This window comes from Marmota flaviventris, chromosome 9, assembly GCF_047511675.1.
Source record: "Marmota flaviventris isolate mMarFla1 chromosome 9, mMarFla1.hap1, whole genome shotgun sequence".
Classification (NCBI taxonomy): domain Eukaryota; kingdom Metazoa; phylum Chordata; class Mammalia; order Rodentia; family Sciuridae; genus Marmota; species Marmota flaviventris.
Genome location: NC_092506.1, coordinates 116,184,609 through 116,672,195, shown reverse-complemented (window position 1 = coordinate 116,672,195; position 487,587 = coordinate 116,184,609). Strand labels below are relative to the sequence as shown.

General features: G+C 39.1%; 1 protein-coding gene across 5 annotated transcripts; it reads right to left on the bottom strand.

Annotated features, from left to right (window-relative positions):
* Positions 1–7,505: 7,505 nt before the first annotated feature.
* On the bottom strand, positions 7,506–416,843 carry Ntm (neurotrimin). 5 transcript variants are annotated; one of them, XM_027945467.2, is made up of 9 exons: positions 416,264–416,430; positions 188,043–188,275; positions 128,711–128,836; positions 27,453–27,587; positions 25,416–25,536; positions 21,134–21,285; positions 18,069–18,104; positions 12,563–12,595; positions 7,506–7,609 (listed from the first exon to the last, which is right to left on the bottom strand). In XM_027945467.2, the coding sequence occupies exons 1-9, from the start codon at positions 416,428–416,430 to the stop codon at positions 7,506–7,508; spliced, it is 1,107 nt and encodes a 368-aa protein (XP_027801268.2). The 5 variants fall into 5 exon arrangements, with proteins under 5 accessions (XP_027801268.2, XP_027801272.1, XP_027801269.2 ...); XM_027945471.2 differs by lacking the exons at positions 12,563–12,595; positions 18,069–18,104 and adding an exon at positions 416,822–416,843 and having other exon boundaries at positions 416,264–416,351; XM_027945468.2 differs by lacking the exon at positions 12,563–12,595.
* Between the last annotated feature and the right edge of the window lie 70,744 nt (positions 416,844–487,587).

Here is a 487,587-nt window from a genome sequence, read left to right as displayed (position 1 = left end):
TGGAACTCTAACACATGAAGTGTTGGGTGAATTACGCTTTATTAAATCAAATGCCTGACCTCCTTAGGCCTAACAGACATGGGGAAAAACAGTGCTGATTTGATTTCTGTAGCTGAGTGTGGGCTTTGTGCTATTTGGCTGACAGAAAGGATCAGTATCACTAGCTATTATAAATGAATGCACAGATATGTGTGGTTTTATCAAAGCTACTATAATTGTCAGAGTTAGGAATATCTACTAAGAATAGCCAGTCAGCAGCAAGAGTCTGCGGACACAGAGCTTAGGTAGTAGACCATTGCAGATTTGATTTCTAAATGTTTGTATTCTAATCCACACGAAACTCCCTGGGTGATTCGGAAGAATGTCATAACTTGCTGTTTATTCAGTTAAAAATTAAAGAATATTGGATGAAATTTTTGCCAAGTATATGTGAGAAATGTTATCAATCTAAGAGAGAAATCTAGGTAAAACAGTATAGTAGGGATTCTTAGTGTAAAGGTCATTGGTGTGTTAGAAATATCCGACAAGCTACCAGAAATTATTTAGAGCATTTTGTGTATATGTTCTTGTGTGCATTTTTATTATTATTATTTGACTTAAGTGCACACCTGTATGTTTTTCTTTAGATTATGAAAGACAAGCCTTACACAAAAGGTATATGAACCATAGGCTTTTTGATCATTAAGTCATAAATAAAGGGAAAGTTAGGTGTGAATAGAGATACCTCTTACCTGTCTTTGTAAAGCCAATACCACCTAAAGATATTGCCTTGAATTAAAATGTGGATTTATGTGGGTTTTTCTTATTTAGGGAAATACATATGAACCACAGAAGAATTTAGAAAAAGGCCCAGAGGATTTCAGATCTCAGAAGACCTTCTGAGACCACCTTGTCTAACATTCATTTTACCAACAGGGAAACCGAGGCCTGACAGGTACAGCAACTTGCCAGAGGTACTACACTACCCGATGCCGTTTGATTGGCTGCTTTTTTCATATTCTTTCTATATGCCCTCCACCTGTTGTTCAGGGATGGAGGAAATTAGCATGCTCCCTTCAATATGCAAAACCTGATTGTATTTTGTGAGATCCTATCTAGGAATAGTGCTTTCTGGGGATAGTGAGGCAGGAGGCAGGGACTCACCTTGACTGTCTGGATCACCATAACATTTGATGTATGTGGCTGTTGATTCCTCCCATCTACAGACTCAATGACAAGTTTTAACTGTCTTGATTTCTTTTCTAACTTATCTTTTGATTTCCATTTCCCTTGCTTGCTAAGTTTTAAGATGAACCCTTAGAGAAGGATTTAGTATTTAATCGACAATGACCATAGCTTCCTATCTTACTTTCTCTGTCTTCCTTACTGAAGGCCAACTATGAATGAAAACTATGAATGCTGGAGAAAGGAATTGTCATGGTGCATGTTCATCAGTAACATAAAGAATTTTTCTTTTTTTCTTCCCCTTTTTTTTTTTTTTCCCAGAGAAGATGAGGATATCTGTGTTCCTATTCCTTGACATTGCTATCACCCTTTATAGTTTACACAGTGTGGGAAACACGGCTGGATCATTTCATCAGATCTTCCCATCCACACTGAAGGTGAAATTTCAGAATGAGTTGAAGCTTAAAAGGTCAACTGGGCACTAGCACTAGGGAAAAGGTACCAGGGATCACACATCTTCCCACCCTAAACTCAGTCTGAGCTTTGTCCTTTTTCTCATATCCTCTAGTTCTTCACAGAGGAGTTAAAATGAAGCTCAGAGTCTATTGGGAAGGATGTGAAAGTAAAGACAAATCAGTAAACTTAGAATTGAATCAGCTATACACAAAAACATCTAATGTAACCCGGACAAACACTGCTGGGCCCTTGAGCACAACACTTATCAGGTTGATGAGAAATCATCATTGAAAACCTTATCTGGGGACCCCTCTTTTCATTCCTATTTCCTGTTGTTCTAAAGATGAAGCTTGGGAATAACAGGTGTCATCTGTTTTGAAGCATTAAGTAATTAAGTAATTACAGTAAACACATACACACACACACACACACACATACACACATACACACTCATGCTTATAGTGGGAACTCTGAGAATTTTCCTTAGTCCAATATTTTTTGCTTCCCCAGACTTCATGGTGTGCTGCAGTTTATTCTCTCTTGTTTTACTTGTGTCATATAGAGGGCAGCTTGGGGCTAACATAATTTCCTGTTCCAGAAAAAGCCACTGTCTTTTATTAGGCAACACTTCTTTCCAAGCATTGCAGTACCTATCTCTCAAGTTCTCCTTAAGGAGTCACTGCAAATATCTGCAGAAATAGGAGCAATGATTATGCACATTTCTACCAAGGAAAAGAAACAAAGACAATGTATTTGGTGTAAAATTTCCCCAGATTCACACCTTCAATTTTCACAGCACAAAAAGGTTGATTTACTAGATTTTTCTTGCCAAAATCTTATAAAATCTCATATCACTTTAATGTTAAATTTTAAAGCTAGATAGAATATTACAATCTTTATCATAATATCTTATATAAAAGATAAGGGAAGGGAATTCAATTAGTAAGAGATCTGGGCTAGAGTCTAGTTTTACTAATTAGAAACTCAGTTCCCTAAACAAAACATAGCTACAATGCTTAGAAATTCCAAACTCAAACATTCACTGGAGAAAATTTAAGTGCTATGGCTACTCTAGGAAGTTTTAATCAGATGTTTTGATAAAGAAATTATTCATTTAAAATATTAACAAACTCACATATATTCAAATAAACTTTCACCACATACTGGAAGAAGTTATCCACATTACCTAGAGGTTTGCATGGGAGTCAAATATTATAAAAAACTAAAGCCAAACCAGGTCCCCTTCATAAGGATAATGTATCAAAGCAAATTGTAAAATCTTATCTTAATTTGAGCTCAGGAATTGGAAGTCTTTTCTATAAATTCTTGTGTGGTCTTATCGTATGGATATGATAGGAGACTCAAGGAGTTGTGGGGAGAAAGGAAGCAGAGATTCGGAGAACTGTTATACACAAATCATGGTGATATTAATTTACGTGGATTGCCTTGGAGGCGGATAGAGTTGGATGCTCATGGAAATACTGTTTGAATTAATATGAGAGAGAGGTAAGAATCGATGCGCTAGAATGGCTTGATTGAGCACTTATGGGATGACAAAGGAAACACTACCATATAATCAAATACCAATGAGCAAGATCTGAGTCAAATTAGCTCTAGGATTTACTTTAAATTTTTTTTAAAGATATACTGAAAGGAGAGTTCTTATTTCCTCTGTAACATATCACTAATCTCAATTGTTTTAAGTTGCTTATTTGAAGAAGGGTAAATGACTGGCATGTGCATATACATTTGGCCAGTAGTAGCACAATGGCATTTTGGTTCTGTATGAGAAGAAACCTCAGATCCCTCCTTTTGCATAGTTTTTTTCCTTTTATGGTGAGTACTTCATTTTTTACATTGTAATAATAATAAAAAAATCATTGATATTTTGCTGAACTCATATTTTATATTTTTTAATCAAACAAGTCCATCTTGTGATGGATTAATGCTACTTCCCTTTTATACTCATAGTCCAGCAGGTTTAAGATAAAGATGAGGTCAGTCTAGTGGAATGTGCTAAACTTTAATCAGATTTTAGTGTTAATTCATTTGCTAACTTATCTCCAGCTTGAAGGACAATAGCTGTCACTCATCATCACTGTCATCATCATCATGTATTGCAAAAAAAAATGTAGACATTAGTAAGTCATTGACTAGGAACATAGATAACTTTTGCTGGGTACATCCTACTGATCAGTGGGCAGTCCTTGGATAGGTACAGACAGTGCTTCAAGGTAGATACCCTGGCTTAATGTGTAGAGCATTGATAGGGAAAGACTTTCTGTTGAAATAAGATGAATAGGGTTTTATAGGGGTGTTTGTTGAGAGCAGATAGGAATAATACAGACTCAACAAACCCCTCTACATACTGAGAGAATATCATGGGATAGAAATCTACCAATCCTAATTGATGGTTCCCCTAAGGGTCTTCCTAATGTTAAGGGTAGTGGAGTAATCCTAAATTATGGCAGTGATTTATCTCTGAGTCACAGGGGTCCAGGACATTTAAATTCCAGGCCAACTCATACGAATTGTCTCCCACTTGAGCCTATACCAAGAAAAATGTTACTACAGGTTCTATTCCAAGTGATTTTCTTTCTTCATTCTAGTGAGCACTCACCTGCCAATCTCTTGTTCCCAGGAAAGGTGGACTTGAGAATTGTGAGCTTCTATCAAAGCCCTGTTCTCCTAAATTGAACCCTCAATTTAGTTTAAGGCCCATAAGGGGAATGCTCTTTCTCGTGAGTACCTGTATATTCCCTTAGGAGTTTGGGCCTCATGTGGCATGTTATGTCATGATGAGAAGAAACACCTCCTGATAGGATAGGTAGATTTCCTGTCTGAAGAACTTACCAGTCACAGTAACGCTTGTCCACAAAGAGTATGCTCTTGCACAACCAGATTGCTAAAGAACTGTAAGGCAAGAGGACTATTGATTTGGCACATAGGTGAAATGAAGTCAAGCTCATCAATACTGCTTTACAAAGTTGGCCCTGAATGCTATTCACTGCTGGGAGCAGCACTCTGAAGCATGGTTATTCATAGTAGGTATTACTCATATTTGCTAGAATAGTCTAGTCAATGTTAGTAGCTGTCTGCTAGTGGAAATCTGGTAGTACTATATTTGAAAAGAGAAGCTTCATTTCAAAGAGAGCCTGTGTACACTGTGTTCTCTCATCCTAGTGGATCCTCGAAGGGTTTCTTTTCAGGAGGCTTGGCATATTTTACTCAAAGGGTTTTCAGGTCTCCAGTATAGGAACATGGAAATCAGCTGGCATCTCCCCTCTATTACAGTGATCCATGACCTGTCTCCAAAAACTCCAGCCCGTGTTGCAGAGAAGTACCAGGCAGGGAAATGTTAGTGAGTCTCACCAACCCACTTTCATTCCAAGGAAACCTAAAGGTCCCACCTTCAGCAGGTCCAGGACATAGAGATACATTGGTGCAGTCAAATGTATCCAAACTATAGAGATTTGGCCAGGGCCAGCCTGTTCCCATACCATGCTGCCAGGAAGAAGTTGACACCCGGGGCTGGGGTGGGGTGGGAGGGCAGAGGGGCACAGAGGAAAGTGAAGTCAATAATCTCCTCTCCATTTTGCTAGTGGCTTCGGGAAATCATACTTCTCCTTTGCAAACATTCTGACTCCTCTCAGGAGGCACTAAAGATCCCTTCTGCTGCTTATTTAATTTCTAGAACCACCCAGAACAGAATTACATGAATATTATTTTGCATTAAAATCTGCCTTTCCTCTGAATTTGTGGCTAGAGGTGATATTCAGGGGCAGGGGACAGATATGGAGGGAAGAGAGTCCCCAGAACACTGGGTGATGGGATTCAGGATTATTTAATCACCACCATGTTGGTGATGGCCACACTCTATTGCTTATCAGAAACAGACATAAAAGCCTTCTCCATGACTGGATTTGAAATTCTCCCCTATAAGGAGGTGAAAGACTTAAATACAAGTGGGGTGCCAGCAGCCAGGCCATGGTATTCTGAAGGTACTGAAGACAGTCCCCATTAGATGCCACTTCCACCCCTTGCTTCTGTGAAGTGGTCTCCTGTCTGGGCTGCCTGTCTCAGTATACTCCCACCCACTCCAGGAAGGGTACAAGATCCCGTCCCCACTCCCTGTTCTTCAGTCCTGGTCAGGTAGGCTCTGTACCTCTCCCCTCCCCTGCTGCAGAATGAGGTACCACACCAGGTAAAGAGGGACATGGAACACTTTTTAATGTCAAGTCAGAGACAACCCTTCCCTCCCCTATCCCCCAATCCCACTTTCCCTCATCACATCCAGAACCCCTCCCCGAGGCCGCTCTGGTTCCCAGACTTCGGGGGAGGAAAAAAAAAGGTTACCTAAAAACTGCATTTTTCTTCTCTTTCATACACACTCACACAAAGGTGGGAAATTAAATAAAATCAACTAAGAGGATTAAATTCTCCAGTGGTCACAAAGGCATCAGGGATTCCCATAATGGGCTAAAGCAAGTGGTTACTGACAGTTTAGTTTGTTCAGTTGCTTGCTGTCTGTTAATGCCCCGAGGCGTGATGGAGAAGCGAGGCAACCTGGGACAAGAGGGCCTTCGCCTCAGAGAGCCACACCTGGAAAAATGCTGCGCCTGGTATTAGTTGTTTTGCTTTTCACTTTTTTTATAAATGTCTCTGACGTGTAAATAACCCAAGAAAATAAAAAGGCAGGAGCTGATTACACAATTACCAGTAAACTCTATCATCTTTTAGAAGATCAACACACAGCTAACGCCATATACAGCATGCAGTAATGTCTGAGAAAGGACCCTGCTGAGAAACAAAATGGCTAGAACTCTAACAAAAAAAATATATGTATATATATACTGTATAATATATGTCATCAAAGGAAGCATAGCCAACAAACCCAAGATACAGTGTGATCAACTTTCCATTTCTAAACAGTATGTAGATAGCATAGTATTGTCTGCATGAAATGCCAGAAAAGGAGGAATCTGTAGCGCTGGTGGAGAGGTTGGTTAAACTGGATGTGTTTTTTTTGGTGGATCTGCCAAATCCTCACCAGGTCCTTATTCCTGGTGTGTGGTCCACCTATTGTAAACCTAGTTAAGAGATAACACTATTCATTTTTAATATTTAACAAACACATTTCTCTTTACCCCTCTCATGTGTGTATATTTTAGTTTCGTCTTGTTTTTGCACTAAGTTCTAGACTCATATCAGAAAATATAATTAATAAAATTAATAATGAATCAGAATCCCTTATTATCCATCATGTCCATGTAGTAAAATGAAAAACAGAAAAAAAAATGTTTAACAAGATTTTTTGTGACTGTTGTTTGTGGGATCGTTGTCGCTGTCAGGCTGTCTTGTCTCCTTTTTCTTTCTTTCTTTTTTAATTTCACATTTCATGACACACACAATGGTGGCGCAGTCTACCAAAGGGCCCGCCGTGGCACATCTGAGCCTGCATGGCTCACTCTGCGTTTGTCTCTACTGACGGATGGAATTTGGGATGGCCGACTCCAGAATGTTCCATGGTGGGGCACTTTAGTGGGCACGGCATCTGAGCCCTTGCCCACCCTGGCAACAGAGAGGTCACACGGTGCAGCTTGCGGGTGGGCCCAAGCCGGGTGTGCATTCTTCCCGTTTTGGGAAAAGAAAGAAAACTCAGTGGTACCTAAATATCTGAAAGGCAATTTTCAATTTCCTCTTTAAAACATTTTTTTTTTCTTTCCCAAAGTATTCTTTGTTTCCCTCCCTCGAATTTCTGTCCCATTAGGCTGTGTTTCTCTGAATTTCATTTGATTCTTATTGTTGCTGTCAGGTTGCCGTTGCGGTTGTGTTGTTGGTGCAGTGGCGGCAGCTTTCCCCCCCCAGGGGAAGTGGCACTCACATCAAAATTTGAGGAGCAGGTGCAAGACCAGAAGAGGGAGAAGCCAAATGCAGCCTGCCCTCCGTGACGACGTCCCATTGTTCACTTCGCTGACTGCGCCGGGGCCTGTGAAAAGAACGCACTGGTCATGAGCTGCCTGTTGTAAAGTGGAAGAAAATCCTGTGAGTGGCCTGGTCTGGTGTCATCAGACTTAGCTCTGCTAAGGCATCCCTAAAGGGGAGCATCGGCTATTTCAGGTCCAGCATTAGAAATGAACTTTCTCAAGCTTTGACCCATCCATGCACACAGGACACCATGGGAAGCCTTCCCTGGCAAGTAGAGAACTGGAGGCTCAGGTTAAAGCATCCTGCTGGCATCACTCCTTTACTGTATTATAAACATGCTAAGGCCATGGCTCAAGGTCGAGTTCAAGAAGGTGGCTGATGAATAAATATCCTACGTGGAGTTTCAATAAAATAAACCCTTGCAAAGTTTGTATTCTCACCCAACCCCTTCTGAGCTCTGACTGCCTTGATCATTCACACAACCCTCCAGCTGCTCAACCTGTTGTTCAGAAAAGGACCTGTTGAAAACAACAGTCTGTCTGCCGGCTGCTACTGCTGCATGGGGCACAGAGTCCATTCTGTCAATCACTCCATCTCAGGGTAGGGCGCTGGGTTCTACCTGGAGTGCTTGGCCTCTTCCCCATCTGGACAAGATAATAGCAGATGTAGCTCATGAATCAGATGCCCAAAGGCTCCAAATCAGCCCAACAGAGTGGAGGTGGGACAAAGTAAAGAAAGAGGAGGCTGTTTTCTGCATGGACATTGATGTAATTAAAGATTTAAATGGACTCTGGAGTACAGAAGACAAAACCAATTGGAGACCCATCCTGAAGGACAAGCAAGGGAAAGGGAGGGCACATTTCCCTATGAGGCACAGACAAACCAAGCCTGCAAAGCAGATGCTCTTTGAGATGGAGCTGAACACAAGAAGCAAGAGGACTTCGTGTCCAAAAATTTCCCTAGTAATTTCTCCATTGCTCTGAAACATCAGCTTTTTGGCTACTTAGACCATTGTGGCCGAGAAACCCCAATTCCAAATGGATCTATGATTCCTGAAAAGTACCTAAGTTTGGATGCCAGGTGACTTCGGTGACTGATTAACTAAGATACCTCTGTGATTGGGTGTGTCCTCACATTCTCTGCTGTCTTGATTTCACAGAGGTATTTAAAGCTGGTGATTATACTCAGTCCATTTCTTCACAGGGTTGAGAATAAGTAACAGAGCCTGAACCTGCTTGACTGACTTGGATGCTCAGCACTGGAGTCTCAGAACTGATTAAGTCAGTTCAGAATCAAACCTGGCTTTTTGATTCCATATGGGATTGTCCTGTCAAGGACATGACAAACTTCAGACCTAGGGCCACTACCCATGTGATTGTATTTTTTATCCCTTTGGAATAAATCTTTGATCTGGGGGTGGTAGCTAAATAGTCACAAGTTTGAGATGTAGCAGGGCAACTCTTGTTTCTCTGGTATCTGGTTCAGTTTTCTCAAGGCCAGAAGTTTGCAGCAGTGTAAATCCCCAAATTGAGAAATCCTCAGGAAATCTATTCTGCACTCCACCCTGCAAGGAGGTGACCTGCTGGGCAACACAAAACTGATGGCATCCTTGGGGCCACAAAAATCCTTGGTTACAAAAGGACATGCATGAGGATTTACATTTCAATTGCTGGTCCTTCAAGATAGGACACTAACTGGTTGTGTCTTCTGGAATCTAACTACTATGTTACCACACAAACCACCACTGTGATCTTTCAGAACATTTTCCTTGGAGCCAAAGGAAAGAAGCCATTTTCTGTCACTTTTAAGGGTAAGAAGCTATGTTTCTCTCCTCTGATAAAGTCTTTTCTTCTGGGCCACTCCAAGACCTTTCCCAACAAGAACCCTGCCTGGACCTGAGACTAAGGAATCTAAGAGACAAAGATTATCATTTCCAAGTCCTCCTGACCCAAAAGGCTTTTATGGGAACCCAGTCCCATGACTCCCCTGGACAGATCTAGTGGTCACGTTCCATCTCCATATATGCACATTGCCCAGAACAATTCCAAATGTGTCTTGCATACCTGATACCCTCTGCTCCTGGAAGGACCCAGAGTTGTCGGCACCTGAACTCTTGTTTCTTTTACCTATTTCACTCTTCTGAACACTCCACAGACACAGCTTTGAAATCAACTCTCTACTCAGTCTCAGAATACCACATCTCTTCCTATCAGCTCCCCACCATGGCTAACAAGATGCCTAGTGGTAAAGGAGTTAGAGAACAAATGCCAAATCCCTGAGAGCATCCTTCTCTCCTGCATTCCTCCTTGCAGGCCTGACCAGCAAACAGAACCAAGAGCCAGGTGTACAGCCCAACAGGGGCCTGACTTGCGTACCATGTAAGAAAAGGCTGAACATATTGTTTCTGGGTGGGGGATTCCATAGCTTAAGAGGTACCTGTGAGCTGGCAAAGGGCACCCCACAATGTCAAGTCACAATGGCCTGGAGGCTCTGCCCAGTGTTCTTTGTGGTGCCTTGTTTGGATACCCCTCAGAGTTCTTTTGAGGCTCTGCTTCCTGCTAAGAAGCACTATAGGGAGTCTTTCAAGACAGATTCTAACCCATTGTGTTAGGGACAATGTTTTCTACAGAAAACAGAAAAAGGGCACCAAGAGCCTCTCTATGGTTCCTCTTGCTTATAGCATTATCTTGGAGAAGCTCAGGGGCCTTTGGGCTCTCCTATTCAGGCCTGAGAAGGGGCTGTCAGAGTCACTGTGCATGAGGAATGCACATTGAGCATGCAAGTCCAGTCTGCCCACACCCTCTAGTCCACACAGGCAGTCCTTCTCCTCCCCATGACCCTAACTACTATGCTTCCATAGATTCTAGCAGGAAACTGGAGGAAGCAAGAGAGAAAGGGCAGGAGACAGAGGTGTTCCCTGAGGCACAGGTACCCCACACAATCCTCCCAAAGGAGACAGCAGGAATTATCCCCACCACTCCATTCACAAAATGTTCCCCACCTGGGCCTTGCCACCTGCTGCCTTGACCCCTCAAATCTGTTCTTTATGCTAATTCCAAGGTGGTGTTTCTATAATCCCAAATTAATCATGCTGCTAATCTGAGGCTTATAGTCTTAAGAAAAATGTTCAAACTTTTTTGGCAGAAAATGCACCCCACTGTATGATCTACCTGCTAGCTACCTTGTCAGCCTTTCTTCCTGCCTCATCTTCCAGTGCCTTTTGTCCCATGTAAAACAGGCACATGTATATACACTCAGGCATACCCACACACACATGGGTGGACACCCTCTAGCCATATTCTTTTTATTCCTCAACTTCACACATTCTGCCCCTCTATGAGAGATGTACTTCATCTAACTCACTCCCATTCTTTATTCTAGATTCTGTTCTGGCCTTCAATCACCTCTTCCAGGTAACCATTCTTAATCCACTTGGGTTGGTGCTCTCAGTATCTTATACATTCTCCTACTAAAACACTCCCCACCCCTGCCATATTCAAATTGTCTTTGTTTGTATAACTTGTAGTTTCTCCTCTGTTATACCGGTTTCTTAAAGGCAGAGTCTGTGTCTCATTGGCCTATGGCAGGTATTCAATAGATGTTTGTTGATGGAAGTAGAGAGTACTGTGACTCACACTGATGTGTCCATAATTACTTTATCCTTGTGTTTTCTTTCTCTTAAGATTATACTTGGGGAAAGAAATCAAACCAAATGAGAGGGAAAAAAAAAATTACTTTCCTATCTTGTCTTTGATTTACCTCAATTTCCTCTTCCAGATACCCTTCTTCCCTTTCTTTAACTGTCCAATAAAAGTCACTAAAAATTTTGGTGCTGAGTGAATGTCTACATAGAAGCAAAGTTATATGGACAAGGAATTCAGGTAGGATGCTTTCAGGTGGAAAGTTATCTATCACAGTACTGATGACACTCATATAGGAGATGCAGATTATTATCTCTTTTATAATAGATGGAGGCTTAAATTCAGAGAGCTTAAGTGGCTTTCCCCAAGTCCCCTGACTTCTGTCTCCAAAGGCAATTTTCTTCTCACTAACTCAGAGCTGCTTTTTTGTACAACTCCTGATCTTCAGGAAATAAAGAGAAGAAAGAGTGAGGCCCACAGTGATAACTGGGAACTGGCTAAGGTGGGCACCACAGACATATGACTGTTTTTTCCCACTCTAAATGAATGCTACGTTAAAAAAAAAAATGCTATGAGATGTGGTTGTTTGTCCAGGCAGACAAGAATCATAGTGTCCTGGGAGCTAGGCCTCTTAGAGTTGGTGCCTGCCAGAGTGACAGTTCTGTGCATCTGCCTGGCGATAGGGCCACACATTTGAGGCCTCTGTTCTTCATCCAGCCACACTTCCACTTCACATTGGATGTCTTTATTGCCTCTATCTCATTAGAGAGTTGCGGAAGCCTAAAGAGACTAATTACCAGGACAGTTAGGGTCCCAGAGAACTGTGATGAGTGTCAATTATCCATCGGAAACATCTGGCAGGAATGAAAGCCGCAAATAAGACATATTTTATTCCTAGCCAAGTGACTCACCCCAGAACCTCCCCCTTCCTCCCATTTCTCCCTCCCTCCCATCACTGCCCTTCCAGTTCCAAGTTAAAGAGAGGAAGAGAGAGAGAGAAGGGAATAAGCAAAGGGCAGCATGCAAGGCCAAGGTCTAAGAAGATCACTGCATTAGAGCATTCCTGTGCAAGGAAAGAGGCAGGCCTGGTACAGAGGAGCTCAGAGATGCAGCTATTCTGGGCACTGACAGGTGCTCATTAGTGCCGCCAGCAAAGACAAGTTAGACTTGTGCAAGTGGAAGCTACCCAGGGAGAATGGGATGTCCTTAGGGACAGGGTTAATAGAAATTGACACAGAGATGCTCAAGGTCAGGGAAGGGTTCCCTCTGGGCTGCTTCCTGGTGTGAGCTTAGAAAAGAAGGCATCCTGGAGGAAGGTAAAGAGTTTTACATACCCCACCAAGCAGCAGCTTCCTGAAAATAAATATACTAACCTTTCCAAGGGGTCAGGGCTGTAGTTTTCACTTCTAAAAGAAATTAAAAAACAGGCCACTGTTAAGATAGAAAGTAGTTAGAAGTGCTCACTTTGCCCTCAGATGGTTTTAGGAACTTGGTGATTCTTCAGGCCCAAGAGCTTCCCCAGGCCTCTTGAACCTGCTTCTCGTTGTCCTGACCAGAGCCCAGCACTCATAGTGACCCATGTCAATGTTCTAAGGCAGCTAGAAGTGAACTGGGGACTAAGAAAGGGTATAAGTAATGGTCAGAACAGACCACAGACTGAAGCAGAGCCAAAATATCCACCTCATTTTAACAGGAGACACCTCTGCAGCCTGAGCTGTCATGTCAAAACCTTTCTGTAAAACAAATTTCTTTATTTGGCTATCAGAGTAACTCCTAAGTGTTGAAGTGTGGGTCTTAAGTACAAAAGTGACTGGTACAGATGGATGTAAAATATCATAGTTTTAATATGGGTGCCCATGTTTGGTTTGAAATATAAAACTTTCACCTGATTTTAGCTATACATTTTCGAAACACCAGTGAAGAAGCTCTCAAGTGCCAGAAGAGCCCAGATGTTTAATGTTTGACTTTTCTTGATGAGTCAGACAATACCAGCTTGGTCCTGTTGGGTCTCATCTCTTTGGGTCACATGAGGCAGTAAAGATCCACACCTGTGCTGCCACAGTTGCACTTGATTCACCTCCTTGTAGAAATGCTGGGGAGCCAGTTCCTCTTTGTTGGTTAGACCAGGGAAGATTCCCAATTTGTTAGCTTCAAACTCTCGGAACACGTCACAGAGGCTCCCCAGCTCTTCTGTGGATAGGAGGTGTTTTTGTCTGGTCAGAAGTTGTAATCATCTCTAATCTCTTACTTCCCTCTTTAGCAGCCTCTGCAATTATTCACTTGGTACTGAGAGGGTGAAAAGTGTCCTTAAAGACTTTTGATTGAGGGGATGGCTTTGAAATCTATGTTAACTGACAAATGTCCTCACATATAGAAAGATAACCTAGATACAACTGTCTTCCTCAATGCAACTATAATGTTTGTTCAAAGTCAGATGAATACATACTTGTGCATTCAAGATCTCATTGTGTTTTTAAAGGCACAGATATATGATATCCGTCTCTATTGAAGTGGACTTTAGCAACCCTGAAAAATTGTTCTGAAGATATAAAAACATAAGTGGTGATCTATGGTTAAATATTTTATGACTGATGGAAGATGTGATGTAAAGTTGGGATAGTAGAAAAAGTACAGAAGTGATGGTTCTGTGTTGTCTGTGCCTTTAGCAGGGACAGTTCCCTAGAGTGCTCACTGGGCCCTTGAAAACAGCCAGAACTTTAGGATGGGCATTTTTTTACTAATGTTCTTATTCAGGTATCACTGATTTCTGGATCTCCCTGTATGAAAAAAGACAACTAGGATGAAGGCAGTTTGAAGAGAGACTTGAGAAGATGAATAGTCACACACATTTTACCCCCAAACCATAAGCAGTGCAATAAAGGGTAAGCTTGGGGAAGAGTCACCCACAGAGTGAAGGGGATGCTGGTTCAGACTTTTAGAGGAGGAACAGAGGACATTTCCATTTGGCAGTTGGGACTATCAGGAAGAGGGGGGAAAAATCAAAGGCAAAGTTCCTGCTCTAGACAACCAGAAGAGATTATCTGTACAGCAATGATCTGAAAACAACTTTAGCTTAATTGTTCCTGTCTAGCTCCCCCACTCCCCACCCCTGCTAATCTATAACAATCACTACTTCAAAGAAGTTCAATGCTAAAGTGCATCCATGAAGATAAAGAACAATTTGATACCCACCCATGACCTCAGCTAAAACTTAACCTTGGGTCTTTCCAGGTAGCAATGTGTCAATCCTTCCAGGTAAACAGAATGTTCTTGTACCCTTTCTTAGCACAGAAAGGGAAACCTAAGCATGATAAGCTTCATAGTTACTTTAAACCCACCATGCTGTGCTCTGGCCCATCATTCCTTTACTTTAGCACTAAGAAGTGATGTAAGAATGCTGCTCAATGTCAGTCCTCCAAAACATGCTTGACATGTTTCTGTTGGCTCTACCTTCTATAAATACAAATCTTGCTTGTGGCTTCAAAGCCAGTGCGAGCCACAGACTGAAGTGTTTGAATAAGATCTTGCTATCAGGAAAAGAAACAATCCCTGATAATCCAAGCATACATCTTTCTTCAGCAGGACCTTGACTGAAATTTAGTTGATCTCTTTGTTAATGATGCATTAAGAAGGAACCACACAGAGTGGGAAAATACAGTCATGAGAAAGAAAAAGGAAGGAAGAGAGGGAAGGGAAGAATGGGGATACAGGTAGAAAGAAAAGGAGGGGAAAGAGGGAAAAGAAAAGGGAGAAAGAAAAAGAAAAAAAGAAAATGCAAGGTAAAAGAATCCCCTACATACACCCTAAGTCTCCAACTGGTCAGTATTCAATGTTTCAGCTCAACTCATAGTGATTTATTTTTTCAGGAAAAAGCTGAATACTCATGGCTGAATCCAACAGTCAGGAAAGCTCTGGGCTGTTGTCTTATTTGAATAAGAAGCAGAGGTATGCTGGATGAGAACAGATATACCACCTTTCCAGAAAGAGGATGAGGGAAATTTTTCTTTTTGTACTTTCTCTTATTTTTAACATACAGGTGCCATAGAAATGCTAATTGTGGATGCCTTGGTGGCTTGGCCTAATTAACTATTTTTAATCCTCTGCAGGGAAGCACTGATCATCTTTTCTGTGGTTGCAATTGTTTCCTTCTGATATCTAGACTTTACTTTTGCTTCCCATTCTTTAATAAATTGGTTTGATGGTCACTGTGAGGTTCACAGGCATTAATCAGCCAACTTTTCCCAGCCCACTGATATCATCAAATCTGCCTTAATGCCTAGAAGATAAAAGACAAAGGGCCAGTGGATGGGAAATGAGCAGCCCAGGAGCCGCTGAGCTTGCAGTGTGGGCCCCCGCATACTGGCCTGTGCAGAAGTTTCATGAGGGATGGTTGGCATAGCACCGAGTCCTTATTTATCATTGCAAGAATCCTGCACCACCAAATATTAATACGAGAAGGTGACATGCAATCTGTTGTGTTTGCAAAAGGGAGGCAGAGAAATACTTCAAGGGTGGCAAAAAAATGCTGAGGAGGAATGAAATTCCCTTATCAGAATCCTTCTAGTCTATCCAGATATTGTGTAGCAAAATAGCTTTGAACTTCTCTGAAAAACCAGTGTTCCCTGTCAGTGGAAATCCACATGTTGGTATAAATCTTTCTTACACTTCTCTGATAAGATGTGCATAACTTGAAGGTATTCCCTAAGAAAATAGGTTGCTCTCTATTGCATCAGAGAGTAGCAAAGGAAGAAGGAAAACTGAGCACAGATGAATGAGGTGAGTGTGCCCAGGGTCAAGGTCTGTTTCCTTTAAAATATTCCTAGTTGTATCAAAAAGTCCAGCAGCTATACTAAAGACCACATAACTCAGCTGTCAGAATATTGCAAATGTCTATGACTTACTACTTCTGGTTGGTGGGATGAGGGACTGAACACTTCAAGAGAATGAAATTAGAAAGTTGGCATAGAGATCATTCCACCCAAATCAATCAGTTCACAAAAATAAACATATAAATAAAATAAAATCACTGGGGGAGGGAAGAGAGAGTGAGATATATATATATATATATATATATATATATATATATATATATATATAGAGAGAGAGAGAGAGAGAGAGAGAGAGAGAGAGAAAACAACCCAGCTCTCTCTTGGCAGGTAGAGCCTGATAACAATGTCTCCAGCTCCAAGTCCCATATTCAGCCACTAGGTAAAGTGTTCAGGTTGTTTTTATTTTTGTTTCAGCTTGGTTTTGTTGCTGATGACTTTGATGTGAAATGATGCATATAACTTTAGCTGAATATATTAGCTTATTAGAAACCACTACCCAAGTTTCAAATGTTTCTTATTCCTCTGAGAATAAAGCCTTAAGTAGCCAGAATTAGCTTAGTAACTTCTGAAGGCACTTCTGAAGAATCATTTGTTGTAAGTTCAGTCCCTCCTTCCTTTAATACCATTTATGTTGGCTACTTTTCTAATGCTGTTTCACATCTGTGACTATGTCTCACATGGAGGTTCAATAATCATACATTAAATCATAACTTGAATCTGAATATGTTCATTTACTTTCCTCTTCCTTCCTCTTTCTTTCTCTCGTTTTCCTGTTCATGGTTCATTACCAAGTTACTATATATCACTAAGGTGAACTATGCAGCCCTGACTCTTTTCAAGATACAAGCATTTTTCCTCATTTGTCAAACAGCTCCTCACATAATTGATTTCTTTCTCTCTTCCCATCCACCTCCCAGGTCTAAAACTGTCCTTCTATGATCATTTGCACAGTTAGAATGTGAATGGGTGAACAGGATGAACATCTGGAATGTGAATGGTGGAACAGGGTAAGGTGGGAAGAGGGAGGTGGGAAGGTTGGGCTGGGAGGTGGGAAAAACCATTCCCCTCATTCTTTTCACAAGCTGTCTTTCTGCTGGACTATTGCTGGACTCAGCACTGTCCTTAAGAGGAGAACTACAGCACCCAAAAGGCACCAGTTTTATTCTACCCCTCAGCCCAAATGCTCAGGCATGTTCTTAATGGGTCATTTACACTAGATTAGTGGACATGAGAAAAGAACTTGATGTGGAAGGGATGTCAAGGGGCTGGGAAAAGGATTTGAAGGATGAGTTAATGGACCCCATAGGATGCTCCATGAAGGAATGGTCTCCATCGAAGTAACTCTTTCTCTTTGACTTGTATCTGGAGATTCAAAATGCACCTGTTTCAAAGTCTTTTTATTACATATTTTCAAGTTGAATGTTGTCTGATTCTGTAAGGTAGATAAGACAAATCGACTGTATTTTATAGAAGAGGAAATTGAATAAAGTTTAATGACTTACCCCAAAACAGAGAACTACGGAAGGTCAGGCTCTGAACTAAAAGGGAAGGCACCCTCTCTAGATCATTACTTGTAGGCAAACATGCATGCTGCACCAGCCTGCTTCCCTCCCTTGGAGAGTCATGTGAGCCAAGTGATGCACTTGATGGAATATTTCAATCATCCATATATATGTGTTTGACCTTGTTGCTGAGGGACTATCAATAGGATTCTTTATGAAAGCTGCTCAGTTGGTTTTAATTCAGATGTAGTTTTAACCTTTTGCCTTCATGCTAATCTCTGGGTTTTGAGATGTGAATGATATTTATTTTCCTTTCCCTTCCCAGACCTCCTGGGGCATTGTGGGCAAGGGGTGAGCAGAGAAAAGAGAATTGTCATTGGATTTTCACCAGATCCCAATAACTTCCTTAAAGAGCCTTCCACCACCATCTTCTAAACAACTTTACTGAAAGGAGTGTCAGGTAATGCACAACAGGGGAAAGGGAGAGGAGTGGGGGCTCTGGGATTGAAGGGAGGGGAGAGAAAACATAAAGCAAGGGGGATACTGACCTTGCAACAAAGTTGAGCTTGTAGGCTCATTTAGTTCTAAATCGGGTGAGGGACAACAAGAGAGAAAAATGAAAACAAACACATATATTATATACAGTAGCTATATATTTGTCATATATAGTTTGTATACTGTTTTTTTACAAGCATTTTTGGAGAAATGGATAAATAAAGGAAGACACAAAAACCAAAGGTGGTAGGACAAGGTGCAGCAAGAAAAACACTGAGATGCTTTATGTTTCGTATTGGATGGGATGGTTGGGAAGAACAGGACCTGGCCACTGTATATATTTTCCAGTACAAATGAATTCACTTGTCACTTGTGCTGAGTTGAGGTTCTGATTTGAAACAAATGGCTGAAGCCTCTTTCCAGAGAGATTTCTCTCCCATATCCTCACCCCTGGTGTTTCAAAGAAGTTCAACTTCAAGAACTTCTGATCCCATGGCAATATGATTGGAATATGATCTCCCAGAAATCACTGATTCAGGGATGTGGCAGCAGAATTCTCGTGTTTACTGCCAGTTCTGCAATCCCAGAGATCAGATGCTTGGAGCCCACTTAGTTTGAGATAGGAATGAGCATGCTGTTTCTTTTCTTAAGTCTCCCAAGATCCTTATCACAATGGAAATATCTTGCATCAGAATCCCTCACTTTTCAATGTCTAGGAAACATGGAAAGAGCATGCAGTTTGTGTACAAGGTGGTGGCAAAATTATGAAAATTTAGCTGGCTTTCTGGAGAATGAACTTCATCATGAATTCATATACTCATGTGAAGTAAATGCTGCTGCTTTCCCATCTGCCTAATCTGCTTGATAGAACTTAAAGGAAAATGACATGGAAAATCTCCTAATAAATTTATATTTGTCAAAAGACTTCATTGATAGGAGCCTCAATGATAATGATGATGGGCAACTTGATAAAAAAAAAATAAGCTCAATAATGAGCTTAGAAGCCATGATAATGTCTGCACTAGACTTGGCTTGAATTAATGGGTTGAAAATGCTCATCTTCAACATTAATGGGGTTAATCTTTGAGAATTCCTGCATTAAAGAGGACCCCACATGTACCCATTCATCTTTGTTTGACCCAGTCTTCTAAACTTATTCACATAGGTACCATCATTTTATAATGTTGGTTTTAGAGAACCCTGGACTCTAGAAAGCTGACAATGGCTGAAGTACCCCCAAAGTTAGCACAGGTTGAATGCTTTTAAAGCAATGGGGGGAGGGCAGGGAGAAGAAGGAGTTATAATGGTCACAAATGGGTTTGCTGAGTGTGTTTATGACACATGGTTCACTACTTGTCATAAACTCCAGTTATTTCACTCCTTTTTTTTTTTCTTTTAAGTTTGCTGCTTCTCCCTATTCTCATCTTGAGAAGGGTTAAGGGGAGGAGGCTAGGGGATTAGACAGTAGTGATAAAGTCAATGGCAAAGCCATTTTCTGCATCCAAATCAGAAGAAAGAAAAGGTCAGAGGAGGAGGAAGACTATTTATAGGAATCAGGACTCCTGTGGCTGCAGAGTAGGACTTGGGAAGCTGTAGAAGGGAAAGTGTGGAAGAGCTTAGATTTGCAAGACAGAGGAAGGAGTGGCCTGTTCTTTTCTAATTCTGGCCCTCTTGCCTGCAGACAGACATCTGTCAAAAAAAAAAAAAAAAAAAAAAGGCCTGACAAATGTGAGGGCACTCATGACTCTCCCTGTGTGAGAGATGCCAGGCAGATCAATCACTCTAATCATAGCTCTGCCCATTCTGTGCTAGAGGCTCTGGGATCAAGGGCAGCCTTCCTTTTCCCAGTCCTCTCAGATAAAGCTGGGCTTTATTTTATGTGCAGAACAAGAGGCTGGGAGAATGTGATTTGGAAGCAAAGATGTCACAATGGAACATACACTGCTACTGAGGTCATATGGCAGGGTTAGGGCAGGGGTGTGGCCCTTGAGGCGATGGATTATCCAGGATTTCTGGGAATAACCACAATTTATGTCTTTGCCAATTATCTGTCAAAGTCCCCATTTTTTCCCCTTTTATGTTACATTTAAGAGTACTTTTCAACATGGGGTTTTTGGAGAATGGATTTGAAAAGTCCCAGAACCACTAAGTGTGGTGGGGGTGTGGAGGGATTTGCACAAAAGGCAACCAGAAATTAACCATTTGATGTGCAGGGAATATTTGCATCCATCAAGGTGCCAAGCCATTGCCAGGCACCTGTAGGTCTGTCTGTTGACACACAGGGACATAGGCTCACCTCTGCATAGACAGTCTCTGGGCAGAGAGGTGGGGCATCCAGGGTCTACCAGAGAGCTGGTTCACTTGCTTCTGGCAATAAGATAGTTGCCAAATGCATAATGAAATTAGAGCAACTTGCCTTATATACATTAATCCTTTAATAAAGAGTTGTTTAGGAAATGAATGCATGAATGACTATGCAACATATTTCAAGATGATGGTTTGGATGGATGAATGTTTTAATCCAGCCAGACAATATCCAATGGTACAAGTGGGGAACTTGGAAAATCCTCATTTTCTACATTATTTCTCCCTCTGAAATTAATATTATTAAGGATCCCAAGACCTGTGATTCTATTCTGATGAATACAATTTGATTTATCTTATTTTCCAAAAGATGGAAAAACATTTTAGAAAAGGGAACATGTTATATTAACCCAGTGAGGAAAATATTGAAATAGTAAATACTCTTCTCTGGGCTCTTTACTATTTTACTCAATTATAGTCTCCTTGTCAGTTTAGAAGACACCACTGAGGAAACAAAAACAAAAACATAAATGTCATTTTTAGCATCTCAAAGCCTTTTCTTCCTGATTTAGAATTTTTCTCATTATAGAATGTAATGAAAATTCTGTTTCATTTCTATTTTCCCATTCAAGATATCTACTTTCATACCTGCATTCTCTCTTTCTCCTCTCTTCTTTTTCATCTTTCTTTCCCTCTTGCCTGCTCAACTCACCTTTGATACCCATCCTTCTAGAGCCTCCTCCCTAGCTTCTTCCCCACAGGGACTCTCCCCACTTCACACTCTCTCAGTGCCCAGCTCAGGGCACATTCTCACCAAATAATGTGATGCTGGCATTGGTGTGGCCCAACTTGTTTGAGGCCACACAAGTGTAGTTCCCGTAGTCATGTTCAGAGACATTGAAAAAGATGAGTTTTGACAGGAAAGGTCTGTTTTCCACTTTGACTCCCTTCTTTCCTTCAATCAGTCTAAAACAAACAAGAGACATAAAGAGAAGAATAAAAAGACATGGTCAGTTTCTCTCATAGGATGGAAATAGACTCTAGAATTAATGAACTTCTCATTGTTTCCCCATCACATATTATAATAACCCCACTATTTCCTCCTCTCAATGATACCCTATGTTCATTCACAATGCACAGGTGATCATAGTGCTCCATAGTGCTCCATGCCCATGGAGATACTCTAAAAAGGATGGCATATTTCCTATGGCCATATTTCAGTCTTCTGAAAAGAAATGCATCATTTTACTCTTGCTACCTCTTAGTTATGCCACAACAATATACACCATCATCTCTCTGGCCTTTAGGAGACTATCATTCATGCAGTGGATAAGGGAAAGTACGTATTTGTCTGGAACTGTTGATGATGTTAATGAAAGTGATGATGATGATGATGATAACAATGATGATGTTGATGATGACAATGAAAAACTGAAGCTTCAAAGAGATGCATGACCTGAAAGGTTTGAAAAACACTATTTTTTCAAGCACTTGGGCAATACAAATTTTCCATAAGTACTTGAGACATTCTACAGATAAGACTTTTTTTTTTTTTTTTTTTTTTTTTTTGCAGGGGCGGATCTGGGAAAAGAAGAAAATAATCAAGGATTATTTTCATATCAGGGAACTCTGAAGGACTTAGGAAGAGTGATCGCCCCAGGGTATCATAGGGGATCAATCTGGGAAGGATTAGAAATTACTAAGAATATGACTTTGTAGAATCAAGACAGTCTCTGTGAGCAATCAATGTGGCAGGAAAATATGCCAAGAAAAGTGCTTTACATCAACCTTTTACTTTCCCTGAAAATTTGTATTCCTTGCCCAGAAGCTCATTCTGTGCTATAGGAAAGAGAAAAAAAAAATATTGGGGAGAAAACATTCTTCATAAAAGATCATGGAAAACATGAACAAATGCCTAAGTTGACCGTTTAGGGCCTGGATGGAGCAAAACTTGCAGTGAGAAAATGATGTCAAGTGGGGATGAGCACTGAATCAGGCCCAGGGGACATGCACTGGGGCAAATGGCTGGTATTGAAATCACCAAACCAAGAAGGACGATATTCATGGCAGAAAGGAAAAGTGAAGCTCAGCAAGACAATGATGAAGAGATGCTTTGTCAACTATAAAATGTTTTTCAGTGTAATGTGTTTTTCTGGTGTAAGACAAGAGGATCCCTGTCTGTCCCTGGGTTATGGTGTATTTTAGCATAGAGTGTAGCTGGTTTGTATCATCAGAAACCTCATCTCTGTGAGATTACAGAATGATCCTCTCCAGCACAAAAACTTATGATGGTAATTTTATCAGAAGAGAGAAGCAGGTTCTAGTTTATGTTCTCACCCATCTGCCAAGAAAGTTGGTTGAGGGATTTGCATTGCTTTTCATTATGAAGATGTTTCCTCTGGGAGACTTCCTGCCTAAAAATCAAGGTACAGTGAACTGGCCTGAGTCCACAGACTTCATTAAAATGCTTGCACTGTGCAAAAGGAATCCTGCTGTGGTCAGAAACCACTTTTATATTTCCAGCTTATTATGTCTCCATTGCTTCTCTAGGGGGTACTGTCCCAGAAAGCCTCCCAACGCCACCACCAGAAGGCTTCCATAAGCCAGTCAAAGTATTGATCCCTTTCTCAGTTTTGATGGTGTTCCTCAGAGAAAGAAGAATCCTTCACATCAGAACTAAGCTGTGAATTAGATTTTGGCTCCATAGTGGGAAGCAACTCACCGGAAGCAGGTTCCTGCTTGACAGCTTTCAACTGTCTTTAGCTAAAAACAGTGTAGGGTGGCCAGTATCACTTTGCAGCACTTCACAGCTCCTGGGATGACAGCTTTCCCCTTCTCCATGTGTTCACACTCTGCCCACCCCCATCCAGTACTGCTACGAGGCTTCAGTTTCTTAATGAAGTTGTAGATTTTCATTTGCTAATGCTTCTGTAGTTGGGTGGCCCTTATTAAGTGCAGAATTCCAATTCCTCTGCTTCAGATTGACAACACACACAAAGTAGTAGGTGGTGGCGTGGTACTAGTACGATGCCAAAAGATTTCTACCATAAACTTTAAGAACACTGCCTGTCCCCACCAGATTCTTTTCATTTTCCCTCAGAAATCAGCTCATCTCCCTGATAATGGGAGATGGGTTAAGAACTATTCTCCTCCAGTGGCGGATGTGATATTCTTTCTGAGAGTTGCCTGATGGAGATTGCCTGGTAGCTCTGGTGGCACAGACACAGCTGACTGTGACAAGGACCACAAGGCAGGGATACTCTTGTCCAGCCAGGTGCCAGGAGAAAAGGCAACTCCATTCCATGAGAGAACACTGGAAAGGAATAAATGAATGAGTCGCAAATAGAGAAAAATCAGTGGAAAAGGGAGCAAAGGAGAATCCATAAGAAGAACTAAAATAAAAAAGGAAGCAAAGCTGCCTCAGCCAGGACCTCTGAGAAGCACCATTAACAAACATCACAGTCTCCTTTCTCCTCCTTGGTAAATGTTGGGGCAGACCGTGGCCCCCTCTGTGGTTGCTGTGAAAAGAAGAAACCTCTCCATTTATCTCAACATTGGCCATTTGTGCTGTATTTTCCTCAGCATATTTTGAGAGCTTGCTTTCCCCCTATATTTTGTTTCTATTTTTCTCTTATAAAGAATTAGAATAATGGGATGCAGCTGATTAATTTTCACTAAGACCTAGATAATTCAAGATTCAAGAACTGACCCTGCAGCTCAATAGTGTTTTGTTTTGTGTTGTTCTTTTGTTGTTTAGTATTTTTTTTTTCATCATAGATCTTTATGCCTCAGCTTCCTCCTAGTACATAAGAAGGGTGGTGAAGAATGATGGGGATTGGTGAATTCTTGAAAGAAAGACAAAAGCCAATTTTATTTCTTTCTATTTCTTTGTAAGTTTATTTCCCCTTTTCCTATGTCAGTTCTTTCATTCATGAAATGGGCAGGATGAATATAGCACTCTTCACCAGAGGCTTCCAGATATGTCCTTAAAATGTAAAAAGGATTGCTTGTCACTTGGAGGGGTTATGATTAATAAGGTCATGAATCTTACGATTGTGTGATAGTCCCAAATGAAATTCATTTATTGATTCAAAAAGTAGAAGAATATTCCATGTTTGACTTAAAGAAAACCAAGATGCATTGAACATAGTGTATGTAGCATCAAATTAGTTGTGGTACATCAAATAGTGTATGGGCAACAAATTGCTGAAATTTCTCACATCACTCTTCTTTGATTTTCCTCTCTGTTTTTTCCCCTAATCAGCCCTCAGCCTCCATCACTCCTTCTTCTTCTACCCATAGACCTCAGGACATTTTTGCATTCCTAGCACCAACACCTCCATTTTTATGAAAATATTCTGAACAGACAGCACTTGCACATTTATTTTTGTTGTTCATCCACCTTAAAAATAGCTCTTTGATAACGGTAATTGCCATGTTGCCGGGCTGTACTGAGTTGCTGATCCCTGCACTGACATGCCATTTGATAACTCCTCAAAATGATCATCTTCAGTGACTCACAACAAATATCCCAATGATGGCTGCAACAATAGGGAGGAAGGGAATAGCCCCAATTCTTTTCTCCTACAGAGAAAGAACAACCTGGACACAAAGGAAAGGTTAAATCAGGTCATGGACTCTTGCACGCATTACTGATGGTGTCTGGAATTTAAGTGGAGAACTGCCAGCTGCGGCTAACTTATGTGCCCCTCCCAGAACCCCTCAGTCACCCTTTAAAGCAAGCCTGAGAATGTGTTAAAAATAGCTTCAGGCAGAACACATTATTTTCTTGGCCTGGAAAAAATCTGCTGGCCTTTAGAAATTTTCTGGTGGCCTTTCTTTGGCAATTTTTGCTTTCCTAAAAATATGCTACCTTTCAGGCCTGTTCATAATTCTGCATGGTGACATAAAAAAACCTAGCTGAATTTTATTGATGTTAAGGAAAGACTTGTTTGCAATTATTTTCCCCCTACAGGTAGGAGAACCTTAGAAGAGAATTTTACTGGAATTTATTTGCAAACATCTGGAATCAGGAACCTGAAAAAAAGCTTTTTTCTGAGGAGAAAGGATGAGGACTGGAGATGAGAGGACGTTACCTTTTGTCATCCTTGTACCACTGGAATTCTGCTGAGGGAACTGCTGAGGCTTCACACTGCAGAGTCCCCTTCTGTCCCACAGGGACACCTGTACCCTTAGCTTCTGAAATGTATGGTGGATCTGCGGAGAGAAGACATTCCACCGCATTTCAAAGTGCATTTCAAAAGAAAAAAGCCTGCCTTATTCATTCGTGGATTTTGTTGGTTACTCTCTGCCCTACTTTTGTTAACTTGCTCTGTCAAATTGCTGTAAATTGTGCCAGAGAATGAAAACATTTTCAATGTCATTCTAAGGAAAAGCATGATCTTTCTAACATAGATTGCTTCTGTTCTCCTCTGTGCAGAGGTGGGATGACCAGATATTCAGGTATATTTCCTGTGAAAACTTGTTAACTTTCATAGGATGATGCCAACATATCAACCCTATACTTCATGGGTTGACAGTCAGCTACTTTAATCAGCCTTATAGAATTTCTATACACCAGGTTCTTGCCAAAGTATATAACCTCAAACTATTCAATTCCCATCAAAAGCTCAGTTACAAGAAATAATATTCATGGAAAATTGCCTGAAGGATATATAGATCAGTCATTTTTCTAAGTATTCTGACATGGATTCCTGAATTCACCCAAACCAAACTAGAGCTACATACTTGGTTTGCATTCATTTGAAGTCTTTACCAAACTATCCATGACACTCCAACAGTTTGCACTGAGAGGTATTAAAGAAGAAGACACAATATACTTGCTGTTCTATTTGTTGCAGAAATAATATCATACATGATGTGTTGAGTTATCTCAAAATGTTCCATTTGTGAAGACACCTGAAGAGAATTTTCTCTACAGTCTCAATGCCAGGAAAAGCAGTGTTTCTCCCAAGCAAATAAATTGCTTTTTATCTTATGGATAGCATAAATCTTAAAGCAAGTGATGTTTCTTCTCTTTGCTCTACCAATTCAAAGCTATATACAGGACCTGAACTTAGCCACTTAGTGGTATGTATTTCATGTGCTGATCTTCCCTAGCTTTTACTCATTTTTCTTAATATAGTTTTCCTTTGCTTCAATTTCTTTACATTTTAGGTTCATCTTTATGAGTTGGAAATAATTTTAAGTCCTTTTAAAATTGTGATAGAGTAAAAAATATCATAATAGCATAAAACTGATAGCCTTGTTAAATGTACTTTCTTACTCATTAAAGAGCTTCATATTACCTAGGTCCCAGTAGTACTGTATCCTTGTTGTACCCCCACCCACCCAAGTATTGAATGGAAAGGATTCTTGTTGCTGGCTTGGTTCTTGGGTTTTGTTCTGCTATAAGATTTCCTGCAGCATAAACAATACGGTAAAACTTCAGAATGCCATAGGAAACTGAGTCAATCAATGTAAATTAAAAAAAAAAAAAAAGAACCCAGAGAAAAAAGACTGGTATACAAGTAGGGAATTTAAATAGTATCAATGTCAGAGAGAATTTGGATGGTTGACAAAGCAGAATGAGGTATGCACAGCAGTGACTCCCAAACTTTGCAGATCCTGAACCTCTATTATTAGTAAAAGTCAAATTTTTAGATACACATGTATGCAGGATTAGAGAATGTATCTGTTTGAATTTAAAATTTGAATGCATACCATGAATGTCAACATCTATAATTATAAAAGGATGATATCCATACATAGAAGGGGGTCTCACCACATTGTGTGAATAAGTTATGGGGAAACTTTGGTTCTCAAAATGCACTTATATAACTTACGCATTGAATGCCATTTGATTATCTCCCAGTCATGTCACATTTAGTTTTATATTAATATACTTTAAGGATTTTTGTGTGTGTGTGTGTGTGTGTGACACTATGACTTCTAGACTTGACACAAATGTCACTTTGGCCCTGTTGGTCTTGAAAGCAGAATGTGGAAAATGGTCCTGTATTCTTTTTCATCCTGAGTCAGCAGTTGATTCTGCTGAGTGGCTTGTTGTTGTGGCTGTGAAAGCAGGCCAGCTTCATGCACATGAAGGGTCGGGGACTGGCGAGACCACTTACAGTTCACGGTGACCTTTACTCTTCGCACCACTGGTGCAGCCACGTCATTGGAGGCGCTGCACTCATAGTCCCCAGACTGCTCCCGGGTAATGCCCTGAATTTCCAAGTATTCATCTTCACTCACAAAGCCAACAGCTGCAGAAGAAGCAGTGAGGTATAGTGAAATAGGAGGGAAAAAAAGACAAAAAGTATAAATTTAGAAAGAGAAGTATAAAATGGTTAAAATGGTCTGTAGAGAAGAGAATTGTGCCACTTGTCAGTTCAGATCCTTAGGAACTAAATAGATTCTCCTACTCCATCTTGCCTACCCCTTTCACCACCAACTTTTCCCTGGCTCCCCAGTGGACCTGCTAAAATGTTTGTGCTCCTAATTGAACTAAGTGTGGTGCCTAGATAACTAATGGTACTCTATAAGTAATTAATAATTTTGACATTACACTGCCTGGATATTATCAAGTGGTCCCATTCTGGGATCTGAGTGGGGCACTTTAACCCTTTCTAATCTCAAGGCATAATTTAGACTGAGTCTTGAATGTAGATCTGCTGCTGATTGCATTCCTGGGCATGAACTTATTAAAAATGCCACATTGGCAGACACACAACATGCACGCATGCACACACACACACACACCACAAAGACAGCAGAAATGCTAATGTGATAAATGTAACTTTGTTTTTAGATGAGACAATCAATTTATAGAAAAAAATCAATTTTATTCAATGTTGATCTGTTAGAGCTCTGGAGTATAAGATGCTAAAGACAAACCAACTGGGGGGCCATATTCTCGATTTCTAACCACAAGCAGAACTCAAAAAATAACACCTGGCTGTAAACCTCACTGTCACTTAATCTTCCCAAGATTAAATTTCTTTAGTGAGAAAAACTGTGAATAATAAGACCTTCTACATGCCCAACGCCATACCTGATGTTTAGCCAAGACCATTCAATTATAGGAAGACCAAGATATTGAAGCCTAGGGGACAGGTTCTAAAGTTCTCTCTCAGAGCCACATTAAACTAAGCTTCCTTGACAAAGGAAAATAAACAACAAAAATAACTGCTTACATTCTGGGATTATCCTCCCTTCTCAGTTAAATGAAGACAAGTAGTATACAGTTTCCTAAACCAGGATACTATTAAAAGGAAATTATTATCAGCAGGCTTAAGTTGGGATTGTCCCTACCAACTGAGAAACATTTTCTCAATATAATGTACCCAACACTCCTAATATTTTATGGAGTTATTTAGAGCAGTATATATATATATATATCATACATACATCTCTATATAGCATACATACATCTATTTATAACATTCATACACACACACATATATATATATAACATACATACATAACTATATAGCATATATACATCTATTTATAACATTCATACATATATATATATATATAACATACATACATCTATTTATAACATTCATATATATATATATAATGTATAAAAGAACTTTGAAACTTTCATGTGCTGCAAACCTGCTGATTTAGCTATTAATCCTATAATCATCTGGAAGTCCAGATTCAGGAAGACTGAAGTCATATTCATATGAACAGTTCCAGAAAGGTAACTAAAGAACATTTCTCTCTAGGTCATAAAACTCCATAAGGCCACATGTTTCTACTGAACCAGAGAATGAAACTGATAACTCAAAGAAATTAATATGATTCAAAGGGTGATATATGTGATATGTTAGTCATGATTGTATTTGTTCTATGACAGTGCTAAGATCATCATTCTGGTCAAGTCAAGAGTTACAACAACAATAGTAACAACAACAACAAAAATCTTGTAAAGAAGGGCCACTCTTTGTTCATTTCTGCTGCTGCTTCTTGGTCATGATAGTTCTGTGCTACCAGACAGTAACCAGTTCAACCTGAGCCATTTCCTCAGGTACTCTTATGCATTATGAAATATGTACACATCCACACACCCACACTCACTCACTCACACACACACACACACATATATATGTATATATATATATATATATATATATATATATATATGAGAGTTTTATATATATATATACACACACACATACATATATATAGATATAGACACATATATCTATATATAACATACATACATCTCTATATAGCATACATACATCTACATATAATATTCATATATATAATACATTCACTCCTTTATTACGTACAAAGGAAAAAAAAATAGTTCATGTCTGTTACAACAAGAAAAAAACATTAAATTCACAAGAAGAAACAGGATCATGTTAATTAGAAAACAGGAAAGTCTTGCACAGAGAGAGTCTTATACAGACAAACTCATGGACCCAGTTTATAAGAAGGTCTACTTGTCTCAGTGGGCTTTATTATTACTGTTTTATACACATCTTCAGGGGGAAAAGAATCCCGATTTGAGAAAGGGTGGAGGAAAGTAGGAGATGAGACTTACATGAGGAATCTGTGATTCCTCTTATGTTGCCTTTGTTTATTTCTCCCAACCACAGGCCTACATTTGTCAGATGGCTCATTGCACGAATGCTATAATTACTGAGCAGAGCATCTCGAAGTCCAGTGTCACACTTAATATTCCCATTAATTTTAAATGGTAGTCCTTGGTACATATGTGTGGCAATTGGTGTCATATTTTAATTAGGCTTGCCCTACACCATCTGAAATTAATAATAGCTCGAATTACCAGTGTAATTTATAAATTAACAGTGCTGCAGCATTAGGAAATAAATTAGCTCTGGACAGCTGTTTCTGGATGGAGCTCCAGTGTCACATCAGTGACTACAGAACCTCAGGTCTCCTGAGGGGCTGTGTCATACACCACCAAAGTAGAGAACAAAAAGGCATAGGTTCTATTGACCTCTATTCTTCTCTCCAACTGAAGTCCATATATCTTTTTTAATTCTGCCATCCAACTGTACTCTTGTGTGACCATACTGAGACAACCTTTGATCAGCTGGCTCTGTGGACATTCAAAAAGAAAAGCATCTTGGGAGGATAATGGAAAAAGCTAAAAGGCAAATACATAAATGTTAGTGTAATCAAAATGAAGATCTGGTCAAGTTTTTTTGTGGGAACATAGGCATATGAATGTGGATGTAAGTTCACCTATTCTTGCCAAGGGATCTTCTGTAAGGAGGGAAGTTGACTGAATGAAGACCTGAGGGAGACATATGGTCTCTACTGCTCCAGATGTCTGTTACTGAAAAGAGGGGATTTGCATTTAAGTTATCCTTCCAAAACCAATGAGACTTGATTTTACTATCCTATGTTCCCCAGACCAGTATAGAATTTCAGAGGAACCATGATGACTTCACTTCCCAACACTTCCTATGTGTAAACTTTTGTATGACATTTGGTGAGGCCTGTGAAAATGATTTATGCATATATTAAAGCACTTTATATATTTTATTTTTTGTTGTCATTATTTTCACCTTTCTCTTGGCATACTTTTTTTCTTCCACTAGAGGCAAATATGGCAAAGCCAGAGAGAAAGATGATCACTGTACCCACAGAAAGCTAAACTTTGATTCACCAGAAATGAGTCTGATATGTGAATTTTTAGAGATACTAAGAAGGTTTTCATCTAACAACCTATATACTCTGGCTATGAATTAGCTTTATCACTAGTATAAAGAACTTAAAAGATTATTTTAGGAAAAAATTTCAGCTGAGTACACTTTTTAAAATGCTGAAGTATTCTTGTTAAGAGACACAAGTGGAGAAGAGGCAAACCACTTGATAAAACCTAGTGAAAAGAAACCCTTCATGGTCAAGAGCATCTCATTTATAGGTCTGCTTCCTCTTCTTAAGAAAATGTATCCTTGGGTAGAAACGACACACTCATCTTCTTAAAATATCTCTTTCTTCATGTCACACCTCTTTAGAGGCTATAAATGGCTCCCACGGCCTTCCTATGTCCTGTACCATTAAACACAAACTCCACTGACTGGTTACCAAAGCTTTCCAAAAAGAAGCCCAGATTTACTCATCCAAATTCATCTTGCATTAGTTCTTTGAAGAACAGACTGTCATTGTAAAAAGCAAATAGATGGAATCAGACAAAGCCAATTCTTGGCCTTCTAGCTTCATGCTAGAAGTTACCTAATTCCCCTGCATCACTAATATTACACACCTTAAGTGTTGCTGTGGGAGACAACAGATGGACTATGGTGGGGAAAGTGAAAGGCACAGGGTAAGTTCTCTGCTGGTGTTAGCTACTACAGTCAATATTATTACCCCCAACACAATGCAATTCTCAAACCAAGTTATGCTACTTTTTGTCTTGAATAAATAAGATGATAGATTATTTTTATCATTATTTTTATTCCTTCTGTCTATCTAAGCAAAGAGAACCTATATTTCAAATTCCAACTTGACCATGGAATACTCTAATTTGGGATGAATTGTATCCCCACAAAAGATATACTTCACACTGAACCACAAGTAACTCAGACCACATCTGGAAAAAAAGTCTTTACAAAGCAATCAAGCTAAATGTGATAACAGGGTAGGCTTTAATCCTTAAAAAAGGAGCACAGACAGAAATACACAGAGGGAAGGCAGGGTGAAGACCCACAAGGTGAAGGCGGCCACATTTCTGGAGTGAGGCATGCACTAAGAGCTGCCAATGAACACCAAAAGCTAGAAGAGGCAGGAGACAGAGTTATCATAGTTCCCATGGTTGTTTGAGAAAGAATGGACCTCCTCATGTTTTGATTTCAGTCCCCATCACTTTAAGACAATACATTTTGATTGTTCTAAGGCAACTAGTTTTTTGTACAGTGTGATGGCAATTCTAATAACACTAATACAGTGTAAATACACTCCCTTTTAACTCTCAGTGTCTCTTAACATCCTGCACCCTTGTTGTGTGTTGAGTTCATGTAGTCTTTAAAAGCATACATGATTTTAAAGAGCTGAAAGGGGTATTATGGTTCTATAACTCCACAGTTGCTATGCTAGGACACAGTTATACTGAAGTGGAATTACCTATAATGGTTGTTTAAGCTACAGATTTCTAGGTTCCACTCATACTTAATAAACCGGAGTTCCCTGGGATGAGGAGTTTTCATAATCTTATCAGGAAATCGTCATTTGTTGTTAAGCTCAGAAATTAGTGATTTAGCTCAATTCCTTCTTTGTCACTTGGGAAGTAGATGTCTAGAAGAATCCAAGGTCAAAGGTCCCACTGGTGACAAGGCACACTGGGGTCCCTCCATGACTAAGCCACTGTTACTGCAACTGTAACTGTGGCTTCTAAGAGTTGTTTTTTTAAAAAAATATTTTAATTGATTTTTTAAAAATAAATGACAGCATTACAATTCATTTCAATTCATATTACACATATACAGCACAATTTTTCATATCTCTGGTTATATATAAAGTATGTTCACATCAATTCGTGTCTTCATACATGTACTTTGGATAAGATGTCCATCACATTCCACCATCCTTGCTAACCCCCTGCCCCCATCCCTTCCCCTCCAACCCCTCTGCCCTATCTAGAGTTTGTCTATTCCTCCCATGCTCCCCCTCCCTACCCCACTATGAATCAGCTTCCTTATATCAGAGAAAACATTCGGCATTTGCTTTTTTGGAATTGGCTAACTTCACTTAGCATTATCTTCTCCAATGCCATAATTTTATTCTCTTTTATTGCTAAGTAATATTCCATTGCGTATATATGCCACATTTTTTTTTTTTATCCATTCATCTACTAAAGGGCATCTTGGTTGGTTCCGCAGTTTTAGAGTTGTTTTGTGTGATACATTCTGATATTATCTTGCATGTGTATTTGAAGTTATTGGAAAATAGGAGCCAGATTTCAGACATCTCTGACTCTTAAGGCAGCAAAAAAAAAAAAAAAAAAAAAAAATACTGGTTTACATAATTTAAAACTTGTCAACTTTTTATTAATTCAGTGATTGACTGATAGACAAGATGAACAGGTTGAATTCAGTTAAAAAATATAAACAGAAATTCTGTATTGCTCACTAATCTTCACCTGGATCTATTTCTAAGACAATGTTGCTTCTGCTAACTGTCCTTAGCATAATATTTGTATTTCCTGACTTTAAAAATGCATCATCCCTATTAGTGTTCTAACAGAAAAGATTTTCTTTAAATGTGTGATTTTAAAAGGTTTATTGAGTGTTCAGTATAATTTATATTTAGTCTTGAGGCCAATTATTTCCTCAGGGGAATGCATCCTTAATTTAAAAATGTAGATCAATGATGAAGTATGATTTATCTAACAGAAATTTGTTTTACAGCCAACTTTTCAGGAACACAGCTATTTCATTAAGTGCAATATGACAACCAAAGCAGCTGAATGAAGCGAGCTGGATATGAAACCACACCTGTCCACAAATCCCTTCACGAGTTTCATATTGTCCAAAGTGTTGAGCTCAGTGGTTGACAATCAAAGCACAAAGAAAACCCCAAGTTTCTAAGTTCATAGATTGGGCAATAAAATTCTTTATAACTGAAAACAATAATAGCCACAATTATCATTTTTATCTCACCCAAGAATAAACTCGTCAGGAGAGCAGCTGTAGCAGTTGGAGAGGAGAGGACACAGCTGTTGCCTAGCTTAATATTTTTATGGCATATATACCAGCTGAGATAAAATCGATGGACCTCAGAAATTGAAAAAAAAAAAATAATACAGAATATAGAATCCTAGAATTCAAAGTTTCTAGAAATTAATTTTACAATTTAGCTAAAATACTGGTCCAGAACTAGGCCAGCACTACAACTACTGATTCTGCTCTTACTCTTTTTTTAAAAAAAATTTTTAAACTTGTAGATGGACACGATATCTTTATTTCATTCATTTAATTTTTTATGTGGTGCTGAGGATCAAACCCAGTGCCTCACACATGCTAGGCAAGCACTCTACCACTGAGCCACAACCCCAGGCCCTGCTTTTAATCTTAGTTGGCATCAAGATGCTCCTGCTTAGTCTAGACTGAGCTCCAAAGAAATTGCTGTTTACAGGACAGGTCTCTGATGCCCCTCCCAGTGTCTTCATGGTAACTGAGGAACACATATGGTTTGGCATTTAAACTGAGGGAAGACATAGTTTTGTTCAGTTAATGGGAGATAAGGTATCCCAAAGCCACTTGGTAGAGGAATGATTAGTGCTTCTATTCCTGCAAGGAGGTCTTATTTTTATGGTCAGATGAAGAAAGTACTTAGGGCCAGAAATTAAAGATGTTTTCAAGGAAGACTAGAGGCTGATGGTGTTCCTGTGGATCCATGGTCAACATTTGCCAATTATGGGGAAAGGATTTCCTCATTCTACACCACATGAGGGCTTAGTGCTGTCCTGAAACCCTGGTTGCTTAGACTAAGACCCTTCAAATAGAGCCACAGTGAGGTGACATCATTGCAATCCATGTGTCACTGGGATGGATGGTGCAAAGGAAACTGGGGCTGTACATAGTCCCGTTAGCAGTATCTGCTACATCAGGCCAAAACTACTGATGTTAAAACATGTTTGTATGGCATGATTTTTTAAAGTATTTAATTTTTAGTTGTAGTTGGACACAACACCTTTATTTTTTATTTATTTATTTTTATGTGGTGCTCAGGATTGAACCCGGGGTCTCCCACGTGCTAGGCAAGTGCTCTACCCCTGAGCCACAACCTCAGCCCTGTATAGCATGATATTAATTTGAATAATTGACACAGAATCTGAGGGTCTGATGTTAGGTTGGCACAAAATGATTGAATAGGTAAGAAAGAGAGTACATTCACTTCTCCAGGCTGTAATGTTGGGTAGCCATGGGTTCCAATTCCTGCACCTTGGGCCTTATGACTGTACCAGATGATAACTTACTTCTGTCTGCTTCAGATTCCTCTTCTGTAAAATGGGAACATCATGCTACATTTCAGGATTATTGCAAGCATTAAGTGAGCAAATAAGCATGAAATACTTAGAGCATAGTAAGCCCTTAATAAATAGTAGCTATTTTGAACTGAAGTCTAAACTAAGTTTGAGTACATTTTAATATACAAGATCCTTGATACAAGAAAATCTCAACTCAGAAATGAAAGGATAATCATATCTCTGCTTTGCCAGTAGGAACTTAATAATAATAAACTTTACAAAGGATTATTCATATATCCTTTAATTAGAAAGCTGTACTCCCTTCACTTAAAATAGGATTTGACTTACAAGAAATACTATTTCTCAGGATCACTTCTTCTAAAAAGACAAAAAAAGTGACTATAGTTGAATAACCCAGGTAAGACCTGAAGAGGACTTGAGAAATGTCTCTAATTACATAACTAAAAATAAAAGGTTATAAATATCATACAAATGTGCTCACACACACACATGCACACATATTTATCACTGAGTTTCCTTTAGATGCAGATAGCAAAGCTAGCAAAAAGAGGAATTGGATGATCTTTCTAAGAATGGAGAATTTTAAAAGCTATCTTTCATAGAAAAATTTCTGCAGGGATCAAATATATTTCTACCTGTTGTAAACTGAAGTACAGGCCAGAAATAGTTGATGTGAAAATTACTTTTGACATTAAACCTACGGGACATCTTTGGGAAAGGAGGCAGGTTGAATTGTTCTAGATGACTGGGTCCAGCCTATAAGAAGAATCTTTTAAAACAGGTTAGTGTGGGTTATCAGTGCGGCAGCAGCTAATGTCACACAGTGTATATGTTGCAATATCCCCATGGCACTTCATACTTGCTACTCTCAGCTTTCTATTTTTCTTATTCCTGGGAAATTTATCTCATCATTTCCTTCAGAATCATTTCTGTTGGATACATAAGCATTGCTGGTTGCTAAGCCCCTCCATTCTGTCAGAGCTCCTTTTGCACCATGTCCTGAATGCAATGAAATATTCCCCAAACAACCTCAGTGTTCACTAGACCCACTGCTAAAGATAGAAATGCAAACTGAGAATTTCAAAATTAATCTGTTAACCTGATTCCATCATAAAGCAATAAATATAGATTCAATAAAAAAAAAATACTTACAAAAACTAATGCCAACTATAAATTATGTGTGGGGTATGTGTTCCTCTCAGCAAAATGTTTAGCATAGATCCTAGTATATATTAAAAACTCATTTGATAGTAGAACTGAATATATGTATATGTTTGAATATGTATGAATGTGCATATATAAAATGTAATATTTTATAGGTATAGAGAAGGAAAAAATTCCCTTAATATATTTGCTGAGAACTTTTCAGGGAACATAGTTAGCTTCATATTAAAAGAAGTTGTAGCCCACCACGTAGTTATGTCAATGAATTCTCTGTATTTCACAGAGCCAGGTCATGTGCATTTCTTCAGCCAGTCTCTTCCCTGAATAACATGACCCTGGTTTACTTGTAGATTCAACTTCAGATGCCGCTCAGCCCTGAGAGCTGGGTGCTCTTCCTCTTTGGGCCTTCTTCGGGGGCCTATCTGCTTAGTTGTGCATGTAGACCTTCTATTACGGGGAACGATATCAAAGTCAGAAAGCACACAGCTGGGTGTTTAAGAGTTCACAGCTTGATGTCTGGAACCTGGGTATTTGTAGTAGTGCAGCTGATGGCTGCTAAAAAAAAAAAAAAAATTAAATAAATAAATAAATAAATAAATAAATCAGCTTTTGATTTGTAAACTCAGCCAATTTGATCTGAAAGACATTGATAGGGGATAAATATAGAACTCCACAGTGTCACATTACCTCAGACTCTTGGTGTTTGATTTTCCTTTTTCTAAGTCTCTGGAGATATAAGCTAGGCTTGAGTGCTGAGAAATGTGAAGAATTGAATTGCTTTGGAATTGCTTGCCTAGATTCATTTAAGAAAATTCTATTTATTTAAGAGGTTTCTAATGGGTTAATGCAGTAACTCCTGTGTTTTTGATCCTATATAGGACAATGAACATAAAGGGTTAAGGTCTTCCTGGGTAGATGGTGCACATGCTCAGATAAGAGATCCACAGACAGCAACTACCTCAAACACTTGACTCACACCACCGTTGGGAAGCAGACTGTACCCAGTCCATAATTTAGCCATTAAGGTTCTTTGAAGAGTGAGATTCTTAACCTGAGAATCATTGAACTCAAACACTAGGGGTTTTGTACCTCTGGAAATAATTTTTTTGTGTGTATGCATGTATGTGTGTGTACATGTGTGATTGGGCTTTCCCTAAGTTGGAGCGATTCTATGTCTACTTAAAAGAGTTCTGAAAGCAGCCTAGGATACAACATAATCAACATCAACATTGCTAAGGTCTTTTGGATCCCACCTATCAGTGACTCAGAACTAAATCTGTATCAACACACACCTTCACAAGAAAAAAAGAAAGTCCTCAAAATACAGCCAGTGAGAGGTAGAAGAACATAACACACCTATAGTTTATATATTTTGCAGAGTGTGGGAAGTGAAGGAACTTAGGCATAATCCTTCTATGATTTGACATGCTGATCTGGGGACTTCATTTTTTTTGCTTAAAGTGGCAATTCCTTTTCACCAAAGCTTAGGTTGAAATGCTTAGAATATGTAAGCCTCTGCCATGCCCTTGGGAGCCCACTTCCAATGGGTGACGAACCAGGGGCCCTTTGTACATTTTCAAGAGAAGCAAAGCAAGGGTTTTCCTTGGCAATTAGCATTCTCAAAAACAGAGCAGAATGCAAACTATCCTTATGAATACCAATTTTTGGTGCATTCCATTTTATGCGAATCAAGCAAAACTCAATGATATGGTTGCCACTTTGGGAAGGCAGAGAGTACAAATCTGAGATGGGGTAAAATCATAATTAAGATAACATAATAAGTAAATTCAATCAGGTTCTGAAAAAATTATGAGGTACTGACATGACTCCTCACCCGCCACACAACCAAGCCACAAATCTCAATCAAGAAGTGATGGTGGAACCGCCCAGTGGTGGTCCTGGCTGGCTGTATACAGACAGTGAGAACTGTCTGTGACTGCATGAAGCCTTTTATGCTGGTGGGGGCAGAAGCGTGGAGAAAGGGTGAACCTACCTGTCACCTGTGGCGGCCTGGCCAGGGCCCAATGCAGATGCAGGCTCTAGAACCTTGTGTATCCAATCAGAAGACTTCAACTTCCTCCTTCCCAAAGGAGCACAGGAGAATAAGTGGGGCAGACCAAAATGGGGTTACAGGGATAGCCAATAGCATTGGTACTTTTCCATACCCTGATTAGCATATATTTAGGCCAATAACATTGATCCAAGTGTTATATATACTACTAGACTAGCAAACTAAAATGGCAACCCCTATTGGGAACTTCTCTTTCCCTTGCAGTAGTTCTGTTTCTATTCTCCTCATTTAAATAAATCCTACTCCTATCATTCTTTCTTTCCATTATCCTGTGAATTTTATTCTTTGGATTTGTGAGACAAGAACCTGGAAAGAAGTTGGCAGTGAGCTGCATGGTCTGTTGTAACAATGGAGAGCATAGCCTATCATTTAGATCTGCAAAATTGAGAGGTGCAACATGCCACTCAATAGAGGAGAAGAATCTAGATTTGTCAGCTGGGACCCTTGGAGTTGACCCCAGTAGGTATCCCCTACTGTGATTAGCTGCTAACACCAAAATAAGCATTTTTGGCTGCAGAGACCTACAGATTGCACAGGACCCATCCACTAACAGAAGGAGAGAATCAAGTTTCATATCAAAATCCAGTTTTAGTACTATTAATACTACAGATAGAAATACAATCTGTGCATTTGCAATTGGCTCATGTTATGGTTTAGATATGAGGTGTCCTATAAAACCTCGTGTGTGAGACAATGCAAGAAAGCTTAGAAATAAAATGATTAGGTTAGGAAAGACTTCACCCAATCAGTGCATTAATCCACTATTATCTATGGGCTGGTAGGATGTGGCTGGAGGAGGTGAGTGGATGGGCCATGCCCTTTGGGTTTCTATTTTGTCTGTAGAGATGGAAGCTCTACCTCCCCACACGTTGCTCTGCTTCCTGATTGGCATATCCTGATTCATTTTTGTTGACCACACTCTTCCATCAAGATGTTCTGCCTCACCTCAGTCCCCAAGGAATGGAGCTAGCCACCTATAGACTGAGACCTCTAAAACTGTGAGCTCCCAAATAAACTTTTTATTGTCTAAAATTGTTCTTGTCAGGTCTTTTGGTTGAAGCAATAAGAAAGCTGACTAAAGCACAGAGAAAGATTGCATATTTGTCCATGTATATAAAGGAATATCTACAGAAACCACACAGAAAGATCCACAGAAAAACAGAAAACCTATTGGAGCAAAATCATTAGAGTCTGAAGAGTAAAGGAGACATGGCTGAAAACCTTTGTATTTGTCATGTGTAATTATAGCCTTTGATTATGAAAGAATAAATATTTGCAAATAGTTCTCAAAATCTATCTGCCAATATAGCTCCTTTATACTAAATTATATTGCTTAAAACATGTGCACAGATCCTGCCCATTTGTCTGTAAATTCTTCACCTCTTCATTATGATTTCCACTATAAAAAGGTGAAATCTTCAACCATGCAAATCTATAAGAAAGAAGATGTGTGGAATGGAAAAGAACTGATTTACTCTTTCATTGGATATGCTCCTAATTGTATCCATATATTTCTTTTGTTTCAGGTAAAATCTGACCCATACACTCCTGGATCCTGGGTAGAATTCAATATATTAAGACAACACAAGCACAATGTTCCTGAATCCTGATTGTTGTTGTTTCTCTTATAAATCAGGTAACCTTGAGGAAGTTATTGAACCTCAGTTCCCTCCTTAGTAAAGTGTAGGTACTCTTTTATTACTCAGAGGTTGGGTTTAAGAATTTTATGAGAGTACTTGTGCATAGAAGAGTGATTGACACATGGGAGATAGCCAATGTTAGAGAAAACAAATCACAGAAAAAGTCTGGGGTACTCAACCCTAAATAATGGCAGCTCATGAGATTCTTTCTCTACTATTTCTATACACTCTTTCCAGTTCATCTGTGCTTTAAATCTCATCCCTACATTGGAAAAAAATCAGCTATGCTTATGATTTTACATCTGTATTACCATCTAAGGAGATGCTAATGAAATCCAGGCTCATGGGAATGCCTCATCTCTGTGTTCCCCAGACACTGCAGACTGAGCTTATCCTGCTCCCAAATCTGCTCTGGGCCCTGTGTCAGCTAATCTCTGTTGGCTGTAATGCCAACTTCCCATCCTCCTCAGGTAAAATTGAGTCACATTTGTTTGCTGTCTTTCTGTTACTGCCCACCATCAATCAACAGATCCTATTGCTCCTAAATCTTTAAGAGCTTTCCAGTCTGTTTGCTTCTTTTCCTCATATTTATTACTTTCTTAATTCAAGCCCTTATCAACTACTCTGGATTTTTTTCTCTTATTTTTATTTTTTATTTTTTTGATGCCAAAGATTGAACCCAGGTCCCCTCAATCATTGAGCCACAACCCCAGATCCCATCCTCTTTTTTTTTTTTTTTTTAATTTAGAGGTCGTTCCTAAGTTGCTGTGGCTTATGGCTGGCTTTGAACCTGAAATACTCCTGCATTAGCCTCCCGAGACCCTGGGTATAAAGGTGTAATGCCACCATGCCTGGACTACCCTGGATTTTTATGATATTCTCTTCGCAGATATTCATGCCTTTAATTTTTACTATTGCCAAAATAATTTCCCAAACTAAGAATCAGCTTCACCTCTAAACACTTTTACCATTCCACATAGCTCCTTGACATGATATGTGAAGATTCCTGTGGACTGGCTCTTTTCTACCTCTTCAGATTGTACATACCAATTCTTTTCTCCCCAGACCCACTGGATACACCCAAAAAGATCAAAAATATTAGGCAGTTTATTTAACCATATCTTTGACTTGTCTCCTTTTTCTGGAAACTAATCCTCTGTTTGTTCACTTCAAATGCTTGTGCAGCTATGCAGCTCTCAAAACTGTCTTAGACATGAATGCTCTAACCCTTTCTTGACCCTCAAACTTTTTCAATCCTCTACACTGTTTTTATTTTTATTTTTTTCTTCCTAGTGATGTGTTGTTGTGGACTCTAAGTTCCAAAAGAAAAGTGAATCCTTTATTTATCCCTTCATCTACAGTATCTACCCGAGTGCTTAACACATAGAAGGTACCAAATGATCACAGGACCAAGGACTGAATGAAGGAAAAGCTGAATATATTTTTGATAACTGTGGTACATACCGTAATGAACTACTTAGAAACAAACAAACAACAACAACAACAAAAAATAGCAGATATCTAATGTTTAAGATCTTTCTTTTCGTTATTTGTGTGTATGTATAATTAAATTCTGGGCACATAATGAGACTTCTCAAAATCTCCTAAGGTTAAGGATTTCATTTCACATTTCCTAAGGGGGACTAAAAGAGCCTACCTCAAACCAGGCCTGAAGTGAACAAGAAAAGAACCAGGTTTGGCTATTTCCACAAATATCCTTAGTTAAAAGCTCTTGCGGCTAACATCCCTGCTTCCTCTGGATGAGTTAGGATTCAGCATGCTCTAATCAGAAGTGTCTAGGACAGCTTTCCTATGTCATCATCAATCCTGTTGAATTTTTTCCAAGTAGAATCAGCTTGGTGATTCAGCCTTGTCTATCTGTAATTAGTAGGGGAATGATTGCGGAATGTGATTAGGCTCTTTACCTTCCTGGGACAGGCAGAGGAAAAAGTGCTGCCATCAACACAAAAACAAGCCACTGCAGAAGAAGGAGCAACCTCTGCAGTGGAAACACTAACCACATGCAAAAGAAAGAACAGCTCTGTATGAGGAATTGAAGCTGGCCTTGAGGGAGGCAGTTTCACACAACTGTTTCCAATGAGAAAGCACTCAATTCTCAGCTGAGAAGGGCAATGCCAAGCATAGTGTCAGTTCCATCCTGTGGGCTCCTCATCAACCTGTTTCAAGATGTTTGGAACCTACAGTGCACAAAGAGATCAAGCAAATACCATTCATCTGCTCTCATGCATCTGCTCACGTGACTTTCCTGTCCCTCCTTCCTTCTCTAGGTCTGGGGGGTTGTGCAGACCTCTGAGAATACAAGGTAATTCCCACCTCCCCCATCCTCAATTGTTACATTTAAATTGCACTAATGCCCATTCCTTAAATCTTCTTCAAACCTAGAAACTCTCTTCCTTTCCAATAATTTCAAGAGATAAAATAATTTCAAGAGCATTTTACTTGATAGGCACCCACATTTTTAATGGTCCTTAAAATGACAAAACTTAACAATTTTACTGATGAATCTCAAGTTATTTTAAAATTTCTGTTCTAACTCTCGACTTCAGCAAACCAATTGCCACAATTAGGACTTGACTGGCACCTTCCATGCTGTAATTGACGGTGGACAGTAGCTCATAAACCAATAAATGGAGTCAGCAGCAGGGAAGAGAGCGGATGGGGGCAGGGGGAGGGAGGTGGGGACAGAATGAGAGTCAGTAAGCAGAAACAGCTGATAAAATTACATATTGGGTAAGATTTTCATCACTAATTGACCACAACATCTGACATCTAGAAAAGAACTTAAAGAAGGAAAGGTTTATTTTGTCAGAGGTTGCAGGATTGGATGACTGGCTCTATTACTCTTTGCCTGAGGTAAGGCAGAGCATCAAGGCAAAAGGAAAGGATGTCTGAGAAAAGCTGCTATCCTAAGTTCTGGGAATCAGGGTGGTGGGAGAGAGGGAGAGGGAGAAGAAGAAGAGGAGAAAAAAAAAGGGAGAAGGAGGAAAAAGAGACAAGCACCAGGAAGAAGATAATGGTCCATAAGAGCATGCCTCCAATGTGACCTACTTCTTCCAACCATGCCCCACCTGCCTACAATTTCCATTACTTCCCAGTAGTCCATTCAGCTATCAATGAATTTATCCATCAATGAGTTCTGAACCCCTGTTATCTAATCACTTTCCCAGAACTCCACCTCAAGTTTCAACACATGAGCTCTGGATCTGGGTACAGTTGAAAACTGAAAGCCATTGCCACTCCTCTGGGAGTACTTAGCCTTGATCACTCTTTTGTATAAGGCCTGGAAGAAGAGTTTGCCTGAACATAGCTATAGCATCTTCTAATGCTCTGAAGGCCTTAGCATGGGACTGAGTAACCACTCTTTTCTCAGTGATTTATTTTCTTAAATAGGGTCAGCAAACTTTTTCTGTAAAAGACCAAATAGTAAATATCTCACATTTTGCAGATCATGCATCCCCTGTAGAAAATATTGAACTCTTCCCAAATCACACCATAACAGATAAAGAAAACACAAAAGTGAGTATGGCTGCATTACAATAAAGCTTTATTCAAAGACAATTAAATTTCAATTTGAGATTCTTTATATATATATAAAATAAAATAGCAGTTGACTTTCAGTAACCACTGGTCATTGATTCTAGACCTCCTGAGAATCACAAAATCCATGGATACGTAGTCTTATAAAAAAGTGGCATAGTATTTGCATAAAACCTATGCATGTTCTCCTGTATAATTACTTTTTCTCTAGATTACTTATAATTCTTTATGCACTGTAAATGCTACACAAATAGTTCTTAGACTATATTGTTTAAAGAAGAATAACAGAAAGTAGTTTGTTCTGTACATGATCCATACAGATGAATTTTGTCTTTGTTTTTTGCTAATATTTTTGATTGTGGATAGTTGAGTCCATGGATGCAGGACATGCTAGTATGGAGGGCCAACTATATTGTTCTTTTGATTAATACTCAACTATTCAAAAAACCTAAGCAATATTCTTAGCTTGCAGGTTGGCAGGTTGTACAAAAACAGTGTGTGGGCTGATCATGGCTTATGGGCTTTAGTTTGCTGAGACCTGCTCTGGAAGTCTCAATTTCCCTGGTCACTGCCTGCTTCCCTTAGTCTTATATCACATGTTGCCCTTTCTATGACCAAGTGCCACAATTTTCCTCCCCTTCCCCAGCCCTTCTATTCTGCACTCTAGGACCTTGACTGCATAATGGGGGGTCCCAGTTCTTGGGGAGATACTCTCCACCTAACTGTGAGGCCGAGTCTGGGAGCATGGGTATCCTTATAGACTGGCTACTGATTTTCAAATAACACAGATATTTTATTTCCCGGATCTTTGCTCTACAACAAAACTTGTGAAAGACACTTTTTAAAAATGCTGCTGTTTTAAGGCTAATGCTTTCTAAATAACTAAACAGCACTCCTTCTTCCACCTTAACGGCTGTTCTCCACTCAACTGGTCACTCCTTCCTGTGATGGTTAATCAGGAATGTCAATCTAATTGAATTGAGAGATGCCTAGGAAATTTCTAAGTTTAAGATACATCTGGTTGTGTCTATGGGGTATTTACAGAGACAATTGGTATGTGGAATGGCAAACTAAAAGGTGAGACCTGGCTGGATTTGGGGCAGCATGGTCCAATAGTCTGAAGGCTGAATGGAACAAAAGCAGAAAAAGGAGGAAGCTGCCGAAGATACAAGGTTGAAACTACTTGAGCAGGAGTATCTACTGCTGGTGCCATCAACCATGGACATAGGACTCAAGCTCCTTCATTTTTCCAAAATGGACTTTCACCAGCAATTCTATAGGGGAGTTTCTAAGCTTTCAGCCTCAGACTGGGGCTGTATCATTGGTCTCTCTTGTTCTCAGGCTCAGACTTGTTGGTTTGAGCAGCTACATTTGCTCAGTGAAGTGATAGGAAACAAATATTTTACTTTTCATGGAGAACTCATATGCACTGACCCAACACTTTTCAGTCTTATTTTTACTTTAATCTCCTTCTGATAAACCTGAGATTTTCAACCCATTATTGCAATTTCTTATTGTAATACCCTTAACTCTCACACTTTTATTCCTGTGTACCTTCCTCCTATCAAAAAGCCAACCCCTCATTTTTTTTCCTATGCATTCCTTCCCTTCTCACCTTTTCAGTTACTTCACTCCATCAGTTACTTTGGCTTTCTCCTACACTGTCACCAGCTTTTATTGTACTGGATCGTTTCCATGGACGTTTTCTCATGTTTTAACTGTCTGTCTTTACACCACTGTTTCCCAGTGACCCCACTTTTCACAGCCTCTTTGCACAGCCAAGCTTCTTGAAATGATGGTCCAAATGTGCTATCTCAAATTCCTCACCTTATATTCATGCTTCAACCAGTCCAATGTAACTTCTGTTCACACCTCTCTGCTGAACCTATCCATACCAAGGTCATAGGATGACTGCCAAGTTTTCAAATTCGTTGCACACTCTTTAGTATTTTCTTAAGAGACTTCTCAGCAGCAATTTACAAGGTTGACACTGACTCCTTCAAATGATCTTCTCTTGGCTTCTAAAATGTCCTAATCTCTCCTAATTGTCATTTGACTTTATGGTTGCTCTTTCAAGATCTCCTTTCATGGCTTCTGTTGTGTATGACCTTTATGTATTAGGAATCTTCAGAAATAAATCCTAGGCATTCTTTTTTTCTTTTCTTTGTTTAATCATTTCCCAGACAGTATTATTTGTTCTGTGGTTTGGGGCATCTAGGTATATAGCAATGATGCTTAAATTTACATCTTTCATATATTTCTCTTCTGTGAACCCCATGCTTATGTATACAATGGCTGACATAACATAATAACTTGGATGCCTCACATGGCATCACAATTTTGATATGTCCAACAACGAGATTGTGAGTTTCCTCTTCTATTTTTCTCTTGTTAATAATGGCACCTTATTAAACATATAATGTTCAATATTGCAAAAGTGACTCTCAATATTCTCTGACTCCAAATTCATTGGCAAGTATTATGGATTCTACCCTTAAGATGGGTTCTGATTCTATCCTCTTTTTTTTTCATTTCAATCTACATTAACTTGTATTTCAGGAACCATTGAAGTAATATTTTAAGCTTTCTAATTTAGAAAACATGTTTACATATATGTTTTTTTTTTCAATGATATTAAGCAAGTATTGACATTGGATCTAGGCATGCCAGATGCAGCATAAGTCTCTAAATAGCTCATTATGACCTGGTATCTCTTTATGTCTTTATAACTTTTCCTCATATTTGTCCATACTTGATTTAAGTACAACTGAAACAGCTTACAATTCCTGAAGAATGTCGTTGGATCTTTTATCATTGATTGCTCATACCTGGAAACATCTTTTATTTCTTTCAGGTCAGAGCTTATATTCATTCCTTATAATAATCCTTCCTTAATGATTATAGGCTCCCAAGGATAACACCCAGCCCTCCCAATTCACCATACCTTCTAACTGCTTGGAGTTTGTATTTATATTTGCATTTACTATATTATACTAAAATGGTATGGTTGCTTCTCTCTTTTTCCCATCAGACTAAAGGTCCCTTAAATAACATTTCTGTGTCTGAGGCATATAATCATATACACTATATAATTGACTGTGAATAATAAGTAAATAAAAGTAAAGGGGATATAAATTTAGTTTACTAGTCTAACATTATTTTTTGTCTATATTTTTATGGACAGAAATCTATTCGATACCAAAACACATATTCAGAGCCCTAAAATGAAGGATACCATCCTTGTTAAATTCATGATACCCGTACCTGACATTGGAGTTGCATGTATTACTACATTTCTGTACTGAGAAACTCACTACAGGTCCCAGTTTTCCTGTATCTGTGTGTGGTTTATCAAGGACAGGGGAGAGGGAGTTGTCTGCTCACTGACAATACAGAAAACTGAGTGTGCACATATTACTCAAAAGAACTTGACATTTAGGACTTGCAGTCACACTTACAATGGAGTAAGCACCTTCTATCGTACCTCCCATTCATTACAATTGGACAAAATACATAAAGAAATTATGTGAAAAGCCAGTGAAAGCAGTCTAATAAGGGTAATAAGCAGTCTAAAAATAAGAGTAATAAAAACTCGAAGAAAGAACAAGATAATGGTAAGTTTACTGTGATGTTTTTCTCTTACCTTTCCTGGCTTACATTCTGATAGGACAGAATCTTGAAATAGTACAAGTTCAAAGATAAACTATCTTTTTGATTTTAGAATGCAACAACTACAAAGAGAGAAATTCTCAACACAACTAGAAGCTACAAACAAGATATAAACAACAACAACAACAACAAAAAAAACCCCATATAACTGAAATTTAGATATTAACTGAGTGGGTATAGTGGAGCAGAGATGACAGAGTAAAGAGAGAGTGCACTTGTAGAAAAACAAAGTATTCAACCTGAACAACAGAGGTTAAGAGAAGGGAAAGGACCTGATTATAAAGGAGTAGCAGAATAAGTGTTTTGGGGTAATGAAATTGTTGTGTATTCTCTTCAGTTCTAGTGATGATGGCTAAACGAATCTATGCGTGCATTAAAACGTGCATAGAAATAAGCTAAGTTTAGTAGCTAACAGTGTATGGTACACCATTGGTGCCAAATAAATTGTATTTTATATGTCAGAATCTTGGATTTTCCCAAGTTTCACAGCTTCTTAAGGTCTACTTGTCCTTTAAGTTTAAATAAATCTTCTCAATCTTCTGTGTACTGAGAAACTCTCTTTTCCTTCCAAGACTTTGGGGATTCTTGGTTAGTTCACATCCATCTTGGCTTCCGTGGCTCTTGGTTTGATATTCTGCTAGGAATCCTTCTCCATTCTGTGCTTTGTGTGTTTCCAGGCTTCCTATCTCCAAACTGGTTGATAAAAAAATCCACTTCCATTCCCAGAGTAACACTAACTACAGATTCTATATACAGTGTGCAATGGTAGAAAGATTTTGTCAAAAGAGGAGATTATATTTACGAAAGCACACATAGCACCTAAAATTTTAGTCTTATCCATTCTTGTCTCCAGGGACAATATTGTCCCATTCACTCCCATAAATGTTTATTGAATGAAGAGCCCCAATTATTCCTCAACTTTATTCTCAATAGATACACACACATCAATCACACCCTAAACATGTCATGTGTTTCTTTATGTATACCCATGTATTCTATTTGAACATGAAAACATACTGCAAATTGTGAGCTCATAGAATTATAAGCTAATCTGAGACACACTCACATGCATGCTCACACATGCACATATGTTAACACATTATTCCTTTCTCTATTTAACAGAATACTTAGATTTGTAATTTATTTCAAGTTTAAATCAATTTTCAGATATTCTATATTGGGAAAAATTATGGAGTCACAATCCCCGATTCATTTGCACTTTACTTCATGAAATCGCATTCGTTAGGGATTTTTCAGTTTCCCAGATTTCTTTGCAAAGTCTTTTTTAGTACTTTTTTCCCCATATAAACCAAAAAACAAATTTTCCCTCAAAAATTCACAGAACTTCAACCCCAAATGACTTGATACAAACACAGCTCAAGGGTCCTAGGCTCAGTCACATGCACACTCAGGGTGATACACAGGCTCAGTGCTGGCTAAAAGAATGATCCTTTCAAATTATTAGGGGAAAATGAACCCAAACAGAATATCTGGATCATGAGCTCAATGTTCCTTCACTATTCATTCAAAATGTGTTGAATATAAGCATTTGTAAAACATAGCATACTTCACTTAACAAAATCACAATTCTGATTACAACTGTCATTATTTCACCATTATTTGTGCAAGAGCTCTGCACCTAACAGGGGAGCCTTGCCTAAAGGGTTTAAAAGCTGGTTAGACAGATCTGACAAGGATAAATGATCTATGAGCACTGGATGGCATATTCTGTGTCATTGACAGCCTGAGGGGTCTCAAATGGTCCAGAGAATATTTTTAAAAATAAATACATGCTAAGGAGGAAGAGAAAGGAGGAAGTCCTGGTTCATGGATCTGAGAAAGGAGTTCCTATGGTTGAGTTGTTTGAAGAGTAAGGACCCATCACAAAAGAAGAAAAACATCTCAGAATGTTCAATTGGAAGAGGCATGGGGACAGAATGAATAGTCTGGATTCTCCAGAAGCCCAAGATCAATGACAGAGCTTTCTAAACTCAATGAATCTTTCTAATTTGGCTTCTCAGAGGAGACACTATAGAGATTGTGGTCAGGTGGATTCAACAGTGGGTAGGACTACCCTACTACACATTGGTGGTGTTTAGCATCCATTTCCACTGGAGATTAGTAGAGTCTACCAGTCATTCTGATAACCAAAAGTGCTCTCATGCATATTCAGATATTCCCTAGTAATGGTGCCCAGTGTGAATCACTGAGTATGAAGCCTCTTCCTATGCAAGGATGGAGTACATAAAGCTCTAGTACAACACCAGAGAGTCAAGAACAAGTTGAACCAAATTGCTGGTGCAGAAGATTTGGAATGTGGGTAATTTTGTGTTCTCTCTCTAGCTTTTCCCTTACTGTTTCTTCTGTGCAACTAATAAATATTCATTCTTTGACTTTTTTTTCAATCTTGCATGCAAGACCTTTTTCCAAGAAAAGTATCAGGCATGCAATCCCATTTGGAAATATCTGCTAATAGTTGCAAATGCTTCTCTTGAGATTAAGTACAGAGTGATATCCCTCTGTAGCATACATAAGTAGCCTGTCCTGTTATAGACCTGGGTCGTTTAAGTTTTAGCTTGTCATTGAGTTATCTTGAGCAAGTTATTCATCTCATGTACTCCTCAAAGTTGGAAGAAAATAATATCTGCTATGAAGTTTACAGATTAGTTTAAATATTTCAAATAAATCGACATTCTGTAAATTACCACCAACTTTGTAGTTATTGAATGCTATTATTTCATAGGAATGAGAGACTGAAACTAAATGTACTAATGGTCAGTGTCAGCCAACAACCAATAAACAAATTTTAGTGTTATGAGTTTTCTTTGCACCTGGAAGCTCTTAGTTTGTAAGTGTCTACATCTCTCAGGATGAAGACATCCTGAGCTTAGCTGCATTCCTCTCATGATGCAGTTGGGTAAGTCAGAGTGGTTACATTAACAAGATTACCATCTACAAGAGGGTCGACTGTGCCTTGAATTGTAAAGACCCTGGTAGAGGGACACTCATCTGTCAAGGCTAGGGCAGAGGCAGACAGCTTTGGGGGCCTGGCAGCAAACATGGCCGAAGGAGAGATGGGGGAGGAAGGGGGGGTGATGTAAAAACTAAATGATCTCATGTATGTCCTTTAGTGCCAAGAGCTAAGCCTGATTTGCAGATTTGATGTCAAGATAATCTCTGTAAATATGAGTGAAGGAGAAGGGGCGGGGTGGGAGGGGAGGGGGGGGGGGAGAGAGAGAGAGAGAGAGAGAGAGAGAAACAGAGGCTTTCTACATTCCTGCAACCAAAGGGTGGTGAGGAAAACTGATGAGAGGTGTGATAAATGCCAGCAGCTCTCAATCAGGGTCAATGTGAAGGAATGAAGAGGGCAAGGGTCAGGGTCCAATTTTCTGAGCTTCAGGTAGGCCAGAAAACACTATTGCCCAAGGCGATTGAGAGCAGTGGGGTTCAGGTGGGAGGAGATGGGGAGTTGGGAAGCCAGGAGGTCAGGCAGTTTGCAGAGAAGAGCCCCAGCAGGGACACTTGTCCTTTGCTCACTGCCCTGCTCCTTCTCTCTGTTCTGTGACATCAGCCCCGGAACAAATCCTCCTCATTATCCAGGTAGAATTATCTTCTTTATCTCTGGGAAGATATGTTCACCATCATGTTACTGGGGCACATTCCTAGGTTACACCTGTGCCAATAGCCCTAGGCCTGATGGCCCTCACATTCGTGGTGCTAGGCATTGAAGACAGTTTCCCAGAGGCAGACAAGGAAACTTGCCAGCCCTGAAGGCTGTGCCCTTTCCCCAAGGCTTCTGGGGAAGAGTCAGGTGGGGTATGCATTGGAGGACTGGAGAGGCAGATGGGGGAGTGCCTGGGGGTCATAAGCTGAGGTTCTCCCTACCCCTCATTCATATGCTGAAATCCTGACCCCCTCAGTACCTTGGTTTGCAGGTATTTAAAGATAGGGTCTTTATAGATTTAATTAAGTTAGGATGAGGACATTAAGGTGGACCCTATCCAATATGTCTGGTGTCCTTATAAGAAGAAATTAAAGTACAGACACACAGAGAATGAAGACTATGTGCAGACATGGGATAAGGTGGACATTTTTATTTCATGGAGAAAGACCTTCCAAAAAAATCAACCTTACCAACACCTTCATCCTTAGACTTTCAGCCTCCAGAATTCTAAGGCAGTATGTTTCCATTGTTTAAGCCACTCAATCTATGTTGCTTTGTTAGGGCAACCTTAAAAGCTAATAAACAAAGTGTCCATCTGCTTTTCCCCAGAACAAATAAAAATCTAAGAGAAGGGAGGGAGCCCACCTTTGAGTTCCTACTATATGTCAAATTTTTCACACACTTAAAAAATTTAATCCTTATAATAATCATCTTTAATAGAGCCTGTGCTGAGGTTCCAGGAGGTTAGCTCAGTCTTTTGCAAATGTTTAGGCTGGTCCATCTATCTGAGAAGAGATCTAGCACTTCCTTCCAGCACTGAGCAGCCACCCACAAAGGGAAAATACAGAAAGAGATTGCTGAAATGGCCCTTTTCTAGTGATGGCAGAACAGGGGTTGCCACAGTTTATAAGCAAGAGCTGGATGTTTCATTTGCAAGCACCATTATTGGCAGGAAAATTTCAACTTTCTCAGAAGCCCCTCATTTTACAGGAAAGGCTCATTTTAGCATTGCCCATCTTGGCCTCCCCTACCAGACCTTTTCACTAAAAGCACTGTCAGTCCCTGGGACTAACTTAGAACAGGGTACTTTGAAGAAGAGTCTAGTGGAGAGAATTTTAGCAACTGCTGGGAGAATGAGGTGTGTCTCTTTTCTATCTTTTTAAAAAATTCATCATCTGGGAACACAACCATGATGGAAATATTTTTAAAATGCTAAATTTTCAATCCAAATTCACACTTGAACATTAATAAGGATCAGAATTTGCTCGCCTTCTTGAGGTTTTTAATCTCTGATCAGGATATTTTCATTTTTTGCCCCCATAATGGGGATGGAATCCAGGGCCTCTTACATGCTAGTCAAGCACTCTGCCATCCACAGCCCATAATTGTGCTTCTTGACAAAGATAATAAGGCACAGTCTTGCATTAGGACAATGAGTCTGTGCTTCTCCAAAAGGTGGTAGTAATTGTCTTAAGCCATTCACCTAGAATTCCTGGGCTTGTTATAGATGTTATCACTTTACCAACTCAAAGACAATCAGGAATTAAGAATGTATCAGAAATTTAGCTTATACATTATATAACAAGAATTGTCACTGCTTTATTTCTCCTATCTACATAATATTAAAGGAATATATGTTGATAAAGTTATATAACTATGTACCTACCTATAGACTCAGCTAAAAATCTCATATTCTATATAAATGTACAGAAAGATATGCTACATATGTGTGTGTGTGTGTGTGTGTGTGTATATATATATATATATATATATATATATATATATTATATATGTATGTGTGTGTTATACCTAAAAACTAAAAAGTGAACAGACAGGTACCCATAGATAGTGAGAAGATATTATATAGATCATATTCTCTCTTAATGGGAATAACTATTTAATTTATCATTTTGCCTATCCTATTGTTTTTACAAAAGTATCTGCTTTTGACTGAAAATAAAAAGAAAAAAATAATTCTAACTGAGTTTAAATATCTCAAAATTTTAATTAGTCTAATTGGAAATAATGACGTCTCACTGTTTTGGCAATTTTTTTCTTTTTTTGAAATATGAGATTCTCAAGACATCAACTGATCATGGAGGATATTTCTGCTCAAAATACTGTTTGGGAGAAAAATTGTCTACTTTGGGGGTGAGGTGGGGGTTGTCATCTGAAAGCTCCTAATGATCAGCATTATTCATCACCATAAAAAATGTGTCTATGTGTAAACTTGGAAACCAGAACAATTTATAGCTATTTCAAGTTACCCACTGGCTGCCAGAAACAAACTATTCCCCAAACAGCTCTAGCTCAGCTACTCTAAAGACAAGAAAATTTCTAAGGAATATTTCATGGAGATTTTAAAAAAAATGTTTACAACAATGCAAATATTGATGTCTCGGCCCAGTCAATATCACAATTTATTGTCCTTCAATATAAACATTGAGCCAGGCTCCCTATTGGTCAATATTTGCACTCTGGTAAATAAATCTTTATACTGGCTTCAGAAGATGTCAATAGCTACTTATTCCAGATAAGTAAAAGTAAAAACAGGAAGCATTATTTATTTTTTTGAAGTAAAATAGCAACTAGTTACATAAAGGCCCTGCAGCATTTCTGAAATATCAATATGTAGTTACTTTTGGCAATAAAACATAACAGTATTATAAAATGCAGGTTTAAAGCACACTGTTTGAAATTTCAGGAGTAGGACTTAATAAAAAATAAATTTCACCCATGTTATTAATATCGCAATACTTTTTCTAAGACTTGAAAGAATTCTCAGATTTCTTGTTCTTTTCATCCTATGAGAGGTTAATTTTTGATATTGTCCATAACTATGAGAATTCACAAGACCATATTGCTGAACGCTTCCTTGATTATGTGATTAACCCTTACTCCAAACCTAAAAGAAAAATATGCTTATGCTTGACCTATATGTGAAGGAAAAACTTACTGTCTAGTCATGCTTGGGGCTTCACATTTCATGCTTTGGAATCAAGCTTCCAGGATTATTTCTGAGTTTTCAGGGTTCTATATTTCTAGATGTCTGTTCTTACAGATTGGGGTTTTGTTGATGAAAGAAAGTTCCCCCACAGTCATTACCCAGTGGGTGGACAAAGAAATTAACCATTTATTAGTGTGCAGTATTACAATACTAATTGATTTATTCTTTTCTTTCTTTCTTTTTGCTATTTACTTAGTTATTCATTTTTGTGGTGCTGGGGATTGAACCCAAGTTCTTGTGCATGTTAGGCAAGTGCTCTACCACTGAGTTATGTCCCCATTTCAGACAAAGATGAACATGTGTTTCTATGTTTGTTTTTTTTTTTTTTTTTTTTTTTTTTTTTGCATTCTTACAAATGTGAAAAACATTCTGTCAGAAAACATAAAGGTTTTCAACTCCTTTTTTGGGAGACATTTTACTTTTGTGTGCATGTAATTTATTTACCTAGACACTGTCAGATATTTACTTATGATAACATGTTAAGAAAAGTAGTAGTGCTACTATACTGAAAAATACCTGCAACCCTCAGGCTTGTGATTATCCATTACTAATTGGTGTGTGGACTCAATGGATTAACAGAACATTTAACTGAAGAGAATGTAACCAAGCTCTAAGTAACCTCTGATCCCACCTGGGGTTGTTCCTTTATGGCTCTTAATAAAGTTCTGTTTTACTAAATGAGTGAGGCTTGGTGTTGATGTGGCTTCTTTTAAAAAAGTATATTTCAAATAAAATTATATGAATATTTATGCCCATCATAAAAAAATATCTACAATGTGGTAAGGGCTGAAAAAAGAAAATGAGGGTTTAAAAAGATAAAATCTACTAATGATGAGAGAATGTTATTTTCCTCCTCTTATTTTTGTACAGAGGTGACATAGCCCAGCAACTGCCCTGTGAGAAACAACAGCTTGCTTTCTGGAATGGCTGTATAAAGAATTGATATATTTTTCTTTGAAGTCTTGGGTGGGCCCTACACAACAAGATACAAGTGGAAGAGCTCCCAAGAAACCACAGAGAAGACTAAAATAGCTTGTGGCTTTGGGCACTTTCCTGCCATACTCTAGAAGTGTTCAGGCTTCTGTCACCTGAAAACAAAAACAAAAAGGAAGGGCCACTCTAAGCCTATGCAATGTGCAAAACAGGTGTCTGATGGAGAATCCTGGACTTTCCTGATGTGACATTACTATTTTTACATGGAGATATTGATGTCAATGGCTTCTTAAGATGAATCAAGGAAGCTTTACTAGCAAATCCCAAATTTATTTATTTGCATTATTCAAGCAGAAAAATCACTGTCCATTCCTGTATTTCCCTAATGATCCTACTTGAGAACCATGAAGGGACATTTTCTCTCGCTAACCACTGAATGACACTTCTGAATGCTCATGGTCCTCCATAGTTTATATTTTATTCAATGCAGGACTGAATACCTACAATGAGGGTTAGAGATGTATCAGTATCAGATACATGTTAATTTAGATAGGCTCTGAAAAAACTCCCATTAATCATAGAATCTGTTCCAACAATGACTGGTATTTAAAGAAGGAGCTACTAGTCATTATTTGTTTAATGAGTTAATAAATGAAGGATTACTGAGGTAGAACACTCACCACCAGAGAGCTATGTAATACAACTATTATGACACAATGAAATATTTTATACTGGAGGCCTACAATAGAGGAGGCAATGCAAAGTATTAAATCTGTTAGTTTACAGAGTCATTGTATTTATTCATTTGGTGAGTATGTATATGTGGTGGACCAGGCACTAACCTGGGAAATATCCATAGAAGGGTTAGCACTTCAAAGGAGATTTGAAAACATCAAATAGTAATAAAAAAATTAGGAGATTAAAAAAAGGAAATAACATATTTTCAGAGGGGAAAATAAATATGGTGTTTTAAGAGTTCTCTACACACTGTTGGTCAAGCCTATGTTTTAAGGTATAGAACAGGTAATGAGCTGAGCACTCAGTGCGGACATGTGGGCAGATATCTTAAGGATGACATGCAAATGGCTTTAGGGTTTTCCAGAGAATCATGGGGGCCATTTGGAAAATTTGAGATAGAAAATAACCTCTAGGAAAAGAATGGAGGCTGTAGCAGAGAAGAAAAAGTCTAAAGATAAGTGTCTCTTTAAGAAACATAGTACAATGATGATAGTAAGAGATAATATGTGTCCCAAGTGCACAATGGCAGAGGGGATTAAGAGAAATTAATATGTTGAAAAGAAATTTAGAATAATTAATTGATAAGTATAAGCAGAGTGCAAAAATAGGTGGACTATAAAAGGAGAAACCTAATTGGCAAGATTCTGTTTAGGATAATAGGATATTGGTGCCATTGCCTTAAATAGGGAGTACAGGAAGAATACAACACAAAAGACGTAGGAAAGAAATGGTGAACTCCATTTGGATAATATAAGTTTAAAGTGTCTGTAGAACATAAAAACAGGAATGTCTTATACATATGTGTTTGGATTTAGAGATTAGGAGTGAAGTCTGAGATTTATAGATCTGCTTGTTATGTGTTTATTGCAGCTACATATTGGTGATAGTTATAGTGGGGAGCATAAATGTGGTAAGTATAAAGTGAAAAAAGGAAAGAAGCCACGACAGAGTCACCTGGAGATTATTAGCATTTAAGCAGCAAACAGAGAAGGAGCCGAAACTAAGTTTATGAAGAAAACTTTAAAGGAGAACCATGAAATAGCATCATGAGGTTTATACGGTGTTTTCCAACTATATCTCCTATATACCTTGACTTTGCCATTCCGCCTATTAAGAGGTAGGATTTATGATCCTTCCCCTTGGCATCTGAATGGGATTGTAATATAATTTCCAACTGCTCCCTAGAAACCCAGCAGCTTTGCTCTGAGAAAGCCCCAGCAAGGCCACACAAAGAGACTACTTGGAGAGACCATGCACGCATGGGTGTTCTAGTTTGTGGATTAGCAGAAGTCTTCGCCAACAGTTGCTACAAGATGCCTACAGATGATTGCAAACCCCAGCTTTCAACTCACTCCAGGTTTTAGGTCTTCTCAGCTGAGGATCCCAGACATCATGGAGTGATCACATGTTCCTGGCCCAGAACTCTGAACCGTAGTATCTGTGAGCTTGGTTTATATTACTGAGCTGGGGAGTAGTTTCATACACAGCTATTAGAAAAAGTAAAGAAATGGGAATTCTCAATAATGAGTAAGTAGCCTTTAGACAACTGAAAATAAGCAGAGTTGAAATAACATAAAGAAGAATTACCTCTGGTTAGAAAGGCCCATGGTGATCTCATCACCATAGTGAGTTAAGCAGTGAACGAGACCAAGGAAGACAAGACCATTGAAATGGACTGCTTTCTGAAAGTAGGTCTTTTATCTTTCAACAACTGTTTGATGATATGTCAATATCAATTTTTTTTATATTTATCAATAACCTGTTATAAAAAGTCAACTGTTATAAAAATATAACATCTTCTGTTAGCTTTTAATTTCCTGTAGTTCAAAAAATAAAACTCTTCAAATTGAAGTTATTTATCACAAATTTCTACTATAAGAAACTGATATGTTTAAGTATTTTTTGGTATTATGTACATAGCACCCAGCTGTTACAATAATTACTATTTTGCATATCTAATTTTAATTATTATTATTATTATTGTTGCTACTAAGTAAATTGCAAACATCATAACATTTTACCTGGAAATATTTCAGAATGGGTTTCTATAAAGCAGTATTGTTGGTATTACATTACCAACTATATTTAGAGCATCCAAAAAATTTAAAATAACTTTATAGTAATTGACTTTGATGCAAGTTTTCCAAACATTCTTATTTTTCAGTTACTACCATGTTAAACTTTGGGCTAGGATCTAAAGGATGTGCAAGCAAAGAAAAAAGTTAAGTTAGAGGAAAGACTATAAAGGAAGTAGTTCTTCAAATACCACAATGTAACCTTTCATCTCTTTTTATCCTTATGAATAGAGACCTCTCCTTCAATGTCACCTGGTACCCCACACAGTATGTGCTAACATCTCAACTACTATTTTGGGAGAATCTACTCTTACATACAAAAAAATTCATATAAAATCATTAAGTCACAAGTGGCTTTATAAAATAAATGCTAATTTTTAAAACTTTTTTAGCTGTAGATGGAAGTAATACCTTTATTTATTTATTTATTTATTTATATTTATGTGGTGCTGGGGATCAAACCTAGTGCCTCACACATACTAGGCAAGTGCTCTACCACTGAGCTACAACCCCAGCCCCAATAAATGCTAAATTAAAAATAAAAGAATAAATGTTTTTCATCTTAGATAAGAAACAAGACAAGAAGTCACATTCTTACTGCCTTCATTCAATAGAAGTCCTAAGTAGGATAAGGAGATATGAAACAGAAATAAAATGGATCACAGATTAGAAGAAAAAAAAAGCAAAATAGTTTCATTTGCAGATGATGTGATTGCTAAAGGAGAAACATAAGGAATCTACAAAGTATCACCAGAAAATTATGAATGCATATAGCAATATCATAGAATACAAGGTCAACATACAAAAATCAATTGTATTCCTATACACTAGCAACAACATATTTCAATACTGTGTCAAGGATCCTTAAAATGTCCCCTGTACCTCAGAGATTTGCTAGAATGACTCACAGGACCTACCCTGTACTGTGTACTTGTACTGTGGCTAAGATCTGTTAAAGAGTGGTATATTGAGGACACATCCCAGATCACAAACGGCAGGGTCTGCAGGAATCCACCTGAATCTTCCTTATGCTCTTTCCTTCACATGAGGGTTACACAGAGCTCATTTTCCCACAAAAACAACAACAACAAAAAAATGCACTGAGAGGCATGTGATGTTTCTGCTTAAGGAAGGAAGACTCAACAGACAACATTTTTTGTTAGGGGTGGTCACATGGATATCTTCTGTTAGCACATATCAAAATTCCAGTTTCCCTGAAGAAAAGTAGGTGTTCAGAAAAAACACTACTTCATGCACAGACTGGGCACAGGGAGCCATATTACCATTTAGGCAAAGATTTTATAATTTTATTATTATTATTTTTAAAAATTTATGTATAAGAGAATGCATTATAATTCATATTACACATATAGAGCACAATTTTTCATATCTCTCATTGTATACAAAGTATATTCACACCAATTCATGTCTTTATATATGTACTTTGGATAATGAAGACCCGCACATTCCATCATCATTTCTAACCCCATGTCCCTTTCTTCCCCTCCCACCCTTTGCCCTATCTAGAGTTTGTCTGTTCTTCCCATGCTCCCCCTCTGTACCCCACTATGAATCAGCTTCCTTATATCAGAGAAAACATTAGGCATTTGGTTTTTTGGGATTGGCTAACTTCACTTAGCATTATCTCCTCCAACTCCATCAATTTACCTACAAACGCCATAATTTATTCTCTTTTATTGGGGAGTAATATTCCATTGTGCATATATGCCACATTTTTAAAATCCATTCATCTACTGAAGGGCATCTAGGTTGGTTCCACAATTTAGCTATTGTGAATTATGCTGCTATAAACATTGATGTGGCTATGTCCCTGTAGTGTGCTGTTTTTAAGTCCTTTGGATATAGACCAAGGAGAGAGATAGCTGGGTCAAATTGTGGTTCCATTCCCAATTTTCCAAGGAATCTCCATACTGCTTTTCATATTGGCTGCACCAATTTGCAGTCCCACCAGCAGTGTATGAATGTACCTTCCCCACACCCCCATCCTCGCCAACACTTATTGTTGTTTGTATTCATAATAGCTGCCATTCTGACTGGAGTGAGATGAAATTTTAGAGTAGCTTTATTTGCATTTTTCTAATTGCTAGCGATGATGAACTTTTTTGAATATATTTGTTGATTGATTGTATATCATCTTATGAGAAGCATCTGTTCAGGTCCTTGGCCCATTTATTGATTAGGTTTTTTTTTTTTTTTGTGTGTGTGTGTGTGTGTGTGTGTGTTTAACTTTTTGAGTTCTTTATATACCCTAGAGATTAGTGCTCTATCTGATGTGTGAGGGGTAAAAATTTGCTCCCAAGATGTAAGCTCTCTATTCACCTCACAGATTGTTTGTTTTGCTAAGAAACTTTTTAGTTGGAATTAATTACATTTATTGATTCTTGATTTTAATTATTGAATCTGTTTGCCAATCAGGTTTCCAAACCACAAACCATACAAGGGCCAGGCTTGCAAATATTCTTCTTTAAAATTATCAGTCTCTGGTCTGCTATATTGAATCTTTAAGAGCTAATGCTAATAAATTAACCATAGCTATTTTCTCACCAGAAATTGACAAATTTTCTCTAAAATATAAATATAAAAGTATAATAAGTAGAATAGGTTAAAAAGGAAAGAAAGAAAACAGAGAAATCAACTTGTAAGGTTTGTATCATCTAAGTCTTACTATAAAGTTATAGTAATAACACATCAAGTTAGACATATAGGCTGAAAGAGGGTAAGAGTTTGTTCCAAAATACTCATACACATTTGGTCAACTGAATTTTGACAAGTCACCAATGTAATTCAGTGGGAGAAGGATGGTCTTATCAATATATGTTCTAGAATAACTGCATACTAATCAGAAGATAATCAATACCCCCTTATATTTTATTAAAATATCTTGAAGAATACAAAGAACAACACTATCATGACCTTGAGGTAGTCAAAGATCTTCAGATTGTTCATAAAAGTCATGAATAAGAAAAAGTAAATGTGAGACAAAAAACTGGTAATTTGATTTTCATCAAAAATAAAACTTTAAGCTTTTCAAAAGGCAGTTTAATAAAATGAAAATGTAAGCTAAACAATGTAAGGAAATATTTATTACACATACACATCTGGCATATGACTTGTGTTCCAAAAATATGATATGCCTATATAACAATGACCTGCATTTTATGTAAAAATAGATTTCAAAAGATATTTCATAAAAGGAGATATACTAATTGCCAGTATAAACATGAGAAGATATTCAACATCATTAGTCTGCAGGAAAATATCACCACAATAAAATAATATTTTACACTGAACTTGCTAAAAATTTAAAAGACTGGTACAGAACAGTCTATCTAACAACAGCAACAAACACATCCTTCTCAAATGTATATGGTGCATTCTCCAAAATAGACCATGTGCTGAGCCATAAAACAAGCCTCAGTAAACACAAAAAGATTTAAATCATAAAAAGCATGTTCCTTACCACACGGGTTAAAATTTAAAATAACAGAATAAAATTTGGAAAATTCACAAGTAATTGAACATAAGAAACTCACCCCTAAGTTGCCAGTCATCAAAGTGAAATTAGAAATGCTATAAAATAATCCAGTTGTCTCCTTTGCTGAATTTGAAAAATTGATAATAAAATTTTTGTGGTAATCTGGGGGTCTCAGAATATTTAAAAATAATCTTGAGAGTGAAGAACAAATCTGAGGGACTCACATTTTCAGATTTAAAAACTTATAGCAATGCTGCAGTAATCAATATAAATGGATAGGTATGTTAATCAACAGAAGAACTGAGAGTTCAGAAGCAGGAACCCTGCTTAATGATCTCTAAATTTTAGCAAGCATGTCAAAAATTTCATAGGGAAAAGAATAGTCTTTTCCACCAACAGTGCTGGGAAAACAAAATATGCACCTATAAAATGATAAAGTTGTACTTTATCATATACCATATGTAAAAACTAACTGAAAATGGAAAACACAAGATCTAACATTCTTAGAAGAACGTGGTTTTTATGTTATTACATCATAAGCATAAGTAACAAAAGTGAAAAAAAAAACATAAAGTGGACTTCAACATAATTTAAAATAGGTGTTTCAGAGATTACCAACAAGAAAGAGAAATTACAACACACAAAACAGTGGATAATATGAGAAAATTATACAACTGTTCAGGAATTCTCATACCTAGGAAATATAAAGAACACTTACAACTTAATAAACAAAGACAATTCAGTTAAACATGGGTGAAGTCTAGACATTTCTCCAAAGAAGACATACACATGGCCAATAAGCACATCAAAAGTTGTTCACATCATTAGCCAGTAGAGAATAGCAAATCATAACTACAAGTAACACTTCACACCCATTAGAATATCTATAACCACATGAATGGATAATATCAAGTCTCAGGTTAGATATTGAAATATTGGAATTTAATGCCATAGTCAGAACTAAAATGGTAGAGCATCTTTGGTAAACAGTCTCTTAGCTTCCTCAAAGGCTAAATATAGAAGTACAATATGACCAGTGATTTCATTCCTCATTAGATAATCGAGAGATGAGAACATATGTCCACACAAAAACTTCCATATGAATAATAACAATAGCCCCAAATGGAAACAACCTAAATAGCCATCAACTGATGGATGGACAAACAAAATGCCAGTGTAATATTATTCAGTCATAAAAAGAAAGAAAGCACTGACAGATGCTACAACATGGATGAACCTTGAAAACATGTGGAGTCGACAAAGAGAGTGCCAAAAGACCACATATTATGTGAGGTCATTTATACAAAATGTCCCAAATATGCAATTTTATAGGGGCAGAAAATAGGTAAGTGGTTGCCTGGGAATAAAGGACTGTATGGATTAAGACATGAGATAAAGTATGAATTCCAAAGGTTACAGGTGTTTTTCTGGGGATAACAAAATCAATTTTTCTAAAATTGATTGCATTATACAAATAATTGATTGTTGTATAACTCTGTTAATATGCCTCAAACCACTGAATGATTCACTTTTAAATGAATGACTTGTATGTCAATTATTTCTCACTAATATTTTGCATGTATTTATTTTCTTTATTACATTTTTTTTTCCAAAATTAATTGTAGTAACATAAAAAGGACACAATTCCAAAGAGTAAGGATGGGGAGGCAAATGGAAGGCTCAAATATTTTTGGTGATAAAGGGGCACAACGGCTTTTTAAAACTGTCTTGTTCTAGCTTATAAAGTCTAATATACACTTAACATTCAATGCCCAATTCTTAGTATTTATCCAAAGATAGAAAAACATATCCACAGAAAGACATGTATGAAATGTTCATCACAGTTTTATATGTAATAGTCTGAACATTGAAATCACCTGAATTCCCTTAGGCAAATGAATGGAATAAAATTATGGTTTGTTGCATGTAAACTATATGTGACAACACAGATAAATCTCAAAGACATTATGAACGAGAAAGCCTCATCCCCCAAGCACATCTTGTGTGGTTTCATACACAGTGTATACAACCTTGTCTATATTATAGAAATCACACTGGTGTTCTCCTGGAGGTAGCTCTCTCTGAGAATAGAGAAGACTATAAAGGGAGCACAAAGGAATGTGCTCACCAGACAGGGAGGTTTACATCTTGATTAAGGTAGTAGTTACAAAAGGCACATAGTTTGTCAAAGGCCACCAACCTTAAAATGTTTAAATCACTTTGTATGTAAATTATAGCTCAGTGAAGTTGATTTAAAACACACACACACACACACACACACACACACTTTATGAGAAAGTGACACATCTCTTAGATGTGTTTTGGTTCTTGAGTGATGGAATTTCCAGAATGTTTTTAAATTGCTGGCTTTGCAGGACCCTCCAATCACACAATGACTGTGCTTTCTCACCTTCCTGCTCAGCAGCAGTGTCATGGTAATTCTCAGTGCAATAGTGTGTAATGCAGAGAACACTAAATTGGAAGTCAGGAATCTTGATTCTAACCTTGGCTATATCATTTGTGGGCTATGCAATTTTGGAATAAATCTTAGCCTATGGAATACCAATTCAGGCTTGTTGCATAGTTCGAAATACATAAGACCCATAACCATTTGCCACTTTAGATGTGATTGTTATTGAAAAGTATTTTGTTAACACAGGTCTACATTGAGAAGTAGTACACTCTGGTGAAAAGGTAGCATTTTTTTTGTGTGTGTGTGTGTGTGTGTATGTGTGGATAGAAGGCACAATGATGTAGCTCAGTTTGACATCCTGCTTGCTAGAGATTTTTCCACTGGGGCTGAAAAGGAAGACTTATTTGCCTTTGGACAATAATTAAAAAAAAAAAAAAATGGGAAATCGCTAGCATTGTCCTCCCTGTCCTCTCCAGATCTCTAGATCTGCCATGGAATGTTAATTTCAAAGGAAACATTCTGGAATACTTGAGGTAGGCAGTAGTTTCTCCTTATTTGGGATTCTTGTTTCATTGTTGGTGCTAGGCTTCCCTGCTTCAAAACAATATCACATCCTCTTTCCTTAGGAGTTTTGTCCTTTTCCCTCACAACAGTAGCCGCTCTTCTACTTAATTAATCTGGTCACAGGGAGTCTGCCTTTGGATTCAATTCTGATTTTTCTCCCCCACTTCATGCCACTCTTGCTGGTGGAGTTCACCACTGTGCATTGGGGGAGCAGAGACTCGGGTGATGTTTGATGTTGATGTCTGAGGCTGACTGTCCACCCATGGATGGTCACTCAGTTCACTCGGCAAGAAGATGCCACTCTCTGACCTGCCTCATGCTGCTCATAAGACTCATCATTCTTTCTTTTCTGCTGGTGAACATTGTCAATATTAATGTCCTCACAGCGAATTGGGCCTTTTAAAAGTATAAAATTAATATTAGCCCAATCTTATCTTAAAAATATGATGCAAATCTATCCTAAATTCATCTCTTCATCCCAAACACATGGCCACACAATGCGCGCAAGCACAAGCACACCCACAAACACACACACACACACACACACACACAATCATCAGCCAACCCTAGACATATGGGCAGCCTTTTTTCTCACCAAACAAGATCTTATGCCAAACTTCTAAAAACAAAAATAAAACAAGATGCAGAAGGTGTTTGACGATTATATGTGTGCTGCTAAACCTTCATTGAACTATTCATGGAGTCTGAATCATTTGAAAAAGGAGGATGATGTCTACAGTACATTGTTGTGATCCAAAGTAAAAGTCACATAATTATGTGCATGCACCCAGCACAGGGCGTGGCACCAAGGAACCTTCAACACACATTTCCCTTTTCAATTATTCACACAGACATTGACTGAGACATTGTGTCTTAAAATTTAAGAAAACTTTTAAGATTTCAGTAGTCTTGCTTTACAAGGCAAACCTTATCTGAACTAGGCTGTAACTACTGGGAAGACAGAAGCAGCAAGTGTGGTCTGATACTTTTCTACTCATGGCACTCCCACTTTATACTGATTTGGACTTTGCATATTGCAAGCACTCAATAAATTCTTCTTAAATCCATTTTTAGGTAATATTGTAAGTGTGAACACTGGGGCTAGCATTCTAAGATTCAGTTCTTGACTTCTGAGAGCCCATGCCTCACAGAAACAAGAAAAGCAGTGTAATCTTCATGATGTATTTGAGTATTATTTCTTTATATTAACTTCTTTCCTCAATGTTAAAGAAAACACAGACTTGGATGCCAGTGACAAAGCTTCAGGGATAAGATATTATTACAAATGAGTTTTTCCAAGAAAAATAGGCAGGTGTGCAAAGGTAGGAAGATGCCTAAGATGAGGGCTTAGGTGTGGATTTGAAACCCACTGGATATATGTAAATAAGAGGGAAGAAGAGAGGGAGATTATGTAAATTCCAGTAGATTTAAAGAGAGCCATGTAACCAAAGGGTGAGAAATGTATATATCTAAATGATAAGGTGTCTTCTGATGATCTTTACAATATTTCAGCAGCATCTCTAAGTAACCAGCTGTAATATATTACACTGTGTTTTTCAAATTAATTGATTTTGTGCTCCTGGACTGCAAGTCTAGTCTTTCATCTCCTGAATCTTTGCTATGAGACTAAATGAGCTTTCACAAGCAAACCTACTTTGATCTAGTTACTCTGGGGAAAGGAGGAACAGTGTATTATAGAAGACACTGCTTGGCCTTATTACAAGGTGCTTGCACATGAAAACGATGACAAATGGTGGGTGCCCCTCCCATCCTTCCTCTTCATTACCTGAGCATAGGCGCTAGATGTCTCCTTCACAACTTGATCTGCCCACCTTCCTGGTAAGGAGTAACAGCCACTAATGCTGGTACTCTATACAATGATCATTTGGTTGCAACAGGAAACATTTACATGCTGAAATATTCACAGCCCAAATCTCTCTCTTTTTATAATATATATATATATATATATATATATATATATATATATATATATATTAGTTGTTGATGAACCTTTATTCTATTTATTTATTTATATGTGGTGCTGAGAATTGAACCCAGTGCCTCACACATGCAAGGCAAGTGCTCTACTACTGAGCTACAATCCCAGCCCCATCAGAGCCCAAATCTCTTAATGACCTTACCTGGCTTAGGTGTTAATAACAGATTCATTTAACAATTCCATGTGTGATTCTGAAATAGCCAAAATATTACACACACATCTACAACTTCCTTTTCTATAATTATTCCCATTTGATCCTTAATTGGCTATAATACCAATACCAACAAAAATCACAAATTCAGATAATCTAGGGTACAAGGATTATTATTTTTACCACCTTGTCTAAAACCTATAAGACCTCATTCAAATCACATAATCTTTCTAGCTCTTGAGTTCTCTATCTTTAAAACTTAGATCATGCTACTATCTCTGAGAAAGAGATTAAAAGCCTCTCTCTGTTACCTCTGGTTTCTGATTGACTCAGAATACAGTGATCTTCATGTAAATAATATTCAAGTGGAGGATGGGACTCAGTTTCTGTCTAATCTCAGGTTACCCTGTTTGGTTTTTTGATCTGCAGCAGCCTTAGCTTGGACTCACCAAGCTCTGAGGTTATAGTGAGGAAGTCTGGGTGGCCACTGCCAGTGTGGACCCTGAAACCCAAGTCCACCTTGGTGAACAGAGAGGCCATAGTGCTTGCTCCTCAGCTGGACTTGCCCCAGGAAGGCTGTGGTTGCTTGGGAGCCTGGGTAACACAGTTAGGTGTGTGGGAAGTTCATACAGTTTGGGCATTAATTGGCTAGTCTCTGAGGGTGCAGAGGAGCTGGTCAATCAAGAATCATCCCTCACCAGGCTCAGAGGTACACACCTGTAATCCCAGCAGATCAGGAAGCTGGGGCAGGACAAGTTCAAAACCAGCCTCAGCAATTTAGTGAGGGCCTGAGTAAATCAGTGAGACCCTGTCTCTAAATAAAATACAAAGTAGGACTAGGGATATGACTCAGTGGTAGAATGCCCCCAAGTTCAATCCCCTGGTACCGAAAAAGAAAAAAAAAAAATCATCCCTCATCCACAAAACAGTGTGTTGTAAAGTGCAGGCATCCCTTGCTTCTGTTAAGTCACCCTAGAGATCAAGTATATTCCTGTGAAATTTGATCCGACACTACCCACAGTTTAGATTTTAATCCCAGCTCTGCCACTTGGTGGTGTGTTACTTTGGGCTTTATCTTAATACCTCTGCTTCAGTTTCCTCATATGTCTAAAAGGGAGAAAAAGAGTATGTAACTCATTTAGGTCGTTATTGAACTGAATGAGTTAATACCTTAAATGTTAGTGCTTAATGCACAATTAGACTTGGTCAGTGGCCAGCATTGTCATCATCACAATTATTATTTCCATGATGCCTTCTTTCTATCATTCTCAGCTGTCATGCTTCCTGCTTCTAGCCAAATTTTCTGTTAACTCTATGAGCCCCAGGTTTCTCACAATATAGTGTCTTTAGTTTCTGTTAATATCAGTACTGATTTTTTTGCAAGCAAAGATGTCCAAATTTTATAACACAGCAGCTAGAGTACAGGGTTCAAGAGGCAATGGAGAATTGCAGTGGTTCCTGGAACACAATCACAGCAAATCTGTCATCTCCTTTAGTCTAGGAAAGAACTTTAGCCTGTCAGAGTAGTTAGGTAATTTAACCACACCACACAGCAGAAAACAGCAGAGCCAGGGAAGTCATGTCCTTTTAACCACAGCCGAGATTTGTGAAGTCTTTATTATTTTTTAGATTTTTTTAAGTTGTAGATGGACACATCACCTTTATTTTATTTATTTATTTTTATGTGGTGCTGAAGACTGAACCCAGCACCTCACATGTGCCAGGCAAGTGTTCTACCACTAAGCTACAACCCCAGGCCAAGTCTTTATTGTTTTTAATAAAAATATCTGGCATTTGGTGAAATGTTAGCTAAATTCAATTGCCCAAGATGCATAGTATTATTTAATGCCCAGAACAACCCTAAGAATGAAGAGTGGATTCTGCTGTCATAGTACTGAGAAGACAATTACTGCCGGGGAAGTGACAATTCCTCTCCCACGGTCTCCACCACCAGGACACAGTGGAGTCACTACTCTCAGGTTAGCCGATGAACTTCAGACTTCAAGGCCCAGCTTGTCTCCTCTCCTCTGTGTGTCCTCATTTTAACATTTAACACATTACTCAGACTGTCAGGATGTAAGCAGTTGAGTACAGGGCTGCTTGGACTGAAGCTGGGATGAGAAGTTTCTCGTCTCCCTGCTGCCCCAGCTATCTGCTCTCTGCTTCTCAGCTGCCCATATAGGGCAGCGTTTATAATCCTCCTCCGTCTCATGCTGCCTTCTATCTCGCAGGTGAAATAGCTGGGAATCATAAATACCAGGATGAATGAGGCCAAGAAGGATCCACAGCTCCTCACCAATTAACGGGCTCATCTGGAAACACCTCACAGGTATATCTGCTCCCCATCTCCTCCTGCATCCATTACTGATGACCTACCAGGGGGCTCTGCAGGATGGTGGGGCAAGGCTGTGGCCCCAAAGTTACAAACCTAAAGGCATTTCCACATTTCCCCTGGGGAGGCAGCACAAGGAACAGAGGTAAACATACAAGCAGCTGTTTGAAGTTGCCTTTGGCAATTCTGTCTATTGGATACACTGTGAGACCTGAGTAATGAGATAATAAAGTTGAAAACACTTGGAAAGTAAAAATGATATGTAAATATAAGATACTACTGTCTTCACATGTGACATGCCTGGGAGGAACTCTTCTTATTTAAATTGGTTCATTTCTCTATATCTTTGCCTTTATTTTTTAAAGGATTCACGATGGCTTACAAAACCCAGTGTGTGTGCATGTGTATATATAGAAGCCAGCCTAAGCAAACGTGAAATAATGAAGCCATAACAGAAAAGATTGGCAGTTTTTATTATAGGCAAATCTCAAACTGTTGTATGACGAATGGTACTATAAAATAAAGTGAAAGACAACAGGCAGACTGGGAGGAATATCTGCAACATTTATAACAACAGGTTAATGTTTATAGTATATACAACATCTCCCCACATCAATTTAAAAAATAATGAACTCAATAGGAAAAAATGGATGAAAATTTGGACAAGCAATTCACAGAAGATATACAAATGCCCAATAAACATGAAGTGTGAAAAAATATGTACAATAACTTCCCTAGTAACTAGAATATGCGAATTAATATAGGTATAACTTTCTACCTATCACATTGAAAAAAATGTACACTATTGAGAGTATCTAGTATGCACTAGGAGGTGGAGAAAGGAGAACTTCTATGCATTGGTGAGATTGCTGACAAATGCAGCTCTTTGGAGGGCAATCTGGCTGGCAATATGAACCTTTAAAATAAATATGCCCTATGCCCAAGCAATTTCATTGCAGGAATTCAGACTATTGAAATATATATCTCATACATACATATACAAACATTTGTATGTCTGAGAGTATTCTGGAAAGTATTCTTTGAAAGTGTACAGCATTATAAATTGCTACATGTCACAAAAATAAATAGATACCTATATGGCCATATTATGAACTAGGTAGCACTAAACTGAGAGCCATTGAGCAATGAGGAAAAAATATGCTCTCGATGCTATATACCATAAATTTTAAAAAGTGTAGTAGACACTGCTGGGTGTGGTGTCACAGACTTGTAATCCCAGCAACTTGGAAAGATTTCAAGTTCAAGGGCTGTCTCAGCAACTTGGTCAGGTCCCAACCAACTTAGTAAGACTCTGTCTCAAAATAAAAAAAAAAAAATAAAAAGTTCTGGGATGTTGTTCAGTGGTAAAGTGCTCCTGGGTTTAATCCCCAATAGAAAAAAAAAAAAAAAAAATATATATATATATATATATATATATATATATATATATATATGGTTACAGAATGGCAAGTACAGAGCAATCCCATTTGCATTGTATGCCTTGCATGATACAGATGTCCAGATGAACAAATATATAGAAGATTCGTTTAGGATAGTCATCGAACTGTAATAGGCGTAAATGAGGATTTCATTAATTAAGCAAATAATAATGAATATTATGTGCCAAACACTACTAGATATAGGAGCTAAAGCAGAGAAATTGGTACTGAGAATGGGGTGATGTGGCAGCAAATATCTCAAGATGTGGAAGCAGCTTTAAAACAGGTAATGGTTAGAGGCTGGAAGAGTTCTGAGGTACATGCCAGAAGTGCTGAAATTAATATGAACAGACTACTAAGGTGATTCGGTGAAGGCTCAGACAACAAAGAAGAAAGATGAGGTCTTATGGCTCAGATCTGGAATGTCCCAGAAAGTCACATGTATTCAGAAGTGGGGCTTTTGGGAAGTGACGGGACCACGAGGGCTGTGACTTCATCCGTGGATGTTGGTAGCTAAATGGAGTACTAGGTGCTACCTAGTTGGAAGAAATAGGGCTCTGGGGATATGCCCTGTCCTTCTCTCCTGTCCTTCTTCTATCTCTGTTTCCCAAATGCCATAAGCTGATTAGCTTTCCTGCACTACACCCTTCCACCATGGTGTTCCGTCTCATATCAAGTCCAGAGCAATGAAGCTGGTTGACTATGGACTGAAAGCTCTAAAACTGTGAGCCAAAATAAATCTTTCTTCCTTTAAGTTGTTTTCCTCAGGTATTTTTAACAGCAACACAAAGCTGATGAACACATGAAGAGAAAAATGCCATATTTTTTAAGAGGATTCATAAATATTCATGTGCGTGATATTGGTAGAAATATGAATGTGAAGGATCGTTCAGATGAGGTCTCAGAAATGAAGAACCTGTTATCAGAAAATAGGGAAAAGGAAACCCTTGTTATAAAGTTGTGAAAAACTTGGCTGAATTTCATTCATGGACTAGTGTTTTTGAGGAAGGTAGAACTTGTGAGCTGAGGATATTTCTAAACAATGTGTTAAAGAAGCAGCCTGGTTCCTTCTGACTGCTCATTATAAAATGTAAAATGAGAGAAATGAATTGGAGACAGAATTGTTGAGAAAAAGGAAAAAAAAAATCATAAAGATTGGAAAATTTCTTGGTTGGTTTGTATTACAAAAAAAATAAAGTGTGTTTGGAAGAGACCATGATGGATATTATAGAAAGACCGTTTTATAAGGAAGAGTATGGGTGTGAGCCACAGGTCTATGCAGCTATCCCAGCAGGAAAAACAGTTTGAACGGAGGAAACACACCGAAGGAAGGTTGTCTGACTGGACTCCCCAGGATGGCACCACAGAGCTGTCCAGCTGTGGATGTGCCCCAATCTTCAATTACTTGAAAGTAATTCAGAAGTGATCAGGGCTGCTTCAAACTCTGGTTTCAAAATGCTAGGTTGCCCCAGGCAAAGCACTAGGGTTGGGGGTATTCAGGGCTCCTGTAAACCCTACCCTGCAGAGCAGTGGGAGCAGAACTAGGACCCCAGTGGGACAGCAAGGCATAGAATAGAAAATAGGATTATTATTGAGCCTTAAGACCTGGAATTTGCCTTGAAGTTTTGATTTGCCTGGGACCCATTATCTCTTCCTTTCGTACTATTTCTCCATTTTGGAATGGGAATGTCTACTTCATGCCTGTCTCTCCATCACACTTTGGGAATAAAATGTTGTTTTGTTGCATAGATCCACAGACAGAAATGATTTTGAAGAGGTAAAGTTGAAACTTGAGGCTCTGGACTTTACGTTTCATTGAGGTTTTTGAGGTGAGTGGGATAGAATGAATTCATTGTAGCCATGAGAAGGTCATGACAGTATGGAGGTTTAGGGGTGAACACTATAGACTAAACGTTGTCTCTCTCTGAAATTCATAGGTTGAAGACTTAATCTCCTTGTGGTGGGACTAGGAGGTGGGGCCTTTGGAAGGTGATTAGTTCATGAGGGTAGATCCCTCATCAGTGGGCTTAGTGCCTTTCAAGAACAGGCAAGAATATTGCCACCTGTAAGCCAAGATGAATGTCCAGTCATTAAATCTGTTGGTACCTTGATCTTGAAATTTCTATCCTCCAACACATGAAAAAGCAACATTTGTGTTAATGTCTCTCAGTCGGTATTATTTCGTTATAGCATCCTGAACTGACAATACTAAGTCGTGAACAAGAGAGACAAAAGGCTTGCTCTCAGGAACTTACACTGCATTGTGGTCAGACTAAATGAATAAAACTACAGAATATAGACATTGATGCATGATTAATGAAGGAAGAAAGCAGGAAAGTGGGAAAAGAGTCCTGGAACAGGGAGATGGATTAACACAGGAAACTTGGAGAAATTCCACTGAAGTAACCTCTATGTGATAGCCCAAAGAAGATGAGAGAATGAGTTATGTAGACACCTAGGATAGAAGTGTTTCAGGAAGATGTGATAGCAAATGCAAAGGCCCTGAGGTAGAAAGCCACATGGCACCACTTAGGAATAGTGAGGAAGGCAGTGTGACTCAAGCAGAGTTTTCAAAAGGAAGAGATAGAAGAAATGAGATGGGAGAGGGCAAGCTTGTTCTCTGAAGAGGTGGGAAAGCACTGCAGGATGTTAATCAGTAGATTGACAAGATCCAGCTTTGATAAGATCACTTTAGGTGCTGTGCAGTTAATAGTCTGAAGCAGGGTTAGGGTGTGTAGGCTGAGGCAGTAGTGTTAGTAGGTATCACAGAAATACAGGAAAGAGCAAACAGGGGCTTGGGCCAGGCAGGTATTCAATAAATATCAAGTCCTCTTCATTAAGAGTATATCATGTTCTTGAATTTTAGTTCTATGGAATCCATAGTTGTCTGTGTTATTGTGCTTCTACCACAGAAAATAAAATCAGACCTGACAGGATAAATACCAAGTTTTGATTAGCATTGGTGCCTAGCTGGGGTAGACAGAGACTTTGCATTAGCATGTGACCACTTTGTTACATACTGGATGGAGATGGGTGGGCCTGGACCCAGAAAGGGTCTGATGGAGTGACAGACAGGGTCAGGGCAGAAAGCTACCTCTAGGAAGGAGTCTACCATCACAAATTAAGTCACAAAGGAGGAGTGCCAACCCAGAAGATATCCAACAAAAACTTGTGAGAGAATGGCATGGGGTAGATTTTTGAAGTGGAAGAAGCAGTAATTCTCAGGCAGGGTGCAAGTTTGAACATCAGGCAACCTGGGCATCTTCCCAGAGGTAAGGCAAGGTATGCAGGAAGCATTAGGGCTTCAATGAAGGACTGAAAAGATGCTGCTTCCCCAGAGGCTACAGACTAATGAGTACAGAAAATCCCAGAGCCTGACACACAGCGGCCTGGGTAGGTGGTAGCTTTGCATATGTTAGTGAGAGCAAATCAGAAGCCACTCACAAAGAGTGATGTGGGGCTGCGGTGATGGTTGTCATGATCCTGGAAAGACACTTGAAGGAGATGATGTCTGAATCACCCTAGCTTCTAAGACATCCGCTATAGACCCTCTGTCTACAGCATTACCTAAATCTCCTAGAGGTTTCTGTTGGGGGAGGCCAAAGAAGTAGAAAGCTGGATGCTCATTGAATATGGGGATTAGATTTGGGGCAAGACCCAGCAATTTGGAGTCCCCTTCATCCAGCTGGAGCCTCATTAATGGTGCTGCTGGGGAGAGTCCCGGATTAGCAGCTGTCAGTGGGTTCAACACAGCCACCTGCCTTAGCTTCACCAGTTTTCCATTTGAAGTTCTTGAAAAGTTTCCCCACTGTGACTAGTCAAACATGATCTGTCTGCTTTCTCCCTTCCTCCACTCACAATATTTATACTCATTTCTTTTATTGAAATCTATCTGCTCCTGTTCTATTAAAACAGTTTGACTGGCAGCTCCTATTCTCCCGAAGCCTGAAACCCATCTATTCACCAGACAATGAGGTACAAGCATTCTATCTTCTATTGTGCTCGTGTGGCCTTCTGCGCTCCCATCTTCAATCTTAAAAGGCATGTCAGAGATGCCTCCATCTAAACTAGGTCCTGGAACATGGGCAATTGAACTACTAGTTCTGCATTTAACCAGTTGTGACCAAGCAAAGAAAAAAGATCCCAAACCTTCCGTCTCTGCAGTGCTTGACCTAGTGGTCTGCCCCACTATTTACAATATAATAACCATCACTGAATGAGACAGGGAGCAGTATTCATACACTCATGTGGGAGTGAGGGTCTGTGTGTCCCAGAAGTATGTTTGTGTGTACTATTAGTACATGCCTGATGTTCCAATTCCAGCACATCTCACACAATCCTCTCGTAGACCACTGCATCCACTCTGAGGTGGGGATCATGACCATCCTGATTTTAAGGATGAGCAAACAGAGGCTCAGAGAGACAAGGTAATATGTGAAGCCTCTCGTGAGGTTTTGGGAAGTTCTGGCAGAGGAGCAAAGCTACTGTAGTCTTTCAGACACAGAATTATTCTGCTAAGAAAAACCTTCCTTTTCTATAAGTGAGGAAGGGGACAGTGGCTTAGTGCCCCAGGCAACCCTAAAGGAAATAAAGAATCTTTTCACTTTTCCATACAGTTAACAGATGTGCTCACATCATGGAGCGGAATGAATGGAGCCAATGACTACAGCTGAATCTTCCTGCTCCTTGGCCTGAGTGTGTTCTGGGATGCAACTGTGACATAAGTTGCAAATGGTTTCCCTCTCCTGAAGAATGTGGGTCTAAAGTGGTGCTCAGGAGAAAACGACGGCAAGGCTCCTATAAACCACTTTCTAAACCAGGCTGAAGCTTATGACTTAATGGGTTTGGGGAGCATTTGAACAGAAGGTTCCCTAGTGTTCTGCTGCCAACACCTAAAAACTCAGCTGTGTTTCAGGCCATGCCCCGGAGATGAAGGTTTCCCCATCTGTTGACCCTCTTTGCTGCAGATCTTTAGCCAAGACAGGTCCATTTGGCCAGATTGTGAATAAAATCATCTTGTGAAATATTTTATGATCTAGTTGTGCGCACTAATGGCAAGTTGAACTCGCGGACACAGATTTTTACCAAATTTTAGCTCAAGGTGATGAATGCCATACCAGTGATTTTTTATGAGCATCTTTTATTCATTTTCTGGTTTCTCTAGTTTCTGATTGTATCAGACATATTTTGAAGCACCTTTGTCCAAAGTAAAACTCCAGAATTTTCTTAAGAAAAAATGATAACCAAAACATTCTTTCCCATGGTAATGCAGAGGCAACATAAAGTTTTGCAAAACCCATTATAATAAAAATTTAGATTCTAGTCTTGCTTCTGCTACTAATTAAGTGCAAATTTGAAAAATCCACTTAAAATCTCTGAACTTGTATCCTCTGATCTTAAAAGAAAAAGGTTAGGTTGTGTGAATTTTTAAAAATACCTCTCATATTTAATTTGATTCATCTATGGACCCTTCTGGTAACTAAACAAAGAAATACTGCCAAGTTTAACTCAGGTTTTAAATTTAAGCTTAGGACTAGGCTGAGCTCTATACTAATTAAAGAGTCATGGAATATCCTACATGGTAGTCCTCTCCTTCCCTGTTTCTTATTCACAAAATACCTCAATGTTTTCTTAGAGTACATCTCCCCTGCTTCCCCAGTAAGTCCCTTCACCACAGACTCTATAAAAAGTTTTAAATACTTATTTCTAGTTACTCCTCTTCAGTGAAAGGCCTGTTTAACCACCTTCATATATGGTTTCTGTATTTCTTTTGTTTTCCTCCAAGCATTTCTTGTGGTTGCAAATCCTGCCCCATGTTCATCTCCTGCCTTTAAGTTTGCACACTAGAATTTACACCTGTTTACAATATTAATTCCATCAAACTTTCATTCAATAAGAATTATAAAGGAATAATTGTACTAGAAAATAACATATTTGAGTGGTGAGAGAGGTTATAACTGTAATATTCCTTTTGTGTTTATGCATGAGATGGTTATGTTGCAATCTCCTGGGCTCCAGCAATACTCCTGCCTCAGCCTCCCAAGTAGCTGGGACTCCAAGGCATACACCACACAATGCCTGTCTGATGTAATGTATGTCATTTACCTTACCCCCACCAGCTACCCTACTAAACAATAATCTCAGAAGAATTAGAGGCATGTGAGGTGGTCAATATTGACCATAATCTCAGAAATGGTTGGTTAAACCAGGGCAGTCTACACAACAGAAATCTTATAGAATTGAACACTGAAGAGTCTTCCAAATAAAACTCTTAGGTATCTACTGAATTGAATTATTTTGACTACATTCAACTGAGCATTGAGTTTGACTTCCTCATATATGAAAGGGTGTCTATCACTGTCTTTGGATGAGTACTGATTAACTATAATAACATGCTGGTGGATGGTTGACTAAGCCATAAACATTGTTCTAGTTCCTGTGTGGTACCCTTGTTTGCTTGTGGTGATTGAAAATGGTGGGTCCAATGAAAGTTTCTAGGTCAGTTGTCTCTACACTGTGTCCCTCAGTTGGGAAAGATCTGCATTTCTTCTAATTGCTGATGACCCTTGAAAGAATCAAGGGTCATCAAGAGTCTTGCCAAACTTACAAGAGTGCAAACACATAGGAAATATATAGACAGGTCCCTACGTTAGCAAATCACACTGAAAAAAGGAAACACGCTTTTTTAGGTGATACATTCTGTTTGAAATGTATCGACCATCCAGGAATTGCCCAAACATTTGGTGACACTGAAGCAGCCTCTAGAAGATTATCAGAAAACGTACCATCCATTTAAGCCAATGCCCAATATACTTTATCTATGACCAATCCTGAACTTGAGAAGAATGCACAATGACAGAATAAAATAACCATTGATGGTGACACAGGGACAGAGGATGATTAACAACCAAGATGAAAACAGAATACAAAAAAATCTGTCCCTCTGTCCTATGCTTTTTCTGCCAAAGAAAATAATACCCATCCAAGCATATCCAGCTCCCAGCCCATAGGATATTCTAGTCTAAGTTCTAATTAGGGATGGTCTGTGGCTCTTCATCTCCTGGAAGATGGAGCCATGCTATACCAAGCCGAGCTCTTTGCCTGTGAAGGACTGTCTTAGAAATGCCCAAGCAGCTGTCCGTGAGCCTCTGCTGTCACCAAGTACAAATGTGTCTGGTGGGTGAGGCTCTGCTGCTAAAGGCACAGCAAATGCCAGCTCCATTAGAATGGCAGGTGAGCAATCTATTAGGAAATCGAAGGCCCCTCCCTCATTATAGGAAAATAAACGAGCTGTGTCTCACAGGGAGCAGGGAGAGGGAGAAGGAATTCTTTTATAAAGGGAGGCAATGGGCTTTGAAATAAGACAGATGTGGTTTGGAATCCTGGCCCTGCCACATGGAAATTGGATGGCTGCAAGCAATCCCTTTAAACTTTTTGAGATTCCTTATCATTTTGCAAATGAGTCAAATATAATTCCTAGCTCATGGGAGTGGGAGGATTGGTAGAGATTAGGTGTGAAGAAGATTCAGCCCAGAAGTGACCCAAAATGAAGGTTTGGTCGCATTTATTCCACTCCCTCGGTGTGGCTAGCAATCTTAGGAGTTCGCAGGCAGCACTGCTTGGCAGGATGAGGACCAGACCCCAGCCTCTCCCTCTTGTTGCTCCAGGTCCCCTCAGTGGGATGCTTCTCAGTCTCAGCAGCATATGCTCCAGTTCTTGCCCTCTGGTAGTGCTGTGTAACTCAGGCTCTTTCCAAACTTCTTAAAGTACTTTTCTCCCCAACTCCTCACTCCTTTTCTATACCCAGGAGGGCTTGAGGAGAGATTCCAACCTTGGAGAGACTTAGACCCACCACAAGTTCTCCTTTTATTATTTCCTTCTTGCAAGGTGAGAGAGGACAACGTCTCAGAATGAAAGATTCTCCTCCATGCCCTCTCTCAGCAGAGGCCCTAATTCATTTTTCATGGCCCCTTGCAGTGACAAAAGCCGCTGCTTTCTCTCTTGTAAGCGTGCTCCATGCAATAAGTCAAAGCTGATGTGCATTTTCCCCCTGGGTGCCAGAGCACACTTTGATTTAATTTGCCCTGTTGTTTGGCACAGAGCCTTTGCCGGGGAGTTTCTTCACAAACCTGGGGAGGCGAGGCCCTGACAGCGATGGGGTGCAGTGACAGATGGGGTTCAGTGGGTAGTGTTTAAATAATTTGCTGCAATGATAAAGGAAATGTTGGAGAGTGACAGATGCTCCTGCAGAAAGGCAGCCAGACATGCACGCGCGCTCACACACACACACACACACACACACACACACACACATCTTATTTGTGGGATTTGGGGGCCCTGAATACAACATGGGTCAATGAAGACAGGCCCACTCTCTTTTGACTGAAATCAGCAGGGGCACATGTGAGCATGGAGCTTTGGAGACTGTAGGACTGATGAACCCGCTTTTGCCTCTCCTGTAGTCACTGAAAACTGTCAGCAGGGGCTTTGTGCAGACACACAGGTGTAACAATTATGTCTCTTTCTCACTCTCCACCCCAGAGCAGACCCTGCCTGTCAATATAGGCCCAGGGGAAAACAACAACAATTCCATGGGAGTTGCACTGGATTCAGCAAGCATTCCTACCTAATAATGACCTGCTTAAAAAAAAAAAAAAAAGTGTGCAATGAATGAGAAGGGTAAAAAAAGAGAGGAAAAAAGTAAACAAAATACATTGCTAGGGTTTGGATATGGTTTAGGTGTGTTCCCCCAAAGTTTTTATGTATTCAAAGCTTAGTTCTAAGTGGAGTGATATTAAGAGAAGTTGGAACATTTAAGAGGCGGGGCTTGGTGGGAAATCTTAGATTATTGGGGACATGCCATCAGAAGGGATTTATGAAGCTCTCATGTGATACCAGTGCATCTCCTGCTTCACTCTCTTGCTACCTGTCTGATCTTGTGATTTCTCCACCTTGTAAATTTTCTCACCATGGCTCTGTCTATCATGAGGTAATGTAGCCACAGGGGCCCTTGCAAGAACTGGTGAGTGGTGTTGGACTTTCAGCTTCCCAAACTGTGACCTAAATATTCCTCTTTTCTTTATAAATTATATAACCTCACATATTTTGTTACTGTTACAGAAAATAGACAAATAAGGTTATATAATTTAGTAGTGGGAAGGAACTAATTGGCTCAGTTAAGGGGTGAGTGTACATGTCACAGAGGCCCCAAACCAGAGGCAATTATTTTGACTCTGATCGTGAGTTAAGGATGGCATTCAAACTACTGTCAGCTTTCTTTGCATATTGCCTTTATGATCATCAGAGAAGCAGAGCAAAACACTGGACAATAGATATTATCTATTCTTGATGCCATAGTCATAATTATGGTGGGGTCAGTATGCTGTCTTCCCAAAGGAAGGCCTGCACATAGGAGGGACACAATGGAATATGTTGCAAGTAAGGCAACAGCTATATTGGAATCATTGCACGTGTGCAGGAGAACATCAGAATGGGAAATGGTTGCTGAGTGTTCACCTAACATGGCCTAGACTGGGTAGCCCACATTTGCCTTTTAAGAGGAAACATGCACAGATGTGGTGCAGAAGGAGAGAAAAGAAGGTAGGGCATGTTTCAGGTAGGCGGAAGTTCATTGGGTTTGTCTATTTGGTTTCTTTTATTCTTTACTTTTGAATTTTTAAAGTGTCTTTGTGTGTGAGATGAATTATGAGAGAAGCACAGGGAAGACATAACCAGAAACAAGTGTGCTTATTGCAGAGGTGAGCTGGAAGGAGGGCTCAGAAGGAAGATAACAAGACGGCAGTGGAATAGTGACAGGAGGTGGTTTGGAATAGAGAGCACCCAAGTGAGAATGCAGAGCTGAGCAGGCAGTGGGACCAATAGGCATGAACTATCTCCTGGCCAAGAGTCAGCAGTGGAAAGTTGAAGGTGACTCAGGTGGTATGGCACCTGAGCTGAGCTCAGAAGAGAGGAGCTGCATTGGAGCTGAGTCTGTTTGCTGGCTCACCTGTTGAGAATTTAACAGCTATGGATTTCACCACCCACTTCTACCCCCTTCCCTAACTGGGCAGTACGCTTCATTCTGAAAGGTGAATTGAGATTTGCCTCTTGGCATTTTGTGGATTTTGTTTTACAGCTAATCAAACAGACATTAACCACCTGGGAACCTAGAAGCTGAGTTCCCTGGAGCAGCAGAGTGACACCTTGACCTTTCTGAGGGTACAGATGGAACACCGTCAGAGCCACTTCTGCAAGAATCATTTAAATGACTTAATCAGAGTTGTTTTCAACAGTCTGGGGCCCAAGAGTGACATGCTGTCATGTTCGAAAGAAGTTTGGATTATAGTGAAAGAAAGCTAAAGAAAAGATATAGATAGATAAAAGGAAAGAGTAGAAAAGATCAGAGTCAAGACGAAGAGACAGAAAAGGAAAAGAAATTCAGAAAACTGCCATTAACTTCACTGTGCCCTTCCTGCATACCCAATGAGTTTCAGAAACCTCACTTCAGGTTTTGGTTCCAGAAATGAAGTCAGACTTTTTAAAATGGACATTTGGCACTGTTTGGAGACATTTTTGGACATCACAATTGGGAAGTAAGTACCAATGGTATTCAGTGAGTAGTGACCAAGGGTACTGCTTAAGCACCCTAGGATACACAGAAGAATACCTGCTGCCCTGACAATAAAGGATTCTCCAGTTCAAAATGTCAACAGTTTCAAGGTTGATGAACCTCAGGCTGGAGAATCCAGGAAGTCACAATGAGACACAGAGCCCAGTGGAAACTTAACCTGAACCCCAGGAAAAAGAAGTTTCTGGTTTCTTTAACCCACCAGCGAGTACCATCTCCATGGAATAGTCATGCTCTCTTTTCCAGCCTCAAGGAGAACCAAATGACATTGGTTAGGAAAGCTAAAGAGGCTCTCCCATAAATGGCAGAGGTATTGGAGGTAGAGGTCATATTGAAAAAAAAAGAAATAGATAAAAGAGAATGAGGAGAAAAAAGAAGACGGTAGAAGTAACATGAGAAAAAAGTCCTAGGCAGTAACATGAAGAAACATTGTTAATATATATCATGAGTTTAGGAGAGAGAAAGTGATGTGTATCTTCAGTGGATTTGTCAGAGAGGAGTGGAGAAAATAAGATTGGTGTTCTAAGAAACATGGGAAAATTGAGGATAAAACACAATACCAGCTCTAGAAAAAACAGAAAGAGAAATAAGAAGAAAAAAAAAGAGGAACAAGAAGTAGGGCAACTAAGGAACTAATGGCCAAGAAAGGAGAATTAAGAAGGCAGGGGGCTATTACAAACCGTGGTGCAAGGAAGGTGGGAATGCAGTCATTGTTTCTAAGCATGATTTCAAATCTTTGGGGTAAAACCCCCAAAGCAGGATTGGTGAATCACACAGCAATTCTACTTTTAGTTTTTCTGAGGAACCCCAATATTTTTCCCCATAATAACTGTACTAATTTACCCTCCTACCAAGAGTGCACAAAATGACCTCCTGATCATTGCTAATATTTACCTTTCATTTTTTCCCAATAGCTATTCTGATAGTTATGTGATGATATATTATTGCAGTTTTAATTTGTATTTTCCTAACAATTAGAATACTTTCAGATACTTGCTGGGTATTTGTATATTTTCTTTTAAGAAATGTCTAGTTATGGCCTTTGTCCATTTTTATTTTTATTTTTTCTTGCTGTTGAGTATTTTAGCCAATATCCAACTGCGTATTACATGTTAACACCATATCAGATGTATGGCATGAAAATATTTTTTTTCCACTCTATAGGTTCTCTTGCCCATTGTTAATGGTTTCCTTTGCTGTATAGAAGCTTTTTAGTTTGATGTAATCCCATTTGTCTGTTTTTGCTTTAGTTTTATATACTTTTAGAGTTAAATAAAAAGAACCCACGTTGAATAATGCTATGTAATTTTCTGCCATGATTTCTCCTAGTAGTTTTATAATTTCTAATCTTAAATTTCTGATTTACATTTTGAGTTTCATTGTGTATCTGGAGTGAGATTAGGGTCCAGTTTCATTCTTCTGCACATGCAGTTTTTCAAATACCATTTGTTGAAGTGACTACTCTTTTTTCCATTGCATATCCTCAACACCTTTTTCAAAATCAATGGACTATACATATGTGTGTTTATTTCTGGGCTCTCTATTCTATTCCATTGGTTGACAGGTCTATTTTTTCCAGTCTCATTTTATTGTAATTACTTAGCAGCAGCGTTTGAAATCAGGTTGTATGATACCTTATACTTTGTTCTTTTAGCTTATTATTTTCTTAGATGTTTTATTTTGGGTTTTGTTATTACATATGAATTTTAGGACTTTTTCATCTATTTCTTTGAAACATGAAATTAGAATTTTTATAGTATATTAAGTATATAGATATTTGAGTAGTATTCAAATCTTAAAAATAGTATTTTTTCAAATTATGAACATGAATATCTTTCTATTTATTTGTGTATTCTTTAATTTCTTTCATGAATCTTTTATAGCTTTCAATGTGCAGGACTTTTTTTTAACCTCTTTGGCTAAGTTTTTCCTAACTATTCTATTTTATTCTTTGTATCTATTGTATATGGGATGATCCTCTTGATCCCCTTTTTTTTTTTTTTGTGTGTGTGTGTAGTTCATTGTTACTGTTTTTGAGTTGTTGATTTGGTATCCTGTAATTTTATTGTATTTGCTTATTAGTACTAACAGATTTTGGTGGAATCTATAGATTTTTTTACATCTAAGATCATGTCTTGTGCAAACAGTGACAATTTCACTTCTTCCTTTCCTATTTGTATTCATTTTAGATTTTTTTTTTTTTTTTTTTTTTGCCTAATTATCCCATCAAGGACTTCTAAGATATTGTTGGGTAAGAATGGTGAGAGTGGGGATCCTTGCTTTCTTCCATATCTTAGTGGAAAATTCTTCAACTTTCACTGTTGAGTGTATTGTTAGATGTATATTTTTACTAGTGTTGAAGCCCACATAGGGACTTCTCATATATGACTTTTATCATATTGAAGTACATTACTCATATGCCTAATTTCATTTGATTTTTTTTAAATAATGAAAGGAAGTTGAATTTTTTTCCAATGCTTTAAAAAATTTATTTATTTAATTCATTCCAGCCTATATAGGTTAGCCACATCATGGAATTAACAAATGTTTGTCAACAAATGAATGGGTAAAGAAAATGTGGTATATATACACAATGGAATAATATTTAGTCTTAAAAATGAAGAAAATTCTGATATTTGTGACATGGATAAAATTGGAGAACCTATGTGAAATGAAGTAGTTCAGGCACTGAAGTCAAATATCACATGTTCTCACTGATATGTGCCAATTTTTTTTTTAATTGAACTCAGGAGTAGAGATTAAAATAGTAGCTACAAAGGCTGGGGTAAGGAAGGAATGAGGATATGTTATTCAAAGGGTACACACTCTCAAGTGGGAAAACCATGTCATTGTTGTTGTTGTTGTTGTTTCAGTCCTGTTACACAACATGATGAACATAGCTAACAATAGAGTATTGTACATTTCCCAAGAGTAAATTTCACATGTTCTTAACAACAAAAAGATGTTAAGTATATAGGTGTATTAACTAGCTTGATACCACATTGCATTCATAAATCATAACATCACTTTGTATCCCACAAACTTATACAATTATAAATTGTCAACTTACAATAATTTTTAAAAAGCAAGCAAGCAAGCAGGGGTTGCAGGGAGGTAGAGAAGACACTCCACTGGGAAGGGGTGGGGCAGATGATACCCACTTCAGTGGTAGCCAGAGCTGAGCTGAGGACACAGTCTGTCACTGCGTCTGAGAGCTAGCAGTGCCTAGCTGCCAGCTTTAGTTAGAAGCTCAAATCCAAAATAGTTGATGGCCTGGAGGCAGGGAATTTGGAAAGCAAAGGACCCAAAGTGGGAATGAGGCTTTGGGCAGAGAGCAGGAAGCTACATTCCAGCCCCTTCCTGGCTTGAGTTCAAAGCTAACCCTGCAAAGACTGTTTCATTTCCCCAGATTCCACATTTGTGAGGATTGGGGAGAGACTAGGGGGATAACTAACTCAACTCCTACTCTCCCCTGCTCTCCACATGCACAGATAAAAAGGAGTCTTTGTTCCTGACACCCCCACTTATATAGAATGAGCAGTGTCAGGGGCAGTGTTCCCCAACTTTATCTTCACACTGTAGGTGAACATTTTGGTGGGTCCAGCCTGACAAATTTGCTGAGAAAAGGGGTAAAATGTGTGAAAATAGCTCTGGACTGGTGTCAGGGTAATTGGTAGTAATCAAATTGACTCTGAAACCAGCTGGTCATGTGAGCTTGGGCAAGTCATGTCACTTCCTCCCAATCTCAGTTTTCTTATTTGCAAATGGATAAAAAATAATAGGGCTTGATGATCTTCAGGTTATTTCTGGAGCTAACATTCAATTGATAAATTAAGTGGTCCTTATTTATAACTTAGGTTGCTGAATTTATTTGCTTTTTTTAAGGGTTTTGTTTTTGGAAATGGGCCTCATTTTCATAATTGGTGTCATATGGTAGAAACATTATATTAGAGTCAGCCAGATCTTGCATCAAATCCTGGCTTCACTACATATCTTTTGCCCATGAGTTACATATCTTTTGCCCATACTAGACTCTAAGTTTTCTCATCAGTGAAATTGGAATAATGTGGTCTACAGGCTCTAAATGAGAATTGGAGGTAATGCACAGGAAAAGCACACCCTCAGTAAATGAGGGTCATGATCATCATCGGATATTGTAAGCTGCTAGACCCTTGAGGTTGTTCTAGGAAGAGAGTTTTGCTCACCTGCACCATTCTGGAAAAAACATTGTTGGATACAAAATCCCTGAATAACAGAGACAAAACCAGAACCAGCTTTGGTGTAGATCGAATATTTTCCCCAAATTCTAAATTCCATGCAAGATGTTGCTGTAATCAATATCCTGAAAAGAAAGTCTTTTTCAAACAAATGTGAGAAAACTTTGGCTTCAATAGATCAGGAACAGTACTTTGCAGAATCATGCATAGGTTCTTATATAGCATGAATTTCCCAAGCTATATAGAGCACATGTTGTTTCTTAAACATTTTTGTCCAAGACACATTTCTCCTCCTTACAGAAATACCTCTCTAGGATCATTTATGAACTCTGAACACAGTTTCAGAAATAGTGTTGTACATTAAAATTCGTGGTTTACTGACCCATATGTTGGTGATAAGGAGACCCAGGTATCTATAGATATAATATCAACAAGTATCCTGAAGCTTCAAGCCATCTTTCTCTTTCTTTCTCTAACCAACTTCTCATTCGTAACCTACTGTAGTCTCAAGGTCTTCCATTCAGAGCCTTCTAGGCTTCCTCATAGAAAAGCATTGTCCTGTGTCCTGGTTTTCTCTTCTTGCTGCCCAGACCCCACAGTATCACTCCTCTCCTGCCCACCCCATTATGGAACTCTCTGCCATCAGGAGAGTGGGTGGCTGGTCACCCTGGGACAACTGAAACGACTCACTGGATTCCCGCAGCCAGCCAGCCTGCCCTAACTTCAGCTGGCTGCTTTGCCTGTGGGCTTATATCAAGCTCATCAAATTAAGAATTTGTTACGTGATGCCTGTCAGAAATAAATGAGAAGAAGTGAGGAGCGGGGAGAGCTGATAGGGAGGCAAGTCAAAGGGCTGATTGTAGATAAATTTCCAATTTTTCATAAGACAGGGAACAAATGTTAAAATAAAAATTGAGGAAAAGAAGCCATGCCAAATAGAACTGAGGCTGGTAGCAGCACTGGCTAAGAGGGGAGAGGGAGGAGGTGGGCAGATGTGGGAGGAGGGAGAACAAGAGACCTTGGTGCAAAGGGAGACTCCGTGGAGACTGGCTTTCAAGACACTCCAAAGGGAAGATGACAGCCTCTTCCATTCCCAGTGGCCACTATGCACCAATGCAGGGCAGTGAGGCAAAGCCCTCAAACTCTGGCATGTGCCATGCTTTCATGATGCTGTGCTTTGCCACTTTAAGCCTGATATCTCCTCTCATGGCTGGAGGAAGAGGCAGCAGGAGGTACTCCTGCTTCTCTTCTCCCTACTTTTGCCCTTTGTCTTTGACCTCTGAGAAGCAAATAAATCCCAAGTTCAGGACATAAGTGGTACATGCGGCATTACCTAAAGCACTTTCATATTACCATTACACCAATGGGGCAAAAGAAATTATGATGTGTTTAAGCTTTGCAATACCCTGTAAGGTGGGTCTCTTTTCACATCTAAGAAAACTGAGAAGCATATAAACAGAGAGGGTGTCCTAAACAGCCGGAGCAAGGTAGAGTGAATTTCACATACCTTGCTCTTGCCCCATAAGTATGGTCATCATCACATAAAGAAGTTTCAGTCTGCAAATGGAAAGGTGATGCATGTGGTGGGTGAAAAATGCTTCTATACTTAGTTGGGCAGATAGGTTTGTTCAGTCCAGAATGCCTACTAAGAACAACTGAATGAATTAGGTAAGACAAATTACATCTTTTTTAAAAAAACTTCAAAGAGCTCCCTTCCTGCTACAGACTTACTAGACCCCAACTGTCCCTTACTAGAGGGTGTTTGCTGAGTCACACAAATGTTAAACTTTTCTTGACAAGCCAAAAGGCCAGGAGAAGAGGAATTGATGCCCAAGAGGAATTCATGCTCCCTCTGGGTGAAGTGGGGAGGAAAAACCTCTTGTAATAAGTGGAGACCTCAGAAGGTGGCACTTATAAAATGAGGTGACTGTGAGTCCAACATCCCTTTCCAGAAATGGAATTATGATTTGAGTGCCCAGGGAACTAGATGTTCTTAAAGTGGTTCTAATAATAGTGAGTCCACAAATCCTCTTGCAGAAACAAACACAAATCATACCTGGAGGAAAGTACATTCATCCTAGCTTCCAAATTATTTCAGTTTTTAAAAAAATCAATGACCATGATACAGTAAAAGATAACTAGTACTACAAGAACACAAGATACTAAGAATGAGAACAGTAGAAAGTAGACAAGAAAAACAGACTCAAATATGTTACTAATGGAATTATAAAACATGAAATTAAAAACAGCTATTCTTAAAGAAATAAATCTTCATGGAAAATAAAATTATGAAGAGTAATGACCATATTTGAAGAAACACTCAAGATAGGACTTCTCTAAATAAATAAGTATGCATATTATATAAGAGTAAATATATAAAATGAATTTAAATGAAATAAATAAGCAGAATGTATACATTAATCTACATGTTTATCTAAGTTTGCATATGTATATAAAACTTAAGTAAAAAATTCCAATGGAAATGCGTAAAAGAAGGTGGGAAAGGCTCAGCAAATTTGAAGACTAATAAGACAAAAGCATCTAGTAAGTAGAATAAAGAGACAAAGAGAGGATGTAAAGAATGAATAAACAACATCTACAGAGAAAGAAGGTCTACTGCACATCTATAAAGAAAGAGAAAAAAGTAGACAATATTGGAAGAGATCGTGACTGAGAATTCTCCAGAACCAATCAAAACCACAAATCTGCGGATTCAAGAATACCGACAAATCCCAAGAAAAATAAAAAGAAAATAAATGTATGTCTGGAGACAGCATAGAGAACTAGCAAAGTTTCAAAGCCAAAGGGGGGAAAAATCTTTAAAGCAACAGGGGCTGTTGGAGAAAGGTAGACAGGTAAACTTCATGGAAGCAAAGTTCAGATGGATGACTGACTTCTCAAAAAGAGAACTGAAAGTGAAAAAGTACTTGTGAATTGGGTAGAAAATAACTTCAAACTTAAAATTATCTGTCAGGAAAATACGCTTTAGAACTCAGGAGAAAGTAAGACATTTTCATTAAAACAAACAAACAACAACAACAACAAAAAAAAACCTCCAAGAAATTCTCCTACCAGCAGGACTACACTAGAGGAAACCCTGAAAGAGATACTTTAAGTAGGCAGAAAATGATCCTAGATGTAGTTTGTAGTTTGTGGAGACATGAAGACCAGATCGTGTGATCAGTCTGTGATAAATAAGAATCGTAAAAAACAGTACCTTAAAATGTACTGTTCATAAGCATATGGCAACAGTGCCAATGAAGCTGGGATGGAGACCAGTTAGATTAAAATACTGTGGACATCATTGAACTCGCTGCGTTCTAGTACCTTCACCTTCGCCACTTCAATACTGGCTGTCACAATCAGGAATAAATCCTGCTCTTTACTTCTCAGCCTGCTCCTCTATGGTATATTTAAAACATTTATGGGAAAGAAGAGCTCGAAAGTGAAGAGGGGACTAAAAAAGGATGACCCTTAGGAACAGAAATCTCAAAACCTGACATGATAGACCATGTCTTGAGCCCCTTCCACTTGCAAGCAGCCCTTTTGGACTTCACATTCAAGGGAATAGCCTGATATTGTCCATTTCCTGCATGCATGAGGCTGCCCCTGCAGGTGAGCCCTATCTTTCTCCAGGCAGTCCCCTTTCCATCCAAGAAGGCACCCAGGAATGGGTGGTCATCATTTCTCTGAGGGCTAAGAGACACCTTCCTACCCTACGATACACACACACACTCACATGCACAACTTGTACACTCACTCATTCTCATGCCTGGTGGATTGCTATCACCCCCCCCCCCACACACACACACACACAACTGACATTCTCACACCCACAATCACAACTCACCCACTCATGCTTACACACACAGCTCACATGCATTTGTTCTAAAAATCTCATACACACAACTCACATAGGAGAATACTCACACATATGCACAAACTGACCGGCACACATATTTTTTAGCCTTCAGCCCAGTTCTACCCCCGGCATGTAATTGCAATGGTGTCATCCTTCATAAAGACCACCCAAGAATATGATTGCTTTACTAATGCCAATTCAGGGGGGCATCTCTGGAGAGAGCTTGGGGTGGAAAAACAAGGCCCAAATCAATTTAAGAGGTACAGTTGGATACATGGAACAGCACTGACACCGAGAGAGGGAGCATGCAGGATATTTTCCGGCAGCATGATAACTAGGCAGAGCCCCCAACACCCACTGAACCTACATGGCAGGGGATGCTGCAGTGTTGGTATGGGAAACACCAGTGTCAGACACCCTCCTTTTCTGATCCCTGAAATAGATGACATTTCCCCTGAGAAAGAAGCTCTGGGCCACCAACCTCTCACGTGCATTGCCCACCCAGCTGAGGCAGAGATGCACACGAATGGTGTGATTGGCAGTGTAGCTGATCCAGAGCCTGCATAGCAACAGCTTGATGACTGACAAACGTTCTCCAACCCTGGCATCAGTGGGCACACTGAATTTACTGCAGTCAGCTGAACTTACTCTATTTGGACCTGATGCCTGGTGGATCACTGATTGCCACCAGCTTGATAGGATGGGCATTTCAGAGGTGGGGGCATGTGCAGACCTTAGTTTCTGAGGTTGTCTCACAAAAATGGCTTTGAAGAAAAATCATGAAATACTGCTGATTTTCATGGCACCACTGAAGGGACCTATGTCCCCAGCTAGACCAGGGGCCAGACTGGCACTACCCTCCCTCTGTAAAAGCACACAGAGGTAGTTTCCCTGCTCAGGAAGCCTGCTGGTACTCAGATGAAAGGCCATTTTAAATAACAGTCATGTATTAAAGCAAGGGGAAAAGAAAGGGAAAAAAAACCCTCAAGGGCTATAGCACTGCCACAGTTTTAAATTATAGTGTAGGAGGATAAAAATAAAAGAGAGAGAGAGAGAGAGGAAGACAGAGCAAGGGAAAAAAATTGCCATTGTTTTATGAAGCAGATGGGAAAGTTCAGGGGATCAGAAAAAGACTATGATTATCTCAACTCTACAGTGACAAGCCAGGAGAAGGATGCATGGTTTTTTCCCCATCTCTCCCTGAGCATGGGACACTGGTGGAATTTATTTTGAATGCAGTTTAAGGGCAGGAGTTCTGAGCAACCAGGGGTAGAATTAAAGATTCAGTAGGCGTGCTTATTTTGAGAGCACTTTCTCTTAATTTCTCCATTTTATCCTGTGTTTAGATGCTTTGAGCTGTGGCCATTTCCTGCCATTTCAGGCCCTCTCTAGAATCTGTGGAGAATCCCAAGATTTAAGAGCCAGAAATAAACATTTCTTAGGGGTTATTTTCTCTAAATTCCAGGTTAAGGGGTCAGTGGATAAAATTCAATGAGATAGCAAGTGTCAGCTAAATTTTCACATCCCATAAATTAAAGGTGCCAGAGAATAAAAAGAAAGGAGAGGGAGAAAGAGAGAGATCTAGAAGCAAAGAAAGCAAGGAAGGCACTAGAACTGTGCAGAGATTTAACTTCTTAGTCTTGGACCTAACAGACACTTATCCTTAAATCTAGGACCAATCCAAGATCCACCTGGCTTCTTTAAAACCTCGCTCATAATTGCTTCTAATAATCCTCTCCTTATGAATCTTCAGTTGCCTAAGTGCAAACCAAACAATTTTGCACATGAGGAGATGTCTATTTTATTCATTTATCCAATCAATGTACACGTACTGAAAAAAAAAAAAAAATGAGACATTCATTAAAGACAAGGGAACCAACAATTAGTGGGAATTTATGCTTAGCATCTTCCTAAGTTTTCTATTATGTATAGCTCCTTGATGATTTCTTACAGACTGCCTCTGATATTCCCATTTTAGAGATGAGAAAACTAAGGCCCAAGCAGGTTATATGATTCAAATGGAGCCACAAAGCACACATAAAGCAGTGAATGCAATGAAACCAAAATCCACCCAATCTCAATGCCCATATTTCTGGTCTCTGAGCAAAATATACATTTGAGGATGGAAGTTCTATTGTCCCTGCCCATACAAATTCTACTGTCTCTCCAGGAAACTGGTCATATGGATAGATGGCACACCATAGTATGCTGGGTGCTGGGACTAAGGTGCTTGTCAAATTCGTTGGCAAGTCAGGGGAAGAAGCTGTGGCTTTGGGAAGGAAATAGTTACCCAGGAAGTTTTCTGAGTAAAGAGAGTTTCAGGTAACTCAGGAAGGCTTTAGAATTAAGAATGAGGTTTGGGGAGTGGGAGGAGGAGGAATGGTATTGTCCGCAGAGAGAACAGCATTTGCAAAGTAATAAATATCTGGAGTCTGCAAAGAGAAATCTACAGAGCATTGTGATCAAGGCAGGGGATAAAGTTTGGGACTAGGCAGGGCAGCCAGGCCTTACAGGAAGGCTGCTGCATGATCTATGAATAGTGTTGGGTTTTGTTATCAAGGCATCTTTCGTCAATTAAGGTGAGTAGATATGCAATTGGTGTGGAAAAAGATGTACTCCATCCTAGGAGTATAGCTGTACACGCTGAGAATATCTCTTAGTAACTTATTGGTCTGGGACCACTTTACCATCAAGGTGAAGATTCTTTCGATCTTTTTCCTCTCAATTCACTCTTTTCATCAGGTTTATTGAAATTATCTGAATATTATCCAAAGCAATTGAAAACCACAGAGAGGGAGTCACAAATGAGCATCTGGGGGAAGAGTCAGAGGGATGAGGCCCCAAATTAGAATAATGGGGTTTCATTCTGTCTCCACCAGGAGTTCAGCTCTGTGACCTGAAAGTAGTCATTCAACCTATTGCTGTACTGTGCTCCTTGACCATTAAAAAAGGAAACTCATCATAGCTGTCTCACTGGGCAATTGTGAGATTCAACTGTAAATAGCCAAGGGTTGTAGAACCTTCTAATTTTCTATGTGTTATGGTGTAGCTGCAGACATAAAAAACACTTGCAAACACAAATACACACACACACACACACACACACACACACACACACACACTCCCTGGACCAGCTAGCTGGGCTGGGAGGAGTCTCTGCCTGGGTGGGAGGTGTGGGTGGTCTCCTCTGCCTAAATCAGTACTTAAGCTATGGGGAAGAAAAGTTGGTGACTTCTAGAATTCTCCAGTAAGGCAGTTAGCTTCTCTCACAATTGCTAACAGGGCTTGGAGGGCTGTGGAAGGCTGTGGGCCTGAGGCAATGAAACTACACACCTTCTTCCTTTTTGCTTCTCATTCCCTTCTAGCCTGGGGCAGCTCTCACATCAAACCTTCCAAGAGGGGCACTTGGCCCCAGGGAAGGTAAGATCCCAAGTCAGCATCTGGGGTGCCTAAGTGCAACCAGAGTCCTTTCTGTGTTCTATGTCCCACCACTTCAGCTCCCTGAAGCACTCCTTGCATTATGTGGAGCAGTAAGGGAAACTGACACAGTCTACAAATCCTAAGACATAGGAGATAAAGGATTCCAACAGGAAGAACTAGCTGTCTTTGCTGAGCACAGGTGATAGAATTAGCAGGAAGGATAAGAAGCTGGTGCTGGGAGGTGAGTAATGTCCACTGCTGGCCAGTTGCAGCAGGAAATATAACTTATTGGGATTGAGCCCCTATGCCACTCCCCCCTACAGAGGTTCTGCAGGCAATCTGACTTAAATTCTCTCCTAATTGCTGTTGCTCCCAGACTGTCTGTGACCTACAACATCAAGTCCTGTCCCCACCATGCTACTTATGGGTCTAAAAAGACACTGCATAAAATTCTCAACTTGCTTTTTCTAATACTTTGCCTGACAACTCTCTACTCAACTAGTATTAGCTCTTCTGCAATCCACTCTCTCCTGGTCCCTGCATTACCTTGACCCTCCACTTGAGCTTCCTGTCCCCTTTCACCTCCTGTCTGGTTGCTTTCTATTGGCCCTGAGGTGCTTGTTCTCCGTTATTCCTGACTCCTCTGCTGAGCTGCCTCTATAGCAGGTACCTCCTCCCACCACAACTCCTGGAGGTGGCCATGCAGCCTCCCAGCAAATGTCCCATCCACGCCCCAGCAAATCTCTGTCCTCTGCCAGGCATGAGAGGAGGAGCCAGGAACCTCTATGCCTAATCCAGCAGCCATTGCTTCAGTGCACTTAATATTCACGACAGATAGAACATTTCACGGCGAATTGGACGCACATTCAACTGGAAATGAAAATTTTATGACTGTTCTCACTCGGAGCCGCAGATTACACCAGCTGAGAAAACACGGGCGCAAACGTACAACCTGTGAACTGTAAAGTATATTAATAATGAAACCACAGCCTGGGAAATGAAGGCTTTATTCTGTTTATATTCTGCTCCATTAATAGAAGGCACTTCAGCTAGCTCCGCCCCATTAGCCAGCAATCTGTGCAGTGAACAGGCTGGACTGGGAGACTTGGGGCTGGGGTGTTGGGGGCTCCCTCTTGGCCTAGCACACTATAGCTGCAGAACCCCAGAGGTCACCAGCTTTCTCTCAGTGACAGCCATGCATCTGTGCACCTGACTGTGCATGTGGCTCCCTTATAGAGATAGGCTACTGTGATTTTAATCAAAGGAATCTGTGTCCTTTTAAAATAGCAAGGTTGAAAAGAAACAGAAACAGGAGAATCAATTAGAGACAACACCCAGGGATGGAGAAGTAAGGTTGAATCCAGTGTTCGTAGTTCTTAAAGTGAGGAGTTAGATCACCATCCCAATAATGCAGACTTAAAAATGCAGATTTCTAAACCCCCATCCCAGACCTTAAAAATTAAGATCTTGCATTATTTGACTTAATTGAGAAAGAATCTCAACTTCATCAAACTCTGGATGCAATAATGGCATAACTATCCCCAAGCTATCATTATTATCCAAAGGGCAATACAAATCTACAATCAGAGACACAATACCTACATTCCTCCAGTTGGGGTATACTGTCTGAGTCTGGGGCCAGGGTGACCACCCATAAGCAGGGACAGCTAGGGACAGAGTTGGGCTTGGGGCATGGGTGACACAGAATCCTTCCCTTCTGCTCCTAAGAACTGATTAGGCAGCTGCCTTTGGAGCACTTGGTGCAGGTGTGGCCTGGAGTCCTGAGCTCAGTGTGATAGAGGGCCCATCTCTCTCCCTGTCAGCCTGAGTCTGGGATGATTTACAGATCTGCAGTGTAATTAGTGACAACTGGAAAGAATTCAAGAATCTGATGAGCCCATCATGGGAACCCATGAGATTGGATGGCAGATGGCAGAGACAAAAATGAACCTAGGGAACCTTTGGTGAAGAAGGATATAAACTCTGGCAGTCTCTTGATTCCACATTGCCTGTCTCTCTTCTGGGCCTTGGAAGGCTCTGTGTTACCTGCAGAACCAAGGAATCTAGGTATCGCCAAAGTGCGTAACTCTCCTCTGCTCTACTGGGCATGAACCCCGCCTCCCTTCACTCCTCTTGACACCCCCGCCAGGGTTCATGGATCCATCAGAGTACTAGGATTGTCCACAAAGTTAGGTAGATGGTCAGTCCCAGCCAGTAGACAAAACACACTGTTCTGGGATATGTTTGAAGGTCATCTCATTGCATTTTCTGCTAACCATAGAATTCCAGCAAAAAATAGAAATTCAGTTCTGGGCCATATATCCACATTTTATTCAGCATTGATAATAATCCCATAAGATCATAAGGAAGCTGAGAAATCACTATAGGGTAGTGATGTCAATGCATTACTCACATTGGCAATGTTGGCATAGGCAAACCTACTTGATTCCAGCTATATAAAAATATAGCACTTAAAATATGTATAGTACACAATATTTGATAATGATAATAAAGAACTGTATCACTGGTTTATGCATGTACTCTACCTTTTATCATTGTTTTAGACTGTACTCTTATATAAAAGTTCACAGTAAACAAGTACACTGCATTATGCTGGCAATAGTCTCATTTCTCTTGATGACACCAAGGGGCCAAGTATACTACCTATACTAGATAAGATTGTGTAGGTTACCTCTAGAGTGTTTACACAATGACAACCTCATAATAATGATGCAGTTCTCAAAACAGCACCATCCTTAAGTGATATGCCATCTCCCATTCCCCATCCCGGTGCTCCCATGATGGGCTAAGAGTTAAGGAAAACCCTCCATTTCTCTATTCTTCTTTGACTTTTTTTCTGTTTTTCTTTTTGTACTAGGGATTGAACCTAGGGATGCTTTACCCCTGAACTATATCACCAATCTTTTTAAAATTTTTCTGAAGCACCTATTTATTTTTATTTTTTTAAAGTTATCTTCTGTTTTCTTTTATAATTTTAATTCGTTATATATGACAGCAGAATGCATTACAGTTAATATTACACATACAGAGCAATAATTTTCTTATCTCTGGTTTTATACAAAGTATAATCACACCATTCATGTCTTCATACATGTACTTAGGGTAATGATGTCCATCTCATTCCACTGTCTTTTCTACTCCCATGCCTCTTCTCTTCCCATCCCACCCCTTTTCCCTATCTAGAGTTCATCTAATCCTCCCATGCTCCACCCCCAACCCCACTATGAATCTCATCCTTATATCAGAGAAAACATTAGGCATTTGGTTTTCTGGGATTGGCTGACTTCACTTAGCATTATATTCTCCAACTCCATCCATTTACCTGCAAATGCCATGATTTTATTCTCTTTTAATGCTGAATAATATTCTATTTATTTTGAAATGGGGTCTCCCTAAGTAGTTGAGGCTGGTCTCCAAATTGTGATCCTAATGCTTCAGTCTCTTGAGGCACTGCACCACCATGCTGGCTCCCATTAGATTTTGATTATATCACTGGACTGTGAAAGATGAAGGATACATTTGCTGCAGAGTAATTCTGCTGTCCCAGGCCAGCCATGCAGAGAATTAATAAGTACAAGAATAGAGAAGGATGCACTGGAACACACAGCACAACGGATGCCACTCTGCACCTCTAATAATGCCAAATAGCCTGTGCTAGTTTGATAAGTACTTTTTGACTGACAAATTCAATTCTCTTTTAACCACACAAGGTTTGAACCCATGTTATCTGTGCACATAAGCCCTCTGAGACAATCTGGGGTCTGCTGGTTTCTTATCAAGCTCTTTCAGAAAGCCCCCTCTCTTCTAGACTTTAAAACCTGACCACAAGTTTGAGCGGTGACTTGTTGGCAAGGGCTGTCCTTTCACTTATGAAGAAATGGAAGCAGAGAGAAGGGAGGTGACAATGTGCACCAAATTAGAAGCTGCTGCAACCTTAAGTTGAATGAGCATTTTCACATTTAAGCTTAGAACAGTGCAGCTTCTCCTTAAAATTTCGCGGGCACTGATGGATTTTTCTGGAAACAGTCCCTGTGTCTGAAGTCAGACTGCCAGAAAACATCCCCTGGGTGTTTTCCAGCACAGCCGAGCTCCCTCTTCTACGCCTTTGCCACCCCAGTGCAAAACGCCACCGTTCATGCAAAGCACATCATGGAAGCTAAAAGGAGCCAGAACAGGATTCCTGTAGCTGAAACAACCTGATGTTGACAGAATGGGGACGCATTTCCAAGCTCAAAATTCTATAATAATACCTCGAGGGAGTCATTGGCAAAGTTTGGCCAAAGTATAATTAGTTTGCACAGCTATTAGAGGCTGATAAAAGGTTTTAATTTGTGGAGTGATCTCACGAATCTCAGATATTCTGTAGCTGCTTTTGCTTTACTTTTAAATGGGGTGACTACTCGGGCTGTGGGCCATGTGAAGCCCACGTCAAACCAGCACAGACAGAGCCAGCCTGCTGGCATCTCAGAGTGGAGGAAGGAAAGTAGGGATTTCTTTGCTCTTTTGATAACTAGAATAAAGGAAAGGCAAGAGAGATGCCCATATGATGTCCTCTTCTTTCAGTGCTATTTTTTTCTTATGTTCTGCTCCCCTTTTTCACTAAGCAGAACCTTTTTGAAATATAACATTTGTCTTTACAAATTGAGAAACTTGGAGAATTTAATCTGGACCATCCTCTACTTGCATGGGAGCCAAAAAGAAACCATAGTCATTTTCCTCTATGTACTTTAATTGAATGGAGTTCTAATTAGAATAAGATATATCCTATCCTTGTATAATTTTATCAAAATGGATTCTACTGTCATGTAAAACTAGGAAGAACCAATAAAATTAAATTAAAAAAGAGCTTTTTTTCAACACAATTGTATGATCCAAAATGAAAAAAAAAAAGACATTTCCTTTGAGAGTGAATTAAAAAAAAAATGTATTAATGCAAAGAAAGGAAGCATGACTTTTACAGGGTGCCCAGGATCATGATGGTGCAACTGGTTGATCTGAGGCTAAGGACTAAGAAACCAGCTGACAGCTTGTGAATTCCACCCATTAGTGGAGAGACAAACAAATATGATAAAAGTAACCAAGGAGATGGTATCAAAACACCACAATCTATTGTGCTGCTGCAAAGTGCACTTGAACGAAGGCTGGAATTGCATCCGATAGCATAATACAGGTTTTACCCACAGCAATTTGCCTCTGAGGGAGAGAGGGAAAAAACACAGCATGCACATACTAAGACCATCACAACAAAGGCTAGTTTATATCTTTCTTCCAAATGCTACTCCTTAACCAAAGATTCTACTATGCCTAGGGCATTGGGCTTGATGAATGTTGTAGAAATCAGGAAGCAGTGGTGCATCTGAGAACACTGATGGATATACAAGGCTTATGGAAAATGCATGCAAAGTAATTGTGCATTTCCATGATGGTTTTATGTAAGGCCCCAATGGTTGTCATTTGTATCACAGATATTTTGAGTATTGGGTGTAGGAAACAACACATTATCAGCTTCATTTTATAGAGATATAAATGACAGGTTATGGCAAGAGATCAAGACCCCTAGACAGAGGCAATTACCAAAAGGGTGATGTTTCTGTTTACAACTTTGTATTGCTCCAATTGTTTGCCCCTGCTGAACAGTTAAAATATCCCATTAGTTAATCTGACTTATGTAACATGACACCACACTGAATTGCATCATTAGGAGAGAGATGAGGACTAAATAATATTAAATTTAATGACATAGCACTAGGTCAAACACATGGTAACTATTCAATAAAAATGGCTAAATTGGCATCAGAACACTAGCCATATGGCTGGTTATCAACCAGATAAGATATGTGTGCATGTACCAAAAGCAAAGCATATTACATATAAATAATACAAACAGAAATATACAAATATAAATAAATGGGTATATTTATTTCTTGGTTGAAGTTACCATAAGGAAAATACCTGAATAAACTTAATAGAACCATTATTGGCTCCTCTATCTCTAGTATTTCTGATTAACGGTTTAAATTCACCATTAACCATTTATTGGTGATATGTCTCATTGTTCAGAGGTTTTTCTTCTATCATTTAATTTTATCGAAGTATATCTCAAGTTTGTATGAGATTTCCTGCAGCAGCATTGTATTCTACTTCTGCTTGCTTGAACAAGGCAAGTGACAAAACATTTTCAACAGGATGGTATTTTTCTCTTAAAAATGAGTAGAGAGTGGACAATGACTCTATAAAGCTAAGCAGAGGTTCTATCTATGCTTGAAACAAAACATTTCTTCATTGAAGAAAACAATAATATTCTTGAGATGAAATAGTTAATTAGTATTGTCAAATTTGAAATTGGAACCCTCAGACAAAGATCTGGAGTTGCAGTTTTATTGAAGACCCCCCCTGCAAGAATCCTATTATAATCACCATTTCAAAATTATGCCCTTAGATTACCACTTGATTTCACTTTTCCTTCTATTGATGCTTCAAGAAAAAGAATTATAGATAATCTCCACAAAGAATTGCTTGCAGGTTTGAAGGAAGAAGGGAATATCTAGTATATACCAAATGGTATATTCAAATTGTATCCAATAAATTATTTACGTGCTTAAGTCTCCTGTTAAATTATGAAATCCCCTGAAGAGGGAATCATGCCTCATTCATCTTTACTTTTCCAATCTATTTATTTTTCCAGATTCAACAGAACTTGTTAAATACTATGTAAATGTTTGTAGATGAATGGAGGTACCCATGGATGGATGGACGGATGATGAGCAGATGTAGATGGACTAACAGACAAATGAATCAGGAAATGCATAATGTTCCCAACCACAAAAATTTTTATCCAAATACTCAGGGAATAGTTTGGTAGACAATAGGAATTTAATTAGTGGTGTTCTTATTCTTTAATTATAATTAAACTGTAAAAGGAAAATCATTGTTGTTATTCTAATGCTATAAAGAATGAGACACATACAGGCATGAACACATACATTACACTTCATATGTATACCCTGAGATAAAAATAATAACAAGTTTTCAAGATAGATACATAAAAAGCCTTGGTAGGGAAGATGTGTAGTGAAAAATTCCAAATTTATACTGTCTGCCAGTTTCTCTGTTCTTGAGTTTATCTATTATATCATAACCCCCCCCCCCCGTGTGTGTGTGTGTGTGTGTGTGTGTGTGTGTGTGTCTCAATTTCTCTAAGAAAGAATGTAGTAGTAGTGTTTAGAAGATTGGTAGGAGAGTAAACCAAAACTGGCTTTGAGAATCATGGCACCTCTACTCTAGCTCTTACAGAAGGAAGTCTAGGGTTCTCTAGAGAATCGTTTTGTTCATTTCAACACTGATAACCTGGGCTGGATATATCAAGTGATTGCATAAGTTTCCAATTATTTAGGATGTATAGAGAGAAAGCTTGTGAGATAAGCAAATGTGTGATTTTGAGAAACAATACAAGTGACATAGAAAAACATATATTTTTCTTTAAGGAAGGAGATTAGATTGAGTTCCAAGAGTCCAAAGTTGTATTCAAGCCCTTTTTATTTTTTCTTGATTGATAATAGAGAAGTAATTTCCCAAGACACTTCTGGCAGTGGCCCCCAGCCTAGAAACTGAAGGCATCATTTATGGCAGTGTCCATGATCTCTATTGTACTTAAGACAGTCTGAGAAGTTTTCATACTTCATTCATTCCAGGACCTGCAATAAGTAGCCAGTGTTTGATGGAGCAAAAGCAACACATTTCTGTTTATCCACCTTGGAAATTGGGACTGTCGCTGTTTTGATCCCCAGTAGTAAATCAAACCAGAGTAGACATTTGTTAGAAAGACAACTCGGAGCTTCTACTAAAATTGGTAGTGGTCCCTTTCTCAGTGGTCAGTCTGTGAACCTATAGCATCAACCTATGAACCTGTCCCCCTGGAGCCTGTTAGAGATGCAGACTTTCCAGTCCCACCCAAGACCTGCTGAATCTGCATTTTTACAAGGTTCCCAGGTGATGTATATGCACCTTCAGAGCTTGAGAAGGAGGATGTGGGTGACAAAGGAGGCTTCCTGCAGAATCATCTTTCATCTGCTCCTTGGATTCCCTTGTATGTTTCCAGCTGTATTTCATCTAAGGCCATGAGCTTTGAGCCCACACATAGATTCCTGTGCACCCTGCAAATAGGGAAAGCTATTTCCTTGACTCTCATATCCTTCATGCCAAAAGATAATCTCATTGTTTAGCTGTATCTTGCTTCTCCTAATTTGTCTGTTGTGGGTTTCTGTTGTTACTTTGAAGATGCCAAATAGAAGAGAATAGTTGAAAGGGATTAGAAAATGTTTTCTCTGGTGCACAACTCCTGAGTTGTGAAAGAGAGATACAAAGGTTACATCTAAATCTTCACATCAACTTTGCATCTTCTCAGGCATTTTGTACCAAAGGAATAGAGGATGCTTTGCTGTCTGCTCCTTCTTTCTGAGGTCTACCACTCCAATGCAGTCATCCCTCCTTTTCCATACACACCCGTGGACATGGACTTGCTCACTGTTGTCCTTCTTCTCTCCTCTCAACCAGGACTCTCAACACCTACTCCAAGAATGTCTCTCTTCCTCACTGATTAAGTGCACATCAAAAATAATGGCAAATTTACAGGTTAAGATTGATTTAGTGGAGTGCACTGTAGCCAAATTAATGCTGGCCATAATGTAGTTTACCTCATTAAACAATGCACACCAAGATCCTGTCTGCTGTAAAGCAATTGGTCTCTGAAGCCCAGTATTCATCTTCCAGGGTTGCTGGGAGATAATAAATGGGTAATATTCCAGTGATAATGGTAATGGAGTCACGGCTCAGAGCTAATATTATGGCAAAGTAGTAATTATTTCAACAGTAAACAAGGGGATGGTTGAGCTGCCGACAGAATTCAAGCCTGTTGAAATGGTTGAGTTAATTTTCTTGGAACTGGACCGAGAGAGTAGAATGAAGCTTTCCTCCACTGCCCGAGTGCTCCAATCTCCCTCTGTCCTCTGATATCCTCTGGCTATGGAGACACAGATAGTTCCAAGCTTCTACTTGTCCTGCTTTCGATCGATAGGAAATGACAGGGATGGTGGCTTCAGATCTTTCTCCACCAATTCTGGAAATAATGAATGGCATTTGATCTATTTTTTTTTTCTCATGCCCAGAGAAGCCCTCAGCCCAGGATGCTGAGATTAAGAAGGACTTCATGAGGGTGTGAGAATACTGACACATAAGCTAGACAACTAGGGATCTTTACATGATGGGCCTCTCCAAATTTTTACAAGTTCTCTGACCCAAAGGCAGAGACAGCAATGAACTTATTCCCAGGACAAAGCTTTAGTGTGTTGTCATTCTACAGGGCACATGAAAGCTAATTCTGGGCTACCACAAGTTACTGAGATCTAAAGGGAATATTTTGGGATCACATCATAAACTCTGGGCACTGGAAAGTCCGTAGGTAATGAAGGCCAGTAGGTCTAAGGCCAGTAGGTCTACCTCATCTGAGGAAGAAAGTAATAAGGGAAGTAGAGACCAAAGTAAGAAGCCAAAGGGCAATATATATGTGAGCATTTTGTCATTTTGTAATATGCTATGCCTGTGTTCTAGTTATTTATTGCTAATTAATAATCTGCCCCAAAACAGAGGCCCACCATAATAGCCATATTTCTTTGTTCATAAATGTAGAATTGACTAGGCTCAACCCGGCAGATATCACCTGGTTTTGCATGAAGTTGCAAGTCAGATCATGATGGGGCTGCGGTTATTGTTAATGCTTCCTCTCACACAGAGGCCAACAACTGGGCATGGGGATCTGGGCCCTTGGCCTTTGTCCCTCATATGGGTCTCTCTATGTGGTCCCTCCATATGAGCCTCTGCATCACTAAATTTCCTATCATGTGTCCAAAACCACCCAGTGAGTGGAAGAAGTCAACAGAAGCTGCATGACTTTTTGTCACCTACGTTGGACATCACATACCCTGGCTATTACCACATTCCATTTATTATAAGGCAATCATTAAAGCCAGCCCATAGTTTATTAAAGAGGATCAGACTGTAAGAAATGGGAGGAGTGTCAAAAAATTCTTGCTCATTTTAACACTAGCACAGCCTGATGACCAAGTGTGACTTGTTCTCTGCCTTTCCATAGCAGCACCATGGTTTCACTGTCCCCAATGTCAATTCAAATTCTCTTCTCTGTTCTGTCCATCCCTAAATTGATTCAAGCAGAGTTAAGTCTCCCCATTACTTCATCATAATAACACAAGTAATCAACATTGCTGTTGATAATTAAATGCTCCTTTATGTCTATAGCTGATGTAGAATAATTATACAGTCCTGCTTTTAGAGATATATATTATCCCCATTTTACAAATAAAGAAACTGCATGACAAATGCTAAGCAGAAACCCTAAGCTGTTTGATTCCACAGCTCTTTCTACTGTGCTGTTTTTCTCATAAATAAAATTAGTTCCTATAGACACCATAAGGACTACTGAAAAATAGCTACAACAGTTATTACTATGTGACTTTGGCTTCGAAGTTTTTATCTGTAAAATGGAGATTATAATGGTACTTACCTCATTATGAAGATTAAATGTGATCATAGAGTAGAGCACTTTGCAAAGAGTTGGCAGAGAATAAATCCTCAAGAAAAGTTAGCTAATGGTGCTTTTTAATAACTTCAATGAGAACAAAATCACTTTCCAAGCATAGGTTTTATTTTGTAAACAGCCATTTGGATTAAAGACTCATGAATTAGATGAGAGTGATAAAATTATATTATGTATATGTCAAAAACTTTGATGGCTGTTTTTTTTTTTTTAAGCTAGCTCTAAGGCATTTCCACGAGATGTATTTCAAAGAGTTTCTCAGCAATTGTAGTATCAGTGATGTATTACTAAGTATGTAATGTATTACTAAGGATGTATTACTAAGTAGTTCTGGTATTTGTCAAAAACACTATATTGCTCAAATAGACTACATATGCAAAGGTGCATATTCATTAGTTGCTAAGTTTCCCAGATAATTCAATTTTTTAAAAAACCCTAATTCTGGGATAATAAACAAGGCTGTAAAGAGTTTTGTGGAAGCATTTTGGAAAATTCATCCAAAAACTCTGTCAAATGTTGATTCCTCTAGTGGAGCAGACTCTGAGCCACATGTGGCTCATCACAATTTACTTTAGCTAATTGATAAAAGGGATTCTAACTAGGCACAAAAAAATTTAAGTGAAAATGTGTTAGGGTCTGTAAACAAGTCAAGATGGCGCCTGGCATTTTGCAGAGGGAGTGGTTTGTGAAGTAACGCCAGTGAGCCATTAAGTGTGGAGATTCCTTATTGGTTGACTGCTGTATCTAGTTTATGTTAATTAAGATAAGCTGTGTGGAATGTATATATATCCCTCTGGTCCTACAATAAACGGCTCCCATTCCTGCTGTATCAAGGTACACAAGTTGTTCGTCATCCCCCAGTTATTTTGCTGCAGCCGGACTGCGGCAGATGGTGGCCCGTACGGGGAGCCCCGGGACACTCGGGGGTAAGTGACGGAAAAAAAAAAAAAAAGGACCTGAGCAAATCTGCTAGGCAGATAGGGTGAGAGGAAAAATGGTCATTTTGAGAAAATGGAGAAGATTGATGCAGTATGTTTGTGTCTTGTTTTGTCTTGAAATGTTGTATTGTCTTTGTGATGAAAATATGGAAGGGGTGAGAAGTAAATTACTAAGGGAAGAAGGCACCCCAGTGGAACCAAGAGCAGTTAGGGCATGTGTTGATGAAAGCCCAGGAACTCTAGTCAGAAAGAAAAAGAAAGTTCAGAAGAAGGATTATCAGGAAAAAAGTTGCAGCAAAAGGCTATTACTGAATACTTTTCGTTACCTGAGGGTGTGTGAATCGGTGTGGCGGCTGCCACGTGAACGTGCCGGTCTTGGCGCAGCAAGGACTTTCCAAGCAGCAGCAGCGGGCTCTTCCCCGCTCCCCACCCAGAGAGCAGGATGCCACTGCAAGAGCCCAAATCCAAACCTGACCCGGAGGCACGGTCTCACAGGTTCTTGCTCCCTGTGCCCAGTGGCAGTTTGAGTCCGGAACACTCCCCAGACTCTCCCAGGGGCCATCTGGGGCTGCCCAGGACGCTGCAGGTGGAAGATGGCCCTGAAGTTTGATCATTTCCAAGGCCAGTAACTACAATGGTTCTCCCACACCTGGAAGCTAATGAGTAATGAGCACTATATTAAGGCTTATTTCAAATGTAAAAAACCTTGAGATAATGTACTAAATTGTTCAGAAGGTTGTTTTCTTAGCGACTGCTGGAATACTACAGGATTTTCTTTAGCCATCCAGAGTTCCTGCCTTCATCCCAGTGCGGTGAGGAGGGTGGAAGAATTTCCAGTGTTGCTGAAAACCGGACGAGACTTCGACTGAGAAACGGACAAGACTTTGGAGCTGTTGCTGTTTCTGCTGTTACAGCTTAGGCTAGCTGCCTGAAGAACTTACCTGGACTGTGATTTAAGCTAACTGCCTGCAGAACTTACCTGGACTGTGATTTACCTGGACTGTGAGTTAATCTATTGAGACACTGCTTTACCTGGACTGAGAATTTTTCCAAGGGCTTCTTGCATGGAGCCATCAATTGGCTTGGTATTGTGGCATTTTGTATCCTCCCCTTCTGCTTGTAGCAGATTATTTGTGGTGTTTGTGTAAAAACCACTATGGTCATTATTTAAATTAAACAAAAGGGGGAATTTTTAGGGTCTGTAAACAAGTCAAGATGGCGCCTGGCATTTTGCAGAGGGAGTGGTTTGTGAAGTAATGCCAGTGAGCCATTAAGTGTGGAGATTCCTTATTGGTTGACTGCTGTATCTAGTTTATGTTAATTAAGATAAGCTGTGTGGAATGTATATATATCCCTCTGGTCCTACAATAAATGGCTCCCATTCCTGCTGTATCAAGGTACACAAGTTGTTCGTCATCCCCCAGTTATTTCGCTGCAGCCGGACTGCGGCAAAAATGGGAGTGGAAGGGTAAGAAAATATAGAAAAAGGACAGTTTCATTTGATAGTTTTTGTTTCCCATTTCAGTGCTACCAAACGTACTCAATTCTATGCATCTGCTAATTCTAAAACATCACCATCTTTCAATGTAGTTTACAACTTAAGAGGAAGAACAATCTCGAAGTTAGGGATGCATGGTAACTAAACACAAACATGGAGGCACAGCACACCCACAATTGATAGTCATGTCCCCATGGGTGTTGGTGAACATACTCTGCTTCCTGTTCAGGCATCATAGGAGACGTCAGTGTTTCTCTTCTTCCCAGAGGGTTGGAATTTGAGTCTCACAGTGTTTGAGGAAGATGGTAGCAGGGATGACTACTTTTATATGAGAAAATTCAGTGGGTTGACTTTACAATCCAAACTTTGATCCAGTGATTCTTCCATCAACCACAACTGGGACTACTGTGGCTCTGTCTTCTGCTAAGACACAGCCTTAAGATGATATGGAGCTGAGTAGTAGAACATACCTGTAATCCCAGCAGCTGGGGAGGTTGAGACAGGAGGATCAAGAGTTCAAAGCCTGCCTCGGCTATGGTGAGGCACTAAGCAACTCATTGAGACCCCGTCTCTAAATAAAATAAAGTTAGAATTATCCTAAAATATAATATGTTTTCTGGTAGTTGACTAACACATTAGACTTCCTTAATTCAATGTCTAGTCTGTTCCAAGCCTATCTTATAGGAATTTAAAATGGAAAAAAAAATATTTCTATATTTCTAAAGGTTAAGTTTATGACTATAAGCTTGTTGTAAACATATTATACATTTTGAAACAGAAAATCTATGAAGAAGCATATAAATGGCATCTGTACTTCCAACAGTTAGCAATAACTACTAATTAATTTTTTATGCAAAAATTGAAACTCATTTTTAAAAGTGAGTGACAAGATTTCAAAGTCTATCTGAATAGAAAAGAAATTTTTATGACAGAACTATCCTTTTTCTCTAGCTGGCCAAATGATTATTATTATAATGTATAAAGTATTTTTGAAGCTGTGAAATCATAATGATGGGATTCTGAAAGACTATTCATCTAGGAGATACCTGAGGAATTTTTAAAAATTGTTCTCAATTAGGCAGAGCTCATTTGGCAAAGATCTTTCAGTAAACTTGAGGCCTGCCACCTCTGCTTCACAAATAAACTTTGGGCTACAGGTGTATTTCAGACAGAAACAGGGAGGAGGATGGAAAAAGTAAGGTAGGTGCTAGTAATGGTTTAACACAGGTTTGCAACCATAAGAGGTAAAGAGACTATAATTCTACGTTTTGGTGCAGATGAATGCAAATATGTTCCTCTAAGAAAGTGGTGCCTACTTTGAAGGCTACAGTGAAGCCAGGATCAGATGCAGTACCGTGACATGCCTTATGACACAGAGCACCAAAACGTAAACAGCATCAACCATTGTAACCTTGGCTAAGGTTTATGTGGGGGTCTCTATAGTTCACATACTAGAATTTCTTTTTTTGTAGTTTTATGTTTTACTTTACGCTATTTTTACTGACATTATAATTGTACATATTTTTTATTCTTTTTTTATTATTAGTTGTTAAAAACATTACAAAGCTCTTGACATATCATATTTCATACATTTGATTCAAGCAGATTATGAACTCCCATTTTTACCCCGTATACATATTGCAGATTCACATCGGTTTCACATCCACTTTTTTACATACTGCCATACTAGTGTCTGTTGTATTCTGCTGCCCTTCCTATCCTCTACTATCCCCCCCTCCCCTCCCCTCCCCTCTCCTCCCATCTTATCTCTGTACCCCATCCACTGTAATTCCTCCATGTGAAAGTGTTAGAAGGCAGGGCCTAGTGGGAGGTCTCTGGGTCATGACGAAGGAGCTCTCATGAATATATCGATGCTTTTCTTGGAAAGGGAGTTTAGTTATCACAAAAGCCAGTTGTTTATAAGTGAGTTCAGTTTCCTAGGCTGTCTCTTGCTTCTGGAATCTCCTGCTACGTGATCTCTCCCACTTTTCCATCAATGCTTTGAAGCCACAGGAGACTCTCACTAGACACAGCTGCCTAAACTTGAAATCCCCTGCTTCTAGAGCCAGACACCAAATAACTTCTTACTTTGATAAATTACTCAGTCTCAACTGGTCTTTTACAGAAAGAGACCACAAATGAAGACAACATCCAAATATACTTTCTCATGGGTAGAATCAACAACAGACCAATTGAGCAGATTCTAAGCTGACAAGATCAAAGACCATTGTGAGCAGTGGGTTTGAATTTATGCACAGACAAGTGTACCAAAAAAAAAAAAAAAAAAGCATGTAGAGTATAGACTAGTATGAAAATCAAGGCACCACATCCCTTCTGGTAGTCAGGGAACAACCCTTGGGAATGGCATGGAGCCACTGCTACAAAAACACAGAAGTGGGCATGGGTTTGAATTTACTGAATAATTACCATGATTATAACTTCCCAGAGTGATGAGAAAGAGGACTAAGAAAGGCAATTTGGATAAAAATTCACAACTTTAATAACACCTATAAGGACTATTAGGAGTCAGTCTTAAGGGTTTTCTAACTTCTTTGAAGGACCATATGATAAACACTGTAGGATTTCAGACTTACATTATAAGATGAAATCCACAAATGAATGCTGCTGAGTTCTATTATTACTGAACTTATGAACAATAATAGTCAAGTTTCAAATAATTCTCACAGATCATGAAATATTATTATGCCTTAATTATTTTCCACTGTTTAAAAATATAAAATTTGTTCTTAGCTCACAGGCTGTTTAAGCAAGCTAGCCAATCATATTTGACCCACCTGCATTAGTTAGCCAACCCCTAGTGTCGTGAGATAAGGCAACCAGAGTCAGCTCAGGCTTTGAGATACTTGAATGCTTTGGAGATCAAAGCTCCTGACAAGATTATAAAACTGGTACCAAACCAAATGTTCCTTTTGCCCTGTGATTTCCCTTTTGATTTCTGTACTGCACAACTGTGTCCTAGTGTTCTGATCTTTTTAAACGAGTTCCAGATTCAACTCGCCTCACTTACTTGGACGACATCCTATGTAGCATTTGTGAAATGCTTAGGTGAACTTTCAAATTAATTGCACTGTGTAAATAAATGTAAGACTTAACAAAAGATAATGAGAACAAATGATAATTGCAGTTGTTATAACAACGGTCATAAACACTGGTTACATTATTTGCTTTTTGAGTTTGTGTTGCAAAAATGCAAAAACATCTTTGTCTTGGAAGATTGCTTTAAAGTGGGATCACATCTCTCCTATCTCCCACTGCGACTTTCTTGGCACTGCCCCAGAGGATATGCATGATTAATAGAGAACTTTTAATAAAGGACAATGTGCATAATGTCTTCGTGTTTACAAAGTACCTGCAATGTATTGTTGCTAATCTTCATATTTTGATCCTATTTTACAGATGAGGTAACAGAGGTTCAGAGAAGTTAATTGGTTTGTTGAGGGTCACCCACTTAGTAATTGGCCAAGCAAAGGGTCAAACCACGCATTCTGACCAAAGCACTCTTCACGTTCCTGGACTCCCTGCCTGCTCTTTGAACTTCCAGTGTGAGCTGGGATGTTAGGTTAAAGGCTTTCTTTTCCCAAGTGTAGACCACAGAGGAGCAAGCAGCATTAATGACTTGTAAGTGACTTGTCTCTCAGTTGTTCCACCAACGTGCCTTGGTCTGTGTTTCATTAATGAATACCAGCTGATCAGTTCTCAGCACACTTTTTACTTTCTTTTCTCCTTTTCTTATTTCCCCCTAATGTTTCCCAACATGGAGTATATCATCAGATGGTGAAATAACTTACATTCCCCCCTCCGAGAACTTGGCAAGCACCTCCTAGCTTTTATTCGCACAGTGGGAAGTTTATAGTCAATATGAATTGTAATAGCTCTAAAGGGCTGAATTCTGAGCACTCTCCAGCTGTAGAAGTCTCTGAGGCGAGACACGGGTAGAGCGACAACAACTCAACGTGAAGTTTTTAATTCCCTTTTGTATCTAACATGGATCTTGAAGTGGCGCTGCTGTGAACCTCGTTTTGCCTTCTAGTCACTCAGCAGTCGCGCAGCCCAGGGAGGGTGGCCAGCAGGCCTTCTCCCACTGGGCTGCCCTATCGATTAGCGAGGCATAGAAGACAGTTTTCACTTGAAAAGGCACATGGAAACATCCCCAGTGCCCTAGTTCAAGTATCAGATGTGGACAGCAGCTTGATATTGTCAAGGCCTGAGGAAAGAATCCACCTTATTCCAAACTACTGGGTTTTTTGTTTGATTTTTTTTTTTCCCTTTTGAGTGGGAGTGGGGAGGTTCTCTCTCAGGCTTTACATCTTGGCAAATTTCATTCCCGCTTATAGATAAATACAATTAATGTAATATATTTAGAATGGTGCTTACCAGAAATAACAAGACCATGCCTTATCTCAGTTCGGGACCATGCACTCCAGATAAAATGCCTTTTATAGTAGAAATAAGAATGGGTTTAATGGGCTTGTTTATTAAAACCTAGATCAAGTATTACTTTCAGATTAAATTTCAGTCACTTTCTGAAACCTTCATTAAGTTTCTATTTCTTTCCAAATCAGAAGCTGCTAGTTGTGAAACTATTTTTTTTTTTACCAGTACAAAAAGTGTTCTCAAGAAGATAACAATCATGTACTATCCACAGTCAAGGTTCCAGTACTCATTGGAAGACTGGGAAGCAGCTGAGTTAAACCATAGGAGAACCTGAGACTCTGGGAAAGGCTATAGAATGGATGTGGCAGACTTCATACCAAGAGGTGATTTCATAAAAGCTAAATTTTGTTTGATGAATTGGTGTTTTGTGTAAAGACCTTGGGGTCAGAAATTCACATCTTAGCTCTTCCCATAAAACACTTTATTCTTATAATACAAGCCTTAAAATTTAAAGATGACTTGTCAAGGACAGGGATAGTTATGAATTCTACAGATCACTCTTCCTATCACATTTAATGTCACCACACTTGATGACATTAATTATTTATTTATTACCAGGCACAGGGCATGTATTATATGTCACCTCATGTAATCCCCTACAGCAAGCCCAGAATGTGTGTACAATCATGGTCCTCACTTTATGAATTAGATAACTGAGGCTCAGGGCAGGTGGCAAAATATTCAACATGACACTGCTTAGAAACATGTGTGATTGGACTTCTGGTCTTGAAGTTCACCACATTATGCATCTGATTCAGCTCTAGGCTCCATCCATGCCCATGAAAGATAGCATGCCAACATCTACAGCCTGACCGACCCAGGAGGCTGGGGTTCAATTGCCAGGTCTACTTCTTACTCTCTGATGAACATCAGGAAATTATTTAAAATAATTCTGTGCCCATTTTTCCTCATTTATCAAGTATGGATAATAACAGGTCTACCTCATAGGGCCATTCTAAAGATTAAACGTGCTGATACAGGAAAAGCACTGGCATATAATAACACGATAAGTCCTTGAACTGTTGCTTTTTATCATCTTTATTTACTTGACTGTCATCTCCCACTTAGAGCACGCCCCCTCCCTTCTTCTTGTACTAAATGAGAAGATCCATCAGTTATTAGGCCTGAGCTTCCTCTGCCTTAAAAGATGTGCTTTCTTAGAGGCCAGCGTCTGAGTAACTCGTTGGTATTTAATTATCATTTTCTAAGAACCAGATTGGAGACAAATCTGAAATTAATTTTCTGCTGGGATTTCCCTACACATGCTACTTGCTCAAAGTAGCACAGAGACTGTGAATACTGTTGGAATGGAAATGTAGGCTACTGTTCTTCTGTACAGCAATATAGATGAAAGTAGCTACATTAATAGTAGAATTTTGTGGCATAGAATAAAGAGGGAGAAAAAAAAGGCTATTCAAATGACACGCCAAGACTTTCCATTTATTCCTTCTATCATTGATAGAGTTGACTTCTGGCAACCATTCACTTTAGAAGGCTTGGCCAAGCTCCCCGCAGAGCCAGACTTGGGCCATAGAATTTGACATAATATGTAGGAAATTAAAAAAAAAAAAAAGAACAGATTCTGAATCAATACACTATCATGAATTTCTCTCTAGTCTAAAAATGGTTAGCAGCCAAATTTCTTCAGGAAGATATTGGCACTCTCATGTAATCCCCTACTTTGGTCTTCTCTGTAAAATAAAGTTAATACTAACATAATCATCATAACCATGTATGGTTGACAGGGGATCAAATGAAAATATTTTAAAACTTGAAAGTTGTGTAGAAATATAAATCTACCCATATTCTATCTAAAAAGATGATATAATTTGTCTATTGCACAGTAGCTTGATTTTGGTTTTGATAATTAAACAGGAGAAGTAATGGATTTAGAATCAAGTCTCTAGAATGAAGTTATCTGATCACTTCATACTTGTGTATATCTTTGAGCAGATTATCTAAGTGATCTCTCTGTGTCCAGCTCCCTCATCTGCAAAAGAACAGTAACAATACCTGCATCATAAGACTGTCAAGAAAATTATAGAGATAACATATGTGCAATACTTAGAATATGGACAAGCTACAAAAAAAATAGTAGATTGGCTGCTATTTCTCTAATTATAGCTACTCACATTTATAGGCCCAGAATCACTAGTTCCTAACCAAAGAATTCAGGCAAGCCAAATGATCACTGCTGTCCTCTTGATAACAATGAAGTCGAGCTCCTATCAAGAGGTCCTTATAGCCATGACAACATGTGCAACACCACTCTACTGAGGATGTCATTGCCATGACAACACCTGAATGACCCAGATCAAGAGGCCTAGGAAAGTGCTGCAGAGAAGAGAAAAGACATATCAACATTGAGGGATGTGACTCTTCAAGAATAGAACAGGGACAGCACAGTGGGGATGCTTGGAAGTAAAGCCAAAGGAAACAAAATAAAAACAGTGTAGTCGGCTTTACTAAGTTGCTCTGAATTCTCAAGAGCAGTGGGTCCTGGGTAGGAAACAGAGATGCAGAGAGAGAAAGCCAACTCTTTCCCACTTCTTTTATATTGTACAATATGCCTATTAATCAAGGTATATTCTGTCTCCAAAGAAAGGAGTGTCTTTAAGGTAATGGGGACAGGAGAAGATGTCTGTTAGGACTTTGCAGAGTAACATTTTAGATGGATGACCATAAACACCTTCAAGCTAGGATTAGGAGGATAAGGTGTAGTAGCAACATGATTTTCTTCCAGGTTGGTGAGCTCTCCCCATCTGTAGCCTTATTGTCTAAACACTGAAATTGGTTGCTTCATCCCCTTCTGACCTAGACTTAGTGGTCCTGAGTCAGCTGGCGTGTTTGCAGAACTCTCAGGGCATACACTTGTGCAGAGCTGAAGTGTTCATTCCAGACTCCAATCTCTCCACTTAAATAGTGCTTGAGCTGTTCTTGTTCATATCGCTGGTACATTTGGTGGGGTCTCCCTTTCCACCTCCTTTGCACTTTCCTCTGGACAAGGAGATTTCACTTGGACAATCATTTCTGGGCCCAAGTGGATGGCTTCCCAAGGCTAGCTTGGTTCCTGTTCTGGTTTTGAAGAAAGATGAATTTAGATATACGTGGTACAGGTGAGTAGCTCATCACAGAGGGTTAAACCTAGAGGATTTTGAGAACTACTTCCTTGTTCCATTGGAAGGCACTGAAGAATAAGCAGAAAACTTGCTATGACCCTATGCTTCTTCTCATGAATATTTTTACACTCCAACCAAAGTTCCCATAAGTGCTGTAACTATAAGTCCCCAATGTCATTGAAGTTGACAGTAGATAGATAGTTTCACATCCACACAAAGTGCCTAGTGTCAGAGATAGTTTCATTAGCAACATGGCAAATATAGCTTCAATTTCCCATGGCACCTGAAACCAACCAAGAAATCTGGGGGGTGACTTGACTAAAGATCAGAATGTATCATTTACTCATAAAGAGGAAGCCAATCTTGGTTACTTTTTAAATAGGTGAATACAATCTCTTTATTTTTATGTGGTGCTGAGGATCAAACCCACTCCCTCACACCTGCTAGTTGAGCTCTCAACCTCTGAGCCACAACCCCAGCCCCTGATTGACTCCTATTTTGTCTGAAGAAGAAAGACAGATGAGAACCCAAAGCTATGTAATTATACATCAATAATAGTCAATGAAGTGTCCAGGGATGTCAGGCTACAGATTGGGTTTTAGAGAAAAAAATATCCTTCTTTCAATTCACATTCTCCTCCAACCACTGACCCCTTATCCTGCCATCACTTATAGCAAAACTTCTGAACAAAGATTATTACTCTCTAAAATTGTTCAGCCCATTATCTCTTTTTTAATTAATAATTAATTCACTGATTCTCACCAGAACCATTTTCACCAATGTCTCCTAACTGGATTTTACCAATTCCCAGTCTTCACCACCCTAGACTTCTAAGCACACTTGTGTTATTAATTATCCCTCCAGTTATGAAGAGTTCTCCTTCACTTGGCTTACAGATTTCTCATCACTTTCTCACAATCATTTTTTTATAGGTCCTTCTCTTTAACTGATACCAAATATTGGAAGGAATTCCACTGGGCTAAGATGCAGATCTCCTGCCTCCACTCTGTGGGTGGTGATACCAGTCTCTGTCTCTAAATACAGTCTGTATGTTGATGACTTCTACATTTATTTTTCTATTTCCTGTGCCCTTGTGTTACCAGCAACCTACTTGGCACTTCTACTTGTAAATCCAAAGTACTAAATTCCTTATTTCCTCCCTAAACATGTTCTTTTAGAGTTCTTGATGGATAGATATAAACACTAGCTACCACTACTCCAGGCCAAAAATATGAGTCACTCTGATTCCTACCTCTTCTTCATAACCTCTGTCTAGTCACTCAATAAAAAGTTTTAGCTCTATTTTTAGAATATATTCCAAATTAAACATAGGGTTATTATCTTTGATTCTACCATTGAGTGAATACCATCAATTAAACTTATAAAAAATTAATTGTACAAATTTGTGGGGTACAGTGCCATAATTCTTTACATGTATATGATGTGTAATAATCAAATCAGGGCAGTTACCACTTCCATTTTGTTTTGCTTTGTTCTGTACCAGGGATTAAACTTAGGGGCACTTAGCCACTGAGGCACATCTTCAGCCCTTTTTTTTTTTTGTATTTTATTTAGAGACAGGGTCTCACTGAGTTGCTTAGGGCCTCATTGCTGAGGCTGTCTCTGAACTATGGATCCTCCTGCCTCAGCCTCCCAAGCCTCTGGGATTACGGGTGTGGGCCACCACACCTAGCCACCGTGGGCTGCTGCCTTTCTACCTCTTTCCCCTTCATATTTCTCTTCAATTAATGTGATCTTTAATTTATTAACATTTATTAATTTCTTATTTTATTATTTATTTAATTTATTTCTTGTTTATTTATTATTATTTGTATAATTTATTAAAACTTATTAAGTCTTTTCACTCTCTTGCTTGAAACTCACTAATGTTCTTCATTAGAACAAATTCCAAAGTTTTTAATGTGGCTTTCAAGGCACTAGGGGAGCTGACTCTCAGCTCTCTCACAAAGTCAACACTTGTCTCTGCATCAACATTCTCACTGTTCCTCCAGAGCACCCAGCATTCCCGACCCAACCACTGATACTCACAGTATCCTCTGTCTGGAAAATCCTCTTTCTTCATATCCTGTATCATCATGAAAGGCTCTAGGTCTATGCTCTGGCTTTCAACGTTCTTGTAACTAAAATACCACAGCCAATCATTCTTTACCCATTTCTGTTTTGTTTTTCTCAATAAGACTATCTCTGCCTGATATCCAGGTGCATATGTGTTTATTGAATGTTGCCTTTATTCCTACAATGCATCCTCACAGGGCCAAGGCTGTGTTCACCCCATGATCTGCAGTACCTAGATATACACTGTCATAAGTACTCAATAAATATCTGTTGATTAAAAGATGATTCATTGGGCTGGGGTTGTGGCTCAGTGGTAGAGCGCTTGCCTAGCATGTGTGAGACACTGGGATTGATTCTCAGCACCATGTATCAATAAATAAAATAAAGGCCCATTGACAACTAAATACACAAACACACACACACACATATGATGATTCATTCTGCCTATTTATCATATCTCTGCTGTACTCTATCATTTTTGTTCAATTTAATAAATCTTCTTTTAAAAAATAAGCCTGGACTTTTTATCATTATTTTTGGAAAAAAGAGAGCTAACATGGATCAATATGTAGAAATAAATTAGACATCACTTGTTCTCCAATATCCTACCTATTGAAACATGGGAGAAATCCAGGTGGAGAGGACCTGCCATAGATAAGAGACTACAGCTAACATCAGTGAGGAACAGCATAATTGTCTTCCATTGGGCACTACTGGGACTAAATCCAACACTGCTCATCTCTCACTGCCAGAATGACCACCTGACACATAAGTTTCCCCTTCCCCACCATCATCAATACACTGCAGCCCCTTCATTCCCATAGTGCAGGAAGCTTTTTCCACCTGACCAGCTTCTCACTCCTCCCACCTTCTACTCTTGCTCCCTGTGTCCTTTGGAACATTACTTCCTGAGCACAAGGCTCCCTCCAGACTGACCATTCCCTGAACTGCCATGATTAACTGAAATCCAGCTATTCCTTCTGGCTGTACTTCCTCTGGAGCTTTCTCAAGAAAGTGCTCAGTTGTTTGTTCTGGCATGCGGAAACAGGGGTTCTGGCCCTCCTCAACCCCAAGGATCACTTAGAGGCCTTCCTCCTTGCACTTTTCTCGATAGCCCTCATTCTTGGAAGCTCTGCTGCTAGCAGTATTGCTTCTGTATCTCCTTTTCTGGCCCCAGTGACTGATTTACTGACTTCCTTGTGATTCATTGAGGGCTTTGACACTTGGTTCACAGCCAGACTGATCACGACCTTTTGCATTACATGGGGTGACTGCAATGTTCCCTTTCATGATTTGTCAGAGACCTGCACTGTCAGCTACTTGGCCTCAACTTTCCATGGGCCTTCTCTGACTCAGCTATACGCTTTATCAATGGTCTGAACATCTCATTCTCTAGAACCTGATATCACTAGTTAAGGGGTTACAATTTCTGATTCAAACCTTTTGTCTTTCCAGCATGCAGTTCAGGAACTCAATCTATCGTACTATTTTGTGTTATCTACTCATTGGGTAGACAAACATTTATTGAATATCTATGCTTTGAAAGGCATCATGCTAAACATTGGCACACATGGAGGTAAGTATGAATAAACATTCTTCCTGTTCTCCTGAAGCTTAGAGAGAAGTGGGGGGCAGGCATTAAATAAATCCTCTGAAGCCATATAGCTTTATTGATGATCTTTGAGCATGCCAGGTTTGTCTGATTCAGTGCTTTTGGTATTCAGAGTTAGCCTGGGTAGAAATACTCCTGCTGGAGCTACCCAAATGTCTCTTCCCGTGGTTTTTATGGCGTATCTTCTTGAATATTCCATCCCTTCCTACTCTCTTTAAGACTACACCCTGCCAACATATCCCAGATAATCTCTTTGTTGCTTATCCTCATTAACTGTTTTTGTGGTACTAAGGTTGACTTATCCATGGGTTATTTTCTGCCCCTACCAGTAGAATATAATGTCAGAGGCCAAGGCTATAGTGTGCTTTGTCTACTCATGTATCCAGTGTTTGGGAAAGTTTTATAGCACACAGTAGTTGCTCAATAAGAAATAGTTGGATCCATAAAATTAATCCATCAAAATTATTTCACCAAAGGGTTTTTCTGGGGTCAAAACCCATACCACCTTCTCTGCTTAATTCCTTTTCTGCACTGGTGTAATGATGCAATAAATAAATCAGCAAAAGAGAAAGCCATTTGTCTTTCTCTATCATGCAGATGACTGTCCAAAACTCTTCAACCACAGTGACCCCAGTGAGCCATTCCAAAAAGGGCAATACAGTGATGCAAAGGATTCAGGGAGGGACATAAGCCTCCTGACCCACAGGTCAATTAAACGAGAGTCCTGCATCTATTATGGAGAAGCCATAACATCCAAAGACATTGCTTTTAACTCTGTGTTAGAAGTGGATAGCAATTTGTTTAAGATGAAGGGAGGGGTAAGCATAGAAGAATCATTCGCTGTTAGAGAGGAGTTAGAGGCCAAGATTATCCTCCCAGGGAAGGAAGGGCTGCATCTCCTGAACTCCAAATGCCAAGGCAATGGACAGGTTGTGCTAAGCGATGCTATGTGGAGAACCCGAACAACCCAGCCAAGGAGACTGGAGACTCGACAGTAGAAGAACTCAATTAGCATTCTGCTCAATCCCTTCCAACTGTCCTTATTTTGGTGGGAAAAAGCATTTTACACTGCTAGGAAGATGAAGAATGCTGAACACCCACAAGGACACACAGGGAAACTTGAAAGGAGTTGGATAAGGAAAAACACACCCTGGAATCTAGTACTTTGTTTACATATTTAAATCTAAAACAACCTAATAATGATCATAAAAGCAGAAGCACACTATTTTGTGAGTGAATGATAGTATTTAACCTGAGGAAACAAGAAGTCAAGTTAGAGAGTAGCTGCATCAATCCAGTGAGCCTGGGCCATCTAGGTGGAGAGGAAGGGATTGAGGGAATGTGAAACTAGCACAGGCAGACACAATTGGAGGAAGAGGTAGAGGACATGCCATGTCTCCATGCTGGGACTATATGCTTTGCTTAGAGTATTCATTCCATGATCTCCTGAGAGGAGCCCAAGGTCACAGAGGAAGATGAAGAACTGAGACTGACCAGGAAGACCCACCCGGAGTCCAGCGTAGACAAGTGTGGGGAAGGATTTCTGAAAGAATGCTATGAGAAAGTGGACAACCCAAGGAGCATAGGTCTGGGACAGGTAATGTGTTTGAAACCAGATAACAGACATGCCTCAGAGATCTAAAAGAAACATTGAGCCAGAAATCAAGCAGGAAAGCAATGCACATTAAGAATTTGCATTTTAGAGTCCAAAGACTTGGACTTGAATTTTGCCATGGTCATTTAATATTTGTGGACAAATTTCCCCTTCAATTCTCCATGTCTATAGCTCTAAAATAAAAATAATGCCTATTTATAAGGGAATTTTGGGGAATTAAGGGATGTATTTCATGTAAAGCAAGTGCCCAGCATATAGCACATACTATATGCAGCAGTGGTTCTCAAATGAATACCATATAGCGGTGATTCTCAAAGTTGAATATGCATCATCACACTTTTAAGGTTTGGATTAAGTAGGTCTGGGGCATGAACTAGGGGATGCTACTACTGGTAGTTAATGGACCACTCTTTGAGAACCATCCTATATAACACAGTGGTTAAGTGCATGTATCCTGGAGACAGACTGTGTGGAGTATTTCAACACTGCAACTTGGAGCTGTGTGACCTTGGCCTATTTTCCTGACCTCCCTAAGCCTCATTTAAATGAGAAAATGTAATAAGTTATCACTTTGGTAGAATAGGCTAATAATAAATCCTGTCTCACACTGTGATTGTGAAGAATAGATACTATTGTGCGTCAATGTTCAGAAGAGTGACTAGCACATTTTTAGTGCCTATGAACTGTTAGCTACTATTATTACTGAAAGTTAGAGACTCTAGCTGTTACTTAGACTCCAGGGAAAATGTATTCATCAGAGATCAAGACAAGATTCAGAATCCAGACTAGATATAGTCATTCCCCTTGATCTACAGGGGATACATTCTAAGACCCCCACAGGATGCCTGAAACCACAGATACCTCTGGATGCTAATCAGTATTAACCCCCCACAAACACAAACACACACTATGTTTTATCTGTACATACACACCTATAATAACACCTTAATGTTTAATTTATTATTTAGGTACAGTAAGAGATTAACAATGTTAATAACACATATAACACATATCATTACTAGGATCATGAGTTCACAACAATATTTTGAAAGAGAGAGAGAGAGAAGAAACCATACTCAAATAACTTGTATTATGGTATATTGTTAAAATTGTTATGTGTTATTAACATTGTCTCTGTGCTCTCTCTCTTGTTTCTCTCAAAATATCTTGTTGTGAACTCATATTACTAGTAATGATGTGAGTTGATACAATGCCTATGTGATGGGGTGTGGTGAAGTGAATGATATAAGCATTATCATGTGGCATTTGATGATTATTGACCTTCTTACACACACACACACACACACACACACACACACACACACACCACTGTGATGCCTCGAGAGCTGATCTGATAACCCAGATGTAACTATTAAATGTCTAACATGCAGAGAACATTTATGTGGATATGCTGGACACAGGGATGACTCATATCCTAGGTGGGATAGAGCAGGACAGTGAGATTTCATAACATTATTCAGAATGGCACACAATTTAAAATAACTGTTTCTAGGATGTTCCATTTAATATTTTTGGACCACAGTTGACTTCAGCTAACTGAACTTCAGAAAGGGAGAAAACTGATAACGGAGGATCATTGTACAAAGTCAGAACTATACACAAAAAATCTTAATGACAAGCACATATGCAATGAAACTATCCAGGCATGTTTGACAGTTCTTGGTGGATCCTAGACATGGAATGCCTGAGGTCTTGAGCTGATGTGTGGAGTGTAATGCCAAGCTTATTCTGATTGTGGTAGATAGCGAGAGGCCCTACTGGGATGCTTCTCATACCACCAGGATTACCACCTTTATGGCTGTTTGTTCAGGGATGGGGTCCACTGCCATGTAGGGCTACTATTTAACCAAACATTGCATCTTGTGGAATCATAGCTTATTGCCATCTTTGGGGAAGATGATTCAATCTTCTTGCTTTTATGTGGTTTTTTTTTTCTCTCTCTCTCTTTCTCTTCTTTTTTTTTTTTTTCCATCAAAACAGTTCTGCATAGTAACGGTCACCAAGCACCAGCATAAATAGCCCAAGACTCAGGAGAGCGTGAGGGAGTATGCTGTTAGCAATGTCTGAATTCAGCAGACATCTGATGCTACAACATTTTTCAAGGGTTTTGAAATAATTGGGTAAAACCACAAACAGTGTCTGTGGTATGCACTCCTGCCCTTGGTTTCTAGACTGAGGCTTGATTTCATATGTTCTCAATTCAGTCACATTGAACTCATTAATTTCTCCACTAGTCTTTTTATGATTTTCTCTTCTTTGAAGTAGGAAGTTGCACAGCTTTAAGATTGCTTTAAACCAGATTATAAATATTAAACTTACAAAAATCCTTATTGATACTGACAAATTTTATCCTAACTGTGTCTATCTAGCTGTAATTTTACAGTTAAAGAAATGTATAGAGTTAAAAATTGATATATAAATGTCTCCCTCCAATTTTTCCTTTCCCACCTTCATCTGTGTGTTTAAATGATTTAATTAAAGAGTTCCTGGATCACTATTACCCACATTTGAGGTTGTACTACTATTTTTATTTTATCATAATAAACAGCTTTCTCCGTATAGGTTGGACCTCATGCCATATGCTCTATGCTGCTCTGAACAGGAGATCTGCCACTTTCTACAACGATGCAATTACTTTTTTCTCCAACTATCAATGACCACTGTAATGTCTTTTGTTATAGCAATTACTCAGTCCTCCTGGGATAGCTACTTGGGGTTCTCTGGGAATTTTAATCAAGCACCTATGTTAATTAGAAAGTGGTGGGGGTGAAAAGAGTGCTGATTAAGCACCTTTGAACATCTATTTGTTCTGGCAATTAACCATGTTGGGTGTTTGTAAAGATTCAACCTTTTCAGAGAAAAGCATCTAAATTTCCTGTCCTTCTGTTCTTATCTCATGAGTGAAGGCAAAGAGGAAGGGCTGGACAAGGTACAGAAGCTCACATTATGCAAGCACTTCACATTGCTGAACCAGTTCAATCCCCATCATATCCATATTGAGAACATGTTATTATCTATATTTCACAGAGGAAATTCCAGAGTCCAAGGCTTGGCACCAGTAAAGGTCAGTGGCAAGAAACAGGGCCTTTTCTTATCAACTCCTTTGACTGGTTTAGAAACCATGAGATAGACAATCAATAGCTAAAAATAATGCAAAGAATTGAAGCTCCTGGATCTTACCAGTTACTCACTAAATTTAATTTGGTTTTAAATTATGAACCAGAAAGCCTATATCTATAGTACCAGATACTGACTGCCTCATTCACTTCCAGGGTCTGTGAACATCTGGTAGACAAGGTTCTGGGGTTAATATAAAATGGCACAAGGGCTTTCTCTGAATCCCATGTTCTCTTAGGCAACTGGGAGGACGGCTCACCTGTGCATAACAGCAAGGGATACCATAATTGGGAAAGTGTGCTAAATGCTGTGGGATCTCTAATAAAAGGGAAATTCAATGTGACTGAGGGAGACATCAGAGGTTACAAACTGGTAGCATCATCTTAAAACAGTAGAATTCTACCCAAAAGAAGTGGAAGAATGATGAAAGAAAACAAATGATGTGTGCTAACGGGAAGACACTCAGCTTTTGGGAACTGTCAGGCTGTTAGGGTGACAGTGGTGTGTAAAGCTAATGGGGATGGGACCAAATCTCGAAAACTCTAAGTACTGCACCAAGCAGCAATAATGAAAGTAATGAAGAAGCTCATCTTCAGAGAGAATGATCACTACCCTTGAAGGACGAGCCAGTACTAGTAGTAGTGGTTGGGAACTCAAATCCAGCTGGACCTATATTTGAAGCACAGCTCTTTCAGACAGATCTCCATCTTCTATTATAGTCATTATGGGTAATCAGACTTCAGAGAAGGGCCAGATACTCATAAGACACTCCTGAGACATTCCATGACACTCCAAGTAGCTCACAACTGCTCAGTGCTGAACAGGATGTAGAAGAACTCACAATATGGGTAATTCACACTTGCATTCAGGAAGCAGATATGCAAAGCAGATGCCCTGGGGGTTCCCCATACCCACCTCTGGTATGAAAGCTCATGGGGAAAACTCTTCTTCTTCTTACTACTCTGCTAGATTCAGATAGTAGAGCAGAAGACAGTCAGGTATCTAGCAGTTCTCAGCATATCCCCTGAGTGGGAATCCTATCCTATCCAAGTAGGAAAAAGACTAAAAATCCCAAGTCTTCCTTTCCCTCTCCCAATGCAGTTTCTCAGAAACTTGGGCTATTTTCTGGTTTTGTGGCAAAGCCATAACTGGAAACTTAATTTAATCACTGAATCCTTCTTTGGGTCACTGCAGAGAAGATTTACAGCCTATATTGATTAATGACAGGGAAACCCTACCAAAAATATATTCCAAAAGTTTTCCAGAATTGGCATAGATAACATCCCTCATGGCTCTCTCTCTGGCCTCTCCTGCTGGGTGGGTGCCATTTGTGGGTAAGGTGATGACTTTAGCTCCATTTTGTCCTCTTTCCCTTCCACCCCCAGCTCCTCTCTGCTGGGGAAGTTTTGTTCATCTGCCATCCTAATGATCTCTGTGCCACATGGGGCCCCTGATGCTGGTGCTGACAGGCTGCTCATTAGTGCCAGGGTGCTGCAGTCAGCCGATGGCATGCCAGAGCTCTGTTCCTGACACTTTTTCACAGAGCTGTCACTGGAGTCATGGTGCCTGCCAGCTCTGGTCGAACTCAAGCTGTGATACCTCTAGTGCCAATTAGTGCTTCAATGTCCTGCGTGGCTGGGGAGAAGGCCTCGTCAGTGTGAACAAATAGGAAAATGGGTGGCCTTCAGTGATATAAGGGCAATAGGAAAGGGGAAAGACTAAAGGCTTAGGCAAGGGGAAATTCCCTGTCCAAGGGTCATTTTTCCCTTAACACCTTGGTGTTGACAACCAACTACCCACTGGGCTTCTTCAAGTACAGCAGGTGCATCAATTCAAGGGAGGAAAGAGATGTGGCTGCTTGGAACATATGTTGAGGTGGGAGTGCAAAGGGCATGCATAAGTATCCACTTCATGCTCTGGGAAGAGAAAGTTTTCCATTTAAATAAATTGATTTGGAGCCCAATGGACACATAGTTCTTCTCTAATCCTTCTTAAAGGGTCTTTATGTGACCTGAAGACAAACTTTTTAACTCTAATCCCCCTCTGTTTACACAGCAGGAGGGAGAGATGGGGGTAGGGAGAAACAAGAATGTAGATTAAAATAGTATTTTTTTCTTCTACTAATTTGTTTTTTTTTTCTATTATTCACCCAAAAGCAGCAGCAAAATTTCACAAACATTTGAACTCAGTCTTCCTTTTAATATCCAAAATTTCATTAGGAAATGATTGGTTGGAAGCTATCAGAGGTTTAGGTAAAGGAGGGTATAAAAATTAAGCAACAGAAAGATCAGGTACCCTTCCCAGAAGTGACAGAGGAAGAGCATTTCTGAGAAATGCCCCTGAAGAAAGAGATGACAATAAGGCAGTGAGGAAAACAGAGAGACATTCAAAAAAAACACAGCAGCAAAAACATTTGTGAACCTTTTCTACTCTTGCAAAAATGAACTTGAAATAGAGGCTCTCCTTTAAGCAGAAATTGAGTCCTGCCACAGCTGGTTCCCTTCTGAGGGATGCAGGAAGGGCTTCGAAAACCTGTGAAGATGAGGGGAAAAAAATGTCCTGGAGACTTGCCAGCAGAGAGTTTCAGGTCTCCATTGCAAATATCAAAGTGGAGGAAAATTCCTCAAGGATCAGAATCTTCACATGGAGAGAACAGGCATGACACTTTGGGGAATTGGAAAATATCATGGCTTATTGGCTGAATCAACATCTGTTTCCTGAATGCTTTGTAGGTGCCCAGCATCATGCTAGAATGTGAAAAATTCAAGATAAGTGACCCAGAGACCCTGATCTCAAGGCACTCATGAGACAGGATAATGCAAATGATTCAGGAATGAAGAATTCCCTGAAGAGCTCCTGGTGTTATCCCCAAGTCCCCATGTGTTAGTCAATTTTTTGCCACTGTGACTAAAATGTCTGACAGCAACAAGAGGAAGATAAGTTTACTTTGGGTTCATGGTGTCAGAGGTTTTATTCCATGGTCAGCCAACATCATTGCTCTAGACCTGAGATGAAGCAGAACATAACATTCCACCCCTGGCTCTCCTTGTGTCAATCACACAATGCAAAATGTATTCAGTTCATCTTCAAGAGTCCCTATAGTCTTAACAGTTCCACCATTGTCCAAGTCCAAAATCTTCTCTGAAAATCAAGATAAACCCTTGGGTGTATGCCCCTGTATACATCTACAGCAAGTTACACATGCAATATACAATGACACAGACTGAACACCCAATTAATACTTTTTTATGAATGTCCTTTACGCAGCTTAAAAGAGGTTATGGAGGCCAATTATTTATTTATTTTTTTTGATGAGAAAAAGGTGAAGGTAACTGTACTGCAGAGAGAGTTCAATCAGGCCACTCAGTGATTCCTGATTCTAAATGTGTGAGATACCCCAGATTAGTGATTGGACTGACTCCTTCATCTGAGCTTCATCATGTGCTCCCAAGAATGTGACAATATAGGAATCTCAGGCTTTTCATAAGGCTTTTACAACCCCAAAGAAACCGGTGACAGAGTTTGAGGAATTATTTCCTATGAAGAGTGAGTTCCTGCATTGCATGTTTTAGAATACTTTGAAAAAGATCATATTTCTGTTTACTCAGAAAAGACTGAGAAGAGTAATGCAGTAGTAAGGGCACTCTAGTAGAGATATTAATCCTTGAGTTTAAGGGCTGTGCTAAAATACATTCACCCATTAAAGATAAAAGACAAAAGAACAGACTCCTGAATGAGAAATGCATCTAGAGGATTCAATGATTCCCCCAGAGTTCCTCAAGGCCAGGAGCCCCCTGCTAACTGACACTTACAGGAACTTGGACTTGGGGCCAGTAAAACCCTACACAGATAGAGATGGCTCTTTCTTATGAGAACACGAGATGGGGGTTATTTCCCCTGAAAAGACCAAGACCCACACAGGTGCAAATAACATCTGCATTCCACAAAATAGATATTCTAGGTAAGACAGACATCTCTAAAAAGTTAGTGCACTTTTATCCTTGAACTCTAGGAGTGATAAGTCCATGATAGAAACAAAGACATGACAAATTCCAGAAATAACTACTTATTATAATCAACAGCATTTCAAGAGGTAGCTTGGGAGGCCCTATCCTCTTCTCCATGCTTTCTATGGACAACTGGTATTTTCTCCATCTGATGGAAAAGCCTAGGCGAGGCCTCTTGACCTCCTTTCCCACTGCCAAGATTCCCTACCTCAAATGCATGACCCAATACTGAAATAGTGGCTGACATTTCTGTATTCCTTTTTCCACACAAAAGGTGCTCAAAACTAGAGATACTTTATTCTAAAGAGATTATGACTTTTACAGGTAGCACCATATGAATTATGATGGATAAAACCATGATTTTTCAGGAATGTACAGAACAAACAGATCAGTCTTCAGGGAAAACATTCAATGAAGCCATCAGGGTTTTCCAATCAGATATTCATTCAAGAATTTAGTGTGTGTGTAAAAATGATCTTGACTGAACCACAATCTACCTTCACAAAATGAGACAAAAGATGACAGTAGCTCTCTGCCTTTGGAGCCTTGCTGAAGGTAAATATCCTTCTCTCCAAAGAACCCCATACTTGTCTTAATTTATTTAAAGTAAGTGCTATCTTGGAAATATTTAGTGATGAAAGATGAAGGCCTGACTGCTAAGGGTCTCCAGCTTCAGTTCAGATTTGGCAGCAGCCCAATGACATCTCTGATCTCTAAATAATCAGTCACAGGAAACACAGCGCCCTGGTGAGTTCTGAGGTGATTCGTTGTTGCTTGGCAAGTCTCATCATCCTGAATCTTGGATAGCTAATCTGGGACCAGTATCTGGACAAAGCTGTTCATCTAAATTACTCTAAGCTGCAGATAGATTCTGATCACTCAGTTCCTCTCCCCTTGATCCATCTTCTGTTTCCATAGTAGCTAAAACCTCAGTAAAATGGCAGCATCTGGCCCAGGCTCAGGTAAAAGTCCCCTGGGGAAGGAAATCTGCTAGATGTCTACAACAGGGGACAAAAAAAGACCCCAAGACAAAACAGCATGAATATCTGTATGATGAAGGAAAGAGGCTCAATACTGAGGAGAGATAACATGTGACCATGAGGAAGAGAGAGGGTGGTGGATGGAACAGAGGAAGAGAGGAAAGGAGGAAAAGTGCAAAGGAATGAAATTAAAGCACAAAATGTAGGCAGCTGTGAGAGTAAAGAGAGGTACAGAACAAAAACTATAGGGGAGACGTAGGCATAAAAGGGCAGGGCACAAGGAGATGTGTGAAAGAGACGTGGCAGACACCCAGACAAGGACAAAGAACTGACTAGCCTGAGGATGGGTTGAAAAAGACATCAGACAGGAGACAGAGTCTCTTAGCATGAGGCAAAGGAAGTCCATCCAGATGATAAATGTTCTGCTGATTCCACAGGCACAGCCTGCCCTGGCATCCCATAGCACTAGGGACTCGGCATTAAGCTGTGATGAATGGTGTGCACTATGGACTCAGAAAGTCAGTCCATTTGGATGGCCCCTTCTTCAGCAGTGCCCTGAGGCCCTTCTTCATCCCTAATGACCTCATGCACAGCTGAGCATCCTCCCAGATTTTGGGCCCATCCACACATAAGGTCATTTCAAATGGAAAGATTGACAGAGACATGAGTAGCTCTCACCAATCCCTTTGTTCACAGTAATATCATCAAGAATGGTGGCATAAGACAACACTCAAGAATTCAGGACAACCCAAACTGAAATCTTCTCACCTTCTCTGAGAACATCTATCATAGCATACTGTTACTGTCAGAGAAAGGATATTCAGTATGTGGAAATCACTGCAGTTCTACTCTAGATTTTTAAAATTTCCCAGTGTAAAGTGATGTCACCTTCAGGAATTGAGGACCCATGTCCCCGAGAAGAACTAACTGCTGGTTGACAGTCCTAAATTTTTAGTTCATAATGGGGTTTGTCTTGCTCTCAGACAGATACCTGGCCTAAGGTTACAGCGCTTTTAGGAATAGCCTACATTCAACACCCGACTGCTGTGCTGCTGTAAAGAGCCAGCTCCATTGCCTCAATAGAGGATATTTCTGAAAGGTGTCCTAGCTTTAGGACTCCCCATAGGGGCAGCTGAGATGTTCCATTGAACCGCATCACAACTCAACTTGTCCTTCTGCCCAATCTTGCTTCCGTCTCTCCCTTTCCACAAGAGTTGATCCCAAGAGCACCTCCCAAAATGATTACTTACCAACAATAACAATCTCAAGGTTTGCTTTTGGGGTTCTCAATCTGTGACAAGCAAATATCCTCCATGGTACTTTTGCAATTCTTAAACCGGTACTATGCAAAGCATGCATACACAGATATCTGTGATTATATACATACATTTCACACTAACCAGTGATACAAAAAATAGAATTAAAGATTTTTGTCCAAGTCTTGGCTCAGATTTAACATTTTCAAAACAATTCCCTGCCGGAACCCCTTGCCATTCTGTCAATGTATGTCTCTATCTTCTCATCCTTATCAGCACCTGGTATATTGTCTACTCATTTGTTTTGGTAATCTATCACATAAAATGTGATTTGATGAGAACAGTAATTTGTCAATTTGGGTTTATGACTTAATCCTCTAGTGCCTAAAACAGAGCATAGACCACTGTAATACTCAGTAAATATTTAAGATTTAGTGAAATGCTTTTATATTCCTTGCTCCCAGAGAAAAATTAGCTTAATTATCTAAACATTGAGATAAAATGAATTTTGTAATTTAGCCACATATTAAGTTTTATTTGTTGTCTAGGATCAGTCAGAGTAAAGCAACAACAAAACCACAAAAACAACTAATGACCAGATTTTTGGCAATTCTGAAGAGACCCAAACTAGCAGATTTTCCTTTTAGGAATGTGGCCATTTAAACCTCTCATCTATCATTATGTGTTCATGTTTTCCTTTCTCTTAAACAACTAGCTGAAAGAATAATGCCACCAAAGCAAATCCTTCCATCATCAAACTTGACATATAAATTTAACCCAGGACATCTGAACCACTATTTCAGCCACAGACAACTGGAATCAATTTCCCAGGGGCCTGGAGAGATACTGAAGTATGATTTCTAAAATCTTGAAGGACATGGCTGCCTTGCAGACCATATCCTCTGCAGAGCCAAGAGTGCATTATTAGCTGGGTACCAGAAACTGACACCCTTGCACTCAGTATCTAGCACCATAACCTCCTGTCCATATCCAACAAGTCTCCCATTTCCTCTCAAGATACAATGCACCAAACTGCTCCTCTTACCTTTGGGGGAGATGTGTCTCCAGGTAACTGTAGGCTCCGGTCTACCTGTCGCTATACAGGTGAGGCTGATATTGTTTCCTTCATTAATGGAGATATCTGAAGAAATCTCTACAATTTTGGGGGACACTGTGGAGACAAAACAGGTAGAAGAAAAATAAAAATCCAGCTGACACATTTCTTTGTTGTCTTAAAATGACACTTGATAGAATATTCCCCAAACTGAAACATATGGACTGTAGTTGTAATGCTAAGAAATTAGAGGAATGATCTTAAACATGAAAAATGGCTTACCTTGAATTTAGCTTCCATTTCTTCCTATTTAAACATAAAGTCAGAGTCCAAATGAGAATAAATTCCACTGTAATACTGCAATAACTACTCCTCTAGCCTACACCTTCCCGTCTCACTCTCACCCCCACCCATCTCCAACACATATCCAAGAGCCATTTGTCTCACTGCATTCAGAGATGTCTTTACATAATGCAATTCTGATCATAACACATCTCTGCCTAAATATCTTGAATTGCTCCATTGCTTACCTGATCATAAACAGGCCCCTTACCCAAGCAAACTGAGCTGTTCAGAACCAAGTTTCAACATACGTTTCCATTATCGTTTCTAGTGATTCCACCTCTTCTTACTAATTTGCTGACCCCTAATACATCACATCCTTTCTGATCCTCGTGCATGTGTATCTATGGCATTTCTCACAGCCTTCCTGGACAACTCCCAGTAATACTTTATGGTCCAATTCAAATGTCACTCTCTTTGTCACAGCCATCACTACCTCTACACATCTTTGACCTCCTTAACAACTCAAATTTAATGTTGTTTCTTTGCCCACTCTCCTATTAAACTTCATAAACCCTCAATGAAGAATCAAAGATATCATTGCTGTTAGCAAACTTGCTTAGTCTCTCTCTCTCTCCCCTAAATTCATCTTCCCAAAGAGAAGAAATGTTCATCCGAATGAATGAAGCTGGGAACAGGGCTCTTACTTTCTTGGTCTTTTGTTTTGGAGTCAGGCTATTGTGCTACTCCTCCTCTTTGTATTAGGAAGCAGCAGTCCACAGGGACAGGGTAAGTACTAGCCATTGTCTGTGTATGTTGGTCTCATTCTGAGGCCCTTTCTTAGAAGTTCATTTTCTGCTACACTTCTGAGTCTTATGCAGGATCAGCTTTACTCCTAGTCAATGTGATATTTGGTTCTCCATGTGACTGCTCATTTGTCTAATGTGTGAAATAGTTTATAAGTCAAGTAAATTAAGAATTCCATTTATTGAGTCCCCAAATGCCACTTGTAGGCACTTTTCCCACTGTTCTAGATATTTGCTTAGCATCAAGTAGACCATGAGTTTTCTGGTGGTCTGAACCATGTCTTCCTCTTGTTGTATTCACAGTAAAAGCTTTACAAATATTTATAGGATTGAATTATAATGGTTATTCAAGGGAACAAATTTCCCAACCTGCTTCATATTCCTAAAAGACTCAGAGATGGATCATTATCACACTTTATTTCAGTCATACCAACACAGGATTGACACTTTAGTTCTGGACCAATTAAGTGACCTTTCCATCGAATGCTCTTATGTTTCCTTGTGTTATATTCTTTCCTTGAGTCAATATTCCTCAGAGTCACCACTCTCAGCAATTCCATGGCATATGACATTCCCAGCAGACAACATGATTCACTGGAGAACTCAGGGAAGCTCCACGATGACTTTATTTCTTGTTTCAAAACTACACACTTAGTAAAATCAGTTTGCTCTGGAAATACCAATGGTGGTCTCAGCTCTAGTTGAAACATTACTTACCCATTTCTAATTATGTTAGAACTTTGCCAACAAGAAAATGGGATATTGCAAAGATAAGTTCTCTCAGTCCTCTTTCTGTCCCTCCTCCATCATTTCCTTCTGTTTAAGTCCTATACCCAAATGAGAGTTCTCATGGTTCACAGCATGTGGTTCACTTTGGTCTTCTTGTCCCTTGCCTTGCATGTGAGCACTAACATGCTTCTCTCTGACTACATGTATTAAAATTATTCAAGTCCTGATTGAACTACTACCCCTTCCATATAACCTTCCGGGGCATCTAGGGATTCCAGAGCATTGAAGTATCTTCCTTATGGCATTCAAAATAAACTTCCTTATGTTACATTTGTCTCACCCTTCTTTCTATACGATAAATTATCTAAATAGAAAATGTTAAATAAAAGTCTTATTCATTGCTTAATTTTCTGCTGTCTTGAATAGGGTGTTTTGCATAGGGTAAGCCCTGATTAATTAGTATTAGACTAATTAATCAACTAGCTTCAGATACAGACAGTGTGCATGTGTGTGTGCATATATACATGTGTACACAGGAGTGTATGCATGTGTATGCACAAAGATGTGCTTGAACTTTCACAGATATTTGGTGGAACAGAAATTAATGAAAAATGGATGTGGTGAGAGTTGGAGATAGACTCTTTGCTCTTCAAAGTGGGTCTCTTAAAAGATGTAATATTGTAATTTATGATTATATCATTTTAAAAGCTCAATTGGACCTTCTAAGACAGAAAATTGATGAGTTAATGACTGAGTGTTGGATTTCTGATTTTCTGACAGTTACAAATTTCTAAATTCTTTATTTTTATTTTTTTAGTTGTGAGTGGTTCTTTCTCTTAAATTTATTTATATGTGGTGTTGAGGATCGAACCCAGGGCCTCACATGTGCTAGGCAAGTGCTCTACCATTAAGCCACAACTCCAGCCCCAAATTTCTAAATTCTTTTAGTTCTAGAATAATTTAAACTGATCTTGCAGAAAAAAACCCTGATGTATTTTATTCACAGAGCTTTATCTGGAGTATTTCCTTCTTATGCACTATTCCCTCTGCTCAGACATTTTTCTGGTCTCTGTTTCTGCCCATTCTTGGCACTTACACAGCCTCACTTGCTTCATGGAGGACAGGCTGCCTGCAGAATGTCAGCACTGGCCTTGCAGACATTGCTTCAACTGTGCAGGTAAGTAATTTATTGATCTGTAAAGCACTCCGAGATGCTCTGCAAGGGATTATGTCACGCCAACGCCATGCAATAAAATAAAAAATGATGGACTTTGTGAACGCAGGATGATTTAGGGTTTGTAGTTGGAAGTGTGCTTAAAGTACATTTTAAGTGGAAATCAGGCTGGGTAATGAATTACTCTTGCTTTGGAAGGGCTTACTGGGAGTTCATTTTCCTGGCTTCTTACATGATAGCTAATCTGCTAATCATACACTAGAGAACAATGGACAGTCCCCAAGTAGGATAGAAGGTGGTTTGGGCCAGAGCTGTCAGCACAGTAAGTATATTAATTGAGACGATCACACCTCATGCTTGGAAATATCTTCTAGATTTGTCTCCCTCTCACTAGCAATTGGAAAATATCCAACTCATGAAGTAGACGCTGGAGAAATGCTTGCCACCCTTTCAATCCTGAATAAGAATAGAGAGTGAAGAAGTAAATGGCCCCTGCATGATTTGAAAGGCAAGCCATTTGTGGAATAGCCATTTGTGGCAAGCTGGCTTGCCAGAGATACAATCCCAATCACCAGAATTAACTGGCATAGTGCACAGGATGTTTGTGAATTGGAAGTATCATTTTCTAGGTGGCAACTTCTAGTACACTGTAAGTATTCAAAATTAAAGTGGGAGCTGTGAGCTCAGATCAGTGGTCGAACACTTGGGTGGCAGGAGCAATGCCCTGGGTTCAATCTCCAGCATCCCTCCCGGTCAAAAAATTAAGTTGCATTTACAGATATATACTATGGTTTTAACTATTTCATGCTGATAAGGAAGCTTTTGGCTAACTGTGAAATAGAACTACTGATATTTTTATATTGTTTCCATGGATACATTCTGTATCTTACTTCTCATCATGCAGTCTGTTAAAAACATATTAGTATTTCTTTGTTTTCATTCACTCATTCATTTGTCAATATTCATGGATCATTTTCTATATACCTGCATTGTGCTAAGCAGTAGGAACATAAACTAAGTAAGATACAATCCTTGTCCTCCAGAAGTTCACAGTCTAGAGAAGTAAAACCAGATACTGAAGTCAAAAACTTCAGTAGACAGTGTGACAGAGAAGAATAAATCAGATGTTATGGAAATACTAAAGACAACCTACGACCAACTGGAAATCCATGTCATGGGAGGCTTCTTGGAAATATGAGAACTACATTAAGCCTTAGGAGATAAGTAAAAGCTAATCAAGTCTGAGGAGGGGAGGAAGAAAGACATTCTGATAAAAGAGTACACATAAAGAAAACACTGTTACTAAGTGCTAATAGCCAGGCATAATTTTGTGGCCAGGTGTAATCACTAATGGAAAAGCTTCCTTTGGAGACTGAGCTTAACATCATTCAACGAACATTTGTAAATGCATACTACATACACAATCCTGTGCTACATACATGAATGACATGCAGAAATATACCAGTTTGCTTGGTCTTCCTTGAACTTGCAGTGTATCAGAGAGTTAAACAACAAAGCAAAATATCAGAAAATTGTGTGTGCTTGAATTTAAATTGAATGATGCAAACATGAAATGCTCTGAGCTAGCAGGAGGAAAGATCACAGTGAGTAGGAGTGTCAGAGATGGCTTCACCTCGGATTAGCAGATTAGTGTCTGTTTTGAATATCCACAGTAAGAAATAATCATCTAGGCAGATAAAAGTGTAGCTGTTTCAAACTGGAACATTGGCACACATGAGAAGATTGAAAACCATGATGTGCCTGAAGATACAAAGTCTACTTCCTACCAGAGGCAATATAGAGTAGAGGTTAAGATGCAGACTCTTCTAGGTTCCAACTAGGTATTCTCGGCCAAAGAATTTCTACTCTCTCTGCCTTGCTTTCCTCATCTAAGAAATGGAGCTAATTATTCCGTAGAAGTATGAAGCTCAGAAGATTGTTTGAGGATTTAAGAAGTGAGTTTATGAAAGTCACTCACAGCATTTCCTGGCAATGTGAGTGTTCAATAAGTGAGTTTTAATATCGTATGTGGTTGGCAAATGCACATTTACAGTGTCAAGGTAGAATAGACAGTCAATAAATTTTATAAGAATCAATGAAAAATGGGATACAAGATCAATGAACTAAAATGGAGCCAGATTGTGGAACAGCCTGAAGGGCTAGATCTTGGATTTTAACTCCATCCTATAGGTTATAGCAAGAATTTTAATTTCTGTTAAGGGAATGTCATGATTTTAAAAAATTTATTTTAGGAAGAAGAATCTGTTAACCATGTGTCAGATAGAGTGAGACAGAGAGAAACTGGAGTCAGAAAATCTATTCATATGAGTGATGTTCAAAGCCTAGATTAAACTGGTGGCTCTGTAAAGTTGGAAAGAAAAGGATAGATTTGAGAGCAATGCCAGGGAAAACACATGGTGCTAATGATGGCCTGGAATCAGGGAGTAGGGATACTGAGTCCAGTGAACAACATTTTGTTCAACAGCAGGTAGATGAATGCACTATCAGATCCCTGGAGGTTATAAACCACTTTGGGGGAGAACATTAGTTTGATTAATTCTGTTTTAAACATTAAACATTTACCATCTGATGGTAAGCTGATGAGGGACATCACACCAAAAATATCCTATTAGTAGTTACAGTCATATAATCAAAAGTCTAGGGCAAGTTCCCAGCTGAGAATGCAATTGAAAAGTAAACTGCAGTGGGGAGAGAACCAGAGTCACAAATTAGATCTGTGAAGAGTTGATGGGTCCTTTGAAAAGGTCATTGTTTTGTTTTTGTGTTTTTTCATATGCATGTATCTGATGTTTGTTGGCTTTTGAGGTCTGAATCTAAAAGACATACCAATTCTAGAAACAAAAAGAGAAGAAGTGTTCAGCACATATTTAGGATAAAAGAAGCCAAATACTCTTTGGATACAGTACCACATTTAATACATCATGTAAAGGTTTAATCTATTCTTAAATTTTAATTCAAACATATAAATCATTAAATAAATATTAAAACAGTATTCTAAAGAACTGCTCATTCTTGGGTTAGCCTCTACTGCCCAGGTGTTGAATTTTAATAATTATATCATTAATAAATAGCAATTTGCTGTTTTTAACACACAGTAGATATCCTATTAAATCCAAATTAAGATGCTTTATTAAGCACTGTGTGGTCCTGTGGGGCTGAGAATGCACATAAACTGCTTGGACCAGGTTACTCTGCATGACACATGCAGATCTATGCATTCCAGATGTCCTCCATTGCTGCCAGTGGCACTTCTGCTTCTGTTCAGTAGTGAAGACCTGAGATGTCCACATCTACTCAGGACAGTTTTCACAGTGTGAGCTGTTCTGCTGCTAATACCTAGGGACGTTTTTCTTTACAGAATTAAAAAGAAAAATCTGGAGTGCTCTTGACCTTCCTGGTCTATAGACCTCACACAGATACACTCAGGCCTATGTCAAAACCTGGCACAAAATGTATACCCAGCACACAGGAATACTCTTAAAGATGCAGCTAAGTATGTGCAGGTCTGTAGACTAATCTGTCTTTTCATATGGGCTGCTGTGTACCCTGCCAAAGTCCACAGCAAATTGGAGTTGTTTAGGAATGGGCTTTGGATGTGGCAAAATACATTTGAATGGGATTTTCCTTCTCCCATCCATTCTTATCCAAGAGACAAGTTTGCCACAGGCATAAAGAAACACTTCCTCCTTGGCCATGAATGCTCTTCATGAACTGAATCCAGCCTCACTCCCAGTGACTGTCTTCCTGCTCTGCTGGCCTCTATTCCTCCTCAAGCACCTCAAGCTCTCCCTGGACCTGCACGTTCCTGTCTTCTTTGTTCTTCTCCTGGTTTCACTCAGTATTATTCCTTAAGTTGTATCTCCTCAAAGTAGACTCCCTGGGCTACCTTTTGAAGACAGAGTTCCCATATTGGATTGCTTGCTGCCTAACTGTTGGCTTCTCCTAAATAGAACATACATTCCATGGGCTGTCCTGCTCATGGAACTGTTCAGCGCATCCAATTAAGCCTGGCACAGTGTGTGTTTTTCAAATGGTTTTTAAATGAATGAATGTGTACTGACAAGGTTGTATGGAATGTGAATACATACAGTACACATTCATTCATTTTAAAAACATTTGACTACCCAATACCCTGATGTTTAAATAGCATATAGGGACTCTCAGTGTATATAATAATGTTGATAATTACCTTTTATGAAAGGTGTACCAGGTGCTTTAGATATATTATCTTTAATTTTTCTTTGAATTAACACAATGAGTAGATATTATTTCTCAAGTAACCAACTTCCCTGGTTTACCTGAATTTGATAAGTTTCTTGGGACACAGGAATTTCAATAGTGAAGCCAAAAATGTCCCAGGTATATGGGGATGCACTTGATACTAATACTCAGAGGGGTCTAGAAACTTGATCAAGGGCATACAGGTATACACAGTTCAATGGCTTTTTTAAAGAAAGGGATTGTATAAGTGATAAAAAAAAAATCAAATGACAGATGAAGAAATTAAAGATTAGTGGAATTTTAGTAATGTACTCAGCCAATTGGGGTTGAAAGTGGGAAGTCAATGCAGGTTATGGATGATACCAGCTATGTGATCTTTATGCAGAGATTTGTCCAGTAGAATACACATAAGCTGAATGCATCCACCCACACACTGGTACTATTCCTTTCATGTCTCCATGGGAACATCTGTGTGTATATAGGATATTCAGAATAAAGAGCCTTCCTCAATGCTATCTATATGGTATTATTCTCTGCCACAAAAATAGATGGGAGGTTCCATCAGTTTTTTTAGAACTTTTCATTTTGCATACATATCTCATCATCCTCTTTATTCCATCCCTAGCATATTCTAATCATCATCGTCCCATTCATCACCCTTCCCTGTTTGCTGAACCACAGAACAGTGGCCCTCTGGACAGCTTCAATCCGTGGTTGTTGTGTCTCTAAGATAACAGACAAATCACTGATTAAACTGACTAATAAAAGTTTTTATTTGAAATATTTTGAGAAAAAATAATACCAGTCATTCATTTGTTTTTTCCTTCTTTTCCTTTCTCTTTCTTTCCCATCCTCTCTCTCATCCTTCCTTCTTATAAAAGTACTTGTCATTTTGACATCATGGGAGATTGTTATGACACCACAGAAGGTCACTATGACCTCATGACAGGTCATTATGACAGCATAGTAGGTCATTATGACAGCACAGCAGGTCATCATGACACCATGGCATGCCATTATTACACCACATAAGGGCATTATGATAGCATAACATGCCATTATTACATCACAGCAGTTCCTTTTGATATCATTATGACACCACTGCAGGTCATCATAACACCATACCAGGTCATTATGACATCATGGCAGGTGCAATGCATTTTCCAGTACTGTGAGATCTGTGAGGTCTTTTTCTTTATTGGTGCATTATTATATATATATATATATATATATATATATATATATATATATATATATATATATAATTATAGTTAGTGGGATTCCTTATGATGTATTTGTTCATGAACGTAGCATAATTTGATCAACCTCATTCTCTAATATCTTACCTTTCCCTCCCTTCCTCCCTCTTCCTGATCTGTTTGCTCTACCCTTCTGATAACCCTCCCATTATTTTTTTTTAATTAGTGCATTATAATTACATACCTAAGCAGAGTTCATTGTGTATTTGTATGTGAATATAACATGATTTAGCAGATTTAATTCCTCTGTATTTTTCTTTCCTCTCCTCCTCCTTCCCTCGAAATCTTCTTCCTCTACTCTATTGGTCAGTGACATCTTTTTTGATAGAGAGAGCTCTAAGGTTCATGCCAGAGAACTAATTATAAGACCCCAAATCACTAGCTTTTTAAAATTAGATAAATTTAAAATTGACTCTCTGATTATAAAAATAGTACTAATGTCTTTCTTGCATTCTCAAAATAGATGTTCTGTGTGTAAATCAAATAAAAATACAAAATATCACATTTTAAACATAAGTATTTTTCAAATGTGATATATTAGTATTACTAAAAATATGTACATCTAAAGGCCAATATAAAGAGAAATACAGAATTTGCGTGCAGTGGGAAGTTTTTTTTGGTTTAAAAGTTGGGATTGGTACCATTCCTGAGTCCATGTAAGCATACCACTATGGCTGATGTACTGAAGGTTCTGAAATCAACAATATCTTTAAGTGGAAGATAGGGGGCCCAGTTTGAGATGAGCATCAGAGACCCACTTTCCTGCCAGAAATAAATGCTTGCTAGCTTCCTTTTCTAGGAGAGGAAGGTCAGATTACAGATATTCAGAGTCCCAAATGAGAGCCTGGAAATGCAGAGAGCTCCTTAATGGCATAACCTCAGGTGGATTGTTATTTCTTTTACTGAAACTCTCTTGTCATTTGTTACATCTCATTCTCTCTCTCTCTCTCTCTCTCTCTCTCTCTCTCTCTCTCTCTCTCTCTCTCTCGTCCTCTCCCTCCATATGAAAACCATTCATGTTTGCTGGAAAGAATCATGAAGCCCCAGGAGAAAAACTAGTGATTTATTCGGGATTAGTCATAAACCACTGGTTCTGAAGTTTGAAATTTGTTCCTTTCAGGATCAACTGAAATGTGGAAGGAAGTTTTCTGCTCCCTGACCTAGTTTAGCCATTCCTGATGGAGACATAGAAGAATAAAGTAAACACCATTCATTCATCACTCCATGCTTCCCTGCTTCTGGACATATTAGTGTAAATTGAATTTCACAGCACCTACCTGTAACCGTAAGTGCTCCACTACATTGGGCGCCAACTAAGAAATAGCTAAGTGTCTCTTCATCAATTGTTTCATGTGGGAACATAAGAGAACTACTGCTAATCATGATATGCACCTGCCCATCCAGACAGGACTGGCTGTTTTCTAGCTTCTGGGTTGAATGCATGTGATTCACTTCCTTTCCTTTCACCACCATTTCCAAACAGACAAGCTCCTTTGGGACCACTTCACAAAGGAAGGAAAAAGGGGTTGAGAGGCTAATGCTGACCATCACTGACCACCTTCTCTATGGAGCATTTTGCAGGCTGTTCAACATTTGTTGCTTCCTTGCAAATCCTCACAGTAACTCCTCACACTGTGCAAGAAAGAGACTGAAACTAGGGGTTAGACAACTAAACTGGGTCCATCATACAGGCAGTCAGATACATTGTAGAATCTAATCTAGTATCCCTAAAAAAATAAATCCCCCCAAATTTACCCAACCCTCCAAAATTAAAATGATGCTGAGCTGGAAAGGGAATTAATTACCCTGATTCACTAAATGATTTTATGAGAAAGAGGAAAAAATAAGAAAAATCTTTATGGTTTTCTTATTATTCCTCATGGAACAGAGCTAATATTTGTTGAACACCTAATAAGGAATAAATACTTTCCATATATCCTTCCATTAAGTCTAGAAAACTGAAGCTTTAAATAGCTAATGATGTGCTCAAAGCCACTGAAGTAGAAAGTGACCAATGTCAGACTCAAGCTCTTACTACAAGGATTTTGGTATCTCATGAAATATGTAGGTATAATTGAAGGCATTTAGTGACTGCTAATCACTCTGAAAATGAATACTATTGTTATTGAGATAATGCAGAGTTCAATCAATTAATGGTAAACAGCATGTTTGCTGTAAAAACCACCCGTGAATTACTGACCAAGATTTCTATTTACCTCCTAGCAACATCCTCTACCTGTATGGTTTCTTCACATGCATCTGAGAACTAGGGGCTGGCAAGACATTTCTGATCCTTCCTGTTTCAATTTCTCCTCACCAGGAGTTGTCTGTCCCTGTAAGTTCCCTGCAGCTACAGTCTTGCCATAGCCTTTGAAGCTACGCACAAAGCCTCTTTAAGCTGCTTCTTTTGCTCTCTTGGCATCTGGCATCTGGCATCTTACTATGGCTCTCTCTTCCCAAAGAAAGGAGACGGCTGAGCAGTTCAGGTATGCTATGCAATGTGACTGTCATTGTTATCATATACTACTATCCTTCTCAAGCATTAAAAGGTCATCATAGGGATAGGAAAAGATCCCAGCAGACTTAGAGAATTATGTGGGTCTACCTCTGGCAGTTTCCGCAGCAGCTGGAGGAACTTTAGTTCTAGAGACTGTGCTTCCTGTGGAGTCACATCATTTTCAATAAGGATCATTATTCTCCAAATTCAGGAAGATGTTAGCTAAACTGCCCTTTGGATGTTCTATTTCTTTTCAGAAATCCATGTTGTGAAGGGAAAAATTGTTTTTCTGCAATGGTCTTTGTCACTGCCCAACCCTAGGATGAACTTTATACTTCTATATCTTGATATAATGCAAGTAAAAATATGTAAATATGATTGTATACATCACCATAATCTCTTGGATGCCTGGACATGATTTACTCTGCTGTTATTCTTTTCCTACCCCTAAGAGATGCCAAGATACTAAGTATTCCTTTCTTGTAGGCTTTTTCATTCAGGTTAGATGGAGGACAAGCAGGTAGAGATGAAGATCCTTTCCCTAGGTGTTCTATTGTCAGCATTGCAGAAGTCTGGGCTGTCAATCTGTTGGCTGCCAACAGTGCTAAGCTCACTTATATTCTCTGCTGCCTTGATGTTGCGTCATCAACACTTTAATTCCTAATTGCTAAAAGCATTGGTAGTTATGCACTCAAACACAAGCTATAAAACTGTATGTGGTGGGGAATTATGCTGACTGCAGTAGGAAGGTCGTGGTGAAGTCCTCACCAGCCCCCCCACCCTTGACTGCAGCATGGTACAAATTATTGCACAGATTTTTCTCTTTCTCCTCACATATCTGCAAGGCTGAATTCAGAGACAGGAAGTAGTTAGCTCTCATGGGGGTGCTTCTGCCTCTCTCCAGCACTACAGTACTGATATTGCTTATGCAAGAATGGGAGTTTGAGTTGTACCCACATTCCATGTGACCATCATCTTTGGGAATACATAAGCAAGTGAAGACACATCTCATTATCTGACCTTGAATCCTAAAGTCCTGGAGGGACCACTGCTGTCAAAGGTTACTTTGCAGCTGGTCTTAAACTGATTTTTTTCTTCTTAGTTCTTATTGCCACTAAATCCCTCATAAAGGTTATGGTTGGAGAACAGATCAAGATGAAGCTTCTTCCCCTTTAGCAAGAAGGGTAGAGACACCATCCTGCCTGTGTTAAGCTACAAGTTCTCCATGAGAGCAGCAGCTCTGTTAATCCCCCTGTGAAATGTCACAGTGCTAGAACGAGAGAGGGAGTGCAATTGGAAAGGAAAAAAGTTTCAACACGACTTCTTGTTAATACAAAGCTTGTCAAACACATCACCTAGAAATACTGAATGTCTTTATTAGATTCTTTTTTTTCTCCCCCTCGGAGATTGGAGGGATGCAACCAGTTGCTTCTCAGTGGAGATGTCATCATCCAGAAACTAATTAAAGGCTAGAAAGGAAGCTGGGTCTCTCACACTCCGGAGAACAAAATGCATTAGCAAGTGAAGTTAAAAAAAAAAAAGAAAAAGAAAGAAAGAAAAATTACAAGTGAACTTTATATCGAAAGGGCAAGTTGGGAATTTGACAATAATTCTTCTTTCCCCCTCATCAGCTCACAGCAGGTGAAAATGGGCCCTTCAGTATGTCAGTGAATCTTGATATGTGGCCATCTGCTCCATGACCATCACTCAGGAAGGGATTCTCCTTTCTGGGAACAGAAGAATGGAGGCCCCCTGACTGTTTACTATGAGAAATGCAGTCATGTGGGTTTTATGTCAGCCTCCACCCTTACTACTGAGAGCTGTAAAAGGCATGTGTTTCTGAATAATATTCATTTATTTTTTCAGATCAAGAGAGCCTGGCTGCTCAATCCAGAATATGTCCAACTATAGAAAACCATATGGAAGCAGATGTGGGAACAAATGCCTGACAAAAACTCAGAACACACGTCCCTTGACATTTTCAACTATGGAATAAATCTCTTCCTAATGCATCAGGTGAACAACTGTATTCTATATTTGCAGTTACCAAAAGTCTCTACATGCAGCATTTCTTCCTTTCTTGGAGGCCTCCTGCTGTCGTGTGATCTTTCGTGTTTTATTACTCATAGTTGTCTACAGAATGAAATTTCAAAAGCCAGGCTTCGTCATTCATGCACCTCTAACATTTAGCACAAATCCCATTGCCACCCTAGAGCATGATTGTCCTAGCACAACATACTCTGCCACCTTCCCAACCTAATGCCAACTTCATGGACCATGATTTTTTTCTGCCTTTGGAGACTCTTGCTTCTTAGCTCTGCTTGTCTAAAATTCTTCTCATTCTTTGGTCAAAGCTAACACACCATGTTACACACTAGACTTTTAATAAATATTGGCTGAATAACTGGTAGTGAATAAGTGAATGGATTTGAAAGCTCAAATGTTCGCTGGATTGCTCCACCCAGAGAATAAAGCTTAAAGTCTTTGGTTTATTCACTGTTTTCTAATTGTTCTTGACCAAATAATACACCCTTCTCTCTACATTTTTCTCTAACTGAATGAATTAATCTATAGTAAAGCCCATTCAAAATTATTCAGAATATCATGCTAGCCAAGAACTGAGGCTCTGGTAACAATTAAACTCAGATTCCAATCCTGGATCTATTATTAGCTATATATATATAAATATATATATATATATATATATATATATATATATATACACACACACACACACACACACACACACACACACATATATATATAATATACACACATACATATATAAATAAATATAAAAATACACACATATATATGTATACATTTACATATAATATATACAATTTTATTTTTATTTTAATATGGTAAAACTATACATAACATAAAGTTTACAATCTTGACCATTTTAAGTACACAGTTCAGTAATTTAATTATACATTCATAAATTCATGTACTTTTAACACTTACCTTACTGGGTAGGTGACATCTGAAAAGGGAGCTAAATAATAAAAAATTTATGAAGATCAGGGGAAATATCACTTAACATATAAATGAACAGAAATTATAAAGGCCTGAAAAAGAAATCAGCTTGTTACTTTCAAGGAATAGAAAGCAGATGAAGGAGGTGAGTGATTCCTGGGCAAAAAGTCCAAAATAAATTCAGAGATGTTCTTCAGGGACCAGCTCTGTAGCATCTTACAGATGAAGCTATAAACTTTGAGTTTTATGGTAAGTGCAATCAGATGCCTTTGGAAGATTTCAAATGGAAAATAATATGATCTGGTTTGTGTTTCTTGTGGATTTGCTTGTTTTGTTTAATTACTGAAGATGTGAAACAGAGATAGGAACATCCATGTAAATAGTAGAAACAGGAAGATCATCTTTCAGGACCATCTTCTCTATAATAGCCCTACCACATCCCAATACCTTCCTGGCACCCATCACTCCCTGAAGTTCTCATCCATTTGTTTAGTGTTTGCACTCTTCTCATTAGAATATAACTTTCAGGAGAACCAAATCATTTATTGCTTTTCTCTACCTTTGTTGCCTACAATAACACCCAGAACACAACAGGGGCTTACTGCATCTTGCTGAATACATGAACTATGTTGGCCAGAATTGATTTGTCCATTCTTTGTCCCCCAAAGTTTTTCATCCAAACCACTCTGATGGGTCATAACTAATTTGTCTTAATAACAGTTGACATGTCTGCCAATCACCCCACTAGACTATCAGACTCAAGAAGACAGGACCTATAACGTGTTTCTCTCTTTTATGTGCGTCACCATGGAATGTTCATGTAAATAGTAGACATAGGAATACGAGCAAAGGATTGCCTATAAAATTGTGTTCCTTCCAAAGAGCATAGTCACCAAAACTGACTATTCATTTTATATGTCTGAATTGAATCATATTCATTGTCTTAACTTGTGGCTCTATGGTATTAAAAGACATATTTCTGGGAAAGATTTCTATGGCACCACTATTGACATTGGACTGATTAAACTGTTACTTTTATACACAGCCCAAAAGCCACTCAAGTCTATGTTTGTGATTGTATGTGTACACAAGCACAGATATTTACTGTGAATCAGAGGATAGGGCATCCCTATTTCCTAACACAGAATATGCTTTATAGAGAAAGTATTCACTTGTTTTTGAGAAGTGCAAGTCCAGTTTATTCCAGAGGCACTAGGACATTAAAAAAAAAAAAAAAAAAAAAAAAAAAAAAATGGCCGAAGGGCTGCTCTCCTTTTCCTGAGAAGGTCATGTTGAGAAACACAAAAAAGCCAAACAAAAAACCTGTCACTGGGCAATAAATTAAAAATAGGTCTGTGCTACTGAAGATAAATCAACAACTTTAAAACTCCTAACCAGAGCTGGGCATCTTCAAGGAACATAGGACAGGTGTCTCCAAGCTGAAGTATTGGTTAAAAAGCTGTCCTTTAAATTACATTTGGGGGATTTCTTTTCTGGCTGGCTGTATTTTTTTGTGATCTATCTAGAGGCACAAAAAGACACACAGCAAAATAAATCTCAGTTCTATTAAGCACACACTATGGACTTGCATATTTGGTCTTATCTTTGGCCTCTCTTCCTTTCTATTGTCCTCCACTCCCCCTCCCCTTCCCAATGCTATCAAACATCAGCACCAGAAAATGTTTACGATTACTCCAGACACTGATACTAATCTAATTCCCTGTAATTGCTATTCATCATCATGTAGGCTTCCTTTTTTTTTTTTTTTTTTTTATTAAGCACTAGTGCTCACATCTCACATATTCGGGAACTCCAGATATAAACTCAAACATGCTTATTCCTGGACTCAAAATGGTTGGCAAAGGAATCAGCTCCCATCTACACTGTCAATCAGTGAGTTGGGGTTGGTGGAGACAGCCAAGGGGGCACTGCTATGGGTCTAGATTAGATTAGCACAAGTTAATGCACTTGCTTTCATTTTAAATCAGGTACAGGCCCCTGCTGAGATGAATCAATATTTAATAATTGTGAGATACAGTTATGTGTATGTGCAAGGGTCTCTGCTTCATCCTCATGGGGAACTGTTTGCAACAGTATTGCACATACAGCCTCTCATAATGCCTGGTGCTGGCTCCTCTGGCAATTTCTATTTTTATCAGCAATATCATCATCTCATAATGCATAATAAAGATAATAAGCTACCTCCCACCCCCGGAAGAGATCTGCCTAGACCAAAGTGTTTGGAGACTAGCATGAGTTCATTAAGGAAGCCCGTGTTTTCCTTCCTGGAAACTAGGAAGGGTGCTCTAGAGTCTGGGAGGAGAAGGAACAACTTTGTTTCTGAAACTCCTTTTCAAGGAACAATGCAAAGTCAGGACCAGCAGTTCTAAGGGAATGGCCTTGGGAGAAAACATACAGGCATCTGTCACCTTTAGCTCTTCCACATTCCTCTGTGTGACTTGGAATCGAACCCTTTTCCCTGGGATCAGATTTCTTATTTGTAAAAGGAGGGATTTCAGCTAGTTGAGTGTTTTCATCTGAGCACTTGACATTTGGGGCCAGATGAATCTTTTGTGGTATGCGGGCTGTTCTGTGTGTTGTAGGATATTTTGCTACAACTCTGGTCTTTGCCTGCTTAATAGCAATAGTACTTGCACCCTCCACACACTCCAAATGAGATACATACATACATTATGGACAACCCAAAATGACTCCAGACCTCACTGAATGTCCCTTGGAATGTAAAACGTACCCTGCAGATTAGCTGGCTAATCTTCAGGATGCCTTCTAGCTTTCTATTACTCTATGTCTCATTTTCCTTCTTTGGAAATCTCTGCATAAAGATGTTAGTCAGAGGCACAGATTGTAATTATTTGGAAGTTTCTCCTACATATCACTCCCTTTTTAGTTGCCCAATCTGGGTTTACTTTCAAAGCCAAGAAGCACAATGTCTTACCCTGAACCACATTCTTAGCCTTAAATGGTCTAGGGGTGCCATGTGCATGTCCTATTCCTTAGTATACCCACCCCATCTCAGTCACAGATTTTCAGTCTCAGCCCCAGAGGCGGATGTGTGTTTTAAACACTTCCTTGCTCTTATGACTTCTCTCCAGCATCTGGAGACACCCGAAGTTCTCCCACTCTTTTATACTTTACCCATGTCTGCTCAGCTTTATCTCACTGCCCCTTCTGCAGGTCACCAGCAATGCAGGGTAGCTAACTGCTGAATGGCTCATTACCCAGGGCAAATTCGTCAGAGAGGAGCCTCAGCCTAAGCACTGTAATGAATCTGTCAATTGGCTAGGAATGAATGCATTAATCTGGGGCTATTAGAGTCTTTTATCAGGCTGCCTAAAATATACTGCCTTTCCAAAGCATACTGAGCAGGCATTTCACCCTAAAGGGATATGTGGGAGGGCAGCACTATATTGGCGCTAACTAAAACAGAACAGCTAAGAAAAATATAAAGTGTGTGCGTGGGGTGAGGGGGTCTGTGCAGAGAAGCCACTTATGGTCTTCCTGAACATACTTATAGACTTTTCATCTTGATTTTTTTTTTCATGGCACTCAAGCTCAAAATAAAGGGAAAAAAATCGCACCATCTGAGCAACTTCCTTTATAGTGAGGATGAAGACAAGAGGCAAGGATTCTTAAGAGGTCCTCAGAGGTACTGATTTTTGAGGCAATATGTGGTGAGGTTTGAGAGGTCACAGAGCAGGTCTGGTCCTGCTTCTGTCGTGCACCCAAGTGGAGACTGTTAGATGGTACATGCAGAACCTGGTGTGCAGTTGTAGAAAATGTTCTCCTACACATAGAAGCATAGAAGTAGTCATGTTCCTATACCTGTTGCCATCCCAGACTCCTCTCTGAAAGTGTGATCAAAGGGGGGGTCCATAGAGAGCCAAACTGTAGCATTGCAGGGTTCGTATGGAACCCCACGGGGGCTCTACCTGTAGTGTAGGAAGCACTGGACCAAGTGCAAAACTATAGAAGCCCTAGCCCTGAGACATTATTTTGTCATACATTTGATGTTTTAGGAAATAGGTGCTTCATTTATAAAATGTAAATTAGTACTACTGCTTTGCTTTATTGTATCTTTGTGAGAAGCAAATAAAGTAATTAATGTGAAAGAATGTTCACATCACTAAAGAAAATAATATGAGGAATGGCTGTAATGCCTTGGCCTGAGGGCCAGACATTTAAGGGTGGAAAAAAGCTGGCGGGGAGGGTGCCCAGTACAGTGACCATATGGATGATAAGATGGTGTCCACACCTGCTCCTGTTACAGTGTGCATTTCTGTAGGCCTACAGGTTCTTCAGGGAGCTGGAATACCAGTCAAGCTAAAAAGAGAAGACTTTGTTGGAAACGTGAGAGTGTGTGGAAATCCCAGTGTGAAAATCTGAGCCCTTGGAAATGGATAACCTGGTTTCCTCATGCATGTGCTGTCCAATGACAGATTCCTTTAACTTTGGCCACTCTGTTTCCTAATTTGTTTCATCACACTCTCATTAGGATTTATAGTCCTTGTGGATGAAACATCATAATGAAGTGGAATCAAGTAAAAGTTAGGCTCCTCTTAGGAGTGACAAGAGAGCCGAGTCAATGGCTCAGTGGCTAAGTTCTGGTCACCCAAGACTCTTGCTGGTTTGTCATTCTTCCTATCTCTAGTAAATTTGGAATCAACTGGGCTTCCTGAAAGTCTGGGATTTATTGATTTCAATCATCCTCTTAACTATCTAAAGCAGAACACTTTATATTTGACTTCATTCTTCCCCTAATCTCTCGTTTCTAGGGTGGCAAAGAGATTAATAGGCAAGGTTGGCAGTTATTTTTGATTAGGATGAATCAAGTCCAGTGCAGCTGTCTGCTTTTAAGAGCTTTGACCTATTATTTGCCTGACTACAAAGCAGGGTCAACATTAGAAAATTCGAGACCCAAAATAAAGTGAAAGTAATTGATGTGACAGAGCCCTGAGGCTTCTTTCCACTCTATGCTGGGCTCTCTCCCAGCTTTCATAAAAGCTATGCTCTTGGAGAACTAACTTCCAACTTTCTTCCGTGCCAAGGATTGGGAACCTATTTTGATACTTACAATAAGCAGATCATTTTTAAAAAATGATGATAAAATAATAATTCAATGTGCAGACATTCTTTTTTTCTTAATAGTGAAGGATTTTAACATTATGGACAGCAAAGTTAGCAATTATTAGTATTTGTTTTGAAGTGGTTTACCATGTACCACTTAAGTTGCTATTGGAAAGGGAGAAAATATCTATTTGTGGTATAACAAAATTATATGCAATAGGATAATTGGAAGGCATTGAGCTCTAATTTTGGGCATCACATCTCATTAGAAAGGCACAGGAAAAAGTTTTTGTGTACATTATACATGCAGGGATTATTTCAGAGTGATGTTTTGATGGAAGATGACTTCCCCACTGTAGAAATAAGTGGGAGGAGATCATAACAGGGTCCACAAAGAGGTTTGCTAATCTCTTGCAAAATATGTGTGCATAGATGTTTAATGTATACACAGTTGTGTACATGGACAAGGCAGATTCATGTCCACATAGGTACACATGCACATCAAAACACACACACTGGGGGAAAGGTGAGATTGAGAGCAAAAGAGAATGAGTTGGGGAGATATTATCATCTCCAACTTGAGGACGTACAGTGTTTTGTGATTTCATTTTTTTTCAATTTTTCCTTATTGTTAAGAAGTTCTATTTTTATACCATTGAGCATAGATACAATAGTTTACTTAGAGCAAATGGGAGAATAATATATCAGATACTATCACAAACATATATGCAGATATATGTTTGTATATGTGTGCATATATGTATAAACTCTGCAGAAGAAACTGTTATGCTGAGTCAGAATACAATAATAATATGAATCAAGGTAAATTAGGACAATAAAAAAGGTGAATTGAAGTCAGGCATGGTGACACATGCCTGCAATCCCAGTGGCTCAGGAGGCTGAGGCAGAAGGATCAGAATTTGAAGCCAGCCTCAGCAGAAGTGAGGCACTAAGCACCTCAGTTGAGACCCTGTCTCTAAATAAAATAGAAAACAGGGCTGAGGATGTGGCTCAGTGGCAAAGTGCCATTGAGTTCAACCCCTGGTACAAAAAAGAAAGAAAGAAAGAAGAAAAAAAGTGAGGTGAAAGCAGAAGGTCCAGCTATACAGTTTCATAAAAATGTTGCCTCCTAAATTGAAACTCTGACGCCAGGATGTGGTAGCATAGATTCACTGCAATACAGGATGTTAACAATGCTGTGTTTACCTGATTGAAGGTCAACTACCTGGAAAAGAATATTCTTTTCATTAGAAAACTTTGTGTGGCTAGTTCATCAAATTCATCTAATAAAATTAGAAATAATCTAAAATATTTTCAGAATAAAACAACACTGAAAGTGTAGGATGCTAATCCTTCTCTGGTCTTTCCTTCCAGGTAAGAACAATTGAGGGATGGGGCCAAATTTCAAAGGGGAAAGGTGGTCTGAGTCAGGAGGATGGGAAGGAGGGGATATGTGGGGATAGGACTTCCCATGCCCCTCTGCCTCCAGTGAAAAGACAAAACTCTCTGTCTAGAGCCAATCTGATCTGCTTCTGTAGCAGTAGGGGGAAAACTTTTCAAAGGAGAAGTAACACTTCCCGCTGTGTAATACAGGAACCAAGGAAGTACAAGTGTCCCCCACACCTTGAAGGAGGAGTGCAATGATTGTCAACTGGGAAGAGAAATTTGCTTTGGAGGTCATGGAGGATCCTCAGATGCACAAAATCTTCTGAGACTCACCCTGAACACTGAGAGCAAAGGGGAAGAGGAAACCTCTCCTCTAGTTCTGCAAAGAAATTAGACACTTTGGTAGAAAATCCCTCCTTTGTGTGTGGATACAGGATATGAGGTGGGAAGCACCATGCTAGACCTTACTATGGTATGACTATGGTTTCTTGAAGGTTCATTTGCTGGAAGTGTGTAGTTCCCAGCGTGGCTGAAGTGAGGTGGTAAGATCTTTAAGAGCTGGAACCCATTGCAAGGTGATTAGGAGGTTTGCTCTTGGGAGGAATTAACATTGGTCTCCTAGAGGGAGTTAGCTTTCCCGAGAGCATGTTTTCATATTATGAGGCCACTCCGTGCACTTGGCCCATTCTGCACAAAGCAAGCTTCCTGCTTCTCTGCTATGTTGTGAAACAGTCAGAGAATCTTTGCCAGAACACTAGGGCCATGGTGTTTGGATCTTCCAGCCACCAGAATCATGAATTAAGTAAACCTCTTCATGCTATGAAGCATCTAATTCAAATATTTTGTTATAGCAGCAGAAAATGGACCAATACACTCCATAAACCCTGTCTTCTTAAGAGGGACCCTCAAAAAGCACAAGTAAAATGTTTGAAATACAGAATCCCTCTAACTCATTTTAGCTCAACTGTATGCATAGGGGATGCTTAGCTTAAATTATTTTCTACAGTAATTATATAGGTAGCATTCATCAGGAAGCACATAAGTGAGAACTATTGGCACTGCAGGAGGTTAAAGGGATGCAGGTCTCAAATTCTAAAGCAATAGTGGTTGCAATTTGGTCATGGGGAAATTGACTGCTCTTTGCTCTGTCTGTAGGAAAGCCAGTGTGTAATCCTTCAGATCAGTGGGATGAAAGTGCTTTGCCTTTGCTAATGCACATTCGTTTATCAGATAATAATTTATAATTTCAAAGTACTGACTAAATCCTTCAGTTTTAAATCAGAGCACAAGTGACCAGAATGGGAGCAATTTACACTGTTATTTTCCCAAAACTGATCTCCAGAATTTAATATTCCAGTGGAATTTTTCTGAGAAGTACAGTATATTCTAAAAAAGTGCAGGCAATTTTATACAGTTAATCTTATTGAATAATTTAAGGTTGTGAGAACTGTTTTCTGAAACTTGCTGGTTTCTCTTGTTCTCAGTACCAATTAGAGACATTGGTTTCATCCTGAAACAGTGCCTGTATTTTCAAATACAATAAAGACAGTAGCAGTTAGCCTGATTAAGGGTCTGTGATCTTATCCTTTTCCTACAGGAGGCATCTGTAGCTCCAATGACAGGTTAGATCTAGAGAAGACATATTTACCTTGGTGATTTTAAGGAACATTCAGCATTTTCAAAGGACATTTGTACTGTTAAAGATAGTCATTTCGGTTCTAGAATATTTTGCTAGGACATGCACAGTCCTTTGGCTCTTTCTCTTAATGGTGATTGCAAATTTGGCTCCAGAGCCCCATAGTTACGGTGTCTGCTAATGTACAGTTTGTACTGGAATTAAAATTCCTTCAGGAAAAAAAAATCTGCATCTTCCTAGTATTATGTTAAAGTTCCTAGCAGGTGCCTGGTGCCAAACAGAAACTAGAAATGATTAAAGCAGAGCTGAAGTAGTGTAAGCCCATAAGTACTGGGAATGTTGACAACACTGCTAAATATGTGGCCACTGGAATTTAATGAACTGGTCTAGAATAAGTTGGCATGCCTTTCTACACTTTTAAGTACTTACAGCATCATGGCACATGTGCTCATTATATCATGAGCACCTACTATGTGCCCTTTCTATGTAAGAGAACAAATACAATAGGAGAATTCAGCTCATGGGTGTAAGAGCAGATGTATAAGTTGACAATATATGTAACAATTACTGCATAGTGCTGTGTGAGACACGCAAAGTGTGATAGGAACACAGGGAGATTATCAGGGAGAGAAAGGCAAAAAAAGTTGCCATATTTTTGGGTCTTACAGGAAATGTGGAAACTCCCAGGCAGCAAAGGACAGTATTAATGGAAGCAGAAATAGCATACATCAAAGTTTAGTAGAAGCAAAACCTCAGAAATGCTGGGAAGCTAGCTGGTCCATCCATGTTCATCTATTGTAATGTGGGTGGTTGGATTCTATGGTAGAATGAGAATTTGTGGTCACATGTGCAGAATGTTCTATGCCTTACCAAAGTGTTTGGGTTTTATCAGAGGATCCTAAGCAGATTTGCATTTTGGAAAGATAAGGCTGGCAGCAACATAGACTGCATATCTAAGAGAATATTAACTTTAAATAGTTACAATTATGACTACCACTATTATACCTTCTTCACTCATCACCAACTTCTTAGTGTTAGAATTAAAACTTACCTGAGTGCCTAGTTTGTGGGCATACAAAATGCTTGAAACCTACTGCCTCAACTCATCCTCAGAGCCATTCTGTGTGGCAGGCATTAACATTAACCATATTTTATATATGGCATAGAGACAGGTTAGAAAGAATGTCCAATCTAACACAGATAGTGGTAAAGTAACATATGAATACAGGTGGTCTGACACTGGAGCCCACAGCCTTAACCAATATGTCATTACTTGAAAGTATGAAAGTACTCCTAAGGAATGGCAGGGAACTAATCTAAGAGGAGAAAAATCAGAATGAAAGAAAATTGAGATATATTTAATAGATGTAATTGTAAGAGTTCGTGACTTCAATAAACAACAGCAAGAAAACAAACATGTAACAAGAAGTTAAGAAAAAACAACTTTTAGAGGAATCAGAGACATCTAAATTAGTTGACTTGATGTGTTGGTGTTATTACTTCAAATAAGAAAGAAATACCAGTTTAAGAGGTGAAAGACTATATTACTCATGAAACGTACTGTGGGTTAATTTTAAGTTACTACCCAAAATCTGAACCCCTTCCTATATTTGGAAAACCTGAGAGAGTGAGAGTCCACTGTGAAATGTGGCAAGGTCAAAGATTGTCGTCCAAAATTCTGGTAGCTGGAGCATGGCATGTAACCTAAAATGCACCAAGGAATTTGCCTCTATAGTTAGTGATGCAAAAAGGCTTGGATAGGTGGAATTCACTCCTGTTGGGAGATTGAATATTTAGAGTCACTGGAAGAGGTAGAAAAGGTGTGTTATAATGACACCAATAGCAGCGTCACTATCAAGCCGCAGTGACTGTAGTACCCTAGCAAGACTCTTCCTGCACTCTGCTATTCTTCTGTGTATTGACTTCCTTCCCATTTTCTAATAAACGCTCTGTCAATTCCACAAGTTCCACAATACGTTTGCAGTCAATTCCTTTTTCTTTTAAGTTAACCTGAATCAATGCCGGTTGATTGAAACCATTCTTATACTAGTTAGGTACAGATGGTAATAAGCATAGCTTTCAAACTGTTAATATGTGGAGTTATGTACTGAGTTCTCAATTTTCTCCAGGACATACAAGTTAAGATGCCCAGGAGACAGTCTGTACAGAACATGCCTGGATGACTGCCTACATGAGGGCCTTCAAGCTAACACCATGATTGAGGAGCACCACCAGCAGAAACATGAAGAGAGATGTTCAAGGACAGAGCACACGCAAATGCCAGCATTTATGATTTATGCAAAGATTAAGGTGTGAAAACAAAAGACCTAAGATGGAGCGGTCAGTGGTCATAGAAGTAATTCACGAAAGTTGTTTTATGAAAACTTGGGAAGGAGAATGGTAGCAATGTCATCAATTTCAACAGAAGAAGAGTACTGAAAAGATGTCATGGGATTTGACAATAAGTAATTGCTGGCATCCTTAGCATAATAGCTTGCCTTAATTTTATAAGTGATTCTGAGATCCTTAAGTTAAATAAGTAGTGTGGGGTGACCCACAGTGATCAACAAAACTTATCACTTCTTTTTCCTTCTTCTCTCTCTCTTCCTCTCTCTCTCTCAGCTCTTTCTAGGAAGGAGCTCATGTTGGCCTGGGACTGGTAATAGCAGCAAATAATGAAAAGGCAATATGATGAAAAAGTCATAGTTTTTCATCATCTAATGATAAATGAGTGGAGTTGAGGTGATGAAGGGATCTACTAACTGTGGTGACTATAAATGTATATATTTTTTGCAATAATGGGAATGGAATCCAGTGCCTTGCATGTACTAGGCAAGCAATCTGCCACTGAGCTACAATCCCAGTCCTTGGTAAATCATATGTATTTTGTTACATCACTCAGGCCCTTATATTTCTGGAATTTATACCCAGTTCCCCAGGACACAGATTATAGATACATCTGAGATTGAGAGAGGTTTTGTAGTTTGTGTGTGTGTGTGTGTGTGTGTGTGTGTTGGTTTTGGTTTTTCTTCTCTTGGCTTGGAAACCTATGATCTCAAAGCGCCAGAATCAAGAACAGACCAGAACTACTTGTTTATGAAAACATGTTCAGTTATATAAAATTTCTATCATTTGTCCCTTTAAGTATTTGAACATCACCACCTCCCGCCACACCGCCCATTTCCCTTGTTACTTTGAAGTTGCCTGCTTTACTTCTTGGCTAATTTCTGTCTTTAATAATAATCCATCAACGTTTTGTAGCTTCTTTAAAAGTCATGTTTGACTTAACACAACTGTCAGTTTCTCTCTGCCTTCTGAATGCCTTCACTAATCATCTCCAACATTTCTCTATCGGATTATTTTATCCTTTTTGAGGATGTTCTTATTCTCTTTCATCTTTTCACAAATTATGTAATAATTTATTAGACTGTGAGTACATGATGCACAGTGAATGTGAAGTCCCATTTTGAGTAAGTCACCTTTCTCTCCAAAGCCAGTCAATCCTGCTTGTATATTTCAAGAGCTCTTAAATTGGTGCCCACAGGGCTTTTAGGAGGTTCAAGGGAGGTGTCAGATAGCACTGAACATTTTTGGAAGTGTATGTTAAATGACATTGCCAATTATTCTATTTGAAGTTAAGAAACTGAGGCACAGAGAGTTTAAGGGACATTTCCGAACCCAACAGCCATACAGGCTGTTCCTGTTGCTGAGAATGGTGTGCTATACTATTCCTCAATCAAAGACATTTCCCACTCTTCTTCGGTTCCCTTACTTACTCCCCACAGCAGTAACTACAATCCATGGATTCTTGCTGGTAAAGAATCATTCAGCTCTACATCTTCTCCATTACCATGTCCAAATAACCTAAATTTAGGCCATCCTTATTGATCCCCTGAAATTACAGTAATAGAGTATTCCAGTTCTGTCTTGTCTCCAAAGTGAATGATCTTTTCAGAAATGCAAATCTCACCTGCTTATAAGATTTTAAAGTATTCCTTTTCATCTATTTAAACAGTATGTAAAATCTTTAACAGGGTGTATAAAATGTGGTCTTTCAAGATTGGCCCATTTACTTCTCTCCATTTTCTTTCTTTCCTTTTTTCCTCCTTCCTTCCTACCTACCTTTCTCCCTTCCTCCCTCCCTTCTCTCTCTCTCTCTCTCTCTCTCTCTCTCACACACACACACACACACACACACACACACAATCTTACTCATAACCTTTGTCTACCCATCACCATCTTTCAGTAGTATTTCCTGTACCCCAGATTAAGATCTTTGTCTTACCCTTCTCTCTCAAAAATTTTCTCTTATACTTCCACTCTTGAAATTATAAACTCTTAATTTCTATGTAACTAATTTTCTTTAGCTTTTTAAATCTAAACCCAAATTCAGAAGCTTTCCATAACTCACTCTACCTTGAATGAGCTCATGTCTGATCCCTCTTTTACCCTCTCATGTCTTATAATAGTTTATGGTATTGTACTTCAGTAAAGGATTGGAGCTTCCTGAAATCTCATTGACAACAACAATTCTCTTTTCTCTCTGGATACACAAATAGTAAAGAGTGCCTGAAATACCACAGATACTCAGTAAATGAATGGAGAATCAAGAATAAAAGGTGAATATGGCTTACTTAATTAATTTAATTGTTTGGACTGGATAACTGAAACGCCCAAGTTTTTCTTAGCTTTTATTTTTTTTTTTTTTATTTATTTATTTTTTTTTTAAAAACCAGTACATTTATACTCATCCATTGATTTACAAAATGCCATACTAGTGTCTGTTGTGCTCCACTGCCTTTCCCATCCTCCACCCTCCCCCCTCCCCACCTCTCCCCTCCCCTCCCCTCCTCTCTCTCTACCTCCTCCACTGTATAACCCTGAGGGTCTCCTTCCATTACCATGCAATTTTAATCCATCAATCCAAGTGACAAATTCAATTCTAAATTCTTACAACCTACATTCTCATTCAATTTATGAAAAATGTTTTTTATTTTGAATAAAAATATTTCCTCTCTTAAATGTCTTATAACTACAATAATAAAAGTCTAATCCTTTTTAATTTAATGTTTATTTTCCCACCATGCTTTCTTGATGGACAAATGACAGGAATTTGTCCCCATCCCTAAATTTTAAGGTTAGGAAATGATACAAAAAATATAAAACACAAGCCATCAGCTGTCCAGATCACACTTAATAAAAGATTAAATTATATATAAAAAGCTGCCTATTAAATTATTTATAATTAAATTTTATAATTTCTTCAATAAATTTGATGGATCTTAAAAAATACAAATTAAAAGAGTAAATACATAAAACAAGTCTAACTACAAAGAGACTACATCAAATGGTGATCAAAATGTCAACATAGATTTTGATGTTAAGCTTTAAATTTCTTTTTGAGCTTCTTGACAGAGGGCAAAAATCATAGATACTTATATGGTGTTTTGTCCAAGAAGAAAAAAAAAAACATTCAAAACAGGAAATAAGAGAACTTACATATTATTAAAGCTCATTTTTCTTCCAATTATTTTTGGACAAACAATAAGCATAAAATCCTTCAAAGTATATATTTATCTGCATGACCTTAGCCATCAGACATGATCTTGATGAACAAGTATCTCCCTGTTTACAAGAAGACAGGGTCAGACTACCTGTTATTTAATATCTTTATTAGCTTGTATTCTGTGATTTTTAACTTGGGCATTAAGATGGATATGTATTTTATCATCTAATTTAGTGTGAGTTATTCAGCAAAGCTCTTGAATTACTCTATCACATATTTCCATTTCTATTGTTATATGTTTGAAGAGGAATAAAGTTGCTTTGGAACATTTGTAATCAATAATCACTGAATAAGAAAGCAAACAGCACCCTAGATTAAGACTGTGTCTCTATTTCAAAGGTTTCGACCAATTGCCTAAAGCACTTGGGAATGAACTATAGGTTTACCTCATCAGGATAAGGATATTAGTCAAGCTATTTTGGCAGACAGAGATCCTAATGCTCCCAGTATTCTACCACATGCCCCATTGGGGCTTCATTGTTTTCAACAACAAGATTTTCATTAGCTTAAGGCATTTTGTTATTCTGTTTGGTTCACTGCTCAGGTGTGGAATCACTGAACTCAATTATGCCTTCCTGCTTAGTGTTTTGAAGTATGGCTTTACTAAGGAGATGCTCGTTAGGAAAACTTCCAATGTCTTCTGAAATGTTCCATATTTTATCTTATTTGTTGTGAAATAATAACCTTATTTTTAGCAACAGTAATGATAACAATGATAATAATACTATATTATAAAGTCATCTGATCCTGTTCCCTGTTCCATTTTGTGGAAACATAAATGCAAAACAATGTATTAATATTCTGGTAACCATCAGTTGGAATTGTTGTAACCATTAAATTGGATCCTACTGTGGCCACTGGATTGGAGTGCTACTGCTGAGCTATAATATTTACTTGTATAAGGCCAACTGAATCTGAATGAAAGAGAGTTTCTGTCCATGTTACTGAAAGCAAATAGTCTCCCAGAGGATTTGGTACTGAACAAGTTCAAAGGAACCTCTTATGTTGAATCATGCATATATTGTAATGTCTCTAATAAATCAATTACTTTTTGGCAGCAAAATGTCACAGCTTTTAAAATTCTGATAATCACCTCCACTTTGCAGAGCTTTAGGCTGTTAAAATCCACACAATCTAGCATTCTCCTACAATGCATCAAGGAGAAGGTTAAGTAACAAAGCAATAATGAAAAAAACTTCAGACATATATCCTTGACCAAGATTCAGAGAAGCAGAAATCTCTCTCCACTCTCAGAGTCCTCAATGATATACAGGTAAAATACCACAAGTCAAATATATCTGGGAGGAACCTCTTCCTGCAGTGTACTATTTGAAAAGTATTGAAAATAATTTCTCAAATTTTTATTATTTGTTAAACTCCAGCATATGCCTGGCATCTTTAGGTACTTGTATAATCCAATGTTACACCCTTCAAATCAAAGAAGGTGACAATATCTTCTACTCATTATATTGCAAAAGGAGAAGAACCTGTCTTCAACTTAAAAGTGTTTTGTCTCCTATAGAAATGAAAACTCTAAAATATATTTTTTCTCTTTTCTTTTTGCCTTGGAAGTTGCTTCTATATCTGTGACTGACCAATATGCTCCAAACCCATCTCTTAAAATTGCCTACTTTTTAAAAAATTACCCATCCTTGTGCAAATAGCCCCACTTGAGGCACTGTACCTGACTACTCTCTCTTGGGTATGAGAAGCTATATGTGTTTCCCAGGGACAAATGAATGAGAAAGTTCATTGCAATACAACACACATTATTTTCTACATATACACACACATTTGGAATATGTTTTTATATAAAAAAATCTTTTGTAAATTCATTCATTTGGGCTTTCTTTAGTGTCAAGCATATTTTGGAACCACACTAAATGGTGATGATACAGAAATAAAACAAACAAGAAAACCTGGTTCCTATGTTAAATGAATAAATTAAGAGTAAGCGGAATAGCTACAGGATAGATAATTATAAAATACTGTAAAGAATACTGCAATCATGATAAAAATTAAGACCTCTGAAAGTTCAAGGAGGAGGCCATAAACATCCTTGAGATTGAATGCTGTGGGGTGTGGGAATGTCTAAGGGTAGATTTTCAAAACATGTGGTTAATTTTCATCTTACCAAACAAGATTTTTGTTTTCATGCTGACAAGTATGGGAGAATCTCAATTAAAAATTTTTGTTACATCTTCCACAACAACTCGAGACAAGGTGGTCTCTGAATCTCCCTCTCTGCAAAACCAGAGAATTAATTCTTCATCATCCAGGTAGATTATGTTCTCATCAGTTTCAAATTGACATGAAGCTGGTTGGGTTTTTCCAATTTGAGATTCTTATGCTTATGGTAAAAAACAGGGTATGGATGAATGGACATGATATTTGTGTGAGTGGACTGTGTTAGCTGACAGAGATGAGGGCTGAGAATGATAGGATAGTCCTTGTGGAATTGAGAGAATATCATAGGCTGAAGTGCACAGGATATGCGCCCTCCACCCACACCTTTACTTGGAACCAGGCATATCCCAAACTTCTAATTAAAAATCTTAAATGTATGTACTTCCGACTAAATCATTCTCTAATACCAGAGCTGGGAAACTTTATTATCCACTCTATTTGCAAAGCAGCAGCCTCCCACACCCCAAGTTTCAATGTTCCTGAACTCCCCAAAGCATGCTGTAGGGAAAAAGTGAAGGTCCTTGGTCCCTTGGTTCAGAACAGCCGTATCAGATAAATGTGACGTCTTGTTATCCAGAAATATCCATCTAAGAAGAGAAGAGAATTTGATTATCATGAATTCTCCTCCATACTCCTCTTCTTGCCTGACAATAACCTCCCTCTCCAGAGCAACAATAATCTGAACACAAACAGACGTGAAGCTTTTCAAAAAGTAATGAACTCTGAGGCACTGGAGCCAAGGCAATCGTGGTTTAAATGCACGACTCCAGCAACCTAGAGAGGCCATCAATTATACAGCCCAGCCGTCGAGGAAGAAAAAATAATATTTCAAAAAGTCATTGCCAGACACAGAAGAGAATGAAGAAACTGCCACAGAAATCACACCACTCAGAGTATGCAGTTCCAAGAGGATGACTGAGCAGAGATGAGTAGCTAAATACTGCCAAAGGCAGCCATCTCTCTACAAGAGAGAGGATAGAGTAGGACACAGTGACTTTCCACTTGTCCTGTCCCTCTGCCAACACACCTGAGTTCACGAGTCCACTTGAATCTTTTTAGCATCATTTTCTATTACCTCTATTTCAGATAGAAAAGTGCATTTCACTTTACCAATCCACTGCAAACATTTTTGAATGCCTAAAACAATATATCACCTCAGCACAGGGATTCATTTGTTTACAAAATCAGTACTCATCTATGATGTGATTTTATTTTTAAAATTACTCCTTTTAAAAGGAGGAGAAATGTTATTATCATGCCTATTTTTCAGATGACAGAGTTGAGACTCAGAGAAGGAAAATGACTTACCAAAGCTACTAAGAGCCTAGTTGATGATCTTAGAATGTAGGAAACCACTGGTAAACATTGTTTGTTTGTAATTTTATTTTGCAAATAAAACATTTTGAAACTAAATCATTAACTATCATTCAATCATAATTTGATCTTGTTAAGGCCTGTTTTCACTGCTTTCCTTTATTGAAGAAATTCTATTAGAGGCTAATGTAGGACCAAACATGTTCATAAGATGGCATACACCCAAAGATTGTATGACAAACTTTGGAGCTAAATAATTATGAACTGCTTTTTGTTTGTTTGTGTTTATTCTTTAAGAATGATATTCAAAAAAGTAGAAAAAGTTCACAGCTTAAGAGAAAGGTTATTTCTGTTTAGTGGGTGATATCCTTAAAAGTCAATGCTCTATTTTACATAAGGACAAGACTGTGGATAGAAGAGAAATTCTATAGCTGGGGGGCTGACTTCTCATTTTATTTTCATTCTACACTTTTGGGCATGAGTCATATTTAGTGAGTGTTACTTTCTTCATTTAGAAAATTGAATTGATAATACTTGCCCTACTTACTTCATAAACTGGTTATGATAAAGGATGTGGAAACCACTTTACAAAGTCAGATACATACAAATATTACAGATGTATTGATTTAAATAACTGTCCTCCAAGAACTCTAGGGATCCTTTGTGGAGAGGAGAAAATGCTTGGTCTACTATACTTCTGGTGGACTCCATAAAATAACAAGAATTGGGGCAGCAATCCTAATTTTTGTTCATATTGCATACAGTTTTGTGATTTAAAAATACAAAGGGAACAGATAGAGAGAGTTAAAAGCATGACATTTGGAGTCAGAACAGAACTATGCACTCACAGACAATCAAACAGATTACTTAATCTTTCTAGGTTTGATTCATTAGTCATACAATGGGAATGATAAGGGGATTTAACTCATAAGCTTCTTTTAAAGTTTAAATTACAAATGCATGTAAAGAACATAGCAGCACCTGGAAAAATATATGGAGGCACTTATAATAATTATCTGTATTATTACACGTTGCTTTTGTGTAACAAAAGTTAGGTGGATGTAGTATTATTTCCCTCTCTTCTAGATGTCTAGCATCAGACACTAACTGACCTCTTAGGGTACTGTGAGGGTTAGCTAATGAATTGTGGGGGAGAACCTGTGCAGTGCTCAGACACTGAGAATTACATGACAGCATGTGAGTTGCATGGCTTTTTATACTAGTCCTTTGGTATTACAATTGATCCTGCCTGGTTTCCTCCTACATTGATCTGTTCAGAATGCTCTTGACACAAATGCAATTTTCTGTGGCCAGCAATCAAATTCACCAATCACACATGGCAAAAGCGATCGAAACAAAGGGCAGAAGTTGTGCTATTTCCAGCACAAACGATCAGTTCCTGAGTTTCTGACAGCATCAAATGGAAAAATCAAAATAACTTGAGACAGAAATAGCCTGAAGACCCTGGGTCTTCAACCCATTTGCAATATTCCTATTCGACCTGGAGTCGCCCACTCTGCACAAATAGGAAATTATATATCTTGTGAGGCTACATGCTGGGGAGAATTAGGAGTTGGCATGGAATACGGCTGGCCTTGCTAATAATTGTTCCTGCTTTTAATTATTGACATTTCAGTAGCTCTTAATAGTCTCATTCTGCATAGGCCATAGTACTTCAAATGAGGGTTATTTCTAGCCATTGAACACACTTTCCTGAAGTCCTGTCATTTGAAGAGAAGGCTTGAATGCCCTGAACACATTTTCTGACCATTTGTCTACATATTCCTAGTAGTAGATATATCTAGAAAAGGTGTAAGAAAGATGAGAAGAACCAGAGGAGAAGTAGAGAAGGTTTGAACAGATCATTTTGTTTTTGACCTTGTGGAGATTACAATATTACTCTGTATGAGATCTGTTTTAATACTTTATCAACTCTCAATTAGTAGAACCCTAAATAAAGACAGGTAGTATCATATATCAAATGATCTCTGTGCTCACCCCAGCAATAGCTGATTGGTCCAAAAGTGGTCACTTAATTCAAATGAAGACAGAATGCTTGATTTTCTGCTAATTTGGACTTAAAGCACAAAAACCAACTCAGTTTACTACAGTCTATCAAATCATCTATGAGGCAGATCAAGGCCACTTAGGTGAGGGTCTGGTGGAGATCAGAGAAACTCAACTAAGAGATTCAAGACTCCACCATAAGAAGCACCTTTGCACTTATTTCAGCAATTTTCTTATGCATAGGAAATGAAATAAGGAGACCAAATAGCAAGAGAAACACAGAAAGTTTCACTGAAGGAAGTTTCCTTCTTATAGAGAGTCCTGTTCTTCCTGTATTTTCTTCCTCTAAGTCTGTCTCATTGTTACAATAAAAATCTTTAAAATATTTAAGTGAATTCTTGTAATTCAAATGGATATTTACCCATGATGAAGACTGGATAGTGGAAAAATGAAGAAAACAAAAGGAAGACAGAAGTATTAGAAGTAAATGGAAGGGCAATGAAATGAACTGATTTTCTATGTCTCTCTAAAATTCAAATGTAGAAGTCCTAACTATCAATGTCTTTAGGAAGTGATCTAGTCCTGAGGGCAGAGCCCTAATAAAAAGAATTAGTGCTTTTATAAAAACAGCTGAGAGATACTTACATTCCTTCTACCAATTGCATTTAGAGAGACAAAATGCCATCTATGAATAAAGAAGTGGTCTCTAATCAGAACAGAATCTGTTGGTGTCTTGACCTTGCACTTCTCAGCACCAGAATTGTGATAAAAAAAAAAAGTCTGTTGTTTGTAGGCCACCCAGATTATGTATTCTGTCTTGCCTGCTTAAATGGACTAAGATAGAAGATGAAAAGTCAGAGAAAACACTTGCAGAGGTGACTAGGTGACAATCAGTGTACATGCTTTCTTGAACTCTAAGATTCTGTTGGCCTGGAGAAAAAAAAGTCATCTAGCATCTGAAGAAGCAAGTGAAGACACTAGAATCTAACATAAAAAGAAAGAGGAAGTATTAGATATTCATTCAACAACCAATGTTTATTGAAAAAAAAAAAAGATCTGACATTCAGTGAAGAATACTCACACTCAAAAACGTTACATCTTTTGGGTTAAGAGACACTTGCAATATAATGAGGCGAACACAATGATAGATGTGGGTGATACTTGCTGCATTTAGTCAGGGGAAAAAGAAGACTTCAGGAATATAATAGACATTTTCAAATATTGTAATCCCCAACCTGAGGTCAGGGACCATTTACCACTCATTTTTCTATTCTCAACATTTGCTATAATACTTGACATACAAAAGGTGTTTAGCAAATATTTGCTGAAATGAATTAGAGAAAAGATTGAATGCTTTCTAATGGTAGGTATTTTACCTAATTTCAATCCCCCTCACAATAAACTGATGAGTGGTTACACTCAAGCTCTTACAAATGAGAGTGCAAAAATTCAGAGAAATTAAATATTCCATGGAAACATATGCAACTGCCAATATTCAGTCATTTTGTCCTATCATTGGTAGATATATACATAGATAAAAAAGATTAAAATTCATAATTTCTAACTAAAAGCCAAATGGTTTTTATTACCTGAAAGAATTCAGTGTATTCTATATGGTTCTAAAACAAACCAGTCAAGAGATAGATATATGAGATAAATAGGTTTGGGGGTATATGTGAGTGTGTGTGTGTGTGTGTATGTGTGTTTGTGTGTATGTTTGTGCATGTGTATTTCTAAAGGAAGCAAGATCTACATGAGTAGGAAGTTAGCTGCCCATCAATACAGAGTGTTCAAATGACCCATAAGCATTATCTATCTACCTAAGTACCTATTGCAGAGAGAATTAAAGTTTTGGAAATGGGATCATAAGAAGATATATAATTTGAAATTCCCATGATCTTCAAATCTCTTATTCCTTGCAGGCCCAAGGGTATTAGTGACATGTGGCATGTTGATGAAAATGGAATTGAGATTCTTTTACCTGGACTTTCATAGTCTCTGTCAATATTCCCCAAGAAACATCTTTTCAATGCATCTGTTATGCTGCATAGGCTATGTCAACCCTTGGACCTTAGCATATAAGTGTTTGCTTTGACAAGTGTCTATGACCAGCCTGAATTAGTACCACGCTCTCTCTTTCCCAGAGTTAAGAATGGATCAAAGTCATTCCTTTTCCTAAGCATAGTTTCAGCCAGGTCCTGGAACAACTTCCTAATATCTGATTTCTAGAGAACAGGATGTAATAGTCACAGAGAGAAATATGGGATGGACTGAAGTCCAGGCAGAGAAGTACGAATGACTGTCTAAGAACATTTGTGCAAAAAGCAACATGCCCCGTGCTTATTTGAACAACTCCATAAATATTAACCCCCATTTTTCTCCTGTTTGTTACTGTCAAAGACAAAAGTATAATACTTTCTGCTTCCTATCTTCATAATTGTCACCTCTACCAAACTTTAGGTCAATGAGTGTTGGTCTGGGAAGATATCTAGAATTGGGAATTCAACCAAGATATCACTCTGGCTTGTCTAACTATTTGAAGATATCTGAATCTATCAGAAAGAATTTTGTGAAGTGTCAGGGCTCCATTCTGCATTGGATTTGCTACAGGTGACCAGACCAGGGAGAGAAGAAATGGAAATATGGAGCCAGAGGCCCTGAGTAAGCAAAACATCAAAGGCTTCTATGATTATAATCTCTGACTCAAATCCTAGTAATAATAGGGACCAAAAGAAAAGAGGAGCTGTGGATGAACAAAGGATTAGATAATATTTGAAGCTCCATAATACGCAATTCTAAAATCAATGCAGCATACCATTTGCTTACTCAATAATTTTTGAGATGTGAATCTAAAGCATCTTCCCTGCATGATCATCTGAATCCCAACAAGAAAAGTTTCTGTGTCTGGGACAAGTTTAAAGTGAGGGTTTCCTTCAGACAAGCAGTTGTTTCTGCAGTGCATTGGCAAGACAAACTACTTCTCATCTCTAGTCTCCTCCCTTCCCTGCAGGCAGGTTTCTCTCTGGCCTTGAGTTGACTTAAAGATTCCCCAGGAGAATTGGCCTGAAAATCAGTTCTAAAAGCCAAAATAGAAAAAAAAAAAAAGGAGAGTCAGATTAAAGTATCAGCCTAGAATTTATGCTCTGGACTTAAGGTTTAATAATGCAACAGAAAATCAATATTTAATAAAGCAAATGATGGAGAAAAACACTGCCTGGGAGATGAGGCTGCTTCACTGTTTTCAAACGTCTCAGTCCCAAAGGAGGGTGAGTTGGCAGGATGGATTGGAGACCAGGCTGACAAGAGAATCTGGCATGCAGACAATCGTAGGTCCCATTGATTCCTATTTTGTTATCTTGTGGGCTTGCTGGCCATTTTTATTAAAAGACTAAAACAGAATTACAATGAAAGTGCTATGAGATACTCAATAGAGTAGGGGCAAATGGACCAAACTAGACTTCAATTAGCAGCCCCAGTATAATCCTTATTTATACCAGGAACCATCAAAGTTCACACTCTATTTGGAGAAAAGGGAGGGGAGGATGAGAATTGGAATTGGAGCTCTTTAGGTATATTCTAGAAAGACAATATCTGATGAGTAGTACTGGCCTAACATATCATGGAATGAGAATAGCAGCAGAGTCCAGCTATTCATCACGAGTAGCCTCTTGAACAGTGGTTTGCACTTAGTAGGGATGGAAAATGTCACTGACTAATTAAAGCTCCTGAGAAGACAAGGTCTAGGAATGCAAAGTTCCTTAGGTTCTCTCTGATTACTATGTGGATTGCAAAGCATTTCTGAGCTTCAAGAATACTGAATTTCATTATATGGTTCTCCACACTGCTTCCTTTATAGCTATTAGAATATTTCTGGTTAGTCATTTTTCATTAAAGGTTATTCTTCCCTTTGATGGTCAAACAGTCTTAATACTGTCTATTTATTTCTGTGTAGGTATCTAGGCCATAGTTCATTTGAGATTCTTTTTGGCTAGAATCTCTACCTAGCCAGGGAAGAGAGTTGTGAATATCCACCTGGAAAAGCTCTTTGTGTTTTCTAGTATTGAAACTATGCATGACTATGTATGTACAATAAATTATGTTGAGTTATTTTGTCTTTTCTCCATCTAAGGCTCCCAGAGTAGCTGAGTAAAAGTAGAGACAACTGAAGCCAATATGTTGCTCATAACCCAAGAAGCCTCAGGCAAGGTACGTGATAGCACTGCTTGAATGGGAATGAATTCATTTGTAATGGACAGATTGGCTACTCCCATTTGTTTTCTTAAAAATAAATAGAGACAGCACAGTGCATTGCTCCCTGTTAATGAGGAAACTTCTTCAGAAATCCTTAATATAACTATAAATTATGAAGCGAAGAGATGCTTAAAAAGGAGACCGTCAAGACGAAAGTAGGATAGGAAATGAAGAATTCAAGTTCCAAAAGGAGTAAGGAAAAATGTCAGTCTTGCTCAACATTGTAAGGAACCAGTCATATGATTGCTATATAGCAAGTGTTTAATGTTTACTGAATGAGTGAACAGGAAGGAGTAAAATAGAATGGAAAAACAAGTGGAACAAGGAAGCAGAAACGTAGAATGAAATATAAATATGCCATGAGGAAGTGGAAGATGGAAGGTCAAATGGAATAGCTCAAGTTAGAATAGGTCCAAAGAATAATGCCAGCTTGACTATTAGTTTGTGCTGTCAATTCTTAAGTATGTTATTGAAACTCTATAAATATAAGAGAGCAGCAGTCTCACATTCTTGCTAGTGAAATACTATGAGATTGTGAATCTGAAGGCAGAATCCCAAAAGTAGCCCGATGCTTGAAGTGATGGTCAGAACCAGGGCGATTCTCACCCTACTCCTTTTGTTTGAAATTCACTTGCTGTGAAGACTCTTACAGAATTTCGTCTGCATAATCCTTGTAGTTTCAAATTCTGAAACCTTCATTGCCAAATAGTTTTTTAATCAATTCATCCTGGGAGAGATTTCTGTCACAGACCAGAATGAGATCTTATTTAGCATAAGGTGGGCAAGAATGGCTGAGTCATTGCAAGACTGATATTATAGGTCTAGCAAATGGGATTCAGAACTTCAGGAACTCAGAAAGGTTAAGGAAACTAGATCATGCTCTTCAGAATTCATTACAAGAAATTTTTGCTGGGGTACTGTCTATGCACTCCTGATAGGGAGAGTAAGGAGAAATGCTATAAAACTATGCCTAAACCACAAGCAGGATAAAGTAGCAAAAGGCAAGGAAAACTTAGGCCATAAAGGGCTTTAGGTGAAAATTTTCAACATTGAGAGTAATTGATATATCCATTAAATAGCTCAGGGGCTGCTATCAGAGCAGCTGTAATAATAATTTTATTTATAAAACTCTCACTTCTTCTGAGGTGCTCAGGGCACTGTACAATAGCACTAAATAAATTAAATTAAAGCATGAAATATTATGGAAATGCAATGAAATCAACATCACTGAGGAGACAGGGAAACCCAAAAAGAAATAAAAGGAAGAAAATAAATAAATAAACACTTCTCTGCAAGAAAGCAGCACTTAGCAGGAGGATGCTTTTGAGAAAACAGGGGAAGAGTTAAGTTTCCTACCAAGGAAACAGACCCACTGTTGAGCTCTTCTTAATAGCACATAAGGATTCAAGCCCCATCTTCCATTTGGAGAATCTTGAACAAGATTTTCAAACCTCTAAGCCTCCATTTCCTCATCTAAAAAATACAGATGATAGTATTATCTAATGCTGAAAGTTATTAGGAGATTTGAATGACATTTTACAAGGTAAACCTATTACTTACCACATACATGGTAACTACTCAATTGATGTTTGTTGTTGTTGTTGTTATTATTATTATTATTATTACCACTGTACCAAGGATGCAGGATGGAGGACAGAGACAGTGAATCAGGAAAAATCAGGTAAAATGAGGTAAAGTGGGATAAATGCCTGAACCAAGTCAGTAACAGCAAAGATGAAAAGTTATGTACAGGTAAGAGATATCTACAGGATCAGAAGACTTAAAGAGTGCTGCTACAGAAAGGAAGCAATCAAGGATGACCTCTAGGTCTCTATCCAGAACATGGAGTATATAGTTGTGTCATCCTTCAAGATTGCTAATACAGAAGCAAGCAGAACTGGGTGGTAAGAGAGGCAAGGTGAGGTGAGATGATCTGTTTAATATGAGATATACTGAGGCATTTTCAAGAGGTGATTCCATTAGGTTCTTACAGATACCAGTTTACCAGTGTTGGATATAAAGAGGTGGCTATCATAAATGAGAAATCACAGTAGGAGAGGTCATGGACATGGGTGGATCCTTAAATATCATCTAACAAGAGCATAAATTCCACTCTATCATGGCTTCCTTTTGCAATGGAAGCTACAATGGAATTGAAACCAATGATAGAAAAAATAAAATATTTTGTCTAATAAAATTTGTACCATATGGGAAAAAATCAGAAACTTCTTCATAAGATAAATGCTAACACTCATCCATTGGGGTGTCAGCATTAAAAATGTCATGGCATCTACTTTGGTTATAAGATAAAAAGAATTTTGGGAGGCAAAACATAAAGTCCCCCATTAGTGATAAAATGCTAGATGAGCAAAATGGCAGCACTGCACTCACAGGCTGATTCTACCTGGGACAAACCAACCATCAGGTATGCTCTTCATAAACATTCAATGAGCCACCTGCAGGTGATGTCTGTTTAGTCAGGGTACACTTGAATGACACATGCTATCTTTCATGAGTTTACAGTGTTATAAAAGAATGTTCTCTTTACTCATATAGTACTTCAAAAAATCCAAAGTTGATATTAATTGATGACTGCCACCTGAACTCATGAGAACGGGGTGAAATGTACTCTCCATAGAGTACAAGAAAGAAGAAAAGAAGGGTTGGGGACGGTGCAGAGAATGAGGAAGGAAGAAAAAGAATCCAGAAAAAGAGAAGAAGAAAATAATTTATTATATACTGGGCTGGATTATGACACTGTTATATGTTATCATTTTATATTGTCACCTCACAACAACCTGCCAGATAGGATTTATTTTTGTCCTCATCTTACACATGAAAAAATTAAAGGCAACTGATTGTACAGCTATTATTCTAGTATAACTGTTTCTTAGCTTAAAATATCACCTACCATGTTGTTTTGTGTTTCCTCACATACAAAGAGAAGATCTGTCTTTAATCAGGTGCAAGGAAAAGAGCCCTGGATGAGAGCCAGGAGAACTGGGGTTAGTCTTCACTACTTCCTTTAAGCAGTGGTGTGAGCTTGGATTAAGAGCCAGTTAACCTCTTGCATTTCATGTTTTCCCATCTGTAATATTAGAACAGTGGTTCTCAACAGGAGTGAACAATAAAAGCACACAGGGGTTTTAAAAAATAATGATATTATGGACTTTTCCCCCTAAAATGGAATGAAGATCTCTGGGGAAGATCAACGTGGTGGTTTTTAACACTAGTCCAAGCAGCTACAATGCGCAGTGGAGGTTAGAATCACTGGCTAGATGGCCTCTGAGGCAGCTCCTGGCTCTGAACTGATTTGATCCCATGCCTGCTCTTGCACAGCCCATTCCTAATTGGAATCCAGTCCTCTGAGGGAGATTAACCCTGACCCTTTGCTCACAAAGGGAAGTTAGGGCCTGAGGTGAGCTGTGTATAGTGAGGCAGTCTGAAGTCTGACTCTCACTCTGCCACTTACTAATGTGTAACCTTACCCAGAATAGCTGGTTTTCTCTTTTCCCAAGTAAGGATAATAAGAACATCTATTGATCAAGACTGTTCTGAATATTAAATGAGATAGTATACATAAAGAGCTTCATCTATTTTCTGGTTTCTACATAATAGGATTTAAATAAGATATAGCTATAAATACTGATATCTTTGTATGATAAAAGTCTGCCTGCTACTGTTTGCCTGCAGTTGCCTTTAATAGTTCGGAGATGAGAAGTTATACTTATAATCCCCTTTGACCAGATCAGCCAAGTGTACCCCATAGTCATTTTGCCACACTGGGCCTCAGCATGGAAGAGAAGAGGCCTCTGGGCATAGTGGGGCTAGCAGATTCCTGGGCTCAGTTCATACTTTTGTGCTGAGTCCTCTGCTCTACCCCAAGAAATCTCCTCCTGCTGACATCTGGCCTGTGACCAGGCCAAAGCAGATGACGGTGGTGGAGAATCAAGTAGAGTATTGTTTCAGTCCTTTCAGAGTGACCCCACTTCTGAAGTCACCCCAGCCCAGGGTGAGTACCTTTACCCTGTATGGTCTTCAAATTCATTCTGAATGAGTACCACTTGTCTAGTATGCCCACGACCAGCTGTGAATTTCTTTTGGTTCATAAAAATAGAAACCTCACCTGACAAACTCACAAATACATTCGCCATAAACAGGTACCCACCAACTCCCCACAAAAACATTCACATACTCTCACATAACCACACACACTGCTTTAGGGACAGTGCACACAGACGCCACATATTTGAGTCTCAACAAAGAAATCTAAATATACTGCCTTCTCTCCATGCACTGAGAAAGAAAAATAATTCCTCTGGGGTTGGATGTAGGCTCCCCAGGGAAATGATACATTGTGAATACAACCACAGCTCAATTTCAAGATGTGTTTATTACGTGAAACAAAAAATAAAATAAATAAATAAAAGGCCATCTGATCATCTGATCCTCTTCATAAAGGTTATGTGACCTGAGTGTTGGAGGCAAAACCTGGGGGTCATTGAGAGAAGGACCAGACCACTCACTGCATAGGTCAGAGGTGCTGTGAGAGCCTAGGCAGTGGAATGGGAAGGAACAGAAGGCTGCAGAGCTATGTGCTGGGAGAATAAAACTGAGGGTAAACACCAAGGGAACCTGAGAAGAAGAAAAGGGGAAGGAGAGAAAGCAAAAGTAGAGGGAAGAAAGAAAATTTTGAGAAATATGAGAAGAGAATGCACACAAGCAAAAGAAGTCAGGGTACCAAGGGCAGAAGGTCAAAGTGAAGAATGGTCCTGGGGACACATCAGAGAAAGGACAATTGGAAAGAACACTTCCAGGAGAGTGAAACAAAACACCATGAAAAAGAAAAGGAAAAAGATGAAAAACTACAATAGTCAGAAGACAAAAAAAAAAATATCTCAGCAGCAATAAAGAAAAATAAATTGCTAGTAAGAGCAAATGAAAAACAACCCATTTCAGAAAGAACAATGCATATGCGCTCCACGCTGATGGCTTGTCTTCTAAATAAGGTGATCACTGTCGCCACAGTGCAAATTCATCTAGCAACTTAAATTGGATGGAGCTGAAAATATAGCATAGATGAGCTTTGACATCAAGTCCTCTTAACTCAGGGCAGTTCTGGGCAGCTGCCTAGGTGAGGCTGGATGGATAGGGTGACTCACCATTGAGGGGCCTTCTTGTCTTTGCATTGCTCTCTAATGTCCTCTTTTCAAAACTGTGTGAAAAGCCCTGAATAAGATTTGCTCTTTACTAAACTGGGTTACTTTTGCCCTTAAGGAAAATTCCAAAGTCCACAGCCTGACATACAAGGTCCCTCTGGCTTCTCCTCACCTCTTGGGGTCTCACCTCTCACCCCTCCTTGCTCTTCCTAGCTCTTATGTGGGATGATTTACCTCCTCTTAGTGGGCCATGCTCCCAGTCATTCCTCTTCAGTGCTTGCAGATGCCATTATCGTCCAAGAGACTTCACCTTCTTACTTCAGCTCTCAGCACTGGTTGAGCTTCCTTTTGAACATGCCCTGAGGTTCATAAAGGTCTCCACAGGCAGGGTCCTCTCTTACACACTATCAGAGCACCTATACCCAACTGGTACTGGTCCCAACTCTTTCCTTACACTAAAATGAATTATTTACTTGTCTTATCACCCAGTTGCATGTTATTTCTTTGGAAGTAGGCTGGGTGTTTGTGTTCTACCCTAAATTTAGCACAATGCTTGATTTTAGTAGGAGCTCAGTAAATATTTGGTGAACAAATGAAGGATTTACTTGACAGATGCTTATTGCTTTACCCAAGGCCTTTGCTAAAAGGTGAGGTAAGAGTTTCTGTGGGTGTGGAAGTAGAGATGATGATCACCCTGACTTAGTTTATCTCCTATGTTCAACTGTCAAGCTCCTCCTCTGAGTGCCCAAGGCTGGCCTCCTTGATATGCCCCAAGGGTGCATCAGCCATCACCTATAGGACTAACCTTACTCTAAATTTAAGGAAGCTTTTGGCATGGAAAATCATTTGTCATGTGAACTTCAGAAAAAGGTAAAAGGAGTGTCTCAAATATGGTTGGTCAGCACCAACCAGGCTGAAAACTTTTCTTCCTGAAGAGAGGGAGGAAGTGGCTACTGTGTCTTAGTGTGTCACAATGAAGGATAAAAGCTAATAACTCTTTATAAAGGAGTTTAAAACAAAGTAGGAGAGTCTGGAGTAAGTCTGGGTTGACCCACTTAGGTGACCAGCTCTCATTTATGCCTTTATTTCGTGTCTTTCATTTGAACAACACAAAAGCAGCAAGCTCAGGGAGATGAAAATCTCACTATAATTAGAAGCATAGAACAAGTCTGCTCACCTTATTTGACACAGTTCCTACTATGGAGCATGAATGTAATTTAGGATTTGACGCAAGAAATGTTCCAAATCTGACTTTCATCTGGCCCTTAGGTTGACCAGGATAGGTATCTTGTGATTCCCAAGTCCATCTACACAAGGTCCCTTTATGAGTGCTTCAGGTCCAGGCAGTTGGGGGAGAAGTTCCTATCATTCCTTTCATTCTAGAAAATTTCTTTGAAGATTCCAAGGCAGGCAGCAAGAATGAGTGATAAGAGGTACATTGCAACATCTCATGTTTAGTATTCTCTGGACTTTTTCTCCTTTCTACTTCCAAATATTTTCTCCCATTTGAGTGCCCCTCCTCCAGTATTTATCCTAACTTATTTAAAGCTTTGTCCTTTGTTCACACAATCCTCATCTTCTCTGGATGACATCATTTCATTTCAATAATCCAAATGCCATCTTCTTAGAATTCCAAACTGAAAGAAAATCTGGCACGTTTTTTTCCCCTCATTTGTAGATGTACAAACTTAAATCTTTTACAAAGTTATAAACATTACATTTAATTTACTTTGAAACTTACCAAACCATACATTGAGAAGAACACATGTCTCCTTGGAATAGGACCGTCTGGGAAGACTGGGAGCATGTGGCTGCCAGACCCTGCCTGCCCTTCCTGGGTGCACACCCTCCAGCCACTTATCAGCTGCTATTTGCAAGCACTTTGATCAGAGAGGAACAGAAGGGAATATGCATTTATACTGTGTTCTCATTTCCTATGTCTCCCTACCTCAAAACTACCTCTCTAATCTATCCTCCATTCTGATGCCCAAAGTCCTTCTGAAACTACTTATGTAGTTTCCCAGTTCAAAACCTTCCTGCTTTTCCATTTCTTCCACAGTTTGTAGTTCATGGGCAACAGAGACCTGGCACTCTCCAGCTCTCCAGGCCATGGTGCTCTCCAGTAGCTCCTACGTTTTTCATTGAGCCACTGGTACTAGGACTCCTGACTCCTTCCTGCTATGTGTTTTCCCCCCTTTTAATCTAGAACACTAGTCCCTTTTGTCACCTTGCTAAGACAATCCATTGTGCCAAATTCAGTTTAATGTCTCTGGGTCTGAGACTGGATTGACCAAATTATTTGGATAGAAATGATAGCAAAATTCATATTCTTTCACTTTATCAAAAAAACAGAAGAAAAAAACTGAAATAAAAATGATAATGTTCATTTAATGTAGGTCTTTGTTTTCATCCACTTACTTATTGGATAAGTACTTATTGTGATCCTACTGTTTCCAAACAGTTGGAAGCAAGAGAAAACAAAGCTGGCCAAGTGTCTACTCTCTCCAGGAGTGAATGTTCAGTGGGAGTAAAACTGAATATACCCCTTAACTCAAAATGTATATTATTCCCATAAAATATCTGTGTTATGAAGACAAATAAAGGAAGGAAGTGCTAGGGAGTGATAATCAAGGAGGGAACACTATTTTACACAGGTGATCAATAAGATCCCTGCCCTGTGAAAACCTTAATGAAAAAGAGAGAACTTCAAGGACTGGGGTACAGGAACCAGCAAGAGATCCACAGGACTCTGAGCTAGGAGCTCATTGGTGTAGTCCACGAACATCAAGGTGAGGTGGAGGGAGGGTAGGAAAGAGGCAATATGTTTTAGATGGGTCAGACCAATGCCAGAGGCTGGCCTGTATAAGGCCCTTGAGTCTATGATACAGACTTTGGGTTTCACTCTATGAGAGTCAGGAAGCAACTCACTGGGAGGTTTGATTAAAGAAATAAAAACATCTTATAGTCCTTACCATACACTAAAGTCCTTGAAGTTTTCTCATCTTCATTAAGATTTTGATCACCTGTGTAAAATAGAGTTCCCACCTTGCTTATGCTAGGGAGTCCTAGCACTTCCTTCCTTTATTTGTCTTCATAACACAGATATTCTATAGGAATAATATACATTTTGAGTTAAGGGGTATATTCAGTTTTACTCCCACTGAACATTCACTCCTGGAGAGAGTAGACACTTGGCCAGCTTTGTTTTCTCTTGCTTCCAACTATTTGGAAACAGTAGGATTACAATAAGAAAATCTATAAAAATTTTCACTCTCTGGACTGAATGTATAGAACAAATGATAATGACTAAGAGTGGGAAGGAAAAGAAAAAAATAAAAGACTAGGTAGGTAAAAAAGAAAAGTGGGGCTAAGTATGGGGAGAAGAGGTTAGATTCCAATAAACTTCAAAATGTAGCAAAATTAACCAGATCTTCCCAAGAATAAGGAAAATATGGGAGAAGAAAAGAGTGAAATGGAAGCTGAACCCTAGGTATGAGCTTCTAGAAGGATGGAGTTGTCATTTCCTGAAGGCAAAGAATATAGGAAGAAAAGATTGGGGGTGGGTGGGTGATGAGCATGGATTAAAGAGCTTTATTTTGTATATTTTGAATTTGAGATGTCTATAAGACAAATAGTGGAGTTAAAGTCCAAATGCTGGTCCCCCATCCAAGGTAACAAGAGACCAATTAGGGATTTTTATCTTCAACTCTCTTCTCATGTCCCCAAAGTAAATCTCATAGTCTGATGCTAGATAATCTCTTTGGTGACTATCAGTAATGTCTGTTTGGCTGACAAGTTCCTCTGTGCCATGCTCCCATCCTCTAGAGTCCTAAGTGCAATCATTTCAACATCAAAAAATACATATATATAGTCTTAGTACCAAAGTGTTAATGAGCAACTTCTGTAGATATTCCAAAGACAAGGAACCAATATCTCCATTATATCTGCATGTCAAGGTGGATCACTAAAGAGATATCTTTGAAAAAAATAGTCAACACTCAGAATCTATAGATAAGACCCCTTAGGATACCAAAATCCACAGATACTGAAGTCCCTTATGTAAAATGTCAATATTTGCATAGAACCTGCATATATTCTCCCACATACTGAAAATCATCTCTAGATTATTTATAATATCTAATTCAATGTAAATGCTATGTAAATAGTATTCCACTATATATTCCACTATATATATATATATATATATATATATATATATATATATATATGGTTTAGAGAATAATGACAAGTCTGTACATATTAAAGACAAATTAAATTTTTTTCTAAGTTAGATATTTTTTAAAGGATAAATACAACAATAATCATTCATTGTTTTAATGACTACTGTGAGTCACTTCTTGGGAAGTGGTGTGGCCTGACAGTTACAGCTAGCATCTTTCCTGAGAAAACAAGCCAATGTCAGATGAGCCTGTGACCTGGCGAAGGCCTAACTGGGGTTGGAGGGCTGTGCTTTCTTGGTGGTTCCCTCATGGCTGGTAAGTTCCCTGTGACTCTTAGAGGGAGGCTTCAGTTCCTTTCTGTGGGTCTCCCCAGGGCTATTTGAATGTCCTCACAGCAAGGCAGTTGGAATTGCCAGAACAGAAGCTGCATTTTTTTTTTTTAATAAATTGCTAGAGAGCAACTATTTTCAGCATTGTTGGCTACATCAAGTCTCTAACATATTCTTCTTCTTTTTTTAACCATATTCTAAAAATATAAAAAAGAACAATCCTAGCTTATAAGTCCTAACAAAATAAACTGGATTTGACCCAAAGGCCCTAATTTGCTGATCACTTTCCTAGAGCAAGCAATCTAAGTGATGAAGGTTGAAAGCTGCCTTGTTTATACAGGCCTGGCCTGTGAAGTCATACACTCCATCTTTTATGATACAGGGTTGGTGAAATTTGTGGATATGGAACTGAGGAACTCAAAGATATGAAGGACTGAATGCTAAGAAAATCAGTCTGCTCCAAAGATGAGTCTAACTGTCACAGAGACAAATTTAAATTTCTGGGAGATTAAGAATACCAGGGTTTTCTCTACTTTCAGCCATAAAGGATGTGAAATATTAAAATCAGTGTACGTGTAAGTTTTATGTTGCTGCTATAACAAATTTCTACAGATTTTATGTTTAAACAACAGATCTCTATTCTTCCATAGTTTTGGAGGCCATAGGTCCAAATCACTTCCACTGGGCTGAAATCAAGGCATCAATGCTTCCTCTGGAAGCCATAGAGAAAATTCTTTGCCATGATTCCTCCAGCTTTTGGTGGCTGCTGACATCCCTTGGTTCAGGACCAGATCACTCCAATCTTCAAGATCAAAATTATTAAATCTTCATTTGCTTTCTCTTCTGTGTATGTCTCTGATAAACCGCCCCTAACTCTCAGAGTACACATAGGACTGTATTTAGGGTCCAAAATAATCTCATCTTAAACTTGTAATTTAATTACATCTGTAAAGACACTCTCATACAAGGCCTATTCTCATTTCTTTGGGATTAGGATCTTCTATCTTTGCTTGGCCATTTTCCAGTCTACTACAATCATTACTGAACAAAAACACAGTGAACAACTTTAATTATTTTTAAAAGAAACTTTATAGATTAATTCATTACCCAACAAATAGTCCCTGAACTCCTATTAAGTTCCAGGCTCTGGGTACAGAATACAAAGGAGATATATCTCCTTCCCTCAGGAAAGTATATATAATAATCTATTAATCACACAAACAGATGCACAATTTTCCCTATGGCAGGAACCAGCAAGGACAGAGCTTTAGCTCTTGGAAGAGGTAGAGGGCAGGGGTTAACCCAAGTCAGCAGGTCTGGGAAAGGCTTTCTATGGAAGAGGCATTTGAGATAATGTGTGAAGGATAAACAGGGTGAGTTGAATGAAAAGAGGAAAAAAATTTCAGGAAGAGAGGCAATATATATATAATGGGTCTGTGACCAGAAAGAGCAAGAATAGTAAAATAAACTAAGACAAAAAATAATTAGTCAGGGACATGACAGGAGTCAAGAAAGGAGGTTCCCTGGATTCAGACCCCTGGGCTAATCAACTGCTTGATAAGAACTGGCTCTCTTGATCTAAGTAAGGAAAAGACCTAGAGGGTCCATCATGTTTGAAAGTCTAGTTTGGCTGCAAGTTCAGAAAGAATAAGTGAGAGTAGTGAAGTGGATGTGAGCAGTTCACTTATTTCATTTTCACTTTAATAGTTTGGAGCTGAAATGCCAGATTATTTATTTCAAAAGACTGTTTTACCTTCTGAGATAGGGAATCCTTGCTCGCAAATTTAGGGCAGTCATCTCTCTTAGCTCCAGGATTCCCATGAATGGCTACATCCTAGCAGCTCCCCTTTTGTCCTTTTATTGCTGTCCCCACCCCCATTATATATCCAGATCACAGGCACCAGTCTTATTTGTCTTCATATCTCTTCCAACCTTATTTTAGTATAGGACACATCATAGCCTATGTATATGTGAGAGAAAAATAATCTCAATTTCTGATCTTCCTTTCCTCAATTGGAATAAAGAGCTTGGCTAACGTGTACCCTTACAATAAGGGACAATGCGAGGTCAGAAGCCCCCTCTCTAAAGCCCAGGCTTTAGGCCTATAAAACCACCATAAAACATGTGCAAGCAGATTGATGAGAAGTAAGGGCATGGCGGAGACAGAGCTACAGGACATCACAAAGTCAGACCTCAGAAAACCAGGAAACCTTTAGGGGAGTTCAGGCTGGGGAAAACAGATGTAATTCAGGCAAACTCTTGGGCACAGGGACTCCTGTCAGTAGCAGACTGTGTATGGATTATCGGTACAAAGGATTGGCTCTGATTAAAGAAGCTAGACTAGGACAAACAGAAGTAAGATCCTGCAAACCTTTATCACTAGTAAATGATTACAAAACTGAAAGATGTTAATATACAGTCATGCTTTGCTTCCTTGCATCCATTGGGCACCTTTCTCCAAATCAGATTAAGGGATATACTGAAACATTTCTACAAAGTATGTTTATTCAGGATAGTTTAAAGAAGTAGGTCATTTTCCTAGGTAATTATTGTCAAAATTCAGACTGGAACCCAAGACTCCTAAATCATGAAATTTACTTCTTTTCAACTAAGCTATTCAATCCCCAATGGAGGCAATGCAGGGTTCATTGTGCAGACTTCCAATTAATCACAGTAGAAAGCACTACTTGCCAAGAGAAAATCCTCTATTTTGAATTCTTAATCCCCCACCAGCTGAGTTTACCACAAAGACATGAATATATAATTGAGACATAAAGAAAACATGCCACCAAATTAAACTGTCCTAATTTTAAATCAATAAATTCCTTCTCAAATAACATGAAGACCAAAAGCAAAATGTGGATCTCTGACAACTCTCAAAGCATTGTATCATGGAGCTGAACTCCAATAGACACCAGTGAGATTTCCTACCAATGCTAGACAATAATTTACCACAGACCACATCCAATAGGAATATGTCTTAATATAGCCTCTAAATGGTGACATCTGAAGGCAGACATCTGAAACATGGCATTTTCCCTCATCTGTGTATTGCCTCTCGGGTAAGAGGAGAAGGTGGCTACTGGGACCTAAGGTCTAGGAATCCCTTCCTGTGGCTGTCACTTAATCCTTGGCAGCATCCTCATCCTCTTGGGCATGATCATCATGACGACACAGCAAAACCCAATATTATGTACTAAATTTGCGGGTATACAAAGAATATTATTTTTATCAGGCTATGGTGAAAAAGTTATGATTGTAACTACAACTGTAAACAAACATTTAGTGCTTTCAAAAATTGACTTAACTGGTAGAAAGCTCTATGGCAATCCTTGCCCTTTATGTCTTAACCATGCAAGGGACATAGATCCAATGGGGATTAGTTATGTTTTTCCTCCTGAGACTTCTTCCTTCCACACAAGGCTTAGTAACCCAGGTGCTTGTCATGAGCTATTCCACTGACAGACATTTGGATATCTGTCAATCGCCAAAACAATTTAATGTAAGTTTTCTTAAAGAACGGAAAGCCATTTTTGCCAAATATGGAAAACCAAGTCTAGATTGAAAACTTGCATGGCTTTATCCAAAATTGACATATAACTAAGCTTTCTAGCTTTATGTCCAGTTATTTCAAACCAGGAACCCTGTGCTGTGATCCCTGTAGCATTTCCACTCCTCCTCCAGTGATAACATACAGTCAGATTTTTCAAGCTCTGCACATGCTATTGCTCCAGTCTGGGATGTCACATCTTCCCCAGAGTCCCCAAAACTCCCAACTCACAATTAACACCCTCATGCAATATAATCTTGTAGTTTTGTTTTATCCTATAGACAAATTCATTTACTCCCTCTCAGGGTACTCATCACATTTTATGCATAATCATTCTAATCCTTGCTAACTTATAAGACTGCTCCTTACAAGTACTATGGTTTCCTCTACTAAATAGGACAGTAACTCTGTCTGAATCTTGTGCTCATAGCACCTGGCTTAAAACATTCTGTTGAACAGAATTTAAAGGTGTCATCTGACAATCCTCAATTCAAAAATAGATGGACTGAGAGCTTTGCCAGCCCATGGAGCTAAGTATTTTAGCTTTCTAAAGAAGGGTGGCCTGTGTCAGTCTTTTGCTTATCCAAGAGTCTTTTTGTAGTAGTAATAGTCCTGGGATCAATGATGCTCACTTGGATATCCCTGTGTATATGTCCCATGGGAAACATGCTAAATCCTTTGAGGATATGATAAATGAAGACACATTCTAGAATTTTCCATCAAAAGGAGTCCAATAAAAGACCTCATACGACCCTTAAATAAGAATGTTTTCTTCAAGTTCAGTTTGAATAGTTCTGCATCTCTGATACAGCAATGGGAGGCTGTAGGAATATATCTTGTAAATTCAGGATCTGATGTTTGTCCTTTCCCCAAGTAAAGTGATAGCCTGTCTCACTTGGAAGCTGCAGAAGGAATCAAGATCCAGAAGGAAACTGAGATACTTTTTTCCAGCCTCTAGTATTGGAATCTGAGATAGCTCAGAGGCAGCTCAGATACCCTGAGGAAAACCACTAAAAGGGTAGGCATTTGGTGATTGCTTATAGAATTTCCTTAGGGAGCCCTAACTGCGTACGTGGAGAGCTGTTGCTGCAGAGTTATGTAAGTGTTGTGAGGCAGTAAGGGTCACCTGAACTTTCTCTTTGTTAGAACCATAAGTGGCCTGAAGGACTTGGATAGAGGAACCTTATTTTATTTACTGTTCTGACCAGGAGGCACCTGAAGGCAGATGCCAAATTTCTCAAACTGCTTAGAAAACATGAGGGATAACCCCTCCCCAACATACCAGAAGGCACAGGAAATACCATAAATTAAACCAGTATGACTTTTACTATAGCATTTCACTAAGATTGTTTTAGTATTTATGTACACTGTCCTGTTTGGCTTAGAAGAAAGATCTAAGTGGGTTTATTGAAACATTAGCCTTGGTCTCGGCTTTCTGATAAATGTCCCTTCATTGTCACTAGCTGCTTCAAGAAATTTAAAAACTCACCAGGTAGAGCTGAGTCGCCTCATCTGCATGCTGTCTAAATTGTGTAAATTAATTGCAGGTAAATGCCCTACTTCTTTGCCATTCTCCAGGGTACTTTAAGGAGCACTTTAATTTTGTAGTTGAATTTAATTTCCCTACCTTTTCAAAATTGTACCAAATTTAGATGCAGAGTCGTATGACCAGACCAAATAACTGTGCATTTTCATCTACTTCTTAAACAGGGCAGGAAGTAAAGAGGCCATTGGGAAGCAGTTTGGGATGGCAAGTGTTCTCCTCTGCTTATCACCAGACTACTGAAACTCAGGAAATGAAAGTATACTCAGAAGGTGACTCTGTCTATTCTGAATGAGATAGTGATGTTTTCTTCCACCAGAGATTTAGTCAGACTGAATGAAAATTGTCAGAGCAAAGGTCTTCCCAGCTCTCAAGGAGCCTTGTAGAGCCAGGAGGATGTGGTGCCTTCTTTTCAGGGATGAGTCTGGAGAGACAGAAATCTTCACTCTCAAAGTAAGGCGGCATTATATCACAGTTCCCTTGGATATGTTGGGTTTCAACTTCCCTTTTGTTCAGGGTGAGGGGGAATCTATGGTGCAGAAGTATGTAGAAATTAAAAGTTGCTGTTCCTGTTAATTATGAGTTCAGCTTAACAAGGTCAATTAATTATTCAAGATTGGGAAGCAACACCACTGTGTATGTCAGGCAGGTAGGAGGAGAGGGATAAGAGCAGTGAGACAATACAAAGTAAATGAAGAACTGATATAGCCAAAACTCCATTGTTTGTGAGTCATCTGCAGAGGCTGGCTGCCTCCCCATCCTAGTCCCTTTCTCCCCAGGATTCCACTATCACAGGGAATAAGTGTCCTGGCTCCTGCCCCTCATTCTAGTATCATTCTGAAGACATTTGTGTTTCCCCCTTTCACCTGAGCGTCAGAGTTGTTTGACTCCAAAGGCAGGTAATTAACTATCAAACAATAGCACGGATTTTCAGATTAATTCTGCCTAGAAAGAAATAGGAAAACTCATTTCACCAAACAAAAGGGAGGGGGGTGATTAGATGCTTCAATGACAAAAGAAAAACCCAGATAGTGCCTGGGAAACTGATAAAGAGGCCAAAAGCATTTTTTTTTTTTTATTATTTTCACACTAATATCTCTGTTTTTGTAAGTTCTGCATTCTACTGTCTTCTGTCATGCAAATGTTTCTCTAAGTGAGATTGAAGTCCCACAGGTACTCAGGTCCAGGCGGAGAACTCAGCTTTCTAAGCTTGGATAAAGGGTACCTTTTTCTAATACTTGTACACTACCACAGCACAATGTTGCCATACAATGCTCTCAGATTTTTAGAAATACAAATAGCTCTTTTGAGAACTATTCTCAGTCTGCACATAATTTGGCACCCAATTCAGTCTCATTGAGTATTTTACCTACTCAGTGTTTTCCAAAATCTGGCTTCTACAAAAAACACTGAAGACAGGGAAATGGACATTTTATATGTTAAAAAAAAACTTGGTTGTGGTTGGATAGCAAGATCAAGAGGGTGAAAGGCCTAAAAGATTCAGTTAGATTACAGCAGGAGTCACATATTAATTATGCTCATAAAGCATAAAACTCTAAGGTCAAAGGGATGGAAATCATTAGAATCACATTTTAATAAATTGTAGGTGGACCTCACTCAGATTTAAAGATTATGTTCTAGCTGTCTAACTGTCTGGGTTGTTGTTTCTTACTTTCATATTTTGAATGGTGCATTTAAGGCACCTTCAAGTCAGGAACTACAGATCTCTGACCATGTGATGCTTTAGATATATTGCTGTCAACCTCTCACAGGGCTCCACAGTAGAACTCTCAGAGCCCTGCCAGATTCCTCTCCCATGCCACCAGTCCCCAAGCTCAGCCTCTCCTTCGTTTGCATCTTTAATCTCTAGACCATCTTCTTTGACCTACCTAAGAAAGGCTCTATAGTATTCCATATTTTTCAACAATTCTCTTCTGCTTTTTAAGGCTCACCCACCATCTTTTCTTATCACCATTCTAAGAAAAATTCATTCTCATTTAAGGTATTATGGTTTAGATATGGGGTATCCTCCAAAGCTTATGTGTTTGACAATGTAGAAAGTTTGGAGGTGAAATTAATTAGGTTTGAGAAAGTCTTAACCTAATCAGTGTGTTAATCCAGTTGAATGGATTAACTGGGTGATAACTACAGGCAGATAAGGTGAGACTGGAAAAGGTGGGTCAGAAGGGATGTGCCTTTGGGGTATATATTTTGTCCCTGCTGAGCAGAACACTCTCTCTCTGAATCCTGGGGTCCATTTTCTGAGTTGCTTTTTTCCTTTGTACTTTTCTTCCATGATGTTCTGCCTTATCTTGGGTCCAGAGCAATGCAGCCAACAGTCTATGGACTGAGACCTCTGAAACCATGTTTACCAAATAAACTTTTCCTTTTCTAAAGCTGTTTTTGTCAGGTTTTTTGGTTATAGCAGCAAACTGCTGATTTAAATACCTGGTTCTTTCAAGAATGAAAAACCATTTTGGCTTTAACACCAGATGGTCATACTGGTGACCATCTTAGCACTGTCCCATAAAATTTTCTTTAATGAAAATTCATATAAATATTATATATCTGACCTCACTAAGGCAATAGCCACTGATTGCACGAGGCTACTGAAGTTCAGGAAATATGATTAGTGTGACTGAGGCAGTAAATGTTAAAGATTCAATTTTAGCTGTCTAAATTTAATTTTAAATAGCCACTGTGGCAGGTAACTACTTAGCTCAATTCTCTTCCTAATCTACCCCTTCCCTTCCTGCTGCCTTCTCTTCTACCACCCTTTCATACTACCCTCCTTATAAGGATGGCTCTTATTCCTAGCTCACCCAAGGGGACAGCTTGCCCATGTGATTGCCTGGATTCTGTCTCCAGATGCGAGGCTGCTTCTTTTCAGTGTTCCTTCCCCAAGGCTGATTCTACACAGTGAAGCTTAGAAGCACCACGCTCATCTTCCTGAAGTTTGGACCTATGTCCCTGGCCAGATGCTCTCTTTCTCCAATTCATTTGGAATCTCATCCTTGGACTAATGGGCTTTGATCTACATCCTTACTATGCCTGGTTCTCTCTATGGCTGTGCTTAATATTTGTTCCTGCAACTACCTATACTGTCCATTGCCTGCACAGAATACAACAGACACTAGTATGTAAAAACATGGATGTGTAACCGATATGATTCTGCAATCTGTATACGGGGGAAAAATGGGAGTTCATAACCCACTTGAATCAAATGTACGAATTATGATATGTCAAGAGCTATGTAATGTTTTGAACAACTAATAAAAAAAAAGATTCTCACCTCTAGTCTAAGCCAAACTGAACCCACTCATATTTCCAGCACTTGACCACTACTGTTTTGTAAACTGCCCTATATCCTTCACCATGAGAAGATGTAAGGATTAAGAGAATTTAGGCAACAGCAGAACTATCTCTTTAAAAAGGTTTGAAAATACCCAAGCTACAACAGGTAGACATTTTTAAAAAGAATGAGACAAATTCCTTTTAAAAAGAAGTGGAAGGTTAAAAAGAAAAAAAAAAGAGAGAGCAATTTTCTTTTCTTTTGCTAAAACCTGCTGCTATATGACTCTTAAAAAACATCCCAGAGAACAAAGCACAAAATCTAGATCTAGAATTTGCCACAGGAAAGCATATCCTGAGAGTTGGAAGGACTGAAGAGGGTGGTTACTGCTGAAGCTCTAGAAAACACGAAGTAAGGACAGCCTCTAGACCCTCACATGGAGCTTGAGCTAAGTGATGAGTATTGAGAAGCACTGGGGATTTTGGCTGCCATATAAATGGGCCAGTTGGATTTTTGAATAGATCATTTATGAAGGTTTTTAAGTGGCTAATCAAATACCAGAGGAGTAAAAGGATCCATATTCCAACTGTTTCCAGGAGTGTTTGAAGAATTGATTAGATAATAGCATCTATACTTCCAGAAGCTAGCTTCATGGGAGTGATTGGGCCAAATGTTACACGAGTCCATATTCTCTACACAACGGTGAACTAACTTTTCACAAGCAGCTTTTTATCCATCCTTATATGCTAAGTGCTGGACCAAGGAACTAGTTACCAGGATTGTTTTTTCCCAATTATCTATTATTATGTGAGTGAATAATCTTATGCACAAAGACTGGCAGTCAGCTTTTCAGGTAGATGAACAGATGGTGTCAAAACTGTAGGAGTCACACACATTGAATCACATCCATAAAGACAGAGGATCTAATACAAAGAACTAATGGGTAGGTGGGATATTTGATAGTCATAGTCCTAAACCTGAAATAAATTGCACAATACTATGAAAACACCATTCCCTTCCTTCTATATGGGTTTATTTATATATAATATCGACTACACAGACATGAATACACATACACCTAGGCAGAGTATCAGGTTAGTTCTCTTCTGTTGCTGCTTTTATATTTTTTTCTTTAATGATTACAATAACATTTTGAAAACTTAATATATCTGACTTGCATTCCAGCAGGGTTCTGTTCAGGATTGAAAAGCAACTTAAATCTAGACAGCCAGCTTCTGCTAGGGGAATTAGGGTTTCTGTTCAGTATAATAAATGATCCCAAGATAAATATATTTCTTTTTAAAATCCTAGATGGTAGTGTATCTTCTTTCCAATACAGAAACAGAGGAGTCTGGTTCTATTTAGTTTGTCTGATTGCTTTGAAGAAGGGGGACAGGTTGACTCTGGAAAAGCTATGGTCCTCTATTCATTAAAGTGTCAATAAAACTCAGTCCAGGCATATTGACAGTGGATTAGCTTGGGCTGAGTCTGTGTACAAAACCAATGCCTTTTTTAACCCAGCTTGTTTCCAGATCAATACGCCCATCAGCATTCGAAAATTAGCCCAAGATGAGATTCCAATACTTGAGGTGGTGTGTCATGCTAAGAGGGCACCTAGCCAAGTCACAGATGTAAACATCAAGATGTGGATTAGACATTTTCCATTAGCTTGGACGTGAGTGAAGATGGATGTAGAGTACATTCCCTCACCCCTCCCATCATCCCATCTCCCAGGTACTCTACCTTCTCTTCTGGAGCCCATGTAAGATCTTCACACTATAATTCCAGCCATTTTCTTCAAAAAGCATTTATTACATGTTCAATTTGTATAAGACATTCAACCAAGTATTAGGGCAAGAGTGTGTGGGTGTGTGCAGAGGGTGACTTAAGGGAAAAAAAAAAAAAAAAAAAACTCTGCCATAAACCACAGTGTCTTGTTTTAAAGGAGACATTAGCATTTTTCATAATTCCTTCCTTTCCTCTATCCATAAATGTTCTGCTTCCTAAGCAAATTCCTGTTCGTAGTTCCTATTCTTTCATTACCATTACTAGATATTCTGCCCTAGGAATGACTTCAAAAAGCACAGTCTAGTGGAAATTACAGAAGGTGCCACTGGAACATTTGCCAAACCTTCCCATAGTTTGGTGATTCTTTATTTTGTCTACCATAAAAATGTATTTATATTAAAACAGACAGACATTGAAACAACAATATCATGTAACAATTCCTACCCTGGTATGGATAACATACTTTAATACCTTTTATGCAATTCTATTTAACAAAATGCAATTTGCATGTAGCAGCTTGAAAAAGACTTATTCATTTATAGAACCAATAAAATAAAGAAAACATTATGATTTCTTTGGTGAAAAAAAAATAGTGAGGGAAAAAAATCACACACACACAAAAATTTTTGTGAGCACACTCTGCCACAACGTGAGAGCTTCCAATGTCAAACTGGCATCATCTCTTACCAAGCAAGGCCTGATGTTCCACTCATTCTAGCCTGTCCTCCTATTATTACAGCTCACCCTATCTTGCTTTTCACAGTTTGGATTCGCAAGGCAAGTTTTGCTGTCTCCTCCATTCTCATAGCTAGCTTTCCCCTGATTCTTCCAGTTTGTTGAGCTTTACCTTCTTGAACCATGCTCTTTCCCATTTTCCTATAGCCAGTCCTCCCAAAGCTCTACCCTTCTCTCAAGGATGCTGACAGGAAGGGTCAGCTTCAGGAACCTCCAGGAAAGGAAGGAGTTCATTGCACCTGGCTGGATGAAGAAATGCCAACAGAGCAGCTGGCATTTAATTGCTTGGGGGCTTTAGCTTCTGAGATAATAAAATGTTTTTAATCCACAGTAAAACCTATCTAAAAAGTTTAAAAAATGACAACAGCATTCAAAAATAGAAAGAAAAAAAAAGAACTTTTTTAATAGCACAACAGCTAACACATAAGTAGCCTTTCTATGGGCCAGGCCTTCTCCTAAATGTTTTATGTGCTGTACATGTAAAATTTAATCCTCACCCCTGCTCCACACATTGACCCCATTATACAGAAAAAGTCCTGTGAGGCACAATGATAACTTGATCCAGTTCCCACAGCCAGAAAGCAGCCCATTGTGACTCTAAGCTCTTACTGACTAGGAATGCATCCACAGCCTGCATTATCTGAATGCTCTGGGACCAGTTCTGCTTTGTCCCAAGTTCTGAGCAAAAGAGCATAATGCAGAGAAACATACACAGAGACAAACTCCAAATGAACTGCAGCAACAAAAGAACCCAAACAAACAAACGAGTCCTCAAAAGTGCAGAAGGGAAGGACAGCCAAGCTGTAACAAAAACATAATGAATCTGATAGATTTTAGAAGAGAAGTGACAAATCAAAACCCAAGGTTGAGGCATGAGAGAAAATGCAAGCAAACCGGAAACAAAGGGGCTGGTTGGGAAGGATGCACTTGAGGGAAGATCCCTGAGCCTCCTTGATGGCTCTGCTTTGTGTCAAGGCTGGTCTAGGCTATGGAATATGTGTAGCACCAAAAGAACACTTTAACGCCAGTCTTAACATAAAGCAATCTTGGAGCTGGATGAAACATTAAAAAAAAAAAATGCTTAGGGGAGAAAAAAACAAGGAAATCAATAATTAGAGGATAATTTCTATGAAAATATATTCTGGAATGAAAGCAAAAATGAAAACAAAAGTTCTATTAAATGGGCAAATGATTGCAAAATTCAGCTTCTAAAAGCAAAATGACAGAAAGATGTCCTCACTGGGTAGGATAAAAAGAATACATCTCTATTAAGGTCAATGAAAAAGTCATTAATATACAGGCTTTCCTTGCCATCCATTCTGACCTCCCAGCCAAGCTTCACCCACCTTGTACAATGAGGTGGACCCGAGAGGTCTTTGGGTGGTTGTCTGTTTGCACAGAGCAGGTGTATGGGCCCTCGTCATACACATCCACATTCTGGATCTCGATGCTGTACTGAGTTTGGGTGTTGCTCAGGAGGACCACACGAGGATCCAGGCACCACTTGTCATTCCCAGCGTAGAGGATGGTGCTGCGGTTTAGCCAGGCCACCCGGGTAACCCGGTTGTCAATCGTGCACCTGAAGATAAGACAAGACAGGTAAGTCAAAAGATCAGGGAGTAAACAGGAGCCATTAGAGTGGGGTTGTCATGGCAAGGCTAGGATTATTATTCAGCCTTATCTTCCCCCCTTATGTCTGTGTATGTGTGTGTGTGTGTGTGTATACACACACACATTTACTTTTTTGATCTGTTATTGGTGAACTTTCTGAAACACAGTAGCCAAGGCCTTTTGGGATTAAAATCTCAGAATACTGGTTGTCTTAGACTTGCAGGTCCAAAGGAGTTCAGTGCCTCTGAAATTATCTGGGCAAAGGATTGCTTCAAACAACTTCTCAGTTATAACCTGGAGGTATCTTGCATACTCAGAATGGCTGGATCCTTTAGCACTATTGGCCTTCCCTTGGCCCAAGGATTTCCATGCTGTGGATGCTTATAATCACTCTAATTACTGTCTAGGTGTTTTGAGTGTACTAATTTATACAATGCTTACAACCACTCTATGGTATATATTCTCTTGGCGAAGGAATTGAGGAACAGAGCGACTGAATAACTCTCCAATTCATATGGATAATATGTGCTAGATCAGAAACCCAGCTTTTAACTACTAACCATTATTCCATGCATCTCAGAATAGCAAATTCTGACAGAAGGCTTCTGAAGTCAAAACTAAATATGGACCACCACCATTGCTATTTATCTTCATTACACCCAGGGGCAGAAATGTTCAATTATTGCTAGACTAAAGGCATTTTCCCAAATCTCAAAACTGTTTGCACATATAAAAATAGATTCCTTTTCTTTTATTTTTGCATCTGGAGTCCTCAAATTGTGGAAGCTTCCTTCTCTTTTCTACACTTTAAAATTTTCCAGAGATCTCACCAAGTCCTCATCATGTCTTTCTGTCTGAATTCATTCCCCTCTCTTGCTATACCACACATATTCTATGGCCTTAGGGCAAATTCACAAATACAGCATCCTGATCCTAACCATAATGCTGGAAATAGCAATGTTACACAGTACATATAATGATGCCTCAAATTTATACATTCTATTGCAGTATACAAAGCACTTTTACATTTACACTGTCTCATTTGATTCCTGCGTATCTGTGAGGTAGATGCTCTCACCCATTCTCTGTTGAGAGACCAGGACTTTGGAGTTTCCAAATGATCTGGGTCTTGCCCAAGGTAAAAGCATGGAAATAATGGAGTCAGATCTATCTCTCAGTCAGTGTTTTGTATTTCTGGTTCTGAGTATTCCTCATAAGGCACAAAGCTTAATTTTTAGTGGGGAGGGGTTTTTCTTCTGTTTTATTCTCAAAACGATCTGTCATAAGTAAAAAAAAAAAAAAAAATCTAAGAGCTAATACTGAGCACCTTCACATTGCTATTTCTAGTTTCCTCAGGCAGTTGTTCCCTCTCGAGATGAGACATCCTGTATTATGCATCCTTTCCACTTTACTTGTGTAAATGTCACACCACTATGGAAGGACCACTCAGGTGCAGGTGGACGTTTTGCTGAGAGCTCCTGCAGGGAAAATTGCTCAACCAGAAAAAAAAAAAAAAAAAAAAAAAAAAAAAAAAAAAAAAAAAAAAACCTTTGCTCTGGTATCCAGCAAGTTTTGAGCTGCTTATTGAATTTTCTAGATATTCAGAAGAGATGCATTGTCTCTGATGTCAGTAAAACATACAGCATGAAAATGGTGGAAGATCTACTGGGGAAAGATAAGGAGACTATTTCTGGAAAAGGGTGTAACACACTTATGTCAGAATCATGAGAGGCACTTAACCTCTATCTCCCACTAGTCTACTGATTCAGAATCTGGGAAACCAGAAATACAAATTCATAATAATGGGCAAGTTGGGCCATGTACTCACTAAAGTTTGATGTTGAATAGTGTATCCTGGATCACCTACATAATTTATTGGAGCCTGGAGCAAAAGGAAAATGGGGAGAACTTTGCTCAAGAATTAGTATGAGTTTTAAGATGGTAAGAGTAGAACATGAAACTAATTGCTGGTCCCACTGCAAGTAATCACAGTTGGAAATCTAGCTATGAATGCACCTCAAACTTCTTTATACTATTGAACTGCCTTGGAATCTTGATGAAATATGGATTCTGAGTGCATAGATCTGAGGTAGAATCTGGGATTCTGTATCTTTAGGAAGCTCACAGGTGATGACAGTATAGATGGTCGGTCTCTGGATCGCTTCTTGAGAAGCATTTATCTGGAGATAAATTTTGTGTACATTAGCATTTGCAAAGCACCAAGATAGCAAAAGTGTGATCAGCAAACAGCAGGCTCAATATCACTTGGGAACTTGTTAGAAATACAGAATCCCATGCCCTACATCAGAGGAATTGAATTGGAATCTGCATTTTAATAAGATCTCCAGGTAACTCAAATGCACATTGCGAGGCCTAGAGTGTACTAAAAACCTTCTTTTATGCTTTAATGATAATATCCGGACTATATTCTGGGAGGGAACAAGTGGAGAGAAGGTCAGACAATGAAGGAGGTTCTTGACACTGTTCCTTCCATTACATCTTGGGCTGCCATTCCTGAAATATGGATTTGAAATGACATTGATCTCAAATCCCTTAAGAGCAACAACACAATCCACAGCTTGCTTTACTAGTAATGTACCTGGGACACCATTTATGTTAACAAGCATTCGCTGCTCTGACTTGCATGTGGGTCCAAGAAAGGAACTGGTTAAAATTCACATTTATGGCCAATACTTTATTGAACACAAATTACTATATGCTAGGTTACCATGCAATTCCATTAGCTGCAATTTTAGCATCTCAAAAACTTGATCATGTTCACTTACTGTTGACAATTTACAGATGAGACTCAGACTAAGAAACATCTGTATTGATTATGATCACACTGATATTAAGCTGTAGAAATAAGAATAACCAATGCTGTTGGTCTTTTTTTTTCAAATTTGATATTCTTAAATGGCCTTATGTGATCTTAAAAGAACATCTAGATTGGTGGTTCTCAAATTCAAATTGAATCATCATCTCCTGGATGATCTGAAAGCATTAGTCATTGCTGAGTCCCTGCCTGCACTTTTCTCATCCAGTAGTTAGGAGGTGGGGGGTCTAAGAAACTGCATTTCTGATATAATCCCAAGTGGTATAGATGCTGCTGGTCTGGAGACTCCTACTTTGAAAACCAATAACTTAGATATCTTGTTCCTGGTGAAATGAGAGGAGGAGAGTGAATGGGCAATAGGAAATGACTCTTGTTGGAAACAATTTCCCATTACACTGTACCCAATGTGTTCTGGGAAAACAGAAGCAGACTCCTAGTTATTTTTCTCCAACTAGATACCAGTTAAATGCCCATAGTACAGGAAATGCTGACCAACAGACTCTAAGTAACGTGAATAATTGTTGTTGATGGCTGTAACACAGGCATCTCACATCCTCAAGAGGAATACATGAGGACTGTCCTGGGCTTTCTTGTGAGCATCTAATTATTGAAAATCGACTAAAACAGAAGTGTTCCCACCACACCGCATTGCATTACAAAGCCAAAGAGGTTCCTCTGCAGATACACTAACGCTCAGAACATAGCCAATTTCCAGCACAGTTATGCGGCCCCTGTGATATACTACGCTGAAAAGCTGGCATAACTTCAGCTGCGGTTTTGGGCACATCCAAGGTCATGTTTAGATGTCCAAACTGTCACTGCTGGATATCAGTCTTGCTGAGTCTCCACGGAATTAACGCTGGCTTCTGCAGAGATGGATCACAAAGGTAACTTGGCAGCCAACTCCGGTCACCTCCTCATACCTGCCCCCATCTATCTGTCTCATTTATCCAGTCTCCATAACAATGCAGAGGAGACATTTCTCCTAGGTTAAAGAAAAAAAAAAAGTGAAAATGAGCATAATTGCTCTCTCAGTCAGAGCAAGTGCTTTGGTGGATAGGGATTAGGTAGAAATTTGGGATTGGGGAATTAAGCCAACATGTTCCTTTATTCAGACACTGTCCTTCATATGGTTCTTCTATCAAATGACTCCTCAAACACATGATTTTATTTCACCTTCTTCAAAAAGGAAATTAAATATATTATTAACTAGGAGTAAATAAGGTTTCATAATTTTCTGTCCATGACAGGGGAACAAAAATGGAGATGTTTACTTCTCAGATATCAGAGAAAGAGTCCCAAGTTGACAGAATGCAGGCCAGGAAGAGAGATGGGAGACAGAAGGGAGGGAAGGGTCCAGAATAAACTTTGAAAGTCTCTCACCTTTTCCACAATCTTGATACATACCACCTTTCCACTTCAACATCCTCCCTGCCCAACACAACTAAGATAAAAGGAACCAATAACAACCTTAGTGTGCCCAAGGATTCTGGTTGGACCCGGGATCTCCCAGCTCCCCTCCATTCTGGTAGCTTTCGGTTATCCAGCTTCAATGCCAGCCACTCAGTCACTGGCCATCAGCCTTTGGCACTTCTGAGTGACTTTTCTATCACCACCAGTCCCTCCTGCATGTGATCCCAATGGACAGCAATTGGCCTAGCCTATTCAGCATCCTGGAGCATCCAGACAGAAAGCCTTGAAGAGACATTAATTTGCCATTTCAGTCTACATATAATTTCTCAGTGTATGTATGTATATGTGTATGTGTATTTCTTGTTCTTCTTCTAGAGAAATTTCTTCTAGAAACTCTTAGTAAATAGATGTATTCTAGTTGAGCATGGATTATTGAGGGCATTCTCCCCCCTGCTCATATTAATTGTCAATGCATTCTCTTTAATGATGAAAATTGCCATGTGCAGTTGGCCAAAAGAGGATCCTGCCATATGAGCACATGTTTAGCCATGAACCAGAAAACAGAATATGGTAGAGAATGCTGTATCAACTGTAATTTTCAGCTACTGCATCTATTGTCCCAAATCTCTAAAAATGCAGTCCTTTATATCCTTAATGTCTTGCTGATGAAAGTGGCTTTATTACACATGCTGCATTTATATAGTGAGGAATACCACAAAACTATTAAGGAAGCCTGGGATGTATGCTGCAGAAATAAAACCATAGAAGTATGAACTCAAGGCTCATGCTTTTGGATTTAGGATAAGAGGAGAAAAAAGAGAGATATGAACCTGGGAATTAGAAGAAAAATGGAGCAAAATTATCTGTTTGTAACCTTCTACAGACAAAGAGAGTATTGAAATAAAGAGTGAGATTACTGAAGAAAGGAGAGAAAAATCCAAGCTTGGCCTTTCTTAATCGCACATGCCTGAAGATCTGAAGGCAATAATGGATCCAGACAGTGTGCAATCCAACTGTTCCTTCTATCAAATGGCCCTTTAAAAGCTTTTGAAAGGCAGCACGCTTGAGACCACAGCAAAATAAGTGCCTCCATCCTTCACAGCACCTGGTCACAATCACCTCTTATCACACTGAAATGCTCCAGCTGCCCCTAAGTTTGGTTCTTCTGGTCATTTGGTTTGTGCCCCGCCCCACCTGAATTTTCAAAGCAAAATATTACGTGAATGGCTTGGAATACCCACACTCAGCTCCAGGGGATTGGGACTCACCCCATATGCATCTTTCACATCTGCTTTTTCAGGGAGGTGTTTTCCGAGGAAACCAAGAAACAAACAAGCCAGGATGTTTCAGACGGATACAATGAAAATTCTGATACCAGCTAATGCCTTAGTTCTTTATAGCAAAACACCCTCACTACTGATGGTGTTAATTTTGACCCTGCTGGATATTTTTTAGAGAGTACAATATCTATTTGGATCTTACAGAGACAAAAACACAAGTTAACACTCAGATCACATGGGCCTTATATCTCCCAACTGTTGCTGTTTTTGCTTCACATAAGTAAACAGATGTGTGCTATGAAATCTTTCCTAACTGTGAACATAATGACAAGGTGACCTGGGTAGAATCAGAGGACTCACTTATGATAGAGGTGAAAAGGCTGGGGGAGGGAAACAAAAATCAGAAACAGTTGCAGGCATACTATCCTATGACTTCCATGCTGCTAGCTGGTAGTGGTGGTCAGAGAGAGGGTTGGGAAGAGGAATGAGAAAAGGCTCTGAAGCCTGACTGAAGGAATGAAAGACCCAATGCGGTTCTTGTTGCCTCTGAGGTCTCAGATAGGTTATCTCACTTCACTGAGTTGCATCTACATCATGTGTAGTAGAAATAAATCTGCCTTCTGTGTAAGAGGTAATGAGAAGATGAAAGGGAACCGTGCATGTTAATGCTTTGCTTTGTATGTTATAGAAACTCAACAAATAATACTGTCATGCACTCTATTATATATACTGCTTCCTTATTTTAGCAATATATCTATGTTACATCCCTGACTTGACTGCAGGTTCTTGAAAGACCTGAGCCATGCCTTATTTCCCCTTGTGCTCCTGTAGAATATTGTATAGAGTCCAATGTAAGGACACAATAAATATAAGTTCACTGGCTAATTATTTGATTAAAATCTTCCATTTTCACAAACTCCTAAGAGATAATAGATGGTGAGGTTTATGTCCAGTAAAGGCCTGAGCTGTGAGGACATTTGCTTTGTATGTCCCTCCCAACTGGCACCTACCAACACAGGTATACACCCCTCCACTATACCTGGCAACTAGCATGAAGGAGGCAGTCCCCTATCTCTTTGTGACTCCTATTGGATAAAGCAAAAAGGTTTTGCTCTGTGGAATTTCTGAAGGGCTTTCCCTAAGCACACTTAACCATCTGTCCTTATTGCCCATTCAAAGAAGTAGCACCATTAACATCAACAACAACAACAAAAAAAAATCCACTGAGTTAGGTGGGTCATGACTTTTCTGAAATGAATGGCATAGCATTTTGATTTGTGCAAGTTGCAAAAACCCAATACTAATCCAAATCCTGAAGGAAGCACAACATTGATCAATAGGTCACACAATATTTGTAAGTCATAGCTCCCAGTAGCCATGTCTTTATTCAATAACTCTATGTTCCATCTATGCAGCAAGAAGACTCAACAGATGATTGAGGAAATGTGAGGGCATCTCCAATGTATCATAGGGACCGCAAGTAAACATGCAAGAGTCTACTCTCAACCTCCAAATATAAGGCCAGGTCACCTGAAAGCCTTACTATTTTTTAGATAAATTTCTATTCTTCTACCATGACCAATTTTAAATATCATTTCACATTCAATCTATCCTTTCTCTGAACTTTTCCTTTATCCCTCATGATTGCTCTCCAAACATAGTTTATCCAGTTGTATATTGGTAGGAGAAAGCTCATGCTTCAATGTTTTTGTAATTTGTGGAGCTCTGAGAAGACAAAAAGGCATATACAACTTGAATATTCCTCATCCCCAAATCTGAAATGTTCCAAAATCTGAAACTTTTTGGGTGCCATCATGATACCACAAGTGAAAAATTCTACACCATGCCATGTTGTATCATGCAAAAGATTTTAAAATATTGTATAACATTACTTTCTGTCTAAATTATACATGAAGCATGAATAAATTGTGTTTCGATTTGGGTCTCATTCCCAAGATATTTTATTATGTATATGCAAATATTTCAAAATTCAAAAATACCTGAAATCTGAAACACTTCTGGTCCCAAGCATTTCCAATGGGGGATAATCAGGGTGTACTATTTGCTTCTCTATTACAATGACACACACAATGACTCCTAGTTACCTTCAGGGCAGTTTGGATCTTAGTGAATGTTGTGGTATCCAAGGAAAGTGGAAGAAGCTTGCTCAACAGGAAGTTTGGATGGAGATGTGGGCTATGCAGAAAGGGAGAGTAAGGAGAGATGAAGCCAGTGGTTCCTTTCATAGGACCTCTGTGAGCCCCTCACATCCACTGCAGAGTGACTTATGTGATCCCATAGGCAGAACCCTTTCTGTCCAACTTCCCATGGGATTCTTCTAATGGCATAGTGTTCTTTTAGTGGCAGGAGATGGGGTGAAGGAGAAAGGAGAGCTCTGTCCTTTCATCAAAGATCACAGGCTGTCTCTCCATCAGAGATAACAGCCCCTGGCCAGTGGCTCTCTCCACAAAGCCTTTATCCCTTCAGGGCTCAAAGTGTTAATGATATCTTCTGTTACCAGGTCACAGATCCTAACTGTCCCTTACGAGGCTGTGCCTTTGTAAATAACTACTTTATTAAATTCTTCTGAAATTACTCAACTTCAGCATGACATTTTTCCCAAGGAACCCCAACTAAGTAGGCACTTGTAAAGTGTACCATATGAAATATTTTTCACTTTCTCCTGAAGACAAAGAAACAAAATGAAAAACCAATAGTTACAAATAGCACCAGACTTGAGCTTGCGCATTTCTTCTTCAGTGAGCGGCCCTACCTTGCAAGAAAAGGGCTAGGAAGGAAAAGAAACATTCCAGGAAACCAATCTATCTGTAGTCTCTCCTCTACCTTTGAATCTCTCTTATCCTGTCTAGCCCACACATGAGATGGGCATTTGTCCAGTCCCTGGACAAATTAGATACAGCCTGACAGGGTATCTCTATGAAAAACACTATTAGTTGTTGTCCTGACTGGTTGATATTTACAATGGCATTGGCTTAGCCAGAACTTGATTGGGCATTTGACCAGGCTAGATAGTGTATATACCAGGCACAAACTGCCATATTAGAAAAGGGGCTAGCAATGCCCTGCTCCTCCCATACCCGGGGCCTGGTGTGATAAATAAGGTTGCCCTTATCTGACAGCCTCATAGGTGGCACATCAACCTCTACTGAAGCCAGTGTGTTTCCACCCCTAGTCCCACTCCTCAAGCTAGTTCCATCTCCAACCCCTTGTTGAGACCAACTTCCCGGCCTTTCCCCCAGGCCTGCATATGTCTCTAGCACTCAACTATCACCGTGGGGCATCATCTATATTTAAGACTTGAACACTACCTGAGGGAAGATCCTCATAGCTTAGGAGACTGAAATCATACCTCAGACCAAGAGCAGGTGGTATTTTTTTTCTATCTAGCAAGGGTGAAGCCTATTATCCAGGCAGTCCTATGTGGTCCACATGAAAACTGCCTAGTATTCCACCCAAGAGACTGTGTACATGAGGGACCATATGACCCTGTATACACATGATTGTGTACCCTATTTATGGAGAGGAAGAGAATAAAAAGGAAACAATCTGGCTTATGACCAGTAAGAATCAGCCCCTTGCTTTATGAAAACCCGCGATACATAGGAAGAACAGGCTGGTTAAAATGATGATTTCAGAGTGACAGGGTTTACCCCTGTGTGAAGGGGTGGGGGGCTTTCTCTGTTCTAACATTAAGTGATCTTAGTCACACATCATGTCCCCTTTTGGTAGTGCACTATGTCTAAATGATTGTCCAGGGCCTAATTGGAAGAAGGCAGCTGGTAAGTGGGCTGGCCTCCTCCCAGGAGAGAAGCCTCCCAGTTACCCAGCACCATTTATTCCATCTGAGAAGGTGAGGCAGAGACAGTACAGAAGGACAGAACCAACATGCATAAATGCCCATGAGCAGCTGGGGGCTTTTCCTTCTCTGTTAATGTCTTTTAAAAGCCCACAACATCCTCTCCTTTCTCCAAAGGCCTGTGAGGGGGAAAGAAGGAAGGAGTCCCCAGGGTCTGGAAAATCAGCATTCACTAAGTCAAGGGAATGCAAGAATCATTAAGTGCAGAAAAGCTAATTGGATCTCTCTAGATAGTTAATTTGGGTGATGTGATACCTCTGGGAGTGGGGGCAGGATATATCTCCCAGAAAGACTAAAACTCCCAGTGGGGGAAAAAAAAATCCCTGCTCAGCCTGCTGCAGCCCTATTGCCCATCCTGAAAACCTAGGTGGAAGACCTCATCATTTGCATAGTTTCTGTTGGATTTTTTCATCCACAACCCTAGGACAGTTGGTTGTTTTTAGAATTCCCTCTCAGAGGAACAGTGATTTCTTAAAACAGTTTGTTACCACAGGCCAGTAGGACCAGCCATGGTCTTCTCCTGTCCCTTACCCTTTCTATGAAAGAAATGACTTTTGAAGATACTGCAGTGAGGACCGAGGGGACGTAGGGAGATGTGGACCAACTGGAGCTCTTAGCCAGTTCTTGCTTTATCTGTCTTTTGTACAAATACTGTGGAAAACTCTAAAAGTCCCTCTTCTAGGCCAAGTGGGAAAAAACAATGAAGTCTCATAGGTATATTCAACCAAGGGAAAGGGCACTGCAATGTTCCACCTTAATCACTGACCAAAAGAGACAACACTGGAGGAAAGGGGTCAGGGATGTGAGGAAAGGACACTCAGGTCTGGGGAGAAGAGGTGTGCAAGCCCATCGTGGGAATCTGAAGCTTCAAGCCACAAGCCCAGCTCAGAAGGGAGGTAAGATTCCAAGCCTGGGTCTCTGGTTTTTTGATCCCCTGTGCCTTTCCCACCTACACAAAACACAGCAGTAGTTGCTATACAGCCCAATTTTCTTAGGCCTCCTTTTTCAGCTCTGAGGTTCTCCCCAGGTTTCTGTGCTTCTGCTTCTAACAGCCCACGCAATTCTATTCTCTTTGGAGGTCTGCTTTTAGGCTCCTGGCCTCTTCACACCCTCTCACAGGGAGCTGCAAATGCCCTGGAGTTTGCATACCCCCGGGCACCGCCGACATCACTTTGAGTGTGAGTAGGAAGAGCCCTAGCCACTCTGCCTAACTCAAGAGCTTCTCGTCCTTCCCTGCTTCCCCCACTCCTCCAGCCCCCTCTCCTAGGGCCACTTCCCTAAAACGCCACCTGTACACTAATCCTCATCTCTGGCTCTGCTTCTTGGGAACCAGAATAAAGACATTTCTATTTGTAGTTCTCACTGACACTTTGGGATTAGAAGGAGAAACCCTTAGAGGGAGGGTGTGGGTGGCATTTTGGGGAGCTGCAGAGAAGGGCAGATACTAGAAGAAGTTAAGTTGTTCTGGAGTCAAGCACTGGGAGCAAGGGTACAGTCGGTGTCCTCTGACCCTGGGAGAGAGGAAAGTGGCTTTCTAGAGCCTACCCTCAGGAGTAGAGGGGCCATTCTGGTCCAAGTGGAGGCTTGGAGGCCTGAGCTCATTTCTGGGATGTTGGACACCCACATTAAGGCTGATACAATCCAGCCAGCCCTCAGTACTGAAGAGGGACACCTGGGAGAGTTTTAAGAATTTAGTTGGGGACAGGGATGTGTAGATCAGAAATCTTATGAAGGGTTCATTCCTGAGCACACCTTGAATGAAAAGTACATGTAGATAAATCAAGAACAGGTGGAGTGTCTCCCTAGGAAGAGAATGGTACCCAGAGTTGTGGATGTAAATATGGCGCATACCCCAGACAAGAGTTCTGGTCTGCTATGAGCACGGTTCTGTAAGGACAGGACACGATGTCCAGAAAGGGATAAGCCCTAGCATGCTACATGAGGAGATTGCTCTGGGCTGTAGAGTGAGCTGCTATTAAAGGGGCCTGGGGAGGAAGAATGAAAGGATAAAAATCATATTTACCCTTGGTATGGTGGCAACATCTGTAATCTCAGCTACTTGGGAGGCTGAAGAAGGCAGATGGCAGATTTGAGGCCAGCTTGGGCAATTTAGCAAGAGACCCTTTCGCAAATTTATAAAAAGAGATGACTATTCCTGGATTCAATCCCCAGTAACATCAAAAGAAAATAATATATTTGGAAGAGGGAAAGAACATGAAACAGAGAGAAGATTACAAGGATAGGGAAGCCAGTCACCACCGGTCACAATGGGAATACTGAGGTTTCATCTTCCTTGAGAGGTTTTTTACTTTTCTTTTCCAAAATATGTGTGGTGTTGTTCATACCATGCCATATCTAAGCAGATATTCTCTTCTGGCAAAAGGAAGAAGTTGAGCAAGGCTGACAGGAGGGGCTGTGTGTTAGGGGTATTTGTGGCTCACAATATTCCTACGCATTCTTCAGGCCCACTAAATATATAGCCTTTCTACTCAGAGTGATGTGCATAAATTGAGGTGCATTTGAATAGGTATTTAGTCCATTTATTTACCCATTTATTTATTAAACACCTACTATGTGTCATGCATCATTAAATACTGAAGGGATTCAATACATAAACAAGCAAGACAGACACACATTCTGTTCATGCACAAGAGGAGCATAGAAAGAGGAGGACATGAAGACACATGACACTTCTATATGATAGAATACAATGGGTATTGCACAGCAAGTAGACATGCATTGGGAAAATTAGCCTAGTCTGATGGGCCAAGGAGAGTCCTGCAGAAGTGGTGTGTATGGAGAAAACTTTTAAAATGAGTATAAATCTGGCATGTGGAGGGACATAGGAGATAACCTACCAACAAAGAACCAAAAAAGGTTAAGACTATGCATCTGTTTTGTTCACAAGCCTAAGGCTATTTATTTCAAAAAAGATTTGTGGTGAGAGCTGCATCTCCTGATTTCTTAATCCAAGATAAAATAACGGTGTTTTCTGGATAGTGGATTCTGAAAGAGATTCCGTGGTGAACATTCTGCAAGCTTGACAATGTGTTGGGTGTTACTCAGATTTTAACAAGATCTCTACCATCTGGAAGCTGCCATGCGTCCCAGTATTTTATATGATATCACCTTAGTAAGAGCATTCATATTTGAGAGAGGCAGCAACCAAGACCAGGACTGTTGGTGTGATTTCCTTAGAGTCAACATCTTTTCTGCTGAGACAGGCCTGCCTCCCCAGTCATCTTGTGACTCAGTTTCCAATGTATGAAATGGGGGAAAGATTCCCTTCCCCACCCTGATCTTCATGTTGTATGAGAGTCAGCATATGTATGTATGGAAGGGAAGGCATAAAGGCCTCTGCAGGAGCAGGAAGGTGTTAACATTTGCTATCCTTCTGTGTGGAAATGCAGTCGTCCCCTCTCTTCATTATTATTTTTCAAGTAGCCAAATACATGTCTGCATCACCACACTCAACATTACACATTTATTTATTGTGCTCGTATGCCTGTGGAGATGCAGTGCTCACTCGTCAGAACAAAACATATTCCTTACTCTCTATATTTTAGGAGCTTATGATACAAAGAAGATAACAGCTACTTAAATGAAAGAAGGCAGGGGGCCTGCACAGACAATTGGATGATAAATACTGGATGGATACAGAGAAAAAAAAAAACTAAACAGGCCCAATTTTAACCCTGGGAGTACACTGGCCAACGAGGAACCAGAAACAGGAAGTTCTTCTTAAATGAAGGAGGGGTGCTTTCTTTCCTTTGCACCTAAAAGGTCCAGGCAGGCAGAAAGAGTAAGGCATGTCCCTTAGGCAGGCACAGAGATGGAGGGGTAGAGTAGTAGGTGAACAGGAGGGATCAATTTTGGGGCATCAGAGACACATCTGTCATTCCCTCCAGAGCAATTTATTTACATCAACACTGGGCAAAGGATTTCCAAGTCCTTTACTGAGCCACTTGGTGCTTTTGATGATGTTCAATATTGACTGGTTTCTGTAGGAAGGGATTCCAGCTGGGACACAGGCAAACTGGTTCTTTCCCTGAATAACTTCTCCTGATCTTGAACTCTCAACAAGCTCAAATTGTTTGTTCCCTAATTTCAATGCAAGTTGGCCACCTTCTGGACACAAGGCAGTCAGTGAGAGTGGGCGTAGAATCCAGGCTCACCTTACCTGGATAGACACACAGCTACAGCATACTCTCCTACCTAGCCTCCTGCCTCCAGGCTCAAACTCTCTCCACTCTGTACTGTTTCTGACATGTTGATGGTACCTTTCTAACAAATGTGTGTGAGATGCACTGGTTCAAACCTGTCACGGGTTCCCATTGATTTCAGAATAAAGCTGAAACAGTTCAGAAGCACATACCAGGATCTGAGGACTGGGTTGCAGCTCATACTTCCAAGCTCATTTAGACCCACTGTTTTGCACAGGTGTCATATTATACTAAGTGTTTGCAAATTTCCTGCAACTTCCTCACTGTGGGATGGTATGCCATGCTCTTGACCCATTTCACACTGTGTCCTTTTCCTAAAGATCCTTTCCACTTCCTCACCCATATGAACCTTCCCTTTGGTTCAACTCTCAATGCTGCACTTTACGCAGCTCTATCATCACTCTCACTATGCTGTATGGTACTTTTGAAGGAAGGACCAATGTATTTTCTTTATCTGTCTTTTATTAAATTCCTCCTAGACCTGTTGTGCATATTATGGTACTGAATCCATGACCGTAACCAGTTGGTAAATAGTGGTTGCTGGGGGTGAAGACACATGATAGTAGGCATCTATCCTAAACCATGTGTCTCTGAGAAAATAGCTGACCTCACAGAGTCCAAATACTGGACTCTCTCCAACCCTTCTCCATGGTTACTCATGCTGGGCTGCCAGGAGTCTACGATGCCTGCATCTGTAACACTTGTGGGCAATGTTACTAGAAATCATAAAGCCAGATGTTGTGTTACACAAAATCTTGCACTATGAGAAGAGAGGATGCAACAGACATTTTATGAGAGTATTTTTGTTAATTAACCAGAAAAATAATAGCTCAAACTTTCTTCATGCATGGCAGCATGCAAGCCCTTTCACTGTAATTAGGATCTCCTGAAATCATCGAAACAAATCTGGGGGCAGAGACACTTCCCAAATTCCAGATCTGAGGATATAAAATGTACAAACATGGCTAAGTCAATTCATCTACCTGGTCTTCTATTTCTCATCTGTGCAAGACAAGGATTAAGTCAAAAGTTCCAGCTGGGCAGGTCTCATTATAACTAAGCTCTCACCTTGCTCTGTAGGGATTCATGCAGACCTCTCCAAGTGCCCATGTCTGGCACTTGTGCATCCATTATAATTTCCCTATTCCCTGATGGGCAGGGCTTTCTAAAACTCAAAACTGTTCCATTCTTTGACATGTTGAACAGAGAGAGGAAGGGGCTACTAAGTTAGAAAAGAAAGTGGAGCAGAACTGTGAAGACACTGATGAAAATTACTAAAATGTATCAGATGCAAACATGCCTTCACTTCTTATGTAGATTCTTGGGAGAAAGAAGAGTAGAAGTGCAAAAGGGTATGTTTTATTTCATCTCAGGAGAACACAAAAGAATCAGATAATATTCATTAGAATATAAATGCATGCAATAAAATGAGTAACATGGTTACTCCTTTCAGTGTTATCATCAAGGGAATTGCAAAGAATTGGAGGGATAAGAGTGTGGTAACCCTCTCTTACCCCTGGGAGACAACATTCCACTCTTAATCTTATGACTTTATATGGCTAACAAGGGATTTCATAGCCTCTCCCTAACTAATATCACTTTTGAGGCTTTGCTTCCTTTCCCCTCAACCTGCTAATCAACTGGCTTTTAAGCGGAAGTGGTTCTATCTCTCAAGATGATTTCTTATCATAGCAAACCTCCCTTAAACTCTAGAGGATATGTTTTAAGACCTCCCAATGAATGCATAAAACTGCAGACACCCCCAAATCCTATGTGTATTTTGTTTTTTCCTATACATACACACCCATGAGGAAGTTTAATTTGTAAATTAGGCATAGTGAAAGATTACTGACAATAACTACTAATAAAGTACAACAATTATAACATTTTTTTTATAACCAAAGTCATGTGAATGTAGTGCCTCTCTCTCTTTCTCAAAAAATCTCATTATATCATATGCTGTACAAAGAGATGATTCCCCTCCTGAGTGAGATGGGCTACAGTGGCATGAGATTTCATCATGTTACTCAGAGCAGTGTACAATTTAAAAACCAGAAATTGTTTATTTCTGGAAATTTCCATTTATTTAGTATATGTGGGCCACAGCTGATCAAAAATAACTGAACCTATGAGAAGTGAATCCATGTAAAAGGTGGGGACCATTTACTGGTCAGCTGTGAGGACGTCAGATTAGTCTATTTTCTCCTCCTTACAAAATTGAGCACAAAAAGAAATCTCCTCCCTATGTCCTAACGGGCTCAGGAATTGGGTTCTCATTAAGAATAGGATGCACTTTGGTAGTTTTAGTTTCATTGAAACCTGTTAAAAATGTTCAATGATCAGCAGAATACCCAGAGGAAGGAAATGGCAATACAGTTATCTGCAGGAGCTGAAATAATTCTTAATAAGTAGCTTGAGTTAAATAGCACTGAAAAGTTTAAGAAAAGGGAGGTCTCTGAGATCAGGAAAAGGGAGTTGAGTTGAGGAAATGAGGGAAGACAAATGTAACAGTTTTAGCATGGCTTATATATTATTGAGGCCATAGATTTTCATTTTTCTTTCTTTCTTTCTTTCTTTCTTGGTACTGGGGATTGAACACCAGCCCCCTTTTAAAATATTTTATTTAGAGATAGGGTCTCACTGAGTTGCTTAGAGCCCCACTAAGTTGCTGAGGCTGGCTCTGAACTCATGATCCTCCTGCCAAGGATCTTCTCTAGCCACTGAGATCACAGGGGAGCCCCAGCATGCCCAGCAAGTCCTCAGATTTTTCATACCAACAATACTCTATTCTTCTCTTTTGGTTACCTCATATAGACACATAGAACCAATATGAAGTAATTGGGGGAGGAAAGCAATTATTTGAGTGCACATTCAGTAAAAATAGTATCAATAACAACCAACATACAACTTTCATTTCTTAATATGTCTTTCCATCTAACACTTTGATATGGAGTAGAAAAGAAGCTATAGATTGATCAAAATTGGCCTTCCTTTCTAGGTAGACATAGAAAAACCCACCTAAATTCTGTTTTTAGAAAGTCTATCTTAAAATGTATCTCTCCTGTCTTAAAAGAGAAGGTAAGAGCCCAGAGGGTCTAAGCAGTTGGGTCATATTTCCCAATGTTCTGACATGTATGAACATTTGGGAATGACAAATCAGGACATAGCCTTGAGGGATCCACTTCCCTGTTCTTTATTATCTCGCTGAGGATAAAGCAGGCACTTTGCATCAGCATATATGCAAGAAGCTGGAAAACTAACCCCTAAGTTGGTTCTAAAATTGTCATCAGAGGCTTAACAGTGATAATACTGTACAGTCATATATGCAGTACAAAACAGTATTCATTTGGCAACATTGCTCTTTCTAGAGATACAGTGTTGGATACAAAGTTCTTTATCAACCATCTCGAAATTCTTCCTCTAGAATATATGACCAAATAGATTCTACCCCACACCCACACAAGAGCTATCTTTGCAATTTTTACTTCCCTAGGAGCATTTTATAAAGAGAAAACTTAATACAAAGTTCTTCTGGGCCCAATAACATCAATCTACCCCAAAGAAAATTGCCACGCTGTCCAAGGGGATTTCTGACCTTGCCATCTCTCTGTGCCTGCATGAACTCCTGGCAAGTTAAGCTGTTTGAGTTAACTCTTATCCTTACAACTATAATGCACCAGAAGATTCTTTGTGGCCCTTGTTCCTATGTGAAGGAAGTATAAATTCACACTGCCTGGAGCCAGTCCACAATGAGCTGAGAATGGGCCTTGCAGACCTCATCTGCAGTTTTGCTCTCTGTGGTCCTGGGTAAATTCTGAATTCTACATCTCATAAACTAAGGCAGGAAAAGCAACAGTTGAGTTGTTATATTATGTATTAATACTCAAAATACATTTACTATCTGTAAGACATTGTTTAGAAATTGCTCTACTACTTAATTTGTGATAAATAACTAATAAACATGTTTATCAATGTAGAAAAAACAAACAGCAACATATAGAGCAACTTCAATTGGATTCACATACCTCATTGTGAAATCCATAGGGAAACCTGAGAGCAAACCATCCTCATGGGAAGAATCTGCTATATCCCTTACCATATGCTCCCCCCTTTCCATCTTCCTCTCATCCACCCCTCTGCCCTCAGACTTCATCTACAACCTTGGTAAGTTTCCCATCAAATGCAAACTAGCCATAGGGCATGGAAAAGTGGAAGACATATGAATGATCCTGTCCAAATCTAATAGTATCCTTTATCCAAGAAAGCTTGAAAAACAGTGTAAACCTTTTTCTCTTCATTTCCCATCACTAGTATCCTGTTCTGTTCAGTTCTTCAGATGGAGAAGGGTGGATCTAAGGCTAGAGTTAGCCTCTGGAACTTCAGGCTATAAACTTAGACATCACTAAGCCTGCCGGCATGACATCCTTTCTCCTATTAATAGCAACCTCTTCCATTCTGCTTGCCCCAGAAAACGAAATGAATGAGGCTTGGCTGCAAGTGTAGGAGAGAATAAAACCCAGGATGGCAATAAATCGGAGTGCAGAGTGGCAGACACTGTAATCCGCTGGAATGCTGCTCTGGCTCAAGGAAAAGAACCTCTTTGGGGAACCAGTGAAGGAAATCAATGCCCATAAAAGCATCCAGGGCACAAGCAATGGCAGAAAAGATAGATACTGTTGACCAGGACATGCAGCAGATTGCAGGTTGTAAAACAAAACAGAAAGTCATTAAAAAGGTAGGCAAAGGGCACTATTGTGTGATGTGGATGTCACTGGGGACCTATGTTAGGGGGACTCAGGACTTCTCATTAGTCAGAAGGTCAGCATTGCCAAGACTCTGTCTGCATGGCCCTGGAATCCCTCTCTATACACAAACTGTGGAGAGGTGAGAGATGGTTCGTATTTATTGCTACTTATGTAATAGGCCTATTTGGAAACACATTCTGACCAGCTTATCAGGATATTAATACATCACAGACATATTGAGCTGTATTCATTTAGGGTTCGGGTTGCTTTAACCAAAGACTTTTCTGGGAATCATGCCAGGGTACATTTTCTGGAAGGACTTCCCTTTTCTACCTCTTTCACCACCCTTTGATCCACCAGAGGGCAGAGTCAACCTGCAAGACTCAGGCTTAGAGACCTTATGGGGCAGTTTGAAGTAGGAATGTGTCTGGGACAAGGAGCCAGAAATGCAAAAACATTTGAATTATCAGGGCAAAAGACTGACAATAGGACCTAAGAGGAGCAGGTGAAAGTGCTCATAATGTGCTGTGCCTCAGTATCTCTACACATGAAAGGGGCAGATATTTGAATTACTTCCAAAGCCCTCTGTAAATTAAACCACAATATACAAATTATAAAGAGTAACTTCAATCACCAAAGAAGGACAGACAGGCCACAAGGACACGGCCAAAAAAAAAAAAAATCGAAAAAAGTTATATTCTAAATGCTTCTTCTACCTGCTTCCATCTCCCCTTTCCCTCTGCCCCTTTGCTTGGAAGTTCTGATTCGAGACTTTCTCTTTTTCTTTCTTGTACTTGGCTACCCCCTCCAGCTCCTCTTGTCTTAGGAGAAATAAAACTAAAACCAAAAACAACTCCTAAGGGAAAAATGACAGCAGCTGCTTCCTCCCCCTCCTCCTGCCCCCGCCATGGGAGGTAGCTGTGAAGCCCCGGCACACTGCCAGCTATGGTGAGAGCTTTGATTTCCAATCCCATCGCCTCATTTTGTCAGCCTCTGCTTACCACAAACAGCTCAGCCCCCATTCATCACATAGAAGAAGGGGAGACGGAGGGAAGAAAAATGCAAGAAACACCTTTCCTTTCCATAACGAATAACTGGTACAGGCATTGCTTGTCACCCTCAGCAGTGTCCGTGGTGTGTATCACATGTATGTCACACTACCTTGCCTTCAAGAGGTAACTTTCCACTACCAGGCTGGAAAGAAACAGTTATCTCCCTACTATTGTTCAGTGTTCTTTTGCCCACAATTTCCATCCATCAGACTCTTCTGAGAAGAATGGATAAATAGAGGACCCTTTTGATCTTGGTTGTTTGTTTCTGTTCCCATCACAGGCATGCACTGACATACACAGATGGGTTATGTGCAGTCTCTCACTCCCCCACATCTCACAGGGGTACTCGTGGAGACTCAAGGTGCTTCCAAAAAGTGATGTTGCACCTTTTCTGTCCTGTGCTCCTTTTTCTGCCAATAGACACACATCTGTCCCCTATCTGGATCCCAGTCAATCTCACCCTTTTCATACACACACACACACACACACACACACACACACACACACACCAGTACAATGTATTATATTCTACTTCCTGATACTCTATGGTATATGCAATTTTGCAAAGCTCTCGTGGGCATCATGGTATCATGAAAAACATCCTTTGCTGATTTATTCACTCAGTCAGATACTAAATAGTTTTTGTCCATCCCTAGTGTGTATCAGTCAGTGTGCCAGGGTAATACAGAGATAAGTAGGACAGGGTATGGCCTTTGGTGTGGTCAAAATCAGGACGTGCTTTCTGGCTTGAAATGCACATCAGGCACCCAAAGTTTTTAAAAGATGCCTGTAGTTTACAAATATCCAATCCCCCTACACACAAACTCAGAAGCACACAAAATATTAAAAATAAATTCTGCAGCTTTTTCTGATGTCCAAAACTAAAATCCATTATTTTAAATGGCTGATGAGGAGGATTGTGCTAGAAGTGGAAAACCCAAGGTACAAGAAACCTAGAGAGGTGAGCAGAGTCATTTTCAGGAAGGGCCTTTTAAGTTACCCAGTGGAATCTGGAATGTACTGTGTATATACAAAGAGTTTCAAGAAGGCAGTTTTTGTGCTCAGATCTGTATTCTAGAGAGACCATATTTCACTTTAGGGGCCCAAATTAAGAGGAAGGAGCAAGACTATTCATGAGATCATGCAATGAGCCATCCCTGCAAGTGATGCTGAGGTCTGTGTAAGGGCTAAGGAGAAGGGGAAAGAAATTAGAGATGTTAAGAAGTAGAACCTGTGGTCCACATTCAGAATTTGGAAATGGAAGAAGTAATAATGGAAAGGAAGGAGTATGGTACAATAATGATGAATAACATTTATTGACCATTGAAATTCACCAGGCATCATGCTAAAACCTTTCAGGCATCATTTTATTTGAGTGATACAACTACTCTGGTAGATATGAAAACATCTCCACTTTGCAATTTCACAAGGAAATTGAAGCCTAATACATTACCTAAAGTCACTTAGTTAATAAATTATGGAGCAAGAGTTAGAACTCTGGTAATCTCATTCATCCAATAGGAAATAAAAAGAACCAGAAGGATGGAAAAGCCTGTCCATTTTAAGGAAATGTACTTATAATAGAGAGTAAGGGGAAAAACTGTCTAATAATCTCTCCCCATGAGATCTGTACTCTATAGCAAGGTATCCATCTACCTCTTGTTTTTCTGGTTTGGATAAATGGATGAATGCAGAGACCTAGAAGAAGAAATAGGATTTGTGCATGTAAGATACTAAGTCATGAACCAACATACACATGGCTCTTATTTGATTCTTGGGGGCTGGTCTTCCTTGCCCATCAGGTTGTTAATTCCTTTAGGATATGATCTGTTCTGCTGTGTCTCAGGAATTCTGGCCATTTGGTCTAAGGTAGCTACTCAGACAACTGCTTATTGGTTTACCAAACATATGCAGCATCATTTATGGGAAAGACCAGTGGCAGGACAGCCCCCTGCCTCTTCTCAAGGAGGAATGTCTAAGGGATATATATATATATATATCACTGTCCTTGACTTCCTGCACTTTAACAGCTGGGATCAGCTTTCTCTATGTCTCTGTACAAGAGACCACACAGACAGCCCACCACTGATACTCTTATGAATTGTTGGATTACCTAGTAAGATTTCTCAGAACATGTTTTGGTTTAAAAAAGGAAGCCAACTTATCTTTGTGAATACCCCTATGTGGAAAGCATAAAAATTTATCTCACTACCCACCTATCCAGTACAGGCTCTCTCCTATCTGCCCCCTTCTCCCTAAAACACCCTCTGTGCCCTTCTGGTTCTCTCTCTGTCCTTGCCTTGGACAGTGCATTTTATATGAAGCTAGGTGTAAAATTTGATGACAGCTTTCCTTGTCATTATGGCCCTCATGCAGATCCCTCAGTGATATAAACAACTGACCCTCTGGCAGCAGTGGAGTCTCATTACAAATGAGAGAAAAAGGGAGGCAGGAAGAAGCAAAACTGGGAGTTGAGATTGAGAGTGAGGCTGACAGGACACAGCACAGAAGAGAAAGAGAAGAATGTTGGGGGAAAAAAAGACAAGAAGAACATAAGGACATGTGCTTAAAATGAGAAGTAAGGGGGAAAATAAGAGATGGGTTTTTCCATTCTCCTGGTTATTTTTATTTCCTATTGGCTGAATGAGATTGTGTGTGTGTGCATGTGCAAGCGTGCATGCATGTGTATGAGAGAGAGACAGTGTGGTATCTGTCACAAGGCAATGGGAATCTAATTCTGAGTAGCACTGTGATTATCTCCAATCCTGAAGACATTCTTATTAGTTTAAAAAAGACCAACTGAGGAGCTCATGAGACTGAGTTGGTAGTTGTGAGTCCAGGCAAAAGACTCCCTGGACAAGCTGATTTGAAAAGGTCCACATCCATGTAGGATTTCCATGGGACTTGGAGTCACCGTTTCCAAGGTTGCATTTCTGGTATCATCTATACACAGACTCTCAAGACCAGCAGGCCAAGGCCCTGTGCTCAGTAGGCAGGTGCCAGCCCATTTGCTAAGTGGTCCCCATCTTCCTTTCCTCCTTGGCAGACAAGGCACATCTTAGCTTCCTTTAATAAACTCATGAAGTCTGACAGTAGGCATCATTGCTGGAGCCCTGGCTTTTTGTTATAAATATTTGTTCCCAGGAAAACCCAGTTGATTGGACTTTAAAAGCCCCAAGGGAGGCTGATTTGCTGACTATAGTTGCCTAAATAAAACCAGTTGGAAGAAGATCTTTATAGAAACACAATAGTAGGAAAATCCACATCTGCCTTTGCAGGTGTTCCAGACATGGATGCACCCCTTTTTTCGCTTCCCCTGGTGTTTATCTCATTCCTTCTCCTGTCTCCAGCAGAAATTAACTTTAATACTAATACATGGCGCTCATGTGTTTGCAGTCTTGGCAGGGTCCTAAGCTCCCCAGCTCCACATCTCCCCAAACAGACCAGCAGTGAAACATCTATTCTGAGTGAGGACCTATGCCAAGTACAGAGCTCAGAGCATGATGCTGTGCCACAGCTCCCCTAAACACGCTATTCAGTGCCTGCAGCACTTTACCTACATTTCAAATTAATAGGCAGTTTGGGTGCTCACCTTTCAGTTTCCTGTATAGAGGCGGAGGCTGCAATGAATGCCAGCCCATGGTGTCTAGGTTATTAGATATGCCTGCAGAATGCAGGTAATTTGTGTTTCTGCTTTGTGCAATTGGCACTAATGGCACATGCATAAAACGGAGCCATCTTCCAAAACACGCGTCAAAGGAATATATTTACCAGGCACAAAGGCTAGGAGCAGAAGAATTGAACTCTAATGATAACATGTTTGTAGAAAAGTGATGCACTTAAGTTATTATGTATGAAAACTATTGGCAAAATTGTCAGTCTAGGCTCGTTAGAGAGACAGAAGCAGAGGATCAACAGAAGGGGTGGTCTGCTAGTTGGAATTGAGGGACATAGTGCTGTGTGAGGATATAGATTACCAGAGGGAATGGAAATAAAATGAGAATTAAATTTTCTGAGGTTGATTTTAAGAAAGAAACAGGAGGGGATTTCATAGGTCAAAGAGAGGTTGGCAAGAATAGAGCTGGGAACAGAATCCTGTAATGGATCAGCTTTTCACTTATATTTTCTGTACTTCATAGTCCTTTTACTTATATAAATGGAGTCAGGGCATTTTCCATTTAGTTCTTCATCTCCTACATTTCATCACACCTCTGTTGACCCCAGGCATCTTTCATATGACTTTTATTTATTTATTTATTTTTTCAGAATTTCATGTTAGACTCCGGTATCTACTGTTGTTGCAACCTTATGCATTCTGATTTATATTTTACTTTTTATACTTGAACTTTGATGTTGGTTTGCATTTAAAGAGCAGGAAATTAACACCATGACCCTGATTTCATATTCAAAGCAAATGAGGTCCTGGAAAGAAGGGCTTATGGAGGTCATTGCACAAGACAACTTTAGTGATTAAGATGAATTACACATCCTCTGTCTCCTGCAGTGAGATCCTCCCTCCCTATCTCTAAAATGGGAATAAAACACTGGTTCCTTCTACTTTTCTCCTGTGAATGTTACAAACTTTGAGAAAAGTTAAGCCAAAAGGGTATATCAAGGTGAGCATTGAATGGATTTAACAGCAGAGAATGGTATCAAAATGATTAATACAAAGTATCAGATAATCAAAAAAGGAATGGTTTGTATTTAATGTGTATTCTCACATATGCATGTACACAAACATATACACAATCAACCTCTATTCATCCTCTTCTGTTGTAGCTCAGTTTTCAAGATCCTATGGATTCTATCAAGGAGTAGTCTCTGGGTTTAGGCCAGAGGCTAAACTGGAGGGTAGGTTCCTCATCTGTGGATAATCAAGAAAAGCATGGTATGTCCTCTTTTGTTCAAGTAGCCTCTCTTTGGGGAATCCTGAGGTCAGTATATCTCATTCTTTCAGAACCCTAGGCAGATAGATAAATACTATTTCCCACCCACACCAAATAGGGAAAGAAATAAGTCAATTAACAAAGACTGTTTATCCAAAGTTGTATAAATACCACATCTTTAAAAGTATCCAGAAAAAAAAAAAGTATCCTATTACCTTTATGGAGTGATTTAAAATTTTATCATTGCAAATCACTCAGTCCCTTTCTTGCCCATAACAAAAACCTTGAGTAGGAATTTCTTCAAAACTTTGTGCTCATAGCTACAGTAGGAATTAAAAGTCACTGAATAGAATCATACAGATCTCACTTCCATTGATTTTGGGGACGCCTAAACTCGGCTTGGTTGGCAGAGTTTAGTCACTCTCCCCAATCTCATTCTCTTTCTGTCTACCTTATTTGAATTACTAAGTCCACTAATTCTTAGTGAGAGTGAACACATTTGGAGTTCCTTCAGAAATCCTCTTGGTAGCATATACTGAGACATCTCCAGAAACACAGCATCTAAATTTGAAGATGCCATTAGCTCTGATCAGTTTTAACACCAAGGCTGTTCCACATGTAAACAGAGGGAGAAACAAAGAAAGGAATTTAAAAAACCATCAGCTGAGTTATAAAACCAAGCTGTGACTGTGAAGGAAGGAAAGTAGGGCTCAGATTGGGGGCCTGATCTGCAGTGCAATTACAAATTTGCAGAATCTAATTCTTTTCAGATTTTCTGTTAATGTCTCCACTCTACAGCTCTGATAGGAGCTCTTTTGTTGAAGCATATATTCTTTCTCCAGCATATTGTATATCACATCTCCTCCAGAGCTGAAGCACTGGCAGCCATGCATTCTGATTCAAACCCCCTTGGTAGGACTCTGTGTAGACTGGTGGTATTGCTTTGCTACTCCAACCTTCACCCAGTATTGCCTGTTCATAGCCAGGTAATCCCATTTAATTTAACAGCTCTGCCCAGTTGCCTTGGTGCATAATATCCCCGGACCCTATCTGAGATGGCTTTTTTGGTGCAGAAGACTGATGCACAGGACTAGAAGACTGCCAACTCATTTCCATTGTGACTGAAAATCCCATTTCAGCTTAGGATGGCAAAGGCAAACAATTTAATGCATTAACCTGCACTGACTCCTCACCCAGCTGCTTTCCATCTTGATTGAAGGGTAAGAAGGTTAATTATTCCCAGGCTCATCTTCAGACTTCACAGACCATATCATTGCTGCTAGCAGGGGGGCTTGGTCTGGCTGAACCTAGGTTTTGGAGCCAATGGTGGTAATGAAGTTGGCTGCTGTTGCTCCAGTAGCTGCTCCAGCTTGTCTTTGATATTGAAAGGGTTGGTCATGAGATCAAATATGCATGTCTCTGTTTTCAGATACCAGGAATACGAGGAGCAATAATTTTGGCCACTGCACACTGCTTTGGACAATATGACCAACCATGGCAGTGTACCCCTCACCAATGGATGGTTTTTATAGACACTATATACAGAATGAACATTTTCTCTGCTACTTCAACTCTGAGGAAGGACCAGGTTTTGGAGATACAGCCTCGGGGAATCAGCTCAATATTCAGCTAGAAGTTGAGGAGACCAGCTACTGCACACGAGAGACTGTTTGCTTAGGTAGCAGAGAATGGGAGCCACCCATGGAAAGGAGAACTTCTCTCATCCATTGGCAGTTCAAGAATAAGACAGAGAAAGAAGGAAACAGGCAGGGGAGAGAGGATCTTCCACTATATACTCTCTGTTCTCCTCCCCCTCACCCCCGCCCAGCCCCTTCACCCCCTTGAGGACATCATCCTTAAAATATATTTCATTTCACAGCTGCATTATGGTACCACAAAATCCTGGGAATCCAATTTAAGAACAGATTACCTCCTCACTTACTTCATTTGAAGCAATTACATGTTAATTTTCATTGAAACCAGCCTAATGCATACCAATCTGATGCTGCAATCTCATTTGAATACTTAAGGGAACATCTACCAGGTTTGGGACTCCAGAGATTTATATTTAAAGGGCCACTTCATCATTCTGTTCGTTGGTGGGCTCTCATCTATTCCTGCTACCCTCCCCAAGCTCCTCGGGATAGAAGTTTTCCCATGGTGAAGTAGGAGTAGAACAGCTTTCCCCACGATGGCAAAAAGCTGCATTTGGAGAGGAAGCCTGTGTTCTGGGGCTTCTGTCTTTTCTCTGCCATTCATGTGGTGTGTGACTGTAATGGCAACACCTCCACCTTGCTTTGTCTTCCTTGTGAAGTCAAGATTCATTCTCTGCCATCTGCACGGGAGATATGCAATGCCAAGTCCCTGCCTTTTCTCAGCCTCAATCTATGCTCAACCTTCTCAAATTGTTGATTACTATATATTGTATTCCCAACCATTCACCTAAGGAGGAAATAGCTTTCTAGACAAGCACTGTGCATTGATCTGAACCACTGGTAATTAATAATACTCAGGGACTTTGTGATCAGCTGGTCTTTTAGTTTTAGAATAGGGAGGTTAAACAAAGAAAAGCTTGTCTGCTCAGTTTATGCAGTTAAGCTAAAGAAATTCATGTTTGAAACTGCAATTTAATGATATTTTAACACTATAAAGGACCCTGAAACTATTGTGACGATGCTATATAAATGTGTTTTATATTATGTTATAATTAATCTATGATGTCATGGAGGCGGGCAGATGGAAGTGACAAGATTGATTCAATTCAAGATGGTCCAGCATTGTCGGTTCCGAAGCAACCACAGTTCTTCTGTATTGAATTAGGTATATGGGGGTGTGGAGGCAAGCATGGAGCTGGATAGATATCTGTAATTATTGGGTAAGTGTTACTTGAAAGAGGACGGATAATCAGGACTAATTATTCTGTATGGTGCTTATTTTTTGAGTCCCCACTGTGTGCTTGTTCTTAGATCCAGGAATAGAACAGTTAACTAAATATATTGACAATAACAGAAATGTAATATATATATATATATATATATATATATATATATATATATATATATATATATAAATTATATGTGTGTGTGTATATATATATATATATAAATTATATGTGTGTGTGTGTATATATATATATATATATATATACACATATATATATATACATATGTAAGCTCCCTTTCTCATGAAGCTTATGAAACAAAATAAAACAAATACACAAATACATCAGACGATAAGTACAACACAGAACAATTAATCAGCATAAGGATGACAGAAATTGCGAATTTCTGCTACAGTTCTACTATATTCTCATTACACTGGTCAAGCATATTTGAACCTTTTCTTTCTGGGAACAATCAAAAATCCTAATAGGCCTATGTTATTAGTACCAATTACACTAATGAAGGTAATACTTGACATACCAGGGTATTTCGAAACCTTTTGCCAAATCACAGCTTTCCATTATTGAGAGTAGAACTTGTCACTCTTTCGGAAGAGCCAAAGGATTGTTGGTAATATAGCCAGGGAGGCAAACATAGGCTAAAAGAGGGGGCATGCTCAGAGTCCCCTGCCTGAAGACTGACACACCTTCTTAACATTTTAAATATCAGTCAACAATAAAAAGAACAAAATGATGTTACCTTCCCTTATGGAGACCTTGATAAATATTTTCTTTGTCTTCATGTAGCAAGAATGAAAACTGTTTCCCTTGCTAGAGAGTTAACTAGACTGATAGAATGCAATTGCAGTATAAAAATACAATTGTTTTTTAAAGAAACTAATAGTTTCTCTTTTAAAAATATTTATTTTTTAGTATAGATGGACACAATACCTTTATTTTATTTTTATGTGGTGCTGAGAATCGAACCCAGTGCCTCACACATGCTAGGCAAACGCCTTCCACTGAGCCACAACCCCAGCCCCAAAACTAATAGTTTCTAATAAAAATTTTCTAATGCAGAATTAAAAATGAATGTGAGTCATTTAGGAACTTTGGACTTCTGTGACTTTGGGGGACAGTGGCAAGACTTTGTCTTGCTCAGCTGATTCCAGGAAATAGTCTTGCCTCTTAAGGAAGCACTAGCATAAGTTCTGTTTGGCAGGCTCTTCTTTTCCTCTCATACTCCTTTAACCTTGTATCCCTAAATCTGTACTTCATTCATTCACATTATCTTAGTTTACTGCACTAGTTTGCAAGTATCTGAATGAGAAATGCACCCAGGGAAAGTGCTGAGCTGTTTGTCCATTACATGTGGTTTAAAAAAAAAAAAAAGTCTATAACTCCATCTTCCTTAGCAGAGCTCACATTTTTGGCTTGATTACAATAAAAATGACTTGCATTTCCACAGCATATCTTAATTTTCCAAACCTATAATGCATCTATTAAGTACTTTTCTGTGCCAATCACTATGTTAGGTATGTGAGGTATATTAAAAAGAAAATTCCTTTCCTTGGAATGACTCCTAATGATATTGAGGACACAATGTGGTAAATGCCATTAAATCCAGTGACAAATACAGGATTCTGTCAGATTCCATATCTGTCCTTTCTGTTCATTTGTAAACTTTCTCTGCTCTTCTCTGTATCCAGGGGACCACATTCCCACATTCCCCAGGCTTCCTTAATGTCTGATTTCAGCATCAGCTTGGTCAGTGGAAGGGTAGAAGGTTTCACACCTCCCCTTCTGTGTGGCTGGTATCTATGACAGTGACTGTGTCTTCTCTGTGACTGCAACCCTTCCCTACCTGACTTCAACTCTGATTGGCCATTCCTAACCCCTACACTCACAACACTGACTCATCCTAAGTCCTGGGGCCCTACAGATGGGTGTGGGTGGGAGAGTCAAGTATTATAATTGGCTGTTGAAGTCTCTACTTTCTCTAACATCTCCTCATTGGCTTTCAGCAACACCACCACAAGTGAAATAAAATGTGTCTATTGATATACTTCCAGTAATTTCTGGCTAGTACTGGCACCTAATCCAGAGAATGGGGAGAGAGGGAAATATTCAAAGAGGTACAGAGAAGAGCACACATGAGTTGAATATAGAATAAGCTGTAGCAGTCAGAGGATGAATGAAGGAAGAGCATTACAAGGAGGATTAGCAAGGTTTAGATGCTTGTAAAATCATGTTCAGGTTGTCTTGCTTATCTGTACCCTGCCCCAACAGAGAAATGATTGTCCCATCTAGAGGTGGTGAAGGAGCTGAGTGCAACAGCTTTTTCTGTGCAGCACTTGGAATGATCTGCATTTCAAGACCCCTACAAGGTCTGTGCTTTAATCAATGAAGGGAAAGGAATGCAACATCATCGTTTTGCAAATTGAGTAAACAGTAGAACAACAAGGGCAAGTGGTCACAGAAATACTAAGTCATGGTTTCTTTAAGAAATCTGGAGTCCAGCACTGATTTCCAAGGCTGCCTGCTTGCAGCACAGTTACTGACTATGGCGGAGTGTCCCTGGATCCAGATGGCTGTGCCTTCTCTGACAAAAAGAGCCATCCTCATCTTTCAGAAACATCTTTTGGAAGCGGTGTGTTCTTCACAGGAAAATGTTACTTATGCCTCCCCTGACTTATTTTCCCCTGTGCATAATGTCATACTTTTATTTCAGCCTTCTTGAGGCATAATTGGTAAATAAAAATCGTATATATCCAAGGAGTACTAAGATGTACTCCTTGGATATATACAAATATATAATATACAAATATATCTGTATATATTTGATACATATATACATTATGAAATGATCACAGCAATCAAGCTAATTGACATGTCCATCACCTCACCTATTATCGTTTTTTTTTTTTTTTTCCTTTGTGGCAAGAGCACAAGTTCTATTCTCAGCATATTTCAGCAAATCTCAGCAAATGCAACTCTGTATCATTAACCGTTATCACCATGCTCTACATCAGGCCTCCAGAATTATCCTGTGTAACTGAGACTTTGCACTCCTCTCACCACTTCTCCCTGGGCCCCAGGTTCTGCTCTTTGCTTCCATAAGCTTGACTGATTTAGATTCTACATATAAGTGAAATCATGCAGTATTTGTCTTTCTGTTTCTGGCTTATTTTACATAGCAAAATGCCCTCCAGGTTCATCCATGTTGTCAAAAATGGTTACCATAGTATTCAGCAATCCCAGTTCTGGGTATATATATCCAAAGGGAATTAAATCACTATCTCAAATATATATATGCACCCTAATGTTCATTAAAGCACAATTTACAATATCCAAGATATAGAAACAACCTAAATGTCCACTCAGCAAGAGATGGCTAGATAAAGAAAATGCAAAGGTGTGTATATATATATATATGTAATATAATAGTATTCTGCTTTAAAAAATAATAAGGAAATCCTACCCTTACTTTAAACTATATGACATTAAATCTTAAGGTTTCAAGCACTAGAGTTGACAATCATTAAATAAGAAGAGAGCTGTGTGCCTGGATCAAAAGACGTTCAAACATTTGACAAGACTGTTTTTCAGAAAGGGACGGCCTCTAATTACTGTGTGACACTGACCACATCAGACTACCTTTCTTCATCATAAGGAGGCCAAATTTGATGATCTCCAAAATTATTTGCCCCAACAGCCATTTATTATTCTACTTCAGGGTTTAAAGAGCAAACATGAATTTCCTATACTCTTTTCTGTCCTATAGGATTGTGAACATGTTACATGATGATGCAGAGCAAATGGCCAGTAGTTGGGAAAGGGAGATATTTCCACTGAAGGACATAAGCTAGTCAGGGAGAGCACACTTTTCATTATTAATTTATTTGATTGCATGGGGAAAGGGAGTAAGTACGGATGCTAGGGATCAAACCCAAGGCCTCAAGCCTGATAGGAAAGTGCTCCTCTAATGTGCTATATCCTCGGCCCAAGCATGCTTTTTTGCAAAGGTGATGTGACTACTTTTGGAAAACTACCTGGAGAAGCTATTCATTGAAAATGGTTTAATGATGGTACCAACTAAACAAAGAAGGAAACCAAGTGCCCTGCACTGCCCTCTCCTGGTAGATCAGGAAGCCACATTTACAAGAGAGACATGGAGCTGCAGGGTCTTAACACATGAAAGATATTTGTAGGGGCACAAATGCGTTTAAAGTACTCCCCAGCTTTCACTACAGGAAGCCAACTGCCTTGACACATGCCTTGTACAACACTTGCTCTTTATTTTAAACACATTTTCAGATGTCATGTCAAAAGCAAGATAAGGCCTTTTCAATAACATTCCATATTTACACCTCTTTTATTTTTTTAAACAAAAGCTTGTGTCTGAATAGAAACACATCTTCAAAGAATGTCTTTTAAAGAATCCATGGGACAGAGAAAAATGTGTTGATGATGAAATAAGTTCAACTGAGCAGTTTGAAAAAAAAAAAATCCTTCAACAGATTTGGAAGAATGACATGAAAAGGGACACAAAGACTGGAGGCTGTCAGGGAAGGTCGCAGCAGTGGATAAATTGAGTCATCAGGATGGAGCTGTCATCCATGGGGCTGAAGTCTTGGGCCCGATGTTTGTTTCAGATTCCTGTCCTGCCTCTGATTTCTGCCAGGTCTTTGTCTCTGAAGTCTTCCCTGGGTTTTGACAATGAACCCAAAGGCTGCATGGAATCTTTTGAGGTATACCACTGTACTCTGGAAAGTGACTGCTAAGGTGACTTTCAGGGTCTATATTTACTGCCTCTCAATCGTTTACAAATCCAGTTGCCTTCATTGACAACCCAAGAGGATTTTGCTAACTGCCTAGTGCTGAGCACACCATCTGGGAGTGGGGAGGCCATGCTGTGTCTTCCTGCCTCTCACATCCCACCCAGCCAGAAGCAGAACACTGCATTCAGAGCTCACCGGCATCCACAACCATGATGCAGGAGTGAGGCAGAGAAGTCAGTACACAACAGAGCTGTTGGGGTGCTCCTACACTAAGGCAAGCGGCGCTTGTTCTGAGTAGTTGGGTACACAAAATTGAGTGAGACATGGATGGAAACATGTGCTTGGTGCACACAGTCTGGCTTCCTGATGAAAAGAATTCAGGTCATGATACTGAGCTAAGATGCCTTCCTCTTTGTGATCTGTGGATGAAAATACTATTTAAATGCAAATCACAGAGGCATTTATTACAACCATGGTTGTGATTCCAAAGTTATTTAAAAAGCAAGCCACTGGTTGAATATCTTACCCACCACTCAGGTGAAGTGCCTCACTGAGACCAAGAACAGGTTGTACAGAAGAGGCACATGACAAAGTGAGTCAGCTCTCATCCTGAACTTGATCAAGACAATCAGACAGTTCATATAAGGTATAACAACAGCAGCAGCAGCAGCAACAACACACACACACTCACACAGACACACACACACACACAAACACACTAAGGGGCCAAATGCTGAACAATAACTAAGAGAGGATGGCTGAGGAGGAGCCACTTTCAATATCTCACTGGGGTGACCTTTCCTTCTGTCTGAAATCATAAAGGATGGTCCAATAGGCCCAGCAGGAATTCACGTGTCTTCCAGGGCTTTTCTGGAGGTAACAAGACCCCCTCTGGCTCTTCCTCCAACTGTGACCAAGGAAGATTATCTCTGTAATTTTTAAAATAAGGAAACAGTGTTGCTGTTATTTTCATACAAAGCTAGCCTGAGCTGGAGCCCAGAGATGTGTTTGCAGTCCCTTCCCCTAAATCTAGAGACTCCTGCCATGCAACTTGTGTGCAGCATGGAAGGAACAGGCCAGTAATTGTTCATTAGGACAGCACACGTACACAGGCACAAATCTTACCGCCCAAGAGCCTAGGGACAATACAATTAGAGAGTAGGGCATCTTCTTTAAAGGAAGGGCATATCTTGGCCTGCGTTTAGTGGTGCCCACACTAGTTGGTAGCAAATGCTTTCCCAGGGGGAGTCTGGTTTTCTTACTGTTGATTCCACCAGTGGGGTCCCACACCAATCCTGAAACCTCACTGCCTAACAATTCAGAAAATACACACAGACACACGACACACACAAGGGATTTTCTAAGAATTTCCATAATTTACTAAATGAATGGTGTCTGAAAATGTCTGTCTCCATTTTTTTTCCCCTTTTGTTCTTTTGTAATTCCCCCGCCCCTTAAGAGTTTAGCTGTACCTGGCACAGTGACACATGCCTGTAATCCCAGTAGCTTGGAAGGCTAAGGCAGGAGGATTGCAAGTTCAAAGCCAGCCTTAGCAATTTAGTGAGGCACTTAGCAAATTAGTGAGACCCTGTTTCACAATAAAAAAATAAATAGAAATAGAAAGAGATGGGAATGTGGCTCAGTGGTTAAGTACCCCTGGGTTCAATCCCTGGTACCATGAACAAAAATATTTAGCTGCACCCTGTTTTTGCACATGTCTTCAAGATGTTGAACAAAGCTAAATGTTAAGGAACACTAGCTTTATTCATTTACCATTTAATGCTTTATAGTGCACAGGACAAATGATGCACAGCTGCTTCAATTGTGGTCTGTTTAAGATGGGGCAGGCTGTGCAGAGTGACTTAGCCTGGGTCACACACAAACTGGTCTGTGTTACATAAAGACTGCTATGCATTGCAAGATGAGAGAGAAGGAAAGGGAGAATTGCCCTGTTTTAGAACAACTGGGAATGAAACATGAGAGGGAACCAGGGACCTTTGTTTGTATGGTATAGGAGCCATTTGTTATCTGAGTCATTTCTAGCCTCTATTGCGAAGAGCAAACTTTTCCTCTTCTCTTGCCAAAATGCCTGTTAGAAGCAAACTGATTTCCTTGTGCCTCAAGCAAAAATCACTGAAAGGCTTGTCAGAAAATATAAACTTGTGGTGAAGCAACTTTGCTACTGATTATAATTATGGAGACAGACCCCAATCCCAGGTGGTGTGGACTGGATGGAAAATTTGTGTTCTATTTCATCTATTGAAGAATTTAGGTAGGGAGTTGTTTGGCAGAATAAATTGGGATCCTTGTGCTTACTTATGTTGACTTTGGTGTTTGAGACATCTGCAACTCTTTCCAGAATGTCTGATCATAAGTTCTCACTGATCTTCCTAAAACAATTCCCATGTTACATGTGGGAGACTGTGACACTGAGTGGCTACCAGCTTGCTTAGGACTGCTGAGCACCGCAGCATTACAAATTGGAATTGAAGCTCAAATGTAAGCACACACACACAAAAACCTTAGGGGACTTGCTGCCATATACATAGCTACCAAGGAGACGAGATTATTCCATTTCCAAGTGGGATTAAACTTTAAACTACAGTTTTACTTCTTTTATAACACACAGTGAAAATTCAGCATCCCAGATTACCCATTCAGGGAAATGATTCGTGATTATATTCTTTGTCAAGGGAGAAGTCCAAGAAAGACCTCTTTTTATTTGTTTAGATCTTAAAGATATACCTAAAAATAAAAGTATATCTTATGGTAATTTTCAAATATTTTTTTAAGTCCACATTTCATTATTTTTTGTCATAAAAGTTCAACCAAATACAAGTAAAAACATATGCACTGAAATCATTTAGCCAAAAATAAGACAAGCATTATGCCCCATGCCACATGGCATACATGATACAAGGAATATACTGAGTCCTACAGTCTACCTGACACACTCCAGCAATAGGCTGACAACTCAGCTCTCCAGAGAGGCAACTGTCCTTGGCCGAGAAACGTCATGTAGAAACACTGAAGAGGTTATTTCCTAAGTTTGTTGGTGCTAGGAAGCTACAATTAAGGGAATGGGCATCAGGACTCATTCAAACCATTATTTATTCACTTAGATTTGTCGAATACTAAGTCTGTAGTAGGTCTGGGCCAAGGCACGAAGGTATAGCACAGAAGAGACCCAGTCCTTCTTTCTAAAACTTGTATGCTACTCAGAGAGAGACCCTATAAAAAGTTACAAGTGCATTTCAGAGATCCCTAAATGCGCTGAAGAAAACATGCAAGCTATAAACTAGAGGACAATGACAATTCAGCAGAGGCAAGGCAGGTCGTATGTCCTTATGGGAGTCCATTTTAAAGAGATAACATTTGTCCTGACATCTAAGTAATAAGCAGCGGGCAGCCAAGTTAAATCTGGTGACAGCAGAGACAAGAGCAATGCAAGAAAGAGCTTGATGAATCTGTAGTCCAGGAGTTGAAAGGAAAGACTGGTGGGACACAGTGGGCATTGAGGTCCAAGAGGAAGGAGGGCCCAGGTTTACATATCTTGACATCTTGGCATGCAGACTAGATTTTAAGTATGAAGAGGCTAACTGAAGATCCCCAAGCAGGGGAGCAATATGATATATAATTTGTTTCAAAAATGTTTTTTTAAACTCTTTTCTAGAGAACACTTTAATGGAAAGATCAAGGTAATGGAGAGGCCAGTTAGGGAGCTCATATAGCTATTGTTGCTTTGAGTGAGAGAAGTGAACTAGAAGTAAGTGAAAATAAAGATAAAAGTGTGGGATAGTTATATACTTTGGAAGTACACTCAGTCAAACAGATAGATTAGAAACAAGAGAAACGGCTGGGCAGGAAGGAACTATAAAATAGTTCGAATATTTTGAACTCTGCATTTGTAGTCTGAGGAACAGTGTGGGAAGTAATGTCCTTTATTGAGATAGGCTAAGCATAATTACAGGATTTGAGAGGAAAAAAAAATCATTAATTCTATTTTAGACATATACCTATAATGGTCTGTTGGACTCACCCCTCAAATTCACGGTAAACAAGACCATTAGGCTTATGTGGAACTATCCATTAAATTGCTGTTCCTATGCATCTGGGGCTCAGTGGAGATGTCAGGGGAAGATGTAAGTTTATGAGGAGATCACAAGTGTACCTGTGTAGACAGGGCATAGTAGGAGACATGGGTGTTGAGTCTTTCATATGTCAATCTCAAGATAATGTAGAGAACCAAGCAGTACCCAGAGAAGGACACTAGAGGTGTGATGTGTGATGAAAACTAAGAGAATTAGGATAAATGAGCAAACCCAAAACAACTTCAAAATGACACAGGTCTGTATAAAAATAATCAAGACACATGCTTCCTGAGTTGCAAATATCTATGGAAAAAAAGGATCACAATTGTCATTAGGGAATGAAGCATCACCACTCCATATCAGCAGACCTTTCAACTTATCACAGTGAAGCAGTGAAAAATTATCAAAAACATCGGAGGCACAAGCCACAGGGAAACAATACTGTGGATGTCCAAGATTTATCACCACCATCCACTCCACTCTGGACTTTTAACATTTTAAACAAACTCAGCTCTGCTCAAGTTTGTTTAAACTCTCTGCAGACAGCTTAGGGGTGGACTATGGGCACAGACAGATGGGACACTGGAGAGAGAGGAAGCTGTGTAAATGCCAAGTGGCCAGAGCGGTAGCCAACCTGGAAACCTTCTGGTGGGTACTTTTGTTTACTAATCTCCTTTTCTTGGCAGCTCCTTTGGTGTGGTCACGTGGCTTCTCCACACGGAGCTGCTTAATTGCTGCCAGCGGATAGTTTGACCCTTTTAATCCAGATGGCTCAAATCTCCCTGGCATGAATGCTGCTACCCCTTTCCCGGATAAAGCCCAATTGCCTCATTACCTCTGAACGATCCCCCTTTAGATGAACTCTCCAATGGCTACCACCTCGGAAAAGCAGAGTTGAAATATCATACCAATGACAAACAGAAAAGAAGGCAGGAAGAGGGGGCACAGTGACGGCATCAATCCCTTTTCTTCTTTCATTTCTGGAATACAAATGTGTTTATTTATAACTCAACATTCAAACTAATTGTTAGCTGAAGGCTTTCAAGTGAAAATGTAGGTCAAGCAATATCATGTGGGATAATGGCAATTGTTTCAGCTTCAGGGAACATGTAAGTAATTGAACCTCACTATTTCACTGACTTATTACAGACCAACATCCACCCTGTTAGCCACGGAGCACAGGATCCCAGACTACCTTCAAATTCTGAGATTCTTTTGCAGAGCAGAGACCAGGCTTACAGTAGGGAATAACATGTTGGTGCAGGCAGGTAAAAGATGCTCCATCCCCACCTCCCTTCAAAGCATGAACAGGTGGCATCTAGAATGCCCCCTATTCCCTCACCTGGAAAAAAAATCTTTTGGTTAGGGAGAGAAAGATGGGCAGAGTGGAGGTGGCCCCAAGCCAATGTCCTCCAGCAAGAAGCAATCAGCTCAGCACTTGGTGGCCTGCCTGTCAAGGCTGCATGATGACAGAAACCCATGGTGTCAGCCAGCCAACCAGAGAAAACTGACTATGACCCCCAGCCTGGAAGGGTCAACTCATGGTAATTAAGGACAATTAGCCATGTGTCTAGCTGTTACAGGAAACTTAGGATCAAGCAACTCTGTGGGTCCCTTGGTTCTGCCCCTTGCTATATTTTTCTCTTTCCATTCTTTTTTCCACTCATTTCTATCATCTCCCACTCATTACTTTCTCTGGCCTCTTCTTTCTCTCTCCACTTCCTAATACTCCTCTTGCTGCTGTGTTTCCCCTCTTTTGAGTTCTCTTCTCACATATCTCTCCTAATAAATTTTAATGGTTCTCTTTTCTGCACTACTACAAATGGGTTCCTAGTCTAACAGCACATATTAAATTAATAAACAGACCCATTTATTTATCCTGAACTTACAAGTGCTTCTCTCCCTTGGGAGTTTTCTATGCTCTAAGTCTCTATTTATCTTCACTAAATGGGCCATAGCTTCAAGAAATGACACTGCTCTTAAGCTGTGTTCACACTTCTGGTCTCAAATCATGTCCCCACTGCTATGCTCTATTAGAGACTTGGGAGACTCTTTCTCATGTTGGGAGAAGGTGATGGGACACAGGGTCAGACTGGGAGTTAGGTGATCACCTTGCAATTGAGGGCTTCTCATGTCAGAGGAGGAGGGGCACAGTTCAAACACAGCACAGTGGGGTTTCCTCCTTGGGCTTCAAGGTTGTCCTCTTCATTTGGATTCCCATTGAATCACTTTTTAAAGAGTTGAAGTAGTTTTTTTTTAATATAGGTTTCACTGATTTTTATTAAATTGCTATAGAAAAATAGATGAACAGGAAGAATGCAAGGAAAGAAGAAAAGTGGCAAAGAAAATATCATAGCTTGGATCTGGAATATCCCCCAAAGTCTCATTTGTCGAAGGCTTGGTTCTCTGATGGTAGTATAATTGGACAGTGGTGGAACCTTTAGGAGAAAGAGCCTAGTATGAAGAAAAGGGTCATTGGTGGGAGAGAGATGTGCTTTTGAAGGATTTATTTTGTCCCTGTCCCCACCCCTTCCTGGCCACCAATGAGGTGAATCTCTCCACCACATTCCTGCTGCTATGATGTCCCATCTCACCATAGGCTCAAAGCAATGGAGCCAGCCAATTATGGACTGAAGCCTTTGAAACTCTAAGCCAAAATAAACCTTTCCTCTTCTAATTTGATTTTTTCTCAGGTATTTTGTCATGGTAATGAAAACCTGACTAACAAGAGAGAGAAGAAAGGAAGGAAGAGGGGAAGGGAGGAAATAAAGAGAAAAGGCGGGTGGGCAAAGGAGAAAGGAGGATAAAGGAAGTTGATCATCCTGTAATTTCCTCACTCAGATATGTTTGCTATAAATATTTTGTTAAGTGTACTCACACACATTCTTAAAAAACATATATATGTGTTGCATATTGTAAGCATAATATTAAATGGGGTTATACTGCTAGTAGACCATTTTAAGCTGAAAGATGTTATAGATTAAGGGTCTGTCTGTGAGAAGCCCTTTTGAAGGGATAAGAAGAGAAATGAAAAAGCACTTAGTAAACTCCTGTTCTTGCTAGGCTGCATCACTCATGTCCCTTCATTTAACCCACACAACAATCCAGAAAGAAGTTTAGAGGTGAGGCAATGGAATCTTAGAAAAATTAAGTGTCTTGGTTGATTCGTAGCCAGTCAGTGGTACCATCAAGGCATAAACCAGGTGACAAAATATGACTACTGACATCTCTTTCAAGCTAAAGTATATATATATATATATATATATATATATATATATATATATATATATATACATACATACATATATGCAAAAGCTTCATAAATCTCAGGTAAACGTGAAAGATAGAAAGCATGTGAATTATGTGCTGTCCCTCGTTTTTGCTGGCCAAACCCCAGCCATACTTAACTAAATTTGGAAGAAAACAGCAATATAATCTGAAGCTCACTTAGTAATGTTTCTTTAAAATAAACTAACCAGACCAACTGTAGGAACTTGGAACAACATTTCCACATTCCTGAAAATATCAAAGTTCCTAAGCTCAAGACTGGATTTGCAGTGATGGGCTCCCCAGCAACAAAATGCCTGAGATTAGAAATGTCAGCACAGAAGTAAAGGGAAAATTGGCCATGTAGCCGAGAATCACATTCCTTCTGTACGTTTTACTTGAAGCTGCAATGGACCCCAAAGACAGTAGAAGGGCCTGATTCCAATCTGGCTGGGAAGATGTGCCAATTGGTATCAGTCTGTCAAATCTGTCTTATATAAGCCTGGAGAGAGGCCACGTGAGAAGGAGGCACTGCCTGTGCCTCTGTGCATCTGGGGGGTCACCTCTAGGAACATCTGCCGCTGATGTTCCACAATAGGCATGATGGGGATGAGATGAACGGCAGGGCCTGGCACTGGTTTGCTTTGCTATGAGGCCAATTTGCATTGTAGATGTCTCACTCTCCCTGGGGCCCAAGTAACACGTGGCCTTTACAGTCCAATTTGGCTCTGCTGTGTTCAATTCGGAACAAGAGTTGCACTTGGTTTAATGCCTCAACACAAGGCAATTGATGCATGCAAGCACCTGTAAGTGTAGGGGTGGATGCTGTGCCAGGAATGTGGGAAGACAAGCTCCATGCAGCCTGCAGCCCTGGGAGGACAGGGCTGTCACACACAGCAGGGCAGCTATGCCAGTCAGTGTGGGCTCTTGGGGCACATCTAGAAATGCATAACATTCACTCTGCTTAGAAAATGTCCTTCAGCAAAGTTATGCTGATGATCTGATTCTTACTATAAAGCAATGCCGAGTGAAATTCCAATAGGAAGACCAATATGAAAACACTATTTCAATGTGTAGGTTGTAAAACTTTTCTATACTATGGCATGTAAACAATCTATAATACCTGGGTTCTTTAAGACCAGAGAAAAATACTGTATTAGCCATTCTCTGCTGCTCTAACAAAATAGCTAAGGCTATGTACTTTATAAATAAAGGAGGTTTATTTAACTCAAATTTTGGTTTGGGAGGCTTCAAATATAAGATTGCATGGTCCCATTATTCATCCTCTGGTGAGATACCATCTGGCTGTTTTACAAGATGTTATAGAATGCAGAAGGGAAATGGCCAAGCTCATGGCATGGCCTTGCTTTCTAACAATCCATGCTTGAGAGAACTCACTCTGTGAGACTTGTATTAATTCCTTCCAAGGGCAGCACCCCCAGTGACCTAACCACTTTCCTCTAGGCCCTATTTCTTAAAGGTTCTACCATCCCTCAGCATCATCACTTGGGAAATCAAACTTCCAAAACATGAATCTTCAGGGGACCCAAGAAACATAGAAACAAACATAGCAGATACATAGTAACTTCCTTATTTGCAAAAAGGGACATTGTTACATCTCTTCTCCTCACTCTGAAAATAAATAAGATTGTACCTACTGTTAGGACATCTCTGTGGCACAGTCTAATGTGGACATCACAGACAAACAGTTTGACATTAAGGATGCCTCAGCTTATGGGACCTACTGATTCTCTTCTTAGGGACACTTCTTTCCCATACAAAGGACACATCCTTAGTGGCAGTCATTGTGCCTCATATTGAAGATAGGGTAAATAAAATAAAACAAAAACAAAAGCTATTCCCAATGAGCTTCCCTCAAGTAGGAAGCAAGCAGAGGTACACAAATCACACACACACACACACACACACACACACACACACATACACATTTTATATAGAGAGACAGACACACAGAGAGGTACACACACAGAGAGATATGCATTCCATTAAAATCTCAGAAGAGAAAAGGATAGTTAGGATACTCTGAGGGCTAAAAGAAGTATTCTTTAAAGAGATGCCATATGAACTATTTTCTGAGGAATGAGAGATTATTGGAGGAAAAAAAAAAGAATGGAAAGCTATTATAGGCAAAATTAACAAGAGAAAAGACACAGAAGTGTGTGACAGGAAATGAATAGGAGAAACTACAGTTTTTATCTTCATGGAGTGTTGAATACCAATAGGAAGTGGTGGGAAATGGGGCTGAGAGGTAGGAGTAGAGATCAGGTTGGTTGCAGAAAGCCTTACATGCTTGTCAGCAGCAGAGATGTTAAACATTCAAGGGGTATGGTAACAATTTGTATTTTACATAAGGCTACCTATCATTGTGGGGAGGATTTAGGATGAAGGTTGGGGTTAGGCAAACAGGAAGGGAGGCAAGACAGGGAGGGAGGGAGATTAGATCATAAATCTTTACAATAGTTAAGGAAAGAGATAGTGAGAAATGCAATCATGTCCTTGGTGATAGAAACATATATAGGCTGAGAAGGGGACAATATCAAATTGGAAGAAATGAGAAGATCTTACTTAGGTTTCTGGCCTATGTGATGTGGACATTTTACGTCATGGCCCTACACATGCAAACACATGCCTAGTGTTGAGCTCTTCAGTTTATCCAAAGCCCTTAATTTAGCATGGTGACACTAAAGAAGGGACATTCATTGACTGAACAGATATTTACTGAATCCTAGCTCCATGACTTGTCCTTGCACAGCTTTTACCAGTGGAGACACAGTGGACATTGGTACAGTATAGAGCAGCAGAAGGTCACTGGCACCAAGGAATCAAGTTGTTAAGTCCACACAGATGGGAAAAGTGATGTCACAGGTGAACACCACTGAGGACTGGCTGCTGCTCAGCTGTCTCCCATCACTGTGAGTTTTCTTTTGTCTAAATGAACAGCGTCTTTGTGGTGGAACACAACTGGCAAGATCAATATTAAAATAAAGGGTGGGGAGGGCAAGAGAGAAAGAAAATAGCAACTCAAGTCCATAGAGGTAGGAAAGATTGATCAATGGCCTCAGGAACAATCCATACTAATTATGGTGATAAAAAGCTGTCAGTCAATACCCTGGATATTAAATTTAGTGGATTGGAGACAACAGGTCTGCTTTCATTTCCCAGGCCATTTTATTTATTGAAACACTCAGATACAAATGAGCATTCAGCGCTAAGATTACATTATTGTTTCACCTGCTTTGAACTGCAAATGCTTTGATAACTGGATTGAAAAAGCTGTCAAACCCCCCTCTGTAGTTTCTAAGCAGAAGTTTTCCTTCAACATCTGATGAAATTCCATTTTGTAAAATCTGACAGTGATACTCGTCATTAACTATCAGCTGATAGCTCACCTCCGGTATCTAAACACAGCTCAGTGTCTGTATATGTATGTAAGGGGGAGGTAGGGGGTTGGTAGTGAATATTCAAAGATAAAAATGAGGAGATTCTCTCAACAATTCCAAAACAGTGGCAAGACAGCAGCTTGCAGAAGCAAGTTGGGCCTCTGTGAAAGCAGCCGTTCAAATCAGTTTGTGGCCACATGCCTTGGGTAGAAGGAAATGAGGTAATGGATTTATAAGAAGTTAATAGAGATGGCTCACTTCCCCTACTACTCCTGATTCTAGATCTTGGAATTCAATAGTCCCAGAAGCACATGTTAGTAAGCAAATTCAAAAGGATGCTTGCATAGTTCAAACTGAATCTGCAAGACATTTTGGGCCTATGGATTCCCTAGTGAGATTATTTGCCTGCCAGGGCATGATCATTGTAGGTATTGGCTAGAAGTCTTCCCAATCAATTTCCATTCTGATAACAATGCCAAGTGTATATTTGTTTATTTATTATTTTCAATACTCGGGATTGAGCCCAGGGCCTTACAATGCTAGGCAAGTGCTCCTCAGCCTATCAAGTGCATATTTTCAGCAGTACTGCTGAGAACTAAATAAACACACTTTAGGTCTATAGACTAGATCAAAGAGTGACAGGGCTGAGCAAATAGGTATGGTCATCAACCAATTGGATTTCATTGAAAAACTCCTTTCAATACACTAAAAATATGCAAATTTAGGCAGGGAAATTAAGGAATTTTAGTGTTCTGTTTTCCTTAAAAAAATTGTAATTTTTGTCACCATCAGAATGTCTATTGTGTTTGGCATTTTAGTCCAGTGCCTTAGGAGTACCTCAAGTGGAACTGGGCAACAATAGAACTGGCTGGTGCAATTAGGGTGAAGGTTTTAAAAAGAGGGGTAGGGATGAGGTGCAGCCAGCGACTTTTAAGATTTTAAGGAGACACGGCAGGACCAGGTGGCATGGTGCCCCCTACTGCCTTGGTATGGGTATGCGGAGCCTCATACAACACACCAGTATGCTTTCCCACACTCTTTTGGTATGTGAAAGCACCTGACCATCTTCAAAAAGCATAAAGGGTATTGTACCAGTGCTCAGCCATGTTATCCTGAAAGTAGAAAGTTCCCCCAAATTTCTGGTTCTAAGGCCTGGTAGGGGTTAGTAGGTGTCAGGGAAGAAAACTCCTAAGAAGCCATGGGTTTTAGGATATCTGCTCATATTATACATAGAGAGAGTCACTTCATCTCTTTGTCCCTCAGCCCTAAACTTAAAATTTTAGGAATTAGATGAGGTCATTGTGCTCCTGTCTTTATGTTCTGTAGTGGGTCATAAAATCAACTGAATGAATTTAAACTAGCAATTTTTGTTTTAATGAAAAAAGAGAGATTAGCAAATATGAGCAAATTTTGAACACCAGAAGAAGTTGTATTTGATGAAATAAAATGTATTTGAACACCACTGAATTAGAAGACCTCTAAGTTCCCTTCCAATGGAACAATGTATGATTTTATTATTTTAAATCTCAGCAGGCAGCCACCAATCTGCCTCTAGCCAACTCCTGGCAGCTCAACAGAGTTCCTATGCTCTGTTCTTTGGTCAGCAGAGTCCTTTCCCCTTTATCTTTCATTTACAATTTGATTTTACTGTGTTGCTACACTTTCAGCTTCGATAACACTGAGTTAATTAAGACATGATCTCTAAGAGGCAGGTGGTTACAAGGAGATAAGCAGTAGCTTCTTCGGGCAGTAAACAGCTGGTGCTCCTGACCATCTTCTGGGGATTTGTTGCATTTATAAAGAAGACAAAACTATCATTCCAGATTAAACATGAACCTAATGTTCACGTGAATATTAACAAGTTCCTCGGACACTAGTCTGGCTATTCTCAGAACAATCCAGCTTTCAGGAGAGCCATGTAGGGGTTGCACATGTTGTTTACTGCACAACAGTACCTGGGCAAACAGACATGGGGAACTGAAATCTAAGTACCCTTTACATGCTGAGTTCTGAGCCTCAGATTGGGGATGCATTCCCTAATGGAATTTGCACAAAGATGCTGTAGGTTCACTAAGCTTTGCATTTGCAGGGCCATGTTTGTCCACAGGAAACGAGTTTTCCACTTCTTAAAGTGATCCCTCTGAGCTAGCAGCTAGATCTGCCTGGAATTGAAATCGAAGATTGAAAAGTCAAAACCAAAGCAAAGGCATTAGATTCAGGGCAGGGCCACCATCTGGTAGCAACTGAAATGTGTGCTCTGGAACACAGATCTTGGTAATTCTAGCATCTGGGTATTAGCAACAGTATCCCACGAAGGCTTTTCTAAAACTTTAGTTCATAAGGCACAAAGGTGGCCTCTTTACAAGAAAAGCAGGCACTGGAAGTTTCAGAACTGATGAATGAATGGTGATAGCTGTAATGCCAAAGACTTTCCACACAAAAGATTTTTTGTAAGAGTCATAAAAATAATGGACCATCTTTTTACATTGAAGACATTATTAAATTTACTGTTAAAGAATTGCAATTTGGGGTAGGAAAAGCTAATTGTATAGAGTATGGCATATTTTCTCATGCACAGCATTACAATGTTATGGCTTTGGTTTGTATGTAGCAGGATTATTGTTTTTGATTTTTGGTAAACTACTGATATATCTACTGAGGTTTTCACAATTACTAAGTTTAAATCAATCAATACTTCATAATTAAAAAATATCCTACCTGTTGTGACTTTCCAAAACATGACACCTTTACAGTGGGATCAATAGATATTAATACTAACAAATATTACAATAAAACATTTGCAAAGCCTCCTAATGTTCATTAATTGGACAGAAGAAGAACAATAGAGGAGAATTTTTAGTTTATCATCAAGTCTGTGTTGCAGTATAGTCTGGCTAAATTGCAAAATGGGCTTAGCAGATAAGTTCATTTCTATATAACGATATGTATACTAACTGCCCATTCGGAGGAACTCAACAAACATCATCCCTTCTCCCTCTGGATTCTTTATGAAAGAAGGTTCTCATCTACTATCCAAGTGGAACATACTGAAAATTTTAAAGAGAAAACCTTGTGCATTATGCACTCATTTGTTCTTCTCTCAGGTACTTATAAAGTTTCTACTACCTTCCAGACACTATGTTCATGACATTCACAAATAGAAAGCCTTCCCAGACCAGCTTGATGGGGATGCTCTGCAAGTGTCATTCACTCACTGTGATGTCTCAATTGTTCTGTCAAGACAATAAGAATGACAAGGCTGGTATCACACAAGAAGCTCATGCAGTCCCCCCCACCCCAGCACTAGAAAGACAAAAGTCATTTCTTTCAGATCCTGACTCAAGATGGATCAAGTGACATTTCCTGATGATCCATAGCTATCATTTATGTCATCCATGGGCATCCTGGCAGCAAATGCAACATGGTGGGTATTTTTCCAGCTGCCTGGTTGATGTGAGGCCAACAACAAGGGAGGCTGACTCAGGATCAGGGACTTCCAAGGACTCCAGTGCCACTCAGCCAGGTCAATCTACAAGAGATCAGGCTTCAAAACTATCTGTCCCCAGGAGGAGAGACCATTAGAAATGATGCAATCAGCATTCACATAGCAGTGACCTCTCCAGAGGATTAAGCTGTTTCTAAACATCCAAATGCCTTAAGCAACCCCTCTACCACCAATGTAAAGAATCCAATAAATGGTGATATCATCGGCTTTGCAGATCAACCTGGAGATGAAGTCCAAAATGAATGCTGGCACTGCACATCTCCTGAAACAAGTTTACTGACCTTGGTTGTGTGACCCATGGTCACTTAAGGGAAGCTACAATTTTGTTAAGCATACCATGAGCCAGATAGTAACATGCCTAAGATCTCATGACTGATAGGAGGCAGGGCCTGACTTTCAGTACTTCAAATTCAGTCCTTTCCACTTATGCCAGTTGCAGTTTAATTTCAGTGGTTTGTAATGTGTTTACTCAGCAATGGAGGGATTGAATCATTAAAGAACTACACTAAACATTGAGATGAGATGGACAGGCACATTCAAGGCCACATGGAAGCATCAAAAAATTATGCTCTAGAATCTGAAGATTGTGTGCTTTGTGGAGCCTGCAGATCTCCTTTCCAGTGCCTGCTCCTCTTAGACCCTCTTTGTCACCTTGTTGCTCTCATGGAAGCTGGGCTTTCCCCAAACTGCATGATGATTTATGGCTTGGTAAATATCAGCTCCTCTCCCGGCAGGCCCTAGCACAAGGCAGACTGGAAGATGAAGAGTGAGTAGACAGTGGGGAAAGAAATCAGTGCTTCTGCTGGTCTCCCGGAGCCTGATTGCTCCTTGATGGGTCAGTAATTAATTGCTCCAGAGTGGTGGGTCTGAGACTGCAGAATTGTGCCTTGTGAATAGGCCCTGGAGGGTGGGGGGAGTTACATTGCTTGTAAGGTCATTAAGAGAATATTATAAGTAATACTCCATGACTCTCTCATTAAATACTAAGTGAGTCATTCAATCTTGGGGTTCTATTTCTATTCCCCTTTCTAAATGCAACTTTAATGATTTAAAATCCCTTCAACCCAATTACAGCCCTGTATTCTGATTAGGAACTCTTGCCCATTGTGAGCAGGAACCATTATCCGGCAGCCTATAGCAAAATTAGCACCTAGAGAGGTTGCACTAGGAAATAAATCTTTCTTTGACATTTTAAGACCGATTCCCGACCAATTACAACATACTCTGTAACTCTGGTAATGTGTAACTGAGTTGCTTCTTGCAATCAAAGGTCGCTGGTCACAAAGATAGGGGAAAGTCATTTACAGGAAAATCTATAAGCCAAAAATATAAGGGGGCACATCACTGGCAGTGGTATGGGCAGAGAGAGAGAGAGTAGCCTGTCATTCAGGCTTGACTCACTTGGTCAAAGGGGAGCTGTGGCAGATTAAGGGGGTTGACAAGGCATGGACAGGGCTTAGGTAGTAACACTCCACTTCCTTTTGCTGTAAAGTAAATGCTGCTGGGTAGTGATAAATTCTGTGATGAATAAACTCAAAAATTTCAGTGGCTAACATCCAACAAAGGTTTTTGGCTCAGGTGTAATTTGCCACAGGTGCTCCTGGTCAGTAGACAAGGCGAAGGCAAGAATAGGCTCTGTTTGGGGAAATCTTTTAGCATCCTAGGCTCCTAGGATACAAATGATGAAAATGGATGAACCTAAGATTGCCGTGAGTGCTGACATGCAGCCAGTGGAAAGTCTGAGAGTGGCACAAATCACCGCATGGGTGGGAATAAATCACTTGGCCATACTTAGCCCCAGAAGGTTGGGGAAAAAAAAAATGTTCTTAGCTTTTCAGAAAGGAGAGCATACTGCTGAAGAGGGAACATGGATTGAAATGGACAAGTCATGGATGCCCTCTTTGGTTCTTGCCGTGTGTATTCTCTACTCAACTGCCAATCACAATGAATTCCTTTTCAGCTCAGGGGTTTCAAGTCTGTGTGTTTCTATGCCTTTTTTGGTTGAGATGCCACTTAGATCTTGGTGTTCTTAAAGATGACAGCCAAAAATGAACCTTAGCAGGTGGCCAATCAGTCCCTCCAGAGCCACAGGGGAGACAGAGGATGGGAGAATTTCTTTGGAAAGATTCCTAGGAACCTATCTTAGTGGCCTAAGATGCTAACACTCTGCTTGACAATTCTGAGAAAGACCCTGGGCTCAATTTTCTTCCAACCCTCTGCCGACTAAGTAAATAGGGGAAAAGATACAATTATACATCATTGGTGAGACTGCAAATTAGTACAACCATTTTGAAAAGCCTTATAGAGATTACTCAAAGATGAGAAATAGAACCACCATATGATCCAGCTATCCCATTCCCTGGCATTTAACTACAACTAAAATCAGCATTCTCTAGTGGCATAGGCCCATCAATGTTTACAGCAGCACAAGTCACAATAACCCAGTTATGTTAAGTTATAGAACCAGCCCAGGTGCCCCTCAAAAGATGAATGAATTAATAAATGTGGTATATACACAATGGAGTTTTACTCAGCCATAAAAGAGAATGAAATTATGGAATTTGCATGCAAATGGTCAGAACTGGAAAACATCATGCTAACTAAAATAAGCCAGACTCAGAAAGTCAAGGGTTGAATATTTTCTCTCATATGTGGAAGCTAGACCAAAATAAGGGGAAAAAAAAGGTCTGGGGATAATTTCAAGAAAATAGAAGAGAGATGAGTGGAGTAGAGGAAGGGGATAGAGGGTGAGCGAGGAGGGATGGTAAAAGGAAGGAACTATAAAATGAAATTATGCTATGTTGTAACGTGAATATACCACAGTGAACTTGACTGTTACATATATCTATAAAGCATTATATCTATAAAGAATGCATATCTATTTAAAAAAAAGAACAACAAATAAATAGGTGGAAGATCAGTAGAGCAGAGGAAGAAGAATGGGGGAGGGAGGGATAGAGGAAGTACTGGGGACTGAAATGGAGTAAATTATATTCCATGCACATATGATTATGTCAAAATGAACCCCACTATTACATATAACTACAGTGCACCAATAAAACATCATTTTAAGAAAGGATCAGAAAGGCAGATATCAGATGAAGAGCTCCAGGGCTCTCGGGACTGTGGGTAGCTATCTCCACCACACCCCTCTGAAAACCCCACACACAAGACATCCACAGCAATCCCCTGTTGATGAAAAGAGGGGAGCATCGAAGCCCCAACTTCGTTTTTGAGTTATATATTTTTCTCTGACACTCCTCTGGCTCACATACTGAATGTCTCCATCTCAGCCTTCCCTCTCCCTGCTATTAATCTGATGGAGCTGTCATTACAAAGACTCCCTAATTGCTAAAAGCTGATAGTTGTCTCCTTGTTGAGCCCGATTGTAACAAATGCTGTGAATAAACATCACAATTTCCCCTGACCCAGCAGTGTGCTAAAGAATAAAGTGAGGGCATTGTGTGTGAGTGCACACACACACACTGACACACACACAGTCTTCTTAAGCATATGGGGGCTGTCTCATCGCTCTAACCTCCTTGACTTTTTTGTTCTCTCTCTCTGGTAGTTTCCATGGGAACCACAAAAATAATAATAATCATCATAATAAAAGAGGAGGAAAAGCCTGCTGCTCTTCTGCTGAAAGGGGCTTCTATTTACTAACACCTGGAGTCCAGTGTCCTCCATGGACTGCTGAATTCTAACCAAATAATTCAGCTCTTCCTAACCCAGCTTCATCCTTCAGAGATATGCCACTCAATGTCACTATTTGGGCCTTCCTAAGGAGAGGGACTAGGGTTTCTAAGCATTCAGACTACAAGGAAAAATGAGATAAAGAGATATCTGAGAAATCAAGGATAGGAAGCCCTGGCCTCCTGAGAACAGTGAGTGTTCCCTGTGGGATATCAGAAGGTCAGTCATGGTGATGCGTGACTTTAGTCTACAGGGAAGAGGACAAGATGTGGAACCAGAGATACAGCTTTATAACTTCTTCTTCTATTTTTCTACTCATCCAGCCAGCTAAAAAATATTTGGGTAGAATCTGCCACATTTTTGACAATCTTCCATAATCCAGGAGCAGTGCTAGTTAATGGTAGAATATAATTGTGAAATGGTCACTGCTACAGCCCTCATGCCACATGCCTTCTATTATTGATACAGACAAGCAATATTTGGTACAGTCAGTGCCCAGCACAAGGCTTTATACAAAAGAGACATTCAATACATATTTGATCACTGAAAGAAGCAGCTATGGCTTCAACAATCTCAGGCTACAATGCTGTATCTAAACAAAGGTTTGTAAGAGTCTGTGCATTAAAGAAAAGTACTCTGGAGTAGTTGATGCCCATGATGCAGCATAAAGACAGGTATGAGATATCCGGATGAAATGTGCTTTAGATGAAGGAAGCAGGAGAAAAGTGCTGGATCCAGTATCTGTTGATGAACTGATGGATGGATAGAAAAAATGGAAGAATAGGTCAGCAAACCAATTCTAAATCTTGTTCCTCATCCATCATACTCTTATTTGCTCTGAATCAGTGTTGCTAGCAGAAGGACCAGCATTTGCAAATGTCTAGAAGTAGGAGAAACATCGAAAAAAGAGGGAATCAGTTCAGCATGGCCAGAATGTGGATCGTGAGCAATATGTGGGGAGGGAGAAGGCAGATAGAGTAGAGGGGAGAAATAAAATGCATAAGAATATTAGGGGATGGATGGGTTAAGACCCTCTAAGCCAAGTTAAGAAAGTGAGGCTTTATCCCAAAATTAAAAAAAAAAAAATGATGAAAAACTCTAAAAGTGAAAGGGTGGAATCATATTTCCATTTCAAAGGCTCTCTCTAGCTGCTGCACGGAGAATGAATTGGATCGGGGCCACCCTGAGGTGAGAGGCCAGTTGAAGGCTGCTATAATAATCCCAATGAGAGATCAAGGCAGTTTGAATTATCAAAAAGTTTGTGGGGATGAAGAGAAATGCACAGTTTAGATATTTGGGAAGTAGAGATGGAGGAGTTGTGGTGATATCAAGGTTATGGATTCATAATCTACTTCCAAAATAAGTGAATTGAGGAAAGAAAAACACAGGTTCAGGTTAGACATTATGAGTCTAAAGTGTCTCTGTGTCTCTACATGGACATGGACAATAGCTGAGGGTCAAGGGGTAAACCAAGCTAGAGTCATTGATTAAGTAACATCTGGAAGATAAGTGACACTAGAACCCAGAAAAGCAATGGACTCAACAAGGTACCCCCAAGAACACCAACATTTCTATGACTGTCAGAGGAGGTAAACCCAAAGAACACTAAGAGAACAGCCAGAAAGGCCCATGAGATCAATGCACTCCGGTTTCCAGAAGCAAGGGAGAGATGCTGATTGACTTGAGTAAGTTAGGTGAGCCACCTGCAAAATTTGTTTTGCAAAGGGCAACAGATCTGATGGTCAGTTTGGTTATCTCACTGAAACTGTTTTCAGTGGAGTGCCAGGACAGAAGCCAGGCACCCTGAGACAGGAGAAAATGTGAGCTGAACAACAGAGACACCAAGCATAAACAATGGGTGAAGACAGAGAAAAGAGAGAAGTTGAACAGGAAATTAGGAAACTTAAATATAAAGTGAATTTGCTGAAGAGAAATTGTAGAAAGTATGATTAAAGGAATTTGAAAGAGAATTCAAATTACAAAACAGACTTGACATTAAAATGTGAATGAGCCCTGTCTGTGGCATCACTCAATGATCCAGCCTTGGGTGGGAGAGCAAGAGCATTTCCATTACAGGAAGAGAGAAGTCAAAATAAAGTACTTGCAGGAGGTCATGAGAGATGTTGTGTGATTGTGTGTGCACATTTTTCTTCATTCATCAATTTATTCAATTATCTACTTTCTAAAACATACTTATTGAATATCTACTAAAATGTATGCTTCCTGGGAATATGAGACATACTGTGTGATGTCATGAAACTCAAAGATAATAGTAAAGTTAAACAAGTAATAAAACCATAAAACATCTGGTATGTGCTCTAACTGGGAAGTATAGAAAACTACAAAAAGATATGGTTATCAGCAAGAGCCTCCTTGAGAAAATGGTGTTCAAGCTGAAACATAAGAGGAGTGTGACAAAAGAAGAGAGGCCAATTTAAAGAACAAGTGATCCTCTGGAGTAAAAAAGAAAAGCAGGATTAAAAAGGTTAAGTAGAATGGAGAAAATTGTACTGGTAATTTTGGACAATGGAAGAGAGAATGAAAATGGAAATCAAATTTTCAGGGTTTTTTTCAGGTTTTTTTTTTTTTGTGTGTGTGGGCATTTGGGGGTCTACATGATGTTGAAGATCACATATTCATGGTAGCACCACTGCAAAGACATTTGTGATTATCTTCAGTAGTACCCAATATAAAACTCTAATGATGTGAATTTTTCTGGAGTGAGTTTTTCCAGAAGAGTATGAGACAATGATGGTGAGGAAGTTGAAGACATTTTCAATGGCAAGTGAAACCATAGATTTCTATGTCTAGGCTGGATGGGGAAGGATGTGAAGAGGGAGGAATCTGAAGGACTGGGGGACAGGGCAGTGTTAGAAGTGCCTTATGTTCCAGTGGGGTTATAGAATAGAAATAGCTGAATGAACAAGCTCGGAAAGACAGGAGGTTGTGGTCACATCATTAAATATCTCATTTTGTAACTGAGAGCTGGAGATACTGGGCATGATCACAAAGTTCACTCAGTAGACATGGGATGAAACACTAAAATGGAAGTTCACTAGCCATGGGAAGATAAATGTGTTTAACACACACTGAAGACCCCAGAAATTGTAAATATGATAGATGCTTCTTATTTTGTGTTTGTCAACCGTTGAACTATCTCAGACATTATTTTGAAGACCATTTTAGATACTATTTCAGACAAATATTAATAGATCTAAAGAGCTACCCTGAGTTTCAAAGAGGGTAGTAGCAATCCTATGCAGGAGTAAAAGAAGGTCTTAATAAAAACATGCCAATGTACATCACTGCTGGGGCCAGGAGTGATGTTCTCTGTGTGTGTGTGTGTGTGTGTGTGTGTTTGGTTGTCATTCCCCAATATCACTTTCTCCTGCACCAATATAAATCATCCTCAGCTTTAAAACCTGGTCTCTTCCTGAATATGCTGCTGACAGTGAGGTCCTCCCCATTTCAGTGATTACAGCATGTACAGCCTATGCCAAACTGTTTTGCATTTGCTTATATATTCTTTTAATTCTTAAATTACTTCCTTTACATAAATCTTCATGTTTCGATCACATTAAGTAGTTCTTTGTTCTTGATAGAAGATGGGAACTTTGCCTTAAACCCTCACATTTTTTTCCCTATATCTGCAACTGGGTTTGGTACATATCAGGAGTATAGGTGCTGCTGCGTAATCAATTGTCTTTATTCCCACTTGCCATAAACTACCCAACTATTAGATCTCCATGTGTCTACTTAGAAAAACATCATATGAAACAAGTAGATTTCACAGTTCTCTTAAATGAAAATCCAAACTATTGACTGTTAGCAAGAGAAGAAATTTCCATGGAGATGTTTTTGAAAAGCTCTCAGGTTAAGCAAAACCTGCAGAGACTTCCCAGCTCACAGACAGAATAGGTCACTGAAGCTTTACAGGCTTTACTGAGCTCATGGGAATACCAAAATGAAGTGCAGGTAAGAGGTAAGTGGACAGATGGCTCGAATCACTGGTAGGGCTGAGACTCACCCCTGGGGCCAGACATTTTAGCACAGTGTCCAGCAGTGGGTAAAGTTGCCCATTGGCCTGAAGGAGCAAAGCTGTCTACCTTTGGATGCTGGGATTTCATGCAAATGTTCAAACCCAATGATGATCTTTTTGGCATGGGGTTTTGGTACCAAGATAAGCCCTGTCTGCTCTTTGAAAAGCAGTCCAGCTGAGTGGGCCATGTGGGCACAGCTGGTGGATACCTTCTACAGCGACAGCACATTTAGTCACTTGGCAAATTAAAATATGTCCTACGCAGACTGGAAGCTCACTCTCAGTCGCTTCCCCAATGGGAGGGCCAAGGGCCATTGGTTATTTTTCAGTGTTCTTTCATGATAAAGCTTACTGGAGCTTCATAATGACTCTTCAGGAGGAGGCTCTCAAGGCTTAGAATTTCGGAGCTAAGATTTTAGATAATATATGAACAGGAATGTCTGAAATTTTCCAATTTGACCAAACCTCCACTTAACATCAAAATGTTCTGTACAATGTTCATTTTCCCCATTAAATCCATATTCATTTTTATTAACTTAATAAGGCATATTAGTGCTATTTGTAAAATTTTTTAAAAAATCAACTGTAAAAGTATAGGAGATGAGGGCTAGGCTGTGGCTCAGTGGCAGAGCGCTTACCTCACATGAGTAGGGCACTGGGTTTGATCCTCAGCACCACATAAATAAATAAAATGAAGGTATTGTGTTCTGTAACCAAAAAAAAAAAAAGTATAGGAAATGAAACACTGTCTTAAAAATAATTCATATTAAAAATGCGTTAGTTTACATTAACTCTAGGTTTATGAAAAAGTATAATGTGGCTTCCCCAAAGCTAGTGGATTATAAAACCATTCTATAGGGACATAAAGAACAAAACAGAAAACAGCATGGCCTCACTGTTCTATATACTAATCAGATTTCATCTAGAACAATCTATCTAGAAAATTATGTTTAGCTCTGGTGTGTCAGGAAAATGAAAGAGAGGTAGGACAAGGGTCAGGAAACAGGGCCACATCCGGAAATTGTTATTAACTTTGGAAAAGAGGAGGCATAACATAATTATCTTCAATTATGTAAAAAGTCTGTCATATGGAAGAGCAGTTAGGCAAATCCTGTTTTAGGATTAATGGATGGAATGAACAAGATATCAGATTCTGGTATGAAAATAGTCAGAAACTACTTTTTAAATTAGAGTATATTGTTATGTACTGTAATATTATAGATATAATATATAATAGAGAGTATGGTGACTTCTCCCAACAATGGAACCATGATAGCATCATCAGCATCATTAGCAACAATACCAGAGGCAACATCAAACAGAAACACAATCTTGGGAGGATTCAAGAACTTTGCTGATTTAGTAGAGTTGATGCTGGGACTCAAACCCAGGTCCACTGATTCTATATCCAAATCTCATATCCACTAAATGTTATGAGCTCAAAGCATGCCTCATAATATTCTGATGAGGATTAAGAGAGATAATGTGTATAAAGAAATTGGGATAAAAGCTGGCAATAGAGGTAGTCTCCATGAATGCTATTATTACAATATGTCATGGATATCACTGGGCAGAAGGAAGAGCTACAAACATGGCATCTAAAACCAGAGGTTTTCTGGTTCTTTAACAGAAGCTTGTGCCCTCTGAGTCACATTGCCTTTCCTCTCTAGATCCTAATTCCAAGCATTGCTCCCTATACTGGCTCCACTCCTTGCTGCTGGTGGTCCTACTATCATGCAAGTGTCAAGTGGACCTCTCTGCAAGGTCCAGTTAGATACCCTTGAGTTTCTGTGTTTAATCTTTAAGTTGGACTTTTCTTTATTCAAATCCCATTCAGAATTGGCACAATTCCATTTGCTGATTCAAAAAGGGGAAAGAGGTTTTGAAAAGGCTTATAACAAAGGCTCATAAGCCTTACAGATCAAACAGCTCTTAAAGAACAACATTTTGATGAGTTAAGTGTAAAAGAACCAGAAACATACGGATTAAATTCCCCTTGAAATTTGAATGCATTTAAAAATTAAAGGGAAAAGCACTTGGCAGAATGCATTGGGGTCCTTTGCTGAATCTAAAACATTTAGAAAAACGACTCAAGACAGCATGCCCAAATGAAGCCAGTTCCTATCTGGCTTACATTAAGTGCTGTTTTTTTTTTTTGTTTTGTTTTTGGTTTTTTTTTTCCCCTATGTCTCTTAGGAGACTATTTCAGATTCCCCTGTTCCTCTCCGTTTCTTCTCCCTTAATGGCTAATTGCTAATTAGTAGAATATTTGTGTGATGGAAGAAGCAGTTCATTTTCTGAAATGGCCAGAGCCTACTGTTTAGGTCACCCCGTGGCACTCACCCAGATACCCTGTCGTAAGTGTGTTGCAGCATTGGCCAGAGAAGCTCCACAGGAGGCTAAGCCCTACTCTTGGTGACATGCTAACCTCTGTGCCATCAATTTGCTGAGGGATGAAACTCACACCAGCAAGAACGTGAGTTTCCAGTGTACTGAGCCAGCTTCACCAGACAATGAAGCCGCATTTGGAATTCTTAGGAAACTAAGCCTAGGTAGTCAGGCTATATACAGAAACTGAACTAGGTTTCTGAGAGAAAAGATACTGGTTTACTTAATATCCCTGGCCTGTCTAAGGGGCTTAGGGTTCCGGTCTTTAAAGTAGATAAGAAGCAAGTAATGTAAGCAAATATGAATTCTTCCATTTATATTATTTTTAGATTATTTTTAATGCAACCTTTTTATACTTCTACTTTTTTGTGAAGGTTAAACCATTTTGCCTCTACATATTAATAAAATGGTACTAACAAATATCAATGAATGTTGTCAATGAATTCCATGGATATTATGGGTGATAGTCAAGAGGTGTTTTGGGTGGCGGTGGTTTGTGTTATTTTACAGGATTTGTTTTTCCATAGGTAGATGTAAGCAGTCAAAATAAATTCAGAGATTTGTATGTTTGATGCCCACAGCACTGGCTTCAGATCAGGCAGATGTGGGCTTGAATTCTGTTTCTGTCACTCATCAGCCATATGGCCTAAAGGAAGGTAGTTAGTATCTCCCACTCTCCATCTCCTCCTCTGTAAAATGAGAATTTTACTACCTTTGAAGGTTGTGGCAGGGAATAGTGGGCTTTAGGAAAAAGTCGAATTTGATGGCTCTAGCATAGTTCCTGGCTTATGGGAAAGGATCTGAAAGGGAAAGCTGCTATAACCTTTCTTTCTTACTGTTTCCATTCTGTGGGCATGGATTTTTCAAAGGACTCCAGACTTGTATTGAAACCTTCCCCCAGTCAGTGGAAAAGAGCACACATTTCTGATCATAATTCTGAATCAGAGACAAGGATGAAGGTAAGAAAGCTTAATTAGCTAAATTGGTCACTGATCACCTTTATGAGTAGATACATACAGTTTCTCATAAGCAAGACCAAATTCTAAGTTTTTTTCTCTCCTTTATTAAGAGTCTAGACAAGTTCATCCATTTTTTTTCCTACATGTTATCAAGTCCATAAATTGATCATGACCAATATTTTAGGAGAAAGGTGAAATGTGGATATTAAACACTGTCTTTGCGTATCAATGTAAACAGGAAGAAAGTAGCTTCAACTTGCCAATGATTTAGAGAAATCCTCTTTTGGGGACATGAAAAGCAAAGAATTGTATTCTGTTCAATCTCTTTAAAGAATTTCTGTTATGTTCTGAGAAAAAGTTGCAAGTAAAATGGAGAGACAGTAAGTAGTGAGTATTAATACCCAGAGCAAATTGACAAAATGCAATGAACTTGTGATGAGCTTTGTACTTTTACAAAAGACACAGCACAGGCCTTATTTTATCTTTAGTGGGACACAAGAAATAAGTATTGTTCTTAATTATTTTATAACTGAGGAAGATGAGAATGAGAAATTCCTTAGAAAAATGCTGGCATGGGACTCCAAAATTCAGATTCATACTTAAAATACCATAATGCCCCCACTACGAATTATGTCCCTCTTAAATTTTTCTTTATCAGATCACCTTTTTCCTCACTGAACTTATTGACAATTGGAATTGTTTTATTAATTTATTTTCTTGTTAACCTTTTTTTCCCTCACCCTACAGGAGAATGCTTTCTCCACAAAATTTGACCAGCAGGTCGGCCATGCTTCTGACACAATTGGCACTCAACACAACATGGTGGTGATTTCTGTTTCTTCCACTGTAGACCACAACTGTCATCAGCAAATAGAGCCCATGGTCCAAATCCCACACAACTGGGACCCAGCCATATGCATCTTTGATTGCATATTATCTATTGTTGCTTTTGTGTTTCAAGGGCAGAGTCATGTTATTTCAGTGAGATAGTATTGTTCCCAAAGGCTAAAATATTTACTCTTTGATACATTACAGAAAAACATCATTGACCCTGGGTATGCAATAATTAGGCAAAAGTTACAGGTGAAAAAAAAAGAAATATTTAGCAAGCAGGACACTTGCTAAAAACAGGTAACAGCTGTTCCAATAATACATGCTCATTAAGTCAGATTAATGCAGCTATTTAGCAAGAAATGTATGAGGTAATCAATACTATTGTGTCTGTGGTTTAAAAAAATAAATGATGAAAGTATGTCATTGATTACATACCCACCAGCACTATCAATATTTACCTTAGTTCAGGTAAATGGCAGCAAGATAAAGGTTACCTATTGCATAAGAAGAATTAGATTTTTAGCCAATTCTCAATCATTCTGAGACAGATTAATAAGAGCTTTGCTGCACTTTTATTCTGTCCTCCTGATTTCTGCCTTTAGGCTGTTTCACTTTTTCTTTAGACTTCCAGAGGGGAGTGGGAGGGAGAAAAAAAAGAGCTATCCTTGTAAACCTTTCTTTAAAAAAAAAGTGACATGCAAAAAAAGAAAGAAAAAAGAAAAAAACACCCCAAAAGAAATCTTTACAGAAAATGAATAAACACTTTATTTTTAGATTTCTGTGTAGATTGCAATTATCTATACTCTCTAGGCTAATAATAGCTCAGAAAATCCAAAGCCATTTAGAGACGATAGGAGCAGTGTTTCTACCCAAAATCATCAAATTTTTTCTTCTTACTTCGACGTATAACATGTGCATAAAACAACCAATAAAGACAACATACTTTGCTATCTAAAGAAATGTAAAATCAACATGGAATTCCATTTTGGAAGGAAATTCTACGGGAAATGTAATGTGGAATTTTTGTAATGTGATGAGGGTCCACCAAACTAAGTGCTGTAACTGTATATTTTAACTTGATTTTGTTGTGGTAAGAATACATTACATGAGCTATAACCACTTAAAAACCTTAGGTGTATTATGCAGTATTTACATTAGGTACAACAGGTACAATTTTATACAGCAGAATTTTAGAACTTAATTATTTGCACAATGACGCTTATGCCCATTGGTTTGCCCTTCTCATTCCCCTTTCTTCCAAGCTGCTGACAACTATCACACTACTATCTGATTTTTATGAATTTGCCTATTTTTAGATACTGTGTAAAAGTGGAATTATCCTTCTGTACAGGCTTATTTCACTTAGCATAATGTTGTCAAGGTACATCCATGTCATTGCAATGTAGCAGAATTTTCTTTTTTTATCAAGGATGAATAATATTCCACTGTATGTCTATACCTCATTTTCTTTTATCAATTCATATATCAATACACAATTAGTTTTTTCCACATCCTGGCCATAGCGACAAGCATGCAATGTCCCTAAGTTTATCCTATAATTTGTATGTGCATTTAACATGGTTCCTCTCTTTATACTTTTTCCAATGCTACAAAGCTATTATCAAATCAATAAACACCTTATGGTCTACAACACCTTCAGGTCAAGCAAATGTATATTTTCCTAGGCAACCAAAACAGACTAGGGAAAAATCCACTTTTCACAAAAAAAATCTTCTCTGAAATTAATCCTTGTTCTTTATATAATATGGCCCAGTTGGAGAGTCTATATTTTCTTATATGCCCTAATTGCTGGGTCAGGTTCCCTACTCACCTGTGTGCTAAGTCCCACAAGAATAATTATAGTTCCCGGAGAAGCAATACAACCAACTCTCTTTCAAAAAAAAAAAAAAAAAAAAGTCTGTCCTGAGTGCCAAATAGTCTCATGGTTTCCCTTCCCAGCGGCCCTTTGGCTTCAAACAGTTCACCAAGTTCATATTAAAAAAAAAAAAAAAATCAACTGAGATTCTGCATTGTTTCCCAAACAAAGCAATATCCCTGTCCTATTGCAAATTAGTGAAGGGAGAATCTGTGCTGAGAGATAAATCTTACTGTGACATTTCAAGACTCATCCTCAGCCAATTAGAACTGCCACTGTGACAGTTGCTTGATGGCACAAATTCCAACCACATTGACCTCCCAAAGTCCCAACCCCTTAGACTCACAGCATCCTTTGAATTCATGATGAGAGATTAGGAATATATATCGGTTTATGGCTGAGCAAAGCTAAAACAGGTTTTGGTCAGATACAGAGTAGAATAAAGAAATAAAAATGGGAATCAAGAAATTGTTGACATGAAAGAGGCTTTCATATGAGAAGTGGCTCCTCAGCTACAGCATTTACTTTGGTCTCCAAGTGCAACCTTGAGCCACATAGGAGCCTAGAATACTGCAGAGATGAATTAATGGTGCTTTATTTCAAAATAGAATTGACCTTAATGGTCAGATTGGTGAATTTCCTCATGGAGATTTGCCCTGCAGTTTTTAAGGGTTGCTTCAGGTCAGGACATGTTGTATCTCTTCCCATGTTATTTAAGTGTTCTTATATTCCTCAATTATCTTTCAGGAGAAAAGGTGAAGTCATTTCTCCATTTTACAATATTCATGGTTTGCCATTTCCAAAGCTCATTTTTATAAGAAGGGCCAGGTACTTTGCATTCTTACTACAACTAATGTACCTCAATGTTGGGGTCATTTACATCTCTAAATCTTTACATAAGCATTACTTCTGTTTTTTTTTTTCCAAGTTCACAATCAAACTTTATAGTAACTCCTACAGCATAAGCAAGCAAGAAGACACAGTTTTAAATCCCAAATGTGCTTATTCCTGATGCCCAGATTGCTCTCTTTGACTACCAACTGCTGAGAGCCACAGACCAACCAACTTTGTTATATTCTCAGGGAGTAAAAACCATGTGAATAGCAGCCTACATTAATCATCATAAGAAGCCCTGTCTACTAGATGATGGGTGGCAGGGCAGAAGAAAAAAGTTTTCAGCCACTCTTACCAAAAAGGGAACCATACTCCAAGATTCCTTCCTAACTACCCTTCAGGCTCTCTACAGATGAGTTGAGGGACTTTCATTTAAAACCCATAAACCCAGGAATACAGTCTTAATTTACTCCAATAACTTTCAAAGTCATTAATGCACAGCCTTCTTCCTGAAAATTGGCAAGATGTCTTTTTTTCTGTATGGGTATTTTCATTGTTAAGTATGTGAAAAATAATAATAGCACATAGACTTTCTGAGTCTTATATTGAGGCATTAAAGATATGATAAACTCAATATAGTATATTTTGCAAATTTTAAGAATATAAAAGAGACAATAGGCATCACTCCATGAAACACACATTATTTGTACTGGAACATAATAATTTCTATTTATAGAAAATGCTTACATAGCTCCTACTGCAGTTTATGGATATTTGCTATTTTTATTGGTGCATTATAATTATACATAATAGTGGGATTCATTATACCATATTCATGCATGCATATAGCATCGTTTGATTAATCTTATTCCCCAGTACCTCTACTTTTTCTACCCTCCTCCATCCCCCTGATCCTCTTGCTCTACTCTGCTGATCTCCTTTCTTTTATTTTTTAAGTCACCTATCATTCCTAAGGATAAGTAAGCGGCCCTACTCCCATTTTTCTGGTTGAATAAACTGAGACCCAAGAAACATAAGTCCCATGGCTCTGGTCTCCAACATGAAACAAAATAGCATATTCTCCTTGGATTTTCTTTCTAATAGGAAACTTCTAATGCCAACTCTTTACTCTTAATACAGAAGAACACTTAATTTGGAAGCCCTGAGACTAAAAAGGACGGTTGAATTCTATTTTCTGATGCCAATGACATGAAACCCCACTGGTCCACAGGACAGGCAGAGCCGGCACATCTCTAAGCTTAGGGACTCCGAGACTGCAAGCTATGTGCAGCGGGGCTAGACTCATAAACCAGATTCATTTTTCAGAAATGACACCATCCTCCGATCTGTTCCAATCTGGCCATCGAGTAACTTTTAGAAAGTGTTTGTTAGAAACTTGTTCTCTCAGAAGAGTTCCCAAGAGAAAATCCTCTATTCTTCTCAGCAGTAAAATGAAAAGCACCCCCACCCCTTGCTCATGATGCACACATTCTCGCTACAGTGGTAAAGAATTGCAACTGTAAAAGAAAGAACCACAAACCCATGGAGATGACTGTGGATCTCTCCTGGGGAGGTGGCAGGGAGATCTGTGCACACAGCATTCTCTCATTGAAACAGGCCTCCTGTCTTCCGTAAAACTAAAAATAAGGATGATAACAAGAAAGATTTATCTGAGTCTGAAAGGAAGTTCTGACATTACCAGAATGGCATCTCTCCAGAAAGTCTGTTCTTTCCTTTTCATTCACATCTCCACTTAGGATTTCTCTGAAAATATAGCTAAAGGGAACGATTCTTTCCCCATGGTTCACAACAATAAGATTGCCCAAGCTATGATACACTCCCTCAAAACTTGGTTAGTTAATTACTCACCAACAGAAATACCAAAGCAACAATCAGTTTCATGCATATGTGTTTGAGAACCTTTATTGTTCTAAGAGACTCCTAATTATATGTTTCCTCTGGTATCTACCCCCTACCCCTCCCTTCTTCCCTACGGGGAGTCTGAGTAACACAATCAAAGAAGATTCTAAAGAGGCTTGTCATATCCTGGGGTTTACAAGACATGGTATTCAAAAGGCAGTGATGTTAATATTGTTTTACAGTATGCTGACTGCTTGGGGGGTTTGCAGCCATCTGTGTGTATTAACCCCTTTCTGAGTCAGGAGAAGGGTGGGTTGGCTCATTCATGGGGTTGTGTGCTTGCCTCACCACTCCCTGGCTCTGCCAAGTCATTGATTTGGGGCCAGACAGTTCATTTTTACTAGTGGGAGACATACACTAATAGGCTTTGGTTTAAAAGGCACCTACAGATTCTGCATTAGCTGATCCCTGAAAGAACCATAATCAGAATTAATTCTGAGTTCTCCAAGAGTTTACTCTGGAATATACAGAATATTCAGGTGGCTGTGGACTCTGTACACAGAAGATGTTACCAGATTCATAACCCAGGACTCCTAACACAGACCTGTTGCTACAGATGGATGCCCTGGATACCATATAAATAAAGTTATATTTTATTGTATAGTAAGTGTCAAAACAGAAAACATTTTAGAGAAACTGATGAAAGCGACAGACTCCACTTCTTAAAAATAAATGTGTGTTTTCTTTCCCACTAACTCCTTTTCCTCTCACTCTTTATCTCATTTGTATTATTTCTCCCCACCTCTTCACACCAGGGGTCCTTTCATGCAATGGTGAGTCCACTTCATGTTTTGAATATGAACTTTGCTGCCTGACCACTGGCAGCTTATTTAAAAACTGATTTTTTTTTTCTTTTCCCTTCTCCTCTTCTCTTCCCTAACCACAAGGGAAGCATGATTAACATTCTTCCTGCCCTAAGCAGAGTTATTTGACCTTTCATTTACTGTCCATAAGAGTAAGAAAACTCCAGACCTGGGAGCTGGAAGAACAGTTCTTTCAAAGAAGCACATTAAACATTAATTGATCTACTGATGATGATTCTTGGAAAAAAGTCCTTGTATCCCCTTTTTAAAGCTCCTTTTCCCCTGGCAGTAAGAATGGCAGTCTCTGTGATGTGAGTCTATTGCCTATCTCCTTTGCTGGAAAAATAACAAAATTTATTTTTCCTTTCTTCAAAACTTTGTCCTTGTTGTTGGGCACAAGGACCAAGCTTTCAATCTGAGCTCTGTCTCTCTCTGTCTCTCTCTCTCTCTCTCTCTCTCTCTCTCTCTCTCTCTCACACACACACACACACACAACACACACACACCATGTAATTTTAGGAGGTTCGTGGACCTTGTGAAACTCTGGATCTACCAGCTCCATGTTACAAGATCTCAATTTTTAAAAAATGTAAGGTCTAAATATTCAGCATGTCCCTCTCTGCATTCCCATTATAACCATGTCTAACAGACTTTAATGACTTTGATTTTCTTATTCTTTGCTGATAGAAAATTATTTCCTCCCTGATAGGAAAGTATCAGTCCAATACCACAGTGTTTAATTTTAATCCATACACATGTATCAAGAAGTCATTATAGGCAAACACTGAGTAAATATTATGATGATGAGTTTCCCTTGTTCACTTATCTGGGTTATAATGCTGTTATTCAACCAAACTGACTTAGGTTGCTACAATAATGTTTTGTAGATGTTGATTAACATTCAAAATCAAATTGACTTCAGGTAGATGAGATCATCCTAGATGATCTAAGTGGGCCTCATCAAACAAATTGAAAAATTTTAAAAGCAGTTATTGAGACTTCCAGGAAGAAAAAGAAATTCCACCTGTGGACAACAGTCTTTGCATATGCAAGAGAGGGTCATCTGCTCTTCCTGAGGGCTTGTCCTCTGAATTTCTGATTTGCCCCACAATCCTATAAGCCAGTTTCCCGCAGTAACCACTTTCTGATGCCTTCTTCCAGTTCTGTTTCTCTGGTTGAACACTGGATGATGAGAATTTTGTATTGAGAAAGAGGTTGCTCAAAGAAATGTCTTTTAAAAAGTGCAGCTGGCTTTTGAGAATTGGATAATAGGTAGAAGTTGGAGGGGTTTTGCATGTATGGTAGCAAAAGCACATTGCCTTGAACAGGATATGCACAGGCACTTCTGGTTAGGTTGCAGAAAGAAATTAGGAATATGCTACTAGAGACTGGGAGAAAGGCATTTCTTGTTCTCAAGTTGCAGAAAATTTAGCTGATTTGAGTCCTACAGTTAATTAAAAGTAAATGTGTCAGCAATGAACATGAAAAATATGAAAGGTGGAGTCTGGTTTCTGCTTTCTGCTTACAGTAACATAGAAGAGGAAAGGGATAAACCGAGGAAATAACTGTTAAGTAAAAAGGACCCAGACTTCAATAATTTGAGAAATTCTCAGGCTATTTAATGTGCAAAAGATGCTAAAATTAGGCAATACATTTTTATCAAAGTTGTACTCTGAAGAGAAGACCAATTGTGTGGCTAAGCAACCTTTTACTGCTGCTGAAGTAAAAGTGTGTGATTCGTGGATATCAGCAGGAGTCAGAACAGAGATGAGATTATCTAGAACTGTCTGTGAAGGACTTATCCATCTAATAATATAAATCCCTGTGACATACATGGAGGATTCAGTTCTTGAGAATATTGTGTCAACAGAAACATTGTAACATAGACTGTAAAACAGGGAGATGTGACAAAATTAAGGAAGGCTGTTGGACTCACAAAAGTGTACAGGAAGAAAATAGGCTGACAAAACTTACCAGTTGCAAATAGCTACTCCATTTACATGAAGAAGAATGGGTGATTCTAAGTGCTGAGCTTTGAGACCAAATGACAGAGCTATAAGTCCAGAAGGTGGAGATTTGGGCTACTAGAGATTACTTCTAAACCTTATGTTTTAATGAAATTCACTATGCTGGATTTTGAAAGTCACTGAGACTGGAGGCATTTTGCTTCCTTCCATTTTCTCTTTTGGTAACAGAGTAGCTATAACAGTCTATCTATCTATGTGTGTCCTATCACTGAACATTAGAAGCATATCATTTGTTTTCCAGTCTTACAGGTGCATAGATGGAGGAGAATCTCATGTCAGGGTGGAACATGCTCACATATGGGACCTACATGGGACTTTTGGAGATGATAATATTTAGATGAGATTTTGGACATGAGTTTATGTTACAGCTGGCTGAGACCTCTAGGGATGTTAGGTTGGGGTAAATGTATTTTCATGTGGGATAGACAAGAATCATTGGTAGCCAATTTATGGTAGGTTGAACATTTTCCCTCAAAAGCTACCCATATCCTAATCCTTGAAATCTGAGGATGTTAGCTTACATGCTGGTGGCAGGGGATTCTTTACAAATGCAATAAGGATCTTGAGATGGAGAAATTATTCTGGATTATCAAGGCAGGTTCTAAATGCAATTTTATGTATTCATATAAGAGGAAGGAAGAGGGAGCTTTGAACATTTATGGAAGAGACTATGATGTGCAGATTGAGAAAAGAGAGAGAGGGAAATTCTGGCTTTGAAAACAGGAGTGGCATTGCCACAAGCCAAGAACATTGGAAGCCCACTGGAAGCCCCTGGAACATGGAAGGGACAAGGAACATATTTTCCTCCAGATCTCCTGAAGGAAGTATGGCTCTGCTCACATTTTGGTTTTGGTTAGTAAAATCAATTTTGGACTTTTGGGTTTCAGAATTGTGAGATAATAAATCCCCATAACCATATTTGTTACAGCAGCCATAGTAAAACCACACAGATCCTACAGAAAACTAAGATGGAAAAGTTATGAACATCACTCATTACAAAGTTATGAATCAACCTGTGGAAGGATGCATATAAAAATCAGTATGGAGGTTCCTCAAAAAATTAGGACTATATGACCCAGCTATATAACTCTTCACTATTTATCCAAAAGCTATAAATATTGCTAAGTTATGGAAGCAGCCTAGCTGTCCATCAATAGATGAATGAAATGTGGTGTATGTACACAATGTAGTTTTATTCATGAAATTATATCATTTACAGGAAAATGAATGGAACTTCAGAACATTCTGTTAAGCAAAATAAGGCAGACTCAAAAGGTCAAAAGTCTTATGTTTTCCCTCATATGTGGATGAAAGAGAGGAAAAAGAGAAAAACTGGGGAAATCTCATAAAATGAGAAGGGATATCAGTAGAGTAGAGGAAGGGTATCATGAGGAGGAAGAAGAGGAGGGAAAGGGATGGTATTAAAGAATAAAATTGAGCAAATTATGTTATGTATATGCACAAGTATGTCCCAATAAATGCAACCATTATGCATAATAATAATGCAACAATTAAAAAGTAATTTAATTTTTTTAAAATAAAAAGCCTGGCACAGTGGTACATGCCTGTTATCCCAGCAACTTGGGAGAATGAGGCAGAAGGATTTCAAGTTTAAGACAGGCCCGAGTAGCTTAGCAAGTCCCTAAGCAACTTAGTAAGACCCTCTATCAAAATTAAAAAAAAAAAAATGGCTAGGGATGTGGCTCAGTGGTAAAGAGCCTCTGGGTTCAACCCCTAGTATCATAAATAAATACCCATATCTCCATACCTTTAAAATGTGCTTTATGCAAAATATGGAGAACTACAAAGCCATTGAATACAACTGGTATAGTCTATTCTTCCCATCACCCCATTTTGCAATGGGGGACACATAAGCTGAGGCAAAGAAAGGCAGTGTAGCAAGATAGTTAAAACATGGATATTGGTGTCTGATGGACTTCATTTCAAATGAGATGAGTCCACCAGCCCATTGAAAATTTCCTGAATATTTCTTGGTTCAATTTAATCAGAAGAGAATTAAAAGCATCTGCCTCACCCAGTTGCTACATTTAACTAATGTTTGTCACACACCCACAGAGTTCCTTTTATTTAAGTAATCTCAGTAAACAAGCAAGTGGGAAAAGTCAGGATTACAACCTGGGATTTGTCATCTTTATAAGTAAAAATCCATAGAATGCTTTAAAATATGGAATAACATAACTTAGTGTTCTGAAAAAGATCATTACCTGGTAATGGAAAAATAAGAACAATCAAAACAGAGTGAGAAGGGAGCCAGTTTGGAACCTGTTGCAATAGGTTCTGGAGCAAGATGCTGAATCACTGATTAAAGATGGCATAAGATGCACTTTTCAGCTAATGTGCCTTTCTGACTTGAGTCTGTTTTTAAGGAGGCAGAAAAGTGGCCAACCACATGTGATTACTCAGTGGCAGGAAAATGTTACACACATGTGGTGAAGAGTTGAGGGCAGCCTAATTATGCACAGCTATACCAGAAAGGACATCTGAGCTTGGCATCTCTTCTGAGGGAGCTGGTTATTAAATGTCACAGTATTCAATGGCTGGGAATGCATATGATGTTTACAAAGCCTTCCTTTCATGATTCCTAATGATCCCATCGGCCAGCTGCATATGTTTTTCTAAGAGCCATATACCCCACACTCTTGTGCACGGAGAGGTCTGGAGAACATGCAATTCCCCTAGCCTCTTCCTAGGAAAGTAGATACAAATTCAATGTTCAAATTTAGGCATACATGTACATCCTTGCAGGTGTAACAATGAATCCATAATATTGCACTGGATTTCACAAGTAAGCAGAAATGCAGAAACACATGTGCAATGTCATATTCTGGAAAACCAATGAAATGCAGTGGTTTTATAAAATGTTCATCCATTTGAAATAGAGAGGTATGATGTTCTGACCCATAACCCAAGGTGGTCACTTAAGCTGCCTTCTATATGGAAAGTACAGTTGTTAGCCTGAAGAAAAATTAAATGGAAGAGAGCCATGGGGTTCAAAGAGTACAGATCTGTTAGTCATTTTGCCTGCTCCTCTAGCTATTTTCAGGTTTGTTTCCTGCACTGTGTGATCCAGGGCTTTAGTCAGGCTCATTTTAAATCATCCAAAAATCCGTAGCTTCAAATCTTTTCTCTTAAAGAAGTCGCTACATTGTAGGAGGCCTCACCATTAACTCTTCATTCCTGACAGTCACCTTGAATTTGTCTTTGCTCAGATTCCTCTCATTATATACTCTTGTATTTTTTGGATAATGAAGGACTGTATTTTATATCTATGGGGCATTTCATTTGTGTAACTTATATCTAACTTAACTGAAACTTAGCAAAGTTATATGCACATAAAACTTTGCTATTGCAGTTGTTAAGAGGTTATACACAAACACACACATATATGCATATTCGTATATATGTGTCATCGATGGGGTTTGAACACTAAATAATATGCAATCACATTTGGTAATATGCATTTGGTTTTCTGGAGAAAGATCTCCCTTATTAGACCCTTATAGATGGAGTTTGTCCTCATAAATGACTAACTCTTGCTTGTTATATATGTATAAATGACCTTTTTCTCCGTCTTCATCCTTTCTTTCACCCTCATTACCACTTCCTTGAATCCTTACACCTTTCCTCTTTTTCCCACACTGCTTTTCTGGCATTACCTCTTTTCTCAATTGTCCACAGATTTTGGTTAGTTTTTCTTTTTGATTTGTCTTGTTTTATTATTATTATTATTATTATTATTATTATTATTATTATTATTATTATTTGGTACTGGGGATTGAACTCAGGGGCACTCGACCACTGAGCCACATCACCACCCCTATTTTCTATTTTATTTAGAGACATGGTCTCACTAAATTGCTTAGTTGCCTCACTTTTGCTGAGGCTGACTTTGAACTTGTGATCTTTCTGTCTCAGCCTCCTAAACCGCTGGGATTACAGGTATTTACCACCGCACCCAGCAATTTTGTTTAGTTATAAGAGAAAAGTCTGTGGTGCCCATCTTGCTCTGGAAGAGAGCATTCTGCTCCTTAAACTCACATCGCTTTTGAGATTGACTGAATTCACATTGCTTTTGAGATTAACTGACTCTCTGCAGAGGGGATGGGAAGTTAAGAGAAGGTGAAGATGTGAGAGGTCCTGGTTTAATGCTGGAACTGGGTTTGTTCCCTTTTCTCTACCTGAGCTGAAGTAGGAGTCTGACTCACCTAATTATGTTCCCTCTCCAGACAAAGCCCTGGGAGGCAGGAGAAAGAAGAGCACTTTAGTTTCTCACCTCTTCTGGCCTCTAGGGAACAGAGCCCGTGATCAAAGAGAATCCCAATAAAAAAGCAATTCCACCTTGACCCTTGCTATGTTAAAATCATGTCAATGACTAAAGTCCAGCTCTGAAAAACTGAACAATTAAGACATGGTCAGGGTGAGGAGAGATTGGCTTCCATTGGTTTATCACACTTGTTCCATCAGGACATCTTTGAAAAGGATACTGAAAAATTGGGATTCACCACAGCTTTGATTATTCTTCATCTACTTTATCCTTTGCCACTCTCTGGCATTCTGTTCTACAGTGACAGAAGGAGTCTCACGAGATGATTTTGTGGGTCTTTTCCATTCCCAGCCCTTTGGGATAAGGACACTTCAGGAAGAATAATAGGCTTTCAGTGATTCATTGTGGTAATCTGACCTCTGTTCTCCCAGGCTTTTCCTGATAACAGGAAAGGTGTCATTCTGCCAGCTCCCAAACCAAGATTCTCCATGGTTTCTCCTTAAGCAGATTTTGCATCTCCTACACAGATAGACTAAATATTTGTGTGACCCCTTAATTCATAAGTTGAAACTCAACACATAGTATGAGGATATTTGGAAGTGGGATCTTTGAAGGATGGTTATCTCATGGGGGTTGAGCTTTCCTAGAGCCCCTTGCCAGGGAGGAGGACTATCCACAGTCCTTCCCTGTAATGGCATAGGAAGAAGACAAGAAATTTCTGTAAACCAAGAAGCAAGATGTCACCAGACATGGAATCTGCCAGTCCATTAGTCTTGGACTTTCCAGGCTTCAGAACTACAAGAAATAAATGTCTGTTGTTTGAAGCTACCCAATCTATAGTATTTTGTAATAGCTGAGATGAAGAAGACACCTACCCATACCCTTCCTCCCAAGACCCAAGCTTTCTTTCCCAAATCCCAGCACATTGTGCCTGGCATACACCCCCACAAATACCCAAGTGACTGAGAGCTTTAGCCTTCTGTTTCTTTGTATAATTCACTACATGGAGTTTTTCCTATTCAATAAAGGACTTCATTTCTATTGACTTGCAAAGACCACACATTTCAAGTGCAGCCAAAACAAATCAATGTCACATGAGCCAAATAAATGCTTCTACTTCACAGTGCTAATGATCCTGAAGTCTTCTCACTGTCTGCATTTTGGTTAGGGCTGGTTACATACTATGTGATCACAATATTATCTGCAATACTAAGTTGCTATTCAAAATGCATATGCCCAAAGTGCAATTTTTAAAGAGGGAAAATCCTTTTTGAAATATTCTCCTCATTGCAAAAATTCTCCACTTCACTCCTTACTCTTCCAAAACATCCCAGTCTCTTCTGCCATATTCTTGAGCAACTAGATTCTAAGAAAAAGTTCTTCTTAAAAATATCCAAATTAGTTAGACATTTATGACTGGATCATTAAAGCAGTTGCTATAGAATGAGTTTGAGGGATTTTCACTTTTCAGTTTGGAACTAGCTGGGTTAGCACCTGCCAAATCTATTCTTGGCTCTGGTTTGCATGATTAGCCCCTCACTCTCCCAAGCTCAAATATATAAAAACAAACAGATAGAAATTACTATGTGACAGTGCTCCTCTTTCATCCTCTGCTAGAACATCTTGAGGCAGGTTTACTGTTACTGACCTCAGGGTAATTTTTTTTTGCACCTGGGAGGTAAATTACATCCAGGTGAGGCAAAACCAGATGGCCTCAACTTTCCTGGAGTTGATTAAAATGACTGTACCTGTTTCAGAAGTCTACCAATCAAACACCAGGGTTTGATTTACCATGGTAACGTCTCAGCCAGTGGCTTCTGCACTGTTAGTGGAAGATGTTGAATCTACCAATTAAAACTGGCAAATGATACCCCCTATCTGATATACACACACTCACATCACTTCATCCTAAGTGCTTGTACAGAACCAGCTGCTGCCGAACAAAAGGAAAATTGGAAAAAAAAAATCTTTAAAAAAATGGAGCTCCTGCTTGGTGACATATAGAATAATAATGCAGGTCTGTAACCCTCCTGGCACAATCTACAACCACACAGATACTGAAGATGCTCGAACTGCGTAATTGCCTGGGGTCTCGGGGGACATTCATCTGTGCTTGGCAAGGATGCCCAAGAACAGAGGAGGAGGACAATTTTCCCACTCACGAGGTATCAAATGTCTCCTAAGTTAGCCATATGAATCCGACACTCTGTTATTATTATCAGATGCTATTAGTTCACCATGCATCTTCACTCTCTGGTTTATAATCCAACACGATTCAATTTATTTCTGCTCAATTCAATTCTATTCAATCTAATTCAATTTAATTCAACACATTCATTAGACACATATTCTATTAGGTATAGGCTGGTATGAAAATTAGTTACAAACAACCCTTCCCCAGAAGGAAACTGAAATAATTTATCAGCCAGAATTTGAGGGACCTTCATAATTGTAATATGAAGGATGCTAAACATCAGTGAGCATAACACCTAACGTGTTGATAAGGACATTTAGATGACGTTGATATATTGGCCATTCTATTAAAATGTACACAGAAAGTATGCCAAGGCTAAGCAAAATATTATTTATGTATGACAGAAAATAGCTGATACGGCTATGAGAGGCTTTACTTTTATATTTATTTTCCTCTTAGATTATAAACTTATCTTAATGCATGACTATCTTGATTTTTAAATTAAAATTGCAGCTGAAATGGGTATTTTTTGAAAGACAAAGGAAACGAAGAAAGAGGAAAAAAACGTGCTGCAGCACAACTATATCTTCAATGCAGCATTAACAGTAAAACAAATAAAAATCTAGAAGCACTTTAGTGTGCATTCACAAAATGCCATCTTAAAATCACTTAGATCTTCATTATTTTTTCAACATAGCAAAAGTGTTTGCTTTTGCAGATGCTCCAACACAAACATTCACATTCGGACCAGTAAAAATAGCAACGGTTTGCAGTTATGACCACTAACACCATTTGTAGACATGTAAAATCAAAAAAGATTAATCATATCATAGAAACAGGCAATACACTGATTTCTAGCCTATTCTGCAACCTCAGGTATAGACCCTGACAGAAACAAAGTACCAGTAGCATGCAATTGTAAGAGGTTTTACGTTCTTAAAGAAATTCACTCTAGTACATTTTTTTCTGTGACTGGAAGTCAAAATCAGCCTATGGTTTCTTATGAGCAGTTTCCACCAATAACATATGATAGGGTTAAATGTTCTCTGCATTGCTCGAAATTTCTATATTCACTTTAACTGTTTATTAGTAGTAAAAGGCTCTATCAACATTAAATGAAAGACAGTGGACCAAATATTTCATTTCCTCTTGCTGCCTGTGTTCTCTGTTAAATGTAGACACGACCTTAATTGATAGCACATTAGCATTTGAAATTTAGGAAGCCCTTCCTCTAAGGCAGACTTTCTTAAGGAAACAAGAATTCGGAGCCAGGCGCAGTGGCGCGGCTGTAATCTTAACAGCTTCGGAGACTGAGGTAGGAGAATCATGAGTTCAAAGCCAGTCTCAGCAATTCAACAAGGCCCTAAGCAATTCAGTGAGACCATCTCTCTAAAAAATATACAAAAGGGATGGGGATGTGGCTCAGTGGTTGAGTGCTTCTGGGTTTAATCCCCAGTACCAAAGGAAAGACAAAAAAAAAAGGAATTTGGATAATAATGTCAATCTTCTCAGTGCTTTCTTAGGTCACCTACCCTGAATGCACCAGGTAAACTTAGTCTCCTCCTGCACATATAGTTCCATTATCAATGCACTAACAAGCAGGAGACTTATTATAAGACATTTAGATGTAAATAAGAGTCACAGTTACTGGATGTATTAACTCTGGGTGGAAGTTCAATGCCAAGGTATGGTCTTCATGAGATGTAGCATGTCTGTAAGTCGGCCTGTGGAGGCAGCTCTGCCACCAGACTGGGGACCTATGTCTAAGGAGGAGAGACAAGCCCCTCTTGCCTCTGTACAGCTAGAGCTATGGGCCTTTACAGAGAGTCTGGAAGAGGCTGTGAGCCACCTATCTAGAGAACTTGGATGGTCACAGGTATCTGGATCTGGAAGAAATACACATCTATTTCACAATGCTTAAATAGTGCTCCTGAGAACCCAGGGCAGGAAGGGAGACAATGAGATACTATGGAACTTTTTCTAGCCTGGCTACAGAAAAACACTGGAAATCACCTGGGAGAGAAGGGAGTAAAAAATGTGGGACTACATGTCATGAATACCCCAAATAAATAAGCCAGACTGTGAAGTGAAGGTAAGATTCTTGGGAGGATTTGAATGGCTCAGAAATGGAGTCTATGGGGACTGGCGACAAAGCACCACCCTGAGTAATATTGGATGCTTGGCTTTTGGGGATTTCAACCTGGCTTGGGGTGTGAGGTTCAAAATGCCAAGTAACCAGACTGGTAGCTACATTATCTGAATTCTGGTCTGGCCAGTACCTCCAAGTTGCTGGGAACATCACTCAAGTAGTCTGGCAAGATTTTCTCCATTTCAATAATGAATGAATATGTAAAACCATCAACATATGGTTCCTAAAGTCATTCTCTGATCTCTTCAAACTATTCTCCAAGCACTGTTGCTTGGAGACTATCAAGGTGTCTGCAAGGATTCATTTTCCTATGTAGAGGCCAGGTGCCCAAAGAGTCCAATGCAAAGTCTCAGAAGCAGCCATATGGATGGCTGGTCATGAGGAATACAGGGCCAAGGGGTTCTATGTTGAGAGGCGGATGGACTATTTGGCCCATGATCCTCATATACTAGATCAGCTTATGCCTACAAAGAGGCAAGAACTAGACCAGGGCCAGTGGACAACCAAGAGGTCAAGTGACCCTGAAGCACTTTGATTTTGAGGAAGAAAGGAGACAGGAATGGAAGAAGGAATGACAGTAAGTAGATAGCACCAAATTGGGGTGGGAGAGTACTTATATATTGTTGATTAAACTAGGCAAGACCATTTTAAAACTCTATGAAAGGAGTCCTAAGAAAAAGTGGCTACTATTAATATCATCAGCCCATTTAATTCCACCCCCCTCATTCTTCTTCTACTTCACATTTTCACATCTATCATACAAACTGTGGGGAATACTGGCTTAATTTCATAAAATGTGTACCCCTGCCTCCACCAATGAAATAAATGCACAGATTGTGAATATATGACGTGGTACCAAGAAAATGATTTATGTCCTATCTTATGACACTTATGGCTTGGGGAAGCTCTGCATGTCAGCATGTCTCAGTTTCCTATGGAAGATGGAAAGCTGAAGGCTTCCCTTCTTGCTTATAACCTCCACACTTGTCAAACCCACAGAAAATTAGAGAAAAGGGACATAGTAGCAACAAGCACTTGAATAATCTTTGAGTGACAAGTGTCTAAGCCAAGAGTGCATTAAGATCTAGTGAAAGTCAGAAATAATATGGCATCAGTTATACTGCTATAAGAACAACAAAACATATTAAATCTGTATACCAAGTAAAAAGACATAGAATGTCTGTTTTAAGGCTAGAAGAGATTGAGTCCAATATGAAAAGCAGAATTCCCCAGGCTGGTGGCATTAGGAAAATAAAAGATTCAACACAGTCATAACCAGGTTCAATGGCTTAGAGCACTGAACATTCCATTTCCTCTCTGTTGTCTCCAGATAGCACACATTCCACCAGCAACACCTCCTACCCATTTCCTCCACCAGAATTCACGAATACAAGCACCAGCAGTTGAATGTGCTTTCACTGTTACCAACAAGTGTTCAAGCAAGAATCAGCAAGCATTTCACAAGAACCAAAAACTATAAAAATTAAATGAAGAAACAAAACATAAGTAACTGAACAGACAGAATAATGCAAGTCCGAGGATTGGAGCTCAAATAGTAATGAGAATAGAACTTAATAAGATTCATATCAAAGGAAAAAGATAGAAGCATGTTGAATTAATAAACAAGAACAGAAGTTATGAGATAAGCACAGGGAGCATGAAAAATGACACAATTAGAGATTTGGGGAATGAGAAGCCATGAGGCAATGGTCTTAGTCAATTTACCAAGTGATCATAAGACGAAGAAAAAGAAGAGAGAGTGAAACAAACAACGACAGTGAGATAGGTTTCTGGCTCCCAGCACTTTGAGTTATAAACTAAGAAAGAATATTGGAATTATAGATTAACTTTAAAATTCAATTCAAATATATATCTAAGATCTACTATGCATGTGTGTTTGATCTATACAATATAAGTATCAGGGGCATCTCCTCCAGAAATATTCCATGAGAAGAACAAACTTAAGAGGAAACGTGAAAGACTAGAAGGACAAAAATATAGAGAGGAAAACAAGGCACAGTAGTGCAAATGAACTGAGATACCTGGAGAAAGTGCAGGACACAATGTACACTTTATGCAGAGAACAGTTGGATAAATCACAAGCATTTTTTTTTCAAGGTTGTTTTCCTGAAAACTAGACAACTGAGAGGAAGTAACTAAGGTACTTTAAAATATAATCACATAGTTTAGTCTATTTGACAAAGGGGGACAAAGAAACCACGTGGAGAGATTCTTGCAATACCACACAACATTGCTAAAAACATGTCTAAGAGTAAAAAGAAACCAGATTTATATCGACATTCCTAGAAAGCTAAAAAAGCCCATGCAGCTCTGGAATATACTATATATTTTAGACTTCATCTTTGACGATATTTACTGCATTGTGCCTGTTTTCTTTCCTTTCTTTTATTTCTTTTCCTTTATGGCTAAACACATAGGCAGATAGTTAAGTGTGATAAGCATGGGATTGAGGCTAAACATTTTGCCCTTTTCAGCACACCTCATGGTTTCCATCTTTGCCTCAATTGTGTTAAGTTTATGAAACCTATGCTTCTTATCACTGATATCAGCACTTTCATTTTTCTGTCAGGGCAGAATGCAATAAAATATTCAAATTGCAAAAACACCCCTGCTGCCCTGACCAAGCAGGCGGCACTCCTCAAACCAGGCTGGTTGACAGCACTATGGGATGATAACCCATTTATCAGGAGTCACACAAGTCAATATTTGGCATTGGGTGGGTGGTCTTGTGTAGTACCCTGGATGACTTGTGAACTGTATAAGAGTTCAACCTACAAGCTTGAGGGTCATCAGTGTAGGTGTAAGATCCTGACTGACAAAAAATCAGGTTCTCTGTAAATGAAGAATTTCAAAGAATTCATTGAATTGTTGGAAGGAGGTTGAGAAGAGCAAGATTAGCCTGAAAAACAATTTAATTTTCAAGGACAGAACATTTTCTGGATCCAAGAGACTCTGATATCTTCTCCTTGTCTTTTCATTCATTTTTTTCTGTATGCATTCATTCACTCACTCATTCTATGAATTAAGGATTACCTACTCTGTGCACTATAGATCTCTGCCCTCATGGAGCTCACAGGTTAAGTGGGGGAGAACAGACATCAGGTGATACAACAGATGATATATGTTACTGGCTACCAAAATTCTGTTTTAGGCAGTAGAATCCTAGCCTGTATAAAGCCCTGAATTTGATACCAGGCACCACAAAAGTGTCTAGCCTGTATAAGGCCCTGAATTTGATACCAGGCATCACAAAAAGAAGGAAAAAATAAGAAAATTCACGAACTGATAAAAGTTGAGCTGCTGTTTATAGGATGAGGTAGGGAAATGTTCAGGGACCCAGGATTGTGGTTCAAGGTTCCTTCTCATAGCCATTCATTCTGTCTCCTTTCCTTTCTGTCTTCTTTCCTCTTTTTCTTTTTAAATTGTCAAAGTTTGGAACATGGGCATAGTTTAGTCATGTTACTGAATAAAAATAAACATTTCTAGTTTGTAATTTTATAATGGGAGGAGTTTGTCATTTCCTACTCTGTCTTGAAAAAAAAAAGTATTCAGCAATCATAATCTATTTTTTATGGTTTCTCATCACCTTATATCTTTCACATTTCTTCCTGAAAATGCAGCTGCCTTCACACTCAGGAACCAAGGAAGACCAGTCACTGACTTTCTGGAATATTCTCCCACAGACATGCAATAAGGCCAACATTTTAAGCACCTTTTGTGTAGTAGGTCTTGTGCCAAATGCTAAAATAGATCACCTCATGTGATCTGCATATACAGATGTTCCTCAACTTGTAATAGGACTTCATGCTTTAAACGAAAGTAGAATATACACTTCATACACCTAAGCAATCCAATGTCATAGCCTTGATCTTAAATATACTCAAATACTCATATTAGCATCTAACTAAGCAAAATCACCCAACACAAAGCCTATTTTGTGATGAAGTGTTGAATATCTCATGTACACACACAGATGGGCATTTTGTAGACATGATATGGGATGAGAGAAAACACAAAACACGGCATCCAAAAAACACTGGCAACAAGGTACTCCACAGAGCGTCTGTTGGTTCCCTTCACAACTGCAGGGCTGACCAGGGCTGCTGCTTGTGCCCAACACAGCGAGTAAATCTCTCACCGCATGTCACTAGCCTGGGAGAAGATCAAGGTTCAAAATTTGACAAATAGTTTCCATTGTGGTTTTAAAATCATAAGCCAATTTATGCTAACTTGAGATTATGATGGGATTGATTATACACAGAGAGAAGCAAAGGATCAGAGAGACTCAGTGAAGGGTACAGCCACCCAATACTTGGACAAAAAGGCCTCAAACCTACATCTACTGAATCCCACTTCCACATCCCCACTGCCTTGTTGCCTCTGCGCGCGCACACACACACACACACCTCTTTGCCTGGAAACCTCACTGTGAAAGTTAAGCGCTCTAAAACCACATGTTTACTTGCTTACCCTCCCTGTCTGCTGTCCCTGGCTGCAGCTGCTGCACCCGATGCCATGGTGTTAGGTGCCAAAAAGCTGTTTTTCTTCCACTCTAATAAACATGTTTCTACTCATTTTCGGGCTGGTGTGTTTGTTTGTCTGATGGACTCAGCTATTTGAGTATGCCCGGATAGTGTTTTAACCCCACTAAAGCAGTGGTTCTCCAAGTGTCCACCTCAGTCCTCAGCACATGGGCTTTTTGAGTGAGCACTGTGGACAAGGTGGTAGCTTGAACAGATAGACACAGGGTGAGCGGGTGAGGGGAATAAATGGAACAGATGCTTTCCTTATCCTCAAACAAATTTAGAGCCTATAAAAGGTGTTGAAGTGAGAAGACTGGAGAACAAAGATTGACAGTCAAAGAACCAGCCTTGTTTGATTTGGCCTTAGTGCCAGCCACGCCCTTTGCAATATGTCTCTCTTCATGCTGAAACTTAGCAGGGAAATCAGACTCTGCAATTCAGTTCACTGATGCTGACAGATTTTGTTTATCAAACTCTTACATATCACTGATTGAATCATGTAGTGGTTTACAAAATATTAGCTCATGTAATCTTTATATCAACCCCATGATATATATATATATATATATATATATATATATATATATATATATATATATATATATAAAATTATTATTATTATTATTATTATTATTATCATCCCCCTTTCACAGATGAGGACAATGAGACACAGAGATGTTAATGACTTGATCAAGATTATTACACAGTTCATTAATGACTGATTCAGGGTTTGAACCCAGTCAGTTAACCACAATATCATACTGGTTTACTGACCTGGGGAATCTTTTTAGATGTGTGCTGAGAACCATAACTGAAAATTTTAAATTCCCTTTTAAATAAATTAGGAAAAATGCCTTATGAAGTGAATGAGTATCTATGATCTGCAGCCCCACGTTGTCTGGTGTGTGACTTTGGATTTGTAATTGAATATCTAAGAGCCTTGACTTTCTCATCTACAAAATGAAAACATGCTGTGAAAGTAGAGTGCAGTAATTAAGTGAAGCCACTGACTTGGTGCCCAGCATCCTGAGATGTGCAGCAAGTGCCACCCCAATTATTGCTGTTGTTGTTAATGGCCATCATTGAGTGTGCAGTAACCTTGACAAATCCTTTCCAAAGCTTAGAAAAAATCCTACCCAAACAAAACAAGAATAAACACATGCAACATATCCACTTGTTGTGGGTTCTAACTCTCAAAAAATACTATTACAAAAATACAAAAAATACTACTACATCTGCATTGCCAGCAGAAAGCAAAATACTTAAATGTCCAAAGCAGTTACATTTCCTGAAGGAGCATCCCCTAATCTTGGGCAAAGCTCCATAAGGAAACCCCCACTACCTTTATTCCAGCACCTTTGGGGGCCTTGTGTCCTAGTCACAGCCCACACCCTCTAGCACATCCCTGCAGAGTCATTGGAATGTCTCCTCAGGACAGACTTTCTGTTCCTTATATCTTCCCTTGACTGTGGATAATTCATCCTGAACTCTACTCAGGACAAAAAGGGCATCTGCACATTTTCCACTTGTTCTAGCCCCACTCCAGAATCTAACAGAATTCTCCCAGGTTTATTATAAACTACACAAATACTTGGGTTAGATTTTGGAAGTACCATCTCAAGAAACTCATTTTTTTTCCATTTGAGATAAATTTGATAATGCTTCTAAGTCTCAACATTCATCAGTTTGTATGCCCACTCCTGCCCCTCCCTTCAGTTTCTCGAGGGTCTAGGAGGAATAGTCTGTATTTGTCTGTTTACCAGCCACCAGGATGGTAAATCCTCAATAATCAAGAAGATGCCTACATTTCTCTAACTCATTGCAAACTAACTGTGCCTCCATCCATTTGCTTCTCCCTAAAGTGGAAATGATCACTGTCACCGTCCTATCTTAAAGGAATCTTTTCAGTAGAAATGACATAATAAACACAAAGTTGCTCTGAGCTCTTTGGAGAAAGGGTTTCACATCGAAGAATTTTGAAAATTATTTATCAATTGTCAGTGAATATGACTCCAAATTAGAATTATCTGTGTCCATACAGTAGAAAGTGTGGACAAATAGCTTTGAAACTAAATCTAGCTTTGTTTAAAGAAAAAATAATAAGTCAAGACCATAAGGTGCTACTTCTGAGTCTTCTCGGGAGGGCATATAGCTTTACCAAATCTCAGGCCATTTGTACAGCAGGAGGTAGAGGCTACACTGTGGGAACAATATTTTATCGTTTTTTTTTTTTTTAATTTCAGTTTTTGTTTAATTTTTTGTTGTTGTTGGGTAACCACTACATTTGTTATTGTAAATAGACCCTAAGATTTAGTGGAGCTACTCTGGTGGGGAATTGGCAGCTGGCACTAGAAGAGAATCCACCAATTAGGGTAATCAGCAGAAGGAAAAGAAAGAACACATATTAAGTGCCTTCTGTTTTAGTAAACACCTGGGTGTCTCCACATGAGCTACTCCATTTGAGCTGTTGAAGCACACATTTACTTAATTTTGCAGAAATTGTATTTGAGAGTTGGTAGGGAGGGTAGAGAGCAGTTAATTTTCATAATTTCATGTTATTTCATCTTTGTAAGGTGGTCCTCCCACTCCATAAACCACCCAATCCCAAGAAAACACCTATTGGCTTGGCCCAGAATTCCAGAGCCTTTTTCAGTTGTATTGGGAAAGGGACTAGAAAGTCCCTGTAGGAAAGTAGTTTTTGGTGACCAGATATTCTTTTTCCCTGGAGTCATCGTTTGGATGTTGTGGTGTCTCCCAAAAGCTCATATGTGAGACAATGCAAGCTTCAGAGGAGAAATGATTGGGTTGTGAGATCTTAACCCAATCCGTGAATTAATCCCCGGATTGGGATTAACTGCGTGGTAACTGAAGTGGTAAAATGTGGCTGGAGGGTGTGGGAGTTGGGCACTGGCTTTGGTGTACATATTTGTTTCTGACCAGTGGAGTCTCTCTGCTCCCTGATCATGATGTGAGCTGCTTCCCTCCACCATATCCTACCACATTCCAATGTCTACTTGGACAGCCTTTTTGTTCCTTATGATGTTCAGCCTCACCTGGAGCCCTGAGGAATGGCGCTCTCAAATAAACTTTTCCTCCTCTACAAATGTTCTGGTTGGGTTGTTTAGTCACTGCAGTGAAAGGCCGACTAAAATACCTGGCCTTGGCAACACAAGAGTAGGAGTGGACAGGAATCCTATGACCATATTCATCCTTCATCTATTTGTGACCTGACAAGCACTTTGCCTTATTGCCATCACTTGGAGAATGACCATTTTATAAAGGTCAAGTCCCGGTGTCATGAATTCCTTGGATCAAACTTCATCTCTCTGACCCAGCAGGTGGATAACCTCTCCAAGCCCATGTGTCCTCACTTGTAAATAAGGACAATGACAGTTTCTTCCTCATAATGATATTGTAAGCCTTAATCATTCATGCCCAGTGTTTAGTTGCTCATTATTTCTGTTGTGATTGGTATGCTATTGCAATTACCAGTTTTGATCAAATGCAATGTAAATACAGCAGAAAGCTATCAAACTCTGTACAACTAAGATGCACAATGCTACAAAAGCAAGATAAGTATTAATTTCGTTGTTATTTTTGGTCTTCTGTTAGGTCCATTTTCGAGGCGATAAGACACCATGAGAAAAGACATCACAGAGATTTCCTCCTTTTGCTAATGTGGGGTTTTGAAATTTCTAGCACAATTGAGAAATATACATCCATGAAACATGAGGACTTATGTGCACACATACGCACAGGGACACACACATGACAATATGTCTGGACAATACAACTGGGAAAAAGAAGAATTAATTCTGCTATTCCATCTGCCTCACAGAAGGAAGGATTGGGTGGGGGAGAAGGATCCTCCAAAATCAAATAACATTTCCTTCAAATAGGAAACTTGGAATGAATAAGCGATTGACTTTTCCATTTGGTACCTCAATTCCTGTCGGTCAGATTTCCTGCCATTTCTTGCCTGGAAATGTTATTATCTCTCACTCCTCTGGAATGAACAGGACTACAGTGTACATCTCTGTGAATCTCACTCTCCCTCTCTCTTGCCCTGATAAGCATGGCAGAGCCGGGGGCTGTTGACAAGATTCACATTTTAAACAGATAAGTGCTATTTATACTATGAATGCCAAAGACAGGGTGTGGCATACAAACATGACTTACTAAGGGAGAAAATAAACCAGAGCTACCAAACTTAAGAAAGAATACTTATTTTTCAAAAGAGGAAGGAAGGGAGGAGGGAAGGAAAGAAAGTGAGTTCCAATTAGCATTCATGTCCATTCTTACTGATAAAATTGTGGGATCATAGCTTTGTGGATTAAGAATTAAGAGAAAATTTGGTTCCATGAATATTCCTCAGCTGGATACATTATCAGTTGGGGACTTAAGCACATTTTCCTAAACCAGTTGGATATTTTCTAAAGAGGTCAATATTTTTATTTTTCTTTAGTAATTCACTTCGTTTTTTCTTTAATAAGTTATCTTCTCTATTAAAGTCCTAATTTATTCTGCTTTCATCTTTTCACATTTTTGAAGGTGAGATGTCCACCACCAGTTTAATCCACCTTCTTGCCTCCAACTCATATCTGGCCTGGGAGATGAGCACTCGGGGCCAACCAGTGCAATCATCGAGTGAGAATCCACTGGTCGGGTCAGGCCCATTATTCTGCCAACTTCCACAACACTGAATCCAATCTTCAGGGATCACAGTGTAATAAGCAACAAGCATCAGTGAGTTCCCCACAATCATTTCTAAAATAGACTCAGCACTTGAGGATGGCTTTGCTCCTCACGCGAAGCTGACGATGGAGCTTCGGGTTAGTGGCAAGGAGTAGCAAAAGCTGAGCCAGAATTCCTCCAACACCTGCACTCTAAGGGGTCCTCTAGGGGAGGAGAGAGTTCCTGGCTCCTTGTGCTAGTACTGCTGCCAGCTTGTCAGCTCTTCTACCATCAGGGGTCTGCATGTCCAGGCAGTCAACATTTCTTCCAGGTTCCTCTGTCCTTACCCCAAGAGGCTCCAAAAGGAGCCAGCATCACTGGAAAACATTTAAATGATATACAAAGAAGGAAAATAAGAGGATCAGCTCACTGTGGATAGAAACCCCAGTTCCTTCCTTTCTGGTCATATGGGGACTTAACATCTCCAGCAACTCAGGAGCCACACAGATGACCAGAAAGAATAGTGAGTATGCAGATGCAGAGACCACAGTTTCCAAATCCTGGCTTTTCTAGATGGCCACTGTGTTAAAACTTCTTAGTACCCCAGTTTCCTCATCTGTACAATGATGCTTTGCAGGGTCACTTGTAAGGACTGAATGAATGAACATCTGTGAAACACTTTGAACAGTGCCTGGCATAAAAAGTGTCATTATAATCTTTATTATTATGATTTGAAAATGAATTAAGTAGCTTATAGTCTGTATTTCTCTACCAATGTGACTGAGACTTTCAGAGATTAAGTTACTTGGCTAAAGTCACAAGGCTAGGATTCAAACTGATATATATCTGACTCCAGAGGGGAAAAAAACCCTTAACCAGGGGACAGGATATCTCTCTTGATCAAGGTCAGCCAGCCAGCTGGCACCAAGACATCCTTCCCACCCCCTGACACATAGCATGCTGGCTCAGAAGTCATCAAGCACTATTTATGGAGTTCCTTCTACAAGGCACCATAGTTATGCAAAAAAAAAAGTATAGAGAACAAGGCAGACTGCTTTTTATATCCCAGGGGAGGCAACACATATAAATATGAAAAGGAAAACAACAGAAGCAGGCAAATAAATCCAAAGAGAAGAGACACCTGTCAGCCCTTGCAAGCTCCTCCTTTGTCTCTTGTGCTCAGGCCCCCACCTTTTTTCCTTTTTGGTGCTGGAACTTGAACCCAGGGGTACTTTACCACTGATCTGCCTCCCCAATCTTTTTTTTAATTTTTAGATAGGGTCTCCATAAGTTGCCCAGGCTGGCCTCAAACTTGTGATCCTCCTGCCTCAGCTTCCTGAGTCTAGGATTACAGGTGTGTGCCCCCAAGCCCAGCTCTGGTGCCATGGTTCCCATCTTTTTACCCTAGGCCATTCTATGTCCTCCTTTAACCTAACAATTTCTGCTTCCTTCTGAACTGAAATGGTGCTTCCTCATAGAGCTTCTTAGGCTCTCCCATCTAGGCTTTGTCCTTCTCAGAGCACATGCTTCTTTGGGGAGATGGTCACATATAAGTAACTATGCAATTGTGTGGTTATGTTTATCCCCCCACTTGACAATAAGATACATTAATAATGAATCCATAGGTAATAAGATGCAGGGGTCAGTTTTCTCTCTCACTTCAGCAGTGAGCACAGTGCCCAGCATGCAGAAAAAAAAAAAAATCATCACTGAATGTACCTCCTTCAGGGACAGAATGGCTAGCACATTTCCTTGCATCTTTGTCTTCTACCACTGATTTCAGAAATCTCCAGAGAAAGCATATCTCTGCAGAAGTGCACCAGTCCATTGTGGACCAACTATAGAATGCCTGTTCTTCCAAGAGGACAGGGACCATTATCCTGGTTGCTCTTGGGGTCCTCCCAGCAGCATACCCAGATTGTGCATTTCTCTCCTACTTCCTTGACCTGGACAGAGGCTTCCCTACTACTCATTTTGCCTGAATATGAAAAGCCAACCATTTTGCCCTGAGCATTGATTGCATTAGAAAAAGGAGAGTCCATCCATCCCCTACTCCCCTGACAATATTTCTTTTCTGAACCCTAATGTCACCCACTATGTCACACTGCCAGTGGCCTCAGTTACATAAATGCCACTTAACAAATTTCTGATTGCCTTTTAGGATAGCCCAAGTCAGAAATACAGAAAAGGTCAGTAGGAAATCTGGGAGAGCAAAACCACATCTTTTAGAACCCCTGGCAATAAGGTTGAAGATACTTCTGGATCAAAACCTGTCCTAGTACCACACAGAAAGAGACTCTCAGAAATGGGTGTCACCACATGGAAGATATGTCTGAGACAAGAACCTGAGTGCTTGTTCTCCTGATTGAGTTAAATTCAAGCATAAGTCCTTACTTGGTTTGCCTCTTTCTGCCTTCTAGTTTTCCCACACCACACCCTTGGATGAACATAACACTGGCCACTTCCCAAGGTGATCAAATCCCACCAGTCACACCACCATGACCTAAGTAAAACCTAGCCCCAATTGAGTGGGATGAAAACAGGTAACATCTCCAGCAGTGCTGATAACTACCAGGGTCACAAGTCAAGGGAATGCTCCTCACACTGACAATGCGACAAAAGATTTTATGGTTTTCAAAACCAATGTTTGTCGGGGAGAAGTGATCCTCTGCTTTCTCAAACCAAGTGTTGCTTCTGGGCTCTTCTCTGCCCATCTCCATCATCAACAGCCTTTGTCCTAGGAGGGGAGCTGGTATGGATGAAAGGACTCTGATGACTTCTGGAGGTGCAACTAAATCCAACAACAATGGAAAAGGTCCCCCAGGTGACAGATGTGAGTCCCTCATCCTCCATGCCTGAGCCATCTGATGTCCCCTCCAGAGGCCATTTGGAACATAGTGCAATTGCCTTCAGACTTTTCGTCTTTTGTAAGTTGTGTCTGAGTTGTTCTTTTTTGCTTCTTGTCTGTAGTATTTGTGGTATAGAGCTTTAAATTCAAGAGGCTACATCTCCCTCCAATTATATTTTCCATCAATTACATTTATTAAGTCCTGGTCATTTCTGAAAAACTAAACATCTTTTCTGTGCTCATAATAAATAAGAAAATAAAAACAAAAACCCTGTGCAGCAATGCAGAAGTTCCGTCTTGGGTAAGTTAGCCTTGCACTTCCCACAGAATAAGGGTTGACTATTCAGGTACCTCCCAACCATGCACAAATGGTGTGAAGGATAGGACCCATGGCTATTACGTAGTTTAGCATTTGCTCAATAAGAAACAACTCTAAATTTAGCTCTGATTCTACAGTGTTTGCACATTGTGTTTGTTGTTAGTGATGGTGTTTGGTTCATTTGTTTTGAGGATGTTGGGATGCTAATGCTGAGAACACAATGATTTCTGCAGGAATTTCTCAATTTCTGGGTCCCTGAGCCATTGTGGTTGCCAGCTGGACCCAAACATCCACAAACGTCAACCATGTTCACAGTGCTTTCCCACAAAAGGCTTCATAAGAACTCTGGAATCATTACAAGAAATGCAGAACTCTTTGCTCTCTGAGGGGTGGAAGAATCTGATCTTTTTCTGTCTCCAGGATGAACATAAGCAAAGTTGCCAGGACTCTCATGACTCCCCATTCCTCCCAGGGAGCAACACTGGCCCCTCTATTCCTAATGCTAAAGAATAGTTCAACAATTCTCACTCAGGGACAGGCACATGTCTATGGTGTGAACAGGGAGGATTTGCAAAGTACATAAGATAACCGGCTCTTCTTATTTGCAGGAGGCTCTTGGGCTCTGCTTTGGAACTGGAGGGAAATGGCAGAGGCTGAGGCATACCCCTGTAAAGTGCCATGCTGCTGAACAATGCATCCCTTTAGGTCTGGCAGGAGAGGAGAACCCCTTGTATTGATCAGGCATCGGTGTGATTTGAGATGCTCATATACCTCCTGGACTTGGAAATAATCCACAGAGCATATAAAGAAGAAATGTTCTCTTCCCTCTAAATATTTAAATGTGACTAAGCAGCACAGGTATGCAAGCACAAATCTAAGTGCACATATACAGGGACACAGAGCTTTAAAAATAATAGTAAGTAGTTTTGAATGAAATGCTTATTCAGCATAGGAAATGAGGGTACTAGTGATAAAAGCAGAATCCAGTATCATAGCTGAGACACCACACTGTTTGTCTACTGCAATTTGACCCCAACATGAGGCTTCACAGAGCTTAAGATGTAATATAGTTCTCATATCATACTGAGGACTCAGGACTCAGGTATTCATTGGGAAAGAGCAATAGATTTTTTTTTTTTCTATCTCAGACACCTGGGAAAAACAATGGGGTCCACCAAGAGGAAACTGGGAGAAGATGTTCATTTTTAATGGAGCTTCCAAATTGTCCTGCCCAGTCACTAATTTTCAAGAATAGAGTTGTGTTCTAAGGAACGTCAGTGAGGACTGTGTTGTAGCAGACTCCCTTATTTGCAGACTGTAAATTCAACTTTGGGACATTTGGAATTTTTTCTTCAAAATGTATACTGGGATTTGAGACCAAGGCATTGAAGGAAAACTGTCTGAAGTAGAATCACTACTAAGCCAAAATATTTTGGAGATGAAAGTATTCCAAAGGAGCCAGAATCAAGCTGGCTTAGGGACCTTGCTTCTAATTTGAACTCAGCATTGAAAGTCTATTTAGTTAATAGGATAAGACTCGCTTCCTGAGAATTCACCATATGAATCTTGCTCCATCTCCTAAAATGACTATCTATGTGAGATATCTACCCACAGTCCACAAGAGCACAGAAGACTAGATGTAGACAAAGCAGGCTAAAGCCAAACCCAGAGAAATAGGTAGACTTCAGCTCCAGTTTCAGATCAGTCTCTTATTGAATACATGATCATGAACAGGAAACAATCTCTGGGCCTAGGATTCCATGGATAAAATTGAAAAAAAAAAAAGTCCTATGAATATCCCAAGGTTGGTAAAAAGACTAAACATTAGTGATTTTGGTGTAATTACTAACAAAATCTAAATACTTAATATGACTGAATAAATACACAATTGATAGATGAATGGCAAGCATATAGACAAAGGGAGAGTTCAGTTGCTCCCTTTACTTCATGCTACCAAGGCCCCACTCCCTCCTCTAAAGAGTGCTTCCTACCCATCCCACAAGCTGGCCAGGAAGACACAGAGAACACAGGGGAACACAGACTGGGAATGATGTATTATCCATACTCAGCATGTTCCCGGAAACCTGTCATCCCCAGGAGAACAGGTGAATGCCTGACACTGTCAGCAAAGTGGGGGAAGCTCGCTGCTTAATATTTTATTAATGGTATTAAAATTTCTTTGCATAAGTCATTAATCATTAGGTCATATGAAAGGCTTATGTTTATTCAGAGAGTATAATAACTCACAGCAGTAAGAATGTATCATTTCTGCACTGACCAGTGGAAATACTGTGTTGTTATCTAAAGGGAGAGACTATTTTCGTGGTTTTTTTTATTTTTTTATTTTTACTCAGCATAGTTATTTCAATTTAAAAAATATTTATTGATGAAAACAAAAAGGATATTTGTCTCCTGTGGAAAAGCCCAGAATGATAGCAAACATTTTAAAATGACTAGAAGTATCAACCCCATTCTGTATTTACTAGGTGCCAATCTCCATGCTAAGCACTCCAAGCACTCTATCTTGTCGTATTTATTCATCAGCACCTTCTGATGTAGGCATTATCATTATCCCATTTTGTATAAATTAAGTCTTGAATGTGTTTAGTCACTCACCCAAGGTCAAACAGGATGAGGATAGTCTGGTGAGAAAGACAGACAGCTACACAAATAAAATTCCATTTTAGATTCTTAACTTTATTTCTGTAACTGTATTTCTATATGTAACCTGCACGGAACCAGGACAACAGTATTAGCTACGTTTTTATTTCCCTGTCCACAACTCTGATGGATTTCCACAGATAGGAAGAATTCAGAGAGCACACACAAAAAATAATAACGCTGCTCACCAATTCTTGAGTGTCTAGAAAAGCCCACTGATGAGCTGGGAACACCACTATGCACAGTAGTCATGCAGTGCCATGGGAAAAGAGAAGAGTCCAGAGAGGAAAACCTCAGCCCCACTAGTATTGATTAATATTGAGATGTGGGCTTCCAGGAAACCCTAGTCCCTGATCAAGCTGCAGTGAAAATTGTGAGTTAAATGCATCCTATACTTTGCTTGTTGAATTATACTTACGGAAATTATGGGAGAACCCTAGAGAAGAATATTAAATATCCCATGATATTTTGGGTCTGAAAAACTAAATGTTCACACAGGAGATCATAATAGGAAGTTTGTAAAAGTAGCTAAATGAAGGGGAATGCACCAAAATAATAACCTTAGATATCTCTATGTGTAGAATTATAAATGGAGAAATGGAAATGTTATTAATTTTTAAATAGCAGAGCCTAATTATCAATGTATTTGCAAGGGCAAGCGCCATTACCATCACCTCCTGCCTCCTTTTTTCTCTTTTGACTTCTTCCTTTTCTGTTTCTCTTCCTTCTGAACATAACCTTTTGCTCTGCTGCCTGTATATCTCAACTGCCTCAAAGACCAGCCTGCATTTAACCCTTTGATGCATGCCAACAGATGTGTAACTGCACATCACAGCAACAAGTAGAATGCAACAGACAGTCTGTGCAGGAATCCTAAAGCCATCACTGTGAAATGAGAACCATCTTTTCTCTTCATCCCATTTCAGTCTCCTCTCCTGAGCAGTATTCCATGGAGGCATGCTCTCAGACAGCACAGGCTGCTCTGGAATAAGATGGTGCCCAAGGACTGTCACGGGCTACAATTCAATCATGAGGCTGATTTTTCTCTTGTGCCCAAGGACACACCCATGGCAACAAACGAGACAGCTTTGTTCCCTCTCATTTCTCAGCCTTTGTGTGCTGTGTGTTCATCTCCTCTCACAGATGTGGATTACCTCAGGAACACAGAAATAAGAAAAAAAAATCTTGATCCATGAAGAGGCACTACTCAAAAGAGGTAGGCACCTCTCTTGAACTGACAGGCCAATGGAGTTCTACAATTCATATTTATTTTGGCCTCAGATTTCCCAATTCTGAAATACAAAGTGTTCCATCTCTCCTGATTCCCACACACTAGAGCACTGATATACACCTACACACTCAAATGCCTTTTATTTTCTTGGAGGAGTCACATAAACAAACTTAACAATTGAGCCCTGCTATTGGCTGATACAGACTGAGTGGTCATAAGCTGTAGAAAGGTCTCATAGTCAGTAGAACCTAAGGACCATTTCAAATATTCCAATGCCAATAAACACACACACGCACACACATATGAAGTTGACATCTTCCATTTGCGTTTTTTTTTTTTTTTTTCAGTGTTGGGGATTGAGTCCCATACCTCATTCATGCTCTAGCACTGAGATACACACCCAGCCCTGAAATCTGCCATTGTAAAATAATGGGATAGCAGAAATCTCACAATGCTAAGAAGATTGGGTCTTCTTTAACCAGGAGAACTTCAGACTGAGCACAGAATTCCTCAGCTACTACCAAAAGGACATACTTTTCAACCACACCCTGAACCATAGAGTAATAGAATTCCTAGACTCTTCTTTTATGCTGTAATATTCTAAGAGCAGCCCATGCCTCTAAGAGCTTCTGTACTTAATCTAGGCTCTTCTTACTTCCACTTATTTAAACAGAAATATAAATCAGCTGTGTATGATGAATAAGGTCAGTGAATTAATATGGCTCAAAAATATTTATTTTAAATGCCAGGCAGAATCCTGGGTATAGGGACATGAAGTAAACAATAAGACATGGATCTCAACCCTGTGAGAATGATAGATATCATATTGAACAACAAGGCTGAAATGGCATAGATAATTGATGTGTTGAAAGATTATAGAGTGCTATGCAATGTGGGCAATAACCTGTCTTTGTCTTGAGGATCCTATTCCTCCTCAACACACAGTTCAAACACGTTTTTAGAGCAGAACCACCCTCCTTGCTTCCCATGTTACTATGTCTACATGGTCTAGTATGCAATCTATGGAGTGGTGATATATCCCATGATCATGTTTTGCCCTGTCTTATATTGTAGATAATATGCTGTGATATGAGACAGTGAACAGGTGCTGTCTGTCCTGGAATCTGTGAGCTTCTGAAGGCAGAATTCATCTTCTGCTTCAATGTTAAGCTAAAAGGATCTTTGTTTAGGATAGGAAAATCCTTTACTGTGCATGGACAATGGAAGTACCCATGGTGATATTTAGCAACATTTCCTTTGAAGTGTCCAGCACAACAGTAAAAGTATCCATAGAAAAGACTAGTGCTCTGGAACATTCTAGCACTTGGGACAGGGAAAAGGTTATTTGGTTTCACATCAGTTTTGGTTTTGTTGTTGTTGTTGTCAAGTTTTTCCTCTCAGAAGGAAACAACACAAAGCAAGACCCCCTGAAGAAACATGATTGGCCATCAGGAAATTTAAGTACCCTTGGATGTTTCTAGCTATAGCAGCCATATTTGTTCCAGAGAGTGCATGAGCCATGGCTCTTTCCTACAGAACAAGAAAGAGTGGCATGCTATTTGACATCTAAAGTCAAGGTGAAACACTCTAAATTTGAATACAACTAGACGCTTCATTTGGGATCTACAGTAAAATGTGTAGGTGCAATACCTGCCATTTGAAGTATAAGAGGGAAATCACATTTTGAGCAATCTTCTACTTTCCAGCACTTCAAACATTTCACAACTTGAACTGAAGAGGGTTGCCAAAAGAGCAGTTTTCATAATAATTAGGTTACAATCCTGGTAATTATTTTCTAGTTGAAAATCCTGCATGATAATTCAGGATGACAGTGCTTTGCAGTTCATTAATCTGCTATAATATGTAACTTAATTATCACAACATGACCCATATTCTCCCCACTGTACAGACGAAGAACTTAAGGCTCAGAGTGCTTCAGTGACTAGTCCAAAGTCATACCAATAATAAATGGGAGACACAGGATTGAGTCTCTTGTCTCCATTTTAAAATCCCACAGTCATTGGGAATTGAGGAGTGTACACCCTAGACCTTGACATCAACATATTCCTTCTTCTGCACCCATTTTCTTCTGCAACGCTTCTAAATCTTGCATTTGCTAGCAATTGCACGTTCACACTCACTGAGCGACAGAAATATATCTTGGGGAATTATAGTTTAATAATCCCACAAGTCAGCACATTAATACCCAGAGACAAAAATAAAATGTATGACTGTCTAAATATGCTTAAGGTTATTCTGAATACATTTGAGGGAATTTAATGAACAGAAGTCTTTTGCCATCAGCACTTCAGAGTGAGTCTATCCTTCATTTCCACATTTCCTCTTCAGTTCCACCTGGCTCCACCTAGTTTCTCTCATACCTTTGCTTATGCATTAATATATATATATATATATATATATATATATATATATATATATATATATATATATATATATGATTTGGCCCAAACAACAGACTTTTTCTCTTTCAGCCTCACACTCACACATAAAACCCCCACACACATACTCGCATACACACAATTAAAAATAAAGGCAGAGCAAAAATAACAAAGAAATAAGGATGATGTGTGCGTTTCACACAAAGAAAAGCTCCAATCTAGGTAAATGTAACTGCAGCACTTTTTTCTTTTAAATGCTGGATATGGAAGATTCTAGTCTGTTGGGGTTTTTTTTGTTTGTTTGTTTGTTTTGTTTTGTTTTTGTTTTAATGAACAGAAAAGCAAGCTTGATATTTACCAGATGCCTAATATATGAAAGAAATAGTGGTATATATTCCACATATATAAACAAATTTAATATTCATATAAACTATGGGGTTATTACGCCCATTTTTATAGCAATAAAGAAATCATGTGCTCAAGTGATGTGCTCACATTCATACTGCTAGCTAGCAGGGAGTTTAAATATGAAGCCAAATCTGAACTAGAGCATATGCACAGATAAAAGTCTACTTTACTCCCTCAAGAACAAGTTAATTAGGTGACCTATTGACAGAAGAAATGATTCCCAAAGAGGCTGAAGAAGCAGCAACCTCAAGGAACGTTGTTCTTAAATGATAATGTGTAGAGTTTAGGATGGGCTGCCTCTGCCTGCACTGCTGCCTGTCCTGTAGCCCAGGTCTGGATTGGGGAAGGCAACTCAGTATAAGCAGAAAAGCTCACGGGGAGGCCTGCTGGAAAGAGGCAATGCCTGGTACCTGGGGCCAGCTGTTTGTTCTGATCAATATCCACAGCATTTAGTATCTGGGAGCTATTCCTAATCTTAGGTTATTGCCTCTGAGCATGATGCCGAAGACTAAAGCCCTCCTGTTATGAGCTTGCCCAGACTGACCCATTTCTTGGTGCTTATAATTCCCATGCTAATTACTCCTTTGGCTTAACTCTTTGGAAATACTGAGTCTGTCTCTGGTCTTTTAAGCCAGTCACCAATGCTCTCTAGTTTGGCTTGCTAATGAGAGCAATCCACAAGTGCTAATGGTGATTTACAATCCTTCAGAAATAACCTCCTTCCCATTCCATCTCCATTCTAATTAGTGGTCATTCCTGCTATGATCCATTTTGCAGACAGGTAAACTGAGACACAGAAATTATAACAAATTATCAATATTTAAATAGTGATATATGTTTTACAAATCACTTTCACAAGTTTGTCTCATTACCATTTATAGACAAGGAAACAGCCCCAGACAGAAGAAGTGATTCACTAGGTCACATATGCAACAAGAGGGTAAGGCAGTTCACACTACTGATGTCTATTCCCTACCCCACTGCTGATGTGCCTGTTTCCATCACTTGAGGTCCCCAGGGGCCTCAAAGTTCCTACCTCCATTGCATCTCTTAGTTTTATTTCCTCCAAGAGCCTCTGCTAAGGTTCTTTGCCCCATATCCTGGTCTCAAGATCTTTCTCACTCCATCTGTTTTCTGAGACTTTAAGTAGAGGAATATAGAGGGGAATCTGTGATTAAAGTTCACGATGACCCTACCTAATGTGAGTCATAGACTGAGGTCTTCAACACAAAATAATGGATGATACAGAGAAAGTCCCTGCTTTCAACTAAATGGGGAGAAATGCAGAAAACAATACATAAGTAAAATGCACAAAATATCACAAGTGATGATGATGGCTATGAACAGCAGAAAAAACAGAGCAGGGTGAAAAGAATGGAGAGCATGGCTGGGGTTGGGAGACAGGCTGCTGTGTGGAATTGGCTTGATAAGCAGGGCTAATGGGGGAGGTCAGGTTTGAGTACAGACCTAAAGGAGCAAAGGGCATATACTCTGTAAGTTTCCATGGGAATAGTGTTCTAGGTACCAGGATTAGCTATGGCCAGTGCTCAGAGGAGAACACCATAGCTATTGTAACCCTCTGATGACCTCACTCAAAATAGCTGCTCAGACACAGAGCAATACTTGAGCAAATGGTTCCTGAGAGAATAAGGTTTAAACAACAAGAAGCATGTCAGAAAAAGGAGGGAAAAAGAGGTCATTCTAGTGGAGTCTCTATATTCCAGAGTAGAGGAAAGAGAGATACTGAATATAAGAGGGATGCAGAGACAGAAGGCAGGCATGTAGGGCTTCCCTCAGGGTCCACCTTTCCTGGACAAAGTAGGTTTTCTTTGAGGTGTTCTGCCATACTGGGAACCTGCCTGAAGTTCCTGACAGGGCAAACAGAAAGAAGTGCTGGCATGACTGCAGCCCCAGAGATGTGAATGGTAGCAACAGTAGCAACAAGTACTGATTACAATACTAGGCACTGTTCTGAATGCACACATGTCTCACTCACTGAATCCTCTACGCTGCTTGAGGTGCGAAGCCCAGAATCACCCCCTCTTTACAATGGAGGAAACCAAGCTCAGAGAGGTTAAGCATCTTGCCCATGGCAGAGCCACAGTGCCAAGAGCCCCTTTCACTCATAAGACCATAGGATTCTCAGGGCATTCTGAGTTGGCAGATCAGAGAACCAAGTTCTCCTCAGTTCCACATGTTAGCTTCTTCACAAGGAGAAAGCCCTCACTGTAAATCCAGTTAACCATCTTGGAGTCGTCATTGTATCGAAGGAATGAATGATATTAGCAAGTGAGGTCCAAAAAGGTGGATTGATTGAAATAACCCTCGACCCCTAGTGAAAACAAATTCAGATGGCTTTCAGTTATCTATGTTTGAGACAGAGTGACTTAGAATTACTAGCACAGGATAGGAATTCAGACCGACCAAAAAGCCAAGAAAGGAAACACAGGCCACAGATAAGGTCCAGTTCTTCTCTGACATGATTCATGTAGACAGAAAGCCATTTCCATTTCACCCTGTGTGCACACATGCACATCATAATATTTTGTTTACAGATCAGTCTATTTACATAGTTAATTTGGGATCTGTTTGCAAACACAAATTAGTGTGGTGCAATTACTTTTGTGCATGGACATGGAGTTATCCGCTTCAACAGTTTAAATGCATGGAGAGAAACCTCATAGTAGCATATGGCTGTCTGTATATAATCACAATATTACCTGCACATATTAGTTACATAGCAGTTACATTATAATTGGTGCCATTTTTAAGTCATTCGGAAAAAAAGCATTTTAATTAAATCATCAAGGTGTTTTGATGAGAGAGAAGTAGAAGAGTGTGTTAATAACACACAGCATTCTATCATCTGAAATGTGATGTGCATACCAGTACCTTTCTGACTTCCATGTGGAGGGAACTTTCTGATATCAACATCAATATCATCCCTTGACCTGGTATCATCTCTGCCTTTGAGATGCCATGCTGCTTTTTGACTCTCCACTGCAGGTCTAATTAAAGGATGGAGACATAGATGACTATCAGAATAAACATATGGGTAATGGTCTGGTCCATATGCCCATTGACCAGAGAAAGCAACTGAGACCTACACAGGAAAGTAGTAGGCTCTGAATCATTTTATTTATTGAGAAATCTGAGACCAGAAACCAGGTCTCCTGGTTTGCAATCTAATGCCGATTCCTGAATTTCACCCTCATTGTTACATGGCTGTCACACTTTGTAACCGCAACCAAAATGTCACATTCCGTCCATTTTCCCAAAGGTTAGGAATTCGCATATATTGACATCCTCAGAAAGTAAATTGAGCCACACTTTATCATCAATTCATAATTAATTTTAAAAAAAGTGTTACGGAGCAGTCCTGTCATTCAAGCAAATGGGAGGTAATACCAAAATGTCTTTAAAGGGTTTATCGTACCTCTGCTATTAAAAATAGGTAAAAATCCTGATGACTAGAATTCATTTAAATATGTTAGAGAGAAAGGACCCAAACTGCATCACTTGGGTTCCAGGCATACCATTCAATAAGTAACAGTGGGCAAGTTGCTGAACCTTCTCATGATTTCTCCATGATACTGAATTACACACTGAAATGCTTCCCTCTCTTGTTTTCATTATAAAAAAGAATTTTTCTTCTAACAGGCACTGTGTTAACATGAGCTTCAAATTATAAGAGGCAGTGACATAATCTTGGGGTTGATATTATCATCTAGGAGCTGGGTGGGATGGGTCAGTATATTCCTTACACCCAATTTCCCCCATGCTGCCAAGCAAGATATTGTCTCCATCCTCTCTTATGGAGAAAATGTGAACTTGGAGCCTAGGGGAGGAAAGCCACGGGATTCTGTTATTATCACCAGGCCAATTGAGGAGAACAAATAGCATTGCAATATAATCAACATCTTATCCCAAATCATTCTGTTCTTCCTCCCCAGTACACCATTTAACATTCTATGCAGAAGAGACTAAAAATCTTTAGTAGCATGAGACAAGAAACAGAACACAGTAGAACGAGATAAGAGATTGCTGGTGTCCATCAGGAACAAATGACCATGTAATAACTCTGTAATTACATGGTAACTAGAACTGATTGAGCCTGTAAATTATATCCTTGTCACCCCCGGGTAATGATGCAGCTCTATCTCCCATCTACAGAGAGCAGCAGAACACGGTCCATAGCCACTGAGAGATAAGGGAATTCTTGGCTGTTAAAGCAGATTTGCTGCTGATGATAGGTGGCAGAGAGACAGGCTGAAATCTGGGATTTAATGATCTTCCAGTTGAGGCATTACTGCCTTGCCAGCCATAGCAAGACATCCATTACCCAGCCAGTGTTCCCCATCCTTCTAGAGGGATTGATTACAGTTCCCAAAATTAAAGATGAAAGGGATAGACCTCTGAACACATGCACACAAAAACATTAGGCATGCCTTTGAGCATGCACAGCACACACACACACACACACACACACACACACACGCATACCACATAGCAACAGTCCATTTACAGTCTCTGAAACATTTAATTTGCAAACCTTTGAAACATCACTATTGTGGCATTTCACCAAATATTTTAATACTAGGAAGAAGATTGTCTATTTTTATGCAACACTCTCTCTGGGACCATTATGCAGAAGCATTAAGAAATTCTGTGTGGTAGATCATTCAGCAAATATTGTTTGACAGCCGACTGTGCATACAGCATTCTGCTAGGTGTTAGGGGAAACAAAGAAACATAACACTCAATTCTCTCTCCCTCAAGGATCTGAGTCCACTTGCACAGATAATATAAATACATAAAATGTTAAATTATAATGCCACAAGGCAGTATATAATTAACTGCCAAATGACTAGTATATATGAGAGCTACAGAAATAAGGAAAAGAGGGAACTCAGTTTGGTGTAGTGTAATCATATATATAGTTTCTTATAGATTAACATAAGCATCTAAGAGAACCCAAATATCCGTTTCATTTAAGCTCTATTAGAAAGAGACATTTCGTTTTTTTCTCCATCAACAGTCTTCTCAGATCTCTAAAAGCAACAATAACACAAACCAGATATTTTCATTAATGAAAACAGAAACAGTGGAAAGGAAAACATCAGAAATATGAGCATAAACAGTTTTGAAATTGCCTACAGTCAAGATGCTGGTGGATCGGAAAAGTGTTGCTAAAGGCAATATCTCTTTACAGACAGAGCACCTGTATCTGGAGTGTATATGTAGATAATCTGTCTGCCTTAAGGGGAATATTTTCTAATCAACACAGATTAATAAGTAAGCCAAAAACTGAAAAAAAATTAGAATCATCAACTCAAAAAATGATAGAAGCTTTCATCAAAGCATCTACCTATGCTGCAGTTAAATTCAGAAGCAATCCATTGAGGATCAGTGGGGTCACTTCTCTCAGACTGCAAAGAAAGAAAGAAAAAAAAAAAAAAAAGAATTTGCCTTTCTCTCCAGTTTCCTTTGTCCCTAAACTCTTGACCTTAGAATGCTATTCAAAAGTAGGTGTCAAGGGAATAGCAACAGGTCAGTGTTACTGTTCAGCTATTGCTAGGGGTTAACCAAAACCTCTGGAGGTTTATTTGAATTAGATAGAAACCTATTTATCATCATCCAGGGGCCCATTTGAGCACGCTTCTGACAGGCTCATCTTCTAGCCACAGATCTCTAGCACCCTGCCAATGCTCTTCACTAATGTGCAAATATGCACAGACCTATTTGATATAGATCCTGAAATTAGTAATGGTGAAGTTCAAGACCCTCCTGAGACCTGGTTGTGAAGCAAGCCTTGGTGATATAATCCAGGCATCGGACCTAATAGTTGATCTCTGGGTAAGAAGGAGAAGATAGAGAACCATATAGCTTTCATTTACCCAGGAAGGACTATAAATATATGTGCCCTGGCCCTTGAAAAAGGAGAGAGTTAGCACTCTCCTGACCCTTAAGCCTTTGTAAGGTTTCAGGGAAGGTTTTCTTCTTCTGGAATAAATTAGTGCTATCCCAAAGAAAACATCTTTACATTAATACAATCACCAGAATTCAAGTAAGGTTAAAAAAGAGTCATGCATTTTGAAAACGCCTTGAAAAAAATACCCAAGTTAACATGGGACCTTGTACGTGTTATTTATCTTTGGGTCATTGTTTCTTTGTCAAAAAATAAAAGGATTAGATGAGATGATCCTTAAGGTCTTTACCAGACTGAATATTCTATGAGCCAGACAGACTGTAATGACTGCTTCTTTGAAAGCTAATGAAGAGTAATCACACCCTCAATCTCAAACTGTATCTAAAGAATAAGAGATTTCTGTTTTAACTAACCATTAAGTCTATAAAACAAATCCAGTAATCCAGGCTGCTAACCTCTCTCTGACTCATAAAACTTATTTTGAAAGAACCAAGAAAGATCCTAGGGACTGTACTGTGGCTTATTAGGTCAATCTGCAGAGGATTTTGAGCACATTTAGGAATTGTATTTGTAATTGTTCTAAGGTGGAACTTACCCATGCTGATTTGATTCACATGACATATTCATACAAGAAGACAACAGCATCTGAGGAAACATCACACTGCTTATAGCAACAGAGCCTTCATTTGACTTTAGGAGGCAGTACTTTCTACTAGACAGATCCTCATGATACTGACAGGACTGGACTTGTCTCTAAACCTGCAACTTTTATTTACAGTGGCCACAGATCGATAATTCCTTCCCTGGAAATAAAGCTTTCCACTTTGCATTGGAATTTATCTTCAATAGCTGCTGGAAATCATTATCACACAATAATGTTCTATTCACCACTTGTGCTATCTCTTCAGCTAGGCAGATTGCCAGATATTTGACTGCCTGACACCAGGTCCATTTGGTGCACGACAAAAATAAAACCTTAAGTTGCCTGGAAATAACATGAGACACACTCATCATCTAGCCAGGGATGATTATGCTACTTTCTCTTTCTGAGGAATTGTCAGAACTCATGTAAATCATCCGGTGCTACTTGCCTGCAGCCATGAGCATACTCTCATTATCTGTGCCTAGTGGGTAGGAAGACAATGCTTTTGAATGGATCAAAGTTATTATGAATTCCAGAGATGAAGCCAGGGCATTTAGAAGACTATGTCTCTATGCCTGTCGGTGGGCCATGCTTACCTCTGGTTGGAGTCATTGATCAAATGGCATTACTATCAACTTGAAGAATGTTTACTGAGATTCTACTAAGTGCCAAGTACTGATCCAAGTACTTGATTGGGATGCACCGATAAATGCCTATATCTTTCCCAAAGAAGTTTAATTTAGAATAGGAGATAAAAAAAAAGCACAAACAATGTCAACTTATGATGAGACCTGTGTATAGGATGTTAGCAGAGGTAACTAGTAACCATAATGTAGCTATGAACTACCGACCCTTGTTAGAGGAGATACCATTTTAATCAGGTTTCTTAAATTGTGAGTAAATAAAAACAAAAAAAAATATGGAAGGCTGGAGAACATAGCACAGGAGAAAATCAAAAATCATCTCAGAGGTGGACAGGTGCTGGAGTAGAAACTCAGTAATTACAACACTATAACTTGAAGTGTCATAGCCTATACTTTGCCAATCACCAGCATGTATTTCATTTCTGATATGTTGATTTGGACATGTCCAAAATGTCATGAGAAACATGGTGTTTCATGATCTTCAAGGAACAGGTCAGCGTGAGAGAATGTGGGAAGCACTTGCACACAAACATCAGGGAAAATCCAGATGATGGAAGAGACTTCCTACAGAGGAGGTTAAGTATTTTGGACCAGGATGGATCCAGCATGTTAGGGTTTAGCATAGGAGGGAAGGTGCTGACAAGCAGACAAGGTCAGAACAGCTTGAAGAAGCATGAGGCAAACCAGGCAAGGGGGGTAACACTGCAGATGTCAAAGCAGGATAGGGCATCAGTGCAGGTCAAACAGTGGAAACTTTGAATGCAGCAGTGAAATCAACTGGTGAGAACACGTGTGGAATGTGTGCAGAGTTTGGGAACTTTGGTGAGAGCAATAAATATAGTAGTTTCAATAAATATAGTAGTTATAATAAAGATTCTGCTTGATTAAGGAATGCATAGAAAAGAAGAGGTAGACTATTCTTCAAAAATGTCAATTAAGAATGAAAGGGTGCTGGGGTTGTGGCTCAGTGGTAGAGTACTTGGCTAGCACATTCGAGGCCTGGGTTTGAGCCTCAGCACCACATAATACATAAATAAATAAAGGTATTGTGTCCCACTACAACCAAAAAAAAAAAAAAAAGAATGAAAGAGGTAAAGAAAAAAAGGCTGAGAGGGTTTGGGTATTTTATATTTCACAAGAAAAAAAAAAACAGTTGAGAACAAGAGACTTGCACACACAGAGATTATGGAACAAATTCTCTCTGACTCTAAATAAAATATTTTTTAAATCAAGGATACATATGTTTAAGTCTACTATAAACTTTGATTCAAGCCTATCCCCAGCCTGCACTTTCATGGCTGAGTGCTAATTCATATATATAATTAACTATGTGGCATCTCCACTTGAAAGCCTAACAGGAATCTCAAAAGATTTCCACCCCAACTCCTAAGCTGATTCTTTGTACAGTCTTCCCTCTTCATTGCTTCAGGAGTTATTCTTGACCCTTATCTTTATCTCATACCAAACATCCAATCTCCAAATCAGTCCTGATATCATTACCTACAAAACAGATAAAAACAAATGACTATTTGACACCATCCTCACTTGTATATCATGGTTCCAGGAACCACCATTTCTCATCTGGAATGTAACAGTCTCCTTCCAACTTGACCCTTACAGTCTACACTTTTCATGTTCTCTGGGTTGCTCTTTTCCAGTGACATGTCAGAACATGTCATTCCTTGGTTCACTGTTCTTCAAGGTCTTTTCTTTACAAAAAGTAAAATTTAGTCTTTCAAACAGAGTAAAAGTCAAAGAGCACTACCTCTCTGGTATTGTGTAGAGGGATGAATTATTGGCTTTATTCCTTTACGTCCCACCATGGGCAGGGTATATTTTTCTCTCTCTATTTGAGGCTTGGCCACGTGACTAGCTTCAGCCTGAAGGATGTTTGTAAGTAGGATCTGAGTAGGCTTGAGACTTGCAATGTGCACGGTGGTAAGACAGTCATTTTTCACTCTACTGTTCCACCAGAAGAGCATTTGGGTTTGGTAGGTGCTGGCTCTTCAGCCTGAGCCCCAGAATAAACTCATATGGAAGAGGCTTGAGGCCAATTTGTAGTCTATAGTTATCAGAATCACACCACAAATCCAAAAGTGAGAAAAAGGCTATATTTTATACACATGAGCATTTTATTCGGCACTATTATGGCCAGTAGCTAACTAATTCAAAGATTTCTGACTCTTCCCAAAACACATTTCCCTTTTATTTTTTCTAGACCAGAAATACTCTGCCACAGGCCATTGCAGTGCTGTTTTTTTCTTACTCCTCAGTATCCAAGTGGTCTCTTTCTTCACTTTCTTCAGGTGTCTACTTAAAAAACAATCCTAACAAGACTTCATGACCACCCTACCTGTGGCTCTTTTTTATCTTCTTGGCTTAGTTTGTTTTCCTACCTAGTAATCTGCAGTACACATAAAAATACACTGATTTTTTTTTTAATCTATAGAGCAGAACATTACTTTTGTGCATAAAATCCTGTTAGAAATTTAAAAAATAACAGTTTTAGTTCAATTCTCCCTGTGCTGTTGAACATTGTTTTTTTGTTGTTGTGTGTATCTCATGAAATGATATGTAAGCTATTTTTAAGAGATAAGTGGACTAACTTTTACAGAAATGAAATATATTTGATTTTCTTTTTGGTGGAATGGGTGGGACGGGTAGGGACTTTAAGAATAGTTGGTTGGAAGGAATGGGAATGAGAAGTATGAGGCAGCCAGCAACCAGCGTGTTTCAGTGCACATGGTCCAGGTCACCTCTAGAGCCCTTGAGAGCTGCTCCACATTATGACAGAGTTGCTGTGTGACTGATGTTTACAATAATGACCTGAGCAACAAAATAAGATAAATGATATTCTCTATGCTTTGCTCAATAAGACAGAACAATAATATATTTTAGAGAAAGAACTCTATCAAAAAGGATTGTAATGTTTTAAGTTCAATTTAAAGGATGATAGCCCAGTTATATGACAAATTCATTCATGTGGAACACTGCTGGTGCCTCATAAATAAGACTTTTCTATATCAACATAAGGATTTGTAATGAATTTTCTGATTATTCTTTCCCCGTGAATAATATGCAGAATTGATTTTATACCCACTTTTCTTCTCTGACCATATCCTCCCTCTTTTATATGGCTTTAAATGTGTTTTCTTTTTAAAAGTCTGTACAAACAGACAGTAACAGCTGTAAGTTAATGTTCACTCTATCCTGCCATGTTTTCACCACTAAAGGTCCATGTGATTATTTTTCTGCCTGATGGGCCACATGGACTGAATTTGTGAGGTGATCATTATTGGAGCATACAACTTCCAGTTTTTCAGTCTTGCATCTAATAGGGCCTGGAAGTCATCATTCCTAATAATATAACCAGAAAAGCTGAGTAAACTGAAAATCAACAACTTAGAGCCCTCAGACAGGCCACTGGGAAAATTGTGGTCCCCCAAAATTGAGAAGAAAGGTAGGTGGATAGAGAGAATCACAACTTGCAAGATCAGAAGCTCAGTAGCAAACAAGAATAAAAATAAATAAATGAATAAATTCTCCATGGGAACCAGTATCAGAATAGGAAGGATTACAGTATAATTAATGTACTGCTGGGGGCTCAGAGTGCACAAACCAGGGGCGATTGAGACTTGGGAGACGCCACACTTCAGAAAGTATATTGCCAGAAGACCTACTAGGTTCTCACAGTAAAGATTAGAAAAAAAATCACCTTATGTTTCCAATAGGGGAAAGGAAGGTAGAATATTTTCAACAATGCCTAGAGCATTGTTCTTCTGTTCTTTTTCTCAAAGCCTAACCTTAAAGTACATTGTTTTATCAGAGCCTGACTACTCTAAGGAAAAGGAAATACCAACTACTGCCCCTTCTAGTGTCTCTGTAACTCCTGGGGGATGAGGTCAAAACAAAACTGAAACACATATGTGAAGGTCACAGGCCAGGAGAACAACCTCAGTAAAACACTGAGACCTAATCCTCTCCCTTCACCACTTACTGCCACATTAATAGGGGTCCTGTTTTGTAACCACAGGAGGATGCAAATGAGAATTCTGTATCTCAGATACTATTTCAGAATAAGACAAAAGAAGAAGCAAAAACAAAAGCAGCAAAGGAAATTTTAGACTCCAACCATCACAGCTACAGCAAAGAAGCACAACTTAACTGTTTTAGTCAGCTTTTTTGCTGCTGTGCCTAAAAGACCTGACCAATTGTAGAGGAGGTGACTTTTATTTGGGAGCACACAGTTTCAGAAGTCTCAATCCATAGACAGCAGGCTCCGTTTCTCAGGGTGAAGTCACTCACATGATGATCAGAAGCAGAGAGAGAGACTTTCTGCCCACCAGATACAAAGCATATACCCCATAGCCACACCCCCAATAAACCACTTCCTCCAGCCACATCCCACCCGCCTCCATTTACTGATTGGTTAATCCCATCAGGGATTGTCAACCCACGGAACATGCCAAGATTATAATCCAATCATTTCTCCTCCAAACCTTCTTGCACTGTCTCACACATGAACTTTTGTGCAACGCCTCACAGCCAAACCATAATATTAACCCAAAGCTACACAATAAAACCTTGAACTAAAAACCTACTTGTTATAGTGCCTTTTATACAGTAGATCACATTTCTCTTTAAACAAAAAGTGCAAGGAAAAAAACGCACAAAAACAGTTTGAAGAAACAGCAACCATCAGAACCAGATTTAGATGCGGCAGATGTTTAGAATTATCAGATTGGAATTTTAAAACAGCTCTGATTAATATGCCAAGTGTTCTCATGAAAAAAAGGACAATATGCAAGAGCAAATGGACCATGTATGTGGAAGATAGAAATCCTAAGAGATAATCAAAAGAAAATACTATAGATCAAAAACATTGTGAACGAAATGAAGAACACAGACTGTATGTGGCCAAGGAAACAGAAGCTATCAGTAGAAGCTTCCAAAACTGAAATACAAAAAGGAAAAAAATGGAAGAAAAAAGGAACAAAGTATCCAAGAATTGTGGATCAACCACAAAAGGCATAACATATGTGTAGTGGTAATACAAGAAAGAGAAAAAATATCAACCGCAGAATCAGAAATCTCAGAGAACAAAAAGTAAAATAAATACCAAGAGGTCTACACCTAAACCTATCATATTTGAACTGCAGAAAAACAAGGGAGATCTTATATACAGAAGAACAAGGATAAGAATAATATTGGGCATCCCTTCAGAAACCATGCAAACTAGAAGAAAGTGGTGAACTATTCAAAATGTTAAAACAAAGAAGCATGAACCTCAAATGTTGTATTCAACAAAATTATCCTTTGAAAATGAAATAAAGACTTTCTCAGTCAATCAAGAATCAAGGGAATTTGTTGCATGTAGGCCTGCCTTGCAATAACTTTAGAAGTTAATAAGTAAGAGGTATTATAATACAAATCAGAAGTCCTGATCTGCATAAAAAGATCATTATTTTGTTTTTCTAATCTTTATTAAAGACCTCTCTATTAATCAGAGCTTCAGAATAGCATAAGACAATCAGTACTAACAATTAAGTTGACACATAAGCCCAGCCAAAGCAAAGATACTTGACCTTTTGGCTATCATGTGTGGCCTCACTCAGAGGATGTGAAGATGGTCTTCCAGTTTCTGAACTGGTGACTAAAGATGGAGCATAGTGAGGACAGCAGTGATCTAGGGTAGAAATAATCAGACAACTTCATCTTTTTTATTACTAGGTCATGGATTAATTCTCAGAATGACTTTCCTTTGTAAATTTCACTCAGTTTTTTATGAATAAATTGGGAGGCAAGAATGTGGGCAATATCTAAGCAATTCAGGGATGTATGACCTATGACCAGGAAATAGAAGTCAGAGTGAATATGAACATAAGAATAATTTTTAACTGATAGCTGTATCTGGAAATCATGTATTTACTATGTGATTCTAACCTGCGTGGTCCAAACTGATCTCACAATCCTCAATGCCATTCTCTTCTTGAGAAATAAAAAGAGAAACAATTTCCTTCCTTTAAGAGCCTTCCCCCTCATCAAAATCCAAGCTAAAGCTGAACAGCACAAAGCCACAGCAAAAATAATTGTCTTGTTCTCAACACCAATTGCGGCTGATAATATCTGTGAATTGTCAGCACAAACTGAGTAACACACCAACACACACAAGAATTTTCTTCAGCACATTTAGCACCCTATGAAAGCAGATGACAAAGCTAGTGTAGATAAAAGACAAGTAGAAGGGGAAAAAATGCCTGTGATGAAAATACAAAAGAACAGATGACCTCTATATTCTGGGTACTTCCTTTACCTAAAGAAGAGCTTCTGTGACAGAGCTGGCAGTGACCCAACAGTCAGGAATGTCTCATATAAGTGGACACTAGAGTGGTTTGCATACATGACTATTTGCTCTTCTGATGAATGACACTTTCCCGGGAGGTGAAGAGCAATGGGCATTTAACAGCTGCTGAGCAAGAAGTCCTGATAATGTGGGGCAAGATGTTAACCCAAACGACAACTGCAAGGGAAATGTATTAGAAGTAGCAATATTATTGGTATTAGCAATAATTATAATAATTATGAGCACATACACAGCACTTTTGTATCTGTAAAATGCTCTGCATTCATCATAATGATTAGCGTTTCTACAGTACTTTGTATTTTCCAAACACTCTCTGCTCATTAATTAGATAATGCTGGCAACATCTGTGGGCAAGTGCTCCTACTCCCCTCTTAACACACACAAGGAAATCAATTGGCTTGCCCAAGGCCACATGATGAGTTAGTGACAGAATCAGTATTCCATTTCCAAGGTTCCTAAATCTCTATTTTGTCTGTACTTTATGCAAAGCTGGGTTGTGCTTCTAACTGAAAAGGAAGTGCTTATGACGTGAAAATCCATCATTCCCATAGCCTTTGAGTGATTATTAAGTACCACTGGAACCACATGAAATCTATTTTCATGGAGAACTTCAGGGGTGAAAGGTATTCCTCAAAAATCATTTCTAGGGCAATTCAAGGTTCTCATCCTTAGCTCCGGACACACGCCCAGTTCAATCAGAATCTCTTGGGTGTGAATCTAGCTGTCAGTTCTTTTTAAAGCTCTCCCCAGGTGATGCCAGTGGCATCCACAATGGAATGAGAATTGCTGGTCTAGGATAGTGGCTCTCAACCTTAGTGAGCATCAGGGGGCTTATTAAACCCTAGATTGCTTGGCCCCACCACAAGAATCCCCCATACCAGCAAAGGGGCCTGAATAGTACATTTATAACAAGTTCCTAAATGATTTTCATTGTGGGACCCTGGACCACACTTTGAGAAGTGACTTATATAATTTTATATGCAGATAGAAAAATTATTAACTTACTCTCAAGGAGAACTTCAAAGTTAGGTACTAAGATTTCAGTAACTGGATGTAGTGATTCTGACAGTTGTAGAAGCTGGACCCCTACTCACCAAATCCTGACCACAGAGCAAGATTCCACTCTCACTTTCTTTATAGTGAGGCTGACAGCAGGTGAATGACAAAGGATTATGGGGAGTGAAGCCACTCCCAGGCCTGGTCATCAAATGTTCTGCTCAATTCAAGCTGTCCTACCCTTCAGTCTTCCAGCCTTTCTCCCTCCCATCTGTGGCTCAATGCCATGTCACCAAGGTGGTGTGTCAAGAGCAGAAAGAGCTCCCACCCTGGAGTCACTGGTTGGCAGAGGGGCATTGCATGTCTGAGCAACCTGATCCAGGCATGAAAAGGAGTAAAAATCAGCTTCATTGCATTAAAGCTTCCAAAACCTCAGGGCTTATTTAGTTTCGCAGCATAGTCTAGCCCATTCTCTCACACACATGATGCTCAGTATACATTGTTGGGTATATATTTCTAAATTTGTGGAATAATCAGCTAAATTTGACAGAAAAGTGAGAAAGGAGATTAAAGCAAATATTCAGAAAGAAGTGATAGTCACATGCCTAAGAGGTCAAGGGTGTGATTGAGTCAGAAGTTGACAACTTCAGAAAAGCCTGAAATACACCCATTTGAGTATAAGATCAGCCAAAATATATCAGAGCATCCTCTGAAGGGCAGGGGACAGCCTTATGTGTGCCCTACATGGGCCTTTCAAGACTGAAGGGGCAGGAGTAGAGTGGCAGGAACTGACCAAGGGGTCAAATGGACAGTGAGGGGGCACAGCCTGAAAGTCTCTGAGAAAATTAACTCAGAAAAATTTTTATAAACACACAAAAAAACATACCTTATCCTCTTCCCCTTCCTGTAACTTTCCCCTTCAGTTCTGGTGCCTGGACGATGCTGTACCCTTCTGGAAGAGTCCTATAGAAGCTTGTTCCCTTGGTGAGCAAACCCCAGGAGTCTTGCGATACAGAGGGAACTTGACGTTGGGTGGGCCAAGTGTTTCAGAAACAATCAGGAGAACAAGCCACTCTGGCTGCCCATCCTTGCTCCATTGGTCCTCCAGCCAGGGCAACACCTTTGCCAGGGTTCTTTCCCTCTTGAAGGCCCAGCTGTGACCGGAGAACCCAATTTCACAGCTGTTCAGCTTCAAATTTTACTTGTGTTTCACAGCTGTACTGCTATATTACTTGTATTTGTTTGCCATCAGCTTTAATTAAGAGGGGTTTAATTTTCCAACATCATTTTGGCTCCTTCCTGCTCCAAAACCCACATCAAGAGTTGCTGTTGTTTGCTGTCTAGGCTCTACTATGTCATGTGCCCAGTAATACTGGCGAAAACACCCCATAATCTCCCAAGGGCCATGGCAATCAGAGGAGCAGCATGTGAACAGGGTATATGGCTAATAAGTCTCTGGACCACAGATTTTCCTGATGAAAGCATAAGTTCCCCTCTGCAAATCTAAGTCTCTCTTTTATTCTCTACAGTACTTTTTTAAAGTCTTCCCACGAGCTTCACATGAAGCCAGCCTGAGGAACTCAGACTTGATTCCAATCTGATTATCCAACATGGCCCTATCAGCTGAGACAGCAACATTTATCACATTAATAGGAAGGATAGAAGAAAACTGGGATCCCATCCAACAGGAGCATTTTTATCACATGTTGCACTGTCTTACAAATCCAATTATCACCAGCTGAAGGTCTTAACAGCCCTTGAATTGCAGCTTTCAGATCTTAAAGGACCACAATGTACATTTCCTTAGACTCTTTGCAATGTACTTATTCCATACAGTCCCCACACTCAACCCATGTGACAATTTCAGAACTGCATATGGGATGTTTTCCCTGAATTTAATCAATAAATCTGAGAGATACCTAGAGTAGGAAATGCAACCTGACTTTATTCTAGCTGGCAAATATAATTTGTGATTTGCTTCATATTCAAAGGTAGGGCATTGGAACCTGAGAAGCTCTTAGGTAAGTTCTTGCCAACCAAAAAAGTGAGGGCAGTATGTTGCAAGGCCACATGGGACTAAAAATTGATCTACAAGTGTAGAGAGCTGTGATGATAAATATCTTGTAGAATTGGAGGAAATACTACCCAAAACTATACATACAAATGTACAACAAAACTCTTAAGTAAAACATTGAATTTTGCTATGGCAAAGAAAAGAGACCTGTGAATGTTACACACACTCACACACACACACACACACACACACACTTGATCAAAATAGACAAAACCAAGTTTTCTCATGGTAAAACTGAAAAAAAAAAAGGTAGACAACAACCTGAGAAGCATATACTCTTATAAAATTACTGAAATTTGGTTAAAAATCATAGTAGTCTGTGGTTCTGACACCCACTCACAACCCAGTCAAGATAGGGCCAGTGCTGAGGACCAGCACCATCTCTGCCACATATAGGGACTCAATTGACTTGGAATGATGGACAATGTCCTCAACAAGGTCTACTCTTGGTAGAAGTGACAGTTTCAGAGCCTACAGGGAAGGATCATTGATAACCAAAGGTGATAGCTAGAGGCAGACAAGCATAAATCTACATGCATGTATAGAATAACCCGGAAGATGCTCAAGTCAGACCTGTACTCTTGGTTGACCTCAAGGCTACAAATGCAAGCAGAAGGAACATAGAATTCCCCCATAGAAATCAAATACCAGATATATGTGGGCTAAAGTTTGAGTGAGCTCCCCAACCCACATAAAAAACTAACAGATGGGGATTGCCTCAGGTGTTTTAGGACAACTCTTTAATCCTCTGCTGACAATGTAACTACAGAGACCCAGGGTAATCTGTAGGAAGCTGGCTTAAAAATTAACACAAGAATATAAACAAAACAAAACAAAACAAGCAAACCTGAGACATTAGTGGCTGTGTACTACACAGTGGAAAAACAGACTTCACAGGGTATTCTAGTCAGTTACTAAACAATGGAAGAGATCAAAAGATAAATAATAAATAAAAATAACAAAACATTGGACAGGGGAGGTGAGGAATTAAGATCCAGATTTGCTACAATATAAAACACACCCACTTAAAAAATTGCAAAGAAATCATGACCCATGCTCCCAAAGCAAAGTAGCAACTGGAACTCTGATTGTCCCCAGATGTTGAATTTAGCAATCAAAGCTTCAAAGCAGTTTTTACAAAAGTGTTAAAAGAACTAAGGGAAACTATCCTTTTAAAATCAAAGAAGCATATGACAACAATAAACATATAAATAGTGATTCTCAACAACAATAACAAAAAGGAAATTATAAAGAACCAAATGGAAATTCTGGAGATGAAAAGCACAAATAAATCTTCAGTGGCTTGGCATGATAAGGCAGGAGGATTGCAAGTTCAAAGACAGCCTCAGCAGAAGCGAGGCCCTAAGCAACTCAGCAAGACCTTGTCTTTAAATAAAATATAAAAAGGGTTCGGGATGTAGCTCAGTGGTTAAGCACCCCTGGGTTAATTTCCTGGTACCAAAAAAAGAAAAAGAAAATGAAATCTTCGCTAGTGACTCAAAGGTAGATCTGAGAAAACAGATGAAAGAATCCATGAACTTGGAAATCATGAGAAATTATCCAATTTGTAAAACAGAGGAAAAAGAGAAGTTAAAGAGCTTCAGAATCCCAAGAGGCACAATAACATAACTCCCAGAAGGAGAGGTGAAATATGAAGAAAGAAGCAAAAAATATTCAAAGAAATAATGGCCAAAACTTCCCAAATTTGATGAAAAACATTACACCCCATACCTAAGATGTTCCACAAATCCAGAGTAGAATTACTACAAAGAGTACCATACCTTCACACTTTCTAATCAAACTCTTGGAACTAAACTGGAAATCTAAAACTGAGGCCAAGGCCCCGAGAAGACAAATTCAAAGTAACAAAAGGTGAAAAAATACCACTACACGAAAATAGTTATAGCCAGTAAAATTCTCCTCCAACTATGAAGGTGAAATACAGACACTTTCAAACAATCTGTTGCTTCTTGACCTCTACTTTGAAAATAGTACTACAAAAAGTCTATTGGGATGAAAAGAATTGACCAGATGGTGATTTGGATTTACAAGAAAAAAATGAAGAGCACAAGAAGTGCAACTATGTGGATTCATATAAAAGTCTCTATAAATATTTATTTATCTTTCGTTTTCATAGAATGTTAAAAGCAAAATTTTGTAAGTTAAAGTTGCAATGTTGTATTGTTGAATTTATAACCTGTATGGTTATGATGCATCTGAAAATAATGGCACAAAGAAAGGGAACAGGTAACACCAGAGAAGTTTTGCTCTAATATTTTACCAGAATTTAGGTACTAATCTGAGATGGCTAAAATAGACAGTATGATCATCAAAACAACCACCAAAACCCAAACTTTTTAAAAACATTTTTTTAGTTTTTAGTTGTAGGTGGACACAATACTTTATTTTATTTTTATGTGGGTGCTGAGTGCCTTATGCATGATAATGAGCACTCTACCACTGAGACACAACTACAACCCCAAAAAACTTAAATGTAGATAATATGCCAAAGAATTGAAAATATATGCAAACAATAACTAATACAAAAGAAGGTAATGTATAAGAAATAGAAACTTAGGAGACAGGACTCACACAGAAAACAAAGAGCAAAATGTAAATCCAAACATGAAAATAATTAACATTAAATATTAATAGATTAAATACCCCAATCAAAAGGCAGAGGTTGTTGGATGAGATACTAAAGCAATATGCCATTGTAAGTTGTCTAAAATAGAAAACATATTATGATATAAGGTATCTATACTTTAGATTCAAAGCTACAAATAGTTTGAAAGTAAAAGAACAAGACAATACACCATATACAAACTGCAACCAGTAGGAGGAAGGTGTCTAGATTAGAAAGGAAGAATTTTAATAACAAAATAAATTTTAAGATTAGAAATATTTCAAAGGACACAAGGAATACTTCAAAATAATGAAAGGGTTCATATATCAAGAAGGAATAAATGTATACAAATCTAAAATCACATCCTCAAAATTCAGAAAGCAAAAGCAGAAAAAAAATTAAAGAAAAAACATTCTACTTATCATTTAAAATTGGATATTTCAATTGCCCAATCTACATAATGACAAAACAACCAGAAGTTTGAGAAACACTATCAACCAATTTGACCCAACTTATTTATCTAGAATGTTCAACCTATAACTGTCACATACATGTTTGTTTCTTCACATAGATATTCTGTAGACATAATTGTATACTAGATCAAAATAAGTCTCTATACATTTGACAGAATTGAATATCTGAATATCCACAGATTTTTGGAAATTAAACAATACACTTCATAATGAATGATCCAAACAAGAACAATAGGAAAATATGTTGAACTCAGTGGAAACAAAAAAAATGTCAAAATGTATGGGACACATTAAAAGCTGTGCTTGAGGGATACTTATAGCTGTAACCATATATGTTAGAAAAAAAATAGTTCAATAAATACACTAAGCGTCTAACCTGAAAAATTATTTAAGAAAAGGAAAACTAAGTCAAAATCAGCAGAGAATGGACATAATAATGATTAGAGGGACTTAATGAAATTGATGAAAAAACACTGAAGTCAAGAAAACAAAACAATCATTCTTTGACAGATCGACAAAGTTTACATTAACCAAGAAAAGTTTAAAAATATATATATCAAAGTTGAATAAAAGTGAGGACATGATACTACAGATCATAACATTTTCAGACTACCAAGAACTTAAAAGGAATTATCAAATTAAACAATTTAGATGAAATGGACAAATGCCTATAAGAACATAAATTAACAAAATTGATTCAAGAAATAGAACATGTGAATGAATAAAGCTGAGTTGGTATTTAGCAATCAATCACCATAAAGAAAAGTCAGAACAATCTGGCTTAACAGATAGATTTTAAATATTTAAAAACTAACAATATGAATTCTTCACAAATTCTTTCAAAATACAGGAAAAAGTTAGAACACTTCTTAACTAATTCCTTGAGTTTTTCATTAGTTAATATTAAAACCAGGCAAAGAAATGATATGGAAAAAAAAACCTACAGATTAACATATCTCATGATCACAGATGCATATTATTTAACAAAATACTAATACATTGAGTCCAGCAACAAGAGGATTATATGCTAATAATCAGTGGGCTTAATCACAGAAATTATGGCTTGACTTATTATCTGAAAATCAATTAATTAAATACATCATGTAATAGCATATGAAAACAAAGCCACATGGTCATCTCAGTTAATAAAAAAAAAAGCTATTTGATAAAATTTGAAGCCATCCATTACAAAAACTCTCAAGCAAGAAGAATACAAAGAAACATCCTCAACCTGACAAAAGATATCCATGAAAAATCCATGGCTAACACTGTACGATAATAAAGGATTGAATGATTTCCTTTAAAATTAGGGAGGAAGCAAGGATATATATTTTTTACCAGATTTCTACTCAACATTCGAGATTCTGGTCCGTGAAATAAGTGGGCAAAGAAGAAACAGCAAGAGAGAAAAGAAGGTGAGAGAGAGGAAGGAGAGGAAAGACACAGGGAGGGACAAGGACATGGGGTGGAAGGAAAAAAAAAAGACATCTAGATTAAAAATAGAGAAATCAAGCTTTCTATTTTCAGGTGACACAATCATGGATATGTGTGGAAAATCCTAAAGAGTGAACACAATAACCATCAGTATTAGAACTCATGAACAATTTAGCAGGGTTGCAGGAAAACAGCATCAGTATACAAAGACTAATTATATTTCTATAAACAAAAAGTAAATGAGACAAACATGAAATTATGGTAAGGATTCTATTCACAATAGCATCAAGAATTAAGTATTTAATACTAAATATTTTCACTGAAAACCATACAACAGTGTGGATCAAAATTAAAACAGATCCGAATAAAGGCATTCCATGTTCATGGATTTCAGCTTCCATATTGTCAAGATGACTATTTTCCCCATTGTTCTATAAATTAAAATGAGATCCCTACTAAAATCTCAGCAGGGTTGTATAAGTTGGCAATCTGTTTCTAAACCATCTACAAAGAATGTAGAAGAGTCAACACATTTTTGAAAAAGAATAAAATTTAGAGGACTTACACTACCTGATTCCAAACGTACTATAAGTTTACAGCAATAAAAATGTCTGATACTGCTGCAGGGATAGGCATTTAAATCCATGATACAGAATTGGTAATCCAGAAATTAATCCCAGTCTAGCAACAAAGGAAAAGTCATATATTCCATTTATGCTAAATTGAATTTTAACAAAAGTCTTAAGACAATTCAATTAGATTGAAAACAGTTTTTTTTTCAAAATATGTGGTTCTAGAAAGTTGAATCCATGTGAATAAAAATGAACATAGGATTTTACATCATATCAAGCACAAAAATAAAAAAAAAGATCTAATTGTAGAAATTACATTTGAAGCCAAGTAATATTCCATTGAGTATATATATCACATTTTCTTTATCCATTCATCTATTGAGGGACACCTAGGTTGGTTCCATAGTCTAGCTACTGTGAATTGAGCTGCTGTAAACATTAATGTGGCTACGTCATTATACTATGCTGATTTTAACTCCTGTGGGTATAAATCAAGGAGTGAGATAGCAGAGTCAAATGGCGGTTCCATTCCCAATTTTCTGAGGAATTTCCATACTGCTTTCCATAGTGGTTGTACCAATTTGCAGTCCCACCAGCAATGTATGAGTGTACTTTTTCACCACATCCTTGCCATCATTTATTGTTGCCTGTATTATTGATGATTGCCATCTGACAGGAGTGAGATGAAATCTTAAGAGTAGTGTTGATTTGCATTTCTCTAATAGCTAGAGATGTTGAACACTTTTTCATATATATATGTTGATGACTTGTATTTGTTTTTCTGGGGAGTGACTGTTAAGTTCCTTAGCCCATTTGTTGATTTTTTTTTTTTTGGTGTTATGTTTTTTGAGTTCTTTATATATCCTAGAGATCAATGCTTTATCAGAGATGCATGTGGTAAATATTTTCTCCCAATCTGAATTTCCAATTTCCTAGAACCATTTGTTGAAGAGGCTATTTTTTTCTCCAATGTACGTTTTTGGAAACTTTGTCAAATATAAGATAACTATAATTAAATGGGTTAGTCTCTGTGTCCTTGATTCTGTACCATTGGTCTACAAGTCTATTTTGGTGCCAATACCATGCTTTTTTTATTACTATTGATCTGTAGTATAATTTAAGATCTGGTATAGTGATGCCACCTGCTTTGCTTTTCTTGCTAAGGGTTGTTTCAACTATTCTGGGTCCCTTATTTTTCCAGATAAATTTCATGACTGCTTTTTCTATTTCTATGGGAAATGTCATTGGATTTTGATTGGAATTGTATTAAATCTTTTGGTAGTATGGTCATTTTGACAATATTAATCCTGCCTATCCAAGAACAAGGTAGATCTTTCCATTTTCTGAGGTCTTTAATTTCTTTCTTTAGTGTTCTGTAGCTCTTTCATTGTAGATGTCTTTCACCTCTTTTGTTAAGTTGATTCCCAAGTACTTTTTTATTATGCTATTGTAAATGGAGTAGTTTTCCTCATTTCCCTTTCAGAGGATTTGTCACTGATATTCAGAAATGCCTTTGATTTATGGGTGTTGGTTTTATATCCTGCTACTTTACTGAATTCATTTACTAGTTCTAGAGGTTTTATGATGAATTTTTTGGGTGTTCTAGGTATAGAATCTAATCGTCACAAATAGTGATAATTTGAGTTCTTCTATATCTATCCATACCCTTTTAATTTCTTTCATCTGTTTAATTGTTCTGGCAAGTGTTTCAAGAACTCTGTTAAATAGAAATGGTGAAAGATGGCATCTGTCTTGTTCCAGTTTTTAGAGGTAATGCTTTCATTTTTTTCTCCATTTAGAATGATGTTGGCCTGGGGCTTAGCAAAGATAGCTTTTACGATGTTGAGATATGTTCCTGTTATCCCTAGTTTTTCTTGTGTTTTGATCATGAAGGGGTGCTATATTTTGTCAAATGCTTTTTCTAACCCAATCAATAAATGGGTCAAGAAACTGAACAGACACTTCTTAGAAGAGGATATACAATCTATCAACAAATATATGAAAAAAATGTTCAGCATTTCTAGCAATAAGAGAAATGCAAATCAAAACTACTCTAAGATTTCATCTCCCTCCTATTAGAATGGCAGCTATTAAGAATACAAACAAAAATAAGTGTTGGTCAGTTTGTGGGGAAAAGGCACACTCATACATTGCTGGTGGGACTGAAAGTTGGTGCAGTCAATATGGAAAACAGTATGGAGAATCCTTGGAAAACTGGGAATAGAACCACCATTGCATCTATGTATCCCACTGCTCAGTCTATACCCAAAGGACTTACAAGGAACTGAACAGCGTACTACAGGGACATAGCCACATCAATGTTTATAGCATCACAGTTCACAATAAACTGTGGAACCAACCTAGATGCCCTTCAGTGGATGAATGGAAAAAGAAAATGTGGTATATACACAGAATGGAATATTATTCAGCGTTAAAAGAGAAAAAAATCATGGCATTTGCAGTAAATGGATGAAGCTGGAGAATATAATGCTAAGTGAAATTAGCCAATCCCCCCAAAAAACAAATACCAAGTGATTTCTCTGATTTAAGGATTCTGATCCCTAATATGTTGAGTATGTATGGGGGGGGGGGGTGGTAAATTAACTCTAGATAGGGGAAAGGGGAAAAGAGGATAGAGGGGAAGGGAGGGAAATAGGGGTAGGAAAGACGGTGGAATGCGATGGTCATCATTACCCTAAGTACATGTAAGAATACACAAAAGATGTGACTACTTTTTGTACAACTACTGATATGAAAAATTGTGTTCTATATGTGTAATATGAATTGTAATGCATTCTGTTATCATATATAACAAATCAAATTTTTTTAAAAGATAATTTGATTATGAAATCACTAAAAGACTTGAAAAGACCCCTCACCCAAGAAGATATATGAATGATAATAAACATGTGAAAAGACAATATCAGTAATCATTAAGGAAATATAAATTAAAACGACAAGAAGTTACCTATATACACGACCTGAATAACTATTAACAGACAATAACGATGCTGGGGAGGACACAGAGAACACAGGAAGCTCATCAATCCCTCCTGGAATTGCGGGATGCTACATCCCCTTTGGAAAATATGGCTGACAGGTTTTACCAAAGTTAAAACTAAACATATAACAGCAATTCCACTCCTAGGACTCTCCAAAAAAAAAACAAAGGAAAACATGCTTACATAAAGATATGTAGGTGAATGTTCATAGCATCAGTATTCATAAAAGCCCAAATCTGGACCATATCTACATTAGCAAGTAGTGATTGAGTAAACAAAAGTTGTTACATATTTGCACACTTGTGCAATAGAGAGAAATAAATTATGAATACATGCTGCAACGTGGTTGAAACCTGAAAAACATTATAAAGAAATGCAAATGCAAAAACTACACATCCTCTGATTCCTATCATATCAAAAGTTCGAAAGGAAAAACTATACAGGCAGAAAACAGATCAGGGATCATCTAAATCAGAGATTAGAAGTGCAGATTAACTGCAAATAGATTCAGTGGAAATTTGTGGAATGATAGGAATGCTTCAAAACTGGATTATATTGATGATCACACAACTTGATGAATTTATTTTTAAAAATAATTACTGGATTGTATACTTAACGTGGAAAAATTTTAGGCACGTAAGTTATGCCTTTTAACAAAAATGAAATTGTGAGCTGAATCCTTCGTCAGATCTGTCTTGAAATCACATGCATTCACATCTATTCCAGTCTTCTCTCAGTGGGGGAGATGGCACCATCCCAGATCAGGGCTAATCTTTATTTCTAGATCCTATTTATTCCTTAATAAGATTAACAGGATTCCTTGTTTCTCCCAGCTTCTCTACTCCCTCCACCCTTTCCTGCCTCCTCTCTTATTTTAGTTCAGTTTCTTTAAAGCATGTTCTATGATAGACATTTCACTTCCTTATTTCTCATTCATACCAGTTCCTGATGGACTTCCTTTAGCTTTTTTCAGTGCGTATTGAATAAATGTCTTCTTAAATGGATACTATTTTTTCACTGGTTATCTTCGAGTGATCTTCACTTCTGAACTTCATAAGTTCACATGCATATGACAACTACTCTCTAAATAACTCTAACTAGATACCTCATGAGCACCCCAAGCACAGTAAGCCCAAAATTAAACTCCATATTCTTCCCCTTCTCCTTCTGTATACCCCACTTCTTTCCAAAGAGCCATGTGAGCCAGAAGCCTGGAAACTATTTAGCAGTCCTTTCTCTTTCTGGTCCCTGAAGCAGACTGTTGACAAGTCCACGCCTACACTCCCAAGTCCTCACTGAATCTCCTCCTTCACTGCCTCCTACTTCTGGATTCATTGTCTTCACTGCTGTATGATTTTAGCATTTTAAAATAGCCTTAAAATATCCACTTTAGATTCTCCTTTTTCAATGAATGAATGAATCATTCAATTAATCAAAAAGGAGAAAATATTGTTCTTTGCAAATGTGCTATACGCTTTGCAAATAAAATCCTATACTTCCTTTAAAAATTATGGAGGCCTCTTAGTACTCATTAAGTATATATAAAAAATTAAATATCCTGAACCTGCTTTATCAATATGTGCTTTTATCTTTTGACTTTCATCTCACCCTGTTTAAAAAACAAAGACACAAAAATGCCATCATTTCAGACTACTAATTTAAAATTCTCAAAAATCTGGAGATGGGTTGGATTTAAGTCCACTTTTGCATTTATGCAAAAAATATTGATTAATTACAGTGGGAATGACAAGAAAACTACTTGACAACATATTGTTAGCCATTAATTAAGTTAACTTTATGTTCTTGAAAGTAATAAAATTGCATTTCTTTTAAAAGGCTTTATAATTAGTCTGAACCACACAATTTAGCGCTTAATTATATAGTGTCTTCTATTGTTCATTAATTCCTTCCTTTCTTCCTTTCTCTCCCTCTCTTCTTCCCAACTCCATCTCCCACTACACTGGGAAGGGGGGGGTGGGACTAAACTGCACCATGCATTAACTGTTCTAGCCACTCTCAAAGGATACAAAATGAACAAAAGGGCAACAATTCTATCTGCAAGAAGTTTCCCATATGGGAAGAAAGATGAAATGGGTGCATAATATATGCATGACTATATTGAATGGTGAAAGTGATTTGTCGCATTAAGGATTTGAGATAACAATCTAAGGTTCAGTAAGAATTCATACGAAAGCACTTGTTATTTCTAAAATGATGGGGAATAGGTGTTGGGAAAACAAAGAACACTTGTAGAGGTAGGTAGGTACAGTACTGAGAATGAGCATGCACAAAGACCCAGAAACAGGGAAACAGGGCATACATACAAAGTCCTGGAGGTTGTAGGAAAAACAGAAGTTCTGGAATCCATGGGCCTGGGCTACAGTAGTTGTTCCATCACTACCACTACCAAGCTGTGTAACACTGGCCAACTTAATTACACTCTCTGAATCTTAGTTGTTTCAACCTCAAAATGTATATCATAATACGAAGTAATAGAATTGTTGTGAGAATTAACTGGAATAATGTTTGCAAAGGTCAAGCACATAGTAGGCAATAAAAATATAAATCACAAATGCAAATGCCCTTTCCCTTCAAGATAAAAAGAGCATGTTAGACATAAACACCCTTGCTGCAGACACTACACAACAAATGTTTAGCAACCACTCATCCAGTTCAGGATGAGGCACTGACTTAATTGGCTCCTCTGCCTCCTGTGTTTTGCCTTTAACAGAGATGCAGATCCTTTCATTCCAGAGCACTGCGAGTGTTCAGATAACTTCAAACAGAGGTCTATTTACTAAACTCCATATATTTATGCTTCAAGTTGAATGTAAAAAAACATTGAGACAAACTGTAGTCAAGGAGTTCCCATCTCAATTTTTTTTTCAAATCATAATATCACAGAGTTTGTAACTAGACATGGTTTTATTCGTTTCTTAAATCACATATGTATGGAACAAATTCTACAAATCAATAATAAAATAAATGGTTTTAGGCTTGCTGAAGTTTATAATTAAACATTTATACAAACCAATCAGCCCAGCCACTGTGCTAATGCCATATGACAGATTTATGTAAGTATCACATAGCCTGCTGCTATAGAATTAGGACTCAGGAAGCTGAGTGACCATATACATGTATGAGATACTAGAAAGGAGAAAATTTTATATACACAAACCTGTGCACGAACGTGCACACACACACACACACACACACACAAATGAGAACAAAAGAAGTCTCAGTGTCCTGCCCAGGAGCAGAGAATACAAACGGAATCATCTGGCACTGAGTAAATGATACTTCCATCAGGGACTTCTTTTCTTTCCCCATAATCTTATTGGTATGTTATAGTTGTACAAAATGGTGAGATTTATTGTTACACATTTGTACAAGCACACAGTATACTTGGCCAATATCATTCCCCAGTATTTCCCTGTCCCTCCCCTCGTCCTTCCCCCTGGTTCCTTTCCTCTACTCTACTGATCTCCCTCAATTTTCATGAGATACTTCTCCAAATTTCTTTTTCCTTTTTCCTCTCTAGTTTCCACATATGAGAGAAAAAAAATATAACTCTTGACCTTCTGAGTTTGGTTTATTTTGCTTAAATAATGTTCTCAAGTTCCATTTATTTTCCTGCAAATGGCATAATTACACAGGGAATTCGTAAGAGAGATAGCACTGGCTATGTCCTAAGAAAAGTGTATAAACTTGGTAGATATAAATAAAGGAGAGAAAATTTTACAGAAAATTACTGGCAGCTTCCAAAAGCTAGGGGAAGGGCAAGAGGCCCTCTATGGACGCCAGCAGAACCACTCAGTGCCATGAAGAATTCACACAAGAGCCTGTTAGAAGATAAAGCCAAAACAAGTATAAATGAGTCACTTAATAAAGAGTTCTAGGATAAGACAGGATGCCACTGGAGGAGTATCCCATTGATGTCTGCTCATGGAGAGATTAAACATGATCAAGTCATTCTCCTGGCATAAGGTATAATAGAATTCAGAAAAGAAAATGAAGAAACTAGTTAGGAAACAACCACAGTAGTGCAAGTGTGAGTCCAGGTACACTGGCAAGAGTGCTCAGGGATTTCAAAGGAACTTTTAGACTCCATGGGTCAGCCCTACCACTTGATATCTAGACCAGACACAGATGGTCACACCATAGAGAACCAGAATCCTCATGCTTGTCTTCTTTACATGTCTGTGTAACTTGAGGGAACTAGAAGTTTGAGCTGCAGTTACATTACCTATCAACTGAATTTCCAAGGCTCAGTTTGATGTTTTATGGTTTTATAGGGAGAAGTCATTTCTGAAATATTTAGATCCAGATAATAAGTACAAATCTAATATGAAGGGGAAAAAAAAAAGCTGATTTGGTATTATGGAACAGCCATGGTATGGGTAACATTAGAATTTTCTAAAAACGGTAGAATAATCTGTATTGGCCTCCACATTCTAGTCACCAGCTACAGGAATCACCAGCCTGTCCATTTTCTTCACTCCTGCTGTGCAGGACCTGTAAAATATGTATGTGATCCCATGGCCACTTGAGCCAAATGGTCAGTAGTGAACTAAAAAAAAAAAAAATTTTTTTAAAGGGATTCTTCAAATTTCAAAATAAGTTCTCTCTTCTCCATCCTTCTGTGCCTCTGAGAACTGACGTCATGATCACCTACCAACAAAACTGAAGAAGCAAAACACACAGATGACAGATTTTTTTAATCACAAATGTAATAACACATCATGTCTCATGAAAAAGAAAGAGGGCAACAGGGAGGCAATTTGGTCCAGGAGTTTAATAAAAGCATACTTTCCTCAGAAGGAATCTCATAACGCCATCTTCCAATTGTGGTGTGCTAAACAGAGCTCCAGAAAGCAGTGAGTCAGATTTGGGGCACCAAGGCCGTCACTAGGTGCTTATGCTCTGTCCTCATAATAGCTAGGATGCGTCTAAGACACCAGAACAGAAGGGCCACATGAGACTGGGCACAGCACTGATGCCACAAAAAAGTGTCCCTTTCCACGTCACCCTGTGCAATTTGATTTGATTCTCTTCCTCCTGCTTACTCTTTTAGCTCTACATGAGCACATGTGAATGCATCTGACAGACCTCCATGGGATTCGCTGTTCCCATCCCAAACTGGACCTGTGTTTAAAGACAGCCAGGTACACAACAAGGAGTAGGTCAGTGAAAGGGAAAATTGGGACACTTCCCTGGGCAGCAAGAATTAACTTGCAGGACTCTTGCAGGCACAGGCGTGTTTCAGAAAAGCACACTGTGTGTTAAAAATGCTTTACAAAAGCCAGCTTCCAATTGTAGCTTTTCCTAACAAAAGACAGGGGGGACTTCCACCAGAGGTAAAGCTTCCAGGCTGATGGGCAGAGGAGGGCTGGGCAATATGTCAGCGGGATGCAAAGTGAGTGTAGGACATGTTCCCCACAGTGCTGATTTGGTGTCTGTGAGCCTTTCTTTCAGGATGTGGATTTCTTCCTTGGTGTCCTGCTGGTGAATTCTCTCCAGTTCTAAAACATTTTGTTACCTTCATTCGCTCTTAATTAAAAAGGAAAAAGAAACTCCGAGGGCTCCAACAACAGGGGGAAAAATAAGGAACGAAAGGAAAATAGAAATAGAGGAAAGAAAAGGGAGAGCTGTTTGAATTTTTGAATCAAATGGTTAGAGAATCTGATGTGGCAAGACAGAAATGATAAAAAAATATATATATACATGGAACACTGAAAACGGTTTTAATTTTTCTGAGCAACGTGGACCCTATGAAACAGATATGTCTCTGGGAGAAATAGGGGACATTTGTAATGCCAGGGAAGAGAGACAATTGAGTCTTAGAAAGAGGCTGACCACCCTTCAGAACTCACTTCACGTCTTTATCCTCTTAGGCTATTAGATGTTCCAACAAATATCTATCGAAGTCCCATCATGGGTTCAACTCTACGCTAAAACTTCATCATTTAGGATGTTAAGAGAAAATAAACACAGGAAACAATATGAAGAGCTTTAATTTTCTGAGTGCTACCAGAGGACCATTATAATGTTCGGCACTTGACATTCATGGGATCTTGATCCTTACACCAGTCTTGCAAGGAGGGATCCTGATCTTCAAATGTCAATGGGAAACTGACTCAGACTAATATAATGATAAAATTTAAAAGCAAAATCAAAGAGATGCATCAGGTAAGGGCAAGTGGCAGGGTTAGGATCAAACCTCCTAGATCATGGCTCATGCTCCCTCCACTTTATAGTGCCCCCCTCCCATCCCCTGCATGGTAGAGTCAAGGGCAAACTGGGTGAATCTAATTCCAATCCTCTATTTAGTCATATTCAGTACATTTGAATGTGTCCATTTGCCTTGCTTCATGGAGGGTCTTAACAGAGGGTTGTGGGTATTTCCTGATTTCCTCTTTCCAATATTAAGGCCTATTCTAAAAATTTAAGCTTGGTCAATAGAATGTTTTCTTCTCCCATATTCCTTTCCTTTATTGATCTCTCTTACAGGAAATGAAACCCGCCCAGAATTATTCCTACCATCTACCTCATATCTCCATTTATAAAGTACAGAGCATTTTAGATAAAAGTCCCTCCTCAGTTGTTCCTGTCACTCAGCTCGACATTACAATTCCAACCTGTATGTATTAGCTCACCTAGGACGAAAATATAGCTCTGCTGGACTCTATGCCATTCTGTCATAATGTGTCCCAAACTCATAAAAGCCTGAGCACACATACAAAAGCCAACATTTACAAAGCAAACAAAAATCAGGGGGATGATTATTCCTTCACAAAGAGATTTGCCACAGTTTTCCTTAAATAGTAAGCTTCTCGGATGCATTTATGATATGACTTGATTTTTCCCCCTAGGGATATATCCTTTGCATAAATAAAGCAAAGCAGACTGCAACAAAATGCAGTAACAGAAATATCAGGCTGGAGACCTGGATTTTGGTTCTATTCATTCAGTCTTTGTTGTGGTCAAGACCTAAATCACACCTTATTGTGCTTTGCACCTGCATCTCTCAACCCAAAATGGTGAGAGTATACTATACTAGTGACTATACTAGTGACTTTGTCCTGGCATCCAGTTTCCAGTCTTCTCTGTGCTCATACGTGGTCCTGGGATGAATTGCCACTATTCCCTTATTTCTATTTCTCCAAACTACCCTGCAGGCTCACCTTCAAAAACAGACAATAACAACAAAAAGAAAGAAAGAAAGAAAGAAGGAAGGAAGGAAGGAAGGAAGGAGAAAGAAAGAAAGAAAGAAAGAAAGAAAGAAAGAAAGAAAGAAAGAAAGAAAGAAAGAAAGAAAGAAAGAAAGAAGAAAGAAAGAAAGAAAGAAAGAAAGAAAGAAAGAAAGAAAGAAAGAAAGAAAGAAAGAAAGAAAGAAAGAAAGAAAGAAGGAACCACGTCGGGGTGGCTTTTTCAACTACTGCTTATTTTTGTGCATTAGGATCAGAATCATTTAAAAATAGGTGACACTTTTCTTAAATAGCCAACAAACATGTGTTGGAGGTAAAGGCAATGGAAAGGCTCTTCCTACTCAGGGAACTTACTGAACTAGTAGTCACAACCTTAAAGACATCGATGGTCAAGACAGAGTGGAGAGAGAATTCTTAACAGCCTCACACACCACATGTCATTTCTACTTGCCTCTCATTGGCCAGCTCTAGTCACATTCTATCTCTACAAAGAAGTGCAACCCTACTCCAGGAAGTGCTCAGGATACAAATAGCTGGAGACATTCAGTGAGAAGTCAAAGATGACCAATGTGTTGCCCAGGATTATTCTGCAACAATAGAGGATGCAGAGCTTGAGATCTTGGTATCTGCGAGACACAAGCATCATGGGAGTTTTGGTTGACCTAATACCTAGTCTATATTAGTTATCTGGAGAAAAGGGGTTCCTAGTTTTGCATCTCTAATTACACCATGCCCTTAAGCATTGTCCCCAAAGGAAATGACTGCAGAGCTCTCCTTGAATTTAGAATATGTGCCTGGTTACACCTTCTTTGTAGGTTGCCTCCTCTGGGGATGTTTCTGAGTATGAGAAGCTGATATAATGTGCCTCACTGAGGCTTCCAGTCCTGTAGAGATACCTTTATACTATGATATTCTTGCAATAAAGTCTTTAATCTATTTCAAAGAGAGGGTACTTACTCACATTTTCTTGTGGGATTTTTTCCCCCTTTTAGGTAGACTGAAACATTTTCTGCTTCCCAAATTACTCCTCCCACGGCTAGCTCTTTCACATAGAGGAGGAAAGGAAACACACAAATCAAACTGCCTGTGTTAAATCAACGTCCATCACTCTCCCCTCAAGCTTTCTCACCATTTTGGGTTGAGAGATGCAGGTGCAAGGTCTCCCTAGGTGAAGGGTTTATTTTCAAGCCATGGAAAGATTGCAAGGTAGATTTTTTTTCAACTCCTACATATCCTTGAATGCTAACACCACACAATCTTATTAAAGGAGTTGTCAAGATGCATTAGCCAAGTGGGGATGAGGCTTGCAAAAGAAGGGAATGCCTAATCAGGTGAGAGAAAGGGAAGGGACTGTATTTCTGACAAAATAACAATGCAGAGATGGCTCACTTAACTTCCTTAATGGGGCACACAAGGTAACGTTGATAATTGAAATACATAGATGTGGTTAAACTATTTTGTTTTCATTTCCTTAAAACCTATTTTAATTAAAAAAATATTCTAGGAAAATAGAAGCATTTTTCCTTAAGAAAATAAGAATGTTTGGGGTCAAGAAGGTAGTTTGTAAATCTAGGTGAGCTATTGATATATAACAAAGGATCTACTGTAGGTGGGTGGAACAGAAAACCAGTGGAGTAAGAACTGAGAGTCTCTTTCCTCTTTTAAAAAGGAGAAAAAGAAGACAAAGGAAAATGAAAGCAACAGCACCACAATGAACATGAGAATATGGAATTGGAAAAAGGGGAAATCAAAATTTTTTTTTTCAAATTTCCACTGTGTAACAGGAATAAATATGTGATTACTTCATTTCAAACACACCACAAATCCACGAGACATCATTCACATATACCTTCATTCTAACATTCACTCACTCATTCACTCCTTTCTTCCTTCATTCCAAACCAACTCAGGAGGTTGCTACTACCTGCCTGGCACTATGTGAGGAGCTGAGAGAATAAATAGGCATCCTACCCACAAATTGTATGCCACCTAGAAAGGAGGTGGGTTAGGAGATAATGACCATAAAAGGAGGGACTCAGGGAGAAACTGTTTTGCCTAGGATTTTATAAATATTAATTGTCCTGGAGGATATTTACGCTCAGGTCTTTCTGACACCATCTAAACTGAAATCACCCCTACTGACCAGCTGGAAAATAGTTGATGGAATTCCATCTCCAGATGTGCAGAACCGGAATTGCCAGTCTTTTGGCCTGAAAACCTGTAATGCTTTTTTGTTTGTTTCTTTATTTATCTTGAAAATACCCCCACTAAACCTAATCTAGTGACCAGCTGTGGCAATGTTATTTTTTTTATAATGCCACCTCTGCCCATTTAACATCCCCACATTAATTCCTAGCCATCAACCATAACATTTTCACATTGAATGAAAGGGAGTATTTAAGTCCACTGCTCCCTAGCATCTGGTCATTCAGAGTAGGATGGTAAAGGAGTAGCAATTTTTGTCGATGGGCTTACATATATATCACTCTTTATAAATGTGACTATTAAAATCGTCTGCATTTCAGATCTTAAACATGTCTCTGTGCTGCTCAGAGGACGACCAATAATGTCATTACTTAAAAGTCCCCAAGGAGAGCAGTCCTTTCAATCTTACCATCCACAGCTACTTGAAAGCCGAATTAATCCTCAATGTTGCCTGAACTTCATAGGCTCTGAGTGATTGTGATCCTACCACAGATAGGCCGATGTTCCAGCTGATACAATACACTTGTGTACGTGTGTGTGTGTGTGTGTGTGTGTGACATTTCTTCAGAACCAAATTATACTAAGATCTCTGCTAGCCTATTACAGAGAATGTGAAATCTGGTTTCTAAGCTGACAATACAGTAGCACAAAGATATGTGATATCAAGATCAGGTGAGGAAATTAACTAGATAAGGCAAGAGAGATCCTCCAAGATAAACTGTAGAGCATCCATTTTCCAAGCATTCTGGCTACCAGCAAGAAATAAAGCTCAAAAATACACCCCCACACACTTAAATGAAGCACACTTTTAACAGATATAATGAGATTAAAAGGAAGGAGAGGATTTGAAACAATTCAAAATGGTATTTGTATCTTGAATACACACACACACACACACACACACTCACACACACAGACATATTGTTATTGAGAATTGCCCAGAGAAGAGATGCAGTAGAAAGTGATAATTCTAGTTGTCTTTCAACACCACCCCTATTCACTCTGACCAATTAATCCCTGCCCCCCCCACATACATATCCTCCTGCCTTTCTTCCCCCGCCCCCCCCATAATTTCCCTAGGTGCAAACATTCTAAATTATTTATATCTATATTGAAGGCATCCTTTAGTCTGACTGGGACTAGAGTAATCAAAATATAATTGTGCTATAGATATGCTAATACATTATGCTAATATTTGATTAAAGAAACTATGAAACCAGAAAAATGAGGATAGGCACTCTGGGATAACCAGGGGCTAAAGGATGCTCAAGAAAATGGTTACATAAGAACCTCAAGCTGTTAGAGAAACTGTGTGACTGGGTGAGAAATACATTCTAAACAGGAATTCCAATAAACCTCAACCCAGGGATTTCTCTGAGTGGAATCTAAGGAATTAATTAAGGTAGATTGTAAACACTGAGCAAAGAGGAGTCAATCTGGGTATGGTATGATGTGAAGACAGACCTACTAGGAAAAGACTTTTGTTTCTGAGTGATCAGTGTAGTTTAAAGCAGTGATTCTTAAAGCGGTTCTCACAGCACAAGGATCGGCTTCACCTGGGAACTCATTAAAAATGCAAATGTGTGGCCCTAACCCAGATACACTGAGTCAAATCTCTGGGAGCAGGGCCCAATTATATGGACTTGACAAGGCTTTCAAGATATTAGGAAGCCCACTAAGTGAAAACCATAGGCAGAGAAATAAGTCAGGCTCAGAATGGGGTTAGAGTCAGGGTGAAGTAGGAAATGGAAGCGAAATTGACGAGAAAAGTCAATTACATCTACAATGGTGGCAAGATGGTTTATTGTTTAGTAATGTGTTATTACTTTGCTCACATGCATTACCTCCCTAACCGTATCTTCTAAGCCAGGAACCAGTCCTTTGCTCAGGAACGTTGACAGAGTAGACAATATAAGCTCTTTGCAGACCAAGTATTTTCTATCTTCTTCTTAAAAAGAAATAGTAATTTCTGTTCTTCCCTGTAAATAGTAACAATGGCTGCTGATACTCCTTGCTACATGCATACACTAGGCTAAGTACACTTCATGTGTAAAAGTCATTTAATCCTCAACTTGATGAAATTGTTATTAGCATTTTCCCCATTTTTACAGATGAGTTCATCGAGGCAAGAATGCAAAGCAAAAACATAGCAGAACTTGGATTCAAAACCCAGTCAATCTGGTGTCATAAAATTTAATCTATTGCCTGAAATTCCTGGAGAGAGAAATAAAATCAGAAAACCCATGGTATTAAGAGAAAAATGTAAAAAATGTAAAACAAAACACAAATTTTGGGGCATTAATGGTAGAAAATTATGCAAGCACTGGCAAGAAGCCTCCTATTTGGGGGGACAAACACAAAGCCACCAGTTTGATTTTCTGCATAGTATTTGCAGAGTGCTAATTGTATTATTTTAGAATAACTTGGTACTGCAGGGTAAAGTCTTGGGTCACTGCCATTCAAAATGCCTCTTCTCATCCTCTTCAACCCAAAATTTCCTTTCTGATATCCTCCTAATTCACTTGCTTAGCAGCACCTCCCATTCCTGAGCTCCTATTTAAAGACATGACTTCCTACCACAGCAATGTTCCCAATAACTTAAGAATTATTAAACTTGATAGCTTTTGTGCAATGAAACTGCCACAAAGAGCCCCTACGAAAAGTCTGACCAATACCATGTTATTTCTCCACTCTAAACCTTCAGTAACTCCCTATTGCCAATTGGGAAAAGTCCCATACCCTTAGTCTGACAACTGAAGACTCCCTACCAATTGGCAGACACCATAGTCTTCCAGGCCCAGCTATGATAGGTACATGACTCTTCACCCCCCAACAAATCCCATTCATTCACTATCTTCTAATTATACTTTGGACTTTCCTGTCATTACCTTTAATGCAATTCTTTCTACCTATTTAAAATCCACCTTTCAGGTCCAGTTTAAATTCACATCCTCTACACAGCCTTTCTTGACCATCCATGTCAATGTATTAACTTTTTCTTCTACTCCCTTATTTGTCAATATAATCATTTGGCCATAACTCATGTATGGTTTTGGCATCTCACTTTACACCATTGTTCAATTGTGTTTGAATGTTGTGTGTGTTGCATGTATATATAATACTACATTTTTAAAAAAAATATTTAAGCACTATCTGTGAGATAAACATTCTGATTTCTAGAATGCTGAGACTAAGACACCTCTTTGTTTCCTCTTTTTATCTCTCCCCTACCTGATGTACTATTGTGTATATAGTAGGCACTCAGAAAGTATTTGCTAAGCTGAAAGAACTGCGATGATCCATATTGATATAGAAGCATATGATGCTATTTTTTTTAGTAATTTAAAATTCATGTTTTGTATTCTGCAACAAAAACTCACCCAAAAATCTGATCCTTGAATTCCTCTTCTGCATCTTTTCTCTTCAATGCCTTTCCCTCTTATCCTTCTTCAGCAGATAACTAAGAGTGTCACATACCTACCAACCTGTTCTTTGTCCTGTGCTGCTTCCTCTGCATGTGGTGCCCTTTCTTTATGCTTAAGGAAATTCCAGGTGAGATTAAGCATCTCCCGAAACTCATTTTTACCCCTGCTTCCTCCTGATATTTCATTGCATTTTCCACAATGTTTAGTACAATTGATTACATTTTCCTAACCTATTTGTTTATGAATTCCAAGAGGACACGGACTGTTTCTTATTTATCTCCATGTCCCCAGGCACCAGCCTAGTACTCAGCACACAGTCTACGCCTTGCGTGTTGAATGAGTGAATAAACAAATGTATAATGAAATAGAGACGAAAGACCAAAGCAGACTTTTATAAATTTTTGCGGGGGTCTGTCATTAGGCAGTAGAAAATGAGATCAAATTATGCCACACAATAGGATACAGAAGCATGTTAATATAAAATATGTACTTGTACACATTTACACTGACTGCTTTCCACATTTAAGTCCTATCCTCTGCAGTTTACTATAGTGCTGAAATCTCCGGGGAAAAATGGGTTATGGTAAATAAACAGGAGCAGCCTCCACAGTAAGAACTGCGAGGGAATAATGAAAGGAGAAACAGTGAAATCTATGTTGGAAGATGAGGGTTTATAAAAAGACAGTGAGTTAATGATATGAAATTTGGGGGGGGGGTCATGGAATTTCCCGCAGGACTGACAAAGGGGAGTCAGATGTGTGCCTGTGTTTGGTTTTGAGACACAGCATAGGCTCAGACCAGAAAAGTAGTTTTTGAAGAAGATACATGAGGAGGAGAGATTGGCAGGAGCATGCCCCATTGAGGGCCCGCTTTCCTCTAGGTGAGCTGATGATTTCTCTGAACATGGGTCAGCCATGGTGTTTACCCAGGGAACACACAGATGCAACCCCCAGAAATGCTTTGATGCTTTGACTTGTGGTTCCACTAATGCCTTAAGAAAGGTTTGGTTAAGCTAGGTGGATAGGAAATTTAGGAAAAAAAAAAAAAAGAAGAAGAAGACGAAGAAATGTGTTAGAAATCATAAGTATGCAAAAAGGGGAGGAGGAGAGGAAGAAGAACGAAATCAACCATGAACAAGAAAAAGGGAAATATAGCCAGAGACATATAAAGCCTGTCAAATCTCTCCAAACTGCAACAAAAGCATGGGAGAGATAGTTTCTCTTTAATGAATGCTTTGATCAGCCACAGTTGATATAATAATTATATAAAACTAGAGCAAGACAGAAATAAGATGTGTTTTTCTCTCACGTACCCTGTAACCTTTGTGATTGGTTCATTTATTTAGGAAAGGAATAAGACCCTTCAAAACAAAGGCATATGTCAGGAGAGAACTTGTTTTCTCCACTGACTTAGGCAGGAAATTTGCAGCAAAGCCTGCATCCCTCTCCTCCCTGTCCTGAAAGGGCTGTTCTGCCAGCCATGACTCAGAAAGTGAACTAATGGTGGTGGAGTTTTCCTTACTTGTATCTTGGCCTGATTTCTCAGGTTATTGCTGCCTCTTAATCCACAGCCTGACAACAGTCCCTCTCAATCCCTCCCCTCCCCAAGCCTTTCTCCCTACTTTACCTGGTTCGCCTACTTTTATGTACTTAGCTGGGCATTCCCCAAGTAATAAGATACCCAGTACTGCTTGGGTGCTTGGGGTATTAACTTGGTTAATCTCCAGAAAGGAGGAGGTGTAAGCATCATTTTTTTTTTTTTAGAATGGTACTCCCATTAGAAGTATGTGCTCTTCAGAAATAGCAGGGGATAGAGGTGGTTGCCATGAGAACAGAGACAGAAACACAAACAGTAGCACATTTCTCCCAAGGGGGCATGAGCAGGGACTCCTCTTCGCTGCTACCAACATCAGAGCCTCTCTTGAAATCTCTCCTCCCCTGAAAGGGAAAAGAGACCCCAATGGTGAAGAGTGATTATTTCATCATAACTTCCAAATTACAGTTGAAGAGTCTGATTGATCCTTAAGTTGTTAGATGGTAATTCAATTGGAACTGATGTGTTTGGGTCTGGACAAAAGGGGAGAAGAAAGCACCTGGTTCTCTCATCAACATCTTGGGAATTCCCAAGGTTCAAGATACTCTTGAACTACAAGCTAATATCAAGTAGATGATGGCATAAAACAAAGCGGTGTTCTGTAATATCCACACTGGATTGAGTCTCTGCCAGGCATGACCAGTAGGAAATCGGGATGAGTCCAGAGAATGACATCCTCACTGATCATTTTGGCTCTACACCAGCTCATCATAGGTGTATGATGGATATGCCAAGATAAGAGTGGAAGCCATAGAAGAAAGAAAGGGCATGCATGGGAAGATGGTGGGTGAGTAAACCTCCAGGGAGAAAGTAGGTCATGACCATCAGGCATTCTACAGCCAGGCTGACGGAGTCTGAGATCATGCCTCTCTAGCACCAATTGATTAAAAAATAAATCAAACAGGTTTAAAAAAAAATTACGTTTCTAAAAATAAAAAAGTCAACCAGCTGTTTGGTAAAATGAATAAAAACAGCTGGTTGATTAACTAGCATTCCCACTGCAAGGAATAGCTTCAGGGAAAGATGGCAGGCTTGCCACGGGTGGCCCCCACCACAGCCTTGACTGTGCAGTGGGACAAGAGAGGCCACAGGGATGCGGCAGAGCTGGAAACCTTCCCCCTGCCACATGCCGGATGCTGATTTATTGGGACTGGAACAATTTGTCTAAAGCTGTAATTTTAACTACCTCCGTGCTGAGCAGCCAATCAGTGGGCTTGCTCCACGCAGCTTTTACGAGTCCCCATAAAAGCAGCAAAATGAAAACTCAGGGGCCCTTAAAATATACTCCAAGGGTTTCTGCAGTGCAATTGGAGGCTTTTATGACTCCTGTCAGGACTTTTATGACCCCGTAAAACCAGGCAGCAGCCTGGCCTGAGATGAAAAGTGGCCCCACTGTCTTAAAGTCTAAATGGTCTGTACATTTACAAGGCCTCCAGGAAAGATGGAGGAATACTGCCAGGGACAGGGGGATGCCTAGAATGAAGGTGGGTGGTGGGAAGAAGGACCAAGTATGAGGGGAAGGAAGAAGTGGGTAGGAAGCAAAGGGAAGTAGGTGGCAGTGGGAGATTCATGTGAGCTATGAGCATGGTGTTACTGCTCTTCAGCATTTCAGAGCACCAAAATGCTCAAATGCTGTGGCTGTTCACTACACACAATGTAGTTGAAGGTAACAGGGGGCAGGGCAAGACAGTGCCTTCTTTGGAAAGATAAAACAGAAAGCTACCAGAGAATCACAGGCACCAGAGCACTATTTCAAGGGCATTTTCCTATTATTACAATACCTGCATTACAGGAAAGAAGAGGGAGGGGAGACAGGGAAAACATTTTTAAAAAATACCTTTAAGTGTTCTGTACAATTCATAGAAAATGTGTCTTCTAGGGTGACAATTCCTTTTTCCCAGGTGGAGTTTGCTCTGTGCCTGGAAACGTCCCCCTCCTGGGCAGGAACTCTTAGCATAGACCCCTCAAGGCCCTTTTGGTGTTACTGTAAATGAGACAACCTGATTCTGTGCCTCAAAAAGGATTCTTAAACTCCCCGAACTTGGAGCCAAGCTCCGCGTTCTAGACATACCCACAGAAAGCCAGTGTCATTTGACAGAAGTTGAGGGCAGAGGGATTGGGGCAGTGCAGTGTTCCCAGAGGGAACACCCAGAGCACTGACATGCTTTCCAGACAGGATGAGGGTCTGGGAGGGGCAGAGTGGTTGGATTTCCCCTAGCAAGTCTACCTTCAGCACTCCCTGCCCCCAGAACCTAAGGAGGCAGGAAAAGTGATGGAACCTGACTTTGAGCCTCAGAGAATATCAAAGAAACAGAGTGGTGGTGTGTTAAAATGCTGAGGGTGGAGTCCAGCTGCAGTTGCTATGCCAGCTGAGCATCCTCTCCAATAATGGATGTGATGCAGATGACCATACGCATACTGTGCAATGGATTGTGAGGACCGTGGGTCATCCAGGTGTGAAAGATAGGAAACTCTGTGATACATTGGATGATCCATTGTGTGAATTTTCTAGGAATTTCTCTCCACATAGAGGGGCAGTGTATGGCAGAGTAAGGAAGAAGACCATGTCACAGCACAGGCTAGGAAGAGCCTTGGTGGAATGCAAACACACATAGTGAGCCAAGTTGCCTCGGATCTACAGCAATGGCACAGAGAGAGCAATAATTCCTCTTCAATCACATGTGTTTCCAGGACACTTGAAGGGTGGGGAATACAAATATTCAGATGACAAGACCCAACTGTAAAACCCAAGACACCACTTATGCATCACCATGCAAGTCTTTAATCTTTGTGAGCCTCTTTTTCTCATCTGTAAAATGGAGATAAAATATTTGCTTCATAAGGTAGCTTTAAGGATGGACAGAGATAAGATGTGTCCAGCAGAATTTGAGCAGCATCTTAATTACAGATAGGAGTCTGGCAGCGCCCAAAGAGAGGGGTTGAAATTCCAGATAGAAGAAACTTCAATGGCAGGAGATGCTTAAAATCCAGTCATATATCTGCTCTTTCTGAGTATCAGTTGCTTATAGAGAATGTTTTCATTTTTTTTAAATCATAAATTGATAAATTATAGCTGCACATATTTATGGGGTATAAAGTGATGTTAGGATTTTTAAATACAATATAGAATGACCAAATGAAGTCACTCAGCCCACTCATCAAACATCTGACATCTTCTGTGATATGAACATTTGAGATCCACCCTCCCAGAGACATCAAAATGTAGAGTATGATCTATATTCACCATGCTGTGCAGTATGTCTAAAAATGATCAAACTTATCCCTCTTGGCTAACTTATATTTTATACCCTTTGATTATCACCTCATTCTTTCTACCAGCCAGCCTCTAGTAACTACCATTCTGTTCTATGCTTCTATAATTTCAATTATTTTAGATTCCAGATCTAAGTGAGATCATGCAGTATATGTTTTTCTGTATTTGGCTGATTTCACTTATAATTTTCTCCAGTTCCATTCCATGGTGTGGCAAATGACAGAATTTCCTCCTTTTGTAAGACTGAATAGTATTCCATTGAGTATGTATAACACATTTTCTTTATTTATTGATCTGGTGATCAACATTTAGGTTGAATCCACAGCTTGGCGGTTATGAATAGTGCTGCAATGAACACCGGTGCAGATGTGTCTTGAACATACTGATTTCAAATCTTTTGGGTAAATACCCAGTGTGGGATTGCTGGATGGTAATTCTACTTTCAGTATTTTTGAGGAAACTCCATACTGTTTTCCAAAATAACTAAACTAATTTACATTCTCCATGCACAAGAAAATTTGGAAGTTAATTCACTTACCCGACAAGTGTGTCAGGTATTGTGCTGAGTGTATCAGATGCAGAGTATTGACTTAAAGGATAGTAGGATGGCTATGTTTCCAGCCTTGACTCTTAGACTTGTCTAATCTATACTTCATATGATAAAGTCTTCTTAAAATGCAAACTGATCATGTCACCATTCCTTCATTCTCTTCAGGCATTTTCTACAACCCATAAGAAGAGTCCACATTCTCCAAGGCTGTCCTCCCAGGCCTGATGAGATGCTCCCTACTGAGCTCCAGATTTGTCTTGCTTCAGGCCTCTGCCCCTCTGCTCACAGGCCCCTGCCACACCCCATCTTCCCCACACTATGTTCTTTTCCACTCAGGATCTCAACAGACACATTACTGTCCCCTCTCCAATTCTAACTGGCTGACTCCTCATCCCCAGGATCAGCCTCATGACTGCTAGTCTGCCATCCAGAGCAATCAGTCCACTCATTTGAACACACATTCGATTCTCAATTCCCTGCTCCATTACTATTATCCACACTAGAATGCAAGGCCCATGAGAGCAGGGTCCCTGGATCCCAGCACTTGGTCCCTTGCCTAGAAGGTAGTATGCAGACATAAAATTCTGAGAAATACCGTGGAATTGACCTAGGCTGGAAAAGGATTAAGAAGCCATAGCATGATCCACTAAGTGTCCAAATGGACATCAATAGTCAAGTGGGGCCACGGATGATTAAAGGAGGGTATTGGCTTAAAGGAGATAGAAATGTCAATATGACCAGGAACTGGGGAATGCTTTAGAGGGTTAGAGAATCTGAGGCATGGGCCCGGCTGATTTCAACAATGCAGATGAGATGTGACAAGATTCTGAACTACCACAGTGACAGCATACATGCTAATGATAGATAAAAGCCATTCAATACTCAATGTGTGCCTGAATATGTCAAAACAAACTCTACTATTATATGTAACTAAAATGCACTAATAGAAATATTGAAAAAGTCATTCAAAAGTAAATTCAATAGACAATAGGAAATAAGGGAGATAGAGGGGTCCTGGAGTGGCTCTAGGTATCTGGCCAGTGTCTGGGGACCAGGTGGATAAGGGGGTTTAGGAGTAGGACTTCACAGAGTCCAGTTTGGGTTTTATTAAATAGGAAGTGTGTGTGAGACATATGGGAGGAAATATCCAGCAGGCAGCTGGAGTAATAGATCCGGTGTCCAAGAAAGGCCAGAAACATAAATTGAGGAGTTAGTGGCCCAAAGGCTAAAATCACTGAAGTGGAATAAAATAGTCCTCAGTGTCTGTGTTCAGCCAGAAGAGACTGGTGGGCTTATGATAAAATCCTGAAAAATATGGGCATTTAAAAAACACAGAGGCAGGGACTTGCTCTCGTTGGCACACACTTGCCTACACGCCAGCCCTCATTATATGGACCTATTTCTATGCACTTCCTGATGACAGCACTCATTTTTACACCAGCATGGATTCATGTTAATTTAATACACATTGATTGACTGCCTACTTCACTAAAGGGTTAGATATCACTCCTATGTGCTTCTGTAATACTCTGTTTATGCCTCCATCAGAGCTGATCATTTCCTCCCATCATCTCTTTACAGTAGTCCCCCCTTATCTGTGGGAGGCATGTTCCAAGATTCCCATAAGATGCCTGATCCCTATATGTACTAAGTTTTTTTTCTATCCATCCATACATTTGCCCATAATAAAATTTAATTTACAAATTAGGCACAGTGAGAGAATAATGACAATTAATGACAGAATACAAAAATCATGACAACACAATCTTTGTCTTTTGATTAAATTTTGAGCTCCTGGAAATTATGTATGTCTGGATTCCTAGCCCCACTCACATATTTACTCACTGAATGCAGAATGAAGTTTACCATTAAGGTGAGGAAGTAGATGTATGCAAATGATAATAAAGAATAAAACTGTTCTTCTGAAGGTCACCCTTGATTCCTTACTAGCCTAATCCAGTGGGTGTGTTTGACAATGATATGTCATATGATCAGCTGATCCTGTCTTCTTTAGACTGTTTGTACCTTCGGGGACACTAGTCTGCCTCTTTATTATTATGTTGCTCTCGGTGTATCTTCATTATTGGCTGATCCTTCCTAATCATTTCACTCCCTTTTATTTATTTATTTTTTGTCTCCAAAACTCATAGACTCCTTTTCTTCATTTTTAATTATATCTACCCTAGAAAATATGCACATATGTATCTACATCTATCATTTGCAAACAATTATTACAAAAACATTATCTTTAGTTCAGAACTCCCATATATCCAACTGCTTCTGGGACTTGCACAATTGGAGGCCCTGTAGGCATTTCAAACACAAGATGTCAAAATTCAGCTCATCATCTTCTACCACAAACTCCTTTCTCTTCCTCTTTAAGCTAATTATCTCATTATCCAATCCAAAAATATGGAAGCTGTTCTAGATGCATTACTTGTCCCTAGATATAACTGATGACAACAAACTGCCTGATCTACCTTCTAAATATCCCTGATCTCTATTTGCATTATTCCTGACTTAAATTAGACCCTTCAATCCTTCTAGATTAATGCAATTTTCACTCTTAAGTAATCATTTCACTGGAAGTCTTTGCTTTCCAAATGATTTACCAGAGTGGGTGTACTATGACTCAAATCTATTCCATGACATTCTCATCTTCCACCTGTTATTTCCTCCTTTTTTTGAGATAGGTAGAATCTAAATTCCTCACAATGATTTCCAGCCTATCTAGGCATTGGAATTGCTTACTGAACCTTCAAAATCATGGTCCCAAAATCTACCATAGATTTGCTGAATCAGAATATTTAGTTGATAAACTTCAGAAATATACTGGATATGTTTCCCCAAACCCCAGAACTTTAGTATGATGGATCTATGTGTGGATTGCACTGGAGGCCACATAAAGTAATGGTATCTTGTCAAATTCTCAGGCATTCTCTGGGGATATCCAATGCATCTATTCTTCACCAGTTTCCTGATCATAGAGCCGATGCTCAAACAGTAAAACTTACCCCAACCACAAGTATACCATGTACAGTACAAGTGAAGTTACCAGACACAAGCTGACCAAATAGATTTCCTTTAAAAAGGAATTGTAAATGGAACAGAGAGAGGAATTCAATCTTTCCAGGTGATTTTAAACTTGCGGGCTCTCATCTTCTGTATTCCAGAAGTAGAGCAGGCAAATCTGCATAATGAGAACAAAGAACTCATGAAGAAAACAGCATGATGTTATCCCTGTCCTTGGTGCCAGTCTTTTTACTTGTTTGCTTTTATGGTGCTAAGGATCAAATCCAGGGCTGCACTCATGGTCGACAAGCACTCTTCCTCTGAGCTACATCCCACTCCTGTCCTTCTGCAGCCAAGCTGCAGCACTATGTTGATGCTTGAGGAGATTATAAAATATTTTAAACGACTTTTCTTTTTTTCACTAACATACATTGATTTAGTTACCATACGTGTATCCAAATCCATGCAGATTAATAAACATGAACACGAGTGCTTCATGAATTTGAGTTTTACCTTCTACTGCCATCACCAACCTTTCTCCTCCTCCCAAATGTCCCACACTTCCACCATATGTCATGACCTGTACTGTCCACTTGACTGTCTCCTGTGAGCCCAAGACAACATACATGATGCATCTAATGTGCCCTTCTCTGTTTGTCTGGAAAATTAAACTTCTCATCTGTGAAGGTTCACTTGAAGTCCCACCTCCTTTAGAAACCCTTACCATTACATTTAAGTCTAGAAAATGGATTCTTCCCCTGTGTTCTGAAACAGCTTGTGTTTAGAGCTGTCATGGCTTTTGTCACATTCAAATGCCCTTTCCCACTGGACTATAAGATGAAGGGTAAGAACTATTCTTATAATTTTGTCTCTCTATCATTTACCCCAGTGCTCAGCACAGAGGATGACCTCATTAATGTTTGTGAAATGAAGAACTGAACTAATCATTTAATTAATTAGTCATCTATTAATTCCTAATTAATCAGAAGAAGGTGTCAGAGGAAGAAAAGGACAGAAAAGTATCTACAGCCTGTAACAATTTACTCTCTGACACACAAATAAGATCTTCATGTTATAGAACTGCTGTTGTCAACTATCCAATATACTAGATGATTTTTTTTTCTTTTGTTTTGCTTTGCAGGGAAAAGAAAGCAAGTCAGTTGGGAAAGATGCTTTTAAACCCTTCTTCCATAATATCTGCCTGAAAGTATTTAATGTATCTCTTCATCAACAACTCCTCAGTAGCTGGGAGAGTATTGTGTCTTCTTTATACCACAGTCAATAGTGCTAACTGTATAGCAAACATGAATGGTACAGTATGAGTCATCTAGCCCACTTAGTGTATAGTATTACTTTTTTTTCCTTGTACCTGAAGTTAATGTTCTTGTTCAAGTTAGAGTATGTATATCACATTTATAGAATGTGATGTATCAGGGAACTGGATTCAGAGCACACTCACTATAAAAACCAGACTAAGATTCAAAACTAAATATTACTCCCTTTTTCTTTTTCTCTTTTCAGTAGAGCGGTCTCTTTTCAGTAGAGCAGGAACGTAGAAAATAGTTTACAGAGCTCAGTCCCTGCCTCCCAGGAGATGAAAATGTGATCCTTTGCTAGCTCAGACAAAATCCTCCATGCTACATTAAGCTTGATAGCAAATTTTGTACTCGCAAGCTTTTATCAAAACTGTATATCTGAAATCTTAATAACACAGGAAGGTGGATTATGTTTCTCCTCTCTGTTCAGGTTTACATCAACAGATTCAGAACTAATTCCGGATTTGAAACTCAGCAGTTTTAGTAGAGTCTATAAGAATATTTTGAAAAGGTCCTGTAGGAGACTGAAGGAACCTGGCTTTATAAACACACACACACACACACACACACACAAATGAGAATTTTTTTTATAGTACTGGGGATTGAACCCAGGAGAGCTTTACCAGTGAGTTGCATTCCAAGTTATTTTTGTTTTATTTTATTTTATTGTTTTAATTTTGAGATGCTGTCTCACTGCATTCCTGAGATTGGCTTCAAACTTTTTATGCTCCTGCCTTAGCCTCCTGAGTCACTGAAATTATAAGTGTGTGCCACCCTGCTTGCCGCCAAAAAAGAAGCTTAATGCTAAAAATAACGATCATATCCAAAGATAGCCAAAACTACCTGGAATGTTAAATATTGGTCATCTTCTAAAAATCTAAATATATAAATAAAAATTTACAAATAAATTCCTCAGCACCCTAAAGATAAAATATTTTCATTCTTCATTCTAATTTCTGGCATCATATTGACCATGACCACATTACAAAGAGTATTAGATTTAGATTTAAGTTAGAAAGAAAGTCAGGTTTACACTTCAGTTCAAATCTACAATTTTCCATTTATCAGCCATAAAACCTGAAAATGTTTTGAAAACGTGTTTTTCAGCCCTGGGTTTTCTTGTTCTTAAAATGAGTGAATAAAATCTATTCTGCTAAACTTTCTGGTTGCTTTTGAGAATGAAAATCAATAAGATTGATTCCTCTAAGCCAGATCTCAACATTATAGCTACATATGATACACTATGGTATGTGTTGCTTTATTGTTTCAAATATTTTCAACTCCTCTTAAGGAAAGGATTACAGTATTCATTCTATTGACATCATTGTGGGTCACCTGACTTATTTGGCCAATGTAAAAGGAACAGAAATATAATAAATCCTTTGTCTTTTGCTTCAAAAACACCTGGAGTTTTATTTGGGATTTGGAATATCACCTTAACAATTTCAAGCGCTGGTGCAATAATTAAATACATAGAATAACGCATGTGTCTGCATGTGTATGAATATGTATGTGTATACAACTTGACATTCTTGTATAAAGCCACTGAGAAGTTGGAAACAGTTTTTGTTCTAGCAGAACTTAAAGCTGACTGATACACATTAGAACCTCTCCATGAATTTTTATTTAAATACTACACAAGAGTCATTGATGCTATTTCCTCTAAGAAACATACCCCAAAGTTATCCCAGTAATACTTAGTACAGAAGCACTTTTTTGATCCCATTAGTTAAGCTAAAATTTACCAAGAATCAATTTTTTATGCCATGTAGAACTACTGTTACATAAATTTACTTCTATGATAAAGAAATCAAACACTTTGAAACAACTTGATAAGAAAAAAAAAACACTAATTTCTGTACATTTTTAAGCACAATGATAACATGTACATTGAAAAAGTTTCATAAACCAAAGATTTTATGTTGATATGTTAGATGATAGTATTTTGTCAATTAATATACTTTTAGCACCTGATTTTGTTATAATACCATGCTGGGGATATCATGAGACACACAATATAGAACTACAGAACTATCAGCAAAGAACTTTCATTCCAGAATAATCAAAAGAGGTCATCAAAAAAGTATTCATCAATATATCTCAGTGATTGATTATATATCTATAAACTCTAAAGCCTCTGTTAAAACAACCCCCCCAAAAAAATGGTACAAAGGTTCCAGACCAACTACTGCTGTGTTTACAAAACCAAGATGATGTCTCTTTTCTACCTTATTTGTTTTTTTATATATCTTAGTTTGCTTATTCACTCATTTAAAAAAATAATAGGCTTATTAGTATAGGGTTCAAATAAGGAAATGTTTGGGGTGTTAGATTTCAGTTACCTAAAGCCTACTTTATGGTGGCTCTTGTTAGAATTTATCAGAGGCTTTTTGTTTTTTTGGTAAGCTTGGCTGCCTAACTGGATCTGCCAGCAATCAATTCATCAGACCCAGAAAACTGACAAAATGAAGGTACTGCCCATGGAGCCACACATATCAATTTCTCTGGAGAACCCCTGATTTAACTGGATGTGGCAATGTCCATTTCCCTGACTTGGGGAAAAATCTAATTTCAAGCAAAAGAAGTAATGACAAGACCCATAAACCTACCTCATCATGTCTACAACCATCACTCACAGGGAATGCTTTTACAAAGAAAATCCACCACTGCCAATCACTATATCACCAGACCACAAGGAATAGCTCTATTTTTACTTACAAATCCCACTTCAGGATAGAAGAAAGTAAAGAGCAGAATGCAATTTCCCCAGCACTCCCAGCTCCAGCCAAGTAAGAAGAACACCAATGCCTCAGGGACAGTGGAGTGGATTTGGATACTCCAGTGCAAAGGGTTAGTTGCCAAGTCAGCTTGGGGAAAGACTAATAGCTTATTAAACAATGAGCTGTAAGTGAAATACAAATGTTATGTTTGGAAGGATTTTGTATCCCCCAAAGTCAGATATGAAAACCTCATCACCAAGGTATCAATATTAGGAAATGGGACTTTGTGGATGCGATTAAGTCATTAATAGAGAGCTATCATGAACAGGATTAGTGTCCTTAAAGAAGACACCTGGGAGAGAAACCTTGTTCTTTCCATCTGGGAGTACTCAGAAAGAAAGCACCCCTCTATGAGAAGATGGCTCTCACCAGACACCAAATCTGCCAGTGCCTTGTTCTTAGACTTCTCAGTCTCCAGACTATGAGAAATAAATGTTTACTGTTTATAAACTAACTACCTTATGGTATTCTGTTACAGCAGCTGGACTGGATTAAGACAACAAACATATGCTCCTTAGGAGTAGACACTGCACTTGAGTCATCTCTATGCTTCCAATACATAACCCAGAATATAGCAAGTGCTCAAAGCTTACTTATAAGCAGTGACAATGACTAATCATTGACTGAGTGGCTGACTGTCCAAATGAATAAAGCAACACATTTGAGTATTTTGACTTGCTTCATAGTCATCATAAAACATAAACATCTGAATTGTTTAACAGAAGCTAAATTATATGAGTACTATTGCTTGAAAAAGTATAACTTTTGTTAATTTTAAGATTTTCCTTCTATCCAAGCCATTGGACAAGGCCTATCTCATACATTACCTCCTCAATCAAGTCTTCCCCTCATCCTTAGCATGTGTCCTGGATCTGGTCTTTTCCACTCCAGGCAACTTTATGAAGAGCAAGGATTTTCAAAGTCTGTCTGCAACCCCTTTTGCTGTGTAAAAACAGTTTAATGGATCAAAGTCAAGTTAAGATATGGGATGGGATAGGATGGGATGGAAGAATAGAATAGAATAGAATAGAATAGAATAGAATAGAATAGAATGCTGTGTTTGCACATAGCAAAAGCCTCATACCATATGTATGGGGGTGTATTACACAGATATGCTTATTTATTTGCTTACCTGTATTGTTAAAATTAAGATGTTTATTTATATGGGTGTATACAAAATGTATGCAAATCACTGGTATAAATAAGTAAGCCAGACTGACCTGATGAATATGTCGTTTCAATCACTTGCTGGTTATATAAATTTGGACAAATCACTTTACCTTCTACATGATTGTCTTCCTTGTCTGTAAAATGGGAAATGTACCTCCTGCTTTTCAGGATTGTTATAAAGTAAAAATAAATGAAATAATGTAAACAAAGTTTATTTGGAATAATAGATCCTCAATAAAAAATTATCCTTCTCATCTTTCTCCATTTTTATCTTTGGTTTAACAGTGAAACAACTTAAAGCAATTAGTATAATCTTCTTTGACTTATAATTATGTTGTTATTGTGTCGTATTTCCCCTTTTTTAATTTTTTTTATTTATTTTTTTTAATTTTTTATTGTTGGCTGTTCAAAACATTACATAATTCTTGATATATCATATTTCACACTTTGATTCAAGTGGGTTATGAGCTCCCATTTTTACCCCATATACAGATTGCAGAATCACATCAGTTACACATCCATTGATTTACATATTGCCATACGAGTGTCTGTTGTGTTCTGCTGCCTTTCCTATCCTCTACTATCCCCCCCTCCCCTCCCCTCCCCTCCCCTCTTCTCTCTCTGCCCCCTCTACTGACATTCATTTGTCCCCCTTGTATTATTTTTCCCTTTCCCCTCACTTCCTCTTGTATGTACTTTTGTATAACTCTGAGGGTCTCCTTCCATTTCCATGCAGTTTCCCTTCTCTCTCCCTTTCCCTCCCACCTCTCATCCCTATTTAATGTTAATCTTCTTCTCATGCTCTTCGACCCTACTCTGTTCTTAGTTACTCTCCTTATATCAAAGAAGACATTTGACATTTGTTTTTTAGGGATTGGCTAGCTTCACTTAGCATAATCTGCTCTAATTCCATCCATTTCCCTGTAAATTCTATGATTTTGTCATTTTTTAATGCAGAGTAATACTCCATTGTGTATAAATGCCACATTTTTTTTATCCATTCATCTATTGAAGGGCATCTAGGTTGGTTCCACAGTCTTGCTATTGTGAATTGTGCTGCTATGAACATGGATGTAGCAGTGTCCCTGTAGCATGCTCTTTTTAGGTCTTTAGGGAATAGACCGAGAAGGGGAATAGCTGGGTCAAATGGTGGCTCCATTCCCAGCTTTCCAAGAAATCTCCATACTGCTTTCCAAATTGGCTGCACCAATTTGCAGTCCCACCAGCAATGTACAAGTGTACCCTTTTCCCCACATCCTTGCCAGCACTTGTTGTTGTTTGACTTCATAATGGCTGCCAATCTAACTGGAGTGAGATGGTATCTTAGGGTGGTTTTGATTTGCATTTCTCTGACTGCTAGAGATGGTGAGCATTTTTTCATGTACTTGTTGATTGATTGTATGTCCTCCTCTGAGAAGTGTCTGTTCAGGTCCTTGGCCCATTTGTTGATTGGGTTGTTTGTTCTCTTATTGTCTAATTTTTTGAGTTCTTTGTATACTCTGGATATTAGGGCTCTATCTGAAGTGTGAGGAGTAAAGATTTGTTCCCAGGATGTAGGCTGTCTATTTACCTCTCTTATTGTTTCTTTTGCTGAGAAAAAACTTTTTAGTTTGAGTAAGTCCCATTTGTTGATTCTAGTTATTAACTTTTGTGCTATGTGTGTCCTATTGAGGAATTTGGAGCCCGACCCCACAGTATGTAGATCATAGCCAACTTTTTCTTCTATCAGACGGTGTGTCTCTGATTTGATATCAAGCTCCTTGATCCATTTTGAATTAACTTTTGTGCATGGCGAGAGAAAGGGATTCAGTTTCATTTTGTTGCATATGGATTTCCAGTTTTCCCAGCACCATTTGTTGAAGATGCTATCCTTCCTCCATTGCATGCTTTTAGCCCCTTTATCAAATATAAGGTAGTTGTAGTTTTGTGGATTGGTTTCTGTGTCCTCTATTCTGTACCATTGGTCCACCCGCCTGTTTTGGTACCAGTACCATGCTGTTTTTGTTACTATTGCTCTGTAGTATAGTTTGAAGTCTGGTATCGCTATACCGCCTGATTCACACTTCCTGCTTAGCATTGTTTTTGCTATTCTGGGTCGTTTATTTTTCCATATGAATTTCATGATTGCTTTCTCAATTTCTACAAGAAATGCCTTTGGGATTTTGATTGGCATTGCATTAAACCTATAGAGAACTTTTGGTAATATCGCCATTTTGATGATGTTAGTTCTGCCTATCCATGAACAGGGTATATTTTTCCATCTTCTAAGATCTTCTTCTATTTCTCTCTTTAGGGTTCTGTAGTTTTCATTGTATAAGTCTTTCACCTCTTTTGTTAGGTTGATTCCCAAGTATTTTTTTTTTTTGAAGATATTGTGAATGGAGTGGTTGTCCTCATTTCCATTTCAGAGGATTTGTCGCTGATATACAGGAATGCCTTTGATTTATGCGTGTTGATTTTATATCCTGCCACTTTGCTGAAATGATATTCTTTAAGAACAAGGAATAACAATCCTTTACTCATATTCAAGGTGTACTGATAGAACCCCTTTCATAGACAAGCACTTTCCTGAGCAATGGGGATAGCTGTACAAATAAGAGCAAAAAATAATCCTGGTCCTCATGGAGCTTACCTTTCAAATGAGGGAGGTGAAGAAAAACCAAATGAGTCATAAGCCAGTAGCTGAAGTGTTCATAAAGGGAAACATTAAAATAGGGGTGTGAAAGAGATGAAAAGAGAGGCAGTTCTAGAGAGGATGCTTGGAGATGGGCTCACTCTGATGAAGTTTAGTATAAATGTGTCCCACATATTTTTGTGTGACGCAATAAAATTGTAGTTAAGTAATAAATTAACCAAAAAAAATCAAGTAAACGGAGGACCAAAGAAGAAAACATAAACAAGTATTGAATGAAAAACAACAAAAAATAGATCTTTACAATTATTTTCATATTGTAAATAAATAAGTTAAAATTTAGGTACAAGGAAATCAAGTTTTTATGGAAAGCATATTTAAAAGCAGATACGTTGAAAGGGGCTACAAAATCCAGAACAGCCGATGATTGTCATCCAATCTCCACTATGCATTTCATGTTAATTACTAGCATAGACATGTCCCTCAGGGCTGCATCTTTAGTGGCCAAAGGACCTGTCAGGGTTGATGTTTCAACTTTGAAACAGTTTCCAATAGAACAGATGGGGTTCTTTGGAAAACAGTCTGGGTTTCCTAAGAGATGTTTCTAATTCAAAGAAAAAGCAGACCCATTACCATGTTACATAGTCCAGTCCAAATCAGAGTCAGATTTCAAAGGTTCCCAACTCAGAAAGGAAATGACTATGAACACTGATTCATTTATTCTGCATTTCTCAATGGGTTGTTTGGGTCTATCTAGAGTTGGGGGTAGGGTAAAAAAAAGTAACATTCATCAAATACACATGACCCTCAACTTATAATGGAGTTGCATCCCAATAAACCCATTCTATGTTGAAAATATCATAAATCGAAAATGTCTTTAATACACCTAACCTACCAATCAACATAGCTTAGCCTACCCTACCTTAAATGAGTTCAAAACTTACATTTTGTGCAAAATCAATTAACATAAAGCTGATTTTATAATAACATATTGTATATATCATTTCATTTATTGAATGCTGTATTTCAAATAAAAAAATGATTGTGGGGTACAATTTTATCCCACTGTAAAGTACAAAAATCTTAAGTGAAACATCATAAATCAGACTGCATGGACTTAATATGTGTTACATCATCATTGCAGGCCCTTTGTAGTCCCTATCTCCATCCTTACAATCATATATATAGCAGGTTCTAGAAAAAGATTGCTTGATTTCTTTTTCTTTGGGGGTATGCCACCAAGCTGCCATTTTCTAAATTCTCTTGCAATTATCTGTGACTCTATGACTGAATTCTACCCAGTGGAATGACAGTAGAAGTAACCTTTATGATCTCATAGGTCAGGCTCTTTTAGAATTCTTCCACATGTGCACCTCTGTGCTCTTTCCTTGCCTTTGGCTGGAAGGTTAATATCCATAGAACCTTAGATGCCATGTATCTTGGATGACAGAGCCTCTGGCACCCTGAATCCCTGAGTCCCTGTGTGGAGGAGACTTTCTCTCTTTGCCAGCAATCAGAAAAACAAATTTTAGACCACGGAGTCAGCAAAATATAAACATGTTGACTTAAGTCAGATATTGTTTTTTTCTAATAGTAAATAGTATGCACACATTTTTCACGGATGCAAAAAGAATAGTTTTGGAGAACTTAATTTATATAATCTAGAGAGATTATAAATGAACAAAGTTGAACTCAACTTGTGCCCTCCAAACCATCTCCCTTCATACTGTCTTTGGAAATGAAGACATAGCATGGGTCATTGAATTATGGTTATAGTGAGTCAAGATAAATCAATCAACATTTTCCTGTCTTCAAATATTAGGCAGATTTGCTTTTGCCACTTCTTTAGGTCATGGGGTTTCTTTCACTCAGCATATCTGAAAACCTATTTTTCTTTAACTAGCCAAAGAAGCAGTCAGGACTCTGGGTAAAGAAACCAAATTTGACTGTACCCTGCAAGCTAATAAAAGGATACCCCCCCACACACACACTGCTGATTCCAGAGGGATTCTTTGGGTAAATGAAAATCGTAAGCCATTTGATCCTGAAAGTTTTTCTGCAGAAAGGCAAGATCAGGTCCTTCCTTTGTGTTAAATCTCGCCTTGATTAAATTGGCTCTTTTTCTTAGTGAGTTTCCAAAGTGCTGAGTTACTAACAAGAAAAGGTTTTAATAAGGTCCTAGATTTTAAAGCCATGGGCAACACAGCCTGGGCCCTTTATGATGTGTAATGAATAAAAGAAGCAAAATCACTGCTTTTAAAAATCATCTATCTAAGAATTATAATAATTTACTCCTTTATTCCACCCTCCCTTCCTTTTATTTTATATGTTCCCAATGTTACTTGTTTTAAAGGGCATGTATTATAGAAGTGGAAACTGCTTTTCATAGGAGATGGCCCTGGCTGGAAGGCCCCTCTCTCCCCAGCTGCTTTTGCAATTGGCAAGGCAGTTGTCTCCACTCTATTACCCATCTGTTTCCCTGCCCCCTTCCCCTCTGTCCTTGGAATTGCAGTTCCTTTTCACTCTCCAGCCCCTATCTTTGCTCTTGCCTCCTCTTTCTCTTTCCTCCCTCCCTCCCTCCCTCCCTCCCTCCCTTCCTCCTCCTCCTCCTCCTCCTCCTCCTCCTCCTCCTTCTTTTTCTTTCTCTCTCTCTCTCTCTCTCTCTCTCTCTCTCTCTCTCTCTCTCTCTCTCTCTCTCTCTCCTGATTTTTTTGTACTAGAATTAAACCCAGAGATACTTAGCCACTAAGGTGCATCCTCATCCCTTTTTATTTATTTATTTTTTTATTTAGAGATGGGTTTTGCTAAGTTGCTCAGGTGGTTTTGAACTCACGATCCTCCTGCCTCAGCATCCTGAGTCGCAGGGATTACAGATGCAGATGTGTGCCACTGCCTCATTTTAACAAGAAAACATCACACAGGAAAGATCACAAACTCCTCTCTTGCAAGGCAAGGTCCAGTGACCAAAACAGAAAAAGAGGCCTTCTCTTTGCATGGTGACAGTGTGTGCTGCCTCAAAGCTTCCACTGCCTTCAGTAAGATTTTCATAGCCTTCTTTTCCCCTTGCAGATGGAGAGTCCAGGGCACAATTTCAAGCTGCAGGTGGGTTTTGTTTTGTTGTTGTATTTTTTATTCCTTTCCTTTCCAAGGCCCTGGAGCACATGCTGGGTGATCTGAATTGAAGTAGAACAATTTTCAAATTCTATCCTAACATAGAAATATTGGATATTCCAACTAGAGAGAAAAATATAAGATGATGTGTGTCCCCTCTGGTCCTCTCTTGCTGCAGATACACAACTGAGGTGTCTGGGAACACAGGGTAAGTAGAATATTTCCATAAAATGTGTTTTATTTTAATCGTGTAACAGTGTCCTGCCAATGAATCATCCCTCAGTTGAGGAAGAGGTGCCTGCAGAGATCCATCAAGACCACTCCACTTCGTGATTGGAGAGGGAGAAGAGAAATGATTGTAGGGAGGGTCAGCTGTCACACTGCTAACCAGAAAATCATGAGGTCAAACTAAGCAATGTCTGAGCTTACGGGGGAAAAAAACAGTGCCTTATTAAAACCTAGGTAGCCTGAACACAGTATCAGAATTCTCTAATTCTTTCTTCTCTTGTCTTCATCATCATAAAATTTAAGTTAAAAAATGCACAGCAAAAATACTAATTTGCTCAAAGTATTCGGTATTTATTGTCTTCCTCTTTAAAGTCACATTTGCTGAACACCTCATAGGTGTCAAATTTGATCACATTCCCTGTGTCAAAACAAATCAATACCAATAGGGATTAGTGCAGTTGTAAATGAATTAAGTTATTTTAACTTATTATAAATACACATACACACACACATTCACAGACACAGACACACACACACACACACACACACACACACACACCCCTAATCACAGGCCCAAACTGCAGAACTATTAAATCAACTTGAACTAATGTTGATAGGAAGGTAGGATGGTAGACCACCATACTTATCATAGATTATGGAAAGTCTGATTTGAAATTCTAGCACATAAACATGCATGGACTACTTGCAAAGCTAACTCTTGCTCTTCTTTGCCCTCATATTCCCCTGTAATTTTTTTGTATTTCTGTTACAGAATTGATTGTGCTTATTTGTCTATCTTCTTTTCTATCAGCAGACTGAATATCTTAAGGGCTCCATCATAACTTTTTCTGTTAATATATCCAGAACTCAGCACAGTATCTGGCAAACTCTATGTGCTCAATAAAATCTTGCAATTAAAATAATATATAAATCAATGAGGACAGTCCCACATTTGCTTTTGAAAGTATAGTAGAAACTGATTCCAGTTTTACATAGAACACTGTAAAATTAGGGATATTATTCACTCATCTTAAAAATTATTTTTTAAAATTACATAAATAAGCCATCATGAAAAGTTTGAGGTCATCAGAGAGATCACTAGAGAAATTCAGTTCTGTTTCCTGTCTTGGAAGATTTCATTTTCATCTGGATGTTTGGCAAATAGATATTAGTTATATCTCGCAAGGCCAATGCAATAATAACATCCAGGTTGAGTCTATGTATCAATAAAATTCAAAATCTTAGAGGCTCTATGGGGAGATAATAAATCAGTCTTATTCTGGATATACCAGAGAGGTCTTTGCTGAAGGCTTACCTACTTTTTCATATCTGTCTACCAACCAGAAAATAAAAAGTCCAATTCCTGTTTCAGAAATGTATGAATAGACATAACTAAGAAATTCAGATATTTAATAATAACTTTAATTTTCTTTTGATACTCATTACATACAATTCTTATTTTTCATTTATTTTCAAAGCTGTAATTCATATGGTTTCAAATAAGCAAGAAATTATTTTATATGCAAAGGGACAATTTAAACATGACTCAGTTTACTCATGCTGTAAAGCTACCTTTCTGTCACCTACTGTATGTCTGTGTTAATTAATATGTGCAAAGAGCAATGAGTTCCTTGTAGAGAATGGCCCCACACATTCACAAAGGGCTATTATCATTAATTGTCATTTAGTAATTAGATGTCACCATTCTATTACCATATCTATAGACTTGTGAATGCTTGAGCCATAATGTTGAAGTTTAAAATGCTGTCAAATGTGGATGTCAAATGTCTTTCAATGTCATGTCCTCTTCTGGGCAGGAAGAATGACATCTTAATGTTGCCTTCTGGGTAATTTTGAGTTAATAATGAGGCAAGTAGTTCTCAAACAGCTTCAAACAATGACCCCTTATTGGATTACTAGACAATGAATTAATGATCACAAAGAGACTGGCTGATCATATCTTAATTAAGCACAGGCAGTTGAGAAGTCTCTGTAACTCCCTTTAATTACATCTCCATAGCTCATATGGGCCATACTTCACCTTGGCCAGAGATTTGCCCAGTTTTCAAATGTCGCCATAACTAAACACCTTAAATACTTACAAAAGGTTCTCTAGGTAAATTATTTTCTTTAAACCTAAGGAATTTACTATGTCCTTCGCTAATAATGCTGTCACACACTTCCTTTAGTTTAAATCTCAATCTAAGATCTCAAACTTGGATAGCCTTACTCTCTTCCATTCATCAGGGAGATGGATTGATTTAGTACCCAGTAAGCAGACCAGGGCATGCTAAGGAGAATTATATTTCAGTTTGACTGCATAACCTTGGCTTTCTGTTTCAGGGTACAGCATCAATAAACAAGAGCATGATTGCTTCCTCTTCATGGACATGTGGAAATATTAAAGAGAATATGTCTGAAAAGCCCCCTAGCTTTATGGATTCAAAAGTCATATTTCTGTTTACTAAATATGCTCCTAACTGTATGGTCCATAACATGTTATTTATATGCTTCCTCAGCCTCCATACTTCTATTAGAAAAATGAGGGGATTAGACCAGAACCCAGATTTGTGCTTTCTAAACTGCATTTTATGGGACTTATTTGCCACAGGATGTTAATAGGTGTTGCTGTTAAAAGGGTTCCCTGGCCAGGTACACTCAAGTATTCAGGTGAAAAATGAGGCCAAACATATGTTAGTACATTTCAAACCAAAAGGATTACTCCCAGCCTTCAGTGTGCTAATGTACACTGCAATTCTCCAAGCTCTGGGCTATATAAGCAGCATTCAGCAAAAGTGTTGAACTAAGGAAATATAATTTGGTAAACTATGCATAGTTTTAGTTTGGGAACTAATAACAAGAATAAAGGGGTTTTAATCCTATTCCAAGGAGCCCTGGAGTTCTGCTGTAGGGGCCTCAAACATAGGCAATGAGGGGAAGTATCCCAAACCTCATCAGCTCATTAGCCAGAGCAGATCTACTGACTCATTTCTTCTCATTTGATTTACTTTATTTTTTTTTGGAAAGAACTTTTTTAATATTTTTTATTTTTTAGTTATCGGCGGACACAACACATCTTTGTTAGTATGTGGTGCTGAGGATCGAACCCGGGCTGCACGCATGCCAGGCGAGCGCACTACTGCTTGAGCCACATCCCCAGCCCCTCATTTGATTTACTTTAATTTTTAAAAATGGATAAGATTAATTCAGAAGAACAGGTTTTCTGACCATGTTTTTTTTTTTTTTTTTCTTTTTTCTTTTCTTTTTTGGTACCGAGAATTGAACCCAGGGGTGTTTTACCACTGTGCTAAGTCCCCAGCCCTTCTTATCTTTTATATTGAGATGGTCTCACTTAAGTTGCTTAGGGATTGACAAAGTGCTGAGGTTGGCCTTGAACTTGCACCCCCTACTGCTTTGGCCTCTCTAGTCCCCGAGATTATAGGTGTGTGCCACTACACCCAGCTTAACTAAAATAACTTGAAACCCATGGGCTACATATTCTAAAGTCCACTGCTTTGGAAATACTCTGAAAGTCTCTTACTCATTTGAATAAAACTATCAGTAAAATACTAATATCATTAGCTTCCTTGAGGCCTCTAGATTTGATCTGTGAACAATTTTGGTCCAGATTTTTTAGCCTCTGCTATGTCCTGTCCCTCACCAATGCCCATCTCATATACAACAATAAGAAATAAACAATCATTTTTGAAGCAGCTTTTTTTTACTACATGGAATACATAATGTGTGATCTCATCCTTAACATTCCAAAAGATAAATCTAAGCCTATCCAACTTCACCTGGCCCCTTCTCTTCTTCAGAGGGCCCTGGAAGAAGAGCTTTGTCCTAGAATATGACTCCAGCTACCCCTATGAGAGGCTTTCCTGCTTTGTAATTAATCTGAGCAACTTTCTTTTTCTCTTTAGTACATGATTTATTTTCCCCATAAATTATTTGGGGTTGTTCTTGCATATCAGAGGCCACATAAAGTCATTGTACTGCAATATTAACGGCTCCCTGAGAATGGAGATTTATTTCCCCCTTTTCTTCTTAAAGCAACTTACATTGCATTGGGCTACAAGGTGCCTGCTTCAGATCTTCATTGGACATCATATTTTTACAATAACTACTCAAAAAAAAAAAAAAAAGAAAGAAAGAAAGAAAGAAAGAAAGACCAAAATCTCCACTTTCTGACTTTATTTGAAAAACTCAGCCCTTCCCAGGTATATAAGCCTTTAACCATGTCATACAATATCAATGTCCAAGTTAATTTATACATTCAGAGTTAGTAGTAAATTAGTCAATGAGCTGGCAAAACCTAAAAGTCAAACCCTATTTTTTTGGTTTAATGGAGGGAAGCTATTGCTCAGGAATGCTGTGACTTTGGTTGCCTAGGGCTGTAGAAGCGTTGTGCACCTGAGCATTTGGTAGAGCCCAGCCTGAGGACAGTTAAAATGTGCAGAGCCATTTGGCATGGGTAGGATAGGCCTTGCATGACACACACCAGCTCATTGTTCTCACAATAGGAAGAGCAGATGCTCTTGGGAAATTTGGCAGTACAACACGGTGAGAGACAAAGCACAGCATTGAAGGCATATGATAGGAAACTGTTAAGCTTAATTGTTTCTGTTTTTCTTTTTCATTCCATTAAAAATGCAGCAAACTATTCTACCATTCCCCAAATCTACAAAATGGCAATGGTGAGCAGAGTGGCAGACAACAATGCAGGCACTTCTAAAGGGGCGGGTTCTCAAGACTCAGTGCGTGATGAACCAAATCTATTTGATTTCCAATATGCATGTATGCATAGAAAGTTTCCAATGGCTGGTGCTGACATTTATCTTCAGTATCTAGGACTGGTGGGGCTGGTCACCCCTGTGCTCATGAGTGAAAGTAAATGTCAGGAAAGATTAGTGGCCATGTAGTACCCTCACATGGATATTTTTCATTCTCTGTCTATTCCTCATGCTGCTCTTCATTTAGGTAACAGTTGTGAGAAATTAAATATACCTGAGCTCTGGAGGGAGCAGAATTATGGAAATGTGTGCTGTATTATCACTGGAGACTTTGGTATTATTTTCAATGCAAGATACTCTTCACCTACACATTTTTCTCTAAAAAATGGAAACAGGAAGACTGCATTCTGAGAGTATGCCTTCCACCTATAGATCTTGGAATTCCAAAGATCATATTGGACTTTACTCTTATATACTATTAATGGGCTCCATTCCTATATGGTTGTAGTTAGCACTTAACTGTGTAAGGGTGTTTCTGATCTGAAGTATAGATCCAAATTATCTATGTGTAGCCAGTGTACCCTTCTCCTATGGGTAAAAGGGCGACAAGAAAGAAAGAATGAATAAAAGAACATATGAATATATCACATGATTTCTTAGTGTAGAAAGTGTGAAGAGAACATAGAAAATCTATCAAATGTAAAAAGGTAACTGAGGAATAAAGGCCATGTGCTGTCAATGCAGGAGTCCAGCCTGCCCCTTCCCAGCTAACAGGCAGCTTGGGAAAAACAGGACCAAGGAGAATCAGAAGAACATATTCCCTGGACGAGGGTGTAGCCCAGTGGTAGACTGCTTGCCTTGCATGGATGAGGCCCTAGGTTCCATGCTTAGCCCCACATAAAAGATAGAGGAAGAAGAAGAGTAGAAAAAGGGGGAAAAGTGAAGAGAAGGGGAAGGGAAAGAGGAAAAAGGGTTCCTCCCTGTACTCACCTGTTCTCAGATCTAAATCCTCCCACTCTCCACTTCTTATGCTTCAAGTTTATCACAATCAACAAGGTGAAAGCTGAGTTAAACCACATTCAAGAATTTCCAAATTAAAATAAAAATAAACAATAATCAACTGCATCAACCACATATTTAAAATGCATTCAAAGGCTACTGTGCCCTGATTTGAAGGGTAACAATACCTCATGGAACTGGGGTGAGGGCTTACTGGGGATACTTGTCTTCAGACGCTAGAGCACTTGACTCTCCCATGAGGGCTGCAGAATCCCCAGTCAGCTCATGACATCTCTGATCCTGCAGAGAACACATCACAGTGCTCTCTGAATAAACAACAGGAAATTTGGGGCACAACTTTTTCCTTTTCCTGATGATCCCAGAGACTTGAAACTTTACTCCGTATGAACTTCTTCCTTTCAAGTAGAAAAGCAGAAGGCTGAGAACTTTCAATTCTAACCCACACTCTCCCCACAAGAAGGAAGCTGTTGAAAAAAAAAAAAAAAGGCATTCATATTGACTCAGGCTTTATAGGCACAAAACAAAGGCAGGTTTAATCTGGGTAACAAACCCAACCATCCTTCACAAATTTATGCATGGATGGGCCTGACTCTTTAGACTTTATTCTTGTCATTGTTATTTTCTTCTTAACTTCCTTGTTCTTTATAAACCTAGTAGACTAGACTCTTACTCTAAAAAAGAAAGATGCTTATTTTGGTATCACCTATTCCCTTAAGAAACAAAAGATAAAAAGAAAACAGCAGCAAACAGGGAAAGTCAGAAGCTAATTTGTCTGAAAATTTTCTAAGGCCCAAACGACATTTGAAGAGCATCCAATGGGACCAGAAAACACATGCATCAATGTAGGGCAATCCCTCTAAAAGGAGTGCACAAAATAAAGGGAGTGTGGAGGTGAGAGGGCACAATACAGACATGCATCGAACATTTATTACGTGATTTTAGCCTCATTAAAGTCTATTCTAGACTATACAGTTTTGTCACCATATCTAATTTGAAATTTTTGTAGGTTAACCTATAAATACATGAGTGCTATATAATTATGAAATGTTAAGAATCTTTCAGGGCTTGTATATTTATTTCATTTAATTTCCACAATAACTCTATCTGGATTTTTTTTTTAACTAAGACAAAGGCCATATGCTTTGTTAATGACAGGATTAAAATTTGAACCCAGGCAATTAAACCCAAGAGCCCACACTCACATCCCTAATTGATTTTCATATTAAACATTTTTTGCATGTCTCAGATGTCATGCTCATGCTTAATAAAGTAACATGAGGGTAAAGAGGTATGAGTTCATGCTAAACTAACACATAGTACTGACCAGTGTTCAATTGACCTATGGAACAGATAGCTAAGAGCATTCAGCAATATGAGAATGGATTCTTGTCCTAAAATTCTAGGTGATACATTGGGGGATGTAATAAGTTATCATACATATAATTTTCTCATAATATATTCATTCATCTATTTGTTCATCCATTTGAATACATGGTGAATACCTATTTGCTCCAGTTACCTCCAAACAATGCAAAATCTTGAAGAACAACGTGTGCCATGGAGCAATCAGTACTGTCTATAATGGGTGTGCTGTGGTGTAGAGGAACAGTGGTAAGTGCTTCTCAGGAGTGGCACAAAGAAAGGCACAAATGTCTTCCTTTGGATAGTGAGTTACTTAGCTAATTCTCCTGCTGAGAAGTAAGAGCTAAGTGGGTGGCTCCATATCCAGAATGCTGGGTTTCAGAATTCTTAAAATCCCTGAGTGGCTGCAACTGAATTTTGCACTCAATGTCCCCTTCTGTTATCTTCCTGGAAGAACATTATGAACCAAAAGGATTAGTAGATACAAGATTTGGCCTTATTTTTCCCATTTCCCTTTCATGTAATCATCCCTGGTGATTTGCTTATGTATGGAAATGGAGGAAAAGACAGCCCTGATCAGGAAAGCACTCTAGAGAACTTAAGAGTACAATTATACCCCATTTGATTTAAATGTATGAATTGTTAAGATCATTGTACTGTCATGTGTAACTAATAAAAAAATAAAATAAATAAATAAAGAGTACATTCTAATAAATGTAGGGTTCTTTATATCTCCTGAAGAATGAATCTTTCCTTTAGTTAAGCTGTTAAGTACATAGTGTACATCTGTTGTTATTAGTCTGCTCCCTTATTTATCTGTTGGATCATTTGTTGACTTGAATGGTTTTGGTTTGGGTAGATGATACACAGTGATTTAGACCTCTCTGAATGAGATGGCTTCAAAATGAAAAGCTGAATCACAATTCACTTGACAGTGTACAAAAATCATCAGCTTTCCTTTCATTTAGAATTATATGTGAGATTGTAAGTGGTTATTTTTTTAATCCTTGCAAACATATTCATTAACTGTCCCTGATTCCATGCCTGATATTTTACATAGAAATGAAAGATGTATTAATATCTCAGTTCCTAGAGATTTGTAATTTAAAAATGGAAGAGTAAAAAGTATGTTAAGATTACTTTGTTCCAGGGTAGTTTCTCACAGTCTTATGGAAACCATAAAAGCTACATTACAGGATGTTCTTCCAGCACAGGTGGACAGAAAAATATTACAGAGACCCAGGCAGAAACATATTAACAAGAAATGAAGAAGAGAATAAGAAAAATTATTCTACCAGGTAATAAAGCAAGAATCATACAACAGTATGGTACAGGGCCAAGGATGATTGACCAATGTCATAGAAAGGAAGTTCTGAAAAATATCCATGAATCTATAGGAATTCAGCAAATGAAAAGAGTAGCCCCATAAAACAATGAGGAATAATAATAATTTATTAATAAATAATAATAATTTAGTAAACAATCCTAGAATACAAGCTCACAGCATGAAGGGACAAAGCTGGACATGCACTTTTTATTATAGTACTATTATTTTATGTTATGTCAAGTTTGATTTCATTTTAATTACCTAATTGGAAAAAGTGAACCTATAAAACTTAAAAATGAAATTATTTGTTTTCACTGAAAAATTCATATATAACGAGTATATATGATTAATGACAAGAATATCTTTGAGAAATATGTCATTAAGAAATTTTATCACCATATGAATATCATAGAGTGTGCTTACACAAACTAATACAGACACAGAATCAGTAGGCATTATAATATTATGGAATCACCATCCTGTATGAAATCTGGCATTGATTAAAATGTCCCCTGTGTGTCACATGACCATATCTGGACAGACACTTGTCACAAATTTTAACCTATTTAATCCGACCAAAAGTCATATGAGGAATATATCCATTTTATAGGTAGAGAACAGAGGAACATCCGTAACACCGCATTTCTGAGTAGCAGAACCAGGATTTAAACCCAGGCAGTTTGGTTCCAGAATATATTAATAATAATTACTGTGCTGTGCTGTACAATAAATAGCACCATTACCAAAGGTAACAGTTGACAAAGATATTATATAGTTAGATTTTTTTAAAACTCTAAAACTGATAAATAATTGACATCTAGAATATGCTATAATTGTCTTCCTTCATCTATATTAAAAAGATGAAGTTCAATCAAAAAAGTTCAATCAAAAAAACAGGCCAAGGAATCATCAAAGGACAAAAGAAAAAGCCCAGAAAGCAAATTCACGATGCGTTCACACACACCAGTAATCTAACTAAAAAATACAATGAGGTATCACTCTATCCCCATGAGCCTGGCTTTAAGAAAAACAGGAATCAGGAATTATATAAAACTAAGAGTTGTTTAAGAATTGTGCAAATGGGTATTCTTACACTCCACAGGGGAGTGCTGACTTGTGAAGCTATATTGAAAAGCAGTATGGCAGCTCTTGTTACAATTAAGTACGTGGAGTCCCATTTTCCTGCATTATCACTACTGGATGTTTCCTAGAGAAATTTCAATAAGTTTATAGAGGGATGTTTGTTCTGGTCTTATTTGGGACAAAGGGAAGCTGGAGAGAGACCCCTGATGAATCAAAGGAATGAATGGATTGGTGAGACATACATACAATACACAAACACATCTAATGAGTTGTATGAAATGCACATTTAATGAGATGTATGAAATGTATTTCTATAAAGAACTGTAGAGGAAGGGGAATAGGAATAAAATTGAAGATGAAGAAGTAAAATAAAATAGCGCTTTTTGGGGATCAGTGATCCCCCCCTGTCAGGGATGCTGCTTTACTAGCACTGAGGAATATGATTAACTCAACTATAATCACATTGCCTCTGTAGTAAAAATAATGAAGAATAATGAGTTGGATCAGGGATAGTAGATGAGGTAAAAGTCCAGGTATAAGATCTGTAGTGTCAAGCATGATCAGGCAAGTCAGGGCTGAAGTGTCACTGACTACCAGAAGTTGGGATTACAACAGTTTAAGTGACTTCTGCTTCAGTCTGTGAGTCCTGGTAACTGGAGGCAGATATGATTTTCAGGTAGAATTAGGTGACCCAACTATAGAAGGGTGATGTCTCCAGAAGACTGGTGACATCAGACTTGAGAAATTAATGATAACTGAAGCTACCAAACTGGAAGATACCTATATAGTTATAGTTAACCTAGTGCCAAAGTAGTGAGAAGGTCAAAGGAAATTGATTTCACCTGAGTTCATTGATAGGTAGAATATGGAAGCTATGTCTAGTAAATACAGGTTGAATCTCTTAACCAACACTAGTCAAATTAAGGTCAACACAGAGAAATCAGAGCCATGGTGAGTGGCTTTCAACACCATCATTCTTGACCTAAATTCATGAGGGTAATTATGATTTGGTCATAATAAGATGTGAGTGAGGTTTCCAACTGCATTGGTTTCATTGACTTAATGGATGAATTATCACCTTTCTTTCCTTATATTTAGATAAAAGCACTGAAGGGGGAGAAGGGAAAGCAGATTGCCTTGGGGATAGAGCAAAACTTCAGCTTAGAGAACTGTTTATCCTTTTCAAAATTTATACAGTATCCATTCTGTACAGTACTCAAAATCAGACATAAGAAGAAAGTTTCAAAGAGATAGATTGGTTCAGGGTCTAACATGCTTCTATTCATATCAAATCCTACGAAACCCCAAACCAGGTGACTCTGACATTTATTTTAAAAAAATGTGGTTCTACTGCATAGAAAAAGCCATGGAGAACCCATTTCACCTCCCTTGACATAGATTCCAAAACCAACAGATTAAAAGACTCTGATCTCCTAAATTGATGAATAAACCGCATATATCAAGAAGATATGGTTTTTGAATAATTACAGAAAACTATAAACAAGTAAATATAATTCATACTGAGTACAGCTAAAAGAATGGAATACATTTGAGGATACGAAGATAAAAACACCATGAGAGGTCTCTGGGTAATGTGGCCCACATCTTCAAATACTGCCCCTTCTCATTGAATTCACATTTTCTCATGATTAACAAAGACACCTGGGTGTCTCCTCTATTTCGGATTAAATATTCCTGCAAAGACTTTGGCCTTTGTTCTACTACTCCTTCAGCAACCTACCACCCAAATGGAAAATAGAATTAGTCCTCTTCTGTTTTTAATCTTGAATTGCATGCTAATTGATTTTTTAAAAGCTCCACTGCCGTATTGTATTTGGCCTGTAATTAACTGTGCTTGATTACAGATGTTTCAGGTATAGCCGTAGCGCCCCCTTGCATGCTCATAGATGAATCCATCAGGCAGTTCTTAAACACCACTGGCCCCCAGTAGGTACAAAGTGCAGTAAGAAAAACAGTCAGTGGGGAAACAGTCGAAATAATCATAGGAGAATTAAGTGGGTGGAAGGCTGTTTGTGTTTAGGCATTTAAAAGCCCTATTCAAAATGCCTTTTGGTGAGGATATGTATGATTTACAAAAATGAAAGAAAGATTACCAACCCTGGGTTTTTGAGAGATAAAATACCTGCCATGGTTTAGATAGGTTTGAGTATGATGTGCCCCAAGGACCCATGTGTTGAGAGCTCAGTCCTATGGAACCTTGAAGAGGTGTGGTAAAGTGGGAATTAGGTCATCGAGGGCACTACACTTGGAAGGAACAGATAGTTTTCAAGAGAACACTGTTGATTATTGGCAGAAGGTAGTTATAAAAGAATGAGCCTGGCCCCTCTCTGGTAATCTCTCTGATTCCCTGTTTTACCAGGTGATCTCTTCTTCTCACAGATGTTCCCACAATGATGCTACCTGCCATGATGTGACACAGTCACAAGCAACCCTCATTAGAGCGGCAACATGTTGTTTAGACTTTCAGCCTCTAAAACTGTAGGATAAATTAATCTTGGTTCTTTATAAATGTACCCAGCCTCAGGTATCTCATTATAATAACAGAAAACAGACTAGTATAATATTCAGTCAATAATCCTACTACATTACTATAACACATACGGATGTCCAGCAAGACTCAGAAACAAAGCATAAAGTCAGGAAGACACAAACCCTGAGCAGGCAAGATGGGGAGATTCATGGTTGAGAAACAGGAATGGGAAGCCATTTCTCTTACATTTTTTGAGCCTTTAAGCCTCTTTATTCTGGGTGAGAAAGATCGTGAACGATAGTAGTCACCTGCCAATATGTAACCTTAATATATTCAAAAATCAGTTGCTAGTGATGGCACTTATTTTGCAGGATCAGGAACTCTCCAATGGCACAAATGTGGCTTAGGATACTGTAAGGGTTCAATGTATTCCATAGCATGGCTTCTATGTTCCTAGACCACACACGTTATAGAAACCTACATACTACTTTGATATTTGATTGTTTCTCTGTGATGTGAGACTGTTTAGACGTTAGTTTCTTTATTCCCAGTAAATTGGGAGGGAAAATATTTATTTCATTCATAAGATCATTATAAGAGTACATTGTGACAAAATATATAAAGTGATTTTTTTTAAGCTAAATACATTGGTTAAAAAAATAGCCAAGGTACATTTTGTGTGTGGTTATATATCCATCTTTGCCCCACCTTACTTTAGTACTGAGAATTGAACTCAAGAGCACTTAACCACTAAAACCACATCCACAACCCCTTTTTTTTTTTTTTTGAGACAGTATCTCACTAAGTTGCTTAGGACCTCGCTGAATTGCTGAGGCTGGCTTTGAACTTGCCATCCTCCTGCCTCAGCTTCCTGAGACATTGGGATTAAGGCATGTGCAACCTCGCTAGGCCATTTCCATCTTTTTATATGAATGTACTCAGATCTGTTGCCTCAAAAATTCTCCCCTGATTGTGAAAGTGATAAGTTAATGGGAAGAGCAGATCTCATTTTCTGAAATACTGGAAACTCTGTCTCTATTTTCCTTTTCCATAGCTGTCAGCTATGCCCCCAGGAAGCAAAGCATTATAAACCATAGCCATGCCTCAAGCAGTAAACACACACACACACACACACACAGAAAGAGAGAGAGAGAGAGAGAGAGAGAGAGAGAGAGAGAGAGAGAGAGGGAGAGAGGAGAAAGGAGAGAGAACAGAAAAGACCTTTTTGAGGCTTAAATTATGTTTTCTTTTCTATCGATCTGGTGATTTCTGTTCTGAACTGAGTGAAAGGAAAATTGTTTTTGCTTTCTTTTGCTTTCTTCCCTACATATCTACCCCCTGCTCTGCTCTTCTACACCCCACTGCCACTTCTGGGTTGGCCCTCATCTGCCTTCACATGGCTCAGGGCACAAGGCCCTTGCTGGTATTCCCTGGGCCACCCTCTATAAGATCCTCCACATGGCATCTGTCAAAAAGAGGCAAACAAAAGTACTAACAAAACAAGCCCAGAGGAGACTTTGGTCTCCTACTCAGAAAAAATATCAATAGCTCCCCATTAATCAAACAATGAAGTATCAAACCATGGGCATAACATTCAAGAACACCTCTGGATTTCAGACCTCTCTCTTTTCTATCTAGTGATCTTTTCTAATCTCATGGATTTAAAATAGCATCAATGAGACAATTACACACCAATGCAAATAACCTACCTGAACATGTCCCTTTAATTACAGCCTCTTTGATAATTATTTGCCCATTTGGTATTTCCACTTTTATGTTTGATATCCAACTCATTTTAATCTGATCTTCTGCAACAAACTTGCTTCCCCAACAACATCCCCTTCCAGACATGGCAACCCAAACCAAACAACAGAGAGTCACCTTGGGCTTCTCCTTTTCTCTCACGCTCCACATAAAATCCATCACCAAGTCTCAAGGCTCTTCTTTCTAAATATCTGCAGAATCTGGCTCTAGGTAACATATGTCCTAAAGCCACCTTCCTCCCCATAATCTGTGGCTGGATGAGGGCAGCAGCTTCCTACCTGTTCACTTGCTTCCACACCTGGCCCCACATACCATTCAGAGTGATCGTTTCAGAACATACATATCACATTACAATACTTGTCTGCTCAAAGCATTCCAGTGGCCCCATATATGATCAACTCTATTGTCACCTCTCCAAATGCAACCTCACTCCAGCCACAGCAGTGTCTGCTTGTCCCAAGAACGTTTCAGGTTCACATCTGACAGTCTTCACATAACCTGTCTCCTGACAGTCTTCACATAACCTGTCTCCTCTGCCTGAAATTCATTCCCAACAAAAATAGATAAATTTTTCCCTCCCTATTTTCAAGATATTGTTCAAATTGCCATTTCCTAATGGTTTACCCTAAAGATGTTGTTTGAACCTACCCCACATTTCTCATTCCATTATTCTGCTATTTTATTCCCCAAAGTACTGACCACCTTTAGCATACTGTATAATGTATTATGTATTACATTTATTGTCTATCTCTCTTCTCTGGAATGTAAGTTCTGGTAAGGCAACTGGATTTATCACATTTGTTCACTTACATATCCTAAGCCCTTTTAGCAGTGTTCATCTATCATAGGCACTCAGCAAATATTTGTTGAAATGAATGAATGAGGACCTACTGTACATTTAGCAACCTTATTTCCCACTGTTCTCCTTTGTCTAGAATCTAGCTATGGTGGATTATTTGTCAATTTTTTATCACATAAATTCCATACTTTTGATTATTCTAGTAACTCAGCTTCAAGTGCTGTTCTTCCCACTAACATCCCCAGACAAATGCATTTTTTTTCTTCTAGATTCAGCTTAAATACAACTCCTTTCTCTCTTCCTTCCTCCCCCATCTTCCTCCCACATTTGCTCCCTCTCCAGCTAAGCTCTATCTCTTCCTTCTTTCCACAGATATTTTACCACCTTGTCTGCATTATTTACTATGCCAGTCATGACAGATTTGAAACATCCGACACAGTCCCCACCTTTGATTAGCTGATAGTCTACTGGAGTTTTCTCCAATGCCTCTGAATAAATGAATCACTGCAATGTTTGGCTCTCTGGATGGCAGTTTGAGACAGTTAAAAGAGAACAAGCTTAGAGTTCTAAGAAATCATTTTTCATCTTTAGCAAAGGGATGATAATTCCTACCTCCTAATGTTATTTAATAATTAATCTAAAGAACACTTAATAAACAATTACATGCAACATAAAATATAATACATCACGTAATCAATAATAAATAAACAACAATGGACAGAAGTCCTGTTAGCATGCAATTAACATTCCAGCATTAAAGTCCTTTTCCCTCCTCTGCAATGTTCAGCACTGACCTTGTTCCATCGGTGAAATACTTATTTTATTTTCACTCAATCTAGAAGTCATTTAACAGTCTATTTCCCAAGAGATTTTGAGCCCCTTGGGACCCCTGAATGCTTTGCAACCATAGGATGCAAAGCAGGAGAGTTAAGGAATGAACCATTTTCCTTTCCTCTGTGACCCTCATTTGTCCTTTTAGCTTCTGTGTCTGAACTCTCCAATAATTTTCCCTCTCTGTCAAACACCTTGTTTTTAATTGCTTTATTTGGCCTTTCATCTTTCTTTAAACTTCTCTGTCTCTCACCCTTCAGTGCTCCCCTGTCCCACTCCACAATCCCACACTGCATCTCATGCACTCCCTCTTCTCCTTTCCCAGGTTACAGCATGATCATCCCTTCCTCTCCTCTTGCTCATCACTCTCTGTCAGGCTCCTGTCCTCACAGACCAGCCAGGGGAAGCTTTATTGATCTCTTGGTAATGCCCGAGTGCCTCTGAAGGTTAAGGTCAACAAGAGTAAAGCATCCTGCTGAACCACAAAACCTAAACTCTGCTTTAGTAGGAGGGGGCATCAATTATTCAGAGCTGTCAGACCACAGGGCATCCTCAATCTGATGATGCTGAGTAGGAAAATGTGGAATGATCACCCAGAAGGCTAGTATGGGGAAGACCAGTATAACTATACTCATCCTCAACCCAAGCACCCACCCTTCCCACTGCTGCTGAAGGCTGACAGTAACAGCAAGATCAGCAGCTGGTCACAGGAAAAATGATGCCTAATGGAATCCCCTAATAGAGAGTTTCCATCAAAGAAGACATTGATGTCCAACAAATCTTCTAGGCTTTGAATATTTTTTCTTAACTCCCATAATCCCATGTGTAGTCACCTTAATTTCTTTGCTTAGATCTGAAATCTACGAGTTCAACACAAATCAAAATAAACTCAGATAACAGTGGATTTCAGTGGTCACTTCTCTTTTGTTCTGGCTTATTCAGCGGACATTTTAGAGGTTCCTGTGCCAATTCAATAATAAAAACATGTCATGCTAGCCATGGTGGTGCATGCCTGAAATCCCAGCAGCTCCAGAAGCTGAGGCAAGAGGATTGCGGGTTCAAAGTTAGCCTCATCAACTTAGCAAGGCATTAATCAACTCAGTGAGACCCTGTCTCTAAATAAAATATTTTTAAAAGGGCTGGGAATATAGCTCAGTAGTTAAGCAACTTTGGGTTCAATTTCTGTCAACAACAACAACAACAACAAATAATTGTAATGTTTTAGTTAAAATACTACTTTTTAGAGTTTATAGTCAATAGTGTTAAGATATTGTTTTTTTTAGTTAGAAATACATAGAGAAAAAAAGAGTTGTGAATCAAAATTCTAGTGGAAATCAATGCAATACACTTTTCAAAAAAAATTGTGCCTTAGAGTAAAGACCCATCCCATATAAGTAGGTGTTATTACCATGAATTCCCAAATCCTTGCTAGGCAAACGCAAGATGCAATTTATCTTTAGGAAATCTCCTCCCCTGCCTTCACCTTGTCAAAGACCTTCTCACCCTTCTTGACTATTCTTAAGTGTCTCTTCCTCTGGGTATCACTCAGGGGTGGTTCAGAAACTCTTCTAAGATTATTGAAGTTCCTCTTATGTTATAAAATTACTAAATTTATGATGGTGCTTAATAAGTCCAGTAGAAGCAGTGTATGAAAAGCAGTTCAATGCACAAAATCAACAAATTCCTTGGATTTGAATACTGATTCCATCACTCTGTTTTCTGATCTATAAATGTGGGAATGATAGCAACCAATTCTACCTCAAAGTGTCATGTTAAAGAATTATGGGCTGGTGTTATAGCTCAGTCGTAGAGTGCTTGCCTATCATGTGAGAGGCACTGGGTTCGATCCTCAGCACTGCATAAAAAATAGATAAATAAAATACAGACATTGTGTCCATCTACAACTGAAAATATTTTTTTTAAAAAAGAATTCGACGTATGCAAGATGTGGCCCTGCACATAGTGACTAGTATATAAGTATAGCTGTCATTAAAATGTTGTCTGCACAATTTCTGTTCAGGCAGAAATTATACAAACTGCCTATTCTAGAGATTCTAGAGATGGGCACATTCCACTGAGTAGTTGTTAAGTTAAGAGATGCTGTCAATGCAGGAGAGGAGGTCCATCAGTAACCTGTCTAGGGCCTCTGGATAAAGTCCTTTCATCAAGATCACAGGAGAAATTCTACACGGGTGTCTTACAATTCTGCACTTAATATAAGTAGAAACTTTTCACAAATCTTTGTAAACACCTTGGGAGTTAGAGATAGTGTCTACTTCCCAAGCATAGATAAGTTTCTTTTTTTTCTTTAATCTTAGCATAATAAAGATGATGTCTCACTCCTACAGAAGTATTGGACAGATTTGCTTGTATCCCACTATAAAGATTCAGGTTCCCTAACTTGGAGTTACTTAGCTATAACACAAATCCAAGTCTGCACCTGGGCTGTTCTGTGTCACACTTGTGGATCTGGGGGATATGAGGAGGTGATATGAACTTGTAGCTCATGCTGTGGGCTGTGACAGAATCCTTTGTCTCTAATCCAGGAGTCTCATGTCTTCTGCCAGTCCCCATAAAACAGTGACAGTTTATTTCATTAGTTTAAAAAGGGTAAAATTTCACATCTTCCACATTTCCTGATAGGTCTTGGTGATGAGACTAGGATATTGACTGAGATGTAGCTTTCTGTAAGATAAAGGATAGGGTCGTCACAGGCTGCGTTAGGGAATAATGGAATAATTCTTTTCTCTGCTATAGCAAGTGCTATTCCACACTGGCAGGTGAGGGCAGTGAGACCAAGTCTACACTGCCCTAACTATTAATAAAATTTTGAAGGTTGGATGGTGATAGGTAAGATACTGGTAGATTTGCTATCTGGGGAAGGCATGATTCCTGGTTTTCAAATGATCATCTTCATTTGCAGTGTCCTCATTTGGTGGACAGCAGAGAGAGAAAGGGAATTTCAAATTTTTTGTATGAAGGGCACTAATCCCATAACAAAGGCTCAACCCTTATGACCTAATTACTTCCCAAAGGCCCCACCTCCAAATATTATCTCTTTGAGGAATGAAGTTTCAACAAAGGAGTTTTGGGACAACACAAATATGCAGTCCATAACAAATAGAACATAATTTGGTTGTGTGTGCTTTTTTTATTATCATGAAGCTGCTCTCTACCTCAACCTTGATTCTCCCACCCCTTCAACTCTGACCTCAGCTACATCAAAGGGGAAGGTGATTAAGGTGGGGTTGAAGTTTAGATCTCTTAGCACCCAAGCAGCAGTTAAAAACACATGCACACATTTAAGTACGCCAGACAACCATGAAGAAGGAAAGGATGCAAAACACTATGGATCTGTTGGATACAGACCTCAGTCAACATCCCATCTGTTCACAGTTTGGAGGGATGCTTAGATTCAGTAATGGGGTTCGAGCACAATTCAAACTGAGGGGAGAAAAGTGACCTTGTGAATTGTGTACTTTAAACCAATTCAATGTGATGTTGTTACTGCTATATAATAACAGGAACTGAATTCTACCTATTCTTCTCTATCAGCTAACTGATATGCTTGTATTTTCATATCCCATAATTAGCAAAGGGGATTATCTTGAATCATGATGGCTGCTGGTAGAGAAGTATTAATGGCATGTATTACTAAGAGTAGGTTAGGAATTAGACTCTACCCTCTGATGTCCAAATCTTCTATAGTATACAGGATGTCCTGGTAGTTGGGTAGCTAGAAGTCTTTGTTTTGATGATCCTGAATATAACATTACCCAGACATCCATCCCTACAAAATTAATTGACCTTATTACATATATTTTTTGTTGTTATTGTTTTGTTTTGTTTGCTTTGGTTTTTTAAATGCAGAGAGCTCTACTGTATCAAATTCCTCTGGCACCCAGCGGAGAACTGCTGTCTCTTCAGCTCCTCACCACCAACAAGAAGATGTGGCAGCTTAGTTGACTCTCTGGATAATGGAAGAGGAGGTGACTTAATTCAATATTCTACTCATTCTTCTGCATCAGCTAATTCTCAAATCAGCTTCCCTTGAGTTCTGTTGAAGGTCGTCTAGCAACTTGTGGCATGTTCTCCACCTTTGAGGCTCTCCACACAAATGATCTCCCCTGAGCTACAAATCTCTATGGCTGATGATTTCCCACGTTGAATCCTCCAGCAAAGGGAGGAGGCCTTCACCCAGAGGTAATCATGAAGTGGGGGAGTTGGACTCTGACCTCCCGGCATTGCTACTAAATATTTTGAAAAGCACCTGTTATCTTGCTACTAGGTTCTTGTCAAACTGAACACCTGACCTTTGCATGTTTTGAGATTCTCTGGCTTGATATTCCGTTTTAAGATGGTATTTTAGTCAACATTTTTTCACTGTTGTGAGCAAAAGATCTCATAAGATCAATTATAGAGGAGGAAAAATTTATTTGACTCTCAAAATTTCAGAAATCTCAGCCCATACATAAGTGGACTCCATTCCTCAGGTAAGACAGAAGACTGTGCTGGAGAAAAGCAGCTAGGAACATGGCACCAGGAAGCAGGGAGAGAGAGCTCTGCTCACCAAGAACAAAATATACACCTGAAAGGCATGACCCAGTGACCCTCCTCCAGCCACACCCTATCTGTCTGCCATCACCACTCAGTTTAATCTCTATCAGGAATTGAGTAATTCGCTGATTAGGATAAGGTTCTCATAACCAAACCATTTCATTTCTAAAACTTTATTGCATTGTCTCATATATGAGCTTTTGGGGGATACCACATATCTAAACCCTAAGAGATAGCTAAATTAAGACTCAGTGACTATCAAGATGGGAAGAGCCCCACCATCCCTGCTTGTCAAATGGAAATTGTCAATTCAAGAATGTAGACTGCCACATTTAGTGGCATTTCAGCTTTATATACAAAGTGTCAGCTATGCCTCTGGGGAAATTTTATCATTAACTCCAAGCCATGAAGCAAAGCTGCTGAGTTTGTAGGGCCCTCAGTTCACATAGGTTACCTTAAGTGCCTGTACCTGCTCTGATAGTATCCTCTGAAACTGCTGCAATTCTTCTGACTGAGAATCAGCAGAATAGAACTAAAAATGGACACAGCCATTCTGCTCAATGGGCAGAACTCAAGGACATTTACATAGTCCTGGCAAATGATTGTCTCAATAGGACTCGTTCCATATTTAGTGATTTGGGGAGCTGTTGTCAATGGCATAGCTATTTGATCTGCCACCACTTAGGAAACTGCAGACTGGACCATTAGACACCCCTCTATAGGGCCATGAACCATGGAAACAAATCACAGCTGCTAATCATACCTCCTGGGTCATTTAGATACCACATGAAGGGCCTATATTATCATGAGACCCACTAGAACCAAGTTGCTGATGGAGCCTATAACACCCTGGTTAATACCATTGATCCCTGGATCTGTCATTGTAGGAGAGGTGAAAATGCATCCACCATCCTAACTGGGCACAGAGTAAATGACTCTATGTTTTCCTGCGGGAGTTATGAATGCATTTCAGACTTGGTGACTCCTGCCAAAAGTCGACCTTCTTGTCTCCTGGTGGGATAAAGCACATTTCCTGGGGCACTGGCCCTGTCCACTGCTGAAAGATTAACTCGATCTGACTTTTGACCTGGTTTCAGAACTATTAATGTTGTCTCCCTGCTGTGGACACTTTTTCAGGATACAGGGTTGCTGTTCCAGTAATCTACTTATACTGACCACACTGCTGTGGCTCTTGAAACTAATCTGGGTCATACATTGGGCTTTCTAGAGCATTTGCAGTCTAGCAATATTGTGCCTTTCATCACCGAAATTACTCCGCAAAGGGCTGATAGTCAAGGTGTTTAATGGACTTTCACTCTCCATATCATCAAGCATTTGGTATCATTGAGCTTTGGAACAGTCTTGGAAAAACTGAGTCAGAACGACTTCTGGCTCTGTTTCCCTTGCATCCTCCCAGTTCACACATCTTAACAGGACACTTCAATCCCTGAATGTGGCTACTCTATGGAAGGAATCATCTCCTGTCAGCCACTCCCTGGAGAAGAAACAAACAAAATAAATGAGGAGGAGTATACCTCTGTCTGAAAACTCAGGATTTCTTCCGGACCAATCTCAGTATGATGTTCTTTATCTTCCCTGACAACAATCTTAGGTCAGCATGACTGGTTTACCCAGGATCACAGACTGGCTAGAAACGGACATAGAATACTCACAATTAATAGTAATTCAGCCCCTGGATTCTTTTGTTGGATTAATATCATTCTAGATTAAAAAAGAGATAATGGCTATTTAGCTGAGTAAATGATTGTCCAAATCCCGCTCAAATAGTCAAAGTGAGGATGGAGGATTGCATCTCTATATAAGTTTCGTAAAAATGTCTTTGACCCTCTGGCTCCTGAGTCTTTGGATGAAAGATCTTAGTTCAAGTGGGATTTGGATTGTAAAGGATGAAGTTAGAACTGCTGCATGTGATACATCAATTCTGTAGCAATAAATAGCAAAAGCTCAGGCACCTGGGGAGAAGCATCTCGGACCTAGGAGGTACAGAAAGGAAGGGATATGACTAATCTTTTGTCTTTTAGAGCCATTCAGGAGCTTTCCTCAGGAGGAAAATAACCCAGTATAGTTCTCCTAAACCGTTGCAAACACCTTTATTTAACTGACTGACAGTTCTGCCAACTGTCTTCTGATGGCTGACAACTTGATTGCCTTACCCTTTCACCCCACTGAGCAGGTTATTAGGAATGGTAGGGGATGGTCCCCAGTTGAACTGCATCACAAAGCACCTGTCAAAACCCTGAATTGTCTCCCCTACTCCTTTCCCATACTTGTTGATTTGTGGAACAGAAAAATGTCATCTGACTGGTGCATGGATATCCAGGATGCCTGCGGGTAATAAAATGACAGACACTGAAGTCCTTTATATAATATTGTAAACTATTTGCATACAACTTAGACACATCCTCCTGCATATTTATAATAATTTTAGATACTTAAAATGGCAAATATAATATAAAATTATGCAAATAGTTGTTAAATGGTATTGAGTTCTTTTTTTTTTTTCCTTTGGCAGTACTGGGGATTGAACCCAGGGGCACTTCACCACTAATCTATTTTTAGGTTTTATTTTATTTTTAGAAAAGGCCTTACTAAATTGCTGAGTAGGGCTTGGAACTTGTGATCCTCCTCCCTCTGCTTCCCATATCACTAACATTATGGGCATACACCACAACACCTGGCCAATGTTTAATGATATATTCTATATTTTAGATCTGCTGTTGGGTGAATCTATGAATGTGGAACCTGTGGAGCTAGAGGGCTGACTATACAAGTCAGGCAGTCCCTGCAAAAACAGGGACTAGGCTCAGTCATTCCAACTGGTCTATAAACTCTGAAGTCCTAACAACCACCCAGAAGAACACACTGGGTATCTGTTCCACCTGTAATCCTGAATTGATGGCTTTATTACTTGGGGTGGGGGGTGGAATTATAAATAAACTTTCCATCCTGAGGAATCATAAATAACTTTGAGATTATATTTTTTGTGAGGAAGCCAGGCATTAATTTGCCATTCCTCTGAATATACTGTGGCTTTTTAAATAATATAATGTGCTCAACAACAATCTTCATATATTTAAGAAGACACAATCTTTGCCCTTGATGGCATTCAGATTAGCATTAATTCGATGACCAGCACTGAGATTGTTATTAATGACAGAATTTCTCTAGACTTCCTCTTTACAAGCCAAGATAGGTTCTGCATAAATCTCCAGAACATACCATTATATCTGCATATACGCCTTGGACAAATGGAAAGATCAGCATAGGAAAGTTCTCCTTTATTTTTGCAGGTAGACCCTCATCATTTATGGCATTTATTCATCTGGTTAGGTTTAGGGAACAAGATGGAAGGGTATATTGTGAAATAACATCATCCTACAGTAAAAAGTCTTTTATTTTTCTTTATTTTGAATGGGGAATTGAACTCCGAGGCACTTAACCACTGAGCTACTTCATCAGCCCTTTTTTGTATTTTACTTAGAGACAGGTCTCACTGAGTTAGGGCCTCACTAAGTTACTGAGGCTGGAGCTGAACTCATGATCCTCCTGTCTCAGCCTCCAGAGCTGCTGGGATTACAGGTATGCACAACTGCACCCAGCTCAGTAAGGAGTCTTATTGATAGTGACCTCAATTAAATGTTGTATAAGACAAATTGGATGGATTTAGTACCAGCCTCTGCCAATCAGATTAATCAGAGTGATTGGTGAAAGGGTATACTCATGAGAAAATTCATTAGCAGAGAAGGAAGAGGTAAGTAGGGTTAGGAGGTCATCCTTTAAAGAACACTTGTATTTCTGCACCTCTTGCAATCAGAAGCACAAGTCTATGAAAACATCTTCCTAAGGATATTTCCATGATGAAGAACTCTAAGACAGAAGTAGTGTCTCCCTCCATAACACAGGTATTATATAATAAAGATAATGCCTCCATGAAAGGCAAATGTTAGGCAAGTTTGCTGGGAGTTCATTTTAAAGCACTTTCATTTGCTGAAATTGGGAGTTGTTCAACTATGATACAAACTAACAGAGCATACTACATCAACCTGGGTCATACACATGACACATTTGTGTCTTGGGGGACAAAAGAGACTTATAAGAACATAAAGTTATTGCTGTTTGAAGTTCTTTGTCGCTGACCTTGGACTATTCTCCAGGAATCATCTTGTCTTCTGTCAACATCCCTAAACTAGTGTAAGGCTAACGTGGTGGCCTGTGCTATGGTTTAGATAATGTCCATGTGTTGAAATTTTGGTACCCAGGGTGCTATTGGGAGGTGGTGGAGCATGTAGGATGTGAGACCTAGTAATAATTCTCAGGTCACTGGGGGCATGCCCATGAAGGGATTGTGAACCCAAGCCCCTTTCTCTCTCTTTTGGGCTCCCTGACCATGAGGTGATTTTGTTCCTCCATGTGCTTCCACCATAATGGGTTGCCTCCCCAGAAGCTCACAGAAATTGAGCCATTTCTTGGATGGCTAAAATGTCCAAGTCTATGAGCCAAAATAAACTTTTTTCTCTTCTAAAGTTAATTATCTCAATTATCTCAATTATATAGTGATATAAAGCTGTTTAATATAGGCTAAAATCAAGGTAAAATCCCAGACTTTTCAGTTCTGTGTCAGTCCCTATGATGTCTTAGTAGGTGAAAACTCCTCTTTTTCTTTCAGAAGACTTCATTGCCTCTGTATGTTGACCATGAATCTAATAGAATAACAGCATTAAATGAGAATAATTTTCCATAATAGAAAAAAAAAAACAGTATGCACAGATAAGTGATGGACTCCTCTAACTGTCCACTTTTCACTAGTTTCTGGAAGCACACTGAACCACTTGGTTTCTAGGATGACAAATTCCACATTATCAAATACCACTTCACATTAACAAATGCCACGTGACTCATCAATATACACCAACATTTAATTTCTCCTCTTCAAAGCTCTTTTGTTTCAGGCATAGAAAATAAATTGAGAAAAGGGAAGGAAGGATTGGGAGCATATGTTTCTCTTAGATTAAAGTCATTGATTTCAGGTTGACACCATGAGAGTTGTTGATAGAAATAAATTTTTGTTTTTCCTAAATACAATTTTCTCATTGAAGAACAGAATTCTGTGGGGAAAGTTCTTGAAGTCAGTGCTAAATTATAAGTTCAGATGTACTGAGTTCTGGCTCCCTTTTTCCCACATTGTATTCCTTGTGGCCAGAGCATCTCTTCACTCTATCCTTTTACCTTCCATAGAGTGTGCAATTCACATCAAAGCATCATGATGAACAAAGTCCTCTTCCTGGCCCCATGTCACTTTCCCTATGACACTGAGATGACACTGAGGCACCCAGGATACTTTCTGAGTGTTTTTATGCTCTCTGTCTCTAAAGACTGCTAAATTGGGTCGGATGTGTGGGATTAAGCTCACCTCATAAAATTTGCTTGAGAAAATCTCAGATCCATTAATGCTTCATAAAAATTTTACAAGGTTTCTGCTAAAGGAAGGAAAACAAACAGAGGTGGTGTCGGCATCTAGGTGCTCTTTAAATCAAACATTCTCTCTCTAATGCATTTTTTTTATGGCACCAATCAGAAAAGCAATCAACCATGAAGCCTGCGGCTTCTTCTGCTTCCATTCCTAGAGCAAAATTTCTAGTATCTTTAAGCATTCTGCACGAAGTCAAAAGAGAAATTTCCCTATTAATATTAATATATTTCTATAGCATACATACACTCTCTCTCACAGATATATGCACATGTATAGGTATCCATGGATCTTCCCCAATCTATCAATCTATCCATCTTTACATTCCTTAGAAAAATTCTTCAATTCTTGAAAAGTTCATAATAAGATTAAAACTGTCCGTTCTTAAATTTGAGGTTAAAAAAATAGAATAAGTTGATCAATTAATCATCCCTATGCTAAAATATTCCAGGGATATATAGAAAGAGTGGACACTTAGTAGTAGCAGGATAGCAATTTAAATATTCTTACACTTATTGCATTTATTTTTATTTGTATTGTTAATGGAAATAAATGACAATAAAATAAATCACGGATAACAATTGAGTTCCAGGGGTTAAGAATGCACCAGTCCTGGCATGTGAAGGGAGATGTTTCAGAATAATTTTAGCATGAGCGAACATAAAAATAAAGAATAGCCCAACCAAAGCCACAGACCCTTGTCCTCTGCAGTCTTGAGCAGTGTGATCCACATAGGCTGTGGCTGAATGCCCATTTGATAAAGGAGGGAGGCTGGGTGGAAACTGTTTTTTTGAAATGAAAACACACTCTCCCTCCAGCCCTCATTCCTCCATTTGTGTTACTTCCTTTCAAAGCCAGGTCTTTGAAAAGTTGGCTTTTCATAACAGACAAGTGACTAAAATATAGAAGTGATAATAACACTATGAAACATTGCTTAGACTTTTTCATCTTTCATATATATTATAATTATCTGATCCTCAGAACAATCCTGTAAAGTAAAGCAACTGTAATATCTTGGAAAAGGAAAAAAGACTAGGACTAAAGAAAGAAAAAAAGAAAGGAAAAAAAAACCCAACTGGTGTTTAAATTCTAGCCTGGTCTCCCAGTGGTTTGTACAATCTCAGACCTTCACAAACCTGTTAATACATGTAAATTAGGGATGACTTTCTCTACTTAACACATGAGTAAAAGTATAATGGTGTGGGTCTTAAATGCCTCCCAATGGCTTATGTGTTGCAGGATTTGTCTCCAGCCTGTGGCACTATTGGGAGGTGGTAGAACCTTTAGGAAGTCAGGCTTAATGGAAGGGAGTTAAGTCACTAGGGGCTTACTGGGGATATTATGGCCCCAGCCCTTCCTCACTCTTTGCTGCATATCCACTGTGAGTTGAGCAACTATGCACCATGGTGTGCCACCTACAATTATGTTCTACCTCACCACAGGTCCAAAATCAATGGTCAGCTAACCATGAACTGAACCTCTGAAACTAAGAGCCAAAATAAGTGTTCTTTTTTCTTTTAAGTTGTTTACTTCAGGTAGTTTGTTGTAGCAATGGAAAGCTGAATAACATAAACAGGATTAAGTGGGATAACATCCAGGACCATACATAGATGGCATAAAATAGATGCTTGAGTAATCAATTGTGTCCATTTATCTTTTCATATGGTGAAGGAAATCAATAAGTGATACAGAGCTAGTTAGAGGGTAGAACTTTGAATTCGATATGTCTTCCACTTCTGATCCCTGAACACTTTAGATTACATGACTCAAGACTTTCCAACTTTGCTTTTGGGTAATGATGTCCCACATAGGTAGAGGATGACATTAGAGAGAAAGGAGGAGCCATTCATTCCCATCGTTCTCATTAGTGGTGAGAAATCTAGCTAGAAGAGAAACCATATTTTAAGGGAATAGAAAGGAAACTAATAAATGTGAATGAGAGCATGGTGTCCCTGAGCTAGAGTGAAGGGTCCCTGGGGACATTTCTGCATTGGGGTTCATCCCACTTGCACAAAGATAAAAATGGGATTCTATGTTTAGCAGGAGCCTGAATCCTGAGTCTTCTCAAGGTTTCTGTATTCCTAAGAGCTTCCTTGCTTAACACAACTGAAAAATCTGGCAAGAGACCCAAAGTAATGATAAAATATCATGAATTTTGTCTGTGGAAGCCTGCTAACATCACCTCTGTTGAGAAGAAACCAATCTACACATCAAGGTCCTTGTTCTTTTCCATTTTCTTGCACTCCCAAATGCCTTTTTAATGTGGATGGTTCTAATTGTATCTCTAATAACTAAGACTTCCAAATGCCAGAGGTCACTATTCTGCTTTAGATATGGTGGCACCTGTCTTTTCCCTGACATTCCAATGTGGAAGAGGAAAGAATCAACAGATTAATGCAGAAGTGAAATTAGAACATGCCATTCCTCACTCCCGTTAACTGGTTCTGCTTAGGTCTCTATAGTGCTGGCTAATGTAGATCTGTGGCATTTGCACAGAAGTTTGCTCTGAAGAAAATCAATGGCAGACTTCTTGACACCATGTATCAGACATCTGAGAGACACTGGCTTCCCTGCCTGGTCCTGGGAGTTCTTGAGCATGTTCAGAAAGGAAGTACATTCACTCAGCTTCTGCCCTACAGGTTTTGTAAATAATTCAGGAAGACAAGGATGAGCTATCTTAAGAATAGGCTGCAGGGGCTACCTTGCCCCAGGATCCTTAGACGTCACCGAGTGCTCCTCTGGTCATTTTCTACTGTTATTTTTAAAAGACAAAGCACAAACTTTATATTTAGGAGGATATTTTGATAGCACTGAGCTAAGGTGTCCCTGGTAGGGACACTAGCACAAAATCCCCATCTTCTGAAGTCATACTGGAGCATTGAAGGTGTCCTGAGAGGATGAGAGGGGGAGATTTACTTGATGAACATTGTCAACATAGAATTCTCACCCCATAAGTAGATTCCTTAGACATTGAGTTCTATAATCATATATAATAACTTTTTGCTGTTACTTGAAAACGTTATAATTGCCCAAAGTTAATAATGTGTCTATTATTGGCATTTTTACTCCTTATACTTTAAAGTACTCTTTGGAACACATTTGAAGGGGCATTTTCTCCTTAATGACTCTCCAAGAAGAGGGAAAACCTAAAATTGCTAGACTGTCACATTTCCAGCCAGCATCCGTCCGTGTAAGTAACAGGAAAAAACACCAAGTAGCCAATCAACATTGGGAATTTTTTTCAATCTCATTACTATTCAAAGAAATGCAATTTAAAACAATGACATGGCATTTCCACCGATCAAATGAGCAAACTTCAACAAGATTACAATAGTCAGCACTGTTAAGGGGTTGATGGCATAGTGAAATAAGCAGGCTGATGCTGCTTTGCTAGAAGTATACAGAGCACCTGTGAGAAGGGCAATTTGACAGCAGGTGTCAAAAAACACCGGCTGTTTGCATATCCTTCACCTCAACTTTACTGGAAAATTTTAAGGAAACAATCATGGTTGTGAGTAGAGATGGCTCAATAAGGATATTCATTGGAATGGTATTTACAATGATAAAACCATTGGAAAGAGCTTATTTCTACAACACATAAAAACATAATGACTCAGCTATAACAGAATATTTTATAATGATGAAAAATCACTTATGAAGTATTTAATGATATGAGAAGATGTTATATATATATATATATATATATATATATATATATATATATACACACACACATTATGTAAACAGGTAACAAGATGGTATGATATGGCAATTTTTTACAAATAAAAATATAATAAAGTATATAATTAAGTAAATGACTATATAAAACAATGATGGAAATGTTAGCAATGATGAACTGTGGACAGTAAATTATAGATGGTTTTAATTGGTCTGTTTTGTTTTGGGTTCTCATTGCTTCTTAAACTTTCCACACCAAAAAAAAAAAAAAAAAAAAAAAAAAAACATTCATTTAAATGACAATTTAATATATTCTATAAAAGTATTCCATACAAGTTGACTGAGCACACACTATGAAGCAAAATTTCTTCAAGCACACAGGCTTCTGGGAGATGCCAGTAGAAATGAAAAAATATACACAATACTGGAGTCGCAAAGGGAGTCTGTGAAATCCAGCTTGTGGCTTAATCTGGACCCATTGAAGTACAAAAGAAAACAGATCCTTGTCTCCTTTCAGAGAGCCAGATCCTCTGGACACATCTAGTTAAAGACTTGGCCAGCAGCATTGATGTTGTAATGTGAAGGAAATTAATCCAAACCATTGGTCCATCTGCCTCCCAGGGCCTGGGACAGAGCAGGAGGTTGGTCCTCCCTCTCCTCAACTTCTTTAGGTCTATGGAACCATGAACTTGTTGGTGAGTGAAGTATCCTATGGTCTTTAGAATACCTGTGTTTAGTTTTCCAAACACTGATCTCTGATTCCCATATGACGTACAGTACCAGGTCTTACCCAAAATCACAGGTATGCTGGCATCTAGCCCTGAGGAATAGCGTTTGTAGATGTCAAGGCATATACGACTTGACTAATTTAATTGCAAGACATTAAATAAAAGGAATTCACCTTGCCTACCCCCACACATCAACTTCATAATGGCTGATGCAGGCAAGCAAGGAACTGGATCTCTCTCTCTCTCTCTCTCTCTCTCTCTCTCCCTTCCTCCCTCCCTCCCTCCCTCCCTCCCTCCCTCTTTGCCCTCTCCCTCCCAAAAGGGTGGCTTGGTTCTTCAGGCTGGGAGTGGTGGTGCACGCCTATAAATCCCAGTGACTTGGGAAGCTAAAGCAGGAGGATCAAAAGTTGAAGTTCAGCCTCAGCACCTTAGTGAGGCCCTAAACAACTTAGTGAGACCTTGTCACAAAATGAAAAATAAAAAGGGCTTAGGTTGTGGCTCTGTGGTTGAGCAATCCTGGGTTCAATTCTTGACACAAACAAAAACAAAACAAAACAAAACAAAAATGTCTTGGTTCTCCAGACTCACTCTTCAGGTCTTTGTTGCACATCATTTATTCTTCTTCCTCTCTCCCTCCCTCCCTCCATCTCCCTCCCCCGCCCTCTTTTTCTCCCCCTCCCTCCCTCTCTTTCTCCCTTCCTCCTTCTCTCTTCTCCTCCTCTAAATTTCTTTTTTCCTTGGCTTACTGAGTTCATTTTTAACCCATCAATAATTTTTCTGTTATCCTAGTCCCTTTTCCTCCTCTTTTTCAATTAGAGAGTAAATTGATGCTCTACAGAAGGTCTATGACCATTTTATATTTTATTCAGTGGTGAACCTCAACCAGATTTAATGCTGCCCAGGACAATGATACCAAAGTACACAGGCCATATAAAGTCACCATTTCCATGAAATTATTTGCCTAGAGAAAGCTTCCTCCTTTGGATTACGTGGTATGAATTGTTCATTTTCCTAAAGATTTAAACATGGTTTTAGTACCATATTTCACCTTATTTCATGATCCCTGGGTTGAAGTAAAGGCCTATTCTCAGTGCTAACTGTATATACATGTGCACAAACACACACACACACACACACACACACACACACACACACACAAGTAACACAAACTTGGCTTCTGCCATTCAAACAGCCTTAAATACCATCTACAATCAGGAAGATGGAGCTCAAGTTTAGTCCTAAAATAAATTGTGAAATATATTATAAAAATTTGGGAACAAAATGAAGTATGCCTCTATTTTTGGAAGGCTTGGCACCTCATTTTCCTTGCTTTTTGCAAAATTTTAAAAAAAATGTTGCCACGACAACAAACTATTCAGTCTTTTCTTGATGCCTGACTACCAACCGGAACCTGACTTCTCTAACCCACGTTCATCCTTGCTATCAGTATGAAGAACTTGAACATAGTAGTTTCCATCCAGGAGTCATGGAGAGTGGTTACCTACTGATTTTTTTTTCTATTTTCAAAATTTAAAAATCTGGCCTAGACAAGGAAATGAAATGTGTATTCCCAGTGTTAGAGACCTTAAATCTGTATGATCAGAACAACAGCAGCAAAATAACTCTAAGTTGCCTTTTCTGTCTCTACTTAGGGGATAGAGGACTAACATGGTAGTATTTGTTGTGAAGTTAGAGAAGTGAAGCACCAGCCACCATCAGAGCTACCACAGCCTGAGAACCATGTTTAGTTATTTATAAATATAATCATTGCAAGGACTATCTTTGTATAGGAATAAAAAATGCCCTCTCGTTAGTGAAAATTAATTCAGTTTGTTGTTTTTGTTTTCTCTCATTCTTTAAAGTAAGAAAAAATGTAGCCAAATATGTATGAATGGTAAAGATATTTTGTAAATACAGAGACTTGATGGAGAAAGAATTTGAGGTCTCTAAAAGGCAACTGAGAGGAAGAGGGTAACTATCAAGTAAGAATGCCAGGGGTTTGCATGCATTGATCCTAAATGTGTGTGTATATATGTATATGTGTGTGTGTGTGTGTGTGTGAGTAATTTGTATATATATGTATGTATATAAACACACACACAAACACATATACATAAGTGTACATACATACATGTACACACAGACCCACTACAAATAAGGGAAAACTGGTAGGAAGTATATGAAAGGCAGTATAGAGTCCTTGTCCTGAAGGAACTCAGATTATAGTAACTAGGCACATAAGCAAACATTCAAAATGCAAGTTTAACAGTAGTAAACACAATTAAGTACTATGTTCAGATAAAATATGAGGAGTACTCAGGAGGATGAGGCCACTCAAGATACGGAATGAGGCCAACTGCAGTGGTGCAGACCTCTAATCCCAGTGACTCAGGAGGTGAGGCAGGAGGATCAAAAGTTCAAGGCCACCCTCAGCAACTTAGCTAGACCCTGTCTCAAAACTTAAAAAAAAAAAAATAGATTGAAAATCAGAGACACTTTATGTGGTAGTAAAGACAATTAGGCCGTTCTTTAATGTTATCCAGGATTTGGGGCAGAAGGGTGAGGAGGCCCTTCTAGAAGGGGGATATATAATAAAGGACACAGATGTAAGAAAACAACAGTGATAAAGAATTTATTATCAGAATTGTCATGAGTCAGACCAAGATGTGTGTTTCTTCTTAGGAATTTTTATAGTACCTACTAACCCAAATGGCAAATTTTGAACAATCAAAGCAGAATTTGTTTTATTTTAACTTTAGGTTGAAGTTCTTGTCTTCTTGGTTGGTGGCATGTAGGGTGGGAGTAAAGGGTAGGACCTGGGCTTTTATGCTCTGATTTTTCCCCCAATCTCTAGAATCCAGACATCTCTGTTCTGAACCTCTATCTCTGTTCCTGTGTAGTAGGCCCCTTATTCACTGGACCAGGTTAATAGGGTGGAGAGGGAGCATCTGCTTCAGAGGAGGCTGTCAAGTGAAAGGCAGTAACACTGACTCCAAACCAGCTTTTCATAGGCTCTTACTTATTATTTAATTTGGCTGCAGTGTATGGAATTAGGCTAATGGCTGTTAAGTGGCTAAGGCACAAACATGGTCCATCTGCCGAGAAGGCTCCAGGCCATTGTCTATTTCAAAGGCTAAGGAAAAAAGATGAGAGAGACATACTGCTACACTAAGAGCCTCATCAAATGCTTTTTTATTCCCCCTCTGATCTTATTGCTTCAAATGCTAGTGATTTTCATGGTACCATATTAAGAGCTCAAAATCAGGGTCTTGCTACTGGGCCATTAGCAAAGAGGAAATAGCTTATCCTTACCTCAGCTACAGAATATTGTAGCAGAAAGCAACCTGAGCAGCAGCAAAATGGTTCAGTCCTTTTCAAAAAATAATTATGGAATAACAACAATGTTCAGTGTAGTGTGGAGAACAGAAGGAAGAATTCCTGACTTCAAGGTATTTCCTGTCTTGGAGAGAAGGTATGTGAAATTCATTAATACATGGCCGACCTTATGACATGATATCAAGAGAATTATAAGGAAAAAGAAAGACATGGTGGGGGAGATGAGAGGAGGGTCATGAAGCAGAAGTCTTTTCTATTTTGGCTTTGAATAAAAATAATAGCTTGCATTTAGGGGTCATTCACTCTGCTAAACAGTCTGTAAATAGTATCTAATTTAATTCTCACACAGTCCAGATGAGAAAGGCAATCATTCCTCCCTTGACACATTAGTAAACATAGGCTTAGAAGAATTCAGGCATTGTCCAAGAAAATTCGGGATTTGACCAGTTTATGTGTTTGCTTTATATTTTAGGAGGACCTAAACACACAAAGAAGCAGGTAGGGTGAAAGACAAACCAGTGGGCTTTTCAGTTGGTGGCAGGTAGGGTGGGAGTAAAGGGTAGGACTTGGGCTTTTATGCTCTGATTCTTTTATGCTCTGAGGGTAGGGTACGGACAGAATGCATGAGAGAAAACAGAGGGTGAACATGGTGAGGCTGAGTTGCCTGGTTTGGTTAAAGCAAGAGGACAGAGACAGGGATGCTAAGATGGAAAGGGGAGTTGAAACCATTGTGCTTAATTCCCAGAAAACTAGGCAAGGGAATCTGGATGCTTTTTGGTAGGCAAAGGTTTGTGTGTTCTATGATACACTGTAGGAGAACCCTTCGGGAACCCTTGGAGCATAGGGTACATTATAGTGTGAAGACTCTAGAGGGAAAAGTCAAGTAGGAGGCCACCAAAGCATGGTAGGCAAGAGTCACTGCCTAAAGGCAAAGGATGCTCCGTACCACTCTGGGATATTGCATGGACCAAAAAGGGAAACAAATTCAGTACACCGATAAATGTTCAACAGATGTTCTCTGTGAACAAGCACTGTGCTAGAGAGTCAGAAGAGGGTGTTGAACAAAATAAAGAGTAACGGAGTGATTACAGCTAATAAATACATTGAGTGTGCAAAGTACTGGAACAGAGAAGTGAGAATAGCTAGGAAAGTCTCATCAGGAGGGAAGGAGAGGGGTTTTGAGCATTAGAAAGTAACGGAAGTATCCATCAGATCACAGCAAAGAGCTCTATGATATTCTAGGACTTCTGAAAATGGCCTGCAAGGCTGACCATGCTACCTCTGAGTGGACATGGTTCTTCAAGAAAAAAACAGACTTGTGAGTGACTTTGAACTAATAGAGGGCATTTTTCATGACTCAACAGGATAGACTCAGAGGTCATGAGAGTGTCAGCCATTGTTTTAAGTATAGGACCATTGCTCAGGGGTCACCAGACATAAGACCCCAAATTCCAAAATAGGTCAAAGCTAGTGATGTCTCTAGCCATGCTGGGTGTTTCTTTTAGTGCACAGCCTAAAATTCCACTGAGATTGCTTTCTATCTTAGTACATAATTAAGGACAAAAACACATGTGGTGAATACCAGTCTAGGACAGTACAGATACAGAGTGAACAAAACAGAGTTTCTACTTCATGTAGCCGATGTTCTAGTGGGAGACAATAGGCAATAAACAGATAAGTAATAAATGTACAAAAATATATTACAATGTTCATTGCAGCACTATTCACAAAACTGAAATGTGAAAACAGTAAAATGTCCATTGATGAATGAACAATCTGACAAAACATGGTATAGAGACACAATGTAATATTCCACCTTATATAAATAAGGAAATCTTTCCATATCTGGCAACACAAATAAACATTGAGAATATTATGTTAAGTGAAATAAGGAAGTCACAGAGGGACAAACACTGCATGATTCTACTTGCATTTGGTATTAAAAATAATCAAACACATAGATTTGAAAAGTAGAATGGTGGTTCCCAGGGGCCAGAGGAAGGGAGAAACACAGCTTGCTACTTAACAGGCATAAAGTCTCAATTACACAAGATGAACAAGTTCTAGAGATCTGCTTGTACAACACTGTATATAAAACTAACAGTACTGTATATAAAACAGTACAGTATATAAAACAGTATATAATGTAGATCTTGGGGCTGGGGCTGGGGCTCAGTGGTAGAACGCTCGCCTGGCATGTACAGGGCAATGGGTTCGATCCTCAGCACCACATAAAAAAAATGAATAAATAAAATAAAGGTATTGTGTCCAACTACAACTAAAAAAATGTTTAAAAAATGTAGATTTCATGTTAGGGATTCATACATAAACAAACAAAAATTAAAAATAATATGAAGTATATATGGGGACATATCTGTTGATAATAAATGCTAAGGAATTGCCCAGACTCAAGGTGGTGCTGTTTGATAAGGGTGGCCCAAGAAGATCTCCCTGATACATAGCTTTATCAAAGGGGGTTGTGGGGAGGAGCCATTGAAACACCTAGGGAAAGAGTTTTACAAGCAGAGAGAACTGTAAGTACAATGACATTGTGGCTAAAGAGTTGAACAAGGTATCAATTTTATTTCAAGTAATCATCCTTCTACAAGATATCTTTCTAAATAATACTTCCTCCATTGTCAAAAAGACTCTGTCCTCAGAAGAGCAGCATAGCTTTGGTAAATGAAAATGGCTAAGTGCTATGAGCTTCTCCAAATATACCTCTGGATCTAATAATGATTGGACTTATATAGTATTATAATATCTTACTCAGCATACCACCTATGGCCTTATGGCCAAAGCTATAATTGCATGTATCATTGTACACTTAATAATAATAAAACAGTGATAATAAAAGTAACAGAAATAATATTAGTAGGAGCTAATATTATTTTAGAAATTTACTTTATATCAAGCTCTTCATTAAGTGTTTTCAATGCATTATCTCACTTAAACTCAGTATTAATCTATGGAGGAAAAACTAAGGCTCCAAGAAGTAAATTAAAACAATCATAAAATCAATAGGTGGTACCACCAGTACTCACATTCACATTTGACTAATACCAAAGTCATTTTTATTAACTACACCCTGTAAAGGTAACTGCCTGGTAGCCATGTGTGAGGAAACAAGTCACCAGAAGGCGAAAGCACTAAAATAAATGGACCAAATGAGCACCAAGGACAGAGCTCAGGACTTCCCATCTCACAGATGTTCTGTTCATTCCAAATGCTAGACACACACTTGCACCTTCCCTGCTCCTCTCTCCCTCCCTCCCTTCCTTCTTTCTTTCTTTCTTTCTTCATTCACCACTTCTTGAGTGCTTATATGTGGTCAATGTGTGCTGGGATTCAGTGCAGATGGGCAGACACACTGGAGACAACAGGCTGGTATGAGTGTAGAACTCTAATCATAGAGAAGATTCTGGCTGCATAGGCAAAGGGGTTCCTTGAGGGACCTGGAGGTTGCCTCACACATAATCTGTAACTTAATGAGGCTAGACAATAAAACCAGATTGGGGAAAAAAATCCAGTTAATTAGTGCCAGGTATGGGAAAATAAGATGTAGAAGGGAATCCTATAAAACACAAAAATCAAGACCACACAGTCATAGCCCAAAGAAGGAGAGCACATTTTGGCCACCCATGAGACGGCCAGAAGAGAAGTACTGCCCTTTGAGCCTGCTGAGTGAGGTTTGGATGTCCCCTCCAAAACTCCTACAGAATCAATGGCTCTTTTTAGCAATATTAAGAGGTCGAACCTCTAAGAGGGAATTAGGTTAAGAGGGCTCCATCCTCATGAATGGATCACTGCCATTATCTCAGGAGTGGTTTTGATTAAAAGCCAGTTGGCCTCTCCATGTCTCCAACACTCACGTGCCCTTTCTGCCACATCAAGAGGCAGAATGAAGTTGGCCCTGGCCAGGTGCTGGCACCATTCTCTTGGAACTTGGAGGCAAATAAGCTTCTACTGCTTATAAATCACCCAGTCTGTGGTATTCTGTTACAGTAGCAAAATACAGACTAAGGCACTGTGCATGGAGCTCAGTGGTAGAGCACAGGTTTAGCATGTGGGAGGCCCTGGGTTCAATTCCCAGTACCAAATAAAAGAAAGAAAGGATAGACAGACACTACCCCCATGGCTTTCCTAGTAAGATGACCACATTATCAAATTTTTTTCTAACAAAGCTCTTTAGGGATTGAAAAGTTAATATTCACAGTCCTGGGGGGAGGGGAGCAAGCTTCCAAGGAGCCAGAAGGGGTGAGTGAGTCTTGAGGACCACACAGAGATACCTGCAGGTAGGGAGCTTCCTCCATTCTCCCTGCCCCATTCCTATCATATGTTGCACCTCTGAAGTCAGAGAAAATCAGAAAAGGACTGTTACTGTGGGGAATTATTAAGAGAGTTTGGAAAAATATACATGTGACAAGTGTTAAGACAGTCTATAAGACTGCAATATTTTAAAACAGTGTTCATGGAGCTCAGGGCACTGAGCAGACAATAGTCTGGCCAATCAGTGAAATAAAAGAGAATCTAGAATTTGACCCAGACACGCTGCATAATAAAGATGACATTTCCATGAGCAGGAATAGGTAGTCTACTTAATTAACAATGCTGGGAATATGGGCCTGTTTATGCAAAAGAAGAAAAAATAACTGAATTCCCACTCCTGACCAAAAACAGAAAACATGTTCCAGATGGATCTACAACTTAAATATAAAAATTAAATGATAAAATCATGAGGAAATTATTTCATATTTTTTAAAATCTTGGGACAGGAAAGATCTTTCTAAACATAAGCCAAGATATCATGAAAGCAAAGTAATTTCACTTCATAAAAATTAAATATTGTATATGGAAAATATATATGATACAAAAAATAAGATTGCAAAAGTCTTGAGAGTAACTTATGAACTACATGGCAATGTTTTAATTACTTTAATATATTATGTACTCTTATAAATCTATAAGTAAAAGAGAAAAAATTCACATAAATGTTATAGGCAAGATATAAAAATAAATGCTAAAAGCCCAGGAAATATATTAAAATATGATAAACCTTATAATTGAAATTAGATAAATACATCCCACCTGCCCATTTGGCAAATATTGAAAGTTTATATAAAACCATTACTGGTTAGGTTTTTTGGACACTTTCATACAAATCTGTGGGAATGCATATTTTAATTACCTTTTTGTTAAACAATTTTATAGCATTTTGCATATTTATAATTTGTATGCTATTATTACTAGTAACTCTATAGTCAGGAATTTTCTTTCAGAGATATGTATGTGTCTACAACAATATGTTTGTGGCAACTTATTTGTCAAAGCATGAGAACTGAAAATAACTTGCACTCCAATTTATAAGGAACTAGTAAAATACATTCTGGAACCTTAAAAAAATGCAACATTATTCATCTAGGTAAAAGAAACAAGTTTAATTTACACATAGAGATGCAGGAACATACTGTTGATATACTGTTTGTAAATAAAAGAAAGTACTGATCAATATGTGGAACACATTTCATTTGTATAAGATTCATATTGCATGCATTGTGAATAGTTGGAAATGAATGCAAAAATACCTGCCAAACTGTGGACTCCCCCAAGAAGGAAGGGGAAAATCTCATCAAGGAAACATTTTTTTCTACTTTTTAAAATACTGGAGTTTCAATTTTTAGCAACGGCAAGCTTCCTTTTCTTTTTTTCCTTCTTTTAAAATCTTATTTTTTTTCATATCTTTCTTCTTTTAAAGAGCAACATAGTTCAGGAAATCACCTGTTTGACCTTTGAGGCAATTTATTTTACCAAGGTGTGATCTCCTTTCTAAAATAAGGGCACTGGCACAACGTTTCATGTTTTCTCAGATGAATGCTTCCAGGATTTGGAACGAAGATTCTTGTTTAAAAAGCACATATGCCTGCCTAACCCAAGTGTGCTAAGGAAGAAAGGCGCTGAAGCATTTATCAGCGGTCCATTTCCTCATCTCTCCCCATCTCCTGTGAGTCTCAGACTGCCTGCATGCCCCAGCTTCCCAGGCCTTTTAATAATGTCTATCTACCTGATTTATCTCCCTGTTACCCCAATTCCCTGGATCATTTTCTTGTTCTCCTTCTGGCCTGAATCTGGCTTTAGATTTCTGGGTTCTATCAGTCTTCCTCTTACATAACTATCCCCAGTTCATTAGCTGTATACAAAGTATAGATATATTCAATCCATCAGCCTGTGCATGGCTCAGGACCGTGCATGGAATACAGTATCTGCCTGCACTGGGAGACACTTAATAGGCAAGATTGCTTATCTCTGGCAGGAAGAGATTTGCCAGACACCATCTATTCATTTTAATACTTGTGTCTCCAGGAGATTTCAGAGTGGAAGCCTCACAGTGAGCAATTACACCTAGTCTTCCAAGTGCGACATTGGGAGGGTATCAGGAAAGGCTCAGGAATGTCAGCAAGAGGTCACTCTACAATTCTGAGACTACCTCACATGGGAAATTAGCAAGTAATGTATGCATTTTGCCCTTTCTTCTTGACAAACACTGGCTGGCTGATGACCACCTTTGGGGCTACTTTTCTTAAATGATTTTGCAAATTCTGACAATTTAGGGGAAAACTTGAACATAGGGTTAACCTTTTTGTCTGGATATTCTACTTCTTATTATTTTCAGCTTCCATATGTGTTAAGGGTTCTTTCTAGATTCCCATTGCCCATCAATCTTCAATCTCAAATGGACCAGAAAGAAGGAGGTGACAAAATGAAAGCATCAAGAAGTCACCCTCAGTCACATCTGGTGGCATAAAAGATTTAAAGTAAATGCAAGGCTGATTATGGCCAGACATGAGAAAACTGCTGTGTTTAGGCATCTCACCTCCTGCACTGCCTCAAATTAACACTGGAATACATTATTAAGCACTGCAGCACATCTCTGGCCATGGCTGTGCACAAGAGTGTGTGTGTGTGTGTGTGTGTGTGTGTGTGTGTGTGTGTGTTCATGTATGCTATGGGAGATTTTAAGGAAATAAGACGGAGGTTTTGCTTCACACAAATGGTTAAGTTTTGAACTTGATTTATGCTAGTTTGTGAATCTCCCTATAAAGAAAATGTTGTAAACCTTTAAAGCACATACTGCTGTATTCCTGGATTTGTGCTTGGTGAAAAAAAGAAAACAAAACACAAACAGAAACAATGAAATCCAACTGCACACCAATGGGACTGTGCTTAGTTCAAAACTTCAGGCATGAAGCCCAAATAGATCCAGGCTCAACTTTATCCTTACACAACAGGGAAGATGATAAAACACATTTACTTAGTCTTGCATCATGAGAGCCAAATGATTCCAAACTGAACTAATCCTGTTCTATCCCAGGAGCGGTGTTTTGGTTCTCTGCACTACATATGTCAAAATGGTGATGCTGTGGCATGATACATTTCCACAACACCCCTTCAAGTGTGATCAGGCATATACTCCAACACATAAACGCTCTGTATACATTTGCTTAAATAAATAATTCATGAAACTACAAATACCTATCCCTGAAGCAACTCCCAACTCTTAAACACTTCAAGCTTGCTCATCCTCATTTTAAACAGGAGATGAAGTGCACGTTGCAATTCAGATAAAGGGGATGCCATTCCATTGGGACCTATTTGGAATTAGTGAGGAGTCTGCTACCGGATATCAGCACAGCAGGCAGAGTTTTATTTCAAGGGCAAAATGCTGAGATTATGCACTGATATTATTGGTCCTCATGTGAAAGCAAACCTGGCACAAGGTTGTGGACATCCAAAACTGCTTTCTGCTTTCTATATCTAAGTACCTTAGTTCCTTCTTGCAACATGTGGACTCCCAAACACAGCTCATTAAAAACTACATCTAACCAGCAAACCTCCCCTCCTGTGTCTAACACAATATGAGTAGGAGGATTAATAAAGTACAGTGCAGAATTCAACAACTGTAAATCAGTGTCTGCTGCCATTATTTTTTAATCATCAGAGAATTTTACTCTATGCTTAGTAATTTTAAATATAAAGCATTTCATAGTTTTCCAGGCAAACTGTCTTAACACCAACCAGTAGCATTTATCTGCTACCAAAAGCATATCAATGTCACATAGCACATAGAAGTTTTAAAATTACAAATGTTCCAACCCTTTTCTAAGCTCTTAGGGGAAAAAATGAGAAAGAAAAAGAAAAGTGTTTCAGAAAAGTTTATGAGCAGTAAGAGCACAATTTTCACATAAAAATTTGGTTCAAATATGGCTTTTATAATTTTACTCCAAGAAAGTCTCTTTTTTAAGGAATATCAGGGTAACAGGTGATCTTTCCCCTTTTAGGAAAATGTAAGCCAGAATTAGAATATTTGCCAGGTCCTGAAGAGAGACACTCTCTACCTGTCACCATGGAAGTGATCAAATTCCAATGCTATGCTTTTAATAATCTGCATTTTGAAGGATATTCTTGACTTATTTCTGGACTAATTTGATAAGACATTTATAATGACAGAAGTGGCACCTGTAGAGAAAAAAAATTACATGTCTAAAATTCTTTGTCCATGGGAAGTGGGCCAATCTTTTGGGAGTGATGGGTAGAAATAAGAGTAGGAACTCAGAGGGTAAAGTGAAAAAAGAGCCAGAGAAGCTGAGTTCTGAAAAACCTCCCTCAGTGGTCTCTTTCATTCCAGCTGTGAAGGTCTATACAAGTGTGTCCATCTTCCTATTCTTCTCTACTTTTTATATTTTTGGGGTTATGCAATAGCACAGTGGTTCTCCAAGTGAGGTCCCCAGAGTAGGCTCAGGATCCCTAATCCAAAAATCCAAAATCAAAAATGCTCCAAAGTCTGAAACTCTTTTTTTTTTTTTAATTTTTATTGTGGGTTGTTCAAAACATTACAAATTTCTTGACATATCATATTCCACACTTTGATTCAAGTGGGTTATGAACTCCCACCTTCACCCCATACACAGATTGCAGAATCACATCAGTTACACATCCATTGATTTACAAATTGCCATACTAGTGTCTGTTGTGCTCCGCTGCCTTTCCCATCCTCCACCCTCCCCCCTCCCCACCTCTCCCCTCCCCTCCCCTCCTCTCTCTCTACCTCCTCCACTGTATAACCCTGAGGGTCTCCTTCCATTACCATGCAATTTCCCTTCTCTCTCCCTTTCCCTCCCACCTCTCATCCCTGTTAAATGTTAATCTTCTTCTCCTGTTCTTCGTCCCTACACTGTTCTTAGTTACTCTCCTTATATCAAAGAAGACATTTGGCATTTGTTTTTTAGGGATTGGCTAGCTTCACTTAGAATAATCTGCTCTAATGCCATCCATTTCCCTGTAAATTCTATGATTTTGTCATTTTTTAATGCAGAGTAATACTCCATTGTGTATAAATGCCACATTTTTTTTATCCATTCGTCTATTGAAGGGCATCTAGGTTGGTTCCACAGTCTTGCTATTGTGAACTGTGCTGCTATGAACATCGATGTAGCAGTGTCCCTGTAGCATGCTCTTTTTAGGTCTTTAGGGAATAGACCAAGAAGGGGAATAGCTGGGTCAAATGGTGGCTCCATTCCCAGCTTTCCAAGAAATCTCCATACTGCTTTCCAAATTGGCTGCACCAATCTGCAGTCCCACCAGCAATGTACAAGTGTACCCTTTTCCCCACATCCTCGCCAGCACTTGTTGTTGTTTGACTTCCTAATGGCTGCCAATCTTACTGGAGTGAGATGGTATCTTAGGGTAGTTTTGATTTGCATTTCTCTGACAGCTAGAGATGTTGAGCATTTTTTCATGTACTTGTTGATTGACTGTATGTCCTCCTCTGAGAAGTGTCTGTTCAGGTCCTTGGCCCATTTGTTGATTGGGTTGTTTGTTTTCTTATTGTCTAATTTTTTGAGTTCTTTGTATACTCTGGATATTAGGGCTCTATCTGAAGTGTGAGGAGTAAAGATTTGTTCCCAGGGTGTAGGCTCCCTATTTACCTCTCTTATTGTTTCTTTTGCTGAGAAAAAACTTTTTAGTTTGAGTAAGTCCCATTTGTTCATTCTAGTTATTAACTTTTGTGCTATGGGTGTCCTATTGAGGAATTTGGAGCCCGACCCCACAGTATGTAGATCGTAGCCAACTTTTTCTTCTATCAGACGGCGCGTCTCTGATTTGATATCAAGCTCCTTGATCCATTTTGAATTCACTTTTGTGCATGGCGAGAGAAAGGGATTCAGTTTCATTTTGTTGCATATGGATTTCCAGTTTTCCCAGCACCATTTGTTGAAGATGCTATCCTTCCTCCATTGCATGCTTTTAGACCCTTTATCAAATATAAGATAGTTGTAGTTTTGTGGATTGGTTTCTGTGTCCTCTATTCTGTACCATTGGTCCACCCGCCTGTTTTGGTACCAGTACCATGCTGTTTTTGTTACTATTGCTCTGTAATATAGTTTGAAGTCTGGTATCGCTATACCGCCTGATTCACACTTCCTGCTTAGCATTGTTTTTGCTATTCTGGGTCTTTTATTTTTCCATATGAATTTCATGATTGCTTTCTCTATTTCTACAAGAATTCAGACACATGAAGTGCTGCCTAAGGTGCATCTTGTACCTGATGGTTCCACTCACCAGATTGTGTTCCAAAGATTGGAAGTTCCATGCCTAATTCTTTTTAGACCCTGCTGAGAATGGCCTGCCATATCCTCACATGGTTAAACTCTAAGCATTCTTCAAGAGCTACAAGAAATGTGGGCTCTTCTCAAGACTGCCCTATAGAAATGACGTTCCTTGTATACAGACAATGTCATGCATCCACCAAACTGTTCTCACTTTCTGCCTATAGCCTGAGTAAGAAAGCCTTTCCCAGCCCCCTTGAATCTAGATAGGGAGAAGTGACAGTTCAAGGCTCTGCCTCTAAACCTATCCCTGCAATTACTGCAAAATTCTCTACCTGTCTCTCCTATGCACCTGCATGGAAGCAAGCACTCCTGTAATAATCCCACAGTGGAAAAATCCCAGGCCCCTCAATCACCACCTCAAAGAAGTCACTCAGGAGATCCAAGTCACCTGCATGGACACATTCCATGAGTAAGAAATTTACATGTATCAAGTTATTTGCTATGATCTGAAAGCTGTTTATTACAGCATCTGGTAGTAATTACCCAACAATCCATTCTCTCTGTTTTTGCATAATAGTTTGTATCTACACCATGTTCCATTTACATTACAGTTAGTTGTTAAAGTGCCCATTTTCCCTTGAGATTATAGCTTTATTCACTTTATTCATTGTTTTTAATCCCAGTACCTAATAAAACTCTGTTAGAAAATGGATAATCAATAAGTGTTTGTGAAAAGGAGGGGAAGAAAGAGGGAAAAAGAAGCAAGTAAAGGAAGAAAAAAATCTGTTAACTAATGTGGGATGAGAGTCCATAATTATAAGTGTGCTCTTTAATGTGAATTATTACCCAGACAACCCCTGCCCATCTGAGTGGATCTACACTTAATCTAGAGTGAAAGAGAAAATTTGGGTGGAGATCTCAAATCCATTATTTGCTTTGTGTTTTGATTCTTTTATAGTTTTATTTTATTCATTTCTTTTTATGTGGTGCTAATTATTGAATCAGGGCTTCACATGTGCTAGGCAAGCTCTCTACCACTGAAGCGTAACTCCAGCCCTGATTTTGTGTTTGATCACTCCAAGTGAATAATACCTGCTTCCCAATAATAACAAGAACCTGTATTTACTGAACCATGTGAGGTACTTCATGAGTTTTGTCCCAGTTCTCCTGACACTTCACAGATCTGTGGTAGGAATGAAATTCTATCATTCACTTAGCTGCCTTTTTCCACAGTGTTAGGGGCCAGGAGCCACTCCAGTCTCCAGAGAAAAAGAGACCACAGACACACTCGCTGCCTTCAGATGCTTACAAAATACTGGGGGAGTGTGCCCAAGTAGAAAGAACTGTAGGTCATACTTCGGCACACAGAAAGCACTATACAGCTTTAAGGATGCAATAACTAAGTAGCTCATCCATTCCACATGGTCCCATACCACCACAGGGTGTGAGAGGCAGAATTTTAATTGTTTTGACATTGGGTTCTTTTTCATGTGCTGTTCTGATTCCCACAAAGAAGGTGGTGATGGAGCAGGGACAGCAGAGGAGGGAAGAGTGGTCCAGGATACCACACAAGGCTCTTAATCTTCACTGACAGAAGAGCTCTAGGGTCAGAGCTAACTGCTCTGTTTCTTTTAGGAACTGAAGCCCCAAAAATACAAAATGACATCATGGAATCCATAGATTTATGACCTATAGTCCTCTTATTTTAAATGTGTACAGAGATTAGACGTGTAATAAGTAGTGCAATATATCGCTCACCCCAGAGTGTCCTCCCTCCCTCCTTCCAGATGCTCTACCTACAATGCCACTTGGATTTGTCCTTCAGTCATTAGTCAATTGAGAGGAATCCTTTAATGTATCTCTGAGATCTACTAATTTGGGTAAAATATTATAGCAGTTTTTGCCCATATTTAAAAATGACACTTAACAAGAACAGATTGTGTCAATTCACAAGTTGTGTCCTCAAAGCAACCGTCAATTTAGGTCAACAATCATCAGGTTTCAGGGATGTAGCAACATGAGGAGAACATGCAAGTCTCAGCAAATCATCCCTCTTCTACAAGTAGTACCTGCTGAGTATGCAGAATGATAGATCTTGTTCCTCATGTCAGAGATGCACATACTCCATTTGACTTTGAACAAATCAGGAAGAGGATATTTTTAACATGAAAAGTAGCTAATGTTATTGAAAAAGACAAAATAAGGAACCATTTCTGAAAACTTTGGGACAACCATTTGTAACAAAAGTGTCTCCAGTTCAGATTAGCTTGACAATGTTTATAAGGCATCCCCTGCTAATAGAATGACAGCCCATCATATGTACATTGTGCGTATAAATTTGTGTATGTGTGTGTGTGTATACTTTGTATTATTTGTGAAACACTGGGGACAGCCAAGTAAATATGGATCCCCTCCAGTAAACTTTAAAATATTTATCCCTCGTTTTACACCAATTACTGTCTTTATTTGTTTGATCTCCAACAAGCATCTCCCCACTCCCCTTCCTCGACAATCAGACTCCTGGGAGAAACTGACAAAATTTCATTGCTATTCCATCATATTATAAAGTAGTAGAACTACACGCAAATGGCTCATGGCATTTTGCATTAGGTCAGGAGTATAAATAAGAAATTACAATCGGGGACAGCATCTGGCAAAGTTCTCAGGTTGGAGATTTGATGTAGAAACAAGCCAGATCTCTGTGGAATCATCCATCCACAACTATGATCTGCACTGTGGCTAAAAATACTGAAGGAAGTTCTCTGAATTGAGATATGTTATGTAAAGAGTTTAAAATAAATTTATTTTGTATTATTTTTCCTCTAGCTCAGCTCAGATCTCTAAAACAAAGTTACAATGACAAAAAGGTACATGTAGATAAAAATCTTAATAAAGAAGTAGCCTGTGGTAGGATCTCCTCAAAGCTAACTTCATATTATCTTCACAAACCCTACAGCTCCTACATCACATCCTACTACTCAAATCTGGTGACCATCTGACCTCCACTCTTAATTTTCCCCTGTGGCCACATGATATCACATCATTCAAGGGAATAAAAGAAAAATCTTGAAAATCCATATTTTATGTGCTGAATTCCTCATGCTCTCAACTGTTCTGTCAGAATATTCATAACAATATGTAATTAGATTGTTCTATCTGAGTAGTGTAAAAGAATCAGGGGGTTTAAAGAGAGGGAAAAGTTAGGAAGTCAACAACACAAGCACTGTCGAAAGAGTGAGTGTGCCTTTGCAGACAGCTCTCTGCTCTCTTGCATCATGATCACTCTATCTCTACCAGAGCATTCTCATCTGTATGCAATCATGCTCCAATTAGTATGAGTATGAACACACACACACACACACACACACACACACACACACACACACACATCATTCTGATTGATTTATCTTTACCTCTCCAATAACCTTCCACCATTTTTCTTTTGCTTCCGACTCTGCTGCTTCCCCCAAATCCTTGTTGCCAACACCATCATTCTTCATCTAGTCCAATCCCATGGATATTTCTCTTAACACTTTCTAGAACTCCAAAATATGACACATTCCACCATTTTCTTAAGGCATTTTCCGGTTTTCTTCCTCATTGACTGCTGATTCTCTGCACTCTTCTCTCCAGCTCTAAAATATGGCAGACTCAGGGCTCCAGTCTTTTACTGTACTCTCAAGTTATACCTTCTCCTTATCTTGGTAATTTTATCCAATTTCAAACTTTATAAACAAATACCACAACTGATCTCTCCCACATTTATGTCCCTATGTCTTATTTCTTCCTTGAGCTTCATAATCACCTATCTACTTAAAAACTCCTCTTGTTTCTACATGAACATCTTCACGTTAGTACATCTAAGGTGATCCCCTGGCTCCCTTGTCCCCCTTTCTCCACCTGCTTTTCCAGTCTATTCATGCTGATTTAAAGAATCCTAATCCATTAGGTGCTTACATCAAATCATGGAAGTTATCCTTGATTCCTTTCATTCTCTCATCATGAATGCAAACAGCATGCCCTACAATTCAATCAAGATATTTTTTCACTGATCTACACATTTCTGTACACTCACAGTCACACCCTTCTCATGGCCATGGCCATAAGAACCTCCAGAATAGTTTTTTTCTTCTCATTCTCACCATTTCATACAGAAGGTCAGGGTATTTTACAGATATACACCTGAACGAGTCGTTACTTTGCTGGAAACCTCTAATCCTTTCCATGGCTCTCAGAGAAAAGGCAAGCCCTTCACCCTGACAAGCAAGGCCAGGCAGGCACTGATCCCTGCTAATCTCCCTGACCTCACCTTGTGGCACTTGCTCAGCTACAATGTCTTCTTTCCCAAACTCACCAAGACTATTGCAGCCACACAAGTTTTTCATGTGTTTTCTCTCACTAGAGTCTGCCCTCATCTCCCCATCCATTACTAAACAACTCACTTTAAGTCTAATTTTCCATAACAAAAGTTGCCCCTTTTCTTCATAACCCTGACAATAAAAAAAAAAAAACTTGTTATCTTTTCGTCAACCTCTTTTCCCACTAAAATGTGAGATTCCATGAATGCAAGGATCTTGTCTTGAACTATGTACCCTAATCATTTGAGTAATGCCTAGTACATAGTATTCACTCAATAATGGTATATAAGTGAATAAATGAATAAGCAAACAAATAATGTGTGCTGGAAAAATTGATACAATCATGCCTATTATCATCCTGACATAGTGAACATTCTTTGGACATTTAGTTTAATAATCTTATACATAAGGCAATCAAGTTCAGAGTACAGCTTGTGTGCCAAAGAATCTCACCTTTTATCTGAGCTTTCGAGACATTTTGTTGAACATCTCCTACAAAATAACTTCATCCATGCTTCACTATAAATCTAAGACAGGGGCCATCTCTCTAAATTGAATACTCTGTAAATTTCTATTAGAAATAAAAAAAAAACTTTATTTATTTTTAGAGTTAGAACTGGAACCAAAAATTACCATAGTATTAAATGTAAGGTAGACCTATGACTAACTTAGTCTGTAACTAGAAGATTGGATATACTTGGTGGTTCTGGAAGTCACTTTCAGGTGAAAAATTCAGTGTTATATATGAATTACATTGCTCTTGTATTCTCCTGCCCCACCAAAGTTATTTAAAGGACCTGAATAACTGGTTGCACTGATAAAAAGACATCATTGCATCTGACCGCCTCTTCCTACAACATGAACCTGCTTAACTGCGATACCTGTCAATGGTCCATGCATTATACAGATTGCTCTGTCCACACAGTCCCCATGTAGCCTCACATTTTATCTCTCTGCTATATCTGTCTAATAGAACAAGAAATAATACACAGAATATTAAAAAAACATTAATAGCCAGAATAAATTATTAATTCAATTAAAGTATGAGTCCAATAACGATTCTTTTTCATTGCGTTTATTAAAAGGAATAATTAATTGCTAAGAGGGCATAAAACACACACACACACACACACACACACACACAAACTGCTGACTCTACTCCTGAGTATAATTGCAGTGCTTATATTTCTGCAGAAATAATAGAGTAAACGTGCTGGATACAGCCACAGACAGGGAGTAATAGTCCCTTCTGGTTCTTTCCTTCACAGTTTTACAGCTAAAATCTGAAAAATTAAAATAGTATATGAGTTGCACTGTATTCCTTTGGAACTAAGATAATAAGGATTACCTTGTGATGGAATAGGATCCTTTGTTCCACTATTTGCTACTCTTGTTTTCTTGAGCATGTTATTTAGCTGTTCTGGGTTATATCACCTCTACAGTGGGAATCATAACAGATCTATCTCAGAAAGTAGTCCTGAAATGCACATAGGACTTGGAACAGCATCTGATACACAGTAAGTGCTGATCGTCTTACCACTAATACTGTACAAGTATGCATTCTCCTCGGCTCCATCATGGGTGGGACATTTTTTTCCTAAGGCAGTTCCATATCTTGAAAACCAGATCCTGTTGGTCAGTGGCTTAATAACCCACCATTTAGCTATGTCCAAGCCTTGATAAAAATGCTCTTGAGCAAATAATACTTTCACTAAAGACTCCCAAAATTAAGATAGTTTTATAAAACACATATGCTTTATAATAATTTTTTCAGTTTTCTGGTACTATACACAAGAATGTAAGATAGAATATAAATTAATTTGAAGATAAATTGAAGTTTAATCCTATATGCTCTAAAACTATCATTTTAATTTTAACCAACTTTGATGACAAATGGCTTAAAATATATGACTCACTTGAAAGTCTTAAGAGACTGAGTATGTTGAAATGAAGTTTAATATATTTTAAAATGTTGATGTCTCTGGATCATCATTCTGAACATCCATTTTATACTTATACTCTTGGAAGTTCATGACATATTTACATATCTGTTCTATACATGCACGCATACACACACATCTGCTTTCCCTGACTTCTCTTTTTATCACTCCCAGATATTGCAAAAACAGAACACAATTAAAATGCTGATATTTTAACACTGATTTAACATAAAAAGGAAACATCAGTATTAATGATACTAAGTGTTAGTAATTTATTAACAAGTGGAATTTGTCACCACTTTCCTCTGTAGCTCTTTGTTCTACATTAGACAGGCTTGGGTCCAGGACTGAGATTCTTCTGTCATTTGCTCTACAAATGAGAAAACTAGAGAAAGTAGTCCTAATTAAAATATAATATTGCAGCAATGAGGAAATCGGGACCATAGAAAATTTATCTAGCCCTGGGAGTAAATGAGAGAGTTGCAGAGGGGATCTGACAATATGAGCCAGGGAAACCCTTCATCTTCTTTCTTCTCCTAGCGTGTTCTCCCATTGCACCTCCTGTTTTTCTTAATTGTTTGAGGTCAGCATGCAGGCACAACGTGTGTGCACATACCCAAGTGCAGGTACCACTCCATTCCAAAATAACTCCATCAGGAAATTTTGGACATGCTCCTGGATGAAAACTGATTCTTGGGAAAAATATGTATGACTAGTAAACACAAGAAATCAATCTCAACCTCATAAGCGAAATAGGAAAGGGGAGTTAAAACAGAAAGTAGGCGTCCTGAATGGGTTTTAAGTAGGGGAAGTGGGTAATGAGTCTTTCTAAACCAGAGCATCCATGTTTGACTCAAAGTGGTAATGTGGCAAATAATCCTTTGAGAACATCTCATTATGTCAATAACAAGATGATGATAATGCAATAAAATACCAGTGTTCTCTTATTTTCAGATAGAAAGGGTACAAGTATCCTGATCACCAGGACCCCTGGATTAATTCATTGACTTCATCAGCTTATTTTGCTTACCCATCAAGTGAACACCTCTCCATGGTGACTGTCTCCACCTGGGTCACATCTACCACCAAGTCTCGCCTGGATTTTGCATAATCTCTAGCAGTTCTCAGACGTATAAGCTATTCTAAAGGCCCAGACAGAAGCATATTGTGGTGACCAGATAATTCAGATCCTATCATCACTTGACTTAAAGTGCTCTGGTGACTTCCTCTAACACAGTGAAATGAGACACACACCTGTCTCCTGACTCCTAGCGACCAGTGGGTCACATGGTCCCCACCTCCCTTTGCTGTTGATTCTGCTTCACAGACAGTGATCTCTTTTCTCTTCCTCCACCACAGGAGGCTTGTCCCTACAATGTTCTGCCCCAACTCCTTCTCTCCATTTAGATTAGCTCAAATATCACTTCCTGTCCAAGAGGCTTTCACTGACCCCCACTACCCCCAGTCAAGGAGAGTCTTTCCATCATGGCACTTCATCCTATCTGATATATTTGTATGTATTTCTTTCCCTGCTCCCCTCACATAGCTATAAGCCCCAAGAACATACTGTGTCTCACTTAGTCACTATATAATCCTTAGCATATCACATGCACTTAATAAATATTTCTATAAATGAATGGATATTTGATATTTCCTCTAAGTAAGCCACTAATAAATACTTCCTATAGACTATTTAATCCTCAAGACATTCACTACAAGGTAGTTTCATTAATTACTATTCTTATTTTACCAATGAGGCTAGGTAAATTTCCCAGTGGTCTGCAGAGACCATTCTCTTAATCATTCCTCTCTACTCTCCATATATTACACTACACCCACTCTATGGAATAATATCCCCAATAGTTTCTTATTCGTCAGAAAAAAGATCAAAGCTTTTTCCATAGCTTTGATGAGGGGGGTATTTTATTATGTTCTAGATTTTTTTTAAAAAAAATGTGTTAACTTCATAATGAGTGCACAGGATAGCTATAAGTGGGTACGACCAGTGCAGTCATGAAGAGTACAAGCTCTGGAATTAAGCTGTCTGAGTCAAATCCCCACTCAGCCATGCAATCCTCATAAATGAAATAATATATATGTAAAGCACTTTGCAAGGCAACAGGGTCTCTCCCCTCACAAAAGAGTTCAGTAAATGTCTACTAGAATTTTTATTATTACTAAATATATTTCTGACTACATAGTTACCCAGTACACTCTTTTTGCTCCCTGAGCTAGATTACATATATTACAATAGTCCAAATTTATTGCCTATGGGGGCCTTGATATTAAGACAGATTCTTCCTCTCCTGTGTTTCTGCTTAAGTATAGTTTAGGAAGCCTGGAAGGGGGGGGAGAAACTCTCTCTCTGGGAAGAGGGGACACTGAAGCACTAACTTAATAAAACTTAAAGATTAAACCTGGGAGAATTAACACAGAGACCAGAGCCATTCGTCTTAGCCTCAGGAGAAAACTAAAGCTCGAGGACACTGGGGATGCAGAACCCTAAATAATCATCCAGCAGCCAAAGAAGAAAACAGTAAGTTTAGTACCTTTGACCTAGATAAAGAAATATCTTATTTAGAAACAGCAAATCCACTGCAGGAAACAAAGGATCAGAGAGACAGAATTCCCAACTAAAACCACTAGGTGTTTGGAAACAACAGTCTGGGTTTTAACTCGGGAGAAGGGACTGACATAAGCATCTTACTAATTGGCCACGTGTCCCACAGAGGGCTGGGTGAATGCTCAACTCAGCACGTGGGTGCACAGTAACCTGGCCCGTGGGGCAAGATGCTCTGGGAACCCACCTCCCCATCAGGTCTCCCATGTTCGCTGACAGTTCTGGGCCCAGAAGCCAACTGGCAGTGCCCGGTGCACTTGCAGGAGAAACATAGCGGCACTGCCAGCTTTTAGTGACAAAAGGAGTGTTTACAGCAGGCGCGCTGACAGCTGTCCGAGTGCCACATTTATTTACAAAATGTTAGTTAAATTACTGACAGTTGGCGCTATGGAGGAAAAGCCGAGAGAAAAGCTGACATTTCTTGATCTACTGGTGCTCAGCTCACAGCCCTGGCTCTGCTCCCCTGTCTATTTATTAATTCCATTATTTGCTTGTTAGTTTATCTATTTATGACTCTTGGCTTATTCACTGGCCATTGCTTTTAAGAGGCTTCCGGTATCCCAGGCAGTTACTGTTCCACGTGATTCAATTCCAAAGGTCCTTGGGCTAAAAGTTGCCCTGAGGATGCACTGTTCCAACTGGCCTGGGTACCTCCAGCAGCTGAGACCCAGCACTGGGAAACAGGAGGAGCATATCTGAGGGCAGGGAGCCAATTCCAGGCTGTCCTTTGCAGCACCTACTGAAGATGAAGGAATGCTCCTTAAGTTATGAATAATCAGCGTGATCAGTACATCCCTTGATTCCTCCCCTGTTGATCAGAGCCAGGTTTTCTGTGTAGGAAGTGGGACCAAGTGTCTCCATTTTTTATTCTTACTGACAGAGGCAATTAAGATAGAGGAAGAAGAATTTGGGTGATAAATGAAGCTCAACATCGAGGCTGTACAGAGTTTTAGACACTGAAACATATTTCTGATAAAGCTTGTGCCATCCCTTTTCCTCAAATGTTGAAAAAAGCATATATTGCCATAAACTGTTGTCTTTAATGTTTTTCCAATATTTCATCTTATGTCAAAATAATGCGTGTTTTTGTTGACAATTCAGAATAGATAGATAAGTGAAAAATAATTAATTAGGCCTTCTCTAGACATCTTATTTGGAATCCCAGGCTACATGCTATTTCTCTATCTCCTCACTCTTTCTTCTCCATACCACTTCTTGTCCACTAATGTATTCTATATTCTGCACATATTTTGTTCATTGTTTGTAGGTAAGTTCTGGGAGGACAGGGATTAGTTTACTATTATGGTGGTTCACTACAGTGTTTCACATGGCCTAGAATAGTATCTGGTTCATCATCTGCAGTTGACAGATGTTCTCTAAATAGAATCAAACTTATTATAGCCACCCAGGGCATGTACACTTTTCGGTTCTTCATGTTTTGACAGGTCTACTCTGCTGTGGGCTCACCTTGAAATGGATGAAGTCATGATCATAGTGAGAAGGATCAGAAAGAGTCACTGCAGATATGTTGTCATCTGTGACATGCGGGGAGGGTTGAGGAGTGCATCAGGGGAACTGAGGTGGAGTGGAAGGAGGGGATAGCAGGTAGCCCAGAATTCAGGTCCTCTCATCCTCTAGCAATGGGTCAGCTTTAGTTAGTGACATCTTGTCACTTGAGTCCAGATGTATATGGTCATCTTCAGAGTCCAGCCAGCCTCAGCCCTGGCCAACTAAAGTCCCTTCCTGCTATCCCCTCATTCCACTCATCTCAGTGCCCCTGCTGTACTCTTCAACCCCCTCCCCATGTCACAGATGACACCAGACCTGCAGTGACTCTTTCTCAGTCTCTCTGAGGCCCTGCTTCCTCAGCTGCCCCTCTACCTAGCCAGTTATAGACTTTCTGAGAGCAGGAATGGTGATTTGATTTGTAGACCAAATAGCACCTAGCACAATGCCCTACACATTGGAACATGTGTCCAAAAAGCCCAGTGACCTACACATATCACCATGGGTCAAAAAGATCTATCTTTACTTTTATTAGATGGTAAAAAACCAACCATGTAACTTTTAAAGAGTGAATAATTATAGAAATGCATGAAAACCCACATAATTTGTAATTGCACTACCCAGAAACTTTATGAGCAGTAATATTTGATAAGATCCCTTCTGAATTTGTTGATTATCTTTAGCAGACATTTGCCTGCATACACACATTCAAGTTCTCAGAGTATTAATCTGCTTTTGACTGATGGGGTATGGACCAGTTAATTATATGAAATGACTTAGAAAGAGCTCTGGTTTTGTTTCATATTCAGGACTACATTAATTTCAAATCATGAGAAATGCATAATGTTAAAAGAAAAATATTTGCAGGAGAATATATGCAACTTCTTTTCATACAAAGGGAAAATAACAGACAACACTAGACAATATGTTGTATTAGAATAATTATAGATTTGGTAAAACTCTAAGAAAAGGAAGAAAATAAGAAATTTAAAAGTTCAAGGAATTGGTGTACTTCTCAGAGAAGAAAGGGTGTAATGTATGTAGTTTTATAGGCAATAGGAAGTTCTATTTCTTACATTGTCAGAAGGTACACAAGTGCTCAATTTATTATTTTATATGTAGATATGTTACACGAAATATGAAACAATGAATTTATTTCATATGAAATATGACACTATTTCACAATTAAATAAAAACAAGATATATCTGGCTCCCAGGACACATGAAATATTTTGTTCCTCAAACACATATCTCAGCAAATATTTATCAAGTTCTTGTGATAGGCTAGGCCTAGTGTGAGGTGCTAGCAGTTTCAAAACATACAGTGGAAGAACTAGTCAGAAGATAAGTAATGTGCAACCTTAGTCACAGCCACATGCTGGACCATAGTATTATCAACTCTGTCTCACCCATTCTCACATTCTAGTAGGAAATATGTTAATAAAAATGGGGTTGGCAGTGTATCTCAGTGATAGAGCACATGCCTCACATGCAAGAGGCCTAACATCAATTCTAGCACTGCAATTAATCAATCAGGCAATCAATAATAGAAAAACTCTAAATGAATTTCTGATAGGAACCATAAGTTCATAAGTTCATATATATATATATATATATATATACACACACACACACACACACACACACATACACGCACATTTATTATTTAAAATAATGGTATGAGGATGTTGACTCATAATGGTGATAGGGGGAGCATGGGAGGAATGGAGGAACTTTAGATAGGGCAAAGGGGAGGAAGGGGATGGGAGGGGGCAAAGGGGAGGAAGGGGATGGGAGGGGGCAAAGGGGTAGGAATAATGGTGGAATGAGTTAGACATCATTACCCTAAGTACATGTATGAAGACACAAATGTTGTGAAAATACTTTGTGTACAACCATTGACTTGAAAAATTGTGCTCTATGTGTGTAATATGAAATGAATTACAGTCTGTCATTATGTATAACAAATTAGAAGTCTTCAAAATTCTCTTTTCTAGTTAATTTGAAAAACAATATATTATTGCTAACTATATCCTCCCTATTGTGTCCTAGAACACCAAAATATGTTCCTTCTGTCCACTCCGTAAGTTTATAACCATCAGTTAACCCCTCCCATCTACTCTCCTATACCCTTCTCTGGTAACCACTCTTCTATTCTTTATGTTCATGAAGTTATCTTTTTTTACATTTCACAGAGGAGAAAGGTCATGTGGTATTTGTGACTGACTTATTTCACTTCATACAATGTCCATCCATGTTATTACATTATCCTTTTGATGACTGAATCGTATTCCATTTATCATACATACCATATTTTCTTTACCCATTCATCTGTTGACATTGAGGTTGATTCTAAATCTCTGTTGTATAAAAGGAGCTGTAGTAAACATAGAAGTACTGATATTGCTTTGATATCAAAATTTCATTTCCTTTGGCTATATACCCAGTAGTGGTATTGCTGGACCATATGGTAGTTCTATTTTTAATTTTTGGAGGAGCCTCTGTACTGTTTTCCATAATGGCTGTACTAATATACATTACCACCAACAGTGTACAAGGGTTCCTTTTGCTTCACATCTTTGTGAGAACTTGTTGTCTTCTTTTTGATAATAGCCATTCTAATTATCCTCACTTGCTCATAGCACTAGCATGTATCAAAACATCACATTGTGCTTCATAAATATGATTAAACATCTAAGTAAACACTATTTTTTTTTTTTTTTACTTTTTGAAGAAATGAAAAGTTTTAAAAAATTAAACAACAAAATAAGGAAAGCAGATTGGGGCCTGTTTGCTAAAGCATTAGTCGGACTTTATTTTTTCTGGAGATTTCATCAGCTTTAAAAATTATAGGACTGTGAGCAGTAGGAGCCTGGAATTATGACTGAGCCTTTGATCACAAGTGACAATAAAAGTCTAGAGAATGGCATAGTATTTATTCACCCAAGAAAGCAAATAGACTGATACTCCTAGGGAATTTCATGAACCATCAAGGACATCTTCACAATGGACCAGTTGGAAGTGGCTTCATACTTTGTGAGCCTATCAAAAGGGAGAGACTCCCCAAAGGAGCCTGTTCCTATACCACAGGAAGTGCTAATGAAACTGAGGAAGCACAGGTGACTGTAGGAGTAAGGAGGAAGTTCCCTGAGAGGGCTGTGTCCTTTGGGTTGTATAGAGATGCAAATAAAATATGGTTTCCACTTGAAAGAACCTCAAGATTTAACATGGGTTTGACATGTAGATAAAAACTACTTATTAAGAAGTGCAAAACACTGCTAACATTCAGTATCCATAAAGGCCAAGCTGCTCCATGATGCTGAATATGAAATCTGAAATGGTACCCACAGCCATCTATCCTGGCCTGGACTCTGTCTTCAACTCTACTGTCTATCCAAGAACGCTTCCACCTTAGCTCATTTGTCTTTACTCTTGCCTCTGCTCAGAACACCTCTCACACCCATCCAAATGTGTACAGGCTTGCCAAATCATGCATCACTCAAAATCTCACTCAAAAGCTCTGGTTCAAGTCCTAATCAGGCTCTCTACAATCAGACCTACTTCCTCATTTTCCCAAGTCCTTACCAGCTTGCTTTCCTCTTTACCTTATTCATCAATACCTAATGTTGTATGGCATGACCATTTACTATCTTTTAGGTCTTAGGGTCTAGAATAGTGTCTGCCACTTAGCAGATGTCAAACAATTAATTCTTGAATAAATAAGTGAATGGTTATTTTCCTCAACACAGTATGAGGATGTGAGAGAATAAGAGGTAGGTACCAATTGGAAAATTCCAGCAAAAGTAACATTTATGCTGTCTGCAATATTTTCACTGCACTTGGGTCTGCACTGGGAGAGAGAAAGGAAAGGGAGAAGGATGTGGAAAACTCAGACTAGGTAAGCGGAAGCATTGGAAGAGTATGTTTGCAATGGAATGACACACAGAGGAGAGACCACATCAGAGGCTCATTATTTGGAGATTTCTGGCAAAGTCATAACATGGATGGGAAAATTCCTATTCCATACTCTGCGCCATCTGTGCTAAATAGTTTTAGCTTCTGTTTTTGATAGCTTAATGTATTAAAAATAGGAAATGACTTGCGTAACATCTAATGTATGCCAGGTACAACTCTTAAGAATTTACATGTTATTTAATATATTTATTATAAATATAAAATTATGATTATTAAATGAGATGACCCATGTAAACGATTTATAATGTAATGATAGGTTCCATTAAATACTGCTGCTGATGATGGCATTTGTTACTGTTATTATCATCATCATCATTAATATTATTATTATTATTATTATTATCATTGTTGTTATAGCTCTGTCATGTAGGTATTAAGTTAGAATAGTCCTAATTTATCTTTGGGGTATCTGTTCCAAGACACAAACTGGATACTTGAAACTGAAAGTAGTACTGAATTCTATGGATACTATGTTTTTCCTTATACATACCTACTTGTGATAAAGCTTTATTTATAAATTAGGCACAATAGGAAATTTAAAATAATAAGTAATAATAAAATAGAACACTTATAACAACAATACACTATAAAAGTTACGTGAATGTAGTATCTCTCAAAATAAACTTTTATTGGTGAATTATAATTATACATAATAATAGGATTCATTGAGCTGTTTGTACATGAACATAACGTAAATTGATCAATCTCATTCCCTAGTACCTTCATTTTCCCTACCCCGCTTCTCTCTTAAAATATATTAGTATGTACTGCATTAATTTTTACCATTACTATTTTTATGTTTGGGAGCCACTATTAAGTAAAATAAGAGCAACATGAACAAAGGCATTGTGATACTGTGACAGCATATTCAATAATCAAGATGGCCACTAAGTGACTAACAGCCTGGCAGGGTATGTGGTGAGTATACACTGGATAGAAGGATGATTCACTTCCAGGTGGGATGGAGTGGATTAGCGAGAGATTTCATCACACCATTCAGAATGGCAAGCAAGTTAAATTAATGTATTCTTTATTTCTGATAATTCCTATTTAGTATTTTCAGAACATGATTGACAACAGGTAACAGAAATTACAGAAAACATCTGGATGCGACGGCACATGCCTGTAATCCCAGCAGCTTAGGAGTCTGAGGCAGGAGGATTACAAGTTCAAAACCAGCCTCAGCAAAAGTGAGGAAACACTCAGTAAGACCCTGTCTCTAAATAAAATACAAAATACGCTGGGAATGTAGCTCAGTGGTCAAGTGCTTCTGAGTTCAATCCCTAATACACCCCCCTCAAAAAAATTACAGAAAACAAAACTGTGGGTAAAGAGGGACTACTATATTATTAGGCCCAATTTCACAATAGAAAACAGAAGCTTAGGAGGATTAGGATAATAATTTCCCAGCACAATGATAAGTCCCAGCTTAAATTTATACCACGATCATAGTCTATTTTTTTTTCTACTTCAGAATACATTCTCAATTAATATATTTTATGAAGACTTATAAAAGTTGAGCTCATATGTTTAGGATAAATATTTGTGCATTGTATTTAACCAAAGTATAAAGAAAACCATCGAGTAGACATTCAGCTACTTGAAGCTGACTATGCTTGAACCCATATCCAGTGTTGCCTTGGAGTCCTATGATTTCATGTCTCTGGTAAGGGTGAAAAACTTACACCTTCTCTGGGCAACATTCCACACTAACACGTATCCCACCTTTTTGTCCTTTCTTCCTTTGAGTTAGTAGGCAAGCCCATGCTATAAATAGAACGTTGGAGGTCTGTTGAAAAATGTGTGCTTAAAGGAACAGTATGAGCCTGAATGGCAATACACAGGTGCACATAGGCATCCAGGGAAATGCCTTACATGAAAAGAGGAAGCATCAGGGAATTATTTGCTTTGGATAGAAATTCAAATATATATATACAAACCTCTTAGCTTTTCTTAATTCTCCAAGTCTTCCAATCACTACACTCTGAGTATAAGGACTGTGTCTCCAAAATACTTGTAGGAACAGGAGAGAAGAGTGTGATTTTGTATCTCATGACTCCCTGCCACCTGCTCTGCAGCCAGTCTATTATCCTGGTGTGGCCCATGGAGTCTGACACCAACTACTAATTATATATTAATAGTAACTAGCAAAGAAGGCTCTTTTTCAATGCCAAAGGTAACCCTATGGACAGGGAAATGTCAAACTAAAGGCCTAATAAACTTGGTGCAAAATGCTCTAGGGGTGCAATGTTAAGTTTTCAGACCTAAATGGAGATGATCCAGCTAGGATTAAAAAAGATAAAAACCTCACTTTCTTAGCATATACAATGTGTAGTTTTGATTACTGAATAGAGATATGAAATATGTGCTAAATAATTCTTCTGAACAGCTCATTAGGCCTAATCCATCTCTGATTTCTATGAGTCCATTAATTCCAAATATGCATCAGCTTAAACATACACGCACATTCACACATGATCATAAAATGCTGGCTTAATTACACAATGTACTATCTTGGAAATGGCAACAGGTAAAACTTCAAATTGAATTTATGCATATTTTAGGGTTTATAACTTGAAAATGTGATCCATGAAAATGACAAAGAATACTAGACCCAAGAAGGATGACATTTTAGTTAGCAAACACTAGACCCTCGGCCCTAGGTATGTGTGTGATGAGGACAGGGCATTTGATATGGGCTGTCACAAAATCACAAAGATGTGACAGCCAGGACAGTATCCACAGGGTAATTATCGGGTATCTACACACAGCAAATAAAATTGATGCAGACTGGGGTTATTTGTTCATGTGGCATTGCTATTAATTCTTACTTCCTGAAATCTGTGTTCCTACCATCATTTCAACATTATAATAGTTCTCACAGACACTCAATGCCCCATAGCTCCTTTGTTAAATTATATTTACTTTAACTAATACACAAAAACATAAAACGATGTATTTATGAATGAGGTACATTGTGTGATGTTTCAATCAAACTAAACATGTCTAGCTTCTCAAATATTTGCCATTTTTTATAGTGAAAACATTCAAAATCCTTTCTTCTTGCTTTTTGATAATAATACATAATATAATAATGGACAGTACATTTTTTTGAAGTTCTGAGGATTAAATACAGGGCTTCACACATGCAAGGCAAGTATGTTAGCACTGGGCTACATCCCAATCCTGCAGTACATTATTGTTATCTGTAGTCACCCTCCTGTGCAATAGCAAAGCAGAACTTTTTCTTCCCATCTAATCATTGCCTCTTTTGTTTATATTTTTATTTTTACTACTTGTTCCTTCTTCAGTATTAAGCTTTCCTCCTCCTTGCCTTGGATTTCTTTTATCAGGTCATTAAACTTGCATATAATTCTGCCTAGCACATTCTTTCCAGGGATCTTTGCAGGGTCTCACCCACTGTTCACAGTCCTGAACAACCTATATCCCCTGCCCCTCCCTGCACACGAGGTAACTCTGTCCCCTTTCCTGTATTTTACTTTCAGACAATACTTTCCACAGCCTCATGCATTGTTTGGCTTTTTAATGTTTAGTATAGATGTACATAATGGGTTTCATTTTTACTTATTCATACATGCACAAAACATAATTTGTTCCATTTCAATCCCTAGCACTTCCCCTTTCCTCTCCTCTTCCACGTCCCTGATCCCTTTCCTCTACTCTCCTGGACTTCCTTCCATTTTTTTAATTTTGTTTTTAATTGGTGCATTTTAGTTGTACATAAAGTGGAATTTATTATGATATATTCACACATGCACATAATATGTATGTCAATTTCATTCTACAGTCTCCCCTTTGCCATTCCTCCTTCCTTCCCTTTGATTCCCTTTGTCTACTCCACTGTTCTCCCTTCTCTTTTCATGACATTCCCCTTTTTAATTCCTTATTCTTTCTAGACTTTGCAAATGAGAAAACTTTTGACTTTCTGAGATTTATTTCACTTAACATGAAGTCCTCCTATATCACCCATTTACCAGCAAATGGCATAATTTTATTCTTTTTTATGACTTAGTAAAACACCATTGTATATATACACCATGTTTTCTTTATCCATTTTTCTATTGACAGACACCTAAGGCTGGTTCCATAGTAATATAGGCTTAACTAAAAATATTGTTAAGCCTATATTACTATAATATGCTGATTTTAGTTCTTTTGGATAAATACCAAGAAATGGAATTGCTAAGTCCTATTTTCCAAACTGGTTGTACTAATTTGCAGTCCCACATCCTCATCAGTAATTATTGTTATTTATATTCTTGATAATTGTATTTTAACTGGAGTGATGTGAAATCTTATTTATTTACTGACAGCTGTCTCCTGCTAAGTACAGTTGTACATGTGGTGTGCAGCTCAAGAGTCACCAACGTGGCTGAAAAAGTGACCAACATGGACCTGGCACTCTCTTTATCCAAACATGGGTCTAGTGAACAGTTTTGTGAGCCTGGAGGAAAAGTGCTTATTCATAATTGTCTACCCAAGTTTCACACTGGGGAAAGACACTTATTTTTCTTATACCAACTGCTGCCCTGGCCTCTGTTCACTAAAAATCACTTTGTGTGAGGCACTTGGCCTGTAGAACAGTGCCTGGCTCACAGAAAATGCATAATAATACTCCTGAAGCCAGAAGGTAAAGTTCAACTATTTGTTCTTTAGCGACACAGCAAGCCCTATTATGTGCCAGTCGCTAAGCATACAATAAAACAATGAAAAATCCTTGACCTTGAATTAAGGAATCTTGGGATAGAGCTACTTTAACTCTAAATGGCTCTTCATTCCCTGTAAATCTCTGTTACTCTGCCTTACCCTCCCCCATTTTCCACTCCTTCCTTTCTCCTTAACTCAGATTCACTTGTAACTATCCCAACATCTGGTTGCTCTCAGCAATCTGACCTCTGACAGCGGTTTCCCTCCCAAGCCCACAAATCATCCCATCTGTCTCTTTACTGGGTGTCAATGCAGACACTGAGTGTTAGAATATCTCTAGCACAAAGGTTTCACTAAATAAGAAACCTGCAGCCATTAATGAGCAATTTGTCATCTAAGAGGTATTCTCACTAATTATAGTATGTCTCCATTATCTCCATTATGGACACGTGCTAATTTGCTTCATGGTAAAACTTTCCTTTGTCACTGGTTTGCACAGACCTGCAGAGAAAAGCAGAATTTTACTTGGTCCAGAGATGTAAAGACTCAAGCAATTGAAAATCAAACATTTGAGGCTTCAATTTGAAAAGGCCATGGCTCTCACTTTCAGACACATGCAAAATTCACCAAAAGGCTTGTCAAGAAATTTTAATAAGTGCTTGGAATAAAAAAAAAATCTGTATAGTACTAGGCAGCTGAAATAAGAAAATATAAATTATAATAGTTGAGTGTTGAATTTGATAGAGTAAAGGTAGCTACTGTATCAAATGAACTCCAAATCTCGGAAGCCTAAATACAGGTTTATTGTTCCTTGGCGTAGTAATCTAACAAGGTTCTGGGTCAGTTGGTGGGGCAGCATGTGGAAGCCCTGCTCTGTGCTGTCGCAGTCATTCAGGGACTTGGCTGATGGAGCATCTGCCACATAGGATGCAGGTTTCCAAGGTAATTTTGGACATCAACATCCAGATGGCATAAGGAGAAAGAGCATGATGAATTTCACATGGGAGGTTTTTATGAACCAATCTACACATAACTTTTGCTTACATTCCTTTGGGTAAAACTGTCACATGGTTGTACCAAATTCAAGAGAGACTGGGAAATGCAGCCAAGCGTTGTGCACAGGGAGAAGAAAAAATAATATATATATTGAACAGATAGAAATCTCTTTTGTAAAAGGAGTGAACCAAGTAGAATGGTTCTTGCTCCTCTTCCCATTATAGACACAGGGAAATTGAGGCTTGATAAGATGCTTCTCATGGTAAGGTAAGATAGAGCAGGGATCAAAACCGAGATCACCTTGACCCTGGACCACTAGTCACTTTCCAAAGACAATGAACCTTGCTGAGTCTTTGCAAAAGCTATTCCACCACCAAGATGTCTATGAAATGCACCAGTCCCAGTGCTCCATGTCCCCCACTCTGTATTTCTACACACAGCTCCCAGGATCACTACATGCAGAGCATTTCCATTTTCCCACCATGGATACGGTTCACAATGGGCACTTCCCACAGCAGTATCGATCACACAAGACAAGTAAAAAGTTCTGGACACTGTATTGAGTAGCTCACACTTCCGCCAGATGAGTATCCTCATTTTAAATGGTGATAAACTGAGGCATAGCAAGGTTAATCAATATTTGAATTGTTACACACCTGGGTAACTGAGCCAGAATTTAAATCTGGGAAGGGATCTGCCTCCAGACTGTATGCTTAGCCAGGATCCCTTATAATTCTTCAAGGTAAGATTCACTTAAGAAAGAAAACATAAAATAAAATAATGGACATAGGGTAATTTGTTAGATATCAGGCTCACAGCCTGACTGCTGTCTAACTGCCTCTTCATTCCCTTCTCCCTCAAGTCTGTAGGCCTTGGGCTAGAGACAAATCCTTATTTTCCAGTGTTTATTAGATTTTCTATAAAACCCCTTGTGAAAGTGGATATTTAAAGGCTCTTTAGATTCCACACATGGAGACTTTATGAAGTGTGTCACACTGCCCCAGTGATTCCCTCCTCGTTCCACTCTCTGACCTAGAAGACAGACCCAACAAAAGCTCCTCACCCCTCCCATTGCCCATAGTTTTAAAACATCAGAACCCATGCCAGTACAGATAGAACAGCTTCCTCTGTCTAGTAAAAGATAAACAATTTTCACTGTTAATAGCCTACTATTATTCCTAATAAATGTTTCATTCACTCAACAAATATCCGTTAATATATCCCATGTTCCAGGCAGTAATTTAGTCACTATAAATGAGAGCAATAAACTCAGTGGCCTGGTGGATCTTACATTTTAGGGGAAGAGGCAATAAATAAGCAACAGATGAATAAATAACAGACTTTTCTAAGTGTTAAGGGCTGTGAAGGAAATTATAGCTAGGTAGGAGGATAGAGTGTTGTGGGGCTGGGGGAGGGCTGTTTCAAATAGCATGGTCTGGAAGGCCTTCTTGGGGGATGGGATATTGGGGCAGATGTGTGAATTCCATGAGGGGTCCAACCCAGGCATTTTAGCAGATCTTGGCAGAACAAATGGACTTGGTGGGTTCCAAGTGTGCAACATGCATGTGGGTGAGGTGACATTGATAGGAAGAGTAGAGAGGACTCAGGTAACTAAAATAGCTTTTATGCCATTGATATATTTGCATTTCATTCTGAGTGTAACTGAATGCCACTGTAGAGTTTTGAACAGAGAGTCATATAATTGATGTTCTTAAATGATAACTAGGAGTATTGGATGGAGAATTGACTATGGGGGAGCAGGGTGGAAACAAAAGATTAGATGTCACCAGATTAGCCTAGGAAAGAGAGGATGGTGACATGGACCAATGAGGCTGAAAATGGTGAAAAGTGTTCTCATGCAGGGTATCTTTTAAAAATAAAAACAAATTGGATTTACACACAAATTAGATGCAGCATAGGAGAGAAAAAAATAAATTAATAAAACATCTGTTAAGAACTTAACTTGAGCAACTAGATGTATGGTGATGCCAGTTTCTAAGATTGGGATTGGCTGAAAAAGGGGAAAGCTAGATAGTTAGGCATAAAATACGTCCAGTGTCAAGAGCACGAATTGGAGGAGTCCAATTTTAAATGTCATTTAGGTATAAAAAGAAGAGCTATAGGTTAACAGTAGGATAGACAGTGTAGAGGTCCAGGAACGTGCTCAGGATAGAAAGTAAATGACTGCAGCAAGGATCGGCTGTGAGTGATATGGCCTCTTGGTGTGTGCTCCACCATCCATGGAAATTATGAAGAACATGGAGAAACAAACATTCAGAAGCCACAATGAATATCAAAAAGGACACCTGTCCAACTTTCAGAGCTCTGGTAAACAGGGTGTAGAATAAACACACACATGTTTGAGATGGCTCTAGAAGTGGAACTAACCCAAGAAAAAGCTAGGGTTCATTTTAAGAAATAAAAATGATGGAGGCATTTGAAGAAGAGACTGGTGATTTTGCTGGTGAAGGGTCATGAAATTCAGAGAGTAGAAAGATTTGGGAGTTAGGGAGAGGTTTGTAACTGGGTCTGGGTTTTGGATATGCAAGACCATGTAGTGATTAGAATCTGGAAGATGCTACATGGCCCAGGAGGTTGGGGTCTTTGACTTCTGAGGAGACTGAGAAACCTAAGAAGAGACAGTAGGGTTTGTCCTGATGATCCTTGAGGACAAAGAAGAAAACCAGTTCTAATTACATCTCTAACCACAACCAGCCTCTCTGGCATTTGTAATGGTGAAGCTGGAGTCTGGACAGGGAAGGAACACTCATCCCCAAAGCATTCCAATCCCAGAAATCTACTCCATGTGCTGTCACAGCTCATGTTGTGGTTGGGGACTGGGTGGTTGAACCAGGCCTTTCTGTGGTCCTTTACATATGATTATTATTACTTGACAAAATTCTTTCTTTACCTACATGTGCCAGTTTCCTAGGGTTGTACCCAAACTGGATAGATTTAGACAACATAAATTATAATCTCACAGTTCTGGAGGCTGGAAGTCGGAAATCCCGGTATTGGAAAGGCCATGCTTTTTCTGAAACCTGTAAGGAAGAGTCCTTCCATGTCTTTTTCTAACTTCTGTATATTTGCTGGCCATTTTGACAATACTTTCCGTCCTGGCACAACACCCCAGCCTCTGCCTTCAATGTCACACGACAACCACTCTGCATCATGTCTCCTTGTGGTCATTTTTCATAAGGACAGCAGTTGAATTGAATTAGGGGCCCACCCTATTCCAGTACAACTTCATCTTTATTAACTACAGATTGATTGTCCCTAATCTAAAAATCTAAAATCCATAATGCTTCAAAATCTAAAACTTTGCAAGCACCAGCATGACATCACAAGTTGGAAATTCCACACGTTGAAACTGTGCTTCAAGTTGAAATTATTTAAAATATTGCTTAAAATCACCTTCAACCTATGTGTAAAAGCATGCATGAAACATGACTGAATTTTGTGTTTAGTATTGGGTCTCATGGCCAAGATATCTTATTATGTATATACAAATATTACAAAATCTGAAACAAAAATCTGAGATATGAAAAATAAAACTGAAGCATTTTGAATAAGGGATAGTCAGCTTGTATATCTACAATGACACTATTTCCAAATAAGGTCACCTTCTAACATACACAAAAAAGGAAACATATTCAATCCACAACATCATGGTACTGCTACTTGCAGTGTTCATGATATAGCAAAATTAAATTAAACTTAAAATAATGAACTGAATTAAAAATAATTTGCATATATTCTCTTTCTTACTCATATGCTCTTTTTGAGTAGAATTGTTTCAGATTGCACTCTCCTAATGAGTATATTTGTCCAGAGATGATTATTCTGAGTGTGAGAGCACTTTTCCACTCAGGTCGTACATTATAGTCTGTCTGAAAGCCAGAGAAGATCAAGAAATTATTTTCAGACAAACACGTCTTTCTTTGCCTCCATGGGGCCAACAAAGCTTTGTCTGAAGGTTGATTTCAGTTTTATAATTTTCCATCATTCTGTTGGTTGACGCTGTTTTCATTTTAAAATCTATTATTTTTTAAAATCCATCAGCAAGAATGTAAGATTAATTTTCATGTTCATTTCATAAGACAAATCTAACCCCTCTCAAAAGCTTTCTAAGCCAAAACATTTCACACTGATAAGACAAAAAGTTGGCCAAACACACCCAAATAAATCCAAATAATTCAACCATGTGAATAAAAGATTTGGGAGAAAAAGATCAGGAAAAACTGAGACTGCTATATATAAAAGTTCATTGTATTTTAACAAATTTAAGCCCTTTTGCATTGGGTTAAGGTGGAAAAATACCTTCTGTGGTCTTACTGGTGGATTCTGAGTTTCATTGCAGGAGGCACTGGTCTTGCCCCAAACTTTCCTAAAAGAAAAATCACCAAATCCAGAGGCATCTTTCTCTATTTTCATATCACCATAAAAGTTCAAAAAGCCTGACCTCCCAAGTTCAAGAGATATGGGGAAAGGAAAAATATAGAACCAGAGAACATAACAGATGGAAGGACTTAAGACCCCCAAGAATTGACACCCCAACTCTATTTTTTTTTTTTTTGCCAGTAGATATCAGTGGAATTATCATGGAAAAATCAGTCCCCCTAGGAAAAAGTGTCTATCAAGCCAAAATCTGTACAAAAATCCCTGATAACCTCCTTCACAAACCATTCTGTATGACTTTTCTGAGGGAAATTCATGTTCAGAGCCATGTACTGTCACAATTCACTATATAACCATCTTGATAGGAAAAATGAAGAAATACCTTTTTTCTCACTCTTAGAAATAAAATATCTCAAGATGTTATTTGAACTGAAGAATATTCCTAGGATCTAAATAGATGTGTAGGAGAAAGCACCAAACCAAACCAAGGAAATAACAAACCAAACACCACAATTACAGCTGGATGAACAGGGATTTTTTTTTTTTTCTTTCTAGATCTTTCTGAAGCAAGACACAGTATACCTATCAAATTTCAGTGAGCCAGGTACCCTGGCACACATCTATAATGCCAGTGACTCAGGAGGCTAAGGCTAGAGGGTCACAAGTTTGAGGCCAGTCTGGACAACCAAGATCCTATGTTAAAATAAAATTTTAAAAAATTAAATAAATAGAAAGGGCTGGGGATGTAGCTTAGAGGTAGAATGCCCCTATTTTCAATATTCACTACTGCAACAAAAGAAATAAGTCTGTGTAATGATATGGGTGTCTAAGTTACACAATTTATTATAAAAATTGTGAATGTGTATATATGCTATACACATACATTTATATGCCCATGTATATAAATATGAACTAAGTTGTAACTATGCACCAAGCCATGCACATTATTACATTTTATCTCAAAACAACAACACTTTGTGGTAGACAATAAACCATCCTTTTTAAGCAGGGAGATGAAAAATTTTACTGGTTAACACTCGGAGAGTTAGAGTTAGTGAACTCCTGGCTCCAGTGCGCTTTCCTTTTAGAATATCACTCCTGATAGAATATAAGTCAGCAAAACATTGTTCATTGGTTCTGCTGTCATTAAACTTCTCCATTGCTTCCTTCTCTTTTTGGCACATACATGCAATTTGAATTAATTATATACTAAACATAATAAATACTAGTTTCCTAAAAATAGAATATTATTTGATAATGTATGTGATGTTGATGATATTATTATCAGTTATCTAGTATACAATGGGAAGCAAAATTATCTCTGATGATTTTTAACCCCAAAGAACAAATATGGTTTTGGCATGAATCATATATTTTTTGGTATTACCCAGGAAAGATAAGAATGGTTCTATTACTAGAACCAAAAATTTAAAAAGAAAGACAGAAAGGAAGGAAAGGAAAGGAACATATGCACCCAGGCCTCATCCACCCTGTCCCAGTGTCATGATATCCAGGTGCATTGGTTTGTAGAATCATAACAGAATAGCTTCCAGCTAGATTTCTTCAATATTTCATTCCAGAGAAACACGTAGAAATGTTCAAGAAATTGTAAACTCTCTATGGGAGAATCCATGACTGCAAACATCTAAAGTAAAAAGCTGGTGGAAGAACCTAGAATAAATCTTCCTCTGAACAAAGCAGAGCAGTCCTGGGATTCTCTAACAGGGACGGCTGGAGGCCAGCTGGGGCTTTGTTACTCTAGGCCATGAACAACATAAAAACCTCTACACTCTTAAGGCCCCATTCCTGAAACACTTCAAGAAAGGAGCTTATAGTACATCATGACAAGGAGGAACAACCAAATTCACTGAGTCCCCAGCTGGAGAGACACTTGGCAATGAAGAAGACATAATGAGACAAGCACTCTAGTAAAGAGAGATGACCAAAAAGCCAGACACAAGTGATTCCAAGTCCCAGGCCCCACCACCTTCTGAGTGTGTGATCTGGAAAATGGCTACTTTTCACATTGATTTTTGATCTATAAAATCAAGATAATAATTGAATGCCCCTTATGGAGCATCTGTGAGGATTTAATGAGATTCTGCTTTCTATGGTTTGGATTGCAAGTGTCTCCCAAGTGTTGAAGTCCTGGTCCCCAAGGCAATAATATTAAAAGGTGGAGTTTGGGGAAGTGATTGAAGTGATTAGGAAGCTATAATCTCCACAGTGGATTAATCCCTAGATGGACTCATAATCTGATGGCATTATTGGGAGGAAGTGGAAACTGAAGGAGAGGCCTAGTTGGAAGAAGTAGTTACTGGTATCTTGTCCTTGGGGACTATATCTTATCCCTATTCCCCATCCCCTTCCTTGTGTGTCCTTGTGTTCATTCTCTCTCTCTCTCTCTCTCTCTCTCTCTCTCTCTCTCTCTCTCTCTCTCCACCCCCCCTCCTTCATGGCTGCCATAGGGTAAGCAGACCCTTTCTCCACTATACCCTTCTACCATGATGTTTCCACAAGGCAACATGTCTACCATGGACTGAAAACAATGAGCCAAAGCAAATATTACTTCCTCTAAGTTGATTTTCTCATGCATTTGTCACAGAAACAAAAAGCCGTCAAATATTGCTAGAAATGTGCTCAGCATGGTGCCTGACATATAGGAAACACAATTGGCCCATACTGAGTCAGAGCTGGAGCAGGAGAAGCTAGGATTTGGTGCCAGACAAAACCAGTAGTCAGGAGAGAACACAATGATACATATCAGCTAATTGCCTCACTGGTAGTCCACAGGATGCTTTGGGTCTTAAGAGGAAAATGCCAGCCTTCCCTTAGACACAAGCTATCCTGAGTTAGGACTCACAGCTGGATGAAGGATTGTATGCTGGATGCAGTCCTTTCACCCTTCCAGGAGGTCTCCTTGTGCAAGATGGCTTATAAAGACCTTCATCATATATAAACCCAGGTGAGTGAACTCCCTGGTCTCTGCAATGCTTTAAACTCCAAAACACTGTGCTCTTAAAGGACGAAAAAGGAGAAACATTTATGCAAAGCACCTATGATGTGGGCTCCAGTGACAACTGGCACACTCCTACTCCTTCTGCCCCATGGTTGGTTGAGTTTTTAGCTTTCTCATTTTAGTTTTTGGCTCCTCAATGGGATCAGTGTGCTTCCAGAAGCCTCTCTCCACAGACCCATCTGTCTATGCTCCTCAGAGCCACAGTCCACCAGCTGGATGCCTGGCAAGCCCCTGAGGTGAGTACACAGTGGTTGTTCCTGAGAGGGAGCAGGGCAGTTGACATTCATATGCTTCCTGAGTGGCATTGATATTCCAAAGGAGTGAACCATTAGCAATGGATCAATAGTTCTATCACAACACAACCACTGCAAGGGGGACTCTAAAATAGAAAGATGGGCAGAGAGGTGCTTTTCTGTACCCCTCCTTACCTTGAAAAACTAATTTCCCTGGGGTCTACCTGGGGGTCGAGTACATCAACAGGGAACAGTATTTCTTCAAGGGCACAAGGACTTCATAGGGAAGTCACCTGGAAGGAGGAAGGAATGTGTCACTGCACAGCTAACAACAAATGGATAACCCATATAATCCACCGGTGTGCTGGGTAGAAAGACACCAGCTGAATAAAGTATATGTATTTGGTATCTGCTCACTAGTACCTCCACCACAACCACCTCACACAACAGAAACAACCTGGACAAAAGAGTGATCCACTCACATGACCAGGGAAGAACAACACAGGACAATTGATGGGAAGAAAAACAGACAGGCAAGGGAAGAAGCAGTGATCTCGGGCATTTGTTTCTTGATTCATTCAGGCAACAAATATTTACTGAGCACTTTCTATACACCAGACATTAGTGATACAGTGCTAAATAAGCCAAAGAATGGACCTATTCTCAAGGAATTTACAGTTCAATTAGGGAAGACAGAATTCATGTAGATAACAAAACAAATAAGTGAGATAACTTCAGAGGAAGAAGATCATTCTGAGGAAAAATCCAGGATGATCCTGATGGAAGTGGTTTTAGATTATTTTGATTTCATTGTCAGGAAAGGCCTCAGTGAGGGGGACTCAGTGAGCTTGGGCCAAAATAAGAAACAGTTTTCTATGGGCAATTTGGGGTAGGGTATTCCTAATAGTGGAGACATGAAGTCCTTATGCCCTCTTTGACTGGAATAAGTTTTCTGCGTTCATGAAACAGAAAGATGTCCAGAGAGTTTACAGCAGAGTGTAGGGAAAGGAAGGGCGGGAGGATTGTCACTCAGACTTTATTAGCAAACACAATAGGCCAAGTCCTCGACTCAGCATTGGGATGCAAATCCAAAGAAGGCACACTCTGCCTTCAAGAAGCCTAAAAGTACCTACAGAGACTAATAGAGACTCCATATGTTTATAAAATGAAATGTTAAGTGTTTTCCATGACATGCACAAAATGTCACAGCTTCCAAAATCTACAAGGAGACTTTTGGGGTCCACTCAAGAATCAAAACCACATTATTCTGTATTATTCCATGGAGTTGCCATATCAAAACTCAACTTTCATCATGTACATTTCTCCAACATTTTATTTTTAACTTATCCCAGAAAAACAGCATCATTCAGTCTCAAATTCTAGACACACGACAGAAGGTGAGTTCCCTCTTTGATGCACACCCAGGCAACAATTCACTTTCCTAGTTGATGTTTTATTTGGGGAATCTCTGAAATATGAAACACAAGCAGTGAAATTACTGAGTGATTTGTTCATGCTTAGTGAAGATCTCTGAATGACACCCACACAGTTAACCATCTCAGACTCTCAGCAGCTAATGCCTTTGCTTTTCCATACCCCAGGGCACAGTCCTACCCATAGAAAGCCTCTGTTCTGATGGAGGGCACTCTGCTGAGGCCAAGTGCAGACTCCATAAAAGGCCAGGTTTAAATGACACATTTGGACTCAACCACTTGGCTACCTTCTTGTACACAGCCTGCCTTTTAGAATTGGCCCCAAGTCCCTTGAGGGCAAATCCATGTGAGAGTGAAAGCCCTCATCCTTTTCCATACTCCTATTCAGTGGTTCCTGAAAGAATCACTCAGTAAGTCTTTCTTGGTTGACCACAGTTCCACTGTAAAACAAAATGATAGAGAAATGCTGGAATGGAGTCAAATTGAATATAAGCAGAGGGATACTTTTGTTTTCATCTATCTATTCAGTAAAGATTTGCCAAAACCCAATGCTCAAGGCCTTATAAGGTGTAATCTTTCCTTTCTGAGACCTACTCTCAGTCCACAGCAAGAGAGAGAGTTAAACAACATTCAAAGTCTAAGCTGAAATGTGTGGGCAGACACCAAGTACCACCAAGGGATGAGGGGAATACAGTATTCAGGGGACCTCAGTTGTTGGAGGGGAGCTTGGTACACAGAGCTGGGTAGTGAAGTCTCAAGGTAACACTCCAGTCTTGTTGCCTGCTCCTTGTGATTTTAGGTAAATTCCTATGTGATTTTAGGTAAATTCTCCTTCCTGAGCTTCAACTTCCTCATCTGTAAAATGGGCAATAATTAACTCTGTTTTACAGAGTTGTGACAATTAAATGTACTATGTACCTAAAATTTTCTTACTATTCTAACTGATCAATAATAAACAGTAGTATACATTTTATTAACATTATTTTTGGTGCCTCCTAATCTAGTTTAAACCTTCCTAGCTATGCCACCTTAATCAAGTAATGCTGACTCTTCATGCCTCAGTTTATTCATCTGTAAAATGGGGATAATAATCATCATAAGAACTATGTTATAAGATTATTATTAGAGGTAAATAGTAAAGTTATGAGGGTGAGTGACAGGTTAGATATTATACAATACATTTAATATTCTCTAACATACAGTGAGTGCTCAATAAACCTTGACAAATAGTATTATTATTGTAGATTCTGTTTTATGTAATCTCACTTTCCTTAAAAATATGCATACAGAATATCAGCAGGAGGGCTGAAAGTGTGGGAGATTGCAAATTGTTTGCAATTCTTTTCAGACTGTCAATGGCATGTTAGGTGAAAGGTTTCCCAATACCTTCACAAAATCATTAGAGCTAATTGGACAAAGTAAAACATTAGAAAAAAGTTTCCTCAAATTAGAATCTGCTTCTGAAGCATTTATTCTTTGGAGACTGTAAAAAATCCTCAAAAAAAGGATCCTAGTGAGAACAAAGCAGAATAAAATGCATTAGAGCAAAAAGTCCTCTGCTGGTTATGAGAGAAACTACAATCCCATAGCAAGGTAGATTAGGAAGGCCTTCCAGGGCACAGTAGACATGATTAGGTCACTTGGTCATTATTAGGCAAAAGAGAAAGAAAGAGAGAGAAAGAGAGAGAGAGAGAGAGAGAGAGAGAGAGAGAGAGAGAGAGAGAGAGAGAGAGAAGGAAAGAAGGAGGAAAGGAAGGGAAGGAAGAAAGAAAGGGGAAGGGAGAGATAGAGGAAGGAAGGGAAAATAAGTGTGTACATTAAAAAAAAAAAAAAAAAAAACTCTTCTACACACGCATTAAAAATAAATAGACTAATCCATAATCCTGAACAACTAGGTTATTGTAACACAAAATCAGGTTATGTAAAAATTTAGCAATTATCACCAAACAAAATATATTCTGAAATTCGTACTTGCCTCTCTGAACATAGAATTAGAAAATTTAGAGCAACTAAAGCAACCTTTCTTCTTCTAATGCATTAGAGTCTAAAAAGAAAGAGGATAATCCCAAGAGGCATGAGTTTCCTACACACCAGTTGCCCATTACACCAGGTGCCCAATTCTGATCCTAAATCAGGGACATGGACAATAGTTGATGTCAGTTAGACCCTAGCTCATCTAATCCCTGCCCTGGAAGACTCCATCCACTAAGAGGGTCTTTCTTCTGCCAATCAGGACACATTCAGTATCTGGAGCTGGCACAATGGCAGGGGATTTTCTAATAGGGTATTTTAATGCATGGTCAGGTTGGGGTCAATTCTAGGATCTAGAGAGAAAGCTCCACCTTATCTTCATTTATTCATCTATACTCAAACAAGACCCCTGTGTGGAGAGCATATGTATAAATACAAACATTTAATGCCTGAAAGAAACAGGGATGGGGACACCCACCACCACCCTGACAATTGGGAAAGATGCATGAAATCAAAGACAAAGAAAGAGAAGTCATCTAGTACCTGATAATGTGATTTGAAAGAGAAGCTGCTCCCCACCCAGGCCTGTCCCATGTTCTGCTGAATGCAGCCACTCTTTGCCTCTTTCCTAAGTCCTGATTCTCATGAGCTTTGTGGGCTACCTTCTAGAAACCAGGTTGTGGCTACTTTTATCAAATCCTCCTATAAGAGTCATAGTCAAGGCTGTTTATTTTTCTTCAAATCTCTATTTAGCTGACTACCTTCCACCTTCTCCTTGAGGGGAAAAATACCATTTGTATTTAAAATGGTTCCCATATGAAGATGCCTCTATTTTGTCCCTGGAGGACTTCTCCTCACAGCCCAGGATTAGGGACGAAGGAGTCATCCAGAGAACATTACATTTCCTTGACTGTATTACTTCAGAGGTTCATTTTTATTTTTCTATGTATGTAGTCTAAAATTACTGCATATTTGTAATTCCCATGAAACCCCTTTATAAAAAGATATACAGTCATTTTTGGAGAGGGGACAGCTGGATGTTTTATCTTCATCCAAAGTAGTTCCTCAAGAGCTCAGTGGAAGAGGTGGGCTTTTTGAATGAATGAGTAACTAGGAGTTTAGTGGACCCCATGGGGTCTAGCTCCCAAAAGACAAAGGATCTGGGGATGCCTATAGCTCTGTGTGGTTCTTTAAATCACACATTTCCTTTGGCAATGTCCAAATAATTCAACACAGTATTGCTGGTGACTCCTCCTCAACATTTCCTTTCCTATGGGTATCATCTTAAGCAAACAATCTGGTTTTAGAAGAACAGTCCTCAGTGGATAAAATAGTGGGTACCAGTATCAAGGTTATTTTTCTAAGAATCTTCATGTGCAAAGAATGAAAATACTGTCAGGTTTCCTTGTGTCTAATTCAATTCCTTGGCTTGGAAAACTTTATTAAAGAGGACATATTAAGTCAAAGAGAGTCAGGGAAGTCATTCCTATGAAGCTTTCTAACTTTTACCTCATGATTACTCTTTAAAAATTCCAGGGAGTAAAATATTTCATTGCAATCATTACGGTGTTGCCCTCATGTGAGTGGTATGATTTGTCAACACTGGAAATGGAGTTGGTGTTTCTGTAGGAAAGGTAATCAGGGAGATAGAATCCTCCTATTTTACACAAAGCATAGCCAAGATTATTCATTTCCTCCTCCCCAGTTCCTCTAAGCCTTAACCCCCAAAGCCAATCGAGACCCATCTCAACACTGAAACCTAGTTTCTGTTCCACAGATGAGTTTTGCACACACTGCTTTGGTGGACAGTATGAACAGAACACAGTCCATCAGTGTAAATGACATTTTCCAAAGACAAATCGGACTCCATGACTTCGGCCTCAGAAAACCACATTCAGATTGGAGAATGCCTCTCTGCCCACCAGTTCATGGCATGGAGACACCCTGTCACAGTCAGGCCCAGAACAAAACACATGCACTGCCAGAATCCAGGAGCTCTAGTAGGCAGCTCCCTATGGCATGGAGGAGTGAGGACATTTATATGGGATAGACCCCTCCTATGGGTCTCATTAACTTCAGAGAAGACTATTCACATTGAGCCTCAGCGGGTCCCCAGTCGCTAGGACCACCAGGCTCAGTCCAGAGGGAGCCAGGATCACTGCCCTCAGTCTCAGAGACTACCTGGCCCAGCTACTCCTCACCCTTACCAAATCGCTAAGCCAAAGAGGTCAATTTAGGGGCAAACAGCTCACCACCAGAATCTGAGCATTTCCCTATGACTATCACATCCCCAGGCAGAGTACCCAATTCGTTTATGAATTGTGCAACCCAGGGAACCAGCAACCTCTCTGCCAGCCTTGGCATGCTACAATGCACACACCTGCACCCCTGCCCCTCACCCTAAACCCATACAAATCATCCTCAATTCGGAGAATGGCAGTTCCCTACCTGAGGGTGGCGCTCTCCCCCTGCCGGACCGTCACGTTGTCCATAGCTTTGGGGAAGGTGGCATCTCCGCTGCGCACGGGCACTCCTGTGGGTACAAGGAACAGCAGCCTGAGAGACACGACCACGAGGCACTTCCAGGGCAGGAACAGGTACCCACAGACCCCCATCCTCGACAGCCACAACTTCCCAGAACTCCGGCAGCTGCACGGCACACGCCCCCTGGGCGAGCACAGGAAGTGGGTGGGGTGGGGGAGCAGGCACAGGGACTGAGCGGTGAACTAGCCGCAACCGGGAGGCGCGGGGAGGAGAAAAGCGCGCAGACTCCTCCAAGTCTAATATTCCTCTCTCAAATCCAGCCTCAGCTTGCCAGCCTCGGAGAACCAGTTTCCACGAAAGACATCCGAAGTGGGCTTTCTCCGCGCCGCTTGGGCCAGGGAAGGTGGCAGAGAAAGGGGAAGCGCGAGGCAGGTGCAAGGTGCACGTTTCAGGAACCGCTTCTTCCCATTAACAGTTCAGACATGGCACTTTGGAGAGGAAGTAAGCACTTTGGTACCAGAAAGGGAATGGGGGTGGGTTTCATCCAGCTACCCAGATGTGGACTGCAATTCCTCAGTTCGAACAAGGGGAAATCCAACACTTTCTTTGTAAGTTTCCGAGAAAGGCTGGTCACCAGAAACAATCTGTAACAATAGCAGATGGAAAGTAGAGCACGCAGGAGGCGACTAGGGTTGTGCGAGGTGACCGCTAAGCAGGCTTCGTGCAATCCAGAACCAGGGATCCTGCCGCAGCCGCCTCGGTCAACTTCCTCGGAAGCCAAATACGCGGTGCAACCGCCGCGATCAGGGCGGTCTTGGCGGGGCAGTGGCCTCGGTGGTGGCCGAGGCAGGAGCAGTGGGGCAGAAATGGAGTGCGGTGGCCCCTTGCTCGCTCTCTGGCTCGCTGGCTCGCTGAGGAAGGCGAGGCGCAGCCGGCACCGGAGCCGCGCGGACGCCACGCTCAGCGGCCGCCCCCGGCCTCCGCGCCGCCTTCCTCCCGGGAGCAGCCCCGACGCGCGCGGGCCCCGACCGCCGGGGTTGTCATGGCAGCAGCTCCATCCCTGACCGCTACTTTCTCCCGGTGCCGACTCGGAGCTAGCAGGCGGGCGGCGCGGACTGCGCGCTCATCCCGGCGGGTGCGGGGCGCGGGGCGCTGGCGCCCACCTTAACCCCCGCCGCGCCAAGCCGGGGCGGTGCACCAGCCCAGGCCAGGAGTTTAACCATTTTCCGCTTTGAAGAGCCAACACATCCCAAATTAAGAAGAAAGACAAAGTTACCATGCTGTCTTAATAAACCTGAGACGTCTTAATAAGGGTCACAAACTGTAAAAGGAAGACCCTGCAGCAAGCATACATGCACCTTTAAAATAATCAGATTAAATCCATTAGCATTTAGAGTAAATTCAGAGTGTTGGATGTTTTAAAATAATTTCATTTTTTTAAAATTCAATAATAGAGCACCCACCCATACAACCACCCCTTGCCCAAAAGCTACTAAAACCCCCAAGGACTCAATACTACCATTCCACCATTCTCAGAGATCTCCCATATATAAAATGGGAAAATCACAGAAACCTCAGTGTGTGAAAACAGGCAAAGTTGCTTCAAAATGTTGGTCAAGTTCTGACAATGGCTTTCTTTATTCTTGTTTTGTGGACAATAAAAGATGCCAGCCCTGCAGAAGTGCTCCCTGAGATGGATGAGTGTAAGCTCTTGCTTTATTTCTACTGCAGACTCCCGGGTTCCCTGGGCTTCACACTCTTGCACAGCTGATTTCATCTTTAAGAGGTGTGGTTTTTAAATTATTCTTGAAACCCAGGGAAAGATTGGATATGCCTCAGTTCCTGTTACTCATCCACTCTGCCTGCTGCTGGTCCCTCTGTGCCTAGGTTATTGTTTCTCCTGTCATTTCAGCTCTGATGGAATGTGGTATAGGCCCCCTACTGGGCCTCATCCTTGTGCAAGTGAACAGAGAAGGCCAACCAGCTCATGGGTAATAGGCTGTGTTCTAAAAAATTCCAATATCTGAGATCCCAGTGCAGACCTAAATTCTCTCTGCCTCCCCTATCCTTCAGACTTTTCATCCGATTTAACCATGATGTTTTAAAAAAAAATACAAAATAACAGAAAAATGTTCTTCCTCAAACACATTCAACACCAAAGTGACTGGATCATTATACCTCAATTATTGTAATTATCAGACACTTGTGTCTTAATAGGACCCTTGCAACTTTTGAATTTTGACTAATACCAATCATTTTCAGGTAGATAACATGTTAAGAATGACACAAGTACAGTTCACTCATCATATCCCATTCTTACTAGAGGGGGTCAGAACAGAGGTAGGTTTTTGAGATGTGGCCCAAACATCAGGGTAACACAGACTAAGGAAGTTTGTCTTTCTTTTCAAATTTTTGATTGGATAGTCAACAACTTTTCATAGTTGAGTAACTTATTAAAACACATTCTCTGAAGGTCTCAAAATACTATGCATTAATTCGTCATTAGACCAATTTCCCTTCATCCCCTCTGGTAACTTTTACTGATAGTAAATTCTTAGGGAAATCCATCTGCTACCTTTGGCCACTTGGAACCATTTGATATATAGCAACTAAAAATACCAGTTGTCAATTTATGGCAGCAATGAATGACTTTACTATAAAGAAGAAAAAATACATCTATGGGGAGCAAAAGGATTTCGTTTATAGTTTTGAAAGAATGGGAAGAGAATTAACCTATTTTAGCACCAGTCCATTCTTGCGAGAGCCTATATTTATCTCCATTTTCCAATGGGACATTGTGGAAATAGGAAATTGAATGATTTCACCACATTGAGCTCTTATGTGAGAGCAGACATAAGGTGTGAGATTATATTTGCTGATTTTCAGCCTGAAAAAATTTGGGATTCTTTCCCAAAAGCCAAAGGGGTGACCTTTTTCGTTTCAACCATCTTTCCTGCTCCCCCATTCCAGTATCTCTTCTTATATACCACATCAAGTGGAAACAAATACGAGTCATGGAGAAGAGAGAGGGACTCATTCTGGGATCTGGAGTCATTTCCCTATAGGGCTGAGAATAGCAGGGATTATTCCTTCTATGATAAATTCTTATTCAGTCTCTTGCATCTAATTCCCAGGTAGGTACAAATGAGCATTAGTTTTTGCATCTAGGAATGTGGATAATGACAACAACAGTTCCTCCCAAGGGGCCTACATACATGATTAACTCTACAGGAAAATACTTAGAAATCCATTTAAGATGGAAGATACTTTATTAATACATTTTCCTTGCCGCTACTTCGTTATTATGGCAAGCCAGAAAAATAATTCTTATAGGCCCTTTAAGATGAGCAGTTTACAGCCATCTGAATACAGTTGATCTAAGACACTCAAACCATCTTTGTCTCTGGCCATGAGAAAGGATGCTGAGCTGCAGCATCCCAGCAATTGCCAGCAGAAAAACCAGCAGAGCTCAGGTAACTCTCAGGGCAGACAAAGAAAATCCCCTCACAACCTCATACCTGCTTCTTGGGCCCTGAGATCCAAACTTGATTCACAAATGGAAGTTAAGGAAGTGGCAAAAGGTCAGAGATTAACAAGAATGGATTGATTTTATTCAAACCTCTTATTGGAGTGGTTTGAAAAGATGAAGATCAAAATCATATGTCAATTGCCTTCCCATCCTCTAATCCCTAAATATAACCAACACTTAGTGGCTTATCTTATATCCCATCTCTTGCTTCATAAAAACTGCTGGATTTATTTTATTTTTCCCAGCATATCCGAGTTAATGAAAAAGGGATGACAGTCGGAGCAATTTCATTATTTGTGTTCTTTATAGAAACAAATTCATCTCTGCCTCCTGGAAAGCAGATGCCTAATGAGCGCCACCTCCACCTTCTTCCTCCCTTCTCCCTCTCCTTCCTCCCTTCCTTCTTGCATACACATATACTGTACACATAAATCAACTTGTCACAGCTTGTCTCTGTACTGACAGCTGTAATTGCTTCAGGTTATAAAAATATCTATAGGACAATGCCTTTCAAACTCACAGACACACACACTCACAGAGGCATCACCAGGTGCGTGCATGCACACACACACACACACACACACACACACACACACCATTGCCTGAGTGAAAGAAAACAATCATAGTCCTTTTAATAATCTTGGGGCTGCAAAGCAGAGGAGGGCAGAGGAGATCATTGGAGTGCTGGCAGGCGGGGGAGAAGACAGGAGTGGATGGAGACTTTTGGCAGCTCCAGCATCTATTCACTGAAGCAGGGGTGGAACAGGAAAGAATTCCCCATGAAAGGGAAGTCAGCTGGGTTTGGGTTTTTTTGTTTTGTTTTGTTTTGTTTTAGTCTGTGTTACCTACAGCAAGTCAGAGTAAGCTAAAGAGCTGTGACTATTCCACCACACAAGAGACCAAAAGAAGAGCACTAGCTTAAGAAATGCCAGTCCTACTTCTCCTTTTCTACAAAGGCGAAAGGCCCCCCTCTCCTGGTGGAGATTTCAAACAGAAGTGCAGGTCTGGAGATGAGAAATGCAGGGCAGTTGAAGAGTGGCAGGACATCAAATGGTTATTGGAAGATTTAATCAGAAAGAGCAGTGTAAATCTGGATAAAGAGATGCCTCCAGGGGTGTACGGAAGGGCTGGGCTCTGGAAAAATACATGCTATTTTTTGCTCCTTTATGAATATAGGATCAAAATAAAATCGTTGCTCGTCTGGCCTGCAGTCCAGCATGTTAGGATTTCAGCAGGAAGAGCAAAAGGGTAACTTGAAGAGGGCTCCAGGGAGAGAAAAGGGGTCAGGAATAGAGAGAACCAAGAAGGAGGGTATGAAGAAAAGGCCAAGGTGTGGCTTTCTCTACACTTTGAAAGCCATAAAACTTTATAAGAGATGCATAAAACAGAGAGATGGTATGAAGAATAATTGGAGGTAGGCAGAAAATTAATGAGGAGCAGGATGGATGAGTCAAAATCAAAGTGCCAAGAAAGCACAAGGCAAGTATCCAGAGGACACGTCCCAAGAGTCGGGGGTCATTGGGGCAGAATCTTTCCTTATGTAGGTTTTAGGTCACGGTAAGACCCTAGACTCATAGAATCACAGAATGATATGCTCAGAAGGGACCTTGGAAGGTGCTTAGTACAACCAATTCATTTCCTAGGAGAGGGTTTGAGCCCCAGAAGGACATAAGGGGACGTAAAGTTAATAACCAGCAACACAGGACAAGAACTTATTCCTATTCCTGTGTTCTTTTCACTACACCTGTCAAGTAGTGACACTGCTTCACAGCTAGATAATAAAATTTCTGCTTTTACTGCTTCATTGGTGGGACAAAGAAAGAACCACTAAGGGCAAGATACTATAATTGCTCAATATACCTCTGCAGGTCCAGTGAGAGTCTGTCTGTCTGTCTGTCTGTCTCTCTCTCTCTCTCTCTCTCTCTCTCTCTCACACACACACACACACACACACACACACACATATGATATATGGGCTGGGTATGTGGGACTCAATGGTTAAGTTCCCCTGGGTTCAATCCTCAGTGCCAAAAATAAAATGTAGGGAAGTAATTTGTGTACTCAATAGACGTCTGTTTAACACACACTCAGGACTGGCTAGAGCAGTGAAAGAGAGACAAAAACAAAAGTCTTGAGGGCCTTTCTCTCTTAAGGCAAACTGTATAATGGGGAGAAAGATGGATAATAAACAAAGAATTCCAAAAAATAAGGGATGTAGTTATGATGAATACTGTGAAGAGGAAATGGAAGAAGGCACATGACAGGAGGTTCTCAATCAATCTGGAAGATGAAGAGATGTTTCCCTAAAGAAATGATGCTAAGCAGAAACTTACAATTAGGAAGAGATGTAGGGTAGGCGGTGTGGGGCAGGACCTTCATTGAAGGTGGACTGTACCTACTGTGCATGACCCAAGACCAGAAGGAGAAGAAGCAGAAGCCACCATTTATCGTCTCAGTTTATGTTCAGTTAAACTAAGGATAAGTACCCTTGAAGGGCTGCTATCGCCTTCAATACTGTGTCCATTCATTTATTCATCCTTTAAGTACATACTTATCTACTAACAAGGACTGTGCACTATGGAAACACACCAAGCAGAAGTCAAATGTACACCTTCTCCATGGCTAATGTAGGACCTTGGAAACATTACTTAGTGGTACTAATGGTACCTACTGCAAAGGGTCAATGTGAGGCTGAAATGAGAGAGTAGGTGTGAAGGTTCAACCCAGAGCCCGGCATCTTCTGTGCCTCTTATGCTGGGACTGGAGGGATCTGCATTTGAACTTGCTTCCCTCTTTTCCAGTCACCATACATGGGAAGTTCAGTCAGAGATCCCAGGAGCAGCCTGCAGAGTGGAGCACAGGCTCAAGAGAACTCACGTTGTTCACATCAAGAAGGGGCTTCGTTCCAGAGACAGAACAGAAACCTCATGCTGAGATGTGGTCAGAAACAGGAAGTTGCTTAGCCTTTGCACACCCACGACAGGAAGAGTGGTGACCCCATCCCTCACCCTACTGTCCCATCCTCAAATGACTAGCTATCAAATGACTACGGTCTGCACACAAAATACAGGCCTGTGGGAATAAAACGTGCACTTGGGAAAGAGGATTTAGGTTTTTCTTCCTAAAGCAGCCTGGGAAATTTTATCTGTTCCCATATATACCACAAAGACAATAACAGAATCAGGAAAAAAGAAGAAGCCCACAGGCCATTATAAAGTGAGCCATACAATCTGGCTCCTTCCAGGAACCTCTAATTTCTTCTCTGCTCCCATGTGCATGATGGCTGCATCCAAAGCTTCCTCAGGTTTGTAGGACTTGACATGCTGTAGTCTTCAATAGACTAGTCATTTTGTAATAATATCCCATACCTGCCTCCTCTATCCCATTCCCCCCCGCCCCCAGTATTGGGGACTAAACCCAGAGCCTGGTGCATTGTATGCAAGTGCTCTACCACTAAGATACATTCCTGGCCCTTTATACTTTATTTTGAGACAGTGTCTGGCTACATTGCCCAAGCTGGCCTTGAACTTGCAAACTTTTTGCCTCAGCCTCCTGTGTCACTGTGGTTATAGGCATGGGCCACCACATATAGCTCCTCTCACCTACTGTCTATATCCCAGGACAGTACCTGGAATCAGTTTTATAACCCCTGTGAAAAAGTTACTTGTGTACATTCATCTAAATGCACATACACACATCACATCTAATGTTTGCAACATTAGAACCAACTGGTTCTAACCAATTCTGGCTGACTCAGCACAACCAGAGTCAGGAAGTGGTTTCTGGAATCTAAAGAGCTCTATGCATGGAAATCTCACCAGTCTCAAATCTGGAGTTTTCAACCCCCAAATGAACTCTCAGAGTAACTTGGTTTATCTGTTTCCCTATGCCCCTTTCTCTCTAGACACTCAGCTATTGCTCATGTCTCTCTTTAATCTTTTATTCTCACATTATTTGAAAGTTTTTCTTCTCATTTCCCAAGTGAGAGTAACTGCAGAAAAGGTAAATTTTAATGAGATGAGAATTTGCTCAATAATAAATGGGTTTGATTATACTTTTTTCTGGAAATGACTTTTTTGTATTTTTTAAACCAGAGGGCTTGGGTTCTAGTTTCAGTGCAGTTCATCATTTTATTACCTTAGATAAGTTACTGCTTTTTTTAAATTTTATTTATTTTTTATTGGTTGTTCAAAACATTACAAAGCTCTTGACATATCATATTTCATACATTTGATTCAAGTGGGTTATGAACTCCCATTTTTACCCCCTATACAGATTGCAGAGTTACTGCTTTTTTAAAATCTTAGCTCCTTCATTCTCAAGAGAATCAACATCTTCATTATGAACTGTGGATAGTTGTGAAGATGTAATGGCTAATTTATTCCATGGGGCTAATGCGCTTTTGAAGAATTAAAGGAATGAATCCAGAGGAAGATAACAACACAGAAGAGAGGCTGAAGTTTGGGGCCTGGATTTCAGTCCCAACTTACTGGCCATGTGGAATTGCCCAAGTGTCTGCCCCTTTCCCTCTAAACAAGGAGTTTGAATTAGATGACTTCCAAGGGCACTTCCAACTGTAATAGTCTATGATTATATTGCTTCTCAATACTCTCCTCAAAGACAGTTTACCCTTCAGATTCACTCATCAGTCCCTCCTGTACAGAAATAGCCTCCTCCTATTGCCTTTCCACTCTCCCCATTTACTAAGGTACCACTTCAGAAATCAGAAAACTGTTGCACGAAGTAATTAATGAGCTGCCCTGGATCTGAGGCAAGCCGATGGAAGAGTCAAGATGATTAAAAGTCTTCCGATAAAGGGTTTCTTTAAGGAAAAGAAAATCCCACAATGCAACCAGCAATGTTAATCTTCAATAAATACGCTGTTAATATTTAACTGGCATTTATTTAAACTTACAGTAACTGTCCTATTAAATCTAGATTAATTGCCCATTTGGGAATCTTCCCCTAAAGCCTAGCTGGGACATGGCTATCTAGATCATAGTCTATGCCAGGCATCCAGCCATAAAGAGATTGAGTAAGCCATTCTTCTAAGACTAGACTATTAGTACAACATGGTTGGAAGAGTTATTAAAACTTAACTGAACTAGCAAGTTGTATGCTCTGAGTTCCTTTTTTTTTAATCTGCTGTATGGGATGATTTGATGTTTCCTATACTCGTTTTTCTCTCCCTGTTTGTTTTATATTGATATACACCCCCCCACCCCCAGCTAATTTTTGATTTTTTTTCTTTTGGACTTCATATTTTATGCTCATGCTGCTGTGTTTTTGTCTTATCTCTCCTGAGTTTCTTGAATAAGCCATTTAGGCTCCATAGCAAGTTCTGTAAACACACACACACACACACACACACACACACATATATGTATATAATTTTGTGTGCCACAGAGAACATTTTGTAATGGTAGTTGTATATAAACGATTAAGAGCTATGAAATAATACCTGAGTCTCTCTGTTTTGGAAGGGGCAGCCAGAGTGTAATTGGGTAGAACTGATCTTTGTTATTCTTAAAATCAATCAATATTTTTTATTATGAATACAGTGCTGGCTGGACTTTTGTGATGTAATTTTACTGTGATTGTAACACATTTACATTTGCACAACTCACAACCACACACACTGGCTTTGTTTTATCTATGTACTAGGGAGACATGTGGATGTCAGATAAACACTGAATCAGATGGGCTAGTGTCTCACTCATGCAGCAAGGATGAACAGAATCTAAACTTTCCTCAAGAAAGTGGAAACTCTGTGAATCTAAAATAATCTACTTACAGGTTTCTGAAGGGTTAGTTCACTGAGTTAGTGCTACAAAAATTTACCATGTGTGTAAATTTGTAAAACCTGGAGATCAGATGGATTTGGATATGGGCACAGATGGGAAGAAGATGGGGTACCAATGAGGTAAGCAGAAAAAAAATTACCCATTTTTAAAGAGAGCTAAGCACATTTTTCAAAGATTTGTTGTGGAAAGCTAGAATTTTTTATTCTATATTATTCAAGTTTTTCTGTATTTATAACTAAGGTAATAAGTAAACCACTCATTACCTTTTTTCTATTTTATCTCAGTCATTGTCAAGTTAAAAACCTATAAGATCCTTACAATGTCTTCAATTAATAAAACAAAAAATCCACCATATGCAAATCATCTTTTTTTCTTTATTATATTCATGCTTAGGACTTTGGGAAATAAACATATTTCTTCATTGTTCTGCATCACTCTTTTACCCCATCTGCTGTCTTCATGCTCTATTGTTAGGAGTTCATGTCCTTCTACAATGAAGTGATGAAGGATGCAGTTGAAACATCTTTGGGCTTCCCTTCTATCAAGTCAACAGGCATTCCCTCCTGGAAAGGAATGATCTCCCTAAATCTTGTGTGTACTTTCTTCCTGTAGCTTACCCAAAATCTGAAAGAATTGAGCAAGTCAGAGGAACTTATGAATGGCTTTATAGAGTGGATTTATGTGTACTCAGGTAGCTCTGAACCTGGGGGAACAAGGGGGTAAATGTTATGAATGTGCATGTGAATAAGGAAAAACATATGAAAATAATTCATCTCAGCTTTCACAACAGTTTTGACAAGGTGTCAGAATCAAAGATGCCTTTTTAAAAGTGGATGATGAGAAGACTATCTTTTATTCCCCCCAAAGGCAGAGAATTAGCTTAGAGCTAAGACACAAATCAAGGATAGATTGACATGTTTCTATATGGGGATGTATTAATACCAGATTCCCCAAAGGATAGTTGCTAGGACAAATCAAATTTAATATTTTTACCAATGAGCTGTCAAAGGAAATTCACAGAGAACACTCTCAAGTTTGCAGAAGACATCAAGTTCCCTTAAGTAATTAAATTTTCAGCTAACACAGATGAGCTGAAAATAATCCACAAAGTTATATGAATATGCAGAACAGTGAGTAAATAGCTTATAATACACTTTAGGAAAAATAAAATATGTTTATATGATACTGGACTCTAGCTGATGGAATAAGAGACAGTGATGTGGGATAGATCAAGCATGGATCCTGGAGTTAATGACTTAGACTTTAATTTTCACAAATTATAGCTTCAGCTTGGAAATTTGTCTTACCTCACTTATCAATTTTCTCCCATATTAAAAAGGATTATCACTTGTCTGTCTTGTTTGATGTTAGCATTAAATGAGATAATATATGAAAGTGTACAATAAAGTACATAGCCTGTAGCAGCAACTTGACAAATGTCAGCAAGTGATTGATTATTCCTTTACACTCCAGGAAAACAACCTTGTAATCAATTATTACCAGTGGTTCCCATTGCAAAATATTTTGGAGTAGGATACTAATGATTATGTTCTGTAGCTATCAAAATTTTCTTCCCCCTGCCCCCCCCCCTTTTTTTTTTTTTGCCTTAACAGGAGAATTGGACCAAGCATATTTAATGAAAGACGTTAGAAGGACAAAGAAAGAAATTTCAATTTTGTTCAAAAGTACTATATATCAATCCTTCAAATATTGCTTGTAATAGTTATCATTGTAGCTCACAAATAATAAAAAAAAAACTCCATGTGTCCAGTTGCTGAAGTCAGAAATCAAGAGTGACTTTTAATCTCTCCTTCCTGACCACTCTCCTCATTACCCAACCCCTAACCCCACCATGTTATATCACATCCATCCACCTTTCTCAAACTCCACTGCTTTTCTCTGGCCAAAATCACCATCTCTACTTATTTTCCTATCTTGAGTACTAAAATTCCCTTTTACATGTATGTCCTCCATCAACTCTTCCAGATCTGTTTCAGTCTCCACAATGAAAGGAAGTTTTCCTGAAATCTGACCAGGTTGTTCTCCGGATTAAATTGTTGGTGGCTCTATGCTGAAATATGAATAAGAACCCAGCATTTTTATGTGGTTTCTGACTTGGCATCTGGGTTCTTTGAGCTTGCTTTCCCACACTTCTCCTAGCCAGTCATGTCAGGTTTTATTTTATTATTATACAAATTTCTAAAACATTTTTCTTTCCCAACTTTTAGCTTTTGGGTATGTTCCTGTCCTGTCTGGAACACTACCTCCAGGTTTTTCTGGCTGAGTCATAGCCACCCTCCTCAGTTCTACTCCCACATGAAGGGGAACTATTCTGTTTAACTACAGTATGTATCCTCCTGATCAGTGTTTCTTACAACATTTGTAAAACTTGTAATAGTTTAATTTCTGTCTTTTTCTCTATTATACTCCCAAAGCCTAACACAATGCCTAGCATTAAATGGGTCTTGATAAATATTTGTTGAACTTAAATGAATAGCACAGCTGGGGAAAATTCAAAATTAAAATGTCTTGGCAGGGGCTTCCAAATCAAGAACATTAAAAAGATGAAGATATTTGATATTCAGGAAGTATGAGGATAGTGAAAACATAACCTTAATAGCCAAACTCTAGATAGAATTTTTTCTCTCTCTTTTTTTTATTATTAGTTGTTCAAAACATTACATAGCTCTTGACATTATCATATTTCATACATTTGATTCAAGTGGGTTATGAACTCTGATTTTTACCCCGTATACAGATTGCAGAATCACATCGGTTTCACATCCACGTTTTTACATACTGCCATACTAGTGTCTGATATGTTCTGCTGCCTTTCCTATCCTCTACTATCCCCCCACCCCACCCCCCTCCCATCTTCTCTCTCTACCCCATCTACTGTCATTCATTTCTCTCCCTTGTTTTTTTCCCCTTTCCCCTCACTTCCTCTTATATGTAATTTTGTATAATAATGAGGGTCTCCTTCCATTTCCATGCAACTTCCCTTCTCTCTCCCTTTCCCTCTCACCTCTCATCCATGTATAATGTTAATCTTCTTCTCATGCTCTTCCTCCCTGCTCTGTTCTTGGTTGCTCAAAGAAGACATTTGGCATTTGTTTTTTAGGGATTGGCTAGCTTCACTTAGCATAATCTGCTCTAGTGCCATCCATTTCCCTGCAAATACCATGATTTTGTCATTTTTTAGTGATGAGTAATACTCCATTGTGTATAAATGCCACATTTTTTATCCATTCATCTATTGAAGGGCATCTAGGTTGGCTCCACAGTCTAGCTATTGTGAATCGTGCTGCTGTGAACATTGATGTAGCAGTATCCCTATAGTACGCTCTTTTAAGGTCTTTAGCGAATAGTCCTAGAAAGGGAATAGCTGGGTCAGATGTTGGTTCCATTCCCAGCTTTCCAAGGAATCTCCATACTGCTTTCCAAATTGGCCGCACCAATTTGCAGTCCCACCAGTAATGTACAAGTGTACCCTTTTCCCCACATCCTCGCCAGCACTTGTTGTTGTTTGACTTCATAATGGCTGCCAATCTTACTAGAGTGAGATGGAATCTTAGGGTGGTTTTGATTTGCATTTCTCTGACTGCTAGAGATGGTGAGCATTTTTTCATGTACTTGTTGATTGTATGTCCTCCTCTGAGAAGTATCTGTTCAGGTCTTTGGCCCATTTATTGATTGGGTTATTTGTTTTCTTATTGTTTAATTTTTTGAGTTCTTTGTATACTCTGGATATTAGGGTTTTATCTGAAGTGTGAGAAGTAAAAATTTGTTCCCAGGATGTAGGCTCCCTATTTACCTCTCTTATTGTTTCTCTTGCTGAGAAAAACTTTTTAATTTGAGTAAGTTCCATTTGTTGATTCTTGTTTTTAACTCTTGTGCTATGGGTGTCCTATTAAGGAATTTGGAGCCCAACCCCACAGTATGTAGATTGGAGCCAACTTTTTCTTCTATCAGACACAGAGTCTCTGTTTTAATATCAAGCTCCTTGATCCATTTTGAATTAACTTTTGTGCATGGAGAGAGAAAGGGATTCAGATTCATTTTGTTGCATATAAATCCCAAGAAATCAAGATAGTAGTTTAAGGATAAAAAGAATCATATCTGTATATAAGGTTATACAGGCAAAAATAATATCTAAATAGGATAAAGGAAGGTTTAGATAAATTAACAGGTGACAGACCTCTATTGATTTACTAGATTAGGCATGTCTTATGTATGCCTTTGAAATATGATTCCCATGCAAAATTGCCACTGTCCAAAACAGGTAACTGGAACATCTGAATTGATGTGACCTGGTGTGACCTTTCTAATATCATGCTCCTATCTACACAGGTAATTCAATTGTGTACATGGATAAGATGTATCAAATTAGTCTCATCTTCTCTGCCTCCATATCCTTTATCACAACCCATTCTAGAATATTTGTATATATTGGATAGAAACATTTTTTTAAATGTTGCAAGAAAATGTGTGTGTGTGATTTGTATAGAAATGAAACCTGAGCAGGGGAAAATCCCCCTTCAGGCAGAATTGGTTACATGACTTGCATTCCTATCCTTCACTCCTTCTCTACTTCCACTTAAAACTGTGGGGAGGGACCCTACTTAACTTTGCACTTTGTATTTGCTGCTCCTTGGACATTGCTACCTGGTTTACCTTGAATGTGACCCTTGCCTCGCTTGTCTCCTTCCTTTTAGAAGGTCAACTTCTAATAACTAAAAGAGCTGGATTATAACACACATCTTTAAAAGGCTGGTAATTTGCACCCTCTGCTCTGCCTCATTGCTTCCCTGTGCCAGCCTACTTTCCAGGGCATGATGGGAAGCAATTGACTTTTCATATAATTCTTCATTTTTCACTCTAGCAGAAGAGAATTATGACAGCAATCATCTAAAACAGTAGATAATGCACAGGCCTGAGTTCTCTGCTTGATACTCTGATGATTTGCTTCATGAGATGTTTAACTATAACTTCATTTCAGAAATCATATTATTCACTTTCATTTCCTGAGGACACAGCTGAATAACATGCATAGGGTCCCAGAGAGTCAAAGAAATAGAAAACCCAAGACCAGACAAGAGTGTTAGAAAAATTTCCCCAAAATCAAGGTTAAAGTAAATTAGTTGGAAAGGTTGTTTGTGCCTCTCCAGCTGGAATAAGAGTTCCCTTCTGACATTTATTCAACAAGTGTGTACTAGCATAGGTGATGTGACAAAATAGGGATTGTCACACGTGGCTACAGACTGCTGGAAGAGATGAATGTAAGAAATAATTGCTCACATCATCAATGACTCAAACATGGAATACAAAGGGAAAGTGCAGGATTTAAAAAAAAGGAAGGAATGGTATCTTTTTCATAATCACTCTATCTCAGCACAGAATAGATAAAATATAGTTAATAATATATAAACTTAAGAAGGAGGAATGAATGAATAAAAATGTGGAAAGAAAAAAGTCATAGAATCTTAATTTCACAATTTTCTCTGAGGCCAGTTGGCAGAACCTCCCCACAGGCAAACATCTGTGCCAGAACCCTTTCTTTCTTCTCAGAGGCAGTAGGATTCTAAGGAGCTGAAGCGCACTTCTCATGTTCTTATTATTTGTCACAACAAAATAGGAAAAGTATATAAATCAGGTTACATAAATATTTCCAGGACAGTCATTTTGCTCTTGGGAGAGATAGCTAACTACATTCTCATAACAAATCCACTTTAATCCCAACATCCAACTTCTGACCTCCTAGGACTCTCCATCCAAGAATAACATTAATACTAATCAGACTATTAGCCAGGGTGCTTGGTTTGAATCTGAAAAATTTGAGAAACGATCTTATAAATTATTTTCCAAGGATATCATTTTTAAGCATTAACAGGCATAACTGACTCTGAATTCTGGGAATTGAGCATAATTACATGGAAATTGACACGACATAAATGCCAAGAATTCTGTTAACCTTTAATATCTTTTAAAAACTCTCCCCCTGTAATTATCTCTTTTCTTTGTTTTAAATGCTAGTAGTGAATACATAGAAGCATAAGAAAACACAAAAGTAGATGGATTCTACAATCCATTCTACAATCTTAATCTTTGGAATCCTAAAGTTTTCCAGGTATTCCATAAAATACGAGTGATAGAATACTTGAAATTTGACAATTTCTAGGTGTGTTTCTGTCTCTATATTTCCTTTGCTCTGCAGAGGTTCTCTGCTTATAATTCTTCAGGTTGGATGAAAGCTCTTTTGCATTAGTAATGATAGTGAAAATGTAGGTCTAAGGCATTGGGTGTCTAATGCAATTCCTGACCTGTTCTGTGTCTTTGCAAAAGTCATTGCACCTTTTCCTGTGCTTCAGATTTCCTTTCTCTAAAGGGAGTGTGATGACATTTAATTCCAACTGCAACAATATTTGCATAGTGTTGTAAACTTTACCTAGGACATTTACATCCTGAATCTCACTGATGTATGGGGGTCTCTTGCACTTTTTTTCCTTCTCTCCAGACTACTCTGCCACCAGCAGGCTCTCTTGCTGTCTTTCTCTCTTTACTACTATTACTTTAATTAAATCTTAACTTATCTCTCTGCCTCCAACCCTGCATTTGCCTAAATCAGTGCTTCTTAAAAGGGATAGGGCAGGTTCCTGGAGAAGTGAGGAGGGATGGCATATAGGGTGGAGACTGATTATAGCCATCACTGGGGAAGTACTGCTGCCCTCAGTGCAAGGAGTCAGAGAGGTTAGATGTTCAGCAATGCACAGACTATTTACTCATGGATGTCAAATGCCTGCCAAGCATTCAGGTGAGTGAAACCTTTTAACCTAAGCTGCAAAATATACTCCATTGGACAACTAAACACAAATATTCTTACAAGGTTTTAATGTGTGCTAATTCTCAAGGAATGCAACTACCTTGAAAGTTAAGGGAAGGGAAGGTTTTGTTTGATTTGTTCAGATATTTACCAGGAAGTGTTGCTGGTTTGGAAGATTGCAAAACAAATGTGAGGGCTAAGGCTGTGGCTTAGTGGTAAAGCACTTACCTGGCACACATGAGGCACTGGGTTCAATTCTCAGCACCACATAAAAATAAAATAAAGGCATTGTGTCCACCTACAACTAAAAAAATACATTAAAAAAAAACAAATGGGAATTTTTTTCTCACTGTATCGAAGTCACAAACTTTACATTCCTGTCTCAATCTGTACTGTAGCTTTGCTGTTCTGTTTATAGTGATTTTATACATAGATAAAGCTATACTTCATTACATCTTTGATGTAGTTGTGCACAAAGGTTTATTTTACACTTATCATCAATTACCTTTTATTTATTTTTAGATGCAGTTATATATTATTTTACCTAAGAACTTAATGTTTGCATAGTAATAAGGATATTTTTAAGTATTTTAAATTATTTTTACTTTAGAAAAAATTAAATAATAGCTAATATAAATAATACCAAATGCAGAAGCCAACTTATCTTTCTATGGTAGAGTTCTCATAATGTCTGTGACATTTTCAAAAATTTTAAGTGGTTTCCCTGACTATAACCTGAAGTTTAACTCCCAAGTTTGCTCTTAGGGAACTATCCCCAAGCAAACATAATAGCATTTATCTTTGACCTTGTTATGGTCTCATGTCTACCCTCACCTAATACCAATGATCAGGTCAACATAGACTACTGGTCTTTCTGCAAAGTTGCACTAAAAATCACAGGCTATGAATTTGCTCAGAATTTTTCTCTGCAGGATTTCTTCTCTTTCACACACAGCTTTCTAAATTGAATTCAGACAGGACCAGTCCAGATTTCCTTTCCTCCATGAAACATTATTTTCACCAGTGTTCCCCAGTTTCCTCTCCCCCTATTGTGGATATCAATTATTTTATAAAATCTATCTTATCACAATATACGCATATATATGTACACACGCACGTGTGCTTGTATTATAATTGATAGTGTATTTGTTTGATTTCACTGACTCAGGCTATAAACTCTCTGAAGGCAGGTTCACTTTCATACCTTCCCAAAGCTGAGCAATGTGTGGGACAGAATGTGAGTTCAATAAATATTCATTGAATTGGCCTTTCAATAGTTGAGAAAAATGTAAGTACTATTATCTTTATTACTTGCATGAGGAAATTGGACTCTCAGTGAGTTCTGAAATGTTATTTTTATGTAGAGCATCAGATGAGGTCTGCTGTTGAGGTGGAATATATTATTATCTTCAACTTGTGAAAGGTCCAGACATGTATCTAGAAAAGGACTAGAGGGGTTGGCTTACATTTTGGCTGAAGATAAATAAAATAAAATCTTTACTTCTAGATCAGCTTTCCAATATAATGGTATGGATTAATGTGATGCTATGTGTCATTGATAATGGGAAATCTTCCATCTTTTAGTATTTTATCACCAAATAGTGTAGCATGTTCCCTCATTTTAAGACTATTGTACCAACAAGATTCAGCTAGAAATAAGACATGAGTTTCCCAGAATCGTCCTTAGGCTCACCGGATGGGGGAAGGGTCAAGCTCCAGCTGCGCTCCTTGGCATGGCGCCAGCCTTGACTGAACCCATCCATCACAGCCGAAGCCTGCCCTTCTCACACGCTGCATGAGTTGGAAATGGAAGTGGCCTTTTAACAGAACATTGTCTTAGGATTGCGTGAAGCAAGGCTGACAGAGAAAGGAAGATTCATTCCTGACACCAATCATACTAATATCTGTCACCGAAATGACATTTTCCCTTTAATGATGAAAAATGCATCAAGATAGAGGGAGGAGAATGAACAGGGAGAATGAACAACCCTGTGTGCCGCTCTGGTCTGGTAAGGAGGGAACCTCTGCTGCTGTTGCCACTGGTTGCAATTTGGAGGAGGTGAAGAGATGTGTGGCCAGTTGGTTACTGAACAAACAACTGGTACCTCATTTGGAAGAGAAGGGTGCAAGCAGATGGAAGCCTGTGGGTTAGGCAATGTCACTGAACATCTGACCAACTTCTCATTAGGCCTTCTGCCTGGTTTTTCATTAGAACTACCTCCATTTCTTTCAGGCCCCAAGCAGGGGCTCAGTACTGATTTTCAGGGCTGCCATAGACATATTTTAGTGTGTCCAGTTTTTTAGAGCTTGTAAACAGCAATAAAAAACCACTGAAGGCTCCCAAGTCTTCATTCCCATAGTCTCTTGTTTGGAAGGGTAACAACGGAGGAATTCATTCAGCAGTTCAGGTCCCATATGCATATTCATTGGGGATAGTCTGTTGGTAGGAATGACCCAGGGGTGGAGAAGACACCGTAAAGCCAAATTTTATAAACTAAGCCTGAGGTAAGAATGGCGGAGAATTTGATCTTCTAATTAGGGAAGAATAGCACTGTCATTTAGAGGAATCTACACACTTGCCCCGAATAATCAGAGTGACTATTTCCTAACAGGTATCAGACCTTTATCTACAAATCCATTTATGGCAACATCTATCTAAAATCATTTTCTTCTCTCTTTTCCTTGCTATTGACAGAGCCTGCTTCCCATAACAGAGGTTAAAAATCCAGATATTTACTGTTCTGTCTCTTTTGCAACTGTGGATGACCACATTTCACAACAAGTGTAAATACTCCTCCCTAATCAAAAAGAAGCATGTGTGTCTCTCAGGCCTCATCATTTCTGTCTTTGATCATGGCCAGGTGGTGGTGGGAGAGACGTGGACCCCATCCACTCATAAAATGAAGACCAGTTACTGACTCCTGGGTTCTTGTCCAGGGGGCCACTGCTGGGCTTCTAGACATCCTGTCTTCAGGCTTCTTTGGTGTGCTAATTTGTTAAGCCTCTGATAGGAAGGGACTTTGTCACTTGCATCCAAAATCATCCACAGTTTTACATTAACTTTTCATTGGGGAAAAAGACATGTGCTGACCTGTGAGGACAGTTCTTTAACATTCCTTTACTCAGCCTCTGACTGGTGTTACTTGGTGTTCACATGCCTGTTGCTTCTGGCTTTCTCTTACTTCCTCAATCTTATAAATACTGGCATACCAAAAAAAAAAAAAAAAAAAAAAAAAAAACATACAACACCAGGGCGCTTTTAAAGTTTTTATACTTTCACATTTCTTTGCAATATTAATTAACTTGACACCCACTCATTAGCTAACCTGCCAGCAACTCAACTCCACATCATCATCTGCTTTACAAAGAAGGAAACTGAGTCATTGACATTCCTATATTTGCATGGATGTGCCTCTAGCACCCCTCTCCTCCTCCTACATTCTCACAGTTAAATATATTTTTGCCCAGCAATGATGCAATTTTTCAAAGAAACTTCACCAGAAAAGTTGAGCCCCCAAAGTGTTTGGTACACAAACTATCTAGACCTAACATTAATTCATACAAATACTCAAGACCATACTGTCTGCACCCTCCACTTTGGTCAGATATGCTGTCCGTCTCTGATGTCCTTGGTCTTCCTGCCTTCTTGTCTCCTTGTATCCTTTCAGAAAATGTGGAGTCCCCTCAATGGGAGTTCAAAGGTCAAAGTGACTTTTAAGCTCCACAAATGACATGAGAAGCTCTATCATAAAGGACAGAAAGAATATGCTAAGGCTCTTCCCAGAGAAGATCAGCATGCAATAGTCAGAAATCTTCCAATCTGAAAATCTTCCCAGTCCTCAGCCCCTGCTGTGGGTCACCTGCAATGAAAAATCAAGTACCATGGTGGGTTCTTGTCAGGGGAAACATGCTCTTGGTCCTTGAGGGTGCTGGCCTGGCCTAGGCACCACTGACAGTGTAGGGCAAGGAACAAGCTCTATCTGCCCTCTGCTTCTTGGGAGCATAACAAGCTAAGATTTGCTGAAACAGATTCCTTACCCTCTGTTTGCCCCCATGTTCACTATAAAAGGGCAGGACTTGATGGCTGGTCACAAATGCAATGCAACCAAATGCCCAGTGGAAGTGCTAGAGAATCAAACATTCCCTGGAAAATGCATTGAGGAGAAGAGGTGAAAAAACATCACATACCTTACTTAACTGAGAAACTAACTTTGTTGTTCAGCCTTCTGTTGCAGTAACAAAATACCTGAGAAAAACAACTTAAAGAAGGGAGGAGAGCTGGGGTTGTAGTTCAGCGGTAGAGCACTCACCTAGCACGGGTGAGGCCCTGGGTTCGATCCTCAGCACGAAATAAAAATAAATAAATAAAATAAAGGTATTGTGTACAACTAAAAAATAAATATTAAAAAAAGAAGGGAAGATTTATTTTGATTCATGTTTTAGTCCATGGCCAACTGGCTCCATTGGTATCAGCCTCTGGTAAGGCAGAACATCCTGGCAGAAAGAGTGTGAAGAAGCCTAGATGCTCACCTCATGGTGCTTGAGAAGCAGAGAGAAACAGAGGAAGGGGTCAGGGACAATACATGGTTCCCCAAAGACATGCTCTCAAAGACCTATTTCCTCCAACTAGGTCCATTCAGTCATGAATCTCTCACTGATGATGTTAAAGCCCTCCTGATGTAATCACTTCCTAAAATCTCCCACATGGACGCTGCTGCATTGTGGACCATTCTTCGACTCATGAGCCTTTGGGGTAACATTGATTGACAATAAAGAAAATGACACTGCTTAAGAGAAGCTGGGCACATGTACAGACAATTTTTATTCACATACATTACTATGTTTCTAGAACATTTGATAAACTTTAGAAAGATTATCTCTCTTTTCATAGTCATAATAACCATGACTGACATCAAAATGTTGAATCTGCATAATAAATTGTATTTTCTTACATAATTGAATTCTCTTCTAGACGTTCTGTCCATCAAAGCCATGTCCCCTTTTGCCAAATGAGTACACTAAGGCTCATATTAAGAAATCTGACAAAGTTTTCTTTGTGGAAGGTGGAATATCTTGGTCGCAAATTGAGTCTTCTAACTCCAAGTCCAGCATTCATTTTTACTTAGTGGCAGTTTAATAAATGCAAGAATCTACCCTCCCTTCTTCAGGAATACTCCGTATGCTGTGGCTCATTTGAGGATGAGGAGTACTTAGACAGGATAATAGGTATAATTTATGAAGGGCAAAAGGAAGACTATGATTCAGGAGTCCATGGAATGAGAATCAGAACCATTGTCGAGAAGCCGGCCTAGTTTAAAAAAAAAAAAATGACAGAGAGAAGAATAAGGAAGAAAGTCCAAAATGTCTGAACAATGTAACAGACCTGCCATTCATCTCACAGCATGTCACTTCTCAACATCTGAAAAAGCAACATTTGTTGTCCACAGAACAATAAGCTAGATTTATAGACACTACCAGGCTCAGAGAACAGGGATATAGTTACCACCATAAAGAGCACCCTGGGGTGGTTTCCTGGGTGGCCATTGGCAGACCCAGCAGGGCCCATCAGGAGGACCCCAGGTCTACTATCTGGAAAACTGTTTGTTCAGTGTGTGATGGCTAGCTTCTTTGATCTCTTGGCAGCATGGGGCCACATAAAATGATCTTCTCATTTATGAAAAGACCTCTTTCTTAAGAATTCAAGTCACTATACTTTTCAGATTTTCAGTCCTCCTGGACACCTTCTTCCCAAGTACCTCCCCAGTTTACAATGAAGTCATCATGTGATGCATCCCATCTTCTACTTTCTCAGCCAATCTCCTTTACTCCGTGGTCTCCTCTGGTCATCCGAGTGAGGAAAGATATCTTTCTTCTGGATTCCTGAAATATTATGTATCATTTATGATGCAACACTGACTTATATGTTGGTTGTAAACATATGGTAACGGCCCTACAAGAAGATAAGCTCATTGTTACTATTGTCTCTTTTTAGATCAATTTGGTTTAAGGCTGGAAAGCCCCATGATGCCATCTAGGTCTTAGCTCCCGTTGTATACATGGGGAAATGGATGCCCACAGAGCTTACATCATTAGGAAATTTCACAGACATAGGCCAGATTATAACTGAAATTTATTTGCACCCTGAGCTCAGTGAAGTGCTTGAATACTGTGAGGGCAGAACAGAAGGTTGAATGAATGAATGAATGATTCTGACAAATCTTTGAGACCTGCCATCCCATAGCCAAAAACACTTGCACTTAGAATCCTCAAGACACTTTCATTTGGAATCCTCGAGTCAACCTCTGTTTAGAAACAATCATCTCATTTAGCATGTGTCTGGGGTGTGAGCATCAGCCACACACAATATTTGCTCCTATCCAAAGCTTGTTCTGAGATTTTTGACAAGTAATTGGGTGACAGTTTTGTTTTTATTCAACTGGCCAGGAATGGGAGTTCTGAAGATAATTCTGCTTTTCTACATAACAAAGAAATAAACAGACAATCAATCCAGCACTAATAAAAGATGACTGAAAATTGCTAATCTAAACCCAAACATACAACCTGGCTTTACAGAAAAAGAGAATGCTTATGGATTTCCTTGTTTCCTCTTCTGTAAATACCACACACAGTTCAGCTCCTACCACTGTCTCCCCCTGCACTCAGCAGGCTGCTGGTGGCTATTATAGGCATGCCACCTTACCATTAGCACAGCAATGCCAATTAATTGCAGTAATGAGCAGCTCCATGTTGAAGAAAACTCACTGCCTGATCTCTAGCAGCATCTGTAGGCTCAAAATGTGTTCAAAAAAAATCTGTTTCCAGGGGGTATGATATTTGTCTCTACAAAAAGTTGAAGGATCAGAGGGTCAGGGACATGGTGCATGTGTGTGTGCATGTGCATGCATGTGCACTATCTTAGAGGAGCCAGACGCCTTGCTTTAGAGCAGAGAACTGGGTCAGGGAGGAGGGCACTGCTGGAGAGAGGCAAGCTGCTTGAGAGATAAGCTTTGGGTGTGCTGAGGAGGTGGAGCCCCCTGAGTAAGAGAAATGAGACTCTGAGTACAAAGGTTTTACAAAAGGTACTGAATTCATATTTAAGTAGGAAGTTTCCGATGGTGGAGGGAGAGGCCTCCTGTAATTCATCATGCAAAAGAGGTCAACTACAGTGTGCTGAACCCCTTTGTCTTCATTCCTTTCCTCCACCCCCCCCCATCTTATTTAGAAAAACTCCTGGATATGCCCCTCCCATTCCGTTTTTCTTTTTCTCTTTCCTCTTGATTCATAACTGATAGGCAAAGGGGAAGAGGTCCTGCTTCTTAGTGGGGAACCAGTCTCTGGTAAGTCTTCAGCTTAAAACCATGTTGAATCCCTGAAAACAAACCCCAAAGGGCACACGCTTTTCCCATGAGGTTCTTCAAAAGTATTAAACACATACACACACTACAAATATACATACACACACACACACCACACCACACACCACACACACAGTGGGCCATCAAAGTCACACACAATGTGACAAAATGGGTAATTACGTTTCACTTAACACACATCAAAGCACAAAATGGCCAAAGAGCAGTGTGCATGTGCACCCTGCACCCTGCTTGCCATGTGAGGACAGACTGGACTATGGGCAGGGGATAGGTGCAGCCAAGGGGCGGGGGGTCAGCCTCACCTCAGGTCCCTGTCCTTAAAAGGAAGGAGGGTGTAAGACTCATTTATATCCAGGAGCTGAAGTGGAATCTGCCTGGCCATTCTCTATGTTCCTTTGTTTGGTTTTCATGGAAACCTGTGTTTATGGGAAACTCCAGGCGTGCTGGCTACAGGCAGATGTTGCTGATCTCTGTTCTTCATCACGTGAAAAATGTTCCTTTTGGGAGATGAGCTGTCACTTGTTTCTTCTTCCTCCAGTGCAGCAGTTGGAAATAAATTATCAATATTTCCTAAAATCCAGACACTCCCTTTGGATGCAGGGGACTTCAGGCAGTCCTTGACAAGGGACCTATTTACCAGTTGGTGTTTGCTACAGCTCCATGCAAGGAGAAGCAGAACTAAAGGCATGAATTATGTCTGTGGTCCTGATCACTGCTTTAAAAAGAGAATTAAAGCTGGATTCTCTGTCACCAATGCAAAGAGAAGCCTTCTCCTTGTCCTGTCACCCCTTCCCTCTATTTTCCCATATTCCAGAAAACTTTGTCACTTTAAAATTTAATTATATAAAATCCTGCTCTCTTTACCCCCTGTGGATGAGCAATTGTTCTGCTATTTCTATAAAACGCCACAGGAAATATGAAAATAGGAGGCAGGATTTGGAGCAAGGCTGTTCCTGAATGCCTGTGGTTAGCAGCGTCAGAGATGGCTGCACGAATTTTACATCTGTCAAAGAGAAGTGGAAGTGGGTGGGGGGAGAGGGAGAGAGACAGAGAGATAGACAGGGAGAGAGTGTGAGAGAAAGAACAGGCACCAAGGGGAAGCCATGCCAGGTGTCTGCACTGTGTCCGGTGACCTGAAGGAACTGAAGCTGGGGTCTGAACCATAAGTAGGGCAGCCCCCACATGTGCCAAGTTCACTGATTAAGTAGGAGATCTGGGCTGGCAGATGGGTCAAAGATGAATCATAAACTGGAAGGGAGCATATGGATGACACCTTTCTCTGTGATATAAGATGCCTTCTCCAAAACGGGTAGGGCAATATCCATAGCCACATTCTTTCCCGAACCAAATTGTTTATGAGGGAGCAGTATTGAGGAACAACTAGAAGTGTAAGTACTGCAGTCAGAAGCCGAGGTTCCAATCATGGCTCCTTATCTTGCCAAAACATAAATGTGGTGAGTTACTGTCTTCTTGCTGCTTTTCTCAAATGTAAAATGGGGATGACAAAAATAGTACCTCCTTCATATAAAGTGCCTAGAACAGGGTTCTTACAATTATCTAATGAATGATTACAATGTAGCAAATTCTATACTAAATATGGGGGTTATGTGGTATATAAAATACAGTACTTGCATTTCAATGACTCGTAACTTAGTGGAGGAGACAGATAGGTACACAAATTAGCAAGAGTGTAACTGGAGCTAAGACAGTGATGTTTAGCAAGTCTGGAATTTTGAAGGAGTTGAGAACACTTAGCAGAAGAGATGCTTTTGTGAGTTACAAACAATAGGTAGTAAGATACCAATTGGAGAGGAGGAGCCAGGTTATCTCTGGACTGAAAAAGAAAGGAAAAAGGAGTGAAGGTTTTAAAGATCACCATCTGTTCAGTAAGAAATAGTGAGAAGTTGTTTGTGTTGAGAAATGGTGGATAAGAAAGTCTAATAGAAAGGCTGCACAAGGCTTGCTAGAGAGTCTGAGTTTCATTTTGTAGTAAAAGGGATTGACCTGAGTCGTATTTTTGTTTTTCTATTCCAGGTCATAAAAGTATTTGATTTTTTTCAATTTTATTGAGGTATAATTGACAAATAAAAGTTGTATATGTTCAAAGTATATAACATGATGTTTTAATGCAGGTATGCACTGTGAAATGTTTTGACATTCAAGCTAATTAACATATCCATTGCATCACATAGTTATCTTTTGTGTGTATAGTAAGAATACATAAAATCTACTCTCATAGGAATTTAAAATGTACAATATATTATTGTTAACTATAGTCAACCTGCTAAACACTAGGTCTCCAAAACGTATTCATCTTATAACTGCATATTTGTGTCCTTCACCAAAATGTATCCATTTTACTGGAGCTTTTAAGGAAAGGCAGAAGCAGGATCCAAACTATAGTAGACCAACCCTGGAGTTATGAGCAGCAGTGGATGATTGGCAGGATTGGAGACAAGAAGAAGGGAGTCCTTTTGAGAGACTGTTGTTGTAGACAATATGAGAGGCAGTAAAAAGCTCTAGCTTTGACAGCCGCATAAAATGTTATGGTTTCTTCCTAGTTGTTCCTATTCCATTCTTCCATAGCAGAAGATATCTCAATATGGTAGACACTATTAGACCTAATATATATTTTCCCTATTCAATTAACCCTGAGTTAGTTTAGGACATCAGTGGGATAATCCAAAATGCTATCTTGCCCAAGTCCTCATGCAGCTCAGTTGTGGCCACACCCTGGGGACCTGGCTAGCAATCTGAAAGCAGAAATATCTTAGTTGACACTTTTTCTCTTCTTAAACTGGCATCATTTTTCCTCTTCTAACATATTTTTATTCTTCCTTCCTGGAAATCAAAGTGAGGATAGAGGTGAAGCAACTATCTCTGAACCAAGAGGACAAGAACTGACACTAACAATTACAGAGAGGAAAGGTAAGAAGTTTCTGAAATAATGACGACATCTTGGAGCAACTCCACAGCTCTAGATGGCCTATAGGCAGGCTTTATGCTCCATAGCTAAGTCTTACACTTGGGCAGTCTCTGATACTGAGTGCCCATGTAGATACATGTCTGGGTGCCTTCTCATTCAAAGTACACTATAACTGAGGCACAGCTGTTAGACACATCAAGGGTAAAAATGGGTTTCCCTTTGGCACCTAGAGAACAGGATCCCTATCTCATCAGTTAGGTAGTAACTCACAACCTAAATTCTTCTCTGTTGTAAGGCACTAATCATAATTCTCCTACTATTCTGAAGAAAAATATGCCCGTATCCCAAATGCTTAGCCATCAGAGACCAACCCCAGAAAAAACACAAATGTCAGTATTATAGGATAAATGTTGGCTTTTAAGTGTTTACAAAATCACTGGTAAATGATGAGGTATCTTTTACATGAAGAAGAAAAACAACACTCCACACAACATTAGAGTCAAATAGGTAAGAGAGGACATAGACCTGTTGGACCTGAAGTGGAAGTTTGCTAGGGAGATTGAAGGAGCAGATAGAAGTAGATAGATATTCTCTCAAGTAAAAGATCTTAGAGGAAAACCAGAGAAAAAAAAACATTAATAGAAAATCTTGGAAATTGAGTTGGGGATAGTATGGTGCATTTGAGAAAAGCATCAACAAATCCTGGAGGAACTGTACTTTTCAACTTTATTGAGGTATAATTGACAAATACAAGTTGTATATGTTCAAAGTATATAACATGATGTTATATACTTTAATAATATTAATTCATCTCATTTAGATGAATTAATAATATGAACTAAAATGAGATGAATTAATAATAGCTGAGAGGTATATCTGGGGACCATGATGCAACATGGTAGAAAAGTCCAGGGCTTTGAAATTTTGCATGTGTGTATTTTAAAGCTAAGCTACATTGACCAGGTAACATAATCTTGTTAAACCTTAGTGTCCCAGGTTGTAAAATGAAAAAAAAAAAAATAGTGACCACTGTTAAAGATATATTGTTCATGTAAGTGTATAAAATACTATAGGCATCCTATAAATGAGGCTTATAGAAAGTGAATAGACTGACTCAAGGGAGCACATTTTCTGGGATGCATAGAAACATAAAGGTCAGGGGTCCTGTGTGACCCTACCTTCTTTCTTAATAAAATATATAAAAACAGCTGTTAGTGAAGATAAGCTCTGTCATCATGCCACAGATCCCTCAACCTCTAACATCTTTTGCTTACTCCCCTACTAAGATGGATCTTGCCTGCAACATGAATACAGCCTTGCATCTGGGAAACAGAAGGTAGAGAAGTGAACAGAAATACCCAGTGCACTCTACAGACCTAATGCTATGCCCACGATGGTGGCAGATAGAACTTTTCAGACAGAGTCCAAATAAGAACAAAAAAATGCCACCCAGAACTTGAAAGTCTTCTTCAGCTAAATAATCAGGACTCAGGTAGGGATGATAGAGAGGATTCCTTAGCAAGTCCCTATCCAAGGGTAGATTTTCTTCCAGTGCATATTACAATGAGTGAGAGTAGAGAGGAAGCACTAACAGTTACAGACATGAAAGGTCAGAAGTTTCTGAAATACTGACAACATCATGGAGCTCCTCCTCAGTCCTAGTGCTCTGTGGTTAAGTCTTGAATTTGGGTTTCTATTATTAGCATGGAATGAAAGAATTAAAGACTTTCTAGGAGATTTGAAGCCCCTTCTGCCCATGTGGAAATTCTCTCTCTATTGCTAGCTAGGAATGTGAGGCTTTGGTTTTATTTAAGAGGGTATGGTTTATAGAGTGAGCTATTAACACAAATAAATACATGGCAATTATTGGAGGAAATGAATATTTAAATTGGGCGGAGAGAATTCAGTGTAATTAAATTGACTCATGCTTTGGCTCCATGGAATACTACCTGAGCCAGGCTTGCCCTCATAGGGTAGCAAAGTTGTAACTGTGATTGTGAGTAGAGCTGGCAATGAGGAATCTTGTCTCTTAGAGAAAGTAGGAAATTGAAAGCAAGATAAGGAGCCAGGTGCTTACTTTTCAATGGAGTCGTTCATGGCCTTTCTCTCCCTGGGTGGGTAAGAATGAGTGCAAGAAACTTGCAGCACCAAAGTCAGGGTGCAGTACATCACATTTTAACCAGCTCCATCTCTCTGATCTTCAATGACCATTTGCAGACTTCCTAATCAGAAAGCTTGCTTGCCCTTGTGCTAGAAATAAGGGGTCCCACAGGGAGTGCCATCCCATCAGGGAACTTCTTGTATAAAATTTATCTTGTTATTCCATCGTTTAACTGCAGTCTGAGTACAAAAAGCTCTTTTGTTGTGGTGGCAGATAATGCAATGAGATCCATCCCTTCTGTGAGTTAATGGCATTTGTGGGGAGATGACAGGTGGGTAAGAAAATGGAATTGGATGGGGAGGGGGCAGTCTCTGGCTCCATTCCTTGCACTTTGCTGTTTCTGTCACTTGCTCTTGAGGATGAGCATGGGATGCTATCTATTATTCTGTGTATTGGGATTTTCATCTAATTCCATAATGAAGATGTTGCTCCATCAGATACAGATGACATGTCATCAGAAATGCAGAAGGCCATTTTTATGTGTCACCTGGATCTCTGCAGGGCCCCCACCTGCCTGGAAGAGTGTAGAATGTGCTGGTTCAAGGGAATAGCTCCACCAGGCCAGACTGGTGATCACAGATAGGCTAGCTCTTTCTTGTCTTACCCTGATGAATTGCTGCTCTCAATCTGTAAGCTCTGTGAGGACAGGAGCTTTTCTGCCTGTGTGCATCTGTGTCTGGAATATGGAAGGTGCTCCACTCAGATGCATGAGTGAATCCCCTCCTCTCTTTATTCCAGCCTATAATGTACACTCTTTGCAGACATACTAATTCTCCAATGCTCAGATCTACACCCAACCTGCTCTACCTTTGACTACCAGTCTTAACCTTAAGACAAGAGATCACAGAACTTGACCCCATCAGTTTCGAGAATGTCAGCATCAAATCAACTCAGCTGTCACCCACATGTAAATATGGTCTCATCTTCTGAAACTTTCTGTGCCTCAGCTTCTCTTTCATTGAGCAGAGATGCTAACAACACCCACCTTGTTGTTTGTTGTGAAAGGTGAATGGGATGGTATATGTGAAGGTTTCAGAAAGGCACCTGCACATAGGAAACAATGATTATTGGCCTTTATCAAGTTCTTAAAAAGGGCCCATGTCTTCTTTTCTTGTTTCTCAGTGTTTTGTTCCAGGAATTGATAGCGAGTACAGTTCCTCCAGGATTTGTTGATGCTTTTCTCAAATGCACCATACAATCCCCAACTCAAGACAGGGAGCTGACACTCTTTCCTCACGACCCCCCTTTCCAAGATTTTCCATTAATATGCTCTCTTCTTAGAGTCCTGGTAATTTATTTGGACCCCAGTGTCTGCCTGTGTAAAACTAAGGATCATTTATTTGTGAAAGGTTATACATTTTCCAGGAGATTTTTTGCTAGATGCCCAAAACTAGGTGGGCACCATAGAAGTAGAATTAATAGCCCTGGCTCCAGAACCACAGATTTTAGCTTTGCTCATTTCTAGCTATGCAGCCCTCAGAATACTGAAGATGTATACAACATTTTAGTCTTATTTGTAAAACAGGAACACTGGTTGGTATCTAGTTCATAGGATTGCTGTAAAAATTAAATGAGCTTATCACCCTGAAGAGCTTAGCGTAGCTTCTGCCTCAAATCAAGAAAGCATTCTATAGAGGCAAAACAATATCACTTGTAGCTACCATCCCCACCATACAAAAATATTCAGTCATTTAATTACAGGTTGACCCCTCCCATTCTAGGTCATCTAATAAGGATGGCATGTCATTCCCATGTGCAAAGACACGTGGATGCCCCTGTTTCTGTTGGGCAGATGGGATTTGCCTCGAAACTTTTTCAACCCAGCACCTGTAACAGAGTGAGGGGATCGGGCCTCTTTTTGGCATTAGCTTATCATCTCTCCCCCAACTACCTTCTGCTTTAATATTTCAGACATTGCATTTCTAAATTAAGTCAAAGAGAATATGTACTTGTCTGGGAGTCATAAAAACTGAGTCCAGGCTCTGCCATCACCAATTAGTTGTGTAACAGAACTTAAATTTTTCACTATATTTCATTTTCTGCATCTGAACAATGATAGGTCTATACTAGGTTTTATATTTCTCTTTCAATTCAGAAACTTTCATAATAAGAACCTAGTTTCTAGGTCTCCATGAAATCTGCCATAACCTGGACAGGATTTGATCCTTGATGCCTTAAAAGAGGTGTAGACAGGTAGCTGTGACCTCTGTTTGGATTATCTACCATCCTGATGGAGAAACCCACAAGTTTTTTTTGTCTCTAGCTTTGTAAAGGAGACTGAAGATATCATGACCTTTGAATATGGACTATTAATGTTTTGACTTTTCCTTTTTAATTACTTGCAGTACACTGTAATTGGCATGGAAAGGTTATGTGCTGATGTGTGGGTCTTGACAAGCAGCAAACAGCCACAGGAAAATCTGAGATTTTCTCATTTGTGGGGGCTGCTTGAGACATTTTCTGGGTGTGAGTACATATGACAGAAAAGTCCTTTCTTAATCCAGGTGTGACTAACTTTTCTATCCCCAGTGGGAATGTTTACACAGGGTTGGGTATAGTAATTCTTTGTCCTGGGCAGTTTGGCTTTTTGTGTGTCTTGTACAGGCTTGTCAAACTCTCCAATTCAGTCATTCATGATTTTTCTGAAAAGTTTTGAATCATTTCCTGTTTTCTTGAAACAAAATAAATTAATTAATTACATATTGTAGTAGAAACTTTTAACTCTTACCAGTTCTTATTGCATCAAGCCTAAACTTTTCAGGTTGGCATTCAAGGCTCTCTAAAATTAGTCAAAGAATTGCCTGTCTCAAAACACATCACAATGTTTTATTCTCTCTCCTTTCCTGTTCTACAAATACATAGTTCCTCATCTGAATTGTCAATTGGCCTTCCTCTTATTTCTCCCTATCATGGGAGGCTCAGTCTAATCCTATTCTCTCTATGAGGCACTGTTATGGGTTGGATAGGAGGTATCCCCCAAAGGCTCTGATGTTAATGTGGGAGTGTTTGGAAGTGAAATTATTAAACTATGAGAGCTGTAACCTAATCAGTCCATCCTAGTTTGAATGGACTGATTGGGTAGTAACTATGTAAGTGAGGCATGCCTGGAGGAGGTGGGTCCCTGGTGGACTACTCTAGAAAGGTTCATCTTCTCTGTGACCCCTTCCCTCTCTCTCTTTTTCTAATTCCTGGCCACCATATTCTGAGCAGCTTCTCTCCCCACTCCCTTCCACCATAATGTGTTGGCTCAACTTGGGTCCAGAGCAATGGAGTCAGCCCCACAATGGACTAAATCTTTGAAACCATGAGCCAAAATAAACTTGCCCCCTTCTCAGTTGTTATGTATTTTGGTCAGTGATGCAAAGCTGACTAACACAAGCACTCCAGGTCTAAAGTGCTGGTGTTAGGCATGAATATGATGAATGAACTTCTCTATCATGTTGCAATAGTTAATTTTTTTTGCCCACTTAGTTGGGCCATAATATACAGATATTGGATCAACCATTATTCTAGATGTTGCTGTGAAAATATTTTTAGATGTGATTAACATTTAAATCTGTAGACTTTGAGTAAAGCAGATTATCCTCCCAAATATGGGCAGATCTCATCCAATCACTTGAATGTTTTAATAGAAGAAGACTTATTTTCCCCTAAGAAGGGAGAGTACTGTTACAGACTGCTTTTGGATTGGAGCTGGGACATCAACTCTTCCCTGGGCCTCTAGCCTGCTGGCCTACCCTGCAGATAAAAAATTTGCCAGTCTCCACAATTTCGTGAGCCAATTTCTTAATTTTTTTTTCTTTCATACATATATCCTATTAATTTTACTCTTCTGGGAACTCTAGTAATACATATGTGTGGTTTAACACTGAATTTTCCTTAATGGCAAGACATTCTCTCATGTACTTACTTGGGTTATGTTCTTCCTCTGTGAAGTTTTTCCTAGATATCTTAATTTTCGAAATCCCAATTAATTTATTTTAGACAAAGAGAAGAAAGCTGTGTGGTGTTTTGGCCTGCCAGAGATGGAGAAGAGTATAGTACACCATTTGGTCAGACCTTGTAACTCTGTCCTGCACAGTACAGTGCTTATATTTTGAGTAACAATTTCTGTCTCATCACCCTGTCCCTGCAGGGGGCAGGGGGCTGCTCACCTTTACCAGTTGAATCTCCTTGCCTGTCTCTCCCCAGTAGTGAAAAATACAACATAGACTCAGTGGTTGAAAATAAATGAATTGTTAGGTTGAAACATGACAATCTTAAGCCTTCTTTGTTCCCACTAAATGAATGCTATGGATGATTTTTCCCTCCTCTAAATTTCATATATATCCGTGCACCTAATTTATTCTCTATTTTGAAGCCCAACATAAGTGAGAGGTATATAATTTTATGTAATAGAAAAACATATAAAATATATTCCATATTATTTAATTTTTAAACTTTTCTTAATGAAGGAGTCAACCACACTTGTACACTCTTGTGTTACCTTTTTTTTTTTTGGTACCAGGGATTGAACCCAGGGTTGCTTAACCATTGAGCCACATCCCCAGCCATTTTTTTTTAAAATATTTCATTTAGACAGGTCTTGCTAAGTTGTTTGGGCCCTCGTTCAATTGTTGGAGCTGGCTTTGAACTCATAATCCTCCTGCTGCAGTTTCCCGAGTTGCTGGGATTACAGGTATACACCACCACACCCAGTTTTTTGAGTGTTACTCTTATAAACATCATCCAATGTGTTTTCCATACTAGCATCTAATACATATTGGCTGCTTCTCTGTGTTAGAGGCTGTGTTGTGGTAGTGGGCATGTGGGTGTGTGTATAATCAAAATCACACAATTGCCTCTTAGATGGGTTTTACTATCCCCAATCTGAAATTCAACTGGATCAAATAAATTCCCCAGTGTCACATAGTTAAAGAGTGACCCACCATCTGGGATTCAAACTCAGTGTTTCTGACTTCAAATCTGTGTACTTTCCATTACTTCAGTGCCTCCTCAAACCCTTTACAGTACAGTTGGAAAAAAATACATTAAAATGTTTCTGGGTGCCATGGCACACACCTGTAATCCCAGCAGCTCAGGAGGTTGAGGCAGAAGGATCATGAGTTCAAAGCCGGCCTCAGCAAAAATGAGGTGTTAAGCAACTCAGTGAGACCCATTTCTAAATAAAACACAAAAAATAGGGCTGGGGATGTGGCTCAGTGGTTGAGTTCCACTGTGTTCAATCCCTGATAACCCTGCCCCCCACCAAAGGAAAAAAAAAAGTTATATTTTCCATATTCCTATTATCTTAATTTGTCATAGTACACACTCAGTGTGTGCCAATGAGAACAATGGAATGAAGGAAAAGAGCAAACAATGGAGACTCAACTGGACTTGGGTGGATGGCTAAGCAAGGGCCATTTTAGGAAATCAGAAAGTAATGAAAATCAGGGCTGAAAACATAGGACATCTGTGTAGGAAAGCAAATTATAGGGGAATAGACCAATTCCTTTCCATAGGAAGGCTCCTGATAAGTTCCATGGAGACACAAAAGCAGAGAGTAGTAGAATGATAATGTACAAACTAATAATTGTTATTGGAATTTTTCTGCTATCCACATATATATTAAGTATATTTTATTTTACTTTTTAAAATTGACAACTGAATGTTGCATATCATTATCATGTCTCTACACACCAAACATGATTTGGGAGCCCAACAACTTTGCATGTGTGTTAGGCTTAGGTCCTATCAGGGATTGGCACTAAGGATCATGACTTCAACTTCAGATAGCCCTAGGTTTAGAAGCAGAAAGAAAAGAATGACACTTGGAATTTGTCTTCACAGATTGTCACAAGAAACTGAACAGGAGGATTTTTTTTTTTTTTTCCTGAACAGCCAGGTTATAAATTAAATGCCTGAGGCAAAGGATTTTTGGTAGACATAGTCCTAGGAATACAGAAAACTGTGGGCCACCCCCATGTGACCCTTGGATCTGGAGAAATCCCCTTCCCATGCCTATTATCATGCCTCTGTCCCTGGTACCTGGCACTAGACTCCAAAGTCCAGAGCCCAGGGCAGGAAACTCTCTATGTGAGGAGATTTTCTGCTAATCCCCAGCTTAAACTTTCTCTCCCTTAGCTTCAGGCTGGTGCTCATTGTCCTAGCACCTGCTGAGCAAATGAATAATTCCCTTCCTTCATTTGCATTGTTACCTTGAAGGTATTTATAGCCTGTGATCATCTGCCCCCTGAGTCTTCTCCTTCTCTAGACTATAATTTAGCTTTAGACCCAGGTCTGTTTGCTGTGGAACTGAGCATGCCCAGGAGTTCTGCTGCCAGAACTAAAGCCAGCAAGAGCTGTAGCCTCCGTGAAGCCTTTACAGTCTTTCAAAAAAGAGAAAATGTCACTGTCAGAATTGGTCTGCTGGTTTCTTTGTTGAGAATTTTATGACGTATCTGTTGGGTTGGAAGAGATTTAGGTATTTGTCCAGATGGCTTTGCACATGTGCATGTGTATATGTGTGTGTGTGTGTGTGTGTGTGTGTGTGTGTGTGATGTGCCTGTGAGAAGTCAATTTTTTTCTGTGTCTCCTATCTCGGTCTCACTGGACCACTATGACTTTAGTCTTTTCTATTGCCATTCTTGAAGGTGACAGAACCAAAAAGCAAATCAAGCAAAAACAACAATAATCCAATATCAGACATTATACATATTAACAAAAAACCTGGAAAGTATCCTCTTATAACAGAGATAATTCTTTTAGCCTTCTAAGATGTTGAGGCCACAGACCATTGGAACACAAAAAAGACTACATATGGGATCTAGAGAGAGAAAGGAATTGAGGACAACTATTTAAAAGACTGTAAGAGGAAAGCTATGGCTTGAGCCAAGGATCTTTTGGGAAATTTGTCTGCAAGACGTCAAGTAGCTAGATTCAGCTCTTTCTGTGATTCAGAGGTAAAAAATAAAATAGATATTTTTAAAATAAATATTTTTCAACAAGTAAAATTGAGAATATTTTGAACTAGGAGATGGTCATGTTATTTCCATGACATTAGAATGGTAATAATCTGACAAGCAAGACTTTCTCCTGTCTCCCCTTTCAGAATCCTTCTCTTTTGCCTTATATTGCTGAATTAATATCATTATACTTATTTCTATTAAGATCAAGAGTGTCAAAAATTTGTATTTGGGAGTGAGGCTGGTGCAACAAAATGACTCCAAAATTTTGAAGTTTCAAGCTGTCTCTAGAAGTTTTCCATGCAGTAAAAGAATCAAGTTAAGATTGTCATGGGTGGGACAGGTGAACATGGTGCTCCAGGTTGGAATGCACTCAGAGAGAACCACATCCTTTTCTTGCTAATCCTGCCAAGATGTAATACTTAGGACTGATTGTAAGGAAGGTCAGACAGATCCAGGTTTGGGAGTCATTCTCCAGAATGTATAGTCTGTATGCCCCAGGGGCCTGATAAGGCCAAGAGAGACAGAAGCTGACCAGGCACTGTTCTGATTGAAGGAGACAAAGAATTATGACAATGAATTTAATGTGAATTCTGCAAAAGATCTTGGACCAGAAATAAAAAAGGTAATTTTTGTTGACAAAATACGAGTGGATTTAACAGATTGAATAGTCAATATTGATTTTCTTATTGGTAAACAATATAGGGGTAAGGAAGATAGAATTATTTAATTATTTTGGGTTTTTTTGTTTGTTTGTTTTTGTTTGTTTTTGCTTAGGTGCCTTTTACTTTCTTCCTTTTTTGGTACATTATATTTGTACATAATGGTGGGTTTCATTGTTACATATTCATACATGCACAGTATATAGCAATACAATTTGGCTAATGTCAATCTCTAGTATTTTCCTTTTTCCTCCTCTCCTTCCTCACAATGGTCCCTTTCCTCTAGTCTACTGATCTCCATTCAATTTTCATGAAAGGGAGATAGAATTTGGGAGAGGAAAACACTAGAATATTTAGGGGTGATATGCTTCATATCAGGCAAAACTTCCCTCTTCCTTTCTTTATTTTAGAAGAGTCTGGATCCAGAAGAAAAGAACAGGTGAACATGATGCATCTATCCTATCAAGCAAAGTGAGCAAGTATGCTGACTTCACTTTGGTTCTGACTTCCAATGATTCCCTCCTGAGCCCTTTCAGTTGGTTATTGCATAATCTCTGATGGCAAATTTTCTTATCTGAGATACCTAGATTACAATAGGAAACGCTTGAAAAGAAATGGCTTCAAGAACCCAAATAATCAGTCAATAAGTGCAGAATTTCTGGCACTGAAGTCGATGATGGTGCCCTACATCACAGGTACAATGAGGACACTTGCACTGAGAAAGGAAGAGCCTTGCCAGAAGACCTGATAGTCCCCAAACTACCTGGAGGGGAGATGAGGGTTCTCACAATTCCTCTCAATGACCCTCACTCAAGAGGAGACTATTTATTTTGGTGCCAAAGACAGCTGGATATAGAAGGTAGAAATTATCTAGGTAAAATTCCACAGCATCGAATTACAAAGATATGTTAAAATATATACAAGTTATTAAATATTGTCATCAAGATGACTAATAAATCAGACATTTTATGGATTCTGATTATAAATTCCATTTATTCCATAAGCAGTTAAAGGAAGAAAAATAGAGACCAAATAGAGGTTAAAGCATGCTCAAGATGGATGTATTTCATTATTGCTTTGTGACTGCTGCATCCTGAGGAAACAGAAAGGTCCTTTAAGGCCAGCAGGTATGAATTACTGGGTCTCTGGGGCTTTGTGGTCACAGACTTTGTCAAGTGAGGACCTTTCTTTAGGTTCTTCTTAAAGTCAGGATTCCTGGCCAGGTTCTTTCTGGAATTGTATTTCAAATCCCCAAATCAAGCTGTCTGAGAAGCAGAGTGAGGAAAACCAATGTGGGAAGGCTCTGCCTTAAGTCCTTGCAGAGAGCACTGACTAAAAAATGCAGATCCTTAACAGAAAGAAGGTGGAGCATGGATTATCCAAAAGACTGGCTATTGTAAACCCAGTACTAAGCCACAATTCCAGCAATGCAAGCATTAGTTCAATAAAAATCATACTTTATATTCAAATAGTACTTTACAGTTTACACATGTTATTTCATTAAATCTTGCACTATATCCTCTGGGATAGCTATTATTAGTTTTATTCTACAGACAGAGAAAATAAGGAAGTCTCACTTATATAACCTGGCCTTTCTCAACTCCCATTGATGCTGCACTTACAAATAATATCTTTTTAAAGGTGGTCCTAGTATTTAAAGAGAAAATGAAAATGTACTCTCCTGGCCTTCTTAGTGGCAGAATTTGACCTGCTTTTGGCTTTGGAAAGCTGAATATGATATTCTTTGGCAGATTTGTCTAATTATGTTTTGCATGGGCTAAGATTAAAATTAATTGGTCTTTTCATGATCAGATATCAGGAGAGTAATAGGGCCAGGCACCTGAGAGCAAGCTAGGGATTAAAGATTGGCTGTGGATAATCCACAAGCCAGATAGCCTGAATATAGTGAGAGGACAGAGGAGCTTGCTGAATGGGCCTCTCAGTGTGTGTCCAGAGACTTGTTTATTTGTTAGGTTCTTTATCACAAGTTTTATGTGACAATATGTGACCACAGCTGTTATTTCACATGCATGCACACACATGCACGTACATAGCACCCACGCAGATGGAGAAGCACAAAATACATCCTTTTCCAATCTCACATTGTTTATTAGATTCTGAGGAATGTTGACTTTTGAAGAAAGACCAGATTAATCATTGTAGAGAGGGAGAAAAGGAAAAAAGATGATAAAGAAAAAAAATCTACTTTGTCCCCCCTTCAAATGCCACAGGAAAATGTCAAGGAAATCGCTTTACTGGAAATAACAGAGAAGTTCAAAACAAAATTGTCAAGTGTCACTCCCTTGGCCCCACTCTCTCTTGCTCACAGCTCCTCTTCCCCTGCCAGTTAGCTGCCTTGCTGCCTCTACCACTGTTTGCCCCCAGGGATGTCACTTCTGGGCCCTCCAAAGGAAGAAGGACTGGAAAATAGTCCCTGGAACGCCTTTCGCTAAAGGGAATAATAGAGAATAAACAAAGGACACAGAAAGCAGTGAGGAAGCAATTTTTCTCTGCCAGCTGGCCACTTCCCGCTCCAGGACAGCGTCCATGAGAGATCACAGAAGGGGAGCTTATCATCATTTTCAATGTCATCATTATTAAAAGCCCTTATTAAATGATTAATTGTGCCAGGCTACATGCAGGTCTCTGTAAATAGAGAAAAAATATAAGAACACATTTGCTTTCCTGTAACTTAAAATCCATGACATTTCAAAATCCTATAAAAGATTTGCATGATTTACTCAGGTATAACTAGTCATTTTTCTTTTTGAATTTTCTATTGTACCTCTATTTTAATAGTAGCTATAAAGGTGCTTGGCTGAATGACATGGGAAAAGAGATTTTTCTACATTATTATTGATTGATTGATTCATTCATTCATTATTTTCCTCATTCATTCATTTTTTTTTTAAATTTAGAGCATATATATTATAAACCAGGTTCTCATCTGAGGTATAAAGATAGAGTAATGGGCAAGTCACAGATCCTGCCCTCTAAGAACTCTCTTACAAGGAGTGGTATTCAATTCTGTTTTAAAATTTCTTCTAAAATGTAGGAGAACTTGGTTTACATAAGATGTTTTTAGGAAATCCAATGTGTAAGTTCAGAAGGGTGGAAAAGGAGAAACCATTAGTCCCACTTTATATTTGATTAAATAAGGCTTGTAGAAGGCTGGGAGAACCATTTTCTCAAGGAACAGTAAACAGCCATGGAATTCATGATGTGGTACTGAAACTAGGATAGAGTGCAATTTAGGCAATCAAAGAAGAAACAGAGAAGGACTTATCCAAAAGACAAATTTTCCATCATATTAATTATTAGAACTTGAATGAGAATGCACAAGAAATAGTAAAGATTTAATAACAACCCTCAAATTCAGTACCTACACTGTTTGATTACTACAATTACAAATCTTGATCAATTGAAATACATAGAACTCAAGGTTTAAAATTTGTTTCATATGGTGCATAGCCATATTTCTTTAATGCAGAATATCTTATTTTGCTTGTGCTGATATAATTTTTTAAAATAACAATTGGAAAATTAGGCATCATGATGGAAAGAATTTACCTTGAAAGATACAGCCAGGATGAAAGACATGATCGTATGCAGCATGTCCTTTTCTATGTCTTTCTGTACTGTCATTCAAAGTGACTGATACAATTTGTCTGCAGAAGGAGATGTGATGAACCATGCTTTCCCCAATACACATATTTCCAGACCTTGAACTTAGGATCTTAAGTGAAATCAAAATGCTGTTTATATCTATATTCTTTTCACATTGAAGCAATCAGTAAGGCTTTGTACAAATGACTATTATTACTGGTTTTATATGCCAATATTGTTCTCTCTAAGTCGGATCCAATATTCTACACTTTGATAGTATAATTGTTTAATAAAATCTTAACTGATAACAGCTTTCTATAGTCACTATTAATGAATGGAAAAATATAAATCACCAAATTGGATGTATTCCTAAAATACAATTCAAAGTTATACTAATTGAATGCATCCTCCTTATCCTTTCAACTACAGGTGAACACATATACAGAGATATATCAACTGTACTGCACTTTTGCAAAATTTACCAATATATGAAAAAGAGAGCCATAAAATAAGTAACTATTTGGCAAAATGAGCAGGATAAATGTTTGCAAAGGAGAACTGATGAACATAGATCTTGGTTGAAGAAGCCAATATGTGAGGCAGCCACTGGCCCTTTTGGGGAATCAAGACAAATGAAACAACAAGGCAGAAGGACACTGAGAAATTGACGAATCTGGGCATCCATAAGTATGTCAATATCTATTTCTTTCTGTGAATAATCATTCTGAAACTTCTAATCCAAAAGCCAGTTGCTGCTGAGCCAGAGTAAAATTTAAGGAAGGACTTCCCCAAGGTTAATTAAGGGCTGGCCCAAGCTCCAGATCTCTGCATCCTCACCTGTCTGTGAATGATTTGTGCCAGATCTGCCTGAATCTACTCTATTCTTTTTAGTACAGATCTGGGGTTTGGTGGAATTATACCCAATAGAGAAAGATTTGGTAATAAGATGTCTCAGGTCCACTAAAACACAATCCAGTAGTATGACAAAATGAATGAAGCCCATTTATGTGCCAAGAAAGTTCTGTATGTGTTCATAGCCTGTATTCATGAGGAGCTTTGAGATCTCTTGAAGGCATTGTTAGTTTCTCCAAGTTTTAGGATGGAAATTTGCTGAAGCTCTTCATTCTTAACTGTGAGAAACTGCAGAAGCTGCAGGGAATCAAGAAGGAAAAGACAAAAGCCTCAGGGACCAACAGTCATAAATGAAGAGGGAGAAGGGAGAAAGGCTTCCCCAGAGAACCCTGAGCACTGTAGCCCCCAGGAACACAAAAGGCAATGAGTCCCTGAGGGGAGGGAGAAGGTAAAAGGAGAGAGTGTGCAATAAGATACTGCCACCATGATTCTCCTTGGATTAAAAGGAGAAAACAAGTCCATACATGCAAAATATTCATATTGATAACATAAACAATATTTCATAGCTAATAGCTATAGTTTTCTCATCAAAGTATAAAAACACATTATAACGCTCAGTCCTGCTGCGTCTGTCTGCCTGTGATACCTCCACATTCTCAGAAGTCACTCATTGCCTCAGTAGCTTTATTTATTTACTCATGATTTATATTCCACCTACTTAGAAAAATGGCCTAAGACAGCTTGCGATGTTAAAATAAATATAAAGCAGAATCTCTAAAAATGAAAATACAGACAGAGCCAGTAAGAGTGAACAAGGAAAGAAATGTAGCAGGCACCACCTGGGCTGGGCAACTGAGCACCACTCAACACTAAATTTAGCTCTGAGCTGCCAACACTAAGAGGAACAATGAGTGTTGCTGTCCATGTTTCCATTGATAAAAAGATACATACCAGGTAACAGGATTACATAAACTGTTTCCTGGTAACATTAGTATGTGCAGCATCAGATAATAAACTGACAATAGCTTCAACTACTGTTTTATAAATAATATAAGAATGCTTTTAGATAGGCTTCTTCACTTTTGCTCCCTGTGTAAGGTGGCTTGCAGATTCTGGATTTAGACTAGATAGGGCCTTAAATAGGCCCCATCTTGGCACTTTCTACTACACCTAGCACTGTGGTTCTGAAACAGAGATATTTATAAAACATATATCTGAATTTCCATCTCAAATACGATGGGGAAAAACACTAAAGATTCATTTTTTTAAAAGAAATTAACATTAGGCAATATACACAGGCCATTTCTCATGCTCATTTCTAATTGAGAAAAAAAACACCTTCTGGACCAAAAGCATTTTATTTCAATCATTTTCTCCTTAAGAGTTGGTTTCTAGTATGAAAGATGATATATCATGAGCTTTGTAATGTTTTGAACAACCAATACAAAAAATAAAAAAAAAAAGAGTTGGTTTCTAAAATGTGCAAGTTGGTAACTTTCTATGGACACTTCCTCACCTTGCAGATTCAAGAGAGGAAGAACACCTTGAACCTTGGTATGGTAATGCATCCTATGGAGATGAGAGAGAACCTGCACAAACCTACAAAGCACTGTGGCCTAAAGAAAGCAACTCGCTAGCTCACAACCTTCTCTCAGATCCCAGGCTTAGCTCCAGATAAGCAGCCAAGGCTGAGCATCCATCAAGCAAAACAAGGGCTCCCAACCTTTACTCAGAGAAAGAAACCATCATTCTGGCAGCAACTAATATTCATTAGGTGCCATTTTTTGTCTTTGCATAGTGAGAACATCAGTCTGTGTGCTGGTGTTTTTTTTTTTTTTTTTGTTGTTGTTGTTTGTTTTTTGTCAATAGTATTCTTATCCCATCTTTCTAATAAAGAAACAAAGGCTCCAAATAGTTCAAATACCTTTCTTCAGATCATACAAGTAAATGGTAAAATCAGAATTCAGTTTAACTCTAAATCCAAAGTCCACCCACTGTCTTACAACTGTTCTTTCATTGGGGTCCTGTTTCCTTCCCACTTCTCCCATGCTTTTGTCTTCACAGGACGGTGGGAAAATGGACCACTTAAAAGCAAAATCTTCATCTGAAATATTCTGAATCACAAGGAGAGAGAAGCACTGAAGTTACTTAAAAAGAAACAAAACAAACAAACAAACAAACAAAAACCCAAAATGTAAAAGTTGGGCAATACGCAAGAATCCCCAGGTTCTATTTGAGATGATGATGATGATGATGATGATGATGATGATGATGATTTTTGGTGCATGGTGGGTGGGGGTACCGGGGATTGAACTAAGGGGCAGTTGACCACTGAGCGACATCCCCAGCCCTATTTTGTATTTTATTTAGAGACAGGGTCTTACCAAGTTACTTAGCACCTCATTTTTGCTGAGGCTGGCTTTGAACTCACAATCCTCCTGCCTCAGCATCTGAACCACTGGGATTATAGGTGTGTGGCACTACACCCACCTAAGCTTCGCCTCTTAAAGGTTGAAAAAAAAAAACATTCAATTTGCTTAAACTATCTTTATGTCAGTTTTTTCATCTTGTGATATTAGTATCCAGTTTGTAGAGCCGTGGTGTGAATTAAATGAGTTGGTTTCTGCATAGCACACAGTCTATTTGAATACATACTTCTGACCTAGAGCAGAAGCAAAACAATGTTCCTGAAGATGCAGAGAAGATGACCAGAAGAAATTACCCCACAGCAATGGTTGGGAGCTGGATGCACCAAGTTGGATTCTTCTGGCTTCCTCCCATCACAGTGGGAATTACAGGGGCCATCTTGGATGAGGAAGGGCAAGTGACAAGATGGAAAGGATGAGACAATAGCAGCTGACCTGACAGCCATAATTAAATCAAGCCTTCCAAGTTCCCACTAAAGTTTCCTTTTGTTTCTAAAACTCTATATAATCTTACTAAAAATAAAATGAGAGCATAAAGTTTTAGAAATAGCATTTGGAAGGCTAAAAGCTGGCATTGACAAAAACATCTGAAATAATTTTAACTTTCAGTTGGGACAAAGAATGAGCAAGAAAAGGATGGACCAATCTTCCTGGGAAGCCAGCGGGATGCAAACAGATGTCAGGGACAACCCAACTTTTCAACTTCTGTTTTGCTTTCACATGTACCCCAAAGGAGAAGCACAGATCTTCAAAGTGTGAAAAAAAAAGAAAGACTAATTTTAGAATTATTCAAGCAGTGACTGAGCTGGGATGGACACTCTAACATGATTTTTCTTTCTTTCTTTTTCTTTTTTTTTTTTTTTTTAGTGAGTTATAGGTGATGATAGGTGACAGTCAGATTGTACCAGGGGGCCCAAACCCATCTTTTTCTTTTTCATCTGCCCCTGATGGAAGACATTCCAGAAAGGGAATTTGCCTGTCACTAGGTGATAGTGTAAAATTATATTAAAAAAAATCTATTAATCCCCACCAAAGCCTTCAGTTAAGTATTTAGGGAGCAAAAGCCACAGTGGGGCACTGAATGTGTGGTCACACAGCTAAGAAGGGGAAAGACAGCTACATTTTTTCTTCCACTTCTGAGCTGGGGAAAAGATCACTATAAAATTCTTCATATTGAAACTTAGCTAAGAAAACAGTATATCCACATGTTGGAAGCTTGGTCCCCAATGTGATGACATTAAAAGGTAGTGAAACTTTTAAGAGCTGGAGCTTACTGCAAGATAATTAAGTCATTGGGGGGTGCTGTCCTCAGGAGGAATTAATGTACTTCTTGTGGGACCCTGGGGATTTCTCATGGGAGTGGATTGTTGGAAAGAGCTACTGGCCCCTCCCTGGTCTCTGGCTTCCTGCCTCACCATGAGATCACTGTCACACACACTTGCCACATGGCCTTCCTCCACTGAGTGACACAGCCAAGGGTGCCTTTGCGCAGGCCAAACTGAAGGACTCTCAATCTCCCAAAATAATCCACACTTTGTGAAGCTAAATTCTTTATAAAGTGAGGAAGGAGAAGGAGAAGCCACCAAATTTCTGTGTTCACTTATTCAGAAAATAGTTTTTGGAGTCACAGAGGTGAATCACATTCAAGGCAGGAGAACTGAGTACGTGTGCAAATAACCAAAGTGTCATGTGAATGGAGAAAATTAGAGCAGACAGGTGCAGAATGGGATGTCTGGAGAGAACAGTGCAGGACATAGATATCTCTAGCTGATATCATCAGAAGACTCCACGAGACAGGTAGCATTTGGAGAAGGGACTAGAGGAAACTGGGACATTTGGAAATAAACATAATGAAAGGCAAGTAAAAAAGAAAACACTTACAAAGGTAGAGAGACAAACAGAGGTCAGGGTGGACATGGGAACTAGCATGGAGCTCAGCCTGACTCTCAGCAAAAAAAAAGTAAGATGGAGTGGGGCTGAAAGGAATGTTGCTTCCAGACTGAGCTGGTCCCAGGGCTTTGGATGTGACTTAGGAACTTGCATGGAGGATGCTGAAGTGTCTGGACAGATCTGATAGGAGCAGAGCTGTGTTGAGAAGATTAACCTGTGGTATGGGTAAGATGGATTGGAGCAGCAGAGACCAGTTAGCAATGATTAACAGAAGTCAGGTGAGAGGTAGTACAGGACTGGACTAGGGAAGGAATGAGAGACAGAAGAGGTGTTTTAATAAAAACCGGCCAAAAAGAAGGGTTGGATAGAGAGAGGGGAGAAGGTGAGGGAAACACCAGAGAATGAAGGTCCTTTTTCTCATCTATAAAACAAGAGGATGCCTTGCACTCTTTATGTTTCATCTAAATTATGAAGTTCTAGTTCTAGATGGGGGAAGAGTCCACTATCCCACAGTGGTAAATGGAACTAAAATGAGATCTTAGATTCCACCTGTAATTCCATCAGCAACTCTGAACAACACTGGCTACTTAGTGAAGAAGCAGAATTCTTTTGTCCAACCATGGTTGCCTCACACTGTGTGTGAGTGAGGTGTGGGCTTCCCTTAGCTCTCCACTCAATAGGGTCATTACTTCTGAGATCTCCCAAGAACCACTACATCTGAAACAGCCGGCCTCCCTGCCTTCAAACTTGTAATACAGCTCCATCTGCTGGCGGTGGGATCCCCTGACCAGTGGTTTTGTGTAAACCAAGTCATTCTGTGCCCTCAACACCCTCTCTGAACACCTCATGCTCCATATCACAAATATAGATACATACACATGAATACACACAGAGATACAGACACACACTCAGAGACATATGCACACAGTTATACACACAGATAGACATAGGCAACACATGCACACAGATATATACAGAGATAAAGACAGGTAGTCAGAAACACATACAGATACATAATTGGACCCAAAAAAATACACAAAAGATAGACAAACACACACACACACACAGACATACACAGAAAGGCACACATACACAGTCACAAAAACGCAAATAGGCAAACATATATCAGACACACAAAGATATCCCAGAAACACATCGACAAATACAAATACACACACACATGCACATACACATACAAACACACACACTACAAAGACACACAGACATACACATTGGAAGATACAAAACTGATACACACAAAAATAGATACAAAGACACATATAGACACACAGACAAACACAAACATACAAACATAGAGACATGCACACACAGAGACATACACAGAGTTGTACAAACATACACAATGGACAAAAATATACACAGATATACAGAGAGAGGAAGACAGACATATACACAGATACATAGATACACACATATAAAACAGACACACACAAAACAGAGACAGACACTAAGGCACACACAGATGCATACACAGGCATATGTACAAATACACATACAGAAAAATATACAGGCAAACACATAGCCAAGTAACACAGCCATTTATACACCCCACAGAGATACACACAGGTGTTTCCTCTGTGATGCACCTGCTGCAAAGAAACCAACTGAAGGCTCCAGCCTGGTGGATCCCTGTTCCCCCCTGCCTCTCTGCTCTCCCAGGCTACTCTCTGGCAGGCCTTGGGGTAAGTTGAACCACATTCCCTCCTCAGCCCAGTGTCAAGTGCAAACGTCTGGATGGTAGGAATGCAGCATTTGGGAGGACACACAGTTGGACATCAAAAAAGCTAATTTGCTGGTTAATTTACTTTTGTGCTGCTAATTGATCCTGTGATTCTACCTTGCCCTCTCTTCCCCCGTCCAAGAGACAGGGAAGGGAAGGGCCCGCCCCTCCTGCTACCCACCTGCTTCTGTTCTCCATCTTGCAGCTACACGCAACTCCCAGCTCTAATTCCACATGAACTGGGAAGACAACCTGGCTCCTCCAGAATCTCCTATTAACCTACTTTCCCTAAAGATGCTAGTTATTCTAAAGAATCCCGAGTTCAAATAAATTTTATTTTTAAACCAGAAAAATCACGGCACCATAATGAAATAACCATTTTTTTTAACCTTTTAAGAAAAATGCCATTCCTAGCCACATCTCTTAATAGCTGCCTCCTGGCGGCAGCCTAAATGATGAATCTACCAACCTGTTTAAAATGTAAGGGAGGTTACTTCAAAAGTAATCTGAGGGTGTTTCTGACTGCAAATGCAAATTCCTTTGTCAGCGATCCTGGCGCCTTGCGGTGCACAGGTATTTTTAGTCCACACAGATTTGCGGAGGGGGGGGGGAGGCACACATGCACATACTAAATTAATGTGAAGTAAGTTCTCCATTCTGAATATTTTTCCTTTGGGATTTGGAGCTTTGAGGGCGTAGCTGGCCTGTCCCTGAATTCAAACTGGTCTAGGTCCCTGTTGCCTATGGCCTGCCCTGTGGGTTTGTGTCAGACTCCTGGGCTCAGGAAGCCCAGACTGTGAAGTGTGCCTCATCCCTTGTAACTGATTCCAGTGTGCTGATAATGTGGAGGGGGCTGTCCTTCACTCCCAGGGGCACTCCTGGGTTGTGTTTATGTCCTGTTTTTTTTTTCCCGTGTAAATTTGAGACAAGACTAAAAAAGAAAAAAAAAAAAAAAACAGTTGAAACAGCAGAAATGTATGAACGTGTGTTCAAGTGTGTTTGCTAGATGTTTGTGGTATGTGTGAGTGTATATGTGGTGTTTGTAAGTGTAGTATATGGGTATGATGTGTGTGTTGTGTCTGTGTGAATGTGTATGTGGTATGTATGATTATACTGTGTGTGTTTTGTTGTGCATGTGTGTGGTGTGTATGGGATGTGTATAATATGTGTGTTATATTGTGGTGTTTTGTGGCATGTTTGTATGTGTTGTATTGTGCATGTGTATGGGTTTATGGTGTATATGAGTAAGTTTTATGTCATGTAAATGGGTATAGGGTATGTGTGTAATGTTATACGTATATGTGTAGTATGTATGGGCATAGGGGAGTGTTATGTTGTGCATGTGTGTGGGGTTTATGTAGTATTAATGGGTATAGAGAGTATCTTGTATTGTATGTGTCTTGTGTATGGTGATATGAGGATTGTGAATGTTGTGGTGTGGTTGTGGGTATATTGTGGTGTGCATGAGGGGGGTGTATGGTCTGTATGTATAAATTTTTGTGTGACGTATGGGTGTAGTGTAGGTATGTAGTGTTGCATGTGTGTGTGTGTATGGTGTGCATGAGTATAGTATACTGGGTATGTGTTGCACTATGCTTGTGAGGTATGTGGTATGTATGAGTATAGTGTATGTGTATTGTGGTGTGGGTATGTTGTGGGGTGCATGTGTGGGTGGTATTTGATATTTATGTGTGAATTTGGGGCTGATATGTAGTGGTACAGCATACTTGTGGGGTGTTATGTGTGACTGTTTGTGTGGTATATAGGTTTGTCATGTGGAAGTGTATGTGATATGTGTATGAAGCTGTTAGCCATGTGACGCACATGACTATTTCAAGGCTTGGCTAGTTTTGATTTGCTTTATTGGTTTTGGTTTTGATTTTTAAACCAGCTTTCAAGTAAAGAGCAGGAGGTTATGCTAAGCTAGGTAAGCCATGTGTAATGATGACTTTTTGAATTGCTTTGGTGCTACCTAGCCACATAGTCCATGTTGATATATCTCACTCAGGATTTTTCTGGACAATGTGAATTTCAAACACTGATTTATATGATGCTAACAGTTGTTCTTACTCAGAAAACTGGGTTTTCTGAATGTTTGTTTGGCATGACATAGTAAGACGATTTGGAATCTAACAAGTGGGGACTTGAACCTTGGCTCTTATCATTTGTTAGTGTGTGATCTTGGGTAAGCTACTTGATCTTGGCAAGCCTCAGCATTCTCATTAGTTAACAGGGTATTAACACCTACCTTCATGGTGTTTATACATTGTCTCATGGTAGAGAATATGATACAACATGGTGAATGAAGAATATGTCTGTGTCTCCCTACTCCTCTAGCACAGCCTGGGTGACATGAAGAAGAACCTCAGAAACTAGTACAACCAACCTCAGAATAGCACCGAGATGGCAGATCTGCTGGGCCCCATGGGGATTGCAATGAAGAGAGGATGGATGAACCTTCCTCTCCCTGAGCTCAGGAACTGCCAGGATCAGTTGACAAATAGTTGTTCAAGCCCAAAAACGTCGAATACTGAGCAAATGTCAGCCCAACAGTAGGAGACACTTGATGGTGACGGCTGTCCAACAAAGGACCCTGAGGTAATGAGCTCCCTCTCTCCAGTTGCATTCAAACAATGCCAGGGAATCCTGGTCAGAGGTGGCATGTGAGAAATTCTTTCATACAGTAGAAGGGTCAACTATATAAAAATCAAATCGAACATTCTCCCAATGCTAACAGTCTTTGTTTCTGTGAAAGAGAAAGAGAGTATTACCACTCCTGTTTTCCCTTGAAACTGAACACTTTACAAGTCCCAGGTCTCTGCAGGAGACAAAGAAATAGTAGGAATGCTCCTGTGTTTCAGAAACTTGCCCTGGGACCATTGAGCAAACCATTGAATGAGTCTGAGAGTCAAGTTTAAAATGAAAATTAGCATTTGTGATAGTCTTAATTGAAACTGGCTAGTCTGACCAGAAGATCTCTTGAGTCAACCTGCTCATTACACTCTCCAGTAGCAGCAACAGAATAGTACCCTCATGTGACAATCCACAGTGGCCCGGCAGAAGTCCTGCATAAGGAAGATACACTGTTCAAATCTTTACCCCTTGATGGATTCCACCCTTGTTGACTTATGTTCTGTTTTTGTTTTGTTTTTTTCTCATTGCTCCTTCTCTTCCCTAATCTATTCTTTCAGATAGTCATCTAACATTCAGGGTAATTCTCTGACTGATCTAACTTTCTTTCCATCATTCCCTCCCTTCTTCTCTTTTCCTTCTCTGGCCACTCTGACTTTCTAGGAGTGGTACACCATGCACTGAAGACTTGTATTCCTGATTCTGTCAACTCTGTTCCTACAAAGTACATCATGTTCATCAGGTACTCTCAGGAGCTGCACTGGTTTATCTGAAATTTGATTATTATTTTACATAGTAAGCCACCACAACTGACTCTAACTTTTGCATATGAGTCTATTAAAATAATCCCTAAACTGGGCACGATGGCCCATGCCTGTAATCCCAGAGGCTAAAGAAACTAAGCAGGAGGATTGTGAGTTCAAAACCAGTTTCAGCAATTTAGCAAGGCCCTAGGGAACTCAGCAAGAACCTGCCTCAAAATAAAATCTAAATAAAATATTAAAAGGGGCTGGGGATGTGGATCAGTGGTTAAGCAGCCATAGGACAGCAGGGGATCTTCATCCCTTGGAACATTTTAGGGAAGAGAAGATGGTAGATGGGGGGAAGGAAGGAGGAAATTATCTGTGCTGGTACTCAGATTGCCTCATATTCTGGCCTCATAGAAGTCAGACAGGAAGTACTAAGCTTGCAGGTTCGGCTTAGAAAGAAGGAAAGAAAAAAAACTCTTCCCTTATGCCATGGTTAATCTCCAACCCTTCATTTTCACACTGGTTTATATTTCTGCTGTTCCAAGAATAGAATACCAGTGATGCTACGGCATGGCCGGGTGACTTCAATCGTCACTTTCTGGACCTAGGTTACTGTGCTTCTTGGTGACACGCTGAATTGGCTCAGCTTGCTTCACAGTAGAGTCAAAACGACTGCAGGAACATCTGCTAACCTCAGGGTTGAAATAAAAGATGAGGATGTGGAGCCTTTGGGAAATGAAAACGAAAACATCAATAGGACATGAATGAAATCTTTCTCAGACATAGGCTTTGAGAAGCACAGGTATAGCAAACAGAAGTGCGGTATTACTTTCATTTTTCATTGCTATAATGAAATAGCTGAGGCTGGGTATTTACAAAGAAAAAGGGTTTAATTAGCTCAGAATTCTGGAGATACAAGGGCATGATACCCGCATTAGCTTTGCTTTGATGAGAACTTCATGGCATATGGCATCACCATAGAGGGAGCATTAGTAGAGAGATCATTGCTGCAGACAGGAAGCTAAAGAGTAAGCCTGGAGTGCCACAGTTCCTTCTGAGGTCATGCCCCCAACTATCCAATGACCTCACACTGGGTGGCAGTGTTAAGGGTTCTACTTCCTCTCAATATCATTACACCGGGGACCAAGTTTCTGACACAAGAACTTTGGGGGACACAATCTAACCACATCCAAATAAGAGCAAGCACCATCAGGTAAAACTGGGCTTTTCCCACAACTTCCTTCCTTATCAACAGAATGCCCATCTTCAAAACACACCATGATGGTTTGCCAATCTCACTCTTCTTAGAAACTGTGTTTCCATCTTGCAGAACACCACATACATGGGAAGCAAGATTTTAGAAATGAATGCAGCCAATATGGTACCAAACAAAGAACTGTGCTCTGGAATCCAGAGACCCTGGTGCAGTATGTCTGGCCTTGAGTATGTCAGTTTCCTAATTTTACCAGTGGAAAATTTTGATGTGATGACCTTGATGTACCTTTAGTTCTGAAATTCTAAATCCTATGTGAATATTTGAGACATAGAGGACGAACGTCACAAGTTTCCCTTCTCAGAAAGGCTTGAGAGAGATCTCTATACATTTTATTTAATTAAGCTAGACTTATATTTAAACTCAAAGACTGACATCCTGACATCGAGTGATTTGAACTTCTAGGTGTGGAGCCATCTTGCCCTAAAATGAATATCAGTTTGTACTCTCATGCAAGCAGAAGAGTCATGGCCTTTGCTGTCTGGGGAATGTGAAAGTCCTCCAAAACTCCAATGTGGGCTAAAACCTGAATGTAGGACAGGTTTTAAAATGAGGTATTTAGATATGGAAACTTCTTTAAAAAATAGCCTGACCCCATTAAAAATAAACCCTCAATTCATACATAATAGCTAGGTCTATGTCTTCATTCAGACTGTGGGTTTATATTCATTCCCAAGATTAGTTCTAAGACACAAGAATAAATATGCAGAATTAAAAAATAGGGGAATGAATAAATGAGTTTTCTATCTGATACCCTAACCTTCTTAGACAGACATGCAGCTGTAATTAGGGTTGCTCTGCTCTGTCGAAGACATCCTCAGGGACAAGAAAGTTATTGTCTCATCTGGTAAGCATCTGTCATTGTTGTTAAGGCGGAGAGAAGTCAGTTAAAAATACCTCCTTAAGTCCTTAAGTTGGGTCCAAATTTGCCTTTGTGCTCCCTGTACCATTGGCCCCAGTCATAGCCACAAAGTGACCAGAAATATATATTTCCTCCTCCACACAGCTGTTGTCACCTCGGTAGCTATGATGTTATCACAATCCAAGAGTTCCCAAATCATGGTGAAACTGGCTTTATAATACATACTCACTCACCAAAGCTCCTCAGATTTACGTTCTGAATCCCATTTCAGTTAGGCTGATATTAAACTGAACTTGTAGGTCTTAAGCCCACACCAAGAGCAGCCAGCCAATGGAGAGTGGAGCTTGATGCCTGACCTGAGGTTTAACATGAGCTCTGGGTTTATGAAAGCGTCCTAATGAGCAATGGAGACAGGACTAACTAGTATTCACTGGTGTCAAACCACTACCTGTGCCAAAGAACCGTACCAGACAGTAACACTGCAAGCAGCAGTGTGGCCTGCAATACTTTTTTTTTTTTTTTTTTTTTGCATTCTAAGACATATTCATTAGTGAAATATCAGAAACCTCAGGGGCAGCATGTGCTTCTAATTCATTTTCCAATTGTATAATGAGCCAGGAGTGAAATTTTTAGGGTGAATTTAATTGACCTTTACAGCAACATCAGGCAGATTGGCTTAAATGCTATTAAAGCAAAATGTAACCCGGCGAGACTTTCTAGAAGGTTATCGGAAAATCTATCAAGTTGTTTTTTCTTAATTTTCATCAAGAAAGAAAAAGAAGGAGAGACCACATAGAAGGATGAACAGACAGAGAGACAGAAGGAAAAAGATTCAAAGCACGGAAGGGGGAAGTGAAGAAAGAAGGGGGAGGGGCAATTCAAGCCCCTTATTGCTGGGGGATTACATTTTAATTTAGAAAGGATGCTTGAAAATGTGCAATTAAGCTACAGGTCACATTGGTCTAAAGTCATTTTAACACATGGGGATAGGACAGTACAGCCCTCTCTTTATTAATATTTTGGTGTTGGTATTTAGTCCCCTTCTAGCTCTATATAGGAAAGCACCCATGGAATTGGAAAATTATGTCTTTTTTTTTTTTTTGTGGCTCACATGAATCTTATTTCTGACTCCATTTTCCTCTTCACTAAAAGGCCTGCTTGATTCTAAGTAACTAGATATCCATAGGAAGCCAGAATTGGGGCTGAAGAAATCCTAGCATACCAACATCCTACCATAAGGACAGGGGTGAGAACAGGGTCCCAAAGCCTGTGGCAAGTTGCCCTCAGTTTTAGCTAGTGTCAAACCACAGGGAGATGGCTCAGCTATTGAGAGAGTCCCAGTGCTGGACATCAGAATCAGTAATATTATCATGGCCTCAGGCACTCAGACCTTTCTCAACATATATAGCCAGTAAGAAGAATGTGTTCTTGAAGACTGTGAAAATCAGGCAGAGGATGCATGCCCTTCATCAGGTTGGCCAAGGAAGAACACTAAGAACTCAGGAGGTAGTTCAAGTGCATATTCTGGACCTGTTACCTGAGGAAGGCTGCTTGCAAGGTTGGTCCTTGGCTAGTGTCAGGGAAATTTGGAGGGTCCTCAATGCTTGATAAAGGTGATTGACTGTACCTAGATTGTTTGTGCAAGTTATATAGTTTATGCCGAATACTTGTTTTCCTTTGTAGGGGCATGGTAGGCAGAAGTATGTACATCTCAGCACCCAATAAAAACATTAGACACTAAACTCTAATGTGCAGAAATAGCACATGTCTCATTGCATTTGTGTTGCTGGGGAAAGAGTGAGCTCCATGTAGCCCATTATGGGAGGTAGAAAGTATAAGTAAGGCTGTTTGTGGATTCCTCCAGACTTGGCCTGTGTCTTTCTCCCTGATGATCCATCTGTTTGTATTTATCACACCTCAATGGTAAATCTCAGAGCAGCCAGGTGCAGTGGTACATGCCTGTAATTCCAGCTACTCAGGAAGTTGAGGCAGGAGAATCACAGGTTGCAGGCCTCAGCAACTTAGCAAGACACAATCTCAAACTAAAAAATCAAAATGGCTAGGAATAAAAAAAAAAAAAGTCTTGGAAATGAGAAATGAGTAGAACTATTTGCTGAGTGCTAAGGGTACTTCCAGAAAATCTTCAAATGTGAGGTGGTATGACACACTCTTTCACAAGGAAAGTTCTTTAGCAGGTTCTTGTGCCCCCCTCAATTCTAAATATCACATGCTTTTGAAATGTCTTTTTGCTATTGATGGAGGCTCCAGGTACCAGCCATGGCCCAATATAGATGCTTCATCCCCAGCAATGACTAAGCCCTCCCAGCATTCAGGAGACTCTAATAGATATTGGAGTTACTCATATATAACAAACACGTTTCTTCCTGCCCAAGAACCTACAGAGGAAGAGGGAGTGGGGAGGAAGTGAGAAAGGGGAAAATCTGCCCTTACTAATGAGAACAACTTGTAATAGTTTTAGAAACAGTGAAAGGGGCGGGGGAAACATGGGGGACTTCTAAGATGGAAATACAAAATGTTTCAAAGTCTATTTTTATTGTCACAATCAACATTATGATTTTCAATACTTTTTTTTTTTTTGAGCAGTTAGTCTAACCAGGGTGATTTTGCAAAGCCTTTTACATATATTGATTTTAGCTAACATTAACAACAGATTGTAGCAGATAGCAGGTAATATTATTATTAACATTATTTTATCTATTTTTTAGATAATAAAACCAAGGGACAAAGAGTTTACATAATATGCTCAAGTTACAAGAATGGTAAGTGATACAGAGCCAAGATCACAATCAGGTGTGTTCTTTGAGAAGACAAGGGAAGTTTCAGACAGGGTGACACCTTTTCACTCAGTATTTGTGAAAAGACTTGTGAAATATGGTTTAAAAGAATGAATGATAAAACAGCCCTTAAGGGGCTTGCGAAATGAACAAGAGGCAATCTTTTAATTTTTTTTTTAACACAACTAGATTCCCAGTAGCACATATGAGGAATCCATGCATACCAAGATTTTTTAGTTCCACATTTTCAACTCTCCTAATTTTAAATAAGTAATATCTTTCTTTAATCTTTATTTTTTTCAAAAATTTTAACTTTTCTATTGGTCAGGATTATAGATTTTTTAGAGCATTTTCAAGGATAATTCAATTTGTTTACTAATTCTTGAACTCCATGAACACACTTTTGTATTCTCTGAAACCTACACTTGGCACCAAGCAGAAAACTAATGGATGGATGGCTGGGTGAATGGATGATGAGTGGATACTGAAGGGGAAAACAGACTTGGAGGAATTTAAATGACTTCCTAGGAGCTGAACTATGGTAAGCCCCTGACTGGCTGATGTTGTAATCTCTATGATTTCAGATTTGTGGGCTGAGAATAAATTAGCTTACAAAAATAAAGGTGTTCTCTACCATACCATCATATTCTGCATTTAAAGTACCTGACATACTTCTACATGTAAGCAGGGATGGAGAAATGGTGAGCAGAGGTAAGGAGTTGCCTAGGTTCTTGCCAATTTCATGCAATCTAGAGATTTGTAGAGTAAGATTAAACCCCACAGATTATATGCTAGCCCCCCCCCCCCAGCTCCTATTCCTAAAGGTAGGATTCAAACAAAAGGATTTTCAGCTGCAGGGCTCAACTTCCCCCAGAGCCTACTTAAGTGAATCAGTGAATTAAGCTGTCCAAGTAGGTGAGATCAAAGCACCTACCTGTACCTGCAGTTGCCCCTTTGCAGGAATTTCCTCACTTTCCTCAGTGTTCCATTATATAGCTGTTTAGCCCACCAATTCACTGGAAATCTCCCTGGTCCTATGAGCTACCATTGATTTTGTCTTTATTTATTTGTTCCACAACTACTAAATTCCTTATATAGACCAGGTTCTTTTGTAGTTAAAAGGGATACACTGATAATCCAAACAGAATCCCTATTTGCTTATCACCTTATAGGGGAAACAGAAAAAAACTGAATAAATGCATCCTAGGATATGTAGGGGAGGGATGGGAGTGGGAGAAAGGGAAAGAGAAAGAAAGAAGAGAGAAGAGCAGTCTGCTAATTCTCATTTTTTTCTGGCCACTCCAGAGAAAGTTCAGCATAGTACCTGATAGAAGCATGGTCAATAAAAATAAATTAAAAAGAAAAAAATTGCACCAGGTACAAAAGAGAATGTGTGAGAAGATAGGAAGAACATTCCAGGCAAATGCAATAGCAGGTACAAAAATCACACACATCTTAGGTGTTCCAGAAGCTCTAAAGGCTCAGTCTGGGAAATCAGACTGGGAGGGAGGGGTGAGCAGTGGAGAGAGGGGAGAGATAAGAATTGTCAGGAACCACACAATGAAGGACCTTTAATGCCACATGAAGGAGTTGGTGCTCTTTTCTGCAGAAAATGGGGTGCCACTGGCATAACTTGATCAGATTTTCATTTTCAAAAGGTCATCTAGCAGAAGGAGGTGGGGATGACTGGAGGGGGGCAAACCAGGAGATAAGGAGACCAGTTAGGAGACAATAACACAGAATAGACAAGAAATAACAGGCCAGGATTAAGGCTTAAGCAATGGGAATAGAAAAGGTGTACAAATTTGAGATGTCATTTAATGAGAGTGAGGGAGAAGGAGAAATCCTGACAGGTGTTCAGATTTCTCTGTTTTTACTGACTGCTTGCCCTATGGGAGTTATAAAGAACAAGACAAGGTTCCTATCCCCAGGAAAGGACATGTGAACATGCAGAGATAACTAATAGCAAAGGACAGTGTATTTTCACTACTAAATGAAAGGTACAGACTATAAGCACTAGGAGAAAGGAGAGGAGAAATGATAACTTCCAGCTAGGATGCTGGATGTGAAACTCTTAAGACACACAGACTTAAGACGAGCCCACAGGAAAGAAGTGGCTGTGGCAGCCCAGGACCAGGCCTGAGAGAAAAGACATAGCAGTGGGAAACAAGGTTTGTTCTAAACAGGGAATAATATAACTCAGTGGTTTGACTTCAGAGGAGGATGTGTAGAGAGGATAAGGGAAGATAAAGATGGAAAATAGAGGGTAAGAGATTTAAATGACAAGGAGTTGGAATTTTATTATCTGGGCAAGCATTGTCTGTTCTTTGGTAGGCCTGTGTCCCAGGAGATGTTGACAACTGCTTTGTGAAACAAGAGGATTGTGGTTAAATTACATTTTGAAAAAGCTGGATTAAACTAAGTTCAATAGGCTTGTTACTAATGAACTTTGTAGATACTTTAATATTATATATAAAGATGAAATAAAGAGGATCAAAAGCTACAGAGAAATTGCAGAAAACAAAAGAGAAAGGAAAAAGCACACAACAGGAAAACCATACCTGAGTTCTAGCCCCCGCTTCATTGCTGTTCAAATGCTTGAGTACTAGTAAGTCACAAAGTATCTTTCTGGGTGCACCTGAATGTCCTCATCTGTAAAATGAGCCATTAAGATAAGTAGATAGCTTAACACCTGGGTGTTGCCCTATTATATCAGAGCCTCTGACAGTAGTCATGCATATTGTAAATGCCTCAAACATATACATAAAATAATATGATTTTCTACAAAGGGCAGTTGAATCTAAATGAAATATTTAGATTGATTTTTGGTGATTTCACATAAACTTAGCTAGGGAATACTGGATATTTATTATGCTGGATTGTAAAGTCATTGAGTGAAAGGAATCTGGTTTTTGTTCATCTTTTAATTTCTGGTGTATAGTACAGCACTGAAGACACAATATCTCAATTCATATCTGTTCCATTTATGAATGAATGTTATTCAGTAGCATGATAGCAGATAGATATACCTTTATTTAAAGGTTGAAATGAGCTGCTGCTGGCCATGGATGGTAGCGCATGCCTGTAATCCCAGTGGCTTGGGATGCTGAGGCAGGAGGATTGCAAGTCTGTGGACAGCCTCAGAAATTTAACAAGGCCCTAAACAACTCATGAGGCACTGTCTTAAAATAAACAATAAAAAAGGCTGGAGTTGTATCTCAATGGTAAAGTATCTCTGGGTTTAATCCCTACTACCTTCCTCCCACCAAAAAAAGAGCTTTTGCTGAATACTAATTAGGGAGGCAGTCTTGAAAATGGTGTCATGGAGATTAAGAAATGAGTACTTGTTGAAAATTTTGGAGAGAGTTGGAATATATTATCTCTAATATACTTTTAATTATAAAATTATGCAGTTTTGTTTAGTCTAAGAAAATGTCAGTGTATGTGATATGTGCATGAACTTTGCTACACTTTCAAGGATGGAAATTTTTCAGTAACAATGATATGTGGGGTAATTCAGCTTTATAAGCCACTGAAAGCGTGAATGAATGATAAGAGAACTGATACCACAGATACAAGATGCTCACTCACTTCATCCACATATGGCAGGAACAAACACCCCTAATGCAGAGCCTAGCTCTATAAGGGATCAATAAATCTGCTTCACCTGTCTAATCAGTTCGATAGTTCTTTCTTTCATCCATTCAACAAACATTTATTGGGCACCACTGTCTTCAGGCATGGGGATCTGAAAGCAAACAGGGGAGACCAGTTTAAGCATGATCCAATTAAACGCATCATATGTCAGGCACTAAGCTAGCTACTGAGGATACAAAGATGAATGTGGCACAATTCGGATCCCCATGGAGGTCAAATTCATTGAGAGTCTGAAATCTCCATGGAGTTCAAATATCACCCAATGCTGCAAACAAGACAGAAGGTGTCAAAAGAATGACCCCATTGCATTTGGTTTTAGGTATTTGGATCATTCTTGAGAGAGATATTTAAATAGTGTTGTTAGGAGGACATTAATTTGAGGATTAACAGAAGGCAAGAAAAGGAAAGTTAGTAAGTGTATATAGTTATTAAGGAAATTTAGCAGGGGGACAGGGAAAAGATGACACAGTTCAAAAGTTTGAGGGAAGGCAGAGATGAAAGAAAGGTTTGTTCTTTGTGTCCTCTGTTTTATTTTGTGTGTTCAAATGAGGAGGATCTGAGGTTATTTGTAGAGTGGGGAATTTAAAATGTGACAATTGCCAACTGGAGTTACATAAAAAGCTGTTTAGTCTTGTATTTCTTCTGAAGTTGGTATAGAAAGGCTGTGGTAGTTTTCCTTAAAATTAATATTAAACTATTATTATGGATGTATCCAAAATAACCTAGTCTCCCTTAGCAACTCTGTCCACTCACTTTCTCTTAACCCCTTTGGTTTGTCAGCCTGCACCATGTCTCAGGGTAAAAAATTTCATGTACTTACCGCCTGCTGGGGAAAGAAGCACTTCATTTTAATTGTTCTATATTTACCATTTCTAAGCTGTAAGTCGTGCCTCCTTGTTCTGATCATCTAGAATTGCCAAATTATCTGTGCTCCCTGCCCAGCACGGGTACTCTGGCAGGGACTCAGTCCTTTGCAGGCATGCAGCCCAGATGCTCTGCCCAGCAGGGCTCTAGCACCATCATCCTTTGGCCTCTCTCCCCAGCCATGTGTATGACACTGCTTTACGCTTTCTGCATTTCCATCCTTGCCCTCCTTCTATGCATTCTCTGCACAGAAGCAGAACAGTCTTTTAGAAGCAGAAATCATGTCACCACACTACTGAAATCGAGGGAAAACATATGGCCCAATTTACCTGTGACACTCAGTTTATGCCCATTGTCTAGGTCTCATTATTAAGAGTGTACCTTGTGTTTTCAATAGAATCCCTATTTAGAATGAATAAATAAATATTCACCCAACTTAGAAATGTCCAAAGTCTTTCCATTGATCTTAAAATTAAAATCAAACTCTTTACCAGGACCTGATCTCTTCCTTGTCTCTCTCTCTTCCACCCTCTACTGTACCAACTGGGCTCCAACTACACTCATCTCCCTCCCTGTTTTCCCAACACATGTGCCCACTGTCAAGACTCAAGCACCCGTTGTATCCTCTGCATAGATTATAGTTCCTTTTGATTTTGGCAATTCTGGCCTCCTCTTTTCCTTTAGATAGATCTCAACTGAAATGTTACATCCTCATGAATGTGATACACCTTCCATTTGCAAAATTAGCAATCTCCACCCCACAACAATCATATGAATCTCTTTATTGCCTCTACAGTGCTCATGAGCAGCAGAGATGTTCCTATTTTTAAATTTGGTATTATTTAGCGCTGTACCTTCTCATTCAAATGCTAACACCATAAAAAAAAAAAAAAGAAACTTGACGTCTTTCTATTACTGTATTCTTTATCTTATTGTGAAGGCAGTTCAGAGAGCCTCTGGGTACCTAGGACTAGGAACCTCAAATTTTTATTATAGAAACACTCTAAAACATTTATCTTACTTTGAGATAATTTCAGTTGAGATTAAAAAATTAAATCTACACTTTATCACAGTGTGTCTACATTTGCTTTCCTCAGTCACTACAGACCAGGCATGCACATAATCCAGCCCCTTCTACTGAATAATTTGCATTAATAACTTTCTACATAATTCTGGCTAAGGATGAACGTATCATTTATTCAAAATAGGAGTGTATAACTAATTGAGAAAGAAACAGCGATTTAGGATGACATAGTATTCAAAAGAACTAGTTTTAGAATACCTTTCAAAGAGGGACAAAACATTATTATACCTATTAATGGCTGAGAGAAGTAACATTCCAAATGACTGAATTATCAATTTATGATCAGTTAGTGCCTGAGCTGAGAGGACAGCCTGGTTCTCTGACTCCTAGTGAGGTTCTTGGAACTGGCTTTAAATACAGAAGATGTACGTCATTCTCCAAATATTTGATCCAAATATAGCAGAGAAAATACTATGTACTTTATACAGAAGTATTGTAGAACTCTGCAAAAGTACACTCTGAAAAGGAAAACATTGTCCCCACAGCCCACACAGGGCTTAGCCCTGCCTTGTTCCCCATGCAAACTACCTTTGCTAGAGGAATCATCCCTAAGGTACCCAGTGTGACTAATTGTTGCCCAAACACTTCAATTTTCACATTGATCTTACTCACTTTCATCTATGCATATACATTACTATTGCTTCAATGCATATACTATTACCATTAGCACCTTCCTATATTTATCTTAACAAACCAGATAGTTGATTGCCAAATAGGATGCTGAGAACCTCCTAAGACAGAACAATGTTAATGGTTCAAAAGTCATAACCAGTTTGTAACAGTGGTTCCAATGCTTCAGCATGTGTCAGGATCACCTAGAGAGCTTGTTAAACACAGATTGCTATGACACTCTGAGAGTTTTTGATTCAATGAACCAGGGTTGGAGCCCTAGAATTTGTACTTCTGAGAAGTTCCCAGGTAACACTGATGCTTCCCAGATGGATGACGACGGGGCTTGGCATGTGATGAGAACCTCTAATTTAGAATTTGAGGTGACAACCATCAGGAGACCAACCATCCTGGCTTTCCTGGGATTTAAGGATTTTTCTTAGAAATGAGACTGACTGTAATTGCTAGAACCAGGAAAGGAATAAAGGAAGAGTTTTTGGATGGTATTTTTTTCTATGTACAACATGTGCCAATGACAGGAAGAATCACACATTATCTGATTTTATTACCAGCATCTGGCATAGTTCTGGGCATGTAGTAGATAATATAAAAATGTTTGTAGGTTTATTATCTGCCTGAATGTACAAATAAATGAGTGAATGGATGAATGGATGAATAGATAGATCGAAAGATAGATGGATGAACAGTTAGGTGTATTTATATGGATGGATGGATGGAGGCAGAATATATCTTCCTCCTAAGTATACTACATTGTAAGTATGCCTATTCCAGCAATCAAATCAACTCAGTAGATCCTAAGATATGTGGGTTTATATGTAGGTAGGATGCATAGACATGATCCTGGTTCAATAAGCACTGACTCACAAAATGATTCTATGAGCATCCTTAGTATGATTGTTGAGTTTCCAGGACAGGACAGTGGAGGTGCATGCAATCTGCTACTACTGCTCATTCCCGAAACCTCCCTCACCCTTCTTCTCCCTAGGGAACCTTCCAAAACCTAGAGAAAGGAACAGTTCAAAGGGAAATGAAGAAAAAGCCGTAGTTAAAATGGATGGTATGGAAATATAAGGCTATCTGTTTCAGAAAAATTAAGGATATGGGAGCTTCTGTTGTATTAAATGTTCAATATGTGCAGAAAGTAAATACTGTCAGTGAGCAGTCAGGAGATTAAGGTGACAGGAAGAGCCGTTTTTAAACCTGTTAGATATTAATTTCCCATAGATCATTTGTCTGTCCTCTCCTTGTTTGAAGTTCCCAAGGCTGGAGGCTTCAAAGCACACACTGACTGCCATTTGCACACAGCTCATGGCTCCGGGGGGAGCCACCTCAGCAGGTAATAACACACTGTCCCTGCAGGAGCCTTCCTTACACTCCCTCTCTGCCAGTCTCTGCCTTTTTCTCTATCCCTGAACATCAAGGACAATTCTATCAGTGAGTCCAGCAGCTGGTAATACAGCAGGCTCATCCACAACATGGTGTGCGTCCCAGACCCTGGCTCCAGGCAGGCAAATTGATTTAGGAGATGAAATGAAAAGTGATCGAAATCCTTCCTCAGAACTCTAACCAAAATGACAACTTTTTTTATTTTTTCTCATCGTCTTCGTTCTTTTTCTCTTTCTTGCTTCACTTCCCCTCCCTTTTATTTTAACCAAAGTTGTGAGAAATCTATGGGAAACTTTTAGTTTCACGTATTGGCAGGTGTTTTGTTTTGTTTTGTTTTTGTTTTTGTTTTTAGTTGTTAGTTTATGGCTGTTTGGTGCTGGCAATGATTCCTATCTTCAAGCAGTTCACTGCCTGGTAGGGCAGAATGACAATGTGTCCTAAAAGGTGGTATGGAAGAGATTTGTATAAGGATAAATGGTACAAAAGAGAAATCCTGAACCCTGCTGCAAAGGACAAGGAGAATCCTCTTGGTAGATGAAGGGTTTTATCACAGGCTACTAGGCACCAGACTATCCATGTACATACTTTCCAGAGCTTAGAAGGTTCTGGATCACCTGAAATTAGAAATGCCATGCCTTAGATTTACTAAGATATAAAAACCATGTTGATTGGAATGTTAGCCAGACAACAACAACAAAAAAAATATTTTTTTTTCTTTAGAAAGAGGACTGACTTGGGAACAAGGAATCATTTAGTTTTATTTCTGTGAAATACAGTGATGACCTCTTTTGTCCTCTAAGCCCATTTCCTTGCTCAGTAATTGACAGATCTAGAATTCTAAGGATGCTTCGTATGATAGCAAAGATTTTGAACATTGGGCTCTCTACTATTTATAATTTTTTTTTCACTTAACAATACATCTAGATCCATTGGACATGAGTAATTATATACAACCTGAACTCACTATATTGTTCTTTAGACTTGGCAAAGAAACCAACTGATGATATTAAAATTTGGTTCCCCATGAACTAAAGCAAGAATAAATTCAATTTAGATGTAGATACCTTGAGAACACGTGTGATCAGGAAGGACAACAGTGGTATGGATTAGGAATCTGCAGAAATTGGGACAAATAGGTAGAAAAAGGGTACCTCTCTGCACACACAACTCAGCTTTGTAGATATGTCTGTTGAAAGAAACTTGAGAAATAATCCATTACCTTTTCTTCTAATCAAGGAATCTTATGGGTCAGCACCCTCTGTGCAGCACACACCTGAATTAAAGATGGTGTAGTTTGTTTATAGTAATTTCCTTCCAGGTCATTTATTGACTGAACAATACCAGCCAAATCCGATGGCACAGGCTGACCCACTGACCTTGCCACCCCCTCTGTTTCAACATTGATTGCAGCTGCTCACCTCATTAGGCCATTCTCCTCAGCAGTCACTGCCTACCCAGAGGAATTTCAGCTAATCCTTTCTTTGGTTTGTTTGTTTCTTAGTTTTGTTTAAGTGAATTGAGGGCAATGACCTCATACTTGGTAGGACAAGCCAAACTTCTGTGTATAGGAAAGAAAGCTAGACCCAGTCTCCCACTTCCCTGCTTTGTATCCCTATGGTAATACATATTCTGAAAGGATCAAGAAGTGTCTGCCAGGGGAAAAGTGAAACTTCCTGAAAGTGAACAGAATGGCTTAGCTTAGATCCACATGAACAGGGAAGACAAGGAAATAGTGCTTGCTTTGTTTTCCTCCTGGTTACAATAAGCTGATATCCTATAGCAGCTGCTAGTATATGCAAATTTAACTAATGAATTGGCTAATATTTGTTGCCTGTTATTACTTGGGCAGCAACCCTTTACTTCGAACAGTTTGATTGCTTACCTGAATAACACAAAACTGCAACTGTGAATGTGAAGGTGGATTTTAACTGTCAATAGAATGATTTCAGGTATTTATGTTTACACTAATATTAGCAAGCCATTCAAGCTAATCCTAGGCTTTACCCTACTGTTCATGGTCACTGTAACCTACACTTAGCATCCTGAGTGTAAATCACATGCTTCTAGATCTTAAGTCTTAACTAACATCCAAATATAAGTTTTAGCTAAACTCTAGTGCCACTGAAACTATATAAAATGTTTTTTCATCAGCATGGACTTTTCAGGAAAGGGTCATTGTCCTTAAAGGACTTCAAAGTTGTACTTGATTCAAAACATATTAGGAAAACTGATGTTGGTTACAATTTTTCCTGAGAATAGGATCTACATCACAATTTCCCACTAGTAAAAAATTATGCTTAAAAGATATTATTAGTAAGACAAAATAATAAAATTTTAAGTCCTTACTATAGCAAGTTGGTTCATTTAGCCTCAGATCATTATTATAAGATGGAATGATTATACACCCATTCTATTGATGAGAATTCTTACATTTTCTAAACAGTAAAACAGCTTGTGTAGGAGAAGTCAGCCTCTTGGGATGTAATTATTCAAGGTCCTGAAAATATTGAAAAGTAAAATAATAAGAGTGGCCCAAACAGCTCTCCTTAATTCAAGACAAGAAAGGTCAACATCGAAATTCCACAGTGCACTGTGATGCAATGAAAACAGCACATATTCAAAAATAAAATTTCTAAGTGTGTTATTTGAGGCCAATCTGACACCAGATTTCCAGAGCTAGAATGAGAACTAAGGGTGATAACAGATGCAAAAGCTCTTTGTAAAATGTTAAGACTATCTAAATGTTAGTTATTAATAATATTTTTTTTAATGAGCATGCACGTTAATGGTATTGTCAAAGGTCAGAGGCAAGTGGATCTCTTTAAGGAGCATCAAAGGAAAAACTGACATAAAACATGAATGTTTCATGGGAAGCATGAATAACATCATGCTGTAATGACATCCACTGTGACCTCCAACCCTCTCAGGCAGCTGAAGGCTACATTAGTATTAATATTACCACATCATCAGGAAACCGACTTTAATGTAGATGGAAAGGATTTCAAATGGCCAGTCTCACCTTATCAGATGAGAAGAAAAAGGGATCAACTATTCAATAAGAATAATCAAGGAAACTCTAGTGACTCCTTTAAGGTTCCTTATACTCATCGTTAGCTACTAATTTTTGTTTATCTACAATCCAAGTGAAAATATGAAACTTGGGCCTTCATAGAGGAGAGAGAATTTGGTTGAGAATAAAAAACACATATCTTCAGGAACTCAAGTTCTAAACTTGAGTTTAGAACCCCTCATCAGAAAATTCCATTCAATAACATAACACATCTATGTGATACTCAGTAAATTCCATAGCAAAATAAAAAAATGAAGATTAGAGAGAATAAGTATTTTAATTATTCATTAAATATTATATTAATAATATATTGTGGACATTTTTCATGTTTGATACCAGCCTCTTAGATGGTCACAATGAACCCTCTCACTCCCTTGTATTTGTGCTTTTATATAAATCTCCCCTTGTATGGGCTAGACCTAGGGACTTTTTTTTGTAACAAAATACAGCAAACACATTGAGATAAATTATAAAAGACCATGCCTTCCATCTTATTTACTTTCTTTTTCTTGCTTTCTTTATTGCTCATCCTGCTAAAAGCTACTGCTGCCATATGCAGAAGTCTATGTGGCAAAGAACCAAGGACAACCTCTGTTCAGTATCCCAGAAAGAAACAAATCCTGCCATTAACCACAGAAGTGAGCCAGGTTTGGATCCCCCTATAGAGACTTAAGATAACTCTAGCACTAGAAGGCACCTTCATTTCTGCCTTATGATAGATTCAGAGACAGAAAACCCAATTAAGCCGTGTCCAGACTCTGGACTGAGAATAGTTATAAGAAAATAAATATCTGTTGCATTAAACTACTACAAATTAAGTCATTTATTGCACAACAGACAAATAATATAGCATGTGCCAGGCAAAGACACTGAATGTTCAATAAAATTGTATGATCTCATAACATCTCTAATGTTTTATTTATTAATTTTTTTTCTTAACAGATGTTCTATCCTAATATTATGACAAAGAGTTTAGAACACATGGATCTGCCATTGCCTATGTCTTTACTCAGAATCCACTCATGGCTCTGTCATCCAGAGGGTAAAGTTCAAACTCATGAACGTGATAAAATTCAGCCATGCTTGACCCCGCCTTTCTTTCCAGCTCCATCCCATATCACTAGAGTCACACTTTATCTTTTAGAATATGAACTGCCTATGGTCCCAAACACAATAAGACATTTTTAAAAATCTATGCCTTTGTTCTAAATCTTCTTTCTAGCTAGATTTTATTCACATGTCTCCTGTGTACCTTCTCACATAAATAAAATCTATTAGGACCCAGATAAACACTAACTTATTCAAGAAGCCATCCTTGATTCGCTTAGTTTGAGTTTGATCTCAGTCTTTTGGGTGCCAATACAACCATGGCCTTATTGTTATCAATATGTGTATCACTTTTGTAGTGGATATATGTCCATGTGTCTTGTCTGTCTCAGTGCTTAAAGTCAAGTCTTTGAGGAGGTCTGTGTGTCTTACTCATCTATCACGGTGCTTAGCAAAGCAAGTGTTGGGTAGATATTAAATACAATGCTAAGCAAAGGCATTGAACTAATTCTACAGCTCATTGTGTGTAATGGTCCAGTTGGGATCATTTCCACAAAGCAGATAGAACAAATTGCAATGTGAGAAGTAACAAAGCAATTTCCAAATGATGTAGTCCATTCTGCCACCTGGAAAATCCAGATTTTCTGCTGGGTCATGAGAGAACTGGTCAATCAGGGATTTCTACTATAACATTCTTAATCCATTATCTGGTTAATGTGGCTATAATCATTGTATTTTTATGGTTTTTATGTGGGATACTTCCAAGAATTGGGGTCAACCATGAACACATTAACTTCCCCAAATGAGTAGCTGTTCTACAGACATGGATATTGACTGTGTATTCAGACTATCTCCAGCACCCTGACTTGTAAGACAACTAAGCTTTCTATTTTCAGAGCTAGAAGAAATCTGACAAATTATGTTGGGCTCACTCTTACTTTAGAGAAATGACAGTCCAAGCATCCTTATTCCCTACATATGGTTGCTTCACTATAGGAGCCAATGCAGACAGGACATAGAGCTTGTTATCCTAGGTGGAAGGCTACCAGTAATACATACAAGATTAAAACCTTCTTCAAAAAAGATAAGAATAATGGTGGTGAGAATAGGAAGATATCTCCTGTGAATAAAAAGGCAACACACATAGAAGACATTGTTCAAAATAATTTAAAATCTCATCAACTGTTGGCTTAAATTATAGTTGGAAGGGGATCTGTATGTGTTTGCCTCTGGCATTTGAAGGATGATACAGAGGGCTGGTGGTGAAGACATGGGATTTCCTTTTTCACATGTCTTTACTTGCCATCACAGAGCAAGAATACTGCTCCCTGCACACCCACAATTTTGGCTTATGGTCTCAGACATTTCCCTGGTGCTGATCTCTGGGGCACAACTAGGGGATCAATTGTAGGACCAAAAACAGTTTATCAACTCTGGACTGATTTCTGAGTTGAATTAATGCCAGAGCAAGTGGGGAGAGAAGGGGAAATGTTGCTGGGCTTCAAGTACATAAAAAACAAAAAGTGGAATGGAAGTTCATTGGATTAGACAAAGGGGAAGGTGGAGAGGGTGGTTGGTAATAGGAAAGACAGTAGAATGAATCAGACATAACTTTCCTATGTTCATATATGAATACACAACAGTGTAACTACATGTCATGTACAACCACAAGAATGGGAGGTTATACTCCATGTATGTATAATATGTCAAAATAAATTCTACTGTCATGTATGTCTAAAAAGAACAAATAAAAAAAGAAAAGAAAAAGAAGAGTGATTATTCTATTTGTGAAGGAATGGTATAATCCCTACACATTCACTTTTCTCTATAATGAGTCATAGATTCCTTAATCCTCCTGCAGGTTTAGCTGCAGTTTGGGATTTGAAAGCAAGTTCTATCCTTGCTTATCAGAGGTATATAAAGATCCAGTTAGGTACCTTCTCTCCTCTGATTTTCCACTTATTATTACTTTTTTAACAACTACAGTTATAATAAATTTGTATAATTAAAATAATTTAAATGAGCAATAATAGCTATTTCATTGATTTGCCACTGAGTAATCACTACTTTTTAGAGACCAAACTAAACAATTTATTCTTTAACTTCCACAGTAACTCAATATGGTGATGATGATGATGATGACGACCTATATTTTATTGAAAAGAAAATCAGGGATCTCACGACAAAACAAAAGATGAAATCTGTAATTACAGAATCAGAAACCTTAACTATCGCTTCATGTTCAAGTTCATACTTTATTGTTTTTATTGCCACAGTCTGCATGCTGAGACTCCAGTCCTTTCTAAGCACAAGTTTAGTTGGGTGGTTCAGTTTCTGGTGGCTCCAACTCTGGTTCCATACCTTGTCCTTATTTGCCCCATTTTGTACTGTGTCATTGTATTTCCCCCACATATCTGGATTTCTGTTACTCAGCCCCAGAGCAATGACTAGGGCCCAGTTCCCACACATAAGATACACTGGCAATGCTCTTGCCTTCTCTGCCAGGCCTGTCCTGATTTCTAATATGATAATGAATTCTCTAATGAATAAGAGAATATGCATTACTTTTTGAACACATGGAATATTTACCACAGATTACCTTGGAGGCCACACAATAATTCCTAACTTTGTGTGTGTGGAGGGTGTTTCTGCACAGAGATAGTCCCTGACTATGACTTATGGTGATTTAATTTATAATTTTTTTGACTTTATGATTGTAGAAAAATGATAGAAATTCAGTGGATATCACACTTTGAATTTTGAAATTTGACCTTTTCCCAGGCTCTCATATGCTGTCTAAGATGCTGATTGTGACATGAAGTGGCAAACTACAGCTCCTGTCAGTATTAAAATCACAAGGGAAACAGCTGGTTCCCTGAGGTGCACTGTGTTGCTAAGCAAGGCTGTGTAGTAGACTGGGTGTCTTCAGTGCTTTTTCAACTTTATCAGGACATAAACTCATTTTAAATTGAGGATTGTCTGGATTTCAAATTAAAATTTCATTCATGCTTAAATTTCATATATATGAAATACAAATAAAAAGTCACAACATTTAGAAATAAATATTAGTGGAGTTTTAAAATATCAAAATATGAAGGATACAGCTAAAGAATGATATATATTCTCTCTATATATTTATATGTATTAAAGAATGCTATATATATGTATTTGGAGGGGAGGGTATCGGGAATTGCACTCAGGCACACTCAACCACTGAGCCACATTCCCAGGCCTATTTTGTATTTTATGTAGAGACAGGGTCTCACTGAGTTGCCTAGCACTTTGCCATTGCTGAAGCTGGCTTTGAACTTGCAATCCTCAGCCTCCCTAGCCAAGAATGCAATATTTAATACATTAAAAATCAGTGATTAATTATCCACAAATCCCATTAGAGGAGAACAACAGAGTCAATCCAAAAAATATTTGAAATCAAGAAAATTATAAAAAATAAAAGAAAAAAACCACAAAAAGAAAAAAATGAGTAAAAATCCAGGAGGATTCACAAGGGCTGAGAAATAGCTCTTTTTTTAAAAGAAGAAGAAAACAAAAACAGCAGAACTCCAGGGTCTTTGTTAATATAGGTTAAAAAGAGAGAAGTGGGGCATAAATAAGCAATACTAGTACTATAATAAATTGGTATATAATAAATTCAACAGTCTTTTAATTAAAATTAATAACACTTGGTGGTAAATTTAAAAACACAAACTATGTAAAAACTGATTAAAAGAGTAAAAAATCAAATAGTGCAGATAATGTTCCAAAGACAATGTGATCAGAAGTTCAAAAACCTAATAACCACTAGTAGGCACAGAAGAATTTGCATTAAACATAACACAAGCTATAGACAACTCAAAGTTAAACAGAATTTGTTAGAGGATAAAAATAGGAAACATTCCTCAGCTTACTTACTAAGCTAAAATTGTTTTGATTCCAAAACCAAAAGAGGAAAATCAGAGTCATTTTCACCTATAGAAATGGAGAGATCCTAAGCAAGTATTAGAAAACATAATTCAAAGTTGCATTTTTAAAAATACAGGAATGTCTGTTTTCATTGATATTGTTTTTAATGACCAAATTGTTTCATGGTAGGAATGCAAAGTTGGTTTAATTTTTAAAATGTACTAAGCCAGATTGCATGAATGAATTTGCCTCTAGTACTCAAAGGATGTTGTAGACAGGTCTTCTCAGACTCCAGGTGTGTGCAATGCATCTGGAGATCTGGTTAAATGTAGATTCTGATTTAGAACAGCTGGCACCTGAAAAGCTGCATTTCTGACATGTTCACTGGTTACTCCACTACTCTTTGAGAAACAGTGATGTTGAGGATTAATATAGAAGGAGGCGTTTTCCCTGACCTCATTCTAGAATATAAATAAAACCCACCCAATCTCTATTGTTGGCCTGTGGTGTTTCCCTTGAGCTGTATTTTGGATGTGACTAGTAAATTTATTCACTGAACTCCTAGAATCCATTTTAAGAGATAAAAGAAAGCAACATTTTTCATTG

Excerpts from the sequence above, each read along its gene's own strand:
- Ntm (XM_027945467.2), bottom strand. The coding sequence starts at position 416,430 with ATGGGGGTCTGTGGGTACCTGTTCCTGCCCTGGAAGTGCCTCGTGGTC. Across the intron at positions 18,105-21,133 it reads TGCCAGCATCACATTATTTG|AACTAAATGAGCCTACAAGC; the intron begins GTGAGAATGTGC and ends CACCCGATTTAG. Across the intron at positions 7,610-12,562 it reads AGCCCTGACCCCTTGGAAAG|GCCCCGGCGCAGTCAGCGAA; the intron begins GTTAGTATATTT and ends TTCTTTTCACAG.